Below are 562,085 nucleotides of genomic sequence, written 5' to 3'. Positions count from 1 at the left end.
AAGCGCGCCACACCACAGCTGGACGTTTGGACTTCTAATTCGCCGGCTGTGGTGAGTGAGGACTGTTTTCCATTTGCGGACTGTATGACGGTTCATTCAGGGGCGGTGTTCTGTGCGGCAGATGACTTTGTGAACAGCATATCACCTCCCGCGCAGCCACTCTCAGCCCAGTTAGCTCCCCCGCAGCCTGTGCCACCCTCAGTTCAGTCTCCAGTGCCACCCTCAGTTCAGTCTCCAGTGCCACCCTCAGTTCAGTCTCCAGTGCCACCCTCAGTTCAGTCTCCAGTGCCACCCTCAGTTCAGTCTCCAGTGCCACCCTCAGTTCAGTCTCCTGTGCCACCCTCAGTTCAGTCTCCAGTGCCACCCTCAGTTCAGTCTCCTGTGCCACCCTCAGTTCAGTCTCCTGTGCCACCCTCAGTTCAGTCTCCTGTGCCACCCTCAGTTCAGTCTCCTGTGCCACCCTCAGTTCAGTCTCCTGTGCCACCCTCAGTTCAGTCTCCTGTGCCGCCTGTAGCGCAGGCCCCAGTAGCTCCAGTGCCGCCTGTAGCGCAGGCCCCAGTAGCTCCAGTGCCGCCTGTAGCGCAGGCCCCAGTAGCTCCAGTGCCGCCTGTAGCGCAGGCCCCAGTAGCTCCAGTGCCGCCTGTAGCGCAGGCCCCAGTAGCTCCAGTGCCGCCTGTAGCGCAGGCCCCAGTAGCTCCAGTGCCGCCTGTAGCGCAGGCCCCAGTAGCTCCAGTGCCGCCTGTAGCGCAGGCCCCAGTAGCTCCAGTGCCGCCTGTAGCGCAGGCCCCAGTAGCTCCAGTGCCGCCTGTAGCGCAGGCCCCAGTAGCTCTGGCTCCAGTATCATTGGCTTCACTCATTCACTCCGTGCAGGGAGAAAGTTTAATTTCACCTCAAGGTGCTTTTCCTGGTTCAGCCGCCATTGGCACTGTTTGCCGCTCCAGGGCTTCCCCAGAGGCTAGGTCCCAGTCCTCAGCTGATTCTGGACCCCTGGAGTTTAAGCAGCCACCTGGGAAGTGCCCCGTGTCAGTGCTGTCTGAGCAGGGCCAGTGCTCAGCACAGCACCCATTTCCTTCATGTCTGCCAGTGGACTCCATGCCTGCGGGCTTTGTGATGGCTTCTGCTGGAGGGTCCAAGGGGCCCGTCCAGCCTTCGTCTCGTGTCTCCGCTGGAGGGTCCGACGGACCGCTCCGGCCTTTGTTTCCTGTTTCCGCTGGAGGGTCCGAGGGACCGCTCCGGCCTTTGTCTCCTGTTTCAGCTGGGGGGCCCGAGGAGCCCGTCCAGCAGCCTTCCTCGTCAGCTGGTGGTTCCGGAGAACCACACCAGCCTCATGCCTCGTCGGATGGAGGGTCCGAGGGGCCCGTTCAGCCTCCTGTCTCCGCTGGAGGGTCCGAGGGGCCCGTTCAGCAACCTTCCTCGTCAGCTGCAGCTCCAGCCTGTGCTTCGTCAGCTGCAGCTCCAGCCTGTGCTTCGTCAGCTGCAGCTCCAGCCTGTGCTTCGTCAGCTGCAGCTCCAGCCTGTGCTTCGTCAGCTGCAGCTCCAGCCTGTGCTTCGTCAGCTGCAGCTCCAGCCTGTGCTTCGTCAGCTGCAGCTCCAGCCTGTGCTTCGTCAGCTGCGGCCTCAGAGTCTTCGTCCTCGTCTGGTCCGGCCTCAGAGTCTTCGTCCTCGTCTGGTCCGGCCTCAGAGTCTTCGTCCTCGTCTGGTCCGGCCTCATCAGAGTCTTCGTCCTCGTCTGGTCCGGCCTCATCAGAGTCTTCGTCCTCGTCTGGTCCGGCCTCATCAGAGTCTTCGTCCTCGTCTGGTCCGGCCTCATCAGAGTCTTCGTCCTCGTCTGGTCCGGCCTCATCAGAGTCTTCGTCCTCGTCTGGTCCGGCCTCATCAGAGTCTTCGTCCTCGTCTGGTCCGGCCTCATCAGAGTCTTCGTCCTCGTCTGGTCCGGCCTCATCAGAGTCTTCGTCCTCGTCTGGTCCAGCTGCCTGTGCTTCTGCTACGCCTGGTCCTGCGGCCGCCTGTGCTTCTGCTACGCCTGGTCCTGCGGCCGCCTGTGCTTCTGCTACGCCTGGTCCTGCGGCCGCCTGTGCTTCTGCTACGCCTGGTCCAGCCTCTGCCTGTGCTCCTGTTACGCCTGGTCCTGCCTCTGCTTCAGCGTCGCCTGGTCCTGTGCCCTCCAAGCCTCGGCCGGTGCGCCTGACACTTGGGCGCCGCCGCTGTCTTCCGCGCGGCCAGCCCCCTGATCGCCATCGCCTGAGTGGCCGCCGCTGCCTTCCGCACGGCCGGCCCCCGGACCGCCATCGCCTGAGTGGCCGCCGCTGCCTTCCGCACGGCCGGCCCCCGGACCGCCATCGCCTGAGTGGCCGCCGCTGCCTTCCGCACGGCCGGCCCCCGGACCGCCATCGCCTGAGTGGCCGCCGTTGCCGTCCGCACGGTCGGCCCCCCGAACTGTTTTGGACTCCTGTGCTGTCGGCCCCCCGAACCGTTTTGGACTCCTGTGCTGTCGGCCCCCTGGCCGGCCCCCTGAACTGTTTTGGACTCCTGTGCTGTCGGCCCCCTGGCCGGCCCCCTGAACTGTTTTGGACTCCTGTGCTGTCGGCCCCCTGGACTCTTCTGTTTTGGACTGTTTTTTTTTTTTTTTTTTTTTTCCTGTGTTTTGGTGTGCTTCGTTTCTTTTGGTTTTGGGCTCGTTTTTTGTTTTTGGTCTTTTGGCCTTCTGGTGCTCCAGTTTTGTTTTGCTTCGGGCCCTCCTTCCTGGGCCCCCGCCGCCCGCCCTGGTCGGGTTGTTTTCTGTTTTTTCTGGCTGTTTTTGTTTCTTGTTGGGCTGTCTGGAGAAACTCTTCCTCTCTAAGATAATCTTTTACACCCAGTCGAGCTGCTGACCACTTCAGTTAATGTTTTTATACAGAACCAAATCACATCAAGAGTTGGGTCAAGGCACTTTTTTAAGCAAACTTTTTTTATTGCAAGGTAAAGACCCTACATTACTACAAAGAAAACAGAGAAATCTCCAACAATCATGATCCCCTGAGCAAACGCTTAGGCAACAGTGGGCTCTCCCTTTCACCTGGAAGAAACCTCCAGCAGAACCAGGCTAGGGAGGGGCGGCAATCTGGATAAAAGACAAAGACATACTGTGGAAGAGAGCCAGTTAGTTAATAATGACTAATACGTGAATGCAGATGGTTTATAAACACATAGGACTCGATGCATCGTGGGACTCATGGGAACCACAAGCCCAGACTTAATGCAGGGTAAGTGAGTATTCAGCGTCACCTGATCCTAAGCCTGCAGTCTGATGATCTAACGGGTGATACGGTCCTGTGAGGTCATTACAATAAGATGGCGCCTGATTATTCAAGACCAGATTCAGATGTGAGGAGCAGGATTTTAAATTCCCTTCTGGATTTAAGCAGGAGCCAATGAAGCGAAGTCAGTATAGGAGAAATCTGCTCTCTGTTTCTAATCCTTGTCAGTACAGCATTTTGGACTCTCCTACTATAAAGTAGGAGAGTGGCCTTATGGCCATGCTGTTTTATAGATGCAGCATTTTGGATCAACTATAAGACCTAAAATAAAATCTAATAATAACAAATTACTATAGTCCAGCTTATTTAGTACTACTAACTTTTCCAGCCTTTTGGTGCCCCTTCCCAAATTTTTGAGACATGCTGAAGCTAAACTCAAAATGAACATATTTTATTCATGAAATAGTAAAATCGTATTTGTTTTGTCTTCTCTGTTCTGTTGTGAATAAAATACGGGGTTATGAGATTTGCAAATAACTGTGTTGTGTTCGTAATTACATTTTATACAACATATCTTCTTATGAATTGGGGTTGTATATATCCACACTGAACATTTGGGAATTTTCAGGGACACTAAACTGTCTGTGGATAAAATACCAAAATAGACAGATAAAGATGTCTAATGTCTAATAGCTGCTCATGTGGGACAAGGCCTCATATCTTCTCCTGCCAGACCTCTCAATACCATTCAGATCAGTTCAAACTGGGAGAAAACTTATAATCCAACTGTAAATAGGAGAGCTAACATCTACCAGCATTTAAAAGTTCAGAAACTCAGGACCTCGGACCGTGACCCCATAGTTTAGTTTTTTGAAACTTAATTCTTCTGTTTGATGTCTGTAAGCTGTAAGCCTCTCTTCTGCTCAAACAGTTACATTACTGTTGAACGCAAATCAATGATGCAAAACCTTCGAGTAGTAAATAGGCTGAGACACGTTAAAGGATATTATGGTCTTTTAAAATAGACTGTAGTGTTGTTTAAATGTTGAGTGGCTTGGCTGGGAGGCTGTGTGATGATACTGTAGTTTGTCAGTGTCAGTGAATGACAGCAGCTCACAGCAGCCATTTAGCATAGTGATTAGCTGGCATCACCTAGTGGCAGCAGCGTGCCGTAAGCAACCCGCTCTTGAAGAATAATGGTGAACTCCTGATATGAGCAGTAGACTGTCTGCAGTCCACTTTAATTTCCAGCCCTCAGGGCAGCCATACTATGTGATAGATTCTCAGGTCTCCCCTGCTGTCTCATTACAAATTGCTCCCATGAATATAGATGTGACACATCTGAGAAACAGTTGTCATGCATTATGTCTGATTCAGAAGACCTGGTCTTTAAATCAACCTAAAGGAAGCGGGGGAACGTGGACATAACTCAGCCACAATGTCTGCCCGGGCCTACAATGGTGACATGCATTGGGAGGTCGGCAGGGAAGGGAAGGGAATAAAAGAGAAGTTATTGTATATGGTCACTGAATGAAATAGCCTCTTTTATATGCCGGCTGAATCAGATCCCTTATTCACTCTAGTGTGAGCGGCAGTGAACCACAGGATATGTGGGATGATCATTAAAGTAGAGGCTACAGCTGATCTATGGATCCAGGAAATTTGTGCTTTGCTCCTTGAAGGATCCTGTATCCAGGTAAGCATTGGATGACCAGCAAACAACCAAGTGAAGACAATGCCAACCACTGACTAAAAATGAGTCACAACATTGATATTTATCCAGTTTTAAAAGGCAGTGTACAACTGGCTTTTACACATACAGCAGGGTTTTTTATTCAGATTTAATAAGTCATATCTGGCACATGCAACTTTACATATCCTGTTGTAGGATAAAAGTCAGCCATCTACTGAATCCTTAACCATGAGAAAACATGAGAATTGACACTAGAAAGTAGTCAATCATTTAATAATCTTGGTCCTGCAGCTGTAACTGTTATTGCAGTAAAAAGCACCAACAGTCGACATTATTTTTTATATTTGCATATAAATCTATATTGGACTTATGGTGCATCAGGGTAAAACATAGTGGTGGCACCATCACCTTTTGAGGTTTCTTCATAGCTCGGGATGGGAGTGATGTCGATTCCATTATTAATATTATTTATCGATTCAATTCCTTATCAGTTCTCTTACTGATGCTCATTGTGTTCACACCGGCTTCACACGAGAGTTACCACCATCACTAATCAGCGTATCAAAGACATTACAGTTCTACAAATGAACTGCTTGTTGTGTGGTCAAATGTTTGTGCATCTTGGATGTGTTTCCTCTCTTTGTTGTGATCAGTGTTGGGCCATTACTCAAAGAAAAGTAATGTATTACTCACATAAACATTACACATTCATTAAATGTAATGCAGTGCATTACTTAATTAGTCAGTGGAGAAAATTATTCATTACACTTCTCATAACATTACTTTCCTCTTACTCTATAAAATGACCTGAAACACGCTGGTTTATAATGACCATGTACCAGTATAAACCTGGGGCTACAGTCCCACACACCAACACAGTCAAAGGTAGACAAGAGACTCAGATGTCCGAAACACACTCACACGTTCTCAGCCTGTTCCAACTAAAAACAAAGAGGCGTAACCATGTTAACTAACAGAAAAATTAATTTCACCGCTAACAACACTACTACAGATCCAGCAGGTTGATTTATAATACTTTATTTAAGTATTTAAAATATGGGTCAGAGTCTTTCTCGTATATAAGGATCAGGTGATTTTGACCCCTCCTTTTCCTGCATTCTTCACTCTGATGCCACGTTTATAATAGGAGGAGATTGTTCTCATGAGAAAAATAAATAAAATAAATAAAATAAATATTTAATAATAATAATAATTATTATTATTATTATTATTATTATTATTAAAAATAGAAAACAACATTTCTGGTGCAGAGAATGCACTTGGAGAACTTTAACCATGGCAACAAATCTGAAAGAAAGAAAATTTAAAAAAAAAAATCAACTGTTTATTCTATTAAGGATTCGACTGAAAACGTTACTCATGATCCACAACAAATAAATAAATATTTTAAAAAGTTTTATAAACCTTTATACATGCCACAGATTTCCATCTGATGCTGTCATTGAATATTTTTTAACTATATAAATTTACCCAAACTAAATGATGAACAGATTGTGGTTCTGGATTCATCTCTTCCAATGTCTGAATTTCACAAAGCCCTACAGCGTCTCCCAACCAAAGGCTCAGGTCCAAAAGGTGACCAAGCAGTTTTACAAAGAAGTTTGTCCTACATTAGCACCTCCTTTTTTCAGAACGGTCACACACTTATCATGTACTCTGCTTTCATTTGTAAGTGAAACTGGGCAGTAGCCGAGTGGAAGAGTTGGAGCTTTGCCTGGCTTAAGAAGTGGGCTAATGATGATCGATAGCTTGCCAGACGATAAAAAAAACCCACTCAATTCATAATACATCCTGACCGACAGGTTTTATCATAGGCCGACATCCAGCAGTAATACATGCAGACTAATAACAGATTATTGCTCCATCAACACATTAGAAACCAGGTAAACTGGAGATTTTTACTTGCAGTTCTACACAAACTTGGATTTGGTTCTTCAAAGACTGGAGTAACTGAGGATCAAACAGAAAAACATAAAGGCGATTTTTTCTGGCCTGGCTTTTTATAAAAGATAACCTTAAAAATATTCAGCAGTAGAACAAAAACTGAAGAAAACCATGAATCATCATATGAACATTACTGATGCTGCTGAAGTGAAGCAGAGCAAAGTTACAGAGGTTTGATTACAGACACAGCTGAGTGTTTTGCATTTTGGCATCTTTTGTAAAAGTTTACATTTCTTCAGTACTGAACAGCAGAAATGAGGTTTTCTTGTCGGAGGACGAAAGCACTGAACACAACAGTCGACTGGTGAGTAATAAGCATGAAAGTACAATAAGTAAGTAAATAATGCAGGAAATAGACAAAGGAGCTTGCAAAGAAAAGCGTCTGGACTTCTTTAAGTTGTTTGAAGACATTTCACCTCTGATCCAAGAAGCTTCTTCAGTTCTAAGGTCAAATGGTGGAGAGTCCCAGATTTAAGCATTGGCCACCACGTTCTGGGTAGCATACTGATCTAGGTAGTGTTTCACCCAGCCGTTCTAGCTCTTTGCTCTGGTCAGTGATGATGCCTGCAGCTGACTTAATCCTGCAGAGGTTCAACCAGCAGCCATTAGCGTAGCGGTAGGCGGTCCACTGGACTATTCCAAGCAACTCGAAGAGCGTATGTTAAGAAGGTTTTGAGAAATATGTGTACTTGTAAACCATTGTTTAAGTGTCTCTGTTTCAGTTATCACACCCTCTCAAGAAAGAGGAACAACGTGTAATAGGACACGAGAGAAGACAAAAGGATCATGACTGCTCTGGAGAAAAATATCACTGAACTCTATGTGACCTTGTATCTAAGCCGTGTGTCTGAAAGTACTAAGAAACCCACAGTAGAGATCAGGATGGCTGATGGGACTGCCCCTGAGCTTCCTTCTTGCAAAAATATAAAAAAAAGTGTCATTGTTTTTTATTAAAGTGGTGTTAGCTTTGGATATATCCGACATTTTGGTCCTGTGGATCCTACATCCCAGCACTTTCCTTTTTTCTCAGAAATGAGGAACATGCACAGGGACTGTAAAAACAAAGCCTTCAACCCCACCACTGTAAGACAGCGTGGTCTGGATATTCGTAAGGCCAGAACCACTGACTGGATGATGCGGAGGGATCTGCTGACTCATTTAAAAGGTAGGAAGAAAATAATTGTCATTGAAAGTGTCTGTGAACTTGAATGAGACTGAGAACAATCTGGAACTATTGTAGGTCGTGTCTGGGTAGACAAAAGTTGAAAAATATCCAATATGTACACTTAAAGTTTAAATAACAGAATATAGATAGATGAGCTAGTGTGTCAGTAAAATGGGAAGCTGTTGTTCATGCCGTGCTGTGAAACATATGGGAAAGCAACTTAAAGTATGCTCAATGTATTTTTACACAGCATAGTAACACGGATGATTTCTTCTCTGCTTTTATGTTGATTTAGAAAAAACTGCAGGTAGACTCAGTGAGTCTGAAAGATAAATTTCCTCAGAGTAGCTGATTGAGGAGACAAACGGCTGACAACTGAGAGCAGACAAAGTCACTGCTGAAAGTATCCAGATATGCAGACTGGAGAGCAGCTGAGATCAACTTGAACTTCTGACTGTATCGTATTTATATGAGAGTTATTTGGTTTAAGAAATTTGAAATTATTTTGTGTGTGGTAAGAGGGTCATTCAGAGGAAGGTTCTGTAAGCACAATGGGTTTGGGCTGATGGCCACAGGCAGACGCGGGTTAACAGCAGTGTGGGTTACATAAGTGCTGAATTCACTGAATCATTGAGAATCTAGAGATTGGCTCTGTGAGATGACGAGTGGATAGCACTAGGAGCTAATATGGAGAGCTCTAATACCTAAACATAAAGCCAGCTCAAAGTAAGTATTACTTATAAGAGTCAAACAAGTAGTAGCATAACAAAACAATTACAATTTACACCAATCAACAAAATGCAGTGAATGAAGGCACCCTTTGCCTTCAAAACAGCAGCAATCCTTCTACGTACGCTTGCACACAGTATTTGAAGGAACGCGGCTGGTAGGTCGTTCCAAACATCTTGGAGAACTAATCACAGATCTTCTGTGGTTGTAGGCTTCCTCACATCCTTCTGTCTCTAATCCCAGACACACTCAATGAAGTGATGGTATGACCATCACTTCTAGTACTTCTTGTTCTTCTTCACGCTGAAGATAGTTCTTAAAGACTTTGGCTGTATGTTTTGTCCTGCTGCAGAATACATTTGGGGCCAATAAACCATCATTTATATTTCTGAAAGCATTCTTTGTTTACAGCATTTTTTTCACACCTGCCTAAAACTTTTGCACAGCACTGCATATCCAGGAGCCAAAGACTACCTTCACCAAAAGCTGATTCTGTCTTTCAGTGGGAGAAACGTTTCGTCACTCACCCGGGGGACTTCTTCAGTCTCAGCTGACTGCAGGTTTCCCCAATCAGTCCCCAGAAATACTTATCGGGATGATTGAGATGACATCAAGACACACCACCTTCACCACCACCCAACTCTGACCATGAAAAACAAGCTTCAACATCAACCGGCCACAGCAACTGCTTTGACATGAATGTCCTCTCATGTCACCGGATTAGGAAACCAAAGTTTTTCTTTTTGTTGTTTGTTTTTTTGAAGAATGAGTGAACAGTCTGGACAACAGCATCACCACCACAGTGCAGTGCTCATGCGCTGATCATGGGCCTGAATGTAAACATGTGTTAACACAAAACAAGAGGACAGTGAGCATTTTGTCGCCTTCTGGTTGAATTTAAACCAACAGCAACTGATTATCTTAAAGTGGGGGCAAGCCATCTCACCAAGAGTCAACGACAAGTGGCAAGACAATGACAATGCCCTTACAGAGGGCCCAGCAGCGTATACATACTAAGAAATTCTAAGAAATAAACGTGTAAAACATTCCCCAAATTATAATACTGTGAAATATCATATTTTACAGTATTGCAGTAATGTTTTACTTTGTTAACATGTTAGTTTGGAACGCTTAAATCTAACACTGGTTGTCAGTCATCCACCACTTTGATCCAGGCTGAAAAAGAAACAGCTGGACTGACGACCAGAAAACTTTACTTCTGTTCACAGTTTCAAATAATCTGGCTCAGCATTGGCCTGCTGATGAGATCTGGAGCAGGTGGGTGATTGCTGCAGGTGTGTTCAGCCAGAGCCGGGAACCCGTGATGAGTTCCACCCATGAACATAGACACAGACACACAAGAATAGAGAAAGGAGCGGGAGACAGAGAGGAACCAAAGCCTGAAGCAGGCACAGTCAGTCCAGTGAGCTGGATATTTGCTCCGGTTGATTTCAATGAAAGTTGTTGGTACGAGGAAAAAAGAGGACTAGCTAAAACGATACAGTTACGTTTGATGATGATGCTTACCATACACGTGTAAAATGTTAAACGTATTCTTAGTATTGCTTTGTTTTGTTCTTGACATGTGTTGGATTGTTGAATAATGAGGAAGTAGATGAGCATATGATTTTGATATGTGAAGTTCTTTTGTAAAAACTGGGTGAGGGTGGGTAAGAGTAACACTGAGGATGACAATGGTGTGATATCAGCTGGTGCACACTATCAGCATCTGCAGTGTTTAAATATAAATTTATCCTGAGGTCTACAGATGGCTGTTGTGGGCTCAGCTGCAGTGCCTTGAGAAGAAAATGCCTTTATCTGTGACATGCCAATCTAACAACAGCAGCTATTACTGCAGCTCTTACAGACATCCCACTTTTTATGGCAAACTGTGAGGATAGAAGTCACCACAGATGGGAAGGCAAGTTAAATATCTTGTAATCTAAAGTAGAAAGTGATGACATTTTATTCAAGCTCAAGTATCACTATACTAGTCTTTGCTTATGAATTTGAATGTTGTTAGAGATGGAGCTGGAGTAACTGTGCAGATGACACAGCACCACAGAACTCTTAGCTCCCCTTATGCAGCATGGCAGTGACTCATGCTATAGATGTGTTGATTTGTGTAGATTCCCCTTGGTAAGTGTATGGAGACAGTTTTTCACCAATTGCAAATGTACTCCAATGCAGCCCATTTGCCCTGCATGTTGCATGGTGTGGATGACACTGTCCTTCATGGAACTGATGGCCCAGAATTCATAGCATGGCCTAGCCAATTCCAGTTTCTAACAATGGCGACTACTACTTAGCTTTAATATCACTCTTATTACTCTTTCTGGGTCACAAAATAAACTTTTAAGATATTTTCAGGTGAGAATGCAGCTGTGTGAACCTCCAGTTGCAGACACACTGCTGGCCCTGTGCTGGCCCAGAACAGTTTCAGCTCTGGCCCCAGATGTCAGCCTAATGTGTACCTTAATCAAGCCATGTAATAACATCATGTGCCAGAATATGATAGTGCAAAAGTAACATGACAAAACCCTGTTCAGACAGTGAATGGACTGAATCTTATGTAGCGCTTTTCTACTCTCCCAGGTTACTCAAAGTGCCACATACACCCATTTTCTCTAAACTGAGTGCTTCCTAACTACATTCATACTCTTGACATGCAAACTGGAGGAGCGAGGGATCGAACCACTAATCTTCCAATCAGTAGGTGACCTGCTCTACCACCTGAGCTACAGCCACTACAGTATGAATAAACTGTCACTAGGTTTTAGATATAGTGTAAACTCACAAACCTGTCAAACCTGCATTTGAAACGTTGGCTACCATAGCAGTATAGCATTGCAACATGGCATTTGGGTCTTCTAACTAAAATAGGAAAATAGGAACATAAATAGTGCCGTTATTGCCAGACCTGGCCCGCATCTGGTTGACACACATCCTGCCATGACAACGGTCAGTCAGAAGTGCCAGCTTGATGCCGGATCCAGGGAAGACCTGTTTTCTATGAGCCTGGGCCACATACACCAAACCACAATTGGGCCAGATGTGGCATGCCATCGCATAGACAGTGCCATCTATGAAAGGCCTGGCCCATATCTGGATGACATACGTCTTATCACGCCAGAAGTCAGCCAGCAGTGCCAGCTTGATACCAGGTCTGGCCCAGACCTGTGTGCTATGTGGGGAAAAGTCTCAAGATGGTGAGCTACAGCCTTGTTTTAAAGTGTTTATCTTTGAAGGTGCTGTGTCTCTAATTGCGAATCTGGAGGGTGGGCGATCAATTTAAACTCTGAGAAATACTGGTGAATACATTCTGAATAATTACTGCTGGGCTAAATTGGTCATAAATGCAATGCTGAGCCAGGGCAGAGTGTGTGACTGGGTTTCTTCTTGCAGTGCTAGCATCTTGGTCCAAGGAGTGAAAATGGGATATATTCTAGCTCCCTTATATCCAGAGTACATCAGCTCCAAGCTAATCTGCAGGTTTTTCACCATTGTTGCTCAGCCCTCCTTTCCTTTTAAAGGTATTTATTTTATTATGGTTCATTATTATTTATTATTGCTGGGGGCAATGTGAAATCTGAGGTCATAGAGTGGTGTCAAACAACAACTGCAATCAAGTGTTTGCGATAACTAGTAATTTTACGCATCTTTGTAGAATTCAGCCATAATTTGAGGATGAACCACTTTTTTAAGGTCTTGCCACAGCATCCCAATCAGATTCAGGTCCCTATTTTATCTTAAGCAATTCAGAGGTGGACATGCTGATGCGTTTTGGACCATTGTCCTGCTGCAGAACCGTTCTGCACTTCAGCTTGAGGTCATGAACAGATGGCCAGATTCTCCCTCTGAGCTGTGTGAAGTGCCCTCCTGCTTGAAGCGCTCCAGGACCTCCCGGTCCTAAAGTCCACCATCACATAATTAAATGACTACAGGCATGTCTGAATGTCATGAAAGACTAGTACTGAGCCACCTGAAGAACATCACAGAGCCCCTGCTGAACCCCCTGCAGTCTGCAGCTTACAGTTTGCAAACAGGTCGGCCAAGGATGCAGTGAACACAGGACTGCACTACACCCTGCATCACCTTGACCAACGTATGCCAGGATCTTGTTTGTGGACTTCAGCTCGCCCTTCAACACTAATACTAGACTTCCTCCACCAGAAGCTTACCCAGCTCACTGTGCCCACCTCAGTGGATCACTGACTGTGGAGATGACGGTAGACTTTAGGACCCCCCAAACAAATACTTGCACTACTTTCAAGCACTTTGCAACCTTTCCTCTGTGTGTCTTTCTATTATATGCCTTCCTCCTGTTTTGTATGTATTTCTCCTGTTGTATACACTCCTCTTTTCTATTACTTATTCTTGCTGTCGTACTATTTATATTATTACACCATGCACAGTTACTGTGGAGCACCTACAATTTCAGTGTATATGCACAGTGACAATAAAAGGTGTTTTTATTCGATTCAAAGTGGACTTCACCGTTGGGTCCATTTTCCGCGTCTGCATCCTTCGAAGGCCATATTTTAAGGTCAGTTAGGTTACAGCAAAGTGCCGAAGGGTGTTCTAATTTGAAGCGTCTTCCAAATGTGGCCTCCTTTTCCCCGGATTTGATAGATGGGTCAGATGTATCCTTCGAGGTCTGCCCTCCCATTCATTACGCTAATGTTAATGTTAGCAAGGTTATTTTCCTGCCTTTGTTTGAGATGGGAAAGTGATACGAACTCAGAGCTCCTTGAATTTTTTACTGAAACTGAGTTAAATTTCACTGCTGTAATTTTTGAATTAAATTTCTTTCATAATAATCCAATAAATTTAATGTTGGTCATATTGTATTTACATTATTTGACCAAAGTGAGATGACTTTAATCTCATGAACCACATCAAGTAACTGTTGTTTGCCAGCTAATGTTAAAGTTACTTTTGTGTAAGGAGACACAGCCTAACGATCTTATTTTTACAATCCCATCATCACTCAGCCTCAAGTACATCACCCGCCAGCACCCACCCCAAATTGTAGACTCAGGTTGAGGATCCTGTGGAGAGGTTAGCAGCCTACCCAGAACATCGTCTTCTCAGCTCCAACCTCAACCCTGTGTCTGTGGTAGACAAGGTTGGAGGTGTAACCCTCTCCTGGGTAAGTACACCTCACTCTCGGTTCGGCAGGAGCTGGATATGAGTGCGAATAATCATAACACACAGAAGTTTCAGTAAACTGTGACTTTAGTTTTCAACAGGTAACCGCTTCATAACAGAGATTACAACCTGGGCCTTTACAAAATAAAATAAAACACCTTGTGCTTAGTTATTTGAATTGTGCCTTTAAAAGGTATTTTATTAGGTTGCAACCTTATCTTTCAGTTTGTTCCTCAGAGTTTTATAGAGTCGATGGTCGGTCAAGTTAATGAACAGATCAGGTGAGGGAATGATCTGTGCTGCCTTCCTCTCAGTTCTGACCACCTTCCCTCTCTTAGATACCAACCAACTATACTTCTCTATTGCAAATTAAGTTCTGATGTCAGTGGTGTAGGTCCCAGTGTCTGATCCACTCCTGTCATACAGCTTGATGTCATCCATTTGCAGGAGGAGGCTGACATTTGCTCTATTCTGTAATCATTAATCGTAGCCAGTCTTGTTGATGATCTAGCTGAGAGGATGCATATGCAGAACAGCAGTGGGGACAGAGCATCTCTTTGGTAAATCTTGCACTTGACGGTTACTTGTGCACTTTGGCTTGAAGTTGGCCTCTAGTGTTGTTCTCCACATCCCCACCTGATTTCTGATGAATGCTCATAGGGTCATTTTGATCTTGTAGAGTTCTGCATTCCAGGTGATGCATGGGTTGGTCAGTCAGGTCTTATCAGCTACTGACATTTTTTCTTTCAGTTTATTTGACATGATATTTAGACAGTTTCTTTTTTTTTTTTACTCATTTGTATTCATGGTCAATTATTATAACAAGAAATCTCCTTTTTTTTATAGAATTTCAGATTTCACAGAACATATCGAAGAGCAATCATAGCCCACTCTGCTCTTTGTATGTTCCATCCATCCATCCATTCGCTTCTGCTTCTCCTTTTCAGGGTCGCGGGGGGCGTTGGAGCCTATCCCAGCTGTCATAGGGCGAGAGGCGGGGTACACCCTGGACAAATCACCAGTCTGTCGCAGGGCCAACACACAGGGACAGACAACCATTCGCACTCACATTCACACCTAGTGGCAATTTGGATTATCCAATTAACCTATCCCCACAAGCTGCATGTCTTTGGACGGTGGGAGCAAGCCGGAGTACCCGGAGGGAACCCACACAAACACGGGGAGAACATGCAAACTCCACACAGAAAGACCCCGGCCTGATGGTGGAATTAAACTCAGGACCTTCTTGCTGTGCGGCAACAGTGCTAACCACCGTGCCACCGTCTTTCTATGTTATATTATTAAAAATGATGTGACTGTATAGCTGCAGACTATCTAGAAAAGAAGACTGGTGAAAACAAATAAGGCTCATCTTAATGGGTGAAATGTTTTCCCTTTAAGAGGCACTTCACTCTGTGAGGTAAATGGCTTTTTATGGTAAATGTTTCACAATTCATACAAATCAGAGCTCTGAATCCAAAGTAAACCCTGCGTGAGCCACTGTGGCAGAAGGTCTCTGCCTGTTGACAGCTGTCACATTTCATAAGATATACTGGTTTCCCATCACCCCCATTTCTGTCTCACAAGACCTTCTGCTAAATGAGAGGCAACAGGTTTTTATAGCTATGCACAAAAATTTACAAACGATGCACCACAGTAGCTGGTATAAAACACTCGATTTGTTCCTTTTCTGCCTTTCTCATTTAGGCTGCTTCAGAAGAGCTTGGGTGCAGGCAGGTGTGTGCTTTATGTGTCTGATTGACACCTGAGCAGGGGCTCTGACATAGATGCTCCATTCCCTCTGCACCGGCACTAATAAAACAAGAAGACGCTCGCTGTCAGTGTTTGTCACTGAGAAACAAACAGGGGAGGTGGATGGTGCTGCTGGCGAGCATTGGCCATTGCACGCTAACTTTTTCTGACAAGAGGCAACAGTTTAAAATAGGTTTATCTCAGAGAGAAAATAAAGGGACTATAGAGTGAATAGAAAGCTTCGGGGACAGATTTCACTACAAAAAAGTGAGGAAAAAGATGTGGTCTGCGCATGCTACAGGAATATGTTGGAAATTTGTCATTCTAATTTTCATTCAGAAGGAAGAAAAGAAGGTCATGCTAATCAAGAGCTGTGAAACAATCAAGCAATAACCACGAGGCACGAAGAGCTTGTGCAGGAGTTACTCAGGTCTCAGCTGTTTGAAGACTTGGTCATGTACTTTAACCCTCTGGAGTCGTGCCGGTGTGTCCAAATCACACGGCCTTAAGATGTAGCATAGCATGCAGCTGTGTCAAGTCTCTGTTTCAACTTGTCTTCAAAGTGTGGACTTCAAGCTATATACCAGTTTTTATATTGTATTGATAGGCCAACTAAAACCAGGGTTTTGATAAATAATTTACTCTTTAATGAATGCCATTGTCACAGGAATTCAAAGGTCCGCGCTAAACAAAGCAGAAATATGACACCAGCGTTCCGGTTTCCAGCTCTTTGTATGTTTGGCAGTTGAAATGACTTTTTTCCTCATTCTGTAAGAACATCATAGCTTGATTTGTCATAGCTTCTGAGATAATACAGAAAGCAGCTTATATGTTGCCCATTTATTTTTCATTGTGTTAATATTAGATTGTTAAAGGAGCTGGACACCACCATGTTAAGTATTCATTAGCCAGTGCAACTATCACATGGTTATTTTTTTGATGTTAACATTAGATTTTATCCATGTAAGACACTTACCTTGTAGTCTGCTGTAGTCGTACTCACAGTTGAGGCCAAAATTTTTAACCCTTATGAAATTGATTTCAGTATGAATATCTGTTTCCAAAATAACAATGTCCACTAAGTTTAATTAGGATATTTTATTGATACACCAAGTTGGAACAAGAAAGGGCAAAAATGAGACATCCAAAATGATTAGCCCCATGGCCATTAATAGTCAATACTTCACCCTTTCTGAGCCACAACTGACAACAGTCTCTTAGAGTAGGTCTTTACCAGGTTGGCACAGGTCTCCTGAGGGATTTGGGACATTCCTCCATTGCAACTTGTTCTAGCTTGTCCAAATTGCACAGTTTCTGAGCAGGAAGAGTCACTTTGAGCACTCGCCACAGATTCTCAATAGGATTGAGGTCTGGGTTCTGTGCGGGCCCTCCAGGATCTTGGTTTTGGTATCCTTGAGGAACTGTTGGACTGTTCCAAAAAATACATTGGGTGAAATTCATATGAACACTTAGGTGGCTGGTCAAAGATCCTGAGACCCTGTATGAAGGAAGATGTTGAACAAAAGTCATGGATCATTAATAATACTCTCCGCCCTCTGCTTCACTTGGTCCCCAGGTCCTCCTGTGCTGACCTGCCTTTTCTAGCTGTCTCTTTTTTTTGCACCCTCTCATTCTTTCTCCATTCAGTGTGAGAGTGTGTGTATTGTTACCCTGCAAGTTTGTTCCTCCTCCTACTGGTCACGCACACCTGGAAACGTTCTGCTGATTAACTCACCTGTTTTGCAAGCAGCCATTATCTGCAGCCTTCTTAAGACTAAAAAGAGTCGCTGCCAGAGCGTTGCATCTACTTCATGCTCTGTTCTACACTATGAAGCTTGTTCAGCAGACCCAGGATACCTCTCCATTATCTGGATTGACTTACCCTAACGCTGTCAATCAAGATAACCAATCACACGAAGGCAGAACTCTGACCAATCTAAAAGGGGCATCTTATATGACTCTTCTTTGGCAGAAAGTGATCCCTATGACACACAGAGACATTATAAAATCTAAAAACAGAAAATAATAGTCAAATGCGACACTGTTGTAAAAGGAAAAGAGATGAAGTTTAATCATTAACCTGGTGGTTAATGGCACAGAGCATTAAAATAAACATTTTTCCTGCTTCTAAAACATCAACTTTGAGGACAAAAGGTTCACCTACTTCCTAATAATCCTGATAATATCCCACCCACAAGCAGGTGCCCTGATGAAGAGTTTTTCACTTCATTTATCAGTGATCATAATGTTATGCCTGACAGGTGCATCAGTATTTAGAATCACGTAACATGTTTGGAGATTGTTTTTGACTGAAGGATGATGCAGGACATGTAAGTATCAAGACTGACACGGGTACTCTGTTAATGTTACTGTACTGTTGTTAATTTATTTCAATCATGTAAACAATAATCAAAGTTCATTTAGCAAAGAAAGAAGAGAAAATCATAACTTCTTTTCTCTCAAAGCAAAAAGGAATTTGTGCTGTTTGGAATTTCACTAGATCGGCAAATTTTAATATTTCATTCGGTAACATAGTGAGTTTAGTCAGTAAGCTGCATTGTGGATGATTCGAGCTGCTTTTTTTTGAAGAGTAAAAAGTGAATGTAATGTAATTTTATAGTTATTGCCCCACACGTCTGCACAATAGCTTAAGTAAGGTGAAACCAGTGAACAGTAGAATAGGAAGTGATGTCCTGTCTAATACCCGCTTTGCCTTGTTTAGGACTGCAGTGCTTTTTGATTCTGAATATATAGTTTTTCATCTTATTACCCCCAGAAATATATTTATTTCACTGACTCTTTCAATATCAGCACCATTTATTTGAATATTTAAATTACTATTTCCAAATAACATCATTTTAGTTTTATTCAAATTTAATGATAATTAGTTTTTATCAAACCAGAACTTCACTTAACTTATTTCATTTGTCATCTCATCTAATAAATGCTGCAAAAAATCTTTGCATCGTCAGCAAAGAGAACCATTTTTAATAGTTTGGACACTTTACAAATGTCATTAATGTACAAGTTGAAGAATTTGGGGCCCAAAACTGACCCTTGGGGTACACCACAAGCAATCTGCATACATAAGGAGCAAAAACATTTAATTTCACAAACTGTCCTGGACTAGCTTAGTGTCAGAGGGCTAGCTTCGATTTAAAGTTAGCCCTCTGACACCATAACGTTCCAGTTTTCTTATTAATATATTATGATCTCTCAAGCCTATGAATAATCCAGCTACATAAAGCTTTTTCTCTATAGAATTTGTGATGTGTTGAATCTAATAGTGCCAGTGATGTTGATGTGCTTGATCTGAACCCGTACTGACTCTCGGTGTGTAGTTATTCTTCATGGTCATTATCAGTGAAATGCTTGGGATAGTGTTTAGTCCAGCCCCACATTTTTAACACTGTTCAGTATTTCCCATAATCTTTTAATATTTTTTCTATTATTATCTAATTGCTTCTTATAGTATTCCTTTTTACTATATCTTAGTATATTTATCTAATTTCAGCATCTTCAGTTCTCTTTAAGAAATCTATGTATATTGCATTTTTCTTTTTACATGCATTTTGCAGACCTTTTGTTATCCATGGACAGTCATTATATTTGTTTCCCACTATATTGCTTTATTGGACACTTTGTATTATCCAATAGTGTAAATATTCTAAGGCAGGGGTCGGCAACCCTGCACTGCAAAAACTGTGACTAGAGGTTACTTTAAAAACCTATGGCAACAAAGTGACACTTAATTTACTTAAGTAGATTCTAATTTCAAGTGATTTATGTAAAATGTATATAAAGTGTTAATTAAATTTCAACAAAAAACAAAAGTAGATATTAATAAAATTCAATTGTAAATATGTGTTGGATTTAGGGATAAAATCCCAAATTGGAGGTTAAAATTGCCTAATTGTAACAAAAAATTAATTCATTTGAAATTAATCTCTGAGAAAAATTACTTTGAATTTACTAACAATCTGGCAAATGTTTAGTTAAAAATGACTAAAATATCCATTACAAAGAAAAAAAAAATTTGTTTTTAAGTAAAACTCAAATTGGATTCAATAATGTTCCAATTAAACTTTATAAATAATGACTGAATAGTAAGAGAAAATCAAATTAATTTAACTTCTTTTCTGAGTAAAATGAATCAATTTCACAAAGAGAACATTCAAGCAGTAATTGTTTTTATTGTGGAATATAAAACATATACAAAATTTATAATATAACATTTTTCTGCTTAATTTACGTTGTATGCACTGAAATTCTTCACTAGTGCTCGCCCCAAAATAATAGGAAGAATAGGCCATAGGCCTAATTGAAAATAAAGTTTCAGCCAACTTCTCGAGAATGTCTGTACTTTGGAGGTGGGCAGAAGATTTCAACTCTTTTTATACTCCTCTGTGGCTCTTTCCAGGTACATTTCAGTTTCGTATGCAGGCTGTGGAATGGGGAACAGCTTTGGCCAGGGCTCACAACTTTCTGTGAACTTCTGCCTTTTGAGAATAATGGTGTCCTGAGAAGATGTGGTTGCAGCAGAGTCTGCATTGGATACAACTGGATTGGATGATGAGTCATAGTCAGTTGACAGTTGATCAGAGGGGCTCCCAAAAACTGGCAGGATGACCAGGGTGATGCCAACAACCTTCACAGTGTCTTTGTCTCTTATCTGGTCACTTCTGTGAATAGTGAAGTCGTCCTGAAATTCTGGATCAAAATACTGAAGACTGAAGTCGTTTGAAATCCCAAAGGTATCCTTCACAACACTTTGCAGCTCCTCTACTGTTGGTGGGATCCTGATGGAAGAACCAACTTCTCCATTTGGTCAACAGTGATTACATGGAGCTCTGTCTCGTTCAACCTAGAATAAAATGTAAAAGGGCAGAGTTAAGTTAGATTAAGTAGGGTCAACTTAGTCATTTTCTGCTGCTTCAATTTCAAAACTAGTAGTTTAATTTAATACAATCATCCATCACAACCTGTTTAAAATGCATAGTCTACATACTGATCAGCTGAATTTAAGTTGAGGGATTTTCCAACAACTGAAAAGAACAACTTGGTGACAGATCATGACATGAAATAACAGTATTTATATACTGTATATATCTTCCCATACTTGAAAAGAGGTCCTTTTAATCTACACAAGGTCATCTCTGTATCCAAACACCATTGGGTGTTAAACATAGAAATTATGAAAGACTTATGTCAGATTAAACACATATTACTATATTACTTCCTGAATGTACCTTTGTCTTGAAGATCGTTCTACAGAAACATCGTGACTGAGCATGGGTCTCACTGATACATCGACCAAGTTTAACTGGAACCTCCATCATCCCTCTATGTGAGCTGTGCCTGCACTAAAGTCACGGGGCTCCAACAGCATGAAAATGAAAACCAGTTATGTCGCTGGACTGAGCCACTTTAGCTTCATTACCACAGCAGAAAAACACTGCACACAAACACAAAAACACAAAAGCTTTGAAAAACTGTGACTGACAAAACCCCACACAAATGATTTTAACTACATCACTCACCACTCAGTGCAAAACGTTTTCATAAAATGTTAAAAGTAAATGAGGGAGGTTACAGCCCATCAAATACATCATTGATATATTTTTTAATATGGTAAAACGTGGTTAGTCAAAGCTCTGAAGTAACACAGCTGTGAAGGCTTGGAAAGTGACCTTATGCTAGCAGTCCACTTCGTGCCATTTTGTGTAAAAATACGATACTGTCATTACAGTGGTCATTATTAATCTATTTTTGACGTATCATACTGTTTAGAGCTTTAACTGCTATACGTTATTGTTTAAAATGTGTCGTATTTTTGAACAAATTAAGATAATCTTACCTCGGACAAAGTGGAGGTCATCCACTGCTGAAGCCTGTGCGTCCTGCACGTGGCACAAGGACTATGGGCGGAAGTGTAGAATGATTGAAATGAAAATGTTTTCATCAGTTAAATCTATTAGATTTCTTCATGTTTCATGGCACTCATACAATTTTGTTAAATCTGCTCAACAAACTATTGCTTAATTTACCCCAAACAAAATTTAAATAACTGCACATCTCAAAAATGTTTCATTTTGCTTAGATTTAATTAAAACATTTAACTTTTGCAGGGAACTGTCACGGTGTGACCCAGTGTTTGAGTTTTATGTATTTTTTGTATTCATTTTCAATCTAGTTAAATCCCAGGTTGCTGTTCAGACCTTATTTCTTAGTTATTTCTGTCATCTCCGCCTGTACTCAGTCTCCCTGGTTTCTGCATCCATGTTTCATGTCTATGCGGTTAAGTTCATGTCATGTTTTATCTCCATGTCTCCGTGTTTCCTGTTTTATTTTGTAAGAGTCTGGTGTTCTTTGTTCATTGTAGCTAGTGTTACTCTCCCCTGTATTGTCATTATGTTTCATTGGAGTCAGCTGTGTTCTCATGTGTCTCCACTTCCCCCACCTTATGTGTGTATTTAAGTCCTCAGTCTTCCTTTGTTCGTTGTCGTGTCGTCTGTGTACCTCCCCTCTGGTCAAGTTAAGTGGTTTTCAGGATTCTGTGCAGTTCATGTTTGCCATTTGGTTTATGTTGTTTTTCATGCAGCCGCACGATGAGGTTCCGTGCAGGTCATGTTCATGTCTGTTTCGTCACGCCACTTGGTTCAGTTTCCATGCATCTGCACAGCATTCTGTTCACAGTGATCATAGTTATTCCTTTCAGTCAGGTTAGTGTTTTCCAGTTTAGGTTTTTGGTTAGTTGCAGTCTCTGTCCCTGTTATGTTTTGTCTACTCCCTTCTGCATCAGCCCAAATAAAGGCTCGCTTTCAGTTTAGGTTCACTCCCGTCTCCTCGCCTGTGTTCGCGCCTGGATCCACCAAACACACTCTCCACACGGTCTGTCCCCGCTGGCCGTGACAGTGACTGTGCAGGGGTGGGTCTACCAAAGTTTTGCCAGGCAAAGGGGCACAAAGAAATACTTTTCTCATTTAAAATGTCTAGTTTTTAATAAATAAGTTTCTGAATCTTACAACTTTTTAACTTGCAAGACTTTAAAAGTTTTTATCGGACGTAAAATGTATAGAAATCCTAGATATATACCAACAAGACAGCGTACATCACTGTCACAACAGCGTTTGTTTTCATTCAAAGGCTTTATGGCTTTTCCTATAATACCTGGTGGGCCGGTCTCTTGTCAAAATGCCGATTTTGTGTCCCAGTCCAGCCCTGGGCACCACACGCAGTGAGTTAATCTGAGCAGGTGCATTAAAAAAATGAATGGGCGGGGCAGCGGTGCACATCGCAAATCAGCTCGCATAGACACATTAGTTGTGCCGCTTCTTAGTGGCGGTATCTTAGCTAACAACCCCAACTACCAGATTCAACTTGTAATTGGCTAAAAATAACTTTGCCTACTGGTGAGAGGGACGTTGCTAGTGTAACCCCTGGTCAGCTTCTCTTTCCAGCGCTGTGTGAATAAAACTCTCTGGACTCGAAGTGGGTAGAGCTCAGGCGTGATTTATTCCCCTGCAATAACATGGGACATGAATAACCATGGGTTTCAGCAACAGGATTCCGCCCAAACACAGCGAAAGCTTCATTGCTACTAACTATAGGCTTATGATCGTATAGTGGAACTCTTAGTTTTCCCAAATAAATAAAAACAAATATTGATTGAAAAATAAAATGGCAACAATACTTATCACGGAAAATAAAATAGAAACATTACTGCGTTGTGGTTTAGATAACAAAAGAAAAATTAATTCACTTAAATGCACATTCATGTAAATATAAATAAACCAAAGCCAAAATTCCCTTTTACGTACAATAGTAAATGGAACAATGCTGCCATCTACTGGGCAAACTTAATAAGCAATATGTCTTAAACAGAATTAGCCTGCAGCTCAACCATATACATGTTTCAAAGTACACATACCTGCAATAACATGGGACATGAATAACCATGGGTTTCAGCAACAGGATTCCGCCCAAACTATTGAGAGAAGTTTCAAAATTATTAGACACGACAGCCTCCTCTAGCTGTTAGCCGCTAGCTCCACGTGTCCATTTTTCTTACCGTCTAATCTATTAACTGCAAAACACGGTCATAAACCTGAAATCTACTCAAATACTACCGTATGGGCAGTTCATGCAGTTAGTGCACTGTCATATTAGCTTCAATGAGGATTTTCAAATATGTTTTAAACTCATGCTCTGTGAGAGCGGACGGAGAGGAACTTACCACAGCGAAAGCTTCATTGCTACTAACGATAGGCTTAGGGGGTAGCCCGTTTACCAGTAGCAGACTTCCGCTGCGGATTTTCAAAATAAAAGTTCCAAAATAAACCCATGGTTGCGATCCCAAGTTTAACAGGAATTTAACAACAACAAAACCATATCCATTCTTTTACATCGTTACATACACCCCCCTTAAATTCTGTTAAACTCCAAACCAGTTCAAGGGAGTATCAAGGGCCAGAAACAAAAGAACTATGAACAGCAGGTGCTTCGGGGTAAAATCGATACACTAATATTAATCATTGTCGATACAGAATCCTTTTATATAAAAGTGTCGAGACATTGGGTGGTACCAAGCCCAATACCTTCAACAGACTAGAGAAGATGCCATCTACACCTCCTTAACATCACATATAAGAGCACCCGAAATAATACTCCAAATCACATCCTGGACCACACAAAAAAATAAGTCGAAAGATACATGAAACCAAGTCAATTCCCTCAGAGCTAAAACATACTAGTCAGAAATGCAAAAACTGACCCTGAAACAGAAGAAGTTTCCTCAACTTTCTGCGCTGCCATCTCACAAATCAGTCTCTTGGGAGGCCTAACACTTCTCCCATACCTAGTGATAGCTAGCCCATCCATGCCCGCCTGAATAGTCTGAGGCTGTGTGCAAATAGCAAGATCTAAGTCAACATCAGCCATGGGAACCACAGGAGCCACGGCAACAGGTTCAGAGCCTTGACGGAGAGCAGCATCACTGATCACGGGAGCAGGCAAGGGGAATTCACTAATGGAGTTTTCAAACACTTCAGCATTAACTTCAGGGGGTGGGTCCTCCGCTGCGATAGAGCCACTGCTGGGGTCCACAACGCAGAGAGAATGGTGTCCCACGTCGAGGGAACCTTCAACTTCCACCGGCTCATTAGCGAGACCCTGTATCTCTGGCGTTTTCAGCAGCCAGTCCAGTGTCCTGTCATGATGATCCATCTGTGTTGACCTCACAGACCCTTGGTCATCTCCACTGTTCGGGTTCCCTCCGTCCAAGTCAGCACGGGAGGCCAGACTCCCTTCCACACCTAAGCCCAGGAAGTTAACAGGGAGAAGGAGGTTCCTGTGTACAACTCTTTCCTTGCCTGTGTGGCTCTCTCTTATCCTGTACACATTGATCCCAGACCTAACTGACACAACATCATAAGGCGTGGGATCCCACTTGTCGGCTAACTTTCTTTTTCCCCTTTCACCACGATTGGCCAACAACACTCTATCACCTACAGCCAGAGGTGAGCCTTTGACTTTGCAGTTGTAGAGTCTGGCATGGCGCGCTTGCTCGTGAAAAGCGTGGTTCTGGGCAATCTGTGAGGCATCAAACAGGTCTTTCCGCAACCGTGAGACAAACTCATGGTGGCTGATCACATCATCATTTTGCAGCACATGTTGGAACATCATGTCAACAGGGAGGCGTGGGACTCGCCCAAACATGACATAAAAGGGGGCCAAACCAGTCGTCTCATGCACTGTGCAATTGTAGCAGAACGTGAGAGTGCGTAACATCTGAGGCCACCTAGCCTTGGCTGTAGAAGGGAGAGTCCTCAGCATATTCCCAAGTGTCCTGTTGAACCGTTCAGTGACCCCATTGCCCATAGGATGATATGGCGTAGTATGCGATTTCTGCACACCTGCCATCTCTAAGAGGTCCTTCAACAGTCTGCTCTCAAAGTTTGATCCCTGATCCGAATGAATCCTCTTGGGAAAGCCATAAACACAAAAGAAATCATCCCACAACCTGCGTGCGACATGTTTTGCAGACTGGTTTCGGCAGGGGAAGGCATGTGCCATCTTGGAGAAATGATCGGTTACGACCAGGACATCCACTTTCTTATTATCGCTGAGCTCAGCAGTCCAAAAGTCTATGCACACTAGCTCCATCGGCTCTGACGTCTGGATGTTCTCTAGTGGTGCACAGGCATGAGGTTCAGGTGTTTTTCCAACCACACATCTCTCACACTGTCGAACATGGTTGGTTATGTCTCTCTCCATCCCGACCCAGAAAAACCTCTCACGGGCGAGGGAAAGTGTTCGTGCCTGGCCCTGATGGCCTGCATTATCATGAAGGCTGAGGAGGACTTGAACCTTCAGGCTATCAGGAACAACAAACTGAAAAATCTTTCTACTCAAGCGGTGATGCCTTATCACCCTGTACAGGATGCCGTTCTGTACTTTAAGCTTCTTCCACTGCCTGAGAAGTCCACCAACACCACCTGGTTCTGAAGCTGCTTCTCGCCTCGTAGCCTTCCTTTTTCTTCGCACATAGAAAAGGACTCTGTTTATTGCCTGATCTTGTTGCTGAAGGCTCGAGAGCTGGCTTTGGGGAAGAGGAACGACCGGGTCCACCTCAGGGAGCTGTGATAAAGGTGGGTTGACATTGGTCAAACCATGGTCACACTGCGCACTCAGCACAGCTGACACCTCATCAGCATCGATCGAGCCCCTCTCGCTCTGAAGGTCGCACTCAGAAACAGAGTCTGGTGAGTCTGGCTCTGTGTCTTGAACAATGTGGCAGTTGTTAGTCAGCCGAAAAGCATCCTGCACAGTACCTCTCACAACCCCGTTGACCTCATCTAGCAGGGCAACATAAGGTTCTTTCAGCAAACGATGACCAATACATGACTCGACAAATGGTTCACGGCTCAAAGCATCAGCAACTGTATTTCTAACCCCTGGCACATACTTTAGATCAAAATCATATGCCGCGAGCTTCGCCACCCATCTCTGCTCACAAGCATCTAAACGTGGCTTTGTCAAGATGTAGGACAAGGGGTTATTGTCTGTCCAAGCAGTGAAGTGCCTTCCTTTCAGCCAGTGGCTGAACTTGTCACACACGGCCCATTTAAGCGCCAAGAACTCTAGTCTGTGCGCTGGGTAGTTCATCTGAGACCGTGACAATGTCTTGCTGGCAAAGGCAACAGGTCGAGCCACTGTCTCGCCAGGAGAAACCTGTGAGAGTACTGCCCCGATGCCATCAAAGGAGGCATCAACCGCCAGGATGAAAGGCTCACTAAAGTTGGGATGAGCCAGGGTGACAACATTAACTAGTTCCATCTTGAGCGTTTGAAATGATGTGCGACATGCTGATGTCCAGTCACTTGGTGTCAGAGATGGTTTGGCAGAGGGTTGCTTCCTGAGCTTCTTTCCTTTCCTCCCATGGGGAATTGCCTGTCGTCCCGAAAGTAACCTGAACAAGGGCTTGGCCTTCGCAGAACAATCAGGGATGAAATGTTGGTAATAGAGGATCATTCCTAAGAAGGACCGGATCTTCTTCTGGGAGGGAGTCACACCATCGCTCTCCATAAGCTGTTCTTCCCTGATGTTGGTAATGGTGTTAACCTTGTCCGGATCAGTTCTCACACCATCCGCACAAATGACATGTCCAAGAAATCTAACTGACCTCTTAAGAAGATGGCATTTCTTAGGGGCCAGCTTAAGGTTGTGACTCCTCAACCGAGAGAAGACCATCTCAAGACGCTGAAGGGCAGTTGCCTCGTCAGGCGCAAACACCATCAAGTCGTCCAAGTAACAAAGCAAGCTGCTGAAATTCTCGTCACCAAAGATCGACATCATCATTCTCATGAATGTCGCCGGACTGTTCGACAGGCCCTGAGGCATCCGGTTGTACTCATGGAGACCAAAGGGCGAGGAGAATGCTGTGTATTTCTTGTGAGGCTCGTAGAGAGGCACATTGTAAAATCCAGAGGTCAAATCCATTGTTGAAAAGAGAACATTTCCACTGAGAGCAGCCAGGGCGTCGGCTTGGTGTGGCAGCGGGTGCGCGTCTTTAACAGTCTTTGCATTGAGCCATCTGAAATCAGTGCAAATGCGCAGGCTGCCATCCTTCTTCCACACCAAGACCAGCGGCGATGCATACTCACTGTTCGACTTCCGGATTATGTCCCTTTCTTCCATCTCATTCAGAGCAGTTCTTAGCTTCTCATACTGACTCGGCGGTACTCTGCGATAAGGCAAACGAAAAGGCTTCTCATCCACAAGGTGTATTTTGTGGACAAAATCGGTAGCTTCTCCACAGTCCATTTTATCCTTAGAAAAGATAGACTCATACTTTTCCACAAGCTGCAGAAGCTGATCTTTCCATCTGTCAGACACCTCACAACTGTCTAAGTCCAAGTCTTGTAGTCCTAGTCTGTGCAAGAGTTCCTTCCTTTGTTCAACAGACCTTATGGGAACAGAACCCTGTTCAAAAGAGTGGCTGTTAGACATGATCTTTTCAGGGGGAGACAGCTCTTCAACTGCGACACAGAGGTAGACATCAGCGATTTTACAGTTCTTCCTCAGAATCACACGCTTGTTGCTGGGGTTAATCACCTTGAGAGGAACCCATTTGTCACCCCACAATGATGAGACGGAGCGGCCAACCAGGATGTCTCTGGGTCTACACCGTGACTGTGTAGGCTCAACAATAACAGTGCAGCCTGCTGATAGAGGTGAAGAGGGAGGTAATTTACCCCACACAAGGTGTTCCTGAAGGGGTTCCAGCGTAACACGCTGTCTCAACTTCACTGTGCCAATCTTATCAGGCACCGCCCCTCCTCGCCAACGCTCAACATTGGAAAGCATGGATAAAAACTGTCTACAGTCATCATTGGTGACATCACCTGAAATAGATACAAGCCTCCAATACTCATCCGTATTCTTCATTACATGAATCAACGACTTAATAGCGTTACTGCCAATAATCATGTCGTCACTTTGGCCTGGAATAACCAGCGTGGGGATGAGCAGCTTGAAACCATAAAGAGTCACTTCCAAATCACAAACTGCTTTAGGTTGGAACTGGTGGCCCCCAGCACCAACAACAACAATGTCATTAGCTGGTTCGAGCTTCAGATCAGGGCAGGACTGTAAAAGCCGCGTAGCAGTAGCCTCACTAATAGAGCACGACATAGAGCCACTGTCGATCATGGCTCTCAGTGAAACTCCGCCCACAGTCCCCACAGTCGTATAAAACAAACTGTCAGATTTCTTAATTCTTTGCGTCATTTGGAAGACAACTGTCGTACCAGGTGGCGAAGTGGAGCACAGAGATTCATACATGGATCCCAGGTCATCGCTGTCGCAAGTGGGAGAGTCACTCAGATGATCCACACTTTCCTCCCTCAAATGTGGATCAACTAGTTTTCCGACCGTTGAGGGGCAGAAGACGACGAGGATCCAGGACAGGCACGCCTGGTGTGGTCAGGTGAGTGGCACAGAAAACAGAGTTTGTGATCTCGGCAGTGCATGAAAGCTGTGTGCGACATATCATGACAGACGGAGCAGGGCTTATCATGTAGGCCCTCAATCCTGGAACGTCTGGAGTTAGGCCGTGTGGTCAAACCAGGCTGAAAGGATCTTTGCAGAAGAACCTTCTCAAGCATGCCTATGAGCCGCTCCAAAGCAGCTGAATCTGTCGACTGTGGCTGAATGTGCTTCTCTGTTGGCTGGACAGGCAACGCTGTTGATATCTGCTGCGTATTCACTGCAACTCTCTCGGCCGTCGTGCTGCTTGAGTTCAACGTTCCTCCAGAGTGGGACTCACACAGGATTTCCTGGACCTCATTGGCTGTCCATTTATCAATTGTCTTTGATCTAAAGATCATGGCAAGCTCAGGGGAGGGACAGTTTTTGATGAACATTCGGGTGACCTCAGTGCTGGGGCTACCCAATGCCTGTCCTCGTTCCTTCAGGCGCTCAACAGCAAGATCAACAGCACGGTGCAGCCTAAGCCAGTAATCGAATGCACTTTCGCCTTTCTCTGGGAGAGTGGTGTAGAAGTCTGCCAGTGGAAGAGGTGAGCACTGAGCAGAGTCAAAGTGTCTCCTCAGGATTCCAAAAATAGCCTCAGGATCACGTGTGACATCTACGACACTGTTTCTAATGCCAACCTGGACCACATCCTTAGCCTTGCCTCTCAAATGAACAAGAATCTCCTCAGCCTGTTCTTCGGGTCTCAGACTCCCCAGCTTTATAAAGGCTCTCATCAGATCCTCCCACTCTCTCACAGAAATGAGATCAGAACCATCCCCTCTAAAGCATGGTGGGTCCTTAAGCTTCCTGTGGGACACAAATTGCACCGGCGCAGCATCAACAGCAGATGTAGATGACACAGCATGGAAAGGTGTGGCCGTAGGTGCAGGTAAGGGGGTACTAGCAGACGGGCTGAGCTGGGTTAAGATACTCTGCGCTACTCTCTGACCAACCAGTTGGATCACATCCCCCATCTGACTCACAATCTCCGTGGCAATAGTATCTGGGTTAGGAGAAGGTGAACTGTTGTTCTGAGACGTGTGTGACACATGGCTAGGGGGAGGGACAACAACCCCTTCACTGGACTGGGGCCCTGGGATCCCCTGACTATCCCCCCTAACAAAACCACGCCCACTAACAGGAGTGTCATAACGCAAACGCAAAGGGGAACATAACAACCCCCTACCCCTACCAACAACATTAGGAGTACTCGATCCCTCCTCTGTGATTTCCATCACAACAACTAGAATAAAACAAAAATGCTATATATGCTCCTTTTTTAAAAAAAAAATGTGTCAGAAAGAACAACAATGAATCACAAACGTGCAGCGCTGAAACTGGCCCACGTTGCTGAGAGGAGTCCACCGTCCAAACACTCGATTGACGGCTCACGGCACCAATGTAACCCCTGGTCAGCTTCTCTTTCCAGCGCTGTGTGAATAAAACTCTCTGGACTCGAAGTGGGTAGAGCTCAGGCGTGATTTATTCCCCTGCAATAACATGGGACATGAATAACCATGGGTTTCAGCAACAGGATTCCGCCCAAACACAGCGAAAGCTTCATTGCTACTAACTATAGGCTTATGATCGTATAGTGGAACTCTTAGTTTTCCCAAATAAATAAAAACAAATATTGATTGAAAAATAAAATGGCAACAATACTTATCACGGAAAATAAAATAGAAACATTACTGCGTTGTGGTTTAGATAACAAAAGAAAAATTAATTCACTTAAATGCACATTCATGTAAATATAAATAAACCAAAGCCAAAATTCCCTTTTACGTACAATAGTAAATGGAACAATGCTGCCATCTACTGGGCAAACTTAATAAGCAATATGTCTTAAACAGAATTAGCCTGCAGCTCAACCATATACATGTTTCAAAGTACACATACCTGCAATAACATGGGACATGAATAACCATGGGTTTCAGCAACAGGATTCCGCCCAAACTATTGAGAGAAGTTTCAAAATTATTAGACACGACAGCCTCCTCTAGCTGTTAGCCGCTAGCTCCACGTGTCCATTTTTCTTACCGTCTAATCTATTAACTGCAAAACACGGTCATAAACCTGAAATCTACTCAAATACTACCGTATGGGCAGTTCATGCAGTTAGTGCACTGTCATATTAGCTTCAATGAGGATTTTCAAATATGTTTTAAACTCATGCTCTGTGAGAGCGGACGGAGAGGAACTTACCACAGCGAAAGCTTCATTGCTACTAACGATAGGCTTAGGGGGTAGCCCGTTTACCAGTAGCAGACTTCCGCTGCGGATTTTCAAAATAAAAGTTCCAAAATAAACCCATGGTTGCGATCCCAAGTTTAACAGGAATTTAACAACAACAAAACCATATCCATTCTTTTACATCGTTACACTAGCTGGCAGTTTTTTCAAGCGATGTTGAAATTTCCACATTCCGACACTTCAAATGCTTCAGGAGCTGTCGGCTCAGTGCAGCATCAGCACCACGGAAATACACGGAGACTGGAGACAGAATTCACAATGTGTTTTCGTGACTTTCAGGTGTTTGGACCAATTTTTTTCTTTTCTGATCAAACCAGAAGCTTTAATGAACAGCTGGTTTGTCTCGTATTAACTGGCTGGACACAGAGGACATCAAAATACAGCTGATTGAACTGAAAAGCTCGACTCTGTGGGGGTCAAAGTTTGCAGAACTACAGACGCAGCTGGAATCCACAGCTGTGCGTGTTCATGGAGCTGCATGTTCACCTGCTGGACATCACTACTTGACAAGTTTAACTGTCTTCAGAACATTGCAGAGGCCTTATTGACAGTATTTGGCTCTACATGTCTGTGTGAGCAGATTTTCTCTCACATGAGTCCTCAGGCAGCCTCTGAATGCTGGACACTCGGAGACCTGTGTCTCTGAGTGGGAGCCCAGAGATCAGATTAACATGTGTATCTCTGTATTAACAAACATGCCATATTGGCTCAGTTTATTTTTCTTATCATTGTTGTGAGGAGACCATAAATAGCATTTGTATTTTCTGTTGTACAGTTCATTTGCTGTTATGGATAAAAAGTCTGTTTTTATTTCAAAATAGCTGAAAACTATTCGCTGACAGCTGCAAACATCTGCGAACAAATATAATTCTATAAAGTTGTTCTATATAGTGTGTAACTGTTCATATAGAGCACATTGACTTCTGAGGAAATTTTAGATGGCACTCATCATCAGAAAGGTTGCCTGCCCCTGTTCTAAGGAATTCATCATACGCACCATTAACGTCTTGTTTCCAATATATTTCTGATATATTTGTATATACCTACTTTTCTTATGTATTTATTACTTTTCACCTGCTCACAGGGGTTCCACTATGTCTACAACATGCTGTTATTACTGACAGTCACAACCCTCCATACCATCATAGAAAACAATCTTTTATTAAAGATAGTAAAGCGCTATATAAATACAGGCCATTTACCATTTACCATTTATTGAAATTACTGACCAACACTTATACTGGAATGTGAAGCAATCTTGACACATTCGTGCAACAACAGATGGACAGTTAATTACAGCTTATATTAGTAATTTCTTCTTGAATAGATAAATACATAAAAACATACATCTGAATAGACTATATATCCATAAATTAGCACTGCTTCACGCATTAATGTCTTCTGTATAGGGGATGGGGGGCTCATCAACAGTTGAGCCATAGACACGGTGATGCACAAAATCCACACAGTTTGATTGTTTAAATATCTGCACTGTAAACACACACTTATAAACACACACACAGAGTCTTTGTTCCTAACACACACACACACACACACACACACACACACACACACATATATATATATATATATATATATATATATATATATATATATATATATATATATATATATAATTTGCTGAATCTTGTATTATACTCATTTCACTTCTTTCTCCGGCAGAAATGTGTTTCAAAGGGGTTCCTATGCACTGGAAAGGATACGGAAAAATAATTAGCACCCGTGTTTTAAAAGGGAACTCCTAGAATTTAAATAAAAAGAAGAATCCATATCCTTTGAAGAAAGTTAGATTTTTAAAATTGAGTACAATGACAGGGGTTTTGTTGTTGGGTGGCAGCTTTCTTCATCAGTTTGATGAGCTGTGTTTAGAGGCTTTTTTCTCTCGCACGGCCTGTTGGAGTGGGTAGACGTTCCCAAATTAGTCCGGGTACAGAAGGAAACCTGAAAACGTGCTGTATTTGTTGTTGTTTCCACCGTGCGCTTTTCCGCCGTCCAGCTTTACATAAATCTCGTCCCCGGAATCAAGATGTAGGACGACGCTGTTACTGGCATAGTCGTAGTTCTGGTCTGCATCCTGCGCTATAGCACTGGCCCGGACCTGCATGAAAGATAATTGGAGATAATTAGTATTACTCAAATCATGACAGGTTAAGCTAAAGCGAGAACAACCCATTCAGAATACAGAACATAGTTCCTCACTAGACTCTTGACTTGAAATGAGAGTGCGTAATTGCGCAGCACAGCTCCGTTGTGAAGTCCATTCATGCAATAAACAATCACTAAGAGTTTACATTTGTGCTTACAAAGCACGGGTTTTTAACAAACAATTGGGTATTTACCTGCCCGTTTTTACACAAGTCTGCCCACATGCTTGTCCCGTCCCCTCCGCGCATCAGCACATGATAGGTGAAGTAATAAATCCCGGACACCTGGCATGTAAACTTGCCGGTCGTCGGGTCATAGTGGTTCCCCAGGTTCGTGACAACGTCGTCGAAGCGCAGCACTTCGTATCCCTCGTGAGGATTTTTCAGTCCCACATAAAACGCTATCTTTGCCCCGCCGATAGCCGTGCCCAATTCTCCGGCAGTCTCAGTCCGCGCTGTGCCCTCTACTCCGGAATACCCGAGCTTTCCAAAATATCCTCTATCCCCTGGTGGCCCCCTCGGACCCGGTGGTCCCGGTTCGCCAGGTGGTCCCCTCGGCCCCGGTTTCCCCGACCGACCTGGCTCGCCCTTAGCTCCTTGAACAAAGCTGGGGGATGGAATGGCGCTCAGGTCCTGCATGACCTCCAAAGCCGCGGTGCTAGGTTTGGGGTTGTACGGGTCACAGATCATCCGACAGGTGCCCATCATCTCGTAGTGCGCATCGGTCTTAGAGGTTTGGACTAACAGGGGAATCACGATAAGGAGAGTCAAAACCATGACGATTCCAACCACAGCAGCGATGAGTCTCTTCCTCTGGAGAGTCCGAGAAGCAAGCGCTATAAAGTCCGTTTTGCTTTGGGACGTAATTATGGAAGGTAGTAAAAGCTCACTTGAAAAGAAAGCGGACCTAAACGAGTCACTCAGTCCCACGATAACATAAAGAGAGAGGGAGGAGAGAGGACAGCAAACGCAACGCCACCCTGAGCCCTCTTCAGCCTGCAGCGTTCAGCGCGGTGCCGCTGTCACTTGACTTTGCGCAGCTGACATATTCGTTTTGGCATAGCTGGATGGCATCTCGGAGCGAGAAGACGCTTGCAGCAGGTTTTGTTCGTTCCCCCCCCCAAAAGTGAGAGGGGAGTCGGGAGCTGTTGACGCAGCAAGTTGAGGGCAAAGCCTGTTGCGTTAAGGCGGCAGCAATAATCATGTCATCTTTATTTATGAATTATAAATCCCTTTGCATAATTCTCAGCGGAAGGAATCAGGACACATTATTGACACTTTGAATCCCCAGGAGACCGTGGCACATTTCCCATTTTTTCTCCGTAAATTCGAGGAAATTACCTTAAAGATGGATTTTGTCTTTGAGAAGAAGGGTCGAATAAATAGTTTCAGATGAACAGTTCAGTGTAGTCACAACTTCAGTCTCTGTGTTTGAGGAAAAAAAGACCATTTGTTTTTTGACTAATGGTGAAACAGAATAAAACAAATTGACTGCTTCAGAAGTATCCAGTTCACAGCCAGTCACAGACGGAACCTTCCTTCGCAGCTTATTAATTCTGTTGGTGTCACCAGCTCCAATACTGCTCCCCTACCAGACCACAGCAAATTGAACACTGCGCTTGCAACAGCTGAGTAATAGAAAATGAGAGTGGTTTTTAGTGAAAACATTACTTTGAATAATTAAACAGATGGGACAAAAAGGCATATTAATGACAAAATGTAGTTTAAAAATAAAGATTTTTTGGAATTTGTTTTTAGAAATGCTTCCATAATAAAATTGAAAGCAACAGGTGAACAATGTGCATCTGTCAGCTTAACATCAAACAGAAGTGGGAAAAAAGCTGATAGAAAAAGTCTCGCTGAGTTTATTTATAGTCCCGGAGTGTTGGGGACCTCCTCAAGGATGTCCAGCTTCTCAAAAACATCAGCGGTTCTGCCTGATAAGATACGTGCGTTCATCTGAGTCATTTGCTGTGACCTCCACAGTCACCACATCTCAGCTTAGCTGAATCATCATCATACGCTATATGTTGACAGTGTTGTCCACTATCATCATTAAAAAAACAAATAAGGGTAAGAATGTAAGAATGGTGTCCATCCCTCCAGCTGAATTCCAGAGAGTGTAAAATACACTGAAGATGTTCTGACAGCACTCTATGCTGGCTTTTTCTTTAATTTTGCATAATCAAGTGTATACAGTGAGTGTAATAATTATTAGATGTCCTGCTAAATTTGTAAGTTTGCTCACTTACAAAAAAATGAATAGTGTCTATTTTTCCTGGTAGATTCATTTTTATGGAGAGAGAGAGACAGAATATAAAATCTAGATGAATAAATGTTATAATTTATAACCAGCTATTAAAGTTATGATTTGCATAAATATTTAATCCATGCAACAGAGTTATGGTTACCACAGATTGGCTGTGTGCCACATGATAATAAATAAATCCTGAACTAGGTGTATAAAGCACACCTTTCCACAGAAAGAATGTCTTCCATCCCAACCTCTGCCACCACAGGCAACAGCAAACAGATGTCAGGGATAACTCTGTAAACCTGCACGTGGAATTGGCTGCAAGACCATCGACAAGGACTTTGTCAAAAAGGTGACAACTGTTGATGTGATTATTTGGAAGTGAAAGAAAATATAAAATATCAATGACAACAATCACCCTCGGTCTCGAACTTCATGTAAGAGTTTGCGGATGAAAACGAGAGAGGTGGATCAGCTATTACACAGAAGGGGCTCATTGAGGATTTGAGGGCAATTAAACTCACAGTGACCAAGAACTATGGTGTAGCAGTAACACACCACACCATAATGGACTGAAATCTTACAGTGCACAAGGTTCCCCTGCTCAATAAGGAACACACACAGCCCATCCTAAGTTTGCCTGTAAACATCTAAATTCAGAGAAAGTTTAGGAGAAAGTGTTATGAAACCAAAATCGAGCTCTTTGGCATCAACTTGATCTGCTGTATTTGGAGGAAGAGAAATGGTGAGTCTGACCCAAAGACACCATCCCTACAGTCAAGCATGGGGATGGAAACATTATGCTTTTCCAATTAGGGGTACAGGATGACTTATTTCAATTCAAAGCCAAATAACAACAGACAACTTCAAATCACTGTACACTGGAAGTTAAACACTCTATAATGATATATGACATGATACTGGAGAAGATCCAGAAAGTAATACTAATGATTAATTACAAGAAGTTCTATAAACACAGAGTTTAACACACTAAGGGACCAGTGGACAGGGCCACGTACCTCCCAAAGCCAGAACACCGAAGATGGTTTGTGGATGTGTTTTCAAGCATGACGATGATCCAAAACGTACCACAAAGGCAACAACAGATTTGGTGGTAGGAGCTGAATCTTCGAGTTACCAAGCAGCAGCAAGAAAACCCAAAGCAATTAGAGAGTTTCTGCAAACCTGGTGACTACTACAACAAATATCTTACCACTGTGCCAAATTGTGTTTTGCTCATATGACTTTTATTTCATGTTTCTTTTAGATTTTTGGCTGAAATTCTGTCTCCATCCATTAAAATGATTAAGGTTTATTAAAATTGGCCAGATTTCTAGAAACAAGAGCTGCTCTTTCCAAAGTGGGATGGATGCCAACTCTCCTAACAAGGCCAGGTTTTCTTATGGAGAACAAGACATGTCCATGGAAGTACCACCTAAGCTTCTGGGCCATGGCACCATTGAAGATGGCAACCCACCCACCAGTGGCGTCGTTAGGCCTATTTTAGGGGTGCTGAAGCCTCCCTAAAATATTCTTAAGCCCCCCTAAATAATTTGGTGGGTTTTTTTTTTTTTAAATTTTTTTTTTTTTTTACTTATTCGATTTTTTTTTTACAGAACTTGCAGACAAATTCAATATAAAGATGCAGGAATATGAGTTTAAAGAAATAATAATATAAACCTGTCGCTATTCACACAAATATGATCATAACTCGGTTGGTCCCTTTCGCTTTACATTGTTAAGGTAGCGTCAGTGCTTCGTTATCCAATCCCTTCCAGTTGTTCACAGGGGACATCCACATGACTGAAAATCCAGTCCTCGTTTTCACTGCTACTTTACACTCCGCTCGTATACACCTGCGGACACACTAGCGTACATGTGGCAAACGGCAAGAAATCATGGATATACGCAAGTTTTTCAAGAAAGTAAGTCTTCATCACTGGCTGGTAGTAACAATTAGTTAGCTCCAGCTAACAGCAGAGAGTCCCATGTAAATAATGAACCAGGTGCTCCCCATTTTGTAAATAAAAACCTGGCTAGCGCACTAAGTTAAATTGTTAGCATAATGTTAATTTCTGTCACTCGTTTTAGCTCTGAAAAATCCAGCTGAGCTCATTCAGGTATGGTTATCATCAGTGGAAATAATAATAATCACTCCATCCCCATTAACCTGTAGGAGTCAGGGCAGAGGAGCACAGAGAGGCAGAGGGGAGAGACGTCTGCTGGAGAGGTGAGTCAAAGGATGGAGTCATTTGTGATGGAGACAGTCTGATTAGAATTTTATGGGACTCAATATGAAATATGAAACATTTCAGTCACGGTACAACATATAAGACCTGTTTAACTTGAGCTTTTATTTAGGAGAGTCAAGGTTAGAAAGTGGAGAGAGCAAAGAGAGAGATATGTATATAAGTCAAATTAGCCTGACTCACATATTTTTGAGGGTTCTATTTTAATATTACTTCAATTCAAGTAATTTAGTAATATTTTTCAGGGCTTTAAATTGCAACCATTTTAGTCACATGCGTGCTCAAAATATAATGTTTGTAACTTCAAAATATTTGGGAGCAACAAATTACTGTGGAGCGGGAGCAGAAGTCATGATATTAGCAATTTACATTACAATTCAGTATGTTTTAATGTATCTTGAAGGGTGAGGCAGAAGGAGTGGCTGAGGGAGAAAAAGGTCAACAGGCAAGTTCAAGTCAGAGAGAGCAAGGAGAGACAGAGGAGCTGCAGCAAATAGATCGAGAGGCAGAGGAAGATCAAGTTATTACAGAGAGAGGAGAGCAAACAGGCCAAGAGAGGGAAAATGATGAAGCAGCTGCAGCAACTCATTCTACTACAGGGTTTGATTTAGGTGACAAAGACACAGGGCCCAGACAGGTGAAGCTGAAGAGCTATCCACATGATACTTTTGGTACACAGAAGCGAGCATTTAACCACAGCTGGTTTGAAAAGCACAACTGGTTAGAATATTCAGTCAACCAGAATGCAGCTTTCTGCTTCCCATGTAGAGTGTTTGGCAAAAACATCAAACATGATAGTTTGGTCAGTAACGGTTGCAAGAACTGGAAGAAAGCTTTAGTCATCTTTGGCAAGCATGAGATGGCACAAACACATAAGGACAGTGTTGTTACATGGAAAAGCTACCAGGGAACTAGCAAACAGGGAAACGTTGCACAGATGATAGCAACTGCAAATGTGAGTGAGATAGTCGAAAGAAGAGAGTATCTCAGACGAATTGTTGCAGTCACCTCTATGTTAGGGAGACAGGGACTCCCTTTTCGTGGCCATGATGAAGGTGAAGACAGCCCAAACAGAGGGAATTTTCTTGCGTGCATGGAGCTTTTGAAGGAGTTTGATCCTTTTCTTCAAAAACATAATCCCCCATCAAATGCACAGTATATCTCACCAACATCCCAGAATGACATGATTGACTGTTGTGCCCAGGAAGTTACTAGTGTCATTGTATCTGAAATGACAAAGTCTAAAGTCTATTCCATCATGGCAGATGAGGCAAGGGCTAAAAAGGCAGAGCAGTTAGCTGTTTGTGTCAGGTACGTGTCAGAGGGGGCAGTGAAGGAGCGTTTCCTTGCACTTGCAGAGATAAAATCATTTGATGCCCAGTCCATTGCAAATGAGATTCAGCAGCAGATCCAAAACTATGGTCTTGCAGAGCTTAAGTGTGTAGCACAAACATATGATGGTGCAGCCATTATGAGTGGCTCCACTGGAGGTGTACAAGCACATTTTAGAAGGCTCCATCCTGAGGCTATCTATGTGCATTGTTATGCTCATCAACTCAACCTGGTTTTGTGCAATACTTGCAAGGCTGTCCCAGAGGCTGTGGAGCTTTTCAGCTTGTTGGAGTGTGTGTATTCTTTCTTCAGCACCTCCCTAGTCAATCATCATAAGTTCATGGAGACTCAGGCAAAGCTTGGATTGACAAAAACTGAGCTTGTGCAACTTTCAAACACTCGCTGGGCATGTCAGTTGCGATCAATCAGTGCAGTTCTTGAGACATTGCCTGCCATTTTGGAGTGCCTATCTGCAATTGGATCCCCCATAGCTGTTGGTCTCAGAGCAAAGCTCTACAAGTTCTCAGCAGTCTATGCACTACTGATGTTTCAGTCGATTCTGTCTGTAACCGAAGGACTCCACAAATTCCTGCAGAAAGAGACTTTAGACCTGGCAGAAGCTTTTATCTGCAAACAAGCTGTGTGTGACACACTTAAGGGCAAACACTCAGATGCATTTGCTACAGAGCTGTATGAGAAAACCAAGGCCCTGTGTAACACCCACAGTATCCCTGAACCAGGTGCCAAGACAAGGCACAAACAGAGGAAAATGGAGGATTTTGTCCTGGAGGCAACTGTGGGTTCACGCACTGAATTGAACAACTCAGACACATTGAAAAGAGAGTTACTTTTCCCTTGTGTGGATCGGATGGTTGGCGAGCTTGATCAAAGATTTTGCAGTGTAGATGCAGGGCTGCTAAAAGGCGTCCAGGCATGCAGTCCTAAATCTGAGAACTTCTTGAGTGAACCACACTTGAATGAACTTGCAAAGCACTACAGACTTGACCTGAAAAAAGAGGAGGTTCTGGTGGCCAGAAACTTTCTTACCCGGAAAACAGAGGCTGGATGTCCACCCAAAAATATGTTGTCTGTGTACAACCTCCTTGATTCAGACATGTTTCGCTATGTGCATCACGTTAGCAAAGGTAGGAGAGCCAAGCGCGAAAGACGTCACTGCAGGAAACAATTTTTCGGTGAAAGAAAATGAGGACAGAATAAATGTCCCGGTAAGTAATATTAAGTTTGTTGAGTTTAGTAAACTTCGGTAAAATTAGAATACCAAGGAAAAAATAACACTTAAAGAATTATTGCAGCCGTCGAATATTTCAGACAGTATGCTACTGAGGGCAGCTAACATAAGAGTTCTGAGTTATAAGATATAATCTAAGTCGTAACATTGCTGTATGGAGCTGCAGATTTGGTTGCAGGTTAACATAGCTGGACTGGCCATCGGGCTTATTTGACTTATTTTTTATTTTTTTTGTAATGGCATGAACAATGAGAGGTGGTGGATTGGCCAGATGCAGGTCGATGTGTAGAAATAACTCCGTTGTTTGGTGGTGGCTATGGTGGGGCTTCCACAGAGGCCAGCAGGTGGATGAGGGAAGGGGAGGCAGGAGGAGAGCCCCGAGGCAGCCGCCAGTCCGAGTGTCAGGTGAACTGAACTTCAGGTAAGAAGTTATGACCTGCAGTCTGTCTGGGTCAGATATAAACCAAGTTTAGGTGGAGTTTATTTTCATGTTGCTGACTTTTTACTGTCAGTTGCAATAACTCATACTGCGTTTTAGCCAGCTGGGTGGGTGCTATGATGTTACTGATAGTGAACTTTATTTTATTCATAAGGTTAGTAGAGTTGCCAACGGCTCCTTAAAAAAATGGAATGGTCCCTCATTCAGAGAAAATATTACACGTTTCGTATTGAGCTGAGAAGAGACGCAGTTTGTCCCGAACTTTAGCTAGAATGGAAAAAAGACACAAAGCTGGATTTATTCTGTCTTTATGCTGCACAGCTGCCTCTTCTCTCATTCTCTCCCCTGCCTCTCCTGTTGCTACTTCAATCATGAAACTGATCAATGATCAGCTGATCGGCTTTTCTCTCTTGTTTATTTATCGCCCACTTTGCACCAGAAAGAGGAAACCAGCGGATGTCGTGCTAAACAACAGCAGCACGTTTAAGCTTGATCAGCTGTTGTTAGAATTTATTTAATATTAATTTCTAGTATCAGCTGTTGTTTGCTGGAGCCACAGCTGTAAAGCTGCTGGTCATGATATGGTTTGGATATGTGGTGAGAGGGAAACATGAAGATGAAACCAGGAGATGTCCTTACTGAACCATCAGAGCTGAACAGGTGATGGAGAAACAGGTTTACCTTTTAGGTCACATGAATGAGTTGAAGGGAAGTTATGAACTGTTTCTGAGAGACAAATAACACCAGGATCCTTTTTTATGTAGCTGACAGCTGGTAACTGTGCAGGGGCGGGTCTAGGAAAGTTTTGCCAGGGGGGCATGTAGGGCATTAACAGGGAAAGGTGGCCACAAAGAAATACTTTTCTTTCTTATTCTCATTTAAAATACCTAGCTTTTATTAAATAATTATCTAAATCTTACAACCAAAGTTTTTATCTGACGTAAAATGTATAGAAATCATACATATACCAACAAGACTGTACATCACTGTCACCACAGCGTTTGTTTTCATTCAAAGGCTTTATGGCTTTAATACCTGGGGGGTCGGTCTGTAGTGAAAATGCCCAATTTTTTTGTCCCAGTCCAGCCCTGCAGGTTAATACTGGCAGTGTCACCATGCCAGCTGACTGTATTTCATCATCAGCCAGTGTTGTTCTTTATCAATATTACTAAAGTTTACCATAAGGCAGCATAGAAAGTATTTACTTGCTTTCAGGTTTTATTCAAATGTTAGTCTTTTCATTTGTTTCCCCACTTTTTTCCTGTTTCAAAATCAAACACCAGTTTGTGAGAAGATTATCTTCTTTTTTTAATAAGCAGATAAAGTTTTACATTGGCTAATTTGTCAATTGTATGTTAAAAATGTTCGTATTTTAATATTCAAAAATGTTTTTGCCCAAAACATATGTGCACTATATGTCAGTAAAAATACTATGTAAATATTGATGTCCTTGAATGCTGAGTAAACACTGACAAAGCACTGATTGCATCTCTTGTACTTTATCAACGCAGTATCTAAAAACTTTGCACCGTAGTGGTTAAAATCTCATTCTAATAAGAGTTAAAAGTGCATTTGGTTATTAGGTTTATAGGATTATTGAATTATGGTTAAGGGTTGGTAGAATTTTTTTTTTAAACATTATCTGCCAATTACATCTGCCACCCTTCTCCAAATCTGTGCCCCTACCTGGCCCCCCCAACAAAAATTTTCTAGACACGCCACTGCCAGAAGCTTAGGTGGTACTGCCAAAAAAGCATTAGCAGCGGCAACGGCATCGCACTATGACCAACTCTATGAAGAACTGGACATGCCCGGGGGAGCGAACAAAGTCTACCGTCTCGCCAAATAAATGCCATCGAGCAATGCAGGACATCGGCCAGGTCAAACATATCAACAATGTCAACCATCAGATCCTTTGCGACCCACCCATCATCTTCAAACATTGGAGCAACTGCTTTTCGGATATCTGCAACTTGGAGTTGCCCCACCAGCCAATCCACAGCACCGAACCCATCCCAGAACCCATCCCGTCAATTACCATCAAGGAAGTAGAAGTCACCGCCAAGAAAATGAAGAATGGCAAAGCAACTGGAATAGACAACATTCCAGCCAAAGTTTGGAAGCTACTCGGCCGCCAGGATGCCTCAATCCTAACCAACCTGTTCAACAACTTCATCAGAGATGGGGCTGTCCCAGCAGTCTGGTCAACCAGCAGCACAGTGCCCATCTGGAGAGGTAAAGGCAACGTGGCCGACTGCTCCAATTACCACCAATCCGACTCCTGTGCCACACCATGAAGATATTCAATTCAGTTCTATTCAATTCAATTTTTTTTTTATTTATATAACGCCAAATCACAACAACAGTTGCCTCAAGGTGCTTTACATTGTACAGTAGATCGTACAATAATACATACAGAGAAAAACCCAACAATCATATGACCCCCTATGAGCAAGCACTTTGGCGACAGTGGGAAGGAAAAACTCCCTTTTAACAGGTAGAAACCTCTGGCAGAACCAGGCTCAGGGAGGGGCGGGGCCATCTGCTGTGACCGGTTCGGGTGAGAGAAGGAAGACAGGATAAAGACATGCTGTGGAAGAGAGACAGAGGTTAATAACAGATATGATTCAATGCAGAGAGGTCTGTTAACACATAGTGAGTGAGAAAGGTGACTGGAAAGGAAAAACTCAGTGCATCATGGGAATCCCCGGCAGCCTACGTCTATTGCAGCATAACTAAGGGAGGATTCAGGGTCACCTGGTCCAGCCCTAACTATATGCTTTAGCAAAAAGGAAAGTTTGAAGCCTAATCTTGAAAGTAGAGATAGTGTCTGTCTCCTGAATCCAAACTGGAAGCTGGTTCCACAGAAGAGGGGCCTGAAAACTGAAGGCTCTGCCTCCCATTCTACTTTTAAATACTCTAGGAACAACAAGTAGGCCTGCAGAACGAGAGCGAAGTGCTCTAATAGGGTGATATGGTACTACAAGGTCATTAAGATAAGATGGGGTCTGATTATTTAAGACCTTATAGTGAGGAGCAGGATTTTGAATTCTGGATTTAGAGAAATCTGCTCTCTCTTTCTAGTCCCTGTCAGGACTCTTGCTGCAGCATTTTGGATTAACTGAAGGCTTTTCAGGGAGTTTTTAGGACTTCCTGATAATAATGAATTACAGTCGTCCAGCCTGGAAGTAATAAATGCATGAACTAGTTTTTCAGCGTCACTCTGAGACAGAATATTTCTAACTTTAGAGATGTTGCACAAATGGAAGAAAACAGTCTTACATATTTGTTTAATATGTGCGTTGAAGGACATGTCCTGGTCAAAAATGACTCCAAGGTTCCTCACAGCGTTACTGGAGGCCAAGGTAATGCCATCCAGAGTAAGAATCTGGTTAGATACCATATTTCTAAGATTTTCAGGGCCGAGTACAATAACCTCAGTTTGATCTGAATTAAGAAGCAGAAAGTTAGTGGCCATCCAGGTCTTTATGTCTTTAAGACGTTCCTGCAGTTTAACTAATTGGTGTGTGTTATCTGGCTTCATGGACAGATAGAGCTGGGTGTCATCTGCATAGCAGTGTAAATGTATGCTATGTCTTCTAATGATGCTGCCTAAGGGAAGCATGTATAATGTAAACAGAATTGGTCCTAGCACTGAACCCTGTGGAACTCCATAATTAACCTCAGTGTGTGAAGAGGACTCTCCATTTACATGCACAAACTGGAGTCTATTAGATAGATATGATACAAACCACTGCAGCACAGTACCTGTAATACCTGCAGCATGTTCTAATCGCTCTAATAGGATATTATGGTCGACAGTATCGAACGCTGCACTGAGGTCTAGCAGGACAAGCACAGAGATGAGTCCACTGTCAGAGGCCATAAGAAGATCATTTGTAACCTTCACTAAAGCTGTTTCTGTGCTGTGATGAGCTCTGAAACCTGACTGAAACTCTTTAAATAAGCCTCTGCAGATGATCTGTTAGCTGTTTGACAACTACTCTTTCAAGGATGTTTGATATAAAGGAAGGTTGGAGATTGGCCTATAATTAGCTAAGACTGCTGGGTCTAGAGATGCTTTTTGAGTACAAAAAGTGTACAAAAACGTGACCAGCACAGTCAGAAGCCCAGTGGGAACATCGCCACCTTTCAGCATCACCGTGGGCGTGCACCAAGGCTCCGCACTGTCCCCGCTTCTCTTCATCCTCTGCATGGACACCGTGACCGCTGACCTCCAAGCACCCCGCCCTTGGACACTCCTCTATGCCATTGATGTCTTCCTCGCAGATGAATCCCGAATGGAGCTGCAACGCCAAACGCAGCAATGGAAGACACGCCAGAGTGAGTACGGGCTGAGGTTGAACACCAAGAAGACTAAGTACTTAGAAGCCGACCCCCAAACCGACAGCACCATCAGCATCGATGGGGAAGACCTGGCAAAAGTATCTCACTTCTGGTACCTCAGATCGATGATCAGCAATGACGGCAACATCCTGCCAGACGTACGAGCCAGGATTAATGCGGCCTGGATGAAGTGGTGCCAAGTCACTGGTGTCCTGTGCGACCGACGAATACCTGACCACCTCAAGTCAAAGATCTACAAAAGCATAGTGCGCCCTGTGGCCCTTTATGGATCAGCGTGTTGGCCGTCCACCGCAAAGCACGAACAGGCCCTTCACACAATGGAAATGCGGATACTGCGATGGTGCCTGGGCCTGAAACTATGGGACCATGTCATGAACACCGACTTCCGAAAGCGGCTGGGCATCGCATCGATCACGGAGAAGATGCAAGGAGCGCAACTGCGATGGTATGGGCACGTGGTCAGAAGTGACAAAAACTTGGTGGCAAGAACAGCACTGCGACTCCGCCCCCAAGGCCGGCAACCAAGGGGCAGACCAATAAGGCGATGGATAGACCGAATCAAAGACGACGTGAAGAGGATCGCACCAACTTGAACGACGACCTTGATTGTGCTGAATGGCGGCGGGTTGCAGAAAAGCGGACCCTGCAGAGCGGGAATAACGCTAGGAGGAAGGTGTCATGGTCCCTCAGTCCTCACCAGGTTTTGATTCTTTCAATTTCACTGCTTCAGTTTCTATCGTCTTTCCTACCTGTGATTGTTAGTTGTTGTCTTTGCTCCTGGACATGACTTATTCGGGGTTCCTGATCTTGGCTCTACACATCTGTCTTCAATTTTCTCATCAGCAGTCATGTTTGAGGTAGTGGCTGGCTGCTGTTCACTGCTGAATTGTTGAACTTCGTAGCTGGTGAAGCCCTGACTCCTTTTGCTTCTGTTTATGCTCCAGTTTTGCCTCAAAGATACCGACTGCGTGTTTCCTTCTGTACAGACCTTCCTGGAGCCCCTCTTTGGTGAGTCTGCATGAGTTGTATAAAAGCAGAGTCAGATGAAGAGTAACGAATGTTTGGATGCCTTTTCTGGGATCCCTAGAGCCCCTTTTCCCCCTTTCACATTGAATATAGCACTGTTGCATTACTGTGGTATTGTAAATAAGTGAACTGTGATTTTCCTGAGACCTCCTCTCGAGTCCACTCTCTCCAGTGAACATGACAGCTGGAGCCATTTAAAAGTTAGCTGGTGCCTATTTCCTATTTGTCTGATCTGTTACAGAGGCACGACTTGCCTTCTGTTGTCAGGATCAGCTAATCCTTATCTCCACAGATCTGAGATTTAATCTCTCCTCATATCCCCTTGTCTCAGCAGGCTAAGCTAGCAACTAACAAAGCACCCATGTTTATTCTCAGGAGCTCCCCTGTACTGCTGATGACAGACACGCACACAAAATCAAGTGTTGATGCTGAACAACAAAGTCAAATGCACAAACATAGTCATAATAGTAATAAGTAAATATAAGTAAATAAGTGCACTGACACAAACAGGAAGCTAAAGAGCCCAAATAAAATCATCCCGTGTTGGTGATGAGCATCCTTAATGAAAAAAGCAAGAGAAGAGAAGCAGAGATTCACTTTCAGCTGGATGTTAAGAAGCTAAATGAATGCATATTGTTTGTTATTAGGTGAGTGTGTGGGGAAAGCAAAGGTATAATATGGCTTCACTGAGCAGTTCCTGGTATTTTGTCACTGTGGTTCCTGCCTGTTTTAGCTAAGTGACCTGATAGCCTTGTGCAGTTTGTTACTGGACTGTCTGTGTTACCTTGTGTTATTTGCACACAGTAAACAAAAGAACAAAAAAGGAAAACGTACTTATGCTATATTTTTATTACATTTATAAGATTTATATATAATATTTACAGATAATATAAAAATGTTTTTGTTATCAACAGATACTTTTTCTGCTCATTTCCAGTTCCGTGTTTTTATTATTTGACTTCATTAGAGTAGTTTTGCATTTACAGTTATGAATAGCCTCTCTTTATACTGTAGTACAAAGCTTCTCTCTCCAGGTTACTCCTGTCACTGTTTGTGTGAAGACTAGAGTTAAATACTTCTCCAAGAATAAGCACTTCTCAGCCCTGCTTTGACAGGCACGTCCTCGTGCCCTTAACAAAGAGTGGGCCAGCTGAGAGGCCAGCAGCTGTTTTTCTGGTTGTTTCTGCATCCATATTGTGGATAAACCTTTATTCCTGATAAGAAACTGATGGGAAACCAGCATGCTATTAAGCTGGGTCTGCTTTAACTACTCTGAGATCAATTACCATCTGTGCTTTGTGTAGAAACTGATAGCATTGGCAAGTAATGGAGGATTCTCTGATTTATGATTGTTTCCCTTTGGCCAACATGTTCAAATGTGTATCCTGAACCTCTGTGACGAGAATGTGTTGTGTAGCTACAACCTTTTAAGTTTATATAACATGTTAAGTATAACTTTATATAAATGAAATGTTCTCAGCATTAAAGGATACCAGTTTACATTTTATTTATATATATACAGGGAGTACAGAATTATTAGGCAAATGAGTATTTTGTCCACATCATCCTCTTCATGCATGTTGTCTTACTCCAAGCTGTATAGGCTCGAAAGCCTACTACCAATTAAGCATATTAGGTGATGTGCATCTCTGTAATGAGAAGGAGTGTGGTCTAATGACATCAACACCCTATATCAGGTGTGCATAATTATTAGGCAACGTCCTTTCCTTTGGCAAAATGGGTCAAAAGAAGGACTTGACAGGCTCAGAAAAGTCAAAAATAGTGAGATATCTTGCAGAGGGATGCAGCAGTCTCAAAATTGCAAAGCTTCTGAAGCGTGATCATCGAACAATCAAGCGTTTCATTCAAAATAGTCAACAGGGTCGCAAGAAGCGTGTGGAAAAACCAAGGCGCAAAATAACTGCCCATGAACTGAGAAAAGTCAAGCGTGCAGCTGCCAAGATGCCACTTGCCACCAGTTTGGCCATATTTCAGAGCTGCAACATCACTGGAGTGCCCAAAAGCACAAGGTGTGCAATACTCAGAGACATGGCCAAGGTAAGAAAGGCTGAAAGACGACCACCACTGAACAAGACACACAAGCTGAAACGTCAAGACTGGGCCAAGAAATATCTCAAGACTGGTTTTTCTAAGGTTTTATGGACTGATGAAATGAGAGTGAGTCTTGATGGGCCAGATGGATGGGCCCGTGGCTGGATTGGTAAAGGGCAGAGAGCTCCAGTCCGACTCAGACGCCAGCAAGGTGGAGGTGGAGTACTGGTTTGGGCTGGTATCATCAAAGATGAGCTTGTGGGGCCTTTTCAGATTGAGGATGGAGTCAAGCTCAACTCCCAGTCCTACTGCCAGTTTCTGGAAGACACCTTCTTCAAGCAGTGGTACAGGAAGAAGTCTGCATCCTTCAAGAAAAACATGATTTTCATGCAGGACAATGCTCCATCACATGCGTCCAAGTACTCCACAGCGTGGCTGGCAAGAAAGGGTATAAAAGAAGAAAAACTAATGACATGGCCTCCTTGTTCACCTGATCTGAACCCCATTGAGAACCTGTGGTCCATCATCAAATGTGAGATTTACAAGGAGGGAAAACAGTACACCTCTCTGAACAGTGTCTGGGAGGCTGTGGTTGCTGCTACACGCAATGTTGATGGTGAACAGATCAAAACACTGACAGAATCCATGGATGGCAGGCTTTTGAGTGTCCTTGCAAAGAAAGGTGGCTATATTGGTCGCTGATTTGTTTTTGTTTTTGAATGTCAGAAATGTATATTTGTGAATGTGGAGATGTTATATTGGTGTCACTGGTAAAAATAAGTAATTGAAATGGGTATATATTTGTTTTTTGTTAAGTTGCCTAATAATTATGCACAGTAATAGTCACCTGCACACACAGATATCCCCCTAAAATAGCTGAAACTAAAAACAAACTAAAAACTACTTCCAAAAACATTCAGCTTTGATATTAATGAGTTTTTTGGGTTCATTGAGAACATGGTTGTTGTTCAATAATAAAATTATTCCTCAAAAATACAACTTGCCTAATAATTCTGCACTCCCTGTATATATATTTTTTTATTTTAGTTTTGTTTTGCAAGAAGCTTGTGACAGTCGTGTGGTTGGCAGGATTTGAGTCCAATGCAGGACTCATGAGGCAGGAAGAAAATTGAAACAAAACTTTACTTTCTGGCAACAGATGGAGGAAAAAAGAAAAACGATAACAGAGCAGGGTCAGAGCAAACTGAGCCTGACGGAAGAACAAACAACCTAGAGGGATATTTTCACCATTGTGGAGGACTTTAACAACACAAACATGAAGTCTGTGTTACCAAAGTTCCACAAAAACATCCACATGGGAACACAGAATGGAAAAACACTGGTCCAGGTTTACACTGAGATCATGGGTGGTTACAAAGTCCACCCAGTCGCACACCTTTGGTCTAACCAGACTGAGGAGGATCTTCGGGTATATTTGATCAGTCTGACCTTCTGCTGAGTAAGAGTGAGCTACCAAATGATGCATCTGCATGTTATGATGTTAACTGTAAAAAAAACCAACATGGGGCTGAGTTGCGTTCCTTATATGAGAATATTTTAGAGTCCCTACCTGTGTCGAGCAGTTCATTGCCATTGCTGTATAAAGCTAAACCAGGCTGGAAGTTGTATGCTGAGGAGGCTTGGGTGGAGTCAGGGCGGCAGCGTTTCGGCCCTCTATTTGATCATAAGAAACACACAAATGTTAAGTTTAAGTTTGCTTCACGTTTTATTAAAAGGAATGAAGCTGCAGTGAGGGCAGACTCCCTCACAAAGATATTGGAGGTCAATTCAGTAAATGATTTCTGGAAAGAAATCAAAAGAATAAATAGTGTTAAAACATCTTTACCAGCTAAGACTGGTGGTGTAAGTGGCTCTGACGAGACATTACTGTGATCTATTTAACTGTGTCAAAAGTTCCATTTTTGCATGGATGAAACTGATAATAAGGAAGATGTTGTAGTGTCATCAAGAGAAATGTATGATGCAATTAGAACATTAAAAGACAGTAAGGCATGTGGGACGGATAAGATATCTGCTGAACATTTGAAATGTGCTAGTAGGAAACTTTGTCCTGGTTCATAGTTCATTGGATTCTGCTGGAATCAATTGTTGCTGTCATGTTAGCAGCCATTATTCCCACAAGGTGGGAAAAATAAACAGCAAGGATAATTATCGACCTATAGCCTTATGGAGCATGTTGTCCAAGGTCCTTGAAAAGATTGTTTTAAATAGAACTGAAAGTTTCTATGCGGAGCCAAGTGGCAGAAGGCTTTCACTTGGGTGGTCTCAGAATCTCATCTCTGCTTTTCGCAGCTGATGTGGTTCCGTTGGCTTCATCAGGTGATGGCCTCCAGCTCACAGTGGAACGGCTCGCAGCCAAATCAGCACCTCCAAATCTGAGGCCGTGGTCCTCAGCCGGAAAAGGGTGGAGTGCCCACTCCGGGTCAGGGACGAGCTCCTGCCCCAAGTTTAAAGTATTAAAAAGTTTATTTGAAAAACAGTAGTATACTAAAAAAAAATGCTTACACCTTCTTGTTAACTACCGCTCCAACACAGCAGCACCGGCTGTTAATACAGCACAGGTGTGACAGTGCTGTATTAACAGAAAACAAAGCCAGATTCTACAAATAATCACTAATATATCATAATAAGGTCTTAGCGGAGCTTCTAGCTACAGTGTGCGGCACATTCTTTGTCATTTGAATTGAAATATTTGAGATTAAACAGATTTTTTTTTCTTTTTTCTGGTTTATTTTCCCACAAAACACTTCTGCAAAATAGTGCACTGAAGTGGAACAGGACCTGCAGCCAGCTGTGTTCTCACATGAATCTGCATTGTAAAACAGGGCCCAATAGGCAAATGTCTTTATCAAGGTGAACAGGGCTCTGACACTGTGGTCCACTGACCCACTGCTGTTGGGTCAGGGTGAGTAAGTATTCTAATGTGGATTAATGTGACATGGAAGCATGCTGCTAATTTGAGCCTTATTACTTATACACTAAAAAAAACAGAGTTAATCAACTAGTCCAGATTCTGCAATCTAAGGTAAGGAATATGTAGGCAGTTAAGAAAATGGATTCTTTAACTTCTCAAAACAACAAAACAACATTGGTGAAGTCTGGAGAGGCCTCAGAACCATCTCGGGCCACAAACAGCAGAACTCTCTGCCTGGGAGGGATGTGAGATGGGCAAATGAACTGAATCATTTCTTCAACAGATTTGACTCAGCCATGAGGCAGTCTGCAACATCGGCTGCAGACTCACCCACCCCCACTGCTGCTGTTCCACCTCAGACACTTCACACCTCCTCTATTCACCCTGCTCACTCCCCCCCACCCCCAACAACAGCATCCAATACACACTCAACACAAGGCTCCAGCCTGTCTCTCTCAACCACCCAGGTTAGGAGGGAACTGAGGAGGATTAATGGCAAGAAGGCAGCGGGTCCAGATGGCATCAGCTCGAGGGTCGTCAGGTCCTGCGCGGACCAACTGTGTGGGGTGATGGAGCACCTCTTCAACCTGAGCCTGAGGTTGGGAAGAGTCCCACAGCTCTGGAAAACCTCCTGTGTTGTACCAGTGCCAAAGACTTCACGCCCCAAGGACCTCAACAGCTACAGGTCGGTGGCTCTGACATCCCACCTGATGAAGACCCTGGAGCGGTTGGTCCTGGCTCAGCTTCGGCGCCTAATAAGCTCATCACTGGACCCACTTCAGTTTGCCTACCAGCCTGGCATTGGAGCGGATGATGCCGTCATTCACCTCCTACATCGTTCCCTCGCTCACCTGGAGACCGCTGGAAGCACTGTGAGAATCATGTTCTTTGATTTCTCCAGTGCCTTCAACACTATTCTTCCCTCGGTTCTAAAGGACAAGCTGGAGAACTCTGGAGTGGACCATCACCTCACTACCTGGATCCTGGACTACCTCACCGACCGACCACAGTATGTGAGGACTCAGGGCTGTGTGTCGGACAGGGTCGTCTGCAGTACGGGGGCCCCACAGGGAACGGTTCTGGCTCCGTTCCTCTTCACCATCTACACTGCAGACTTCTCCCACAATTCCACCCAGTGCTTCCTGCAGAAGTTCTCTGATGACTCTGCAATAGTCGGCCTCATCACTGATGGGGACGACAAGGAGTACAGAGGTCTGACCCAAGACTTTGTGGACTGGTGCCAGCTGAACTACCTCCAGATCAACGCCAGTAAAACCAAGGAACTGGTGGTAGACTTCCGCAGGCACAAGCATTCTCCACTGCAACCACTGAACATCCAAGGTATGGACATTGAGGCTGTGGACAGCTACAGGTACCTTGGTGTTCATCTGAACAATAGACTGGACTGGACTCATAACTCAGACGCCCTCTACAGGAAAGGGCAGAGCAGGCTGTACCTGCTGCGGAGACTCAGGTCGTTTGGAGTGGAGGGCCCACTCCTGAAGACCTTCTATGACTCTGTTGTGGCTTCTGCTATCTTTTATGGCGTGGTCTGCTGGGGCAGCAGCATCTCTGCTGGGGACAGGAAGAGACTGAACAGGGTGATCCGAAGGGCCAGCTCTGTTCTAGGATGCCCTCTGGACCCAGTGGAGGTGGTGAGTGACAGGAGAACGGCGGCTAAGCTGTCATCCCTGTTGGACAACATCTCCCACCCCATGCAGCAGACTGTGACAGCACTGAGCAGCTCCTTCAGTGGGAGACTGCGGCACCCACGGTGTGGGACGGAGAGATTTCGCAGGTCTTTCCTCCCCACTGCTGTCAGACTCCATAATAAAGACTTTAACTGATCAAGCACACACATCCATACATATGCAATAATACTAAGTGCAATAATCCTTTCTGTCATCGTTGTATTTTTACTCAGTTGTATATAGTATTTGTATTTGTATTCTATTTTATCTTATTGTATATTTATTTTATTTTATTCTACTGTATATAGTATTTTATTTTATTCTATTCTGTACAGTTGTGTACTGTATTTATTCTTATTGTATTCAAATTTTTGCCTCATAACTTTTGCACTGTCCACTTCCTGCTGTGACAAAACAAATTTCCCACGTGTGGGACTAATAAAGGTTATCTTATCTTATCTTATAAAATGATTTGCATCCTTCGTGTACAAAGTACGGTTGTCATGGCCACCTCTAGTACTGAGTAGATTACATCTGTGTAACTGTAGTCACCTGCCCTGGCCATAATCTGTTTTGGTGGTTGTTTTCTTTGTCTGTGCCTTTAAGTCTTTGCAGGTCCCTGAGTGGATGAGCTGACGGCTGCCGATTGGTCCGCTGATCATGTGGTCGCATTCAAAATCCCTCCACCAGCAGTTGTCCCGGGGGCAGCCACTGACAGCAGCAGCAGACCTTACCCTGGCCTCCAAAGCCTGAGACATTTGTGCCTGTGACTTTGTGCGACTTTCTGAGTTCTGTATATAGTGTGTACATTAGTTTTCATTGTAAAGAGCACATTGTAAATAGCACTGGAACAGAAGGGGTGAGCTGCCTTATTGTTTTCCTTGTACTGTTTTATTTTTTTATTTAGGACAGTGCATGTTAATGAACATAAATGTAAAAAATAAAAATTTCATGAATGTAAACATATCAGATTATAGCCAAGGGCTAATTACCATCTGTTGTCCTTAAGCATAAAAAATAGACATCATTCATAAAAATTCATCATTCATTCATAATAAAAACTCCATCACCAAACTTACACATACACACCATTCTGTTCCCAAATAAAACATTAAAACTATACAACTCATACATGATCACACACTTGATTTGTCCATAACCAGTTTTTAACCTTTGCCTTAAACAAATTGAGTGTAGAGCATTCTCTAATGGGTTGAGGAAGACTGTTCCACAGATGGCCACCCTGGACAGAGAGGACGTTCTGCCCATAAACTGTCCGTCTGTGAGGTATAAACAAGTCTCCTCGGATTGAAGCTCAAGTGGTCCTGTCTGAGCTTTCTTTATGCCTAACAAACTGCTTTAGTGGTGGTGTTTATTTCAGTTAGGGAGTTAGGTGTAGCGCTTGTCTTTTGTTTGATGTTTGATTTCACATAGGGTTTTAGATAGCACCTCCTCCTGACTTAGCTTGTTTTGTTTGTTATTTTGGCCTTTGTTCACCCCGGAGCTTCATTTTTGCAGTGTAGAAAAATAAACCACCATTCACTAAGAGATTGGTTTTCCCTCTGTGTATGGTTTTGGGGACCAGGGCGGGGCAATCTTTTCAAACTTATGTTGCGTTCCTGTACCCCTAGACTGGGGCGTAACATAGATGTACACAGCGGGAGAGAGCTGGTAGTTAGATACAGTCTATATAAGCTTGATTAATTTAACAAACATGTGTGAGCAGATGGCAGTTACAGTGCATTTACAGCAGTTAGACAGTGATTACAACAACAGAGCCAGTGTGAGTGAGAAGAGCTTGTGAGAGTGAGTGGATTTAAGAAAATGGGTGACTCAGGTGTGCTTTTGAGTTTTGAGGTGAGTTGAATTCTAACTTAAGAATTTTCATAATTTAATTTACAAAACTTGCATATGATCTTTATTTTGTAGCTCAATCTATTGACATATGACACAGCAGCTGCAGCAGTCTGCTACTGCCACCTGTGGCAAAGGGCCAGGGCCTACAACCAGATTAACATGGCACACACATCTGCACCTGGCTCTGTCTGAGGGGCTGCATTTACACCTGCTGCATTCAAATCGACCCACAAACATCCTGCTCATAGATGCCAGCACAGCGGATTGTCAAGACTAAAACCAGTCTTTAAGCAAAGACAACGTCTTCAGTCTCAGCTGACTGCAGGTTTCCCCAAACTTAGAAACAGTACATTTGCATAATGACTGAAACCAGCCCACTGAAGGAACAATGGACAGTTCCCCAAAGATAACAGTGATAAATTGTTTAACATGCGTAACATCTGTAATCACCTTCTGCAGTGTCTTTAAAGTGCAAAGGCATGCAGGTTATCTCAACCACATGTTTTCTGTTGGTGCATCAAAGTGACATTTCACCCAGTGATGCTGAGGTGACCCATTCAAGGTGCTTCAGGCTTAGGTATTGATTTGGTTATTTTACCCACTCATCAGTGTCTGCAGCAGAGCTTCTTTCGCCACAGGCACGGCATAGCTGGGAAAGGTAACTGAAAATAGTCACAACAATGAGGATGTATGTATAAATATTTTAAATGAATATCCAGATGTTTCTGGGGTATACCTGAGTGTTTGAGCAGACAGATTGTGCTGGCAGTCCCCTCTTGGTCCACAGAGTACTGTACTGTTGTCCCCAATAGAATTTCTTCAGTAAGCTGGCCGTTTTCTATTCATTAGAATCTGTATTTATTCAAGTAAAATACTCCATGACCATCATAGCTGCCTCGCATACAGACACCACAGGATGTAACGTCCTGCTGTTTGAGATGTTTGTCGCAGACTCGTCCAGCTACTGCGTCACCCACAAATGTTTGTCAAATTAACAAAGTTAACACATCATTTACACAGACTGTATATAACCTCCAGCTCTCTCCAGCTGTGTTGATCAATTAGCTATTTTAGCCCCAAGTGTTTATTTCCAGAGAAAAGACAGGCAGACTACTGTAACAGGATGTGACGTTGCAACATGATATTAATGTGGAACAATTCTTGATGTTATGGGGAAAAAAATTAAATCATGAACAATGTTGTGGTAATTTCCAGAACTTTGTGTACATAATTTGGTATTTCTCAAGCACGAAGGCCAAAAATAATGACATAATACTGTTTCATTTGAAAAGCAAATCTACCACACATCTGTTTGACCGTCACTAGTTAATCTGAAACACCGTAAGTCAGTAAGAATGGCTTGCACTGTCAGAGGCTGAAAAGACAACGGCAAAACTTCAGTAACATGAAAATTAGACCTTATTGATTTATTTCAACTCAAGAAGTACACATTTTTAAAGATGGACTATAGTGTTTGACAGGATTTGAGGGTTTTGTTTGTTTGTTTTAACCTTCATTTCCATCCACAGTCCATACCAGTTTGTGGTATGTTTGCTATCTGCCATTAAAACTTAACAAGAAGAAAAAGGACAGCAACAGAGGTTCAGCAAACGTGTTACAGAATAAACATGATGGGACTTAAAAGTTGGCTTTTTATGGATTCCAGCTTATTTTGGAGTCAGAGCACATGAAATGACAGACAGAGCTGCAAAGGAAGCCACAAAAATGTGTTAGTTGACCTGGCTATTAACTTCTGTCAGACAAAGATAAAGAGTATCATAAGGCGAAAAATGAAGAAAAGTTTTGGGCAGACTGGTTTGAACACGACTTTATTCATGGCAGGTAAACATAATACAGGTAAACGTGACTACTGTGGAGAAGAGGAAACAGAACATGTGGGTGATCGTGGCTCAAGAGTTGGCAGTTTGTCTTGTAATTGGAAGGTTGCCGGTTCGAGCCCCGGCTCCAACAGTCCGGTTGTTGTGTCCTTGGGCAAGACACTTCACCCGTTGCCTACTGGTGGTGGTCAGAGGGCCCGGTGGCGCCAGTGTCCGGCAGCTTCGCCTCTGTCAGTGCGCCCCAGGGTGGCTGTGGCTACATGTAGCTGCCATCACCAGTGTGTGAATGAATGGCCAACACAGGGGAGGTAGAGAGAAGGCAACTGATCCAAAACCTCAGAAACCTACAAATGAAACTGGATCTTATTGAGTAACTGCAAAAGGACCCAAGAAGTGAAAGTTATCAGGCTTTAAAACAGGGTAAATTGTTTTGGAGGATTTGTGAGCGACGTTGCAGTACACACTCCACACCAGTTGGTGGCGGTAATGCACCATTTTATTGTTTGCCAATCGCCAATAAAACTTAGGGGAAGAAGGACAGCTACGCGTTACCAGACGAGTGTTCGGGTTCAGAGCAGCATGACTGCTGAAGCTGTGGTCACCGTCCGCCTGGTGAGGTCCTTCGAACACAGGAACTTCAAGCCGGTTGTGTTTCACGGCGTCCGCTTGGAGCAGACCGTACAGGACTTCATGCAGCTCGTCAAAGACGGTGAGAGCCGTGCGGTGTGTACCCCGTGTCAGCATCTGTTCACCGAAACAAACCTTTAAAAACACTGCGCAGGCAGAAATCCCAGGATTCACTGCAGCTGGACGGGAGAGCTTCAAAACTTAGAGTTCTTTGGTTTTAACTGGATATGAAACACTTCATATATAAAGGTTAATTTACAACAATGAGCCCTGCTCTCTGTGTAGGTGGATATAAGAAACAAGTCCTTAATGTTTTAAGCACATGTTTGGCGCCCTCTTGCGGCAGTACAGAGCGTGACAGGCGGCACAAACCCCAACATCACAGCTAACAGGCACATTTTCCTGTTTCAGGGCCGAAAAACGAAGACTCGCCTACTGCGCAGTAGACTGAGTGAAAGTGGGCAGTTTATATTATTAACCTAAGAGTGGTTGCTACAGTCAGAGGCAGCACAGAAGCAACGCCCTTAGACTGGTTTTAGTTTGTGTTCTTATTTTGCTGAGTTCTCGGTACTCTGTGGTTAACTAACATAAACTAATGTGAGTCTGTTGACTGCAACAAACAAAACCAGTGATGTCATGTTTAGAATAGAACAGAGTAGAGTAGAATAGAATGCCTTTTATTGTCACTATACGCATGTACAGTGAGATTCAGAGCTGCAGTGCAAACGTGTGGGAAAAGAAAAATATACAGATATAGGGCAAAAATAAATGGTGTTATGTATTTACAGTGTGGGTTATTGCACATAAATTAAATATTGCACAGTCGTGATCGTAGTTTGCAGTCTGTGTGGGGGGAGTCCTTGGATTTGGGGTGAAACTGTCTTCAGTGCATGTGTGAGTTCAGGCTCTTGGAAAGAAACTGTTCTTGAGTCTGTGGGTCTTTGGTCTAGAACATAAAGGTGGTCCTTGATGTGCTGAAGCATTAGTATCTCGAAGCATTTCATGAGTACGGCGTGAGGGCCACAGGGCGGTCATCGTTCAGGCTGGTGATGGGAGACTTCTTTGGCACTGGGAATATCCTCTGTTACAGTGAGTGGAGCAGTGCAGGAACCAGGTGAGGATGAGGATGGGAGCAGGGCTGGAGCAGATGAGTGCTGCTGTTGAGATGTTTCTGGGCAAAGAAGTGATTTATCTCGTCTGCCAGCGGCACACTCAGGCTTTCTGTTTTCACAGCCTCTGTAGTTTGTCTCGTATGCCCTCCCACACCTCCTGTGTGTTGGCGCTGGACAGGTGGGACTCTGTGCTCCTTTGTGGTCTGTTTTGACTTTTTTAGTTTCCCTTTTCAGATCGGCTCGAGCAGCCGTGTACAGAGCTCTGACACCTGACCTGAAGATGGCGTCACAGACTTTGAGAAGTGAGCGGACCTGGCTGGTTTTTGGTTTGGGAAAACCCGAATGCTTTTGTCCACAGTCACATTTCTGATACAGAACTTGATGTAGTCCAGTACTGATCCTGTGACTTTTTCTAGCTCCTGGTGTTCAAATCTGTCTCAGTCTGTGTGAAGCAGGCCTGTAGTTTGGAGAGAGCATTTTCAGGCCAGGTTGTAACGGTCTTTGTGGTGGACCTGGCACTGCGTCTGAGGGGAGTGAAGGCTGGGGAGAGCAGGAGGGAGAGGCAGTCGGTCTCGTGGTGTTCGCTGTGTCGAATCGAGCGTAGAATACGTTTAGATCCTCACACAGAGGCCGAGGTCTGCGCTTTCCCCTCTAAAGTCTGTGATTGTGTTTAGCAAACTGTTGCTCCACCCTGTGTGTGTCCCACATAGACACAAAAACAGCTGTGAGAAACCCCAGTGGGACAGATGGGGAGTCTTTATTAGACGAGTTTTTTAGGATTCTCGACCTTGTGTGTTTTCACACATGAATAAGAAGATAAAATCTTGATTGAATCCAACAATTTCTTTCAGATATTGCAACAAGGCCAGGATTTCCACCTCCTTTCAGGAAATATGGTTATGGTATGTATGCATTACTTCAATTGTCTTCATAATTTTTTACTGCTGTCATTAGAGCAATGTTCTCATCCTACCCACATGTCATGTTTAGATTGCTGTTGTTGTTACATAGAACTCACATAGTTACCTGGAGTTATAGCTAAACATCAGTAGTGATGTGTTTACTTGATACAAAATGATTTAAATAAACACACGAACACCAGAACAGAAATGTAATCACTCTTTCTTTCCGCACCCAAACAAGGACGGAAGTGTTGGTGAAACATCTCACTCTGTTATCAGAGATCCATGAAGTGACCCATCGTTCTTTTTCTAACTTTGCTCTGTTTCACTACGGGAGATATGGCCCACTACCGGATTGTGCCCAAAGCTATGCTCCAGCACTACTCCAGGATCTCAGGTTGGACCTGAGGCGCTAGATTCCAGGACTGACTGACCCAGGGATGACTGTGCAACATCCAGCCTATAAAACCGCACGAACTGGACTGATACACCTCTGAGCAAAGCCCAGGATGTTGCCATCCCGAGTTAGGAGAGGCTGGTCGGTGGTGTTAGAATAAGGGGGCGGAGCCCTGAGCACAGCTCAAACGTGGTGTCATTGGAGCTTCCGTAGTTGGTCATACCAAGGCGATTCCCATAGTGAAACACGGGGCAAAGTTAGATTACGAACTCCTCTCCTAGGTGTCTCACACCACCTCAGCTGGCTGTTTTCAGTGTAGAGGAGTAGCGGCTCTATTCTGACCCTCTCCCCAGTGACTGAGCTACTCACCAAATTTCTAAGACACCAGCCACCCTTTGGGGGAAGGTTATTTCCACACAGCTTGTAGGGCTGCTCAATTAATCGAATTTTAATCACGATTACGATCTGGGCTTTCAACGATCATTAAAAATGACTGAGCCGATTATTAGCCCCTCCCTCATTTATCCGCGACACCTTAAAGGCCAGTCCGTGAAAATATTGTCGGGCATAAACCGTCCGTGGCGCAAAAAAGGTTGGAGACCGCTGATTAAGAGGACCCGAGGGAAGCTCGGAAAGCTAAGCAGAAGTTATTTGGAGAGGAGAGTGACTGCTGTTGGTTGAAAAGAGTTAAAAAAAACTTCAGTGGTGTTGCACACTATTTTATATTATTTTTTTAAAGTCATTGTTAACCCTTTAAAGCCGGTCAGAGCAGCACGCTCCGTTTTGTGTAACTATTTTTAAATCCCTGTAGAACCGGAACCGCGTAAGCTAGCGCAATAACCCGGAGGAGTTGTACTTACATCTGATGCCATCAGCTTGTCCTCGGTCACGGTTTCCTTCCACATAAAGCTTTGCAAAAACTGCATAAAAAGCGCTTGCAGGAACAAAAACATAATATTCCAGAAACACGCTTTGCCGATCCGATCAGCTGTTCGTAACACTTCCCACAGTGAAACAGACATCAGCGCGAACTACCGCATATCCGCCATTTCCTGCCCGAAACCGGAAGTGATGTCATTTTCGCGGAAATTGTAGTTTTTTACTCGTAGGTCTTAAAAACCTATACTGGTCATGTTTGACTTTTCTGAATAGTTGCTGGGATGCTTAGAACTCGAATTGCACTGCTGGAAATAGTTTATTTTGATGCACATGCTGTTTTCTTTGCAAATTTGCATCATAGGATTGTTTTTGTTTTTCCTGCAGTATATAAAAATTGCTGTATCTCCAAAATAAAACTTTGAAGACACTCAAAATAAATTTCCTGTTGTTGTAAACTATTTTTTGCAACTTTTTTGTATTTAAAGTTTTGAGGGATAAACCTCTTAAATTTCTCAAAGTAGAAATATATGTTAAAAAAAACCAAAAACGATTTTCAATTTTTTTGTAGTTTATTGCACTTTTTTGCAATTAATGTAGTTACTATGGACTTAATGCATACATATTATTAAAATATGGGCTATAACAGTTGCATAGCAACTTGAAATGCTCCCACAAACGGCACTACATGTAAAAAAAAAAAAAATAATAATATAAGCTCTGGCGGACTTGGTTCTATGGTAGGTCTTAAAGGGTTAAATAAATATCGTCAAATAATCGAGATCTCAATTTCAGTGAAAATAATCGTGATTATCATTTTTGCCATAATCGAGCAGCCCTAACAGCTTGTGACCATAGGTGGGTGTAGCCACAGCAGGCGCTGCACCAATCCGTTACTCTAGTGATTCACTTTTCTCTTACTTGCAAGCAAGACAGTCCGATACTTAAATTTGCTCCAAATCCAGCGTGGGTCCTTCTGACTGAGAACCATGCCCTCAGACTCGTTTCCCACTCAGCTGCTAGCCTACTGGCTGCACCTGGATTTTCTGTCCATAAATAATATGACAGATGGCAGCCTGGTGGAGTCCAGAACTTCATGGGAGAGAGTTCGACTTGGAGTGTGAACACTGGTGATGTGCAAATCGATATTGAAATATTGATTCTTCTGATACCAGTAATTTATGTTCTAGAATCGATTCTCATCGATATTTTAGTAATTTAGGGTAAATTTGTAGTTTATCATTAACAGGAACACAGTGGAAAGAAACTATATCATTCGGATTGTCTACATAGTCATGTGTGAAACACGGCTGTATAAATGTGTTGCAGCCGCTGGCGTGCGCACTCACAACAATGGCTGAGCGTAAACGGATTCATGTGTGGACGTATTTTATCTCCGCAAACAGCCACGACACGGTTTGCGATACATGTGGCAAGAAAGTGAGATGTTGTGGCAACACCACTAACCTCGTCAAACACCTCAGAGTAAATCATATCACAGAATATGACGAGCGTATGTTGAGACTGAAGAGGAGGACAGGGACAGGTGCTGCTAGGGCGAGACAGACGTCTCTCACGGAGTCCTTCAGTGCTGCAGGCAGGCAACGTGTTCAAATAGGCACAACTTCAGTTTTTTATTTCTATATGATGAACTCTGCATTATTAAGCAATAAGAACAAGTAATCTGATGTCCTGTAATCATTATGAAGCAATATTATTATATTATTATTACAGTTACATAATACAATTAATTATTGGATTATGAAATACAATGAAAAATTACGTTTTTGTACAGAGTATCGGATCAGTATCGTCGATACCGCCCTGAATTCTACTTGGTATCAGATCAGAAAGATAATCAGTGGAGTTGCACATCACTAGTGAACACAGCTCTCACAAGAGTTGTGAAGGACAGGAAACATGACTAAAGCTAATTATTGCATTATAAAATTGTGTTGTGCAATCCTTTTTGCTCTCTAACGACTTTTCCCTTGTTAATAAAGTGCTTATCTGATTGATTAAGACAATAAAACGAATATATACAAAAGGTAAAGATTGCCCAGTGTAAAAGCTGCACACACCGAGTGCTTCTTGTTCCTGCTGGATCTCAGGGCTGAACGGGACCTTTTTTTTTTTTCTTTTTTCCCCAGCCTGTCCTGTTTGGTTCTTTTGCCATCAGAATTATTGTCTAAAGGCAAAGAAAGATGCCCAACGGATTTACTTTACTAAATGGACCGCCCCAGCCTATTTGATTCACCTTTTATTGTTTATTTTATTTTATTTTATTTTCACTTGCTACACACGGGACAGACTTGACTGGGGAAAGAAAAACAGCGGGGAAGAAGGACGGCGATGAAGGGCAAAAACCAAAAAAACAAACAGACAAAAAAATCCATGCTGAACGGGACTTTTAAAGAAATGTACATAGAGTGAGGCGATGCTCTTAAGGGCCCGCTAACAGAGCTCTTAAAGTCAGAATCAAATTGTATTTGTATAAATAAATGTAATCACTTTATGAACATTTGGATATAAAAGAAAATGCACATGGGATCATTATATACAGTTGTGGTCAGAGGTTTATACTAGGACTGTTCGATACAACGACATATATCGGATGACGATATAAAAACGTCTGTTTCATTTTACGCTATCGTTTGTTTCGTGGTGTCGCAAAATAAACCGTTTACAGCAATTTTTTTTTCATCGTTTTGATGGTCACTGCAAGTCGGGTGACAGCACTGTTGTGTATCGAGCCTGTGTGGATTAGAGACAATGTAAAAATAAATTCACACTTTTGCACCCAGTTCTTGTTTGTTGGTCATTAAAGATGTCTGCTGTACAGTCATTCCACAGTGGGGGAAGAAAAACCATTAACAACTGAAAACAACCTTCATGATATCTGTAAAGTTTTGACCAAAGGTCTATGTAAACTTTGTTGGTGTGAAATTTGTGCTCTGAATCTGACTCCATCCTTTTTCCCCTTACAGACACGATGAAGATTATCCATCAGGCTCATGGAGCAAAGGTATCTGTGAAGGCTGTGGAGTGTCCGCTTGTAGGACACACGAGTGTTGTGGTCTGCCCTTAAGGAGTACTTTAAAAAATGACATTTTCAAAGGGACCTGACTATTTTGTCTTCCACTTTAATATAACTTCCCTCTTTTGTAATAGCATGATCCCTGTGAGAGAAAATAAAGGAAATCAAAATCTGTTCACTCAGCTGGTATTTCAACAACTAAATCATTTAATTCCCTTTAATCCACTTTCAGAATTTGGGATTGATCTCAGAATCAACTCAGTAATTTTAGCCGTACATTCCAGAAATATTATTTCAGTTATTATATAATCTTATTTCAGAAATAGTTTGCATTTCAAACTTGCAATTTTTATCTTTTTTCCTTTGTTTTCAGACAAACGAGTTAGTGATGAGTTTAGATGATGATGAAACTCTGGTTCTACATGAAGGCCAAACCCTCAGAGCTGCTGGTGTTGGTAAGATTTGCATTGCTGAGTGTTTGCTGTAGAGCAGTGTTGGTTATAATTTGGTCCAAAGTAACACATTACTGTATTCACTTTACATTTTTTCATGAATGTGGTAATGTAACAACTTACTGTTTTCAATTCATGCGCTATGCTGCTGACACATCAACGCTTTGCAAGCCTGTCCAAAACAAACATGCTAACATGAAGCTAGCAAAGAACACAGTGACACGAAAGCTAAACTTGTGTTGTCCTCAGCACAGCAGCCAGAGCCTGATTATAACAGGCAACAAAATCAGTAACAATGTCTGTCTGAGAGACGGAGAGATTATTTTCAATCATAAATCTAATTTGTCAAAATGAGCCTGATTCGCATCAGCACAGCCACCATCACCAGCCGACCAATGTAACTTTGAGTAACATCCCAGCTAACAGTCAGCTGTGAGCTGTGTTGACCCCAGTGACGTTAGAATTGTACAAGCTGTTTTTGCCCTGTTCTTATTTCCCATTTTCCTAGAAAATACAAAGAAATAAGGGGCGACTCAAAACATCTCTTTTTACATTTGTGCCTGTGATTATATTCACTGTTGCCTTTTGCTCGAGTTCATTGTTTCTAAACCCAAACCTTTCAGTCTATTTGCACAATGCCCCAAAATTCACCCTGTTCAAATTGAATTTCAAATAGAAGTAGTGATACAATAATAACATGTGGTTTGAATATCATGTAGTGAGAAAGGCCCGTGATGCGCATTCAGTGATTTCATCGTTGTTCAGTTTGCTGTTTCCAGAGCAGTCTAAACACAGTTCTTCATAACAACCAAAACTGAGTGGATTTTAGTTTCCTTTGTAAATGAATAAAACATGTCAGACTGAAATATCTGATTGGAGGCCGTATGATTTTTGGGGTTTGCTCAGTTGTCTGTGTATCATTTTAACGTCTTTACCTTATAATAAACAAATGATTTCAATAAATAAATATAAAGATATAAATAGAATTGAATGGCAAAAGTTGTCCTTCAGTGAGGTTCTTCCATCTCTATAAAGGAACTGGACAGTGACTCTCAGGTTTCTGCTTACCTAGCTTCATCATTTTGACTGCGATGCATTGTTTAGACTTGTTTTTTAATCTGTCAGTAGATTTATGCCTTAATCCAGTTTGGGTATGTTACACTCAGCAGGCAAATCTTTAAACATTTTGCTGTTCTTCTCTCGAACATACACGACCAGCTGTGGGACGGGCAGTTTATGAATTTAGTAACAGTTCAGTCAAGACACATCTCAGATCCCACCTCAACTGTCCATTAAAAAAATAAATGGTAAATGGTAAATGGCCTGCATTTGTATAGCGCTTTTCTAGTCCATAGGACCCCAAAGCGCTTCACACTACATTCAGTCATTCACCCATTCACACACATTCACACACTGGTGATGGCAGCTACATTGTAGCCACAGCTGCCCTGGGGCGCACTGACAGAGGCGAGGCTGCCGGACACTGGCGCCACCGGGCCCTCTGACCACCACCAGTAGGCAAACACGGGGTTAGTATCTTGCCCAAGGATATTTGGCATGCAGCCAGGATAATGAATAAAAATAACTGTCTTCTGACTTATATGAAGGAGAGCTGTGATTGACTGTGATCCATTTCAAACTTCATAAAAATGGAAGACTTTCTGAACATACCTGTTTAAAAATCTGAGGTGTGTTTTAACTTTGACATGTTTGTCCTCTTTAGCTCATGAGACAGAAGTGGCCTTCTTCAGGAAAGCAGACTACAGTCTCTATAAAGCAAACCCCCAAACTGCCTGGTGACTGCGTCAGAGGACAGTTCATATACACAGGTCTGCCTGGAACAAGTTTTGTCATGTTGCTACTGGACTGTTTTCATTTGTGGGATTTTTTTTTCTCCTTTAAAGTCAAAGCTTATTATCCAGCAGACTAACAGGCCTTTTTATTTAATATTAATATTTTTTTTATTTTATGTGAATATGACTTTTATGAACATCTTTCTGTTGTTGGTGATGTTGTAGATATGCTGAAAGTTTTAAAGGTTTTAAGGAACAATGTTACATCTCCAGCATTCGCTCTGCTCTCTGTGATCATGAGTAAAATGTTTGTGTTCTCAGTGTAATTCAGAGATGTTTTCAGAAGTGTTTATATTTTTTCATACTTTGTTGCCAATGTAATTGTGAGTGGATACTTTTGCTAATAAAATGTTGTGCGGTTCAAGAACACGATGTAGACCTCTTTGAAACACAGATGGAGAGAAAGATGCTTTGACTGTTCTCAGGGGAACATTCGTTTCAATAAATGTGAAATAGAAGAAGTTACATGAAACTTTAGGATTCTCTTGAAGCTCGTCATCCGTATAAACTGAGTGAACCTCGTAGAGCTTTGGAGTTTGTTTCACATTTTAAAGGACTCATACAGTATGACTGTCTGTACCAGAGACCCTGTACCCTTCTATGACTCTGAAAACGACACAAAGGTCTACACCCACAGACACACTTTCACTGAGAAGCTCCTCCCATTTTTGTTGTTGGGGGGGGGGGAACGTTTGAAGCAACAATGGATGGAATAAAGTCTGTCAGACTCAGAATTCTCTATAATGTTCTTGGGAAGTTCCTCAATTGTTCTAATACAAGGGTCTCAAACTCGTGGCCTGGGGCCCGCATGCAGCCCACGTCACCCCTACTTGCAGCCCGTGTATTGATGTGATGGAATGTAATGCAATTTGGCCCTTGAAGTGACGTTTGTTAGGGAGGATTTGTTTGTTGAGTGCAATGTTAAAACAAATTCTCCAAATGACCGAATGTGTTAGTTCAGTGACAGGCAAACACTCATGTGGACACTCATGTCTGCAATTTTATTTTGTTAAATACGAGCAAAATGATAGAAGTGCTGCCACGTGTGTGGACAGGCAGAGAGGACCAATGTGTTTATTTGCTTCAATGAAAGGCTTCGATTAGTAAAGAGTGAGGGGGAAACTGCCTTCACGTTTGCAGTTTTGTCTTTTTATACAATATTTTTAATTTTAAAAGAACAAACACCACGTTTCCAGAAATATTTGTGGTTGTTTTCTTGTTTGTTTAGTGTTCAAGTAGCACAAAAAAACTGCGGCCCTCCAATGAGATGACAGTGCCAGCAATGGCCACAGCTCATTTAAGTCTGAGACTCTGTTCTAACGTTTGCCTTCACATAATGATTATCTGAGGTTTTTTACACTCTTAACTCATCACGTTATAGTCAAAGCAGAGTTAATGTATTTTATTTGAAGTAGGAGTCCCAAAAACTGAAAATGTGCTAAATAAAACCAAAAACATGCCTCTGATTGGTGGCACTTTGTAAAACCCCCTGCCCCTCACACACACACACACACACGTTCTCTCACAGGTGGGTTGCGTGTGTGTGTGTATCCAGTACACAAGTGATGACGTGACGAATCCTGCTTTCGGGTCCAAACGACTCTGCATTTAATAAGGCTGTTGTGTTTTTAACATGTTTTAGTGCTTTGTATCTTGTTCTACACTCAACAAAAATATAAACGCAACACTTTTGTTTTTGCTCCCATTCCCCATGGGATGGACGTAGAGACCTAAAATTCATTCCAGATACACAATATAACCATCCCTCCCAAACAGTGGTCACAAATCAGTCCAAATGTGTGGTAGTGGGCACATCTGCTATATTGAGATAATCCATCCCACCTCACAGGTGTGCCACATCAGGATGCTGATCTGACACCATGAGTAGTGCACAGGTGTACCTCAGACTGCCCACAGCAAAATGCCACAGATGCCACAAGCAATGAGGGAGCGTGCAATTGGCATGCTGACAGCAGGAATGTCAACCAGATCTGTCGCCCGTGCATTGAATGTTCATTTCTCAACCATAAGCCGTCTCCACAGGCGTTTCAGAGAATATGGCAGCACATCCAACCAGCCTCACAACCGCAGACCTCGTGTAACCACACCAGCCCAGGACCTCCACATCCAGCAGGTTCACCTCCAAGATCATCTGAGACCAGCCACCCAGACAGCTGCTGGAACAATTGGTTTGCACAACCAAACAATTTCTGCACAAACTGTCAGAAACCGTCTCATGGACGCTCAACTGCATGCCCGTCGTCCTCATCGGGGTCTTGACCTGACTCCAGCTCGTCGCCGTAACAGACTTGTGTGGGCAAATGCTCACATTCGATGGCGTCTGGCATGTTGGAGAGGTGTGCGCTTCACGGATGAATCATGGTTCACATTGTTCAGGGCAGATGGCAGCTGAGAATGTCCCAGTTCTTGCATGGCCAGCATACTCACCGGACATGTCACCCATTGAGCATGTTCGGGATGTGCTTGACCGGCGTATACGACAGCGTGTACCAGTTCCCACGAATATCCAACAACCTCGCACAGCCATTGAAGTGGAGTGGACCAACATTCCACAGGCCACAATTGCCAATCTGATAGACTCCATGCGACGATGTGTTGCACTGCATGAGGCAAATGGTGGTCACACCAGATACTGACCGGTTCTGGGTCCCCAGACCCCCAATAGCGCAAAAAACTGCACATTCCAGGGTGGCCTTTTGTTGTGGGCAGTCTGAGGTACACCTGTGCACTACTCATGATGTCAGATCAGCATCCTGATGTGGCACACCTGTGAGGTGGGATGGATTATCTCAATATAGCAGATGTGCCCACTACCACACATTTGGACTGATTTGTGACCACTGTTTGGGAGGGATGGTTAGATTGTGTATCTGGAATGAATTTTAGGTCTCTACGTCCATCCCATGGGGAATGGGAGCAGTAACAAAGGTGTTGCGTTTATATTTTTGTTGAGTGTATTTAATCTCAACAAGCCCCTAAAAACAGTCAGTGATCACTGTCTGCCTCTCAAGGTTTTTATTACCCTAATCATTTTAAAGTTCAGTTTTCAAAACCTTAGATGTAGCTACAGCCCAGCCCATGCAGCAGTATATTAATAACTAACGGCGTATTGTGGATGGATTATCTCTGTTGTTCTCCCGACTGGAGTTTGGTCCGTTTACAGCAGAGGTGTCAAACTCAAATACACAGTGGGCCAAAATTCAAAATGGAACAAAGTCGCGGGCTAACATTAATATTTATTGAAAAAAAAAATCTTCCTCCAGATATAAGAATGAATCTTTTCTTATGGACTCAAACAAGTTTAGCTGAAAAACTCAATATGGAACAAGCAAAGCTTAATACTAAACAATATATATATTAGCTGTATAATACCAGTAGGCCAGCTCTAATAGTAATTTGGTATGGCTTCGCGGGCCAAATGTAATTAGGCTGCGGGCCAAATTTGGCCCGCGGGCCAGAGTTTGACACCTATGGTTTACAGCATCCTGCCATGCGATTGCATTTGTCCCTAACCATCGGGAACCCTCATGTTAACTTTTATCGAGTGGTAAAAAATTTGCATTCATCCTCCAGCTTCACTGTGTTTATGTTATGCTAATGTAGCTGTGTAGCTAGCCACCACGTAGCACATCGTTACATATCAGCTAGCCCGACTTCAGTAACCCTACAAACGTCACTGCTGTTTAGTTTTCTGTCTTAATTTATGTCAGAAGTGATAGCAGAGCTGTACGTCTTATTTTGTTTCAGAAATCCCTCAGTCAGGACATGCTATATTGTATTTAGATGGAAGCTAGCGAGCTAACTCCCTGCTAACTTCTAACTCTGTTAAATGTCATAAATCCTGTTTTCATGGATGCCTGGATGTTAAACTTAATTGTTACACCTGGTAGAGCAGCAACGCTGATCATTTTATTACAGATGAAAGAATTTAGACCATTTTTCAACTCTCAGTGATGTTGCAGTGTTCGCTTGACTTATGGACCTGCACCAGAGTTTGGGACCGGACACGGCTAATAACGTCAGACTTAAAGACTGGATTTAAACCAATCAGTCTGAACCTGCTGAATTTGAAACCACCACTCAGGAGAAGCCTGTGTCTGCTTCCTTGGGCCATTTTTATGATGACCACACATTGCTTGTGTCGCAGGTGCTATGTGCATCGGTCAGACGTGCATCTCTTGTTTTTTGGTATGTTGCGCCGCGGCCATTGCAGCTGGGTTGAAGACACGAGTATACAAACATGCCGGTGGATACACTGTATTACCAAACGTATCCACTCACCCATCCAATCACTTCCATGGCCACAGTGGGTGCTCTCAAGAGCTTCCGGTGTGGTACTGTTATAGGAGGCAATGCTTCACAAATGTCCTGTCGTCATAAATGCACTGATGAATGATCAAATGTTCCCATAAACGCAGTACTAAACCTTCATTCAAAAAGTGAAATTGGGTGGTTATTATGTTTACAAGAGTCTAACTTGGAATTTGAACAAAATAATTATATGTTTCTGTGGTGAACATAATTAAATCATATACAATCTGCATGAAATTCAACAACTTAACACTTGTTAAATTTATTCTTGTTGAGATGATGTGATACAATCCAGAAAGAGTGGTTAGTTGTCTGGACTCGTCATGTCACACGATCATGCGAGATTTCAAACCTCATTAAAGGTTAGCACTCTTTCCTTTCACCAAGAAGTTTCTGAGTTCAAATCCACTAACTGTCCACACAGAAAAGCCTGTGTGGAGTTTGCACGATGTGTGTGTGTAAGTTTTCTCTGGGTACTCTGGCTGCCTCCCACAGTCCAAAGACTGAAGACTAAATTGTTAGTGGGGTTTGGTTTATTGGTGATTCTAAATTGCCTGTGTGTATGAATAGTTGTCTGTCTCTATGTGTTAGACTGGCGACCTGTCCAGGGTGTACCCTGCCTCTATGACAGCTGGGATAGGCTCCAGACGCCCCTGCAACCCTGATAAGGATAATCAGAAGAGGATGGATGGAGTGGCAGCTATGTGAAAGTTGTTATAAGTCCATTAAAGTTTTATGTTAACCAGACTCTGGACTTGATGTTGAACAATCCAAAGAATAACTCTAATCACACCATGAACTTAAAATAATCATGAAACAGATTTCAACTTTGATAAATTGCTTTCTATTAGCATTAAGTTCTTTTGTTGGAAAATTGTCATTTGTAGGAATCAACTCAATGAAATTAAGTTGGACTCAACTCCAGTAAACAAGTTGATTCATCATTCGCTATTGGTATAAAAGGGGAAACTGATTCACAAGAGGCAAATAAACCATGCAAAAATATCAAAAGAAAATCAGCATCGAAAGCCAGTGAAGTAGCACTGCAAGCTAACTCTAGCCCACCTGAAACTCCAAGGCTACCCTGGACTGACGTAACACCGAGTGACCTTCTGAAAGACCTGAGGTCCGACCTCAAAGGGGACAACGACCAACTCGGAAAGATTATGGATTCCGTACGTTTATTACAGTTTATATTAAAAGCAAACACGTTAAAGCAAAAAAAAAAAAAACAATGTTGGAGAGAATGTGGTCATATTAAGGCCAATCACCTACACTTCTTTTGGTCATGTGATAAACTACAACCATGCTGGTCAGATGTTGCCGAGCTGATAGACGGACTTTGTCAGTGTGAACTTCCCAGGGATCCACAGGTCTTACACCTTGGTCTGATCCCAGAAGGTACGATTAAAAAAGAGAACATCTACATGTTTAAAATAATGACTGTGGCTGTGAAGAAAGTTATCACAAGAACTGGCTGAAGAGGAATCGCTGAAAGTGAAATAATGGAGGAGATAAACTGAAGTTTCTATGACGAATCAAACTGGATGCCTTCGAACGGACCTGGTGGAAATGGACACTATATAAAGGGCTTAATGCCACTTCAGTGGTTGAGAACTGTTACCCTTCTTTTATGTTGACTCAAAATAAAGAGTAAAAATAAATAAATAAAATAAAGCAATTTAATCATGTGGATCATTATTGAATTAATGATTCCTTATTTCTTTATGTTTATTTAAATAGTTATTTTTAGTGTTGTGGAAAAGCTTCTTAAAAGAGCTGAAGCCGTTATAGCTGCAAAATGTGAGCCAACATATTACAAGGCAGATGAGCAAATACTTTTGGTAATGTAGTGTAGTTCCTCTTCATGCTCCTTATCACTGTCTGTCCTCAGCTCCCTGAGGCACAGTTCATCTCAGGGCTTCATCTTCCTGATGTATTCATGCATGCCTCTGACACGCACTAATCCTCACTCTCTCTCTGTCTGTTGCTCATATGTCTTAGGGTGCTAGACCTTGGGTGGAGAAGTCCATGAATTTTATAGAATTTTCAAGTCGCATTTATGTCCTTTTGTGACCAGCTTATTGTTCCAGCTGGGTATCTGGCAGGCCATATATATTTACAGCTTACTGTTGAGGTGGCATCTCAATGCCTGTCTTACCATCTGGGGGTGTTGGAGATCATGTACTGGCAAGCGGGGATAAATGCATGTCTCGTGTTTCGGGTCTCCAGTCACCATAATGGACCTTGTTTTTATGTAGCCTTGCAATAGTTCTTGAAGTTAGCAATATAATCTAGATATAGCAGCACACAAGACTGAGATGTGCTCTTGAAGACAATAAGAGGTTTAAAAATAAAACTCACCCAGATAAAATGAACTTGTTCTGTACAGTTCACGGTTACCATTAGCAGGACAATAACTGGCGTTTTATCCAATATTACAGAATTAGAGAATAATTCTGTAACAGTAACTGTTCAGGCAAATCCTCACATAGTTTACTGTTAAAGTGCATATATATTGCTGCATCCACATACACAATTGTATATGGTATTGTATATTGTAAATCAATGCATTAATAGTTTTTCCAGAAAGCACTGCTAGTGTTGTACCAAATAGTGATCGTCTGCCAAAAACTGATTGATTGCTCGCATTTAAAATGCTACAAATAACTTGTTAGTCTGTAATATTTGAACCATATGTGTAATGTATGCCTCGTGTATGATATCAAGCCATCTGAGCCACAAACAACATTCCTGTTACAAGGTAGAAGTCGCAATTAGCTGTTGGCAGTGTCCCTTATTTAAGCAGTTAAAAAAAAGTCTCGTTGACATTAAAACTTCATTTTTTAAGTGAGATCTGGCCATGAGGGCAGCAGAAATGATAACACATAAAATAAGACTTTAGTAAACATATTTTAAGTGGCCAAAAGGACCGGACTGGCTATACACTGGATATATAACTCCTTTGTAAATCCTGCTGAGTGCAGTCTATTTACCAATATGAGTAAAGACATCATACAAACATTGGAAATCACGTGTTGTTGGACGATCACTTTTTGGCATAAGTCTCCGGGTATCACGTGACAGCGTGAATCCTGAACCCCGCTGACACGACTGCTCTGGTTGTAAGTACATGATTGGTTCCAATTGCGGTCACGTCATCCAGTGAACGGCCGAGGTACGTTATTGGTTTAGCCAATAGGAAGGAGGGCGTGAAGGAGGAAATGGTTTGACAGTCAAGTCCCCGGCTTATGTTTGTCTACTAACCGAGCATGGCTGAGCTCCAGGTCTGTATAAAAGAATAAAATTACTGGTTTATATTCCGCCGCCTTCTGTTAAGGAAGACCGTTAGCTGATGTAGCGGTTTAGCTGCAGGCCGTGTGTCCTGAAGTGAAAGCATCCCAGACAGCTGTGCGGAGTCTTTGTTCAACGACTTGTTAGCAGCTACAGAGCAGCTCATGCAGCCCGAGGGCGCAGAAAAAGTCGGTGTGTAACAATGGCTGCGGGGGAGCTATTGTCCCGATGCAGCTTTTCTTCATGTCTGTAGTGTTTGTGCAGGAAGCAGACTGATCTGGAGTACGACTTCAGAAAAATCACCCCACTGGGCATTTATAACGTCTTCTTCAGTCTGCCCTTCAGCCCACTTAGCCAAGAATGGGGCAGCTCCAATGTCGCAACCATGTGAGCAAACTGGGTAAAGGCAAATGTGATGTAAGCTCGAGTAAAACGGTTCTTTATTGCACCGATCACTTGCGAGTTATAAAACAGTGTTTCACTGTCTGGTTGGACTAGACTGATTCTCTATCCTGATTTTACTTTTATGCAGAGGAAGTGAAGCATTTCCTAAATGTCATTTATAAACATCCCAGTTTTCTTTTGAACACAATAACAAATTATTTCAGAAAAAAAATGACCAGGTCAGCCCACAAAAACGGACCTTTCTATTAACCCATAGCACTGAACGTTGGTGTTCACTGATGTACTTTGTAATACTCAAATCAAGTTAACTTGGACATAAAGCACATCATGTGTAAAGGCTAATTTACACCATGGAGCACCACGTGCTCTCGAAACTGTGTAACCATAACTCAGGGAAAACAGCGGGACTAAGGGGTCACTTTTGTATTTCCCCAAGCTGTAACAATCAGTTTTGTCTACAGAATTTAAGGATATCAGAATACTTTATTGATCGTCAGGGGGAATTATATACAGTCGACTTCCACTCTCTCTCTTAAGCAGTAAGCGGTTCTTTGTGGTTTGGCTGGCTGCACTGACACAGGAAAATCCACCTGTTAGCCGTGATATTTGGTTTTGTAAAGCTTTATAAATGAAAACTGTGCCGAGGAGGAAGGCTCTGGGGTAAATTAGCCTTCATGCATGAAGTGTTTCCACTTTAAAACAGAGTTTTATCTTCTATTTACTCGCAGTATTAAAAACTTCACCTTCAGTCCAGACTGAAGTATGCCATGGGCAATCTGGAGTAAGATTGCACGTACTGGAAACACATCCTTTGAGATTAAGCTAGAGCCCTTTTGGTCATAGAGATGTTTTATGAAAGAAGGGCGGTGTACAACCCCAAAGAACCCCATTCCCACAGTGAAACACTTTGATGGCAGTCTTATGCTGTGGGGATGGACCTGGTAGAATCTCTTCCAGGCAGAAGGAATCATTAAGAAAGAAGGACGTGACAATTTGATTTCAAGCAGTCAGCAGCAAACTGGGCCCGGACAGTCGCTTTGTCTCTCAGCACAAGAGGTCTAATAATTTTGACCCTGGTACATTTAGTTTTTTCTTTCTGTGTGCAAATTAAAATAGTATAAGCATCCAGTGTAAAACAGGGATGTGTGGAAAAGCTGTGTTAAGAAGTCCTTCCTCTTCCAGCTGGGAAGAAAAAAATCTACCTTTTGCACGTAGCACTGTCCCAACGTTGTCGTCCTGTCTTCTACAGACTAAGTTTGATGAAGCAGCAGCAGAGGTCAAGCAGCTGAAGGCGAAGCCGACTGATGAGGAGATGTTGCAGATCTACTCGCTGTTCAAGCAGGCCACCGTGGGTGATGTGAACACAGGTGAGAAATTTCAAATGATACTGCGCTCAGCACTGTTACTGCTGTCACACAAACTGTTGATAAGAGTCTGACACTGGCTACGCTGAACATGCACCCTATAAGAACCACTGGCACATGCATGACGTACACCTGTACTACAGACTCTCTGAGGAGCTAGATCTGCTCCTGTGTATCGTGGTTTCACTTTCAGATTTCCACATAAATGTAAATATTCTAGATAATTATCAGTAGTGTTTCTTATGTTTTTGTGTTGCAATGTAATGCAGCCCTTTGCTCTGTACTGAAGACGCTGGGCCTTAATGAATGTGTCCTATATTTATTTGACCTGCATTACACGGGATTCCACTAAATTGTTTAATTTGCTTTGTTTGTCTTTGAAGCTCGTCCAGGGATGTTTGATTTCACTGGGAAAGCTAAATGGGATGCCTGGGAGAAGCAGAAGGGTGAGTAAGAATGGAGGTGGTGGCTGTGGAGAGGGGGGTCTGGGTCAGGTCCCTGTGACCTGGCCCCGGATAAATGGAAGGAAATGGATGTGTTTAAATGATGTTTAAAGTGAACGCTTACTTGAAATATATCCAGCTGTAATTCTAAAAACATGACCTAATATAAATAAACCTAAAATAAATGTTAAGTTTATTTATATTCATTAATTAAAAATGAATTACAAATTTGTTAATTTTTTGTTTTCTTGTTGTCCTTTATTATTTTACTAAAAGTACAATTTCAGTACATTTTATTGCATAAAGGCTGAATAAGTTGATGTTACCTTAAACATAAAGGATGATTTCCTCAGAGTTAGGAGTGCAGCTCATTTGATTAAAAAAAAGTTGGGCTGGTGCGTTCCTCATCCTTTGTAGTAAATTGGATTATTGCATATTGTACTCGGCTGCATGCAGCCCCCTTTCAGGACTGCATGAGTTGTTGTAGTGTTGAGTTTGTCAAGCAGGGCTTTGAGTCCTCATGTCAACAAACTATGAAAAAGAGTCTCTGAAAGTAAAAGCAGGACTAGCTTGTTCATTTAGTCTGTCTGTCTTTTTTTCCCTCCATAACACATTTTTAATTTGTCTGTAAGGTAAGAGCAATGAGAACGCCATGAACGAGTACATCAGCCTGGTGGAGGAGCTAAAGCAGAAATATGGAATATAATGCTGTGTGATGACGACCAACTGGCCGGGAAATCTGCTCCGTGGACTGTGACCGGCACCAGTCTCCATCCCTGCATCGTTAAAACGCCTTAAAACTCAACAAGTGTGTCCGTAAACAGCTCACATGAACACCTGGTGGATGGCTTCTAGTCCTAGAAACTGACCCAAGTAGCTGCCGATGGACACATTTAAACTGTGTATATATCAGGTTTCAGTATTCATGTGTTTCTGCAGAAAGTCCTGTCATTTCAATAAACAGTAACCTGAAAGTGTGATTTTAGATCTTCAGCTTTTTTTTTAAAGTATTTGTTCAGTTCAATTTAATTTTATTTATATGGCACCAAATCACAACAACAGTTGCCTCATGGCACTTTATGTTGCAAAGAAAAGAGAGAACACCCCGTCATGAGCTTTGGCTACAGTGGGAAGGAAAAACTCCATAACAGGAAACAACCTCCAGCAGAACCAGGCTTGAGTGGAGGAAGACGAGGAAGGCAAGGCGTGGAAGAGAGCCAGAGAGAAGGCTCTGCCTCCCATTCTACATTGAAATACCCAAACCATAAGTAAGCCCCCAGTCTAAGAGTGAGCTGCTCTAATAGGGTGATAAAGTATTATAAAGTTATGGGGCCTGATTATTATTATCATTATTATTATGTAATGGGAAGGATTTAAATTCTGATCCTGGATTTAACGGAGCCAATGAAGAGAAGCCAAATATCAGAGATAAAGGAGATTTTTAGGACGTCCTGATAATTACAAATTACAGGCTATTAGTAACCCAAGGTAATGCCACCCAGAGCAGGAATCTAATTGGATACCATACTGGGCCGAGTACAATAACCTCAGTTTTAGCTGAAAGTAGAAGCAGAAAATTAGAGGCCATAAAGACTTGGATGTGGTTTAGCATTAGTTCTAATTAGTTACAGCACTTTCAGAAAGACATTTACCGTGATGAATGCTGTGTAATCCAAATTTAACAATTTAATAACAATTTGTGCCTTACATTTTATTACTGACTGTGGAATGTAAACCACTGTTGTGTCCTGTTGCTAAGTGGCTATTTTTGCGTATCCAGAGACTTCCCCATTGGTTGTTTTTTATATCTATAAAACTCTACTTGGATTGTTTCCTGCTTATCTGTGTGTTTTGGTATGAAAACAATTTCAATCTCATTGAGACGTTTACGTGGATAAATAAAGGATAACAATTGTCTACACAGAAATGCAGAATGACAGGATGTGGTGGATTTTGTGAAAAAAAAAACTTAATGGCTGTGGTGAAGAAGAACTCAATTTAATTCAATTCAGTTTTATTTATATAGCGCCAAATCACAACAAAAGATGCCTCAAGATGCTTCATAGAACTAAGAAGAGGAACAAGGTAATAGTCTCTGATGACGTCATAGAACAGTTTGAGTGTAAGAGACAAGCTTTGGACCCTGTGACACTTTTGTCTTTATGGTCAAACTTGGATCACATGGATCTACTTTCTGAGTAAGCAATGAAACAGGTGTGAATCTGTAGGATCCCTGGACACAGGCAGAAGTGGTCAGTTGTTCACAATGGCTGTGATCGCAACCAACAATGTTATGTGCACCTCATGTGTGAGTTTGGAAGATCCCATATTAGGGTGTATGTACTTCACTGGTTCTCCAATCACCATAAACCTTCTGTATGCATTTTTAAATCTGGATTATCTAAAGACTCAATGAGCTCGATGTCTACAGGTCTGACACAGAGACACTTGAAGAGGACTGCCCACTGCATGGGTCCTCTTGTGCTATGGGCAGATATAGACTCGGGCTCAAAGACATCAAGACACACAACTAACGATGTGTCAGTTGGGAACAAAGCAGTTTGTAGAGCATCTCTGGTTCCTGCCTGGACCCAGAGATGCTTTTCTTTACTTTTTTTCTCTGATGCAGAACACAATGCCCTGTCAAAAAAAACAAAAAAAACCATGCAAACTTGCACAACAAAAACATCATCGAGGCCATGAAGGGTAAACCACGTTATAGCGTGGTTTACCCTTCTATACTAGTCTATAGTAGAGTTCAAAATACTCTAGTAAAAGTTGAAGCACTGGCTTTGAAATATACTCAAAGTAAGAAAGTAAGAAACAGCTCCATGATGAACATTTCTACCACCTATTTCTATGCCAAACTAACTGAACCTTGTGCAATATTAATGTAATAATAAAATAATATTGAATGCAAACCTTATTTTCACTCTAAATACTGTTTCTAATTAAAGCTACTCAGCTTGAATCACTTAAGCAGAACATCAGGAAAATAAAAATAGCTCTATTTTCTGTTGCCTACATTGTAGAGAGTGACGTTGCCTCTAAACAGGAAAATGAGTAGGGAAAGGGTTAGAGTGGGATTCAGCTGGTGGGGAAACCCTCAAACCTGCAGGACTTGATGTGACTTGACTCTGACCATGAAACAGTCACACACTGCTCTTTACTGTAAATCCATCACAGTGCAGCAAACTGACCTGTTTATCCTGCACTAACCTGCAGAGGATTTTCATGCAACCTTTAAATAACACAGTTAGTCTTGCTGAGATTGTTTTGCAACTGTGTTTCGCAATATAAAAAAACACAATGTTTCATGTACAGGCCCAATATTTGATTTAAGGACTAACATGTAAGCTTCACATTTCCACTGAGCAGCCCTTACCTTTAAATCTAAGCTCTCTTCTTCCTGTCCCATCTTTCTTATCGTCTTCCATCTCTGAGTGAAGTTAGTTCTTTCTTTAAAATACAGCAGCTGGACCTTTAGCTAGCAACACATTGTGCGACAGGCTGCGCACAAACAGTTTGTGTGTTTGCTGATGTTTGTTACGCTGATGGAGACTGACTAAGGCACACAGTTTTGCCTCTTTCATCTCTTTTCATGCATCATCCCCTGGTGATTAACACATGAACATGTTACTGTTTAGGATCAAATCACTCTGAGGTTTGAATGCTGAAATAATAACTCCCCTCAGATGCATTAAACAAATGTAACGAGCCTGTTTTGAAAATCCAAGGAGTAGAAAGTACAGATATTTGTGTAAAAATGTAGGGAGTAATTATAAAAATTTATCAGAAAAAAACTACTCAAGTAAAGTGCAGATACCTGAAAATTCTACTTAAATACAGTAACGAAGTATTTGTACTTCATTACTTCCCACCTTTGGCAGTGACTCCATGGTAACTGACAAGTGTTACACACACTGATTATTATTAATTTTAGCAAACTTTGATGGATGTAACCGGATGTCATTACTGAAAATGTAAATTGTAATTTCATTCAGTCTTTCCTGCTCTCGCCCCTTGCACAATCCTTACTGTATGGCTAACTTCATAAGACTCAAAATAGAATTGCAAATAACCAAAGTATTCTCCTAGTGGGCAAAAACAATTAGAGACATGAATAGATTGGTGGTGTACCAGGGGCTTCTGTTTAGGACTATGCTTCCTCCTCACCGTAATCCAGCCAGCCTGTTTTCCTGGCTGCTTGGGACAATCTCTTGGGGGGGAAGCTAATGGTGGCTAAACTACGTTTGTCCAAACTGACTACAGGGGCCTGATTAGCTACAGTATTTTCCAATTCTCCAATTCAGTGAGCAGAACTGTAAAAATGGTACATTTATTATATTATTACAAAAGGAGGCCGAAGTGTAGCTAAAAATCTGCCAAACTGAGCAGGAAAATGAGGCCATCTTGCTAGCGAGTTGACTATGAGCTAAGCTAAGGTAGCAAATCCCTAAAGAAGTGTTTGTTCAGTGAACAAATACTGTGAATATAATCAGTAGGTGATTCAGAAGAGAGTCCATCCATCCATCTTCTTCTGCTTATCCAGGGCCGGGTCGCGGGGGCAGCAGCCTAAGCAGAAAAGCCCAGACCTCCCTCTCCCCAGCCACCTCCTTCTGCTTGTCCGGGGGAACACCAAGGCATTCCCAGGCCAGCCGAGAGATATAATCTCGCCAGCGCGTCCTAGATCTGCCCCGGGGCCTCCTCCCAGTGGGACATGCCCGGAACACTTTACCCAGGAGGCGCCCAGGAGGCATCCTTGTCAGATACCCGAACCATCTCAGCTGGCTCCTTTCGATGTGGAGGAGCAGCGGCTCTACTCCCTCCCGGATGACTGAACTTCTCACCCTATCTCTAAGGGAGAGGCCAGCCACTTTTCAGAGGAAGCTCATTGCTGCTGCTTGTATCCACAATCTCGTACCCAAGAGGAGAGCTGTTATAGATAAAGCACATGAAGTTTACTTTATGAAATAAGTTGTTATTTCATAGTGAAATGGTTATAAGTCCCTAAGTTTTTAATCAAATGGGCTGCATAGCTGCAAGGCTAGCTGTCTAAGCAGAGATACCTAAACCTTACTCTCCCAGTGAGTTCCCAAGCCAGCAAAGAGTTGTAATCTCATATCAAGTTGTAATGTCATGGGTAGGGATGGGTACCAGTATCCGGTGCCATGATGGCACCGGTTCTGACATTAACGGTAGTAACCAAACCGAAAAGCAGCGCACATTTCGGTGCTTTATTTCAGTGCTTTTTTTCCTGAGCTGTGATACACTTTAGATTCTAGCCAATCATTTTACGTTTCCGAGGATAGTAGGCGGGCCCAGGTACGTACGTTCTTTTAGGGCAGAGCTACAGATTAAAAATGCCCAAGGCGAAGCGGTCAAAAGTCTGGCTGTACTTCACAGCAAAAGATGCAAACTCAGCAGCAACAAGTGCTTTAAGCTGATACTGTGATACTGTCAAAGGAGGTAACACCTCAAATCCGATGAAACACCTGGCGACGCATAGCGTTTTTTTTAAAAGCCGAGAAATGCGCCGTATTTGATAGCTTGCTGCGAGACCTCACACCGAGCACATCTACTGCGGGTGTGGTGCCTGTTATCGGACCCGGAGTTAGCAACATCCCCAAAAACACGAAGAGGAGAGTCCTGGCCCCTAGCCCTGCCAGTGTAGCAGAAATGATGACGGATGATGATGCAGCAGCAGCCGTTCTTCTCTGCGTGAGTAGCTTAATGTTGTTCGTGTGTAACTCGCGTTGAGTAGGCTAACCACGTTATTACATTAATCCAGTAAGGTGAACTAGCAAACACCTTCATAGCTACATGCAGCTGTCTTCTTGTTTGATGGCAGATACTCCCTTCACCCTGCCCAAAAAGGCTAAAATGACCAAAGAAAAAGTGGAAAACAGTTAAACATGAGAGGTTTTTGGATAAAGTTTGTGTTTTTTCCATTGTTTAGGCACTGCTTCCAGCCAAGAGGGATACCATAAATTGCAAAAAAGTGCAATAAACTACAAAAAAATTGAAAATCGTTAATGTTTTTTTTAACATATATTTCTAGTTAGAGAAATTTAAGAGGCTTATCCCTCAAAACTGTAAATACAAAAAAGTTGCACAAAATAGTTTCCTACCACAGGAAATTTGTTTTGAGTGTCTTCATAGTTTTATTTTTTAAATACACCAATTTTTATATTCTGCAGGAAAAACTAAAATAGATATTATACTGCAAATTTGCAAAAAAGCAGCATATGCATCAAAATAAACTATTTCCAGCAGTGCAATATGAGTCCTAAGCATCCCAGAAAAGACACAGAAAGTCATAAAGTCAAAGATAACTTTTAAAAACACCAGTATAGGCTCATAAGGCCCTGATGGTAAAAAAAAACTACATTTCCGCGAAAATGACGTCACTTCCGGTTTCGGGCAGGTAATGGCGGACATGCAAAAGTTCGCGCTGACGTCTATTCCAACGTGGGAAGTGTTATGAACAGCTGATCGGATCGGCAAAGCGTGTTTCTGGAATATTATGTTTTTGTTGCTGCAAGTGCTTTTTATGCAGTTTTTGCAAAGCTATATGTGGAAGGAAACTGTGACCGAGGACAAGCTGATGGCATAAGATGTAAGTACAACTCCTCCGGTTTCATATGCAAAAAAAATTATTGCGCTAGCTTACGTGGTTGCAGAGCTACCGGGATTTAAAAATAGTTACGCAAAACAGAGCGGCCGGCTCTAAAGGGTTAAGCACCGGCACCGTTTCAAAAGTACCAGTTTGGCACCGGTATCGGATAAAACCTAAACGATACCCATCCCTAGTCATGGATCTGCCCCAGTCTCCTTCCAGTAGGGCACGGCTGGAACATTTTACTACCTACAGTCTACCTATGTAGACTTACTTTAATGATTAGCTCTCTGTTCACCACAACAGACTCGGACACATCCCTTTATCTGTCCTGCTCCAGTCTGCTCCAGTTAGATGGCCCTGCCCCTCCCTGAGTCTGGTTCTGCTGGACGTTTCTTCCTCTTTAAGGTGAGCTTTGTGTCATTGTAGGGTCTTTACCTGACCATATAAAGCGCCTTAATCAACTGTTGTTGTGCTTTGCGCTATATAAATAAAATGGAATTGAATCCCAGATTCTTAGATATTGGGAAATAACTTTCCAACCTGGCGAGTGCACACTATCTTTTTCCATCTCATGGCCTGTATTTATATAGCGCTTTACTAGTCCCCAAGGACCCCAAAGCGCTTTACATATCCAGTCATCCACCCATTCACACACACATTCACACACTGGTGATGGCAGCTACATTGTAGCCACAGCCAATAATAATTTATTTATTACATTAATTAAACATACAAATTCCCAGTTATTTCCAGACCGGACTTACAACACATCCTGCTGATATCCCAGCTGCACATGAGACTTACCACACAAATGGTGTGAAAATTACACAACACTGCAAAGCGTTACACCCCGTTTAGCGACACTGCAATCGATTCACCTGTGGCACGCTCTGCAAATAATTCGGGTCTCAGCACAGCTGGGAAGCAGCGCTATGCATGACCTGTAATCTGGAATATAAAGGGAAGTGGCACAAACAAATAAACAAAAAAACAAAGAAGGAGGTTAGTCCGCCCTTACACAACTCACTCCCAATCAATAACCGTCTTTACAGCTGGACGGACAACACAAACAAAATTCCAAATCAATCAAAAGAACGAAAAAAAAAGGACATCAGAGACAGCGCAGCTGAAAAACACAAACAACACTATCGATTAAAATATTACCCAATAAAATATCAATTTTATGAAACCATTCAAAAGCTAAAACACACTCAATATACCTACAATACTGATCAGTCTCCCTGCGCGCAGTCGATCTAGGGCTTGATCAGTTCTTCCATTAAAACTCGTGGTCACACTAAAAAAGTCCAACGACACACATCAAAAATCAGCACCTACAATAACAAATGATCCAAACAAAATGGCAAAAGTCTCTTACCGACAGTAGACCCACTCGCACCCGAGTCAATTAATCGCCTCTGGGTTTTTTCCACAGAAGAGCGCTGACCTCACCCCACACACCCAGTACCTTTTCACAGCTCTTCAGCCAATCACCTGGCAGAGAGCAACAAACTGCCAGGTGACACTTGTTACATTAGCATTTAATTTTTTTCAACATGTTTTACACATTCTCACATTTTATTTTGCAAGTTCTCATAAAACATTAACAAGATCCTGCATGTTGCAACATATTATATATAACTAGTGCTAAGAAAGATAAAATACTAGAATTCTACTTCCTAAAACCACAGAACTGACTTCATATTCAGCAGCATTATCATTCATCAGATAATTCAATTAAAATATTCAAACAACAAACAGGAGAGGTCCACTCAGTGTCCTGCTTTAGCAGAGGTCAGACCGAGCCAACAGAAACTGGCTGACACTGAAGAGAATTATTTAGATACTTATCAATATCCAAATAATGTTGTTTCATCATTTACACACTGTACAGTTATGAATGGGAAACTAATATATATATATATATATATATATATATATATATATATATATATATATATATATATATATATATATATATATACACACACACACACACTCAACAAAAATATAAACGCAACACCTTTGTTACTGCTCCCATTCCCCATGGGATGGACGTAGAGACCTAAAATTCATTCCAGATACACAATATAACCATCCCTCCCAAACAGTGGTCACAAATCAGTCCAAATGTGTGGTAGTGGGCACATCTGCTATATTGAGATAATCCATCCCACCTCACAGGTGTGCCACATCAGGATGCTGATCTGACATCATGAGTAGTGCACAGGTGTACCTCAGACTGCCCACAACAAAAGGCCACCCTGGAATGTGCAGTTTTTTGCGCTATTGGGGGTCTGGGGACCCAGAACCGGTCAGTATCTGGTGTGACCACCATTTGCCTCATGCAGTGCAACACATCGTCGCATGGAGTCTATCAGATTGTCAATTGTGGCCTGTGGAATGTTGGTCCACTCCACTTCAATGGCTGTGCGAGGTTGTTGGATATTCGTGGGAACTGGTACACGCTGTCGTATACGCCGGTCAAGCACATCCCGAACATGCTCAATGGGTGACATGTCCGGTGAGTATGCTGGCCATGCAAGAACTGGGACATTCTCAGCTGCCATCTGCCCTGAACAATGTGAACCATGATTCATCCGTGAAGCGCACACCTCTCCAACGTGCCAGACGCCATCGAATGTGAGCATTTGCCCACACAAGTCTGTTACGGCGACGAGCTGGAGTCAGGTCAAGACCCCGATGAGGACGACGGGCATGCAGTTGAGCGTCCCTGAGACGGTTTCTGACAGTTTGTGCAGAAATTGTTTGGTTGTGCAAACCAATTGTTCCAGCAGCTGTCTGGGTGGCTGGTCTCAGACGATCTTGGAGGTGAACCTGCTGGATGTGGAGGTCCTGGGCTGGTGTGGTTACACGAGGTCTGCGGTTGTGAGGCCAGTTGGATGTGCTGCCATATTCTCTGAAACGCCTGTGGAGACGGCTTATGGTTGAGAAATGAACATTCAATGCACGGGCGACAGATCTGGTTGACATTCCTGCTGTCAGCATACCAGTTGCACGCTCCCTCATTGCTTGTGGCATCTGTGGCATTTTGCTGTGAGACAAAACTGCACATTCCAGGGTGGCCTTTTGTTGTGGGCAGTCTGAGGTACACCTGTGCACTACTCATGATGTCAGATCAGCATCCTGATGTGGCACACCTGTGAGGTGGGATGGATTATCTCAATATAGCAGATGTGCCCACTACCACACATTTGGACTGATTTGTGACCACTGTTTGGGAGGGATGGTTATATTGTGTATCTGGAATGAATTTTAGGTCTCTACGTCCATCCCATGGGGAATGGGAGCAGTAACAAAGGTGTTGCGTTTATATTTTTGTTGAGTGTATATATATGTGTGTGTGTGTGTGTATAGTACTACATTTGTTGTGTCATGATGCAAACATCCCGTTCAGAGGCATTTACCTGGATATTTTAACATGTGAGTGTATGAGGATTGTATATGTAACCCAACCAGTGCAGGGGCCTCCCTACACCCCGGACTCTGCGTTGTGTTAAATTGTGTTGGATTGGGGTGCACCGCAGAGAGACCAGTCGGACACAGGTGTTCAATTTGTGGCTCGGACCGCGCCGTTTATTCGGAAGCAGGGGCAAACACCACTCCAACTCTGCTGCTGGCCCTTCGCAAATCACAGCAAACACTCCGTGACTATCAACATTGCAAAATACAACAACACATATACACAGAATACACATTAAGTAACAATAACCGTGCCTTCTACAACATTCCACGGTCTCCGCGATGAATACAACACAAAACTGATGCAGTTCGCCACTGGCAGTGCTTACCTTCGCAAATCACAGCAAACACTGACCCAAGATGGCGCCCGCGCGAACAAGAAATCTAAAGTACGGTGTCCTGCAGAGGACGAATGGCCAAAATTGCTAACATTTACACCATCTATGCAGCTCAACAGCGACACCTTGTGACTTATTCCAGTCACTACCTTACATATATATATTTCAGATACATTTGGAAAAGTGTACTTAGTTTTGTTGCTCTGCCTTCTTTGCACACATTTGTGTCTAAAATGGAGAAGACATCATCTTGTATTTCTCTCGCTGAGGAACCTCGTATCATGCTACACCAGACCAGACTCGGGTGTGGAGGCTGATTTAAATAGAAGAGTGATGTTGGTGGGGCCCCGCTCAGAGCCCCCGCTCTGGCTCATGCTGCCGCACTTCCTCCTGTGCTCCAACTGCACGCGGTGCTTCATCTTCCACCTCCGCCACCTCCTCTGGATCTCGTTCTGCACCTGGAGAACAATTATTGCTATTAATTATTGCTACACTGGGGAAAAGTTGGCTCGCAGTTATATTTTAAGATTAAACACAGTCACAATGGTGATAAAGAAGAAATATTTTCTGTGGATTTAAACTTTTAAATTGCACCAGTTCCTCACTTCTTGGCCATAAAATTAAAAGCCAAGTGTTACTTTCCCCAGATATTACATATTAATTACTATATGGGTTTATTATTATTATTGTTTTTATTAGGGCTGTTCGATATAACCACATATATCGGATGATGATATGAAAACGTCTATGTTTCAAATTACGCTATTGTTTGTTTTGCAAAGTAAACTGTTTAAGGTAATATTTATTTTATCGTTTTGATGGTCACTGTGGAGTTTCAAGACGTTCTCTCTTTTTCTTATATTTAATATAACCACACTACGGACGGACAAACGACTGTTTTTATGCGTTGTCGTTAGCAACAACGACGGTAAAACCATCGCGTGGCTCTGTCGTCCACTGTTTATTTCCACATAAACCTTTCACAATAAAGCTGAAGATCCTGTTTAGATTTTTCAAAATAAACGGAATCACATGACATAGAATGCAGAGTGTTTACAAAAGAGAAGCTAAAAAGAGCCGTCAGGTGCTAAAAACAAACAAATTTAGAAGCTTAGAACAGGCTTTTCCCCGCAGCACGCGTGGAATAAATACTCACAAAGAGAATTGAGGCCGTTACAACTTATGTAACACTCGAGTCCAGATACACACGCTGAGCTGAAAACACGTCACGCAAGTCGAGTTGCCCGAGATTCACAGAATTTACAGAAAATGTAAAACTTTTGTTATTATATATTATTGTCGGGACGATAAATGCCTTATATCGGGATATGAGATTTTGGTCATATCACACAGCCCTAGTTGTTGTTATTATTATTATTATTATTATTATTATTATTATTATTATTATTATTATTATTATTATTTTCCATTTGATTTTTCAAGAACTAATCACGTCAGCAATGTCTTGTGTACTGATTGGTGTAAAAGTGCCAAAACTCCAGGAGGTTCAACAGTAAGTTGAATTGAAACTGTAAAAATTCCTGGGTGTACATGGGGAAAGATGTTGTATGAGCCTGAGAAAAATTAACACTGGGACCAGGACTATCAAAGAACCTTAACCTTGTGATTCTTTATTAAATGGCCAGTTTGGGCAATTTTAGTTTTTATTTCATATTTTTCTAAAAGCAGGCTTTTAGAAAAATGTTATGAAGCCTGCAGTCCACACATGCAGTGGTTCCAGGCAAAGTGACACTTGTTACAAATAGTGAAGATCTCATATATTGTTATTGTACAGATCTGGGCCTGCCCTGCCTTTGTGTAAGCTCATTAAGAAAAACTTGGACGACTGTTTATTTGGTCTGTACCGAATAAATCAAAGTGATTTCTTCTAGGAATCTTTTGCAATTAAATATAAATGCAATGTTTGTTTCTGTGCCAGCTGTTTACCTAATGTGTTCAGTCATTTTTAAAGTTGGACTATTTCCAGGTTGTTTCTAGGATGGATGGTACAACCACCACACTGCTAATTAGACTTTGAAAAGTTTATTTTCTGTAATTTTGCATGTGAACAGTAAGCTTACATCTAGAAATGACAACATAATGTTTCATGGGTATAAAGGGAAAAATAAACCTTACCTCCCCGTTCAGGAAACAGTACAGAAGCGCTACGACAAATCCCTGAAACAACACGTACAGAAACATAACTGACAGGCTGCTGTTAGTGCATGTGGATATTTTTAGAAGCTTCCTGTTCTAGTCTCTCATACAATGAAGCTGCTGAATGCAGCAAATGATTCTTTAAAGAACACTTTCTTTACTGCAGGAACAAATGCACTGTTCAAATACACACCAATGTTCCTGCCGTGTACAAATAGACTTCTGTGTTAGGAGAAAATTAAAGGTGGTGATTAGACAACAGCTTACAGTTGGCTTTACTGTACCTGAGTAGAAGCAAAAGCCAGCTCAATAAAGTTCCAGATTTCATAGGTCCTGCCGCGGACTTTGTGTGGAAGGAAAGCAAAGAGAATGTAGTGTAAGCCAAAGAGCGACACCAGGAGGAAGGATGACTTGGCAAGTTTCCTGTTGTTTGAAGAATAACAGTGTATGAACCATTAGAATTAAAGTGAGAAAGTCTACAAACCTCTTTGAAAATATCAGACAAATAATAATACACAGACCACTGGGAAAAAATAAAAACCTGTGATCAAAAAGAGCAAACTTAAACACAAATGGACCTCAAATCAAAACTGAAGCAGATGTCGGCCCTTTTGCCCATTTTTAGAATATAAGCTAACATTTTTTTAAATTTTGATCAAAAGGTTGAGTGACACAGAAACTCCACAACACCGATTCATCCCGAATGTTAAGGATGAACGTACATGTGTTTTCTTCTCCAGGTTCTGTGAGTCAGGGCATTCGATTTTAAATAAAATAACACATCTAGCTGCAAACTGCAACACAGGGCGTAACTGCTCAGCTGCACAAATTCACCTCAGCAGCTTGATCTGACTATGTTATGAAGCAGTCTCACCTCCACCTCCACCCCAACACCAACAACATGATCTGATCATCCGGGACATAATAATGTCCCAGATGTATCCAATGGATAAAGTTCATGTTCATATTGCTCAGATTCAACTATTTCACTTAGTCCCACTTTAAAAAAAAACAACAAAGCACAAATGTTATTACTGTGACAGGAGTATGAAGGAATCCAGTGGCTAACTCATGTCTTTCAAACACTTCTTCCATTGCTACAGTGGTTAAACCCGACATAGTCAAGTAGGACCTGAATGATTATCTTATACACATGCAGCTAGAGCTAAGTGGGGAAGTAGCTCACCTTTTATGGTGAGCTTACTGTGGTGTATAAACCCTCAAAGTAATGCATTACTGTAATCATATTGCATTTGTCTACAATGTAAAAATTTATAACAAATACTAAATTCAGGAATCACATTATAGTTACTAATAAAAAAAAGTGCTGCTGCTGCTTTTGTGTTCATCTGGAGTTGCATAGATAGTTAATAAACACTTAAAGCCACAGAATAAAGTATAGTACAAATATGTGTGTGGATGGGTGAATGATGCCTGTAGCAAACTTTTCTCTCCAAGTGTCAGTCCATTTGCTACTTTCCAACCTAGAGCAGGCTTAGGTGTAATTACATTTCCTCTTGTCACCATAACGTTTTCCGAGCGTTCTGACTTAGGTGGAAGCTTTATGGTATTACTAAGATCTAAGGTACTAAAAAGAAAAAGATTTGTGAGCATTTGAAAAGTTTAGTGTTACACTGTTAACTGCAAGTGCCCAGGTACTATTACAAAGTAAAGGTAATGTAATGATTCACAAAGTACTTTCTACATCAGTAAATCACATGGGTGTTTAAATGCAAATTTAAAACATATGAGTAATATTTCATACTTTTATTTGAGTAGTGATACGAACACTGGACCTGTTTAATCAATGTTACTGAACTATGAGCATTTTTTTGAATAAAAGAGGCTTTTCTTATTTTCTGCTAGGTGAGCTGAAACCAATTACTTCTTCCACATAAAAGCCAGATTAATCTTTATACACTCATAAAATGCATCACCGCAATTTCTCTGCCTTCAACACGTCAGTGAAGAATGTCTGAGCACTCAAAGCGCTTTATACAACTAATTCATTCATCCAATCACACATTCTTCTAAGCTCTTAAGTGCTCTATCTAACATTCATACACCATTCACACTCTGATGGATGCATGGGAGAGCAACATGGGGTTGGTATCTTGCCCAAGGATACTTGACATGCAGACTGGAGCAGACTGGGATCGAACCACTGACCGTGGCTGACCTGCTCTACCACCTGAACTACAGCCACCCCACACATACAGTTTGTATGTCCTCTATCTCATTTCTTGCCTTCAGCAAACAAACGTTGGAGTAAAAGGTTTCATTGAAACAACGTTTTGCACCACCCAGCTTCTTTAATTCAATTCGGTTTTATTTTATTCATGTAGTGCCAAATCACAACAACAATTGCCTCAAGGCGCTTCAGAGTCTCTTTCACATAATAGCTGGTTAGCTTTGACTGGGGCCATTTCACAGTTCTGTGGAATAGAAAACTGAAGTAAGTCACTCACCTGTAGTGATTGAATTCATTGCCGGGCATGTCTTGTGTCCTTAGCTTGGCCACCAGTATTTTTAGGATACACAGGAAGAACAACAAGTTCACCTGGAAAACAAAGCAGGCAGAGCTTCAGCTTCAGGCGCTGCTCCCTGGGATGAATGATGCTTTCACACAATTATTAGAAACTGCTGCCTTGCTACAGTGTAAACACTCTTTATTGGATCTCTGCTTTGTTGTTTTTGATGTGACTGTTTCCTGTTGCGCTCATTTCTGGAACCATTAAATCACTGGCCCAATAGTTAATTATATCATAACCCACAGTTTTAATAATGTCTTAAAGTGAAACTGTGTCTATGCTTATCATAAAAGATTAAGTATTTACAGCCATACAGAAATTTTAATACTAAAGATCCACCACAACTTTCTGTGAATGGCTGTCAAGTGATTGCCGGAGAACACCAACATTCTCCTTATACAAGGAAGAACCTGACTTGTCTGGCCATTCCATTTTCATGGAATTATAGTGAAACTTGAAAAAGTGTGATCCAAACCAGAAACCGTGAAATCTCGTCTTCAAAGTACAAATTGCACCTGAAGTTTGTGACCAACACATTTCACAGATACAACTTGTACTGTGAAGGCGAATGTTCTCCATTTCTGGTTTGTGTTGCACTCTTTGCACTTCCAATACCATTTGGTCAGTAGATTGTAGGTCCTTGTATTATGGTCACCAGAAGTTTGCATGAACTTCTGGTTTCCTTAGCAACCTGCTAGTGTCCAGAGCAATCACAAGGAAGCTTTCAGAGCATGCAATCATTTTTTTACAGAAAGATCAACATAAGGAAGAACTGACTATAATGAAGAGTAGAACAGGAAGTCTGAGAATCCACCAGATCCATTCACTCCTTCTCATCTCCCAGCAACTTAAGAGAGGAAACATAAACAAACACGATGTCAGTGACAGTAACTGGTCACAGTAATTGGTCAGGATTTCAAGCTACTGAATTAAATATATGGCCAAAAATATCTAGACACAAAATATTTACAGTTGATCCCACCAACCTATATGTGGTAGTTTAACATTCCCAAACCCAATCCAATCAATCCCTAACTGTGGAGAATAACATTGAGTATCCTGCTTTTAAAGGGATATATAATAATAATAATAATAATAATAACAATAACAACAACAATAATAATAATAATAATAATAATAATAATAATAATAAAAATAATAATAACAATAATAATAATAATGATGATGATGATGATGATGGTGGTAATAATAATAACAATAACAACAACAACAACAACAACAACAACAATAATCTGACAGATGAGACTCAGGGACAGTCGTTTTTTCAGTCTCTTGATGTCAGCAGCTCCAGTGTTGCTCTCCCAGGACTGTACACTATGCAGACCATAAATTAGTCATAGATATTGTCCATAATTTTACAAACACTGAAGGTTCTCAGCTTTTCTACTTGTCCCCTTTTTGTATAAAGCTTCTGATCTTCCAATTTAGTCTGTTGCTGATACAGATGCATCCTGTCTCAGACGTACGATGGAGTATGAGGGCCACATTAAGAAAAAAAAAAACAAGATCATTTTGAGAATTAACTCAAAATTTGGAGATTAAAATCAAAAATCTCTTATGAGAAAAAAGTTGAAATACTATTTTGGGGAAAAAATCTAAAAATAAAGATTACAGTTGTTCCTCTGGGTTAGTAAAATTGTACTTTAGAATCAGTTATAGTAACAAGAAGGGAAATTATTCCTGTTTTAGCACTTATATATGTATTTACCCATAAATTGAGCACTCCAGTTTTCAACAATTGGTGAGGGTGTACTCAGAATAGCGCTATCCACCCACAGTAAACTTTGTAGTGGTTTATTTCTAAATGAAATATTCCAAAATGTTATATTGGGCAGAAAATTAAAAGGATGAATTAATGATTTTACTTTATACACAAATTATGACGGTGCATTTTTCTAATAGGACAGTCTGTATCTGTGACATTGTTGCTCAAAGGTCTACCAGTTACATCACGCTTGCTTTAACATTGTTTTTCTTTCAAAACCTAAAGTTTTTCATTTTGCAAGCGGGCAGCTGACCCACAAATGTATGTATTACTGTAGGGTCTACCTTACAATATAAAGCGCCTTGAGGTGACTGTTGTTGTGATTTGGTGCTGTGCAAATAAAATTGAAGTGAAACTGAATTGAAAAGATTATTACCTGGTTATTAATTTGTTATTAAAAATTTAAAAAGCCAGCTTTGTGTTCTGCAGCTCTGTTTCCTGCCTATTACACAGAAACTACCAAAGGTAACTGAGTGGTAACAATTACCACATTATTAGAGTCTTGTTTCTCCTTGTTACCCTACTATTACCTCTTTATTACTGACTTGTAATAGAAAGTGCTACCAAATATTTTTATTGACGTGGTGCTAATATTCCTTCATACAAGAGAGATGGGTCATGTAACAATCTTCATTCTGAATTTCATCACCATCTCACTCAAAGTTGCTAATGACAGCACTTAATATGGCCATAAACTCCTGTATTTTAAATAACAGTTTGATATTTGAAATGAAGAGAAATCCTAGGAATCAGAAGAAAGGGAGGTATTTATTCCCAGCATGTAATCATTTTACATTTATTCCTTTAATGTCCAAAAACATGTGATCATGTGTACTGTTTGTACTATACAGTTTAATATGTGTTGAGCTTACCCTTCATCTTCATGGAGGTACTTAGCAAAACTCCAGCCACTCATGATAATCACTGGAGAACCTGGAAGACGAGAGAAACGTTAGCGTTTACCTTCTGCTATTATCAATAAGAGGACTATATAGATCAGCAAAATACTGACATCCAAATAAACAGAGTGAAACAAAGAAAAATAATAATAAAGAATAGTAACAGTGACTGCTACTGAGCTGTCATACCCCAGCCAAGGATGATGTACCACGACAAGTGTTTCCTCTGAGAGAACAGCGAGGCGCTGACAAGTTTGTACAGGTAGTAGCCCTCAGCCAGCAGCCAGCTGTAGTTGGCCATGATGCAGTAGTTAGACAGCACAGTGGCAAATTTACAACTGACCTTCAGGGGGCAGCAGAGGGCAGAGAGAAGATAAGCAGGTGTCTGGCACAGTGCACACAGTGTAACTCAGCGTTATCATGGTCATCTTGAAGCATTCTCAATCATCCAGGTGAGTAAATCTCCAAAAGTTGTTTCTGTTCATCTGGATGTTTTCAGTGGGAGAAACATTTCGTCATCATCCAGGTGACGTCGTCAGCCTCCTGTGAAAACCTGTGAAAACGCTACGTCCAGATGAACAGAATCAACTTTTGGAGGGTTATCATGGCCACATAAAACTAAACTAAAACTAGATTTTAAAAAGAAAAGATGACAGCTGAAACATTATTCACTGATACATTAGTGTTTCTACAGTATTTTAAACATTAACACATTTGGTAACAACTGATAAATATTGCCAAAAACTCGACTCTCGCCAAAAATGACCCACAAACGAGTTCTGTTGTATTATGAGTTCTGACCTGTGGTAGAAGATGAATATTGCCCATTTTAATCCACCACACACATTATGCTAGGTGGTACGTGGACCCAAAATATAATACAGTGTAACAGTAACTCCCCAAATTACATTATCAGTTAGATCTCCCACAGGTGACGTGAATCAGTTGTATAAAGACATACATGCTAGTTTTAACTGGTGATTCTAAATTGGCATTATATAATCATATAGTGATTATATTATATACAGTGGATTATAGAAGTACAGCTTGCTGACATTTTCACTGCAATACTTGGACTTGTGGTCTATTTATATGTTGCATCTGAATTCTTCCTCCAACACTTATCTACTTGTGCTGGTGTAATCTAATGTTATAGCTGTTGCATCATCTCCTGAGGATTCGTCTCCTCCTTCTTACACTAATCATTGCTGTCAGAGGTTTTTCTTGTGACACAGATGGGCGAGTGTGCAACTGTTCTTCGGAAACATGCCAGAAATATGCGATGCTCAGCTCTAAACACTGTAGGTGAGGAAAAAGCTCAGCGAAAAACTGATCAGTGCAGCTAATCTTAGTGTGATTCATCTTAATATTTTCCTCCAAAAACCTTGGCTGTGACAGGGCCAGACAAAGAGCAATCCTGGAGGCTTGATTTATTGCACTGTGTACCCTGCCCGGGACAGGGTCACCAGGTCCCTACCCTGGAGCTTGGCCCGGCGTAGAGGCTCCAGAGTGAGGGTCTGGTGACTGAGCCTTAATCCGTATGGCCTGACCAGGCTCTGTGTCCATTCTCCTATGGGTCCACTACCACAGGAGTCTATAGGGGTTTGATACTCTTTGGATTGGGTGGCAGTCAGAGGCAGAGGTCCTGGCATTCTGATGCCCAGCTTCCAAAACTGGCCTGTGGCACAGGGAACGTCACCTCTCTGGTGGGGAAGGAGCCTGAGCTGGTGTGTGAGGTCGGGAGATACCGACTATATATAGCTGGGCTCATCTCAGCGCATAATTCTGGCTGTGGAACAAGGTTTCTGGAGAGGGATGGGACTTATTTCCACTGAAGATCCCCTATGTGAAAGGTGGTGGGCTCCTCAGGATTCGCTGCATGCATATTGGGGTTTTCCCTGGTGGACAAGTGGGTAGCTTCCCTGCACCTCAGAGTCAGGGAGTGGGTCCTCATGTTGTTTTTTCCTCTGTGCCAAATGATGGTTCACTGTACCCAGGCTTCTTAGAGTGGCTTTGTTGTGTGAAGGACTCTAATCCACGGACTCCGCTGTTCTGCTGGGGGTCTGCAGGGTCACCAACATGGGAAGTGATAGTGTGATCTGGGGGGAGTGTGACTGAGAGAAACGGCCTATCTGATCTGCGATGACTCACTTATGACTGGGGGGGAGGTCACTGACATTGAATGTCCTTCACTGACATGCTTGAAGGAGATTCAAAGCTCTTCTTTGCATGTTTCTGCCTTTTGCTCCATTCTCTCTAAACATGATCGCACTTCAATAATGTTGAGGTCTGCGCTCCGGGGAGGCTAAACCCTGACTGATATTTTTTCATTGTGTGTTTGTGTTGGCAGTGTGTTTGAGATCATTGTCATGCTAAAATATGAACTTGCTGCCAATCAGACTCTTTCTACAAGGAAACAGATGGTGGATCAAAATCTGACAGTACTATGTTCATAATTCCCTAAATTTTGACAAGATCCCCAACAACCCCAGTCTGAAATGAACCAACCACGGCACAGCGTCCACTATCTTTTACAGATGACTCTTACTGTTGTGCCTCTTTCCTGATCTCTTGGGATTCATCACTCCATAAAACCCACATTTATCTTTAGTAGTTTTCAAAATGTTCATGTTCAAACTCAGCCTCAGATTTCAATTTGCAAAAAAAGGAAAAGAAAAAATAGCATGAAAGTGTGAAAACCTTTTAAAAAGTATATCTTAAAAACTATAAGATATCATTCTAAAATGAAAAACAATCATTATAACAAACTTTAAACATTTTATTCAGATCAGAGATGGTGCAGCAGAAAATATTCTAAAAATCTGAGACTGAAGGTCTTGAAATTGAAAAACACGCAAACATTTAACAAAATTATTCTCTGATTTATAAAAGTCCACGATCTTGTTCCATCTACTTGTATTTTTGTTTTTGCCATACAACGCGTCATATTTGCTCAGTCAGCATGAAAATGAAATAAAAGTGTCATGTTCTTCATTTTGTATCCAAGAATTTCATATTAAATGCTTTTCAGCGATGTACCATTCAGAAATGGTCACTATAGTGGTGCAGAGCTTGAATCCATAATCTATTTACATTAAACACTTTTTATCTATGACACAAACACAGTAGATAAAAACTGGGGAAAAGCCATGATTGGTGGATAACTTGCTCTACTTCCTGAGGCACAGCAGTGATCACAGGATCAACAGTTGATGCTGTGAAGTAGTAAACTCATTTTTCAGTATCACCCACTTGCATTAATTGAAGAACTTGAAAAAAAAAGTGGCACAGCATTATCTGAATGTGTCTGTCCCCACATGTTAAATGTTAATGTCTTGTCTTGTTAAACGTCTCACGTTACCAAGTCACAACATAGCATGTGCCCTCTCTCTCTCTCTTTGTTAAGACAAAAACAGAAAGTACCGTATAGATGTGACAGTGAAAACTGTCTTCATTTGAGAACAGAACTGCATCCCTAATAAAGATGAGTACGGCTCGGAAGATGAAGGAGAGGAAGAGCTGGACATGGATAAAGTTGCGTGTGCAGTGGAGCCTCCTGAGGATTGTGGGACACAGACATGGATCAAATGTTATAATCGTTCATGTTATTTGATAACATGTATATCATAGATAATGTAAATGTGTATATACATGCATATATTTGGTGGTGATAATATATACATGTTAAATTATAAATTATGTATTGAGAATAGATTATTTAACCCTCTAAGGTCATCGTCACTGGTAAACCTTACCATAACAAAAAAGTTACATTTTTGTTTGTAACCTTTTGGGCTCTACTTCTACTCCAATGAAAAGAAAAAAAAACAGTAATTATTGACAATTATTAACTGACACTTATCGAGTATTTACATTTTTCCACAAACGTTCTTTGCTTTTCTGCAACAGATATCAAAAGTTTAGGGTTTGGAGCTCAGACGGTTAATGTGACAACTGAAGTCTTCATGATTTAAGAGTGATTAAACGTGCTAATTTCTTCTTCTTAGTGAAGTCATCAGTTCATAGATCAAATATATTGTAATAAAAATATATTGTGAGGAATTCCCTATGTTGCATTCATTTCTCCAACAACAAAATTTCTCTATTTCTTCATCGTATTTGTGGCATTTCAGATAAAGTGGAGATTCAGATGCAGCACTGTGTTATTTTGCAACGCTGCAAATGTTTGACTCACAGTAATGACGATTTGTAGTTGGACCTTTAATTACATGTTTTATTATTAAAAGAAAATTATTGTTAAGAAAATAATTATATTGAGTTTTACTAAAAGGGCAAAAATCAGTCATCAACACTTGGGCCATATATGCTTACAGTACATAACCATTTGTAAAGTATAGATAACTTAAGGATTATAAATCTACCCTCTGGATCTATAACTGTGATCTGTAATGATTGTGCTAAGCTAAAAGGTTTGTTGAAGCCTGCAGACTCGAATACTGTACTACTCAGCCAACTCTTCCCTCTTTTTCTACAAACGCTTCACAAATCTACCTTTGCCTGAAGCATTTACCAGTGAGTTGCATAAAAGGTGAGATGCATTCATCAGAGTATAAATGTGTGTGAATGTTGGATAAGAAGCACTTAAGCATAGGAAAAGTGCTTGTGTGAATGGGTAAATGAGGCATGTTGTATAAAGCACTTTGCTCTGGGAGAGTAGAAAAGCACTATATAAGAATCAGTCCATATACCAGACATGCTAAAATTGTTTTCATGGTTCAGCTCTTATCATTTAAAGCTTTAACCTCCTAAGACCTGAACTCTTCCACGGCATGCCATTTGATATTTGGGCTGATTGGGACCCGATCAATGTAAAAACAAAGAAACACCAGATTTTTTTTTTTTTACCCAATTTTTGTTCCTAAGAAAAATGAGAGCCACGTATGAGGACATTCGTTTTAAAATTTGATGGAACAATGGTAGTATAATGTCCTCGTAAGTGGATATCAGGCCCTTGTAGAGCAAAATTGAGTATTTTGGTCTAGACAACCCAAAATGTGATGCCCACATATGTGGACGCCAGGTCCTAGGAGGTTGAAGTGGGCACAGGTGGTGTTGAAAGTTAGAAAAAAAAAATCAGCCACAGATACAGGTTCTCTTTTTTTTCTATAGACTTTTAGATTTTGGCTGGACAAATGGGATGAGAGCAGAGGAACCTCCAGGATGCTGTGTTCATAGTTTAAATGATGAATTAAGACCAGAGTTAGCTGCTAAGGATCTCCATAAATCACTTGATGCTCTTGTTTTCAAAACTTTTTTCAAAAAAAGTGCTAACAAATCAGTATACTTACATCATTGACAAATAGCATAAGTCATTTTATGAGTTAAAAATACTTACACTGTACTTAAATTACTTACACTGTACTTAAATTTCTTGCAGTGCTATTTGTGTCCTGAAAAATACCTCAAAGTTATACAGCCTGCACCCCAGTACAGCATACTTACAGTGTAAGATGGGGAAGTATTGTTTGTTTTTCCAGAAATTACCATGAAATTATGAAGTAATCAACACGCACTTAAAAATACATAGGATGTTTTAAAATTACTTACAAATTACTTACAATATAAGGTGTTTTTTAAAATTCATGTAAATTCAAATGATATTACATTTAGTTACAGGGTAGTTAGTCATGGGCCTAATAGCTCTTATAATGTAAATGTCTTATAATAAATCAAATAACTACTTTCTAATAACATCTGTAATAATTGTGCCTCACACACAGTTGGTAAAGTAACAGACAGTGTTGTACGCAGATATTGTTGTTTGTTAATTCTCTCATCACTGACCTCAGAAGGGAGAGAATAGCAACAGCTGTGATGAGGAAGACAAGGGAAACACTGTAACCCACAGAGTACATGATTCTCACAAACAGGAAGTACCTCTGGGAGCTGTGCACCTGGGAAAAACATGAATATATCCAGTGAGTTCAGCAGCAGCAGATTTTTGCATGACTATGTATCTATTTATCTCATTGGACGAAAGGCAAGAATATTTTTGGTATCATAACTTTCAACACTGCCACAACACTGCCATGTAAACAGGATTAATTCAAACTGAACTGGCAGCCCTCACCCTGCATCTGCAGGGTTCCTGCACGTTCCTTCTATGTGCGGAGAGTGTGAGAAGAGGCAGAGGAAGACAGAAGACTAAGGCTACGTTCACACGTACACGCAGATTTTTCTATGCGTTTGCACCTTTTGTCCCCTCGTAAACGGCGTTTTCGGTCACTGAAAACGGAAAATCTCCATTTTCAAAAAAACAGAATAACGAGGGGATGGGAAACAAAAGGAAAACACAGCTGGAACTAATCTGACACAACGAGAAAGGGAGGAAGCAAAACTGAACACTTTGAACACAGGACAAGGGATTATCAAAAAAATAGGAAACATGAGACACACACTAAGAAGCGGGCTTGACACAAGGACTGGGAGGAAACAGACATGGGGACATAACCGAGTGGGGAGACAGGTTTTGTTACCGCCCCCCGTTCAGTTAGTTCGATGGGTGACTGAGTGCTACAGCATGAAAGGAAGAAGGAAGAGGCTTACTTCTAGAGGAAGGCTTTCATTAAAGCCATACTCGCATGCTATATCATGTGGAGGGTAGGGATCAGTCCAGCCAAGCTCTGTGCAGTTCCTGAAAACTTGCCCTACAGAAATGGAACACATACATACAATGTGTTTTATTGTTAACACATAAAAAACAATAGCAGAAATTTAGGGTTTTTTTTGTAATATATAGGATAAAGGTTAATCTAGTTCAACCCCCTGGAGACAATGAGTGTGTGAATCTAATTATACCACAATCCAAGAGGTTCACTCCAGCTCACCACGGACATCAAGGTAAGACCTACAGTATCTAACATCCCTGTGTTGTTGTTTCTTTGTTGTCAGGAGTGTTGGTCCAGGATCAACATTGCAACTGAACAATCATGTCTTTGTGATGCCATTACTGTGCAATGTGGGGGAAAATGTACTTGTTTATAGAAAACTCTTTTCTGGTAGAAATAGTAAGCATTTCAAGTGTTTTCTTTATTAATTTATACAATATATTAATATATTTATGATACATATAATAAATATATTGTGAACTTGGTTGTGCTGTTATATTAAACTTATGTTAGTTTGTTCATGTTTGCTTTTAATAACATTATCTTGTTTCTTGGTTAATGCTAACTGAATGCTCAGACAGCATCACTGGTAAATTGTGATACTGATTCTAGACTTACATTATTATTATGATGTAGAAACTACAGCAACACAGGGATATCAAATCATGTGACTAACATAGCCAAGCTATGAGTTTAAAAATATGCACTACTGTATGGCCCTACTACTAACCAGTGGTGTGTAGAAATCCAGGACATGGCTGAGACACAACATCTCCAACTGCAGCATGGGGCCAACAGTTAACATGGTCCCACCATCCCCTGCATTCTGTCAAAAAAAGAAAATCAAATTTTCAAAGAAAATCAAATTTCACTTTGTTCACAGCTCAGGTGATTGCTAAAGCACAGCGTGGGTGTGGGAGGAGTTTGGTGAGGCCATGGAAACAGACTTTTGGCTTGAGGCAATTCTGGTGCAGGTGGAGTGCTGCTGACTTCAACTAGCTGGATGGTGGAGGGAATACTTTGATGACCTCCTTAATCCCACTGACACATTTTCTGTAGAAGAACTCAAACATCACTGGGGTCAAGGTCACTGAGGTAGTTTGATGGCTGGGCCCCTGGATGAGGTTTTCCCGGAGTTCCTTAACACTCTGGCTGTGGTAGAACTGTCTTGTTGACACGCCTCTGCAATGTTGCATGGCGATCTGGGGTGGTGCCTGTGAAATGAGAGACTTGAGTGATAGTTTCTATATTTAAGAAGGGGGACTGAAAGGGTGTGCTCCAACTAGAGGGAGACGGCTCTCCTCGGCCTCCCTGGGAATGTTTGTGCCAGGGTAAAGGAAAAGAAAGTTTGTCCATTAGTCGCACTTCAAATCCAGGAAGAACAATTTGGTTTTCATGCTGGACCAGCTCTTTATTGAACTCACACATTTTCAAGTGTTTATGGGAGTTTGGCCATCCAGTCTACATGAGTTTTGTAAACTTGGGGGTGGCATTCAACAGCATCCCTTGGGGTATACTTAGGTGGTGCTTAAGGACTATGGGGCCCGTTACAAGCTACAACCGTGTACAATTGTGACAAGAGCTTGTCTGAAATGCCAACAATAAGAGGGATTCATTTCTGGTGAGGTGCCCTTTTTAGTGAATTTCTAGGTGAAGCCAAGTGACTGAAGGCTTGCGCGTTGGTGGCCTCATCGTCTCATCTGTCCCTTTTTTGTAGATGATGTGGTCCTGTTGGTTTCATCAGGTAGTGTGAGCATCGAGCTCACACTGGAGCGATTTGCAGTCTATTGTGAGAGAATGGGAATGAGAATCAGGTCTGAGTTCATAGCGGTCAGCCAGAAAAGGCTGGAGTAGCCACTTCGTGTAAGAGAAGAGTTTCTTCTCCAAGTGGAGGAGTTTAGGTATCTCATTTGATCATGAGTGAGAGATCCTGACAGATGGATTGGATAGTGACCGAAAAACAAGTCGGGGAGATTAATTTTCCTCAAAGTTTTTGCTGGGCTTTCCTCTAGAACAGAAAGAAAAGTGAATAGTTCAGTGTGGCTCATTCAAGACAGGCTCAGAGTAGAGCCACTGCTCCTCCACATCGCAAGGTAGTGATGTGCGGATCGATCCTGAAATATCGATTCCTCCGATACCAATCATTTATGTTCTAGAATCATTTCTCACATTAAAATATCGATATTTTAGTAATTTAGGGTTAATTTGTAGTTTATCATTAACAGGAACACAGTAGAAAGAAACTATAACATTCGGATTTTCTAGATTCAAAGGAACTACTTCCTCTTCCGCCTTTCATAGTCATGTGCGAAATACGGCTGTATAAATGTCTCGCAGCCCCTTGGCGTGCGCACTCACGACAATGGCTGAGCGTAATTGTGCGGATGTATTTTACCTCCACAAACAGCTGAGACGTGGTTTGCAATAAATGTGGCAAAAAAGTGAGGTGTTGTGGCCATACTTGCCAACCTTGAGGCCTCAGAATTAGGGAGACATTCAAAAGGGCTGTTTGGGGGGATAAATATATTTTACAGTGTTTATTTATCGGATAAAATACGTTAAATGTCACCGTTATTATTGGCCGGCCCGGAAACAGCGGGGGTGTCCAAATTCAGAGGCTGCTTCCACCTGAGGACCGGCCTTCGCGGTCTAAAGAAAGCCGGGTAGTATACGTCACGAGCTCCCTCGGTGGAGTGAAACTCTGCCGTCTGTTCCTTGCTCTCTAAAATATAACCGGGCGCTGACGTAAACTCTCGACCATCTCTCACTTCTGTTTAATCATTTTCTGTTTGACGTTTATTCAGCTGTGTGAAAACCCCGGAGGAACCCTCCCGAGGGATTAATAAAGTTTAATTTAATTTAATCTAATCTAATAACTTTAATCTCAGCCAAACCGATTTACTCACGAACAAATAAAACACTGAAAAAGCCAACCAATAACATTTTTAAGTTATCAAAGTGACTTATATATCATGTTTAACCCGAGTGGTGAAAGCCCGTGGGGGTTTGAAGACGATGTGTCGGTCGGCTCAGATATTTGAAGTTCACACAGCTACATTCTCACCTGAAAATATGTTAAAAGGTTTTTTGCGACCCAGAAAGAGAAATAAGAGTAATATTAAAACTAAGACGCTGCCGCCATTGTTGGAAACTGGAATTGGCTGGCCGCGCTATGAATTCTGCGATATGGTTTTTCAACTTTGTTGTCTGGGTGGAAAATCTGGAGAAAGGTGGTATTCTCCCGGAAAAATTGGGAGGGTTGGCATGTATGGTTGTGGCAACATCACTAACCTCGTCAAACACCTCAGAGTAAATCATATCACAGAATATGACGAGCGTATGTTGAGGCGAACTGAAGAGGAGGACAGGGACAGGTGCTGCTAGGGTGAGAGTCTCTCACGGAGTCCTTTAGTCCTGCAGGCAGGCAACGTGTTCAAATAGCACAACTTCAGTTTTTTATTTCTATATGATGAACTCTGCATTATTAAGTGATAAGAACAAGTAATCTGATGTCCTGTAATCATTATGATGCTATAATTTGAGATACAATAAATAAAATCTGTTTTTGTACAAAGTATCGGTATCGGATCAGTATCGTCGATACCACCCTGGATATTACTTGGTATCGGATCGGAAAGGAAATCAGTGGTATCGCACATCACAATCGCAAGGTAACAGTTGCGGTAGTTCAGCCTTCCAACTAGGTCAGCTCCTGGAAACCTCCCGTGTGAGGCATTCCAAACGTGTCCTTCTGGGAGGAGGCCCCAGGGTAAACCTAAGGTACAATGGAGATATTGTATCTCTTTGATGGCCTGATATATCTCAGTGCTCCGGGGGATACGTTTGATAAGGGGCCTAGGGAGAATGAGGTTTGAGCTTCTCTGCTCAGGCTGCTGCTGCCACCAAATCACAATAACAGGTGCCTTTGGCGTTGTAAAAATAAAATAAAATTGAATTGAATTGCCCCCACAAGGCACCATTGGAGAGATGGAAAAAAGTATTTGGATGGATGGAGGGATAGATAATAATAATAGTCAGGAAAATGTGTAATTAGATTAGATTAGATTAGATAGAACTTTATTAATCCCTCGGGTGGGTTCCTCTGGGAAATTCGATTTCCAAAAAAGCACAGCACCGACAGAAGTTACAGAGTTACAGAATATTATATATATATATATATATATATATATATATATATATATATATATATATATATATATATATATATATATATATATATAATACACACACACACACACACACACACACACACACATATATATATATAAATGTGTAATATGTACAGTACAGACACCTGTTAATTAAAATTGTTCCTTATCTGAACATCTTCCAGGTTTTTGTGTCAAAGAATGTGCAAAAAATAAATCCACTGGTACTTACTGTCTATAGCTAAACTGAGAAATCATAAGGACCTTTTACTACAATCTATTCATGCAACACTTTTATACTATGCCTCTAAAACACTTTCTTACAGGTTCTTAAGGCATAAACTATCATGCACATACCAATGGATGCATCAAGAGCTGTCAAAGAGACTGAGCTCCCACACCAGAAATGCCATACCAGGTCGTCATGCAGCCGGACAGAATACTCTCAATGCTGCATCCATATACAGGGAGTGCAGAATTATTAGGCAAGTTGTATTTTTGAGGAATAATTTTATTATTGAACAACAACCATGTTCTCAATGAACCCAAAAAACTCATTAATATCAAAGCTGAATGTTTTTGGAAGTAGTTTTTAGTTTGTTTTTAGTTTTAGCTATTTTAGGGGGATATCTGTGTGTGCAGGTGACTATTACTGTGCATAATTATTAGGCAACTTAACAAAAAACAAATATATACCCATTTAAATTATTTATTTTTACCAGTGAAACCAATATAACATCTCCACATTCACAAATATACATTTCTGACATTCAAAAACAAAACAAAAACAAATCAGCGCCCAATATAGCCACCTTTCTTTGCAAGGACACTCAAAAGCCTGCCATCCATGGATTCTGTCAGTGTTTTGATCTGTTCACCATCAACATTGCGTGCAGCAGCAACCACAGCCTCCCAGACACTGTTCAGAGAGGTGTACTGTTTTCCCTCCTTGTAAATCTCACATTTGATGATGGACCACAGGTTCTCAATGGGGTTCAGATCAGGTGAACAAGGAGGCCATGTCATTAGTTTTTCTTCTTTTATACCCTTTCTTGCAGCCACGCTGTGGAGTACTTGGACGCGTGTGATGGAGCATTGTCCTGCATGAAAATCATGTTTTTCTTGAAGGATGCAGACTTCTTCCTGTACCACTGCTTGAAGAAGGTGTCTTCCAGAAACTGGCAGTAGGACTGGGAGTTGAGCTTGACTCCATCCTCAACCCGAAAAGGCCCCACAAGCTCATCTTTGATGATACCAGCCCAAACCAGTACTCCACCTCCACCTTGCTGGCGTCTGAGTGGGACTGGAGCTCTCTGCCCTTTACCAATCCAGCCACGGGCCCATCCATCTGGCCCATCAAGACTCACTCTCATTTCATCAGTCCATAAAACCTTAGAAAAACCAGTCTTGAGATATTTCTTGGCCCAGTCTTGACGTTTCAGCTTGTGTGTCTTGTTCAGTGGTGGTCGTCTTTCAGCCTTTCTTACCTTGGCCATGTCTCTGAGTATTGCACACCTTGTGCTTTTGGGCACTCCAGTGATGTTGCAGCTCTGAAATATGGCCAAACTGGTGGCAAGTGGCATCTTGGCAGCTGCACGCTTGACTTTTCTCAGTACATGGGCAGTTATTTTGCTCCTTGGTTTTTCCACACGCTTCTTGCGACCCTGTTGACTATTTTGAATAAAACGCTTGATTGTTCGATGATCACGCTTCAGAAGCTTTGCAATTTTGAGACTGCTGCATCCCTCTGCAAGATATCTCACTATTTTTTACTTTTCTGAGCCTGTCAAGTCCTTCTTTTGACCCATTTTGCCAAAGGAAAGGACGTTGCCTAATAATTATGCACACCTGATAGAGGGTGTTGTTGTCATTAGACCACACCTCTTCTCATTACAGAGATGCACATCACCTAATATGCTTAATTGGTAGTAGGCTTTCGAGCCTATACAGCTTGGAGTAAGACAACATGCATGAAGAGGATGATGTGGACAAAATACTCATTTGCCTAATAATTCTGCACTCCCTGTAAGTTGGTGAGTATTCTGAGTAGGGCTGCCACGATTAGTCGACTAGTCACGATTACGTCGACTATCAAAATCGTCGACGACTAATTTAATAGTCGACGCGTCGTTTGAAGCTTTGTAAGATCACAAAAGACGCAGGAATAAGTAGCAGGATTTAAGAGTGCAATAAAGGACTGAAACAGAAGATGGCAGCACTGCATGAAGAAGGATGACAGCTGCCGTTAAACCCCGAAGAAGAAGAAGCTGTGTCCCAGAATTCATAGCGCGGCCCAGCTCAGTTTCCAACAATGGCGGCAGCTAGTTAGTTTTAATATTACTCTTATTATTCTTTCTGGGTCACAAAATAAACGTTTAACATATTTTCAGGCGAGAATGTAGCTGTGTAAACCTCAAATATCTGCTCAGTTTATCAAGACACCACATATTTTCAAAAGCGCTCCGACGTTTTCAAAGACGTCTATTACCCACTAGCTCGATAGTTAGCCGGGGGCAAGGCTCACTAGAGCCGTGAGAACACTGGACTCCCGGCAGATCGTTTTCAAACCCACCGCCATCTTTCGCTATTCAGGTTAAACATGATATATGAGTCACTTAGATAACTTACAAATGTTATTGTTTGGCTTTTTTTTAGTATTTTATTTGTTCCTGAGTAAATCGGTTTGGCTGAGAGTAAAGTTATAGTTTTTACACAGCTGAATAAACATCAAGCAGACAACTGATGATGTCATGGGGTGGAAAGGGACCAGAGATGGGCAGTAACGCGTAACAAGTAAAGTAAGGGATTACTATTGCAAAAACGGTAATTAGATTACCGTTACTTTCCCGTAGGAACGCTGCGTTACTGCGTTACTAAAACCGTGATTTTTTTGCCAGAATGTCTCACGACAGTGACGTAAGCGAGTGTGACGTTAGTGACAACAGCTGTGTGCAGATCAACAATGGATCATATATCGAGTGCGGGAGAAAGTATGAGCGTGCAGCGTTTAAAGCGTGGAAGTACTGACCTTACTTTGAGTTTGATTCCATAAAAAGTGACAAAAACATTAGTGTCCGCTGTGCGTGGGAAGAAAACTTCTTTTTACAGCGAAAAAACCCCTAAACTTCCGAGCAAGCACCGAGTAGCTACGACGTAATGGGAAACTCACAGAGAAACTCACGGATTCTTCCACTGACCGCGGCACACCTGCACCAGGGTAAACCTCCGCCTACCCCACTCCTGCTTTACAGGGAGTGCAGAATTATTAGGCAAGTTGTATTTTTGAGGAATAATTTTATTATTGAACAACAACCATGTTCTCAATGAACCCAAAAAACTCATTAATATCAAAGCTGAATGTTTTTGGAAGTAGTTTTTAGTTTGTTTTTAGTTTTAGCTATTTTAGGGGGATATCTGTGTGTGCAGGTGACTATTACTGTGCATAATTATTAGGCAACTTAACAAAAAACAAATATATACCCATTTCAATTATTTATTTTTACCAGTGAAACCAATATAACATCTCCACATTCACAAATATACATTTCTGACATTCAAAAACAAAACAAAAACAAATCAGCGACCAATATAGCCACCTTTCTTTGCAAGGACACTCAAAAGCCTGCCATCCATGGATTCTGTCAGTGTTTTGATCTGTTCACCATCAACATTGCGTGTAGCAGCAACCACAGCCTCCCAGACACTGTTCAGAGAGGTGTACTGTTTTCCCTCCTTGTAAATCTCACATTTGATGATGGACCACAGGTTCTCAATGGGGTTCAGATCAGGTGAACAAGGAGGCCATGTCATTAGTTTTTCTTCTTTTATACCCTTTCTTGCCAGCCACGCTGTGGAGTACTTGGACGCGTGTGATGGAGCATTGTCCTGCATGAAAATCATGTTTGTCTTGAAGGATGCAGACTTCTTCCTGTACCACTGCTTGAAGAAGGTGTCTTCCAGAAACTGGCAGTAGGACTGAGAGTTGAGCTTGACTCCATCCTCAACCCGAAAAGGCCCCACAAGCTCATCTTTGATGATACCAGCCCAAACCAGTACTCCACCTCCACCTTGCTGGCGTCTGAGTGGGACTGGAGCTCTCTGCCCTTTACCAATCCAGCCACGGGCCCATCCATCTGGCCCATCAAGACTCACTCTCATTTCATCAGTCCATAAAACCTTAGAAAAACCAGTCCTGAGATATTTCTTGGCCCAGTCTTGACGTTTCAGCTTGTGTGTCTTGTTCAGTGGTGGTTGTCTTTCAGCCTTTCTTACCTTGGCCATGTCTCTGAGTATTGCACACCTTGTGCTTTTGGGCACTCCAGTGATGTTGCAGCTCTGAAATATGGCCAAACTGGTGGCAAGTGGCATCTTGGCAGCTGCACGCTTGACTTTTCTCAGTTCATGGGCAGTTATTTTGCTCCTTGGTTTTTCCACACGCTTCTTGCGACCCTGTTGACTATTTTGAATGAAACGCTTGATTGTTCGATGATCACGCTTCAGAAGCTTTGCAATTTTGAGACTGCTGCATCCCTCTGCAAGATATCTCACTATTTTTGACTTTTCTGAGCCTGTCAAGTCCTTCTTTTGACCCATTTTGCCAAAGGAAAGGACGTTGCCTAATAATTATGCACACCTGATATAGGGTGTTGATGTCATTAGACCACACCCCTTCTCATTACAGAGATGCACATCACCTAATATGCTTAATTTCGAGCCTATACAGCTTGGAGTAAGACAACATGCATGAAGAGGATGATGTGGACAAAATACTCATTTGCCTAATAATTCTGCACTCCCTGTACAGGTGAAAATAGAGCAACAGGACCGCTAGTCTTTGATTTTATTTATTTTCTGCTGTGTTTTACTTGCATTTATTTGAAAGACTGAGTGTAAACACAAAAAATTTTTTATTTTATGCGCTGGAATGTGCAGAAAATAGGTTTAAATATTAAACAAATTTCTTCCAGTCAGAGAATGCTGCATATAATTACATTTTTGCTTGATGCATAAAGTTAAAAGGTTAAAACTGATAAAACAAGTTTTAAAAAGAGACTTTTCCACTTGATTACATTTTGTATGATGAATTATGCAGAAAAAGTAGAATTGGGCTGAAAGATCTATCACTTTATCACCTATTCAGGTTGTAAATCATGTTTTTAAAAAGTAACTAAGCAACTAAGTAATTAATTACTTTTGAAAATAAGTAATCAGTAAAGTAACGGGATTACTTTTTGGGGGAAGTAATCAGTAATTAGTTACTGATTACTTTTTTCAAGTAACTTGACCAACACTGAAAGGGACAAGTTACCTAGGGTTTTATTGTGCATGTTTTGCTGTGTTTTACTATTTTAATATTGACGTCGACATCTGGTTATAGGCAGGTCAAGACATTGTGCTCTGGATGAAGCTCAGGAAGTAGAGATGGTCATCTACTAATCAGAAGGTTGGCGATTTGATCCCTGCATGCTAAATATCCCTGGATAGTAACAAGATAGGAACCCCAGTTTGCTCTTGCTTGCATCCATCACAGTACTAATGTGTGTACAATGGGATTGTATGAATGGGGGAATGAGGCAAGTTGTATAAACTGCTTTGAGAGCTCAGGTAGAGTAGAAAAGTGCTATATAAAAAATCCATATAGGGGAATACCCCTTGGAATCAAAGACTTGGACCCTTTAAATAGCGAGCTGATCCAAACTTCCTGTATTGGAGCAATGGGCCAATCCGAAGCACAATCTTGGGTTAACAACTCAGTTAGGAATATAATATAATGCCCTTCTATTCCTCTTATTTTTGTAACATATATTCTGGTCAGTGTTTATTTTTCAAAAACACAGTTGTTAGTAAATGAAAAAGCATTGCACATTGTTGGAGCTATTTGTTCTGTTGGATGTTTGGTTGGCCAAATGAAAGGAATCACAACTACACACATAAACATCTTTTTCACTTACTAACAACTGTGTGCCCTTAGACCGCCTTTGCAGATGTGCACAAATTTAAGGAAAGTGTGCATAAAGGGCTTCAAATGTCTTCTAAATAGTCCTCAGATGCTGGGTGGTGGTCTAAGCCCTCACAGGCTTTGTTGAGACTGGAGGTGGAAGTCTGTGTGCCTTTTCTCAGTATTTGTCAGTTTTCATCTTGTGTTCTGCCTGTTCGACTGAGGACATTTTCTAAACACAAGCTAAACCAAACAAAAGATGACAGCTTGACCACTAAATAGTGCCTTTACTGTTAGACTGCTTTCCTCTCCATCAACCTCAAACTTTTTCTCACCAGTGCAGAAGGAGTTACTCTACTCCTTCTCTAGCAATATATACTTCAGAAAATAGACATTTTTCCCTAATTAAATTCTATCTAAGACTTTCTCTAACCTCTAGCTGAATACACAGTCAGAATAAATTAAGACAATTTTATTAAATATATAAAAAAGCTGCTGTTCAGTCAAATGATTTAATAACTAAATATTAATTATTATTTTTATTCATAATAAATTGGTGTCATTCCCCATTAAATTACTAATATAAATATAAAATATAAATATATGCAGCACTTTTTTGGACATTGCAAAATCAGAACTGCAATATTATTGCAATATTATTACTAGTGTTGTTGTATGTTGTACTGTGTATGTGACGAATTTAATTAAATATCTCACTTTTATATAATTCAGCTAATTGTTTTGTCAAACACTATCACCGGCACTACATTTTGTATATGTCAGTTATTATGCAACACCAGATTTAATTAAAAAACTTTTAGGGCAATACAGAGATGGCTCATTAAACATATCTTGTTCGACCTCAGTGATATACAATGTAGGTTTGGTAGGTTTTTCCCCTAAATAATAAACACCTAGAAACGCCACTTTGAGTTTACTTGTCATTTCTGATACTTAGATTAGTTTGATGATATGAAACATATACGTGTGCCAAACATACAAAAAAATAGGAAATCAGGAAGGTGACAAACATCTATGTTTTCTGTAACATAGTTGCAGTGAATGAGAAGTAGATTTCTTCTCTATATATTCATATCCACCCGAAAAGCCAAAGGAAACTTTCACATTAGCTGTAAATGCTGTTGAATTGTGAATTAATTTATATGAGTAAAAAGAAAAAACAACAACAATGTATTTGCTCCTATCACGACACTAGCAGTGAGCTCCACTCTCCTCACACTTTTCCTGACTTTTCCAACTCAGATTCCATCCACATTTCATCTTGGACATGATGAGCCTTGTGGGTGTTTTCAATTTTACATCAAGTGAAGTGCTAACATAGTTGTGTGGATATCCCCGTCTCAATAAACATATTCACCAATGATTCCTCTCACTTGGGATGTGACTAACCAGTATCGGATCGCTGTTGAAAGTACTACAAAATGTTTTTTGTGAGGTTGTCTTGGGATGTATCATGCTTCCTTGCCTGAGGTTAGCTTCTGTTTCTGGGGATGAGGGTAGGGCATGCTCTCTTATCTTCTCCAGGTAAGCCAGGTTAGGCTTTTTGTGCAAGCTTTTCAGGTGGACTTTAAGGGTCATGGGATTTTTCTGCCTTTAGAAATGTCCCACATATTTGATCTTGTTCCACTACATGACACTTTTATCTGAAACATAGTCAATGGACTGGTTCTTATATAGCACTTTTCTACTCTGAGCACTCAAAGCGGTTATACAAAACTCGTTCATTTACCAAATCACACCCATTCGCACAAGCACTTTTTCTAAGCTTCCAATCTAACATTCACACACACATTCATACTCCAATGGATGCATCGGAGAGCAACATGGGGTTACTATCTTGTCCAAGGATATTTGGCATGAGGACTGGGGCAGACTGGGAATAGTCACATTCAGTGTGGACAGATCGGCAACACAGACGACGTGACTTTCCATCTGCTGGCATAAAGTAGCACAGCAAGAAAACAAACCAGAAACTGGACTTCATATTCACCCTAGATTAACATATGATCTCCCCACCCGCCCCCGCAAAAAAAAGACAAACGAACAAAAAACCCACACATTTTCTCTATAAATTCAGTTGACTTTAGTCAGTTTTGTGAATGCTCAATATAGTTTCAGTAAAAAAAAAATTCTGTGAAGGCTAATTGTTTTTTTCAGTTATTCAAATGTTTTTTACTTCTAGTTTTAATTATTTTGTTCGTTTCGAACGATAATAACCTTGCCTGCAGTTTTTATGACGCTGTCTACCCATCACAGTCACAAACATCTTTATGTTTTTCATTAAGATGTTTGCTGTGGTAAACAGGTAAATGGTAAAACAGACTATTACTCATTGCCTTGTTTACACATTCATGCATGTGCTAAAAACTCTGAAAATATCAAAGGCAACTCAGGATTCAGTACCTACTCAAAGGATACTTCAATACGCATATCGGAGAAGCCGAAAAGAACTTTCAGCCATGTTTACAGTATTATTCTTTAAATAGGCCAGGGATGCCAAATTGTGTCGATATCTCACAACAGAGCAGGACTACTGTTAAAAACATTTAACATGAAGGATGTGTCTGTTATTCATTACTGGAGATTACATGATGCCCTTTGGCCCTATGGAACTCTAAAAATGTGTGATGTCCTTGTGTATGCTATGAATCCACCTATCAACAGAACAGCTAATGTAATTTCTCTTCAGTACTCTCGTTTCCAGAACCAACCTGGGAGTGGAAACCATGGCAACACAAGATTTTTTTGTACTGCAAATGCTGTTAGCTGACAGATCATGCTATTACCTGCTGCAGTAATGGGGAAAAAGTATGCTGGGTTTCTTCTCAAGTTACCACATTCAGTTAAAATCATTACAGTTCACCATACAGCATTGCAATACCATCTACTCTGTCAATCTTCTTTCATCTTCAAACCTGCTGTTGAATCGAAGCTTGGGTTTAAATAGACAGGGAAAGCCTGGATTTAAAGATCTAAACACAGAGGTTTCCTTCACTAAAGTCTTTGCACGGAGTAAAGGAGCCTTTAACTGATATTATTTAACTATAAACCAAGTTTACCCGTAGAAAAGATTTGGAGGGGAATGTTATGACAACAGCACTGCCAAGGGTGGAGAGGGAGCAACACTGGAAAAGCATATGGAAGGATGCAACACATAAGCAGGACCCAGTGACCATCACAGTGGCAGACATCTAAGAAAGAGTCTCACCTATGATGAAGAGTTGTACAGCACAGACCATGACATGAGCCACATATAGTGGATAAAGAAGCTAACTGCACTGTATGAACATCTGGCAGCACAAATGAAAAAGCTGCTAATGAAAGAGATGCAACCAGAAGCGCTAACCAAAGGCCCGGCAGTCCTGATCCCCAAAGATTCCCAGAAGGCTCCGATCCCATCCTACTATTAGCTCAATACATGAGTTGGGCCCATAAAGATATTTTCTTAAACAGCAGTGGAACGAAACACCACCTGAATTGACTACCAGAAGGCCTATTGATTAATGCCTCATGTAGGGATCCTGGAATGCCTAGAACTATACAAAATCAACAGGCTGTATGAGCCCTCAGCAGGAATTCAATACGGATGTGACGAAAAATACCCTGCTTGGATAATAAGCTGACCATTGACATCAAGATGAGAAAGCTTCTAAAGCAAGTTTTCACTTATTGATTAAACCACTGAATGAACTGCACTGTCACAAGAATATGCATGTATTCATTTGGTGCTTTGGAAAATGTATAAATGTTTTTTAGGTGATTCTAGTCGCCTGATAAGTCTGTTTTACACTACTCAAATTCAAATTCAAATTCAAATTTTATTTGTCACACACACACAACCATACACAGTATGACATGGGGGTGAAATGCTTGTAGCTGTACAATGCCCGACCATTAAATGACAGAAGAAAAGTTTTACAATATTTACAATTTACTACAAAAGTTTACAAATTAACTTAGGAATTTACAGTAAAGAATGTGCAAATAGCAGAAGAGATTATAAAGATAAGGATTATAAATTATAGGAATTATAGGATTATAGGAAATGTGTGGTGGTGCGTGTGGTGACGTGTGTGAGAGTCCAGTCTTATAGTGACGTGTTTGGGAGAGTCCAGTCCTACACCTGGTTCAGGCCCCGAATAGCCTGGGGGAAGAAGCTCCTCCTCATTCTCTCTGTTTTGGCCTTAAGGGAGCGGAAGCGCTTCCCAGACCTCAACAGTGAGAAGAGTCCATTGTTGGGATGGGAGAGGTCCATCATAACCTTCCTAGCTTTGGACTTGCACCGCTTGGTGTAGATGGACAGCAGGTCAGGGAGCTCTGATTGAATGATGCGTTCTGCCGAGCGCACCACCCTTTGCAGATCTCGTCTGTCCTGCTTGGTGCTGTTCCCAAACCAGGTGCAGATGTTTGACGTCAGGACGCTCTCGATGGTGCAGGAGTAGAAGTTCTTGAGCACCTTCAGTGGCAGATGGAAGTCTCTAAGTCTTCTGAGGAAGAAGAGACACTGACGGGCTTTCTTAACCAGGGTGTTGATGTGACAGGACCATGACAGGTCCTGAGTGATGTGGACACCCAGGTATCGGAAACTGTCCACTCTCTCCACTGGCGTGCCACTGATGATGAGGGGTTTGTAATTCCTCGCCTGCTTTGTAGTGAAGTCCACGATCAGCTCCTTAGTCTTGCTGACGTTTAGGAGGAGGTTATTCTCCTGGCACCAGGTCTCCAGGTTCCTAATGTCCTCCAGGTAGGCCGTCTCGATGTTGTCGGAGATCAGGCCCACAACAGCAGTGTCGTCAGCAAACTTGACAATGGAGGTGGTGTCGGATGTGGCTACACAGTCATAAGTGTACAGTGAGTACAGCAGGGGGCTTAAAACACAGCCCTGAGGCACTCCAGTGCTGAGTGAGATGGAGGGGGAGACTTGTTTTCCTACCCTCACTGATTGGGGTCTGTCTGTGAGGAAGTTGAGGATCCACTGACACAGTGATGAGCTGAGTCCTAGATCCGTCAACTTGGTGAAAAGCTTAGAGGGAATTATTGTGTTGAATGCTGAACTGTAGTCCACGAACAGCATCCTAACATAATTCCCTCTGCCAGTGTCCAGGTGACTCAGGGATGTGTGGAGCAGGTGAGATATGGCATCGTCTGTGGAACGATTAGTCCGGTAAGCAAACTGAAGTGAGTCGATGGTGGGAGGAAGTGAAGAAGTGATGTGATCTCTCATCAGTCTTTCAAAACACTTCATCACAATTGAAGTCAGTGCTACTGGACGGTAGTCATTGTGGCAAGCGGGCTGTTGTTTCTTTGGAACAGGGACAATAATGGACCGTTTGAAGCACGTGGGAACCACAGCTTGGGCCAGGCAGAGGTTGAAGATCTCCGTGAACACCGGTGCTAGTTGATCAGCGCAGGCTCTAAGGACCCGGCCAGGGATTGCATCTGGTCCTGCTGCCTTCCTGGTGTTCACCCTCCTGAAGGTGTTCCTCACGGCATGCTCTGTGATGACGAATGCATTTTCTTCACTGGTGCACTCCGAGCGCGCGCAGCCGTTTGTTGTTTTAATTGCTGCGGCGTCGAAGCGAGCATAAAACGTGTTCAGCTCATCAGCCAGTGAAGCATCGGCATTCATCATTGAAGAAGCTGGTCGTTTATAGTCCGTTATAGTCCGCAGTCCTTTCCACAGGCTCCTAGAGTCGCACTGTCGTAGCTGTGACTCTAGTTTTTCCCCGTAGCTCCGCTTTGCCTTTCGGACCGCGCTGCGCACGTTGTAGGACGCAGCCTTGTATAGGTCCATATTACCGGAGACAAGCCCTTCATTGTAGGCAGCGGTGCGTGATCTCAGAGCGTCGCGGATGTTTTTATCCACCCACGGCTTCTGGTTGGGAAACGTTCGGATGATAGTTCTTTCTGCTGTGTCGTCCGCTAGTTTCCCGATAAATCCCACAACCGCTTCCGTAAACATGTTGATGTCATCAGAGCTGCGCCGAAACATGTCCCAGTCTGCGTCATCCAGTGCGTCCTGCAGCGCGGCCACCGATTGGTCCGTCCAGCGAGCGACCTCCCTCCTGATTGGTGGTTGCTGCTTTAGCCTTTGTTTGCAAGCAGGTATGAGGAAGATGGCGGAATGGTCCGATTTTCCAAATGCCGGCAGGGGTTGAGCCTTGTAACAGTTCTTGAACGGGGTGTAGCAGTGGTCTAATGTCCTCGTGAAGGTTGTGAAATGTCCGTTTGAGATTCACTCTGTTAAAATCTCCCATAACAATGAGTGCGGCATCTCGGTGAAGTGTTTGTTGATGTGTGAGAGCCTCATGTAGCTCACATAAGGCAGTGTCCGAGTCCGCGTGAGGCGGAATGTAAACAGTGCAAGCAATGACCGCAGTGAATTCCCGAGGGAGATAGAAAGGGCGACACTTAACGATCAAAAGCTCCAGATTGGGCGAGCAAGAGCGTGTGAGTGGGGAGATGTTTGTGCTGTCGCACCATCTGTTGTTCACCATCAAACACACTCCACCACCTCTTTTCTTCCCCGACTCCATTGTCCTGTCCATGCGGTAAACCGAAAAGAACCCCGTCGGCTGCACGGCGTGGTCTGGTATCGCTGGGTTCAGCCAAGTCTCGGTGAAGCAGAGGAGGCTGCAGTCCCGAATGTCTCTCTGGAACTTGATTCTGGCTCTGAGGTCATGAAGCTTATTCTCGATGGATTGAACATTGGCTAGCAGGATACTGGGCATGGGTGCGCGGTGTGCGCGAGCCCGTAGCCTGTTCCTGATGCCGGCTCTTTTACCTCGAGGCCGTCGCTTAGGGTCGCGTCCTTTGTTCTCTCTCAGGATCTCCTTTGGCCAGGTTGGGTCCGGAGTTAAACATGGTGAAATGTTCGTGTACTGCAGACCAATAGAAACCAAAGTGTCTCTACTGTAGCGGATTTGTGTGTTTTGCATGATGCCCATGCAAGATTATCGCAGATATAGCAAAAAGTGACGAAAAACTGCAAAAAGTGGAGAAGTTAGGGCAGAGCATCCAGCACGGCAGCCAACCTCACCGGCGCCATTTTGGCGCCATACTGGATTTGTAGCTAATAGAACACAGAATGCACATCATGAATATCAATTCAATTAAAAAAAATTATTTATGTTTGATCTACTGACAACCTAAAGCCATTGACTCGGTGCTATTCAATGTTCAAATGTATCCGTCGTAATGTTTCAGTGCTCTAATGTACAGGTCACCCTTAAATTTACAGCAGCACTAATAGTATACTCAGTGAAAAATAATTAACTTGAATTAAATGGTTTATTTTACAGATCTGTGTAATAAATCAAAATATCAACAATTTTCTGCAGCATTAATCTCTTATTTTCTTTGCAACAGTGTTGCAAAGAAAATTAAACTGATTAAAAAATGATCAAAATACTAAATGTCATGGTTCAAGCCAATGAACTCAAATGGATGCTAAAGGAAATTTAGCTAAGAGGAATAAGGCCTCGGTCTGTGAATCGCCACCTTACCGCGGTGGAGCTTGTGTTCCCCTGTGAACCCAGGAACTATGTTGTCGGGGGGCTTTTGCTTTCCCCCCTTGTAGGGTCTCCCAAGGCAATTTGATCCTGGTTGAGGGGCCAGAAAACAAGCGATTCAATCTACCCCTATAAAAAAAGGGAAAAGTGAGGAATCAGTGTACCCTGCCCAGAATAGGATTACAGAGGCCCTCCCTGGAGCTGGGCCTGGGAAGGGAGCTCAATGTAGAACACCCAGTGGGCCTTAGCCCACAGAGCCAGGCACAGTGCACAGCTCAGGCTCTGGAACCTTCTCCTAAAGAACCCAGCAAGGCCTCATCACTGCCTGGGCGGAGCTCACAACAGGCTCCCGGCTTTGGTGCACACACCTGCAACTAATCACTCACCTGTGGCTCATCACCCTTTCTCTTCTCGTCGCTGGACTATTGAGTAAAACACGTCAGTGTAAATCCCAGCTTCGTGACTTTCTGAGTTTCTTCGTGCTTTTCTGGTTGTGATCATCTCATCTCTTTGGACCTGTCCTGTAACCCCTGTATCTTGGAAATCTAAGCCTGAGTGTTTGGCAGTTTGGCATGTATAGGCAGTGAGAAGTGGAATTTCCCTGAGTGGAACGAGTGAGCAGACAGTTGAAGTGTACCTCTGGTGCAAATTACTGACCTCTGTCATCATTTTAGGTGGGGGAACTTGCACAATCGGTGGCTGACTAAATACTTTTTTGCCCCACTGTATACCAACAAGACAGTGTTGTCATAACAGCGTTTGTTGTAGTTCAAAGGCTTTATGGTTTTTCCTGTAATACCTGGTGGTGTAGTCGGTGATTTTTTGTCAGTTCAGCCTTTTATATTATGTTTAACCGGAGTGACCACCCGGTCAGCTGGTAACAGGCATCTCCGGGAACGTTAGAGCACTTATGCAAATATGTGATATTTTACACAGAAACATTCTCGCATGAAAATATCTTAAAAGTTTATTTTGTGACCCAGACAGAGTAATATTTCAAACTCCGCCACTCTGCGTTCCTCCGCCACTGCCTCGTTTGAGTTTTGGACGAAATGGATTCTGGGATATTGCATTTCGTCATTTCGAGCTTATTGGAGACCAAAACAGCCAATCAGATTTTTTTTGCATCCAAGTCTGTGATTGGCTGGTTTTGTGGCACAAATATAACGGTGTAGAGAAAGGGTTGAGCGCGCACGGGCAGAAATGTTGAGGCGAGCGAGCGCAAGTGCAAAAACTGAGCGACAGGGGCTGCTGTTGTGTGTGTGTGTGTTTTTTCATGCAGCAATGAATTTTGTTCACTCAAATTTAGCTTTTCTTCGCTGAAAATAAATTTCTCCTCAAAATGCAACACCTGCAAATTTTTTTTTACGTGCGCTCAGAATAGTGGCACAAAAATAACACCATAGGAAAAGACTTCAGTTCAGCTCTAATACCTCTACAATGACAACAAGAAAATCTTAAGCCATTCTGTCAAACTAGCTGTGAAACTGAAGTTTATATCACAATGCTGGATTCTACTGGAGTGAACAGCCTCAGTTTCACTTTCGCTATTTGTACTTTTTGGTTTTGCTCCTTTTTCAGGTTTATTATCTGCGAGGTCAAATGTGATGTCATGTAATTCCCAGTAAGAAATGTAAATAAATTCAGTAAATTTACTGGCAGCAAAATTTATGAAAGAACAAACATGTGTTACTGGAAAAATACTAAAGTAGTTTGTATAAACAGAAGAAAAAATACTGTCTTGAGATTGCCCACCATTAAGAAGGCACAATAGCTGCCTTTCTGTTGCAAAATACAAATGTATTCAGTAATAACATAAAGTAGATGTTTTTATCAAGCTTAGTGGTTTGTTCATATTTGTTTTTTTAAAACCACATTACAACAGATATGTTTGGGGCAGGTCATGGTGAAATCTTCATTACAATATAAAATACAAGTTCTTTTATTTATTTTTAGTCTTTCTTTCTTATTACGAGATAAAAATGTGGTACTCGCCTTGTTGTTGTCCTTGGCTGATGAAAGTCTTGTTGAGCAGCTCCAAACAGGACACTTCATCTTGGAGCAAAATGTAGTTTGGGTCGCATTCAGGACGAACAGCTTCAACCTGTAAACACACTGAAAGACCTATAACGCTGGATATGCCCTAAGGCAGAGACGAAAACTGCCATTACTGCTATTTTGTGTTTAAAAACCCTACTAAAAGGTGTGTGTGTGTGTGGGGGGGTTAAATATCTGCTCACATGGGGACAGCGCTGCAGAAGAAGTGCAATAACTGTAATTTCTGTCGAGATTCCCATCGAGAGTGCCCTGATGAGCCACCTGATAACAGAAATAAAAATAATAATAATACAAAAATGTTAAAGGAGGAATTGACCGGTTTTACGCGGCGTTTCTAAAAGCAAACACATCTATGTCTCGTTTAAAGGAAGGATACAAATCGGACGTCCTCTTCGCAAACACAGCACAAAGTGTTTCAGTCACCTCCCCAAAGCGTCTGACTGCGTCTGTGTTGATGCGGGTGGTTCACATGATACACTTCACGGCTCACTCTCCGCGTCTGCCTTTTTCTCTCCTCCTTCCTCGGGAAGGACGATCACACATTAACGTTCCGGTGTGGAAATATTGTTTTAATTTGTTTTAATCAAAAACAGTCTTGCGCCTCTCCTGTAGGCGAAGGCGTGGGGTACAAATACATTTACTAATGTGCTAACTAGTTCTAAAGTGAGCTGCAACAGTTGTATTCTGTTTCTCTAACCTATATCGTACAAGATTGCACTTCCACAGCAATTAACATCAACACACAGGAATTACTTGGGAAAATATCACCCTACTGTTTGCAAAATGAAATGGAGCATTCCAGTTTTTGAGGAACAAGAGCAGCCTCCATTAGACTGCTCCACCACTGAACCATAATTTCCCCTTCACATCATCCCTGAATTCAAAAAGATATCTGGGGCTGAGCTCTAGATCTAGATCCTGGCATAGTTTAGTGATTAAAGTTGCAATATTTTCGTGACAACATTAATTAATATGGTATTTCCCAATATTTGTCATTTGAATGTGTAATATGCAGTTCTGTATTTCTCAGAATTTCAATCTGACACATTCTTCACTCGTACTGATAATCTCTTAACTTCCTGAAAGTTTATCTTCACCCGCGGTTATTTTTCCTGTGATCGCTTCAAGACTTCAGAATGCTTTTAAAAGAAAACATTATGTTTCCACATGATAATTGCAATTATTTACAGCATACGACTTCACGATGGTTCCATGTAAATATCAAGTCAGTCTGATTTTACCTTCCAAAATAAAAGCCCTTTGAAATTGCCCATATATAACCTACTCTTTTAGTGACTTAGGAATGCTGGTGAAAGGAAGATTCCTGTTTCCACAGGCTAATTGCAGTGCATATCAACACCACACAACCTCAGTGGTATCCTGTTAATATCAAGTCTGTCTGATTTTGCATTTCAGAGTAAAAGCCCTTTCACTTTGTCTATATGAGCTACTTTTTCTATTACTTCCAAATGGCATTAAAAGGAAAACTCTTCGTAACTCTTCCACGGCAGCATTTTTAATTTCTCTTTGATATTTGGTCACATTGGGGCCCGATGAATGTAAAAACAAAGAATTGCCAGATTTTTTTTTTATCTTATTTTTGTTTTTAAGAAAAATAAGAGCCACATATGAGGATATTCCTTTAAAATTTCGATAGAACAGTAGCAGTATAATGTCCTCATAAGTGGATATCAGGCCCTTGTAGACCACAATTGAGTATTTTGGTCTAAATAACCCAAAATGTGATGTCCACATATGTGGATGCCAGGTCCTAGGAGGTTAAGGGAGTTATTTACAGTCAAAGGCTTGGATTTAAACACTACCCTTTTTTGCCCTAGCATTAATTAACATGCTATCCACGATATACTTTGCACCTCCTGTTTAGTTTCAATATTATAGGGCTTCGCGGTTTGATTTGATTTATTCAGTTGTGCTACTTTTGAGAATACGACACAATCTGCTTGGTAGAGAAGCTCACTAAGATTATTAAATTCCTCCTTTAGTAATTCAATTGTCATAAAGCCCTTCTTAGATTGTCAGGGGACAGTTCTAACCAACCTGCATAGAGGTGTGTTCAGGTAGCTAAGTGCCAGAATGACTGCTCTCCTCATATTACATTGACTTGTTATGCTGCTGCTGCTGGTGACGGGTCCTGTTTATGACTGTTCGACTGGTCACTGAGTCACGGACCATAAACTTTATGTTTTCTTTTTGGGGCTCATAGCCCACCTGAGGGTGACTAGTGTTCTTGGTCACCTCAGACGTATTTGTTTAAATGTTTATCGGCTGTTATTTTTATTTACTTCCATAACCCCCTATTGTACTTACAGCCAGCCTTCCAAATATTGTCCACTCGGTATTGAACTCCTGGTTTTAATAATAAGTTACTCCACTGTTATATGTCTGATACATACTGCATGATGGCGAATAAGTACCAAAGGGCCCTTATTCGCCATCATGGATAATTAAGACCAACTCATGGATAATTAAGGCCCTTTACATTCCAGGTCATTAAGGTAAGTACCAAAGGGCCCTTACCTTAATGACCTGGAATGTAAAGGGCCTTAATTATCCAGTTAAAAAGAAGAAGATCATGACATTTATCAAATCAAAAAAAGTTGACATTGTCTTTCTTCAAGAGACTCACTTGTCTCCCCAAGAGTCAGAAATACTTTGCTGTGATTGGGTGGGTCAGGTATTTTTTTTGTGTGGCAGCAGTCAGAGCAGGGGTGTAACAATTTTGATTCATAAGCAGCTAGTTTAAATGCATCTGGATGGTTAAGGACGAAGATGGGCGGACATTCAATCAATCTTTATTTATAAAGCACTTTTCATACAAAAATGTAGCACAAAGTGTTTTACATGGTTACAAGCAGCCCACCCCATCCCGCCCTCCAACTCACTCCCCACACTCTCATTAACATAAACGATCATGGATACGTCCGTCGGGGGGACGGACGTATCCCCCCCCCCCACACACACACACACACAAGAGTAAAATTGGGCAGGGCACACATGAGCCAGGTGAGGAAACACTATCACAGGAAGCCGTCTGCACGTGGAGTCGGTCACAGACCGCAGCCTCCAGGCTGGGCACACAGCAGGAGGGAGGCAAAGAAGCCCCCCCCCCCCCCCCCCCCCCCACATTGCTACTCTTGGCTGAGATTCAAGGCCATAGGATGATTTTAAGCAACATCTATGCACCTAACATTGACGACCCCCCCTTTTTTGGAAACTTGGAATGCAAAATTAGTGATATTGGCGACTACCCAATCCTGATAGTGTCATGGTTCTGGGTCGGTTCGACCCAGCATTTTGAGTTCCTTATGTTTTGGTTTATTTTTGAATGATGGATTGTTCTTTATGTTTCTCTGGTGCTTTGATTTTTATTACCGTACTTTCTGGACAATAGAGCGCACCTGTATATAAGCCGCATCCGCTCTATTTTTAAAAATTAAAAAAAAAAAAAAGATATACATGCCGCACCCGGCTATAAGCCGCAGATATCTATGATGAAAAAATAGATATTTACTGCATGTACAGAACAATCTTGTACTGCAAATGTACAAGTATGTACCTGAACAGATTCTTTCCGAACAATGCCTTTTAACATGGCAGCAACTTTGCTGATTAAAACGTAACAGAACCAAGAGAAAATAACCACTATTTATTTACCTCCACTTTTCCTGTATTTGAAACCACAAGTCACTTTAATCATCTTCGCTGAAACCCATGAAGTCGTCTTCTTCAGTGTCAGAGTTGAACAGGCTCAGAAGAGCTTCATCACATCTGCCTCCATCAGTCTCGCTCTCCGTGTCACTGTCATCCTCCGGTGAAGTTGGCTCTGAAGGTGCGCCGCTCTCTTCGCGCAGCAGTCCAGCCTTTTGGAACCCATTGGTGATGGTGGATTCTTTCACAGCACTCCACGCTGTTAGGATCCACTGACAGACATCAGAAAAGGATGCTTTTCGCATCGTCTGGTCCGATGGAGTTTTCTTGTATCTTTTTTTCAACGAATTTGTGGAAGTTTTCAACTTTTTCCTGATAGTCAGGGGGGAGTTGCTGACAGAGAGTGGTCCGTGCCCTGATGGACAGGTTTTTACGTTTCATAAATCTGAAACACCATGACGGCCCACCTTTGAAATCTTTAATATTCATTTCGCGGGTGATTGTTTTGGCTTTCAGTCGGATCTGTACAGTGGATACACCTCGGCCACCTGCTCTCTGTGTGTACACCCATTCCTCCAGGACATTTTCAAGTTCAGGCCACTTGCTTTTATGTCCTCTGAAAGCTTTTCTCGACTTTTGGCATTGCATGAGCTCTTCCCGCTGCCGCCTCCAACGTCTCCCCATAGACTCATTGACGCTAAGCTTGCGTGCAGCAGCGCGGTTTCCCTCCTGGATAGCAAGATCGATGGCCTTCAACTTAAAACTTGCATCATACGAACTTCTTAGTGTGGTTTCCATGATGAAGGGGCGAGGATTTGAAAATAATTACCAGTTGGTAATTTGTTGTGCGTGTTCTATCTGCTAAAGAAAAAGTAGTGTATTCTTCTTTGCATTGATTTTTCATCTATCTTGTTTTTTATTCTAATTCTGGTTAGAGTCCCCCTAGTGGTGGAAGAAAAATCCACAGAATAGCCACACCTTTGTATAAGCCTCATGGCTCAAAACCTAGGGAAAAAGTAGCGGCTTATAGTCCAGAAAGTACGGTATTATGAATCTGTGTTTCTGTATTAGGATCAATGTTCGGGTTGTATTTGGTTGTTATTGCAGGTTTAGCTCAGTGTCTTGTCTGCCTCACTCTGTCGAGTCCGTGTCCTAGTAAAGTGTGTCTTGTTTCCTGCTTTACTTTGGAGGTTCATGTTCCTGTCTTATGTCTGTGTGTCTAGCTTTGCTCCCCGTGTCTCGTTAAGTGTAATTTCTCTCGGCTGTGTTCCCACCTGTTCCTCGTTCCCTCTTATTCCTGCGTCAGTATTTATAGTGCGTGTCCTCCAGTGTTCAGCGTCACATTGTTAATGTCTTCTGCCCTCACGCCCTCTGTGTGTTCTGTTTGCCAGCCTGCCAACCTGTCTAGTTATTCGGTACTCCCAGTTTAGTTAGTGTTTTTCTGTTCTGCTTCATCCCAGCAATAAAGCTGTGTATTTTGAGTTTTGGGTCCTCTCTTCCTGCCTACCTACACGCAGCCATGACAGAACGACGTGACCACAAAATGGATCCAGCAGACTCAGTGAGGAGGCACCGCTCGGCTTTTGATGGGACCCGGCTGGTTCTTGGGGGTCCTCCGTGTAGCCGGTCGCCTTCATTTGCCACTAACCCCTCTACTCACTCTTCCGTTTCCTCCCCACTGTCGACGCCTGCAACCCGGACTCGAGGAAAGCGCCCGAGGCAGCACCGGGAGGAATACTATGAACCTGCGAGCAGCCGGCTCACACCAGCACAGGCGTTTTATAAGATGCTGGGGATTATCATTGTTCCCCCCAGTGTATCCAACATTTCCACACCCCAGCAGAGTTTGTCCACGCCACCGCAGCAGCCGGTTTTTTCACATCACCTTCAGCCTGCCCTGCTCCCTCTTCAACAGGGAAGCGGCAGACACCCCGCCAGCGTTCACAGCTCCAGCGGGAGCCTGGATTTCTTTCTGTACAGCCGGCTAGGGTGAGTGGTGGGGCTACTCTTTTGGCTCCTGCTGAAATAAAAACTGTTAATTCCGGGCCGGCTTGTTGTGTAAGCGGCACTGGAGATGAAAGGACTGCTTGTTATCCCGACTCATTGAGCCATACAAACTGTGTCACTCCTGCTCCTTTTGAGCCTATCAATGAAACCAGGAAGATGGGTGTCTCTGTGCTCAATAACTCCAAAGATCCAAAGACTGTTTTTGTATCAGATGATTGTGAGCTACTAACTGAAACGAAGGGTCCTGAGGGTTCTGTTAAAAATGAACTGTGTTCCCCAGCCCTCAGCTCAGTCAGCAACCCAGTTAGCTACTCAGCCACCTTCAGCCCAGTTAGCCGCCCAGCCTGAAGCCCAGTCGCCACCTCCACCACATTCAGCCTCACTTCCCATAGCTCAGTCACTACCACAGCCAGACTTACTACAAACTTTGTTACAGTCCATGGCCCAGGCAGTACCTCAGTTGGTAGAAGAATCATTAACTTTATCATCAGTTCAGCCTCCAGTGTCCTCATTACCTGTAGCTCAACCATCTTCTCCACCACCAGTTTCATTCTCACTTCAACTGCCACCTCAGTCTTTAGCAGCTCCGTCTCTTGTTGAGCCGCCCCCTTTTCTCACTCATGTTAAACAGGAAGATGCACTCATAAAGACTGCTACCCTCTCCAGGGCCTCCCCAGAGGCTGAGCTCCAACCCTTAGCTGACTCTGGACCCCTGGAAACCAGAAAGCTGGCAAATCTCATGTTACCTGAAAACTCTGAGACCTCTCAGCCATCATTCTCCGCTGAGAGCCTGGGAGAGTTAATCCTGCCAGAGGTCTGTGCACCTGCTGGTTCTGTTCTGTCCCTGCCAGGGGCCCCCGTGCCTGCTGGTTCAGCCCTGTGTGTGCCAGGGGCCCTGGTGCCCACTGGTTCTGTGACTGTTTTCGCTGGGGGTCCCGAGGAGCCCGTCCAGCAACCTTCCTCGTCAGCTGGGGGGCCCGAGGAGCCCGTCCAGCCACCAGCTGCTCCACCACCTGCATCACCCACGCCGCCTGCAGCAGCAGCTTCATCCACGCCGCCTGCAGCAGCTTCTGCATCAGCTTCAGCTTCGCCTGGTCCAGCCTCTGTCGCCGCTGTTGCCGTCTGCACGGTCGGCCCCCAGAACTGTTTGCCCGTCACCGCCGTTGCCGTCCGCACGGTCGGCCCCCTGAACTGTTTCCACGCCGCTGCCGTTGCCGACCATGCGGTCGGCCTCCGGAACTGAACTGTTTTGGCCCCGTGCTGTCTACCTTCGGGTTGACCCCCCGAACTTTTTCGTGGACTCATGGTTTGGCCCAGTCTAGTTTTGTTTTGTATATCTGGACTTGTGCTCCTGGTGTTTTTTTTTGTTTCGCCAGCCTGCCAACCTGTCTAGTTATTCGGTACTCCCGGTTTAGTTAGTGTTTTTCTGTTCTGCTTCATCCCAGCTAAAAAGCTGTGTATTGAGTTTCTTCCACCTCCTTGAGTACTGCATTTTGGGTCCTTGATTCCTGCCTACCTACACACAGCCATGACAGCTATCATGGTCAGGTTAAGAAACAATTATATCTTGCCATGTCTCCATGTTTGCTTTCGTTCACAAGTCTCTGCTGGTGTGGGCAGGCCACGAGTCGCTGGAACTGGTTTGCTGACAATCCGCGATGGCTGGAGAAACTGCCCAAAAGGTTTACAAACCTTCTCCCTGCTTTTCTTACATACAAAAAGGCCATCTCCAAGTCTGTTATGAATGAGCTCAGGAGGACTGGCAAATCTCAGCAGACATGGCAAACCAAATAAATGAACTCATGCACCTCAAGTACGAGCGAGCTCCCCTGGCGTACCTCCATGCCACAGAATCGGTCTGGGATTCTGAGGCAGGAGCCCATGGACAGAGGACCATTGGGAAGTTCCTGAGGAAGGAAAATAAGCCACCGGATTTCAGGTCTTAGGAAGACCCACATGCCTGGTGTGGCATCTCTGTGTCCAGCCATTACTTGACTGACTGCCTGCTCGACGAATTCCGGCGTCAACATCCAGCCATATCCAAACTCCTCCAAGGCACTTTTGGACACATCCACAGGTCTGACCACACCAGGAAGGTGGCACGAAAAGTCATGCTGGCATCTGGGGTCATGTCCAGATTTTCCATAATGAATGGCCTGCATTTGTATAGCGCTTTTTCTAGTCCCTAAGGACCCCAAAGGGACTCACACTACATTCAGTCATTCACCCATTCACACACTGGTGATGGCAGCTACATTGTAGCCACAGCTGCCCTGGGGCGCACTGACAGAGGCGAGGCTGCCGGACACTGGCGCCACAGGGCCCTCTGACCACCACCAGTAGGCAAACATGGGGTTAGTATCTTGCCCAAGGATATTTGGCATACTGCCAGGAGGCAGCCTGGGATCGAACCACCGACCTTCTGATTAGTGGCTGACCTGCTCTGCCACCTGAGCTACAGCCACCCGCAATGAAAACTGGCTGATTGTTTCATGGGTCATGGTTCAGTCTGAGACGGAAAGGTCCTTGGAGCCCATGTACCAGGGAATGGCCAAGAGGTACAGTGATGCAGGAGTGGAAAAGGTCAGCTACATGTAGGTATGTATGTGCGTGTATGTTTGTATGGGTGTATCGCTGATTGGTTATGTCACAGACACAAACTGAAAATGGCAATCGCTCAAAAGACATATCACACACACGCCCTGAGATACCTGATTCGTCATGTCACACACACACCCTGCGATTCGTGTCTTTTGATCGGTGATCACTCATATGTCACATTAAACCCACGCCCTGCTATCGCTAATACGTCACGTCAAACCCACGCCCAGCGATCGGTGATCGCTGATAAGTTACGTCACAGAAACGCCTTGCAATCAGCGATCACTCATAAGCCATGTCACACACACATCCGGAGATCGGTGATATGTCCCGTCAAACACTTACCCTGCAATGAAACTGACCAATAAGACAAAAAAGGTTCACAAGAAAGGTTCTGCAGATGATCTGTTAGCCGTTTGACAACTACTCTTTCAAGGATGTTTGATATGAAAGGAAGGTTGGAGATTGGCCTATAATTAGCTAAGACTGCTGGGTCTAGAGATGCTTTTTAAGTGACAGTTTATCTACAGCCAGCTTGAAGGCCTGTGGATCATTAGAGAGGGTTTGATCATATTTAAGATCGAAGCATTAATTAATGGCAGGACTTCTTTGAGCAGTTTTGTAGGAATGGGGTCTAAAAGACACGTTGATGGTTTGGAGGAAGTAATTATTGAAGTTAACTCAGAAAGATCAATTGGAGAAAGATCTCTAAATGAATATCAATGAATGAAAGTGGCTGTAGATAATGTTACATCTGTTACATGATTATGAGTGTTTTTTTCCTCTAATGGTTAAAATTGTATTTGTGAGGAATTTCATAAAGTCATTACTATCCATCTCTCCTTTTCATGGTCGCGGGCGGTGTTGGAGCCTATCCCAGGTGTCATAAGGCAAGAGGTAGGGTACACCCTGGACAGGTCACCTGTCTGTCACAGGGCCAACACACAGGGACAGACAACCATTTGCACTCACATTCACACCTATGGGCAATTTAGATTTTTCAATTAACCTTTCCCCACAAAGTGCATGTCTTTGGACTGTGGGAGGAAGCCGGAGTACCCAGGGAGAACCCACGCAAACACGGGGAGAACATGCAAACCCTGGCCTGATGGTGGAATTGAACTCTGGCCCTTCTTGCTGGAAGACAACAATGCTAACCACCGTGCTGCCCGGTCTACTTAACGTTAAAGGAATGGTTGGCTGTGCTGAAGTGCAGTGTAGTGCTGAAGAGAAACCTAGGGTTGTTCTCATTTTCTTCAGTCAGTAATGAATAGTAAGATGTTCGAGCTGTACGGTTCGCTTTCTAAATCTGTGATCCTCAATTTCCTCTCCAGCTTACGAGTTATCTGCTTTAAGCTACATGTTTGAGAGTTATACCAGGGAGTTAAGTACTTCTGTTTTGAAGCTCTCTTTTTCACAGGAGCTACAGTATCCAGTGTCATATGTAGTAAGGAGGTAAAATTATAAACAAGTTAATCGACCTCTGGTGGAGTAGCGTTCAGGTAGCTGCTCTGCTCTTTGTTGGTACAAAGCATTGAAGATGATAACAGTGGGTGAATTATATTCTTAAACTCAGTTACAGCACTTTCAGAAAGATATATGAAGACATTCACTGTGATGAAATCTCCCCACTGCTGTGTAATCATTTATTGTATATTAAACTGTTATTAGAAAATGATCAGATAAGAGAGGGTTTTCAGGAAAGACTTTTAAATGTTCAGCTTGCATTAAGACTTATGGCACAAAGTGAAAAGATTTTCTCTTAGAGGTTAGCTTCGAATGTCTATTCAGTTTAACTTGATGGTGAACTGTGGCTGGGCTGTTGCATAATGGCTAAAACTGTTCTCCAGTGGTGTTAGTGTCAGTCATTATGGAAATGTACTGTTGTATAAGTTTGATTAAACCTGCAGTCAGCTGAGGTTGAAGACGTCACTCGGATGAGCGATAAAACGTTTCTCCCACTGAAAACCCTACATCCAGATGCACAGAGCCAACTTTTTGGGATTCCTTTGGTTTAGTGTAGCAGGCCATGTATGTCAGTTTAGGACACATAATATAGAAGATGTTCACACTCAGTCTCATTAACTGTTTTCAGTAATACAGATGGAGGTTTATCAGAGGAGGAGACTTGATTATTCTACACTCACACTGGCCAGGGCTCCTAAGCTTGTTAAATAAAAAAGTGTAAAATTAAATTTCAATAAACTAACCATAATGCCAGCTCATATGCTCTTAACGCTGCATGTTTAACTCTTTTACAGGATTTGCAGTCTTCTGATTCCTGATGAGTTCAGTAAGTGACAAACTTACTGACTGTGTTTACTCTTCTGTGTATTAGGTATTAGGAGTAGGTACGGGTGCAGGGGAAGGCTGTGTCCTGGCTGACTCTATTCATGAAAAATATAATCTGTCTTACAACAAGATTGAAATTGAGACTCAGCATTGTTTCCCAATTTTCCAAACCCATATGAACTGTAACCTCAGCTTTCTGTGCTTAGCTGACAGGAGGGATAGCAGAACAGATGTGTTATAACATTTTGAGCAATGTCCTTGTACGATATTTAAGCTGCTTGTAAAGTGAAGAAAGTAGACACTTTAATCAGCCCACTCCTACAACCTGAAATGTGTGAAAGTCTAAATATTTATCAGAGGGGCTCACTAAAGATGATTTCAACAGGACAAAACTGCTTAAACTACTTCAATCTCCCACTGTGACCACTGGTGCAGGGCAGGATGAGGGTTTGAAGGTCAGTTCCTGCTATTGCAGCATCACTGAGTGTCTATCTTAAGATAAACATCATTTAGAGGGAAGCGAGCTGGCGCACTCGTGCGTTTGAGGAGACGCGGACTGCGAACTGCTCTTCCTGGGATCTTCCTTTCTAATGTACGCTCACTCGGCAATAAGATTGACGAACTGGCCCTGATGAGAAGCATGAACAGAGACTTTGCCTCCTCCTGTGTCTTATGTTTTACGGAGTCGTGGCTCAGTGAGAACATCCCAGACTGCGCGCTCAAGCTGGAGGGCTTCCATCTGCTGCGCGCGGACCGGCAGGCCGCTCTCTCCGGTAAGTCCAAAGGTGGAGGTCTCTGCTTCTACATCAATAGTGGCTGGTGCACAGATGTGACAGTGATTGCTCAGCACTGCTCTTCCTCTCTGGAATATCTTTTTATCCACTGCAAACAGTTTTATTCTCCGCGGGAGTTTGCTTCATTCATCCTGGCCGCTGTTTACATCCCGCCAGACGCAGATGCGCAGGCAGCTCAGTGCGCACTCGCGGAGCAGATTCTCCACACGGAGCGGACATTCCCGGACTCTCTCATCATTGCTCTTGGGGACTTTAACAAAGCCAATCTGAGCCATGAGCTTCCAAAATATAAGCAGTATATTAAATGCCCGACCAGAGAGGAGAGGACATTAGACCACTGTTACAGCACGATCAGCGGGGCCTATCGCGCAGTGCCCCGCGCTTCTCTCGGACTTTCTGACCACGTCATGATCCACCTAATCCCCGCGTACAGACAGAGGCTGAAGCTCTCCAAACCTGTCGTGAGGACTAAAAAACTGTGGAGCAACGAGGCTGTGGAGGAGCTTCGCACGTGTTTGGAGTCTACAGACTGGGACACATTGAAGGCTGCTTCTAACAGCTTGGACGAGTTTACGGACACTGTCACCTCCTATATCCACTTCTGTGAGGACAGCATTGTGCCATCACGCACCAGGGTGAGTTATAACAATGACAAACCCTGGTTTACTCCTAAACTCAAAAAGCTGTGGCTGGAAAAGAGAAAGGCGTTCAGAAGCGGAGACAGGGACTGCTACAGAGAGGCCAAGTACAGGTTCACTAAAGAAGTGGACATTGCTAAACATCAGCACTCTGAGAAGATGCAGCAGCAGATCTCAGAGAATGACTCGGCCTCTGTGTGGAAAGGTTTTAGGAATATCACAAACTACAAGCCTAAAACCCCCCACTCCACTGATGACTTGCTCTTAGCCAACACCCTTAACGACTTCTACTGCCGTTTTGACGAGCCATCAGGCAGCCTTCACACCTCCAACGGCCCCAACAATAGAGACACTTTGGACACTAATTGCCCCACCTCTCCCCCCTCCATAGAGCCATCACCACCTTCAAACCGTTCACCTACAACACCCCCCTCCTCACCCCACACAAAAGAGGATTTCACACCACCTCCTCCCACCACAACTCTTCATATTCATGAAGCAGATGTGAGGAAGCAGTTTAAGAATCTGAATGCTCGAAAAGCTCCCGGCCCAGACGGTGTGTCTCCTGCCACCCTCAGACACTGTGCAAACGAGCTGGCCCCAGTGTTTTCTGGCATTTTCAACTCCTCACTGCAGGCATGTCATGTGCCTGTCTGCTTCAAGTCCTCCACCATAATCCCTGTCCCCAAGAAACCTAGGATCACTGGACTAAATGACTACAGACCCGTGGCTCTGACATCTGTGGTCATGAAGTCTTTTGAGCGCCTAGTTCTCTCCCATCTCAGGACCCTCACGGCCCCCCTCCTGGACCCCCTGCAGTTTGCATATAGAGCCAACAGGTCTGTAGACGACGCCATCAACATGGCCCTACACTTCATCCTGCAGCATCTGGACTCCCCAGGAACCTACGCCAGGATCCTGTTTGTGGACTTCAGCTCTGCCTTCAACACCATCCTTCCAGACCATCTCCGAGACAAGCTTTCCCAGATGAATGTGCCTGATCCCATCTGCCGGTGGATCACTGACTTCCTGACGGACAGGAAGCAGCATGTGAGGCTGGGAAAGAATGTCTCGGACTCCCGGACCATCAGCACCGGCTCCCCTCAGGGCTGTGTTCTTTCTCCTCTGCTCTTCTCCCTGTACACCAACTGCTGCACCTCCACCCACCAGTCTGTCAAGCTAATCAAGTTTGCAGATGACACCACCGTTATTGGACTCATCTCTGACGGGGACGAGTCTGCCTACAGGAGGGAGGTTGAACGTCTGGTGTCCTGGTGCAGCCACAACAACCTGGTGCTGAATGCCCAGAAGACAGTGGAGATTATTGTGGACTTCAGGAAGCACACAGCCCCACTCCCCTCCATCATCCTGACTGACACCCCCATCACCTCTGTGGACTCATTCCGCTTCCTGGGTACCACCATCACCCAGGACCTGAAGTGGGAGCCCACCATCACCTCCGTCATCAAGAAAGCCCAGCAGAGGATGTACTTCCTGAGGCAGCTGAAGAAATTCAACCTGCCAACACGGACGATGATGCAGTTCTACACTGCAATCATCGAGTCCATCCTCACCTCCTCCATCACCGTGTGGTACGCTGGAGCCACTATCAGGGACAAACAGAGACTGCAGCGTGTTGTGCGCTCTGCTGAGAAGGTGATTGGCTGCAGACTCCCATCTTTGCAGGACCTGTACACCTCCAGGACACTGCGGCGTGCAGCTCGGATCTCAGCTGACCCTTCTCACCCTGGACACAGTCTGTTTGACCTGCTCCCCTCAGGCAGGAGGCTCCGGTCCATTCGCACCAGAACCTCTCGCCATAAGAACAGTTTCTTCCCCTCTGCTGTTGGACACATGAACAATAACCATATGACTGTACCCGCCACTAACACATGACCCTACGCTGTGTCACTGCATCATTCTATGTTTGGCACTGATCACCACCTGCACTCATGTATATATCTTTCAACGTAGCACTCTTAATTCTTATTCTCATGTATATATCTCATGTATATCTCATGCACATATCTTTCCACGTAGCACTTTTAATTCTTATCCCTACTTTTATTTTTTTCCATGTCTATTTAAGTGCTATTTATGACAGCATGTTTGCACTGAAGCACCGCAGCAATTTCCTAATGTTGTAAACCTGCTCAACATTTGGCAATAAACCCCATTCTGATTCTGATTATTTTTGAGGTCGGTTTTGATCAAGAACATAAGTATAGCCTGCATGAAACAACCAGAGCAGGAGGTTCAATCAAGAACACATATGACATATGACACATATCTGCTTGACACGAAAGCAGTGCACACTGAACTCAGGTAACATTTGTTATTAGAGGAGGTCAAAAAGTGTGTCAGTGAGAAATATCCATCAAAAGCATGATTTACACTAGCTGCAGCTCACAGTCAGCAACTCATCAGTTTTGTTGTTCAAACCAAACAAGAATTTTTCACATCATGTTGTCCTGCAGGAACTCACCGGATCACCTCTCCAGCACTTTGATCCCAAGACAGGAATACAATATGCAGAGTTAGTTTAATTGATTGGAATTCAGCTGTCATCTTCAGAGTGTTTCATTTGATAAAGTTAAGAACGAGAAATCAAGTGGTCAGAGCTATCATGGTGATATTCAGGGTCAGATTCTGTGCTAGTGCAAAACCTTCTTTTGGCCTGAAAAAGCTGCTGTGGGGTTTACAACAGAGGAGCAATTGAAAGCCTGCAGGTCAAATTAGCGTCAGGATGCATTTGCAAAAATGTTTCGTGTGAGTAGAAAGTTCTCTGGGTGATCCAACCGTGCGTTAGTTGATATACAAACATGCAATGAGAACATTTCAGTAATTAGCTGTTAAGTGTCACCCAAACATGAGGAGGCCAGTGAAGGAGCCAGTGACGGTTTACCAAAAAGAATACAGTGTGAGTGCAGGTTTACATGTTTCTCTCTGAGAAAAAGAGAAGTCGATGTGTTTCTATTAGTGTGAAATCCTTTTTAGAAATTAGGCACTGTGTGAGGTCATTTAGTAAGAGTCAGTGAATCTTTCACAGTTGTAAAACACATAAAAAGAAACAACATAAGTAACGTATGTTTTTTCCCGAGGGTGGTGGGGTAGAACTTCATCGACTATCTCGATTCACCACACTCCTTGCCATTGGTTGATGCCCTCAGGCGTCGGTGTGTTGGTGGTTCTGGTGTCCGGGGCTGGGCGCTCAGGTATGTACCGGCTCACTCCCAGTGACTGCTTGGCGGGGTCTGGCACCCGTGGCTCCGTCAGGCAACTTCCGGGGGGTGGGGGGCTCTCAGTCCTCTGGCCTCTGGGCCTGTGGCTCAGGTCACTCTGGCACAGCTGTCTGCCGGCAGAGCCCACGGCCACATCACGGGCCCCCTGTGCTTCTGCTCCGTGGCTGCTGGGTGACCTCTAATCTGGGGCTCTCCTCAGCGCTTCCCAGGAGGGTGGCATGGCTGCAACTCCAATGGTCCTCCTTGGGCTCTCACATTCTGGGGGCCTCTGGGTGTCTGGGGCCTGGATCTCCTCCATGCCTGCTACATGCACTGGGGGACAGACTATGGCTTCCTGTTAAATCCGGAATTGAATTCAAAATCCTGCTCCTCACATACAAGGTCTTAAATAATCAGGCCCCATCTTATCTTAATGACCTTGTAGTACCATATCACCCTATTAGAGCACTTCGCTCTCACACTGCAGGCTTACTTGTTGTTCCTAGAGTATTTAAAAGTAGAATGGAAGGCAGAGCCTTCAGTTTTATCTTTTGTCCTGTCTTCCTCTGCTCATCCCAACAGGTTGTGGCAGATGGCTGTCCCTTCCTCGGCCTGGTGCTACTGGAGGATTCTTTCTTTTAAAATGGAGTTTTTCCTTCCCACTGTTGCCAAAGCGCATGCTCATCAGAAATCATATGATTATTGGGTTTTTTCTGTATTTTTCTCTCATCCACATCAAAAGGAGCAGGTTAAAGTGGTTCTGGCATCTGACAAGGATTCCTCCTGAGCGTCTCCCAGGTGAGGTGTACTGGACGAGCTCCCACCAGGAGGAGGCCCTGAATCAGACCCAAGACATGATGGAGTTCCCCTAGATAAGCTGGAGGAGGTGGGTGTGGAAAAGGAGGTCTGGAGTTCTCTGCTTAGGCTGCTGCCCCCACAACCCGGCCACAGATAAGTGAAATAAGTAGATCAAATATAACTTGGTGTTCTAAAGAATATTGTTGTTTCCTTGCAGGACACCAGGAGAGATGAGCCCTCCATCACAGATGGTGTGGTCACCTGCAGGTTCAAGGTCATTGCATCTCCAGCCCACATCTACTGCCACTGTACTTAAGGGAAGTTGGGACAATGTTAAAGACTTTCTTCAGACAATTGCATGGATGAGCTAAATTCATGACAGGCACTCAAGCAGTAATGCCTCGACTGACAAACGAACATACCAAGCTTCTGTGTTGTTTGAGCCAGAGACTGCACTTGTGGATGAACAATAAAAACATTTTATATTTATTATATTAGTAATGTAACTTGCAATAAAAGTTATGGGAAGCTTAAACTTAGTTTCAGAATAATTAAATCTGAGACTTTGTTTTATTGAAAAGTTATTAAAGTTTTAAAGTATGTGACAAATAAAATAATAAATTATTAAGTAACACCAGCTACAATATTGGAAATATGTGTGTTGTTCAGCAGAACAGTGTCCAGTATGTTGGCTGAAATGCTTTAAATTTGAAAATAAAAGTTGGGCTGATTTTAACGCATTACAAGGAGTGTTTTAATTATTATTTTCTAAATAAGCAGTGTTTATATTACGTGTGCAGCAAAACTAAAAATAAGTTACGGAAGTGTTCAAATAATATGTGTGCTTTTAAAAATGCTCGTCTATTTAAAGACTACACAATCTGTGTTAATTCTAATTATACCACAATCCCTTGCCTGTTGTGTTAAATATACATAAACAGTATGTGTTATCAGATGAAAGTACAAAACTCTCAAGAACCCCCCTCCTAAATTTCAGGTGGCATTTTAAAAACATGCCATGACATAACACACAGCTGCTATAATCATTCAGTGAGGTCAAATGTCAATTATAGTTATAGGTTCTTGCTATATGTTATAACATAAACACAGCACAGTTGTAAGAATAATAGTTTCTAGGTTCTAAGGCTTTTTGTCAGTTTAATAGTGAGCTTTACGAGACTCATTTTCGTGCCAAAGGCTCGCACAGGCCTAAGTTCCCTTATGACAACTAGAGCTGGAAACAAGACCTCAAGCGATCCTAAGGCTAATTAGCACGGCTAGCATTTTAAAAACATCTGTTAAATGTTGTCATTGCTAGCATATACCTGTATTACAGCATGGTAAGTAGCGAGAACGCAAAGTTTTTGTTACCTTTGAAAAGAAAAATGTGAAGCTGTAATATTAGCATGAGCTATGCTAATGTTATTCACTGAAACAAACATCGCAGGTACTGACTTACTGCTTTCTAATATCTGTGTTTATTTCTGGATATACCTACATGGTTATTAGACATCCCACATAAAGGGTGACAAAGGCAGTAACTATAAATGACCATAACTTTACTGTAAATTACACTGATGGGCTCAGTTCATATAGTTATATCACGTGCACACGCATGTTAGCAACCGTAACCACGCAGGCTGTTGGTATATGAATGCTGCGCAAGGTTCCAGCTGTTCCTTTACACTTGCTCTTGGATTTGTCTTGACCTGCTCCAAGCTCAGCTTGTGGAAAGATAACTTTTGGAGAATATTTCTACAGAAAGCGGATTTTACTACAAAGCGACAACAACTACTGCATCTTTGGATCTTTTGTACTTGTGTTTCATCATAACAGCAAAGCTTGAAGATCGTGGACCCCGACTCCTCGACAGCCACCAGGTACATTTCAAAATTTCTTCAATTATTTCAAGAGTCACTAGATGACTATAGTAATTTTACAGGTTCCAGTGTGAATATCACGTTTTAATGTGATCAAAATAAGTGTGTTCTAAGACTTTTCCTGGCAAATCGCTTTTATGCTTTAAATTTTCCAGGAGAGGTGTAGAATTTATTACCGACTGGTGTATGAATGTGAAAAAAGGTTTTACTTTGATTTGAAGCCTTCAAATTTGACACTTTTTTTTCCAATGAAATGGTTAAAATGAGCTTAAAATTCGTAAAATGCCCCCCTCCCCAAATATACATATGTATATGTGTATATCGGTTTCTATGGTAACAGCATCTCCTCACAATGTTAGGACATATAGGAGTAAACACACCAGGTCCCCTGTAGGTCCTGACATCATTTTCTTCTCTGGATCAAAGGCTTCATTTAAATAAACTATAACTTTTTCCCAGCTACATATGCGATGATAAATAAAATAAAATGAAATAATATAAAAAAGAATATTAAAACATCAATCATAGTAAAAAATATTCATGAAGTCAAACTGTTACAAAAATGTGTTTTATTTTTAAAATTGTGTGTGGAGTTCTACTGCCTTTTTTGTATTAGCAATATTTAGGACATGGAATTGGTACATGGGGAGATTAAATGTTTCGTTATATTTTACATCGTTAATGAAAGAATTTAAAAAAATATGAGAATGAGCTGCTAAATTATTTATGAATTTACTGCAGTATGCTATTCATGTCCAGTTCTTTACAAATCAGTACCTATTATCCATGACCTAGTCCAACGTAGTGTTTGCATAAAGGTTTAAAAAGAACAAATAAACAAAATGAATGTATACAAAATACAATACTGTTACCTTAAAAGTGTAGTGTGCACAGAGTGAGCTGCCTTGGCAGAGATTTGGATGCTTCACTTAATGATTGTGGACATAGTTGAAATCTTGTTTTCTTCTCACATGAACAAGTTTTTTTATTTTTTTTATTTAACCTTTATTTAACCAGGAATGTCCCGTTGAGATCAAAGACCTCTTTTTCAAGGGAGTCCTGGCCAAGAGGCAGCACATTTCAAGACAAATACATACGAACAAACAAAGTTAAAATTACACAAAACAATTACACATTATTGAGGCAGCCTGTAGGCCTTTGAGTTTAGTTTTAAAAACATTTAAAGACAACAATTCAGTTAGTAAAGTAAAGTGTCATTCAGTCTGAAATGAATGTAGCCTGTAGCTTTAGCACTGGGTGCTTACTACATTCCTACTGTTATTTTAAACTTTGTTTCCTTACAGGCTGTCTTGACTACATTGTTGAACGTCCCAAGAACGAGACCTTTCTGAAGTCATCAGGATCCTTGATGACAGTCTCCTGAGCGCCATCTCTTCTGATGAAGCGTGGGACACTGATACCGAGCGTGTCAGTAAAGGTGAGTACATCGCCCTCTCATCCTCCCCCTCTTCTCATGAAGAACTGGATGCTGATGCGTGTCACCTCGCTTTCTCGCACTGAGGTCTGCTTATTGTAAATATCTTGTACTTGTTTTTACACCTTTTAATGTCAAAGTTGGCCTCTGTGCTTATCAGTGTTGGAAAGACTCTTTCTTGCACTGAGGTCTGCTTATTGTAAATATCTTGTACTTGTTTGAACACCTTTTAATGTCAAAGTTGGCCTCTGTGCTTATCAGTGTTGGAAAGTCTTTCTTGCACTGAGGTCTGCTTATTGTAAATGTAGCCCTCATTTACTCAATACCATTAAATAAATGGGCTTTGGGTTCTTTTTCTAGTGTACTCTCGTACGATGTTTTTAAATTAACTTCTCTTTTGTTTCTGGGATCAATGAAGCTTATTCCTTACCAGTAGCACTACACGTGAAAATTAACACTAGTGTCTATAGTGCAGTAAATCATGTCATACACCATGTAAAGTAGAGCATTGCAACCCTCCTTTAATTTACCAAACAATGAAAACAAGAAAATAATAAAATGGCAGATTTCAGTATTCAGGCAAACCAAAAACACACACAGCAATTTACCCACTGTACACAGAATCTCCACACATACAGTGTAAACCACCAGTGATAAAACAATTATAGTCCCAAACTAAACCTAAAGCCGGCAGAGATAAACCCTACGTTGCAGGCCTGTATTGATACAGTATAAATCCAAAACGATCTCCCAACCGGAAGTTCTTCACTCAATGAGCAAAAGATAAATAAATAAACTCAGTACCTTGTGAGACGTGCAATTCCCACCAGCTTAATCCAGGTAACAAGTTGTCTTCAGCTCCGTCAGAAACACTCCGCTCTGAATGCAGTAGCACAAAGATGAGGAAGGTCCGTGATCTCCACGTGCTCCACAAGCTACCTGTTTTAGCTTCCCACGTTGCCAGAGGTACTCTGAGTGACGCGGGCACTCAGAGTGACTATCTGGGGTGTGTCCGTCGTTATCCAGTTCGGTAACGATCCTCTGCAGCTTGTTACGTTCCACAACTACAGCGAAACGGCAGCCTACAGTAGTCCTTATTAGCGAACGGCTGGGTTAGCCTCACTTTAACTTAATGCGTGCACGGCCGCAAGAAACAAAGCACACAGTCCAGCAGACTCACGCTGAAACTTTACGTGTTATGTCACTAGCTTACCGACACTGTGACTTATCTGTCCGAAAAGTCAAAACACACTTACTCTTAGTACATAAAAACAAGCTAACTTCTCCGGATGCTCCGTGTAACTCACGCACCACCGCCCTCTCTTCTCGCGCTCTCGTCTCTTTTTTCCTTTTCCTTCTCCACCCTGTGTTACCTTCACAGACCTTACCCCCGTAGGAAATTACAGTTCTCACAAACAATTCACAAGAAAAGAAAGATAACTTATTTTAAACAATGCAAACATGTTTTTAATCATTTTACATGAACTCTTACCTTTTTAAATATACAAGAAAATTTAAATAAATGAACTCTTTGATATTTATATTCTCAGATTTCACTTATCTTTTACTATTTATGCATCTTTTTAACCCGGGTTACACCCTCCCCCCACTAAATGTCTGGTGTCCTCAACAGACTACCAAAGAACTACAAGAACTTGGGAAGTAGGATGACCTTTTTACGTACTATGGCTCTTAGTCTTTGCCTATAGTGATAACAACCCCTCTATGTATAATAGTGATAGGCTGATCTTTAGCTTTTCCTGGCTCATCATAGGTTAAACGAACTACTGGTTTAATCTGTCTCTTAGGCCTTAGTTTAGGAGTGTCACCCAACAAATTACGGTGTGTATTTGGTTTCTGAGTTTTGGCAGACCGGGCTGTTATGGGATCCAGATCAGGTTCTGGGGCAGAATCTTGATCATCTTCTTCATTTTGGTCAGACTCCTCCTGAATATCCACCATGTGGTCGGGCTCAGTCTCACTGTCCCGATTAACGTCTTCATCCTCCAGTGGCAGTTCCTCCTTTTCACTGCGCTGATCAGAATCAGTTTCATCACTGACGTCATCCTGGTCTCTTGCACAATCCTCTTGTGGCACTGCTTGAGATCTAAGAGCCTGTCTTAATGCTTCTCTCACTCTTTCTTGAGTGTAGTAGTATCTCTGAGGCTCATAGTATTCACTTTCTGAGGACGAATCAGAATCCTGTGACAGCTGAGGGTCAGACGCAACTGTGGCCTGCTTTGGTTTCTTGCCCTTTGGTTTTTGTCTGTCACAACAGTTATTGCTTTCTTCAGGGATTGGCAATTTCACATGTTGGCCAATAGGAAGGATATGGTCTCTGTGGATTGTTTTCAGACGACCACTCCCATTCTCTTTCTTTAGTTGGTAGACAGGAAGGTTGGGCATTTTTCCAACAACTTGGTAAGGTATTGGACTCCATCTTGTTTGCAACTTGTGCTTCCCTTTGAGACCCCAGTTCTTTAGTAGGACTCTGTCTCCTATCTCTAGAGACTGGAAACAAACTCTCTTGTCATAGCCCTTTTTGTTCTTCTGATGGACTTTGTCTGCCGTCTCGAATCCTAGCTTGTAGGCTTGACGGAGATCTTCTTTAAGCTTTGACACATAGCGTGAATGACTTTCCTCAGCTTTGTCAATTGTGGTCCCAAAGCACAAGTCCACTGGCAGTCTGGCTTCACGGCCAAACATTAGGAAGTATGGCGAAAAACCAGTTGCATCACATTTTGTACTGTTATAAGCATGGACCAAATAAGGGACATGCTGGCTCCACTGACGTTTCTTTTCTGTGCTTAGAGTACCCAACATAGAAAGCAGCGTTCGATTGAACCGCTCTGGCTGAGGGTCTCCTTGCGGATGATACGGAGTAGTGCGCGACTTCCGTATCCCCATGTTCTTCAACAAGTCTTTGATCAGACGACTCTCAAAGTCTCGCCCCTGGTCTGAATGGATACGAGCCGGAAGACCATAGTGGACAAAAAACGTATCCACTAGGATTTTGGCCACTGTTTGAGACGTCTGATTCTTGGTCGGGAATGCCTGGGCGTAGCGCGTGAAGTGATCTGTGACCACTAAAACATTTCTCATGCCCTTGGAATCCGTCTCCATTGAGAGAAAGTCAATGCACACCAGATCCATAGGTCCACTGCTGGAGATCTGGTGAAGCGGTGCGGCTCTCTGGGCAGGAGTCTTGCGTGTTATGCATTCACCACAACTTTTGATATGGTCCTCAGTGTCCTGCAACATTCTTGGCCAGTAGAACCTTCGACGGAGTAAATCCAGAGTTCTCTCTATGCCCAGGTGTCCTGAGTCATTGTGTACTGATCTCAACACAACATCATGATACACCTTTGGCAGGACTAGCTGATGGACCTCCTCCCCTGAGTGACGTTTGGTGATGCGATAGAGCAGACCGTCACTCAGCAGGGTCAGCTTATCTTTCTCTCTTTTTAGGAGCGACAGCTCCGGAGTGTTGCCTGTCCATAAATTCTGTTGAACAGCTTTGACCGCTGGACCAATGACTGGATCCTCTTTCTGTGCCTTAGCGAGATCAGCTTTTGAGACGTGTTCCAGTGACTGTAACTCCATTGTAAGAGGAAATGCATAGATGTCAGGGATGCATTCCGGGGAAGCCCCGGTTTGGTCGACACATCTGGTGGGACACCCTGAGCTTTCTGAAACTTGTACTCTTTTGCAGATGGATTTAACAGCTGCTTCTGGTATAGTCTCCCATTCAGCATCAGTGTCAAAGTTTCTGGAGAGGATGTCTGCATCTATGTTATGCTTGCCTGGTCTGTAATGGACATCAAAGTCATACGTGGACAAAGCAGCTAACCATCTGTGTCCCACGGCATTGAGCTTTGCCGTAGACAGAACATAAGTCAAGGGGTTATTATCTGTTCGCACTGTAAAGCGCGCCCCATACAGATAGTCATGAAAGCGATCAACCACAGCCCACTTTAATGACAGGAACTCCAGCTGATGTATGGGGTACCTCTTCTCAGCCTGACTTAACTTCCTGCTGGCAAATGCAACTGGCCTTAGGTCCCCTTCTTGTAGCTGGTATAGGACAGCCCCCAATCCTTTGAAGCTTGCGTCCACGTGGAGCTCATAGGGCTTGGTAGGATCAGCGAAGGCTAATACTGGTGCATGGGTTAGGCAGTGGATGATCTGCTGAAAGGCTTTGCTGCAGGCGTCATCCCACCGATCTCCAAAGGGTTCTGACTCTTTCAAGTAGGACTTGTTGATGTCTGGACTCTTTTTCCTGCTCTTTTGTGTCGGAGCATAACCTTTGGTCAGTTCAGTGAGAGGTCTCACAATGGCAGCATAGTTAGCAATGAATCGCCTATAGTATCCGCAGAAACCTAAGAACGATCTCAGAGTCTTTAGGTCGTGGGGCTGAGGCCAGGTGGTAACAGCCTCAATCTTCTGCTGATCAGGAGAGACACCTTGGGCAGACACAATATGCCCGAGGTACTTCACCTGTGGCTGACAAAACTGGCATTTGTTCAGGGAGATCTTTAGTCCTGCTTCTCCAAGACGATCTAGGACTTTAATGAGCCGCTCTTCGTGTTCCTCCAGCGACTTTCCGAAAACAATCAGGTCGTCCAAGTAAACCAGGACTTGGAGGAGGTTCATGTCTCCGACTGTTTTTTCCATTAGACGCTGGAAAGTCGCAGGTGCTCCTGTTATTCCTTGCGGCATTCTCTCAAATTGGAAAAAGCCTAGGGGACAGATGAACGCCGTCTTCTCTTTATCTTCCTCTGCCATTGGAATCTGGTAGTATCCACTACGCAGATCCAGCACTGTGAACCATTTGCTCCCAGACAAAGAATCCAGTGCTTCGTCAATGCAGGGGGTCGTGTACTGGTCTGGCACGGTCCGACTGTTAAGGAGCCTGTAGTCTATGCACATCCGTATGGTGCCATTTTTCTTTCTAACTATTACAATTGGTGAGGCATAGGGGCTACGGGATTCTTTAATGATGCCGGCACAGAGTAACTCTTGCAGATGTTTTCTTACATCCTCTATGTCTGCAGGTGCCAGACGACGTGATCTTTGCCGAAAAGGTCTTGTGTCAGCCAGGCGGATGGTGTGCTCCACCTCTTTTGCAAGGCCAACGTCCCATTCATGGACTGAGAACACGTGGGAGCGTTCCGCTAGTTTCTGTCTAAGCCGGTCCTCCACTCCTCAGGCACAGGAGAGTCACCAAAGTCGATCTGGCTGCTGTCAAATGCTGTCGTCTCTGGTGCTTTGCTTGGCATGGAGATGACGCTTTCGGTGCGATAAAGGTGACCCATGACTGTTCCAACCGGGATAATGGTTTCCCTGGCGGACTGGTTCTGCACCAGGATCCTGAAGCTGTTAACTTGTACCGCATTGGCGGGCACAACCATGGGTTGAAGCAGGACATCACCCGGCAGAGGAGCTAAGGGAGAAGAGTCAAACATCAAGATCTCTTTGCCAACTGTCTGCTGAAAATGAACTTTGCAGGTTATTTGCAAGTCTTTTCCAGGGGGTAAGGACAAGGGATTTGAACCCTGCCAAGTCACACAGCCAACCTGGTCATCTTGAGAGCCTAGGGTGATGGAGTCTGTGAAAGTGGGTAGCGACTCCCTGTGAATTTGGATGCCCAGGCTTTTGGTTATGTCACGCCCCTCTTTTCTGCATTCCTGCACCAAATTGCGGACATGGCTGGTGTTAGTGCCAACAATGACAGGAATCTGCTCTTCTTTTGGGCTTGGACAGATCAGGGCAAGGACAGGTACTGTGTGTTTGGTGCCAGTCACTTCAGCCGGGTACTCAACATCTACCACAACATAGCCGAGGTAGGGGTAACTGACATTGGACTCACTTAAACCCCAAATGTTGAGACCAGTGACTGGATGCACTGGGGTGGAAGGCAGATGGGCTTTGTACCAGGACTCGAATATTATGGTGACCTGTGATCCACTGTCAAATAAGGCATCACAGGGCTGTCCATTCACTTTAAGTGGCACAATACTTGGGGGCCCAATCAGTCCCTCCGGAATTCCAGCTGGGGTGGGAGAAGTCAGAAGACCCTGCTTGACATGACAGTCAGTGTCAGGGGCATTACTTGTTGAAGTACCTGAACTTTCTTTCAGTGTCTTGACAGTTTGGATGAGCTTTCGAATAACTTTGCTCTGATTTTCAGGATTTTGACACTTTGCGACAAAATGTCCCTTTTCCCCACAACGGTAACAGAACTGCTCATCCAAAGGCGTTCTGTTCTGGTAAGGGGTCCTTGTCTTTGAGTTAGCCTCTACTGCTGCCATGGTAGCCAGTTTTAAAGAGGAGTCTGGAACAGTATCTCTTTGGGCTACTTTCTGCTGCAGTCTTTTCACTTTTTTTTTCAAAGCAGCCAGTTCCTTGGTGTCACTGGGCTCACTTGACTGCACTGAGGACGAGCCTTTCTCTTTGACATCAGGGGACTTAGTCATGCAGGTGGCTAACTTGGCCTTAAGCTCTTTAACTTCAGCTTTGAGACTTTGTATTTCTGTATTGTCAGTCCCTAAAGGTTTTGTCTGTACATGCTGGACTGAGGTATTTAGTTTCCTCCTTGATGCCTCATACTCTTCCTCTGTGCGAATCTCACTTAAGAGTTGGAGGAAAGTTGGGGGTTTGGACTTTCTCTCTCTCAGGCGCAGATTAATTAGCATGAGATCGGAAACAACAGCCCCTCTCAGAAGTTGTTCTAGGCGAGCTTTGTCTTTGCTAGAAGCTGGAAATCCTCCTCTCTGAACAACTTTACTGAGGGCCCTCTCCAGAAGCCTCAGAAAATCAGACAGTTTTTCACTTGGTTGTTGCTGCATTAAGCGGAAAGCAAAATAGAGATCATCCCCAGACTCAGCACTGCCAAAGGCGCTTTCCAAAGCCTCCAGGTATTCAACAGGGCCTGCCTCAGGGTCTGACTCACGGACCGATTTGGCAATCTCCAACGCTGGCCCCTTTAAACTTTCCATCAGCCTGCGCCTTTTCTCCTTGTCTGTACAGTCACTTTCCTCTACCATGAGCCATGCCTGCTCAAGCCAATGGTCAAAGGGGTCTTCACTAGGGGGAACTGGTAAGTTCCCTGAAAACAGCCTCAAACGCCGATAACCACCTTCAGCTTGTGGTTTACGTGCCTTCTCCAAAAAATCACCAACCGCTTGCAAGACAGACTCAGTGGAGTTTATGGAAGGATCAGAGCTGGGCTGCGGAGGAGCAAAGCTGAGAAATAAGCTTTGTATGTCTTCCATAGTCCTACCCTCAGTGTCTAAGAGACTCTTCAACTTCACAGCAAAATCGTCAGGAGCTGCACATTCTTTAAGAGTCACTATCGGCCATTTCTCACCACTGTGCTGGTCCAGCACTTCCTTGGGTGCATTATCTTTAGGTATACTTTGTTTGCACTCGCAGAGAACCATTAGGCAGCTCAAGGGGGTGTGGAACAAGCGTCCTCTAACCCGGACTCGCCCTAGACACTTAATAGTCTCCAAGGTTTCTTCTATCTGGGCTATTTCCACTTCTTCTGGAACCAGAACCAAGGGTGCTTTAGCTTCCTCCAAACCTTCACCCCGACACCACCTCTTCAGCTCTGCAGCAAGCACGGTGTGGTCTGCCATACTCATAATAGCCAAAAATACTAAGAAATGTAAACAAGCTACTGTAGGTTAACTTATAACTCTTTTTTTTTTAGTGTGTGGCTCTGTTAATACTTCTATGAGACCCAAAAACATCCCAGCGGTGCCTCCATTTTATGTAGCCCTCATTTACTCAATACCATTAAATAAATGGGCTTTGGGTTCTTTTTCTAGTGTACTCTCGTACAATGTTTTTAAATTAACTTCTCTTTTGTTTCTGGGATCAATGAAGCTTATTCCTTACCAGTAGCACTACACGCGAAAATTAACACTAGTGTCTATAGTGCAGTAAATCATGTCATACACCATGTAAAGTAGAGCATTGCAACCCTCCTTTAATTTACCAAACAATGAAAACAAGAAAATAATAAAATGGCAGATTTCAGTATTCAGGCAAACCAAAAACACACACAGCAATTTACCCACTGTACACAGAATCTCCACACATACAGTGTAAACCACCAGTGATAAAACAATTATAGTCCCAAACTAAACCTAAAGCCGGCAGAGATAAACCCTACGTTGCAGGCCTGTATTGATACAGTATAAATCCAAAACGATCTCCCAACCGGAAGTTCTTCACTCAATGAGCAAAAGATAAATAAATAAACTCAGTACCTTGTGAGACGTGCAATTCCCACCAGCTTAATCCAGGTAACAAGTTGTCTTCAGCTCCGTCAGAAACACTCCGCTCTGAATGCAGTAGCACAAAGATGAGGAAGGTCCGTGATCTCCACGTGCTCCACAAGCTACCTGTTTTAGCTTCCCACGTTGCCAGAGGTACTCTGAGTGACGCGGGCACTCAGAGTGACTATCTGGGGTGTGTCCGTCGTTATCCAGTTCGGTAACGATCCTCTGCAGCTTGTTACGTTCCACAACTACAGCGAAACAGCAGCCTACAGTAGTCCTTATTAGCGAACAGCTGGGTTAGCCTCACTTTAACTTAATGCGTGCACGGCCGCAAGAAACAAAGCACACAGTCCAGCAGACTCACGCTGAAACTTTACGTGTTATGTCACTAGCTTACCGACACTGTGACTTATCTGTCCGAAAAGTCAAAACACACTTACTCTTAGTACATAAAAACAAGCTAACTTCTCCGGATGCTCCGTGTAACTCACGCACCACCGCCCTCTCTTCTCGCGCTCTCGTCTCGTTTTTCCTTTTCCTTCTCCACCCTGTGTTACCTTCACAGACCTTACCCCCGTAGGAAATTACAGTTCTCACAAACAATTCACAAGAAAAGAAAGATAACTTATTTTAAACAATGCAAACATGTTTTTAATCATTTTACATGAACTCTTACCTTTTTAAATATACAAGAAAATTTAAATAAATGAACTCTTTGATATTTATATTCTCAGATTTCACTTATCTTTTACTATTTATGCATCTTTTTAACCCGGGTTACATAAATATCTTGTACTTGTTTTTACACCTTTTAATGTCAAAGTTGGCCTCTGGGCTTTTTCAGTGTTGGAAAGACTCTTTCTTGCACTGAGGTCTGCTTATTGTAAATATCTTGTACTTGTTTGAACACCTTTTAATGTCAAAGTTGGCCTCTGTGCTTTTTCAGTGTTGGAAAGACTCTTTCTTGCACTGAGGTCTGCTTATTGTAAATATCTTGTACTTGTTTTTACACCTTTTAATGTCAAAGTTGGCCTCTGTGCTTATCAGTGTTGGAAAGACTCTTTCTTGCACTGAGGTCTGCTTATTGTAAATATCTTGTACTTGTTTTTACAACTTTTAATGTCAAAGTTGGCCTCTGTGCTTATCAGTGTTGGAAAGACTCTTTCTTGCACTGAGGTCTGCTTATTGTAAATATCTTGTACTTGTTTTTACACCTTTTAATGTCAAAGTTGGCCTCTGTGCTTATCAGTGTTGGAAAGACTCTTTCTTGCACTGAGGTCTGCTTATTGTAAATATCTTGTACTTGTTTTTACACCTTTTAATGTCAAAGTTGGCCTCTGTGCTTATCAGTGTTGGAAAGACTCTTTCTTGCACTGAGGTCTGCTTATTGTAAATATCTTGTACTTGTTTTTATACCTTTTAATGTCAAAGTTGCATATGTATGTATATCGTATGCACCTCTCCTTTTCCGGAAATGTAGAATAAAGATGATTTTTGAGCTTTGACCACACTGAGTCTGGTTCTTTCTCTGTCAGTAAAAGAATATCAAAGAACTGGATTTGATAGCATCCTTCATATTGATCGTGGTAAATCAATCCCCTGCATTGATGGCCTGACGCACCCTGGAGACCGTCAGTATCCCAGGGTGAGAGGAGGCAGACAGCAGCGGGGCTTTTCTCCCACTGCTTCCTGGTCTCCAAGTGGGACGGGGGTTTTCGTCCCATTCTGGACCTCAGAGGCTTCAATTGTTATTTCAGGAAGCAGTGGGAGAAAAGCCCCGTTTGGCGGTCCCCAGTGTCTACCTCCTGTATGGCTCTCTTTGCCAGAAGTGTCGCCAGTTCCTTCCGCAGCACCAGGGCCTGCTCTGGGTCGCCCACAGAGGTGAAGGTCGGGACAGTAGTTACAGGGGGTCTGCGGCAAAACTGCAGGCGATAACCCTGGGTCATGGTGGCAATAACCAGGCGATAACCCAAGTGTCCACCCCCAGGGCTGATCAAGCCACCCTGTGCTGCTCTGTAGATAGGGAGGGGGGCTGGGTGACCTGGCTCCAAGAGACGTCAGGAGGGAGGGTGTGGTGGAGGACGGCTGAGCCACATGCCACGACCAAGGAGGGCGTCATACCCCGTACATATGGAATATGTAACGGCGTGGAGAGATAGTCTCGATATGATAGAGAACAACTTTAAGGGTATCTTAGTTTTTTTTTTAGCACCTTTTGCATTTTTGTTTCTGCTTGTAGTTATCTTTATAGTTTATTCCCTGAATTTTATTTAATCCTTTCTCCATTGTGGTTCCTGTTGTTTAGTCTTCAGAATTATTTAATGAATAAATATACATTTTGTCACAGATGCAGTAGCAAACGTGTGGAGTTTGTGAGAGAAGGACCCAAACGCAGGTACTGGCTTGGATGTGAGCAGACTTTATTTTCACAAGTTGAGGAGACAGACTGGCGTGGCGATGGGAACAACAGGAACTATGAAAAACTTAAATTGGGAAAACCTACAAATGAATCAGAAACCGCAACTCACAGAATGACATGCAGGGAGAAACTTGTACACGCACAGGAGCAATCCAGGAATGGGAGACAGGAGGGAAACACAGCTGGGAAAAATCAGAGCTGACGAGACAAGGAGAAGCAAAACCAGACACACTATACACAGGACAGGGACGATCAAAGTAAAATAGGAAATACAACAGGTATGCACAGACAACAGGGAGGGAACACAGAGACGTAGGACAGAAACAGAACAGAGACTTAACAACTATAAAATTTAATACAAACAGAAGACCATAATTCACAGAATAAACTTGACCGAAAAAATACAAAATACTGGGTCAAATGCATCTAGAGACTTACGCAGAACTTTGGTCAAATGTATTTAAAAAAGCATATTGGCACACAGTGTGTGACAGTCGGATTGCACCTAAATGTTTCATTTCAGCTCGGTGCCATAAGTCTTCCTATGTCTACACATAGCGGATTGAAAAGGTTATTGTTATGAAGAGTTTAAACAATGGGAAGAATTACAAACTATTCTACAGGATCTCCACTTCCTGGTGGAGCTTCATGGTGAGTGAGACATCTGAAGAGGAGTTTATGTGTATTTTTCTTCTGCTTTAAACTGACTAGAATGAACTAAGGGATTGACAGGGAACCCAGACTGAAAATCTTTAGTTGGTTTGTTTGTTTCTTTTGTTTTGTGTTGTTTACTGAGATTTATGAGCCTGTAATGAGCTGAGAACTTCAGTGTTAAATAAATCGCTTGGTGGTTACAAAGTATATTGAGCTGGATTTCGTTTAATGTTTAGAGTGGTCTGAAAGAGCTCAAGCATCCCTTGTGCATGGTTTGCAAAACAAACTAGGGTTCATCTTATGTGTCTGCAGAGAAACCTGATTGGCACCACAGAAGAGGCAACTCATTGTCGAACCTCCTTGGCAAGCAAACGGGCACATAACAAAGTGGCATCCCGGATGGGACGCTGGCTTGGGAGAATAGCAAGCAGTATTGAATGTAGGGCTGCTCAATTAATCGAATTTTAATCACGATTACGATCTGGGCTTTCAACGATCATTAAAAATGACTGAGCCGATTATTAGCCCCTCCCTCGTGCTTTACGCTCGCGCTGCTCCGTGTGGCAAATCGAGCGCACCTCTCTGCATTTCGAACATGCGTCACAACAATTAAGAGGACCCGAGGGAAGCTCGGAAAGCTAAGCAGAAGTTATTTGGAGAGGAGAGTGACTGCCGTTGGTTGAAAAGAGAGGTAAAGAAAATAAAACTTCAGTGGTGTGGAAACATTATGGTTCACAGAGTCAGACGTGGATCAAGTAGACACAGTGTGTAAACTTTGCTACGGTGTCGTAGCTGCACCACAGAGCAACACTGCAAAGTTCACTAAACATAGATGTTTACATTTTTCATTTATTTTTTATATTGCAAACATTTGCACTGTTATCAGTATTTGCACACTGTTTTATATTATTTTTTTAAAGTCATTATTCAATACATTGTTATTGTTAACCCTTTAAAGCCGGTCAGAGCAGCACGCTCCGTTTTCGTAACTATTTTTAAATCCCTGTAGAACCGGAACCACATAAGCTAGCGCAATAATTTGTTTTGCATATAAAACCGGAGGAGTTGTACTTACATCTTATGCCATCAGCTTGTCCTCGGTCACGGTTTCCTTCCACATAAAGCTTTGCAAAAATTGCATAAAAAGCGCTTGCAGGAACAAAAACACAATATTCCAGAAACACGCTTTGCCGATCCGATCAGCTGTTCGTAACACTTCTCACATTGAAAAAGAAGTCAACGCGAACTATCGCATGTCCGCCATTTCCTGGCCGAAACAGGAAGTGACGTCATTTTCACGGAAAATGTAGTTTTTTACTTGTAGGCCTTAAGAGCCTATACTGGTGTTTTTATAAGTCATGTTTGACTCTATACTTTTCTGAATAGTTGCTGGGATGCTTAGAACTCGAATTGCACTGCTGGAAATAGTTTATTTTGATGCACCTGCTGTTTTCTTTGCAAATTTGCATCATAGGATTGTTTTTTGTTTTTCCTGCAGTATATAAAAATTGCTGTATCTCCAAAATAAAACTATGAAGACACTCAAAATAAATTTCCTGTTGTTGTAAACTATTTTTTGCAACTTTTTTGTATTTAAAGTTTTGAGGGATAAACCCTTAAATTTCTCCAAGTAGAAATGTATGTAAAAAAAAAAACAAAAAAAAAGTTTTTCAATTTTTTTGTAGTTTATTGCACTTTTTTGCAATTAATGTAGTTACTATGGACTTAATGCATACATATTATTAAAATATGGGCTATAACAGTTGTATTGATGTATAGCAACTTGAAATGTTCCCAAAAATGGCACTACAGCATGTAAAAAAAAATAATATAAGCTCTGGCGGACTTGGTTCTATGGTAGGTCTTAAAGGGTTAAATAAATATCGTTAAATAATCGAGATCTCAATTTCAGTGAAAATAATCGTGATTATCATTTTTGCCATAATCGAGCAGCCCTAATTGAATGTAGTTAATAGTTTTGAATAATGATTACTGATAAGTGAAAATAGATGAGGAAAGTCGAGATCAAACGGCCTTCATCTGTCTCTTTGGTTTGTATCAGTTCGAGGTAATGGCATTTGGACTCAAGAATGCAGCCGCTGACTTCCAGAGACTGATGGAAATATTTCTGGGGATTTGCAAGGGGATGACATTATCATCTACTCCCCCGCTCTGGAACAGTATACTTCAGACATCCATGCTGTCCTGGATAAACTATGTGAATCTAAGTTAACTGTCAAAATGACAATTTTTTGGACCTACCTTAGGTTTTTGGGACACCGTTTCTTCTTCAAGGGTGGACGTGGGTCCTGAACAATCCTGAAAAAGAAGATTTCCCTTCTCCTTGAAACATAAAGTAGCTGCAGGTGTTCCTGGGAATGGCATGAGCAGTGTTGGGTAAGTTACTTTAAAAAAGTAATTAATTACTAATTACTTAATCAATATTGTATTTAAAATACTTATTTTATATTGTATTTAAAATACTGTATTTAAAATACTTTAAAATACTGTGTCTGAAAAGTAACTTAATTACTCAATAAGTAATTTAACTAAATACTTCTTAAAATCCCTCTAAACCTTGAGTGGACAAACAATAGAAATTAAACTCTTTAAATAATATTTTTTTAAAGACGGAGACTGTACAGTACGCAGCGGCAGCATCTCTTCCACAGTATAGGCTGCAATCATTTTTTTAAGCTCACCTTCAGACGCTGCTGAAGTAAAATCAAGTTTTGCCCGTGTGAAATGCACTTCACACACGCACACACACGCACAGTTGTTTGTCGCCAGATGCCACGTTTATTTCTAGTTTTCATTTATTATGATAGTCCACAGTCTGACAGCTCCGGTCTCAGCTGATTTCCAGCCTCCCCTCCGCTCCTCTCCCGTCTCACTATAAAAGGGAAGGAAACCATCATCAGTCCAAACGCCATCAGCTGTTCTCACCTGCATCTCCAGCACCGCCCCGTTGAGCTCACTGCACCACTCCTCCCCTGCAGCCGCACCCGGGACCACACCTCCGCCACAGCCTGCTTAGCAGGAGTTGCCGCGGTGTTATCCATGGATGATGAACAAGAATCACTCAGAAGTGTTCGTCTATGCCAGGGGTCTGCAACCTTTAACACTGAAAGAGCCATTTGGATCTGGTTTCCAGAAAACTCTGGGAGCTGCAAATACTTTTTGACATCTAAAATGAAGATAACACTGTATATATTCTTTTTTACCTTTATGCTTTGTGTGAACAACTAAGGTGTGTTGCTTATGAAATCCATGAAGTGCTACAGAGAAAATTACATTTTATTTATGTAATTAACACATTTTGAACTCTTAAAGAAATATAACAAAAGGAAAGCTGAACTAAAATGATCCAGCAAACAAAAACTGTTGTGAGCCGCCCCCCTCATATCGCCTTTGGGCTTTTGGAGCCTTGACCTGACTTTTAAAAAAATAATTGGAAAAAAGCTCGATGCTGCTAAAAAATGAAAAATAGATATTTGCAAAATTCTGCCTAAATATGTATTTTACCTGGTTAAGGTGTGTGGCGGGGCGTGATCTGCAGCACCGCTGCAGGGGAGGCGGACGCACCTGAACGGCACCCGCAATCACGCCTCACCGCCTTAATCTCTGTGCTCTCTCTGCTGTTGTTGATGTGTGTCGGGCTGTGAGCTGAAAAGCTACAGCCGGCTGTGTGCGCACAGCAACCGTGTGTGAAAAGTGGTCAATAAAGAGATGCGGAAAAGGATGTTCATGGAAACATCGTCGGGTCTGCCATGATATGTTTACAACGGGACTTCTGCTCTGCGCACAGCGTCTGCAGGTCGGGGCTGTACGAAGTGACTTTCATCTCTACAGGACTGTAAGCTGTCGTCTGTGAGGCGTGTTTGTTTTAACATAGTTCACAGTGGAGAACAGCTGCTGACATAATGTGGATCCCAAGATCCATAATTGGCCTACCTGGGGTTGAAAGTCTCGATAAATGCACGCCGTTTCGGCGGGTACACCGGTGTTATAGGCATGGCCCTTTAAGGATGAAGCCTGATGGGAAATGTATTCGGGATGTGTGTAGCGGGACTGTCTGGTGGGTGTGCGAGAGAGAGCGGAGAAGGAAAAAAAGTAACGGTTAGCTACGGAAGAGACGAAGAGAAAATAAATAAAAGGAATATAATAACTCCCTCGACAGCCAGAGTTGTGTCGGCGATGCTCGCTGTGAGTAAACTGTTTCAGCCCACTGTACGCGGTGTTCGTGCCTTGGAGAAGAAATAAAGTTCGGTGAAGCAGTTTCCTACGCCTCCTTCAATCTTTTTGCTAGCAGAGTTGACCTGTATAGTAAGCTGTTGCCGGCTACGAGTCAGTTACGGAACCTTCAAGTAACTGCCAGAGGTTTCCTTACTGCGGTTCGGGGCCGCGGATCTGGCGCGGTAACACTGGGGGCTCTTTTCCGGGATTAAACTCCGCAAAGTGCCGAGAGAGAGGGAGCGAACTTTTTTTTTCTCTTTTCCCTCGGACGACAGAGAAAATGGCAGCTCCGGGAGATGCTGAAGGGGATGACATGGTAATGTACTTCAGTAAGAGCAGCAACCCATTTTTGTCAGAAACCCCAGAGAGTGGCACAGCTAATGTGGACCGTGCCACTTATGTAAACAATAGAATCCACAGCAGCAACCCCTTTGTGAGTGTGGACGCTTCATCTCTTTGCTCTTGAATGCTTTGCTTCTTATATTGATTTTTATTGATTTTTATGCTGATTTTTTCCCTTTTTTCCGTGTGAGCTTACCTGCGATAACTTCTGGACACTTGTAGATCATTAGGACTAGAGTGTTCTTAACAGAAACAGCAACATTTTATGGTTACCTTGTCCTCAGCGCTCCGTGTGTCTGTGGCCTAGACACAGCTGAAGCCTGATTACAGCATCTGGGCACCGAGCAGCCTCAATAGCCTGGAAAGGTGCTAACCGCTAGGCTAACTAGCAACAAGATGCCTTCCCTCTCCACAGATGACTACCACAGCCTCCTGCAGAAGATTGCAGTACTGGAGACAAAAATTCATCGCTTAGAAGTAAACGTGGAGGTAAATGGACTGTGTGGAAATGAAACAACCTTGCCTTTGATTCAAAACAATGGCGATGAGCAAGCTAGTACACAGCTAAGGAGCACAGATAACATGACCAAGAAAGTAGACTCTGTGCATTATTATAAATCCTCAAGTGATAATCCCCCCTTAGACTGTCTTGGTGCAAAACCAAGACATAAATCATGTCTCCTGGAAGGGGGAGGACGTATCACAGGCAGGGCACAGCGAGCTGAAATCTCTGAAACCGACTGGCCTTCACTTCCTACGAGACAGAGAAGCTCTTCTACCCCTGTATACGGGAGGAAACAGGACTGGACAACCGTGAATAGGAAGGTTAACAACAAACCTCCAAAACAACTGAATGTGAAACTGCAGAACAGATTTGCTCCACTATCAAAGGACCCTGGATCTATATCGGACAACCATCCATCTAAAAGCAGCGAAATAAGGTCTGAAAATCTGTTAAAAAGTGAAAGGCCACAGGGAAAGCTAAAGGCTAGGCCTGAAACTCTGATTGTGGGTGACTCTGCCGTAAAGGATGTACAAAGGATGTGCGGTAAGAACACTAAAGTCCTCTGCTTTCCTAACGATATGGTCAACAACCTGAAGGAGAGAATTCTTCAAATTGCAGATGAATATCCAACTGTGACAAACATTGTTCTGCATACAGGGTCAAACGATGTGTCCAAACAACAGTCGGAGGTTCTGAAACGGGACTTTACTGGATTATTAAATACTGTAAACTCTCTGAATGCAGCTGTATTCATCAGTGGACCTGTACCGCCGGTCAGAGGAGGAGACGAGAGATTCAGCAGGTTGTTTACACTGAATAAATGGCTTATATCAGCATGTGCTGACCACTCAGTGCACTTTATCGACAACTTTAATATTTTTTGGGAACGCAGGCATCTGTTCAAAGCAAATGGATTTAATTTTAACAAGTCAGGGGTGAAACTGTTCACCTCCAACTTGTTTTATTTCATACGTCATCCATCCGTGCTTGGTGCCAAGGCTGAGATAAACGAGGAGTTATCTCATAAAGAGGAACAAACAGAACTCCAAGAACAGACAAAGCCCAGCAGAAACCTTGAAGAGGAGCTCCATTTGCCCCCACCCGGGAAGAGCCTCAGAAAGGAGAGACATCCATGACATCTGAGGAAGAGCCTCAGAAAGGAGAGACATCTAAGGCAAGAAGAGGGGTCCCTATTTGCCTCCAACTCTCTCAACAACACCAACGACCAGGACAAGGGACCACGACCTTCCCCAGTCCCCCAAACCCCTGACAGGCCATCACCCTCCTCCCCCTCCCTTTCTCCCTCCTCCCCACACCTGAAATTCACTGAGGTGATGATGGAGCGGGTCAATGCTGGGCTCAGATCTACCCCCCGTCCCAATCCCTTTTTGTCCCCCATAAACCCCCCACCAGAGCGGCCAAAGGTTCGCCATTGAGCCCCACCCTCAACAGAGCAATCGAAGTCACATTGCCCAGCCTCGCCCCCCTTAGTTCCTCTTCATGCCCTGTCTCCGCAGTCTGATGCGTGATGTGTGAAGGGTCCGGGCTGTGAGGATTATGGCAGTGATGACTTTTCCCAGGAGAAGCTGGGACCCTGTTTACTAGACGGTTTTAAAATTTCTGTACTTTTAGGTGACAGGAGACATGTGGCCTGGTCAAAACACAGAGAGCTGCACTCTAAAAGATCTTTAAACATAGTAAACATACCTTGTGTGCCACAGACTGCTCCCAAACACGAGGGGACAAGTAATACCTCTAAAACACTTAAGTTGGCTTTATTAAACATTAGATCTCTAGCTGGGAAAACATTTTTAATTAATGATTTAATCACTGAGCACAGCCTTGATTTTATGTTTTTAACTGAAACTTGGTTGGACCAAAGTAACAGTGGAGCTGTTCTCATCGAGACGACCCCTCCTAACTACAGTTTTATCAGTGAGGTCAGGGCGAGCAGGAGAGGAGGAGGGGTTGCTGTCTTATTTAATGAATCATTTCAATGTAAGCAGCTATCTCCTGGAAGTTTTCAGTCTTTTGAATATGTGGCTTTACAGCTGAAGGCCCCATCCAAAGTTGTGTTTCTTAATGTTTACAGGCCTCCCAAATACTGCACAGACTTTTTTAATGACCTCAGTGAACTGCTGTCTGTGATCTGTGTTGATTTTGACTGTGTAATTATTGTTGGGGATTTTAACATTCATGTGGACAACCCTCAGGACAAAGGGACTAAAGACCTGAGTAACACTCTGGGCAACTTTGGGCTGACTCAGCATGTAACAGAGGCCACACATAATAGAGGACACACTCTTGACCTACTGATCTCCAAAGGCCTGAGCATTTCAAAGGTTACTGTGTCTGATGTGGGCCTGTCTGATCATTACTGTGTTTTCTTTGAAAGTAAAATCTCAGCCCACACAAATATATCAACAACAGTGATCACAAAACGGTGTATAACTGAACACAGTAGTGCAATTTTTAACCAGGTCTTCCCATTAACACCTGACCTGCCCAGAGGGTCAGTCAATGAGCTCGTCAATAGCTTCAATGCTAACATGTTAAATGTAATGGACACTATTGCTCCCATTAAGGTGAAGGTTATCTCTGGAAGGAAAAAGTCTCCATGGAGAAACTCCACACTGGTGAAAAATGAAAAAAGAGAGTGTAGGAAAGCTGAGCGCAGATGGAGAAAAACAAACCTCCAGGTTCATTATGACATTTATAAAGAGAAACTTCACAATTATAATTTACAACTGAGGAATGCAAGGAGGTCCTACTTCTCTGACATCATCACTAAAAACAGCCATAATGCTCGGGTCTTATTTTCTACAGTTGACAGGCTAACAAACCCTCCTGTGTCAGTGGCAGCTGAACTTCATTCGACCATGGCCTGCAATGACTTTGCCAAATTCTTCACTGAAAAAATCCAAAAAATTAGACAAGCAATTGGTACATCAACAGCAGATCCAGGATATGTACTGTGTCCACCAAAAAACTGTTTAAACACCATGAAACAGTTTCAACCTATTAACAGCAAAGACCTGGAGGACATCTTAGGTCAACTGAACTCCTCCTCCTGCTGTTTAGATGTCCTGCCAACAAGTTTTTTCAAAAAGGTCTCAAAGACTTTAGAGTCAGACCTGTTACAGATCGTCAACTTTTCTTTATTATCAGGTGTGTTTCCAGAATCACTAAAAACTGCTGTAATCAAACCTATACTGAAAAAGGACAATCTTGACAAGACACAAATGAACAACTACAGGCCGATCTCAAATCTCCCGTTTTTAAGTAAGATCATTGAAAAAGCAGTTTCTCAACAGCTCAGTTACTTCTTAAAACAGAATAATTGCTACGATGCCTTCCAGTCAGGTTTTAGACAGAACCACAGCACTGAAACTGCTCTGACCAAAGTGTTTAATGACATATGTCTGAATACAGACAGTGGAAAAATGTCAGTCCTAGTTTTACTGGATCTCAGTGCAGCATTTGATACAGTTGACCACAACATATTACTCAAACGACTGGAGAACTGGACAGGTCTTTCAGGAACTGTACTAAACTGGTTCAAAACATACTTAGAAAACAGGAAATACTTTGTATCAATAGGTAACTTCACATCTGAGCAGACAAGTATCACATGTGGAGTTCCCCAAGGTTCCATCTTGGGACCCCTTCTGTTTAACATCTACATGCTCCCACTGGCACAGATTATAAACAACAACAAAATAAACTATCACAGCTATGCAGATGACACACAAATATATATCACAATGTCACCAGGAGACCGAGGCCCTGTACAGGCTCTTGGTAAATGCATTGAGGAAATCAATGACTGGTTGTGCCACAATTTTCTCCAGCTAAACAAAAACAAAACTGAGGTAATAGTCTTTGGCGCCAAAGAAAAACGATTACAGGTCACCAGAGAACTTCAATCTATACATCTAAAAACCACAAACCAGGCGAGAAATTTGGGTGTAGTGATGGATGCAGACCTAAACTTAGAAAAACACATTAAGACAATAACAAAGTCAGCTTACTATCACCTCAAGAATATATCAAGGATAAAAGATCTGATGTCTCAACAGGACCTGGAAAAACTAGTCCATGCATTCATCTTTAGCAGGCTTGATTACTGTAACAGCATCTTTACAGGTCTACCTAAAAAATCAGTCAGACAACTACAGCTCATTCAGAACTCTGCTGCTCGAGTCCTCACTAAGACCAAAAAAGTGGACCACATCAGTCCAGCTCTGAGGTCCTTACACTGGCTGCCTGTCCGTCAGAGGATAGACTTTAAAGTTCTGATGCTGGCCTATAAAGCTCTGAATGGTTTAGGACCAAAATACATCAATGACCTCCTGACCCAGTATGAACCTTCCAGATCCCTCAGGTCATCTGGATCCGGTCTTTTATCAGTTCCCAGAGTCAGAACCAGACACGGAGAAGCTGCATTCAGCTTTTATGCTCCTTATATCTGGAACAAACTCCCAGAAAGCCTCAGATCAGCTGAAACACTCAGTTTATTTAAATCCAGGTTGAAGACTCACCTGTTCTCAGCTGCATTTGAATAAAGCACCAAATCCACACTTTAAGCTTAAATTTCAAAACTTACATTTAACTACTGATTTTATCTACTGTTCTGATTTTATCTGTTTTGATTTTATATACTGTTTTGTTTGTTTGTTTGTTTGTTTGTTAATTAGTTAGTTAGTTTATTTGCTTGTTTTAATCAATTTTAAATCATGCTTTTTATTTGTTCTTGTTTCTAATGTCTCTGTAAAGCACTTTGAATCACCTTGTTGTTGAATTGTGCTATACAAATAAACTTGCCTTGCCTTGCCTTGCCTTCATCACAGACATAGAGTTAACGCCAGCGGCGAGCATAGCAGCAGTCGATACGACAGAGTTTGAGGCTGCATGGCATCTCACCCCACCACCTTCAGCTCACACCAACCCTTTCTTAACACCAATAGCAAAGCAGAATGCAGTGTGCAGTGAGTTTAAGCAGTTTCAGTGCTCAGACTGCGAATGCCCTGGTAACACTACATCTACACCGATTACAGTGGGACAGCATGGCACACATGATCACCTTAAAGCGTGGTGCCGTGGCAGGGGTTCTTCAGCCGGTGCAGGTCCTGGAGGGGTCGGGGAGTCACCCACCAAGGGTCTTGGCAGCCCTCGAGCTTAATGGTACTCCCCCTGCTTCTGTGCCGAGCCATTTGCAGGCCCTTTACGCCGAGAGCAGCCCCGGTTTGACTCACGTTGCCCGCTGCGATCTGGCAGGCCTGCTGAGGTCCTATGGTGATGTCTTCTCCACTGGCCCAAATGACCTTGGTCGCACTGTTGTTGTCCAGCATGACATCCTGACCACGCCAGGGCCACCAGTTAAGCACCCGCCGCGCAGGATGGCAGGGGACAAACAAATAGCGGCCGACCAGCAAGTACAGCAGAGCCTGGAGGCTGGGCTAGCTCAACCTAGCAATAGCGGTTGGGCTGCTCCAATTGTGATGGTGAAGAAGAAAGACCAGAGTCCCAGACTATGTGTGGACTATAGACCATTAAATGAGCGAACCCTTAAAGACGCTTATCCCCTGCCACGCATCCAGGACACCCTTGACACGCTTTCCACTGCCAAGTACTTCAGTACACTAGACCTGACTTCAGGGTACTGGCAGGTAGAGATGACCCCCAGAGCCCAAAAAGCAGCTGCATTTTGTACCCGTAAGGGATTGTTCGAGTGGAATGTGATGCCGTTTGGACTGTGCAATGCACCGGCCACATTCCAAAGGCTTATGGACAGAGTCCTGGCTGGGCTGCAGTGGGAGACGTGCTTAGTGTACCTAGATGACATCATTGTCCTGGGTCAGGATAGCACCCAGATGCTGGAGCGGCTCGAGCAAGTGTTCATCAGATTGCGTGGAGCCAACCTAAAACTGAAGCCATCTAAATGCTGCCTGTTTCGGGAGCAGGTGGCCTATCTGGGCCATATCATCTCTGCTGCAGGTATTTCCACAGATCCCAAGAAAGTTCAGCAGGTGACGGACTGGCCTGCACCGCGGACCGTCACAGAAGTGCGTCAGTTTGTTGGCTTAGCGTCATACTACCGCCGGTTCGTGGAGGACCACAATAGCCAAACCCCTCCACGAACTCACTAAGAAGTATGCCCGTTTTAACTGGACTGCTGAGTGCCAGGAAGCATTCCAGGAATTAAAAAAACGGCTTACAGCAGCCCCTGTCCTGGGTTACCCACTGGACCAGGGTGACTTCTTCCTTGACACTGATGCCAGCGATTGTGGGATCGGAGCAATTCTCTCCCAAGTGCAAGGGGGCGAAGAGCGGGTCTTGGCTTATGGGAGCAGGCGGCTGTCAGCTACCGAACAAAACTATTGTACGACCAGGCGAGAGCTTCTGGCGGTTGTGGCGTTCACTTCCCACTTCAGACAGTACCTGCTGGGTAGGCCGTTCACTGTCCGGACTGACCATAGCAGCCTCCGCTGGCTGACCAGGCTAAGGGAGCCCGAGGGCCAGCTGGCCCGCTGGTTGGAGAAGCTGGCAGAGTATAACTTCCAGGTGCTGCACCGACCTGGGAAAAACCACCAGAATGCGGATGCACTTTCCAGGAGACCCAGCCGCGCTTCATGCCCGTGCACACTTCCAGAGCCCACCATCAACAGCGGCCGGTTCGAGCATAAAGGTGTGCAGTGTAACTTAGAGGACTGTTGTACCAGCATAACCCCCCCAGGGCAGCCCCCAGTGGGGGTAGTGGGGCCTGATGGTACCAATGGGAAAAGCCGGGTAGCAGGACCAGAGTGTGCACCCGTAGCAGCAGTGGACTGTTGTTCCGGTAGTAGCCACGACACCCGCCCAAATATCCACCGGGTGGATGAGTCACATCACACTAGCTTGTTCAGTGGCTGGACCCCAGAACAGCTCCTGGCTAGCCAGAAGAACGACGTGGATATAGGCCCAGTTTGGGAATGGAAAGAAAAAGGGGGAGGTCGGCCAGTCTGGGCTGATGTAGCGGCATGCAGCCCCGCAACCAAAGCCTACTGGGCGCAGTGGAAAAGACTGTACCTAAAAGATGGAGTACTGGTGAGGAAATTCCACTGTACAGAAAATAATGTGTTTTTCCCCCAAATCCTTCTGCCTCACGCCTATCGTTACTCCGTAATGCAGCAGATGCACGATGGCCCAGTGGGTGGCCACTTTGGGGCAGAAAGGACCCTGGCACGCCTGAAGAATAGGTACTACTGGTACAACATGAAAGATGATGTGACCCTGTGGTGCCGCACTTGCACCAGTTGTGCTGAAAGGTCGCGGCCCCTAAAAACCCCCCAGGCAGCGATGGGCACGGTACGTGTTGGCGCCCCCATGGAGAGGATTGCAGTCGATCTGATGGGACCGTTGAACGAAACAGAAAGGCATAACCGTTCATATTGGTGGTACAAGACTATTTCAGCAAGTGGGTGGAGGCTTATCCAGTCCCCGATGGACAAGCACCCACGGTGGCCGAAAAGGTTGTTGCGGAGTGGGTGTGTAGATATGGAGCCCCACAGTCTCTGCATAGTGACCAGGGCACCAACTTTGAGTCAGCTGTGTTCCAGGGGATGTGTGAACTGTTCGGAATCAAAAAGACGCGCACCACGCCCTTTCATCCACAGTCCGATGGCCAGGTAGAGCGTTTTAATGCTACCCTTCAGAAGGCCTTAGCCACCACCGCGGAGCGCTGCCACTGGGACTGGGTTATAATGATCCCATATGCTGTCATGGCTTATCGGGCAACTAAACACAGCTCCACAGGACTGACCCCAAACATGATGCTTCTGGGGCGAGAGATAACCGAGCCTATTGACCTGGTCGCGGGTCTGCCGGCCGACGACACCCCCAACTGCACTGCACCACAGTATGTGGTGCAACTCAGGGAAAGGCTGGAGCTTTCCCACCAACTGGCACGGGAGGCTCTCGGGAAATCTGTTGAGCGTGCTAAGAAACAGTACGATAAGAATATCTGCCAAGTTCAGAATCAAGTCGGCGCTGCAGTGTGGCATCTGATCAAAGGGATCAAGAGAGTGCGGCACAAGGTTCGCAAGTTTCTGCCTTCCTATGAGGGCCCCTACTTCGTAGTGGGCCTGCTGGATGATTTGGTCTACTGCATTAAAAAGGGGCCCCGAGCAAAGGCTAAAGTGGTTCATCATGACAGACTCAAGCCTTATCACTCACTCAAGAACGCCGTTGGACAACAGCTGGGTCTTCCAAGACTCCGACCAGGCAGCACCTATCGAGGTGCCTCCTCCAGCGCTCGACGAAAGCGATTCTGACATTGATTTCGGTCGTGTTAAAAGGCATGGCCCTTTAAGGATGAAGCCTGATGGGAAATGTATTCGGGATGTGTGTAGCGGGAGAAGGAAAAAAAGTAACGGTTAGCTACGGAAGAGACGAAGAGAAAATAAATAAAAGGAATATAATAACTCCTATATAATAACTCCCTCGACAGCCAGAGTTGTGTCGGCGATGCTCGCTGTGAGTAAACTGTTTCAGCCCACTGTACGCGGTGTTCGTGCCTTGGAGAAGAAATAAAGTTCGGTGAAGCAGTTTCCTACGCCTCCTTCGATCTTTTTGCTAGCGGAGTTGACCTGTATAGTAAGCTGTTGCCGGCTACGAGTCAGTTACGGAACCTTCAAGTAACTGCCAGAGGTTTCCTTACTACGGTTCGGGGCCGCGGATCTGGCGTGGTAACACCGGCTTCTGCGAGTGTGACGCTTATTTTGAGCGATGAAAAAATAATAGAATATAACTTAATTTTTATATTTCAATATCACAATAATCTTCCAATGTAGAACTACAAGTTAAAAAATAACTAACATAAATAAAATACGCTTCAGCTAAATACTTCTCATTTATTTTCCCAAACCACGCGGAGCCGCAGTATAAGGACTAAAGAGCCGCATATGGCTCCGGAGCCGCAGGTTGCCGACCCCTGGTCTATGCTCTGTGTCAGGCGCTTCAGTAGATTACTCGTGCTATTAACAGCAGCCGATAGTTTTTTCTCCCCAGGACATAGCTTACATATTACTGTAATGTTCTTGTCTGCTTGTTTCAGAAAAGTGAAGAGACGGGAATATGTCCATGTCATAAAACAGCCACTCGCTTTAGAATACGACTGTGCAGCAAACTGCCGCGAAATGACGTACAGCTGCACTACAACGATTTTTTACAGTGGAATACAAAAAAGGCAGGTTTAACACTATGCCTTGACTATGTCTTTCTAGAGCTTATATGGATGAGTCACAGCCCTGTGCTATGGTACTCTGTTCCAAAAAAAAACAAAACACTACCCTTCTGAAAATCACTGCTGAGGACATTTAGAAAACTCACCAGGAATATTTTTGTTGTCCAAAATCTATATGACAAAATTGTGGAAATGAAAGAAAATTCTACCTCAAAAATCATTCTTGTGGAAGATAAGGTTTACAACGTAGTTCAGCTACCCCATAAAACCCTATATCAAGTCCATGTTCCAGCTTTCCTCCATCAACAAGTATTTAATTACTTACTTACTACAATAATCTGGTACAGTCCCAATCAAAAGTTTGAGACCACTTGAAAAATGGCATGAAAATCATATTTTGCATGGTTGGTTCTTAACAAGGTTTGAACTAGAGCTTCAACATGCAACAAGAAGAAATGTTAGTGATACAAAACATATTTTTTCAGCACTCAATTTATTGAAAACATCGCTTAAACTGAAACAGGCTGATAATGGAAAAATGGATGGCTGGAAGTAGGTTTCCTTAACCTTATAGCCAGTTTCAGTCATTTGCATAATGACCGAAACTGACACCACTAACTAGCAATGGCCTGTGAGGTCATGATGCTTATGACTATGAGTACCATACACAGAGAGTTGGGGGATGGCTGCAATCAGAGCACTGTAAGATGGTACCCTCTTACCCTCTCTGAACAGAGGAGACCCACTCTTCATGTTTCAGAGTAGATTTGCCAGTTCATAAAACATGTGGCTTGGAATCCAGCTCCTTTATTGAAATTAAGCGCAAATAACACTTCAGCTCCTGTTTCTATGTAAAGTGCAACAAGAAATAAATTAGATAATAAAGAGATCGTCATCTGCTAAACATGTAATGTAACATATATTTGGACATGAACTTATTTTCCTGCTGCTAATTTCTTAAACCTAATACAGAGAAATAAGTACTTAAAATAAACATAATCTAAAACAACCATGAGGCCTCAATACCTTACTGCTTGCTATACATATACACAGTGCATCCACTGAAATGTGAATGCCTTCGTTTCCTCCATGCTGATATTGGAGAAGGTACATATTAGCGTACATCTTTCCCAATCTTACACTGCTGTGATTGTAGTCATTCCCCACCTCTCTGTGAATGGTACTCATAACCACAGGTGGGAAAAGTGCAGACATTCTGTATTTAAGTAGAAGTACAGGTACCTGTGTTAAAAAAATACTGCAGTATTAGTTGAATTACTGAATTAACTTCTTTATGCAAGTAAAAGTGACAAAGTACCTAAACAGGAAAATGGGTACAGTCAGGGGTTAAAGTGAGATCTGCCATGTGGGGGAAACTGTAGTCTTGTCACAACTAACCATAATTTCTAATGGGAGCTCTAGTAGATTTTCTTTGTGTACATGCTGTAATCCGCTGACCTACTGCTCTTTGTGGATTTACACAACTGAATTTGCCACCATGTACAGTTTCAAGAGCCAGCTTGGCTGAGTTCCATTTTCTGCACTAACAGTAAACTTGATAATGTCTTTACACAAGACTATAGTTGGTAAAAAAGGGGAATTCACATTTATTTTCACTGCTGTAAAAATAAAACAGCGTGATTCTAGCTTTGTTTGTTAGTGTGTAAAACAAATCTGACGACAACTCCCAGAAAGCTCAAACTAAGGTGACCCAGCCCCCAAACAACTACAAACCTTTGTGGTTATCACAACAAGCAGTGTTTTGTGCTTAATTACTAAGCAATTTAAACAACCTAATATATGTTAACAGGGTGAAAATAGTGTTTGCTGAAGGATGTACGTCTTAAGGCAGCTGCAAACACGCTGACAAAGCGCAGAATAAACAGAGAAATGTAAATATTAGTGATGTGCGGATCGATCCTGAAATATCGATTCCTCCGATACCAATCATTTATGTTCTAGAATCGATTCTCACATTAAAATATCGATATTTTAGTAATTTAGGGTAAATTTGTAGTTTATCATTAACAGGAACACAGTGGAAAGAAACTATAACATTCGGATTTTCTACATTCAAAGGAACTACTTCCCCTTCCGCCTTTCATAGTTATGGGCGAAATACGGCTGTATAAATGTCTTGCAGCCGCTGGCGTGCGCACTCACAACAATGGCTGAGTGTAATTGGAGTCATGTGTGGACATATTTTACCTCCACAAACAGCTGAGACGTGGTTTGCGATACATGTGGCAAAAAAGTGCTCCAAGAGTGAGGTGTTGTGGCCATACTTGCCAACCTTGAGACCTCAGAATTATGGAGATATTCAAAAGGGCTGTCACCGTTATTATTGACCGGCCTGGAAACAGCAGGAGTGTCCAAATTCAGAGGTTGCTTCCACCTGAGGACTCGGCCTTCGTGGTCTAAAGAAAGCCGGGGTACGTCATGCGCTTCCTCGGTGGAGTGAAACTCTGCCATCTGCTCCTTGCTCTCTAATATAACCGGGCGCTGACGTAAACTCTCCACCGTCTCTCACTTCTGTTTAATCATTTTCAGTTTGACGTTTATTCAGCTGTGTGGAATAATAAAGTTACAATTAATTTAATCTAATCTAATAACTTTAATCTCAGCCAAACCGATTTACTCACGAACAAATAAAACACTGAAAAAGCCAAACAATAACATTTTTAAGTTATCAAAGTGACTTGTACATCATGTTTAACCTGAGTGGTGAAAGACCGCGGGGGTTTGAAGACGATGTGTCGGTCGGCTCAGATGTTTGAAGTTCACACAGCTACATTCTCACCTGAAAAGTTTTTTTGCGACCCAGGAAGAGAAATAAGAGTAATATTAAAACTAAGTAGCTGCCGCCATTGTTGGAAACTGGAATTGGCAGGGCCGCGCTATGAATTCTGCAATATGGTTTTTCAATTCTGTTGTCCGGGTGGAAAATCAAGAGAAATTCGGGAGAATGGTGGCTCCGGGAGATTTTCAGGAGGGCACTGAAATTCGGGATTCTCCCGGAAAAATCGGGAGGGTTGGCATGTATAGTTGTGGCAACATCACTAACCTTGTCAAACACCTCAGAGTAAATCATATCACAGAATATGACGAGCGTATGTTGAGACTGAAGAGGAGGACAGGGACAGGTGCTGCTGGGGCGAGACAGACGTCTCTCACAGAGTGCTTTAGTGCTGCAGGCAGGCAACGTGTTCAAATAGGCACAACTTCAGTTTTTTATTTCTATATGATGAACTCTGCATTATTAAGTGATAAGAACAAGTAATCTGATGTCCTGTGATCATGATGACGCTATAATTTGAAATACAATAAATAAAATAAGTTTTTGTATAAAGTATCGGTATCGGATCAGTATCGTCGACACCATCCTGAATACTACTTGGTATCGGATCGGAAAGGAAATCAGTGGTATCATCACTAGTAAATATTTCCTGCCAGCAGGTGTCGCTCAAAGCGGAAGTTTCCGTTTCGGTGGGATCACATGACTGTCTATGTCCGGGTGAGAGGTGAGGTTCTTGGTTTGAATACGCTGACAACACCAGTTTGTGTTTACACTCTTAATGTTTTATTTCTGACATTTTCTGAACGAGGCAACAGTTTAAGGTACGAACGAATGAATGTATGTTTCCTGGTGTTAGCATGCTGGCAGAAGAAGTGTGCTCCCCGTAGTCAGAGGACGAAACGGATTGTTGGAGCCATATTAGTCAGACTCTGGGATTATATCCGAGCAGCTACCTGCAGAGGGGAAAACTGCGCTTCCACGTTAACGAACATCCTGCTCAACAGTCAGGTAGTTAGTAGCTAGCTCATATGATGAGGAGGAAATCACGCCAGACCTGCAGAGAGACCAACCTCTGTTATAAAACGTCCTCCGCTTTATTTTGCTCTGGAAATAACGCTGCATAAGTATAAAACCTGCTTAAAACGATTAAACGCCTCAAAAGTCCTTCATAACCTTTAAAACACGGTGACCGTTAAGCGACGTACGTTGATCTTGACACCCAGTGTCAATAACGTAATGTACACATACGTCTCCATCCGGTCAGCTGCTACGCCAAATATGGATGTGAGCGTTAATGCTTCCCAAAAGCTACGTGGATGTTGCTAATCCTGGTACCCCAGGCAGGTTATTTACATTCAGCACAAATGTAAAGAAATTTGTGTTTTCTCAGTTATTTCTTTATTGTAACAATAATTGACGGCCAAGCATTTCAATAAAACAGAGGCAGTCAGAAGAAAACCGTTTCCTCACCCTGTCAGCAGCAGTTAGGAAGTGCAGCCAAGGTTTGCAGGACGATGTGGCCGAAAGCTCTCGACCCAGACCGAACAGACTGCACGCAGCCAGACGGCAGTGCCGGTGTTTGCAACATGTGCACGGAAACCTGAATATGTGAAGGCACAAGTTCAGCGAATGGTCCAAATTCAGAGTTAGGGTTGTTACCGCACCAGCACTGACTACCAGTTAACTTCTAGTGACAATAGCAACGATTAGTTGACTGGTTGTGCACATCCCTAATCTAAAGTTGTTATGGTTGTGTGTAACTTTTAAATGCCCTATTTGCATCAGCCAAGTCAGCGCTGTGTGTTTATAATTTACCTTGATTGTGTTTCATTTCAGTTCAAGGTTGGACACAAACGCCAAACAGTCGTGTGACATTAGTATGTAGTTTTGGAGGCATCTCAGCTTTGAGGGCTGTACCATGAAGTAAGTTCAGCATAGCTAGTTTGGATCAGCTGGCTCGTCAACACCTGAAATCGCAGGTGGGTCTTACAACAGCGGTTTTCATATTTCCTGCTTCAGTCTCTGCGTGCACTTGCATAAAATCTGTGTGAGACATGTAAGTTTAGTTCTGCACAGAATGAACTGATTGTGTCCCTCCAGCTATGTCAGAGACATGAGGAGGAGTGGGTGATGGAGATCTGTGAAGACCATACAAAATACAGCACAAAAGATTTGCTGCCTTTTCTCCTTTGCCCCATTGCGCGCGCGCGCGCGCGCACACACACACACACACACACACACACACGGTCGAATAAGAAAGCACCTTTTTTTTGCCAAAAAAAATTTATTGTTTATTTGTGTGTTCCCCCCCCCAAAAAAAAATGTAATTAATTCACTCATTTGCTAAAGTCATGTGTGTCTCCTGGTGCACTGCAGACAGGTGGACTTCCAAACATGGAAGAAGAGTTGTTGATAGGCTGGCAGGAAGAGAAGCTGCATCTTAATCAGGAGGTGTGTCGGCTGCAGGAGGAGCTGGCAGAGAGTCATGCTGAAAAAGATGAGCTGGAATCCAGGAACAGAGCTCTGAAGGACAGGGTGAGAAGGGGCAGGGGAGTTTTGCTGATCATTAGACGAAGTTAAGCCTTTACATCTTTCTCTCTCCATCCTCCCACCAGCTGTGGCGGTCGTTGTCTCCCTCACTTGCTCTCTCTCTGCAACTAGAGGGTGAGCAGAGGGAATGGAAGAAGAAGGTAAGGGAGGGGAGAGAGAGGGAGGCCAGGCAGGCCCTGCTGATCCACAGGCTCCAGAACAAGGTGAGGCCAAACAGTAGTGCTGTACTCATAATTGGAGTAGATGCAGTGGGAGATGGAAAATATACTGATTGTGGTTTTATTGTAGGTGTTGGAATACAGAGAACGATGTCAGCATTTGGAGCTTCGGCTGCAGGATAATCATACACAGATGCTCAGCACCGAGGTCAGACTCAAGTAATAGTATTTGCAGTACCACTAACACACTGTCTGCTACGATACAGTAAAACTACCACAGTGAGTGTCGGCATACAGCTGTTGTGTGTTTGCTTTAACAGAGAATCATAGATGACTCTCTGGAAAGCGCCGTTCTCAGACTGGAGGAGGAACAACAGAGGTAAGTGGAGATGTCTGTCTGTGCTGGGTTAGACCTGCTGTGACCACATGAATTTAGACCCTCAAGTTCTGGTGACACGCCTGTGTTTGGAAATCAAAGCATGTAGAACTTAGAAACTATGATTCCCACAGTGTGCTGTGCATTGTCAGTATGTAGAAAGTACTGTGTAGTTTGTCTAATGAGCCTGGAAAGAAAAGCGTCTGGACTTCTTTAAGCTGCAGGTGTGTGCTGGCTCAGAAAAAGTCAGACATGCGAGTTACACCTTACAGCAGGTCTCCAGGGGAAGAAATAATCACCTGTGACAATCTCTGCTTCATACCAGCAAACGGTGGGAACAGTACAGAGGACTAAGCCCGAACTTGCCCCGCCCTCGTTCGTCTTCGGGATCATTTTAAATACCACAGGTGTCATCATTTGCTGCCGTTTAAAAACAGCATCCTCACTAACCTGTGGCATATATCCATCTGTGCTGATCTGACTCTGATCGTCAACTATAATCAGAATCATTTATGATTTTATTCATTTTTGCTCAAAAGTAAGTTAATGTAAAAGAGGTCGCATTGGCCTTACATGTAAAATGGACTAAAGAAATGGTGTGATGGGGTGAACTTTGACCCCAGAGTGTGATTATGTGCTTATTCAAAAACAGCATTCTGACTAAGGTTCAGCATACACCACTCTGTGCTAAGTCAAAGTATTTCCTGTTATTTTCAGGTCTGCAGGCCCCAAACTGCAAAACGAGAAGAACATGAAACACAGCATTAACAATTTATACTGTATAGTTTAAATAACTGGGATCATTTTGACCCCAGAGGATAAAAGCAGGGCAGCATCAACAACTATTTATTGTTCTTGCTTTTAAGATGTTTCAGAAGTTCTCATCATTTCAAAATTGTGCAAACGTTTTCATGCAGCTGTGCACCAAAAGTGAAACTCTGCAAAGTTATCAGTGCTAATTACTGTCAAATCATTTTGCTGCTTCCTCCATGCCAGCCTCAGGCATTGTACATTTATGTGTTCATCAGTGTTCATGTTGGTCTGAATACTGAATTTTACAGAACACAACAAGCAATGTCAAAGTACAGAGAAGCTGAGGAACAAAGCTGTCAGGACCAGCCTGATGTTAGTTCACATTTATTATATAGTTCAGTGTAGTTTTTATACACGTCTGTGTGGTTAGAATGAAAAAAGTTCATGTGGTAAATTCAGCTCTTGATAGGAGGCTGAATCAGCGTTTGAGAGTTAATGCAATGATTTTATTTCTTAGGGTAATTAAAACATAAACGTGTATTGTTACTCACTCTAAGGAAACATTGCTCTTGCTACATGCATAAGGACACTAAGAGAGTCTCGTGTCTGTCAGTCTGCTCCTCGGTCACTGGAGGAGCTTCTCCTCCTGAAACATGAATGAAATTCCACTTTCATGCGTCTGTTTATTTGAAAAGCAAACACAGGAACCATTTGTATTGAAGTTCTCCAAAGCTTTGTCTGAGTAAAGGTGCATCCATCCACTGAAGCTTGCAGTCCTTCATCTTTGTTACAGGTTTTCTTCTAGTGGCCAAAAGTCATAACATCATTTTATTGTATTTAAAAAGGCTTTATCAAACCCAGAGCCAGAATTACTGCTATAGCTGTTTCATTTAATGAAGTTCACTTATAATCGTGATTGTTCTACACAAATATTGTCAGTTTTTTCATGACAGTTTAAAAAAGGAGTTTGTGGTTTTATTTGAAGCTGCTGATTTAATAAATTGTCTCCCTCCTCAGGTCAGTCAGTTTAGGTGACACCAATAGTCTCCTTTGCAAGCAACTTGTCCAATCAGAGCAGGCCAACCACGCCCTGAAGGAGGACCTCCAGAAGCTGACGAATGATTGGATGACAGCTGTGGAAGAGGCAGAGCAGCGAGAGGCTGATTTGCAGAAAGAGCGAGAGGTCTGCAGTTTAATTGATTTTAAAAGTGACCATTCAGATGGCAGTTATTGTGTTTCTATATTTGTGTGTGTGTGTGTGCGTAGCGTCGGCTGTGTCTTGTGGGGGAGCAGCAGGCTTGGCTGCTGTCTATCTGGAGATCTGTGGCTGCTCTGAGACGGGACTGCCACGCTATGAAAACGGCTGCTGACAGGTACGTCTGAGGCGAGGCTGCTTCACTCAGAGCACCGTCTCTACAGTTGGTCCAGTTATTAGCACCACCAATCAGCATTCGGACGAATTCAAAGACCCTAAAGAAGAGAGAACTTTAGAAGAGGACAGGGTTCAGACCGTTTTCAAAATGACCAACCTGAGCTTGTAAACATGCTGACCCACCTGTCTGTGTCTGCAGGGACCTGTGGCAGCTGAAGGCCGAGTTTTCTCGCCTCTCATCCGTTCTCCTCTCCAGCTGTGACTCTGTCTCCTCCTCTCTGAGGCTCAGCACACTTTACATTAATCCTCTCTCCTTCTCCGCTTCTCCCCCTCTTCTCGCTTCCCACTTTCCTCCCTTTTCATTCTATTCTCCTCCTCCGTCCTCCAATCTGGCCCTTTGTCCTCCGAACTCTTCTGCACCTCCTCTCCTCTCATCCACAATGCGAATCTTTTCTTTGGGAGAGTTGGAACTCAAAGAGGAGAAGGATGAGGAAAGGAGGGACGAGGACGAGCAAGGCACTTCAGAGGTGAAGTCTGTTCAGGAGACTCAAGTTTTACAGCTGCAGCAGAGGTAAATTAGCTTCTACCAGACGTTCAAACACATCCTGCACCTCCCTCTGTTCTCCTCTCGATCATTCTCCTTTCTTTGCCAGGATTGAGGCGCTCACTGGCTCACTGCAGACCGAGGTCAGTCTGAGGGAGGAGAGCGAGAAGGAGGCCGAGAGACATAGAGTAATACAGAGAAGCCTGCAGTCTGTGAGCCATGCTGTGATCAAACTGGTGAGTGTGTTATGTTGGTGAGATGTCCAAGGACAGCGTTTCTATTGTCCTGTTTAACGAAGTCAAATAGAAACTGGATCACTGCTGTTGTTACATAAGTACAGTTATTATTGAACACGTCACCAGTTTTATCAGTCAGTCTATTTCTGAAAGGGGTGTTGGCCAGTAACAACCAGTAACAACCAGTAACAGCCCATCCAATATTCAAAGACATCAAACCATAGATGTTCATACATTAATCTGTAATAATGAGAAATGACACAGGGGGAAATATTAAATACTGAAATGTATTTAATGCTTTGTTGGTGACGACAGCTTCAAGACACCTTTTGTATGGAGAAATTGCTCAGGTGGGATTTTTGACGCGTTCTACAAGCAGCTTTTTAAATCCTGAAGGTTGTAAAAAGAACTCAAGTGCAGAGATTTTCATTTGTATTCAGGTCAGCTGATTGGCCGGCCAGCTGTAACATCATCTCTGAAACCAACTCACCGTCCTCAGCTGTTTGTTTTGCTAAAACAATTTACCATTTATTATATATTCGTCTCTATGAAGCATGCCAGTGCTGTATGCTGAAAAACAGCCCACAAACAGGATGTTCCCACCTCTAGACTTCACTGTGGGTTTGGGGTTTTGGGGCTGATATGCGGTGCCCCTTGACATCCAAACATGGTGGATTACGGCATCTACAGAGTTCATTTTTGGTCTTGTCTGACCAAACTAAAGTTTACACTCACCATTTATAGGCATAGAGACTTCCAGAGACCTTACACGTGGAAATCTTGCCACCACACTGGGAGAGCACCATGAGGTTGTCCTCAGGGTGCTGTATCACTTCGCTCCCACACTGCAGGCTTACTTGTGGTTCCTGGGATGTTCAAAAGTAGAATGGGAGGCAGAGCCTTGAACTTTCAGGTCCCTCTTCTGCGGAAGAAACTCGCAGCTTGGATTCAGGAGACAGACCCCATCTGTACTTTTAAGATTAGGCCTTTTTGACAAAGCTTGAAGTTGGGGCTGGATCAGGTGACCCAGCTTTATTTAAATCCCTGAAAGTGATGACGTCTCTCCCAGAGCTCTAGTTCAGGGACATCTACCTGTATCTTGTAGAGAAACGCTCCCCTTATATTGATGCCAGGATTAAAGCTTTCAAAGTGTGGACAGCTGTGTGTTTTCGACCTAGATGGGTAAACAATGCCACTGTGTAGGAGACGAAGAACAAGAGGTTGTTCACTGTTGAAGCACAGGTTAGCGCTACATAGCTAGCTTCAATGAACTCGCACTCGTCTTACGTTTAGTTGACTTTGATATTTACTGTGTAGGGTTAGAAAAGTTGTGTCATAACAGTGAAGTTGACAGAGTATTTTTCCGACGTCAGTAAATCATTCCTGCAGTTTGAATGAGCCACCACAGGGTTGCTGTGGAGAAGCAGGGATCGGTGCGATTTGGCCCGTAAGGCGGGGTTAGGAGAGCTGTGTTCACATACGGGTGCCATACTCTGTGTTCCCTCTGGCAGCTGTAAACGAGCGTCAGTTAGTGCATCCACCAGCTCAGCAGCTGTCTGTCACTTTTGCTATTTTAAACTAAAAGATGTTTGAAGGATCCCTGGAGGGCAAAGGATGCAATACCGTTTTGCCCTCCAGGTGGGCGTGTCCCAGTAGCTCTGATGTCACGTGGAAGCTATGACGAGTCTGCGAGTGTGGGCAGGATTGGACACAAATATTGTGGGAGTGACAAACGGACAGGAGGGTAATGCTCAGAGGTAAAGTAGCCCCATGCATGGCTCTACTTCCCATGATGCAATGAGCATTCTTCTCTCACCATGTGTTTATACACCACTCTGCATTTAACGGAGTTATTTTTAATCTCTGGCTGTTTCTCTCTGTTATTGTAGGGTCTTTACCTTCCAATATACAGTCTATGAGGCGGCTGTTGTTGTGATTTGGCACTATAGCAATATAATTGAATTCTTGCAGTAGTTCGTGTTGATGGCTGGTCTACATGAAGCCCTAAGAGCCTCTGTCAGCAGCAGTAAGTGAAGCATTTGAAATTAGCTTGTGTTCTACTTTGTGTTCAGTCCAGAGTCCTGACCTCAGCCAGCAGTCAGTCGCTGAACATCTCCTCAGAGGGTGTCCTTAGCCTGGATCTGTCCTGCTTGCTTTCCGTCCTGTCTCAGACTGAGAGCGCCCTACAGTGGAGAAATGAGGAATTACAGGTAAACAACACAATATAGTTCTTATATGCAAAGTCACTACTGTTTTTATGATTGTGTCAGTGTAGCCACAATATCTGCCTCCTGATCCCTGATTGTCTACAGGTTTTCACAGTTTCTGTTGGATTGTGTGTCCACAGGTGTTTGTACTTTGCGTCGTAATAAAATGACGGTAAAAGGCTCCGCCCACTTCCTATCCATGTCTTACCATGCAACGACTCTGTGAATGGACTGGAGAAGTGTAGTGGTAGAGTCCTCCGTCAGGAATGAGATATGTGTGTCGACTTTTTATTCTCCCTTAAAATTATTATGCCATAACGCTGCACAGAGCAGCTCTGCTAACAGGTTATGGGCCCAGAGCAGCAGTAAAGAGATCCTGTAACTGCCAAAGGAAGGGCAGCGTTTCCTGAAACCGCAAGTTACCGGCAGGTGTTAAAAGTTTGGCACGATTGAGTGAGTAAGCGTTTTTGTGCATCATGAGCAGACGCACGGCAGAGTCGGGCAGTCGATATTCCCGTTTGCAGTTTGATGGAGATGAAAGGAAATATGAGATATGGGAAACGAAGTTCCTTGGTCATCTCAGACTACAAGGTTTGAAAGATGTCATCTTAAAGGCTGAGGGTGATGAAGAAGCCGATGGTGAAGATGATGACAAAAATGCAGAAGCATATGCAGAGTTGATACAATTTCTGGATGACAAAAGTTTATCGTTAGTTATGAGAGATGCAGTTGATGACGGACGGAAAGCCCTAAAAATTTTGAGAGGTCATTATGCAAGAGTGGGCAAGCCAAGGATCATAAGTCTGTACACCGAACTTACTTCTCTCATAAATGAAAAGAATGAAAGTGTGACGGACTATATTATCCGAGCAGAAGCAATTATCACAGCGTTAAAAAATGCGGGTGAGTCATTAACTGATGGACTTCTGATCGCAATGATAATGAAAGGTCTACCAGAGACGTTTAAACCCCTGATTGTGCACGTTACACAGAGCGAAGCAAAAATCACATTCTCAGAGTTTAAAGTAAAACTCAGAAGTTATGAAGAAACCGAGAGAATGCGTGCGGCTGTAACTGATGACAACGTAATGAGGACAAAAGTGCAATTAGACCAGGATTCTACTTCATGGCGAGCAGATGACCGAAGATCAAAGAATAATGAGATTGTGTGTTTTAAATGTGGACTAAAGGGACACACTGCAAGAACGTGCCGATCCAGAGTATGGTGCAGTTTTTGCCGGAGTAGTACACACAAAGATGCGACCTGTAGAAGGAAGCTAAGACGGGATGAAGCGAGAGGGGTTGTGGAGAAGGACTACGCGTTCAAGACGGGCTCCGAACCCCAGAGGGTCCCGGACGGCGGCCAAGAGATGCTGAATAACCAGCTACTGGTGGATACGGGAGCGACGTCACATATCTTTACGAAGATCGAGAGTTTTAAGACTTTTGATGACACATTTCGACCCGAGGCTCATTGTGTAGAGTTGGCTGACGGAAGGCGGAGCAGAGGAGCTGCAAAGCGGCGAGGAGATGCTGAGATAAGTATGATTGACAGTAAAGGACGCAGTCACAAGGTCACATTGAAACAAGCACTCTACATTCCATCGTTTCCACAGGACATTTTGTCAGTAAAAGCAGCTACTAGTAACGGAGCCACTGTGGTTTTCAAACACGGGGACAGTTTTCTTAAACATGTTGATGGAACAAAATTCCCTATATATGAACACGAGAGACTGTTCTTTATAAACACTGTGCAAGAGTTTGAAGAGAAATGTAATGGATGTTTTGATATGCAAACGTGGCATGAAATTCTAGGACACTGTAATTATGAGGATGTTCAAAATCTGCAAAATGTCGTTGATGGAATGGAAATTAAGGGTAAAATCAACAAAAACATGCAATGTGAAGCCTGTATACAAGGGAAGTTTACTCAAACTAGGAACCGAGAACCAGATGAAAAGGCCAGGGCAGCATTAGAGTTGGTACATACGGATTTAGCTGGTCCGATTACGCCAAACTCTAAAGAAGGGTTTAAGTATGTTCTGTCGTTTGTTGATGATTATTCAGGTGCAACATTTGTATATAATCTGAAACACAAAAGTGATACAACTCAAGCAACTGAAAGATTTATTGCAGAGGTGGCGTCATATGGGAAAATCAAGTGCATTCGTTCTGATAATGGAACTGAATTTACAAGCAGACAGTTCAGAGATTTATTAAGTAGACACGGCATTAGGCAGGAAACTTCGGCGCCATATTCGCCTCATCAAAACGGAACAGCAGAGAGGAACTGGCGTACACTTTTTGACATGGCGAGATGCATGTTAGTTGAGAGCGAATTGCCAAAGTCTTTATGGCCATATGCAGTACAAACCGCGGGAGTGATTCGGAACCGATGTTTTAACAAACGCACACGTCAGACAGTGTATAAGATGTTAACTGGAAAAAGACCTGATCTTTCTAGAATGAAAAAATTCGGATCATTGTGCTATGCTTATAAACAAAATAGGGGAAAGCTGGATCCAAGATGCGACAAAGGTGTTTTCTTGGGATATGACAAAAATAGTCCAGCATATTTGATCTATTTCCCAAAAACCGGGAAAGTTGAAAAGCACAGATTGATAAAAATACTAAATCCCGCGACAATGGATCAACAAACACAGAGTGATCAGATGTATGAAGATGAGGTTTATGAATCCAGAAAAGATGGTGAACCCAAACAGACGAAGGATGAGGATATTCCAGATGGTAGTGAAAGCAGTCAAACTGAGTCCGAGGTTAAAACCGATGATAAAGTAGATGCTGGAGCCACACGTTATCCATCCAGAATCAGAAAGAGACCTGATTATTTGAGTGATTATATCACGGATGTGAAAGAGTGTGAAAATGAACAGATGCAAACCAGTGTTGATTATTGCTACAGATTGTTGTGTGAAATACCCACATCATTTAGCGAAGCTATTGTGTCAAGTGAGTCAAAAGAATGGGAAAAAGCGATGAATGAAGAAATCCAATCCCTTAAGGAGAATGACACATTTACTTTAACCACTTTACCAGAGGGTAAGAAAGCAGTGGGGGGTAAATGGGTTTATGCCGTTAAAAAGAACTCAGACGGATCAGACAGATATAAAGCTCGATTTGTGGCTAAAGGTTTTAGTCAAACAAAAGGAGTTGATTATGAGGAGACTTTTTCACCGACTGCTAACTTATCGAGTGTGAGAGTTTTGATGCAGAAAGTGGTTCAGGATAACTAGGGCTACGTTCACACTGCAGGTCTTAATGCTCAATTCCGATTTTTTGATCAAATCCGATTTTTTTGTCTGCTCGTTCACACTACAAATAAAATGCGACAGCAAACGCGCTCTAGTGTGAACGCTCAAAGCGGCCCGCATGCGCAAAAGAAGATGTCACACACAACGCGCTCTGTTTAGACCAAGAACAAACAGTATTGTTTGACTGATGGCCGTTAATATAAAGACTTCGGACTTTACGTTTCCCAATTTTTGCTTTAAGTTATTTTGTTATTTACATAATAATGTAAATAACCTAATAATGATCCTTATTGCTGTTTAAGAGAGGAGCGGTGCTTCAAAGGATAGCTGCAGATTTCTGTCAGAATCTGCAGATTATACAGTACAAATAAAATGTTTACGTTGTCTTCCCAACAGTTTCACTGACATCTACACTGGATGGCTAGGAAGCGTTCGCGATGTCTTCTCGGGCGCTGATAATTGGCTTCAGTCTTGTGTCGGTGACGTAAAAGGCGGATTTAATGCGACTTGACCGTTCAAACAGCAGTCGCTTTCTAAAACATCGGATATGTATCGGATTCAGTACCACATACGAAAGTGACCCAGATCGGATTTGAAAATATCGGATTTGCGCCGTTCACACTGTCATAGCATGATCGGATATGGGTCGCATAGGGTCAAAAAAATCGGATTTGATGCGCTTTCGCCTGCAGTGTGAACGTAGCCTAGGTCTACAAGCATACAGTGATGCAGATTGGGCATCCGATGTTTCTGATAGACGCAGTATGACAGGTTATTGTGTAAGCCTAAATGAAAATGGTCCTTTGATATCATGGAAAACCAAAAAGCAGACAACTACAGCACTATCAACATGTGAAGCCGAATACATGGCATTAGCAGCAACAGTTCAGGAATGTATGTATTTGACTTATTTGATTCAAGATCTTGATGAGTTTGAGTATGAAATACCTATGATATTGGAGGACAATCAGGGAACAATCGCTTTGTCAAAAAATCCAGTGAACAGACAAAGATGTAAACACATTGATGTGAAATATCATTTTATAATGACCTTATAAAATGATATTTTTATAACCGCTGTACATGAAAGGAAAGTGCTCATTGATTACTGTCCAACTGAGTCAATGGTAGCAGATATGATGACGAAACCAGTTTCAAAGTCTAAGTTAGAAAAATTCTCTGTATTTGTGTTTGGAATGTAAGATGTTTTTTCCGGAGGATTGTTTTTCCCCAACCTGTGTACAAGTGGGGGTGTTGGACTGTGTCCACAGGTGTTTGTACTTTGCGTCGTAATAAAATGACGGTAAAAGGCTCCGCCCACTTCCTATCCATGTCTTACCATGCAACGACTCTGTGAATGGACTGGAGAAGTGTAGTGGTAGAGTCCTCCGTCAGGAATGAGATATGTGTGTCGACTTTTTATTCTCCCTTAAAATTATTATGCCATAACGCTGCACAGAGCAGCTCTGCTAACAGTTTCACACCAGTTTGTTGGAAAGTGTGTATTTGTCATGTGAAATACTTCAAAGTGCAGGTTTTAACACCAAAGTACTGAAGTAGTTAAAATTGTGTATACTGTTCAAAACTTCATGTTACTGAGTGTTGGCTGTGCAAACTGCCAGGATTAGTCCATCATCTTAAGGAGTTGTCTGTTTAGGCCCAGACTCTGCTGTAGTGTGTTACACTGATGTTCATGGTTCCCAGACAAAACAAGTCTGTGTGGACAGCGCTGTGCAGCTGATCCTAAAGTGACATGACAGCGCTTCAAACAAGTACGGACGGCTACATTGTAACTGAAAATGATCATTTTCACACATTTCTGATAAATTCAATTTTCCCTTAATGTTGTATTAAAGCGTAATTTTGTTGTAGGACAGCTCCTTAATTTTAACCAATTTAAATAAATTACATGAAATAAAAAATCATTATCACATTTAAAATATTGCAAATGTATTTTAGATGTCTAAAGTTACTCAGCCTGATGTTCATTATACAGTCAAAAAGCGGCACACGCACGCCTGCAGTCTGAATCAGTATGGTTATGTGTGTGCTAGTCAAAAGCCTTACTGTGTGTGTGTGTGTGTGTGTGTGTGTGTGTGTGTGTGTCAGGGGGCACAGCGATCTCTGCAGCAGCTCGGTGAGCAGAGATCAGCCCTGCACCTGCGACTGAAGCAGCTGGAGGACGACAACCAGCAGCTACACACACACAAACAACAACAGCAGCAGGAGCTCGGCCACATTATGGACGTACTGAGCAGGTTCACACAGAGAAAATCAATTCAGATTTTTTGCTACACTTTTGTGTAATTCATGCTTGTAAATGAATTAGTGAACGACACTGACAGAGTTGACAGCTCTGTATTTACCGATGTGTGTGACAGAGAGAAGGAGACGGCGTCCTTCCTGCGTCTGCAGGTCGAGGAGCTGCAGAGGAGGGAGGAAGAGCTGAGGAGAGAACATCACAGACTGAGAAAGGAGAAAGACGAACAGGAAGAGAGGAACAGACAGCTGCAGACAGAAATGCGCAGACGGTACTCAGCATAGGTCACCACTGCACTGCACTGTGCTTTACTGGTTCATCATCAATGCACTGGTTTTGTTTCAGAGTTGAGACTGAGGTGTTGGAGAACGTCCAGCTAACAAAGCGGGAGACTTTGACCCAAGCAGAAATGTATAGTCTGAAGGTAAACAGGCTCAGTCACTCAAGCAGTTTTTATACCTGAACTGAGACGGAGCAGTGATGTGATATTTTACGTGGAGACCAAATATCAGTCAATGAAAAGCATAATAAACTCCTGCGTCACCATTCTGAGAGAACGTTAGCCCAGCAAACGTGGCATAAATCAACAAAAACCATCCAGCATAGAATGACAGACCTGCCAGTCGGACCCCGTTCAGTTACAGACTGATGACTGGCTGTGTGAAAAAGGTGATAAATCACATTAAATGTGATTCAAATACTACGCTTACTGCAAAATGTTAAAAATCACAATCATATATTGTGAAACTATCGTATTGTGGGCGATTTAGCTTTTCTTCCATTTAGCACACAGCAGGAAATGGTCCTCTTCAGAAACTGTTGTCACTAAAATAAGTAGTGCATCATTTAAAACAGCTGAACATCTTCTGGTGTCGTCGTCCTCTTTTCTCGCAGGGAGCACTAGAGAGGGAGCAGCTGGACAAGCAGCGAGCCGAGGAAGACGCTTCTGATATGAGAGATGCCTTACAGAAGGTACAGACATGACACCGAGAACGTGTCTGTCCTCAGAGGAAGACTCGTAGCTTGGTCATTTGCATAGAATGACGCTCTGGCTGCCATCTTTGTCTCATCAGTCCAGGGAGTGCGTGTCGCGTCTGTCGTTGCAAGAGAGCGCGTTAAGACGGGAGGTGGAGGAGGGACGGGATGCGCTAGACAAGCTGTCCACCCTGAACTCTTCTTTGGCCTCAGACAAGAGAGAGCTGCACAAACAGCTGCTGCAGGTACTCCTCCCTACATGCCCCTCTCTGTGGCTTCCAGCTTTAGTGTACATCATGTAAGTCAGTTCATGTGTCTGTTACCAGCTGGAGTCTGAGCTGTCAGAGGGCCAATCACAGCTGCAGGCTCAAAGGTCACAAGTCAGTTCCCTGGAGAGGGAAGTCAAGACCCTAAACATGGATTTCAGCAAGCTCAGGTGAGGTCAGTTTGCACCCAAGTCGTCAGGCCAGAACAGTAAAGTTAATTTGATTTCAATCCTGAATAATTAGTGTGAATTGTGCTGTGTCTGTTAGAGTACAGAGAGAGGCTGAGGAAGATGCTGTTCAGCAGCTGAGAGGACGAGAGCCAGAGGAAGACGGGAGCTTTCCCTCTGTGGGTGAACAGCAGGTGGATGACTGGTCCTTTCAGCATGCCGCAATGTGTGAGGAGCTGAAGGAGGTGCAGGACCGGCTGGGGCACGCAATGCAGGAGGTGAAAAATGGGAGCATACAACAGCAGGAGCAGCTCAGAGAGAGTAGGCGACTACAAGAGGAGCTGGATAGTCTGCAGAAGCACAAGGAGCAGCTCGAAGTTGATCTGCAGGAGATCCGGTGCTGAGCACGCGAAATAAACTCAGGGTTTGTTTGTACGGGTCGCATCATACTGACATCCTGTTTCTCTCTGCCTGCAGGTCTCTGTCGCTGTCTGCCCACCAGCAGCTCAGTGAGCAGCAGAAGCGTCTCTCACAGTCAGAGGTGGAAAAATGTCAGCTGAACACACACATCCACACTCTGAAGCAGGCCAAAGACACCTTACATGGTCAGTGACAGTACGCCTAAAGTCATAATATCAAACCTTTAAGAATAATGAAAACATATAAATGTGGCACTTCAAACCAAATTCCAAAAAAGTGATGAAGATATAAAAACAGAATGCAGATCTCATAAACCAACATTTTATTCACAACATTAAACATGTTTGAACTGAGAAAATGGGCCTGTTTTAAGACCACTATTAGTCGGTAACACATCTCAACAAAGGTGGCATCAAAAGGCTGAAAAATAAACAGCACCAGAGATTTTAGCTTAATTGGCAACATGATTGAGTATTAAAAGACATCTTAGAGAGGCTCTCTCCCAGGGTGACCGAGCTCTGACTTGCCTCTCTTCAACCAGCTTCTCAGATGTTCGATGGCTTTATTGCTTCACAGGACTCGTTGTAGTGACTGGGCCCCAGAGCCCCTACACCCCACCTCCACAGGTTTGCAGCATGGCTTTAACCCCTGCCTCCAACAGTTGGCTACCACGTCTGCTTATTTCCCCTCTTTCTTTCCTGAGCCTCCTCTAAGCAGCTTTCCCACGGGACAAGCAACATGACAGGTTTAGACTCCTCAGACAGCAGCAGGCTTGAGTGTGCTGATCACAGTCCTGTCTCCCTCCAGTCTCCCACTGTTCCCAGCAGCCTGTCTCGAGACCACAGCTGCTCTCCTCCTCGGACAGAGTTGTGAGGATTGACTCGATAGCTCTGAGGACAACATGTCTCAAACTTTCTAACGTCCACACACACTCTGATTAAATGCAGTGTGAATGAAGTCATCCCAGTGAACACACTCAAGTGAAACATATCAGTTGTGCTGACATTAATAGGAACAACAGTGATTTTCATGTAAAGTACTTTAGTTGTATTTAAAACTTTTTTTGTCTTTTTAAAGGGGAGATCCAGTGTCTGAGAGGCGAGCTGGAGGAGATGATGTCCAGGGCAGAAGATGAGAAGAAGAGGAGAGAGATGAGTGAGGAGGAGAGGAAGGCACTGCAAGAGGACATGGAGAGGATGACAGAGGAGATAGAGAAGCTGAGGAGGAGGAGGAGGGAGGAAATGGAGAGGAAGGATGAGACGGAGACCGAACAGGAAGAAAGGAGTTTCTTTAGTGAGAACTCGGGGAGAAGAGAAGGAGCTGAGGTGCTGAGGATTTGCATTGAGGGATTAACTGAGGAGGTGGAGGAGAGGCAAAGAGAAGAGGAGAAAATGAGGAAGGAGGTAATAGAGATGAAGACTCGAATCAACCTCATGATAGAAAGAGTACAGCGATTAGAGGGAGAGAAGGAGGAACTGGAAGAGGAGGTAAAGAGGACAGAGGAAAGGCTGAGAGAGGAGAAGGAGTTTTGGGAGGAGAGGAGAAGAGAGGAGACGAAGCAGAGGGACAGAGAAGTGGAAGCCCTCTGTGAGCGGATGGAGAGATTGAAAAGGGAGGAGGAAAGGGAGAAGAAGGTGGACCAGCTGAGGACAGAAGCTGAGAGGGACAGATGGAGGGTGAGAGTGGAAGAACAAGAGGAGGAGATTAACAGACTGAAAAAAGAAATCTCAACATCACAAGAGGATGAAAGGAGAAAGAAAGACAAACTGCTCGAGGAGAAGGAGGAGGTGGTTGCAAAGCTGCTCGAGAAGCTAAAGGAGAAAGCGGCGGAGGCAGAGCTGATGAGGCAAAGGCTGAATGTGGCCAATGAGAAGTTTAATGAATTTAAGGCAGAGGCGAAATGTAAGGAGCAGAGCCTGGAATTACAGGTGAGGGAGAGAGAAGAAGTAGGGGAGGAACATCGGGAACATCTGAAGGAGGGGGAGGAGGAAGGAGAGAGGGACCATCGAGAGGTGAATGCCAGACTAAAGCAAAAGGAGGTGAGAGGAAGTAGGAAAGGTATGGAAAAAGATGACACGATCTCCTCCCAGGTTAGGGAGCTACAGGAGGGACAGACAAAGAGCGAGGGAGCAAGGAAAAGAGTAAGAGAAATGGAGGAAGCCCGTGACAGGCTGCAGGTGGAGATAAAGGAGTGGCAGGAGAGGGCAGAACACAGCGAGAGTGAGGCTACAAAGCTTAACCATATCTGTGTGGAGCAAGAGGAGGAGGTGCAGCGGTTAAGAGCTATACTGGAGGAGAAGGACGAGGAGAGAAGAGAATGGGAGGCACTAAGTAGAACCGAGAAAGAAAACACGAGGAGACTGCAAAGTAAGCTGATGGAGGTCGGGGAGGAGAAGAAGAGATTAGAGGAGAAAGTTAGGGAGGCCGAGGAAGAGAGAGAAGCACTTAGGAGAGCTGGGGAGGAGACAAAGAGGCTGGAGGAACAACTGTCTGAAGTAGAAAGTGACATGAAGGACCAAAGAGAGGTGCTGAGGAAGACGGTGGAGGAGAAGAGGAGACTGGAGAACACGCTAAAGGAAGTTCAGGAGACGACGAAAGGAGAAATGGATGAGCTGATGATACTGAGGGAAGAGAAGAAACGTCTGCAGGATAAATCGATAGAGATGGGAAAAGAAGCTGATGGACCAATGAGAGCCAAAGAGCAGCAAGCAAGGCTGTTGGACACCGAGGAGGAGGAGGCGTGGACTCTTAGGAGGGAAGTGCAGAAGGAGATGGAGAGAAGCAATCTAGAGATGTCGGTGCTTAGGGAGGCGGTACAAAAGGAGAAAAGAAGGAAGGAGGAGGCACAAGATGAGCTGTTAAAATGGAGAGAAGAAGCACAATATCTCAGAGAGGTGTGGGGAGAGGAGACGCAGGAAGAGCTGAGGACGACTAAGATGGAGTTACTGGTTATTAAAAAAGAGCTGCAAAAAGAACAAAATGAGAAGGAGCAGATAAAGGAGAAGCTACGGAGGACGGAGGAAGAGGTGACAGCTCTCAAGGAGGAAGTGCAGGAGATGGAAAACAACAAGCTGACAGAGACGAAAGATGACTTTCCTCAGGAGGAGTTGAGAGGAGTGAAGCAGAGCGTGGAGGTGATGGTGCGAAACTCCCTGCAGGTACTTCAGTCTGTCAGTCACACAAACACTGTAGAAACACAGTCATCCTGACAGTGATACTGCTTGAACTGAAGAAACCAGCCTGAGGTCAAACTGCTTGAACCCTCTGTAGCAGGGGTGTCAAACATACGGCCCGCGGGCCAGTATTCTGTCAGCTCCAGCAGTAACACGAACCATATATCAGTAAGAAGAACAACGTGCTGTCGTTAAAGTAAACCTCGTGTACTCACCGTTTGTCGTCTGTACGCTGAACTGAACGCTGGAGTTATTGTGACTAAAGCATTCTGCATGACTGAACACAGGATGTACAATCACATCCAGCCTGAGAGACGACACGTCAGCGAGCCTGATCGTCATCACTGCTGAGAATCCATGCAGGCAGGGGTGGGACTTTATTTTGATAGGCTCACCATGTGGCCAATCAGATGCACAGACAAACTGGGATCATACCATTACCAGTCTTATGGAATCTCAAATGGTTTGACTTTCCAAAAGACACCAAGTGTAGGTGTACAGGACAGGTACGTAGAAAGACGGGAGAGCAAGCGTGTCGGGAAATAGTGAAGGAAGGCGTGAAAACGTGCAATGAGCAAACATCTGGCTGCATTTCAGTGACACTGGGTGTCTGGATGAGTCTGTGTGCTTGAAGCCATTTGATAATTCTTAACTTGTTTGATTTCTCACCACAAACAAGCACGAGCAGAAATTTTGAACTTTAACTGTTTGTTTTTCACTTTCTGCTGTAGAACGACTGCAGTTAAAAACCAAAGGACTGTCTGGGCAGTAGGCTGCCAGGACTTTGTCTGTAATTTTGCACATTTCTCAGCCCGTGAAAGTTTATCCATTAGTCAGACCTCAGATTCAGGAGGAACAATGTGGTTTTCACTGTTGTCTCAGAACACCTGACCAACTCTTTATCCTCTCAGGATATTTGAGGTGCAGGAGAGTTTGCACACGTGTGGGTTTTGGCTTGGAGAACTTGGGCAGTTTCTTGGGCAGTGTCCTATTGGGAGTATGAAATGTCTGGCCTGTTGTTACGGGCCACTCTGTCCCTGTACAACCATAGCGAGGGCTTGGTTCATATTGCCGGCAGTAAGACGGTTTCATTTTTGGTGGGTGTTTGACTCTGTCAGGCTCCCTTTTGTCATGATTGTGTTCATAATATTTATGCACAGAATATGTAGCTATAGCCAGGTGGTGGAGGGTCTCCCCCTCGGTGGCCTCAGGATTTCGTCTTTGCTTTTGTGGACGATGTGGTTCTGTCGCCTTGGCGACCTCCAGCTTGTGCTGAAGCGGTTCACAGGCTGGGATCCCATGTTTTACAGTTTTGGGTCGTCGATCTGTAGTTTATAGCACTCTCCCGTGTCCCTGTCTTCTGTCACAGCAACAAACACCAGTGACACAGTGCCAGTGAAAACCACATGCCCACCCATCATGATTCCAGCTGTCCACCCAGAGATTATCCAGATATTGTTTTTTGCAACCTGGAATGATCTCAAGACTCTTTACAAGAAGTAACAAAGAAACAGGTTATACCTGTTAATGAGTGAATTCTCTAACTGAAGCCTAAAACGTGTGTAAGTCCTCGTATAGTGTTTGTTCAATGCCTGAACTCTGCTATCAGATCAAACTGTGAATAATAGCACTGCCCCACTACACTGATCATTCAAACTTGTGTTATCAAGGATTTTATTGAAGTTGATCACAGGGTGTTAAATGCTTCTGAGCTGAAAACGTGCTACATAAGTTCACAAAGATCTGGGGTTGAGCTTAAGCATTATTATAAATAACGTCATCTTGTATATGGGTTGCATGTAATCGCTATGACGCTGTTCTGTTAATTTGACATTGTAATGTAACTGTTTTTATTGCTGATGTGCAGGTGGACACTCCGAGTCAGAGCACAGAGGAGATGGAGGAGGACCGGGATGGAATCGGATTAGCTGGATCACAGCAAACAGATGCAGCTTTGGTGGGCTATAAAAGGAGACCCCAGCAGGAGGAGCAGAGCCCAGTGGCCACGTCTGATACAGAGGTCAGTTTGTGGTCATGCTGTCAGTGCAGCTGTACTCAAAGTGCATCGACAGGAAACGGGTTGTAAAGTGGAGCTGTGTGGGGAAAATGTGTCTGCAGGGTTTGAAGGAGAGACTGACGGTCCTGCAGAGTCTGGTGGCTGAACTGGAACTGGATCAGAAACGACTGAACAAGAAAAACTTTCATCTGGAAAATCAGAAAGACAAACTGAAAAGAGCGACACACACACTGAGAGAGACGCTGCAACAGGTATACACAACAATGAGACAGGTACACGTGCACGCACCCAGAGAGACGTCGTGTACACTTCTACATTAAGCCACAGGTACACAGCAGGATGCAGTTTGTCTTAAGTGACCTGAGTTGATTGCAACCACATCCCAGCAGATGTGCCGCGGAGCTTTAAAGAAACGTTGCCGTGTCTTTGCTCCACGTCACGTAAAATAGTGTTGGATCTATTTTTAACACAAGAAGTGTCGAGTTGCACACAGCAAGGTAAAGTGGCAAGAACTAGGACCCAGGAGCAGCACAGAGAATCTGGTCAAACTATGTTCTGATATAGGATATAATCTGGTCACCATATTTGCTCCTGGTGTAAACAAAGGGCAAAAGAAGTCTGAGTCACAGACCCAGTGTGAGCCTAGGACGAGACAGATTTCAATATGCAGAGACACCACCTTGGCATACTGAGGCACACAACACTAAGAAAGGTATCCAGATACACAGCAGACACACTGACGTGAGTACACATTATTGTGTATTTCAGGTGGAGGAAGAGCGCTCGAGGCTCAGACAGCAGCTGAGTGAGAGCATCCAGGTGAGACACACAGTTCCCTTATTACAGTAATAATTACAGGTTGTGTTAGTGTAAGTGCATTTGTCCAGACTATGAGGTGTGTGTTTGTGACAAATGTCAATAGAGGCACGTGTGGTTGCAAACCTATTGTGTGTTTTAGGGGTCTTTAACCACCACAGAAGAGCAGCAACTGAGGAGCAAAGTGAGGGAGCTGCAGGACCAGGTGAGTGCAAAGCACCAAAAAGACTTCCTGGTGTTCTGATGTCAGGTGGGTGCTGATGATGTCTCTCCTCTCCTCCAGGTGAAGCAGCTCCAGTTTGCACTGGCTGTCGGTCAGCAACAAAGGGCAGAGTTCATTCAGCAGTCCTCCCGAAACAGCCAGTCAGTGCTCTCTCTGAGACTTGACCTCAGTGATTCACTAGCAACTATCACACAACATCCAATCCCATCCATCCTAGAGTCTGAGACACAGCGATTGGATCGTAGCATGAGGGAGGAGGAGCTCAGAATGTCCTTCAGCCAGCTGTGAAAATTCAGGACCAAATGTTCTTAATTACTTTACACTCATTAAATTGAGAGGTAGAGCCGTCTTGAACATTCAGGTCTCTTCTCTGTGAGCTCTTTACCTCATGTTTATTTATTTAACCTTTATTTATACAGGCAGTCCCACTGAGACCTGCTGTCTCATTTACAATAGAAAGTATAGGCTCTGCCTCGTACTCATCCAAATAGAGCTCTTCCTGTCAGAGGATTCAAAGCAACTAATTAAAACCAGCCAATCAGAATACAAAGGGAAATAATGCACATACACCTGCTTTTCTTGCTATTAAAGCCAAAACAACCTTTTCTGCATTGTTAGAATTACACAGAATTAACACGATTTAATAACAGTTCTGGTGATTATTGCTGCATCGTAGACATTACTTTGGTCTTCTTCTGTGACCTCATGGTTTCTTTTCTCTGCATCACACAAAGCAAAGAAATTCTTATTTTTCAAATTATTGTCAGTGTTTCTGCATATTTATTCTTCTGTTTTTGTTCTGTGGTTATACTGGTCATGTTTCACATGCTGCCACTTTAATACTTTTGTCTCATTTTAGTACCATTATTTCTGTATACAGTCATGTAATAACAACAGCACTTTTTACAGCCACGAAGCTTAAAAAGCTGATAAACGTTTACAGTCCAACAATGCCGCTTATTTATATTTGTTTGTTTTAATGCGCAGCTCTTCCTCGAGCATAAACCCAGACTCACCTGAGTCAGTGGCTCAGGTGAGTCTGGGCCATCATGTTGTCTTTTCTAGATCCAAAAGAGACAATTTTTTTAACACTACCTTATTAAGGTGGCCACCCTGATTACCAAGATGTATTTATGAATTGCACAGGTGTAAGGTGTACCCATTTATACTGAGTACTAATATTAATAAAATAATTGTCACTCTGCAAAACTGAAGGATCATGGATGCAATGTTCACAGCAGCTGTGATGCTTGGACACTGATTAATGCAGAACAAGTGTCACAATTGGCCAGTCTGAGGGGAAGTGCCACTAAATGTTTGCTCCAACCCTGAAATACATTGCAGTGCCTTCCCACAGTCCTCCAGTCTGAGCTTACACAGGCTCATGTTGAAGTCAAAGGTCAACTCGTGGTGTGTATTTGTGTGTAAATATGTGCGGCCAGCTCGAGGAAGCGTCCCGGGGGGGAAGGAAGCTGGTTTAGACAACACCCTGAAATCTGAGAGCTGCACCTGAATCAGCTGACGCGCCCTCCAGTTCATTTCCTGTTTCATCAAATCACTGTCAGTGCGTAGAGCAGCGAATTAACTTGTACAAGTTTACATTTTTACAAACACTGAAATCCCAGATTTATGATAGTTTGCTGTTTTTATAGTTATTCATTTGTCAACATAAGAGCGGAGACGGTGATTACATCACATATTCATCATCATCTCGTCTCATTTTCTGTTACACATTAATCTTGAGTGATTTGTCTTATAAGCTGACTGATGGAAAATTGTCACAGTTGCATCTTAGATGTAAACATGAGGCTAAAATGACTTTAACACTGAACGTGTGTGAAGTAAGGTTTAAAATGCAGCTGCAGACACTTTGTTCTGAACATTAGTTTGAGGTTCAGGTGTGATGCACAGCCCGGACAGCTTTAGTTTGAACTTAACAGCTACTTTTAAAAGTTATTTACTTGTATTTTATAATAAAATTATTCTAAAGTTGTCAAACATTTTATGCTGTCTGATTGTTGAATTCACAGAATGATACTGAAATAAATCATAAATGCTATTTGGATTTTTCTTTGTTACCTTTTTACAAAAATATATTTTAAGCAGCAGAAAAAACAAAAGCTTGTAAATGTTTCCAAAGTGGACGCGGTGGCAGATACCAGTGTGAGAAAATCAGAATAAATGAACATGTTAATAGTGTTTGTTTGTTTTTCGTGGAAACCGGGTCCAAATGGCTCTTTGGGGCTCAAAGGTTGCTGATCCCCTGGCTTAGGAAGACAGAGCCGGAGCCCAGTACGGGACACCTGCCTCTACATGCTTCACCTCTCGCTATCTGTCGCTGGGACTGTAAACAGTGTGGATGTAGATTCAGCACCTGACCGGACCTGCAGTGCAGTACTGAAACAGTTTAACGTGGAGCCGGAGTCTGTTTACACACCGCGAAGAGCAAAGAGGGTGGACCGAGATGCTGATGTCAAGCTGGGCGAAACAGCAGCGCTGTCCCTGTGATCACCATTAAAACCTTTACTGGGAAAAAGCGCGCAGGAGTCCTTCATCAAAGCACCTGATCAACAAACGACGTGAAGTTGTATTAAAATACTCTGGTGAACTGTTAACTTTGATACCATGTTTCAATTATAAGGGTTTCTAAAAGCTGAAGCGAACAGGGCTGAGTCTAAAGGGGGGCACGAGGTGTACTAGACCGTATTTACTTCAAGGTTTTCAAACCTTTTTCAAGTGAAATGATTTAAATTGCCGTCTCAATTAAATAGAATCAATGTTTAAAGTATAAAAATAAAGCTTTTTTCACAAGCCAATAAAAGTGTACAGGACTGGTAAAACACTGAGCCTCTGACCTGAGTGGTTTATTATTAATATTAATTAAAGTCTACACCATCATAACATCTTGTTTTCAGCAGCACAGAAACGTTGCACAGGGCAAACTCCAGGATGCTGATATGCTCCCTTCTCTTCACTGCAGCCTCCACATTCTCCTTTAAAGGCTTACAGACACAAACTCACTTAAACACACAGAAACACATGTAGAAAAACTCAAAGCCTTCCAATGAGAAACCTTAGATTTCATATTTTTCTTATTTTATTTGACTTTGACTGTACTTGAGAGTATTTGTATATATCTGGATCTAAGAAAATGTTTTCTTAAAAAATAAAATGTAATATGGCACGCACATACGAAGGGTTTGTTTTTGTTCTTGACAGATGTTGTAAGCAGTTAAACTTTAAAATGTGATTTATGAAATGGAAACCAATGAGCAGTTCATTCTGAAAGGCCTGTTTCATTGACGGTGAACAATCATGCCAATTTTCTTGTTCTACAATAATCCATCTCAGAGATATGACGAGAAAAAAAAGTTTAAAATCTGAGAGGACGACAGAAAAAGAGTCATAAAAAGCTTAATACTTTAACAAGTATAGAACTTATAAATACCAAAAGATATAGAGGGAAGGAGCAGAATATTTTAAAATTTGAACAGCAAAAATAGCCCAGAGTTTGTGGAAGTCGTTTCATGGCAAAAAACATACGGAAGCAATAAGGACAGATGATTAGAAAGAATGAACATGATATATTTACTTTTTTGTCTGATGATTGGCAGAAAGTTTACAGCGGTTTTCTTCTGAGAGATGCTGCTGAGGCTGAAATTAAGCCAAGAGGAAAAAAGACGTATACATAAAACTCTTGCTGATTGAAACACAGGCAAGGACATACTCAAAAGTTTAGCTCCTCTGGATGTTTCCATGGAAAAGAGTTTTATCACTCATCCAGGTGACTTCTCCAGTGTCACGCTTGAGTGATGAATCTTTCTCCCACTGAAAACCAGTGTGTCCAGTTAAATTCAATCGATTTTTTAAAGGAAAGTTGTTCGATGCTGTGTTCATGAGGACACTGGGTTTAACTTGCAGCACAACACAAAGCTGCCATATTTTGTCCAAGTTTAAAACACTTAATTGAGCAGAATCAAGATGCAGAAAAGCTGAAATGTAACGTCCTCGTATGATGACGCATCACACATGACGCAGCACGGGGTCATGTGTGATGCGTAACTGCCCTCTGCTAAGACTGGAGATAATACAAGGAATGAGACAACTGACAGCTGTTATTTTAATCAGCCTGTTTCAGTTCTGTTAAACTAAGTACCACAAAGTAATGTGGTAACATCTGGACTGACGAGTTTACTGTCAGCATTTTAATCAGCTAGTTTAAAGGCTGTAGGCTGCAGCCGTTGCTCTAACACTGTATAAATGTAACAGGGCTCAGTTCTAACAGTCTGAGCTGCTTCCAGCTTTATTTGTGAAGAGCGCAGCAGCTTCCAAAACACGCAGCGAGCTCGTACAGCTGGGAGGTAATATTTTCATAATCAGCTCCCATCTCTCCTGTGGACTCCTTAATGTCTCCAGTCTGAGATCAGCACAGCCCTGCCCTCCAGCACCACCAGCAGCAGCAGCAACATTGTACCCATCAGGTAAAACATCGGCTTCGTTTGCTTCACACTGTCCCCACATGATGATGATGATATAGTATGATGTGATCTGATTATTAGATTCTTGATGAATGTGGGTTGTTGTGTTTCAGCCTGGTTCTGTTTGCCCCTTTTTAACTCTGAGCCCTGCCCCTTCAAACAATGTCAGCACGGCTTAATCATATGATTCCTACAGAAAAGCATCAATTTAATGTTTAAAAGGTGAACACTTCAAGAAATCTGTTCCTCAACAGACACATTGTTTGAATAATTCTTTTAAATAACACTAAGTAAAATATAGCAATATACACTTCTTAAGCAACAACCTCCGCCTTCATTTCCTCTGTTACATGCTGTGCTTTTTTTAACCCGTCCATTTGTTCACCTAATGGGTGACACTGTTTCATTGGGGTTTACTCTTTCAGCTGTCCTCAGCTGACGGATTAGTCATTGGACACTGCTGTTCCTCTTGTGAGAGGCTGACATGTCTGGCTGCTGTTAAAGCCTCCGACTCTAAAAATAATCTTACCAAAACTATATTCAGTTACACTAACACCAGGCTGGTTAAAACCCCAAGAAAGCAGTTATAACACAAAATGTGATAAACAATATACTGGATTAAAAAACAGCCCCAGGGCAGCTGTTTCTCACTAACCTTATTCACAATCTCTTGGATAGAATTTCGTGGGACAGTCAAAGGGGTGAAAGCTTCAGTTATTTAAGCATCATATTTGCTTTTCATGTAATATGTGCTGCTGGTTTCATTGATGTCCTCCAAATTTCCATCCACAGCTTTGAGCCAGAGAATGTCAGAGACCCCAGTCCAAGTTGGACAGAAACTTTCAGCTCAAAGTGGGAGTTCATCAGTTTTCCCTTCTATGTTCCCGACCTCACCGTATCCACAAACTGTGGGTAGCAACAAAGCAATGAGATTTAGAAAAAGAGGGACAGAACTTCTGAAAGCCGGCTCAACGTATCATGAGTTTGGTAAGAGTTTGGTCATGTGGGAGACGCTCAGTGTGCAGCTGCTACTTCCCCACGTTGGCTGGTGGTGACCACTGAATAGCAGACAGCTGCCTCCTAACACACAGTCATCCATAATAATACTGGCTGACTGCAATATTGTCTAAATCTTTATCTTTAATAAAAGTGTGTGATTTGCATTCTCACCCTTCAGAAGCTCATTTTTAGCCAGGAAATCCCTGATTACTGTAATCCACAATCATGTTAATGCATTCAATCATGATATTAACTTCAGCCTTAACGTTGGTGGTCAGTTATGATTCATAAATACTCGAATCTGGTGACAGTGGTACGGAAAGCCAGCGCAGGATTCAGGATGTTTCTATCTGATAATAAGTTTATTGAACACATCAGATGATTTTTTAGCTGAATCTTTGCTGTGACTCGTCTGGGAAACTTGATAGATTACACTGGCTTCTTTTTTTTTTAGTATTTCTTGCTGATGATGAATGATGAAAAATACACTGCAGTAGTATTATTATATGTTTATGTATATACAGTGGGAAAAATAAGTATTAAGTACCGATCATCAATTTATGATCGTGTTCATGTTTAAAAAATAAAAATAAGATTAAGAAAACACTTAAAAGCTTTTCTGTGTCCTTTTGCCTGTTAAATAAATGTCAAAGTGCATCACCGACTGCAGATTTGAGTTTTTATTGTGGACTTAGAAACACCTGCATTATATATATATATATATATATATATATATATATATATATATATATATATATATATATATATATATATATATATATATATATATATATATATAATGCTAAGAGCTAAGATACTGCGCAGGACCCTCAAGCTCCCAGGCCTCTGGTAGAGGACCCGAGCTTGAAGGATAAACCGCCCGCAGGGGCGTGCTGGGTGTTTATATATTTACATGCGGCTATAGTCGCTGCATTACCTACTAACTACATGAGATGCTGCACAGATAACAGAGCATCAACTGCTGTGCACCTTTTCCAGAGTGCTGATCTCTTTGGCCTCCCACAACGTGTCAGGGGTGATGAGTGAGAATATTGATATTGCACGGTTTATGATTGAACATCGAGGGCCAAACAAAGGAAGCTTTATGGTTGGACGAAGTGTGCATAATCAAAGAATTGAAAGATTGTGGGGTGAACTAAACAGAGTTGTGTCAGCATACTTTAAAAACCTTTTCCTCTTTATGGAAAATGTTGGGATTTTAGATAGCACTGACCCATTTCACATTAGGGCTCTTCACCATGTATATCTTCCAAGAATGAACAGATCTGTGGATGAATTTGTAAATGAGTGGAACCATCACAGCTTAAGGACAATGGAAAATCACTCCCCGCTGCAGCTGTGGACTGTTGGAATGTTGCAACTTCCTCAGCATCACAGAGTCTCAGTCAAGTGCACTTCAAACATCCTTCTTACCATCACCAGCAGTTGACGGCTGACTAGAGGCAGCTCGACCCCTTGAGTGACGATGGAAATCATGGGATAGAAGTTTTTTGACAGCATGCCGCATGCTTCAGTTAAGTTATTAGTAAATTTGTTTGTGTTAATTAAAAAATGTATTTGAGTGCCAGACACTAAAAATTGTGAAATATCATGATACTGAAAAGGGTCCAAGACTATTATTTAGGTAAAAGTAAGGTAAAAAGACTGGTTTTATCTTCATATTCACTTGTGCCATTTAAATCATAAAAGTAGACAAATAAAGTGTTTAGACTACACTTTTCTTTCATGACAAACCATAATTGTCACAATACAAAATGTTACAGTATATGTTACATATGATTGTATGATGTACTAATTTATCTGTTAATAAACAGGAATTATGATTCATTCATTAAATAAAATATGTTACACATTTTAAACTCTTTAAACTCTTTTTTTTAAAGACACAAATTACATAAAAAGTAGGAACACAGAACCCTTCATTTGTGTATTTCTAGTACCCAGAGGAAGGAAATAATATTCTGCAGTAATAGGGCTGGTCTTAAAAAAACACAAATGAAAGAGGGGAAAAAAAACCCAAACAATCTACAATGAGCCTGTGTTATCAAGTAGTATAGTAAAATATGCAAACAAAATCCTTAAAACACTCCCTGCAAACCAGGTTATGTTTATTATCATTATTATTATTATTGTTTATAATACTTTGACAACATATAATAATTTGATAAGATTGTAATGTCATATAGTGTGATATAATGTTCACATTTCAACCTGTAACATAACCAGGTTTGACCAAACCAATGTCTGTCACATTTATAGACAACTTTGCTGCCAGTGTTGGAGATACTGTCTTTCCACCCAGTGTTGCCAACTCCTCAGTAAGGAAAATCGCTATTGGCTGTCCTAAAAGTCGCTAGAAGTCGCCAAATGACGTCATCGCCTAATTTGCATAATTGGTCATGCTAATGTAATTGTAACCTACGCTGTTGGAGAGAGAAATAGCATCGTGGTAGAGACATAAGGTGAGTAAAAAACGTCCTAAATGCCGTTTGAATTTATTTAGAACTACATATCAGAGACAAAACATGCCATATAAGCAGGAAAACTAATTAACTACAATCACAAAACAAAAATTGCCTCACATGTATAAACTGAAACAAAATTATTCCATCCATTCTCTTCGGCTTATCAAATCCATGTCTGATTTGAAAGTAGTGTACACTGCATGAACTGGTATTTAAGCTGTAATTTGAAAGACACACATGAAGCTTATTTAGGCTATACAGTCCTACTGCTGTCCAGGGTGTACTCTGATGCGGGTTAACAACATTAACAAAAAAAGGAAAATAAAAAATGCATATGCAAAATAGAAAAAAAACCCCAAATCCTCATCATGTCAACAATCCTTAAGAAAACACATCATGCTCTTCCAAATCCTGGTGAATTCCGTATTGCAAAATCCATGTCTGATTTGAAAGTAGTGTACACTGCATGAACTGGTATACGAAGGATATTTTCACAAGTATTGGCCACTGGAAATCTGCAGTTAGTGACGAACTCAAGGCTTGGCTTTGGAGAGAAACCCAGGGCTGGTATGCTGTCACATCCAGTGCAGAAAACAAGAATATCTTCCAAAGAGACATCACTTTCAACTATAAGATAGAAAAATACAAAATGATAATGAGATTCTGACTAAGATGTTGATGTACAGATACATTAAATTACCAAAAGATTAAATCAAAAGTGAAACATGTATATTTTTTTAAAATTAAACTGTAATTTGAAAGACACACATGAAGCTTATTTAGGCTATACAGTAAAACCACAATGTCAAAAAAAGAAGTTAGTGAAGACCACAACATTAAATGTACGTGGATGCAGAAATAGCCTATTATTAGTACTCAGTACACAGGATTGGTAATAATTTATTTATTTAGTTATCCTCCTATTTATCCTGTTATTTATTTATCCTGTTAATACACTGAAGTCAAACTGAAATCACATTTGGATACAATGTTGTAAACCCAGCACTTGCATCGGTACCATCTATCTACCTTTTTTGTTATGGCGTCTATGTCTGTGATTTCATGATGCTGCTGCACAAAAGTGAGAATTTTGATTTATGGTCAAACAATGTGCCAAATAGTAAACTCACATTCTGCCTCCTGAAGATAGTCTTGCCAGAAAGCCAGAGTCCGGCACTCGTAGTGCATTACTCCCTCGATCGGAGTGAATGATCTGGAATAGATTCTCCCTATCAGTTGCTCTCAGAGCCATTCCAGCTTTCACGAAAAGACACTTCATCTGAAGAGGGTATGTCTGTAGAGCATCTAGGAGAGCTACAGACCTCAAGCCATCTCTGAACCTAGCCAAAATAAAACAAAATCAAATTGTATTTTATATTACTATTATTATATTTGTATTTGATGGGATTTGGAACCTGTATCATAACAAGAGGTTTTGAGGTTTTATTAAGAGAAATTTCTGAACTAATTACATTTTGCTTCCCTGTGGACTGCTGTATCAGAGGTGAAGAACATTTTCCCCCTTACAGGGCCAGACTGTCTCAGATACAGATAACGAATGCCTATACATGGAGCAACTGAGCTGAAACATGACACACAGGGACCTGTCATGAACTGGAGTAAAAGTGACACATTGCTTTCAAATACATCTGGTCTCTTGTTCCATTGGCATACATTGGCATTTTTATTTTTATTTTTATTTTTATTCCTATTTATTCTATTTATCCCCTTCGTATATTTTATTTATATTTGTCTCTGTATTTATATATGTGTGTGTGTGTGTGTGTATATATATAATATTCTGTAACTCTGTAACTTCTGTCGGTGCTGTGCTTTTTGGAAACCGAATTTCCCAGAGGAACCCACCCGAGGGATTAATAAAGTTTTATCTTATCTTATCTTATCTTATCTTATCTTATCTTATACCTTTTCCGTCAGTCTGCAGTCAACCCAAATGCTACTCAGTTTGAATCTATTTTTATTTACATATTTAAACACATGCCTACATCGGCACAGATACAACGTTTTATGTGAATTTTGATCTCATGAATGAAAGATATCTGTTTTGTTATGAACTGTACTAGAATGGAGCGCTACAGACCTGTACCACCCAAACAGGCTAATACCATTGTTTCACAACACAATGACTTTAGTTTGACAGGCTTAATTTTTTACCATGACAGTATGTGTTTAGACATGCCTTTCAAAAGGTGCACGGGTCCGTTGAAGGACATACCAGTGAGCAGTTTCTTGTTTGTTTTGAAGTGTTATGCAAACATTGTGACCAGCAAGACTGATCAAGCTGGCTGCCTGTGCAACTGCATCTTGCAGCTGTAGATCATTCTCGGCCTGTACGATCTAAAAACAATATGAGGAAATTAAAAAATGAATTATCTGACTCTACTATTTAGTAGAACATACAAAACTAATAGCTCCAGTGATTTACATTACATTAACCCTATGAAACCCCATAACCGATCAGGAGGCTGAGGTATAAGTTATTAAGCTGGAAAACAAGTCCAATCATTAAATTCTGAAAACTGAAACTTGGAGTTTCTTGGGCAGTAACCAACAGAACCACAACCTGCCACACACATTTTTATTTCTTCCTTCTTGTAGCCATTAAAATGTTTGATCTTTTACTAGAAAAATAAAAAATAAATAAAGACTGATAGAAAGGTGCAGGACTCGGGCAAGAAAAATTAGGGAAGTGTTAGTAAAAATGTTGGACAAGCAAAAAAAGACCTACAATGAAATTGAAAGAACCAAAGGAAAATATGCTCACAGACTGCACTTGTGACCTCGTGACCCTTTGGTGAATGACTTGCAGAAAACCTGCAGCAGGTAATTCAGTATGATTTCATCATGATGCAAGAAAAACACAGAAATGTTTAAACAATGCTGAGTTGGTACCTAAGTATACAGGGAGTGCAGAATTATTAGGCAAGTTGTATTTTTGAGGAATAATTTTATTATTGAACAACAACCATGTTCTCAATGAACCCAAAAAACTCATTAATATCAAAGCTGAATGTTTTTGGAAGTAGTTTTTAGTTTGTTTTTAGTTTGAGCTATTTTAGGGGGATATCTGTGTGTGCAGGTGACTATTACTGTGCATAATTATTAGGCAACTTAACAAAAAACAAATATATACCCATTTCAATTATTTCTTTTTACCAGTGAAACCAATATAACATCTCCACATTCACAAATATACATTTCTGACATTCAAAAACAAAACAAAAACAAATCAGCGACCAATATAGCCACCTTTCTTTGCAAGGACACTCAAAAGCCTGCCATCCATGGATTCTGTCAGTGTTTTGATCTGTTCACCATCAACATTGCGTGCAGCAGCAACCACAGCCTCCCAGACACTGTTCAGAGAGGTGTACTGTTTTCCCTCCTTGTAAATCTCACATTTGATGATGGACCACAGGTTCTCAATGGGGTTCAGATCAGGTGAACAAGGAGGCCATGTCATTAGTTTTTCTTCTTTTATACCCTTTCTTGCCAGCCACGCTGTGGAGTACTTGGACGCGTGTGATGGAGCATTGTCCTGCATGGAAATCATGTTTTTCTTGAAGGATGCAGACTTCTTCCTGTACCACTGCTTGAAGAAGGTGTCTTCCAGAAACTGGCAGTAGGACTGGGAGTTGAGCTTGACTCCATCCTCAATCTGAAAAGGCCCCACAAGCTCATCTTTGATGATACCAGCCCAAACCAGTACTCCACCTCCACCTTGCTGGCGTCTGAGTCGGACTGGAGCTCTCTGCCCTTTACCAATCCAGCCACGGGCCCATCCATCTGGCCCATCAAGACTCACTCTCATGTCATCAGTCCATAAAACCTTAGAAAAACCAGTCTTGAGATATTTCTTGGCCCAGTCTTGACGTTTCAGCTTGTGTGTCTTGTTCAGTGGTGGTCGTCTTTCAGCCTTTCTTACCTTGGCCATGTCTCTGAGTATTGCACACCTTGTGCTTTTGGGCACTCCAGTGATGTTGCAGCTCTGAAATATGGCCAAACTGGTGGCAAGTGGCATCTTGGCAGCTGCACGCTTGACTTTTCTCAGTTCATGGGCAGTTATTTGGCGCCTTGGTTTTTCCACACGCTTCTTGCGACCCTGTTGACTATTTTGAATGAAACGCTCGATTGTTCGATGATCACGCTGCAGAAGCTTTGCAATTTTGAGACTGCTGCATCCCTCTGCAAGATATCTCACTATTTTTGACTTTTCTGAGCCTGTCAAGTCCTTCTTTTGACCCATTTTGCCAAAGGAAAGGACGTTGCCTAATAATTATGCACACCTGATATAGGGTGTTGATGTCATTAGACCACACCCCTTCTCATTACAGAGATGCACATCACCTAATATGCTTAATTGGTAGTAGGCTTTCGAGCCTATACAGCTTGGAGTAAGACAACATGCATGAAGAGGATGATGTGGACAAAATACTCATTTGCCTAATAATTATGCACACCTGATATAGGGTGTTGATGTCATTAGACCACACCCCTTCTCATTACAGAGATGCACATCAAATTCAAATTCAAATTCAAATTTTATTTGTCACACACACACAACCATACACAGTATGACATGGGGGTGAAATGCTTGTAGCTGTACAATGCCCGACCATTAAATGACAGAAGAAAAGTTTTACAATATTTACAATTTACTACAAAAATTTACAAATTAACTTAGGAATTTACAGTAAAGAATGTGCAAATAGCAGAAGAGATTATAAAGATAAGGATTATAAATTATAGGAATTATAGGATTATAGGAAATGTGTGGTGGTGCGTGTGGTGACGTGTGTGAGAGTCCAGTCTTATAGTGACGTGTTTGGGAGAGTCCAGTCCTACACCTGGTTCAGGACCCGAATAGCCTGGGGGAAGAAGCTCCTCCTCATTCTCTCTGTTTTGGCCTTAAGGGAGCGGAAGCGCTTCCCAGACCTCAACAGTGAGAAGAGTCCATTGTTGGGATGGGAGAGGTCCATCATAATCTTCCTAGCTTTGGACTTGCACCGCTTGGTGTAGATGGACAGCAGGTCAGGGAGCTCTGATTGAATGATGCGTTCTGCCGAGCGCACCACCCTTTGCAGATCTCGTCTGTCCTGCTTGGTGCTGTTCCCAAACCAGGTGCAGATGTTTGACGTCAGGACGCTCTCGATGGTGCAGGAGTAGAAGTTCTTGAGCACCTTCAGTGGCAGATGGAAGTCTCTAAGTCTTCTGAGGAAGAAGAGACGCTGACGGGCTTTCTTAACCAGGGTGTTGATGTGACAGGACCATGACAGGTCCTGAGTGATGTGGACACCCAGGTATCGGAAACTGTCCACTCTGTCCACTGGCGTGCCACTGATGATGAGGGGTTTGTAATTCCTCGCCTGCTTTGTAGTGAAGTCCACGATCAGCTCCTTAGTCTTGCTGACGTTTAGGAGGAGGTTATTCTCCTGGCACCAGGTCTCCAGGTTCCTAATCTCCTCCAGGTAGGCCGTCTCGATGTTGTCGGAGATCAGGCCCACAACAGCAGTGTCGTCAGCAAACTTGACAATGGAGGTGGTGTCGGATGTGGCTACACAGTCATAAGTGTACAGTGAGTACAGCAGGGGGCTTAAAACACAGCCCTGAGGCACTCCAGTGCTGAGTGAGATGGAGGGGGAGACTTGTTTTCCTACCCTCACTGATTGGGGTCTGTCTGTGAGGAAGTTGAGGATCCACTGACACAGTGATGAGCTGAGTCCTAGATCCGTCAACTTGGTGAAAAGCTTAGAGGGAATTATTGTGTTGAATGCTGAACTGTAGTCCACGAACAGCATCCTAACATAATTCCCTCTGCCAGTGTCCAGGTGACTCAGGGATGTGTGGAGCAGGTGAGATATGGCATCGTCTGTGGAACGATTAGTCCGGTAAGCAAACTGAAGTGAGTCGATGGTGGCAGGAAGTGAAGAAGTGATGTGATCTCTCATCAGTCTTTCAAAACACTTCATCACAATTGAAGTCAGTGCTACTGGACGGTAGTCATTGTGGCAAGCGGGCTGTTGTTTCTTTGGAACAGGGACAATAATGGACCGTTTGAAGCACGTGGGAACCACAGCTTGGGCCAGGGAGAGGTTGAAGATCTCCGTGAACACCGGCGCTAGTTGATCAGCGCAGGCTCTAAGGACCCGGCCAGGGATTGCATCTGGTCCTGCTGCCTTCCTGGTGTTCACCCTCCTGAAGGTGTTCCTCACGGCATGCTCTGTGATGACGAATGCATTTTCTTCACTGGTGCACTCCGAGCGCGCGCAGCCGTTTGTTGTTTTAATTGCTGCGGCGTCGAAGCGAGCATAAAACGTGTTCAGCTCATCAGCCAGTGAAGCATCTGCATTCATCATTGAAGAAGCTGGTCGTTTATAGTCCGTTATAGTCCGCAGTCCTTTCCACAGGCTCCTAGAGTCGCACTGTCGTAGCTGTGACTCTAGTTTTTCCCCGTAGCTCCGCTTTGCCTTTCGGACCACGCTGCGCACGTTGTAGGACGCAGCCTTGTATAGGTCCATATTACCGGAGACAAGCCCTTCATTGTAGGCATCGGTGCGTGATCTCAGAGCGTCGCGGATGTTTTTATCCACCCACGGCTTCTGGTTGGGAAACGTTCGGATGATAGTTCTTTCTGCTGTGTCGTCCGCTAGTTTCCCGATAAATCCCACAACCGCTTCCGTAAACATGTTGATGTCATCAGAGCTGCGCCGAAACATGTCCCAGTCTGCGTCATCCAGTGCGTCCTGCAGCGCGGCCACCGATTGGTCCGTCCAGCGAGTGACCTCCCTCCTGATTGGTGGTTGCTGCTTTAGCCTTTGTTTGTAAGCAGGCATGAGGAAGATGGCGGAATGGTCCTATTTCCAAATGCCGGCAGGGGCTGAGCCTTGTAACAGTTCTTGAACGGGGTGTAGCAGTGGTCTAATGTCCTCGTGCCCCGGGTGGGGCAGTTGATGTGCTGGTGAAGGTTGTGAAATGTCCGTTTGAGATTCACTCTGTTAAAATCTCCCATAACAATGAGTGCGGCATCTCGGTGAAGTGTTTGTTGATGTGTGAGAGCCTCATGTAGCTCACATAAGGCAGTGTCCGAGTCCGCGTGAGGCGGAATGTAAACAGTGCAGGCAATGACCGCAGTGAATTCCCGAGGGAGATAGAAAGGGCGACACTTAACGATCAAAAGCTCCAGATTGGGCGAGCAAGAGCGTGTGAGTGGGGAGATGTTTGTGCTGTTGCACCATCTGTTGTTCACCATCAAACACACTCCACCACCTCTTTTCTTCCCCGACTCCATTGTCCTGTCCATGCGGTAAACCGAAAAGAACCCCGTCGGCTGCACGGCGTGGTCTGGTATCGCTGGGTTCAGCCAAGTCTCAGTGAAGCAGAGGAGGTTGCAGTCCCGAATGTCTCTCTGGAACTTGATTCTGGCTTTGAGGTCATCAAGCTTGTTCTCGATGGATTGAATATTGGCTAGCAGGATACTGGGCATGGGTGCGCGGTGTGCGCGAGCCCGTAGCCTGTTCCTGATGCCGGCTCTTTTACCTCGAGGCCGTCGCTTAGGGTCGCGTCCTTTGTTCTCTCTCAGGATCTCCTTTGGCCAGGTTGGGTCCGGAGTTAAACATGGTGAAATGTTCGTGTACTGCAGACCAATAGAAACCAAAGTGTCTCTACTGTAGCGGATTTATGTGTTTTGCATGATGCCCATGCAAGATTATCGCAGATATAGCAAAAAGTGACGAAAAACTGCAAAAAGTGGAGAAGTTAGGGCAGAGCATCCAGCACGGCAGCCGACCTCACCGGCGCCATTTTGTATCATCACCTAATATGCTTAATTGGTAGTAGGCTTTCGAGCCTATACAGCTTGGAGTAAGACAACATGCATGAAGAGGATGATGTGGACAAAATACTCATTTGCCTAATAATTCTGCACTCCCTGTATATAAAGTGGTGAGCTATAGAGAAATGTAACAAGAACTTGCCGTGTAGTGATAGAATGTCAAGAGTGTGTTTGATACTGGATGAAAATTGCACAGTACTAAATAAAAGATACAAAACAGTGTTACAACTTGTCAACAGTATTTTGATTCTACCTCTTGTTTCTTACTTGCAGAACTTTCAGTAAAATGTTGGACGTAGTCCGAAGCTCTACCAGATTCAACAAAGGAGGCTCTGGATCCACATTAAAAATGACAATAAATCAGTTATTTACTCTAGACCTAAGAGTGGATAGGACTGACTTTGTGGTTTGCATGTTTGCTATTTTTTACAAATGACTTATTTTTTTGTTTGAGGTTTTTTTAGAGGAGGAATCATCTACATCAGCGGTCCCCAACCCCCGGGCCACAGACCGGTACCGGTCAGTGAGTCGTTTGGTACCGGGCCGCGAGAGTTGAGGCTCGGGTGTGAAATGTATGGTTTTCAGGGTTTTTATCGGTTGTTAGTGTTATTTTGTTATCGTTTTTATCGTTAACTCGGTTTTCCTGGGTCTTTTCACGTGTGTTATGAATAAATCTACTTTTTTCGGTACCGGTACTAGTTTTATTTTGTTGTATTTATCCGTCGTGCATAAACCGGTCCGTGGTGCAAAAAAGGTTGGGGACCGCTGATCTACATGTACTAAATATTATTTTCAGACAGCTAACAATCAATACACAAGTCTCAACAATCGCCAATATTGCCAATAGTAACCTGGCAAGTTTACTTGTACAACTAACTTACTTAAGTCAGTTTTTTCTTAGTTTGTAAAGTCGTCTGTCCCTTCAGCCTAATCTGCATCTTCGCACTCGGACCATTTTCACTTTCACTTATGAGAAACAAAAAAGAAGAAATTCACTCTGTGATCCTAGTCGTTAGCAGGTTTTAGACTCAGTTTTAACACCAGGTTAATAACTCTATTAGGCAGGTGGAGATTCTTAACATCAAAGATAAAATCAATACAATACATTTGAAAAGCCTCTTCAACTGATTGTGGAGTACATTAATGCATTCACATAGTGATAAGAAAAATCAACATCCAGGTGTTTGTTAGCGAGAGATAAAAGAGCAAACGTTGTATTATACTACTGAGTCACCATCAGATGAGCCCCCACCCTATCTGCAGAGAAACGTGGAAGGTTGGCATTGATCAGATGATCAGATTGAGTTTATCGATGACTTTTGTAACACTTCAACTTTCAAACAAATCTCCTGATTCTTTGAAGCACATACAGTGAGGAAGAGGCTGCCTTGAGTAAAGCAGCTGACAGGTGTGACGAGTTGCACAAAATGTCTGCCTTTCCTCCCACAATCCCCTGCATTGCTGTACAGAGCTGACCAATGTCATGTGGTGCCCTGTGTGATGTCACAGCAGTATAAAGGCCTCACTCGGCCGACCAGCTGCCCTGAGCAGAGTCAGCGTTCCCAGCCTGGACGCCTCGGCTGGAGGGACTGCTGTTACGAGGAAAACTACAAAACTACACGGCGGCGTAGGCCTGTAGTTTTGTTTTTTTCTTTGGGGTTCCTTTGAGGCTCAACTGTTCCCCTTTTGGATTTTCTGACTCCGTTTTCTGGATAAAGATTTTAGATTTCCTGCTGAGCGCCCAAATCTGGGCTTCCCAGGCATCCTTGTCCAGACAAGTAAGTGTCTTTAAAGTTTTTTAAACTGTTGTGAATAATGAGCTCCAACGGAGAACCAGACAAAGTGATCTTTTTATATTTTTTTAGCTGAAGGTTAGAGCAGGGCATCCCAGAATAGCCGCTGAGAACATCAGATTGGATCCCAGCTGAGTGGCTGATGGCTTTTTAAGGGAATCAGCAGCAGGGCTATCAGTTGCCCCTCCAGATATGTGCCACATGGTGCCTGTCAATCAAACTGAGATGTGTTGGGTTGGAGGTGGTGATATTTTTAGTCGTTGGCTTTAGCGCCCAACCCCCAGGCACGGGGTGGTGGTGACTGACTGCAGCAACACTTCAAGGAAGCTTTTATTTTAGATTTGAGAATAGTCAACAGCTGAGCCGAGTTTGTATTTTAGTTTTATTAAATGTATTTACAATAAATTTAATATCATTTAGTTAATATAATGTTTTGAGCTTGTGTTTTATTTTTCAAGTGGAGGTTCTTGCATTTGGCTCATTTACGCTGTCATTGCTTTTAAGATGTTTCCAGACGTGTCCTATAACGAAACAGCCCAAGAACATTGATTTGCAATCTTAAAAAGTACATAAAATCTGAGTTAAGTGTTTTGTTGTTGCATTAAATATATTTACTTTGGAAAGTAATTTATTTTAACTGTTTATAAAAAGCATATAATATGAATACAAATGAATAAAGTTAAATAGAAAGCAGGACTCAGGTTTCACAGAAAACGTAATAATCCTAAGAATTATTAGCAAGTCATCTTATTTCTGCTTCTAAAGCTGAAATGATTGCAAAATAATAATAATTCATTGTTTACATTATTATTGCTTTTATGCTTATTATAATTGAGCAGCAAACGAACGTTTCAGTCCAAACAGTCTGAACTCTGGAGGGGTGAGAGTGTAACTAATGTGTTATAAACGCTCCCCTTGCTTTGCCTCGGGCTCAGTTTCTGAACTGTGACATCATGTGCATCATGTGCATGTTCAGTGTTTCATTTCATCTGTTTAGCTATATCATGCTGTTATTGTTCAGTAGGTCCCACATCATAACTGTTATGATATTATTACTCCACATGATATAAAGATGAGAACATGTTTCTTAAGAGGTTTAAAAATGTTGAAAAACTCATGTTAATCATTTAAAAGTAAAAAATATATGTCTTTATGTTTTTATTCACATAATGTTTTTAGGGGCTTATGATAGTCCTTTTTGTTATTTATTACACAATGATTAATATAAATTGTTAATTATTTACTAATTTTAAATAAAAAAATTAAAATAATAAAATATATATACTGTTTTATGATGATGACATATATGATTTTATATATAATATTATTAATGTGGTTATTAAAATAATAAATATTAACATTGTGATTCTCTGGATGGAGAGTAAATTTTATGGTATTCAAAAGATCCGATTAATTAGAATGAACTGTCAGATATTCGAATGTTCATCTTTAGCGTGAAGGAAACAAATGAAACTTTACAATTGGAAATGAAATTAAATAAAAAATAAATAGATAAACATTTAAAAATTAATTCTATTAATGGCCCATTCTCCTTACAAAGTGAGATTAAGAATTTTAGCTCCATGGTTACGGCAATAAGATAATTCCACACATCATAACATCTCAAATAAAATTATTGATGTCTTTATGTTGAAATGATTCTTTATTTTCTGATTTGAAGCTCACCATTTTTTGTTTTCTTGAGATTTTCGACTAGTTAGAATAGAATAGAATAGAATAGAACAGAATAGAATAGAATAGAATAATCCTTTAATTTTCCCACAAGGGGAAATTTGGGTGTAACAGCAGCCAGAAAGACACATATACAACAAACAGTACACAGGACAGAAACATACACAGTTTTTCTTACATATTTACATCGAGGACAGTGGTTACCAAAAACAGATTGCTGTACCGTTATTAAATAAAATAAAATTAAATACAGATAAGAGGCAAACCAGGTTATAATGTGAACCGGTTGATAAGATAGTGCAGTTACAGCGCTGACGTAAACATCTGTGTTTGTTGGGAGCAGTTCTGATCGTGCAGTCTGACAGCTGCAGGGAGGAAGGACCTGCAGAAACGCTCCTTCATGCATCGAGGATGCAGCAGTCTGTCACTGAAGCAGCTCTGCAGTTCAGCAACTGTTGAAGTTGCTAAGTTGAAGCTGAATTACCTTAATAACCAGAGTGGGAGTTATTTCATGCCTCCAACAGCAACAGCTGTCAGTCTTTGTGCATTGTAAAGTTGACAAAACTCTCAGGTGGCCTGGACCAGATCCAGGAGGACTCCAGTGCCAGTCAAGACCAGTCAGAGCCAGTTTCACCAAAAAGGGCCAGTAAGACGCCCGGCAGAGCTTAGCAGTGCCAGTGAATGCTGCTGATAACGAATGAAACACTGATAAAGACAAACAAAATCCATAAGTTTTCCCTTCAGGCAGTGGGACAAATTCCTGTGTGACGGGAATGTCGCTGATCAATCAAACTAGGTCAAGTTTCACTGCCCTCGCTGACTCCAGTCTACTGATTTATTGACAGTTCATTAAATAGTGTGAACAGTTTCTAAATAATATAAAGCACATCGTTGACGTTCATCTTCTGATGTTGCCTGAAACAGAATTAATTATAATTAATGTGAAGAAAATTAAGCTCAAATAGGAAATGTATTCAGCCAGGTTAGACAAACAAATGTAATTCTTACCATGTTGTTCGTGTAAGTGTGACTTTTTCTTTCTACTAGCTTCTTCAGAAGGATACTGAGGCACTCCTAAAGCAGCAGAGTAATATTTGACTGATGAGTGGTGCTGTGAAAAACACTTTCTCTGTAGTTTCTGTAGTTTCAGTGCTTTTCCTAAACTTTCTGCCGTGATCCGGGACTAGCCTGGTTCAGGGGCACCTGCAGAGTTTTTCCGTAGGGGTGGCCACATGGGGGGTGGCTCAGCAAAAACAGAATTTTCAGTTTTATTATGCTGTTGTCAAATATAGGTTACTTGAAAAATATGTGTGTGTGGGGGAGGGGGGTTGCCTAGTTAATTTCCTGCTATTAAAGTCGATATCACTTAAAATAGGTAATTGATTGGTTGACTGAAGGTCCCAACCATCACTTTAATGATTCTCAGCACAGCTGAGCAGAAGCAGCTCAAGATTCTCAGACTGGAGCAAACGTGTTCAGGAAATAAGTATAAGATCATGGAAGAGTGTGAACTGCTGCTTGTCTCTTTGTTGGCAGTGATCCGTCCAGGGATTGGCACCAGCCCCCCTTGGTGCCCCCAGCTGGGTTTCCCACTGGTTGGACATAAACCTGAGAAACGTGCAGGATGCAGTCATACGTAACAGCTGCCTAATTTGGCTCCTTTTGAGCCCGGGAAGTTTAGAAGTTCATTTCCAATGCAGGCATCAGCAACAGTATTCGTTTGGTGACTACCAGCAGCTGTTTTGCTTCCACTCTCCCACCACTCGTGAATGAGAATCCAAGACGAAGCAATGCTAAGTGAGCTAGCCACCCTTACAAACATGAACTCAGACATAATGCCTGTGACTGTGGGCTGGAAGATGCCTTTATTAATCTGAAAGTGGCACTAAGAAACTTCTCATTTCAAACTTCCTGTTAATGCAAGTGGCTGATAGCAATGGCTAGAGTCACATTTGTAAAATACAGCCTTTACTGCTATTAAAGGGTCTTTGCCTCACACTATATAACACCTTGAGGCGACTGCTGTGGCTTTCCTTTAAGAATATGTAAAGTAAACATGTAAAATTTTACAATTTCATTTTTTACAAAAAAGTTCAATTATTAGATAAAAACCCTGAGGAAAAGCAAACTATCATAAAATCACAGCCCAGTCTACTGAACGAACTGAAACCTGAGAGCAGTTTCCCAGTTTTAAGCTGGTGTTCTGATCTGCCTGATCAGCTAGTGGTTTATCAGCCAGACTCTGAGGAGCCTGGACTACATCTGGGGATGTCGCTCCTAAAATAAACTCAGCAGAGTTCCTGTCAGCGCACTAACCATCAAAGAGAAGCTGTGGACACAACATCTACAGAGCCTCAGATGCAGCTGTTTGTGTTTTTACATATGTTTTATTTACTGGAGTGAGCAGCAGTGGGATATTTGATGCAGTTTAATGAAGACAAAGATAGTGTAGTTTCATAGAGTGCTGAAAGATATTTGTTGTGGTCACATCTGAATATTTAAAAACTGATGCTGTGTATCTGTGTACTGTCTGATGGGCAAACTCTGTATGACATTCTGAGTGGAGATGATCTAATTCATCTGTGGTCGTTACCTAAACACAGGAAGATGTCTTCATTTTTGCAGATAAGAAATATAAAGACATGTATTTGGTACAGAATATGCAAAGGTTCATCCTGAAATATATTTTTCACTCAGATTATAGACCAGTGGTTTTTAACCTTGTTGGAGGTAACGAACCCCACCAGTTTCATGTGCGCATTCACTGAACCCCTCTTTAGTGAAAAATAAAATGTGATTTTTTTCAAATTCAAGACATAGATATGTTTTTTATTGGTGCACAAAATGAGCCGTGCATGTCACGGTGGAGGCTCTGCCGAACCCCTGGGATCGACTCACCGAACCCCTAGGGTTCGATCGACCCCGGGTTGAGAACCACTGTTATAGACGAACGTAATGCTTGTAACGTTGTTCTGCACATCCAAATGTGTCTTTCTTCATATCACCTATATTACCCACAATGCACCTTAAACTCATAGGACTCATATGTGAAGGTTACAGTATTACTCCTGTCACTGCATTATTGGGTAAAACTCTGCTGCAGTGGTGATTCCCTTTGAGATGTCCAAACTGAAGTAAAAGCCATCTTACTAACTTTGGAAGAGACAGCTTGTCTGAAGTCGTGCTGGTTTGACTGACAGCATGAAAAAACCCAAAGTCATCTCCCTTTGTTGCTGTTTCCAATGTAAAGGTAAAGTTAGCTTTAGATTTGTGCTTTACAGCCCTGTCTCTGTGGACAATTCAATAAAAAGGTAAAAACCATGAATTATGTCTATAAACAAAAATAGTTAGAGCCTATTTCTAAAAATCATCTGGACTCGTGAGTTAAACTAAGAAAATCTCAAGTCTTAACCCTATAATGAGTTTCTGAGACCTCGATCTCATCAGCATGATCAATACTTGCCATAATTTCAAAATGTTACGGACAAAACTCTTTTTTTTGTCTAACATTGTTGTTACCAAAAAGTTGCCAAAAACACCCAATATATGACATGCGATAAAAATATATAATAAATATAGAACAAAATATATCATACACAACATGATTTGGCAAAAAATAAATACACTTGTGGATTTTGTTTATGAGGGTTAATAAACATGGCTGGCTATTTTTTGATGGGTTGGGTCTTACAGGGTTAAAGACGACTCCTTAATTTTCTCCCAAACTGTAAAAAGCTAAAAACAAAGGTCTCACAACAATAGTTAGAACTGGAGCAGTCTTATAGAGTAGACCTTATTATCTCTCTGGACTGACTCCTGATGTCCACTTCCGAGCATGATGTGGAGTGATACTGATATGTGCTGCCGGGTAATGCCAACAATTCTTTGAAAGGACGTTTCATTTTATGCTGCACTAATTTGTTGATGTTGTTTGACGTGTCCACTGACTGTGTCTTTGTCTTATTTGTGTGTAGGGTGCCAGCCAACATGTCAACACAAGCACCGACATTCACACAGCCGCTACAGAGCGTCGTGGCACTTGAGGGTAGTGCCGCGACGTTTGAGGCTCAAATTAGTGGTAAGACAGCTTCCAGACTGAACCGACTCACATGTTGAACCCGACCATTTGTGACTGTTCTGTCGTCCACAGGTTCTCCAGTTCCCGAGGTGAGCTGGTTCCGCGATGGCCAGGTTCTTTCCACCACCACTCTGCCAGGTATACAGATCTTGTTCAGCGATGGCCGCGCTGTTCTGAGGATTCCTGCTGTGACGGCTGCACACAGCGGAAGGTTTTCTGTTAGAGCCACGAACGGAGCTGGACAAGCCACAAGCACCGCTGAACTCCTCGTTACAGGTGAGAGCAGGGAGGCTGGGACACCGGTGACCTGGGAAAACACAGGAAAAATACACTGAAGTATTTTCCCATTCAAATCACTGAATTCAGGCGTTCCAATCACTTACATAGTCACTGGCTCCTATAGCATTCAGGCTGCTTCTACAAACATTCGTGAAAGAATGGTTTGCTCTCAGACCTCAACCTCAAGGTCCGACAGGCCAAGTTTTCTAAAACCGTGGAAATGCAAAAGCCCAAGAACAACGTGATTTAAGTCATTCATTTCTTATACGTTACCTTTCTAGTACAAATCTCCATCATCTCCATTATCAGTTTGCAGTTTGCCTGCTTGCTCGTTGCTGTATCAGCATGGCAGTATTATAAAGGAATACCATCAAAAGCAACAGAGGCACAAATACATCCAAAAACAAATCATTAATGTTGCTATACGCTACAGTAAAGTGAATCTTAGATGAGATCCTCAAACTCTCTGTGGGTTAGTGCCAGTCTAAATGTATCCTGCTGGTCTTTAACAGGGGGGGGGTCGTGTAACTTAATCCAGTGATAAACTCAGCATAGATGCAGCTGTTGCAGCACATCATTGCATAAAGTTATTAACAAACTTAAACCCACTGAGGTCTGAATCGTTGATTTTAATTTATTAACGATAATATAAAAGACATCAGGACTCATTTTATTATGTACACAGAGACACTTCTGGTACCAGGCTGGTTCAATTTCTTTCCATTTTTCAGTTTTTCATGAGATAGCAGGTGTTTTTGGTCCACACTGACACGACAGCATCACGTCGTTATAGCAGATTTGTTATCTGCACAGAAATGGATGTAAACTGCAGTTACCAGATTAGAACTCTTCATTTTTGTTTATTAGTCTTTGGTGCTTTTAGTTAGGTTACTGCTTGGTAAGGGCAGGTCAGCATTAAAATCAAGCTAATCTTCTATCTCTGCAGTGGAGACGGCGCCTCCAAATTTCCTTCAAAGACTTCAGAGTTTAACAGTGAGACAAGGCAGCCAGGTGAGGCTGGATGTGCGAGTGACAGGAATCCCAACACCAGCTGTGAAGTTCTACAGAGAAGGGGCCGAGATTCAGAGCTCGGCCGACTTCAGGATCCTCCAAGATGGAGACCTGTATACTTTGTTGATCGCTGAAGCCTTCCCAGAGGACTCTGGGACATATTCTGTGACTGCCACCAACAACAGCGGACGGGCCACCTCCACTGCCGAATTGCTAGTTCAGGGTAAGCACCACAGTTTAATTAATTCTTCAAATATGTCAAGTTTGGTCAAAATATTTTATGTGGACACGCATAATCCTCATAATAATTGAATACTCCAGTTTTTAATATGTGTTAAATGATAATTTACCATAATTAATCAACCTAAACTTTCATTCTTATTGTTGTTGCAGGTGAGGAAGCTGTGCCAGCTAAGAAACTGAAGACTGTTTCCACATCCCAAATATCGGCTTCCCAGAGCAGAGTACAGAGGGTGAGATAACCAAGTGTTCTAGGGAACAATTATCTGAGTTTAAGTTGATTAAAGTAGAAAGCATAGTTCTTAAATAGTAAATATTTCTTTTCCCAGTATTATTCAGGTACTTCTGCCTGATTGTCATGTTATGGTGACAGTACTGCTAAAAAAAATGCATGAAAAAGAAACAGAGTGTGGAATTAATGTTTAAAGGTCATGTTCATATCTCATTTCTTAGTAAATATAAAATGTTCCCCTTTTGAAGGTGGAGACTAGTTTCCAGGCCTCCACTAAGAGGGAGATCCATGTAGGAGAAGGAATGATCACTCAGCATTTGGCTCACAAAACCCCCCCACGGGTTCCTCCAAAGCCGACCTCCAAGTCCCCGCCGTCCTATGTTTCCAAGGTGACGGCAGGACGTCAGCAGTCCCCTTCGCCTGTCAGACATGTGAAAGGGCCAACACCGACACCTGTCAGGTATGCAAATGTGATCTCAGTGAAGGCAGGTGGTCATCTAAATTGACTACATGAACTGACTGATCTACGTGTTGTCGTCTACAGACCAGTGTCTCCATCCACCAAACTGTCTGTTTCTCCCATCCGACCAGTCAAGTCTCCCATCATGACCAGGAAACAGGTCAGAGCATCTATCTGGAGTCCACTTTCACTGTCAAGATGCTGTAACAGTGACTTAGTGTACATGCCTCGGTTTGTTTGGCTTTTCAGTTTGCTCATCAGCAAATACCAAAAAAAACATGAAACGCTGCATATTCCATGTATTTAACTGTATTAGTGCCATCTTCAGGTGTGGGGTAGCAACACAATTAGTGACTCTGATTTTGAATACCAGCTAGTTTTTGTACAAATATTATTGATCACTGATGGAACAGTCCTGTTTTCTCTGGTATTGTTGTTCTTGTCTTCCTGCAGAGATGCAGGGTGTAAGTTACTGTTAGAAAGTATATATGTATATATGATGTAACTGAAATTACAGCATTTGGCAATAGTGATAACAATTTTTAGAGGCAACATGAAAATCTGCAGGAGATCACATGTAACATCAGGATACAGAGGAAAAATAAAACACAATGAATAAAGTTTGAAAACTGGTTCATAAAGTGGCTTTGATCTGTCTCTCGAAGCACACACACAACAACTGCTGTTAAAATCTGCAGACCTTCATTTTTTGAACGTGTGTTAGATAAAGCGTAACCTCAATCGACTACTTGCAGGTATCTACCTCTGCAGAGGTTCTGCCGCCCTGGAAACAGGGAGACTACGCGACTGAGGCGAGCTATACCAGCATGGCAAGCATGACCGCTGTCAGCAGCACCACTCAGCTTCACATGGAGAAGCACTGGGAGCAGCAGGTGGCTGCCACCAGAGAGGTGAGAGTGGTACAGCCTGCATGCTGGTTAACTCAACTCAATCAGTACATCCAACCTGACATGCGTTTTGTTTGTGACTGCAGAATGAACACGGACAAATACTCTGTTTTTAATTTTGCTTTTTAAACTGACATCACTAACTTTTATGTTGTGAACATGTTGGCCCAGCTGTGCCGATGTATTGGATGTAAAGTGAACATGCATTTATTTTCTGTTCTTTCTGTCTTCTTTTCTTTTCTTTTCTTTTAATGCAACGTTGTCCTTTCTTGGTTATTAGCTGTGGCTTCTAATGTGATTATCCTGTTTGCCAGAGTGTGACTCTTTGTCATTTTGACCCAGTCTTCCTTCAGGACATTGTTACTGTTTTGAATTCACTCATAACCTTAAAATCATATTTATCGAATTGAACTCATCATAGAGATAATATCAGTAACAATCAAGCTCTGGGCAGCAAAAGGGTCAGTTTTGAAAAATGTATGTTCAATCCAAAGAAAAAACAAAGCTCTTTTTAAGAAGGTGTGGCTGAAAAATTCTAAATCAGTTTGCAAACAAGACGTTTCTGTGAGATCTTTTAGAATTGAGTTTGTAGGCATAAATGGTAAATGGCCTGTATTTGTGCTTTACTTAGTCCCTAAGGACCCCAAAGTGCTTTACACCACATTCAGTCATCCACACATTCACACACATATATACTGCACTAGTGCGCTGCACTAGTCAGCAATGATAAGAGAAAAAAGGAAGGTCCCATTTTAACCATACACAGCAGGTTTATTGACATTCTAGTAAATAAGAAAAGTTTATTTATAGAGCACTTTTTACAGGCAAAAAAATCACAAAGTGCTGTACAAATCACAATTATTAAAATAGCCAGCACTGCATCATTTAGATAAGAAGTTTTTGGCTCAGGATAAAGAGAGAGTGTTTGGTCACATTGTTGAGAAAATGACCCACATACTGAGGGCTCGAGTTCCTGCGACAGTGCCCTGGGTTTGTGTCTTCCCACAGCCACCTTATGCATTTAATTCATCAGGTGACTGCAGATCAGGATGGTAGAGCAGCTCATCTAATAACTGGAAGGATGATGAGTTGATCCATGGCTGCTCCGATCTGCATGCCAAGTATCCTTGGACAAGATACTGAACCTCAAGTTGTGAATCTTGGATAGAAGACTGCGTGATATTTCACTTCTGTGTTGCGTGACTTTATGGATGCTTTATTTGTCGTGTTTTTTTCAGTCCTTAAGGCTTTTGGTGGAGCATTGTCTTCTCTGAGATGTGTGTGCTGCTTGTTGTGTCTTCAGGATGAGGGAGAAAAAAAGGCTGAGGCAGTGGCTACAGTGGTGGCCGCTGTTGACCTTGCTCGTGTCCTCAAGCCTGTGCATGGGGAGGGTGTTCGGAAAGAGGAAGAGGAGGATGTGGAGTTGAGGATAAAGCAACAGGCGGCAGCAACTGCAGAGAAACAAGTTATTGCAACAAAAACACTTCCTACTGAGCCTGCTGTGTCTGCAGAGCAGCACAGAGTCCAGGTCTCTCAGGTTGGACGAGTTCCCTGAATTCAGTTACTTACGTCTCATTTTAATGATATGGAGCATCAACTATCCTAACACACTCTGTTGATTACTCCAGATTCAGAGAACAACAGAAATCTTCTCCTGTGTGGACACTGGTGTCGTCCAGCCCCCAGTTCCACATTTCACAGTTTCTAAAGTTTCTGTTCCTAAACATGAACCTAGACATGAGGTAAGAAGAACAGCTTGAGGCCATCGTCGTCCCAAAACCTTCATTTGAATGTGAACATCTTAACATACAGTTTTCCTTCAGTCTAATCCCCGTTGATCCCGTCCTCACAGTATCATCCATCCTACCACAGCATTTGTTTCTTTTGAGGACTACCCCATCATAACATCCACTAGCTATAGTTTGTGGTTATTATATAACAGCAATAGTAACACTGTTTTTTTTTCTTAGATATGACTTTGTGTTTTGGTTCAGAGTAGTAGTCTGTAGAATAGATGAAGCAGTCACCTCGTGGAAAAACCATCTAAATCAGCTATCATCAGATAATCCCACCTCACGGATTGAATCAGTCACAGCAAAGAAACAGTTGCTGTTTCTCAACCTGTTTCAGTTTTAGTCCGTTTTTAGCTGGTTTAGATTTCCTGTTTAGCTTCAGTGTCTCTTGCTCACTAATCCCCAGCAGAATTTGGACTCACTATCTGTGTGTGATGGTTAATGCTGTTCTCATTGGCTGATCAGGTGTCCCTTGCTGGCTCTGCCATCGCTACACTGCACAAAGAGCTATCCTCCCCTTCAACCCCCAGAAAGATCATCAAGCCAGTCAAATCTCCCAGTCCGTCTCGACAGGCGGCGGTGGAGGTTCATGTGATACCTGAGCCCTTCCCACCACCGTTCAGAGATGTGCGATATAAGACTCAACTTGACAGCAGAGGCGCTTATGCGTTTAGTGAGGAAGAATTTGAGGAATGGGAGCCTCAGGTTGGTCTGATGTCCTCACTGCTATCATTCCTATCGTTCCTCAACTTAATCCTGTGTGGATGTTCACCTGAGTTCTTCTACCTATCTTAACGCAGCAGCAACTGATATGCTGCCTTTCACCTGCCTCATGAAGAATCCTCCTCCTCTTATTCCTGTCTTTGCTGCTTCACCTTCATCCCTCTGTCCTCTTTATATGGTTTTTTGTCTACTCTAACCTGTTTTCTCCCTTTATTCTAACAGAACCCCATACTTTGTTTTTTGGGGGACAATTTTTTAAGTTGTCTTGTTGGTTTCTGCAGGAGGTGGCTGCAGTGCCTACAAGATCCCAGGAGCCTGTTGTTCCACCCACTCTTATTGCTGTGAGTACTTTTCCTATCTGCTTCCTGTTTCCAATTAAATTCAGCTTATTTATAAAGAGCTAGTTGGCAAGAATGTACCTTAAATATCAGAGAGAAAACCTGATCCAGCCCTAAACATACACTTTATCAAAAGGAAAGACCCAATGAATGTAAGGTAACATGTTTTGTAGTGAAAACTTTAAAAGATAACTGATCCTTTCACAAAGTGCTGCATCTGACTTCATAACAGCCACTGAAGGTAGCAACATTTAAAGCTCTTCCTGTCATCAGTTTTCATAATAATACTACATAATTACAGTTTGTGATTCAAATGTATCTATTTTACATTCAATGTAAGGAATAATATATTTTTACATTTTTTGCTAAGTGAACCCAATAATGTACGAGAACATGAAAACAATTCACAACATAATATTATAGAAATATGATCGTTCTTTCTCTCCCTTAGTACTCTCGCTACAGCATGTAGGATCGATTTTTAACCATTTAACAGAGCTTATACAACAGCCTGATAAGGAATTACATTAGTCTGGCCAAGAAGTAACAAATGCATGAACTAGTTTCCAGCATGTGTTTAATTTTGACAATATTACAAGACGAGGACATTTTAACGTGTGAGTTAAAGAGCGTATTCTGATCACTATTTACTCCTAGTAGGCCTTTTTGTCTTCAGAATATAAATGTGATGTAAAATTGCTGTACATCCTATAAACTTCTTTATGACTATTTCAGGGACTGAAGAACCTGACTGTGACCGAAGGTGAGTCAGTGACCTTGGAGTGCAAAATCAGCAGTCACCCTTCCCCGGTCATAATCTGGTTCAGGGAGGACTACAAGATCGAGAGCTCCATTGACTTCCAGATCAGCTACGAGCACGGATTTGCCAGGCTGATTATTCGTGAGGCATTTGCTGAAGACAGTGGCCGGTTTACCTGCACTGCCACCAATGAAGCAGGAACTGTGAGCACCTCCTGCTACCTGCTTGTGAAAGGTATCTATACTGGAATGATAAGCCAAAGTAAAGCTGACAAGCTTGTATGGAAATGAATTTACTGTAGAGGAGAAAAACAACTGGATTTTTGCACGAGCCTGCGGTCACCTGGTACACTTGAAAATTGATGAACACAACAGAGTCAAATGTCCAAGTTGTGGACATGCTAAAACATGTTAAACTACAGATCATCAAGTTTTATACAAACTAATTTGACTTTCACTTTCTCTTGTAGTTTCAGAAGAAATCGAAAGCAGAGAGGAAACAGCTGTCACAGAAATTGCAATCACACAAGAAAAAACGTGAGTTGTAAAAGTCAGATTCATTCTTTGCAGATTTATAGTCATGTAAGAATCCAAAGCTGCAGAATTGATAAAGCTATTGCTCCTCTTCAGTGTTGCAGCTGAAACAAAGCTGCAGACAGTGACAGAGTTGAGCGCAGGAGAACCTGCAGCTCCGTTCTTCATCAAGAAACCCACTGTGCAGAAGCTAGTGGAGGGAGGAAGTGTTGTGTTTGAATGCCAGGTTGGAGGAAATCCAAGACCTCACATTATCTGGAAGAAGAATGGCGTGCTGCTTACCACTGGATACAGGTGATACAGATTATAAAATACATACAGGAAAAAATGGATCCCCTGCTGAATATCTGAGTTTGCTGACTTGCAAAGAAATGAACAGAGACAGATATCAACCAGAAATCTATTGATTTGCATGTCACTGAGTGAAATAAGTATTTGATCTCTTTGATTTCATCTCCTATCTGTGGAACAAACAGGAACAGTTATAGTCCTGCTCCGTTATGAGTCAGCTGTTTTGTAATGTTTGCAATATTTTTAATGTTTTAGATCAGACCTTAAAAATTACCACAACTGTGATAATGATCTTTATTAACATGTAGGTAACTTACGTGTGTTTAGCAGTTCAGATATTTTCTTTATGAGGTCCTTTTAACAGTGGTCCTCTGATGACCATGTCATTGCAAAGCAGGTTAGTGTCTTTGAAAAGACATATTTACATCACCGGCCAATGTTTTTTGTGGATTTGCTTAACTGGAGCTAGCTATCATTGTCTTTTGTACGTTGTACACTCTCTAACATATCGTTTTTTTATTTTTTTAAATAAAAATCCACTTTACTTTGTAAGTAATGGCAGTGACAAACCAAATATTAAGGTAGAACAATTTGTTATTGAGCCTTGAAATCATGCTGTGACGATGAAGCACTAGCTTGTTTTGGTTTTCTTATCAGATACAAAGTTGCCTACAAGGAAACTGGAGAATGTAAACTGGAGATCTCGATGACCTTTGCTGACGATGCCGGAGAATACTCCATCTTTGCTAAAAATCCCCACGGAGAAGCTTCAGCTTCCACCAGCCTGTTGGAGGAAGGTACTAGCATCCTTTTTTTGTTTTTTGCAGTTTTAAACTTTCTTTAAAAATCACTTTGAAAAGATGTGTCTGGCTTTATCTGCGTATCCGTATCTGTGTTTACAGAGGAATATGAAGCACATATGAAGCAGCACGATGTAACATATAAAACTGAAGTGACTACGTCAGTGGTTCAGGAACCCTCCGTGGTCGTGAGTCAGTATGAATTGGAACAGAGGAGGACAATAACCCCGATGAGCTTTGTCTCAGAAACGGTACTTGTGCTATAAACATTTGCAGTGCTGTGATAACAGATCTCAATCTACGGTTCATAATTAATGTCCATCATTTTTGCAGGAATTCCTCATTTCAGCCTTTGAGGAGAGGATAATACAGAAGATCGAACTGTGTATCATGACAATTACTTACAGAGAGCTTGTGGCAGAGGACGGAGAGCTGGTAGTGACTATAGCAGATGAGGAGGCAGTGCAGCCAGCCTTTGACACACCAGTGAAAAACTACAGGATCATGGAGGGAGTGGGAGTCACTTTCCACTGCAAGATGGTTGGAAAACCACTGCCAAAGGTATTGAGACACATTCATATAGTGAAACAACTTTCACTCATCCAACCAAAGTTGGGTATATCAGAGTGATGCTTTATAATAAATAATTTGGTTTGCCAAGAAATATAGGTTTTTGGCCTTTATTTATTATTTTGTAAATACCATTCCAGCGTTGCTGTAAAGAGAAACATTTAAATCTGACAGTACAACAAACAGCTATGTTTCATGCTTTCTGTCGAGTCATCGCACTCTCACAGTTTTATAGCGTTTAGCCAGCTTTGTTGATCTACTGTCATCTTGTGCCAGATTGCCTGGTACAAAGATGGCCAGCGCATCAGGCCCAGTGCGCGTTACCAAATTGAAGTTCTTCAAGATGGGCGAGCCAGTCTTCGTCTGCCTGTGGTGCTGCCAGAGGATGAAGGCGTGTACACTGCTTTTGCCACAAACATGAAGGGAAATGCAGTCAGCTCTGGAAAGCTTTATGTGGAGCCATCCGAAGCTGTAACGCCGCAGAGATACACACCACAGCCAGCAGTACAGAGGATAAGGTAATCTAATGATGGCACAATTAAAAAAGAAATTAAGAAAATCACATATCGCCATGAGAACTGGACGTTGGATGTTTTGGCTTATAGCTTAGCTTTTAAAAAAGGCAGACAATATTGGTGACTAGCAGAATAATAGTGGTGCTTTAATAATACACTAATAATACACACACTTTTAACACTAGCATCCCCAGGCTTCTACCTTTCTACCTATAAAACCCGAGAGCAGTCAAATGGTGGAAGTGGAAGCTAAATTGGCTAAATTGACCGCGGAGTCATCATTTTGCGTTTCTACCTTTAAAAGCCGGAGAGCAGTCAGTCAAATGCTGGAGTCGTTCATATGTATATTAGGTCGTTACCTAGGAATTCTGGAGGGAGGGGAGTGGGGGTGAGTGATTGAGGGGGTGTTTCAGTTTGCCATCTTAGGGAGAAATCAACACATGTCCTTTGTATGTCCTTTGTTGCTGACATTTATTGATGAAAACAGTACAAAAAACCAACCATTTGTACACATATTTACAAATGGCCTGCTGAGTGGTGCATGGAGCATGTTCATTGGTTCATGGACCTCCCTGAACTAATGGCATTTACTGAAAATGTTGAAATGTACTCACTCACTTTTTATTATTATTTGTAAATATGTGTACAAATGGTTGGTTTTTTGTACTGTTTTCATCAATAAATGTCAGCAACAAAGGACATACACCCATGTGTGTTGATTTCTCCCTAAGATGGCAAACTGAAACACTCCAAGTTGGTGACTTTTGGAGATTTGTTTCCCTGGATGATTGAGAATGCATCAAGATGAAACACAAAAGGAAGCTCACCACTTTTGTTGCTGCCATAAATGCCATTAGTTCAGGGAGGTCCATGAACCAATGAACATGCTCCATGCACCACTCAGCAGGCCATTTGTAAATATGTGTACAAATGGTTGGTTTTTTTGTACTGTTTTTATCAATAAATGTCAGCAACAAAGGACATACAAAGGACATGTGTTGATTTCTCCCTAAGATGGCAAACTGAAACACTGAAACACTCCACTCCCCCACCCCCTCAATCACTCACTGAGTGATTGAGGGGGTGGGGGAGCTGCTAAAAGCGGTGAGCTTCCTTTTGTGTTTCATCTTGATGCATTCTCAATCATCCAGGGAAACAAATCTCCAAAAGTCACCAACTTGGAGTGTTTCAGTTTGCCATCTTAGGGAGAAATCAACACACATGGGTGTATGTCCTTTGTTGCTGACATTTATTGATAAAAACAGTACAAAAAACCAACCATTTGTACACATATTTACAAATGGCCTGCTGAGTGGTGCATGGAGCAAGTTTTGGGTGGCTTGCGACCTAAAATCCAAGTACACAGATGCAAAAAAAATCAGGCCACTGTGCGATGTGTTCACTGCTACAGGTACACATGTGGTAAATGCAGACGACAGATACCGTGGCAGTGCCAGGATTGTGAGTGATTGCTGAAAATGTTGAAATGTACTCACTCACTTTTTATCATTATTTGTAAATATGTGTACAAATGGTTGGTTTTTTGTACTGTTTTCATCAATAAATGTCAGCAACAAAGGACATACAAAGGACATGTGTTGATTTCTCCCTAAGATGGCAAACTGAAACACTCCACTCCCCCACCCCCTCAATCACTCACCCCCACTCCCCTCCCTCCAGAATTCCTAGGTAACGACCTAATATACATATGAACGACTCCAGCATTTGACTGACTGCTCTCCGGCTTTTAAAGGTAGAAACGCAAAATGATGACTCCGCAGGGGTCTAAGGTAGAAAACCAAAATGACTGCTCTCCGGGGGTCTAAGTGTTAATAAGCACACAATATCAGGTTGAAAGCTTTCAAAGCTTCTATCCACTGCATGTTTTACATTAAAATTTGTTTTGTTTAACTGCAGCCATGTCAAATGACGACACTGCTTTTTTCTCAGATCGACATCTCCTCGTTCTCTGAGCCGCTCCCCAGGGCGTTCTTCCAGCCGATCTCCTCGCCAGTCTCCTGCCCGTCGATTTGACGAAACAGATGAGGCTCAGCTTGAAAGACTATACAAACCTGTATTTGTCATGAAGCCCTCCTCAATAAAATGTTCTGAGGGGCAAACTGCCCGATTTGATTTGAAAGTTGTTGGCAGGCCAATGCCTGACACATACTGGTTCCACAATGGTAAGAACAGAAAAGGTAGCAGAGAAAAATTTCTTGATGTCTACCTTTGTTTTCTGATTCAGCCTCTCAGTCAACTCATTTTGCCCTTCTTTTCCCAGGACAACAAGTGATCAATGATAACACACACAAGATAGTGATTAAAGAGGATGGTACTCAGTCCCTGATCATTGTCCCAGCCCTACCACAAGACTCTGGAGAGTGGACGGTTGTTGCTCAGAATAGAGCTGGACGGGCATCTCTCAATGTAACTCTTACTGTTGATGGTGAGTGATATATAGCACTCTTGAACTTTTTAGTTAACCAAAAGATCATATTGTTAGACATTGTGTTGTTTTTTGCTATCTATAGCTCAAGAAACCCTGGCACGTCCTCAATTTGTTGAAAAGCTGAAAAACATCACTGTAAAGCAGGGCACTCTGGTTGAGTTGGCTGTCAAAGCCATTGGAAACCCCCTGCCAGACATTGTGTGGCTGAAAAACAGTGACATCATCACCCCACACAAGCATCCACAGATAAAGTATGTAATATCTAGTATTTTATATTTTGTTTTCAGTGCAGTATAAAAGTGCTTTCTTCAGTATATGTGACCTTTTACTTTTTCAGGATTGATGGCACCAAAGGAGAAGCCAAATTCCAGATTCCATCTGCTTCAGGCTCAGACAGCGCCTGGTACACTGCTACAGCCATCAACAAGGCTGGTAGAGACACCACTCGTTGCAGAGTCAATGTTGAGGTGGACTTTGCTGCCCCTCAAACCGAGAGGAAGCTCATTATTCCTAGAGGAACCTACAAAGCTAAAGAGATTGCAGCACCCGAGTTGGAGCCGCTTCATTTGCGATACGGCCAAGAGCAGTGGGAGGAGGGTGATCTTTATGACAAGGAGAAGCAACAGAAACCACAATTCAAGAAGAAGTTGACATCTATCAGAATGAAGTGTTTTGGACCAGCCCATTTTGAGTGTAGACTCACTCCTATTGGTGACCCCAATATGGTAGTGGAGTGGCTGCATGATGGCAAACCTCTGGCTGCTGCTAATAGGTTGCATATGGTCAATGAATTTGGATACTGCAGCCTTGATTATGAAGTTGCTTATGCTAGGGACAGTGGTGTTATTACTTGCAGAGCCACAAACAAATGTGGAGTTGACCAGACCTCAGCCACCCTGATTGTCAAGGATGAGAAGGGACTTGTTGAGGAAACACAACTTCCTGAAGGCAGGAAGGGAGCATATAGGATGGATGAGATTGAGCGCATGGCTCATGAGGGAGGACCTGCAGGAGTCGGCGCTGATGAAGAATCTGAAAAGACAAAACCTGATATTGTCTTGCTTCCTGAACCAGCAAGAGTGCTGGAAGGCAACATTGCACGATTCCGCTGCAGAGTAACTGGTTATCCAGCACCAAAGGTTAATTGGTACCTCAACGGACAACTTATCCGCAAAAGCAAGAGATATAGACTCCGTTATGATGGTATTTACTATTTAGAGATTGTTGACATCAAGTCCTATGACTCAGGAGAGGTTAGGGTGGTTGCTGACAATCCTTTAGGAACAGCTGAGCACACAGTAAAGCTAGAGATCCAGCAGAGGGAAGACTTTAGAACTGTCCTGCGTCGTGCACCAGAACCAAAACTTGCAGAGGCTACACACGAGCCTGGCAAGATTGGATTTGATATTGTGAAGATGGACCGACCTAGTGAGGCTTCACAAGACAGGGAAGTGGTTAAGCTGCGTAAGACACAGAGAATTCTTCATGAGAAAACTTCAGAGGAGTCTGAAGAACTGAAGAGCAAGTTCAAGCGCAGAACAGAGGAGGGTTTCTATGAGTCTATCTCGGCTGTAGAGCTTAAGTCTCGCAAGAGGGATGACTCTTATGAAGACCTATTGAAGAAGACTAAAGAGGAGCTGCTCCATCATATGAAAGAGAAAGAAGAAGCTGAAAGGAAGAGGATGGAGGAAGAGGGTAAACTCACTATCCCCACAATAAAACCTGAACGGGTCCTGCTCTCTCCCAGCATGGAAGCACCCAAGATCCTGGAACGCATTGCAAGCAAGACTGTTGCTCCAATGGATGAGGTTCGTTTCAGAGTCAGAGTAGTTGGTAGACCAGAACCTGAGTGTCAGTGGTTCAAGAATGGCATTCAGCTGGAAAAGTCTGACCGTATTTACTGGTACTGGCCTGAGGACAATGTATGTGAATTGGTCATAAGAGATGTCGAAACAGAAGATTCTGCTAGCATCATGGTTAAGGCCATTAATATTGCTGGGGAGTCCTCAAGTCATGCCTTCCTGCTTGTACAAGGTAAAGCAAGTTCATCTAAAATCATTTCTGCGCCATGCTAAATTTTCTTTGTCTTGATTTGTTTTTGTCTTCTTCATTTCGCTGTTGCAGCCAAGACAGCAGTTAGCTTTACCCAAAACTTGGAGGATACGAGTGCCAAGGAGAAGGATACCATGGTGACCTTTGAGTGTGAAACCAATGAACCCTTCGTCAGAGTCAAATGGTTTAAGAACAACACGGAGATCTTCTCAGGAGACAAATACAGAATGCACTCTGACAGAAAAGTCCACTTCCTATCTGTGCTAATGATTGAAATGAGGGATGACGCAGAATACACCTGTGTGATTGCAGATGATGAGAACATAAGAACGAGTGCAAGGCTTCACGTGGAAGGTAATTTATCTAGAATATCCACCGGAACTGTCCTGTTCCTGTAAATTACATAAAAATGGTTCGGTATGTTGTTCTGTATCCAGGTGCTGCTCTCGAGCTCATCAAACAAATGGAGAACATTGAGGTACCAGAATCCTATGCTGGCGAGTTTGAGGTCGAGTTATCTCGTGAAGATGCTGAGGGCAGCTGGCTCTTTGGAGACAAAGTTCTCTCACCCAGCAATAAATACATCATATCGTCACGTCGAGGAAGACACACTTTGTCTGTCAAGGATGTCAGGAAAGAGGACCAGGGAAAATACACCTTTGTATGCGGTGATCTGAAGACCAGTGCCTCACTAAAAATGAAACGTAAGCTTAAAATGTGAAGTGCATGTTACTGCTGCTGGCAAACAAGAGAATTTTCATCAGTGTATTTCAACAGCGTTCTGTTGTTTCACAACTTTAACCTGTTGAAAAACATTGTGGGTAATTGTCTGATTGCATGTTTTTACCTCTGCCTTCAGTGCGTCCAGTGACACTGATGCAGCCCCTGACTGATCTGATAGTCTGTGAGGGTGATATTGCTCAGCTGGAGGTCAGGTTTTCCCAAGAGAATGTTGAGGGAACCTGGATGAAGAACGGCCAGGCCATTTCTGCCTCGGAACGTATCCACATTGTCATTGACAAGATGGTTCACAAGCTGCTGGTGGAGAATATCAGCACAGAAGATGCTGCCTTGTACTCTTTTGTGGTTCCTGCCCAGGACATCTCCACCTCAGGCAAACTCAGTGTTCAAAGTAAGAGTTAGAATTGGGTTTGAATATAAACTTAAAAATATTTTGTTAAAAAAAATTGTGACTTTTGACTGTCATCTTGTTGCTCTTTCTTACAGCTATTGACATTGTAGTGCCACTGAAGGATGTATCCTCTATTGAAGGCACAAAGGCTGTCCTGGAGGCTAAGATCTCTGCCCAGGACATCAGCTCTGTCAAATGGTACCATAATGACAAACTGTTGACACCCAGTGACCGAATCCAAATGGTGGCAAAGGGAGCAAAGCAGCGGCTGGTCTTCACCAGAACCTTTGCATCTGATCAGGGTCACTATAAACTAGTTGTTGGCAAGGTTGACACCAGCTGTAGCCTGACGGTTGAAGGTAAGAAAGATTTTTAGTGCAGTGAAAAAGTATATGTCACCTTCTGGATTTTGTTTTTCATATATCTCATATTTAAATATTTCAGATCATTAAACACATTTTAATATTATAACCCAAGTAAAGGCAAAAATTTTTAAAGTTTTTAGATGACGATTTTATCTGTTAAGGCAAAAAGCTATCCAAACCTATCTGGCCTATCCTAACCAAATAACTGGTAAGGCCACTCTTGGCAGGAAGAACTGCAATGAAACATTGAATCTTCCACATCACTGTGTATGAATGTTGTCTGCCGTCTTTGTAGAATTGTTTTAACTCTGCCACATTGGAGGGTTTTTGAACATAAACGGTCTGTTTAAAGTCACGCCAAAGCATCACAACAGGATCCCAGTCCAGATTTTAACTGGATTTGACTGACTCCTGAACCTTTATTTTGTTTTTTGACCAGTTTAAAGGTGGATTTGCTAAAGTGCTTCAGATCACCGTGTGGGTGTATAATCATTGTAATGTTTTTTGCCTTTTGGTCAACTGTGTCTTTTGTAGTCAACGTCTCCCTTGGATGCCATATTTGCACTTATGTTTCTTATTGTTAAATCATGAACACTGACTTTAACTGTGGCTGTAAAAGGTTGAAGTTCTTTAGAGGTTGTTTTGGGTTCTTTTGTGACCTCCTGGAAGAGTAATCAGTGCCTTTTTGGAGTCTGTAAACAGTAGGGATGGGTATCGTTTAGGTTTTATACGATACCAGTACCAAACCGGTACTTTTGAAACGGTGCTTGAACCGGTGCTTAAAGAATGGAGAACACACACTTTGTCCAAAAACCTCTCATGTTTAGCAAGCTATCAAATACGGCGCATTTCTCGGCTTTTAACAAAATGCTATACGTCGCCAGGTTCGTCGTCAGATTCGAGGAGTTACCTCCTTTGACAGTATCACAGTATCGGCTTAAAGCACTTGTTGCTGCTGAGTTTGCATCTTTTGCTGTGAAGTACAGCCAGACTTTTGACCGCTTCGCCTTGGGCATTTTTAATCTGTAGCTCTGCTCTAAAAGAACGTACGTACCTGGGCCCGCCTACTATCCTCGGAAACGTAAAATGATTGGCTAGAATCTAAAGTGTATCACATCTCAGGAAAAATAAAGCACCGAAATGTGTGCTTTTCGGTCTGGTTACTACCGTTTATGTCAGAACCAGTGCCATAATGGCACCGGATACCGGTACCCATCCCTAGTCAACAGGTCTGTTGGTAATTAGCTCTGGGTGTGACTATTGAACTCGGCTTTCCAAAATATGTGGCTAATCAGTTAATTAATGATTTAACAAGCGGGGCAATTACTTTTTCACATAAAGCCATGTAAGTTCAGGCACCTTTTTTCCTTAAAGAATTAAATTATCATTTGGTCTAAACTTAGTGTAAATTTTGCTGACTGAAAATATTAGTGTGAGAAAAATATATACAAAAAAATCATGGAGGGGGCAAATACTTTTTCACAGCATTGTACTTTCAGCGTGATACTGTTTTTAGGTTCCAGTCTCACTTTCATACTCTAACCATTTCATTTTTACAGAGGTACACATTGTGAAACACATGGAGGACAAAGTGTGTTCAGAGTCCCAGAATGTGACGTTTAATGTTGAAGTCTCTCACCCTGGAATTGACTCAGTCTGGACATTCAGGAACCAGCAAATCAAACCTGGACCCAAATCCAAGATTGAGTCAAAGGGAAAGGCTCACTCTCTGACAGTCATTGACGCCATGAAAGATGAGGAGGGCCAGTACATGTTTCATGCTGGTGAAAAGACATCTAGTGCCAAGCTTACTGTCTCTGGTATGTCTAACTTTTAAGATATTATGGATATTGTGTGTTTTACTCAGATGAAATCATTTACACAATCACTGATTTTAAAAAAGACTCACTGGCACATTGGGGTGGTAGTGCCCATCTTCAAGAAAGATCGCACTCCTCAGCCTCCCTGGGAGGATCTATGCCAGATTACTGGAGAAGGGAATACATCAGTTAGTTGAACCTCAGATTGAAGATGAACAACGTGGTTGTATTCCTCAACGTAAAGAGCTGGACAAGTTTTCTATCCTCTCAAGAATATTCAAGCATATTCTACAATTGTTTTGTGGATTAGGAGAAGGCATTCGAGAACATGGGGTATCCATTGCTTGCTTGCTTCTGGGCCAGAGATGAGTTTTTGTGGAGGAATTTAAGAATCCTGGGCTTGTTCAGAGTGAGAGGAGAGGGAAGTAGGGGATTGATGGATTAGTGCAGCGACTACAGCGATTTGGACACTGTAACCCTCCATTGTGATGAAGAGAGAGGTGGGTGTAAAAGCAAAGATGTTGATAAACTGGTTGATCTACGTCCCTACTCTGTTCTATGGTCACACGCTCTGGGTAATGATCAAAAGAATGAGATCTTAACAACAAGGCACAGAAATTAGTTTTCTCTGAAGGATCGCTGTGCTCAGGCTTAGATATAGGAGCTCAGTTATCTGAGAGGGATTCATTCCACATAGAATGGAGCCAGGTAAGGTGGTTCGTGCATCTGATGTTTCCTGGGTGAGGAAGGGTAGACACGAGACATGCTGGAGGGATTATGTCTCTTGGCTGGCCTGGGAATTACTTGGTGCAACCTTGGATGGAGGAAGTGGGTGGGAAGAAGAAGGTTTGGTCTCTTCTCAGACTGCTGCTCCTTGACCTGCCACTTCAGATAAGGGAAATCCACACACTAGATGATAATTTGTTACTTAATTGTTGGTACACATTTCACATTTTGCTGACATTTATACCTACCCATACCCATCTTTGACAAAAACGTGGATTATTTTAAAGCAGCTGTTTTTTTATTATGACAGAAGATTGTGTGTGTTGGCATTTGCTGTTTCTGTGATTAGGACATGTGGTCAGAAGTGAGACAGAAATGTTACTTTCTGCTGCCATTAGGTGGAGCCATTACACGGCCCCTGCAGGATGTGACAGTGGTGGAGTCTCAGACTGCTGAGCTTGAGTGTGAAGTTGCAAATGCCAATGCTGAGGGCAAGTGGCTTAAGGAGGGCCAGCCCATTGACTTCAATGAGAATGTGGTGAGTGAGGTGAACGGAGCCATCAGGCGCCTCATCATCAACATTACCAGGCCACAGGATGTCGGAGAGTATACCTACCAGGTGGCCAACTCCAAAACTACAGCTAATCTCAGGGTGGAGGGTAAGTACTAGCTTCCCACTACCACACACACACATGGTGTTCACATAACCAAGATAAATAAAACAGGACATTTACCGGGAACATACTGAGGTAAATTAAATACGACAATCAAAATAAAAGTAGTTATTGAAAGAAAATTTAAAAATTAACATTTTGTGGGAAAAATGCAAAGTGAGTGCTGAAAACTGAAAGATTTTGTCTGTTATATACAGCTCTAAAGGTTATCTGGGAATGTCCTGTTCATTTGTCGCAAAAAATAATGACTTGGTAAATGTTTGTTTAAACTTTTATGATAGTTTCAGACAGACTCACTATCACAATATTTGCAGTAGTTATTATACATATTATAGCTCTAGTAACTATAATAAGTGTTATATTTGTACGGTCGATCCATGGGACCAGTACTCCAATACTGGAAGTCGGGATTAATCCTAATCTCTGATCCTATGAGTTTTACCCAGAAGGCGGAGCAGATCTTAGATGGAGCGTATGGGTGAGGGGATTCATCCAGTAATAACTATCCCTCTATAAGTACTAACTACCATGGCTCCTCTCATTTAAAACAAACAAACAAAAAAAAATGGGAGCCCTCAGTAACTTAGCAGCTTGTAAATCTAAGAATAATAGGAGCTATTTATACTAATATGGATTCATCCTCAGGTTTTTACATTTACTGTTTCACGAAAGTTTAAAAAGGTTCACAAATGAAACTTTTTGAACGTATTTTATTAAAGCAAAAGCCAAAGTAAATTAGAATAATTATTACAGAATCAAATTACTTGAATTATTCTTACCTAATTAACTGATTCTGAGTTAATGCTGATTTTATTAGAATCTTTGAGAGGAGATGGTCTGAGGAGAGAATGGCCACAGACACACTCATCTCTGTGTGGATATTGTCCAATAGAAATAGAGCCAAGTTCATGGAAGTTGCATCCCATTCAGAAACAATGGAAATCTCAATCCTCTTGGATTTATAATCTCAAACGGCAAAAATAAGTAGAGAAAAAGTCAAAAATCCTAAATCCAATTAGTGAGCCCACAGTGTCGGCATTGGTTGTTCCTCTGGTGTTACTTGCTATAATTTCACCTCAATAACAGTGGCTGTGACATCCATCCACCATTACTGCCACCTCATCTGTCCTAACACATTCATTTTCTCACTTTTTCTCTTCATAACTCTGTTCATTTGTCCCATTATACTCAATATGATTTCTTTTATTAAATCCTGCACATTAAAATCAGACGTTCTTTTAGATTAGTGGCTTCTCCGGCTCGCTCACTTCCCCCTCCCATCCTCCACACCCACACACACCCACAGCCTCTGAGGTCATCTCCACACACACACTCAGTGAGAGGCCTGCACCTAGAATCATTATTATAGATTATATTTTCTTATTTGTATGTTGGTTAAATTTATACCTGATTATATTCTGATCACTATTAGGAAGCGAAACACGATTAACCACCAGCAAAATCCCCTCATGTTAATCTGTGTTTAACACTTGCAACATACTTCATGTATCATACAATCATGTGTGACACCAATGTGCCAAGGATGAAGCTGGATAATATCTGCACATTAGAATAAGTTTCATTCCTCATATTAATTAGACTTATATCTCTATTGTATGTTTGATTAAAAAAAAAGATGATTTATGAGTAAAAGCACATACAGATAGACTCCATTTAGCGCTCTGCATCACTTTTAACATAAGAGGCTGGATGTTAAGAACTTGTACTCTCAGATGTGATGAGAGGTAAGCCGGGGGGACTTCAGTCTCTGTCTGTCCCACCTCTCCTGACAGAACTAAAATGCTTCCAAAACTAACGAATCACCTCCGTGTGTATACATTAAAGTTAGCAGAGCTTTATATTTATATGCAGGAGTGAAGATCAAGAAAACTCTGAGGAACCAGACCGTGACGGAGACCCAGGAAGCAGTGTTCACACTGGAGCTCACACACCCCGATGTGAAAGGATCCCAGTGGATTAAGAACGGGGTGGAACTGCAAAACAGCGAAAAGTACGAGATCGTCTCCAGTGGCATGGTCCAAACACTGAAGGTCAAGGACTGCAACATACAGGACGAGTCTGTTTACTCCTTCAAACTTGGAAAACTTTCTGCCAATGCCAGACTCAACGTAGAGAGTAAGTGTCAGATTTTATCAGCATAACCAAGAATTGTGCACAATGTTGTCAGGTATCATCATATCACATGAGTGGTTTATCTGCTACTTTTTTCCTGCAGAAATCAAAATTGTGAAGAAGATAAAAGATGCGACGTCTCTGTTGGATGGCACAGCCTCCTTTGAGATGAGCCTCTCACATGACAACATCCCTGTTAGGTGGATGTTTAAAGGTTTGGAGCTGAAGTCAAGTGAGAAGTGCAAGATTCTGTCTGAGAGGAAAGCACACAAACTGATCCTGAAGAATCTGGACAGCAGCGATGCAGGAGAGTACGTGGCTGTGGTTGGACACTTGCAGTGCAGTGCTGTACTCACCGTGGAGGGTATGTAGCACTATAAGACAAACTGCATGTGAAGTCTTGCATTTAGATCGCAAGATAGTAACTCCAAGCTGCTCTCTGACACATCCATCAGAGTATGAATGTTAGATCAAAAACACTTAAGCACAGATTGCAGGTAGAGTGAAAAGCAGTCCATCCACTTACTGAAGAATATAAAGAATGTTTATGGTGTTTGAGACGAGAAGAATATTTGTCAAATCTTTTGTTATCCATGTCTTGTGACCTGATTTACTACATGCAGCTCTGCTGGTCACTAAACCCATGAAAAGTGTGGAGGTACCAGAGACTCAAGTGGCCACATTCGAGTGTGAAGTCTCCCACTTCAATGTGCCGTCCACCTGGCTGAAGAACGGAGTGGAGATTGAGATGAGTGACAAGTTCAGGATTGTGGTTCAGGGAAAACTCCATCAGCTGAAGATCATGAACACCAGCAGGGACGACTCTGCAGAGTACACCTTCATTTGTGGCAACGACCAAGTGTCTGCAACACTCACCGTCAACCGTAAGAATTCTGACCTCCCACAACGTGATATGAAAATACTGTATCAGAATGAGACTCAAGAGGGGGGTTAAAATAATTTCTAAATTATATAATCACCTAATTTAACATATTTTAAGCTTTAAAGTTTCAGAATTCTCGCTATATATTTGAGCTGCATATCTGAATAACTGCATACAGTAATAGCTGAAATTCTTCAAAAGCAAACACAGTGAATGTGTCTTTTTGTATTTCCCTCAAATTTCGTCCTCCAGCGGTTCTGATCACCTCCATGCTGAAGGACCTGAATGCCCAAGAGAGAGACACTATCACCTTTGAGGTCACCGTCAACTATGAAGGCATCACGTACAAATGGCTGAAGAACGGCGTGGAAATGAAGTCGTCGGACAGGTGCCAGGTCCGCAGTCGGCAGCTTACGCACTCCCTCACCATCCGAAACGTTCACTTTGGAGACGGAGGAGAGTACAAGTTTGTGGCCGGCTCTGCTGCCACCACTGCTAATCTCTTTGTCGAAGGTAACCTGGTGCTGAGCACGTTTACAGTCTGTAGAGGTGAGAAATGCTACGAAACGTCTCTGAAAATGTTGTTCTTTCAGCTCGTGTGATTGAATTCACCAAGAAGATCAAGGACATAAAGATCACAGAGAAGAAGAAGGCGATTTTTGAGTGTGAGGTTTCTGAGCCAAACATCCAGGTGATGTGGATGAAGGACGGTCAGGAGATGGACATGTCTGAGGAAAGGTCTGTCAGTGCTCGTCAAAGTTTGGCCACACTTAATCTGAAAATCACTATTCCCAGCGTCTCCTTTGGACAATGAAAGCTTTTAGAGGTTAATTGTGAGTTGGATATCTTCTGCCTTGAATCCAAAGGTATATTGTGACAGCAGAGAAGTATGTTCACCGCCTCATGATCCAGACGGTTCGAATGTCTGATGCTGGGGAATATTCAGTGGTAGCTGGATCAAGCGTCTCCAAGGCCCGGCTCACAGTGGAGGGTCGCGACATTCGGATCTCGGAACCTCCTGAGCGGGAAATTACGGTGAAGTGGTTTTAAAGTTCATTTACTGATGTTTCAGAATAAAACTTCTGTCTTTCAGGTAATCACAGTTTGAGGATTAAAGGTGATTCGCTGTTTTTTAAGACTGTTCATTTATTTAATTGCAATGAGTTTCATCTTATTTTAATCCTAAGTTAACTTTTGCAACCAAAGCTGCTCTGTTTCACAACCACAGGCGTTACGCAGAGAAGTTAGTGTCAGTTTGGTGCATCTATATGTTTTAGCTTGGAAAGACACGGGCGAAGTTTACAGATACTGAACCTGACATTAACATTTTTATTTCTCTTTTATTTCTTATTTAGAAATATGCCTTAAAGTAATAAGGCATAAAGATACACTAGAAACAGTGTGTAAATATTTAGATATTATTCTGTTCTCTCTGTGGAAGCAGTGACGATTGGCCATAAAAATAAAAAATAACTATTAATGTTTACATATGACCCGCTCAGGTTTGTCAGTCCCCCACAGCATGTTTTACTGCACTCACATTTTAAAAAGCAACTTAAATAGTAGAATTTTGGGTGCTTGGTGATTGTATTTACTGACATTTTCAACAGAAAATAGGGCCTTAACTCTATTATTGTAGGGTCTACCTTACAATATAAAGCACCTTGAGGCGACAGTTGTTGTGATTTGGCGCTATATAAATAAAACTGAATTGAATTGAACAGAGATAGAAATGTAAATATTTCACTATCCCCTCCTAGGTTCTGGAGAAACACCGTGCAACCTTTGAGTTTGAAGTGAATGAAGAAGATGTGGAGGGTCACTGGCTGAAGAACGGTGTGGAGATCCAGTTCTCGATGGAAGAACGATTTAACTACGTGACCATCAGGAAGCTGCATCGCCTCACCATCTCAGAGACCTACAGGAGTGATGCTGGGGAGTACACCTTCATCGCTGGCAAAAATAGAAGCACCATGCAGCTTCGAATAAACAGTAAGTCCAGCGTGACGTCACACAGAAAGAATGATGTACAGTATGAACACATAAAAACTGGTTGTTTCTTGTTTGTTTCTAAAAAGGCCATTTATTTCAAACTTTCTCATCAGTGATACAATTGTGCTTTGAAGGTTACATACACTCATCATTCTCACCATTTTGGCTTTATAATTATTTCTTTGAGCTGCTATTTTTAAGGGTAAAATGTCTGTTCAGCATATATCTTTAATGATTTAAATAAAATTAGAACTGGGTTTGAATTTTTTTAGGACTTTTCTCTAATCACAGGGTTAAACGTATATGTACAAGCTCAAGTATATACAGCGCTCCCTCGCTATAACGTGGTTCGCCTTTCGCGGTTTCGCAGATTTTTTTTGGTGCAATTTAGTTTTTTGGGTTTTTTACAGCGCATTGTCAATTAATCTCGTGCTGTGTCTCCTGTACAGTACAGAATGCGTTCAGCTTGTCAAATTTACATAAATCTTCGATTGCTAGCAGCGTGACTCTGACGTGAAGTTTTCTCCCCAACAAACACAACAACGCTGAAAACGTCGTCACCTGCAGGTCCCTTTGGTTTCATTCTGTAATACTGGACTTATTTTTCTACAAGGCCTGAACTTTGAGAATATTTAAATAAGAGAGAAAAGTGTATTAAGTGTGTAGTGAGGGGTTTGACAGCCTTAAAACATCTATGTTAATTGTAAAAAATAAAGTTGGCTACTTTCGCCTATCGCAGGTTATTTTTAGAACGTAACTCCCGCGATAAACGAGGGACCGCTGTACACGCAGAAGTGCAGCTGAAGGTTCTAGCAGGCCTAAATGCAGACACGGAAGGATGGACACAAGAAAGCAATTCATATTACATCACAAAAGGTCCAGGAAACAAAACATGAAGCACAAAAGGGAAAATTAAATCCACCCACAGAGAACAGCAATCAGGAAAGTGGAGATGTGATGAAAGCAAAACACAGCTGAAAAGAAATGGATGATGAGAAAACTAAAAGCAAGGCACAGAGGACAAAGAATCCAAATAACACAGGAAGTGAAATATGGTGACCAAATACATAGACACACATGAACTTAATACAGGGGAAGTGACATGAGAGGATGGAGCAAGAATATCCGTATATTCCAGTTAAACTTTACCTCTAAAATATTCTGCCTCGTTCAGTCCCCGAGCCTCCTCAGATCCTTCGCCACATGGAGCCCCAGTCGGTGGAGGCTGGAAAACCAGCTCGCTTCTCAGTCCAGGTGAGCGGTGTTCCCCAGCCTCAGGTCTTCTGGTACAAAAACTCCCAGGCTCTCGCCGCTGGCTTCAAGTGCAAGTTCCTGCACGATGGCAACGAGCACACACTGCTGCTCATCGAGGTCTTTCCTGAAGACGCTGCTGTCTACACCTGTGAGGCCAAGAACGAGTATGGCACTGCCACAAGCACTGCAACACTCAATGTTGAAGGTGAGACATGGATGTGACTTGATAGTCAGTTTTGTATAAAACAGATTGTTGGTTTCTGCTGAAATCGGCATTTTTTCCTGAGTAGAGTGCATGCTCTCGCCATTAGCCCAACATCACAGTTTTCATGGACACAACTCTCCACCAGAAATAGGTCAGATCGTACCAGAAGGTGGAAATGACTTCTGCATATTTTTAAGTTGCACTTTATTATTAATTCAACGTGATCATTAAGAGGTGATGATAGCTTCAATATAATGCAAATGATGTAGGGCAGCAGAACAACAAGCACTAAAATACGAAAAGAAAAAAGTTTTCCTAAAGTTTTGGAAAAGATAAAGAAGAAGACTATTTGTATAAGAGTGTTCTTACCTGACAGCGTGTGGAGTTTTTGCATCGCTAACCAACCAGCTAATTAGAAAGTGTATGAATATGCAGTGCAAGCCTGCAGGGAGCCTCCACACTGCTCCCCCTGGTGGATACACATGCTTTTACCACTGATTGCTCATTAAGGGCGTTACTACTCATAGTTGTGTCGTCCACGTCACAGGCGGCAATATAGCAACCGTCAAGGAGACCAGTCAAGGATTGGCCGAGGACCCACCATTGCCCTGCCAGGGTCCAGGCAGACATTGTAAGTGGCTGTATCTGTACTGATTCAGGTTCTTGTGTTGCAGTTTCAGAGGTGGTTTCTCCAGACTCCCCCGCCACTGTTGCTCCCCCTGTCATCATCTCACCCATGGCCAGCACTTCAGCCTGCGAGGGCGCACCAGCTTGCTTCCAGTGCAAAGTCCGTGGAGATGGTAAAAAATACAATTTCTTATTGAGTGATGCTGTGATTTTTTTAATACTGAAACAAAGTGATGGTATTGCTCAGTTCCTGGTAGTTACGCTGCACAGAATTTTAAGTTGAAACTTTATTCAAACCTGTGGCCACTTCCTGTGAATGGAATTTCCTACCTACGCATAAGTTTCAGTAGTAGTGTGTCCTTTGGTCTTCTCTTGAAGCCATTGGGACTTCACTGAAACTTGATTATGGCACGCGACTAATTAACCACCTTCTGACTTATTTACTCTTGCTGTTGACCCACAGTGCAAATTTACTGCAGTATATTTACACAAGCCGTGCTTTTTCCTTTGTCAACCATCAAGATGTGAAGATAAGCTGGTTCCACAAGAAAAAGGAAATCAAACAGTCCGAATTCTTCAGGATATCTCAGTTTGATGACAGCTGTCAGCTGGAGATCTCCAGGGTTTATCCAGAGGACGAGGGCGAGTATACCTGCATGGCCACAAACAATGGAGGGACGGTGTCCTGCTCTGCAACTCTTACATTAGACGGTGAGTTTATTACTAAAAAGAAAGGCTGCTTTTCTTACTCTGAGACAATTGAAGTGTCACTAACAGAAGCTCACAGCAGTGCTGGTTTCAGATCAACACACTCTCACTGAATCTGTAGATTATGATTTGGTGTTGTGCTGTCTGGCGATAACAAATCCTGCACATTCAGTTTTCAGAACTTGTTCTTTGAGGTTAGGATTAAGTTATACATTAAAGTGAATCTCAACAGCAACAACAGTGGGCAAAGGAAAAAGGGAAAAAATCTGCCTGTGTAATGATGGCATTCATCCATCCATCGGCTGGAGCCCATCCCAGCTGTCTAAGGAAGGGCACACCCTGGACAGATCGCGAGTCTGTTGCAGGGCTAGCACATAGAGACAGACAACCATCCACACTCACATTCACACCTTTAGAGGTGTTCACAATTTAGAGTTACCAATTAACCTATCACTACTAATTGCATCACTTTGGACTGTGGGAGGAAGCTGGAGTACCCGGAAAGAACCCATCGTACTGCCTATGGTGGCATTGGAGGATCATAAAATGAATAATAATAAAAATGAGAAAAATGTGGGCTTTTGTGTTGGAAGTGTTTATTAACCATGTAGAATTAACTTTGTAAAATTACTCCCATTGCAATGTGTTTTATAGTTATATAGGAATGCAATGAAAGGTGACCAAGGCTCAGGGAACAATCTTTCATAAAAATACAAACAAGTAAATATCATTGTGTATACCTTTTCCTTTTTCACCTGAGTTCTGTGTCAAAGTTTTTATCCACGCTTTCTTTACTGAAATATGACCTCATGAGCCCTCAGTCAGTTTCAGTTTAGTGATTTGAAATGCTAGTGGGGACGCTCAGCCATGATAGTGAGGGATCATTTGCTCTGGTCCAAGTAGTTTTGGTTGTTTTGAGTATTTTTGTAGTTAGTTAGTTTAGTTTGTAGTTTTTGTTATGCTGTGAAAGGACAGAAGATATTCCCTTATTCCCAGCTCCTGACAGATCACACAAATGGTGCTTACTGGGATGTAAATAGAACAAAGTACACTGAGCCAATGAACATGCGTTATTTCAGGGCAAAAGCAAACGTGGGACAGATCAGCCACCACCAACATCACTCACCTAAAGATACCTTCAATTTGCCAAAAGCCAATTTCATCCAACCAATCACAAGCTGTACAGTGCCACATGGGGGGAGGCCCACTTTTATCTGTGTGTAGCTAGCATGCCAAAATCAGAAATAAGCTGGTTCCACAACCAACACTCGGTTTAGCCTAACAAGAATGAAAACACTGTCTGATGAAAACACTCTCGTCGTAGTGGATGATTTGGCCAGTACTCCTGTAAGACTGCTAATACTGCTGAACAGGCCAGGTGCTCAGCCACACTCACCATAAACGAAGAAGGTAACCCGTCCTAATTAGCTCCAAGCAAAACTTGAGAGGATGTCCTGAACTGAGGTGCAACATTCACTGTCACATTAGTTACTAGTGGGTTTGATTCTCTGAAATTATTTTTCAATCAGAAAAATTTAACAAAAAAGCCTCAAAACAGGAACTGACAGAAGTTAGTAACCTGACTCATTTTCAGATACAGAATGTGAATTTGCTTCAAGGCAGCTACAGTAAGACTTACATTTATTTGAGTGTGTTTGAGCGCACTGCAGTATTAAAAACAGAAAAGAAAAAAATAGAAAATTATCCAAACACTCTGAGACCTGCTCAGAATAAAGATATGGAAGCAATACTTTCTGTAGGGAAAGACATTAAGAGGGGTAGAAAACTGTCAGTACACATGTAAATGTACATTATATGTGAAAGAAATGTGTGTCTACATCTGCCCATGTTGGGATCAGTGTGTTGATGAAAAGGGAATAAATGTCATGGCTTTCTTCACAGTGACTCACGTGAGAGAGCAGGCTGAAACCAAGACTGAGCTGGAAGTCAAAGGTAAGGTCATAAAGTTAACTTTTCACCACATATTAGAGCGAGAGCATTGCTCCATCATGGCTGGAGTGGAAAAACTACAGCTGGAGCAGATTTCTCTCAACTGAATTTTGATTTGAAAGTAGTCTGTCACTGGATAACTCCAAGCTGTGGCTCACTGAAGCAGATGAATTGTTTGTGAGAGCAAAGTGATAACCGCTACATGAGTGGATGCTTTGTGTTGGATCGTACTTGTCATGCGTCCATGCTTTTATCATCATTTCTATATTTCAGGATGAACTTTGACCCTCCACAGTTGCATGACATCTTTATATATATATATATATATATATATATATATATATATATATATATATATATATATATATATATATATATATATATATATATACATATATATGTATAAACACTTTCTAAATTATCTTTCATATTCCATCTGGTCTTACTTTGATAATGTTGTGTGGTTTCCCTCAGGTGAGAATTTGTTGAACTTGAGCAGTTTGCATTCAAAAGTTTATTTATCTTTGGCATGAAAGTTCATCTGATTTTCTTCCCAGAAAAACGCGGGTCTGTATTTTTTAAAGACATGGAGGATTGCCGAATCTGGAACTGATACCTTCCTCCTGCAAAATATTTCTTAGCCTGGCTTGCAGATAGTGGAATGTGATTCCTGTGGTTTGCTTTCTAAATAACCCCAGTAAACCTATATTAGTTCGAATAAACGCCGTCTCATCAAATTCTGCTGCTTCATTGGTTAATTTTGGAATATAATATTTGTTTTTAGAGAGTTCTGCATCTCATACGTGTGCATCTTTCATTCCCTGTTTAAGTTTAAGGATTAGAAAGGGCGTTTATTCTTCTGTCTGCAAGTCAGGTAAGAAATATTCTAGCATAAAACAAGTTTCAAGAACTAAAACACGCAAACGGTAGCAGTCCATCTTGAAAATATGCTTCTTTAATCACAACAAAATAATATATGTTTTGAAGAAATTTCCACAGACGAAGGATCAAAACTTCCTGCAGGTTTCTAATAAAAAGAATCAAGTCTTGCGTTTATTCGAACAAATATGGTGAGTGAATTTTCTTATGGCATTGTGAGTCCTTGCATGCATTTAATATTTCCATTAATGATTCATTCAAGTCCTTTTTTCAGTTTTTACCCCTGGAAGCTGTGTTGGTCTGACAGTTGTCCATTTCTGTTTGCAGAACTGTTCTGTCCTCAAAGAAAAGAAGAAACTGTGCATTGCAGCACAGAACTCACTGCCACTTGGCAGCTTAGAGGAGCCTTCTCCGACACTGAGGATTTCATAGATCATGGCCTGGTGTCAGCCAATCGTTGCTCCAGCAGGACTTCATCCATCAGCTCATGGACAGAAAACATGAAACCATCTTTCACAAAGAAACTTAAGTTTCAGTCCATCTTAGAAGGGGAGGCAGCAGAGTTCAAATGTAAACTGATTGCCTGCCCTCCTCCTACTATCCTCTGGTTTCATAATAACAGATCTATACCTAAAGAGCATAGACGCAGGATCTACACTGACAGCAAAATGCATGTTCACACTACCAGTCTAGTTATTCATGGTGTCAAAGAAAAGGACTCGGGCAGTTATAAGGTAATGGCAATAAACATAGAGGGTTCTGCAGAATCCACAGCATCACTTCTGGTGTCACTGAGGGAAGAGCAGTCTGCTAACTATCTTGGCTTTATTAGACGCACTGCTAAAGCCCACGAGAGCATCGATACCATGGCAGAGCAGAGGAAAGAGAGGAAGTTTAGGGTTGACCTCAGATATGTCGGGTCTCCTTTTGACAAAATGTCCAAGGTCCATCAGGGTAGATCTCGATCTAAGAGTGCTCTTGTGCGTACTGTGTACTTCATGCCTGGTTCCCATTCAGAAGACAAGGAACCAGAAAAGGAGTCTAAGCGGTTAGAAACTGCCTCTGAGCGTGCCCTGTCTCCTACCCCGATGTTTGACAGATCTGAGCGCTTCAACGACAGATTCAGTGACATCTACTGTGACCGACGCACTGGCACCAGGTTCAGTGATAAGTTCAGTGACAGGTGCAGTGACAGATACAGTGAGAGGTTCAGTGACACTGAGAGTCTCCACAATGAGGTAAGAACAAAACTTACTACACTCCAAAAAGCTGTCAAACAGAAAAAGAGGCTTTCTATTTCCACCATGTCTTCCTCTGAGTTTGAGTTAGAATCTGTCGCCAGCGAGTCAAGCTATGCAGATTATGTCGAGAGACTTAGGGTCAAGCCTGCTTCTCTGCCTGATGTTCAGCATTTCAATCGACCCTTTGATTTGGGTGAGACGTACAGGGAGTTTCAAGGTAAAACCTCTAGCAGGGATCCCGCTGAGCCTTGTGTTAGACATTCATTCGAGCCTCAGTCGAGAACCAGGGCCATCCAATTAATGAGAGGTGAGCTGGTCAGTACAAGTGTGTCAGAAACAGAAAACACATCAGACGACAAACATTCAGAGAAACTAGAGGATAAAAAAGTCAAGGGTTTTGTTGAAATACAAGCAGATGTGGTTGATGACCATAAGGTGCAGGTTACAAATGTTGGGATGACAGCATGCAACCTTGAAGGACCGCTTGGTGAGAAAGCGGTTTACCCAGAAACTACAATGTACACTGAAAGTGGGGAACGTGTTAAAAGTCTGCCTTCTCAAGAAGCAACATTACTCATACAGTCAACCATGCCAAAGTCAGTCACATCTACCAGAGAGAGGTTTCTTAGAGAAGACACAGCAGCAACAGAAACAGCTGATCTGTGTAAAGAAGCATTTGCTGGGGAGGATTTGAGGGCTCGTTACGAGAAGAGCCTGGAAGCTGAACGAATAGCTTGTGAGGAGAAACTCCTTGCCCTGAGGATCAGGAAATGGCAGCAAGGGAGTAGGATGCCAGGAGAGGAGACATATGATCCTGAAACTGATCTGCCCATTGTCCCTGAGGCAAAGTCCACAGAGCCCACAGGGCACATTTACAACCAGCAGGAGAAAAGAGCAACTGTGGAAACTGAGGCCATGCACTCCTCTTTTCATGAATCACTCAAAAAAGAGGCATGGGAAGATAATCCTGAAGGAATGGCTCAATCAACACCCACATCTACAATAAAGATGAGAAGCAGAGAGGTGGAAAGGTCTGCCTCTGTGGGTACAAAAGCTTCCACAGTGACAATTGGGCTAGAAGAAGACACAGCACCACAGACGCTGATGCAAAAGTCCCAAAAGTCACCAAGAACAAGACCAAGGCCAGAGGACAGATTCAGAATTTCAGAGAGATTTATTAGTGAAAAACAAACACCAGACAGCAAAGGGGAAAAACAGGTTGAGCCATGTGATCAGTTTGCAGGCAAGTTTTTTAGAGCTCCGTATGAGAAGAAGCTAGAAACTGGAGGAACTGAATGCGAAGAGAAACGCCTTCCCTTAGGGATCAGGCAGGAAGGCATGAGAATATCAGAAGAGGAGACATTTAACTCAGAAACCGATCTGCCTATTCCAGCAGGCACACAGTACAAGGAGAGTGAGAAGCACATTCACACCCCACAAGAAGTAATGGAGAAAAAGATAGCTCCTGTGCCAATGCCTATGGCACCTAAAGTCAAAGGTGTAGCAGAGCAGCTTGAAACATCTGCCCAGTTGGTCAAAGGACAAATGAAAACAAAAGTAGAAGAACTGGAACATGAGAAACAAAAATTGCAGAGATTTAAAGCTAAAGCAGCAGAAGCTGAATATGAGTCTAGATCTGAAAGAAAAGCTAGAGCAGAGAAGATGCTGTTTGAGAAGACGAGTGCAGAAAAGGAGCTCCAGCTGTCGAGGGAAAACATCTCAGACCTGAAGAGTGAGAGTGAGAAGTTTATTAGTGAAGAGGAGGCTTTGACTCAGCGAATAAGAAAGTGGCAACAGGATGTTTTAATGGAACAAGAGCAGACTGCAGAACTTCAAGGTTACTCACCTTTCCAGGCAGGGAAGACCACTGAGGCAGGAACAAATCTCGCAGAGGCCTCTGCTTTAGAATTGGCAAACACAGTCAGAGAGAAATGTGTTTCTAGTGAGTCTGCTCCTGCTGGTTTCCAAGACCAGGAGGGTGAAACTCTGCAGTGGCCTCTGGCTGGTGAACTGCCAACAGAGGGCCGTGTGACAAGGCTGCAGAGGGACAGTGAGTACTTTGTAAGTGAGGAAGAAGCACTGGCTCAGCGCATATTAAAATGGCAACAGGATGCAGTAGAACAAGAGGATACAGCTGAGCTTGAGTCTGAGTGGCCCCAACTGCCCCTGACTTATTGTGAGCCCCATCATAGTGGCATGTCTCATGAAGCCCACCCCAGTGAACCCCCGCCTCCACATTTATTTTCAACAGAAAAACCGTCAGTTTTTCAGCCCATTGCAAAGTGTGACCTGTCACCTCCTTTTGAGGCTTCTATGGCCAGGCACCCTGCTGCAGATGCTAGTTTGCTACACCATGTGGGTGCACCTGATGCCCCTGTAAGATATCAAAAGGACTCTCAGGCTTCATCAGTCCAGAAATACTCTCCAACCCAGCTCACTGGGCGTCCTTATGAGGAATATGAACTTACCTCTGCCTCTTATGAAAGCCATCGTGAGCCTTCCCCAGTCAGGAGAAGCTCCCCATCCCTTAGTCGACAGGATGATTCAGAAAGAGAGGGAGTGGTGAGGTTTAGAAGGGAGAAGCATGCTATGCATGTTGATAAATCCAGCAGGCAACACTTCCAGTCAGAAGTAAGAGAAGAGAGAGCTATGGAAAAGGAGATGGGAACTGCAAGAGAAAACACTGAATGGAAACAACAGAGGGATGAAAGAAGTGGAGATTTGAGAAATCTGAGATCTACACAGGGTAAGGAGATGAGTACTGAAATAGGTGCTATAAAGAAGGAAGAGGGAAGAGTTGAAAATGTGGAGTTAAACATAAAAGATCTTGGAAGTCTGGGAGGCTCACATCCAGTATTTGTTAAAGAAATATCTTCACTTAAAGTAAAAGTTGGCGAGATGTCTGAGTTTATCTGCCAGTTCCAAGGTGATCCTCCACCTACTGTGAACTGGCTCAAAGACGGCCATCCACTCGACCACAATCCTGACTATGATATCATACAGAAATCTAACAACTCAAAGCTCACCATATTCTATCCAACAACAGATCACGAGGGCACATATGACTGTATCATAACCAATAAACATGGCAAATCCATCTGCAGTGCTACTCTTGAAATCTCTAACAAAAAGGTGCCAAAAGTGTCAGGAGTCACACCGGATGTGGTAAAAATACAAGCACCAATGAAGGAGGAAAACCAGGAGAGTCTGATTGAGGAGCAGTTTCAGACCTACACTGATTCAGGAAAGGTAACGTTAAAGGTGCCTCGGATGGAGATCATTAAACGCCGCAGCTCAGACGAATCTTTTAGCACCTCACCCGTGGAAATTCGAATTACAGCTGCCACCCCCATCCCTGAGATGGCTGAGGATATTCGTGTGGACAAACCTCAGGTTTTTACAGAGGGAATGTCATCTGGACCGAGTAGTGAAGCAGCATCCCAGACCGTCAGACACAAATTTACTTTCTCATTTGATGTGGTTGGTGAAGCTCCCTGTGTGGTCACTGAATTAGAGAATATAACCTGTTCCGAGGGTGAAACAGCTGTCTTGAAGTGTGTTATAACTGGTGAACCTGCTCCAGACGTCACATGGTATCATGACCATATTTGCCTTGAAGCCACTGTTGGAAAATATAGTACTGAGATACATGATAAAATGTACATGCTGTATATCAGCAATTTTACATACCCTGATGCTGGACTGTACAAATGTGTTGCTAGAAATAAGTTGGGAGAGGTAACCAGTATCTCTGAAGTCTCCTATCAAGTTGAAAAACCTAAGAAGTTTTCAGGTGTTGATTTCACCCCATCGCAGACAGAGAGGAAGTCTCCTTATGGCTTAACTGAGGATTTCAAGAAACCTGACATCTTCCAAAAAGCTCAGGATAGTGTTGTGCTGCCAAAAGTTAAACCTCCGAGTTCACAAGCTCCAACAGACGTGCCTGTCAAAACTACTGTATCCAGACCCAGTCTCTCTAGAGAGCCTCAGGTTATATCCGGCTGTGGTCTGCAAGGTTCTGCTGCTGTAATTAAAGTTTCTCAGATTAAACAGACTTTCGAATCAACATCACCAATTAGATTAACGGAAAATCTTTCTCTGGAAGAGGAAAGAAAGAAAACACTGTTCCCAGAGGAGTTTATACCGTCTGTTACCATGTCTCTTAACCAGCAGGAAGAGGTAATGCCACATAAACCTGATACTATGCATACAGAGAGCTGTGTTCAGCTTGCTTCACCTACAGCCAGAAGTGAAAGTTCTTACAAAGCCTCTCATGCTCCAGTAGAATCCAACAAGCCCGTCTCTTTTGAAACCTCCCAGGTCACTGATGTCAGTAAGGAAGTTATTTCAGGAGTAAGTTGTGGTGCAGTTAAACAGTTTCTTGAGGAAATGCGGGAGTCTCCAGAGGTGGTGAGACCAGGGTCACAGGAACTTGGCCTACTCCCTCAACACACTGAGGCGGGTGAAGCGGAGAGATTTAGATGGGAAACATTTGACAAAACTGGCAGCCACATTGCTTTCGAGTCTGAGAAAGTACCTGCAGGAAGCTGCCTTCCCACACTTTCTTCTCAACCTGAAGGAACTGTTAAGCCCAAACAAATTTCTAAATCTCTAAAACCAGCAAGCCAAAGTGCAGTTCCAAGGGTTTGCTCTGTAGAAAGTGAGGCTCAAATCTCACGTACGGCAAATTATTCTGACCATACTAGTGTTGGGGGGGTTTTAGAAGAAGTAGAAAAACATGTGAAGCGTGATGTGAAAGGATTAGAAGAGGAATTTGATTTAATGTTAGAGTATGTGCATAAGGAGGGTGAACTTTCTGGCGATAAGCTTATTTCCATACAGGAGCCCACTAAGGACAAAGCTCATAATGAGGAGCTGATTTCGTTCCCAGAAGTATCTATTGACAGCGGTGTTTTTGGTAGTATGCTAGAATCCCAGGATGACAAGAGAGAAGTATCAGAAAACACAGTGGCTGATGATCTAATTGAGTCTCCTACACAAATTAAGGGTGAATATGAGAAAATTGAGGTTCGCTTGAAGTCAGAACCAGAAACATTTATTGTCAAGCCTAAAGTACTCACAACAGCAAACCCACTTGGTCGGTCTAGAGCTGCTGCTGACCGTGGAAAGGAAGGAGATAGTATGGAAAGAGACTCAGCAGATCAAGCTGGGGGAGCAGCAGCAGCTGGCTCCATAGAGGAAGAGGAGGTCACTTTTGGTGCAGTGTACAACTACTATAGTCCTCCTCCAGACTGGGGGAGGCCGCTGTCCCCTGAGTCTGAGATGTCCATAGAGATTGGCAGCACTGTGAGTGAAGACATAGTTGAGGTAGCTGAGAGGTTCTACACCCCAGGCTCCTCTACTGAAGTCTCACAACCAATTGCACAGTCCTTTCACACTCCGAAGTCTCCCGTGTTCTTTCATACTCCAAGTTCTGATGAATCTGGTGGGTTTAAGACCCCTCAGGAATATCCATTCTCCCCTGTAGAATACAAAAGACCATCAACAGAAGACTCAAGTGAGAGGTTCTTCTCACCTGTTCAATTCCTAACCTCTCCTACTGATGAGGGCATCGAAAAAACTCTATCTGGAATGAATGTGGAAGAAAATCAAATCCTCAGCCAGGCCAGAGGGTCTTTGGGGTTGTCAACCCTGCAGGAGAAAGTGCAGGGGATCCCTCCGGCCTTCCTAAAACCTCTCATGAAGAAAAACGTGTTTGAGAACGACACATTAACATTTTATGCTGAGGTGTTTGGCCTACCTTCCCCCCAGGTGAATTGGTTCCGCAACAAAACCCAGCTGGTAGCGGATGACAGAGTTACTATAGAGCGGGATGGTGACAGCATCTCACTAACAATTCAAAATGTCACTAGAGCTGATCAGGGGGAGTATATTTGCGAAGCTGTGAATTATGTTGGCGAAGCCAGAAGTGTTGCTGTAGTGATCGTTGTATCACAGGAAGTAAGGTTTACACCCGTCCCACCTGCTGTCTCCCATCAGCACGTCATGAAATTTGATGTGGAGGAAGATGACTCTTCTCGTTCACCATCTCCTCAAGAGATTCTGCTTGAAGTAGAGCTGGATGAAAATGAAGTCAAAGAATTTGAGAAACAGGTGAAGATCATCACCATACCTGAATACACAGCTGACAATAAGAGTATGATCATATCTCTGAATGTGTTACCAAGTATTTATGAGGAGGGTGCTGTGGACTTTGTCACCCAGGAGCACGATGACTTGAAAATAGCATTTGAGGTCACCGAGATGCCCCCACGGTTCATCAATCCAATCTGTGACATGGAAAACCCAGAAGGCACCACTGTAATGTTTGAGTGCTCACTTATGGGAATTCCATCTCCCATCGTATCCTGGTTCAAAGGTGATAGAAAAATTCCTCAAAATAACAAAAAATACTTGCACTTTTCTGATAGTGACAATCATTTCCTGAAGATTTGCAAAGTCACAACAGAGGATAGTGGCGTGTATACCTGCAGGGCAATCAACATTGTCGGAGAGACTCTATGTAGGGCTTCCCTAGTGGTGTTAAGTGCCAAGGATTTCTCGGGAAAGACCAGGGGCAGGGAGCTGACCGCTGTGTCCCTCGGCAGTGCCAAAGTCCAGCCCCAGAGGTTTGACTTGATGGTTGGCAACACATCATTTGATGGTGAACAGGTGTCAGAAATTGAGCTGGAGTTTGATTTTGAACAAGAAGCTGATGAGTCACAGCGGGCAGTCAGGTTGGTGGCCAACACTGACAATAAAACAAGTGAAGAGGGAGAGAAATATGTCAGCATTGACTTTGATGTATTTGCTGACACAGCAAAAGATGAAAAGATAGAATTTAAAGGTAAGTCCAGTGATATGTGTAGCTTCCAGTTTCAGGTGACTGAGACACCCCCGAAATGTATCATACCATTGACTGATGTAACGGCAGCAGTAGGGACACCTGTCATTCTCCAGTGTCTGGTTAATGGTAAGCCAAACCCCACTGCTGAATGGTACAAAGACGGAGACCGTATCACAGATAGCAGGTATATAATCCAGGTGAAAACTGCAGGCCACTTCAATCTGCTCATTACTAACGTGACCCAGAGTGATGCTGGTGAATACAAGTGCATAATCCAAAACACAGCTGGCTGCATTGAAACTGCAGCACTGCTGAAGGTGTTTTAGGGGTAAAGGTGCTGGGACAGGTCATATATTCATATTTTGTGTTGTATCTAAATTTTGCTTTCACAGTAGAATTAGATTTTGATTTGGGGAGGAAAAAGATGAATGAATGAAAAACAGAGTGTGAAGGAAAAGCTTATATTCAAAGAGACCGTCTGTGCAATTTATCTATACTATACTATATATATATATATATATATATATATATATATATATATATATATATATATATATATAGTACATGAGGCGTAAGTTTTCTAGAAGTTTGCAGATAAGACTGGATAGAGGTTGGATGAAGGAGAAACATTATTTTTATAGAGAGCTTTTATAGAGAGCATAAAAATGTCATATTTCTCTGAAAACAGAATGTTTTCATACTAACTAGTTTCTTAAAATTTTCTTACTGGTTTAGGATTGTGGCTAACAATAATATGGTTACCTGTCGTACATATAGGACATGTCTAAGAACAAAGCTAGCGCTCAAATAACTGAGTATGTATGTAGTAAATGTTTCTTTTAGCGTGTCAGTGACGGTAATGTGATACTTTACACTTTTGTTCAAAAAACATGGCTTTATGTGTTTCTCTATTTTCCGGTAACTCTTTGAAAGCAACATTATTGCCATAATGTCTTTACAATTCAGTGACAAAGTGTTGCATCCAAAATCTAAAAATGTTAGCAGCCTGGTTTTTTTTGTTATTTTGGTGTTAAGAGAAATTTGCACTAATGGAGATGATAGCAACAACACTATTATTTGTATTAGGCAAATTCTTTTTATCAGGCAAATATCACAAATACAAAAACCTGTGTGTTTGCTCAAAGGCAGCACCTATGAATAACTAACAAATAAAACATCATCTTCTAAATATTACTGATGTGCATCGGTGAGTTCGTCCCAGCCCTAACAACGCTAAGACAACACATTTTAAGCAGTGATCTTATCACAAATCAATTTGGAAACTTGAAGCTCTTTAGTTTGGATGAGACAGAAGTTTTTCTAGCAGAGTTTTTCTTTTTGTGGATTTTGTGTGATTCTAAGTTCTTGCTGTTTCTAAATGAAATTTATGGCTTTTTGAAGCATTTTTAAATGTCACAGAAGAGCAACTTGATAACTTATTTTAAAAATAGATAATACTGTGAAAAACCTTTTAAAAACAAAATATAAGTTTGGCATCTTGTAAATATGTGTAATTTTAGGGGTGTATGAATGTTTACCCAGTAAAATGCAAGATTCTGATATTAAGGTTGAAATCTTTCATTTATATGTACAGCTGTCATCTTGGTTTGTCTCAGTTTATATAATAAAATTTCTGATGCAGTCTGAGCTTGCTTTTTTAAACCAGCTTTCAAATGGATGATTTATCACTATGAACATTAAAAGAGAAAATTAAGTCATTAAAAGTGATGTTTTGTAGAAAAGTTTGCTGAAAATTCCTGATTCTGGGAGTCATACCAAACAGTCTTTATTCTGTGCAACATTCCAGAATGAAAGACAAAAATATTCAAGAAAATATAAATGCATGAAATACAGTTGCCTTATATGTCATGAATAAGAATGTAACAGATGATAATTATATACAGACTAATTGTCAATAAAAATCAAAGAAAGTATTTAAAAAACTTACTGAATTCAATGCACTGAGTTAATATTTTTATTCCCAAATTCAAGCTGCACACTGGACTTACGTGAGAAATCAGACATTAATCAAGCATTACTGGGGCTTAACTGGTAATCTGAAATATTGGGTATTTTCCCAATGGGCCGTGCACTTTTGAGCCGATGGGTCAATTAAAGGGCCGCTACTAACCAGCCGTACAAGTACTGACTTGACCATTCATTTATTTTCATTACTGATACTGCATTGCCCAATCAAATCTCTTAATGCAACCAGGCCCTCCCCAACCTTCACTGTGTGCACACCATGCAGAGCAGAATTTAGTGTGGAATAAGTGGTTAAAAAACAAAAGCTAAAAGAGAAAAAGAATATCAATTATCAAAGAAAATAAAATATATACGGAATATACGTAGAAGAAATTTTAGACATAAAACAAATTTCAGAATTATAAAAAATTGATACTAGTTCTGCTAATTAAGGGCAGCTGTGACACAATTCTTGCACTAGGTGGTGATCTGATAAATTAACACTGTAAATGGGTCGGAAGTCAAAAACAAACCAGAATGGTCAGAGCGTTTGTGTTTCATGTAATTGTTAATAGTTAATGTGCTTATTGTAGTTTTGTCACATGTCCTAGGATTGTCCTCATAATTACTTCAGCAGCTAAAGCAAAATTTTAATGTTTTTAAACTGAGACATTATTATAAGACTTTTCATTATTGTAATTTAAATATAAAGATATGTTTGCTTTCACTTTTACAAAGCAAAATACGGATTGAACTCAACAACTGACTGCAAAAGTCCTCTCTGCTGAGATTTGTTTTACATGAGGACAGTCCTAATATCTGATTTTGTGAATGAAGTGCTAAAACCATAGCTGCTGTCTTTGGATATTATTATCCAATGTCCTGCTCAATATTTCCTGACAGAGGAAACCACCATCACCACTGTGGAAGAACAAGAGGAAACCTACTACACTGGTGTCCAGTTACCACAAAAAGCTAAAACACTTGAACTCAAGCCAGATTCTAAACTTTACTCTTCCACTTTAGAGAAAAAAAAAGAAAAGCCCGTTTTCCTTACTCAGCTCTCCGGAGCAGCTGTAAACACGGGGGAAACCGCCAGGTTTACAGTTAGAGTATCTGGCTTTCCAAAGCCAACTGTGCAATGGTCTCACAATGGAAAGGTTGTAAAGAGCTCTTCTGTATACAAGCTGATAGAGGAGAAGGATGAGTACACACTGGTTATCACCCAAGTCACGTCTGAATATGAGGGCAAGTACTCGTGCACTGCCACGAATAGATTTGGCCAGACGACATGCACCACATACCTGGAGGTGAAAAAGCCTGAAGCCAGCCAGGCAGAGAAATGGGTTGAGAAGATGTTTAAGCTCACAGGTCAGCCTGCTAGTTTCACACTTCAGATACAACCCGTGAGGTGCTCAGAAGGAACAGAGGCTTCTTTTAATTACAAAGTCAGTGGTGATCCGGTCCCTGATATAAAGTGGTTCAAGGGGCCTTTCCAGATCCAGCCCAGTAGAAACTGTACCATTAGAACCAATTCAGATGGATCTGGTTTCATCATTATTAAGAATGTCAAACAACAGGACAGTGGCTTATACACATGTAAAGCCTCCAACCAATTTGGTGAGACCGCTTGTAGTGCAGAGCTTGTTGTATTCAAAGAATCAGTCTCTGCTTCTTACAAACAGGAGACAGCCGTTCAGAAGAAAAGTTACAAGGTTTTAGTGACAGAACAAGCAACAGAGTCACGCTTGTACCAGGTCAGCCTCCCAGGCCAGGATAAAGCTAAGTCAGATCAGATGGTTTACACCATCGGCACAGAAGATCGGCAGATCATTCCCAGCGAGCAAGTGAGCTCCCTTAGAGAAGTAGATGTCTCCACTGCCACCGTGTACTGTGAGAGGGTTACCCACCAGGCAGCAATACTTCAGGCACATGAGACAGAGGAACGGGTGTCTGTGGTTCCTACTCACCCAGACCAAGTGTCAGCTGTTCCTGCGAAACAGCTTCACATGGCAGCATTCACATCGTCTGTTGAAGAGAGTCAGGACCTCACAGAGCAGCACTGTGATGACATTCAAAGGCCAGATCTCATTGAGCTTCAGGCAGTCAGTGAAAAAACGTCAAAACAGAAGTTAGCAGTTGTCGAGGAGCTCACACCACTTTCTGCTGTTAGCACAGAGCCACTGGGTGACAGGAAGTCTGCTACTGTTAAAATCACTTCAGAACCTAAACATCTAGTCAGTGGTCATCAAGTGAAAACACAACTGTCAATCCTGAAGGAGGAGTCTCAAGAGATCCCCAAACCACAGGAAGAGATGGGTTATAAGGTTAAGGAAGGTATTAAGATTTTATATTCGGCCCAGTCCACAGAAAAGCAGGTGCTTGCAGAGGGTCACACAACTGAGTTAGCAACAGCAGAATCTGCTGTTAAGTCTGCAATTAGAAAAGAACATAAGCCACCTGTCACAGCTTTAGTGAACGAGTCTAAGCAAACTCTTTGCAAGGAGTCAGAATTCTCTATTCAGAGGCCTGCTGAGGAAGCAGCCCATACCTGTAAAGATACGATGATGAAAGCAGCTCTAACTGCTGAAGAGACACGAATGCTGCAGGGTGAGTCCACACAGTTGCTTCCTAATCTAGACAGTGCCATGTCCATTAAGTCCCAGATAGAAGGAAAGCAGTTGTTACACCTGCAGGTTATAACGGAACAGGACCTCCTTCCATCTGAGAAAAGACTAACATATGAAAAACCAACACCAGAGCACGCAGGGACCAGAAAGAGTCCCACTTTGCTACATACTGTTAGTCAGGATGAGCAGAGAACAGTAGTTTGTGAGGCTACATCAGAGTTTGACTCCAAGGCAGACACTATAACCATAGAGCACCAGAAAGAGGCCCCTACCCTGCTGCATCTCCAGTCAACCCAGCCTGTGGAGGTCCTACCCAAAGAGGGCATTCTCACAGTTGAGAAGCCTGACCAGCTGGTGGCAATGCAGAAACAAGAAAAGGCAAGAAGCCATGCAGCTCTTTCAGAAGAGAAACCAGAGCTCACAGCTGATTTTTACTCAGAACTGGATTTGTCCTTGTCTGGAGTTCAGTCTCAGTCTCGAACTGAGCCCAAGCCACAAAGTATCCTCCAACTGTGCTACCAGCCTGTGCAGTTGTCAAAAGAGACACCAGTTAGCACAGAGTGCAAGCATCAGCGAGCTCTACTACAGAAGGAGGATCGCTGGAACGTGATGCATGTCACTTCTGTGACAGATGAACAGGCTTTGGAGGAGGGCCACACAGATCATTTAACAGCTATAGACAGATTCACATGTCAGACAACAGTAGAGCCAAAAGTACCCACTGAGCCAATCCAGATTGAGGAGAAAGAGATCTCCACTGAGAGTAGCGTCTTTCTAAAGGCAGCAGAACAGGACTTTGCTGTTCAGATCCAAGAGGGTCAGTCAGTCAGGCAGTCAGTAATGATGGACGAGAAGCGAGTGCTGACAGGTGAATTCTCTCAAGAGATCACCAAGTCTGAGACCACCAAAGTTGCTGTTAATGCACAGCAAAAGTTGTCCCTTTTGGCACCAGAATCTAAAGATATTACAGCTCTGCCTAAAGAGATGACATTTGTGATCCAGATCCCTAAATCATCCACTTCAAATATACAGCGTCAGCTCAGAGATGCTCTTCAGTCTGCTGTAGCCAGTGAACAGCCAGTGTTACTGGCTGAAGTTGTAGGATACCTAAACGCTGTAGAAGTACAGGAAGTCAAGGTTCAAAGAGAGCCCAAGTGGGCCATGTTCACATATCTGATCACAACAACAGGTGCCCCTGTGGAGATCACTCTAGCTTTTGAGGGTGAATACCCTCAGACAGCTGACCTCAGGACTGAGGTTCAGGCAGCATTTCACTCCATGGTGTATCAGGAGGCCCATGTTCTTACTTCAGAACAGCAAGGTACTATGCAACTAGACAAACCTCAGAGGGCACAAGCCACCTCAGCTCGCTCTAGCGAAACAGTGTCATCCATGGTAAAGACTGTGAGCGTGACAGAGAGCACAGCGGATTTTACTGCTGTTAAATCTCATTCTGCATCACTTCAAACTGAGTCTAAAATGGCAGTTGAGCATGCTACATTGGAGGAACAGGTTGTAGTGCAGGAATCCATGGACACAAAGGTAAAACGGTCATCCCATATCAAACTTCAAACTGAAGCTCACATAGCTTCTGAGCAGTCAGAGCAAGTTTCAAGACAGGAGGTGAGGTCAACAATCATTACAAGTCAAGAAAAAGATGTAGAAGTGTCTATCATTACCACTTCTACTACCACTGAGCAGGCAGTGGATGTCAGCATTTCCAAAGAGGGCATCGAAGTATCCAGACCAGAACCGAGAGAATATCCTGTAATTGTTAATTCTCTTAATGACATACTGATAGAAGAAGATAGTAGAGTAACCTTCAGCACTACCATTAAGTACGTCACAAAGGTTAACTGGTTTTTCAATGGGCAATTGGTGCAATCTGGCAAAGAGTTCAAGTGTTCCAAAGACCATGACACGTACACAATGGTTATCAACAAAGTTGTCAAGGAGAGGCATCAAGGAGAATATGTTTGTGAGGCTGAGAATGAAGCCGGCAGGACAACAACATCTTCAAGGCTCACTGTGGTCTCAAGAGGTTTGATAACAGGACAAATCTATGTATCATTCACTCATTCATCCAATTCATTTTCTTTGACAGCAACTAATCATTCAGTGGATCATTCCAAACCTTTGTCTTCACATGAATATATGCATTTGTCACCTTGGTTCCTCTATTCATTTCATAGCTTGGCATGAGCAGTCTAAGCAGGGCACTGGATGGTACTAACTCACTCTCTTCTTTTTTCCACATCATCTTGGTCAGTATTTCCTTAAAGGCCAGAACCATCACAGTCGTAATGTAATTTTATTTCTGAAGTGCATAAGCTTCTTGCTATAATGTTTGTCATGATCTGGCCATTAGGATGTTTACATTGGCATGCAAGTGGCACCAGACTGCTTTGTTTTAAACGTGTTTTCCCATGATCTGTCGCCATTCTCCACGTCCACAATGTCTCTCTGCATGTTTTAAGGGCTTCAGATTGCCTCATCTTTCACAAACCAAGAAAATCACGTACACTGATATCATCTTCTTTCAGGCTGCTTTTGGTAAAACCATGGGGCTAATGTTCTGGCATTTTTTTGGTTTTGTTTTTCTCCACAGTCACCTTGGCTTGCCATCCACCATTATTGTACATTCCACCATTCCTTTTCCTAATCTTTTGTTTGTTTGTTTTTACCTAAAGAGTAGCAGTAAATTTCATTACTAAAATGTGCTTTTTTTGTCTGTGTCTGCAACAGTGCCCCCTGTCTTTAGGCAGAAAATCACACCTCTGGAGATAAATGTCGGCAGTCACACCAAGTTTGAATGTGAGATTGAAGAAGCTCCGGACGTGGCGTTCAAATGGTACAAATCTGGCACCGAAATCAGACAGAGTGAAAAGTATCGGATCGTCAGCCACCACACTAGTTCCTCTTTAGAGCTCCTGAACCCTGTCAAAGCTGATAGTGGAGAATACACCTGCAAAGCTTCAAATCAACACGGCACAGACAGCTGCACTGCCTCGCTCATTGTCACCGGTAAGATCCCAAAAGGACCTCATTTAAATTATCGCTATGCATATATGTGTTTGAGAGAGAGAGAATTATATACAAACACTGTGTTGTACTGTGAATTATCAAGGTCAAGTGTGGAAGGTATGCTTAGTTTATAGCGCTAAGCTGCTGTATTATTTGGCAGTATATCACTATTAAGAAGCAAAATGTTGCCATGTCATATTGATCACTGAGTTGCACAGGTTTATTTTTAATGGTGGTTTTTTAAACCTGTTGAACTTTTTGTGTGCTCTGCCTGCTCTCCATAGAGATGTACCCACCAGTATTTGTATCAAAACCAGACCCAATGACTTTATATGTGGGAAAACAAGCTGTGTTCCAGTGCTCACTTACTGGATCCTCGCCTATGGAAGTTGTCTGGCACAAGGACAACATAACAATTTCCTCTGAAGGGAACTATGTCATGAAATGTGAAAAGAACAAGTATTCCCTTCACATTAAAAGTCTTGAACTGACTGATCAGGGAGTGTACCTGTGCAAGGCTTCCAACAGTATTGGTGTAGCTACTTTTGCAGTAGAGCTCAAGGTTATTGACAAGCCCCGGTTTGTTACGGTCATTGAGCCAGTATCTGCAGCTGTTAATGACCCACTGAGGCTGGAGTGCCACGTGAATGAGGACACTGGTGTGGCTGTCACCTGGACCAGGGATGGCAAAAAAGTCCACCAGAGTATGGAGTGTAAACTGTCCTTTGAGGACAAGGTCGCTGTTCTGGAGATCCCCAAGTCCAAACTAAAGGACTCTGGGAAATATGTGTGCACAGCTGCAAACGAGGCTGGCAGCTCCTCCTGTGAGGCTGTGGTAACAGTTCAAGGTAAGATCGTAACGGTGATCTTTCCATTTGCTGTGATGAAAACCTATGCATTTACCTGAAGTGAGGTCAATGTTGACAAGAGTTTTTAGCTAGCTCCAAGCTGATACTAATACTGTGCTGCTGTCTTATGCCTTTTTTGCATTCTTTTTTGCTTTCTTATGTCTTGGTTGACTTTTTTCTATATTTCACCAATGTATAAAAAGTCTTAGTGTTTTTGAACAAAACACTCTTTCAGAGCCCCCTGCCTTTGTGAAGAAAATGGAATCTAAGCTCACGTGGAAACAGGGCATAGCTGCACGCTTACAGTGCACAATCAAAGGATCGCCTGAACTTCACATCCACTGGTTCTGGAATGAAAGAGAGCTGAATAATGGAGACAAATATAAAATATCTTTCAAGAGTGGAGTTGCTACTGTGGAGATCATGAACCTTCTGGTCACAGACAGTGGCAGATACACCTGTGAGGTGTCAAATAATGCTGGGAGTGAAAGCTGCAGTACTCTTTTAGCTGTTAAAGGTTTGTCCAAGGATTTACTTTACATTTACTTCAGTTCAGACAAAAAACAAACTTTGGCATTAACTGCATTTACTTTACCTATGATGCATAGAGCCACCGTGCATTAGAAAAGACCTACAGACAGTAGAGGCAGTGAAGGGAGCAGCTGCTCACCTGGAGTGCGAGGTCACAGGAACAGCTCCTTTTGAAATCACTTGGGTAAAAAATAAGAAACCCATCACCAGTGATCAGAAATATAAATTGATTTCCCAAGACTCAATAGCAAGGCTGGAGATTCAAACATTTGACACTACAGATATTGGAGATTATCAGTGTGTCATATCAAATGATGTGGGAAAAGTCACCACTAAGGCTATGGCTAAACTTAAAGGTTAGTAAACTCAAGCCCATCACAGCAGTTGCGGAATCAGATTTAATTCTGTCCATTTTTAACTTGTAATGTGTTTCTGTAGATCCACCAACTTTCTCAAAAAGGGTTGAGAGTGTTACAGCAGTCTTGGGAAATACAGTAAAACTACAAGGAATGATTAAAGGTTCAACTCCCATCACTGTGAAATGGATGAAAGACTCCAAGATGCTAAGAGATGATGATCCAAATATCAAGATGGTTTTTGAGAACGGTGTTGTGAGTTTGTCGATAACAACAGTTGCCATCAGCCATGGTGGCAAGTATTCATGCCAAGCGGAGAACGAGGCTGGGCAACAAAAGTGTGAAGCGATCTTGACTGTGCAAGGTCAGATAGCATCTTTGATGCAGCGATGCCTTTACATATTGTAATACAGGTTTTTATGTCTAAACTCTTTGTCTTAAAAACTGTCTTATCCCAGAACCTGCCAGGATTGTAGAACCTGCAGAGTCCATTAGTGTGACGGCAGGGGACTCAGCCGCATTGGAGTGCACGGTCTCTGGAAGCCCAGATCTCAAAGTGAAATGGTTTAAAGATGGGAAGGAGATCATTAGTGGCCGTAAATATAAGATGACTCTGAAGGATAATATTGCCACCCTGAAAATTCTTACTGCAGAAAAAGGAGATACTTCAGAGTATAAAATGGAAGTGGCAAATAAAGTCGCGACAGACCAGTGCACATGCTCAGTCACTGTCTTAGGTTGGCTGCTGGTTTCAGCTACTTCTGAAATTTCTTAAAACCTTTGTTTTAGCTGTGTGTGTTTACACGGAAAACACATTGTATTCATACATTTTGGGAAATGCATTATGCTATAGCCCTAAAATGTTGTGTGTACAATGTTATTTGCTTTTGGATTTTGCTCAGTGGTTCCTGTCAGTGTGAAACTGCAAATAAATGATTTTTCTTCTTTAACGTCCAGATCGGATAATGCCTCCAGCTTTCACCAAGTCGCTGAAAAGAGTTGACGGTAACATTGATAATCCTGTCTCCATGGATTGCAAGGTGTCTGGGTCACAGCCCATGACCGTGACTTGGTTCAAAGACGACCAGGAGATTGTTTCTGGAGACAAATTCCAGCCTGAATTTAAAGACAGCTCTGCTATACTGAGAATCATGTGGCTAGAAAAGGCTGACTCTGGTGTTTACAAATGCAGAGCCACCAACTCAGCTGGCTTTAAAGAAACCAGTGGCACGCTCTATGTGAAAGGTCACGAAGGCTTGGCTTATCTTATGCATTTGGTTTTTTTACGTGTAATCTCTGAATCATTTCATACTAACGTAAAATGTAAATTTGTGTTATTGGCCTCCAGAACCGCCAGCGTTCACAGTGAAACCACACGACCAGGATGTTATTCCAGGAACTACAGTTTCCTTAAGAACAGCATTCACTGGAACAGCTCCTTTAACTGTGAAGTGGTTCAGGGAAGAAAAAGACATAATTACAGGAGGCACTTATTTCATTAAAAAAGATGCCTCTTCAAGCTCTTTGGAGCTTCACTCTGTAAAGCCCACTGATACCTCGAAATACACGTGCGAAGTATCCAACGATGCTGGGAAGGTAGACTGCACGGTAGTCCTCTTTGTGAAAGGTGCAGTCTTTAGTATCATGTGCAACTTCATAAACCTGACTTCAGATTATGCCACTGATATGATATTAACCATAAATCTCTTCTGTCTCATACTGAATATTAACCTCTTCTATCAGAACCTCCCGTGTTTGTGAGGAAACCCGAGGCAACCAAGCTCATCACCAGTGGTGACTCTGCCAGGCTGGAGTGCAAAGTAACTGGCAGCCCAGTCATCGGTTTCAAATGGTTCAAGGATGAAATGGAGATCAGTGCCAGTACTAAATACACAATGAGCTTGATCGACTTGATGGCAACTCTAGAAATAGCTAATTGTACAGTAGAGGACACTGGAGATTATGTGTGTGTGGCATCAAGTGAGGCTGGAAGTGACCGTTGCACCTGCACAGTTATAGTCAAAGGTTGGTTTAGTGTTAGTTTTAACGATTTTACTTCTTCTTTTCTTGGTGATGTAACTATTTATATTACATGTCTGTTGTTTTGTTGTAGAACCGCCATTGTTTCTGCGTAGCTTGGAGCACAGGGACGTGGTGAAAGGTTCTGAGCTGATGCTAGAGTGCCAAGTCTCTGGTTCTGCTCCTTTTACTGTGTCATTTCATAAAAACTCCAAATTGATTCGGAACGACAAAAGACACAGGATTACTGTGAAAGATGACCTGCTAGCACTTCAGGTTCTGGTAGTAGAAACAGGAGATGTTGGTTTGTACCAGTGTAGTGTTGAGAATGAAGTGGGAAGGGCCTCCTGTGATTGTCACGTAACGCTAAAAGGTTAGTTTAGGTGCTTTTGTTGTTAGCTGCCGTAAGCTCTTCTCCTTACATTTCAAAAGGCTGCATTTTAATCTGTATCATATTTTTGAAATCTTAGCAAGCACAGTTCTCTTTTTGTTCAGAAGGAATTTACTTGAGATTGCTCAGCTTTTTACATTTTTCTTTGCAGAACCACCATCATTTGTTCGAAAGCTGGAGAACCTCAGCTCATTGGCTGGCAGCGAGGTTTCTCTGATTTGCAGTCTGAAAGGTTCTGAGCCCATAACTGTGGCCTGGCTAAAAGACAACCATGAGCTCAAAGAGGCTGAAAACATTCAGATTACATATGAGAACAAGACTGCTCTACTGCAGATCACCAACTTACAGAGCAGTCACTGTGGTAAATACTCTTGCCAGGTGCAGAATCAGGCTGGCAGCCAGACATGCTCTGCTGTGCTGACAGTCAAAGGTTGGTTAAGATATTAAACTCAACTTTGTTTGCACCCTTATTAAAATCTTTGTATGCCTTCACAGGTTGATAAACTTGACTGTTTTCTTGCAGTCCTGTGAAATGGGAAGTGCACCCTCCTTCAATTCTAAGAGTCCACATATTTGGACATAATAAAAATGTAACTGGCCCTTAGTAGGTCTTAAAATTAGGAATTACCATAGGAATTACCGGGGTAAATAGCAGTCAGGAAGGAAGGTATGAATGCATTACAGGGTCCCTAATTGGCAGAAATTATTAATTTAAGCAGCAAATATATATTTAAATGTAAACGTGTTCCTGTGATCATTATGTTGGCTTGCAAAAAATGTCTCCCTCTGCTGGCATGGCAGCTTACTGCAACATATTGCAACTTTTGCAAGCGTGTCCATGTCACACTTTGAATAATATTAATTATTATTATAATGATTATAATGTAATTATTGGTCATCAGTCAGTTTTTTTCAAACACCATAAGACACAAAGTGCTCAGAATTACAATTAGATTAAAAAAAATACATGTAAAGCATATAAAATATTCAAGGTAAGGATGCAGGCTTTTACCTTTTAATCTAAACATATAACAGTATTCCTTATTTTAAATGGTCTTAAATTAAAAATTACTTATATCATCATCTGTGATTTTGCATGTAGACTTTTTGCACAAAGTAGGAACATTTCCATGCACATATTAGTAAATAAGGGTCAGTATTCCCAAGTACACCAGCAAAACTACAACATCATGGCCGAAAAAGAAAATAAAGGTATTGCAAAGGCTTAGTCAAAGTCCAGAAATCAGAAGATAAGAATTTAATGATATCACTTATCAATCTTCTTCACATTTCAATTTGATTCTCTTCGATTCTTGCTTCGCTCTCATTGGCTCTCGTCACTAAATAGCATATCAGAGACATCACATTACTTAATTACTCACCGGAGAAAGTCATTCGTTACACAACTCTTTCCATTACTTTCTTGTTGCCTCGTAAAATGCCCTGAAATGTCTCATTAATGCCAGTTAAGAATATAAAAATCGGGCTAAAGTTCCACACACCAACACACATTTCTGTCCTAATGAGAGCAAACATACGCTCTTTCCTTCAGAAATGAACACACAACGCTGACAATAAAAGCAAAAAAGAAACTCGGCACACAGAGACTTCAAAGTGATTGTCACACAGATTCTACTGTAAAGCAGAAACAGGAATCTGATATAAATAGTTTGGTGGGACATTAAGAAAGTTATGCATAAACAAATGCTGGCAAACATCAGTAAACTGAGTTAAGCGAGAATGTCCTGATATGTGGAACCTTAGAATGAAGGTGTACTTTTTTTCACATGGCTTTCTAAAATCTGAATATATTAGCAGGAAGTTTCACTCAAGACAATGAGATTTGACTGAAACATTGATGACTTTTATACTCATTCATGCTTGAAATTACATGAATGTGACCTTGTAAGCTGACAAGAACCAAAGTGTAGAATCTTTAGTGTTCTGGAGGCTCAGGTTGAGGTTTGTAATTGATGTGTTGTAATATAGGAAGCTTTAAGATCTTTGCTGACTGTTTTTCTTTTTTTGGGACACCCCAGAACCAGCAAAAATCACAGAAGAGGTAAAGTCTATCAGTGTGACTCAGGGGGATCCGGCTACTCTGGAAGCCAGGTTCTCAGGCACAAAACCCCTGAAGGTCAGATGGCTAAAGGCTGGCAAGGAGCTGACCTCAGGCCAGAGATATAAAGTACAGAGCAAAGATACCAGTTCTGTGTTGAAGATTATTAAAACTCAGAAAAGTGATGGTGGTGAATATGTCTTTGAGGTTTCAAACGATGTTGGACAAAGTTCGTGTGATGCCACACTCACCATTCTCGGTCTGTTCTTAATGTCTGTCACCTTAGTTTTGTTTAATTTAATCTTGCTTTGTTTCTCACTCGCCTTTTTCTTTTGTCCATGTTAGATCAAATAATTCCTCCGTCTTTTACAAGAAAACTGAAACAGACAGAGGGTGTCAAAGGATCATTTGCGCATCTGGAGTGTCTCGTGTCTGGTTCTCTTCCAATAACCATACAGTGGTACAAAGATGAGAAAGAGATCCAGACCGATGACAAACACAAATGCACATTCTTTGAAAATGTTCCGTTTCTAGAAATCTCCAATCTTGACACTAAAGACAGTGGCAATTATACCTGCATTGCTACAAATAAAGCAGGAACGGTCCAGTGCTCTGGAGTCTTATTTGTGAAAGGTCTGAACACATTTTTGTACCATTGAGCAGATGGATGTGTACAAAGAAATATAGTTAGACGCATTTTTACCCAGAATTGCTTTGTCTCTGTCTTTCAGAATCCCCGTGCATTCTTGAAAAACCTGAATCCATAAATGTTTTGCCTGGCTCAAAAGTCCAATTTAGTGTACTGTTCTCTGGCACACCACCACTCACCACCAAATGGTTTAAAAGCAGTAAAGAGATCCTGTCCAGTGCTGACTGGTCAGTGATCAAAGATAACACCTCGAGCACACTGGAACTCTTCTTCGCAAAAACCACAGATTCTGGAGACTATGTCTGCCAAATACAGAACGATGTTGGCTCCGCTTCATGCCAAGCAACACTCTTTGTCAAAGGTTATTAATCTTTATGTGAAACTGAGTTGCCAAGTATGCCTCCAGCCATCTGTTGGAGACATTTTTCTCACATTATATTTGACCTTTTCCCTTTGATTCACATTAAATCTCCACTTTCGACTGATAATTCGTACCTAAATTTTCCAAAACACCCCCCTTGCAAGTTCCCAAAACTTGCTATGAGTTTGCTTAAAATGTTATCAACACTTGGATGGAAACATGCACTTTGTGAATGTGTCCCCCATGTTGTTCATCTGATGGTTTATCAGTCACTCTCTTTTATTCCTTAGTGCCTCCAAAGTTTACACAGATCCCAGCCCGTGTGTCTGTAGTTTGTCCTGGTCAGAGTAAGGTTTTTGAGTGCCAGGTGACCGGCACACCTGAGATTGACATCTACTGGTTCAAAGAAGGCTCTGAAATCAGCCCCACTGATCACTATAAGATGGCCTTTGTCAACTCTGTGGCAACACTGGAAGTCTGTGGGGCTGAAGTTAAACATAGTGGGCTTTACTACTGCGAAGCTCGTAATGAAGCTGGCAGTGAGAGCTGCAGCATGGAGTTGAAGGTCAAAGGTGTGTTGAATCAAAGTACACGATGTTCATTGTGCTAGAATTACAACAGCATTGAATTCAAAGCAGTGGTTTCCCTCAAACAAAGAGCTAGACTGATCTGATTTAAGTTAAACATAAAATAAACAACAGGGCTATCCAATATTTTTACCTATATGAACTGTAAACCTCTGGACCAGCAAGTATGGACCTGCTGGAGTAGAATAGGTTCATGACCGTTTGCTCTCCCTCATTTCAGAACCGCCATCATTTATTAGAGAACTGGCTCGAGCTGATGTTGTGAAGGGCTCCACTGCCATGTTAGAGTGTCAAGTTGCTGGGACGGGTCCCTTTGAGATAACATGGCACAAAGATGGAAAGGAGCTCAAACCCAGTGCTAAACATGCCTTCTCTCAGTTAAATGACACTGTGTGTCTTGAAGTGCACAAATGTGATGCTGTAGATATTGGTGAATATCAATGCACTGTTGCTAACGAGGTGGAAAGCTGTACTTGTAAGACTACACTAAGCCTCAAAGGTTGGTCTAAGCAGAAGAATAATTCTGCATATTTTCATTTGAGGTGAGGTCTTTAAACTTTAATATTTCATTCTTTCCTAATAGAACCACCAACATTCATCAAGACAATTGAGAACACTGCTACTGTTCTGGGTAAAATGGCAGAGTTTCAGTGCATTGTGAAAGGCTCTCCCATCACCTCTGTACAGTGGAAAAAAGATGAGAATTGGATATTGGAGGATCCAAAGATTCAGAGAACATTTGAAAGCAATGTGGCTACACTCCGGATCCCTGCCTGTGAGGCGATACACAGTGGCAAATACACCTGCCAGGTGGTAAATGAGGCTGGGCAGGATAAGTGTTTTGCCGCCCTCACAGTGCAAGGTAACTAGTTGCAGCTATAAAATCTTTTTACACTCTGGCTCAGAAACGTTCTGAATTGTTGACTTTGCTTGGGATTTTAGTGCCTCCGCAGATCACAGAGAAACCTGAGGTGGTAAAGGTTACAGTTGGAGATCCAGTCAGTCTGGACTGTAAGGTTACAGGCTCCCCTGAACTCAGGGTGAAATGGATGAAAGATGGCAGGGAGCTCAAGTCCATCAGGCAGCACAAGCTGATCTTTGAGAACAATATCAGCAGCTTAAAGATTCAGGCTGCGCAGACAGAGGATGAAGGAGAGTATGTCTTTGAGGTGGTAAACTACATCAGTAGCTGTACCTGCAAAGTCAAGCTAATTGTATTAGGTTAGTTTCTAAAACACGCCGCTGCTGCTATACATAATAATATGTTCACAAAGTCTAACTTGTGTCTTGGTGTTCTCTTGGCAACAGAGCAAGTAATTGCCCCAAGCTTCATCAAACCCCTGGTAGACATGCACGAGATATTGGGGTCCTTTGTTCAGATATGTTGCAAAATATCTGGTTCTCTCCCCATCTCTGTGGAATGGAAGAAAGATGGAACCAAAATCTCTAGTGGTCTAAAGCACAAGCTCATTCAGCAGGACAACTCTGTGTCCATTGAAATTGAACAGCTAGAGAGAGCTGACGCAGGGTTATACTCTTGCAAACTGACTAACGCAGCAGGAAGCTGTGAATGCAGTGGGTCCATCGTGGTCAAAGGTCAGACACTGCTTTTTTTTAACATGATTGGTCATATGATCCTAAACCAAAGGTGAGTACATCTTTAACCTTGTTCATCTTGTGTTCAGAACCTCCAAGCTTTGTGACAGTGCCCGAGTCGCAGACAGCTCTACCCAAAGCCACTGCACGCTTCAAAGGCACTTTTAAGGGAACTCCTCCCTTCACAGTCAAATGGTTTAAGGACGACACAGAGCTTATGACTGGGCCTACTTGTTTAATAGGGCTTGATGGGCTGTCCTGTTTCTTAGAGCTCTATTCAGTGGGCGTCACACAGAGTGGAGTCTACTCTTGCCAAGTCAGCAATGATGCTGGCTCCGTACACTGTAGTGCAAACCTGACAGTAAAAGGTTGGATTTACATGTTTTAAATCAATCCTTGCAGAGATGTATTTATCTCATTTCTTCATCGCTGGCAAAACCCAATCCTTCAGTTACATTTTGTGTAGCTTTGCAGCATTTTGTTTATTATGTACAGCTTTTCCACTGCTGCGTTTTCTATGAAGCAATATATTTAGCATTTGTATGGCATTCACGCAGCCATTTTGCTTTTCCTTCTAACCCGTCATTCTTGGCTTATCTCATCTGCTCACCTCCTGCCCATCTTAACCATGTTAAATGGTGAGTGTTTCCTCAGCTGATAACATATCTGTGTTTTGGCTTTCCAGAACCACCTGAATTTCTACTGAAACTCCCTGCCAATAAGTTTTTGAAGCAGGGTGAGTCACTCCGCCTGGAGTGCAAAGTCAGTGGCACAGTCCCTCTGAAAATTACCTGGTTCAAAAACGACACCAAAGTTACAGACGGTGGCAACTACAGGACGTCGTTTGTTGACTCAGTAGCAGTGCTAGAACTGGTCTCCACTAGTTTTGAGGATGATGGAGTTTACACCTGTGAGGCTCAGAATGATGCTGGCAGTGTGAGCTGCAGCACTACACTTACCATTAAAGGTTAGCATCCCGTGGACTTCTGAAATATATTTTATTATTCTGATCACAGTGGCTGTTCAGTGTATTGGTGGGTTATATAGCTGTGTTCCACTGCTTAAAGCTGGTATCCATAACTGATTGCACTACTTTATTTAACAATCCAGTATGGTCGAGGGTCATCTGAGGCTTTTCCCTTTCTTGTACCGCTGAAAATGTTAATCTGCAAGTCAAAACAGATCATTTCACTTGAGCCAATACATTTTACATAACGCTTCACGCTTACCGAGATGGAACCGTTTAAGTTAACTGTAATGCTCTTTGTTAAAATCCAAGCCATTCTACCTGTAGCTCCAGCAACATATGTTTGAACTTCTACAACGCTAAAGGAATTCACCATCCTGTCTGCAGTACAACAAATAGGTTTTTTTCCACAAACGTGCTGGCTTGTTGCAGTTTCTGATACATTTCTATCATTCCATGATCTTAGCTGCAGTGCAAGATAACATAACATCTCTACACATCTCAATAGTCTTACAACTGTGTCCATTTGTACTTAGAGCAACCGTTTTGGTATAAAAACATATTGAAGGTACATTTCTAAACTCCGACCCCAGTTCCATCAAAGATGAGACACTGTGTAAAATATCAATAAAAACAGAATGCAGTAGTTCGTACAAGCCCTTATTTTAATTAACGATAGAACAAAAATGACACAGTCTCAGATGTATTTGCAGCAGATTGCGCAGCAGCATACCAAATATGTGTTTACAACTCTAACAGCTCATCTGCATCATAGTTCAAATTCACTTTCCCCAAAATTCCACACCAGTTTAGAAAAAGTCCAAGTTCCGTAACAAATTTCAACAATTCCAAAATTTTCACTGAACTTAAACCACACTTAAATTACGGATTTGCTGTCACTACAACTTCCAACTTCATTTTCCACATTTCTTAGAGATCTGCTATTCTAATTGCAGTTCCAACAAATTCTAAGACCCCAGCAAAATTCCACATTCCAATTTTGTGTTAGGAACATGACCCAAACTCAGGACTTTCCTGGTAGCGACTGTGAATTTATTTACAGTATTAGAATAAACAGTGAGAAGCAAAAAGTGTTCAAAACAGTGGGATTTCCAAAATTCCCGTGATTACCTGACAAAACAAGACGTAACGATTTAGTAAACGTTTTCACCAGACGATGGCCTGAGACAGCTTTCAGTTTCCGCGAGCCGGGCTTGTGCTAACTTTGCCACTCAGCGATAGAGCGTTGATCGAAGCCCAGCCACACTGTTAAATAGCAGACAGTTGATGAGGACCGCTGGCAGCAGATGGATCCTGATTGAAGAGCAGGTGTGGCTGTTCTTAGCCCGGGAACGCCACCAGCCTGGTGTTGCCCGAGAACCGGCACACTGGCCACACACACAAACGCACACAGAGGGAAACAGGGGACTAAAAACAAACCACTCAAATGACATAACATTAAAAGCAGTTCGACCAGCGAGGACTGACGGACCATGACAAATTGTTCCATAAAATTTCCACATTAAATATACAATCTTTTCTAAGACTTCATGTTCATACAAAAATTCCACCCGTTAATCTCTAGTAACGTTTTCAACACTGCCAGCTTTGAGCTTCATTCAACAGTTATGGATTCCAGTTTTAAGATCTAGACATGAATTGTTTCCCTCGTGAATTCCTCTTTAACGGTTCCATCATCTTTCTATAGACCCCCCATCTTTTGTCAAAATACCCCAGCCTGTTGAAGGGCTGAAGGGTAAGGACGTAAGTTTGTACTGCGAGATCAGTGGTACAGCTCCATTCCAGATCACCTGGTTTAAAGACAGAAAACCTCTCATGGAGAGCAGGAAGTTTAAGCTGGTGAGCGAGGGCAGCTCAGCCACACTGCATGTCATTGGAATAGAGCCCTCAGACGCCGGCGAATACGAGTGCAAAGTGTCAAACAGTGTAGGAAGCGATACCTGCCAGACATCAATTAAACTCAGAGGTCAGTAGAAATCGCGATAGCATTAAATTAAAATAATATAAAATAAAATTAGATTTTCAAATGACTTTGTCACCTTGCTGACTTTGCCTTTGCGCTGTTTTTCTCCTCTCTTCAGAGCCACCATCATTTGTGAAGAGACTGTCAAACATTACAGTGATACTGGGAGGGGAGGTGACCCTTGTGGCCACTGTTAAAGGCTCTGAACCCATTACTGTGTCCTGGGTTCAAGACAAGGATCACATTCTCAGGGACAGTGACAACAGGAAAATCACCTATGAAAACAACCAGGTGGCAGTTAAAATCTTTAACGCTGATGCAACTACGGCAGGCAAATATACCTGCCAACTCAGAAACGATGCTGGGAGTGTGGAGTGTTTCGCTAACTTGACTGTTCTAGGTTTGTAATCATATAATTCTCTCTCTTTCTGTTTTGTTTTTCTACCTGGAGCCTGAATGTGTGATTTTAAGTATTTTCTGCTCCCTCTCTGTTGACTCCAGAGCCTGCTAAAATAGTGGACAAGCCGGATGCTCTGAGTGTGACGGCAGGTGATATGGCTGCCCTGGAGGTCAAAGTGTGTGGAACCCCAGAGCTCATACCCAAGTGGTTCAAAGATGGTGCTGAGCTGGCTTCTGGGAGAAAATACAAAATCTCATTTTCCCGGATGATTTCGAGCCTGAATGTGCTGTCTGCTGAGAAAGTTGACTCTGGAGAATACACATTTGAGATTATGAATGAAGTTGGGAAGGACCTGAGTAAAATCAATCTCACTGTTTTAGGTAGGTAACGTCTTCGTACCATGAGCTGGAATATCCTGATCAGTGTGTTCACTCATTACCCCATTGACATGAGGGAAGAGGATTCATTGAAAGTACTTTTACCCTAGTATCGTATTTTTCGGACTATAAGGCGCACTGTCGATTGCGCCTTATAGTCCAAAAATTACGGTACTTTTCTTGACAAATGGATACTCTTTAACAGCATTGTTTGTTTCCCTCTGAAACAGATAAGACGATTCCTCCAACATTCTCACGGAAACTGAAAGACTGTACCACTGTTGTTGGAAAACCTTTAGAAATAGAGTGCAAAGTGTCAGGCTCATCTCCTTTTACCATTTCATGGTACCACAATGACGAGGAGATAAAGAGTGGGCCAAATTATGAGATTTCATTCAGTGACAACAACTGTACACTAAGGGTGCTCACGCTGAAGCTGGCTGACTCTGGAGCATACAAATGTAAGGCTGTCAACAAGGCGGGAACCACAGAAACTACAGCCTTCCTGGTTGTTCGAGGTCAGTATCCCAATCCCAGTATCCCAGTCAAAGAAGTCTTTATGTTGCTGCTGTCTGTTGAATGTTTCAGCACCCGTTTCTCTGAGCTGCCTCCAATTAATTCAGTGAAAAGCAGTGGCGTGTCTAGAAAATTTTTGTTGGGGGGGCCAAGAAGGGGCACATATTTGGAGAAGGGTGGCAGATGTAATTGGCAGATAATGTTAAAAAAATTTCTACCAACCATTAACCATAATTCAATAACCCTGTAAACCTAAAAATCCGAATGTGCTTTTAACTCTTATTAGAATGAGATTTTAACCACTACGGTGCAAAGTTTTTAGATACTGCGTTGATAAAGTACAAGAGATGCAATCAGTGCTTTGTCAATGTTTATTCAGCATTCAAGGACAGCAATATTTGCATAGTAGTTTTACTGACATATAGTGCACATATGTTTTGGGCAAAAACATTTTTGAATATTAAAATACGAACATTTGTAACAAACAATTGGCATATTAGCCAATGCAAAACTTTATCTGCTTATTAGAAACAGAAGATAATCTTCTCACAAACTGGTGTTTGATTTTGAAACAGGAAAAAAGTGGGGAAACAAATGAAAAGACTAACATTTGAATAAAACCTGAAAGCAAGTAAATACTTTCTATGCTGCCTTATGGTAAACTTTGGTAATATTGATAAAGAACAGCACTGGCTGATGATGAAATACAGTCAGCTGGCATGGTGACACTGCCAGTATTAACCTGCAGGGCTGGACTGGGACAGAAAATCGGGCATTTTGACTAAAGACCGGCCCACCAGGTATTAAAGCCATAAAGCCTTTGAATGAAAACAAACGCTGTGGTGACAGTCATGTACACTTGATATCTTTTTGGTATATGTATGATTTCTATACATTTTACGTCAGATAAAAACTTTGTTCACAAGATTCAGATAATTATTTAATAAAAGCTAGACATTTTAAATGAGAATAAGAAAGAAAAGTATTTCTTTGTGCCCCCCTCTCCCTGTTAATGCCCTACCTGCCCCCCTGGCAAAACTTTGCTAGACCCGCCCCTGCGCAGTTACCAGCTGTCAGCTGCTTAGAAAAGGATCCTGGTGTTATTTGTCTCTCAGAAACAGTTCATAACTTCCCTTCAACTCATTCCTGTCACCTAAAAGGTAAACCATCACCTGCTCAGCTCTGATGATTCAGTAAGGACATCTCCTGGTTTCACCTTCATGTTTCCCTCTCATTAGGGTGGCTGTGGCTACAATGTAGCTGCCATCACCAGTGTGTGAATGTGTGTGTGAATGGGTGGATGACTGGATGTGTAAAGCGCTTTGGGGTCCTTAGGGACTAGTAAAGTGCTATACAAATACGGACCATTTAGGATATCCAAACCGACATCATGACCAGCAGCTTTTACAGCTGTGGCTCCAGCAAACATCAGCTGATACTAGAAATTAAGCTGATCAAGCTTAAACGTGCTGCTGTTGTTTAGCGCGACATCCGCTGGTTTCCTCTTTCTGGCGCAAAGTGGGCGATAAACAAACAAGAGAGAAAAGCCAATCAGCTGATCATTGATCAGTTTCATGATTGAAGTAGGAACAGGAGAGGGCGGGGGAGAGAATGAGAGAAGAAGAGGCAGCTGCAGCGTAAAGACAGAATAAATCCAACTTTGTGTCTTTTTTTCATTATAGCTGAAAAAAACTGTGTCTCTTCTCAGCTCAATACGAAACGCGTAACATTTTCTCTGAATGCGGGACTATTTCATTTTTACGGGACGGTTGGCAACTCTACTAACTAACCTTATGAATAAAGTTCACTATCAGTAACATCATAGCACCCACCCAGCTGTATAAAAAGTTTGTCATGCTAGCTAGCACGCAGTACGAGTTATTGTAACTGACTGTAAAGAGTCAGCACAAGGAAAATAAACTCCACCTAAACTTGGTTGATATCTGACCCAGATAGACTGCAGGTCATAACTTCTTACCTGAAGTTCAGTTCACCTGACACTCGGACCGGCGGCCGCTGTTCCAGGTTAACTGGCGCTTAGATTAACTGGATTTGGTCGAACAGATGTGTGCCACACTTGCGTTTCAGGAGCTGCTACCGACAAGCCAGCAAAAAAAACGCCAAGTGTGTCACCTGTGAGGTTATCTCCAACACACTTTACCGACAGTCTCGGTCGTTGTGTCCCTGGGCAAGACACTTCACCCGTTACCTACGGGTCAGAGGGCCCGGTGGCGCCAGTTTCCGGCAGCCTCGCCTCTGTCAGTGCGCCCCTGGGCAGCTGTGGCTACAATGTAGCTGCCATCACCAGTGTGTGAATGACTGACTGTAAAGCGCTTTGGGGTCCACAGGGACTAAATAAAGCACTATACAAATACAGGCCATTTACCATTTACAATGAAAAACAGTTCTGTGACAAATAAATCCTACAGTCCATGCACAAAACCATCTGTGTCTGTTCTCATCAGAGTATGCACACAGAGCTCTGCAACATCACAAATCAAATCTAAAGTGACAATGTTCTTTGATTACTGTCTTTGTACTTATGACAACTAATCATAAAAAATGTGTTAAAAATAGTGAACTGATAAACTTGTAAAAATCAATATTTATGCAGAATGTATCTGATATATTCTTGGATTTTGACTGTTGTTAGAATGTTAGAAAACGGTTTCAGGCGTAACAGGTGGTGTTTTATATCAAAATTCACAATAACAGAATTCAATAAAATTTTATTTATTCATAAAGCACCAAATTATAACAACAGTTGCCTCAAGGTGCTTTATATTGTAAGGTAAAGACCCTAAAATATAGTGTTCACTACTGGCAGACCCCACTCCCAGTGGCTCTGCAGGTTCAAATGCACTGCAACCTAAGAAAACACCAGCAAATAGACAATTGCAGCAAAAGCACACAAAACAAACGGAAATATAATTACATTAAAAATTATTTAGGCGAGACAAGAGCTGTGGATTGAAAGAAGTGTTGGAGTAATGTGTGTGCTCAACACATGATTCATGCAATCCTGTAGATACACATTTGCTATCAGTCACCTTCTCAGCTGTTCCGTCACATTATTGTCTCCTTTAAATCAATATTGTTTTTGTGAGGTTTTGTTTTATTCCACTGTGAACATTAATTTGCAGTTTTCTACTTGCTGATGTTTTCTTTGGTTGCAAGGTGTTTGACTTGTCTGGACCACTGTACCAACCAGGTTGGGAAAAGATACAAGCACCCCACAGGAGACCACCTGTCCTCTGTGGTGCCCACACATGTGACGGGCCCCACCTCCTGCCCCCCAATACCTTTATTAAACAGTTAAGATAGAAGTAGAATCAGAATCCTTTATTATTCACTGAGGCAAAAATCACAGTTTTTGGCAACAATTCAGATTGTAATGCAGTCATCTTATCGTTTTAGCCCGTTCTGTTATTGCCCTGACAATTCTATGTCTGATAGAAATGTTTGATATTTCTGTTTGGACCCAGAACCTCCAACGTTTGTGGTGCCACCGCAGCCAGTGGAGGCCATGCCAGGCTCTAATGTGACGTTCTCAGCCATGGTGAAAGGCAGCGCCCCTCTCAAACTCAAGTGGTTCAGAGGGACGAAAGAGATCGTAGTTGGACATGGCTACGATTTCTCCCTGGATGATAACAAAGTTCTATTAGAGCTTTACAACGTGGACAAATCTCATGCTGGAGAGTACACCTGTCAGATCATTAATGACGCAGGAAAAGAAAGCTATCCAGTGAATCTCACTGTCAAAGGTTGGCCAGAAAGAACTTATTTCTTATTTCACTAAAAAATATATATTTTTAAAATGTGGTTAATCCCAGGTAAGGTTTGGGTAACTTTGTTACCTTTGGTTAATATTAAAACACGTACATGTGACAGATATTTTAAGATCAGGAAAGGGGCAAATATCTTTTCAGTGGCACCACACACCTTTCTGCTAGCAACATTAATTAGTTAAATGCAATCGACTTTAGGTTTTTCTTGTCTATAAATTTCTTCTAACGCAATCATTTTAATAACATATTGTGTTTTTCAGAGCCAGCAACTTTCTCAAAGAAGCTGAAGGACATATCAGTTGAGAAGGGCAAACCATTAACCCTGGAGTGTACATACACGGGCACCCCCATGATCACTGTGAGCTGGTACAAAGATGGCCAGCAGATCTTTGCTTCATACAAATACAACATTACCACAACAGAAAGCTCCTGTATCTTAGAGTGTCTCAGCACTGATGACAAGGAGGCTGCAGGAAAATACTGCTGCCAAGTGTGCAACGATGCTGGGAAAGACACGTGTGAGGCAGTGGTTTCTATCCTCGGTTAGTACAAGATCACTGAACCCACTCTGTTTGGGTTCATTTGTTGATTTGTTCCTGCAAAATATTCTTGGGCAAGCGTCCGATGCATCCACCAGAGTACAAATGTGTGTGAATGTTAGATAGAAAGAGCAACACAAACTGAATAGTTAAAAGAATGAAAAATGCCCCTTATTAGGTAATAATCGAGAGTCAAACTTTATACTCTCTTCAGAGCCGACCACCTCAACAAAGTCTTTCCTTCTGATTAGGCAAATCAGGAGACTCTACTTAGAAGCAGTGTGCAGTGGTTGTAAACCTGCAGTAATAAGTAACAAACTGATATCAGCACATTGCAAAGGTATAAAAATATGGAAACCTCAAACATACAGAAGCCAGAGGTTTTGCATTATGGATGTTACAGTCGCCCACTTTTATTCAGTAAAATTGCATATAAGACTATATGATGAGGAAAAGCCTGATAGGTTAATCTATAAGCAATAATACATACAACCACACTCAAAGCAAGACTTATTATATGTGTAGCTGTCCCAAAGCCTGCAGATCTGATTTAATTTACAGTGTGTCCCTATGTTTTCTGGCGTTTGCACACACAGAGCCACCATATTTTACTGAGTCACTGGAGCCCATGGAGGTGACAGCTGGAGATGCTGTCTGTCTGAAATGTCAGGTTGCAGGCACACCTGAGATCAAGGTGTCCTGGTTCAAGGCTGATGGCAAAGTCAGGTCTAGCCCCACCTGCAAGCTGGAGTACACAAAGGGTGTTGCCTGTTTGAAGCTAAGTAAAGCCACCAAGTCCGATATCGGAGAGTACACCTGCAAGGCAGAGAACAGGATTGGCTCTGCTTCCTCCAGCTGCAGACTCAATGTGCAAGGTAAAACCTAGTTTTCCAGATTACTGAATTTATACCTTTGTAAAAATCACTGGCTTTTCAGACTAATGTCTGCCATGTGTTTATCTTTTACAGAAGCTAAAACGCCACCATCATTCCCAAAGAAGATCACCAGCCTGCAGCAAACTGAGGGCCAGCCAGTGCGCTTTGAGTGCCGCGTGGCTGGCTCATTGCCCATCGAGGTGTCCTGGCTGAAAGACGGCAAACCTCTGAGTCAGGGGGAGGAGTTTTCCATGCTGTACGATGATAACACAGCTGTTCTGCAGATCAACAACAGTGAGATGAGGCACTCTGGGGAGTACACTTGCGTGGCCACCAACAGTGTGGGCTCAGCTTCATGCAGAGCCAAGCTCACTCTGCAAGGTGTGTGACGCATGATTGGATGGTTGATTCATTAATACTGGATGCTTATGAAGCAAACAGTGTAACGTTTAGATATCTCACCGTCACCTACTGATTCTGACTAGACAAAAACGAGTCTTCTATTTATTGTGAAACTGTGTTAGGAGACCTCATGACTTCTGGTCACTGCTCCTCACGTTTCTGAAAATGCCCCACTCTGTTGTACTTAACCACCTTTCTCTTTCACGTTCTAGACGTTCTAAATGTCTTTTGTTTATTATTTTTGACAGCACTTTGGTCAGATGGTGCTGAGCTGTTTAAGGCCCCAAACTGTTTAATCGTGTCCATCTAAAGATTTGTTCTTTTATCTTCCTTTCATTCATTCGCCACTCTGCAGAACCCAGATACCCTCCGGTATTTGACAGGAAATTGTCACTACAGGAGGTGACAGTGGGTGACAGCATTGAGCTGGAATGTCACATGACTGGTTCTACCCCCATTAAAGTCACTTGGTCCAAAGACCACAAAGATATTCGCTCTGGGGGGAATTATAAGATTAGCTGTGTGGATAATACACCTCACCTGACCATTCTGAAGGCAGATAAATCAGATACAGGGAGGTACTTCTGCCACGCCTCTAATGACATGGGGAAGGACTCTTGTTCCTCTGATATCACTGTCAAAGGTATTTGAACCTGGGGCACACTCATGCCATCTCGGCTCTCTCTTCTAAAGCATTCACGTCTCTCGAAGGACATTGTTTTGTCTTTGAAAGCTGCTCCCCTTCTCATCATTCTTACTTTCTTGTCTTGATTTCAGAGCGCAAAAATCCTCCAGTGTTCACCAAAAAGCCCTCAGAGCACATCGAGGACATGGAGGGCAAACTGGTGAAGATTGAGGGCCGAGTCTCCGGGTCGCAGCCCATTTCAGTCAGCTGGTTCAAAGATGACATGGAGATACAGAGTTCTGACAAGTATGACATCAGCTTTAAGAGTAATGTGGCAGTGCTGTGCATTAAAAACAGCCAAGTGATTGACAGCGGAAGGTACTCGTGCCAGGCCTCTAATGAAGCTGGGAAAGCCTCCTGTGATGTCACTGTTGGCATCTCAGGTATGTTTGATTTAAAGTCGAAGCATAATTGATGCTCACAGAATGACAGCTAGCAGGAATGATTAAAAAATGACAGAGCTTATTTAGTGGTTTGGTATGTTTATCGAAGTCTCTGGTTTTCTTTATTCCATTGTTATAATCTTTGATGATTTGGACTGTTGGTTAAACATCTTGCTTAAATTGTTAACTAATGAAGGCTTCAAGTCAGACTTTTTCTCCTCATGTATATTTGCTTTTTAACCCTGTTATTCAAATTTACTTTGAAGTCTTTGTTTAAAGGTCTTCAGATGTGTTTATGAATCTGAATCTGAGCACTGACAGCAGTACAGTCAGATAAATCAGACTGGCTTATCTCTCTTTCAGAGGCCAAGAAGCCCCCAGTGTTTGACGTACCTCTCAAACCAGCAACTGTGGATGACGGCGAAAAGCTAATTCTCAGGTGCCATGTCTGTGGAGCTTCCCCTCTGAAGATCCAGTGGATGAAAGACAGGAAGGAGTTGACACCATCTAGCAGCACTAGAATCAGCTTTTCTGATGGCACAGCATGTCTGGAGATCAGCACAGTCTCTAAACTCAATGCTGGTGACTACCTCTGCAAGGCTACCAATGAGGCTGGCAGCGAATTCTGCAAAGCCAAAGTCACTGTCAAAGGTAAAAAAAAAAAAAAAAAGGTTAAATCCCCTCAGATCTGTACTCTAAGATTTTATTTATTTGTAATTGTTTTTATTTCTCAAAAGTTGAAAAATTCAGATTTTTGTTGCTTTTGAGAATCTTTCATTTGTAGTTTGTCATCTTGCAGAGAAACCTGGAGCAGCTCTGTCTCCTGCTGAAGCTCCAGCAGCTTCTCCATCCAAAAAACTGGACAATCTGTTCTTCATTGAAGAGCCTAAAACTGCACACGTTACCGAGAGTGAGGGTCTCAACATTTGCACAATGCACAATCCAAATGTGTAAAAACGTAGGCATTTCTGATCTAACTCCTCTACCTGTTGCTCACAGAGGGAACCGCCACCTTCATCGCAAAGGTGGGTGGTGACCCCATTCCCAGTGTGAAGTGGATGAAAGGGAAGTGGAGGCAAGTGACCCATGGTGGCCGGATCTCCATTGAACAGAAGGGCCAAGAGGCCAAACTGGAGATCAAAGAAGTGACGAAATCGGACTCTGGTCAGTACAGGTGTGTCGCCTCCAACAAACATGGCGAGATCGAGTGCAGTACTGACATGCACGTAGAGGAAAAGAAGGACGTAGTGATGCTTGAGGGAGACCTCCGCGCTAAACTGAAGAAGTGAGTTTAGAATCTGACAACACAGAATCATTCAGACTGAAATGTCGTTTAAATGTCGTTCAATTTGTCATTGTCATTTTGTTTATCTTTAAAAATGTATGACATCTCCTTGTTCTCAGAACTCCATCAAAGCAAAAGAGCCCACAGGAGGAAAAAGACATTGACATAGTTGAGCTGTTGAGAAACGTGGACCCGAAAGAGTATGAGAAATACGCCCGGATGTACGGTATCACTGACTACCGAGGCCTACTGCATGCAATTGAGCAGCTCAAAAAAGAGAGAGCTGAAGAAAGTGGAAGACAAGTAAGGGTCTCCACAATCACTTGGTCCGATGATTTTGAATCTGTGGATGTCTAATGCACTTGTTTGTGTTGCTGACAGGAGGTAGACCGTGGAGACAGAGAGTCTGATGAGGACATGGCCAGGCTGGTGGCTGACCTGCAGAAGAGGATGGAACGGACTGAGGTCAGGACATGTGCAAAGTCCGTTTTGAAAACCAAAGCTTTACTGTTAATGCAACTTGAAATTCATCGTTTCATAATGTTTGTAAAGAATTTAGAAATGGATTTCAGAGAGGAAGATGCAGTAAGGTAAATATAACTTTTGTTTGTGCAGGTCATCAGTATAAAAATAAAAATAAAGGAGATTTATTCACCAATAACATCAATTTACAAAATCTTTCTGAAGCTGAATCTTACGGTGGCCCTGAGAGGCCAAACGGACTGAAAGCATCTGCAAAAGCACACACAAAACACAAACAGACAAAAAGACAATAAAGAAAATACAGAAAACAATCAGAAAGAAAACGGAAATGTTTCCGTCAAGTTATTGTGTCCCCTGAAACACTTCTGTTTTCCTTTCTGATTTTGTTTTTGTAGTTTTTGTCATGTTTCTTTCATTCCCGTTGTCTTTTTTCTGTTTCCATTGTGTATTGTGTGCTTTTGCAGCGTTTTCCTATTTGCTGGTGTTTTCTTAAATCCGTTTGCCCTCCTTGGGCCACCGTAATACTCTTAGGCCCACAGTAGAATCCAAAGTTTTACATTTTGTTTTAGTTGAATCACAGTACAATTAATATTTAACTTTATTGAGTAAAGCTTTTACTTGCAACGGTCGGAAAGAGTTGCTTATTTAATCGTGATCGTGAACTGGGTGTCTACAGCTCTCTAAAGTGTTTTCCAGCAGCAATTAGAAATCTCTCACTGATTTCTTTGTTAGTCAGCTAACTTCTTTTTACTCCCCTGAGCCTTTTAGTAGATACACCTATGGTATCGATTTCAAAATCCTACGTTGCCTTGTTCTCAAATGATCACATTTACAAGTTTTTCAGAAAACTTGACTTCTGACCTTTGACCTTGAGGTCAAGGTCACTGAGATTTGATAAATGGTCTGTATTTGTATAGCGCTTTACTTGGTCCTAAGTACCCCAAAGCGCTTTACACTATACACAATCATCCACACACTGGTGATGGCAGCTACATGTAGCCACAGCCACCCTGGGGCGCACTGACAGAGGCGAGGCTGCCGGACACTGGCGCCACTGGGCCCTCTGACCACCACCAGTAGGCAACGGGTGAAGTGTCTTGCCCAAGGACACAACGACCGAGACTGTCGGAGCCGGGGCTCGAACCGGCAACCTTCCGATTACAAGACGAACGCCCAACTCTTGAGCCACGAACGCCCCATTTGAACTCATCTGATATTTTTAGCATATTCACCAATTTCAAAGGTGACTTCCATCTCAAGTTATTACAGCCACACAATTTTCAGAAAACCTGACCTCTGACGTTCAGGTCAACCAAGACAGCCCTACAACTTCCAGAGCCTTCAAGAACTCATGGTGAACCTCACACACCCTAGAGCAGAGGTCTCCAACCTTTTTTGCGCCTCGGACCGGTTTATGCCTGACAATATTTTCATGGACCGGCCTTTAAGGTGTTGCGGATAAATAGAACAAAATAAAACTAGTACCGGTACCGAAAAAGAGAAGATTTATTCATAACACACGTGAAAAGACCCAGGAAAACCGAGTTAACGATAAAAACGATAACAAAATAACGCTGAAAACCGATAAAAACTCTGAAAACCATACATTTCATACCTGAGCCTCAACTCTCGCGGCCCGGTACCAAACGACTCACGGACCGGTACCGGTCCGAGGCCCGGGGGTTGGGGACCGCTGCCCTAGAGGACCTGCCACCAAGGATTTCTAGGAGTAACCAAGTGGTGGAAGGTTTCCACTTTGATGGTCTCAGAATCTCGTCGCTGTACCAGTCCGTTGTGGTAAAGAGAGAGCTAAGCGTAAAAGCAAAACTCTTAATTTACCGGCCAATGTACACCCTTACCCTTACCAACGGTCATGACCTCTGGGTAGTGGCTGAAATCATGGATACAAGCGACGGAAGGAGTTCAGCCATCCGGGTGAAGTGTTCTAGACAAGTCCCACCAGGAAGAAGCCCCGGGACAGACCCAGGACAAGCTAAGGACATTATATATCTTGGCTGGCTAGGGTGAGGGAGGTCTGGGCTTTTCTGCTTAGGCTGAAGCCCCAGCAACCCAGTCCTAGATAAGCGGAAGAAAATCAATGGACTTCCTTCTAGAATTATCACAAGCACAAGATTTTCAGAAAACTTCACCTATGACCTCAGACCTTGAGGTCAAGGTCACTGAGTTTTGAACTCATCAGCGATAGTAGATACACCTGTGGTATTAATTTGTAAATCCTACGCCTTGTTTTGTTCTCAGGTTTTGCATTGACAAACTTGGGTATCCACGTGACACACCCACATGCCCGGCAGGGTGTGCGGGTGGGGCGACAATACCTTATAAGCCTTTTACAGCTGAAGGCTAAAAATCCTCAAAGCATATTTAAAGGATAATTGGCTTTGTTATTAATGATAAGACCAGTGGTTGATGTGCCGTTGATGTGTTTTTGTCAGTCAACAGTTATAGGATGCATTAGCATTTATATCAGTCCAACTTTATTCTGAAATCGTTGCAATGGTCTTTTTTGCTGAATTAACAAAACTAATGTTGGTACAGGGTCAACATTGCAAGTGATCAATTACGTTGTAGCCATAGACCCAGTTTATTTTCTTTGGTCCTTAACATATGTTGTGCACATAAACATTATTAGAAAAAGCTGTTGAGCCATCAGAGAATCTTTCCTTTACTGCAGTGTACACTTAATAGAAATAATCACAAGGATGAAAAACTGTTTGTCTGGCATGTACTTCATAATGCTCTTTGTCATTATTGCAGCCTGTCACTGTGGTGAAGGACATTTCCAATCAATCTGTCTTCATTAATGAAGAAGCAGTGTTCGAGTGTGAGATCAAGATCAACTACCTAGAGATCACGCTGTCCTGGTACAAAGGCACACAGAAACTTGATACTAGCGACAAGTACAATATCACCATCAGCGGCGACCGCCATCTGCTCAGGATCAAGAACTGCCAGTCATCTGACCAGGGCAACTACAGGGTGGTGTGCGGGCCCCACATATCCAGTGCCAAGCTCAGTGTCATGGGTCAGTACTGACAGCTTTACTGCATCTGTTAAAAAGTATCTGTTGTTTGATAAAGGGTAATTAGCATTTCACCTCGGCAGTTGTCTAGTTTAGCTTAGAGGCTTTAGCTTTTAAGTGGTTGTAAATGTTCTGTCTTCTTGGCTGATTGAGAACAAAGCCTCCTTACAGTAAAAACTCGATTATCTTAAATAAACTATTTTCTTTTGACTTCATTTTTGTTTTTATGTGTTTTGTCCTTTAGAGGTGGAGGTTGAGAAACATCTACAGGACACAATGGGTAAGGAAGGCCAGTCATGTACTATGTCTTGTCAGATGTCCATCCCTAATGTAGAGGCTCAGTGGTTTAAAAATGGAAAGCAGTTAGAAATGAAGGACAGGTACACATCTGAGGTGAAACACAAGGTTCAGAAGCTACTGATCAGAGACCTGAAGCCTGAAGACCAAGGAAGATACACCTGCAAGTACCAACAGCTGGAGTCTTCAGCAGACCTCTGGGTGGAAGGTTTGTACCTGGAACCCATCCTGCAAACTTATAGACATGTTTTACGTAGTTCCCAGTTACTAACCTCTTTGACTTCCATTATCAAACTCTTAAAATAATGTTGGCAATTTGAAGATTGCCCTCTTTTTTCCTCTTTGATTTTGTCCTTCTCTTTCGTAACTTTCTTCATGATCGTGTTCCAAAAGCATGCCCCATTGTCCCACTTGTTGTATTTTTACATGCATTTTGATAACTGTCCCATAAACGATGATCATCATTTTTAACCATCTAGATGATATTTTGATGAAAAATGACCATTTAGCTATTATCATACACTCCCAATTGTGATGCCATTTACCCATTCCCGTCTTTATCTTTTTTTTAGCTGAACAAATTCATTTCACCAAACGCATCCACAACATCGAAGTCAATGAGCGACAGTCAGCCACCTTTGAGTGTGAAGTGTCCTTTGACAATGCCATTGTTTCATGGTACAAAGACACCTGGGAACTGAAAGAGAGCCCTAAGTACAACTTCAGAAGCGAGGGCCGAAGACATTTCATGGTCATTCAAAACGTGACCGTTGAAGACGAAGGTGTGTAGTGTGCCATCAAGCTACAAAGGCTCGTCACAAAGTCCTGTAGATTTTTTTCCTCGTTGTTTGTTGAGACCTGAGTGTAAAAGATCTTCATTACTAATTCCTTATAGGCGTGTACTCAGTAATTGTGAGGTTGGAACCCAGGGGAGAGGCTAAGAGCACAGCTGAGCTTTATTTGTCTGGCAAAGGTACAGTTCAGTCAGGCAACACTTTTTATGCTTCTGCTCACCTTTTATCGAAGTGTTTAACACTCTGTTTATTCTATATTTTCTTTTTCTTTTTTTTTTTACAGAAATTGAATTAGCAATGGTCCCCATTGGTAGGTATTTTATTTTCAAGACCCTCGATGACTTTAATCATTCAGGAACATCTTTGGAAAACCTCTTTCTGCCCTCTTTATCACAGTCAGATATGGACACAGTCCACCACTCTAGTTCACCACTGCAGGTTTTTACGAATTCAGACACAATCAAAAATGATCTGACTCTTACCAGGTTCTAAAACTAGGCAAATGCAACCTCAGAGGAATAGCATCACATGACATATTACATCATGTCATAATGTATTTAAAAGATTTAAGGCAAAATTTAGGACCAATGTGTGAAAAAATAAGCCCACACTGTGATTCACTAGCGTGTAGAACCACTTTTTTGAACTATTTTCTCACATTGTTCTGGGTGAATCTCCTGTTGCATGACCCAATTTTAGCCAAATGGCTTTACATTTGACAATATCTGTGTGCAATGCCTGTGTTCATTTGAGCCACCATTAATCATGGAGTCTATGTTAAACTCACATGGCTGCCAGGTGCCCAAGTCCTGTTAGCGCCAAACAATGATCACGGCTTCTGATATGATGTGTTTGGCTTTGATTTGGTAGACCGGGTGTGGTTTGACTAGGAGGAAAAGGCTGCCCAATCTAAAGTGGTGTTCTGTTATTGGACTTCTATGATAATCACAGTGTGTCCATAACGAACACATGTTCAAGTATAAGGGTGTTCCTAGGTGGAGGTGACACCAGGACACGCTAGGTTGCAGGTTGGTGATTAATTTCATATCTGTGTCATGAGTTTAGCTGTCAACTGATCACCACCTGGTAGTGAGTTGGATGAGGTGAGAGCAAAGGATGCTGGCCATGCACGCCCAGATATATGGGGAAGGTGCATTGGGAGCATCTAGCCGAAGCCCTGGTCAATTTCCACTTCTGGCATAACTTTGAATACATTCCGAGAGAGACTGAGGGCATTGAGCCATTGGGGCAAGCATAGCAGATGGTGGACACTGGAGCTAAAGAGAGCTGTTAGAGGGACTCCTAGTGGACTTGGTTAGCCTGTGGCGTCACAAATACTCCTCATAGAGGAAGCAGAGTCTGGGGATGAGGTGGATGATTTGCAATCACTAGAGGTGAGTTTACTGGGATAAGACAGCTTCTTGTAAGTGGTAAGACCCCCAGGGTGGAGATTTGCCTTGTTCCTTAAGGCTTTGGATGTTGTGGGACTACACTGATTGACACGCTTCTGCAACTTTGCATGGCACTGTGGGGTGATGCCTCTAGATTAGAAGACTAGAGCGATGGTTCCCTGAGCAAGGTTCCTTAAACGGACTCAGGCGCAGACCAGGGATTTCTTTGGCAAGAAAACAGTGCGTTTATTTACAGTGAAGGAAACACCAGGTGAATATATATATACAGAGTGCCAGGGGAAAGGAGTCCGGGGCTCCAGGGTCCACAGGGACACAGAGGATGAGTCAAAAACGCTCCTCTCTCTCTCCAGAAAGTCCAACACCTCTCTTTCGCCGCTCCTCTATCTCACTCGTCCAAACACAGTCACAAACGGGTTCAGGGATGATGCCGATAGCCCAACGAACCAAGAATAGCAAAGGTCCGCCATCTTAAGTACTGCTTTAATCCACTGGAATTGGCAGCAGGTGTGATGACAAGTGCAGGTGCGTGGGCCCAGGGCGGGAGCCTGCAGTGAGCACCACCCCGGCGGAGGGAAGAGGGAGAGAGAGCAAAACAAAAACAAACATGTCCCCTGACACGGAGTCAGCCGGCGAGACACGGGGACCATGACATAAGGTCTGTATTGTCAATAATGAGTCAGACCTGTCCCCACTGGCTGTTGGACTCTGTTAGTGGTTTTTCAGTGATTTTGTACATAATGTTTGTGGACAAAATTTGTAGACATAGCTAAGAAGCAAATTTTGACTTCAGTGGCCTCAGGGACTCATCTATGTTTCTCTGCATGATGAGATTCTCTTGGCTTCATCACATGGTCGTTTCCAGCCTGCACTGAGCTGTTTTACAGGAGAGTCTGAAGATGTGGGAATGAGAATTACAACCTACAGGTTTTTCTTATCTGGAAAACTGTGAGTTCCTGTCCCAAGTAGAAAGGGTCTGTCTCAGGGTCGTGTTCCTACAGTAACCGAGAAACGAGTGGCGTGGCAGCAGTTATTAGGAGTCATTACCAATTTGTTGTGGTGAACTGAGAGCTGAAGGTGTTGACTAGTAATTTATGTTACTGCCCTCACCTATTGCAGTTCTGAGTAGTGACTTAAATAACGAATGATGGTAATGAGCTTTCTTCAAAGGGTAGCTCGGCCCTTCTTTAGAGACAGGGTGAGGGACTCAAAAGAGCAGCTCTGCTCAGAGAAGCTGTGGCAACTTCTGCACACAGGAACCAGGCGAGGTGGCTCAGGCATGTGAGTAGGATACCTCCTGCCTGCTATATTAGGTCTCCTGGCCATTTACCACAGGAAGGAGACCTTGGGGAAGACCAAGGACAAATTGCCTGTCTTTAAGACGCCTCAGTCACCCACCCGAAGAGTTGGAGGTGGTGGCTAAGGAGGCTCTGGGCTTGTCTGGGCATGGATGGATCAGTGGGTGGATGTCATTGCCATTTGTCATTTGTCCTTGAGGGGAATTTGATGTCCACTCATGGGATTTTCCACTTGCTTTCCAATTCCACCTCAATGCGTCAGATTAGCAAACTGCTAACACTTCTGCTTTTACAGTTGTAGACACACTTGTGTCGATCATCATTTAATCTATTGAATGTGAGCAGCAGCAACTTTCTGTTACTTACATGCTTTATTCCTATAAAGGAAGTAGGGGTATTTCATACTGTGTCTGCCTTTTTGCTCAGTGTTTGTTAAATATGTAATGACACAATGTATATTGTTGTTCATCTGAGGTTGTATTTGACCAAATTTAAGACCTTCTAGGACCAGATGCATTTTTCCATTACCTATAACACTATTATCTATGATTTTATAAAAGTGAAACCAATTAGCTTATTTTTGGGAAGCTGTTAAAATGTTGAACTTAAGCTCCAGGCCTAAAGGGCCGGATATGGAGTTACTAGTTTCAAGTTAGGTGGTTAGGTATGGTACCCACTAGCCTGTGTTACTACAGGACTACGCTAGCTGGTTGTACTTAATTGATGTTATGGTTGAAATGTGCCTATCTATACTTTTTATCTTGTAACTGGCAAATGCTACCAAGCAAGAGGATTTTCCAAAATGTCCTACACTTCTACTCACACAGTGGTTTTGTTTTGTTTTTAATAGTTAACCAATAGTTAACCACTTAACCAAAACAGAACTTTTGGTACCATACTCTGTAGATATGCCAGATTCCTCTGTTCAGAGGCCTGAAGTGCCTACGTCAGTTGCAATTCAAGGTAAGGCATCATAAGCAGCTCACTTTGTTCCATTTATTACATCAGGGAATTTACAGAGCAGTTTCTGTTATAGAAATTTCATAGTAGTTTTGTGGCCCACATAGAATTAAGACAATGTTTACCTTAATTTAACAATGAAATGGAATAAAAATGTTTTTTGTCTTTTAAAGAATCTTATGAATTCTATCATTATGAAGAAGAGATTGAAGGTATTTACTATTTGTTTTTATGCTCCTGCGTTTTGTCTTTTTTCCTGTTAATTTGTATCTGTTCTTCTTTCTTTCTTTGTGCCTAATGTTCTGAATGTGTTTTGTTGTCACTTTGTAACTTTAATCCAGTTTTCCATCTTGATGCCACACTCACTAACTTTTACTTATGTTTTGCCATTTAATGGTAAATGGCCTGTATTTATATAGCGCTTCACTCATCCCTAAGGACCCCAAAGCGCTTTACATATCCAGTCATCCACCCATTCACACACTGGTGATGGCAGCTACATTGTAGCCACAGCCACCCTGGGGCGCACTGACAGAGGCGAGGCTGCCGGACACTGGCGCCACCGGGCCAGTGTCCGGGCCCTCTGACCAACATTTAACATTAAAAGTGTGTGAGTCTGGTTTTAGGGATGAGATTTATTACATAAAATACGTTGTGTTCAGTTCTGTTCCATTAGGTTTAAGCACACTAAAATACATTTTGCACTCTTGCTTTTACACTTTTTGGATTTTGGCTAGGCTTAGTAAGAAAAGTACAATATTAGGTAAGAGTTCTATCTCCACCAGCTGAACAACAACAAGTATATATGGACCCTCTCCACACACACATTTGTATTAGCTTTTTCTATGCCTGTAAATGGTGTTTGGTGTGTAATGGATCACTAAGAATAGAGCTTTTTAAAAAAGTCGTTCCAGTTTGAAGATTTTAAGAAGTTCAACTTCTGTTTTTAAGCGAGGACAAATAAAATGTAGATTTTTGTCCTGCATCTCAAAGATGTGCGGCTTTATCTCTTTTTTTCTTTAACATCAGACTGTACAGGTGTTAGGGTATTGATTGGCCCGGGCTTGAGGCCTTTGACTGGCCAGCAGTTTTGTATGATGTGCTCATCATGCTCTTGTCAGCACAATGTCGAGAGCATGCACAGCAATACCTGTGTGCGTTTGAGCCACATTACTCATGTCTATCTTGACATTTGTCTTTTTTTAAATGTATGTTTTTTCTTATCTTATATATTTGTGCTTGCATACGTCTCTCTTTTTTATCCCTCATTTCACTACCAGCCTTTGTGTGCTTGTTTTTTTAATAACCACTTTTGGTTCAGTAACAGCCTAATATCTGATGATCTGGTTTTGCTTACTGTCGAGCTTCTGAATCTTTTAGTTTCTTATCACAAATACATTGTTCTGCATTATCATTCTGGCTCCTATCAGAGTGCTTTGCACAGTTTAGGTTTGCACTGATCTTTTGACCTCTCTTGTCCCGTCTAAAACACACCACACACTAATGACCAAATGCTTTAGATTGTACTGACTTATGTCCAAATGCTTAAAAAGCTTATCTAGAAATTCTGAGCTTAAAAGAAAAAAAAATAATTAAAAGTGTTGGATTCCATGTTTGACTTATGAAGACTTAAGAATGTTTATGTTTTATGACACTTACCTTCGATCTTGGATGTGTTCCTTTGTGCATGTGTTTTTCCAGCAGTTGTAAGAGTTGCCATTGAGGAGACAATGGAGACCAAACAAGTTCAAATGAGAGAGGAAATCCCAACAAAAGGTACAGCAGAGCTGAGCATATTCTGCTTTCCCTCATCCTACAACTGTGTCTTTTTGTTCTTTTATTACATTATCTACTGTAGTGGCGTTTTCAGTTTTTAAAATGGCGCCGTGTATTCTGCTGCACTTCTCTTCTTCACCTAATTGTGTTTTTTTTTAATTTCCCAAAGTTGAGGAAAGGCCTGAAGAGAAACCAACACCAGCATCACCACAGAGAGGTACTGACAAACTGTTGATGTTGACACGTAAATTTATTAATTACATTTCTAGCTTCTTTTGTTTTTACTGTTATCTCAACTATACTTTGTGTTTGTTTGATCTTTTACTTCCTAAACCTCTTTAATGTTGCTTGACCTTCACTTAATTTAACTGCACATTTGAAGAGCCTGAAGCCAGAAAGCAAGTGGAGGAAAAGATTGCTGTGGTTTCAGTCCCAGAAAAGGATGTTCCTGTTCCCAGAGGTAGGGATTCCTACAAATGTCTTTAGAACATCTTTGCTAAGGGCAATCTGTTGTCTCATTTGATTATTATATGTTTGAATATTTCCTTAAAAGAAACAGAGGAAGTTAAAAGGCCGACTGCTTCCCCACCTCCACCTACTGAGAAGCCTGGAGTGCCAAAGAAAGGTACTTCATGTTGCTTAATGTTTCTTTGATGTCTTATCAACTGTGTGCCACACTATACAGTTTCCCACCACGCGGAGTCAGTCTGGCTTCATTGAAACCTTTATCTGTTTTATATGTCATGCTGTTTCTATATACGATTCTGGTGATTTTCTCATTCTCTGAAGCACTTCTTGCAAAATTATAGATTCTCCTGCTGCGTAATCCTAACAAAGAATGTTTTTACCCATTTAAAGATGAACCCAAGCCTCAGGTGCCAGCAGACTCCAAAGTAGTGGCCCCTGAAGCTAAGCCTGAAGCTGAGCCCAAGCCCAAACCCAAAGCAGAACCAGAAGCAAAGCCAGTGCCTACACCCAAAGCAGAACCAGAAGCAAAGCCAGTGCCTACACCCAAAGCAGAACCCAAGGTTAAACCTGAACAAATCCCCGAGCAGGAGCCTGAAGCTAAACCAGTACCAGTAAAGAAAATGGTGACGCCACCATCCAAAGGTATTTCCTGTTTTGTTTGGATGTTTGTGTTGAGTTTGTAGTCTACTGTGTATGCTTCTGTCTTTAGTATTAAGATCTTCAAACTGTTCATTTAGCTTCAAGAGTGGAAGCGAAGTCTTTGTCTTTGTTTATCTAAACAAATCTAAATGTTGCTAGTCCCTGAAGAAGCTGCAAAACCAGATCCATCAAAGACCAGGCGCAAGCCAGCTGAAACCAGGCTAGAACCAGACAAACCTAAACCAGAAGCTCATAAACCCGAGCCTTCTCTAACAAAACCAGAACCAAAAGAACCTGCAGTGGTTCCCAAGCCTGAACCTGTGGTGAAAAAATCAGCAGAAATAACAGCACCAAAGCCTGTGGTGCCAAAACCGGAACCCCCAGTGACCAAACCAGAACCAACTCCTGCACCAAAGGAACCTGCAAAAAAAGGTAAATGGCTGTGGAGTTTTTCTTAATGTGGTGTTTTTTCTTTAATCTTCTTAACTCCACTGTCCAACCTTAACTCATCTGAGGTGTCTTCACATTAGTGTTTTTGATGGTAGTGCGAACAAATCTCGTATTAACCTTTGAGTACCACAGATTCTTTTCAGGGATTTATCTGTGAGTACATTTTGATGTTGATATCTGCCGACTGCATATTTACCTAACTATAATAATAATAATAATTATTATTATTATTATAATAATGATAGTAAACGGAATTTTATTTTGAAGCATCAGAAGAACCAGCAAAGAAGGAGGTTTCAGCTCCAATCCAACCACCCCAACCTTCACTTGCACAACCAGAAAAGTTTGAGACAGAGGAACAAGCGCCACAGAAGAAACCTGTGGCAGTTAAAGGTACCTGAAGCTAATTCAGTCATCCGGAAACTTCTAACTAAAACCAAAACTCTCATACTAACCCTAAACTCTTCAGGTTCTGTGGCATATTATTTTATAATGGCTAACCTCTCTCATTTTGTTGCTGCATGTTGTGATTGTTCTTGTCTTGCACTCGATAGAGTGTTTCATTGTTCTCTAATGAAACTCTTCAACTTGAATTTGCTAAAAGACTTTTAATATATGCCAATAATACTCTTTAAAGTTCCTGTGGAGGAAAAAATAACTGAGCTTCCAAAAGCAGCCAAGAAAGCAGAGCCTGCTGTCGTTCCACCAAAGGAAGAACCAACAAGGAAAGAGAAAGGTACATTTCTATTTCACATATGAAGTTTCTTTAATACAGGGGCAGACTTCATTCACTGTCTTTTGAGTCTCTTTAAGTAAAGAAATGCTATGATGATATATACTCATACCCAGCTCAAATTATTCATTTTATATCCAAAATGTACATTTAGAGGTGCCTTTCAATGTCTTTACTCTATGAGATTTCCTTTTTAACACATAGTCATATATTATTCTCCACAGGGTGACCCTTTTGTGTCTAAATGACTTCATGAACTTATAAAGGATTTGTTTCTTGTGTGAAAGCACATTTGTGTTCTTTATTGTCATGTCTTTTGCATGTTCTTGTGTCACACCCTCTTAAAGCTTTGAAGCTCGAACCTAAACCTGTACCTGAAAAAAGCTATCAGAAGGTGTTTGATGAGGTTGCTGTGTTGGAGCCTGAACCTGTGAAGCTTCCTGAGAAAATATCTGAATCAGTACCCGAGAGACGCTTGGAGAAAGTGCTGAAACCCGAGAAAGCCATGAAGGAAATTCCAAAGCTGGAGCCAGAAAAATTACCTGAGAAAGTACCAGAAAAACCACGTGAGGAAAAAGTCCCAGAGGAGGCTCTTCCTAAGAGGAAGCCTGTAAAGGTTCCTCAGAAGGTGGTTGAAGAAGCTTTGATTACTGAGAAGCAGACATCTGTAAGCACTGAGGAAATCAAAGTTGAGCTCATTTCAAAGAAGCAAACAGAGAAGATCTCTGTAGAGAAAACAGTTCACGTAAAGGCCCCTGATGCAATACCTGATATTGTATCTAAGGCCAAGCCTAAACAAGAGGTAGAAGAAATTCTTCCTAAAGGTACAGCAGACTTCAGCTGTTTTTGTCTTTCTTTGTATCTTCATCATGCATGTTTGAGCATGAGGACTGCCAAGATTTGAACTGAAGCCAGAATCTCAACAATCACTTAAATGTTATCAAATGATGCTCTTTTATTTGAGTGTTTAATATTCAAAAACTTTTGATCACGTAAAAAGAAATCTCTTTATTGTTCTTAATTATCACTTAAAGTTTTCAGTGCAAAGAAATTATTTTTTCTTTGTTACATTTCCGTCTTTAATGCAACAAGATAACAAAATGCTATCAGAGCTGAATTCATTTGGCCTCAGTGGTGAGGAGAATCAGTAAATGTGACATCTATCGATGTGTCATCAAATATTGGTGGTAAGAAATTCCAGCTGACTAAATGTGTGCATTGAGTTCAGACTGAACTGCTGCCACAAGGTTTTGTCAACATCTTCCATCTCTTGGCTTGTTTGTGTTATTTGACATGTGTTTGTTGACTGTCTACATTTTTCTCTTTCCAAATTGTTTTCTTCACCACACACCATCTTGGAATCAATTTTGATTCATTGCTTAAAAGAAACCGAAGCTAAGAAGATTGAGAGGATTCTGCACACAGAGATTGAACAGGATATAAAAATTTATGCTACTAAAAAAGGTACTACATGGATCTTAAACACATCTTATTCTTTAATGCTTGAAACAAGTGGATTGTCACCTAAAGCATGTGGTTCTTCATTTCTGTGTTGTCTCCTAACACTGATGATTGTCTTTGTGTTTTGCTGTCAAATCTTGGCGCCGCCACATGACGCCTCTTCTTCTACACCTCTTAAATCATCTCACAGCTGCAAGTTTTGAGAAGACTGAAGAAGAACAATGGGAAAGGAAAGGAGCTCAGGAGATACAGGAAATGTATTATGTGACAGAACAAGTACCTTTTACAGAAGCTGTCTGGGAGCGTGAACAAGTAGTAGAAGAACATGCTGAAGTCTGGTATGAAGATGTGGCTCCACTGGACAGGGCAGTGGTGGTATTGGTAGAAACAGATGTCTTAAGTACAACAGAAACACAGAGCCAACAAGATAACAGGTCTGAAGTGAGAGGTGAGCTATCTGCTACTGATACTTCAAAGAGGAAGGAAAGCAGCGTGGCTAAACAAAGAATCAGCCCGAAAAAACCCCAAGCTGTAGTTTTAGCCCAGGACTCTGAATCGAAGCTCACAATACTACAAGATAAACCTTCAAAAGAAAAAACAGAGTATTTTGTCAAGGCAGTTGAGTCACCAAGCAAAGAAATTACAGATGAAAGGAAAGACAGTGCATCAGTTAGCCACCAACAAGACAAAAAAGCTATCGCCATACACGAAGCCAGCTTTGAACCTAAAAAGAGAGCGAAGAGCACTGAAACAGAAAGCAAAGAGAGACGCGCGAAAGAAAAATCCGAGGAGCCTACTTCATTCAAAGAGAAGGAAACACTGAAAGATGTCACGGTGGTGACAAAGGCAGATGAAACCAAACCTTCCTCGGTTGTGATCACCACAGAAGCAAGAAAACTGACTGAAAACCTGGAAGCTGAAACAAAGGCTTTAGCTGAAGTCACCTTTAAGGAAGCAGTTGATCGTGACGTATCAGTGACTCCACATGAAAAACACAGCAATGAAGTTTCAGAGATGACAAGAGCGCTGAGGGAAGACACAGTTAAAGGTAAAGAAGCAACAATCGTTCCCACTGCAGTGAAAATGGAAGAAAAGAGAAAACAGGAAGCACTTGTCACCCCTGAACGTGAGCAAAGTGCACACAAAGTGTTTGAAAAGAAAACGGAGAAAAAGATGAAATCTGAGGAAATGTTTTATGCAGAAACAGAGATTGTTGCAGTAAAACCCTCAGTAACAGATACTGACGTGACAAAAATGATCAAACAGGGGTTGGAATTTGAATCTGTTTCTGCAAAAACTGAACTCAAATACAAGACGACAAAGGAAACAAAAGAATCTTTATCCGAGGATCCTCTTCAGACAGTTCCTTCAGTGCCATTAAAGCCAGACGAGAAAAGGATTCCTTCAAAAAAGTCTTCCAGAGGTACCAAACGTACCGTTCTTATTGCATTGTTAATCTGTACCTGTGTCATTCGACTCCATGTTTGTAGTCTTTGTTCTGGTGTGTGTTCAGACTGAGTCCATCATCAACCTCAGTTTGTAAACCTCTCTTCATGTCACATGTTCATAGTTGGTCTTTTTCATTCCTCTTAAAATCTTTTTTCCTGCCCTCTGTTATTCTACTAAAATCTACTCGTGCCTTCCTTTGAATAAGAACTGATTCTTTTTTAAAGAAACAGAAGACACGATTCTCACTGCTGCTCCTGATGCTTTGTCGCCTGAAACACAAGTTGCAGCTAAAACAGAAAGAATAGAGAGAGGTAAAGTCGCAGCACATTTCACATCTTCTTTCAGCTCCTGATATTCCTTTTTACAGCAGCGTCTGTCTTACTTAACTAAAAATGTTTGTGTCTGTATTTTTTACTGTGATCTCTTTGCACCACTACACTTCACGCCATTTAAATTTCTCAATGTCAATGCGAGAAAACATCTTCTACAAAGAAGAGAAGAGGAAGCAACAAACCACAAAGATAATGACGACACTGTAGGCAAGGATATTGTTTCTGTACGGCAAGAGGAGATTTTAAGAACTATACAAGAACCCAACAAAGTGTCAGGGTAATAAAATAAATGTCATGGTAACATTTCTGTCACTAATGGTTTGAAGACAAATTAAGTTATTCTTAAAACTAAGGAAAAGGTGAAAAATACAAGAAAATTGTCAGTTAATAAAAAGTCCATCTCCAGAAAAGATCACATGACCAAGGAGAGAAAACGTTACAGGCTGGAATTAGTGAAACATCTGCAAAATCTCAATAAACTGAAACAACAGAAGATATTTTTTCTATGTTTTCAATGAAAAACAGGACAGAATTAGAGGAATTAAACTTGAAGAAGACCAGTTCAACAAAGAAACACACTGAGAGAAACCTCATGTTTAGGCCTTTAATGGAAGACGAAGTCTAAGAATGAAGTTCAATACATCTTCAAAGAAACCAGATTCTTTGAAAGACCGAGGACAGCAAAGACATCCAGTCTAAACTGAATGTGAAAAGACAATTTTATCACCATTAATACAAAGCAGCAACAAACGGAAAGAAAGGGTTCAATGATCCCTGCAATGGATCTGCAAAACAATTAACTGCAGAGGAGCACGAGTTTTTATTAGAGCCTCTAGTAAAATATATTTTCCCAGATGATACTGTAAAAGTGAGTTTTATATGAAAGGCAAATCTACAGAAGATGAACAGCAGAAATCTGGTGAAAATGATAAATCAAAGGTAATAATAGGAGAAATTCAGTCAAAGTGAAGAAGACACTGAAAGCAAAGCCAAAGTTACGCCGGTGTTGTCTTAGCAATCACATGTAGCAGATGACAGGCCTGAAAAATATGTGAAAATGGAATCACTCAAAGAAAAAGTCATTGCAAACAAGTATGTCAGCTAAAAAAGACGTGAAGAAGATGTAAGCAGAATGTAAGCAGGAAGTCCCGCTTGCTAGACGCATGTCTCCTCATGAACTTCAAGCCATCACCAGAAAGAAGGGAGAAGCTCGAATGATTCACTCCATTACAGACAAATGGATTTGACACTGGAAATAGAAGAGAGAAAAGAAACTCTTCCTTCAGGAAATTTCCAGAGGTATCGAGGCAAAAAGAAACACTCTTGATATGAGAGCCAGTCATTGTTTTGATTCTTAAAAGACTTTGAACTCATAACTCCTCGTCTTCATCATATTAGCCATTTCATCTGGGCACAAACTGCTCGTCATGCTGTTTGCTTTCTTATCACTACAGTTAAATCACAAAAGGTTTCTACTGAATGCTGTTTCAGTTACTTCTAGTTCTGTATTTGAAGTGAATATTTCTTTATCAATAGTTTTGGACGGTGAGGTCAAATGTCCAGCTGTCATATGGAGTTGAAACTCAGTCATCCAGCTTTCTATGCAGTGTCACGTGGTTTTAGTCTTTAAATGGTCTCATGCTTCCCACATCTGTCTTTGTGAGGCGCTAATTGTCTTGTGATTTCATTTTCAAGTACTTGTAAAGGAGAAGGAGTTGGTGCCAGAAATCAAAGAATCACTGGTAAAGCCAGCTGCTCCACAAAAAGGTACCCAGCCACTTCTTTAAAGCTCTTTCTGTGTTTCTGTGGAGGGTTTATTAAGGCATTCAGAAAAGAATGCCACTCTTATGCAGATATAAATCTTTGACTGTGTCTTGAAACAAAATAGACAAAAACAAGGTGTTTATAGAAAAAATGCAACATGAACTTCTGGTTCTCTTTGTGTAGGATGATGTAGATTAGATAGAGCACTGTTGCTGAAATTCCTGTATACTTTTTACTTTAAGTGAGCAAACCACAAGCTGCTGTTAAAGATCAAGAAGCTGCCAAAAAGCCTGAAGTCACTGATAATGCCAAGTTGAAAAAGACAATTACTCCACCAGAAGAAAAGCCAGGTATTCAGACAGTGATTCCAGCTTTGAGAAATATTACGTGCTTTGGTGATTATACATCAATTCTTTCTTTTTTATACTTAAAGTGGTCGTGACAAAGCCCGTTATGGCGGCTGAAGAACCAACTAAGATGATTGCAGAGGAGGAAAAACCACTAACAAAAAAGATATCACCTGGAACAGGTAGAGGACTGAGATGGAAATGTTCTCTTTGTTTAAGGTCTTTAGTCTGTTCCAGTTTCTTTTTTTAAACTTCTTGTTTGATAACAGCAATTTTATTTATACTCCACTGTGTATGTGTACTGGTGTTGCTATGAGTCTTTCTTATGTTGGAGGATAGGACCCTTAGCCAAAGTAAAGCCTCTCTGTCTGTTGTTGCAGTGTTTGCGTCTGTTGGTGATTGAATTCAACATAAGCTACTGTGTCCTTGTACTCAGCCTAACTTCATTTCATTCTTTGTGTTTATTTACGGTGTTATTTCTTTTCTGTTGCTCTTCATCTAAATGATAGCACAGTGAATTCTTTGCTCTGCACGTGAGTCACATCTGTGTTTGTGTCTCCTCCACATTAAGTTACAACTTTTTGAACTATGTTTTTATATTAGATGAATCCAAGGGGCCAGTCCAAGCACCAGGAGGAGTCAAGAAAGGTAGGAGTACACTCAGTATAGAGCTACTAGCATGTATGGAGTAAACATGTCTCAAAAGGGTTACAAATGGTGTGATCCACAAGCTTACACTTAAATGTATAAATGTGTACAATTATTTGTGTGTAACTCTTTAGGACTCACAAGTGTGTGCTTCAGTCCACACACGTACAAAACAATTTGAACACACATCAAAAACACAAATTCAAATACACAAGCCTGGATAAATGTAATGATCTGCATGCAGTTTATTAAGTTCAGCTTCATAAATTGGATACGTTTGTCTTTCATAAAGCTCCCACTCGTACAAAACCTTAAGTAGGAGTGCACGAATCACCTGATATGCACAGATCACGCCGCATGCCTATGTGGGCTGCCAGCTTCACATGGATCCACAAACACAAGCGCTGTCAACGTGCTGGTGTAAAACAGGGACATCCTCTATAGTCCTTTTTGTTCTTTTTTTCAAATGGAGTGGTCATTGTTCTTCTAAATAAACAGAACAACTTGTCACCCCTCTGCTAGCAAACATAGATTACAGATAACACAGCGTAGCCTGTAAATATTAATAGTTTAAATAAGCTGCTGCTACATGCTGGACAATCTGCTGGGAAGACTCATTCAGTGCTCAGCTGCAGATGGGGGGACATCATGGTTGTACATCACTGTGGATCATTCTCTGGAGTGAGTATGTGCTAAATAATCTCTGTATATTTTAAATAATCATATAATCCAGGTAATGTGGAATAACACTTTCATGTTAATCCTACCATTCTCTAATAACAGTAGGTTAACATTAATGTTAGCTTAATGACTAATTCTTAACTTTTCAGGATGTAGCAGCAGCTTATTTAAGTGATATATTACCTTTTATAGGTTACTGCGTTGTGTCTGTAATTAGTGATGAGTTGTTCTGTTTATTTAGAAAAGAAACACCCACTTCAAGTAATACAGAGGAAACCCAGACGTCCCAGTTTTGCACTGGGACGTCTGAACGATCTGTGAGAAGCTGGCAGCCTGAAATTTATCTCAAAACCTCACGTGGGCATGCAACATGATCTTTGCGTATCAGGCGATTCATGCACTCAAATTTAAGGTTTGGTAAGTGCGCAAGTGAGAGGATATGTCTAGTTTTAGATGTTTGTGTGCACAGAGAGCTTTTGAAAGAGAAAATGATCCAATTTGTGAAGCAAAACGTAATCACAACGTAAATGATCAGTATTTATTCAGGTTTGGGTGCAGGCATTTGTAAAATAGTTGGAGGTGTGGTCAAATTGCTTTGTATTTGTGGATTGAAGCATGCTCGCATGAGGTCTCAAAAGTTAGCATTTGTAGCCTTTTTTGAAACCTGTCTCCAAATGCACGTATATAACCATGCATGTATACCTCCTATATCTGTAACTTTTCAGTCATCAGTCCAACACTGTTTTTTTTAATTAAGCTGATCACTAATTTGCAAATTTCCTATTAGCTCTACTAAATGCAACATTAAACTTTCTGTCCTTTGTTGGAGAAACTGGAAATGTCCCTGTCATCTTTTGTTTGTTGTTCTTAAATCATTCAAAGTTATCTTCCTAAAATCCCTGATTACATTTTTATCCCTTGTATATTAATATTTATTTATTTATACTCTTTTTCACGAGTTGCTATTTTCTTTGTTTGTACAAATTGTGATATGAGTTTAGTTTACTGACACTAAACTGTATTATACATACAGCCGATGTTTAACCAAGTAATATGAAACGTTTGATGCCTCAGAAACAGTTCTACACAAAAAAGGTCAAAAGGTCAAATTGGAAGAGGATGTGACGTTTGAGATCCCCACGTTGAGAAAGACAACCAGGGTCATGAGAGAGGTGGAAGAAGAACAAGAGATTATCATATTGAAGAAGATCCCATCAGTTCCACAAAAAGAGCCTGAACAAGAGGAATTACCTCTGGTCACCAAGACCACAGTTGTTAATGTTGAGGAGATGGTACATAAAGAAGAAGCTGCTGAGATTATGTTTGTCACCACGAGATATGAGGAGGAGAAGAAGCTAAAAGAGAAAGCAGATGTGGTGAAAAAGCCAAAAGTTATTCAACCTAAAGAAGCAAAGGAACAAAAAGAGACTCCTAAAGATGCGTGGACCCGGCAGAAGCCTGGCCCAAAAGATGAGAAACCCAAAGATACCATTTCTCTGAAGAAAACTCCCAAGACACCTAAGGAGGAGGAAAGTGCCCCACCCAGTACAGCCCTAAAGAAAGTTAAAAAATTGCCTTTGGATGAAGTGGAACCAGAAGTAGTCAAACTGAAACCCTTCGAGAAGCCTCTTAAACCAGCAGAGGATCCAGAGAAAGACAAGAAGGAGAGGCCAGAGAAGGACACGTCACCTTTTCAGAAGGGGGAAAGGCTTCCCAGACAGGTGGAAACCACAGAACCTCCAAAGCAATCTGAGAAAGAACCTGTTGAAGTAAAAGAGCCACCAGCCAAGGTGCCAAAACCAGGAGACCAAAAGAAATCTCCAGAGAAGGAGCCTGAAGAGGACAAAAGGCCAAAAAAGGTGAAGAAGATTCCAACAGTGGAACCAGAGATAGAAACAGTCAAGTTGAAGCCCTTTGACAGGCTGGCCAAACAGGCTACAGAGCCTGAGAAGAAACCCGCAGAGGAGAAAGAAAGGAGGCCAACTGATGATCTGCCAAAACGTCACACAAGTCCAGCTGAGACCCCTGAAGAACGGAAACAACAGGCTAAACCAAAGAAACCTGAGATCCCAGAAGCTCCAGAGAAGAAGCCGGTGAAACCGGAGAAGGTAGATGTAGCTCCGTTGGAAAAGACCATACTTCCTGTTCCAGCCCCCGCTGAGAAACCTGAAAAGGTTCTCGAGGAGAAAAAACCTCTGCAAGTGAAGAAAAAAGTGTTATCAAAGGAAAAAGAGGAAGTATCTCTAAAACCTGTAGAGCAGCTCAAGAAGGTAGAGCTCAAAAAGACTCCCTCCCCGAAAGTTGAGAAACTTAAAGAAGCAGAGACAGTTGCAGCTGAGAGAAGGCCAAGTCTTGACAAACTCAAAAAGCTTCCTAAAACTGTTTCACCCAAAGAATCTATTGAGGATGTGATTCTAAAAAAAGTCCCAAAGAAGCCTTTGCAAGAGAAAGCCAAGGTTAAGGAACCGGCAAAGCCTGATGAAGGAAAGCTTCCCTTGGTAAAGGAAGTCTCTCCTGGAGCCGTGGAGATGAAGAAGGTTGCCACTCAGGCAGAGGAGGAAGTATTTGAAGAGGAGTTTGAAGCTGAGAATGAGGCTGTGCCAGAGGGAGAGGAGGCATGGGGCTGGGAGCTGGTTCCAGAGGAGAGTTACGAGCTAGAGGACTGGGAAGGTGAAGCAGAGGAAGGTGCTGTGAAGGTTCCAGGGGTGGCCAGGAGAGGTGAGATGGTGGCATCTTCGGTGACAACCAAAAAAGAAAAAACCCTGCCTCCCTGCCATCAATAATATCCACTCATCTTCGCTTCCATAACCTCATTTTCCCTCCATCGTATTTTAAGTGTGATGCGATTTCTTCATCTTTTCCTTAGACTTGTGTAATCATTCCGTGTCCGACTGCCGGTCACGTTTACCGCTTTGTTTCATTTTTGTTATGTCGTTTATGTTTCTGCTATTTGACCATTCTCCATTATGTATTGTCCCCACTCATTGCATTCGTCTTTGTTCTTCCATTTATTTTAATTTTAATGTATCGTCTTCCTCATCGTGTTTTTGTCGACCCCCATGTGAGTGTCAATACTTCATAAACTTACCATCAGAACCATTTCATAATCCCCAGTCCATTCACTACACTGGATTTCCTTACCCTGGCATGTTTAGCATGATAAGTATGTATGATTAGCCTGTGAGCATAAAATAATTTATATTCTTCCTGAACAGAGGGACAACCAACAGAGGAAGCAGGAAGAGGTAGAGGTAGAGGGCTGAAACGTAAGTTTTACCTTGATAAAACAATGGTGTTCCAGCAAAACCAATGTTACCGTTTATCCAGAAAGGATTCACAGCGCTTCATTTGTTCACAATTTGTCACATGACAGCATTATTCAAAAATGGATTAAATTCATTGTTCACTTAAAAATCTGAACCCAGTACACTTTAATGACAAAGCCCAGATGTCCCAGCTTTACACTGGGACATTGAAACACTGCTGGCAGCCTGCAATTTGTCTCAAAACCTCACGTGGACATGCAACGTAATCTGTGTGCATCAGGCTATTCATGCACTCAAAGTTAAGGTTTGGTAAGTGAGCACGTGAGACGTTATGTGTCGTTTTAGACATCTGTATGCACAGCAAACTTTTTGAAAGAGAAATTGATTCAATTCGTGAAGCTAAACTTAATGAGTTGTGCATAAATAATCGGTATTTAGCCCTGCTAAATGCACTGTTACATTTTCAGTGTTTTCTTTGAGAAGAATGTCTTTGTGCTCTTGTTTTGCCTTTGTCAAAATAAATTAAATTAATTTGTTACCTTAAAATTTGACACATAGTACCCAATAGTGACAAAGTAAAAAAGGTTGCTTTGAATTATTCCCATTTGATTCAGATTGAAAAACAAAAACATGTACATAAGTATTCAGAGCCTTTGCCATGGCACTCAGACTTGAGCTTAGGTGCATCCTGACCACCTCCCAGATGTTTCTTACCACTTCCAGAAGAACAACTGGGCCTGCATGGTAGATGGTAGCACATGACAGCCCACCTGGAGTTTGCTAAAAGCCACCTGAAGTGCTGTCAGACCACGAGAAACAAAATTCTCTGGTCTGGTGAACCAGACTTTAAACTATTTGGCCTGAATGCCAAGTGTCATGTCTAGAGGAAGCTAGGTATCCCTCATCACCTGGCCAATGCCATCACTACAGTAAAGCATGGTGGTGGTAGCATCATGCTGGGGGATGTTTTTCAGCAGCAGGAGCCTAGTCAGGAAAGACAGTACAGAGACATCCTTGATGACAGTTTGCTGCAGAGCGCTCCGGACCTCTGCAGCAAAGGTTCATGTTCCAACAGGACAACACACCTGGAGAGATCTGAAAATGGCTGTGAACCACCCAAGTAACCTGAAGAATGGGAGAAACTGCCCAAAAATCGGTGTACCAAGCTTGTAGCATCATACTCAAAAAACCTTGAGCCTGTATTTGCTGTTAAAGGTGCTTCAACAAAGTATTGAGCATAAATACTTTGATGTAAATTGTTGGGGGTTTTTAAGAAACTTGAGAAAAGTTTCTAGCTTTTGTCAGTTTGCAAGTTTTGTGGGTTATTCTGTGTCAAACCTTGAGGTGAAAAAAAAATGGATCCATTTTGCTGTAACATCACAAAATGTGGGACAAGTAAAGCGCTGTGAATACTTTACTGATGCAGATACAGATATGATGACGTGAGCATGCCATTCTATTTTCAAATGAAATGTGAATTGATGGTCTTCAATTTGTTTATTCAGCTAAGCAGACCCCATCTCCTGGAGAGGGCAGGGGTCGGGGGCTGAGGCCTGGTGGGAAAGGACCACCACCACCAGAGGAACCTTTTGCAGGGTTCAAGCTCAAAGCTGTCCCGCTGAAGTTTATCAAAAAGCTTCAGAACATTGTTCTGCAGGAAGCCGAGTCTATCGGCTCATCTGCTGTCTTTGAATGTGAGGTCTCACCTTCCACTGCTGTTACTTCTTGGATGAAAGATGGTAGCAATCTCCGTGAGAGCCCCAAGCACAAGTTCACTTCGGATGGCAAAGATCGCAAATTGAACATCATTGATGTCCAGCTGTCTGACACTGGGGAATATACGTGCGTGGCCAAGAACGCTGGCAAAGAGATATCTTGCACCGCCAAGCTTATCGTTGAAGGTATAATAATGTTTTGGCAGTCCTGAGATGCACAAAATGTAACCATTGGAATCCCCTCAAATAATGTGTGATGTCTCTGCTATTTTGTCATGTTAAAGAGCTACCTGTGAAATGGATCAAAGAACTGGGAGAGGAGACATCAGCAATCAAGGGTCAGGCTCTGTATATGACCTGCGAGCTGAACAAAGAGAGGGATGTGATATGGAAGAAGAATGGTGAGGTCCTCAAGAAAAAGGAGGGCAAGATTCAGATCAATATCATTGGTATGCAGCACGCGGTGACCATCCAGAACTCCACGGAGGAGGACGCCGGTGTTTTCTCATGTGAAGTGGCTGGACAGGAAGACGTTAAGACTACAACAAACGTCAAAGTGATTGGTAAGCAGAATGAGACGTGCTGCACGCTCCTACATGTCTCAGTACACATTTTTATCAAATTTTGTGGCTTGTTTGTAGTTTGCCTAAACAAACATAAATATCATAACATTATTATGCATCTTTATATCCTATTGAAAAAGATTGCCGCAAAGTGTCCTGCAGCTAAATGTGATTTATTTCCACAGCTTGGACATTAAATAGAGATCCTTGGAATTTTCAAACTGAGTATCGCTTAAAATTTTAACCACGTTAAGACTGAGCTGATTTTGTCATGCAATGTTTTATTTGTGCAAATTCTGAAACATATGATTGTCATTGACTCTCAAAATTCAACAGAAATTGTCAAAGACTGGATAGTGAAACCACTGAGAGATCAGCATGTAAAACCAAAGGCTGCTGCAACATTTAAATGCGAGCTTTTCAAGGAAACTCCCAACTGGAAGTGGCTCAAAGGACAGAATGAAGTCCAGCCATCTGACAAGATTGAGATCAAGAAGGAAGGAAAGGAGCTGACGCTCGTCATTAAGAACTGCCAGCCTGATGACGTAGCAGAATATGCGCTGGAGGTGGAAGGACGCATCTACACTGCCAAGCTAACACTTGGAGGTTCATCCATTTACTTACTTATATCCATAGTAACTGTAATCATTTAAATCATTGCAATAGTTTTCTGTTGCTGATGCATAAGATTTAATATTGAGTACTAATTTCTAATAATGTGTTCACAGAGCGGGAGGCTGAGATCCTAAAGCCTTTGGTCAGCGTCGAGGTGGTTGAGAAGGAAGATGCCATGTTTGAGACTGAGATTTCTGAGGACGACATTCCTGGGGAATGGAAGCTCAAAGGAGAGGTTTTGACCAGATCCCCGGTGAGGCACAAAGGGCTTGTCTTATATTGCTGCACATGTAGTCTTTAATTTGTATGTTCACTCTTTATTCGCGAGTATATTGTAATGTTTTCACTAGACATGCGACATCCAAATGGAGGGTACAGTGCGTAGACTCAAGCTAAAAAACTGCCAGCTGGACCAGGCGGGAGAAGTGACCTACACGGCTCTGAACGCCATAACCAGCGCCATGCTTAATGTCAAAGGTAAGGGGAACTCCTGTAACCAAGAACTGCAAATTCTGTGTGCTGTAAAAGTGTCCTGTAAAAATAAAGGTGTGAGGTCTTAACCGAGGCGTCCTGTGAGAGTGGACCTTACACCTTTACTGAAAAGGATCGACAACTCAACTTGATCATTTGTGCCACTATATCAGTCTGGTGTGGGATCTTAGCTATTTTCACTGGTTGAATTGGTGTGCTGTATCTGTTGTTGTTGTAAAGTCTTGTACTGGAAAATATAAAGTATAAATGTGTCAGATTTTGTCTCCCTCTAAAGTTTATTTGTATCTTTTATGGTTAAATGTTCTATGTTAAATCTGTGGACATGGACAGTTTATTAGTTAGCACATGTTAGTGAATGTGTTACGGGACTCAATTTGAAAGGGACTTGGTTTTAACAACAGCAGTGGAGTTCTGCAACAAATCATTGATTTTCCCTGGCAAACATCTGCTGGAGTGCAGACTTTAAGAAGTGGACAGAAGACACCTCTTATTTGCCTTCTCTGGGAACTATGTTCAGAAGATGTTTTTTCTACCCTGTGGCAAAACTTGAATGTGAATATTTTGAATTCTTGTTACTAACAACATGGTGTTCCTTAATAATAACTTCAATATAGGAGGTCCTTCAACACCTTGTGAGAAAGAGGACTGATGTAGTTCAAGATGGGAAGAACACTGTGAGCTGGCAACAGCACCTTTGTTGTCTTACTGACCATTTTAAGCACTTTGGAGTGATCTTCAGTTTAGTCAATAGCAAGAAGTAACTTAGTGTTTTAATAGTCCCTGATACTACGTGCTTCCTGATTCGGGGTAATTATACAGCTAGAGGGACATTTAAAGAGATACAGAAGGTACAGCGACCTCAGGCTGTAGACTCCAGTCCTGTTGTTGTGTTCTGTTGTTGACATATTGTGCCTATGTCACTTTTTATCTCAGAAGTCGAAATGGACTTTGTTGTCCCGCTGAAGGATGTTTCTGTGCCAGAAAAGAAACAAGCTAAGTTTGAATGCACCATCACAAAAGATGTTTTTAAAGTCATGTGGTATAAAGGGGCTGACATCATCACCCAAGACCAAAAATATGACATCATCGACGACGGAAAGAAGCACATGCTGATTATAAACTGCTGTGAGTTTGATGACGAGGACGAATACATGATTGAAGTTTTAGGCAAAACCTCAAAAGCTAGACTCACAGTGGAGGGTAAGTAATGGTCCACGTTTACTGGAAAAAAGGCCAGAACACGATTGTTTTCACTGCATTCATTGTCTTGGTTACCCCACCATCATATGAGCTAACTCATATGACCCTGTTTTATTAATGTAATTGTAGGTATCAGGCTGAAATTTATCTCACCAATAAAGGATCAAACTGTAAAGGAAGGCAAAACAGCTCGCTTTGAGCTGGAGCTTTCTCACGAGAACATCCCCATCACCTGGTACAAGAACGACAACAAAATTCATCCGAGCAGAACTGTTGTCATTCACGTGGATGGAAAGAAGCACGCACTAGAAATGAGAGAAGTGACTCTAGATGATATCTGCCAAATTAAGGCTGAGGCCAAAGGAATTCTTTCCATGGCCAACCTGACAGTTATAGGTAATCCAAGAATAACGACCTGTCCTTTCTGTCCTTATTGTCAAGTGTGTCGTCCTTCCCACAGCTTTGTGTACACTTTGTCCATTGTTGTGTCTGTCTGGGTCTACAAAAGTACTGTATCCTTGTCTCTGTGATATATACGAAATCATTTTTTGTGGTTTTCATTTGTGTTTCTCGTGTGTCTTCACTGTCGTGTTTTGTGCACTGTATATTTGTGGTGTATTGTGGAATTACCCAAAAATATTCCCATTCTAGAGGGAGATCCGTACTTCACAGTTAAGCTGCAGGACTATACTGCAGTGGAGAAAGATGAGGTGGTTCTAGATTGCGAGCTCAGCAAAGATGTCGATGTCATGTGGTACCACAATGAGGCCGAGATCAAAGCTTCTAAGACGGTGAACATTAAAGCTGAAGGCAAACACAGAGTCCTCATAATCAAGAGAGTTGGGGACAAAGACAAAGGACAGTACCTATGTGACTGTGGAACAGACAAGACGACAGCGACTCTTCACATTGAAGGTAAAGACCCAGAAATCTCTTGATTTTGATATTCGGTCATTTTGAGGCAGCTTCCTTCCCTTCTTGATACTCGTCTTCACTTGCACAGCCCGTGCATCGCGTCCTATCGCTCACTCTTTTTTGCAATTTTTTACTTGAAGCACTTCACTTTCCAATCAGCGTTTACTGGTTTTTTTTCCGTCTCTCTCCATTAACAGCAGAAACTGGAAGACTAAAAACTAAAAGATTTAAAGTTTCCAAGAAGCTAAACTGTATTCGAATCTATGTGTCAGTCCTGTGGTGTCGTTGTCATGTCGCTGACTTCTGGTTATGAGATTTCCTTTTCAAAACACATCACTTATTGTCTTTTGAAGCACTTTGTCACTTTAGTAATCACACAGTTTCAAACTGGATCAAATCATCACAACATTTTATTACCGGGACCACGAGGCACTGGTTTCTGTATGTGTGTCTGTCTGATGTTGACTTGTTTTTGTGTGTACATTGTGTGTACATGTTTGTATATGTTTATATGTTTATGATTTCTTTGTCCCCTCTTCAAAACGTCAGCTCGTCACATAAAGGTGGTTCGGCCGATGTATGGCGCTGAGGTGTTTGACGGAGAGACAGCTCGATTTGAGGTTGAGCTCAGTGAAGACGATGTCCATGGCCAGTGGAAACTGAATGGGGAACTCCTCAGTCCATCCACTGTATGTCACTGCATCTCAGCAGATATTCATTTATCTGTGGTTTCATTCTTTTACTTAAATCTAGATGTCGATACACTAGTAGAGATAAACCGTAGTTGTGTCCTCATCACGTTTCTTTCACTCTCACAATTTTGCTGAAAACGTTTGTTGGCCATCTGCAGGATGTTGAAATCGTGGAGGACGGTGCCAAACATACTCTGGTCTTGTACAACTGCAGAGTACCTCAGACCGGCGAGGTCATGTTCACTGCTGCTAATGCCAAATGTTCTGCTAACCTGAAAGTGAAGGGTGAGCTTTCCACCTTCCTTTTTTTGAGTCAGCGTGGAAAGTCTCTGCCCACTCAGATATTTTGATTTTTTTATTAACTATCTGTCTGAATCAACAGAGGTCCCAGTGTCATTCATTACACCTCTGGCTGATGTACATGTGTATGAAAAGGATGAAGCGAAATTTGAACTAGAAATTTCCCGGGAGCCCAAAAGCTTCCGTTGGCTGAAGGGATCTCAAGAGTTGTCAACAGATGACAAGTTTGAACTCCACGTGGAAGGAAAGAGACACAGTCTTTTTGTAAAATCTGCCAGATATGAAGATGAAGGTAAATACATGTTCGAGGCTGAAGATAAGAGGACATCCGGAAAGTTGATTATCAAAGGTAAACAAAGTTGGATCTCTTTAGTGTTTTTAGGAGAAGATTTGTTTGGGTACGTGGCTGAATTCTTCTTTTGCGTGCTCGCTAAACTTTGTATGCCAAAAGCCTTTTAACGACAAACGCCACATTTCTTGTCAGGTATTCGCCTTGCATTTATCAAGCCAATAAGAGATGTGACCGTAAAGGAACGTGAAACTGCAGAGTTCAGCGTTGAACTCTCTCATGAAAAAATCCCAGTCGTCTGGTACAAAAATGACGTCCGTTTGCACCCCAGCAAAGTGGTGCACATGTCCGAGGAAGGAAAAGTGCACACGCTGGCCTTCAAGGAGGTCACAATTGATGACACGTCTATGATCAAAGTGGAGGCGATGGCCAAGACTTCAGAGGCCATGCTCACCGTTCTCGGTTAGTATCGTCCCGCAGAGGGATGCATCCAGATTTCCATAAAGAATGTACTGAGTGCAGGACTCGTGTACTTGTTGCCATGAAAAAACTGCATCTTCCCCTTACTGTATTAAAATGGAATTAACGTGTGACATTTTTGGGTGAATGTATACGCTGCACTTGCCATGACTTTAGCCAGTGAATGTTTTCAGCTGATATAATCCTGGTGTCTGCCCACAGAGGGCGACCTGTACTTCACAGTGAAGCTCCAGAATTACACCGCTGTTGAGAAAGATGAGGTGATTTTGTCCTGCGAGTTGAGTAAGGCCGCTGCTGAGGTCAAATGGTTCAAAGATGGCGAAGAAATCTTTCCCTCCAAGAACATTTCCTTCAAATCTGATGGCAAGAAACATATGCTGGTCATCAAGAAGGCAGCAAAGAGCAACATGGGCGCTTACAGCTGCGACTGTGGAACTGACAAAACTACCGCTGACCTTAACATCGAAGGTAATACCTGTGGTGATCCAGCCCCTCAGACTCCACCGGGACTGCAGAGACAGGCCCCGCCCACCAGCATTCACCAAACCCCGCCTCCTGTTATCTCCATTTGTCCTGCACTACTGCAGCTTCCACTTTATTTCTAAATGCTTGTAAAAGTTATCATTATAATACTTGAGAATAATTCAACCTTGCACATCTTACAGTGCATGGTATTATGGATCTGTAGATGTGTAGATGTGGATATACTTTGAAATGTTTTATGGGGTTAATTATTCTCAAGCGTTCCTCAACTTCTGTTTTTACACAAATTGTAAGCTTGTCTTCTGATTTTAACTCTCCCGTCTTGTCCTATGTTTAGTTCATCTGTTACACTGTATCTGACAATGGGAAACTCTTTTCACAGATGTCGTCTAATACGTTTCCGTTCGCTTCCCTTCACTTGTAAGTCTCGCTAACATATTTTAACAAACTTTACAGAACGTGACATCAAGGTCGTCCGCCCACTGTACAGCGTGGAAGTTACAGAGACCGAGATGGCAAAGTTTGAGACAGAGATTTCTGAGGAGGACCTTCATGCCACCTGGAAACTGAAGGGCGAGACACTTCATCCGTCTGCTGTAAGATTTTACACCTATAAAATATAATTTCAACACATTTGTTGGAAATTCCATGAAAATGTTTTGAACTGGCACATTCATCTCTTGTTGGTTTGCACATTGTTTGTTCTCAGAATGTGGAGATCAAGGAGGAAGGAACCCGGCACTTATTGATCCTCTATAACTGCAAAATGGACATGGCTGGAAGTGTTGACTTTGCAGCAGCGAATGCCAAATCCTCAGCTCAGCTCAGGGTCAAAGGTGACTGAAACAAGTCTGAAGTCAATCACAGCGATTTTTGAAATGTCTGTGATAACATTTGCTAGTATGAAACTAAGGCTACGTTCACACTGCAGGTCTTGATGCTCAATTCCGATTTTTTTGTCTGCTTGTTCACACTACAAATAAAATGCGACAGCAAACGCGCTCTAGTGTGAACGCTCAAAGCGGCCACATGCGCAAAAGAAGATGTCAGACACAACGCGCTCTGTTTAGACCCAGACCAAACTATTGTTTGACTGATGGCCCTTAATATAAAGACTTCAGACTTTACGTTTCCCAATTTTTGCTTTAAGTTATTTTGTTATTTGTTATTTACATAATAATGTAATAATGATCCTTATTGCTGTTTTAGAGGATAGCAGCAGATTTCTCTCAGAATCTGCAGATTATACAGGACAAATAAAATGTTCACGTTGTCTTCCCAACAGTTTCACTGACATCTACACTGGATGGTCAGGAAGCGTTCGCGATGTCTTCTGCGGCGCTGATAATTGGCGTCTGTCTTGTGTCAGTGACGTAAAAGGCGGATTTAATGCGACCTGACCATCAAACAGCAGTCGCTTTCTGAAACATCAGATATGTATCGGATTCAGCACCACATACGAAAGTGACCCAGATCGGATTTGAAAATATCGGATTTGTGCCGTTCACACTGTCACACCATGATCAGATAGATGGTCACATAGGGTCAGAAAAGTCGGATTTGATGCGCGTTCGCCTGCAGTGTGAACGTAGCCTAAAATTTCCTGAAATTCCTCCTCTTGATTTGAGTTATCAACCCATCCCGTGATCCTCTTCAGTAATAGAATTAACACAAGGAGCACTATTTGATCAGATGATAATTTGTTGTTTTTAATAATTCAATAAATAATTAAAAGTTAGTGATGCAGTTGTTTTAATAATATTTCCCTTCACATGATTCATTTTGATTGATCTTGTTCCAACTTGTCTCTGAACTAGAATTTAATTCAGTGCAATATTTAAATAACTCAGCGACTGATTGAAAGCTCCTATAATGGCGCAGGCTTACAAGTTTCTAGAATTAAAAACTATTTCATATTTTGCTTCTCTCTCACTTTTAGATTTATCAAATCAGTAAATGTTCAGAAATAAAAGAAAGTTCAGCAGTCCAGCTACACAATCATAAACAGTCATTCTTGTTCAGAGTGTAGGGATTTAAATGTGAATTAACTTTAATAGATGAGTCATTTTGATGGTGAGACTGCAAACTCTTCAGACTGACAGCTTTCTGATTGCATGAGCTGTCATGCTGCCAGAGTGCATTTCAACAGGCTGTAAAGGGGCCTTAATTCAGGCATGTGAAGAAGCCTGTTATAAATAATTGATGTGGCTTGTTAATCCACACTGACTTCCTAGAGCTCTGTATGTCCCGTGTTACCAAACTCCCCAGTAGTGTGACGTTGGGTAACTCCTGTGAGGACATTCACATTCTCCTTTTCCTGGGAAATTGCAATCTTGTGATTGACAGGAGCAGACCGGCTTCCCTCAATGGATTTGGCAGATGTGGGCTCTCAGCCTATCAGGCTCCTTAGTTATTTTTGAAGCCACATTCCTTATCTAGAGAAGGGTTGCAGTGATTGGCAGGGGGGAAGGGTAGAACCCCAACTCTCACTGGCTCTGCCTGCCGTTTACATCTGACAGTAGGATTCATGCTAATGAGCTTGGACACCTAATGCCAAGTCTCAGGGCAGCTTGTTTCAGTTGTCCAAGGTCTTGCACCAGCAGCCTTCAGCTCAAAACACCATGAGGAATAGCCACTGAGGATTAGCCATGTCTCTCTGGGCGTTTTTTGGTTTTCATTGACCTGTTTTTCGGTCAGGGGCGCTAACCATGTTTTCTTCCCAATCTAAAGCCCAAGTGATTGGCCTCCAGAGGCCTCTGAAGGATGTCACCGTGACTGCTGGGGAGACTGCCACCTTTGAGTGCGAGCTGTCATACGAAGGCATCGCTGTCGAGTGGTTCCTGGGGGGTACAAAGCTGGAGCCAAGCGATAGAGTAAGTCTCAACACATCTGACTGAGCCCACGCAATGTTTCTTTACTGCGGACAGGATCACTAGGAGATTCGCTTCCTGAAACACAAGACCCATTAACATTCAGTTACAAACCACTACAGAAGTCCAGGCCTCATGATTGTGTCCCACAGCCAGAATTTCCCTTTCCATTTGTACACAATGTTCGTTTTTTGTGTCCAATGAACTGCTCCGGCTTCATATAAGGCTCTGCTGGTGTGGGTTTGGGATTCCTGGTTTTGAGATAACATAGGCAGGAAGGCTTTTCTGCCCCACAAGCGTTTCTGCAGGGTTATTTTTAACAGCTGAAGGAGGCTGAGGTGCAGGGCAAGTGGCAGCAGAGCTATGACAGCTACAGCTACAAAACACATGGACTGCTATAAGTGTTTTGCTTGAGCTGATGCACTTGCTGTTTCCACATTGTAATTCAGAGTTGAACAATGAATAGTCCAGGCCCTGAAATGAAATCGAGTCATATCCAGATCCAAGTGTTTAAAGTTTGAAGTAACCCGAGAACGGCGTGGTCCTTATGAATCGTTCCCTCCTTCTCGGTTGCACTGCATGTTGCATGTTTAGCATAGGTGGAGGTTTCAGCCACAGTAGTAGCTGAAGCACAGAAGAATGTAAAGCTGAATGTTTCCTTGGGCTCAATGAATAGCTTTTCCATCTCAGCGCATGTTTTTCTTGGGTAATACCAAAAGTGGCTGATTTGTTCAGCAGCGCATTTAAATACAAACAAACAGAAGAGTGTCGTTGGTACATGTGGTAGCAGATTATGAAGAACTGCACTTCCTCAAGTTCAGTTAAGATTCATAAAAGTGTCAGTATGAAGGGCAAACATGTAACTTTCTAAATTAAAACCAAAGGAAGAAACACCCCCAAAAAAATCTAGGTTTAGAGTTGGTCAAAGCAAATGTTACAGCGTTATGGCAGATATAAACTCACAAAGAGTTTAAAGTAAAATTGATAAAAAAGCAGCAGTTTGTCTTTCTTCTTATAGAAAAGTGCTTCAGGCCTCACATGACAACCCAATTAATCTAATCTTATCTTTTATGTTGAAGAAAAAATATGCAGGTTTTCAGCTGAAGATGTTACAAATAAAGTTTTTTTATAGAGCTAAATAAACTTTATTATCAGTTTGTCTTGTTTTTACTTTTTCTGTCACATTTCTGCTTATCAGCAAAAGTGTTTTTCTGATCAAGCAGCATTTTAACTATGACACTAATAGGCCACTTTATCCTCCACACATGAATGTACTGTCTACTTGTTGACAGCTGATGTGTCTTTTCATGCACACAGCACAGAAAAATATCATTGTACCTTCATCTTAAACGGTTCTGACAAATATCATTGTTAGGAATGAAAAATCGAACCAAGTTCATTTGATGTCACATAAATTTCAGTTGTGCTTATTTTGTTAGTCTGATAAAGAAATGCTGCACGTTTCATTTGTGAGTGTGTTGTGAGGCAGCTCTGTCACATGCAGGACACAGTGGTAAAAGCAGCTGTTGGGTGTTATAGGTTGTGTAGTTTAAATTGGGAAAATGGGGAGGGGTGGAGGGGGAGGGGTGCCTATATTCATTTTGGCCGTCCAGGCTTAACCGAGAAAATCTCTGTGCTTCACATTCTGTAGATGTGGAGAAACAAAGGAACCTCCAAAGAACAAAGACTGTTGATCACATATAAACCTGTCTTACCATTAGCAATTATTGCTTTGCTAACAGGAGGAGGAGGACCAGGGTTTGAACCTCACGGGCAATGTTCAGTGACACTGCAATACCTAATCCTTGCAGCAATGAGGTTTAATGTCATATATTCATTCATAGTCTGGGAAAAAAACAGAAAAATCCAAATTAGATTGGAAATTAGTGAGTTGGTTTAGTGAGATAAGATTTATACAGACAAAAACTGAATCTCTAAACTTGATATAAGATCTTCAGAGAAGTTAAAACCTGTGACATGTTGTGACATTCAGGGCAGGAAAATACTAAATATGAATGAATCTATCAACCTGACAGGAAGTATACAGGACAGATTAAACCCTGTGATTATCGACTCTGTTGCAGGTGGTGTTGAAGGCGGAGGGTAAAGTCCACACCCTGACTCTACGCAATGTCGAGCAAAACGAAGCCGGACAAATCAAACTCGCAGCCAAAGACTTCCAGACTGAGGCCAGTCTTACTGTCAAAGGTAACCCAACAACACTATTTCAGGATTTTTAACTTAATTCCAGACACCCTCTCTACTTTTAAGATTAGGCTTAAAACTTATAGTCAGGACTGGATCAGGTGACCCTGAATCCACCCTGGTTATGCTGCATTAGACTTAGGCTGCTGGTGCCTTCCATTGATGCACTGACTGTTTCTCCTCTCATCCCTTTTGTGTTCATAGGCCACTCCAGATTTAATTATGAGTTATTATTAATCTCTGGCTCACTTCCACAGCATGTCTTTTATCTTGTTTCCCTCCCCTCACCTCCAACTGGTGGCAGCAGATGGCCCCGCCCCTCCCTGAGCCTGGTTCTGCTGGTTCCTCGTCGCTAAAAGGGAGGTTTTCCTTCCCACTGTTGCCAAAGCGCTTGCTCACAGGGGTCATATGATTGTTGGGGATTCTCTGTATTATGGTTGGCTCTTTACCTCACAATGTTAAGCCGCTTGAGACGACTGTTGTTGTGATTTGGCGCTATATAAACAAAATGGAATTGAATTAAATTGAATTGATGTCACCAGCTTTTTTAGTGTCCTTCTAGAAGACAACAGCAATGAACACTGCACTTGCCACAGCTGACTGATAGAAAATCTCCAGCATTTTACTCTGCAAGTTGATATATCTTGGTGTCTTTATAAAATCGAGCATGCAGTGGTTGTGTTGGTTGGTCTTCCAGTTCAATTTGTTTGTTTGTCAATGTGGATGGATACTGTTAAATGCACTTAAGATATTCAATTCAATTTAATTCATATAGCGCAAAATCACAACAACAGTCACCTCAAGGTGCTTTATATTGTAGGGTAGACCCTACAATGATATATAGAGAGAAAAACCCAACAATCATATGACCCTATGATCCTACGAGCAAGCAGTTTGGCGACAGTGGGAAGGAAAAACTCCCTTTTAACAGGAAGAAACCTCCGGCAGAACCAGGCTCAGGGAGGGACTTTGTCAGTGCATGGTCCAAGTAGTTTCCACTACAATGGTAAGTTTTCTGTTTCAGATTGTAAACATGACTCAGGATCACAGACAGCTCACTGGCACAGGTCCTTATCATTTGTATTGCTGATTGTTTTACTTAGGTCTGTAATTTGGGTAGGTACATATCTCACAGAAAAAAGAAAACTTTATACTGTGAGATATGAAAAAAAAGGTTATTTAAAAAGGTCATTATGAATGTATAAACTTTACTTGTGGAGGCTGCACAGGTGTATTATCAAATCCCCAAGATTATTTTGCACTTACCCATCTAACGCCAAAAAACACAATTGGCTTGGACCGCAGCTACTCTCTTACTGCAGCTTACTGAGACTTTACATTGTTAACTTACATTTTTCTGTGGGCATTTTAAGACTAGAAGAGGTGAAACGTTGCACTGATAAATCAACCACAATATGTGACTATCACTGCAGCCTTATTTTATTGGCCAGGATGAAATCCCACGAAAAATAAACTGATCTTTAGTGTTCAGTTTCTACTTCACTGAAATTCAAACTGCTGTCTTCTCTGTTTCTTTGTTCATCCAGAACCACCAGTGGAGTTCACTAAGCCTCTGGAGGACCAGACAGTGGAAGAGGAGGCCACGGCCACACTCGAATGTGAAGTTTCCAGGGAAAATGCAGAAGTGCGATGGTTCAGGGATGGACAGGAGATCCGCAAGACAAAGAAATATGAGATGATCATTGACGGCTGCAAGCGAGCGCTGGTCATCCACGACTGCACTTTGGACGACTCAAAAACATATGCTTGTGATGCTAAAGACTTCAAAACCTCATGCTTCCTCAATGTTGAACGTAAGTATAGTTGTGAAATGGGAAGAAAATTAAGTTAGAAGTTATTAGGCATGAAAAGGAACCCCAATTAGACTGTGACTCACCCCTTATTGGCCTAAAACAACCCTCTCAATGAGAAGGGGTCCCCACGGTAACTAATAGGCCCAAAATGGGACAGAAGTACTGGGCCAGCTGCCGACTGTCTCTATGCCTTCAAGGAACTGTTTCGTCATAAAAACCCATCCTATGACTCTCCAGATCTGTGCTGATATTAATCCTGGCAGAGATTTGGAAAGCCGCAGGTTTTGAGCTGAATGCTCATAAATTTGAATCTCAGCACTGAGCAGCCCCATTCTGTCACTTTATGGCTGAGTTGCAGTGTTTCTTCCACTTTGCAAAAATACCATTTATAGTTTCAGTCAGTGAGAGCCTTTGACTTGAAATCTGTGGGTGCGTCAAAACAACCCATTGTTTCACAAATGTTGGTAAAGGTGGGTCCTTGATTTTATACAGCTGTGGCAATGGGACTGAAAGCATCGGATTTCAAAGATTAAGAGGTGTGGCCCAGTAGTGTTGGTCATTAAGGAAACAGTCTCTGTTTTTGTTAAGGAACCCTTTTTAAGAGATAGATGGCACTCTGAGATTTGTGATTTTAAGCTCCAAATTAAAATCAAATTACTTTTAACATGCCTGTATACATACTCATTTGTCAAATCACAAATCACAAACTCCCCACAAAAGTTAAAGTGCCTTTTAAAACAGTAAAGAAACTTCCACATGAAGCCCAGAGGATACATTGGCCTTGCTCTTCTATTAAGGTAACCTCCCCTCCAGGAGGTGGTAAACTGAGTGTATTAACGAGTCTCTTCTCTTTGTCTGAATAGCTCCACACATTGAGTTCTCAAAGCCACTCCACGACGTCGAGGTTGTAGAGAAGGAATCAGCCAGGTTTGAATGTGAAGTGTCCAGAGAAGACGTCAAAGTGAGAACACACGCTTTTGCCAGATGAGCTTACAGTAAAGGTTACATTTCATGTTTTCTTTGGACTGATCTTGCTCTCAGTGACCTCTTCCTTCACATCTCACAGGTCCGCTGGTTTAAGGACGGAAATGAAATCAGAAAGGGAAAGAAATACGAAATTATTGCACAAGGTCGCCAGCACATCCTCATCATCCACAAGTCTGTGTTTGACGATGAGGCTGAATACGAATGTGATGCAAAGACCTCAAAGTCCTCTGGCATGCTCACTGTCGTTGGTAAGAATCAAGAAGTTCTTCTTCGATCACAGCCTCTTTCTTCATACACGTATTAATGTGTTTGGTTACTTGATTTTATTATTTAACGTTAGATGTAATTGTTCAGTTCTTCAAAGCTAAAGATAATATTTGACAATTTCTGATGCTCAAAGTAAAGTTTTTCTCAGATATTTGAACCATCACAAGAACAGAAAATTACAATTTTCTTCAGTTTGGTTTAGTTGGATTAAATTAAATAAATCAAGGAAAACAGCACATTTTACATTTGTGTGACCAATAAATGTTTGTGATTTGGAGATCAGTCAGTGAAATTAGAATATGAGTTGGATAAGCAGAAGTGGACAGATTGATTTGATAATTTAACATAATTTTGCTGAAGCTGAATGAGTTTTATGAATTAGATATAAATGATGTGAGCATGATAGCAGTTATGGCAGTTTACTGCTAAAATATATGTTGTTAAAAATGTATTAAAAGGTTTTAAGCAACTAATGGAGGATTCCTTTCATTGCAGAGGAGGAGACAAGGTTCACCAAGAACCTGTTCAATGTGGAGGGAACTGAGACTGACAGTGTAAAACTTATTTGTGAAGTCTCCAAACCCAGCGCAGACGTTATCTGGTACAAAGGAGACACGGAGCTGCCAGAGGGTGGCCGCTATGAGCAAATTGTAGATGGGAAGAGAAGGATACTCCTGATCAAGGATCTGAACATGTCTGATGCTGGAGAGTACAACTGCAGGCTAAGTTCCAGCAACAAAACTTCAGGAAACCTCAAGATTAATGGTACGCAAAAAATGTTAAAGGCACTTGGAACAAAGTAACAGCGAGAGCAGTAACACACACAACAAAGAAAATGCAGAGAAATAAATCTAAAATCAGGATTTATTATTTTAAACCCTTACCTTTCAACATCTATCACTCCATTTGCAACCCATCTTGGGTAAAGGTTAGGTTTTGGTTAATTTCAGGCCATTGTTATAGGATATTTTACAATTTGAAGCACCTAAATACAAACCTTTTCTCAGATAACTTGATTGATTTGACTTGATTTGAAATGTGACAGCCTCTAGGAAATGTTCGTTTTTAGCATGTGGCTAAAAGAAACCCGATTCTAAGCCTTAGTCTCACTGAAATAAACCCATCTCTAAGCTCTGAAATGCTTCCTGTGTTGCAGAATTAGCTGCTGAATTCATCTCAAGGCCACAAAGCCTAGAAGTGGTGGAAGGAGAGAAGGCAGCGTTCACGTGCTCCATATCCAAGGAGACCTATGAAGTCAAATGGATGAAGGATGACGTGGAGCTCGAGGCCGGAGAGAAATACCAGATAGTCACCGATGGCAAGAAACGAATCCTTGAAATCAAGGACTGTGAACTTAAAGATGAGGGTGGATACATAGTTATGATTGGACCAACTAGAGCCAGCGCCGACCTTACTGTGCTCGGTAAGCCCTGCCCACTTTAAGTTTATCTCAGTTAATGGGAAGAAAACCTGCTCCCGGGAGACCAAATGAAGTTTTAAATTAGTTTGTTTTTCAAGTACACTAAGCATTTTCCCTGAATCTGTATTTAACAATTTACATTCGAGATCAGTCTTGTTCAACATTGGCAGCATGAAGCAAAATATAGGAATTTATTGAAGTAAAATTTCTTTTTCATATTGAATGTATATCTTTTTTTATTAATAATATTTTTGGCAACACATTCTGAAACGTAATATTAGCTAGAAGTACTTGCAGTGCAGGAAGGTGTCATTTTTGGGTTTTGTTTCTTCCCCGGCTCAAGGAGTTCAGCCGTTTGAAATTAAAGTCTTTTGTCCAGATGACCCAGAAATATTCTCATTGGTGTCTGCTCTATTATTTTCTGCAGAGAGACTGAAAATCATCACTCCTCTAAAAGACACAGAGGGCAAAGAAGGTCAGGAGGTCATCCTGAACTGTGAGGTCAACACAGAGGGAGCAAAGGCCAAGTGGCTGAAGAACGACGACACCATATTTGAGAGCAGCAAGTACGTAATAACCCAGAGAGACAATGTCTTCTCCCTGAGAATCAAAGATGTCCAGAAGGGAGACGAATCCAACTACAGCATCAACTTGACCAATCAGAGAGGAGAGCATGCCAAGAGCAACTGCAGCCTGACCATCAGGGGTGAGTGGTTCCTGGCAGCAGCATGGCTGCATGTTTTGTTGTGTTTGCAGTCCCACTGTCACATAAAGTGAAACATCACCGAGTATTGTTGCTGAACATGTACATCACTTGATGATTTCTACTTTGAGCACTTAATGTATCACATTATAAGACTCACATCATCTCTAACATGATGATGGGTTCACCAAACAACAGTCCTCAGACTTGGTCCAGTAGATCACCTTTGGCATGAGAAGGAGAATTGTAGGATGTCCAATGTATTATTAGCAAAGTATATAAATGCAAAGTACCAAAGTACCTACAGTATTAATGTCTGAAATATGACTGTACTTTGTGTTTTTCAGAGGAGAGTCTAAGAATAGTGGTTCCCCCGGAGGACATTGACACTCAGGAGAAGAAGACCATCAGCTTCTCTTGTAAGGTCAACAGGCCCAATGCTACTCTGAAGTGGATGAAGGCCGGTGAGGAGATTACCCTCAGCAAACGCATTGTCTACAGAGTTGACAAAGACAAGCATACTCTTACCATCAAAGACTGCACCCTGGCCGATGAGGGTGAATACACAGCTGTAGCCGGAGATGACAAAGCCACAGCAGAGCTCATCATCAGCGAGGCACCGACGGATTTCAACGTGCACCTAAAAGACCAAACAATCACCGAGTTCGAGGACGCAGAATTTACATGCAAGTTGACCAAAGAGAAAGCTGAAGTCAAGTGGTACAGAAATGGCCGAGAGATCAGAGAAGGACCCAGGTGTGTGAAACGTTTCTTTTTCTCTGTGAATGATGTGAACACACTCTGTTCATTTAATTTTAAACTGTGACCAACACAACAAAGACCAAACTGATTTCACTGTTAATATATTTCATTATAGAACCTTATTATATTTATATTATAAGTAAATACAGAGTACTAAATATATACTGTACTGTGCAAAGGTCTCGAGCCGCCCCTTATTTCTTCATACTTTGGTTCCAAGGAGCCATACTATGTCCTATTGTTCGAAGTAGTCCTGAGCAATAGATCTCCAGGCCTTCTGAAGGTTTTTTATTGTTTGTGTTTGAGCACTGGCTGCTTTTTTTTACTCACTTTCAGCCCAGTCCATTTTCCATCTGTCCATCTATCCATTTTCTTCTGCTTATCCGGGGCCGGGTAAACCCTGAATAAGTGGAATGTCAAGGAGTTCACAGAGATGTCACCTCTCTGGCGTGTGCTGGGTCTTCACCAGGCCTCGTTCTAGTCGGACATGCCCGAAACACTTCACCCAGGGGGGCATCCTTTACAGCACGTCCCATTTAGTGCTGCAATCATTTCTATTACTTGCACCACACAATAACGGTTTACCACTTTGCAGAGAAAGGCAAAGCACATGCACGCCATCAAGGAGTACTCCTGCATGCCACGGCCAAAGTTTAAGCAAGTTGGACGCTGGTTTAGCTCACTGGGATGAGCAGGCAACCATATGCTGTGTGGCTGGCCCGGGTTTGAGTCCAACCTGCCGCCCTTTACTGTATGTTCCCTCTTTCAATCTGCTTTCCCTTCAGCCTCTCCGTCTAGCCAATAAAAAGGCCAAAAAAACCCAGTTCAAACCAGTTGACCGCTGCACCCTGTGACTTGCCTTTGCTCAGCCAATAGAAATGAAGCCTACAGCTATGCCAGGTTCAACCACACAATGAAGGAAAACGTTCTGTGCAGATCCAAGTTCAGTGAACTTTTAGACATACATATGTAGGGACCTCCAGTCCTTAGGGAAGCTTTTTTCCTCATACTGTAATCCATACATGTGTGCACGTGTTTTAATAAATCACCACACCTGTTTCCCACTGTCATAACAAAAGATAAAGAAATGAGGGGTGGCTGAGTCTTTTGCATGGTACTGTATAAATACAAATTAATCAACAAAAACAAAGGGAGAAGTTGCCCTCAGTAATTTCACTGTTTTTGAACACACGTTCCTGCACAATTACTCTCAGTTAGCAGCCGTAATCGGAGCAGGACAAATTAGCATGGCCAGCTACACTGCACCCCCAAATCACAAACTGCAGTAACTCCCAGACTTAATGACTTTACACATTTACAAAGGAGAAAAAACAAAAGTTTATTTTTGTATCCACACAGAATTCTTCCTGATGAACAGTGTCCTCCGTTTTTACACTTTACTGTTTTGGAATCTGTCTCCTTCTTTACTTTTAAACAATTCACTATTTTGTCTCAGATACATATTTGAACGAGATGGAAAGATTTGCACTTTGCGCATCAAGGAATGCAGACCTGATGATGAATGTGAATATGCCTGTGGTGTGGAGGAGAAGAAATCCAGGGCCAGGCTTTTTGTTGAAGGTGAAATCCTCAGCGTTGCCTCCAAGAGTTTTCAGTAGAATGTAGTTCCTCTTCTGTTCCTGCTTGGTGTGACCGCTTTAAAAATGTTATTTTGTCCTGCAGAGACCCCAGTGGAAATCATCAGACCCCCGCAGAACGTGTTTGAACCTCCAGGCTCGGACGTTGTATTTGAGGTGGAGCTCAACAAAGACAGAGTGGAGGTGAAGTGGTTGAGGAACAATATGACCGTTGTCCAGGGAGACAAATACCAGATGATGAGCGAGGGTAAAGTCCACAGATTGCAGGTCTGTGAGATCAGACCTCGGGACCAGGGAGAGTACAGAGTCATTGCCAAGGATAAAGATGCAAAGGCCAGGCTGGAACTGGCAGGTGAGAGTGCAGACACAAAAAATACAATAACTGTCACTGCAGTCACTGCTACTGCAGTCCAAGTCCAAGGCATTGTCCAGTGAGCCATGGGTTACTTAGAAAAATCAGTGTTGTGTTCAGTAGTTATTGTACCTGCTACATGTGCTACTGATGATATTCCTCACCTCTTGCAGCTGTGCCTCAGATAAAGACCACTGACCAGAACTACGTCACAGATGTTGGAAAGCCTGTTATCATGGTCGTCCCCTACAGTGCCTATCCACAAGCTGAAGCTGACTGGCTGTACAACAACCTGAGTCTGCAAAAAGACAACATCTACACCTCAGCTGAGCACACAGAGTACCGATTAAAGAACCCCAAGAAGGTCGACGAGGGCTCCTACAAGATCATCATCAAAAACAAACATGGAGCGGGAGAAGCTTTCATCAACCTGAATGTCATTGGTAAGGTCTCCTTTGTTATGTAGAAGCAGCTGGTTAACTACAAGTAAACAAAATTATACTAAATTAGTGTTAAGACAGTTTACAATTAAAATTACACTGAACTGCAGCTTCCACAAGGATTTTATAGTAATTACGTGTGATATTAGAGATAAAATAGTTACTAGTACAAGCTAGTTTTTTTAAATAGTCTGACCACTATTGGGATCATTAATGTTAAATGTGAAGCCAAATCTGGACAACACGTCGTCAAAAGCTGTGTTCTGCTATATTAATCTAATTCAGATGATACATAGTGCCTCAGTATTTCTCACCCCATACATAATGAATGTTACTTAAATCTGCAGGTTGTTTCCTTCAAAAGTAGCTGAAGCAGCATGAAAAGGTGCAAAACATTATTTTTAATTGTCAAAAAGAAAAGCATAAAAATTCTCAAATCCCATAATAACGAGTGAACTTTAAAAGCACCAGTCATACTTAAAACAACAAAATAATGGGTGTCGTGTGGTATTTTCACATCTGCTGTTTCTGTGATTAAGAATAAACTTTAGAACGGGTTTCTCTTCATTCAGAGCTGATACTGTAGTGTAGATGTCCATAGGCTGCTTATCTTATCCTATAATGTGATTTTCTTTTCCCAGATGTCCCAGGACCTGTGAAGAACCTCCAGGTGACTGACACTGCAGATGGTGAGATCAGCCTCGCATGGGAGGAGCCTGAGAGCGATGGCGGCAGTAAAGTCATCGGCTACGTAGTGGAGAGACGTGATGAGAAACGTAAGACCTGGACACTGGCCACCGACCATGCCGAAAGTCCTGAGTACACAGTGACCGGCCTCCAGAAGGAGTCCAAGTACCTATTCAGAGTCTGTGCCCGAAACCGGGTTGGCAGCGGACCCACTGTGGAGACTGACGAAGCTGTGCAAGCTAAGAACAAGTTTGGTGAGATTTACTGTATTTATCTTTTGCACACATTTAAATAATGATGTAAAGTAGTTCTGATGTTAGACAGTAAGCTTCACTTTAAGGTAACAAAAAAGATATAAAACTAAGTTGAAGAGATGTTACTTTTTTAGGTAAAATAAAAACAAACAATAGTTTAACTTTATAAATATAGAGACTTTATATTGCAAAATACTGATAAAAATTTGTAGTGCATGAACTGATATCTTGGTAATGTTAGCTTATTGTTCTCGTAACTGAATTAGACGGAGGCTAAATCAAATTATCTGAATATGGTGAGTATGGTGTTAATATAACAAACATGCCAAATCTTTGAAGTTAAGTTGACCTGTTCTGCTCATATCCTTGTTTCTTTTTTAAAATCTTTACTCTGTTAGAGTTCAAAATAACCCATGATATTTTATTTTAAACTGTTCCTTTACACAGCCACCAACTTTCTCTTAGCTTCTTTATGAGCCACAGGATGTTTCAGATTAAACAGAAGCATTGATATTTTGATGAAAGGAAATTAAACAGTCTAGTTAAGTGGACAAAAGTAGCCCAAACTTCCAAGTTCAAGATCTTTGAGGTGCAAATTTAACTTGATATATACTTTAATACTTGGATGCTTGAACACATGTTCACTAAAATATATTTTGTTTATCTCTGTAGATGTTCCTGAAGCTCCTCTGAATGTGATCGTGGGAAACGTCACCAAGTTTGGCTGCACTCTGTCTTGGGAGCCTCCCACGTCAGATGGAGGCTCTCCCATTACCTCTTATATCATTGAGCTCCGCGACAGGACGTCAGTGAAGTGGTCTCCTGTCCTGGTGGCCAAACCTGATGACCTCAGTGCCATCATTAATGATGTCATTGAGAATAAAGAGTACATTTTTAGAGTGAAAGCTGAGAACAGAGCCGGTGTCGGCAAACCCAGTGCTGCCTCACAGCCCGTCAAAATCATGGATCCAATCGGTGAGTTTGGCTCATGGAAAGATGATTGGTTACCCTTTCAAGTAAGAAAATGATTATCTAATGGTTAGATAAGGTTAGTCTGTCCCTCAAAATCAGGGAAAATCAATATTGAACAGAAAGAAGCTAGCACTCCAAAGCAACTTAACTAGTTCAGTGTCAACCTTTCTTGCCTGGTAAAACGTAGCACACACACTGGTTTACCCTAGGATACTTCTAACTTAACAGGTTTAAAATTGGTGTTTTCTGATCACCTGCAGAGCGTCCCAGCCCCCCTCTGAACCTGTCCTGGCAGGACCAGAACAAGAGCTCAGTGCAGCTCACCTGGGAGACTCCACTGAAGAACGGAGGCAGCATGATCACCGGATACATCATTGAACGCTGTGAGGACGGTTCTGACAAGTGGCTCCGCTGCAACGCCCGTCTCTGCCCTGACCTCTTCTACAAGGTACAAATCAAAGAAAATCATCTGCAAACCTGAGTAGCTGTTTCGTTGATGTTCAGTGTCTTGTGACCAAAAACAACCTTTGAGTAAAAGCCCTTTATCAGCTGCTTCGGGCTAAAAGCGTGTCATTAGATAATTGACAAAACAAGCCTTCCAGCGAGGGTTTAAAAAAACCTGTCATTTAAAAAAGGCATACCAGTTATTTCAAAGTAAAAACCTCCCAAAACTGTCTTTTAAAGTCTTTTAAATAAAAGGTTTTTTAAAAGTTTGACATTTCTTTGTTGTAATCCCTCACTGACGTTTGCCTCAGGTGTCAGGTCTGAAATATGGGACTAAGTACAACTACAGAGTGTTTGCTGAAAACGCTGCCGGAGTCTCTGAGCCTTCAAACATCATTGGACCTCTGCTAGCTGACGACCCACATGGTGAGATTAATGAATTAGTTCATAGTTATTTTATTCATATGCTATTCCTTCATAGTAAAATCCTTGGCAAAGGCAGGCACGTTAAAACCTCTGTCTCTTCTCCAGTTGGTCCAAGCTTTGACCTGAGTGCTTTTAAAGATGGCCTGGAAGTGATTGTTCCCCAGCCTCTCACCATCAGAGTCCCCATAACTGGATATCCAATACCTGTTGCTAAGTGGACCTTCGGAGAGAAGGAGCTATCCAGCGTGCATGATGAGCGGGTTTTCCTCATGACAAAGTCAACATTTACAGAACTAATGGTCACTCCGAGTGTCCGTCCAGACAAAGGCATCTACACGCTACATCTGGAGAATGATGTCACATCGGTCTCTGGAGAGATTGAAGTCAATGTTATTGGTACACCTTAAAAATCTTCCCTAAAAAAACTGAGCAGAGCCTTGACAAATGTTACATTTTTGTTAAAATTGTGTCATCGGATTTCTGTTTGTGTCTCCAGCTGCACCCAGTGCTCCAAAGGACTTCAAGGTCCTTGAGGTGACTCGGCAGCATGTCCACCTGAGCTGGGAGGCTCCAGAGCATGATGGAGGAAGTCCTCTGATTGGCTACCAGGTGGAGAAACGAGACGTGTCCCGCAAGACCTGGGTCAAGGTACAACAGTGACATCGGCTTTCAGAGTGTGCTGAACCAGCTGATCACTACATAATGTGTCATATAATATTTAAATTAAAAAAGTGTAATTTTATATTTTAAAACACACACACGTGTAAGAGAGAGAGTGCTCTGTAATTAGCTGGCTCTGGGTATTCATGAACAAGTAACAGCCGAATCGTAACAACACCTGCTGACTGGCACTCGTATAGTGCATTTCCAGTATTATCACCCACTCAATAATATCTCCCCTCATACTATTTCCATGGCCCCAGCCTGTCATGAAGAAATGTTTAGCTGGACTGCACATGGTGATGAAGGACCAGTTAAGCCTGATGTTAATTCTTCTTTCTCTAAGGTGACCACAGGGATCCAGGATCTGGAGTTCACCGTTACTGACGTGGTTGAAGGGAAGGAGTATTTGTTCAGAGTCACCGCCTGCAACAAATGTGGACCGGGAGAGCCAGCGTATATTGACGAGCCAGTTAACGTCTCCTCTCCTGCAAGTGAGTAAAGGCAGTGTTCAATGTGTAACATTGATGTTAATGACAATACTGGCTGTCTCTATTAATCAAAATACTTAAACACATTCTTCGTACACGTAGAGTCAGAACAACACGAGACTTCCTTTCGATTAAACTGCTTCTGAGAAACTTTCTAAGCGCTCCAACTGTTTTTTTTCTCCAGCTGTCCCCGACCCTCCAGAAAACCTGAGGTGGAGGGACAAGTCAGCCAGTGGCATCTTCCTGACCTGGGAGCCGCCAAAGTATGATGGCGGAAGCGGCATCCGGGGCTACAATGTTGAACGCTGTCAGAGAGGAACGGATAAGTGGGAGCCCTGTGGGGACTTGGTACCTGAGCTGAAGTGCCAGGTGACGAATCTTATTGAGGGTCAGTGGTACTCTTACAGAATCAGAGCCCTGAACCGACTTGGAGCCAGCCGGCCCTGCAAAGCCACTGATGAGATCCAGGCTGTTGATCCTAAAGGTACTTGTGATGTAGTCCTCTTAGGACCATGAAATTTCATATGGTGTAATCCAACGTTACAAGTTATTCCCTCGTATAAACTCCGTATAAGCAAGCCATTAGTTTTATGTGGTCACACTGAGCTTGCTGTCCTCTTTACTCTATTGTGACTATGGCATCTCAATGCCCACCTACTGACTGACTTCTTGTCCTTAATTTCTATGCAGAGCCTCCAGAGATCCAGCTGGATGCCAAGCTTCTGGCTGGTCTGACTGCTAAGGCTGGCAGCAAGATTGAACTTCCTGCTGATGTGACAGGTAAGCCTGAGCCACGAGTCAAGTGGACCAAAGCCGACCTGGTCCTCAAACCAGACGACAGGGTGTCCATCGACACCAAGCCAGGACACTCCATGGTTACCATCGCCAAGACAAAGAGAGATGACAGTTCCACTTATATCATCGAAGCCACCAACAGCAGCGGTCGTGCCACTGCCACTGTGGATGTCAACATCCTTGGTAAGATCAATTAACGACCGAGAAAGGTACAGATTCTCCGTTTCTGCTGATTACAATTTTAAATCTGCTCTTCAAAACAGATAAGCCTGGTCCCCCTGCTGCTTTTGACATTTCTGAAATCACCAATGAGTCCTGCTTTCTGGCTTGGAACCCTCCACGTGATGATGGTGGCTCCAAAGTTACCAACTATATTGTTGAACGGCGAGCTGCTGATAGTGAGATCTGGCACAGACTGTCCTCCACTGTGAAGCTGACCACATACAAAGCTACCAGTCTGATCAAGTTCAAGGACTATATCTTCAGAGTATTTGCTGAAAACCAGTTTGGTGTTGGTCCAGCTGCTGAACACCCATCAATCACTGCTAAATACCCCTTTGGTAGGCTACCTTACATCTAATATCTTAGAAACAGAAATTTCCATTTGTAGATGAGTCCATTTCCAGTTTTCTTTTATGTATAGATTCATATACAGTAGTATTTTTTCTGTTTGTTTGGATTGAAATGTCTGATGCAGCATTAACCTCCTAGGACCTGCGTCCACATATGTGGACATCACATTTTGGGTTATTTAGACCATAATACTCAATTTTGCTCTACAAGGGCCTGATATCCACTTACGAGGACATTATCCTGCTACTGTTCTAATGAAATTTTAAACGAATATCCTCATTTGTGGCTCTCATTTTTCTTAGAAACAAAAATCAGGTAAAAAAAATAATCTGGTAATTCTTTGTTTTTACATTCATCAGGTCCCAATCAGCCCAAATATCAAAGAGAAATTAAAAATGCTGCCGTGGAAGAGTTCGGGTCTTAGGAGGTTAAGATGGAAAAACAGCTTAATCGTACAGGTTTTTTTTTATAAGATCCTGTGAGAGATTCTTGTTCTTGTTGATTCTCAGCTAACTGAAGAGTTTAGTGTGGAACATTTATCATAATCAGGCTTTTTTACTTTCAGGTCCCTAGTTGGTCAAGTACATCAAGTCTTCATGACTTGGACTAACCTGATGCATCTGATCTTGTCCTCAGATACTCCCGGGGCTCCTTACAAGCTGGAGGCTTCAGATATTGCAAAGGACTCTCTGAATCTGAACTGGTATGAGCCCGATGAGGATGGAGGAAGCCCAATTACTGGATACTGGGTGGAGAGATACGAAGCTGACCATGACAAGTGGATAAGATGCAACAAGCTGCCAGTCAAAGACACAAACTACAGGTGAGCCTAGCTGTCACATTTCAGAACTGATGTTTACACATTGAGCTTCTTTGGTAGATTAGTGTGCTGATGTACATTTCCAACAGAAAAGTTTAAACTCAGGAATATTAGAAAAAGTACTGGTGCTCCTGATGTTTTCTGTTTTCTCTGATACTTCACTGAAATGAAATGTGTTCTTAACTATAAAAACACAGTACAACTACGTGGGATAGGTGGCTGGTCAAAACAAGTTATAGCATCTAAAAGGTTTTCACTGTTACCAGGTTCACCTTCTATCCAGGACTCTCTGGATCAAATCCATTTTTGGAGATAAGAACTTTAGACTTAATTTATGAGCGACCCCTGTACACGGACAAATGTGTGGTTTAGTAACACCAGACTGAAACTGACTGAACTGATCTGGTTACTTTTGTTGTTTTCACAAAGCACCTGTCCCATAAGTTAACCTATTAGAAAAAAAAGTTAATTCAGTGATTTTGATTCCAACAGACAAAGGCTGACTGAAGCAATCAATTCATACAGCCGTCACAGCTGTGCTTCAGTCTCTTACACCGAGCTGAAAAATTGTCTGGCAAATAGATCTGATGAATTAAATCCCTGGATTTTAGCATGTCTCTTTAGCATGCAGTTTAGGGTTCATTTTAAAATTTTAGGTGTAACTTTTAGAGCTCTGCACGGTGAAGCTCCCCAGTATATCTCTGACCTGTTGAAACCTCATGTTTCATCCCGAGCACTTAGGTCTTCAAGTCAGAGGCTACTGGTGGTCCCACGTACTAGGTTTAAAACACGTGGGGATCGGGCTTTTCAGGCACCGAGGCTGTGGAACTCTCTGCCGTTGTCTTTACGCTGTCTAGACTCTACTGACTCCTTTAAAAAGCAGCTGAAGACATTTTTATACAAACGGGCTTTTAATTAATTTAAACTTGTATGTCTGATCTTATTGTAAAGCACTTTGTGATTTTTATCTGTGAAATGTGCTATATAAATAAATTTTACTTACTTACTTAGACAAATGGTGGGGGTCTGGTAAGGAAGTTGGGGGGAAGCAGACAAGCAGACAACTCCACAGGAAGAGTCTTTTGTCTCTTCGAGGACTCTGGGAGGTAGCAAGAGAGTGCGAACCTTAAGCTGTGAAACAGCTGTGTACTGCCTTTAGTTCCTGGAGACGGTATTTAGCTGAGTCTGCCCCACGATCATGCAGGCTCCACCAAGCTTGGTTTTCTGTTCTTTGTTTGTGATTAAAGAATGTTAGCTTTTTTTTTTTTAAAGAATGTTAGCTACCGCTCACCGCTCGTCTGCAGGCTTTACTTACAGTTTTTTCTGATTGCTTAAGCACATTTTTTGTAACTATTGGCTAATTTTGCAAAACTCTTCACACAAATAAGAAAACCTGTCACCCAATCATCAAAACATTGTAGTTCTCTTGCAAAAGCAAACACAGCTAGATTAACTCTTCACACCTTCGTAAAAATGGTGTTTCCGTATCAAACAGTACACACAAGCCATCATCTACTAAGCACACAATGCGCCAACTGCACACTGATGGTATGAATACAAAACACATCTGGCTTTTGCTTTCTCTGTGCACAAGGTAGGCTATGTCAGTTTGAGCTCATACTTCTGTCATAGATCCATAAGCATAGAGGGATCCAAACTTCAAGTACATCAAAACAAACACAAGTGTTTATTTCCAAGTATAGGATTATTTGCAATCGCCATAATGACTATATGGGTTACTTGGTCTGCAGTGAACATGCTTCCTCTGCCCCAGCATCTGGTCATCTAGCAATTCTGTAAAGTAACAATTTCAGTATTTTTACATCAATGGTATTGGTGTGTTTCTCATTGGCATACGGCAGTGCTACAAATCTTTGTGCGAAGTGACTGTACTCACCGATTCTCATTTCAAGATGTCCTTATGGTACTTGCTACAGTGTAGCGGCTCGAGTTAGGCTGGACCCGTTGGCCAGCTTCCCTCAGGGTCATTCCACGGTTGATTACATGGTCCACTATTGTAGCTCTGATGTCATCAGCAATTCTATTTCTTACTCTTCCTACCCTTCCTCTCCCCCCTCCTCATCTTCCTCTCCCCCTTCCTCGTCTTCCTCTTGCTCCTCCTTGTCCTTGTCGTCCTCTTCATCCTACTTCTTCACCTCCACGTCCTCTTCCTCAGCCTCCTCTACTTCTCACTCTTTCTGCTCCCTCCATTGTACTCCGCACACACAGCTTACCTGTATTATAGTGCTTAGGCTGATTGCAAAGTGAACTAATTATCTAAAAAAGTTTTCACATGTGAAAGTGTGCCAGACAGTTGGCAAGTTAGTGTTAATGATAGCCATACATGTGTATACTTTTGCTAGGAGTGTGTTGGAAATTTGGTAATTGAGTGTTGTGCAGTGAATTGTGCCTACAGTTTTGCAAAGTGTGTGTTACAAAATTGCAAACTGAGTGCAAAGCAGTTTTTGTGCTTTTAGTTTTGCAAACTCAGTGAGTGGTTTTGCTATAAGTCTGAATAGTTTTAGAGATTGTGCTACAGGAATCACAGTTAGGGTTTAAGCATTCAGAAAAAACTGTAATGGAAAACTTCCACAACAATCTCCATCGTTCACATTTGCAACACTACAGCAGCAACACAGCAGTGTTGATACTGGCCACTGAGTCTTCATCTGAAATGCACTGCACCTTGTGATGGTTCCCAAAGTTAAAAACAATTGATTTGTGTAAAAGCATATGGGAAACTAAGATTATGCATCATCTCTATTATTCAACATCTGACAATGGAAATGAGGCAACAGTATAAACTGAAAAACAAAACGTTATTGAAGTTTTTTATATTTGCATTAAAATGCAGGTAAAAAGAGAACTTTCATATGCTATAACTTTTTTGACCAGTCAAAGACACAAAAAAGGTTAGCCTAGCTACTCTGCTGTCGAATTTCAAAACTGACTCTTGCATTAAGCTTCTTTGGTAGATTACAGTGTACTTTTCTTCATTAGGGTCAAAGGTCTTCCAACCAGGAAGAAGTATAAGTTCCGAGTCCTTGCTGAGAATCTGGCCGGAACTGGGAAACCCAGCAAGGAGACAGATCCAATCCTTGTTAAAGATCCTATTGGTACTAAATTTCCCTTACTTCTATAAGCACTTTAAATCTGTTTAGAATAGATAAATATGTCACGGTTGTTTTTCCTACCAGACCCTCCATGGCCCCCTGGCAAACCCACAGTGAAGGACGTAGCTAAGACGTCATGCTTCCTAATGTGGACCAAACCAGAGCATGATGGCGGAGCAAAGATTGATAGCTATGTCATTGAGATGCTAAAGACCGGCACCACGGACTGGATCCGTGTGGCAGAGAACATCCCCATGCTGGAATATTTCCTAAAGGGCCTGATGGAGAAGCAGGAGTACTCGTTCAGAGTGCGAGCTGTTAACGTGGCTGGAGAGAGCGAACCCAGTGAACCCAGTGACCCAGTGCTCTGCAAAGAGAGACTCAGTAAGAATAACTCATGATCTAAAAACAGAAAAACATACTGGAGTAAAACATAGATCAATGATCTGTTCTGCACTGACTGCCACATAATACAAGAGGGGTGAGCTTAAAAAAATGTGCAATTTATAACACACACACAAATAAACATAGATATTTAGTGTGTGTGGTTCTATAACACAGGTGCTGTCAGACAATTTAGACAAACATGAAATAAAAACAAATGTCCAGAACACAAACGGTTAACTGTACAATAAGCATACGTGGGGTTCTCTGAGAAAGGTTCCCACATAAGCCTCTCAGAGTGCTAATAAAACTGCCATAAAAATACACAGAGGTGGGTTGATTATTATTTTTTATGTTCAAAATAAGGTTAAAATTTTGCATTTATTCAGGGTGGGTTTAAATCTATGTCCAATCATGAGCATCAGTACAGTGGGATATATCATTGCTTCAGTACCAAAACTGAAAACCAAAACTTAAATGCACGCTTGGATAATTGGTAAAAATGGAACGCCCTCGGGAAAACGTCTATGTGGGGAGTACAAGACAGGAGGGCCGTTCAACAGCTGACCTCTCAGACTGGCAGCTCAGCATTTACTGTTGTAGGACAGCTGATCAGTGTTCAAACTCTGAGTACGTTCACCCTGAATTAAACAGGTTTTTTAGATGAAATGTGTTTTTCATCTGGAAAAGACGAATGATGTGACATGTAAAGCACAGTTTCACATTTTCTTAAATTGAGTTTAATTGTTTAAATTTAGTTTTAATTGTTGGAATATTTGAAGTTTTAAACAGTCAAAACATTTCCCTGTAAGACAAACTGGTAGAGAATAAGCGTGGTACACTATGGTATATGGGCGACACATCCGACAGCTGGTGCTCTGAAGCTGGCCAGGTCACACCGACAGATTAAAACTGTGGTTTGTCTTCCTTTCCCCAGACCCTCCCTCAGCTCCACGCTGGTTAGAGGTTGTCAACATCAGCAGGAACAGTGCTGAGCTGAAATGGGCGGTTCCTGAGCGCAATGGAGGTTCAGCCATCACCAACTACATTGTGGAGAAACGTGATGTGAGGCGTAAAGGTTGGCAGACTGTGGACACCACAGTCAAAGAGCTGAAGTGCGACGTGAAACCGCTCAATGAAGGGTCGCTTTATGTGTTCCGTGTTGCTGCTGAGAACGCTGTGGGTGTCGGACCCTTCTGTGAGATGGAGGACTCTGTGCTGGCAAAAGACACTTTCAGTAAGTTAGAAAGGATGCGCAGTCGCACAAATCATTTCAATTTGAAGGCAATGAAAATCCTCACTGCTGATCTGTCAAAGAACGACGATAATGTTTCCTCATTTCCAGGTACTCCTGGCCCACCCTACGCTCTCGCTGTCAGTGCTGTGACCAAAAGATATGTGGACTTGCAGTGGGAGGCACCGAAAAACGATGGTGGAAGACCCATCCTCAGGTTACATTTTACCATTTTATCACATTTTATCTTGTACCCTGTATGTGACATTGCACAACTTAAGTCCCGTGCAACTTAAACATTTCTGCAAAACTGATTTCCTTACGTTTCTCATGCAGGATAGGCACTTAGTAGATCACCATGTAAATGGCACCTGCAGCAGAAGCAGCAGATTTGTTTCCTCGACCTAGTATGTATAAAGGTCTATTTCCCTTGTATCCCATTGGCTGTTCAGGTATTCCATTGAGAAAAAAGAGAAGCTTGGAACTCGCTGGGTGAAATGTGGGAAGACCTCGGGTCCAGACTGTAAGTACAGGGTAACAGACGTCATTGAGGGAACAGAGGTTCAGTTCCAGGTCCGAGCTGAGAACGAGGCTGGCAGTGGACACCCAAGTGAACCCACCGAGATTCTCACCATAGAAGATCCAACAGGTCAGCTCAGGAAATAGATAAAAAAATAAATAAATAAGCTTCATATATTTACAGTAAGTGTATAGTTAAATTATTGTATAGTTTTTATAAAATGCTATAAGCATGTGTGCACTTTTATAGAGCTGTTTCTAATCTCGTTATACTATGTATAATGACAATAAAGGCTTTCAATTCATTAATAATTATATTGTAACAGTAAAAACAATTTAAAGTGCGGAGAGTCTGAGTTTATATTCTCCCCTCCAGGCATCCCATCACCACCCATTGAATTACACGTGACTGGAGCCAGCCGAGACTTCCTGGCAATTGCCTGGAAACCTCCACAAACAGATGGCGGTGCCCCTGTCAGAGGATACCACATTGAGATGTGCGAGGCTGGAACTGAGAAGTGGATGAGGGTGAACTCCCGTCCAGTGAAGGAGCTCAAGTACCGTGTAGAGGAGGGTGTGACCCCTGAAAAGGAGTACATTCTGAGAGTGAGGGCCGTTAATGCTATCGGAGAGAGCGAACCGTCGGACATCTCTGAAAATGTCTTTGCCAAAGACTCTGACTGTAAGAATCTTCATATTTGTTTCTGAGAGTCACCGGTGCCCTTCATTTGTGGCTGAGAAAGATTTTGTTTTTCTGTGTTTTCAGGCAACCCAACTCTGGAATTCCAGACTCTGGATCTAGTTGTTGTGGAAACAGAAAAGCTGCACATCCCAGTTCCCTTTAGAGCAGTCCCCTTACCTAAAATCACCTGGCACAAAGATGGCAAAGAGCTGAAGGCGGATGAACGCCTTGGCTTTAGGTGAGTGTTCTGTGCGAATCCTTTCATCTAGAACTTTTGTCATATCGGTTATTTCATTTCACACCAGCACAGGCCTTACACTCATCCATCTCTGATTTGCATAAAAACTTTATGCTTGCTGTGAAATTTAATCCTAATATAACAAACAAAAAAATAAATAAAAATCTACAATCCACCCACTTTCAAGCCATTTTTCACACATTTAAATGTGAGGAAAAGTTTGAACATGAATATTTGAGTCTAAAATTTTCATTTTTCTTACCATCAAAATGCATCAAGATCCTTAATTTGGGACCGATGTGTAAATGTCTGAGTAGTGGCAAGTTAAGGTAAGAAAAATATAGAAAAAAAATCTAGCGTATCCAGGTATTGCTTTTTGTGATAACTGAAAAATAATGCTGTTAAAACATATTCATAGTTTTCATTTTTGACACTTGCTCTACCCAACAGTTTGAGACTTAATGCATTCAGTCTGATATTTAAAATTAAGTTTAAAATATACTAAGAGGTAGAAGAGTGCTGTCCAAGAAACTGAGCAGGACCCTCAAACTCCCAGCCTCTACTAGCACCCGATCTGGGAATATAAAGAATGGGGAATTTATATGTATTTACATGCCTGATCTCTGCTTACCTGTAGAAGTCATGCCAGGTTTAGGGTTGGGTTAGGGATAGATTAGGGATTTAGGGTCAGAGGGGTTAGTAGGCAATTTTTTTATGTGCGTATCTGTCCCAAATTGATCTATTTCAGCTGTTAGAAAGACCAGTTTTTATTAGTTTTTGACACATATATTTATATTTCAGTTAGCAAAACAATGGTCTGAAAGTGACCATTTAAAAAATATTTCTTTTTTAATTTTAATGTCAAAAACTAAAATTTCATGTTTTAGGGTTGCACAGCGTCAAAGTGTTAGCACGGTTAGCCTGTTAGCGCGTTAGTGCCGTGCAGCCCCTAACATGGGCCAATCCGTGCTAACAGAGATCTGCCGCGTGAATGCGGTTATGACGTTAACGTCATTATAACGAGAGTAACTCTGACAGCACTAATTCTAATGTATAAAACTAAAATTTCACAGCACTCACTATGGGTAAACTTTGGACCATAAAACATTTAAGAAAATTGGAGTTGTTTAAGTAGAAATGTTACCAAACATGTAATAAAATAATAATAATAATACATTTTATTTATAGACGCCTTTCAGACCCTCATGGATGTACTGATTTGAGATGGAATGACTGATATAATAGAAGAACATATTCTTTAAAGAATACTATATTGAAATTACTCTTCAAACAAACAGTAGAAAACTGATCTTTTTTTGCTGGGAAAAAGCCCAACATGAGCTCCATTAAAATGGCTTTGTGTCTTTTCTTTCTTGGTTGGTGCTCAACAGGAAGGAGTATACCTCCTGTCACCTGGAGATTGACAGCAGTCTTCATGCCGATGCTGGAGTGTACAAAGTGACACTAGAAAACAAGCTGGGAAGTGCCAGTGCCACCATCAATGTCAAAGTCATCGGTATTTAAACACACATGGCCAGTTTGTACATCACTGGAGAGACACACTGAACCTGGAGCCAATGTTTTTTCATGTCTCTATGTCTTTGTGTTCAGGGCTTCCTGGTCCTTGCAAGGAAATTGTGGCTTCTGAGATCACAAAGAGCTCCTGTAAAGTTTCATGGGATCCACCAGATTATGATGGTGGTAGTCCAATTCTTCACTATGTCTTGCAGGTCTGAGATGGCAGCGTGTTTTTACTGATCACGTTAGAAATCTGACAGTGAAAATAAAATGCTCATGTGTTTTTTCATTTGTTCCTTTTGTGGTGCCGCACAGCGGCGTGAGGCCGGCAGGAGGACATACGTCAACATAATGTCAGGAGAGTGCAAGGTGAGCTGGGTGGTCAAAGATCTCATCCACAATGGAGAGTACTACTTCAGGGTCCAGGCCGTTAACAAGATTGGAGGAGGAGAGTTCATCGAGCTCCGCAACCCAGTCATCGCCGAGGACCAGAAACGTAAGGAAATCGAATCTGGTGATGTCATACAAGGATTATACTTCCTGCTGTGAGAATGCCAGTAGAGAATATGATCACTTGGGATGGAGATGGAGATTAGCTAAAGCATTCACCCTTAACCATTCGAGGGATAGCAGCAGGAGTCAGCACAGATGATACTGTGTGATTTTCCCAGTTTAAGATTGATTATTATTTCTTAAAGTTTTATAGCACTTGTACTCAGTGTTGGGGAGTAACGGAGTACATGTACCAGCGTTACGTATTTAAAATACAAAATATGAGTAACTGTATTCCATTACAGTTACTGTTTAAAAAGGTGGTATTTAGAATACAGTTACTTTGTTGAAGTAAAGGGATTACACAGCGTTTTTTTCCTGTTTCATATGTTAGGCTATGCCCTCTCTATTTTGGTGATTCCACGCCGATGGAAACCCAAACAAAACACGCATTAGGAGGCTCTAATGTCTTTGTCTCAATCTCGCGGCCCATGTCACCCCTAGTTGCATAATGACATGAAGAAATATTTTTTTAAATTATTACCATCCATCCATCTTCATCCGCTTTATCCGAGGCCGGGTCGCGGGGGCAGCAGACTAAGCAAAGAGGCACAGACCTCCCTCTCCCCAGCCACCTCCTCCAGCTTATCTGGGGGAATACCAAGGCGTTCCCAGGCCAGCCGAGAGATATAATCTCTCCAGCGTGTCCTGGGTCTGCCCTGGGGCCTCCTCCCGATGGGACATGCCTGGAACACCTCACCCAGGAGGCGCCCAGGGGGCATCCTTGTCAGATGCCCGAACCACCTCAGCTGGCTCCTTTTGATGTGGAGCAGCAGCTGCTCTACTCTGAGCCCCTCCCGGATGGCCGAACTTCTCACCCTATCTCTAAGGGAGAGGCCAGCCACCCTTCGGAGGAAGCTCATTTCTGCCGCTTGTATCCACGATCTCGTTCTTTCGGTCACTACCCACAGCTCGTGGCCATAGGTGAGGGTAGGGACATAGATTGACCGGTAAATTGAGAGCTTCGCTTTTACACTGAGCTCCCTCTTCACCACGACGGACCGGTGCAGCGTCTGCATTACTGCAGCTGCAGCCCCAATCCGTCTGTTGATCTCTGGCTCCCTTCTCCCATCACTCGCGAACAAGACCCCGAGATACTTGAACTCCTCCACTTGGGGCAGGAACTCATCCCCGACCCGGAGTGGGCACTCCACCCTTTTCCGGCTGAGAACCATGGCCTCAGATTTGGAGGTGCTGATCCTCACTCCCGCTGCTTCACACTCGGCTGCGAACCGTTCCAGTGCGAGCTGGAGGCCCGCCCCCGATGAAGCCAACAGAACCACATCATCCGCAAAAATCAGAGATGAGATTCTGAGGCCACCAAAGCGAAAGCCCTCCGCCACTTGGCTGCGCCTATAAATCCTGTCAATAAAAATTATGAACAGAACCGGAGACAAAGGGCAGCCCTGGCGGAGCCCATCACCCACCGGGAACGAGTCCGACTTATTGCCGGCAATGCGAACCAAGCTCTTGCAACGGTTGTATAGGGATCGAATGGCCCGTAGCAATGGGCCAGACACCCCATACTCCTGCAACACCTCCCACAGGACACCCCGAGGGACACGGTCGAATGCCTTCTCCAAGTCCACAAAACACATGTAGACTGGTTGGGAAAACTCCCATGCACCCTCAAGTATCCTCGAGAGGATAAAGAGCTGGTCCAGTGTTCCGCGACCAGGACGAAAACCGCATTGTTCCTCCTGTATCCGAGGTTCGACTAGCGGACGAACTCTCCTTTCCAGCACCCTGGCATAGACTTTCCCAGGGAGGCTGAGGAGTGTGATCCCCCTGTAGTTGGAACACACCCTCCGGTCCCCCTTCTTAAAGATGGGGACCACCACCCCAGTCTGCCAGTCCACAGGTACTGCCCCTGATCTCCACGCAACATTGCAGAGGTGTGTCAACCAGGACAGCCCTACAACATCCAGAGCCTTCAGGAACTCGGGGCGGACCTCATCAACACCAGGGGCTCTGCCACCAAGGAGTTGTTTAACTGCCTCAGTGACCTCGCCCCCGGAAATTGGCGGGTCATTCCCCTCATCCCCAGACTCTGCTTCCTCCTCGGAAGACATGTCAGTGGGATTAAGGAGGTCCTCAAAGTATTCCTTCCACCACCTGACAATTTTCTCAGCCGACGTCAGCAGCGCTCCGCCAGCACTATACACAGTGCAGGTAGAGCACCGCTTTCCCCTCCTGAGACGCCTGACGGTTTGCCAGAATCTCTTCGAGACAGTCCGAAAGTCTTTTTCCATGGCCTCTTCGAACTCCTCCCACACCCGAGTTTTTGCTTCAGCCACTGCCCGAGCCGCATTCCGCTTGGCCTGTCGATACCTGTCAGCTGCCTCCGGAGTCCCACAGGCTAACCAAGCCCGATAGGACTCCTTCTTCAGCCTGGTGGCTCCCTTCACCTCAGGTGTCCACCATTTGGTTCGGGGATTACCACCACGGCAGGCACCAACCACCTTGCGGCCGCAGCTCAATGCAGCAGCTTCGGCAATGGAGACGCTGAACATGGTCCATTCGGGCTCAATTTCCCCAGTCTCCCTCGGAATGCTGTTGAAGCTCTGCCGGAGGTGTGCGTTGAAGACCTCGTGGACTGGGGCCTCTGCTAGACGTTCCCAGCACACCCTCACTACGCGTTTAGGTGCACCAGGTCTGTCCAGCGTCCTCCCCCGCCACCTGATCCAACTCACCACCAGGTGGTGATCAGTTGACAGCTCAGCCCCTCTCTTTACCCGAGTGTCCAGAACATATGGTCGCAGGTCTGGTGATACGATTACAAAATCGATCATCGACCTACGGCCTAGAGCGTCCTGGTGCCACGTGCACTTATGGACACTCTTATGTTCGAACAGGGTGTTCGTTATGGCCAAACTGTGATTAGCACAGAAGTCCAATAACAAAGCACCGCTCGGGTTCAGATCAGGGAGGCCGTTCCTCCCAATCACGCCCCTCCAGGTCTCGCTGTCGTTACCCACGTGAGCATTGAAGTGTCCCAGCAGGACAACAGAGTCTCCAGATGGAGCACCTTCCAGCACCCCCCCCCCCCCCCCCCCCCCCCCCCCAGGGACTCTAAGAAGGCTGGGTACTCCGAACTGCCACTCGGCGCATAAGCGCAGATGACAGTCAGGACCCGTTCCCCGACCCTAAGGCGCAGGGAACAAACCCTCTCGTCCACCGGGAAAAACCCCAAAGTACCGGCAGCAAGCCGAGGAGATATTAGAATACCCACCCCAGCCCGCCGCCTCTCACCAGGGGCAACTCCAGACTGAGACAGAGTCCAGCCCCTCTCCAGGAGACTGGTTCCAGAGCCCAAGCCATGTGTAGAGGTGAGCCCGACTATATCTAGCCGGTACCTCTCAACCTCACGCACTAACTCAGGCTCCTTCCCCACCAGAGAGGTGACATTCCATGTCCCTATTGCCAGTCTTGGCAGCCGGAGGTCAGTCCGCCAGGGCCTCCGCTCCTGGCCGCCACCCGGCACACAATGCACCCGACCCCTATGGCGCCTCCTGCGGGTGGTGGGCCTGCGGGAGGATGGGCCCATGTCTCCTCTTCAGCTTGTCACCGAGCAGAAACGGAAGCTGGAAGCATGTAAATATAATAATAATAATGGATTGCATTTATATAGCGCTTTTTCGAGAACCTCAAAGCGCTTTACAATTCCACTATTCATTCACTCTCACATTCACACACTGGTGGAGGCAAGCTACAGTTGTAGCCACAGCTGCCCTGGGGCAGACTGACAGAAGCAAGGCTGCCATATCGCGCCATCGGCCCCTCTGGCCAACACCAGTAGGCAAGTAGGGTAAAGTGTCTTGCCCAAGGACACAACGACCCGGACAGAGAGCCCAGGGATCGAACCGGCGACCTTCCGGTTACAGATGCGATTCCCAACCCCCTGAGCCACGGTCGCCCGTTAATAATAATAATAACCACTGCAGCCTGACGAGCCCAGCTGTAAGTAAGCTATTAAGACTCGACTGTACACCGTGTTCCTGTTTTCCTCTGAAACAATAAGTTCTGCTGGAGCAGCCTTTCAACGCCTCTCTGTCTGAAACTTGACCCAGACAACAAAGTAAAGCTCGTTTTCAGCTACGAGCCCGACACGAACCCGACGTATCAGCCAGAGGTCCCTGTACTACAGTTCGGAGCCACGGACCTGTTTTATATATGCGCAGAATAGTTTTCTATACGAGATCGCTGCAAAAAGTGCAGCCTTACCTAATGTCCACCTACTGTTACTCATTTATATCAAGATTCTAGTTGGTGTTGGTATGAAAATGAATATTTAGTTTTCCTAAGTTTTCAATGTTTGACATTTTGCTTCCAAGAGAAATCTAACTGAATGCAAAATCTTGTTCCAGATGCTCCTGACCCACCAGTGGATGTGGAAACCCACAACCCAACATCCAGTACTGTTACTCTAACCTGGAAGCCTCCCATGTATGATGGTGGCTCCAAAATCATGGGCTACATCCTAGAGAAGCAGCAGAAAGGAGAGGACAAGTGGGAGAGGTGCAATGACTTCCTGGTGCCTGTAGTATCCTACACCGTCAGAGGATTGATTGAAGGAAAGAACTTCACCTTTAGAGTCAGAGCTGAAAATGCTGCTGGGATCAGTGAGCCATCACGCAACACGCCATTTATCAAGGCCGCTGATACTATTGGTATGTATCAGCTGTGTGGTCTCGTTCTCTCTCGATCTATCTCTCACTTTCTTTATTTCTAGGTACGCATTTCGGTTTGTCTGATTTTATTTCTCTCTTAGATCCTCCAAAGGTTTTCCTGAGTGGCAGCTTGCAGTCTGGTCTCGCCGTGAAGCGAGGCTACGAGATCTGCCTGGATGCCAACATTTCAGGATCTCCGTACCCTCAGATCACCTGGTACTGGAACAACCAATCAATTCAGCCTGAGCCACTCCGGAAGAGACCTGAAAAACCCCTGAAGAAGAAGGTGGAAAAGAAGGAAGAGGAAAAGAAGGAGGAAAAGGAGAAAGAAGAGGGGACAGCTGAGAAGAAAGAGGAGAAGGAGGGAGAGGTGAAAGAACCTGAGGAAAAAGAAGGCGAGGTGAAAAAAGAAGGCGAGGTGAAAAAGGAGGAGGAAGTTCCACAACCAGAGGTCGAGGAGCCAGACTACCCCACCATAAATGAACGCCTGGCCATCGACAATAGCCACAAGGGTGTATCCTCTATCGTTATCAGGGACTCGATTCGCCCTGATCATGGTGTCTACATGGTGAAGGTGGAGAACGACCATGGCATTGCCTCGGCAACCTGCGAGGTCAACATACTCGGTGCGAGTTCTTTTGTGTTTTCTATAACCAAAGCTTTATACTTTAAAGCTAATCATGTGTTAAAAAAAGATACAAAAAGTTCAAATCTGAACATTTATTCTGTCTACAGATACTCCCGGGCCTCCCGTAAACTTTAGATTCGAGGAGGTGAGGAAGAACTCTGTGATCTGCAAGTGGGATCCCCCTCTGGATGATGGTGGCAGCGAGATTCTCAACTACACCCTGGAACAGAAAGACAACTCCAAGCTGGAGATTGGTTGGAGCACCGTTACCGCAATATTGAAAGGATGTCGTTACTTGGTGCCCAAACTCATTGAAAAGAAGGAGTACATCTTTAGGGTCGTGGCTGAGAACAAGTATGGTGCAGGCCCACCCTGTGTCTCCAAACCGGTCATTGCCAAGAATCCTTTTGGTATGGGTGCATTTATTATTATTCTGGTCTATGCTGTAAGCTAGTTTTTGGTTTTGTTTTATTTGTTTGTTGTTTTTTTCAGCTTGGTTTGTAAAGTTTTAAAGCACAAAAATGTTTGTAACTGATTAAAGGTCAACTGAAATTAAATATATGTCATTATGTAGATTAATTAACAGATAACTGTGCTATTAATGAACTTAAAGGTATATAAACAATAGTAACATACCACTTATTTTTGTTCTGCTATTTCATCTCGGTATGTCCTTAGAACCTCCCGAAGCACCTGATAAACCACAAGTTGATGACATCACAGCCAATAGCATGCTGGTCACATGGAATGAACCAAATGATAATGGCAGCCCCATCTTGGGATACTGGGTGGAGCGCCGTGAGATCAACAGCTCACACTGGGCACGTGTAAATAGGTGAGAAAACCATACAATGTAACCATTTTCTTTCTTTCTTTTCCAATTTGCAACAAGACACATGAAAGTGCATATTGGCTTGTGTGAGGGTAATAACAAAGCCTTCATGGTACCTTTGGTCTTCAGGAACATCATCCCTGTCCCTGAGCTAAATGTTGAAGGTCTGATCGAGGGGCTGACTTACATCTTTAGAGTTGCTGCCGAAAACCAGGCCGGCCCTGGAAAGTTCAGTGTTCCCTCTGAACCCAAGACTGCCCAGCCAGCAATTTGTACGTAAACTGTTCTAAATCCTTTGTTCGACAGAACTGTGAGTTGTCACTAAATGTTTTATTCTTAGTTATATCCATCTATAACATTTATTTAATATTTGAAAAATGAGCAACTGGCAATTTTTAGAATTTAGAAGTATGAAGAAGAAAAAGTTATGGTAAAATTATTTGCTCCTTTTAAGATTTTCTTTTGGGTTTTTTTAATACTTGTCACATTTATATGTTTCAGATAAAATTTCAAACAAATTTTAATATTAGAAATTGGTAACCTGAGTAAATAGAAAATATTTTTTAAAAGATTATTTCATTCACATTCACATTACAGGGCCTCGAAAGAGTCCTGTATTGTTATTTTTCATCACTACCTCCCTGAGTCGGGAGGGGATCATTGGTGCGTGTGCTGCCTTCCTTGGATGTGGTAGTCGTTTGTCAGGTTCTCTCCGGAATCGAACCCTGATTCCCCATTATCTGTGGTCAAACATGGCAGGCAGATAAAGTGCCATCGAAAGTTAATATGGCAAGCATTCGAATGAGACATCGCCGCCGTGGAGGGAAAGGGTTACAGTTTAACATTTTGAAGAGTCCTGTTGCATCTGGCATAAAATGAGCAAATGAATGGAACCATGAATTCTCTTCTCTACTAGAAAATCCTGAAAGAGAATATTCAGCCATCACTTTGTGCCCTGAAGCTCAAGCGCACCCAGGTTATGGAGCAGTACGATGATACAAAACACACCAGCAAGTTCACGTTTGGATGGCCTAAAAAGCCCAACTGAAGGTTTAGGAGTAGCCAAGAGTAACTCCAGACTTAAAACATATAGAAATGGATTGACATGACTTCAAACAGGGCAATATGGCTGAATTCAAACATATCTGCAAAGAAGAGTAGACCAAAATTCTTCCACACCAATATAAAAGATTCATTGCCAGTTATTGCAAACACCTGATTGCAGTTCTTGCTGCGAGAGGTGGTAGAACCAGCTGTTAGGTTCACTTTTTCATATAGGGCCAGGTAGGTTTGGATTCTTGTACTAAATGAAATCATCATGAAAAAAACAGCATTTTCTATTTACTTATGTTGTCTTTGTTAAATACAATTTGTTTGATGATCTAAAACATTAGATTAGATGATTTCCAAGTGTTTTTTTGTTTTAGTATAATATTCGAACTGAATTACTTCCTACCTCATCTGGGTATAGTTATTCTCACTGAAATATAGTCAATCGTAGGGTGAGATTCATCTGTGTTTACTTTGACCCTACAGTGCCTCCAGGTCCTCCAGTTGCCCGAGTGGCAGCAACTACTGACCACTCCATCGAAGTTGAGTGGGACCCGCCTGCTGACAATGGAGGTGGGGAAATCCTGGGATATCATGTGGATAAGGTGAAAAAAGTTACTTCTCATAGGTTTTTAACTTTGTTTTTGAGATTCTGTCATGTTAGAAGTTGATTTCAGTCCTGATGGATGTTCTTGTTTGTTTTGTGGTGTTATTCAGGCTATGGCTGGTACCAAGGACTGGTCAAGATCTACGGAACGTCCGTGGAAGACTCGGAACTTCACTGTTTATGGAGTCAGAGAGGGAGCAAAGTACACGGTCAGAGTCATTGCCTGTAATGCTGCTGGAGAGGGAACACCAGGATTCACAGAGTCTGTATTCGTCAGAAATCCTGCAGGTTAGCTGAAAAACTCAGAATTTTTTTTTTAAAAATGTAGAAATTTGAACCAGTGTTCAATTAGATCAAATCTTGTTTAATTTCGTATTGATGTATATCTTCTTCTTCTTGTATTTTATTTGTTTGTTTTTCATTCTTTGCTTCTTTGCTGGTCATCACTAACAGAGATCCCAGTAATTGAATTGGATCTGTCTGTCAAGAATGGCGTCGTGATCAGAGCTGGAGAAAACCTCCTTATACCTGCTACAGTCACAGGTAAACCCTACCCAGCCATCACCTGGACCAAGGATGATGGCAAACCCGACAAAGACCGTGCGGAGATCCTCACTGAGGACAACAACAGCATCTTTTCAGTCAAGAATGTCCAGAGGAAAGACTGCGGAAAATATCAAATCTCCGCTTGCAACCCCAGTGGCATCAAGTCTGCATGGACCAGAGTGGAGGTCATGGGTGAGTCCAGGACGTTAGAATTCAGTCTGAACTTGTAATTAGTTGAACAAATGATCAAACAGGATAATATTGTTTTATTTTCAGATGTCCCGGGACCTGTCACAGACCTGAAGCCTGTTGTTGTCACTCGTAAGATGATCTTTCTGAACTGGGATGACCCTGAAGACGATGGAGGCAGTGACTTGACCGGCTTCCTCGTGGAGCGAAGAGATCCCAAGATGCACACATGGAGGCAACCTGTTGAAACCGCCTCGTCCAAGTGTGAGTGTGTGGGCATTATGGAGGGACAAGAATACCTGTTCCGTGTCATCGCCAAGAACAAATACGGCCTGGGCCCACCTGTTGAGCTAGGACCCATCAAGGCTGTAGACCCACAGGGTGAGTGCTACGTTTATTTTCATTCTATGGATGTTGGGGATTTTGTGTTTAGAAGCAGTGTGAAATGTGGAAGTGTATTTGAAACAAGTTTCTTGTGTGGTTTTGCAGGCCCGCCATCATATCCTGAGAAGTTCCACTACACTGAACGCACAAAGAACTCCATCACGTTCGCCTGGAAACCACCACGTAATGATGGCGGCAGCCCTATCATTGGTTACTTTGTTGAGAAAAAGAGGCAGGACCAGCAGGCCTTTGAGCCCTGCAACACTGAGATCTGTCCCAACATGACTATGACTGTGGAGGGCCTGGATGATGCCTGGATGTACGAGTTCAGAATCAAGTGTGCCAACCTTATTGGAGAGAGTGAGCCATCCATCCCACTGACTGTGGTTATCCAAGATGATGAAGGTAAAGCCTGAAAACTTCTACTTGTTCAAGTAATGGATGGAAGAGTTTTCTCCAGAGAAATGTATATAAAATAAAGAGGTCAACCCTGGTGGACGCTAATAACTTGGCTCATGGCTCATGCATTCTGATTTGGTTGATTTCTGTCTTGCCTTTCTCAGTGTCTCCTGAGATTCACATGCTGAAGCAGTTCAAAGGGGACACCATTACTGTGAAGAAGGGTGAATCCATCGAGATCCCAGCTGATGTCCTGGGACTCCCCATCCCTAAGATTGAGTGGTCTAAGGATGACGTAGTGATCGAGAAGCCTACTGAGACTCTACTGATGGAGACAAATGTGACTGGCAGAATGAATTGCAAGACCATGCTGTCCATCCCAGCAGCCAACAGGAGGGACCGTGGCAGTTACACTGTGGCTGCCTCCAACAACATGGGTTCAGCCACGCACACGGTCTATGTCATGGTGCTTGGTGAGTTGAAATCATGTCACTGTGGTGGTACTTTATAACATAAAATATGGTGTTATGTTATTAGTTATGCTAGTTCTGTTTGTATCAGAGTAACCAGCTGACAGTGTCCTGACTGAACTCATGCTCTTCTCTTCAGACCGACCAACTCCACCAAGGAAAGTGACAGTAACCAATATCAGAGGTGAGTCCTGCTACCTCAACTGGGTCGCACCACTTGATAATGGCGGAAGTGAACTGACCAACTACATCATTGAGAAGAAGGAAGTGGTAACAGAGGTGCCTGAGGTGGAAGAGGGACAGGAAGCTCCACCTGAACCGCAGTGGGAGGAGGTTACAAATAGTATAATTGAGAGAAAATATGGGGTATGTCTTTATAATAGTAGCACCAACTACAAGTTATATTAATAATAATAAATGTAGTCCAATTGGTTTCCAATGGTAACATCACCTACATCTTTTGAAGGTCTGGAACCTGGAAGACAAAAAGACCTACCTTTTCCGGGTACGGGCTGAGAACCGCTACGGTAAATCTGATCCCTGCACAACTGAGGAAGTTCAAATTATAGACCCCTTCGGCCTTCCTGGCCCTCCAGAGAAACCAACAATTGCAGAGTACTGCAAGACCTCCATGACTCTAACCTGGGAACCTCCCAGAGATAATGGAGGCTCCACGATTATTGGTTACTGGCTGGAAAAAAGAGAGAAAGGTACTGCTTACTGGGCTAAAGTCAATAAGATGCCCATCACAAAGAGGGGCATGAAAGGCTGGGAGTACCAGGTGAGCTGTGGGGCTTTCTAGTAATTTTAGCATTTATTTTAAGGAAAGCACTGCCTCGGTGTGTACAACTCCTTGTTTAGAAATTGAATACTGTTGCATTATGTGTCTCTCAGGTGACACGTCTGTTTGAAGGAACAGAGTACGAGTTTAGGGTCGCAGCCTGTAATTCAGCAGGAACCGGACCTTTCAGTGGACCATCTGACTCTGCCTTTGCTGTTGACCCTCTCAGTAAGTAAAGGACAATGCATGTCTTTTTAAAACCCACCAGCTTACTTAAGTCTGGTGTTGGCCACCAGATTCAGGGGGATGATGAATGATAGAATTTGGATACTTTTTTCACATTCTGTTGCTTTTCCCTGCAGCTCCTCCAAGCATGCCTGCTGCTCCCGAGGTGGCTGATAAGACAAAACACAATGTCACACTCTCCTGGAAACCACCAGAGAGTGATGGTGGCAGTCCCATCAAGGGCTACATTATCCAGATACAGGATGAGGGGACATCAGAGTGGGTGAGAGTAAATGATCCTGAAACCCTGCACCCCACTACTGAGTTTACAGTGCCAAGCCTCCGCGAGCTGAAGCGCTACCGGTTCAGGATCATTGCTGTCAATGACATTGGAGAGTCTGATCCCAGCCCCCGCACTAGTGAAGTTCTTATTGAGGATGTCCAACGTATGTCTGAATTTAAAGTAATTTTCCCTACAATAAGTAGATACTGTGTATTTCATCCACTGATGTGTTTATCAATTCCTACTCAACAGTTCCACCTTCAATCACACTTGATGTGATGGCAGATGACCTGGTTTCCATCCGTGCTGGAGATCCCATTAGAATCCCCACCACCATCAAAGGCCGGCCCACTCCTAAGGTAACCTGGGACTTTGACGGCAAAGCCAAGTCGCACAAGAAAAACAAACTCCACACACTGCCTGTGGACTCTGAGGTGAGACCTTAATACCACATTTTCAGGAAAAAAAAAATCACCTTTCTGAAGAGTTCTTGCCCTTCTTTCCCTTATTTTTCACTTGTCTGTTACAATTTTATGAAACCATTGCATTATTATGTTTGTGTTTGTATATCTTACAAAATACATAAGACAGTTCTTTAAATATTTTTTTGTTTTGCTTGTTCAGGTGGAGTCCACAGACACCACTTCTGTTGTGACTATACCTGTCAGTCTGAGGACTCACTCTGGACGTTACACCATCACAGCCAAGAACAAGTCTGGACAGAAACACCTCAACATCAGGGTCATTGTCCTCGGTATGTTTGTGACTTTTTTTTAAGAGAAGCATACTTATAGATGACTAGCAATGGCAGAGTGGCATCTTTTTCCTGTGTCCTAAATGTTTTACTGTGCTTGTGCCTGCAGATGTTCCCGGACCTCCAAAGGACTTAAAGATTACTGACATCACCCGATCAACCATGAGGCTGATCTGGAAGCTCCCCAATACAGATGGAGGAGAGCGAATCAAGAGTTACTTTATTGAGAAGAAATCTGTGACCGACAAGGCCTGGACCAAGGTAAACATCACCTTGTTGTCAGTTTCTCTATTCTATTTTGCTAAGTTTCAAAAGTAATGTATGGAAATAGTCCCTTTGATTAGATGTTGCAGGAATGGATAGAGACTCCCAGGCTAAATAGTAAGCTGCTTCTATGATTCTAATATGTCCATGACTCAGAAGCACTAGATATAACAGCTAAGTTTAACTTTAAGATTCTGCTGTTTGTGATTGATTAGCTGCGTTTTTTGCTTTGTTATCAGGTTAATGTAGCCTGTGCTAGCCAGGCCTACGTGGTGCCAGGACTGCTAGAGGGTCAGGACTACCTGTTCAGAGTGCGAGCAGAGAACCGATTGGGATTCGGCCCGTTCACTGTCACCACTGAACCTGTCCGGGCCAGAGACCCCATCTGTGAGGACTTGTTTGGAATTTCAGCTCCAGATATGCAGCACATACTTCCAAAGTTTATATGAATTGCCCTAACATTAACCATCCTCTTTCTCAGACCCACCTGACCCCCCCACCAAGCTGAAGGTTAACCTGGTGACAAAGAACACTGTCACCTTGAGCTGGGAGGCTCCCAAAAATAATGGTGGCTCTCCTGTGAAGCATTACATCATTGAACGATTGAGCTGGGACACCACCGGCAAGGAGAAAGAGACCTGGAAACAGTGCAACAAGAGAGATGTGGAAGAGCTCACCTTCGTGGTGGAGGATCTCAAAGAGGTCAGGCTTTCCTCTTCAAAGTATTCCTCCATGTACTGCTTGTTTCCTGTATTAATTAGAATCACATTTATGAATACATGGCTGGAGAAAGGCATATTTTAAATGTCACTTTTTGTCCTAGTTTTAAGATTGATCATTTTCTTTCTGGAAGTTATTTAAGATGATTTCTAGAAAACTCAAACTGATAACTGATGAAAATGTAATGCAATAAAAGTTGATTCTGTTCATCGGGGTGTAGCGTTTTCAGTGGGAGAAACGTTTCGTCACTCATCCAGCTGACGTCTTCAGTCTCAGCTGACTGCAGGTTTCCCACCTTATAAACAGGAAATTTGCCCAATAACTGAAACAAGCACCACCAGTGAAAAATGGTCAGTTTCAAGATCATTAATATGCAAATTCTCATGACCACTGATCAATGGCCATGAGTCCCATTCACAGAGAGTTGGGGAATGGCTGCAATCACAGCATTGTAAGATGGTGACAGATGTACCCTTAGGCCCCCTCCTCGATTCAGAGATGGTCTTTCCCTTTTCACGTAAATGGCCTCCTTGACTCCGCCCTCAAACCAGCGTCCCTCCCTGTCCAGGATGTTACATCCTCATCCTTGAAAGAGTGTCCACTGGCCTGTAGGTGTAAATAGACTGCAGAGTCCTGGCCTGACGAGGTGGCTCTTCTGTGTTGTGCCATCCACTTAGCCCAGGGGTGGGCAATTCCAGGCCCCAAGGGCCGGTGTCCTGCAGGTTTTAGATCTCACCTTGGGTCAACACACCTGAATCACATGATTAGTTCGTTACCAGGCCTCTGGAGAACTTCAGGACATGTTGAAGAGCTAATTTAGCCATTTAAATCAGCTGTGTTGGTTCAAGGACACATCTAAAACCTCCAGGGACACCGGCCTGGAATTGCCCACCCCTGTCTTAGCCAGAGGTTGTTTGTTTTCCCTGATGTATAAATCCTGGCATTCCTCCTGGCACGTAACAGCGTACACTATGTTACTCTGTTTGTGTCGGGGGACCCGATCCTTGGGGTGGACCAATTTTTGGCAAAACTCTTCTCCCACTGAAAACGTTACCTCCAGATGAACAGAATCAGCTTTTTGGGATTTCCTTAGCTGGATGATCAAGGATGCATTAAGATATAATGCAATAAAGATTGCTTCTTTTACTTTAAAGTTTTTTAAGATGATTAATATTTAGTGCATAATCTTTAACCCACTCTATCTCTTTGCGATGTTACTGTCATTTTAACTTGTATTTCTCCAACACAAAATTTGAGAATTAAGCCAAAATGTATCCTGCAGAGAGAGTTGCTTCTGAAGGACATCTATATTTTTTACAAAAAAAACTAACAACAAAAAATAACAGGAGAGGATAAAACCTGAGCTTTCAGCCCACTTTCCACAGTGATTTGGGAATTTCTACTGGAATTTTACCCAAACTTTGTGTTGACTGTCTTGTTAATCTACAGGGAGGAGAATATGAGTTCAGAGTAAAAGCTGTAAATGCTGCTGGACCCAGCCGACCCTCTGCCACCATTGGACCCATGGTCATCAAGGATCAGACATGTGAGCAACAGCCTCTTCAGCCAATGACAGGCTACTCATATTCCACTCTATTTGACCAGCACGTTTGTTTTTTCAGTCAAATATTCATAGGGGCTGTTTCACGAACATCTGTGGGTGCCTGAGAATGTTGCATTCAGTTAACTTTATGATGGTGATTAACAAACAGTTTGTTTTGTCGATCATAACAAACGGATCATCTCTCTGCAGGTCCGCCCACTATTGAACTACGTGAGGCTATGGAGGGAGAGGAGGGCTGTGACATCAGCATTGTCGCAAAAGTTAGCGGCTGTCCGTTCCCCAGCCTCGTTTGGCACAAAGCCAGTCTGGACAAACCTGAGGAGAAGTCTGCCATTCAGTATGACCAACACATCAACAAACTAGTAACCCAGGATAAGTGCACCCTTCTAATACAGCAAGCCAGCAGGCATGACAGCTCACTCTACAGCCTGACCGCCACTAATAGTCTGGGCACTGTTTGCAAGGGCATCAAGCTCTCAGTGTTTGGTAAGAAATTCAACCTAAAGATGTTACATGTGTCTTTTCAACTCTTAAAAAATATTTGGATTTTATTTCTCAACAAAGCTGAATCACAGCAAACCATATTTCTCATCAGATAATTTAATTTAAAGGCAACAGCAGTACAAGTTTCATTACCAGACGCTTGGCCTGGCAGAGCGCTGTGTCACCTTCAAATCAACAGCGCTATGCCCGACTCAAAGCCTTTGCAGTATCCAAAGTTCTTTGTCTAAAAAAGTTTGTAATGTTCAATTAAAAACAGCAATCTTCAGAGAGAATGAGAATGTCATTTTGTCCACTTGTATTTTGAAACAGAGACTCAGTTTATTCAAATTGTGTGATGTTCTCAAATCAAGGTTAAAAGTCTCGTAGCAGTTTAATTATCAGGTGATAGCAGGTTTGATCACTGGTTGAAGTGATTTCCAGGTCTCTTCAGATATACATATATGACTCAGCCTCCCTCCCTATGTAGGGCCTCCCGGTCCCCCAGTCGGACCAGTCAAGTTCACGGAGGTGTTTGCAGAAAGAATAGGCCTCGCCTGGAACCCTCCCATCGATGACGGTGGATCTAAGATCACCAACTACGTGGTTGAGAAGCGTGAGGAGAACAGGAAATCGTGGGTCCATGTCTCCAATGATCCCAAAGAGTGTACCTATGTGGTAACCCGGCTGACCGAGAACCATGAGTATGAGTTCAGAGTCATGGCTCAAAACAAGTTTGGAGTAGGCCCACCACTGGTCAGTGATCCAGAGAAGGCCAGAAATCTCTTCAGTGAGTTTAGACCTCACCCTCATTACACAAATGAGGACAAATAACTTGTATTACACTTTGTTAATATTATCTATTACATGTTAAATTATTTATTTACGGTCCACTTACTGCATAACTTACCGTCATCATTTTCTAATATTAAAAAAACTACTGTCAGTTCTATGGTTTTATATATCAGGATATATTAAAAAAAGAAATTGGCCTTTAACAGGCCAAACATAGACAATATTACATATTACACTGTGTCACTAACACCCACAGCTCTAGAGGATTCTGATCTGTCTGTCTGGTAATTCATAGACAAATGATGTATTGATTATGGGTGGATCGTGGATAACAGCCCTGTCCTCTTGCAGCTGTCCCCGGTCAGTGTGAGAAGCCCACTGTGACCGAAGTCTGTCTGGAGTCAATGACTGTCAACTGGGAAGAACCCAAGTACGATGGCGGGTCCCCTGTCACTGGCTACATCATCGAGAAGAAGGAGACCACTGCCAAGCGCTGGATCCGTGTCAACCGTGAGCCCATTAGGGCACTGCCACTGGGCAACAACTGGGATGTCACTGGGCTACTGGAAGGGGCCCTATACCAGTTCAGGGTCATTGCTGTCAATGCTGCTGGCTGTGGACTGCCCAGTATACCTTCTGACCCCATACTCTGCAGAGACCCCATCAGTAAGACAGAAGTTATTATTGTGTTAAAGCATGTTAGCAGCAACATTGCAACAGAGATTAGATCCTGTTAAATAATTCTCGAGCAAAACTAAAATAAATGATCCCAAATGAAATGTCAAACTCCAGACAGCAAATTGTGTTGGTGCTGAAACATGTTTTACCATTGTGTATGCTTCTAATCACATTTGTGATTTAGCAGAAACTGGAGCTTTACAGTATTTCAATTTGTGCATGCAGAGCCTCCTGGACCGCCCACTCCAAAGGTAACAGACTGGACAAAGTCTACAGTTGAGCTCGAGTGGATACCGCCTCTGGTGGACGGAGGGTCAAAAGTCACAGGCTACATTGTGGAGTTCAAGGAGGTGAACAAGGAGGAAGAGGAGAAGAAAGCTCAGAGGAGGCTACTCCTGAGTGTAGCTGAAGAGGAGAAGGAAACAGAAACTGAAGAGGCCTGGGAGAAGGTAAAAAGAGAAACAGATTGTGACCAGGTGTTCGGCGGGGTTATAAAAGAAATCGAAAAATGACAACGCCACCTAGGGGAATTTCACCCCCAGGAAATATACATTTAAGAAAAATAGATAAAAGGAATAAAAAGAGGCCGCACAGATTCGAGGATGCACACCGAGGCAGGTTGGCTCCAATATTAATACAGTTTTATTTACGGTTAAAATAAATAAAATATTAGAAAGCAAAAGGTAGCGTCGTTGTTGACAGTGTCCTCAAGTTAAAAATAAAACAATCATGGAACTTGGACTTACCAGCAGCCGTGGACCCAAAAGAAAATCACACAAAAAGAAAATCACTACAGCCCACCCGGTGCTGTGCAAAAGAAAGTGTGAAAACGACCCCCCACCTGAGGTCCCAGGGCCACTGGCACGTCCTCCGTCCACTGAAATACAACACAGAGCAATACGTTAAAAGAATAAAAGGACACTGAGCGTCAGGCTCGCTACAGATCATAAAAACTAAAACCAACTGTGATTACTTTAATAAAAGACACACACACACACACACCAAACTGGAAGGCTTGCGCCCCACGAGTCAAACTACAACTCGTGCTGGTGGTAATTGTCCAGGTTCAAAATAAAATGGGCAGCAAAACACAGCTGATTTCCCACTTACTACTACTTACTTCCGAAAAGAAAACCTAATTTCTGCAGTTCAATAGGCTTCTGAACAAATGTAAACTTTTTAACATTATGCAAAATTGCAAAACGCTCAGCTGTGTCTCTAATAAAACCTCTGTAATTTGCTCTGCTTCAGTTCAGCAGCATCAGGTAATGTTCATTTATTGATTAATAGTTTTCTTCCTTCTTTTTTGATCTACTGCAGAATATTTTTGTAAAATCGTTTTTCTGTTTTAGCCTCAGCTACGTTGACACAAAGGCATCTGCTGTGATGCTCACACCTTAGATAAAGTCTCGAAAGTGTCAGCTTCCTTTTTATGGTTATAAAAATATGTAAATGTACTGATCTATGATCTGAATTATACTATTGACTGAGTGTCTGAGGCTAACAGTTACACAGTCATACCAAGACTCTGTCCTGATAGTTTCCACTTTCTCTTTTGTATCAGAGATACTGAGACAATATTCAGGATAAATAACCATGAAAACAATTTATTCAGTTTAGAGGTTTACACATCACATCATTATAATCACAGAGCCCGTTTCACTTGAATCGTCCACTTGATGGCGCAGTAGAGCAAATGAAGCATCACAATGCTTCGAACCATGAGTCGACCGGTTGGATGGAAGCTTCAGTTCATCTCACCATCACTACCTGTAGCTGTCATATGATCTACTCGCTTGCTGATCAATCCGTCGCGGTGTGCCAGCATTTACTGCTGCTTTGCGCCAAACGCACGGGAGGAACGATCCAGAAAAACACCGGCTTAGCTTTATACGGGCTGACAGCACCCTGCAATCAATATGCAGGAGGGTTCCCAATTAACCTAGTTGCGCAGGAGAGAGCGAGGGCGGTAGAGCGAGAGAGAAAGAGGAAAAGACTAACATAAGACACCAATGCATTAAATCTATGAAGAGATAGAGCACTATGGTTGTAATGATGCAGTAAAATAATGTAATCTGTGTATATATGTAAATGGTAAATGGCCTGCATTTGTATAGCGCTTTTCTAGTCCATAGGACCCCAAAGCGCTTTACACTACATTCAGTCATTCACCCATTCACACACACATTCACACACTGGCGATGGCAAGCTACATTGTAGCCACAGCTGCCCTGGGGCGCACTGACAGAGGCGAGGCTGCCGGACACAGGCGCCACCGGGCCCTCTGACCACCACCAGTAGGCAAACACGGGGTTAGTATCTTGCCCAAGGATATTTGGCATGCAGCCAGGATGCAGCCTGGGATCGAACCACTACAGCCACCCACATCTTTACTTTACAGAGTGACATCAGTTGCTCTGAACTCATCTTTAATGTTGTAATGTTGACTTCAGGATTTGAGACATCTCCACAAAGCCAATGAAGATCCAGTATGTAGTGTTTTTAACATGATTAAATGAACGTTAATTTGCATTTCGCCTCTGCCCAGGCAAAGGACACTGAGATCAGAGGAACTAAATTTGTGGTGGCTGGCCTTAAGGAAGGTGGTCTGTACCGCTTCAGAGTCCGAGCTGTGAATGCTGCTGGAGTAGGAGACCCTGGATTAGTGTCTGAGCTAATTGAGGTCAAAGACAGAACAAGTAAGATACAGATCCAACTTTAACATCTGGCAAAGCAATATTTTTTGTTAATAACACAAACGTAAAAATTGTCCCCGTCTCGTGCAGTTCCTCCTGAGATGGATCTTGACGCCTCAGTGAAGGAGAAAATCGTAGTCCATGCCGGTGGCACCATCCGCATTATCGCCTACGTGTCCGGCAAACCTGCCCCACAGATCACTTGGTGCCGGGATGACAGTGAGGTGCCCAAAGAGGCCGTGGTGGAGACGACAGGCATCTCTAATTCACTGGTCATTAAGAACTGCAGACGCCAACACCAGGGCATTTATACACTAAGTGCAAAGAACGAGGGCGGAGAGAGGAAGAAGGCGGTCATTGTTGAGGTCCTGGGTGGGTAATCACATTCACCTCAAACAATTTGAACATGCTGATGCATAAAGAGCTGTCCCATCCACTTTCTTAACCGCGTATCCAAGTAGAATATGGAAGCTTTATGTGCAGAGTCTGACTCCGTCCTTATCTCTACAGACGTTCCTGGACCAGTTGGTCTTCCCTTCGCTGGAGAGAACCTGACCAATGACTCCTGCAAGCTGACCTGGTACTCCCCTGAGGATGATGGCGGCTCAGCCATTACCAACTATATTATTGAGAAGAGAGAGTCAGACCGCATGGGTTGGACCTCTGTATCTTACACAGTGACAAGAAACAATGCTGTAGTACAAGGACTCATCGATGGCAAGGGCTACTTCTTCAGGATTGCAGCTGAGAACATCATAGGCATGGGACCTTTCGTCGAGACCGACAAGATGGTTCTCATCAAAGATCCCATCTGTAAGTCCAACATGTAGTAACCTGAAAGGAAAAGAGTCCCTTATTTAACATTTTAGTTGTAACTTCTTTACAATTTTAAGGGTAATCACCAAACTAGAAAAAACATAATAGGAGTTATTACTGAATTGTTATATACAAAGTTTTTTCTTAAATCCTCATTTCAAAGTTGCAACTATTAGGCATGAAATCTAGAAGACGCTGATTTTATGTCGTTTTAAAAATTAATTAATTCATCAATTAATTATTACAAATTTGTTTTAAATCTATGGAAGCGCAAAAATAGTTTTTCAATTATATACTTTCAATAATTTGAATGTTAATTATAACCTGGAAGTAAATCTTTTTTACAAGTCAACTCCTCACAATTTGTGCAGAATATCTACAGGAAAACAACAACAACCGCTCGTGAGGCACGAAACCCTTTGACAGTCATTTGGGTAGAACAAAAAAAAACTGCTGTCACTCTGTGTTTGTATCTTCTGCAGCTGTCCCAGAGCGTCCTGAGGATCTAATCATCACAGCTATTACCAAAGACTCCATCTCCGTCACCTGGAGACCACCCAAATATGATGGTGGTGCAGATGTGACCAGCTATGTCCTTGAGTCCCGAATGATAGGCCATGACAGCTTTGTGAGAGTAGGCGGAGAGGACAAGCTGATGGACAGACGGTTCACACTAACTGGGCTGAAGGAAGGCTCAAGCCATGAGTTCAGAGTCTCAGCTGTCAACCAGGTGGGACAAGGCAAACCATCTTTTGCCACCAAACCTGTGCAGTGCAAGGATGAACTTGGTAAGTGACACAACATGACAACATTAATTTTATCATAAAAACTAGTGACTCACCAATGTGAAAACCAAGGATGGTAACTATGATTCAACATTGCTTATGAGGTATAACAGTTGTTTCAGCAAGTTGGTTTTGGGATGTAATTCGAGGTTTGTCAGTGTTTTGCCATGTAATGGCATAAAGAGATGTTTTAATGCTTCAGTTGTCAGCAAAGGCCAGAGCTTGTATGTTTTTATTCAGCCGTTCTATTCTGATAATGGAGATAACTTGAGTTTTCCTGGTCTCACGGATAAACTGATTAGATTCTGATTGTCAAAGATCACGGTTACCTTAATCTCACTAAACATACTTTTGGCCAATATGTTATTTGCTAATTATGAGAAAATTTAATACAAATATCTAAATGGCAGAGTCTCACCGTAGTGTGTGTGGAAGTCTTGTGTTAACCCTGCTTCTCCAAATAATGTGAAAAGACAAAATTATGACATTTTATATTCAAAAGGTCATATTCATGTGTAAAAATACATTTTTAGGTCAGGTTCTTCTAGGTCGTATTTGAGCAAATGAAGGGAAGTCCAAATATGGTTAGATACTGAACTGATGACATTCACTCATTTTTGAACCCCACCTTCATGTGTACAGATTGTGGGGTTTAAGCTACAGTATGTGTGAACATTCCTGTTGCCTATGTTTGTTCATACAGAATAACTGTAAATATATTTTTATTTTAAGTTATTTTTAAAGGCTTCAATGCATCTGTTGTATGATTTTCAACACACATGGACTGGAACTTGATCTTCGTGGTTGTTGTGGAAATACAATAAACAAGATTAAATAATTTGATATGAAGTAAGAAAATGTGACAAAATGTGCCATTATAACTGTTGTAGGTGTGGAAATGGTCTTTTAAATCAGAGAAAATGATCTAGGGGAAGATTTTCAGCTGATATAATAACTAGCTTAACTGTTACCCCTGCAGAGCCACCGACTCTGGACCTGGACTTCAGGGAAAAGCTCATGGTAAAGGTGGGAGACACCTGCATGCTGTCGGGACGCTACAGTGGCAAACCGGCCCCTGCTATCACCTGGGCAAAGAATGATGAGGACCTGAAGGCAGATGAGGAAATCAGCCTCCACAGCACCACCCACCACCTCAGCCTCAACATCAGCAAGGCCAAGAGAGAACACAGCGGCCGCTATTGTGTCAGCGTGGAGAATGCTGCTGGCACTCGCTCGGGAATCTGCACCATCACTGTGGTCGGTGAGTCGCAGCAAAGAGCTAATGACCTGACCAGCTGTGGAACTAACACAACACAAAAGTAGCATTGATCCGAACCAACACCTAACACCAGAAATGAAGGATATGTTAATGGATGTATCGAGATGAGTGATCAGCTGCTTGTACATGACTCAAAATCAAATCAGAGGTTTAAAAACTAAAATTCAGAAAAGGCACTTAAAACAGTGCCTCTGTCTGTCTGAGCAACCCGTTCTCACTCCCAAAGCGTAACATTTTACGCTAGGTGACAAATCGTCACCATATTACGTTTTCGGCTACCCACCACGTTCCTAAATGACGACCTCGGAAAAAGAGGAAATATGAGAACCGTCTGGACTGAACCTACACATGTTCGCTCTTTTTCTTCAAATCGCTTAGAAACACGCTATTTAACATCATTAAAGTCCTGGTTAAGGTCAGGAATAAGGTTATGGTCAGGGCTAGGGATAAGGTTAGGTTTAGGGCTGGAATACAGGGCTGTTCCTGCGTCTACTACCGCGGGAGCGTCATTGCACTGGATTCCAGCCATAACCCGCCGCGTACCATAAGAACGCCGAAGGTCTCCTTTCGCGTTCCTCAGGAACGCCGCGGGACGTGAAAAAACGTCGACATGTTACGCCTCGGGAGTGAGAACGCTCTGGTCTGAGCATTTAAGACCGAATGGCCACGTGTAGTCTGGAAAAAGTCAAGATTTTTTAGACTACTTGGATACACAACACATCAAAATCAGACAGAAAATTAGAGTAGTAAGTATACTGGAGCTGCAATATGGACCATAAGAGAGATTTATGGTATATTATCAGGAAAAATGAGTGACAGATCCACATATGAGGGGCCTGAAAGGCTCTCTCTTTTTAAATACTATAGGAAACAAAAATAAGCAATCTGAGGGTGACGTACTGTTTGGGCAATGTGCAACATATTCAAGATAAGAAGAGGCCTGGTTTTTTCGAGAACTTGTATATAAGGAGGAAAGTTTTTTATTTGATTCTGGGGTTAACAGGGAGCCACTGATGAGAAGCTAATATGAGAACATTATAGCCTCTTTTTCTAGTTTTCTTTTCTCGTTTCTTTTGCTGCATTATTTTGGATCAAGCGAAGGCTTTTGGGGGAACTTAGAACAACCTGATAACTACAGTAACTGAGCCTAGAAGTAAAAAAGGCTTGAACTTGTTTTTTAGAATTACTCTGAAACAGAATGTTTCTATACTGCAGAAATACTAATGCTTTAGACTTTAGATATTTTCCTTTACTTAGCATGTTGAACAAGTAACTGTTTAAATGTGTAATAAATGTTACATTTGAGTATCCCAGTATTATAACCTTTTATAAGCCAAGGCGTGAAAATAAATGAAGATTTTCATGTTGCTGATCGCTGTAAATTATTTTCCTGTCAGACCGTCCTCAGCCACCAGAGGGACCCGTAGAGTTCAACGAAGTCTACAGGAATTACATGGTAATCACCTGGAAGCCGCCTCTGGATGACGGAGGCTGTGCTGTCTCCAACTACATCATTGAGAAGAGAGATACCAACAGAGACCTATGGATGCCTGTCACCTCATCCTGTACCAGAACCACTTGCAGAGTGAGTAGAGATATTTTAAGCACAGAAAATGTTGGAAACAGTGACGAGAAGTGCAAATCTGGGCCAGACTTTTAGTATGCACCTTATATGTAAGAAGATCCTGTGAAAATCTTTGATAAAAAAGTTTGTTTGAAATGCCTGAATTTTTACCATTCTGTTTTTTTATTCTTTTGTTATCAAGACAATAGTACAAAGGCTTTGATTACTAATATCCTTTCAGGTGCCAAAGCTAATCGAGGGCCGGGAGTACATCATTCGTATAATGGCTCAAAACATCTATGGCATCAGTGACCCTCTTCTGTCTACAGAGACTAAAGCTAGAGACATTTTCAGTAAGTGATATTCACAGAGAACGACACACAAAGCCAGCAAGCAATCCGCTTTTGTGTTTATAAAGTAAAAACAGCATGTAATTGCATTTCATTGTGTCTATTACAGAGACACCAGATGCTCCCAAGCAGCCTCTGGTGAAGGAAGTTTACCATGACTCTGCCCTAATCAGCTGGGAGCCACCTGCTGATGGAGGGAAACCAATCACAGGCTACATTGTGGAGAGGAAGGAGACCATGGCCAACAGGTTCATAAATACATATAACACTAATAATTTAGGGCCCAGGCAATGTTTGTAGGCTTTTCTTCTAATTGCTTTTTCGTGTACTTACACAGCCATGACTGGCATGTCAAAGTACACAATCCAGACTTGTAACACGCTTATGAATTATTAACAGCACATTTCAGCTAGTTGTTAAAGTTATTTGTTTTAGTTGCTGATAATGTAACTACTGCTCTGTGAGTGTGTAATGTTTTACCACTGGTCTTGTGTGGTGGGCACCAGTCTGTGGGAGCTATGTCAAACTCTTTCTTCCAGTGTGTGTGTGGCCTCACAAACTCTGATGCCACAGTCAGCCCAATGCCTAATAAATCAAACTTTTTTAGAAAACTGAGATTAAACCTGTTGCAACACAGCAGTGTGGTAGTTAGCTCTGTCACCCCAGAGCAAGAAGGACCCAGGTTTGAGTTTATTTGCCTGCCTTGTCTTTCTATGTGGAGTTTGCATGTTCTCATGCAAACCATGTGTTGTTGTTTTTTTCTGAGTACTCTGGCTTCCTTTATTCCTCAAGTTAAAAAAAATTTATGTTATTTATATTTATATAAATGCATTCTTACAAACAAATTGTTAGACTTCATCTGAATTTTCATTTCATTCCATTCGATTTCAGCGTTTTCAGTGGGAGAAACTCATCCAAGAAGTCACGTTGATGAGCAAGGAAATATTTCTCCAACTGAAAACGCATCGTCAAGATGAACAAAATCAACTTTCTGGAATTTACTTAGCTGACATGCATCAAGACATCAGCCTTTATGTTTCTCTTCTCAGGTGGGTTCGCTGCAACACAGAAAGAATCCATCCTAAGGTGGAGTATTGGGTGACCGACCTCCTGAAAGGCTGCGAGTATGAGTTCAGGGTCAGTGCTGAGAATGAAGTGGGAGCTGGAGACCCAAGCCCACCATCTAAACCGGTCTTTGCCAAAGATCCCATTGGTGAGTTGTTCTCTTACAATTACACTCCATGTTATTATTAGTGGATGTAAATGCAGCACAAGAATATTCCTTCTTCTTTTCCCTAGTGAAACCTAGTCCGCCAGTGAATCTAAAGGCTATCGACTTTACCAAAGAGTCAGTTACCCTGTCATGGGAGCCACCCACCGACACTGGCAGAGGAAAAATCTTTGGATACTTGCTGGAGTTCCAGGCAGCTGGAAAGGAGGAATGGCTCAAGGTGAGGAAGTTACCTTGAGCCATTGAGGCGAGAGATATAACATGTAGACCACCCCTACAACTACATTTAACCTTTTAATTTCTTCATTTCAATTCTAATGTTCTTTCTTTCTTTCTTTCTTTCTTTCTTTCTTTCTTTCTTTTTTATTTCACTGAATTTTGTCAATTTGGACAACAGGTGAACCAGACTCCAGACTCCTGCAAAGAAACCAAGTTTAAGGTTATCAACTTGGAAGATGGTGTTTTGTACCGCTTCAGAGTCATGGCTGTCAACGCTGCTGGGGAGTCCAACCCAGCCAACCTTACTGAGCCGATTAGAGTACAGGACAGACTTGGTGAGTTGTTATTTCAGTACCATAGAATGCTACATAATGCTACATATGTGTGTTGAGGTACTATAGTGTTTGTAGTCATTAATTCTCTCACTTCCTTCTTCTACATCTTTCAGAGCCTCCAGAGTTGATTCTGGATGCCGGAATGACCCGAGAAATTAAAGCCATGGCTGGCACTCATATTGCTCTGATAGCCGGCATCAAAGGTGTCCCATTTCCCACTGTCACCTGGAAGAAGAATGACGCAGAAGTTCCCCCTCGGGCAGATATCGAAACCAACCAGACAGGCACCAAGCTGGAGATGAGGTTCTGCCATCGTGGTGACTGTGGAGATTACACCCTAACTGTGGAGAATCCAGCAGGAACCAAGACTGTCACCTGCACTGTGCTAGTTCTTGGTAAGTACGGAATTATTTGTAGAATTGGATTATTAACTAAAATTCAGTGGTGGTTTGAAGGGACACATCTGGAGCTGAATCATCTGTGTGGTTTTTAATTTTGAAAAAGTGACTGTGATTAAGCACATTTTATTTTTGTGAGCCATCACCCCTGTGATACAAAGTCAGTTTCATTTTTGTGTCTTCCCCTAATGAAGGATCAGACTTTAGTGATGTTCTTTGTATGTTTCTTCAGACAAACCTGGTCCTGTACAGCACCTCCGTGTGTCTGATGTCAGGAGTGACTCTGCCTACCTGTCCTGGAAAGATCCAGAGGATAATGGTGGTACTCGCATCACTAACTTTGTGGTAGAGAAGAAAGACACAGCTTCCACTCAGTGGGTCCCTGTCTGCTCTACATCAAAGAAACGCAGTATGATGTTGAAGCACCTGATGGAGGGCACGTCCTACTCGTTTAGAGTTGCCGCTGAAAACCAGTTCGGCCGCAGCGAATATGTCGAGATACCAAAGGCCATCAAGGCAATGAACCCACTCTGTGAGTAACAACACAGTGACTATTTATCCTTCAAATTCATCTATATTATTTTGGTGTTGGAAAATTCCACAGATGCTTGTTTAATCATCCAAAATCTTACCTGGCGTAGGGTTTTCTGGCGATACTATTCCCAGATTATGAACAGAATCAACTTTCTGGGATACTAAAAATAAATTTCCTTAAGCACCAAAGAAAACTGTGTTGCACAAAGAGTGAGTAGTTGAAGCCTGAATCGCTCTCATTTTGCTTTCATCCCTCCAGTCCCTCCTGGTCCTCCCAAAGACCTGCATCATGTTGATGTGGACAAGACTGAGGTATGGTTAGCATGGAACTGGCCTGATCGCAATGGAGGAAGTGAAATCATAGGCTTTCTGGTTGAGTACCAGGAAGAGGGAGAGAAAGAGTGGTATGAATGGAAAACTGTCAGCATCCCTGAGAGTCATGTGACTGGTCTGGAGGAAGGAAAAACCTACCGCTTCAGAGTGAGGGCTGAGAATGCCATTGGCCTCAGCAGACCTGATACCACAGTGCCTATCCTCTGCCAGGAGAAACTAGGTAGGGCAGAAGACAGTATTTGCATGACCCCTATTGGATTTCACATATAACTAATAGCATGAAATTAGTGTTCCAGTTGTTTGTTTTCACCTGAAATTAGATATTTACTTAATAGTGTAGGAATTGTGGTGCAGATGTGTGTTCCATGATAGTGTCTCGAGTGAGTACTTAGAATTAGAGGAGGCAGATGATCTTAATGAAAAAAAGAAACTGTTGATAAGGCTGGTAAACTGGTAAAGTTTGAATAATTTAACTTTGTTTCATATTTGTTTCATATGAGTCTAGTAATGTGAGGTGACCTCTTTTTGCACAGTGCCCCCAATTGTTGAAGTTGATGTTAAACTCACTGAAGGCATCATTGTGAAGGCCGGGACTACCATCAGACTGCCAGCTATAATGAGAGGAATCCCTGTCCCAACTGCCAAGTGGTCCATCGAAGGAGAGGAGATCACCAGCCAGGGCAACATTAAGATTGACACTGATAATTTCTCCACTATTCTCAGCATTAATGAGTGCACCAGAAACCACACTGGAACCTACCTGCTCACTGTGTCCAACCCAGCAGGAACCAAGACGGTGGCCTTAAATGTCACTGTACTCGATGTTCCAGCTGCTCCGATTGGACCTGTCAACATATTGGAGGTCATGCCAGATTCCATGACAATTGAATGGCGTCCTCCTAAAGATGATGGTGGGAGCCCTATAACCAATTACATTGTGGAGAAAAGAGAGTCCAACAAAGAGACATGGGGAGGTGTGAGTTCTGGTAGTCTTGCAACGCAGCTCCGGATCGCTCGCCTTCAGAAAGGAGTAGAATATGTAGTCCGCATTCGTGCTGAGAACAAGATGGGCATTGGTGCTCCTCTGGAGAGCAAGCCCACTGTTGCTGAGCACTCATTCATGCCCCCTAGTGCACCTGGTAAGCCACAATCCTATGATACCTCAGAGGATGCTGTTACACTTGGCTGGACTATGCCCCTAACTGATGGTGGCAGTCAGATCACTGGCTACATCATTGAGCGCAGACACAAGGGAGGAAAGTGGATCCGTGTCAACAAGACACCTTGCAAGGACCTGAGGTACCGAGTCCTGGGCCTCTACGAGGGCAGCGAGTATGAGTTCAGAGTGTTTGCTGAAAATATTGCTGGATTTAGTGGCCCCTCCCCAGTCTCCGACCCCTGCAAGCCCTGCAGGCCCATCACTGTCCCGAGTCCCCCTGTCAATCCTAAAGTTAAAGATTACAGCAGGGCCACTGCTGACCTGGTGTGGACCAAACCTACCAAAGATGGAGGCAGCCCAATCCTTGGTTACACTGTGGAGATGAAGAAAGCTAGCGCTGAAGAATGGAAAAAAGTCAACCTGGATGACTTGATCAAGCAGTGTGCCTACAGGGTGAAGGGTCTGGAAGAGGGTGTGACCTATAGATTCAGAGTCTTTGCTTCAAACATGATTGGAGACGGGGAGCCAAGAGAAATCCCAGAATCAGTCACTGCTCAGGATATTCTTATACCTCCAGAGATTGAGATGGAGGCCACTTGTCGAGATTGTGTTACTGTGCGTGTTGGACACAACATCAACATCATTGGTTACATCAAGGCTCGCCCTGATCCTGAAGTTTTTTGGTCAAAAGAAGAGACTATTCTAGAGAACAGCAAACGTGTTACCATCCTGCAGAATCTTCCTTTAGTCCACCTAAAGATCAAGGAAGCTACAAGGAATGACCATGGCAAATATATTCTGAAAGCTTCAAATGAAGGTGGTGAGGCTTCCCGCACAATCACAGTTAATGTTCTAGACCGACCCAGCCACTGCCAGAATCTGAATGTGACCTATGTCACTAAGGGCTCATGCATGATCAACTGGGAGAGCCCTAAGGACAATGGTGGATCCGAGATCACCAACTACATTGTGGAGTGCAGAGAGCCTAGTATTAGCATGTGGTCTATGATCTCTTCCCACTGCACTAATCGTAAGATCAAGGCAAAGCTGATGGAAGGCCATGAGTACCTGTTCCGTGTCTGTGCTGAGAACAAAATAGGACCAGGACCCTCCGTGGAGATCAAAACTCCTACATTGGCCATGGACCCTATTGACAAGCCCGGCGAGCCTGAGAACTTCAGAGCAATTGACATTGGTAAGAACTATGTCAATTTGAGGTGGCGGAAGCCTGACTATGATGGTGGAAGCCCCCATCTCTCCTACAACCTGGAGTGTAAAACTAAAGATGCGGAGGAGTGGGAAAAACTCAACACCACTACTCTCACAGACACCTTCTTTTTGGCTGATAAATGTGTGGAAAATCAGACGTACACCTTCAGGTAGGTTACTTCATTTCTAATTTGTAATTACTGATTGTTTTGTTGGGTGTTTATCTGATCAGAAATTGTGTTCTGTAAGGGTTATCCAGCTATCTACCTTTATATACCTTTATTTTTACAATTTGTTATCCAGAGTGCAGACTGTCAGTGAAGGAGGTGAGAGTGCCTGGGTAAAACTTGCAGATATTCTGGTGAGGGAGGAGATCCAGAAGCCTGTCATTGACCTGAAGTTGGCTGGAACACTGACAGTAAAAGCTGGAGAGTCAGTCAGGATGGAGGCTGCTCTGAGAGGAAAGCCCCAGCCTGAGGTTAAATGGATGAAAGATAAGGCTACTGGAGACAATCCCAGAATAAGCTATGAAACTGGCCCAGACTACTCAAAATTTCTGATGACTAAGTCCAAGCGTAGTGACACAGGAAAATACATTATCACTGCCACCAACTCGGGTGGGACTTTCACAGCATATGCCAATGTTAATGTCCTGGACGTTCCCGGCCCAGTGAGAGACCTGAGGATTACTGGCATTGGAGCTGACAAGTGCAGAGTGGTTTGGGATGCTCCAGAGGATGATGGAGGTTGTGAGGTGGACAGCTACATTCTAGAGAAATGTGAAACCAGGAGGATGGTTTGGTCCACATATTCAGCCTCTGTGGTCACACCATACTGCAACGTCACTCGTTTGGTGGAGGGCAATGAATACATATTCAGAGTGCGGGCAGAAAACAAGATGGGAACTGGCCCTGCCATGGACAGTAAGCCTATAACTGTCAAGACTCAGTTCAACAAACCTGGACCCCCTGATGCCCCTGAAGTCACCAAGGTAAATTTTTGTATACTCTCTACTCGGTTTTATTTCAAATTGTGTCTCGTGGAAAACATTTCAACATCTTCAAGCTTTTATAACATAGTAATTAACATAGCTATAATAATTGGTTGTGATTAAAGGTGAGCAAAGATGAGATGACTGTGGTCTGGGCTCCTCCTGAGAATGATGGAGGAAAGTCAATCACTGGCTACATCCTTGAAAGGAAGGAGAAGAGGGCAGTGCGCTGGGTGCCCTGCACTAAGAGCCCAATCTCTGAGAGACGCATGAAAGTAACCAACCTGATTCCAAACCATGAGTACCAGTTCAGAGTGAGAGCTGAGAATGATGTCGGTCTGGGAGATCCCAGTAAACCCTGCAGACCAGTTGCAGCCAAAGATCCTATTGGTGAGTTTGCTGTCACAACTTTACTATTAAGAAGTTCAAGTGGGGGGGTTGTTTTGTTTTGTTTTTTTGTGGTAGAGCTGAAGAACATGTAAAATGCCAGACAATGGGGTTTAAGATTTGACAAGCTTCGTCTTTTATTTCTGCATTCATAATAAGTTTTGTTTCACTGTCTCCACCTACAGAGCCACCTGGTCCCCCTGCAGCCCTGAAGGTGGCCGACAGCACAAAAACCTCTATCACTCTGTCCTGGTCTAAACCTGTCTATGACGGTGGCGCCCCCATTATTGGCTATAGCTTGGACATGAGGCTGAAAAGTGAGGCGGACCCTGAGAATCCCACAGTGGGCTGGAAGAGAATTGATACTCATGGACCACTGGTGCTCACAGAATTTACTATTGGCCAGCTTGATGAAAAGCAGGAGTATGAGTTCAAGGTGTCAGCCCAAAACCAGGTGGGCTGGGGACGCCATGCTTATTTGAAGGAGGCAGTGTCTCCCAAGGAGATCCTGGGTAAGAAGTCATCAGATTCTGTGCCTCAATAAATGTTTTATAGTACAGTAGTCTTGTAAATTTTCCAAAAGCTGATGACACTAAACATTCATTTGTTTTTCATGTAAAACAGAGGCTCCAGAAATTGAGCTGGATGCCAGTCTGAGGAAAGGCCTTTCTGTGAGGGCTGGTTGTCCTATAAGGCTTTTCGCCGTGATCAGAGGAAGGCCTGCCCCCAAGGTTACGTGGAAGCGGTTGGGTGTGGACAATGTAATCCGCCGAGGTCACGTGGACCAGGTTGACACCATGTCCTTCCTTGTTATCCCTGAGAGCACCAGAGAGGATTCTGGAAAATATTCACTCACTCTGTCCAACTCAGCTGGAGAGAAAGCAATATTTGTCCGTGTCAAAGTCCTTGGTGAGAAACAAAAAACGAATGTCAAATGGTGTATTTTCTTTTAATAACTTTTAAACCCGTTTAAAAAGACTGGTCACTAATGAGGAGGCTGTCATGTCTTTGATTTAAAAAATTTTGTCCACAGACACACCTGGTCCGGTTGGCAGCCTGGATGCCACTGACATCACCAAAACAACAGCTCAACTCTCCTGGTTGCCACCAGAGAATGACGGAGGCAGCCCCATCCTCAATTACGTTGTGGAGAAACGAGAGGTTGATAGGAAGACCTGGACCAAGTGCACAGAGGACCTGAAGAAGACTAGCTTTAAGGTCACCAACCTTACACCTGGCATTGAGTATTACTTCAGAGTCATGGCCTGCAACAAGTATGGCATTGGAGTTCCTCAGGACTCACCCAGGTCCTACTTGGCTGTTGACCCAATCAGTAAGTTCCGTGTTCTTCTGACTCTGAATTTAGTCTGTTTTGTTAATTGTTCCTAATCCCTGCTTTGTTTTGGATTCAGGTGAGCCAGACCCTCCAAAGAAGATGGACGTGTTAGAGATCACCAAGAATAGTGCTACACTGGGCTGGCTAAAACCACTCAGGGATGGAGGTGCCAAAATCAATGGTTATGTGGTGGATTACCAGGAGGAGGGTGCACCTGAGGACAAATGGACACCATATTCTGTGGTCAAAGACCTGACTATCGTGGTAGTTGGTCTGAAAGAAGGAAAGAAGTATAAGTTCAGAGTGGCTGCTAGGAACTCAGTGGGAGTCAGTTTGGCTCGAGAGGCTGAGGGAATGTTTGAAGTTAAGGAGCAGCTCAGTGAGTAGACAAGTTTAAACATTTCCTCATACTAGTATGGATAATAGTAACTGAGACACTGTCATTTATGTAGGTCAATCAAAAAGTTTAAATCATCATGAAATACAGAAGTAACTATTGATATTTTGTCTTCCTCTCAGTGGCTCCGAAGATAATCATGCCTGACATTGTGACAGTCAGAGCTGGATCCAAGATGACGATTGAGGCTATTGTGGCAGGTAAACCTGCTCCTGTCTGCAAGTGGAAGCAGGGCAATGAGGATGTGCTAACCTCTGATCGCCTGTCCATTGTAAAGACGCTGACAACTACCTCACTTATTATAAAGAATGTCACAAGAAAGGATAGTGGTTACTACAGCCTGTCAGCTGAGAACAGTACTGCCAAGATTAATCAGATCCTCAAAGTCATCGTCATGGGTAAGTTAGAACGGAGACTTTTTACACCGCTGGTTCTTGTAAACACATCAGCAGTGCTTTGCCCTGCCTTCCATTATCAACATGTGTGCTGTCTGTGTCTCAGACATCCCTGGACCCCCTGAAGCTCCTTTGGAGATCACTGAACTGGACATGGATGCGTGCACACTGCTCTGGAACTCGCCACAGGAGGATGGTGGTAGCAACATCACCAACTACATTGTAGAGAAGTGTGATGTTAGCCAGGGTGATTGGATCACCGTTTCTACATCTTGCACAAAGACGAGCTTCAGAATGACCAAACTGACACCTGGCAAAGAGTACAGCTTCCGTGTTCGTGCTGAAAACAGGTTTGGCGTCTCTGGGCCTACCTACTCTGAGAAGATGATTGCCAGATATCCATTTGGTGAGCATTTGTATTCTAATATGTATCATAGCTTCCCAACATTACAAGAATAACATTATGTGTTAATGGCTTTTTTCCCCAAAGATCCTCCGAGTGAACCCAGAAACCTGCAGATAAACAAGATCAACAAGGATTTCGTCATCCTATCATGGGAGCGTCCCAGCTCTGATGGTGGGAGCCCCATCCGTGGATATTGCATTGAAAAGAAGGAGAGGAATAGCCTTCTGTGGGTGAAGGCTAATGAGACTCTGGTCAAAGCCACTCAGTACACCTGCACAGGCCTGATCGATGGCCTGGAGTACACCTTCAGGGTGTCAGCACAAAACCAGGCCGGACAGGGCAAACCTTGTAAACAGACAGACTTCATCACTGCCAGGACTGCTGTCGGTATGAACACTTCTTATAACTAGAAAAACATCATAATTTTTCTCACCATTTCACCATATTGTTGATAAATTTCAGTTAAAACCAATAGCACAAAAATGACAACTTTAAATTCAAAGAGCTCTTCACAACACAACTGCACTTTTATGTCATTCATGTTTTTATTAACTGGAAAAAATATCATATACATCATTTTATGTATGCCCTCTGTTGTTTTTAACATTTCCCAATCAGTTTGTTGAAGCTAGCAAACATTTGATTTTTTAAAAATTATTTTTAACCACGGAATAAAAATGTATCTCCCCTTTTAGATAACGTGCTCCATGTACCAAGGCTAAATATTTAATAGTGATTCAGTTCAGCAGCCCCAGGCCCTTTAATACATGTCAAACAAAAAGATAAGGAAATTTATTTTTAAAATACCTACTTCCGTTACAAGTTAACTAACCAAACACATCTGAAATACAGAAGCCCATTTTAGCCCTAACATTAAAGTGGTGAATTCTATTTTTCTGTCTATCAGTTGATCAATCAGTTACATTTTTTTTTTAATTATCAATCAATCAATGTCAACTCAACAGTAATATAGTAAAGTATATAACAGTAAAGCTAGGGAACCCTTCCTTTAAATAAACATGCTGTAGTTGATTTAATACCCACAAAAACTGAGGAGAAAGCAATTAAATGATTACAGATGCTGCAATTCAATGATAAAATCAGTAGTTTAATTATTCCATGTCAAAATCACCTACACAATACTCCCCACCCACAATCGTCTTTGACTCATATCAGAATGATTCAAATTCTACTTTTTCTGGTTAATATATTTTCTTTTTAATTTCAGGATATATTGCTATATATATTTGCACTCTTTTGCATTCAAGTTCATTCTTTGTTATTTAAACTGTATCGTCTACAACTGTTCATTTGTGGGGGGGTTTTGTTTCTATCTAGACCCACCAGGAAAACCCGAGCCCATGGATGTGACCAAGAGCACTGTATCATTAGTGTGGGGCCGTCCAAAGCATGACGGTGGCAGCAAGTTGATTGGCTACTACGTGGAATATACAAAGCTTCCAGAAGAGAAGTGGACTCGCTGCAATGCCAACTGCATGAACATCCAGACAGAGAACTATGTGGTGACTAACCTACAGGAGGGTCAACAATACCAGTTTAGAGTCATCGCCAAGACCGCAATTAACAGCAGCCTTCCATCTGAGCTGTCTGACCCTATTCCTGTCATCGCAGAGAATGGTACAACTCTGCATAGTAACGAAAGTGATACACAAATACAGTCATATACAAATAATCATGAGGGTTTTTTTCCTCTTCTATGCAGTTGCTCCTCGTGTGGAATTAGGTGTTAACATGAAGAACCTGATTGTGGTGAAAGCTGGAGAAAATGTCTTCCTGGATGCTGAGGTCTTTGGCAAACCACTTCCCAAAGTGAGCTGGAAGAAGGATGGAGTACCTCTGGTCCTTGCTGAGGGAATGAAGATGTCCCAAAAGAAACATCTTCATCTGCTGGAGCTATACTCTGTCACCAGGAAAGAGACTGGGGACTACACTATCACAGCTGAAAATGTCAATGGCACCAAGTACGCCACCATAAAGGTCAAAGTACTCGGTAAGCTAAAGTTATGTTAGTTCATTTTATTGTAGTGCTTAAGCTAGCGTTTCATGTTTTGAGAGAAAAAAGCTTATCCTTGTGTTTTTTCTACCACAGACAAACCAGGCCCTCCAGCCTCAGTGAAAATTTCTAAGGTGTTTGCTGACCGTGTTAAGCTGCGATGGGTGCCACCACTTGCAGATGGCGGTTCTGAAATCACTAACTACATCATTGAGAAGCGTGAGACTAGCAGGGCCAACTGGGCATTGGTCACCTCAAACATCCATGGACACATCACTGACTGTTCAGTAGAGAAACTTATTGAAGGACACGAATATCAGTTCCGAGTCAGTGCTGAGAACCAGTATGGTGTGGGAGATCCCATTATGACTGATGCCGTCACGGTCAAGAATCCGTATGGTAAGAAAACTCACTGTATTCTACTTGAGGAGAATGAAATGAAAAAATGAAAGCATGCATGTTTTACTGACTGCATAAAGTCTCATATTAGCTTGACCATGTTTAAATCATTAAAATTACTGTGATTTGATATATATCTTGACATTTTTTTGCTTAAATTCAATTTTTCAAATTGTGAATTGTGTGACATGGCTAATGTGTAAGTTTTTTATTCCTTTATAACACCATGTTGATCAAAGTTGGTGTAGCCCATCAGAGAATTAAAACATTATCTCTTGTCAGATGTTCCTGGTCCATGTGAGCCACCTGTCATCACCAACATCACACAGAACTCCATGACAGTCAGCTGGAAGGCCCCAGCCAATGATGGCAAGTCTCCCATCCTTGGCTACATGGTGGAGAAACGTGAGGCCACTGAGCTGAGCTGGGCTAAGGTTAACCGCCGACCAGTCATTGATAGGACCATCAAGGCCATTCAACTGACTGAGGGCTCTGAGTATGAGTTCAGAGTAATTGCTATAAACAAGGCTGGTCTTGGGAAACCCAGCGACGCTTCAAATGGTGCCCTGGCTGTTGACCCTGTCTGTGAGTATCTGCTTTAAAACACACTTTCTAAATGAAAGTAAAACGCTTCAGACAACTAATTATTCATAAATAATTATTTAGATCCTCCCGGGCCACCTGCCTTCCCCAAGGTGGTGGACTCTACCAAGACGTCAGTTAGCCTTAGCTGGACCAAACCAGCATACGATGGTGGCTGTGAGATCATTGGATACTTGGTTGAGTGCAAGCGAGTTGATGCAGAGAGCTGGACAAGATGCAATGTGCCGAAGAAACTCCAGGCCACGAAATTCCTGCTGACAGGCCTGATGGACAACACTGAGTACCAGTTCAGAGTCACGGCTGTTAACAAGATTGGCTACAGTGAGCCCAGCGAGGTGCCTGGAAACTACATGCCTAAGGATATTCTAAGTATGTTCCCAGCTGTCTCTGATTCAACACTATTTAGATAAATAATTTCCAAAAGGAAAATTGTTTAGTTTACTGGTTTAATTTAATGGTTTTCTGTGGGGTGTTTCCACTGGAGATCAACAGCTTATGTCTAAATCATTGTTATGAATACGTGTGGCTATTGCTGAATCTCTAAAAGAAAAAAGAATTAAATCAAGAGGCAATATAAAAATCAATCAAGTTAGCTTGGCTTTGAAGGAGAGACTGTGTCAGCAAATACAGTAGTACACCTTATCTCTCATTACTATATCACAGTTTATCACTGTGAAAGAGGAACTCAATTTCATTAAATAACTTTAATGCATATGACATTATGGAGATCAGATTGTATGACTACTAACTGGCTCAGTGGTAATCGAAGAAAATGAAATAACCATTTACCTAATCCAACATAGAATTTCTCATATCAAGTCCAACTATTAGAAAAATTTGACCAACCAGCAATTTGCTAGCGTAATTGAAATTGCTGGTCTGGCCTTTGTGGTTATCTTTTTAATCTATATATTATATTACTTGTTTCCGCTAGCGAATTAACTTTATTAATTAAACATATTGTCAATAATTAGTATCATTCTTGGTGAACTTGATAAACTAAGACTTTCTTGGTATTAGCCAAAATTAACACTTAATATTTTCAGGAGGACAAATTAGCAAAAAGAGAGTACTGCCAAATGGGCAAGACAGATTAACAGAAGAAATAATGGCAACTAACAGACGACATAACAGTTAAGTTAGTCACTGTGATTAATGACCAGTGATGGGAATAACGGCGTTACAAGTAACGGCGTTACTTTTTTCAGTAACGAGTAATCTAACTAATTACTATTCCTATCGTTACAACGCCGTTACCGTTACTAACAAGAAAATGCGGTCCGTTACTATTTCAACAAACAGACGGTTGAAGCTGTGTTCAGTTTACCGCATCTTATATCAGCTGCAGGAAGTAGCTGTAAGTAATCTGGGCGCTGCAGCTTTAAGCAGCTGCGCTTCCGCGGATGGTGATCACGATCACTGTCTGGCACAACACCTGGAGCACAGGGGGCAAAACAATGGCATGAGTGCTGCTGTTTGACTGAGGAAGAATAAAGTAGTCGTGGTCAATCACATGACCACTTAAAGACAAAGCAACAAGGTGACAAGGCCACGTAAAACCAGAGTCATGATAAACTATATATACGCAGCGTTTTTTCCTCAATACTTTCGTCACGTTTACTGTCTAAGGACAGCACAGCGAACACTCTCTGCTTATGAGCAAACAATAAGAAAAACAAAACAAAAACTGCCCGTTTGTGTTGGTGGGAAAATGCACCATGTGGACCAATGAAAAAATGATATGGCAACATGACATTTGGTTGTTTAGGAAGAGGCGGAAGTTTCAGGAGTGACGGCGAGAGAGAGAGAGAGAGAGAGAGAGAGAGAGTTTTGAGATGTGAGAGATTTATGACGTTTAGCGTGTTTGGAGTGTGTAGTTAATGTGTTGTCTTGTGTAGTTAGTGTGTAGTTTTGTGTTGTGTGTCAGAACAATGAGGCGACTGCTGTCTCCAGGTAAAACAGGAGTGATACACCTGCTGCTGTCAGACCTGCAGGTATCAGGCTGTGATGTTTCCTTTATAGTAGACAGAAATGATGTTTTTGCAGTGGCACAAATAATTTGTGGCATCTTATTGAAGAACAGCTGATTGTTCTGTAAATAGTTTGAAATGGTTATTAAAAAGAGGGTAAAAGGTAAATGGATGCAAATAACTTTGTTATTTGTAAAACATGTGCATATGATTTAAACATTGACAATTTATATTTGCATTTAAAGTTATGAAATATGATTCATTAAACATGTTTGTGGTTGTTACAGTAAAAATATAACTTTTTCTACTCTGATTTTATGTTTTTTGTCTGATTTTAGATCAATTGTGTTAATACAGTTTGTCAAAATGAAAACATGACTGTAAATTCAGACATGTGAGGTTGTGCTGAAAAGGATGAGACCAAACAAGTAAATAGTTTTTAAAGGTGAAATGTGGAGGAAACATCAAAAGTAGTTAAAATGGCCAATTATACCCTGGATTTTTTTAAAGTAACACAATAGTTACTTTTCAAGTAATTATTACTTTTAGAATCTTGTAACTCAGTTACTAACTCAATTACTTTTTTGAAGAAGTAACTAGTAACTATAATTAATTACCTTTTCAAAGTAACTTATCCAACACTGTTAATGACCCACCCTTTGTTTCCTCCAGTTGCTCCTGATGCTGAGCTTGACGCTGACCTGAGAAAAGCTTTGGTTCTGCGAGCTGGAGTAACCATGAGGCTCTATGTACCACTGAGAGGACGCCCAGCACCGAAGGTGACATGGACTAAAGTTGATGCTAATTTGAAGGAAAGGCAAGGACTACTGATCAAGACATCGGACTGGGACACCCTACTGATGATTGAGGATGTTAACAGATGTGATTCTGGCAAATATGTTCTGTCACTGGAGAACAGCAGCGGCTCTAAGAGCTACACCATCGTAGTAAAGGTCCTTGGTAAGAATTTCTGGCATATAAAATGTTGAGTACACACACTCCAGTGAGTTGTACTGTCACATGCAATGTAGACATGTAAATGAAACCAAGTAAGTGAAAAACCTTTTCACTGATTTATAGTTCAAATCTATCAAGAGGTTTTTCTTAACCTGCATCGAGCTGAAATACAATTCTTGAAATGGTGGTTTTAAAAATTAAACATTAAATGTATTAAATGGAGTCGAACCTAGTTTTCACCTTAAAATGTGTAAAAAAGTAGAACATATATATGATTATATAAGATATATCAGAAATATCAGCATGAAGAAAGAAAATGTTTTTTTTTAAATAAATATAGAGTGCACACATAGGCCTAATGTGTGTTTTCACTTCAGACATGCATTTGTACTCGTGCTTGTATAACTTTCTGAAAGCTATAAGGCAAAGAAATTGCTTCTCTTGCCCACTTAGATTCTCCGGGCCCACCCTTAAACCTGACTGTGAAGGAAACCTCCAGAACCCATGCCTGCATCACCTGGGATGCCCCACTGATTGATGGTGGTAGTCCAGTTAAGAACTACATCGTAGAGAAACGTTTGGCTGAGAGGAAAGCCTGGACCTGTGTGTCAGCAGATTGTCCTAAGATTTCCTTCAGGATCACCAACCTGGAGGCAGGACAGGCCTACTGCTTCAGAGTTCTAGCTGAAAATGCATACGGCATTGGAGAAGGCTGTGAGACCCCAGGCAGCATCAGGGCCTCTGGTAGTTACAAGATATTTGATACTTAAATTTAAATATACTCATGCTGTATAGCCACTGCATTCATGAGCTCAAAGAAAGACACTATATATGTAGCTAAAAAAACACAAACGTTCAACCTTCGTCCATTTGTCCTTCCTGTGCAGAGCAACCTGGTCCAGTGACAGACTTCAAAGCTCAGAAGACTACAAAGAACTCTATCACCCTGTCCTGGAAGAAGCCCATCAATGATGGTGGGAGTTTTATTACTGCATACATCTTGGAGCAGGGTGAAGGCGAGGAGAAGTGGAAGCAGATCCTGAAAGGCAAGAATACCTCACACACTATTGGAGAACTGACAGTAGGCAAGGAGTATTCTTTCAGGGTCAAGGCACTCAACGAGTCTGGAGAGGGACCACCCACTGAGCTCACTGCTGTTGCAAAGGACCAATTTGGTAAAAATGCCTTCATGCTATTCTTAGTTATACTAAAATTATAATGTTGAACTTTTTAATGATGATTATCCTTTTGAACTTCAGTGCTACCCGACTGCAACTTAAGTGATCTGCACGATGGCTGCTGTGTGGTTAAGGAGGGCAGCACAACACGCATTAACATCCCCATCACTGGAGTTCCAAACCCCACTGCTACCTGGAAGAAGGGCGATATGGGAGTGGGTGATACTGGCCGGATGTGTGTTGAAGCATCTCAGGGCATCACCACCTTACTGATTAGAGACTCCCAGAGAGGAGATGCTGACACCTACACTATAAATGTCAGGAACAGTGCTGGCTCAAAGGACTGCAAGTTCCAGCTGAAGGTGGTTGGCAAACCCGGTATTTGCACTGGACCCATTACGTTTGATGAGATAACTGCCGATGCCATCACACTAGAGTGGGGACCACCCAAAGATGATGGTGGTGCAGAGGTGTCTAATTACATTGTGGAGAAGAGGAGAACAACAGATAACAAGTGGACTACAGTGGCTTCTGCCATCCAGAAGACCACCATGAGAGTGATCAGACTCCATGACGGGATAGAATACATCTTTAGAGTGTTTGCTGAGAACAAGTATGGGGTTGGAGAACATCTGAGGTCTGACCCAGTCGTTGCCCAGCATCCTTTCAGTAAGTATGGCCATTGTCTACTACCACTGTTAATTTATAACTGATTATACTTCAGATCTTTTTGTCTTGTCAAGACATTGTCTCTAATTTTTTTTTGAAAAAGGGCAAAATTATCTCTAGTAATAACATTTAGTGCTCATTATAAGACCTGATGTATTTGTTTTACAAATGTACTTTTAAAATACTAGTAAATGAAATGAAACTATAGCTTTGTTTAGGGATTTTTTAAATCAGTCTTTCTCGTGTAATGACATCATCTGCATTATACTGAACTGATTTTATTACACATATTAATGTCTTCCTCTCGCTTTCTCTTCTTCCTCCAGATGTTCCCGGGGCACCTGCTCCACCAGAAATTGTGAGCATCAGGCATGAATCAGCCATCCTGACTTGGGTTGATCCAAAGGACACTGGTGGTGCCCCAGTTACTGGTAACAAACAGTGATCAATGTACATGCTAAGTATGAGCAAACAGCAAATAACAATCAGTCTGATCAAGTAATTTTGTGTTTTCCCTAGGATATCACATAGAGTATAAGGAAAAGAACAGTCTGATGTGGAAACGGGCGAGTAATACTCCTCTGAGAGTAAAAGAATGTAGAGTCACTGGACTGACAGAAGGATTAGAATATGAGTTCAGGGTAATGGCCATGAACATGGCTGGCCTGGGAAAGGCTAGCAAAGTAACTGAGGCCGTGGTTGCTCTGGATCCTATTGGTGAGTCCACTGTTATTGGAATCTTTTTTTTGCTCTAATCTTATTCAACTATGTACTGTTTACAGTACTTGTTACCTGAGCTATGGCAACCATGTCTCTTTTTGAAATGTTTTACAACCGTCTTCTCTTTTGTGTCATGTCAGATCCTCCTGGCAAGCCTGAAGTAATCAGTGTCACCAGGAGCACAGTCACTCTGATGTGGACAGCTCCCAAATATGACGGTGGCTACAAGCTTACTGGTTATATCATAGAGAAACTTGAGGCCAGTGGTAAGGCCTGGATGAAAGCAAATCATGTCAACATTCAGGGCTGTGCTTTTACCGTCACTGACCTGACTGAAGGATCCCAGTATGAATTTAGAGTCAGAGCTAGGAATGCTGCAGGTGCCATCAGTATTCCTTCAGAGCCTACTCCGCTTTTGACCTGCAAGGATGAATATGGTGAGCTAAGTAGTAAACAGTTTGACTAGTTTTGGAGTTGACTGTAGATTATTGATTCCCCCCCCCCCCTTTATGTATATATGTACAGTTAGGACTTAAAAATATTTGTCAAAAGTTTGAAATTTTGAGTTGTTGAACGTTTAAAATGTCAACAACTGTCTACAATGCAAAATACAACTTTTTTTTGTCATCTCTACAGAGCCCCCAACCATCACTATTGACCCAGAAATGAAAGATGGTATAGCCATCAGAGCAGGAGACACAATTGTAATCTCAGCTTCTAAAATTGTGGGCAAACCTCCACCTACTGCAGCGTGGTCCAAGGGAGGACGTGAGTTGAAGACTTCTGACATTGTCACCATCACCAGTACCCCAACCTCCTCTACTCTGGCTATTAAGTACGCAAGTCGGAAGAACACAGGGGAGTACACTATCACTGCCAGCAACCCCTTTGGCATTAAGGAAGAACATGTTAAGGTGAAGGTCTTAGATGTTCCTGGACCTCCAGGCCCAGTTGAAGCCAGTAACATTTCAGCCGAAAAGTGTACCCTGACCTGGCTTCCACCAGAGGAGGATGGAGGCTCTACTATCAAATCCTACATCCTTGAGAAGAGAGAAACCAGCCGACTACAGTGGACCAAGCTAGCTGAAAATGTCATGGATTGCAGACACGTAGTCAGCAAACTGATTAAAGGCAATGAATACATTTTCAGAGTGTCTGCTGTGAACCAGTATGGCACAGGAGATTCAACCCAGTCTGCTCCAGTCAAAATGGTTGATAGTTTCTGTAAGTTTATATTTTTTATGTGGTTTATATCTGTGTATTAATAATTAAACAATAAAAGCAACTTAGCTATAGGATCTTGCAGATCCTTTAAAATAAAAATATAGCTAATAGACATGTCTAATAGTAGTGTACACATCCAGAAAAATTTTTTTTACATATACTATTATATATTGTACACATATTTATTAGTTTCAGATTTAGCCATTCATATATTTTGCCTGTTTATGTTATTGTATTTTGCACAACTCTGTTGCTTGTGAAGCTCGCACACAAGAATTTCACTCGCATGTGCTGTACCAATGTACCTGCACATGTGATGTGACAGTCAAAGTGATTTGATTTGATTTGATTTTATTTGATTTGTCCTTCCTGTTTCTGTTTCCCCAGCACCACCAGGTCCGCCCTCAACCCCAGAGATTGATAATGTTAGTAGGAATGCTGTCACCATTTCATGGAAGAGACCAGTACGAGATGGGGGAAGTGACATTAGGGGATACTGTGTTGAGAGGAAAGAGAGAAAAGGACTGAGATGGGTCAGAGCCTGTAAGCGGACTATCCCTGACCTGCGGTTTAAGGTGCAAGGCCTGAGTGAGGGAGTAGAGTACGAGTTTAGAGTCACTGCTGAGAACAAGGCTGGATTTGGGGAGCCAAGTGAACCATCGCGCCCTGTCATGACAAAAGATATTGTGTGTAAGTAAAACTCACAGCAATGTTCTCACGGCAATGTGAATTGTATTTTAAAACTGTAAAACTGCAATGCAGGAGAGTTAGAAAATACAAATCAAGCTTTGTCAAATACATAATTACCTATATTAACTTTGTTACCATATTTTGTTTTTGTGTTTATTAGATCCACCCGGTCCCCCATCCAACCCTAGAATTACAGAAACCACCAAAACCTCAGCCACATTCACCTGGGGCCGACCCCACTATGATGGTGGTCTTGAAGTAGAGGGCTACATTGTTGAATATAAAAAGGAAGGACATGATGATTGGGAGACAGAGACACAGTACCCACTAAAAGCTTCAGAATACGTGATTGGTAAACTACAAAAAGGAGGCAAATACCACTTCAGGGTTAGTGCTGTAAACTCTGAGGGAATAGGCGAGCCTGCAGAGGTTGAGAAAGTGACTGAATTGGTGGACCAGGAGATGTTGCCAGACTTTGAGCTGGATGCTGAACTCAGAAGAACTCTGGTAGTTAGAGTTCGTGCTTCAATCCGTATGTTTGTTCCTATCAAGGGTCGTCCTGTCCCTGAAGTCACATGGAGTAAAGATGATGCTAACCTGAAAACACGTGCACATATTGACAACACAGAGTCGTACACTCTTCTGGTTATTCCTGACTGCACAAGATATGATGCTGGAAAATACCACCTTTCTCTAGAGAATGTTGCTGGAAAGAAGACTGGGTTTGTTAATGTGAAAGTTCTGGATACACCGGGACCACCAGTCAATCTCAAACCTAGAGAGATCACGAAGAACAGCATCACCCTACAGTGGGAAATTCCCATTATTGACGGTGGTTCTAAGATTCGTAACTACATTATTGAGAAAAGAGCAGCCACTAAGAAGGCCTACACAGTGCTTAGCACCACATGGCAGAAGTGTTCCTTCAAGATTCCAGACCTCGAGGAGGGAGCTTACTACTATTTCCGTGTCTCAGCTGAGAATGACCTGGGTGTGGGTGAGCCAGCTGAAACCCCAGAGCCAATCAGGGTATCCCAGGCCCCCTCTGCCCCAGAAAATTTGTATGTCACCGATGTTACCTCTGATAGTGCCAGCCTTGCATGGACCAAGCCTTTGCATGATGGTGGCAGCTTGATCACTGGGTATGTCATTGAGGCTCAAAAGAAGGACACTGATCAGTGGGTCCATGTGGCCACCATTAAGGCTCTGGATTATACTGTTACAGATCTAATTGAGGGTGCTGAATATACCTTCCGTATAATGGCAGTCAATGCATCAGGCAGGAGTGATCCCCGTGAGAGCAGACCAGCTGTTATCAAAGAGCAGACTTCTGCTCCTTCATTTGACCTGCGTGGGGTCTACCAGAAAACGATCATTGCTAAGGCAGGAGATCGGTTGAAGGTGGAGATTCCAGTGTTGGGCAAACCAAGGCCTGTGGTTTCATGGAAGAAAGGAGATACAGTGCTCAAGGAGACACAAAGACTCAACATTGAAACCACACCAACATCAACTATTCTCAACATCAATGAGATAAAAAAGAAAGATGGAGGCCAGTATTCTATGACTGGTAAAAACATGCTGGGGGCAATGACAGAGACAATCACAATCCTGGTTCATGACATTCCTGGACCTCCAACTGGTCCTATTAAGCTGGAAGAAATTTCATGTGATTATGTGCTGATGTCCTGGGACCCACCAGAAAATGATGGAGGTGTTCCTATTAACAACTATATTGTTGAGATGCGGGAGACCACTGGTACTTCATGGGTAGAGCTGGCAGCTACAGTCATCCGCACCACATTTAAGGCAGCCAGACTCACTACAGGAACTCAGTATCAGTTCCGCATCAAGGCCCAGAACAGATATGGGATTGGACCAAGCATTATCTCTGAACCAGTGGTAGCTGTCTATCCATTTGATGTACCAAGCCAGCCTGGCACTCCCGTGGTCACCTCTTTCAACAAGGATGCTATGACCCTTAGTTGGAATGAGCCACCCTCTGATGGAGGTAGTGCCATTCTGGGCTATCATGTGGAAAGGAAAGAGAAAAACAGTATTCTGTGGCAGAGGATCAGCAAAGCCCTTGTTGTTGGAAATCTGTTTAAATCAACGGGCCTTATTGATGGAATTGCATATGAACACCGTGTTATTGCTGAAAATATGGCTGGTCTCAGCAAAGCCAGCAAACCCTCTGAGCCCATGTATGCTTTGGACCCAGTTGATCCACCAGGCAGGCCAGTAGCACTAAATATTACTAGGCATGAAGTGACCTTGTCATGGACCAAGCCAGAGGGAGATGGAGGATTTTCTATTACTGGATACACCGTAGAGAGGAGGGAGATGCCCAATGGACGTTGGCTCAAAGCAAACTTCAACAACATTCTGGAAACTATCTACACAGTCAGTGGTCTAACTGAAGATGCAACCTATGAATTCCGTGTGTTTGCTAGGAACTCAGCTGGTGCTGTTAGTGCTCCATCCCAGTCATCTGAAGCAATCTTGTGCAGAGATGACATTGAAGAGCCCCGGCTTGATGTAGATGCATCATATAGCAGCACTGTTGTTGTCATGGCAGGAGAGGTATTCAAGCTGGAAGCCAGTGTAACTGGAAGGCCAATCCCATCTCTGGTATGGACCAAAGAAGGAAAGGAGCTTGAGGATACAGCCAAAATTGAGATAAAAACATCCGAGTTCCACACAACTTTAACAAACAAAGATTCGCTCAGGAGGGATGGTGGTGCTTTCACTTTGATTGCCAGCAATCCTGGTGGCTTTGCTAAGTTCATATACAATGTCAAGGTGTTAGATAGACCAGGACCTCCCAACTCCCTCACTGTAACAGATGTCACTGCTGAGAAATGTGTCCTTAATTGGCTCCATCCAACACATGATGGTGGTGCCAAGATTGAGTACTTTATCATTCAGAGACGAGAGACCAGCAGGTTGGCTTGGACAAATGTGGCCACAGACCTTCAAGCTAATAGGTTCAAGGTCACCAAGCTTCTAAAGGGCAATGAATACATTTTCAGAGTTATGGCTGTTAACAAGTATGGTGTGGGTGAACCTGTGGAGTCGGAACCTGTCATCTGTGCCAACCCCTATGTACCCAGTGACCCACCACAGCAACCTGAAGTCACCATAATCACCAAGGACTCTATGGTTGTCTGCTGGGATCGCCCTGAACATGATGGTGGCAGTAGAATAAACACATACATAATTGAAAGACGGGACAAAACTGGCCTGCGCTGGGTGAAGTGCAACAAGAGGACTGTAACTGACTTGCGATTCAAAGTCTCAGGCCTCACACCAGGGCATGAATATGAATTCAGAGTTCTTGCTGAGAATAATGCTGGGCTAAGTCAGCCCAGTCCTTCCAGTCCATTCTACAAAGCCATTGACACCATCTTCCAACCTGGACCTCCAGGGAACCCCAGAGTGCTGGACACAACCAAGTCTTCTATCACACTTGCATGGAACAAGCCTGTCTATGATGGTGGTTCAGAAATCACTGGTTACATAGTGGAGACCTGCCTGCCTGAGGAGGATGAATGGACAATTCACACTCCCAAGAATGGTTGGACTGCCACTTCTTTCACCATCACCAATTTGAGGGAAAACCAAGAGTATAAAATCAATATTTCTGCAACTAATTGTGAAGGAGTGGGAGAGCCTGCAGCTGTTCCTGGAACACCCAAGTCTGAAGACAGACTAGTTCCTCCAGAAATTGAACTTGGAGCAGAACTACGTAAGGTGGTCTGCATCAGAGCCTGCAGCACACTCAGACTTTTTGTCCCTATCAAGGGAAGACCAGCACCTGAAATAAAATGGTCTAGAGAGCATGGGGAATCTCTAGATAAAGCTAACATTGAAATCACCTCATCATTCACCACTCTTCAGGTAGAGAATGTTGACAGATTTGATGGGGGTAAATACATTGTGACTGTAGAGAATGCCTCAGGAAGTAAGACAGCCTTTGTTAATGTCAGAGTGCTAGACAGTCCTGGAGCACCTCAGAATCTGATTGTCAGGGAGGTCACTAGAGATTCAGTTTCTCTTGCTTGGGATGCTCCTGTCATTGATGGTGGTTCCAGAGTCCGCAATTACATCGTGGAGAAGCGTGAATCAACCAGAAAGGCTTATTCAACTGTGTGTGCCAGCTGCCATAAGTCAAGTTGGAAAGTTGGAGACCTAGAGGAGGGAAAGATGTACTTCTTTAGAATTTTGGCTGAGAATGAATATGGCATTGGCCTCCCAGTAGAGACTCTTGAACCAATTAAAGCATCAGAGAGGCCTCTTCCCCCAGGCAAAGTGTCTCTCCGTGAAGTTACCAGCAAAAGTGTCACATTAAGTTGGGAAAAGCCTGACCATGACGGTGGAAGCAGAATCACTGGCTATATAGTTGAGATGCAGGGAAAAGGCAGTGAGAAGTGGACCCAGGTTATGGTTGTAAAAAGCAATGAAGCTCATGTTACTGGCCTTACACAGGGAGAGGAGTATACATTCCGTATTTCATCCATTAATGAAAAGGGAGTCAGTGACCCCCGCCCTCTCAATGTGCCTGTGGTTGCCAAGGATCTGGTCATCTCACCAACCTTCAAACTTCTTTTCAGCACATTTAGTGTGCTAGCAGGGGATGATCTGAAAATAGATGTACCATATGCTGCCCATCCCAAGGCTACAGCAACTTGGCTCAAAGATGGTGTTGCTCTCAAAGAGACGACAAGAGTGAATGCAGATGCCACAGACAAAAATCTTCTCCTGGTTATTAAGGAGGCTTGCAGAGATGATGTGGGAACATATACTGTCAAACTTACTAACACAGCTGGAGAGGCATCTACAGATATCAGTGTTATTGTTTTAGATAAGCCTGGCCCTCCAACTGGCCCAATTAAGCTAGATGAGGTCACTGCTGATAGCGTGATCCTGTCCTGGGATCCACCTCAGTATGATGGCGGTTGTGCCATCAATAATTACATCGTTGAGAAGAGAGACACATCTACCACTAACTGGCAGATTGTGTCAGCTACAGTAGCCAGAACCACTATCAAGGCAGCACGTCTGAAAACTGGATCTGAGTACCAATTCAGGATTGCTGCAGAGAACAGATATGGCAAATCTTCAGCCCTGTTATCTGATACTATTGTTGCTCAGTATCCTTTTGAGGTTCCTAGTTCACCACGTTCTGTTACCGTTCAGTCAACCACCAAGGAAAGTATGGTGGTTGTATGGGAAAAACCCAGCAATGATGGTGGAAGCAAGATTTTGGGATACCATTTAGAGCTAAAAGAGAGAAACAATATATTGTGGGTGAAACAGAACAAACAACTTGTCCCAGAAACTAGATTCAAGGTTATTGGCCTGGAGGAGGGTATTGAATATGAGTTCAGAGTTTATGCTGAGAACATTGTTGGCCTCAGCAAAGCCAGCAAAGTGAGTGAAATACAAGTTGCCCGAGATCCTTGTGACAGACCAGGAAAACCAGAAGCTGTCATTGTAACACGGAACCAAGTGACACTAAGATGGACAAAACCCCAATATGATGGTGGAATCAAGATCACAGGTTATGTTATTGAGAAGAAGGAGGGAGCTGGTCGCTGGATGAAGGCCAGTTTCACTAACATCACTGAAACAGAATTTGTTGTCACAGGACTTATTGAGAATCAGACTTATGAATTCCGTGTCATTGCCAAAAATGCAGCAGGTGTTTTTAGCCAGCCATCTGATTCTACTGGAGCCATCACTGCCAAGGATGAGGTGGATCCACCCAAAATTGACTTGGAAGTTAAATACTCCCAAACTGTGGTAGTTAATGCTGGAGAGACATTTAAACTTGAGGCTGCTGTTTACGGTAAACCTGTACCCACAATTCATTGGCTGAAAGAGGGCCAGGAGATCACCGAAGCAGCTCGCTTAGAGCTTAAGAACACAGATTTTACAGCTTGTCTTGTTGTTAAAGAAGCCATCCGTGTTGATGGAGGTCAGTACATACTTCTAGTAAAGAATGTTGGAGGAGAGAAATCTGTTAACATTAATGTTAAGGTTTTAGATAGACCTGGTGCACCCGAAGGCCCTATATCCATTTATGGTGTCACTAATGAAAAATGCTCAATTTCCTGGAAACCTCCCTTGCAAGACGGAGGAAGTGATGTTTCCCATTATATTGTTGAGAGGAGGGAAACCAGCAGATTGGTTTGGACTGTAGTTGAACCAAAAGTTCAGACACTGAACTTGAAGATCACCAAATTACTTCCTGGTAATGAATATATTTTCAGAGTGATTCCTGTTAACAAATATGGAGTTGGAGAGCCACTGGAATCTGAGCCAATGGTTGCCAGGAATCCATTTGTCACTCCCAACCCACCAACAAATGTGGAAGTTTCCACAATCACCAAAGACTCTATGGTGGTGACCTGGGAGAGACCAACTAATGATGGTGGCAGCCCAATCCAGGGATACATTGTTGAGAAACGTGACAAGGATGGTGTGCGATGGACTAGATGCAACAAGCGCAATATTAGTGAGCTGCGCTTTAGAGTTACCGGGCTTCTTGAAAACCATAGCTATGAATTCAGAGTTGCTGCTGAGAATGCTGCAGGTGTTGGCATGCCTAGTGCATCAACAGTGTACTACAAAGCACTGGATCCTGTCTTCAAACCAGGCCCACCAAACAACCCCAAGGTGGTAGACACATCTAGATCCACTGTTTCTCTAACATGGGGCAAACCCATCTATGACGGTGGCTGCGAGGTTCAGTCTTACATTGTAGAGGCATGTAATGGTGCATCTGATGAGTGGTTTATGTGTACTCCACCAACTGGAATCATGGACACAAAATATACTGTGAAAAAACTTCTGGAAAAGCATGAGTACCAATTTAGAGTGTGTGCAATCAACAAGGTTGGTGTTGGTGAGCATGCTGATGTTCCTGGAAAAATTCTTTTGGAGGAGAAACTTGAAGCACCTGATCTTGATCTTGATGCAGATATGAGAAAGATGATCAACATCAGAGCAGCAAGTACGCTCAGATTGTTTGTTCCTGTAAGGGGTCGTCCAGCTCCAGAGGTGAAATGGGGCAAGGCTGATGGTGAGATTAAGGAGACTGCTCAGATTGACAATACAGGCAACTATGCATCACTTGTCATTGAGAATGTTGACAGATTTGATAGTGGCAAGTACACCCTGACTGCTGAGAATGCTAGTGGAGTAAAATCAGTCTTCATAAGTGTCAGAGTGCTGGACTCCCCTAGTCCACCAACTAACTTCGTGGTGAAAGAGATTACCAAGAATTCTGTCACTCTCACATGGGAGCCTCCACATCTGGATGGTGGCTCAAAGATTAAGCACTATATTGTTGAAAAGCGTGAGAGCACCAGGAAAGTGTACTCTCCCATCACGACATGCAACAAGATGTCATGGAAAGTTGAACCTCTTCCAGAGGGTGGAATCTTTTTCTTTAGAGTATTGGCTGAGAATGAATATGGTGTGGGTCTCCCTGCTAAAACTATAGAACCAGTTAAGATATCTGAGAAACCTCAGCCACCTGGCAAGGTCAGTGTTGTTGATGTTACTCACAGCACTGTAACTTTAACTTGGGAAAAGCCTCTGCATGACGGTGGTAGTAGAATCACCCACTATGAAGTTGAACTAGCTCCCAAGGACAGTGAAGCTTGGTCTATATGTGCTAGTGTGAAAGCACTGGAAACATTAGTGACAAACCTTCTCAAGGGAGAGGAGTACCAGTTCAGAGTTGTTGCTGTAAATGACAAGGGCAAAAGTGACCCACGACAGTTGGCTCATTCTGTTGTAGCAAAGGACCTTGTTATTGAACCTGCTGTTAGACCCAAGGCAAGTTCTTACAGTGTCCAGGTGGGGTATGACCTCAAGTTAGAGGTCCCGGTCGCTGGTCACCCTAAACCAATTATCACCTGGACCAAAGATGGCGTAGCCCTTAAGCAGACTACCAGAGTCAATGTCACCGACTCAGCACAAACTACCACTCTTACCATAAAGGATGCTACCAGAGAAGATGGAGGTATGTACACTATCGGTGTCTCCAATGACCTTGGTTCAAAGGATGCCACTGTAGAGGTGATCACCTTGGACAAACCAGGCCCACCCACAGGCCCTGTAAAGTTGGAGGATATCAGTGCTGAGAGCATCACCCTCAGCTGGGAACCTCCTACATACACAGGTGGTTGTCCAATCTCAAACTATGTGGTGGAGAAGAAAGACACAACCACAACAAACTGGTCGGTTGTGTCTGCCACTGTGGCTAGAACCACTCTAAAAGTCAGCAATCTGAAGACAGGCACTGAGTACCAGTTCAGAATCTATGCTGAAAATAGATATGGAAAGAGCTATGCAATTGATTCACAGCCTGTTGTGGCACAGTATCCATTCCAGGAGCCAGGACCACCAGGAACACCATTTGTTTCTTCATACACTAAAGACTACATGGTAGTTGAGTGGCATAAACCCCCAAGTGATGGTGGCAGTGCCATCTTGGGCTACCATCTGGAAAGAAAAGAAAGGAACAGTATCCTCTGGACAAAGATAAACAAAATGCTCATCCAAGATTGTAGATTCAAATCTACTCCACTCGAGGAAGGCATTGAGTATGAGTATAGAGTCTATGCAGAGAACATTGTTGGCATTGGTGAATGTAGCAAAGTGTCTGAGGTTTATGTTGCCCGTGATCCATGTGATCCTCCTAGCCGTCCTGAGGCTGTGATTGTGACCAGGCACTCAGTGAAACTCAAGTGGAACCCCCCGGCGTACGATGGTGGGAGTTTAGTTACAGGTTATCTAGTAGAGAAACGTGATCTTCCTGAAGGAAAATGGATGAAGGCTAGCTTCACAAACATCATTGAACACGAATTCACAGTTACTGGCCTCACAGAAGATAGCAAATATGACTTCAGAGTAATTGCAAAGAATGCTGCAGGTGCCGTTAGCAAGCCCTCTGAGAGCACAGGATCCATAACTGCTAAGGATGAAGTTGTACCACCTAAGAGTGAGACAGATCCTATGTACAACCAGACCATTGTTATAAATGCAGGAGAGACATTCAATCTTGAGGCCAGTGTGGAAGGAAAGCCTATTCCAACTGCTCAGTGGTTCAAGGGGAATCTTGAAGTTGAAAACTCAGCAAGAGCGGAGATCAGAAACACAGATTTTAAAGCTTTGCTTGTTGTAAAGGATGCTATCAGAGTTGATGGTGGACAGTATACTCTGGTTCTCACAAATGTGGCAGGAAGTAAGACTATCCCCTTCAGTGTGAAGGTTCTGGACAGACCAGGGCCTTCAGAAGGACCTCTTACTATCAGCAATGTTACTGAGGAAAAATGCTCACTGTCGTGGCTGCCACCCAGGCATGACGGAGGCGCCAGCATTTCTCACTACATCATTCAGAAAAGAGAAACTAGCCGCTTGGCATGGACTGTGGTCTGCAGTGATTGTAAAGCTACCATGTTTAAAGTTACAAAACTACTGAAGGGAAATGAGTACATCTTCAGAGTCATGGCTGTCAACAAATATGGCACAGGTGAGCCGCTTGAATCAGCACCAGTTATCATGAGAAATCCATTTGTTCCACCTGGAGCACCTCAGGATCTTGAGATCACAAATATCACCAGGGATTCTATGACTGTATGTTGGAACCGTCCTGAGACATCAGGAGGCAGTGACATTGTTGGCTACATTGTTGAGAAGAGAGACAGAGCAGGAGTGAGGTGGACCAAGTGCAACAAACGCAGAGTGACAGACTTGCGTTTCAGAGTAACAGGACTGACTGAGGACCATGAATATGAATTCAGGATATCTGCTGAGAATGCAGCTGGAGTGGGCCAGCCAAGTCCATCGACAACCTATCTTAAAGCATGTGACCCCACCTTCGAGCCAGGCTGTCCCACCAATGTCCATGTGGTAGACACTACTAGAGACTCCATTTGTCTGGCTTGGCACAGACCTATCTATGATGGTGGCTGTGAGATTCAAGGCTACGCTGTGGAAATAACCAAGGCTGATGAGGAGGAATGGGCCATATGCACCCCACCTTGTGGAGTCAATGCTACCAAGTTTACTATCAAAAAGTTGATTGAACACCAAGAATACAAAGTCCGCATTTGTGCCATCAACAAGGTGGGTGTTGGTGAGCCCACTGAGATTCAGGGAGTCGTCAAACCTATGGATAAAATTGACCCTCCAGAAGTGATTCTGGATTCAGAGCTCAGGAAGGGAATAGTTGTCCGTGCAGGAGGCTCGATGAGAGTCTGCATTCCATTCAAAGGCCGTCCTACTCCTGAGATAAACTGGGCCAAAGAGGATGGAGAGTTACCCAGTAAAGTTCAGGTTGAGACTGGTGAAGATTACACACAGCTCTCAATTGAAATCTGTGACAAATATGATGCTGGAAAGTACGTGCTCAATTTAGAAAACAGTGCTGGCACCAAATCAGCTTTTGTTTCCGTTAAGGTGCTAGACACTCCAGGGGCTCCTTTAAACCTAACAGTAACAGACATCAAGAGGGAAAGTGTGACTCTGACCTGGGAGCCTCCTCTTATTGATGGTGGTGCAAGAATCAAGAATTACCTTGTTGAAAAGAGGGAGTCCACAAGGAAGGTTTACTCTAATGTGGACAACAAGTGCACAAAGACAAGCTATCATATAACTGGCCTGACAGAGGGAACTATATATTATTTCAGAGTCTTAGCAGAGAATGAGTTTGGTGTGGGACAGCCAGCTGAGACAGAAGAATCAGTAAAAACATCTGAGCCCCCCCTGCCTGTGGGTAAGGTCACATTGACCGAAGTGACAAAAACAACTGCTTCACTCTCCTGGGAGAAGCCAGATCATGATGGAGGTAGCAGAATAATTGGTTACTACATTGAGATGCAGCCTGTTGGCTCAGAGGAATGGGTGGTAGCTGCCACATGCAAAACTTGTGAAGGCACTGTCACAGGCCTCAGTGCAGGACATGAGTACCTATTTCGAATCTTAGCCTTCAATGAGAAGGGCAAGAGTGACCCTAGACCTTTGGCTGCGCCAGTCACTGCTAAAGATATAACCATTGAACCCAAATTCAAGATTCAATTTAACACTTATAGTTTACAGCACGGTGAGGATTTGAAGATTGAGATTCCAGTGATTGGACGACCTGTTCCCAAGGTTGAATGGAAGAAGGATGGACAAGCTCTTAAAGAGACAACAAGAATTAATGTTTCCAGCACATTGTCATGCACTAAGCTGTACATCAAAGATGCAAATAAGGACGACTCTGGCAAATACACTGTCACAGCCACCAGTAGCATTGGAACAGCTACAGAGGAGATTACTGTTATTATTCTTGATAAGCCTGGGCCACCCACGGGCCCTGTAAAGATAGAAGAGGTGAGCTCTAATTATGTCACTCTCTCTTGGGAGCCACCAGAGTATACCGGAGGCTGTCCCATCAATAATTACATCGTGGAGAAGAGAGATACTACCACCACAGCATGGCAGATTGTTTCTGCTACTATTGCCAGGACAACCATCAAAGTCACCAAGTTGAAGACTGGTGTTGAATATCAATTCAGAGTGTCAGCTGAAAATAGATACGGGAAGAGTTCTGCAATTGTCTCTCCTGCTGTTATTGCTCAGTATCCATTTAGTGAGCCTGTGGCCCCAGGAACACCAGTCATTTCTTCTGTAACCAAGGATAGCATGGTCGTTGAGTGGAAACCTCCTACCAACAATGGGGGCAGTCCAATTCTTGGCTATCACCTTGAGAGAAAAGAAAAGAATAGCCTCTTGTGGACTAAATTAAACAAGCTTCTAATCCCAGACACACGTTTCAGAACTACAGAACTTGAAGAAGGTATTGAGTATGAATTCAGGGTTTATGCTGAAAACGTTGCTGGTCTCAGCCCAGCTAGCAAGCTGTCTGAGAGCACAGTAGCAAGGGACCCTTGTGACTCACCAGGAACTCCTGAGCCTATTGAAATCACCAGAAACCATGTGACACTCCAGTGGACCAAGCCCCAGTATGATGGAGGGAGTGCAATTACTGGCTATGTGATTGAGAGAAGGAAGCACCCAGACACCCGCTGGATGAAGGCCAGCTTCACTAACATCATTGATACACAATTTACACTTACTGGTCTGACTGAAGACTGTGTGTATGAGTTCAGGGTCATTGCCAGAAATGGTGCTGGGATTTTGAGCCAACCCTCTCAGAGCACAGGGGAAATTACTGCCAAAGATGAAATTGAGGCTCCAGCAGCCACCATGGATTCGAAATTCAAGGATATGACTATTGTTCACGCAGGTGAGACATTTGTCATTGATGCTGACTATACTGGAAAACCTTTGCCTGAGGTCATTTGGTTAAAGGATGGAAAAGAGATTGACAAAGCCACACCAAGAATGGAAATCAAGACTACCCTTACACGTACCATCCTGACAGTCAAGGATTGCATCAGAGTGGATGGTGGCCACTTTGTCCTCAAGCTTATTAATGTGGGAGGAGTCAAGATGATCCCAGTTAATGTCAAAGTTCTGGATAGACCTGGGCCTCCAGATGGACCTCTAGAAGTCAAAGGGGTCACAGCTGAGAAATGTTATCTGCATTGGAATCATCCCTCACATGACGGAGGAGCTGGCATCTCTCACTATATCATTGAGAAGAGAGAGACTAGTCGTTTGTCATGGACTATGGTTGAGCCCAAGATTCAGGCAATCAGCCACAAAATCACAAAACTATTGCCTGGCAATGAATATATCTTTCGAGTTACTGCTGTAAATAAATATGGTGTTGGCGAGCCTTTAGAATCAGAAGCTGTTGTTGCTCGTAACCCTTTCACCACTCCCAGTGCCCCCTCAAACCTTGAGGTCGGTGCCATCACTAGGGACTCCATGGTGCTTTCCTGGGAGAGGCCCAATGATAATGGAGGTGCAGAGATTGAGGGATATGTCCTTGAAAAACGTGATAAAGATGGTATCAGATGGAGTAAATGCAACAAGAAGAGGCTGAATGACCTGCGATTCAGATGCACTGGTCTCACAGAGGGCCACTCATATGAATTCAGGGTTTCGGCTGAAAATGCTGCTGGTGTAGGAAAGCCTAGTGCACCAACTCCGTACATCAAGGCCTGTGATGCCACTTATCCACCTGGACCCCCAAATAATCCAAAGGTCACTGACCATTCAAGTACCACAGTTTCCCTTTCATGGTCCAGGCCTATATATGATGGTGGTGCACAGATCACTGGGTATATTATTGAAATGAAAGAGGCAACAGATGATGAATGGATCATTAGCACACCACACACTGGCGTCCAAGCCACTAACTACACAGTAAAGAAACTTAAGGAGAATGCGGAATACAACTTCCGCATAAGTGCTGTTAATTGTGAGGGAGTAGGAGAACATGTAGATTTGCCTTGTTCTGTGATTGCTGCAGAGAAGCTGGAGGCTCCTGAAATTGAACTAGATTGTGACCTAAGAAAGATGGTCAACGTCCGTGCCTCTGCTACCTTGCGTCTGTTTGTGACAACCAGAGGGAAGCCTGAGCCTGAAGTCAGATGGTCAAAGGCTGATGGCACTCTAAATGAACGTGCCCAGATAGAAGTCACAAGCTCTTACACAATGCTGGTGATTGAGAATGTTGACAGATTTGACACTGGCAAATATGTGCTGACCCTTGAAAACCTCAGTGGCTCTAAATCAGCCTTTATCAACGTCAGAGTTCTGGATTCTCCTAGTGCTCCTACTAACCTCGGAGTTAAGGATGTTAAAAGAAATTCTGTCTCTCTCTCCTGGGAGCCTCCTCTAATTGATGGTGGGGCTAAGATATCACATTATATAGTGGAGAAGAGAGAACAGAAGAGAATGGCTTTCACCAGTGTTTGCACTAACTGCGTCAGAAACTCCTACATTATTTCAGACCTGCAGGAAGGAGGCCGATACTATTTCCGTGTGTTAGCTGTGAATGAACTCGGAGTAGGTCTGCCTGCATCCACAGATCAAGTTAAGGTGTCTGAGCCTCCTCTGCCTCCTGGTAAGATTGTGGTTGTTGACATTACTCGTCATGCTGTTACACTCTCTTGGGAGAAACCTGATCATGATGGAGGCAGTAAGATTACAAACTATATTGTGGAGATGCAGCCCAAGGGAGATGACAAATGGACGGTGTGCAGTGAAGTCAAAGCACTTGAAGCTACCATTGATGGACTCACAACTGGAGAGGAATACTCCTTCAGGGTAACTGCTGTGAATGATAAGGGTAGAAGCGATGCTAAGCCTCTGGCTACTCCTGTGGTGGTAAGGGACATCACGATGGAGCCCATCATCAACCTGTTATTCACCACATACAGTGTAAAAGCAGGAGATGATTTGAAGATTGACGTTCCCTTCAAAAGCAGACCACAGCCTGAGGTGTGCTGGAAGAAGGATGGCCAAGTGCTTAAGCAGACAACCAGGGTAAATGTTCTCAATTCAAAAACCTCATCTAAGATTGTCATCAAGGATGCCACGAAGGAGGATGTAGGGAAGTATGTGATTACCCTGACTAACTCAGTTGGTACCAAGTCAGCTGAAATCTCTGTTATAATCCTGGATAAACCTGGACCACCTAGTAACATTAAGGTTGATGAGGTGAGCGCTGACTTTATTTCTCTGTCTTGGGATCCTCCAACCTATGATGGTGGTTGTCAGATTAACAACTATGTAGTTGAGAAGAGAGACACTACTACTACAACATGGCAAATCGTGTCAGCCACAGTGGCCAGAACATCAATAAAGGTTTCTCGACTTACTCAGGGGACAGAGTACCAGTTCCGCATTGCAGCTGAGAACCGTTATGGGAAGAGTCCTGCCATAGATTCTGCTCCTGTTGTTGCTCAGTATCCATTTGAGCCTCCTGGCCCTCCAACCCAACTTCATGTTGTCCATGCCACCAAAACTGGGATGCTCGTGGTATGGGGCAGACCTGCAAGTGATGGTGGAAGTCCTGTTATTGGTTATCACATTGAAAGCAAAGACCAAAGCAGCATCTTGTGGACCAAGGTCAACAGAGGTCTGGTGACTGAGAACCAGTTTAAGATGACAGGAATGGAAGAAGGTCTGTTGTATCAGTTCAGAGTGTATGCTGAGAATATTGCTGGAATTGGTCCATGCACTAGGGCAAGTGACCCTGTGGCAGCCAGGGATCCATGTGAATCTCCACATAACCTTAGAGTCACAAACATTACTAGAAATTCAGTTTCTCTTTTTTGGGAAAGACCTGAATATGATGGCAGTGCAAAAATTACTGGCTACATTGTTGAGCGTCAAGAGCTTCCCAATGGTCGCTGGCTGAAATGCAACTTCACCAATGTTCAAGACACTTACTTCGATGTCACTGGTCTCACAGAAGATGTCCGGTATGATTTCCGTGTTATTGCTAAAAATTCTGCAGAGCAATTGAGTGCTCCTTCAGAAAGCACTGGACCCGTCACTGTCAAAGATGATGTAGATCCTCCCACCATTATACTGGAAGATAAATTCAGACAGTTGGTTGTCATTAAGGCTGGAGAAATCATTAGAATTGATGCCGAAATTACTGGGCGTCCACTCCCAGTTGTTTCATGGTCTAAGGATGGTAAGGAGATTGAGGCCAAGGCTAGATGTGAAATCACATCCACTAACTTCACAACCACGCTCATTGTCAAAGATGCTATCAGAAGGGACTCTGGACAGTATGTTCTTACTCTGCACAATGTAGCTGGAACCAGATCTGTGGCTATCAACTGTAAGGTTCTGGACAGACCTGGACCTGCATCAGGACCTTTAACAGTTTCTGGTCTCACAGCAGAGAAATGCACCCTGTCATGGGGACCACCTCAGGAAAATGGTGGTGCTGAAATTATGCACTACATTGTTGAGAAACGTGAGACCAGTCGTCTTGCCTGGACTCTTGTCTATGGTGACATGAAGGCAACTACCTGCAAAGTGACTAAACTGCTCAAAGGAAATGAGTACATCTTCCGAGTTAGGGGAGTCAACAAATATGGAGATGGTGAAAGCCTGGAGAGTGAGCCAACAAAGGCCACTGATCCATTCACTGTCCCTTCAGCTCCCACTAATGTCCAGGTCACCTCTGTTACAAGTGAGGCAATGACCATTTGCTGGGAAAGACCTGTTTCTGATGGTGGCAGCAGTATTGCTGGCTATGTAATTGAGAAGCGAGAGAAGACTGGCCTCCGCTGGTGCCGTGTCAACAAGAAACCTGTTTATGACCTTAGAGTGAAAGCTTCACACCTTCGCGAGGGCTGTGAGTACGAATACAGAGTTTTTGCAGAGAATACTGCTGGCCTCAGTGCTCCTAGCACTCCTTGCCCACTCACCAGGGCAGAAGACCCACAGTTTTTACCCTCACCTCCAGCTAAGCCTAGGATAATTGACTCCACAAAGACTACAGTCACCCTGTCATGGAATAAGCCACTTTTTGATGGTGGAGCACCTGTGACTGGTTACAGAGTAGAATACAGGAAGACATTAGATGATGAATGGATTGTTGGAGTACAGAACACCAAAAACACAGAATTTACAGTGGTGGGATTATCACCTGGAACTGAATATGTGTTTGTTGTCAAATCCATTAACAAGATTGGAGTGAGTGAGCCCAGTCCTGAGTCAGACAAACAAGTTGCCAAAGAAAGAGAGGAGGAGCCAACCTTTGATGTTAGCAATGAAATGAGAAAGACTCTTATTGTAAAGGATGGAAGCTCTTTCACAATGAAAGTTCCTTTCAAAGGCAAACCCATCCCTAGTGTTACTTGGGCTAAGCCTGATGTAGACCTTAGAGTTCGTGCTGTAATTGACACCACAGATACCTTTACTTCCATCACCTTAGAAAAAGCAACTCGAAATGACTCTGGAAAATACACTGTCACTCTATCCAATGTAGCTGGTACCTCCTCCTTGACGCTCACTGTCCGTGTTTTGGACTCACCTGGGCCTCCTAGTCATATAGAGGTCAAGGAAGTCACAAAGACCTCTGCTACTATAACCTGGGATACTCCTGAGATTGAGGGAGGAGGACCAGTCAAGAATTACCTTATTGATTACCGTGAGGCTAGCAAGAAAGGCTGGACTAGATTGACTGACACATGCCACAGACTGACATACAAGGTGGCAGACCTGCAGGAGGGAGAAGTCTACTACTTCAGAGTGACAGGCGAGAATGAATATGGTATTGGTGTTCCTGCTGAGACCAAAGAGGGGACCAAGATCACAGGTATTAAATCCTGAGTTGGTATTTTTTTTTTAATTTTTACAGAAAATATATATCAAAATTTGTTTTAATTGAAAGACATATTTTCTTTCTCCAGAAAAACCAAGTCCACCACCAAAACTGGGTGTAACGGATGTGACCAAGGAAAGTGTGTCCTTGGCATGGGCCAAGCCAGAACATGATGGAGGCAGCAGAATTACTAGCTACCTAGTAGAAGCACTGGAGAATGGACAAGAGAAGTGGGTTAAATGTGGTACAACAAAGTCCATCCACTTCACAGTGTCTGGTCTGAGGGAGAATACGGAGTACTTCTTCAGAATCAGAGCTGAGAACTATGCTGGATTCAGTGATGCTAAGGAAATGATTACTCCTGTAGTGGTCAAAGACCAGCTTGGTAAACTACAAGCTTGTTATAATAATCAGAACATGCCATGCAATTAGTAGAGACTACACCTAATTTCTCCTGTTGTAACTCTTTTTGGTACTTTTCTGTTCTAGAATCTCCTGAGATCAACATGAAGGACTTCCCCCACAATACAGTATATGTTAGAGCTGGATCTACCCTAAAATGTGAGATTCCATTGACAGGCCGGCCTTTACCTAAAGTGACTCTGTCCAAGGATAATGTGCTGCTCAAATCAACAATGAGGTTTAACTCAGAAGTCACTCCTGACAGTATCAAGATTAGTGTGCGTGAGAGCATTGCAGGAGACTCAGGCCGCTATGATATTATTGCCTCCAACTCCAGTGGAACCACCAAGTCCTTTGTAAATATTGTGGTTCTTGACCGCCCCAGTGTCCCACTTGGACCAGTGGAGCTGTATGATGTCACAGAAGACAGTGTAAGCTTAAAGTGGCTCCCACCAGCATATGATGGTGGCAGTCCCATCACCAACTACATCATCCAGAAGCGAGAGACAACTACAGCCAACTGGATGGACGTGTCTTCAGCTGTGGCCCGTTGCACCATGAAAATTATGAAGCTGACCACTGGCCTGGAGTACCAATTCAGAATTAGGGCAGAGAACAGATATGGAATCAGTGAACATATTGACTCCCCAGCTGTCGCTGTCAGTCTTCCTTACAGTAAGAAGTTTTTGCTTTTCTTATTATGTTTCTTTTCCAAATATTTATTTATAAGTGACTTATGTATGTATGTATGTATATATATGTATATATTGTACTATTCTTAGTTAGCGTATTGTCTGTCTTGTCTTAATGTTGGTTTAAAATGGAGCACTGTAACAAAAAATAATTTCCCCCAGGGATCAATAAAGTATTCTGATTCTGATTCTGATTATACATAAACATAATAATTTTGCTACTCATTCTTTACACCTTCACTATGTGAGCATGCCAAAATTCTCAAACTCTGCCTCTTGTCCTCCAGCTATACCAGATGTGCCATCAACTCCAGAAATTACTGCTGTAACCAGGGAAAGCATTACCGTTGCATGGAAGGAGCCAAAGTCAGATGGAGGCAGCCATGTGTTTGGTTACCATCTCCAAATGAAAGACAAAAACAGCATCCTTTGGCAGCGAGTCAACAAAACAGTGATCCGTGCCACACACTTTAAAGTCACCAACATAAATGCTGGACTTATTTATGAGTTCAAGGTAGCAGCAGAAAACTCTGCTGGAATTAGTGCCTTCAGCAAGATTTCTGATGCTGTATTGGCTATTGATGCCTGCGGTGAGTTTATAGTCGATAAAATGCATGAAAAATTCTTTGACTTAAGATTTTCTGCAATATTTATTAAAATCATCCTCACTGTATCTTCCTATAGAGCCACCCCTATACTTGCGTATAACTGACATCACTAAGAACTCCATTAGTCTGGCCTGGCAGAAGCCTGACTATGATGGTGGATCCCCAATAACTGGTTACATCATTGAGAAGAGAGAGGGTGTTAGCCCCAAATGGTCTAAAGCTAACCTCACCAATATCACAGACACCCGCTTCATTGTTACTGGCCTCACCCAGGATGAAACATATGAGTTCCGAGTCATGGCAAAGAATGCAGTTGGTTCAGTGAGCAATCCGTCTATCACTGTGGGGCCAGCCACATGTGTGGACACTTATGGTAGGTCTTTTCATGTTGGGTTATATTTGTGTATTTTTTTCTGCAATTATGCATTGTCTTGTATTCTAAGATATTTATTCCACACCCTACATATTCTACATCCTGACTTGTTTTACCATCTCTGGTCCAGGTGCCCCAGAGATTGAAATACCTCAGGAGTATCTTAATGAGGTCAAGCACAAGGCTGGCTCTAATGTGGAACTCAAATTTAATATAAGAGCCAAACCTGCTCCCAGTATTGAGTGGTTTAAAGATGGCAGAGAGCTTAAGCCTACTTCTCAGCTCTCTTTTAAACACACTTTCGAGTCCACAAGTGTGTTCGTGAAGGAAACAACTCGTCTTAACTCTGGAACCTATGAAGTCAAGGTGAAGAACTCCCTCGGATCTTCATGTGCCATTGTCAGGCTGCTCATTCAAGGTATTTATTTAATATTTATTTTTCATTGTATAACATGTATCATATATGCAGTATACACCCTGAGTCAAATGTTTTCCTTGTCTAATCAGATAAGCCAGGCCCACCTGCTGGAGAGATTCAGTTTAAGAAGGTGACAGCTGACAACATCACCATCATGTGGTCACCACCTGCTGATGAAGGTGGTGCCATGGTGACACATTACATTGTAGAAAAGCGGGAGACCAGCAGGGTAATGTGGTCGATTGTCTCAGAGAAACTGGTTGACTGCATTGTGAATGTGCCCAGACTCATAATGGGCAATGAGTACATCTTTAGAGTCCGTGGAGTCAACAAGTATGGCATTGGAGAGCCACTGGAGTCTGAGCCCATTATTGCCAAGAATGCATTTGGTAAGCAAATAGAATAAAGTCACCTCATCAGTCACCCCATATGTGACTGATGAGGTGTATCTCTCCCTCTCTCTCTCTCTCTTGCTCTCATGTTTGAAAATATATCAACTTTCATTATAGACAGTGGTAAATTACAATGGTAAACTTAAAAGCTTTAACCTTATCGTTTTTATTTTGCACAGTACCTCCCAGCGAGCCATCTAAGCCTAAAGTTACTATGATCACTAAGTCTACCATGACAGTGATCTGGGAAAGACCAGCGTTGGACGGAGGCAGTGATATTGATGGCTACTATCTAGAGAAAAGGGAGAAGAGGAGTCTGCAATGGTTCAAGGTTTGTTTGCTGCCCCAAATCTAAAAAGTTCAAGCATAAAGAAAATCTACCAATGAATAGGAGATGTTAGCTTTAATACATCCATTTTTTTTTTTATCAAGGTGGTGAAGGGCACTATCAGAGACACCAGGCAGAAAGTGGCTAACCTGGTGGAGAACAATGAGTACCAGTACAGAGTGTGTGCTGTCAACAAGGCTGGAGCAGGGAACTACTCTGAACCTTCTGAGCTCTATAAAGCCTATGACCCAATAGGTATATGACTTTAATTTGCAGTTATCCTCATCTCGTCAGCATTTGAGGAATTCCTTTATTGTTTACATTTTCCTTTTTTCTTCTCCAGATCTACCAGGTGAACCCACTAAGCTGCGTGTGGTTGACTCTACAAAGACATCTATCACACTTGGATGGGAGAAGCCCGTCTATGATGGTGGCAGCGAAATTACACACTATATTTTAGAGCAGATGAATACAGAGGACAAAGAATGGGTGATTACCAACCCACAAGTCAAGACATGTGAGTATGTCGTGTCCCACCTCAAACCTGGCATCTACTACTTCTTCAGAGTATCTGCTGTCAACTGTAAAGGCAAAGGAGAAGACATCAAAATGTACCAGCCTGTGCAAGCCAAAGATATTTTAGGTTAGTATTGATATAGTTCCCTTTATAGTACAAGATATTAGTCTTGAGACGAATCAATAATAAAATCAAAATTAATATTCTTTTCCATCTTTGTATGACATTTGTGTCCAACAGAGGAGGCTGATCTGGACTTGGATGTTGCTATGACAACTCAATACACAGCAAAGGCTGGCCGTGATGTGGAAGTCTTTATCCCCCTGAAGGGTCGTCCTACACCAAATGTCACCTGGCGCCGTGGTGACCATAACATGGCTGGTGATAACCGCTACACAGTCACAAGCACTGAAAGAGCTACCACACTCCTCATCCCCAAGGTCACCCGTGATGACTGTGGAAAGTATGTGCTGGAAATTGAGAATGGTGTTGGAGAACCTAAGATAGTTACTGTTTCCCTCAAGGTTCTGGACAGTCCATCCACCTGCCAGAAACTGATGATAAAGAATGTCACAAGAGGAAAGCTGACACTAAGCTGGGAGCCTCCGCTCATAGATGGTGGCTCCCCTGTGACTAATTACATTGTCGAAAAGAAGGCCTCCACTATGAAAGCTTATCAAGTGATTACTGATGAGTGTTTAAATACAAGTTACAAGGTGTCAGGGCTGGAGGAAGATATAGCTTACTTCTTCCGTGTGTCTGCTCAAAATGAGTTTGGTGTGGGTGACCCTTGTGAAACCACTGATGCTGTCCGAGCAACTGAAACTCCAGGAGCTGTTAAAGACCTAATAATGGTGGACTCCACAAAGAACTCTGTCACCCTTCAGTGGAGCAGACCTGACCACGATGGTGGCAGCCACATCACTGACTACATCATTGAGAAGAGAGCCCAGGATGAAGTCAAATGGACTTTAGCTGCTAAATGCAAGCGGTGCAGCTGTGAAGTGACGGGACTCAAGGAAAATGCTATCCTGGATTTCAGAGTGTTTGCAAAGAATGAGAAAGGCAACAGTGACTTCTCCCAAATTGGTCCGATCACAGTGATGGACCTCATCATTCCACCTGAAGCCAAACTGAATGATTATCCCAATGGAGAGCTTGCTGTTCATATAGGTCAAAACATCCATATTGAGTTACCATTCAAGGGAAAACCAAGACCTACAATCAGCTGGCTAAAGGATAATTTCCCACTAAAGGAAAGTGAGAAGATTCGCTTTAGGACCACTGACAACAAGACTTCAGTTACAGTCAGAGGGGTTAAGAAAGAACATGCTGGACAATACACCTTGGTTCTGGATAACAGAGTCATTAAGAACTACTTTGACATCAATGTGATCACTCTGGGACCCCCTTCAGTCCCTACTGGCCCCATCCGTTTTGACGAGATAAAAGCTCAGAGTATTATTATCTCCTGGGATGAGCCGAAGGAAGATGGAGGTGGCGAGATCACCTGCTACAGTGTGGAGAAACGTGAAACCTCCCAGGCCAACTGGAAGATGGTCTGCTCCAGTGTTGTCAGGACTACCTTTAAGATTCCTAACCTGGTCAAAGGAACTCAGTACCAGTTCAGAGTCCGTGCAGAAAATAAGTATGGGGTCAGTGAGCCACTCATCTCTTCAGATGTTGTTGCCCAGCACCAGTACAAACCTCCAGGTCCTCCAGGAAAACCAGTTGCCTACAACATCACCAGTGATGGTATGTCAATAAAGTGGGATGCCCCAGATTTTGACGGGGGTTCCCCAGTCTTAGGTTATCATGTCGAGAAGAAGGACAGGAACAGCCTCTTATGGCAGAAAGTGAATTCCACAACCATCTCTAACAGAGAGTACAGGATAATTGGTCTTGTGGAGGGTCTGGAGTACTCCTTTAGAGTCTATGCAGAGAACAATGCCGGACTCAGCCCTTGCAGTGAGCAGAGCAAACATGCACTCGCTATCTCCCCTGTTGGTAAGTAGACGTTGCTCAGTACATCGGTCTATATTTAGGAGTTGTTTTGTATTTACTGTTTAGACATTATGATTCTTTCATTTTGTCCTATTTAGTTACTCTTTACATCTAAATTATTATGGATTAATTGCTTTCTTCCCTCAATTAGATCCACCTGGTACCCCAGTCTGCATTGACGTAACCAGAGACTCAGTCACCCTCCAATGGGACATTCCCAAGAGGGATGGTGGAAGCAAAATTGTAGCCTATAGTGTGGAGAGGCGTCAAGGCAGAGGCAAATGGCTACGGTGCAACTTCACTGATATCAGTGAGACCCAGTTCACTGTAACTGGTCTCTCACCTGGAGAAAGAATTGAGTTCAGAGTGATTGCCAGGAATGCTGTTGGCACAGTCAGCCCACCATCCAACTCCTCTGGATACATAATGACCAAGGATGAGAGCAGTAAGTATTTTTAATATAAAAACATGTTAGAAGAATGCAAATCGTTGATTGTTTTTTAATTAATCACATCTTACTTGATGCTGATTCATAATTTTTTTTGTCTGCATCTCCAGTTGCTCCTGAGATTGAGTGGTCTCCAGACCAGGTGCTCACCCTGAGGGCTGGAGATAACGTCAGTCTCAGCTGCAAAATCACCGGACGTCCAGTCCCACAGGTTCTTTGGTACAAGGAGGGTAAAGAGATCGACAAGAGGACTATGATTGACATTGAGATTACTACTGGCATTGGCACCAGTAGTCTGTTTATTCGCGATTCTAACAGGAACCACCGTGGAATTTACACTGTAGAGGCCAAAAATAGCTCTGGAACCAGGAAAGCTGACATTAACGTTAGAGTCCAAGGTTTGTAAATGTGTGCAATTTGTTATAATATCTGTTAAAAAACACTGTTTTAGACAAATCTGTTTCTGTTGACACAAGTGATACAAATGTTTTTACCGTAACAAGTCTCCTCAATCAACTGTTTCCTTGCAGATACCCCTGGACCCGTCGAGGGCCCAATCCGTTTCACAGGCATCACAGCTGAGAAGTGCACTGTGTGGTGGAGCCCACCAGAGAACGATGGCTGTGCTGCCATTTCTCACTATGTGGTGGAGAAAAGGGAGACATCCAGGATCACTTGGGCCTTGGTCACCTCCAAGTGTGAAGCTTGCTCTTATAATGCCACCAACCTCATCAAAGGCAATGAGTACCAGTTCAGAATCTCTGCTGTCAACAAGTTTGGTGTCGGAAAACCACTGGACTCTGATCCTATAATTGCGAAGATGCAATACAGTAAGTAAAGTTACTCAGTGCTGTCTGTCTGACTTGTTGGGAAACTCTTAAAAGTAATCTGAATTTTCTATTGAACATAAGCACTAATGGAAGAAATGCTTTCCACCATTCAAAGATATTACTTTAAAAAAATTATATTTTTGTTCTGTTACTCAGCTGTTCCTGATGCCCCTGGTACACCAGATGCCACCCATGTTACTGGAGACAGCATAACGCTGTGTTGGACCAGGCCACGGTCAGACGGAGGCAATGAGATTAAATGCTACATCCTAGAGAGGAGAGAGAAGAAGAGCTTGCGCTGGGTTAAGGTCTCCTCCAAGAGGCCCATTACAGAGTTAAGGCACCGTGTGACCAAACTTACTGAGGGCAATGAGTATGAGTTCCGTGTTATGGCTGAAAATGGTGCTGGTGTTGGACCAGCCAGCAGCACCTCCAGGCTCTTCAGATGCAGAGAACCAACAAGTGCTCCCAGTGCTCCCACTGTAATCAAGGTAGATCTTGTGGTAACACTCATTGAATTATACATGTTTCATATTCATACACAAGAGGCAATTTGGATACAAAACAGGTGCAGCATTGTAGTGAAGAACGCTGAGTTCAACTCAATATTAGATTGTAGAAACAAAACGCATTAAAAAAATTGTAACTATGCTTTTTGTTCATCAGGTCATTGACTCCACTAAGTCCTCTGTCACCCTGGAATGGACCAAGCCAGTCTTTGATGGTGGCATGGAAATAATTGGCTACAATATAGATATGTGTAAGGCCAGTCTGGAGGAGTGGCACAGAGTCAACAGACAGATTTGTATTCACACCAGGTATACTGTCACAGGTCTAGTACCTGGAGAACTCTACAAGTTCAGAGTCAGTGCTGTAAATGGATCAGGAGAGGGCGAAGCATCAGTGATGCCAAACCCTGTTCAGTCTTTGGACAGACTTACATCTCCTGAAATTGATCTTGGTCCTGACTTCAAGCAAACTCATATTGTGAAGAATGGAGGCACTATAACCCTACATATTGCTTTCCGAGGAAAGCCAGCTCCTCTAGCCACGTGGTCTAAATTAGACAGTGAGCTTCCGATAATGGCTGATATCAACACCACAGATTCATTTTCCACTCTGACCATAGAGAACTGCACCAGGTATGAGGCAGGCAAATACACCCTGTCCCTGGAGAACAACAGTGGGCGCAAATCCATCACATTCACTGTTAAAGTACTGGATACTCCTGGACCTCCAGGAGCCATAACCTTCAAAGATATTACTCGCGGAGCCTTGACAGTGATGTGGGACGCTCCTGCCACTGACGGTGGATCCCGAATCCACCACTACATTGTGGATAAGCGTGAAGCAAGCCGCCTTGCCTGGCAAGAAGTCAGCACCAAGTGCTCACGGCAGATGATCAGAGTAACTGGTCTGGAAATTGGTGTACCGTATTTGTTCAGAGTGATTGCCGTTAACCATTATGGCCAGGGAGAACCAAAAGAGATGACTGAGCCTATAATTGCCACAGAAGAACCTGCGCCACCCAAGAGATTGGATGTTGTTGACACAACCAATTCCACAGCCTCACTGGTATGGCTAAAACCCGAGCATGATGGAGGCAGCCGCATTAGAGGCTATATTGTTGAATTCAGGGCTAAGGGCACTGACCACTGGGTTGTTAGTGGAGAGACTAAGTCTCAGAAGATGTTGGTAGAGGGTCTGATTGAGAACACAGAATATGACTTTAGAGTTAAAGCCAAGAATGATGCTGGAATTAGCGAACCTCAGGGCACCTTTAGCTCTGTGGTCATAAAGGAGCCTTGCATAGAACCAACTGCTGATCTCAGCAGCATCACCAACCAGCTCATCACTTGCAAGACTTCCAACACCTTCACAATTGATGTCCCTATCAGTGGCAGACCTGCACCTAAAGTTACCTGGAAACTGGAAGAGATGAAGCTGAAGGAGACTGACAGAGTCTCCATTAAGACCTCAAAGGAAAGAACCATTTTGGTAGTGAAAGACAGCAAGAGAAGCGACAGTGGCAAGTACTACCTGACACTGGAGAATGCTGCTGGTGTGAAGACATTCACAGTGACTGTGGTCATAGTTGGCAGACCAAGTCCACCCACAGGACCAGTAGAAATTTCTGGAATCTCTTCAGAGTCCTGCACCCTTTCTTGGTCTGAGCCAGCTGATGATGGTGGTACTGACATCAGCAACTACATTGTAGAAAAACGGGAATCTGGCTCTGCTTCTTGGCAAGTGGTGAACTCCAGTGTGAAGAGAACCACCATCAAAGTCACACATCTCACCAAATACATGGAGTACACATTTAGAGTCTGTGCTGAGAACAAGTTTGGAGTCAGCAAGTCCGTTGAGTCTGCCCCTGTTGTCATTGAGCATCCATTTGGTAGGTGCTGTCCAACAGTTTAAATATCTGATCCTGATTTTATATATGTGTGTGCCAACATTGGTTTTGTTTTTTAAATGCTTTGGATTTCTTCTAAACAAACCATATTCTCATCTCCACTTGATTTTCATAGTTCCACCAAGTCCTCCAACTCGCCCAGATGTGATATCTATATCTGCCAATGCCATTAGCATCAAATGGGATGTTCCATATGCTGATGGTGGCAGCAAGGTGACAGGCTACTGGATTGAGAAAAAGGAGAGGAACACGATCCTGTGGGTGAGGGAGAACAAGCTACCCTGCCTGGATTGCCAATACAAGGTCTCGAACCTGATTGAGGGGCTAGAGTATCAGTTCAGGGTGTATGCCATGAACCTTGCTGGGCTCAGCAAAGCCAGCGAAGCCTCCAGACCTGTAGTGGCACTCAATCCTGTTGGTAAGAAAATATTCACATTCACATTCATCCTAACTATGAAGATGTATTATGAAATGACAGATGGTCAATACTCAATTTTGCTTAAGGTCCTAAAAACAGATCTATTGTTATTACTGTTGATATTGCCCAACTAAAATGCATAATGGAGACTTTAAGAGCATAGTCGGAAGTGTTTGAGTTGAAGTCAATTGTACTTCTTTTTTCTGAACTTCTGAAGCTAGAGAACACTTTTGGATGATAGATAAAACATCTTCAAGAACTTCTTTTCAACTCAAGCCCTTAGGACTACTCTGACCTGAATGACTGAGAACCTACACAAATTTTAACAATATCTGACGTTGTGTGAATAAACTTATATAAATGTTTTATGATCATTTCTACCCTCCAGATCCTCCTGGCAAACCCGAGGTGACAGACATCACCCGCTCTTCTGTGTCATTGTGCTGGACAGTGCCCTTCAATGATGGTGGCAGTAAGATCATTGGTTATGTGGTGGAGAGAAAAGTCTACAGCACAGATGAGTGGGATGACAACCGCTGGCTCAAGTGCAACTATACCACAATCACAGAGAACTACTTCACCATCACAAACCTAGGTGAAGGAGAGACCTATGAATACCGTGTCGTTGCCAAGAATGCTGCAGGTGTTCAAAGTGTCCCTTCAGAGACCACTGGACCAGTCACATGCAAGGATGAATATTGTAAGTTCAAGGGTTTTGTTTGGGTTTGTTTTTTTTTACCTTGATAGTATTTAAATAAGTTAATCTACATTTCCTGTTATTTTAGAAACAATAAATAACTATGAATGAATGTAACTTTAAAGAAAAAAAAGCTCCCCTGCTTGGTGTACCAGGCAGAATATCAATAAAAATGACTAAAACAAAGATTGTTTTCAGGGTTCAGTTCATTATACTGGTATATGTTGTTATTTTTTAATGTAACACTAATCATCCCTTACTTTTTGCAGCTCCTCCCAAAGCTGAACTTGACAGCAAACTGATAGGTGAGACTGTCACTGTTACTGCTGGTTCTGACCTTGTCTTGGACGGTGCTGTGGGTGGTAAACCAGAGCCTACAGTGTACTGGTCAAAGGGTGACAAGATTTTAGAACTTGGAGAAAAATATTCACTGACCTACACTGCCACTAGAGCCATGGCTGTCATCAAGAGCTGTGACAGATACGACACAGGTAGATACATTCTAACTGTCAAGAATGCCAGTGGAATTAAGACGGCAGCTGTCAGCGTTAAAGTTCTAGGTGAGCAGCCAAAAGGACACTAATTAATTAGTGTGTCGTAATAGTTTGAACTTTCTGATTGAAATGTTGCTTTCTGTCTGTTAGACACTCCTGGAGCTCCAGCTGATAGGATTGTAATCAGCAGAGTCACAGAGGAAAAATGTACAGTGTCTTGGAAGATACCTCTGGAGGATGGTGGAGACTCTGTCACCCATTACATTGTGGAACGTCGTGAGACCAGCCGCCTCAACTGGGTCATCATGGAGACTGAGTGCAAGACCCTGTCATGTGTCAGCACTAGGTTGATCAAGAACAATGAGTACATCTTTAGGGTTAGAGGTGTCAATAAGTATGGGGCTGGAGTTCCTTTGGAATCTGATCCCATCATCGCCAGAAACGCTTACAGTAAGCTGCAGCATTTTTCCAAGTCTTACTTACAATTTCAATTTTGGATTTAGGTGTTATGGATTATATTACATCTTATGAAAGGGAAAACGTAATGTAGATGTGTTTGCGTGACTCTGACCTGTTCCCACTCTTCCACAGCAATCCCCTCCCAGCCAGGCACACCAGAGGCGACTGCAGTGGGTAAGGAGCACGTTATCATCGAGTGGCTGAAGCCTGAGAGTGATGGAGGAAGCGAGCTCAAAAACTACATCGTTGAAAAACGAGAGAAGAACAGTAGCAGGTCAGAACAAATTCTGGATTCACTGAAGATGTTGAGACATCATTTCTTAAATAAAGATACTTATCCTTCTCTTTCATGATGTTGTTTTGTTGTTTGGACCAGGTGGACTCGAGTGAATAAGACCTACACCATCTATGACACCCGCCTGAAGATCACAGGCCTACTGGAGGGAAGCGAGTACCAGTTCAGAGTTACAGCAGTCAACTCTGCTGGATACAGCCAGCCAAGTGACACCTCAGTATACATCCTCTGTAAAGACCCCACATGTAAGACATTTTTACTTAAAAAAAAGAAAGAAAGAAAGAAAACTGTAGACATTGTCCTTTTAATGCCAAGAGAAAAGTGATATTATTTAATATTTTTCAGTTCCATTCAGTTCACTTTTATTTATATAGCACCAATTCACAGCAGAAGTCACCATAAGGTGTTTTATATTGTAAGGTAAAAATGCTAAAATGATGGAAAGAAACACAACAATCATACTAACCACTAATAGCAAGCACTTGGCAACAATGGGAAGGAAACTTTTAACAGGAAGAAACCTCCATCAGAACCAGGTTCAGGGGAAGAGCAGCAATCCCCACGATCAGCTGGGAGTAAGGGGAAAGAGAGGAGAAAGATACCGGAAAAAGGCAAACTAAAGGATAGGCAGAGTTTAATATTTACTAAAGATTTAATACAGTAGGCAATGAAGGCTGTCAACATACAGTGTTAATGTGGACATATGCTGATTAAAAAAGACTCCAAGATTCTTCAGTGTTATTGGAGGCCAAGGTAAGTATCTGGTTAGACACCATGTTTCGATGTCTCCACCATGTTGTTTTAGGCCTGAGTACATCAAGCCCTGTTTTCTCTGAAATTAGTAAATGAACAAAGTAGTAAATTAGAGGTATTTCAGGTCTCGTGTCTTTAAGACATGCCTTTGGTTTAACTAGTTGTGGAACTTCATAATTAACCTTTTTGTGCGAAGAAAACTCCCCATTTACATGCACATAGCACAGTGCTATTGAACCCCACATTGTGGTGTAGTTGCACAGCAAGATAAGTACTGACAGAGGCCATTTGATCATCTGTAACCTTCACTAGTGATATATTTATATTGTGATACACTCTAAATCCTGGCTTTAGAGTGTATTAAGATAAGATGGGCCTGATTATTTAAGACCTTGTATGTGAGGAGCAGAATTTTGAATTCTGGATTTAACAGGTGAACAGATGAAGTCACTATGTTTGTTGTTAATCAAGTGGCACACACTGTGCTTTGCAACAGGATGAGGAAGTGATACCAATGCTGAAAGCACCACCCCAAACATATTTTACAACATATTTGTTTAGATAAAATACATTTTCAAAAATTCCATTTCATCTACAGACACCCCAGCTCCTCCATCAGTGCCTCGCATCACAGACACAACGAAACACAGCATCACCATGACTTGGACCAGGCCCATGTATGATGGTGGATCAGATGTCACCGGCTACATTGTGGAGATCCTAGAGGAGGGTTCTGAGCAGTGGTACCGTGCCACTGCCAAAGCCCTCAAGACTAATGAGTATGTGGCTGCTGGTTTGGCTGCCAATAAGAAGTACAGATTCAGGGTTGCTGCCATTAACAGCAATGGGACTGGAGAGTTCAGTGAACCAAGTGCTGAAATCGAACCACTTGAGAAAATTGGTAAGTAGGTGTAGATTTCTGTTGAAAAAAATCAATATTTGAACTACATCTGAACTTTTTAATGTTCTATGTAAACTATGCTCCATCCACTCAGAAATACCCGATTTGGAGTTGGCTGATGACCTAAAGAAAACAGTGTGCCTCCGCGCTGGAGGTACTCTGCGCCTATTTGTGTCTGTCACTGGTCGTCCGACGCCAGTAGTGGCCTGGAGGAAGACGGGGGTGGAACTACAGAGCCGTGGTTATATTGAGACTACTGACAAGTACACATCACTGGTAGTAGAGAAGGTTGATCGCTACGACTCTGGAAAATACATTGTAGAGGCAGAGAACCCATCTGGAAAAAAGACTGCCATCATCCTTGTTAAAGTCTATGGTATGTCAACCAAAGTTTCCACAGAGTTTGTTAAAAGATTTTGGATATCAAATATGTACAGTCACCATACAGTTAGTAAAGTAATATAGTTTCGAAATATGATCTTTTTACTTGCCTCTCTTTGTCAGACACTCCTGGTCCTCCAGGTTCAGTGAAAGTGAAGGACTACACCAAGGAATCTGTTGTGATCACCTGGGATGTCCCAAGCATTGATGGTGGTGCTCATGTCAGCAACTATATTATAGAGAAGCGTGAGGCCAACATGAAGTCCTATAAGACTGTTACCACTGAGTGTAGGAAAACACTGTACAGAATCAGTGGACTGGAGGAGGGTGTGTACTACTTTTTCAGAGTCCTGCCAGAGAATATCTATGGTGTCGGTGAGCCCTGTGAGACAGCGGAGGCTGTGCTGGTGTGTGAAGTGCCCTCAGTGCCTGTGAAGCTTGAGATTGTTGATGTTTCCAAATCTTCTGTCACCCTGCACTGGGAGAAGCCTTTGAATGATGGTGGCAGCAGATTGACAGGCTACATTATTGAGGCCTGCAAAGTAGGCTCCGACAGATGGAGTGCTGTGGCGACAGTTAAGGCCTCAGTATCCCAGCACACCATCCAGTCTCTGACAGAAAATGACCAGTATCTGTTCAGAATCCGCGCCACGAACAGCAGGGGAGCCAGTGAATCCACTGACATTGTCACTCCAGTGATCATCCAAGAGATCAAGGGTAAGATATCAAAACACAAATCATCACATCATTTCTGTTTTTACTAAGCTGTGAAAAGCTTTCATAAGTCATATGAAAAATTTTGTGTTTACTGCAGTTATGCCCAAGATTGACATGACAAGTATCCCTCAGAAGATAGTTCATGTGAATTGCGGCAAACCCATTGACCTCAACATCCCAATAAGGGGCAGACCACAGCCAGTCTGCTCGTGGTACTTTGGTGGTGTGAAGCTGAAGGACACCCTGGACCGCATCAAGATTGACAGCACCAGCAAATATACCCATCTCGTCATCCGTGAGACGACCATCTCTGACACAGGAGACTACACACTAGAGGTGAAGAATACCATAGGCATGGCAACTGAAGTTATCAAGGTTATCATCCTGGGTAAGCAGACATTCTTTACTAAACTGAATGTTTTATATTTTCAGTTTTTATTTAGTAAGGTGTATTTTTCCTTCAGAGAAAAATCAAAAGACAAAGAAATAAAAAAGACAAAAACTGTCTTCCTAAATAGCTGCCTTGTTGTTTCTGTTCAGACAAACCGAGTATTCCTATGGGTCCAGTAAAGATCGAGGAAGTCGACGGTGTTTCAGTGACAGTTAGTTGGCTACCTCCAGAGAATGATGGTGGTGCCAATGTCAGCGGATATGTTGTTGAGCAGCGTGATGCCCACCGGCCTGGCTGGACCACCATCTCCGAGTCTGTGACAAGGCCTTGCTTTAAATTCACTAGGCTCTCTGAAGGAACTGAGTACGTGTTCCGTGTTGCAGCCATGAATCGTTTTGGCATTGGTGGCTTCCTGCAGTCTGATGTGGTGGAATGCAAGAGCGCCAAGAGTAAGTTCTCTTTCCATAAGATGTTCTTCATATGCACCTTCAATGAGAATTGTGCTGCCTTTGATAACTTGCACTGTTGCTTTGAAAACCTTCTTCTTGTTCTTTTCAAGCCCACAAGTCCAACTTCTTTCTGAAGCATTTTTTTACAGTTTCAGTTTCACACTGTTATTGGTGGTCACTGTATACAATTACAAGTAGACAGGTTCTGATTTGATATATAAACTTAAAAATCCTATTAAACTGTGGATTGTTTATTCTCACTGAACTATATGGTACTATGTCTTGTTTGTTATTCATCTCTGATTGTTTTTCTTTTCTATGTAGCCATCCCCGGACCCCCAAGCAGGCCAGAAGTGCTTGATGTCACCCATGAGGGCATGACCCTGACCTGGAAACCACCTGAGGACAATGGTGGCTCCACTATTGCGGGCTATATCATAGAACGGAAAGAGGCCCATTCTGACAGGTGGTTGAGGATCAACAAAAACCCTGTTACTATGACCAGGTACCGTTCCTCCGGACTGATTGAGGGCCTGGAGTATGAACACCGTATCACAGCCATTAACTCTAGAGGGGCTGGGAAACCCAGCGAGAGTTCTGTCATTACCATCGCTTTAGACCCCATTGGTATGTCCCGCAAAAGATCACTGTAACAGTTGTACTGCTTTTCTGTTTTAAATTAGCCATACCACTGTGGGGTCACTATCTTTACCTATTCTCTCTGTTATTAAACAGAACCTCCAGGTCCTCCAGTTCAGGCCAGAGTCACAGACACTACCAGGACTTCTGTTTCTCTAGCTTGGCTTCCACCAGAAGAGGAGGGTGGTTCTGTCATTACTGGCTACTTTATTGAAATGCAGAAGGTAGACCAGCTGGAATGGACACTGTGTAACACAACTCCCACGAAGATGTGCGAGTACATCATCACCCACATGCCACAGGGGGCTGAATACAAATTTAGGATCATCGCCTGCAATGCTGGTGGTTGTGGAGAAGCTGCTGAGATTCCTGGAGTGGTTAAAGTCCAGGAGATGCTTGGTAAAGAAAGAATTTGAAATATTTATAAATCCTTTACTTCAGTTTTTTGGTGGCATGGCATATAGCATCCTGGCATTTTTAGCTTTAGTTAAAAAAAAAATCAAACCTCTGTCTTCTTCAGATTATCCTGACTATGAGCTGGATCCTAAATATGAAGAGGGCTATGTGGTCAGACAAGGTGGTGTCATCCACCTGTCTGTACCCATTAAGGGTAAACCCATCCCTACATGCAAGTGGACCAAGGATGGTCGTGACATCTCCCATCGGGCCATGATTGCTACGCATGATGACATCACTGAGCTGGTCATCAAAGAGGCGCATAAAGATGACACTGGTACCTACGACTTGGTGCTGGAAAACAAATGTGGCAGGAAGGCTGTTTATATCAAGGTGGGGAGCGTGTCTGAAAGACTTTATTAAAGAATGGCTAATGAAATGAAAACATATATTGTATAAAATCTAATAATATTTGCAGCCTTAAAAACGAACTCTCTGTACCTCCTCTCTGTAGGTGAAAGTGATTGGTCGCCCAGATGTCCCAGAAGGGCCTCTGGAATTTGACGACATTCAGGCCCGATCAGTAAGAGTCAGTTGGAGGCCACCATCAGATGACGGTGGAGCAGACATCCTGGGATACATAGTGGAAAGGCGGGAGGTACCCAAGGCTGCCTGGTATACAGTGGATGCTCGAGTAATTGGGAACTCTCTAGTGGTGAAGGGCCTAAAGGAGAATGTGGAGTACCACTTCAGGGTTGCTGCTGAGAATCAGTTTGGTGTCAGCAGAGCTTTAAAATCTGAAGAGTCTGTCACACCAAAGACTCCACTTTGTGAGTAGTGATATATTTGTTATTAGTCCAACTTTCTCAGTCGAACTGGGAAAATTTTGTATTTAATAAACCTATTGTTGTGATAATCATACACTCTGAACATACTGTAACTCTGATAATTTAATTTGTAAAACCATCCTTTATCACAGGCCCACCTGAACCTCCCAGCAACCCACCAGAGATCATGGATGTTACCAAGTCCACAGTTTCTCTCTCCTGGGCCAGGCCCCGCGACGATGGAGGCTCTCGTGTCACTGGATATTATGTTGAGAGAAGGGAGGTTTCAACAGAGAAGTGGGTCCGCCACAACAAGACCCACATCACCACCACCATGTTCAATGCCACTGGTCTCATCCCTGATGCAGAGTACATGTTCAGAGTTGTCGCACAAAATGACATTGGACAGAGCGAACCTGGTCCTGCTTCTGAATCTGTAGTCTGCAAAGATCCATTTGGTGAGTTATGGCTCAGTCACACTAGAGTACAAATAGGGCAACAACCTCCTTGCAACTCTTCCTTTACTTAGTGACTGTTAATTTTTAAGTTACTGGCATTTGTCAACCATTTGCATGTAGTAACGGTGACTAGTCACCCAGAGATTGAACGTGTAACACCCTCAACCTCTGTGTCACCACTTTTGACTGCAAGGTGATTGCACAGGTCGCCTGGTAGGAGGTGACACCACCTCCAAACAGTCACAGTCCAACTCAGAGTGACTGCAATTACTTTAAGAGATACTGATGAAATTTTGCAAATAACTGCTATCTAATTTATAAATGCAGACAGATTGCCAACTCATTGCAATCAATCTAAATCAGTCTGTGCTGATAAGGGAAACGTATGAGATCAATACATTCTAAAATACTTTTAGAATGTATTGATGTTAGAATGAATTTATCCAAGATTATTGACCCTTTTCCTTTCTGTTTTCCTGTAGACAAACCTAACCAACCAGGAGAGATTGACATTGTCTCTGTCACTAAAGACTGTATCACCATCCACTGGCTCAGGCCTGAGCATGATGGTGGCAAGGAGATCCTAGGTTACTGGATTGAGTTCAGGCAGGCTGGAGAGAGTGCCTGGAAAAAATGCAATAAGGAGCGCTCGAAGGATCGTCAGTTCACCATGGGTGGCTTAATGGAAGCCACTGAGTATGAGTTTAGAGTCTTTGCTGAGAACGAGACTGGACTCAGCCGACCTCGTCGCACACCTATGGGCATCAAGACCAAATTGAGTGGTAAGCTGTTGCAGGATTGAGGTCTATCAAAACAAATGACCTCGTTGCAGTAGAATTTGACATTCAATGTATAACATATCTGGCAAGTTCAATACAAATGTTGTTTAACTGACAACAGAAAAATATATCTTAGAACCAAATTTTGACCAAGATTTAATGTTAAAGTCAAAATCGTGTAAAATCTAATGTTTAAAGGGAAAGACAACCAATTTATTTGTAATTCCTTTCAATTTACAACAAAAAGTAAAAATTAAATACATTTAGTGTGATTAAACATTGCTGTCTTTCTGCAGTTGGTGAGGCTCCAGCTTTGACAGAAGACATCCAAGATGTAACAACTAAACTTGGCGAGTCTGGCACTCTGACCTGTGGCATTATTGGCAGACCTCTGCCTGAGATTAAGTGGTACCGCTTTGGCAAGGAACTGATCCAGAGCCGCAAGTACAAAATGAGCTCAGATGGTCGAAACCACTCCCTCAGCATTCTAACAGATGAACAGGAAGATGAGGGCCTGTACACCTGTAGGGCAATCAATGAGGCTGGAGAGATCGAGAGCAGTGGTAAACTGCGTTTACAGGCAGCTCCCCAGTTTCACCCTGGCTTTCCCCTGAAGGAAAAATACTTTGCTGGGGCTGGCACCAGTCTCCGCCTTCATGTCGTATACATTGGCCGTCCCATCCCACAGATCATGTGGTTCTATGGCAAGAAGCCTCTGAATCCATCTGAAAATGTGATCATTGAAAACACAGAGAGCTACACCCACCTCGTGGTGAGGAATGTTCAGAGAAAGACCAACGCTGGTCGCTATAAGGTGCAGCTCAGCAATTTCTTTGGAACTATTGACACTGTGCTTCGTGTAGAAATCCAAGGTGAGATCAAACTATAAACAAATTGCTTAAGGGCTCCACATCCATCCATCCATCTATCCATAAATTTAAAATCAAAGTTACAAATGAAAGCCCTTTGCATGAGTTTTCAGTTTCAGTCTACAAATCTTTCATATATATATGCGCGTGTGTGTGTGTTTCTAGACAAGCCATGCATGCCTGAGGGGCCCCTAATTGTTGAAGCCCTGCTTAAGAGCTCAGTTGTCATCAGCTGGAAGGCTCCCAAGGATGATGGAGGATCAATGATTACCAACTACATTGTGGAGAAACGGGAGGCCAAAGAAGGGGAACAGTGGTACCTAGTGTCCTCCTCTTTGTCTGGAACCACCTGCCGTGTCCTCAATCTGACGGAGAATGCTGGCTACTACTTCAGGGTTTCAGCTCAGAATCAATATGGAGTCAGCGAGCCTCTAGAGATCCCATCAGTGGTTATAATCAAGAGTCCATTTGGTAAGTTTATTTATATTTTATTTTGGTGTCCTCTTCACAGATGGCTTATTCTGTCTCAAATCAACCACAGCTTCTACTCGACCGTCTCCTATTTGCATAAGTTATAGAGTACCATCTAGAAACTTAAATGTGTTCATTTTGTAAGGAGCGTATTTAGTTTTCAAGATCTGCCACTGCATAGAATATGGGACTTCTGCACTATAGTAACTTTCCTATTTGTTTTTCAGAAAAACCTGGCATCCCACAGCAGCCTTTCATTATCAGCTCCACAAAGGACTCTTGTGTTGTCTGTTGGAAGCCTCCAAGCAGCGATGGTGGAGCTAAAATCACAAACTACTACCTGGAGAAACGTGAGAAGAAACAGAACAAGTGGATGTCAGTAACTACCAAGAAGATTGCAGAGACCAACTATGAGGTCACAGGCTTGATTGAAGGCTTCGAGTATGAGTTCCGTGTCAAATGTGAGAACATGGGCGGTGAGAGCGAATGGAGTGAGATTTCTGAACCCATCATCCCCAAGTCTGACCAGCCTCCTCGCACTCCCACATTCAGGGAGGAGATCAGAGACATGACTGTCAAATACCATGCCAGTGCAACATTTGTCACTAAGGTACCTTTTTTAAAACTACATTGCTTATTCCTTTAAAATCTCTCAGTTTTTAAGTCAAAAATACAATCATAACATCATTGTTCAGTGGACACCAGTTATTTATTTTGTCTCTTTTTCCTCCAACAAGGTGTTGGGCTATCCAAAGCCTGTTGTGAAATGGTACCGTAGTGGAAAGGAGATCCTGGCAGATGGAACTAAGATCAAAGCGCTGGAGTTCAAGGGAGGCTACTATCAGCTTGTCATCACTTCTGCTGATGAGAATGATGCCACAGTTTACCAAGTCAGAGCAACTAATTCCTCAGGATCCATCTCTACCACAGCCAACTTGGAGGTGGAAGGTAATATCATAATTTCCAAATATTTTCTAGAATGCACTAAATGCATGATATCTTCTTTCCAATTCCTGATTTTAAAAAAGCCCACATTCATGAGAATAAGTCATGATTTTGGTCATTTTTATTGTAGTTCCTGCTAAGATCTATCTGCCTCAAGAGCTCCAAGGAATGGGCGCAGTCCATGCTGTCCGTGGTGATCACATCACCATCAAGATCCCCATCTCTGGCAAACCTGAGCCAACAATCACTTGGCAGAAAGGTCAGGAGATCCTCTCCAACTCTCCTTATCACCAAGTCATCACCACAAGGTCTTTCACATCCCTGGTATTCCAGAAGGGAGTCCAGAGGAAAGATACTGGCTACTACATTATTACTGCAAAGAACAGGTTTGGAATGGACAAGCAAACCATCGAGGTGAATGTGGCCGACATTCCTGAAGCTCCAAAAGGCCTTGTGGTTAGTGAAATTGCAAGGGATTCTATCACTCTTGTCTGGGAGCCCCCTGTCAGTGATGGTGGAAGCAACATTATTAACTACATTGTGGAGAAGTGCCCCACCACCAGTGATAGGTGGATTCGTGCTGGACAAACGACTGACTGTAGTATCACTATCATCAACATATTTGGAAAGGCCAAATACCAGTTCCGTGTTATTGCAGAGAACCAGTTTGGTCTGAGCCCACCATCTGAACCAACTGAGCCTATCACCACAAAGGAAGACAAGTCTGTAATTAGGAACTATGATGAGGAAGTGGACGAAACAAGAGAAATTACTAAAGAGGAGGCTCTTTTCTACAAGGTGAAGGAGCTGTCCTCAAAGTACATTATCTCTGAGGAGCTTGCTCACTGCCAGTTTGGTGTGGTTCACCGTTGTATTGAGATTGCCACAAAGAAAACCTACATGGCCAAGTTTATCAAAGTCAAAGGAACTGATCGTGAGTTGGTTTTGAGGGAAATTGAAGCTCTTAATGTGGGAAGGCATAAGAATATCATCTACTTGCATGAATACTTTGAAAGCATGGAGGAGATCATCCTTATCTTTGAATTCATTTCTGGAGTTGACATCTTTGAGCGGCTTGGCACCAGCAACTTTGAGCTTACAGAGCAGGAGATTGTCAAGTACCTTAGACAAGTCTGCTCTGCTCTCAAGTTCCTGCATTCCCACAACTTTGGCCACTTTGATATCCGCCCAGACAACATTGTGTACACTACAAGGAAAAGTACCAACATAAAGATCATTGAGATGGGCCAGGCTAGGCTTCTGGTGCCGGGAGAAAACATCAGAATGCTCTTTTCAGCACCGGAGTACTGCGCCCCAGAGGTCCACCGCCATGATTTGGTCACAACGGCCACAGATATGTGGTCTGTTGGTGTTATGGCCTATGTTCTACTCAGTGGCCTTAATCCATTTGCAGCAGAGTCTACCACAAAGATGATTGAGAATATCACCAACTGTGAGTATGTCTTCGACAGTGAAGCATTTAAGGATATCAGCCTGGAGGCTATGGACTTTGTTGACAGACTTCTTGTCAAGGACAGGAAGCTTCGTATGACAGCCCATGAGGCTCTGGAGCACCCATGGCTCAAGATGAAAATAGAGCATATTAGCAACAAGGCTATCAGGACACTGAGACACAGAAGGTACTATCAGACTCTGGTAAAGAGGGTTGATACTATTGTATCAGCAGCTCGTGTGGCCTATGGTGGTGCTTTCAAGAACCAGAGGGGATTGGCTGTTGGTAAAGTGAAGATTGGAACTGAGTGCCATGGCTTCCGTGCTGGCCCAGTCATGCATGCCTCAGCTGAAGAAGGTGGTTATGCAAGATTCACTTGCAGCATTGCCAAGCATGACAAGAGTACACAGGTGTCATGGTACTTTGGTAACTGCCAGCTACACACAAGCCACAAGTATGAGATTACTTATAGTAATGGCTTTGCCAGTATCTACGTAAAGGACATTGAAGAAAGTGATGATGGTGTGTACAGATGCAAAGTGCTGAGTGATGATGGAGAAGACAGTGCTTATGGAGAGCTTTTTGTCGAGACAGTGAGCAGTATCAAAGAGTACTATCTTAGCCGCTCCATCAAGAAATTAAGGAGGAGAGTTGACAAGACTAAGCTTCTGCAGAGACCACCAGAGTTCACTTTGCCTCTCTACAACCGCACCGCTTTCATTGGCGAAGATGTGCGTTTTGGTGTTACTGTTACTGTGCATCCAGAGCCTTGCATAATTTGGCTTAAGAATGGTGAAAAAATCAAGCCAGGTGATAATGACAGCAAGTACACGTTCACCAGTGATAAGGGTCTATACCAGCTCATGATCCATAACCTGGACATGACTGATGATGCTGAATACACCGTTATGGCCCACAACAAGTTTGGAGAAGACAGCTGCAAGGCCCGTCTCACTGTGGCACCACATCCTGTGACAGAAGAAACTATGAAGCCCATGTTCAAACGCCTGCTGGCTAATGTTGAGTGCATGGAGGGACAGAGTGTCCATTTTGAGCTCAGAGTCTCAGGTGTACCACCTCCTACTCTTAAATGGCAAAAGGATGGTCATCCACTACAGTTTGGTCCCAAGGTGGTTGTCATACAGGAGGACGTTGACTCTCATGTCCTTCACATTAGAGAGACTCTACTTGAGGACTCTGGTGTTTACAAAGTTACTGCAACCAACTCTGCTGGCACCGCCAGCTGTCAGGCAACATTGAAGGTGGACCGCCTTACCTATACAAGGAGAGAATATAGGAGTGAGGAAGAGAAATACATGCACATACAGAAACAAATTGAAAAGACCAACAAGATGGCTCAGAAAATCGTTGCTACTGAGGAGCTTGTACCGCTTAATCCCACTGCTCAAGAAGCTCTCAAATATGCTGCAGAGATTTACAAGCCAGCAGTGAGCACGAAGAATGTCGAGGGTGAGTTTGACATCAAAGAGGAGAAGTCAGAGACCAAGAAGTTGGAGGAGGAGAGGAGGATCTTCATGCCCTATGAAATTCCTGAGCCTGTGGTTCATGATCCCAGAGTTCTTGATGAGAACAAAGGTATCAAACTGTTTGTACCTCTGTCAGATATGAAGTGGTACAGAAAGCTAAAAGATCAATATGAGATTTCAGAGAGGATGGAGAGGATTGTGCAGAAGAGACAGAAACGTATTCGTTTGTCCAGATGGGAACAGTTCTACGTCATGCCCCTTCCTAGAATCACTGACCAGTATAGGCCAAGATGGCGTATTCCAAAACTCACTCTAGATGATCTGGAGACTGTCAGACCTGCACGCCGCTCTCCCAGTCCTGTGTCAGAGGCGTTGTTCAGATCTAGGAGGAGATCTCTGGGAGACCTTAGCGATGAGGAGCTGATGAGAACAGAGGAAGAAGAAGGAATGATGTTGGAGGATGAACTGGAGCTTGGCTTTTCTGCCTCACCTGCTGGCAGCCCTGTACGCATTGAGCGACGTGCCATGGAGCATGAGGAAAGAAGGCAGGAAGGTAGACATGAAACCGTTGAGGTTGCTGAGACAAAGAAGAAACGTACCATCTCTCAGTATATGAGGAGGAGAAGGTCACTGTCACCCACTTACATTGAGCTAATGCGTCCAGTTTCAGAACTGATAAGACAACCACATGCTAGGCATCCTGTGGAAGTAGAGGGAGAGATTGTGGGGAGGAGGTCCCCTACCCCAGAGAGGACCCGACCACGTTCCCCCAGCCCCATCAAGTCAGTTGAAAGGTCTTCACGCTCCTCCTCGAGGTTTGAGCGGTCTGCCCGTTTTGATATCATGTCCCGTTACGAGGCCAGAAAGGCTGCTCTGAAATCTGAAAGGAAGTATCAGTTGGTCAGTCAGACACCTTTCAGTTTGGACCATGCCCCGCGTGTCACTGTTAGGATGCGTTCTCATCGTATCCCAGTTGGTCAAGATACAAAATTCACCCTAAATGTACAAGCTAAACCAGAGGCTGAGGTCACGTGGTTCCACAATGGAACTGCGATCTCTGAATCCAGTGAGAAATTCATCTTTACCAACATGACTGGTGTCTTGACCATCACTATTCTGGACTGTCAGGAAGAGGATAGTGGCACGTATCGCTGTGTATGTTCCAACTCTAAGGGAGAGGCTTCAGACTATGCTACCCTGGAGGTGTCAGGTGGTAGCTACACAACTTTCTCTTCTCGCCGCAAGGATGAGGAAGCTCCCAAAGCATATGTCCCTGAAGTCACTCGAACAGACCACTACCACATCTCCCACTTCAAAGCTGGCTATGCTTCACAGACCCACTTTGAGGTAGAAGAAACCAAATCTAAGTTAACCGAAACACATGAGGTATTCACACATGAGAGATATGGCGCCTCCTCTGAAAGGTATGACTCATCTATCAAGTATGCTTCTGCTGAATACCTGTCATCTAGTTCCTCTTATTCATCTGACAAATTTTCTCTGAGTGGGAAACACACCATATCTGAAGCTAAACTGAAATCCTCTACCACTGCTGGTGATGAGGAAGTTTCTGTCCAGAAGGCAAAACTTTCTCTTCCAGCTAGAATCCTCACTAAGCCTCAGTCTGTGACAGTTGAGGAGGGAGAGACTGTCAGATTTACCTGTGATATTGATGGTGAGCCTGCACCCACTGTGACATGGATACATGAGAGCAGAACCATTGTCTCATCCCACCACATTCAGGTCACCACAACTCAGTATAAATCCAGTTTGGAAATCTCCTCTGTGACAGCCTCCCATGAGGGCAGTTACACAGTAGTGGTAGAGAATTCAGAAGGCAGACAGGAAGCTCATTTTACTTTAACCATCCATAGAGCAACCCCCAAGCAGGAAGTTAAAATAGTCAAACCCCCTGAGCCATCCGTGAAGTCACCCACTCCCAGTGTAAAGTCACCTGCACCTTCAGCCACATCCCCTATTCCCTCCACAACCTCTGCTGTTCCCAGTGTGAAGTCACCAGAACCTAGCACCAAATCCATCGAGCCTTCAGTTACATCACCAGCTTCAAGTATAAAATCTCCTGAACCAAGTGCAACATCTCCTGCTCCAAGTGTGAAGTCCCCAACACCAAGTGTGAAGTCTCCTGAACCCGAGGGGATTAAGTCTCCTAAGACCATAAAGTCTCCTGAACCAACTGCACCTTCTCCTGCACCGAGCTTAAAATCACCGACTCCAGGTGTCAAATCTCCTGAGCCTGAGGGACCTAAGTCACCACGAGGTCTAAAATCTCCTGAGCCACGACTCAAGTCACCACCGCCAACTAAGACCCTGGGGACTGGAAAGTCACTGGAATCTGAGGAAGTAAAATCACCCCGGGGTATCAAATCTCCAGAACCTACAGGAATCAAAATGCCAAGAGGTGTCAAGTCCCCAGAACCTCCTGGACTCAAAACACCAAAAGGCATCAAGTCCCCAGAACCAGCAGGCATCAAATCACCAAGGGCACTGAAGTCCCCTGAACCTGAAGGGATCAAATCACCTCCTAGAATGAAGTCTCCTCCTCCCACCATGTCCCCCAAGAGAGTTGTATCTCCACCCACCGTAAAATCCCCAATCCCAAAACCCCCCAAGGTCATGAGTCAGCTAACAGCAGAAGCCTGTGAGGGGTCAGTGAGGATGTCCTGTGTTTGTGAGAGCTCCGTCAGAGAGGTGGTATGGTATGTGAATGGGAGGAGGCTTTCACAAAGCAGTCGCCTAGAGATGCACTATTCTGAGGGTTCTTGCAGCCTTTTGATCCATAATTTAACAGACAGTGATCAGGGAGAGTACATCTGTGAGATGAAATCAGAAGGAGGAGTATCCAAGTCTTCTTTCAACTTCACTGGACAAGTGTTTCAGTCAATTCGCAAGAAGATTACAGCTTATTGTGAACAGCAGCTGGGACTTCAAGGTAGGCTTTTTCTATCACCATCCAGAAAATCTGATCCAGTTTAATGCTTTAAAGAAATTATAACAGAGCCCTAACATTGAAGTCATTCTTAACAATGACATGTGTGTTATTGTTTCTTCTGCCAGAATCAGTATTGATGAGTCAAAAGGAGTCATCGTCATCCTTGAGTTCATCGGTGATGATGAAGAAAGAAATCCATACAATGGAGGAGTCGTCTGCCTTTTCTTCTACTTCCCAGCAGGCAGTGATGTCATCCATGACGGATTCCCGCTCCTTCAGCAGCATGGCAGCTGAAATGAAGTTTGAGACCATGTCCATGTCCAGCATGTCCTCCGTGTCATCTGAGGCATATGCCATGAGCTCCAGTAGCCTCATGGAGATGGCCTCCCACATGGAGGGATCACTTAGAGCTCTTGGTAAGATCATAAGACTCTTGGTAATCTGTAAAACTGTACTTAGCTTCCTTGCATCCACCAGCAACACAATTATCCTTCTTTTGAAATGAAACCTCATAAAGATGCTGAATTAAGCTCAATTAGCAAAACATGCTTTTTTGTCATAACATTTTTTTGTTTGTGTCTGTTGTGAAATTGTGTGCCTGCCTTACTCTAAATGAAAAAAAGGTTCTTGTTCTGTGCATATATCATGGGTTCCAGGTTCTGCTCCAAGGATTGAAGCTCTGCCAGAGGACATCAGCATTGAGCCTGGCAAAGTCCTGACAGTCGCCTGTGCCTTCTCTGGTGATGCCAGACACATTGAGTGGTCGCACGACGGCAAAAGGATTGAGTTGACTGCTGCCGGACGCTTCCATATTGAGACCACTGAGGACTTGACCACGCTCATTATCACTGGGGTGAAGAAGGAGGATGCTGGAAGCTACACCCTCAAACTGTCAAATGAGCTGGGATCTGATACAGCAACTGTTCACATTAGTATTCGATCGGTGTAAGGAAAAAAAAACAACTCTTCAAAACTTCCCCTTTTTCCTTTTCTCATGCGTTTTTATTTAATCAAGCAAAAGAATCTACTTGATAAAGATCTGGATTTCTGTTCTTGTAAATATGAACTATTTTTGTAACTATCTTGACATTAATTTTTGCCAAACTAGACTAAAGTCTAAAGGTGTTATAAAATGTACCATATTGGATAACTGTGACTTAGGATTTTTGATCCATTATTCTGTGACATGTACATAATGTATATAGCCGAATTTACCGGTTATGGGAAGTGTATGCATTGTTATTTATGACAATAATATTAACTAAAACAAAATGAAACTGTATATGGTTTAACAGGAGAAAGTTCCAACAGGAACGAATACTCTGTTAAACTAAGAAACTAAACTTTGTGCCTCAACGATAAGTTGAAGTCTTAAGATTGCCTCAACAGGTAGAGAGGCTCCCTGTTGATGTTAACTCAATCAGAGACAAAACTATGAATACACTGCTTTAGAGAGCAGTGCATTAGCATTGTGAAAGCAGTGTGAGATCCTGAATGCTGTTTGCATTTACCCTCATGTAAGCAGGATGACTGGACCTCGCACTCCGACTGATTCTGTCGTACTGCTATTTCACTGACGTGCTCAGAGTGCAAGCGGCCTGCACTCCCTGAGCACAAGTGTTTCTTTTATATTTTGTGCTCTGCATCTGGCAAACAACCACTGATGAGACTTTTCACTTGTACCACCAACCTGGCCAATCACTTTAAATAAGAGTCCCTCCTGTGCTTGTTTGCAGAAACAGAGCTGTCTCTCGGAGGTATGCAGTGTGTTTGTGTGCTAGTTTTTAGAAGTTCACCTGTCAGTCAAGGTGGGTGCGGCAAAGCAGATGTATGAAACCACCTACTGCTGCGTTCAACAACAAGTCCCACATGTCGCCCTGCAGTTTAAGGGTTTGATTGAAGTTTGAGTTGTAGTTTTGACTATTTTCGCACCCTCCTTGAGTCTTTCCTCCAGTTATTTCTTTAATAAAGCATGATTATCAGCACTACAGTATGTTTCTGCTGTGGTTATTCGTCACATTAAAACACATCGTTTAACACATTTAGGTTTCTATTTTCAGGAATTAACCTGTTATTCAGGGGCAAGTGTCTGAGTTATATGACATGTGGCTCAACAGCACACTGAGTAGGTGGCGAGGTAGGCTGCACGCAATGTGAGAAACAGAAGTGACTCCATCTGTAATTGTGACTTTTTGCTCAGTTTATGTGAGGATTTTTCTAACCATGAGAGCCACAGAAAATTGGGATTGTGGGTAGAACAAAGAACACAAAGAATCTGATCACTTTATAGTGATTAGGTGAAGGAATCAGCTGAGCTGGCACTCTCTGGTGAGTTCTGGTGGTAAAATATTGACCATTATGTGCTGTGACAACCATGGGTAAATCCAGAGGTTCGAGGGCAATTCTAAGCTGGTGAATTAGTTGTTTGTCCAGACAGTTTTGTTCAGGCCTCAAATTATCATGCCCTATGTTGACAGAACGTTGAATGTGGGGAAGTTTTGACCCTGCCTGCCAGTTTCCCCATCTTTAATTATTGGGATGCAGGCTGGTGGCTAACCACAATATACGCAAATATAATCAGTTCCTCTGATTTTAAGTTAGCTCTCCCCAACTGCTTTGGCTCTTCAGTGTTAGCAGCTGGGGGACTGTAAAAAAACAACAACAACAAAAAGATGAGAAGAATCAACCACTGGAAGCAGAAATGGGGCTATAACTGGAAGTTGGTCGGGACTTGTAGTGTCTTTCCCTATGTATTGGCCAAAATGGCCAAAGTTATAATTTCCTCCAAGCTTTTAGGTTCATCACAGGTTGCCATTTGATCTTTCATGGTATCATTTAAGGTATTTTAAAATGTTCTGCTCTTTAGTTTTAGTTTCCATATTCACTGAGTTACTAGTTCTGTCACTAGCTGGCTAACATAGACTAATGTAAGTCTATTAACTGCAACCACCAACCAGCCAGTCTAGAGAGTTCCACATTCTGTACTGGAACAAAGTTGTGTCTAAAAACTTTAAACACTTCTTAAATCCAGCTTCATAAGTGTTAAATCTATGACAGTTTTGTTTTACAGTGGGGCTCCATGGTGTAAATTAGCATTAATAGGTGTCTACTTTTCATATCTAATTTAAACTGTACCAAAGTGAAAGTGATCTCTCTTTTCATATCAAACAGTGTTCTGTCATAAAGCTGTGGAATGTGGATATGTGGAATGTGGATAAACCTCCACTCTTTTGATGAGAGAATGATGGGAGATTAGCTGGATAAGCTAACACTGGTTATGCTTTTAACTAATCAGTTAGGAGATGCACTTTATGTGGAAACAGGGCAAAACAGACATGCCTGTGTCATTATAACAGATAAGTTTTCTCCTGCAGTGTGGAAGAGTTTTCAATAACACCTTTGACACAGAAAGCATTGATGATGTAGAGGAATGTCAAATCCAATCTTTAAATAAATACATGTGGATCAGTTGCAGGCTCAACCACTACCACTTCTCTTTGAAATCTGACCAAATGTGCAAAGTTCAACCAGCTGTTTTGCTAATATATCATGTATTCATTTTTCATTAATATTTTTAATCCCCCTGTTGACAGTTAACCATGTCCCTTAGTCCTCACGACTTACCTATGATTTTTTTGCCTATATTTTAATACCCATCTGTCCACCCATCCACCTATTTTCTTAGGAGCAGAAGCACTTTTGTGATAAAAGATTAATCCTAATGTCCTAACAACCAAATGGAACCTCCCAACAAATATTTTAACACTGTACAATCATCGGGTGGCATTTTAAAAAAATTTCTAGTCCTAGAATTTTGAAAGCCGAACCAAAACTGTGACTATTAGGCCAACATACTGTTGAGGTAACTCTTCAGCATCTGTGAAGGTTCTCAGTCATCCAGGTCATTGTAGTCTGAGCTTGGAAAGAAAAGCATCTGGACTTCTTTAAGTTTCTTGAAGTTCCCCCGTCTAACATCACAATACAAGAAAAGAAGGCCGTTACATCCCTGAGCAAAGACTATAACATCACCATATCAACAAAAAGAAAGTTATCAGTTGCCTACAAGAACTTAAAAAGGATAAAGTCATTGACTGCTCAACATACCATCATCTATACGCTGTATTTTGTAAAATCTTCCAAAGATCCACAGTCCCACTCAGACCCATTGATAGCAGTATAAACTCAGCCACCTACAACATTTCCAAACACCTTGCCACCATCCTAGCGCCCCTTGTGGGGAACACTCCTCATTCTATCACCAACAAGGCCAAGAAAGGACATGCCATTGGAGGAAGTGGAAAGAATGGCTCTTGGCTCTTTCAAAGGGAGAGTACCCAGCTACTGGTACAGATATGTAGACGACACCTGGGTCAAAATCAAGACACAAGAAGTGGAATCCCTCACTGCTCACATCAATGCTGTGGATAAAAACAAAGTTCACCACGGAAGACACAAAGGATAACTGTTTGCTATTCCTGGACTGTGCTGTGCACATTGAGGAGAATGGAAACGTCAACACTGAAGTTTACCAGAAGCCCACACACATGGACCAGTACCACCTCTTTTACTCCCACCACCTTGCATCACTGGGCAGAAAATGTTCCCTCTAAGCCTGAAGGAAAAAAGAAGGAACACACGCATGTAAAGGAAACGCTTATCTTAACGGTTATCTTAATTGGGCTTTCATCAAGTCAGCAAAGAGGCACAGAAAAGAAGATCAGACACCAGCGAGGGAGGAAAAGAAAGACAAACGCAACAACATTGTCATCCCCTATGTAGCCGGTGTTCAGAAAAACTCAGGAGAGTTTTCTCCAAGCACGACATCCCAGTTTACTTCAGACCCAGCAACACGCTCAGACACAACCTGGTTCATCCCAAAGACAAAACTCCAAAACACAAACTTAACAATGTGGTGTTTGCTGTACAGTGCAGCGAGGAATGCTCAGACCTCTACATTGGAGAGACCAAACAGCCACTTCACAAGCGCATGGCACAACACAGAAGAGCCACCTCCACAGGACAAGACTCAGCAGTCCATCTGCATCTTAAGGATAAAGGACACTCTTTCGAGGATGCCAATGTTCACATTTTGGACAGAGAGGACAGATGGTTTGAAAGAGGAGTGAAAGAAGCATCTATGTCCACTGTGGGCGACCATCTTTGAACAGAGGGCGGGGCTTATGACACCAACTGTCTGCCATCTATAATCCAGTTTTTAAATTTCTTTTGTACCAACAACCCCTTTTATAAGGCAACAACATAGAATGGTTAATTTTCGTGGACAACCAGCATGAATCCTCCACTACTCTGAGGATTACCCACAATTCTTTGCCCTTCTTAGTCAATGTAGGGTGACATTTGTGACAGTAGGTGGTGCTATTGTCCCATTTAGTGGGATTAACTTGAACCTTTTTAAACTATGTGTTGCGGGAATTGCTGTCTTGTGTGTGACTGGGTGCAGTAAGGAGTGTATGTAATGTGTGTGTGAGCATGCGCGTGAAGGAAACGCGGGGAGCGAAAGAGGGAAAAGAGAGTGAGAGAGTGTGTCATGGGTAGAGGGCGACCGGGAGCAGCGTTCTAACGGGCTACAGGCTATGCAGTGTGTTTCCGAACTGTGCAGTACTGTTATTAAAGCCTCATCTCTTCAGTACTCTCCGGTGCCTCGGCTGATTTCTGTCTGCCTCACTACTCCACAAAAGTGAAGGGAGTTAACCCCGAAGGAGGACAAACTTCGGCCCTGGAGGAAGCATCTCCCCTCGTGTCTCCCGACCACGGTCAGGGGAGTGACGGCGAGGAATGGTTAACACTGGCGACCACGAAGGGACCCTCTCACGTTGTTAAAGAAGTGGTGAGCACAGAGAAAAACCGACAGGCTAAAGCGGCTAACGATAAAGCCGAGTGACTGTAATTACAAGTGTATTAGCCCGCAGCTAAGCTAATTCGCGATGGCCGCTGCTCGCCATTCTCCCGAAAAGTACGGACTTGAGACCAATTACTCCAACCCGTTCATGTCGCTGACCAGTGTCTCCGAGGGTGCCGCGAGCATTAGGGAAGCTAACAGAGACAGAGCTGTGACTAAATGTGAATATATGAACCCATTCCTGTGTGCCGAAAGTTGTGCTAACACGCATGCTAATGGAGAGGGTGTATTCGCGCCGCCCGATGGTCCTGCCCAGCCGCAGTTTTCCCGCACTAATCCCTTCGTTGATGCTGAATGCCGCAGCTACGGCCGTGAGAGAAACACTGGCAGCAGCATGAACTATTATCCAGTCCCTACTCCCCAAATGAAAATCCACTTTCCAGACTCAAACCCATTTTCCTCCGCTCACATGGACAGTTTTGTACTCAGCACACCGGCTCAATTTAACGCAATGTTAAATACACCCATGCAATGTATGCCTTCCAGTAGCCTTAATGAAGCCATAAGCTATGGGCAAACCACTGCACAGCATATGCTGGGATATGGCAATCGTAAGCTATCAAGAACTGAACAAAACTACTGCACCACACGACGTGAACTACTAGCCGTCGTGGATTTCACGTCCCATTTTTATGGGCAGAAGTCTGTGCCATCAGAAACTGAATTTGAATAAGTTAAATTTGAATTTGAATTGCTTAGATTGAATCTGAATTGTAACTTGAATAAATGCTTTTGAAAACTGAATTTGAATTAGTCTAATTTGAAATTGAATTTATGGTTTGAAAATGATCATCACTAAATTGAAATTGAATTTTATATTTTGAAAATGAATTGATTTGCTTTGAAACTGCATTTTATCCTTTAAAAATTCAGCTCTCGAATAATTTCGGTTTCACTTCTCACCATTCAATTTCAGTTCCAAAATTCAGTTTTTTGGAACTTACATCCGGTTCCGGTTCAAGCGCAGATTAATAGAACTACCGTATTTTCACGACCATAAAACGCACTGTACTAAAAGGCGCAGTCTCAGTTATGTGTGCAATTACTGTATTTAACACACACATAAGGCGCACTGGATCATAGGGCGCATACAAGTACCGTATGCGTATTTAAAAATAAAGCGGGAGCAAACCTGAGTTCGGTACCTTACTCACATTTTTATTACCAGTAATCGTCATCATCAACAACACACAAGCATACAAGTGTGCGTATTTAAAAATAAAGCAGGAGCAAAACAAAGTTTGGTACTCACATTTTTATCATCAATCAAACCCATCGAAGTCCTCATCCTCTGTGTCTGAATTGAACAGCTGTGCTAAATCTCCATCAAACATGCCAGGTTCACTTTCTTCACTGTCAGAGTCACTTTCCGTGCCGTGCGGCTCCTCGGAAATGATGCCGGCTTTTGCGAAAGCTCGAACAACAGTGCCAGCAGACATGTTAGCCCAAGCATCTACAATCCATTCGCAAATTGTGGCGTAACTCGCCCGGCGCTGCCTTCCACTCTTGGTGAAACTGTGGTCTCCATCGGTCATCCATCGCTCCTAGGCCGCTCGCAGCCTTACTTTGAACGGGCGGTTCACACCGATGTCCAGCGGTTGGAGATCCTTTGTCAGGCCTCCCGGAATGACAGCAAGCTCACAGTTCATTTGTTTCACTAGTTTTTATTTCACATCGGCTGTGAGATGGGCACGCATAGAGTCACAGATTAAGAGCGATGGTGATGCGTGGAAAAAACCACCTGGTCTCCTTACATACACCTCCCTCAGCCACTCTTTCATCATTTCCTCATCCATCCAGCCCTTTTCATTTGCCTTAATGATGATTCCTGCTGGAAACTTCTCTTTAGGCAAAGTCTTTCTCTTAAAAATCACCATAGGCGGTTTCTGTCCATTAGCATGGCAGCCAAGCACAACAGTAAAAGAAGACTTTTTGTGCCCCGTTGTGCGTATCGCTAGCATGCTGGTCCCCTTCTTCTCCACAGTGTGACTGACCGGGATGTCAAAAGTGAGCGGGACCTCGTCCATGTTTGTGATGTGGCTGGGCTGGATGTTTTTGTCGCCGATGTGTTTGCTGCAGTAGGAGCGGAAGATGGCCAGCTTTTCCTTATAATCCGCTGGAAGTTGCTGCGCTACCGTAGTCCTGGTCCGGATGGAAAAATGGCACCGTTTCATAAAAAGTGAAAGTGAAACTGCTTTTAGTCGAATGGTGAAGTCGAAACGCTTCTCCCACTCGTTCTTTGCTCGATGATCCACCGCTCGAGTCTTTCCTCCAACTCGGGCCACCTCGCCTTATGTCCGCGGAAACTCAGCTGCGTTTTCTTGACCTGCCGGAGCTTGTTTTCTAGCTTCCTCCATTTGCGAACCATCGATTCGTTAATCTTAAATTCTCTCGCCGCTGCTCGATTTCCATGTTCCTCCGCGTAGCTGATGGGCTTCAGTTTAAAATGTGCTTCATAAGCGTGTCTCTTTGCCATTTTCAGGGTTGCCCCCACACTTCACCATTTAGCGTTCTCATGGTGTTCTCTACTACGTCCTCCTTACAACACACAGGGCGCACTGCGCTATAGGGCGCGCCGTACTTTTTGAAGAAAATCTAAGACTTTTAAGTGCGCCTTATGGTCGTGAAAATACGGTACGTTTTACTAGCTGACCGAAATTGTTACCGACGGGAATCTACAGCGTCTTGAGCTGAATTAAGACTTCAGAAGTCATTCGTCATGTCGAATGACCAGCGGATAAACTCTCAGGTTGGTAATAAATGTATTACATGTTATTTCTCTTTGTTATGGGAAATTGTTGTCTTTGAACTTTATAACCACTGATAAGGCCAGGGTTCGGTGGGAAACCGACCTCGAAGCTCAGGTTGGTGCGGAAGCATGGTCCAAAACTTTCAGATCTGCCATGAAATTGTTTCCCTGTAACAGACTAAAGGAAAGCCAGTACAGAATCTTACATAGACTACAGCGTACGCCGGAGTTCCTAAATAAAATTCACCCTCAGATTTCTGCTCTTTGTGTGAAGTGCAATACGGCTGTAGGGACCTATTACCACTGCATATGGCAATGTCCTTTAATTACTAGATTTTGGAAGAATATTGCTATAGAGCTTTGCTCTATTTTCCACCGAACGATCCCACTGAACCCTATGCTGTTCGTTCTGGGTCTATCTATAGAAGGGCTCTCTCTGTCTTCTGTACAGATGCTTTTGTTAAGTAAACTTTTACATTTGGCGAGGCGATGTGTACTGTTTCAATGGATTCAGAGACGGCCCCCTACTGTTACACAGTGGTACAGAGAACTGCTCAGGGTGCTGCCGATGGAGCGCCTCAGTGCCATCATAAAGGGCAATTGTAATGCATTCTGTAGCATATGGCAGCCTCTGCTTGATCACCTACCTCATGACCTTACTGTGCTATTACATAAAGGGGACTCGCAGTTTGTTTTTAAACACACTGATTAATGTCTGTGTTTTCCCCCCCTTTTTTCTTTTTTTTTTTTTTTTTTTTTTATTGTTTCCCTTGACTTCGAATGTGAAACGCTTTACATATTTTGTCCCAGGCGTGTGTACTGGTTACTCATATACCTGCATTTGCTTTGTTTTTGTTTTTTTTGTGCTTGGCTGTGCTGACTTGTTGCTGTTCGTGTTGTTCTGACAAAATCAATAAATCATCGTTTCAAAAAAAAAAAAAAATGTATTACATGTATAAGAACAAGCGTCATGTTAACAAATGATAGCCGTAAGGTAACTTTTATGCTTATTGTAGCTGTTAGCTAAAAACGCTAATTTAGCATAGTTTGCCCTGGATTCAGCTTTGACAAATATGATCGACTGTTTCTAGTAGAATTCCTAAGTTGTCATCTTAGACCCTCTCAGAGTACCCCCTCTGTATGCTTGCAGAGACCCCTACAGTAGGGAAACATGCAAAACGGTGTCCAAACCTTTGTGTTTTAGCTTTATTTATGTCTTACACAGCATCCCAACTCTTTAGCTAACTTAATAACTTTAGCTAAAGTGAATAGTTAGTCTAATTCATTAGTGCAGCATTACTGGATCACCTCTGTTTGAAGTGGTATAATGTGATATACAAATATCACTGAAACAGCAAACTTTGTAAATAAGCAAACAACACTTCTCATTCTCTAAACGTTTGGCCACAGCTGTAGATTACACTATCAGTACTTGTTCACTCTTGACAATAATTACATTTCTAAATTCTCTTTGTGCATTTACAGGTAAACAATATCTAATATTTTATCTAAATGACTGCTTTGTCTTTGAAAAGGGTGAAGAGCCTGAGGCCGGTGACAGTCCAGTTCTACTCTAAGTACATCCTTACAGTGGCTCACAGGACAAGGCCACATTCCTGTCCTGCCAGAAGAGAAGAGAAACTTCAGAGTCTTCATGCAGTTCAACCACACCTGTCATATTCCATATGACAGGGGTCTCAAACTCCAGTCCTCAAGGGTCAAAGTGTCATGCAACTTTTCCATGCCCTCGAGGACTGGAGTTTGAGACCCCTGCCGTATGGTGTTCATGCTGTTTTCCACCCCACAGTTACAGCATGTCTGACTGCCTGTTCAGCATATGCAAAAATATATGATGAGTGCATGTGATGACTAAGGCCTTCCATTACGGTGTTTGTCATCACATGTCACAGACATCTGGATGATCATTTGGAATAAACAAAACTAAAAACTTGTTACTTCATCTTTTATCTTTATTATTATTATTATTGTTCTTATTTTACATTTTTCATTGTTAGGCATTGGGTTTATTTGTACTAGTCCTTTCCAACTTCTTTCCCTCTTCCATGTTACTGTGTCAGCTTGTCAGCATCTATTTGGGTTTGGAAGTGGAACAGAAAGTAAGGAAATCCAAAGTGCCATTAAAACCAGGAGAGGTTCTTATATTTCAGAAGAAGGGATTAATTCAAAAGAAATGACCTCAATGCCATATTTTATTTAGGAACCCTAGAGAGCACTTTGCAAAATAACACATTCTTATAATTTCACCCTCAGATGAGCCAAGCTACGACTGTCAGGGAAGGTGATGTAGGTACAGAGCATATGAGAGTGGTTAAGTTAATGTCTCTTGTCTAGATGAAGGCACAAGAGGGATCAATGGCAAGGCGTAGAGATTCAGTATCTTCAGTCTTCAGTGGACACTCCATTTCTGGCACAAAACACCTGTAAAAGATGGTCGATTTAGGAGGTGACCCGACAACTTCAGCCTGTCAAACATAGTAATGGAGCAGTATGCTTTAAAAAAAATCTAATTAAGCATGCACTCAGTACCCTAAGAATTATTATGGTAGTTAAACACTGATAGTTGTATATCATATTATATCACTTCAAACAGAGGTGACCCAGTAATGCTGCACTAATGAATTAGACTAACTATTCACTTTAGCTAAAGTTATTAAGTTAGCTAAAGAGTTGGGATGCTGTGTAAGACATAAATAAAGCTAAAACACAAAAGTTTGGACACCGTTTTGCATGTTTCCCTACTGTAGGGGTCTCTGCAAGCATACAGAGGGGGTACTCTGAGAGGGTCTAAGATGACAACTTAGGAATTCTACTAGAAACAGTCGATCATATTTGTTGTCAAAGCTGAATCCAGGGCAAACTATGCTAAATTAGCGTTTTTAGCTAACAGCTACAATAAGCATAAAAGTTACCTTACGGCTATCATTTGTTAACATGACGCTTGTTCTTATACATGTAATACATTTATTACCAACCTGAGAGTTTATCCGCTGGTCATTCGACATGACGAATGACTTCTGAAGTCTTAATTCAGCTCAAGACGCTGTAGATTCCCGTCAGTAACACTTTCGGTCAGCTAGTAAAATGTAGTTCTATTAATCTGCGCTTGAACCGGAACCGGATGTAAGTTCCAAAAAACTGAATTTTGGAACTGAAATTGAATTGTAGAACTGAAATTGAATGGTGAGAAGTGAAACTGAAATTATTCGAGAGCTGAATTTTTAAAGGATAAAATGCAGTTTCAAAGCAAATCAATTCATTTTCAAAATATAAAATTCAATTTCAATTTAGTGATGATCATTTTCAAACCATAAATTCAATTTCAAATTAGACTAATTCAAATTCAGTTTTCAAAAGCATTTATTCAAGTTACAATTCAGATTCAATCTAAGCAATTCAAATTCAAATTTAACTTATTCAAATTCAGTTTCTGATGGCACAGATTTCTGCCCATACATTTTCGCCAGTACCTCCTTGGACGGCCTTTCAAAGTGCGCACAGACCACAGCAGTCTACGGTGGCTAACAAAAATGAAAGAGCCAGAGGGACAATTAGCTCGATGGCTCGAGAAGCTTGCCGAGTACAACTTTGAGATCATCCACCGTCCAGGTCGAGTGCACACCAATGCTGATAGCCTCTCCAGAAGACCCTGTCGCCAGTCCTGTCCATGCAGAGTGCAGGACCCCCCCAAGCATCTCGGGGGGACCAGTCATCAGGCAGTTCAATGCGAGTTGGACTCTGACACCAGCTCCCTGTTGCTGAGTCCGGTGAGGGTGGAGGGACAACCGGCTACTACAGCGGTGTGTCTAGTGGGGGTAAGTCATAACACCACCACACCAGAAACAAAGACTTTAGACCAAACTGCTCTTACAAAGTCAGACATTTCATGTCAAAACACTCCTATCAACACAGACATCTCAGAACAGACAATTCACACTAGAACAGACATATCACACCAGAACATGTCCACTAATACACACACTGTAAAGCTGACCGAGAAAGTATATGTGGCTAAAACCCTTGATACTGAAGATTCATTCATTCATTCTTTATTTATTTGTCACATGTAGTTATAGCTAGTACAACATACAGTGAAATGTTTTTCCTGGCTAAAAAATACTCCCCCCGACTGTGAGAAACATACTAGAAAAACTTTTACCTAAACTAAGAGAAAGGAAAAAACTATAAAAAATATACATATTTACATAAGTACAAATGTATATAATATGATAAGATAAGATAAGATAAGATACTGCTTCTCTGTTTCATGGCTGGACCATGGGGAAGCTGAGCCAAGCCCAGGACGCTGATGCAGACATTGCACCCATACGCGCCTGGATGGAGGCCAGCAGTGAGCGCCCCCCATGGACTATCGTTTCACCATGCAGCCCAGCCACTAAGACATACTGGGCTCAATGGAAACGGCTCTACCTCAGAGATGGAGTTCTGGTCCGTCGCTTCTACTGCCTTGACGAGACCCAGTTCTATCCCCAAATCGTACTGCCACGCAAGCTACAACCAGAAGTGATGGGCCAGATGCATGAAGGGCCAGTGGGTGGACATTTTGGTGTCGAGCGGACTGTGGCCAGACTACGAACCCGATTCTATTGGTATCACATGAGGGAAGACGTCGCTCTTTGGTGCCGTACTTGTACCAGCTGTGCATCCAGGGCCCGACCCCAGAAGACACCGCAAGCTCCGATGGGAACTGTCCGGGTAGGAGCCCCAATGGAGCGCGTTGCGCTGAACATTATGGGACCACTGAATGAGACAGAGCGCAGAAACCGATATGTGCTTGTGATACAAGACTACTTTACAAAGTGGACTGAAGCCTTTCCTATCCCAGATGAACGGGCTGCAACCGTTGCCGAGGTCGTTGCATCTGAGTGGGTGTGCCGCTACGGGATACCTCAAGCACTACACAGTGACCAGGGACGCAATTTTGAATCTGATGTGTTCCAAGGGGTGTGCAGTTTGTTTGGCATAGATAAGACTCATACCACGCCATTCCAACCCCAGTCAGATGGCCAGGTTGAACGTTTCAGTGCCACTCTCCAGAAGATCCTGGCCTCCACAGCAGAGCGTTGTCATTGGGACTGGGACCTGATGATCCCGTACGCTGTTATGGCCTACAGGGTGACCAAACACAGTGCTACAGGTTTCACCCCGAACTTCATGATGTTTGGCCGAGAACTGAGTGAGCCAGTGGACCTTGTCGCAGGTCTACCTCCTGATCCAGGCAACCAACCCTCAGTTCCAGAGTATGTGCAGCAAATGCGTGAGCGGCTGGAGCTGGCCCACCTCATCGCCAGGGAAGCCCTGGGTGAGTCAGTCAAGCGCGCAAAAAGGCAATATGACAAGAACTGTTGCCACACACAGTATAAGACTGGAGATCCTGTGTGGTATCTCATCAAAGGAACACGTCACGTCAAGAACAAGGTCAGAAAGTTCCTCCCATCGTATGAAGGACCATTCTTTGTCCTGGGACAATTGGATGACCTAGTTTATCGGATCCAGAAGAACCCAAGGTCTAAAGTGAAAGTTGTCCACCATGACCAGCTAAAGCATTATCGCTGCCGCGAGCCACTGGACAATACCTGGGTCCTTGATCAGGCTCATCAGTGGTCCCCTACAGAGGTCCCACCACCAGCTTTAGAAGATGACCCAGCAGACCGTGATCTGGGTCTGCACAGTCTGTTCTCTACTGCAACTGGCAATGGCCCCAGCTCCTCTCAGCCTTCTGTCTCAGTTGCAGCTGATCCCGCTCTGGTTGTGGTTGTCCCATCGTCCCCTTCCCATGTAGACCATGAGAATGGTGGGGGTGTGGTGGGTGAGCCAGACCACCCGGGCCAGCAGTTTCAGCGACCAACTCGTCGGCGCAGAGCTCCAGACCGGTATGGAGTGTGGATCACTTAACTTGGTTTACCTACCATGGACAGTTCCAAGTAGGACTGAAGATTCGGTTCAAGTTTAAATCGTTTCAGCCTCCTATACTGTTAGCTACAATGGTTTAAAAGAGTTATATTTTTTTCATTGTTCCAGTGTTTACATTTAAAAAAAAGTATCTGAAGGACCTACGGGGTTATCTACATGCACTTATCCATTTGTATTTGTGCCTTCCTAGATGCTAGGATAAGTTGGTTATTCCCGGTCGCCATGTAATAGTTACAATTGTGTAATTTCTTTTCTACTTAACAGCACTTGAAATGCTTTATTTTGCACATGTATGTACACCTTACTTGAGCCAACCTCTTTGTCACTGAAGTGCACTCGTTGATACTATACCTCACCTTTTATGCGGTAATGGCTAACACTTTTATCTCCTGTGGGCTCCAAGTGGTAAAGGGGATTGTGTACCAGTTTTATGCATTACAATGCTGGAGTGGAATTATTGTTTAATTGCCATCCAGAGTGGGGGTAGTGTTGCGGGAATTGCTGTCTTGTGTGTGACTGGGTGCAGTAAGGAGTGTATGTAATGTGTGTGTGAGCATGCGCGTGAAGGAAACGCGGGGAGCGAAAGAGGGAAAAGAGAGTGAGAGAGTGTGTCATGGGTAGAGAGGGCGACCGGGAGCAGCGTTCTAACGGGCTACAGGCTATGCAGTGTGTTTCCGAAGTGTGCAGTACTGTTATTAAAGCCTCATCTCTGGAGAAAATAACCCCCCTCTTAATTCATCCTGACCAAACTGGTTTCATAAAAGGTAGGCACTCATCAACAAATACACGTAGTTTACTTAATTTGATAGACTACTCATACAGTAAAAACCTAGAAACTACAATATTCTCTTTAGACGCAGAAAAAGCATTTGACAGAGTTAACTGGAAATTTCTATTTGCAACTTTACACAAATTTGGTTTTGGATCCTCTTTCATAAACTGGTTAAAAATATTATATAATTCCCCAACAGCTTGTGTTAGAACAAATGACCAGACATCCTCCAGCTTCTGTCTCTTGAGGGGCACCAGGCAGGGATGCCCACTCTCCCCTTCACTATTTGCAATTTTTATTGAACCACTAGCAGCAGCAATTAGACAGAATTCAGTAATTAAGGGCATAAAATGCAAGAACGTGGAACATAAAATCAGCCTTTATGCGGATGATGTGTTACTCTTTCTCCAAAATTCACAAACCAATATCTCTGGGGTGATTGAATTGATAAACTCTTTTGCAAGAATATCAGATTACTCAATTAACTGGTCAAAATCTACAGCCCTACCAATTAATTGCTCCTTCCATAATTCCTCTTCTACACCACTGCAATCGGGAAATATAAAATATTTAGGTATTAATGTTTCTCCCAAGCTTGCAGATCTAACTAAATTAAACCATATCCCACTTTTAAAGAAGGTAGAAGATGATCTGGCTAGATGGAAATGTCTACCCATATCACTCATGGGAAGGGTTGCCGCTATAAAAATGATGGTCTTACCAAAAATAAATTATTTATTCTCAATGATCCCAACTAAACCGCCACAAGATTGGTTCAGATCTCTAGATTCATGTATGTCCAAATTCCTTTGGAAAAATAAACCCCCACGTATAAGCTTAAAAACACTACAAAAGACCAAGGATAAAGGAGGACTAGAACTGCCTAACTTTCAGCACTACTTCTTAGCCAACAGGCTTCAGTTTATCTCAGGATGGCTAAAACATACCCTCTTAGATGAACCTTGGCTAGATGTAGAACAAGCACTCTGCAATAATCTAGAGATCTCAGACCTACCATTTATCAGCTCAAACATCCAACGACATGAATGCTTTAAAAGCATCAACATCAGCTCTTCTCTGACAGCATGGTGGGAGTTTCTAAAATTAATCCCATGCAAACGTACACCTATCTGGAACAACCCTGACATATTACAAAACAATAATATGATAAACTTTTCAGATTGGAGTGATAAAGGAATCAAATATTTAGAACATATACTAGAAGGAACAGAATTTATTTCATTTGACAGACTAGTTACACAATATGGGATCAACAAGAAAAGATTTTTAGAATATCAACAAATTAAATCCATAGTAAAAAAGAAATTTAAACCGGGTCAAGTTGAACTACAAACACCACCAAGTGTGGTTCAATTTCTTACTCTTAAACCCCCCAAATTACTATCCAAAATATACAGAATGCTTTCTAAAACAGATGAATCAATATCACTTCCTATTGCAAAATGGGAAGCGGATTTATCAGTTAACTTAGACCTAAACTTCTGGTCTCAGATTTGCTTAAAAACCTTTCATCTAATTAGAAATCCCAGTCTTCAATTAATTCAATACAAAATATTACATAGAGTACACTATACAGGTCATCGGATGTTCAAGATGGGCTTTACGTCTACCAACAACTGCTCACACTGCCAAACCAATTCACCGGACAATTATATCCACGCTCTTTGGTTCTGTCCACCAGTTCAGAAGTTTTGGCGCGAGATATGTGAAGACTTATCGAAGTGTCTGAAATGTAACATTCCAACTTCCCCCTTAGTGTGTTTGTTGGGCAGCTTAGATAATGTCACTTCAGAAAAGAATATCGCCCATATGGTTTTCACTGCCCTATGCATAGCCAAGAAAACAGTCCTCATGAACTGGAAAAATAAAAATAATCTTAATTCTAACCAATATAGAAATTATCTATTAGATTACATTAGTCTTGATACAGCCTCTGCCACCACATCAGATCAATTGCTCTGGGCTCCTTTGATCAGCTCCATCACCTAGTGGGGGTGGGGGGTCATAGTTTGTGATTGGTGTGGGGGTAGGGACAGGCTTAGGGCGTCGGGGGGTTCCCCGGAGGCATCTTCCTTGGGGGGCTCAACCCGGGGTAGCGGTCATGTCCGGTTAGGGGCTCTGTTGGCTCTCCGGTGACTGTTTCCTCGCGGCTGCGTGCAGCGGGGCTAGGGGAGGGTCTGTGCTGACGGACGTGGGTTACTGACCTGGTAGCCTGGCTGGCCCTGGGTGGGTCCGGGATGGGCGTGAGGTTCTGGGGGCGCTCCGTCTCTGGGCTGGGACCCGGACTGGGCCTCGGGGGCTTGGGTCCTGGTTGGTGTGTTGCCGGGGTTGTGGGCGGGTGGGTGCATGGGGGCCCAGCCCTGGAGCAGGGTGCCGCCGGTGCGTCGAGCCACCTGGGGGGCTCTTCAACTGGTGGGGAGATTGTCACATCTTGCAGGAGCTTTCCTCTCCTCAGGAGCTCCCTCTGCAGGAGGGGGAGATACAGGAGAGGTGGAGGGAGATCTCAGCCTGGGTGTTTATTGTCTTATGTAGTCTGGAAGATGAGTGGATGGTGGGGTGGGTGCAGTTTTCTCTGTGGTGGGGTTGGGTGGACTGTCCCGGGCTCTGTGGGGCCGGGCGGCGCTGCTGCACTGGGCCCGGTCTGGATGGGCCTGGGCCCCCTTTCCCTGGCGGGTCGCGGAGTATGGGGGTGCCTACTGGGGTCAGCGGGGGAGCTGGCCCCAGGGAGGGGTCACTTGCCCCTCCCTTCCTTCCCTCCCCATCTCCAGCTGCCTCCCTCTTCCCGCTCCACCACAACCACCCACACATGCAGGGCCTTGGAGTAGGGGTATGTCACCAGGGTGCAGAGGAGGCTACCCCCCCTCTGTCCCCTTCTGGCTGCCTCTGCCTCAATTTTATCCCACAACTTAGACATTCACATTACTCACACTCTCATTACACATACATATAGGATCTTGGGGGTGGGCACGATACACGGAGTCCAAAGTACCATCAGGGTGTACACCCCACCCCTGGCATCGTTGCCCACCTCTCAATTTTAAATACACGTAGACATTGAGGGCTAGCAGGAGGGACCATGCGCTTACCTGCTGCTCTCTGGCAGGTAGCTCCATGCCCTCCTGGGTTTTAAATGCACCTTAGAACACACATGCATCAACATTACAATGAGCGGGTGGAGGGAGGTTTGGAGTCTTCTCTCACCCCCGTTCTCTGCGACCTGCTGGAGCAGGGGGGCTAGGAGGAGGAGTTGGCCGTCCGACTGCGGTCTGGAGTGTGGAGCCTTCCTGCTGCTGCGGAGTCGGGGCGGTCTGCCTCCCCCCACCGCAGGGAAAAGGGAAACACCACCTGGGTCTGGGTGCAGTTCCCCCCTCCAGGGGCGAGGGCACCTAGACCCGGTTTGTAGAGTACGCTTGGGGAGTGTGATCGTGTGTACAACGTCTCTTTATGTCTGTCTCCACGTTGGTTGAGTGTGGAGTAAGTGCATATGAGAGCATGAGGGTGGGAATGGATGTTTGTATCTGTGTGTGCCTGTATGTCTGTGTCTATATGTCAGGTTGGGTGTCAGGCGCCACCTCTCTGGGGACATCTCAGGCCCTCCAAGGTTTGGAGGCCTATCTCCCCCTACCACCACTTCCCCTGCCAGTGGCGGACCCCCTCAGACATCGGTGCGTTGGTGGTTCTTTGTGTCCGGGGATGGGCGTCCAGGTACACACCGGCTCACTCCTTGGCGGCCGCTTATCGGGGCCTGGAGCCTGGGGCTCGCTCGGGCCACTTCGGAGGTGGGGTGCCCCCGGCCTCTCGGCCTGGGGCTCGGTCACTCAGGCGCAGCTGGCTGCCGGCGGAGCTCACGGGCGCGTCACTGCAACTCCCCCTGGCTTCTGCTCCGCGGCTGCTGAGTGAGCCCTCATCTGGGACTCTCCTCAGCTCTTTCCGGGACAGTGGCGCAGCTGCCCCTCTGTTGGTCTTCCTTGGTCTCTTGTGTTCTGGGGGCCTCTGGATGTCTGGAGTTTTGATCTCCTCTACACCTGCTTCACGCCCTGGAGGACGGGGCTGTGGCCCCCCCACACCCTCTAGCAGATTATTACATGAAGGAACCTTTTAAAAAAACAAAAAACAAGCGCGTCCATGCTCACAGGTGTACACACGGGTGATCACACCCACAAACTACACCCTTTTTGGCTCCTACCTCAAAGCACACTGTGTTCTGTTGATCTTATGTGCTGCACAATAATGTTTAACATTTAGTATTTACTGTCATATTCCCATATATCATTGTGATGTTGTTTATTCTATTACTCTTGTTCTCTTCTGCTTGCTTTCTTTTTTCTTTCTCAGCAGGTGATCCAGGTGATTGATATATGCATTTTTTTTCTCTGCCCGTTCTGTTGGTTTTTGTCTTTTGCCCTTCTCCCCCGTCCCTCTTCTCAGCTGTTTCTCTTTCCCTCTTTCTTTCTCCCCTTCTTTCCCCCAGTCAAGTCTGTCCCGTATTCAGTAAGTGAAAATAAAATAAACAATAAAAGGTGAATCAAATGGACCATTACGGCAAGGCTGGGATGGTCAGTTTGGTAAAGTAAATCCGTTGGGCATCTTTCTTTGCCTTTAGACAACAATTCTGATGCAAAAGAGCCAAACGGGACAGGCCAAAATAAAAAAAAATAAAATAAAATAAAATAAAATAAAATAAAATAAAATAAAGCCTCATCTCTTCAGTACTCTCCGGTGCCTCGGCTGATTTCTGTCTGCCTCACTACTCCACAAAAGTGAAGGGAGTTAACCCCGAAGGAGGACAAACTTCGGCCCTGGAGGAAGCATCTCCCCTCGTGTCTCCCGACCACGGTCAGGGGACTGACGGCGAGGAATGGTTAACATATGTTACACTTACAGTAACTCTTCAGATCTTTTTGTTAGACTTTCTAACAAGATAAAAAACAATTTTTTGTTAAGAAGTATTTTCTACTATCTCTTTATCAAGTATTTATCAAGTATTTATAAAAAAAAATCTTGACAGAAAATTGTTCTTTATGTCATAGAACTAAGTGACTTCAGACCTAACTAATTCAATCCCAGAGTGTATGATGCTGACATCTGGAACAGAGAAGTGATACTTAAGTGATACATAACACTCTGACGAGTTCACCCTGCAACAAATGAGTCAGAACTTAGATGTAGACTGCATGAACATAAATAGCTTAAAAGTGTTTCTTTTTTTCTTAAGAAACAGACTCTGTGCAATTGGCAAACACATAGTGTGAGTGTTTGTTTAGAACTATATAGTAACCAAAGTAGAGATGGACCGATCCGATATTACGTATCGGTATCGGTCCGATACTGACCTAAATTACTGGATCGGATATCGGAGAAAAATAAAAAATGTAATCCGATCCATTAAATATCACGAAAGCACCTCACAAAACTTGCAACACGCCGTAACTCACCTCAGAACGTTAGCACGTCGGAGCAGTATGCATCACGTGATAGAGCGGCTGTGGCATGCGCAGTGGCGTGTCTAGAAAATTTTTGTTGGGGGGGCCAGGTAGGGGCACAGATTTGGAGAAGGGTGGCAGATTTAATTGGCAGATAATGTTTAAAAAAAAATTTCTACCAACCGTTAACCATAATTCAATAATCCTATAAACCTAATAACCAAATGCACTTTTAACTCTTATTAGAATGAGATTTTAACCACTACGGTGCAAAGTTTTTAGATACTGCGTTGATAAAGTACAAGAGATACAATCAGTGCTTTGTCAGTGTTTACTCAGCATTCAAGGACAGCAATATTTGCATAGTATTTTTACTGACATATAGTGCACATATGTTTTGGGCAAAAACATTTTTGAAAATTAAAATACGAACATTTGTAACAAACAATTGACAAATTAGCCAATGCCAATGCAAAACTTTATCTGCCTGTTAAAAAAAGAAGATAATCTTCTCACAAACTGGTGTTTGATTTTGAAACAGGAAAAAAGTGGAGAAACAACTGAAAAGACTAATATTTGAATAAAACCTGAAAGCAAGTAAATACTTTCTATGCTGCCTTATGGTAAACTTTGGTAATATTGATAAAGAACAACACTGGCTGATGATGAAATACAGTCAGCTGGCATGGTGACACTGCCAGTATTAACCTGCAGGGCTGGACTGGGACAGAAAATCGGGCATTTTGACTACAGACCGACCCACCAGGTAGTAAAGCCATAAAGCCTTTGAATGAAAACAAATGCTGTTGTGACAGTGATGTACAGTCTTGTTGGTATATGTATGATTTCTATACATTTTACGTCAGATAAAAACTTTGGTTGTAAGATTTAGATAATTATTTAATAAAAGCTAGGTATTTTAAATGAGAATAAGAAAGAAAAGTATTTCTTTGTGCCCCCCTCTCCCTGTTAATGCCCTACATGCCCCCTGGCAAAACTTTGCTAGACCCGCCCCTGCACAGTTACCAGCTGTCAGCTACATAAAAAAGGATCCTGGTGTTATTAGTCTCTCAGAAACAGTTGATAACTTCAACTCATTCATGTCACCTAAAAGGTAAACCTGTTTCTCCATCACCTGTTCAGCTCTGATGGTTCAGTAAGGACATCTCCTGGTTTCATCTTCATGTTTCCCTCTCACCACATATCTAAACAGACATCATGACCAGCAGCTTTACAGCTGTGGCTCCAGCAAACATCAGCTGATACTAGAAATTAATATTAAATACATTCTAACAACAGCTGATCAAGCTTAAACGTGCTGCTGTTGTTTAGCGCAATATCTGCTGGTTTCCTCTTTCTGGTGCAAAGTGGGCGATAAACAAACAAGAGAGAAAAGCCGATCAGCTGATCATTGATCAGTTTCATGATTGAAGTAGCAACAGGAGAGGGAGGGGGAGAGAATGAGAGAAGAGGCAGCTGTGCAGCATAAAGACAGAATAAATCCAGCTTTGTGTCTTTTTTCCATTCTAGCTAAAGTTCGGGACAAACTGCGTCTCTTCTCAGCTCAATACGAAACGCGTAATATTTTCTCTGAATGAGGGACCATCCCATTTTTTTAAGGAGCCGTTGGCAACTCTACTAACCTTATGAATAAAATAAAGTTCACTATCAGTAACATCATAGCACCCACCCAGCTGTATAAAAACTCCGTCAAACTGGCTAGAACGCAGTACGAGTTATTGCAACTGACAGTAAAAAGTCAGCAACATGAAAATAAACTCCACCTAAACTTGGTTTATATCTGACCCAGATAGACTGCAGGTCATAACTTCTTACCTGAAGTTCAGTTCACCTGACACTCGGACTGGCGGCTGCTTCGGGTCTCTCCTCCTGCCTCCCCTTCCCTCATCCACCTGTTGCCTCTGTGGAAGCCCCGTCATAGCCACCACCAAACAACGGAGTTATTTCTACACATCGACCTGCATCTGGCCAATCCACCACCTCTCATTGTTCATGCCATTACAAAAAAAAATAAAAAATAAGTCACTGGGGATATGCCCGGTATGCCCGATGGCCAGTCCAGCTATGTTAACCTGCAACCAAATCTGCAGTGAAAACATAATCGGACATTTGATATTTGATTGAATTTTATTGTTTTGCCTTTGGGGTGGCACCTGGGGTGGCCAGTCTGGTTTGGGGGGGTGGCCTGTGCCCCCCCAGGCCACCCCGCTGGACACGCCATTGGGCATGCGGGACCTGTTGGTGGTCTGGATAGCATGTGGAGCTTCGCTAGCAACCCGGCATTTCATCTCCGACAAAGTTATCCCCGAGAGAAGTAAAGCAAGTGTGTAAGTCCATCTCTGAATGTTTGTAAAGCATTCCTGCGTTAAGCTTACCAAACGATATATGGAGCGACTGCCTCTCCTGCTGCTACTTCAATCATGAAACTGCTTAATGATCAGCTGATCGGCTTTTCTGTCGCGAGTCCGTCTCTCTGGTTTGTTTTTGGCCCACTTTGCACCAGAAAGAGGAAACCAGCGGCTGAACAACAGCAGAACGTTTAAGCTTGATCAGCTGTTGTTAGAATTTATTTAATATTACTTTCTACTCCAGGATCTTTTTCTACGTAGCTGACGCTGGTAACTGTGCAGGGGCGCATCTAGCAAAGTTTAGCCAGGGGGGCCGATAGGGCATGAACAGGGAAAAGGGGGCACAAAGACACACTTTTCTTTCTTATTCTCATTTAAAATGTCGAGCTTTTAATAAATAATTATCCGAATCTTACACCCAAAGTTTTAATTTGATGTAAAATGAATAGAAGTCCATTACTGTATATAGTGACTATTAAGTCTAATATATATACCCTAGTAAGCTATAGTACTTTTTCCTTTGGGAAGGTACCATCTGTGCAGTCTGCAATTTTGTTGAAGAAAGATGTTGAATCTATTTAATATTTCTTGAAAAATAATTGATTTCTGTGCTTTTTTTTTCACACTGCATCAAATTAAGGTTGATTACGTCGATTAAGCATCATGAGGTGGAGCGTGAGGGGTGGTTCCCTATTTTTTATTTATTTATTTTTGTTGTTGCTGGGAGTTGGAACCCTATTAGTTAGGTTGCTTAATATTTACGCTAAGTACTCTTTAAAATACCAGAATAGGGAGGATGGTGTAGGTTTAAGTTTATTAGATTGATCAGTATTGCTGAACTATGAAATATTTTTTTTGTATACAGGTATAACAGAATAGCTTTAGTGTAGTTGTTGTTTTAAACTTGAGTATGAACTTATACAAAATGCAGCAAGATATTAAAAAACAGTTTTGTTGATTAAAAAACACTATATCGGATTCATATCGGTATCGGCAGATATCCAAATTCATGATATCGGTATCGGTATCGGACATAAAAAAGTGGTATCGTGCCATCTCTAAACCAAAGTAGTTTTTTTTTGTTTTCAAATAAAGCCAGATAAATTTCATTCTCTTACTGCAATAATAAGATCTGTAGTTCTTGCTTTGTAAGCACTAAACTTCTGGTTCACTTAGAAATAATGTCAACATCTTTTTCAGTTTTTGCACTCATGCTGTAACTAGTTTTGGTGGCCTGTATGATGATGTCAAACACATTACAGAGCTGGTTCATTTTCACATATTTGACGACTCTCAGTCTCAAAAGTATGCTGCTGATCTTAATTTAATTCAATTCAATTTGCCTCTAGGTGCTTTATATTCTGAGATAAAGACCTCACAATAATACAGTAAATGAACTAGGTCGCCATGTTCCCTGTAAAAAGATTAACAGATATAGGAATAAAATGAGCAATCCACTGCAGATAAAGCTCAGCAGGAAAGCTGGAAAAGTCTGTCGTCAGAGTGTTTCATGTGCTTTGATTAGGCTCCGTTGTGGACATATACACGGACAACTGGAAACCCAACAGCTGATTAGTCCTTTTACAAAGACTGGATTTTAGAAAATAATATATAGATATCAAGTATGTAATAAAACCCATACCTTCACTGTTAAGAAGTTATATTGCAGCATCTTGGACTCAATTGTTTGCGTTTGACTGTTTTAATTTTTGAATGCTCCAAATACCACTATTGGCATTCACACTCCATAGCACTAGGTGGCGATAATGCTACTTGCCAGAAACAAAAGTGCATCCGCTTCTGTTGCTAAAATTATGCTACACATAAAAAATGTTCAGAGCATGCCAGGTCTTACAAGTTTAACCTTCTTCTGTTACACTGTTTGTCTGTTAAGCTTTAACTGGAAGTTAGCATTAACAGCCATTTAAGAAATCTAACGATAACCTAAGCTAGTTAGCTGTCTACTCGTATAAGTTCTGATAGCAGCTAAGATAACTGAACGGTCATCTAACCGGGCTAATAGCGAGAGTAAACGGTAAGTGGTGTGTTTGTCTCCCATCTGATTTGGGCGTTAAATAGAATTATTTAACGCCCAAATCAGCGCTTTTATCAATGAAAGGAGCCTCGGATACAGAGAAATAGTCTTTATAGCGGCGGTTAATGTTACCAGAATCTGTCAAGTTCGATGTTGTTTCCCATACACAGTGTGGCGTCTATGTCAATACAACGCAACTAAAACTTAACTGAACATTTGTACACTGTCTTTCTTTCGAACCCATTCATAGTCACCTTATTAAAGTTGCTGTAAAGTACAACGTCGTTCTCTTGTAGTCCTTAATGCTACAGTCACTGGTATATGTCGGCATAAAGTCTCTGAAACTAAACAAGTTGGTCCATGGTTGAGACATCCAGCACCTCCTTTTGCATTTATGTGGTATGGTCAGATGAAGTAGTGTTTGTTTGTTTGTTTGTTTGTTTGTTTTGTCCATGCTTCTCGTGTCTGTAATTCCGATTACCCAGCTTTGAGTTCAGGGTCTTATTGACTCTTGCATTCTTGCATTCAAGGGGCTTTTTTGAGTGTTAACAGTATTATTTCAAAGTGTACTGTAACCTGAGCTAAATTATCTGTGAAAACGTTTGCGTAAATGTGGACGTGACTATTGTAACGTAATGTAATATACGTGTTTAAACTGCTTCTGTGCATGCAGGTAAAACGCACGAACCATCTCCTGCAGTTTCTCGGTCCGAACTCATTCTCAATGGATGTCAGCATTGCTGTATCACTAATTCGAGGCCAGATGGGGACCGTAGTCGAGCGAGCAGTAAATGGAGCGGTCGAGACGGTGCTGGCCGAGATGCTTAAAGTGGTCGGAGTCAAATTTGAGGAGTTAAAGGCTCAAGTGGTGCAGATGAAGAGGGACATGATGACGCTGCAGAGTGAGAAGGCTCAAAAAGAGAAGGAGAACGATAACATTCGGGCCAAGCTGCGTTACACGGAGCTGAAGCTAAAGTACTACAGGCAAGGAGTGGAGGAGGAGCTGCAGCAGAGAGCCTCTGCTTCTACCCTAGTCTGGATTCAGCCACCAACTCTAACACGAACACAGAGAAGCAGATCTGGCATTTCCCCAACAAAGACCCTGTCATCGTTCTCAGTTCAGGCCAGGACTGCTGAGGGAGCGTTGATGAGGAACAGCAACAGTACGTACCAATGAAATGCTTGAGTCCTGGTTTCTCTTGTGCTGACTGTACTCTTTCTTATGTTTCTAGTCCCAGAATGCACCTCACCAAACAGCATGAACAGGCAAAAAGTCAGAGTGTCCTGCCCTTCAAACGTGGCCCACGCTGACTCATCTGACCTGCTGCTTCCTGCTTCACTCACTTTGAATGTGGCTGGAGAATCTCTGGACAGCAGTACAGGTACACAGTGCGTGCGTACATGTTTTCTCTCTCATCACTGAGAACATCACTAAATCTTTAGATGAACATTACCGTAGTTTTACTATTACTTTATTTTTTATTTATATAGCACTGCATCACAGCAGCAGTTTACTCAAGGCGGGTGTTGCTACTTAGGAGAGTAGCAAGCCCTTAGGCAATGAGCTTAATGTAGGTTGGCATGTTGTGACACAATGTAGCCTTACACCAGTGGTTCTTAACCTTGTTGGGGGTACAGAACCCCACCAGTTTCATATGTGCATTCACTGAACCCCTCTTTAGTGAAAAATAAAATAGGATTTTTTTCAAATTCAAGACATACATATATTTTTTACTGGTGCACAAAATGAGCCTTGCATATCACGGCTGAGGCTCTGCCGAACCCCTGAGACAGACTCACCGAACCCCTAGGGTTCGATCGAACCCAGGTTAAGAACCACTGCCTTACACTGATATGTTAGACTAAGTACATGTTGTTTCTACAGTGTTGTTCTGTCCTAGCTCAGACCCAGTTCAGTGTAAGAAAGTTGAAGAGGTGGATGAGTGTGAATGGGCCATTCTGCACTCTAATACAGAAGGCATGGATAGTGCCATAGCCTCGTCTCCTGCCCCGGCTCCGAATTTAGATGATGGGCAGCAGTCAGGGGATTCCTCTCTGTCTCCAGATGGCGCCACCTATGCAGCTAGCTCCACGCTGCTCTTCTCTGTTCCAGAGGTAACAGCTCATTCAAATCAAGTTTTCCAGATTTGATATATCACAAGGTTTTGTTTTGTTTTTTAATTTACATTTCTTTAAAAAAAAACCCTGATAAAACGTGTTTTTGGAGTATTAAAGGAAATCCTGGTAGGTAAAAAGGAAACCAGGGATATATTGTCAGGAGTCACTGAAGTAGGGCTGTTCGATATAACGATATATATCGGATGACGATATAGAAACGTCTATCGTTTCATTTTACGCTATCGTTTGTTTCGTGGTGTCGCAAAATAAACTGTTTACAGCAATATTTTTTTCATGTTCTGATGTCACTGTAGTTATTATTAATTTCTTAAAGTTCTCTCTTTCTCTTATATTTAATATAACCACACTACGGACGGACAAGCGCCTGTTTTTATGCGTTGTCGTTAGCAACAACCACAGTAAAACCATCGCATGTCCGCTTGTTTATTTTCCACATAAACCTTTCACAATAAAGCTCTAGATCCTGTTGAGACTTTTCAAAATAAATGGAATCACATGAAAAAGTATGCAGAGTATTTACGGATGAGAAGTAAAAAAGAGCCGCCAGGTGCTAAAAAATAAACCTTAGACTCCAACGTTAGAACAGGCTTCTCCCCGCAGCACGCCGTGTAAGAAATACTCACAAAGGAAACGGCGCCGTTACAACTTCTGTCTAAAAATGCATCGTTAAAACACTCGACTCCAGCTACACGACACCCAGCTGGAAACACTTCACCTGCCCGAGATTCACAGAATTTACAGAAAATGTTAAATTTTTTGTGATTTATATTGTTATCGGGACGATAGATGTTTTATATCGGGATATGAGAGTTTGGTCATATCGCACAGCCCTACACTGAAGCTTGTCAGGAAGCATGGAAGCAGAAAAGTGTAATGGCACAGAGTCAAAACATTTGCCTCAGGGCTCGATCTCATCCTGCTGGCAAGGTTTATATCGTATGAGACAATGCGCTACAGAAATGAATGCATGTGTAAATGACCTGAAATGAATACAGTTCCTAAAACTGTATTTTTACATTCTAACACAGAAATATTTAGACTTTCTTTTCAGTTCAGTTTTATTAAGCCTTATGTAGGTATTTTAATAAAGTACAGGCTCTTTTATTTTCAATTTCCAAGCTAATGCACTTGTAAATTCCAGTTTGTCTCCTGTTTCAAACTAGGTGAAGCATGAGGCACAGGAAGAAGAGAAGGAGGTGATCTATATAAAAGAGGAGCCAGAGGAAGAGCAAGAGGTGATGGCCACCCTGCTGCTTGACTGCCACGAACAGCAGGGTCATCAGCCAGAGTCAGAGGTGAGGTTACAGTTGTGGGGCACAATTTTCAAGAACATAAGTTACATTTGTGTTCACTGTAACTTTTATTTAATCTAAGAGCTGTAGGGCACTCGGGGAGTACATGTCCCATCGTGGTCAAGTCTCTATTTGTTTTAAAGGTTTAACAAGTGGTTCTTCCTTTTCTCCATCTACTGTCAAAGACCAAAGAGAATATATTGATAAACAGCTGCTAATCTCAAAGTGACAGCCACTTTATTCAACCTTAAAGATGTTCTAACTTTAAATATTTATTTTTAGCTAGGATGTCCTTATCTAAAGAGCTTGCATGAAGCAGAGACAAAGACAGAATGCATGGGACATTTTCTTGGGGGAAAGATCATCTCCCCCTCCTTTTTTTTTTTTTTCTCCTCCATAAGTTGCATCCTGGACGATGAGCATTTGGATGTCAGTCTTTGCACCATTGTAGTTTAATCCCAGCCGTTATCTGACACCACGCTGTGAAGAAGTCTTCTATAAGCTGGATTGTCTGAGCGCTCCAGGTCTTTTAAAGGATTCTTAGTAAACGCTCGTTCACAGCTTTGCTGGAATTCATGACGTTGAAAGATGGTCAAACAAAAAAGATAAGGAAACGTCAAAGGACCAAACATTGAGCGAGTGCACTGACATTTATATGAAGTGGTGTTAAAAACTGTTTGCCCCCTTCCTGACTCTACATGTTTCATCTCAAAAGCCACACATCATGCCGAGATCTAAGAAACACCTGAGAAACAAAGTCACTGACATCTGAAAAGGTTACAAATGCATTGTTGAACCACACTGGGAGCCATTAAACACAAATGTGGTGAAGCTTCCCAGGAGTGCGGCCGGCCTACCAAACATTAACGAACCGCAGGCTTTACGTGTCTCAGTTAAGGTCAGAGTTCATGATTCAACAATAAGGAGTCTGGGCAAAAATGGCCTACATGGGAGAGTTGAAGGAAAAAGCCTCTGCTACACACAAAAGCTCATCTCACATTTGTCAGAAAACATCTTGATGATGCCCCGGACTTTTGGGAAAATACTCTGCGGACTGACGAGACAAAAGCTGAACTTTTTGTTCAGTTTGAGTCGCATTACACGTGGCTAGCACAGAAAAGAAACATCACAGCAACCTGTGGTGGTGGTAGTGTGGTGGTCTCTGGCTGTTTTGCTGCCTTAAGAAAAACAAAATAAAGACGTTGGAGGAGCCTGGTCCTGACCTGAATCTGCCTGAGGTGCTGGGATGTGAGGCTGTTCACTCTGCTACGTGACTGAATCACAAACAAGATTCCTCCACAGCGCTGTAAAAAACCTCTTTGCCAGTTATTGCAAATGTTTGATTGCTAAGAGTCGTCCAACTAATTATTATGTTTAGGGGGCAGTAAGTTTTTCACACAGGATCGTGTAGGTTTGGATTTTTCCCCCTTCATTTAGAAACTGCATTTTGTGTTTAGTTCTGATATTTTTGTCTAATATTTACATTTGTTTGATGATCTGAAACATTTTACTGTGACAAACATTCAAAAAAACTCTTTTTCACACCACTGTACTTCTTTTTGTGTTTCTGACCATTTAAAGCAGTTTACACTACAAAACACTTTGACTCAGGCACGTGCCACTGTTACTTTATGACATATCCACAGCTACGGCCATTTTAGCATTACCAGTTGCACGTGCATGTCATTGGACTGAACAAATGGTTGTAAGCTCAACAACAGACTGAAGGACAGTTTTGGAAAACTCTCGTGGAATCCTGTTATTGCAGACTATCGAATACAATGAATGCTTTCATCTCTGTGCTCAGCCTCAACCGTCAGTGACAGAGTGCCCAAGTGCTGCAGGAAGCCAAAGAAATACTACAGCCTTCAGCTCAGCTGGACGAAGCACCCGTGAGTTGATGTGAATAACTGTCGATCATGTCTGTATGCTTCTAGTCTAATTTTACTAGATATGATAAAAAGTTCTGGGACTTGTCCTAAAACCTTTTATCCCTCAGCTGTAAAAGGCTTTCGGGATGGTATCGTCACCCTGCTGGGTTTCCAGGTGATGTTGACACTCGAGTTTTTGGTTGCTATAGCTCGAGAACAAAGTGATGAAGGAGGTTTATCGCTGTGACGTGGCTTAATATAGCCTCACAACTGGAACTTAGAGTGGGCTCTTTCTGTGTGTGCACTCTCAGATTCAGCACCTCAGTCAGCTGCCATCTTGCCACCTGGCGTCCCACCTCGCCAAGCCGTGCGACCCTGGGCTAAAGACCTTAGTCTTTATGAAGAATACAAAATGCGGAGGAGTGAGCTTCGTCGCCGAAACATGACAAAGCGCAGAGAACTGGAGAAATCGTTACCTCAACCGCTGCTGGCAGATCTGGTCAGTCCACCTCAAATTATTGAGGACAGAAGGTTTCTGCATATTTACGTTAAAAAAGTGCCTCATTTATAAAGGCATCAAGTGAACCTGAAAAATAAAGGTGATTTTGTGTTGAAGGTGCGGGAGCGTCGAGAGAAGACCAGACTGAGGGTAGCCAGGTGGAGGGCAAAACGGAAACTCCAGGCCTGCCTTAACCAGATGCAGGTCGGTGATTCCACCACAGTCTCTGCACTCAGACATTTCTTTTGGAAATGGTCTGTTTCTTTCTCATGAATGAGATCTCCATCTCTCAGGGCTTAAGGTGGAAATTGATTAAAAACATTTGCATGGAGATTTTGGTGGTCAGTGAATAAAAACATTTTTGCAAACTATTTTTGACGTATTTCAGTAATATCAAGAATTTAAAACGTGTATATGACAATCAAAAAGAAATTTCACAATATTTTTCATTTTTACCCAAAGTTACCTTGAATGCTTTGGGAGGCATTTCCCTGGTAGCTGCCAGAGTATTGTTTACCTCAGTGGGTGTGGACTGTTCACAACTATTCAGTGTAGAGCAGAGGTCTCGGACCCCGGTCCTCGAGCTCCAGTGTAGAGCAGAGGTCTCGGACCCCGGTCCTCGAGCTCCGGTGTCGTGCAACTTTCTACACCTGAATACAATTAGCATGTCATTAGCAAGACTCTATAGAACTTGACTGCACGCTGAGGTGGCAGCTCAGCCATTTGATTCATGTTACAGCAGCTCATGTGTGAATGAACAATAAAAGTGCTTTTAGAAGGACATTTTTCCAAACACTTACTTAAACTTACTTGAGTAGGGTTAGGGGTCGCCACCTCAGCATGCAGCCAAGTGCTATAGAGTCTTGCTAATGACATGCTAATTGTAACAAGGACACATGGAAAAGTTTCAGGACAGCGGCCCTCGAGGACCGGAGTTTGAGACCCTGCCATCGAACATACATTCCTGGCAGGTATTAAATCTCGAGTTGGTCGTGTGACTGTTGTCTGTGTCAGCGACACACCGCTGCGTGATCACTGACAGTGATGAGTGTTAGTGTCTGTGATATCCAGTGTTGCTCAAGTTAGTAAGTAATTAGTTACTAATTACTGATTACTTCTCCAAGAAAGTAATCCCGGTACTTTACTGATTACTTATTTTCAAAAGTAATTAGTTTCATTACTTGCCTTTTATGAATGTGTTACACAACCTGAAGACGTAATAAAGCAACAGACCTTTCAGCCCAATTCTGTTTTTTCTGCATAATCCATCTTTCATCTGTCATACTGGAGCTGCTAACATAAAGTAGTGTAAGTGAGAATGTGAGGGCTGTACCGTGGGAAACACAACCTGCTTTGGATTCCTGGATTCAAAGGGAGTGTTTTCTGTTTCCATTGCATTGTTTTTCAACGGACAACAAAGATGGCACAGAGACATTCAGCAACACAAACTCAAGTCCATATCTGACGACCTGTCCGTTCATGTTTTGGAGATTATCATCATTTTATCAGTTTGTGGCTGCCTTAACAGGTGTGCCGAGAAAACGTAGCCAGCTGTTTGATTTGATCATCTGTGTGATCTGCATATATTTGTTCTTGATTGTGTCCACACAGTGTCTCTGCCTGCCTCACAGACTCTTGTCTCCACCCGGTTTCCATCACATTATTCTGATACTAAAATCTTTGTCTGCTATAGATATAGATGTAGATGTATACATACATCTCTCTCTACATCATGTATGTATGTGGTTAGAGAGAGATGTATGTGTAGAGATATAGTTTATTTTATTATTTATATGTATATCTATGATATTTTCAGAATTGAATATAGGAGCGTGAGACTAACAGGAGTGGCCTCCACCTCTGCTGTTAACTCCAGTTTCAACGTTTCTCCTCAGTCGAAAGCAAAAGGAGAATCAGGCACTTTGTAATTCACATTAGAAGTTCAGTGGTGCAGCGATTAGCCTCACAGCAAGAAGGTCCTGAGTTCGATTCCACAGTCCAAAGACATGCAGTTAATTGTTATTCTTTGTCCTTCTGTAACTGTAACCCTCAGAGAGCCTCTCAGTCTCGCTGGTTATTGACCTGTAGTTGTAGATCTGTTAGAAACCTTCTTTGGCAAATTGAAATTCACACCCATTCTCTCTGTCTGTTTAAAGTTGAATAATTAAGCTGCTTACCAATCAGCCACGCCTTTGCTGCTTTGTTCCCTGTCAGGCCTTTGGAGACACTCAAGGTCTTTCTCAGACTGGCTTTGCCATCAGCAGTCAGCAGCAGCCCAGATCAGCTTGTGGTAAGTTGTGGCTCAGATGACTTTTCACACATCTTTTCAAACTGCCTGCTGCTCCTCAAAAACACACTTTGGAGCTCAAGTTCCAAACTGTGAATATTTAATGTTCATGTTATATTTTTCCTTTTTATTTTAAATAAATTTGCAGGAATTACAGTAATTATGAGGTATCGTTTATAGACTTGTGAGAATTTTTCTCCATTTTGGAATAAGGCAGTATGACTAAATGGGAACTGTTGAATCTCCAAATACTTTCCAGATGTACTGCACACTGGAGCCTGGATGGTCAACCCTTCCTTTTACTTTGCCAGATGGAAACTGTAAAAGAAGTCATGTTCACAGAGAAAACTTTCTAAGCCAGCCGTATATAAGTCCAGTAAAGCTCACTGTCTGCTCAGTGAGGCTCAGCAGGTGGTGCTACACTTTTCGTTTGTCACTTCAACCAGCTGCTCTATGTTGTGTTTCAGCTTCCACCTCCAGCACTCAGCAGAGACAGAGCTCGGCATCGAATAACATCCCACGGATGTCTACATCCACTTCCACCCTGGTTCTGAAAGGCCCCAACATGGCTCCACATGAGCACGCTGTGGCACTTTCCTACCCCCATGGCAACATCTCTCCACAGAGACTCTCTCTGACAGACACTATCTTACAGTGAGCTAACACTGCTCCATTCACAGAACTCAGGTTTATCTTTACTCGACACGTAAGGAAACCAAGGTTTCGGGTCAGCGTTTGCAGCGTTTGCAGCGTTTGCAGCGGCCACTATGGATCATTTTGTCTTAAATGTTGTAATCCGGTACTGTCAGTATCAGAAAACCCCAAATCCTTAAACTAACATCCATCACACAGTTAAATACACAATAAACATTTGCCATACCCTTCACAAGGACTATTGTTATTTTCATCAAATCTCTGTGTTTATATGTACAAACCTTCACTGTATCCTTTAACATATCAATACTGAACGTGCAGCTAGACTGGATCATGCCAACTGATACAAGACTGCCAAATCACAACAGTGTTTATAGTGTAAGGCAAATACTGTAACCTCAACAGTAGGATGATCCCTTTAAGCAAGCACTCTAATAGGAGGAAATGAGGCTCAGGGTGGGCAGCCATCTGCTGCGACCAGTTTGGGAAGAAAAGAGGAAGACGGGACAAAGGACATGCTGTGGAAGAGAGCCAGAGATTAATAAGTAATGATTAAATGCAAAGTGGCGTATCAATGCCAAAAAGTGAGTGAAGAAGAAACATTTAGGCCTATTGCAGCATAACTAAGAGGACTCAGGGTCACCTGATCAACCCAAAATACGTGCTTTATCTAAACTGAAAGTCTGAAGCCTAATCTTAATAGTAGAGAGGGTGTCCATCTCCTGAATCCAAACTGGAAGCTGGTTCCACAGAAGAGGCGCCTGAAAGCTGAAGCCTGATCCCATTCTTCTTTTAAACATCCTATTTAGGACAGAGGACAATAACCTTGTTTTAACTGAATTTAGAAACAGGAAATTGGAGGTTATCCACGTGTTTAATTACTTTAAGACATTCCTGTAGTTTAACTAATTGTTGTGTGTTATCTGTCTTCATGGACAGATAAAGCTGAGTATCATTTGCATAGTGAAAATATGTCTTCTAATGATACGGCCTAGGTTAAGCATATATAACTTAAACAGAATTGGTCCTTGTACAGAACCCTGTGGAGTCTGTATAGGATTCCCTATTTATATGGACAAACTGGAGTCTGTTAGATATGATTCAAACCACCGCAGCACAGTATTTTAATTCCCAAAGCATGCTCTTATCACTGTAATAATATATCATGGTCAACAGTATTGAAGCTTTAGTTAATGGTAGGACTTCAAAGACATGTAAAGTAATTACAGAAGTAATTACTGTAAGTAATAATGTGTTTGTACTCGGTCTTTGCTGAATGACGTGTGCCTGATAAATGAAGGTATGAAATCCAGACGTGTTATTGACTCACATTTATTTATTCTGGTTAAACAGATTTTGTTTTCCATTTTCATCATCTTAAAATGTTAATATTTAACTTTCACTGGTTAGTAACATTTGGAAAACATTTATTCAGACACAGAACGAATTAAAAGCAAATGGCCAGCCTTCATTCTTATTCCCGTTGATGTAAATGACTGTTTTAAAAAGTGAGACCAAACATCTACACAACTTCAATATTCAAAAAATGGAGACTTTGATCATTTGGAAAAGCTGTAGAGCTGCAGCATACACACACATAGTTTATCCGTTTAGCCGCTGATAATCTTGTTGGAGATGGCTCCGGGTAGTGTGTAGAAGAGCAGGGCAAGGAACAGCGCTGTGATCAGCAGAATGATGCCGATGATGATGTACTTCTTGTAGCTTCGCCACACCAAGTGAAAGAAACATTTGAAAGGGTTAACGAACCACGAGAAGGAGGTGTCTGGACGACTGTGGGAAAGAGGAGAAAAGCAAATGAAGTGGTTTAGTTCATTACAGATTCTTACAGGCTGAGATGATTACGATGCTTTAGCAACCCTGAATGGGTCACCTGAGAAAGTGTCTAATGTTACGACATTAAAAACGTGATTCCAGAAATCATAACGGCGTCCTGGTGCATCCAGATGATGTGCATTATAAACTGACGGCATTTTCATATTAAATACTAAGGTTAAATGGAACAGCTCAAGTGGGAGAGGGATTTTATTCTGGCACATTAAACCAGTGAATCTCCTGTGTCTGAAAATTAAAGCATATGAGTAATAAGACTAAAACTTTGAATGGAGCAGCTCTCATTTATAGAAACCAAACTGTGAACCCCTGAACACATGACTTCATTTGGACCAGAAACCTCTCTGCAGCTTCTCTCCCGCCATAACAGCCTCACAGACATCGTGTCTGCTCCCAGACAATAAAAAAACCAAACAAACCCGAGCAAAAATTACTAAAAAGATAAATGACTCGAGCATCAAAAAGTATAGAATAGAAAAGAATAGAATACATAAGAGAAAGTAATATGATATCCTCAACTGCACCAAAAAGTAAATGAGTAAAATGTGGATCTAGTGTTGTGCAGTCTCTGGTCTGGGAGCGTCTGGCCGTGTGTTATTGTTCTCTTGTAAATGAGATTACACCTGGATTGATCTTTGGGAACAGGCCGTTTATTCTCTCTATATCTATGTGTGCATTGATGCACACATAGATATAGCTCCAGGTTGGGGGGTTGACTCTGTATCCAGTAAGGACCCCCAGGCTACCCAAATATTGTTATTGAAAATGTGTAAATATACCTCAGATTTACAGAAATGTCCCTGTATTCCTTTGACGCATTTTTCGTACATAAATTAGATTGTATTCTGACAGATAAACAGAGCCTTGTGTGGTTATGGTTACTTTGGTTTTGGTAGTGGCTCTGGCTCCTTGCGGGCACGGCCAACAGGATTTTTCTCCGACTCCTCAGCTGTCACAAGATGGAACTCTGCTTCCACTTTCCCCTGGAGGAAGATCGATTGTTTGATGATCTGTATTTGCCTGACTTTATTTTTACATTTGTTTATACACTGCATGTGTGTGTTACTGTGTACTTACGGTCAACTCTCCTGACTTGGTGAAGGGCCACCAGCCTCGTGCTCTCTTCTGCTGAAAGATGGAGATTCTCTCAGTCCCATCTGTCAGCATGTCCGCCTTACACAACTTGGCTGTTTTAGCTCCCCGAGTAAATCCATGGAGGTCTAATTCTAGTGTGCCTGCAGACACACAGTCAGTCAGGTGCACTGCCGTGTTTTATGCAGCCAACACCAGAATCTCTGAATCTCTTTTGTCAAGTTGTTTTTGCCTTCATTCAAGTCATGCACATTTTATCTCCATTATTCATCCTGACTCTCCAGTGCGACTTCTAATACTTTTTGCCATTAAAGATTGTCTTAGAAGGTTTGTCATGTCTTCATGTTTCTTCTGCTTTCAGTGCTTTAAACATTTAGCACCATCTTCAGGTTTTGGGGGTAATTGTTAATAGTTAGCAGGAGTAGTCTTCCTGAATTTCTGCTGTTTCCTGTCCTCCACAGGAATGATTCAAGCATGCTCCTTATACGTTCAAATTGGCAATATGTCCCTGTATTTAATGCCATTATAGCAGCATTTCCCTGAACACAATGCAGTAACACTTTCTATTCTTCAGTGATTGTGAACTAAAGGTGCATCGGGGCACATCACTGTGAAAGAACAGCTCTGCAGCAGAGACATTGAGCTGTTAGCCGTTAAAATGTGTCTGTACTACCTGCCCCGGGAATTCTCGCATGTTATCGCGATAACAGCGTAGCCCCCCCTCAGCCAATGCGGATGCAGCCTCTTACTCCGCTCTGTGGTCAGCAGACTGCAAACGCAATCTCTGAGAGCCCTTTTTGAACATCTGGGGACTATATTGCATCACTGGACTCAACACTGCCCACCTTCACCCAGTATGTGACATGGCCCACCAGAGACAATAAAACATTGGACTTACTGTATGCCAACGCAAAAGAGGCATACAGTTTATCACTTCTGCCACCCCTGGAAAGATCTGATCACAACCTGGTGCACAGGGAGCCACCAGCCACCCGCACAGTGCAGAGATAGTCGGAGGAGAGCGAGGAGGCTCTAGAAGATTGTTTTGAGTCTACTGTGTGGGAGGTGCTTTGTGACGACCACAGGGAGACTCGCAACTTTCAGCCTTTTCGCGGCCTTGAACCTTACTGCAGGCTCTTTCTTGTCTTCTTCTCTCCTATCTGTCCAATAACCAGTCCGTTTAGCATAGTGAAGTCAAACTCTGGACCTTTTTTGTGACGCAACAGTGCTAACCACTGTATCACCTTAGTATTTTATGTTCATCAGTGAAATGTGTGTGTATAATTGCCTCTCCGTGTGAATAGGCACTTATGCATACCCACCTAGAAAGTCGTCAGAGGAGAGTGTCTCAAAGTCCCAGACCTGCAGAATGAGGATAGCAGGAATCTTCTGCTCTGTTTTATCTAGAGAGAAAATACTCTCTCTCTTCCTCACCACCACTACCTGTCAGAGGTAAAGTTGGTAACGATGTGATTCTGTAGCAGCTATTTTATCTACATCAGGCTTGGAGCCGGAGCTCCTAGGACCAAAGATCACACAAATATGAGTACCTTTTCAGCAGGCAGGTAGCTGAAGGGGAACACGAAGCGCCAGTTGAAGTTTCCTTCTCCAGTCAGAGAGTTGTAATGCACATCAGTTTCTTGTCGGTCATCTTCTAAACCTTTCAGCCAGCTACAACGGTAGATTTGGTAAGGTGAGAGATTTTTATATAAAGGTTTAGCTAGCTAGTTTAGCTTTTTGGGCTGCAAGGCGCTAACGTGTTGACACCGTGCAGCCCTCACACGATCCACGTTAACTCGGTAACAGAGATATATTCAGTACATTCAATGTGCTGTTCAATAAGGAATCAGCCAAGCTTACACAACAGACAGCAAACGTCACTTTAGTTTTGGAATTATTATTTCCAAAGCTAAAAAAAATATTTATATTGCCAAAAAATACCAGGAACAAATAGATTTTTTTACCCCTTGATGTAAATATCACTGAACTGTTGACCAGTGAGGAAGTGGCTGTCCTCCAAAATGACGTCCTCTGTGTTCCAGATGATAATACGCAGCTCGTATCTGCACAAACACATCTGAGTTTGAATGACCGCATGCCAAAACAACGTTGACAGACATTGTTTTATTACGTTTTGGTAAGTCTCACCCTTTTGGTTTTCGAGGTGAAATGTCCACTGGAGGTCCTGGATGTGGCAGGTCCATTGGAAACATGTCTACCCACATCTGGACCTGACCCTACATGTACATGCACACAGATGTAGGCAGTTGACCCAGAAAACCCAAAAAGCTTAAAGGTTGTAAATGCATGAATAACGATTATTTTTTACCAGAATACTAAACTCAAACATACCTGGTCCATTCCAGGCCGGGCCTTATTAAACAGAGTTCTGGTCTCAATGTGCTCTGGTACCAGTGTGCATCCTACACCTGGGATCTCAGCCCAGCGGTGTAGGATCTTCAGTGACAAGTGTTCATAGGACTCCACTGGCTCGTCTGAGGGATACACACGACAATGACAAATCAGACTCCTATATACATGTTCTAGCTCCAGCATATTTTCTTGATCTATACTATCTTTCCCCACAGTGTTGGATCATAGGGATCGAGTGATTGTTGGTGTTCTCTCTAAAACTGAAATGACATCTCCAGCTACTGATGGGGATATTTATTACTTATGCAACTGTTCTCACATTGTGTTGTACTTACATTTTATATAGCGCTTTTCCTACTCATACTGACAGACAAGTGCTTTAGACTACAAAGATGGAATTGCACCTGATTAAAAGGTATCACGTGGACTCATGCAGTAAATGTCTGAATACTGTTTCTAAATGTTAAGTTAAAAAAATAATCATGCAGCTGATCTAGAATGCCCTATATCTACCTTCATGCATGAAGAGCGTTTTGCCAGTGAAAACCTTCTCTGACACAATGATGCGTCCTGGACTGAAGTGAGGACCGTCCAAACCGCTCTCTCTGCACATCTTTGCCAACAGCTCTGATGGCTTCAAACAGTCTCTCCAGGCATTGTAACCCTCACTGACAGACAACAAGGAAGGAACAGGAAACGCTTCAGTGCGAGGGATTCATAGAATGCAGAGTTGTAGATGGATATAAATGCCTGGAATTTCTACTCCTTTAGTTGAATTTGGTAGTTTAATGTAATAGAAAAAAAGTAATGTAACTATGAGGTAGGATAGTAATTTATTGAAGTGACCAAATGGAATAAATAACTCGGACTTTGATCTGAAAGAGTTCAAACGTCCAGGCTTACAGACTATACTCAGCAGGGAGTCCACAGGTGCCTCTGTGTTTGCTGTAATATCGGTTCTCAAGGTCAATGCGAGTCTCTCCAATCAGATCGTCCCCTCCCACCAGGTCGTGGTCATAGATGAACACTGACAGCAGAGACTCCTGAGGAAGTGTTGCCTGCATCTCAAAAGATCTGGAAGAAGGAGAATAGAAGAAGTCATATTTAAAATGTGAGACAATTCCTGAGAAGCTTTACCAGTTATTTACCTTCCAAAAACAGGGTTTAGCTGTTTGGGAATGTAGTTGTCTCTGTCTTTGATTTCATTTTTGCCAAGTCGTAGAACAATGTAAGGGTCCGCCTTCCCATCCGGGTCAGCTGGGTGCAGGTTAGAGGCCTGGAAAGAGAAGGGGTATCATAAAAGAACTCACAAACAAGGACTAAAAGTAGTACTTTTAACGGCACTATTTGTAAATTCTTCTGTTTACTTTTTTTTAAAACCTTCCATTATAAAATATGCTATAGTTCAAGATGTCTACTGCTTAATGTTATTATTTCAGCTGCTCCTTTTAGAGGTCACCAAAGCGTGATCAACAGGCAAGTGTAAGAGATGTTCATGCACAGGAAGGGGAGAGTACAGTCCTCCTTTAGGTAACAAGGGACTGGGAATCAGGGATTGACCTTTTGTCTGAGTGTAAATCTTGAGGAAGACTGTGCGAGACATCCTCCCGCCCTCGCTGTGGTGTTCACAGTCGGGCTTTTGTGGTTGTCAAGTGTTGCAGTGCTTGTTTGGGCTGTAAGGACAGCCTATATTAAAGTACTGGTTGCTTACGAAAAGCTCCGTTTGAAATGTAATTAAGTGCTTTGCTACAGCTTTTAATGAGCTTGGTGCTGAATGTTATTTGGCCTCTGAATATGAGACCAGATGGGTTTAACAAATGTGGTGACAGTTTTAACGAAGGTACTTTTGTGTAATACCAGTTTCCATCACAGAGTGGTGCAGCTAGTTAATGAGCCTAAAGGAATAGAGGTCCTAATGTGATTGGTCACTTTCAAAACAGTGACACCACAGGCTCTGTGATGGACGGGTTCAGTGTTAAATGGAGTTAGGCTGCAGGAGTAACATAGGCGCTGTTTTAAACTGCATTTATTTGAAAAATGAAGCTTTGAGAACAGAGCTGATGTGAGAGCCTGAATCTCTGGCATCACTCGCACAGCAGGCTCTCACATGTGTGATGGCTTCCTTGAAAACTCAGGCTGCTGAGTTCTCCAGGAAGTTAAATTTAATTGTGTGGCAATCAGAGATGGGCAGTCTGATTACTTTTCTCAGGTAATGTTCACTCTGTGTGGGAAGAAAACTTCCTTCTACAGAGAAAAATTAAACTTCAAATCTGAGCGAGCAGCGAGCACGCTGCCACGGGAATGTGACATTCACAGAGAAACCCCCGGACCCCCCCACTGACATGACCGCTGTTGGCAAGCCTCCACCCACCCCAATAGACAATAGATTTAAGAGCTGCTGAATGTTTGAATTGGTTTATTTTTGCTGTGTTTTACTTGCATCTATTTGAAAGAGTGTAAACACAAAAAATTATTTTTTGGAATATGCAGAAAATAGGTTTAAATGTTAGAGAATTTCTTCAAGTCAAAGACTGTTGCATATAATTACATTTTTGCTTGATGCAATGTGCATAAAGGTAAAAGATTAAAACTCATGAAACAATTTTTAAAAGGAGACTTTTTCATTGGATTACATTGCAAACGATGGATTATGCAGAAAAATAGAATTGGGCTGAAAGGTCTGTTGCTTTATTACGTATCATGTTTTTTAAAAGTAACTAAGTAACTAATTACTTTTGAAAATGAGTTATCAGTAAAGTAATGGGAATACCTTTTGGAGAAGTAATTAGTAAGTAATTAGTATTTCTAAGTAACTTGACCAATACTAATAATAATTTGCTTGTCATTATGTTTTTTCTTGCATGCGACTTTTGACATAGTTAAGTCTGCAGAAGCACTTTGAGAGCGAAGGCAGACGTGTAACTACACATCCAGGAAGTGCTTTCAATCAGGTCCACACAGGAAGGAGCTAGACCAGTTTAAACCTCTAACGTTGGTGTTAGGCGATGTACTAACTGCTGTATCACGTCAGCCTCACTAAACGCTGCTCTTTTTGTTTCTCAGTACAATGGAAAACTATTCTACAACTTTCAAGTAAAACATTCCAAAGAGAACTCAGCAGAAAATTCCCATGTGAGCAGGACTCACACAGACAATGTAAACCCGTATGAGAACTTGGACTGAGCTGTTGGGAGGGATTCCTCTGTTGACTCTAAAGCTCCCAGCGTCTATTGCTTCATGCCAGTCCTCCTCCTCCTCCTCAGCGAGCTTATAGAGGCAGAATCGACCCTAAGAGACAGCATGAAGATTTATGTGTAGATATGCTAGTTGTTGAGCAGTACCAAAGTAGTACCCGCAAAGAACATTACTTAGTATCTCACCTTAAATTTTCCAACAAACCTCTCCTCATTTGATCCCTCTTCCTCACTGGCTTTCCCTCGGAACAACTCGTATGTTTTCACCCAGTCATCAAAGGACCCAAACTCTGACTCCAACTCCTTGTTGTACAGCTGCAGAGCCAAGATCAGACTCACTCAAGCTTTTCTTTATGGTACCCCTTTTATTCTTTGGTTGGACAGTAAAAGCATAACAGGGCCCAGTAAACCTGTACAAGAATTGTATCATCTCTGAAAAAAATTACCTTGAGTGTAGCTAATTTGGTATGAGGGCTGATGCTCGTTCCCTTTACTTTCTGTTGCCTCTTCTTCTTATCTCCATCGGACTGGCTGCTGACTGATGAAATAGACAAGGGTTATTTTCAAATGTGAAAACTAAAGGCCCAAACACAGCAGAAATCATATTGAAAATGTGACTACAGTATTTAACAGCAGGTAACAAAGTGAGCCACCGAGCTTAGTTAAGAAGTGCCATGCCCTGAGCTCAGAACTGTCCTATTCACCAGAAGCAACAGTTCAAAAGTTGTCTGTTATTTAACGACATTTGCAGTCATTCTCTTGCAGGGTTTTTCAGAAGAACTTGTCAAATCTTTCAAATGCTGCCATCTTAAATATCCAGTCATACCAATCAGATCATGCAGTGAGAGGACCACATCCAGTAACATCATAAACTAGCCAAAACACAGCTGCTAAAACCTGTCTGCAGGATCGTAGCACCAAAACCAGACAGTTCCCAGAACCTCAACTCCCAGAAAGTAAAAATGACCCTCAATGACACGGCGTTGTATCTTTTTTCAAATCTTTTTGTCTCTTTTTTTGCAGATCTTAATCCTTACCCAAAGATTCTATTCCATCGCTGAGCAAGCTGTGGTACAACAAAGCTGCAATGCACAACAGTGTGTGTGGGTCAGTGGGGAGAAAAGGGGTGATTATTTCTAAAACCAGTGCGTACCAATTGATATTTCCCAATTTCATGATTTTTAGGTTATCGCAGAAAACAATACTTTGACACCAAGTCTTTGACACATTATCATTTATTTGTCTCTTTTTATGTTATTATAAAGTATCACAAAGCGATCCCGGTCTCATGGCTTAAGCTGGAATGTGAACAGTTCTCAGCTGCTGGGAGAATTTAGCTAATGCTGATACAAAGATAAGCTTCTGCCCCTGAAGCACAGGCAGTTTATGGGGCCAACCGTGTTACACTTTTGGAGCCAGAGTCTGTCCACTAGTGACTTGAGGTGGAGTTGCTGTGTTGAACTCCCACCCAGCGGACGTAACTGCAAACACAACCCCTGCCCCTGCCTGGCTGCTCCAGTTTTAATGATTTCAATTCAATTCAATTCAATTTTATTTATATAGCGCCAAATCACAACAAAAGTCGCCTCAAGGCGCTTCATAGATACAGAGAAAAACCCAACAATCATATGACCCCCTATGAGCAAGCACTTTGGCGACAGTGGGAAGGAAAAACTCCCTTTTAACAGGAAGAAACCTCCGGCAGAACCAGGCTCAGGGAGGGGCGGCCATCTGCTGCGACCGGTTGGGGTGAGAGAAGGAAGACAGGATAAAGACATGCTGTGGAAGAGAGACAGAGGTTAATAACAGATATGATTCAATGCAGAGAGGTCTATTAATACATAGTGAGTGAGAAAGGTGACTGGAAAGGAAAAACTCAATGCATCATGGGAATCCCCCGGCAGCCTACGTCTATTGCAGCATAACAAAGGGAGGATTCAGGGTCACCTGGTCCAGCCCTAACTATATGCTTTAGAAAAAAGGAAAGTTTGAAGCCTAATCTTAAAAGTAGAGATAGTGTCTGTCTCCCGAATCCAAACTGGAAGCTGGTTCCACAGAAGAGGGGCCTGAAAACTGAAGGCTCTGCCTCCCATTCTACTTTTAAATACTCTAGGAACAACAAGTAGGCCTGCAGAGCGAGAGCGAAGTGCTCTAATAGGGTGATATGGTACTACAAGGTCATTAAGATAAGATGGGGCCTGATTATTTAAGACCTTGTATGTGAGGAGCAGGATTTTGAATTCAATTCTGGATTTAACAGGAAGCCAATGAAGGGAAGCCAAAACAGGAGAAATATGCTCTCTCTTTCTAGTCCCTGTCAGGACTCTTGCTGCAGCATTTTGGATCAGCTGAAGGCTTTTCAGTGAGTTTTTTGGACATCCTGATAATAATGAATTACAGTAGTCCAGCCTGGAAGTAATAAATGCATGAACGAGTTTTTCAGCGTCACTCTGAGACAGGATATTTCTAATTTTAGAGATGTTGCGCAAATGGAAGAAAGCAGTCTTACATATTTGTTTAATATGTGCGTTGAAGGACATGTCCTGGTCAAAAATGACTCCAAGGTTCCTCACTGCGTTACTGGAGGCCAAGGTAATGCCATCCAGAGTAAGAATCTGGTTAGATACCATATTTCTAAGATTTTCAGGGCCGAGTACAATAACCTCAGTTTTATCTGAATTAAGAAGCAGAAAGTTAGCGGCCATCCAGGTCTTTATGTCTTTAAGACATTCCTGCAGTTTAACTCATTGGTGTGTGTTATCTGGCTTCATGGACAGATAGAGCTGGGTGTCATCTGCATAGCAGTGAAAATGTATGCTATGTCTTCTAATGATGCTGCCTAAGGGAAGCATGTATAATGTAAACAGAATTGGTCCTAGCACTGAACCCTGTGGAACTCCATAATTAACCTCAGTGTGTGAAGAGGACTCTCCATTTACATGCACGAATTGGAGTCTATTAGATAGATATGATACAAACCACTGCAGTGCAGTACCTGTAACACCTACAGCATGTTCTAATCGCTCTAATAGGATATTATGATCAACAGTATCGAACGCTGCACTGAGGTCTAGCAGGACAAGCACAGAGATGAGTCCACTGTCAGAGGCCATAAGAAGATCATTTGTAACCTTCACTAAAGCTGTTTCTGTGCTGTGATGAGCTCTGAAACCTGACTGAAACTCTTCAAATAAACCATTCCTCTGCAGATGATCTGTTAGCTGTTTGACAACTACTCTTTCAAGGATGTTTGATATGAAAGGAAGGTTGGAGATTGGCCTATAATTAGCTAAGACTGCTGGGTCTAGAGATGCTTTTTGAGTAAAGGTTTAACTACAGCCAGCTTGAAGGCCTGTGGTACATAGCTGATTATTAGAGATAGGTTGATCATATTTAAGATCGAAGAATTAATTAATGGCAGGACTTCTTTGAGCAGTTTTGTAGGAATGGGGTCTAAAAGACACGTTGATGGTTTGGAGGAAGTAATTATTGAAGTTAACTCAGAAAGATCAATTGGAGAAAAAGAGTCTAACTTAATATCAATGGTACTAAGAGTAGCTGTAGATAATATTACATCTGTGGGATGATTATTGGTAATTTTTTCTCTAATGATAAAAATTTTATTTGTGAAGAAGTTCATGAAGTCATTACTAGTTAACGTTAAAGGGATGGTTGGCTCAAAAGAGCTCTGACTTTTTGTCAGCCTGGCTACAGTGCTGAAGAGAAACCTAGGGTTGTTCTTATTTACTTCAATCAGTGATGAATAGTAAGATGTTCTGGCTTTGCGGAGGGCTTTCTTATAAAGCAGCAAACTATTTCTCCAGGCTAAATGATGATCCTCTAGATTTGTGACACGCCATTTCCTCTCCAGATTACGAGTCATCTGCTTTAGGGTACGTGTTTCAGAATTATACCACGGAGTCAGGTACTTCTGATTTGAGGCCTTCGTTTTCACAGGAGCTACAGTATCCAGAGTCGTACGTAGTGAGGAGGTGAAATTATTAACAAGATAATCGACCTCTGTTGGGGTAGCGTTCAGATAGCTGCTCTGCTCTGTGTTGGTACAGGGCATTGGAGATGATAACAGTGGGTGGATTATATTCTTAAACTTAGTTACAGTGCTTTCAGAAAGACATCTACTTTGATAAAGTCTACTCTTCACCGCTGTGTAATCAATTATTGTAAAAGTAAATGTTATCAGGAAATGATCAGACAGGAGAGGGTTTTCAGGAAACACTGTTAAATGTTCAGGTTCGATGCCATATGTTAAAACAAGATCTAGAGTGTGATTAAAGTGGTGGGTGGGTTCTTTTACATTTTGAGAGAAGCCAATTGAGTCTAATAACAGATTAAATGCCATGTTGAGGCTGTCATTTTTAGCATCTACATGGATGTTAAAATCACCCACAATAATTATTTTATCTGAGCTCAGAACTAAATCAGATAAAAACTCTGAGAAATCAGACAGAAACTCTGTGTAAGGCCCAGGTGGACGATTTCTGCTATTGGTTTTATCGCAACTATTTTTAAAAAGGCACACAGCTTAAAATCAGTCAAAATCAGTGTCAGCAGCTTAGCTGCAGTTCACACGTTTCATTGTTTTTAATATTTTGTTTCACTTCAGCTCTTAGTATGGTATAACTTCGCTCTCTTCATGATGGCTGGCTCACGGACCAACAACATTAGGAACAAGAGCGGCCCACAGACCGACTGTAGCACATACTGCTTCAAGATGGTAGTGGACACCGAGTTGGGAAGAAAGAGGAGAAAAGAAACCTGTCAGATCACCATCCAGTTTGTCAACAATACAGGGGTGAAGATTTGGAAGTGTTAGGAATCCTGACTTTGGTCTTTGGAAGATCTTACCATGGCAGATAAACAAGCCAGAGAAGCTCTGTGGTCTCAGATGCAGGAAGCAACAAAGATGAAGACGAAGGTGCACTTTTGCATTATACATGGTTCATTAACAGTCAACAGATCTCAGTGATTCTATGAGTTTAATTTGTTTAACCTCAAATTAAAAAAATAAAAATAAATTCAGGACATTAAAAAACTACTATTTAATGCCCTAAATGAAAGTATAGAAAACATTAATTTGATGTCAACCATGAAACAAGGTATCATGACTCTGTTACCTAAACCTGGTAAAGACAAGAGCCTAACCCTCCTCTCTGAGGTTGATTTGAGAAGATGTAAGTTATTACTGGGAGATATCATGTCAAAATGCTCTCTAACTGCTGAGCGTTTGGTCTTGGCATGATGGAGGCACAGATGGTGGAGCAGGTGCAGGGAGCTGGAGAAACTGCTGGACTAGGCATCACGTCGAACAGAAGTGTTGGCAAACCTCACGTGGTCTGGTTCCTCGCCTGCACAGCTGCTGGGTTTTTTCCCCTCTCCTGTCCGGAAATGTGTCAGAATTGTTGTCTGAAGGTCAAAAAATGCCCAACAGATTTACTTTCCCAAGTGGACCATTTGCTATAATGGTCTACTTGTAAAATGGCGCCGGTGAGGTCGGCTGCCGTGCTGGATGCTCTGCCCTAACTTCTCCACTTTTTGCAGTTTTTCGTCACTTTTTGCTATATCTGCGATAATCTTGCATGGGCATCATGCAAAACACACAAATCCGCTACAGTAGAGACATTCTGGTTTCTATTGGTCTGCAGTACACGAACATTTCACCATGTTTAACTCCGGACCCAAACTGGCCAAAGGAGATCCTGAGAGAGAACAAAGGACGCGGCCCTAAGCGACGGCCTCGAGGTAAAAGAGCCGGCATCAGGAACAGGCTACGGGCTCGCGCACACCGCGCACCCATGCCCAGTATCCTGCTAGCCAATGTTCAATCCATCGAGAACAAGCTTGATGACCTCAAAGCCAGAATCAAGTTCCTGTCATGGATCGCTGTGTGGCAGGCAGGAGGAGGACCCAAAATGCAAAACTCACAGACACGGGGATGAACTCAAAAATTACAGCTTTAATGCTGGAGAGGCAGAACGTAGGAAATACGAAACTAAACTGGGAAAACTAAATACAAAGCTCGCCAAGAAACACAGGGAGGAACACACACAACATGAGGGAGAACGCGACTCCGAACAGAGGGAGACGCAGACAGAAATACACAGAGGGTTAACGAGGAAAGTGGGAACACACGGGGAACACACGGGGAACACAGCTGACACAGATAACCATAACGAGACAGGGCGGGGTGAACATAACACTGACGGGAGACAGGCAGAGTCAAACAGGAAGTACAGAGGTTCAAACAGGAGGAGAGAGAGCACGGGGAAAAACACAGACATAACGGGCTGAGGAAGACATGGAATAAAACACGAGGGCTCACAGTTACACAGGGGCACACAGGAGGTAACCAAATAAGGAACATCTTAACAGAAGAACCTAGGAACCAAGGCATGACTAGGGGATGAAATACAAAACATACAAAAACCGAGAATACCGGGCCCACATGGCCCGGGTCCATGACAGTTCCAGAGAGACATTCGGGACTGCAACCTCCTCTGCTTCACTGAGACTTGGCTGAACCCAGCGATACCAGACCACGCCGTGCAGCCGACGGGGTTCTTTTCGGTTTACCGCATGGACAGGACAATGGAGTAGGGGAAGAAAAGAGGTGGTGGAGTGTGTTTGATGGTGAACAACAGATGGTGCGACAGCACAAACATCTCCCCACTCACACGCTCTTGCTCGCCCAATCTGGAGCTTTTGATCGTTAAGTGTCGCCCTTTCTATCTCCCTCGGGAATTCACTGCGGTCATTGCCTGCACTGTTTACATTCCGCCTCACGCGGACTCGGACACTGCCTTATGTGAGCTACATGAGGCTCTCACACATCAACAAACACTTCACCAAGATGCCGCACTCATTGTTATGGGAGATTTTAACAGAGTGAATCTCAAACGGACATTTCACAACCTTCACCAGCACATCAACTGCCCCACCCGGGGCACGAGGACATTAGACCACTGCTACACCCCGTTCAAGAACTGTTACAAGGCTCAGCCCCTGCCGGCATTTGGAAATAGGACCATTCCGCCATCTTCTTCATACCTGCTTACAAACAAAGGCTAAAGCAGCAACCACCAATCAGGAGGGAGGTCGCTCGCTGGACGGACCAATCGGTGGCCGCGCTGCAGGACGCACTGGATGACGCAGACTGGGACATGTTTCGGCGCAGCTCTGATGACATCAACATGTTTACGGAAGCGGTTGTGGGATTTATCGGGAAACTAGCGGACGACACAGCAGAAAGAACTATCATCCGAACGTTTCCCAACCAGAAGCCGTGGGTGGATAAAAACATCCGCGACGCTCTGAGATCACGCACCGCTGCCTACAATGAAGGGCTTGTCTCCGGTAATATGGACCTATACAAGGCTGCGTCCTACAACGTGCGCAGCGCGGTCCGAAAGGCAAAGCGGAGCTACGGGGAAAAACTAGAGTCACAGCTACGACAGTGCGACTCTAGGAGCCTGTGGAAAGGACTGCGGACTATAACGGACTATAAACGACCAGCTTCTTCAATGATGAATGCAGATGCTTCACTGGCTGATGAGCTGAACACGTTTTATGCTCGCTTCGACGCCGCAGCAATTAAAACAACAAACGGCTGCGCGCGCTCGGAGTGCACCAGTGAAGAAAATGCATTCGTCATCACAGAGCATGCCGTGAGGAACACCTTCAGGAGGGTGAACACCAGGAAGGCAGCAGGACCAGATGCAATCCCTGGCCGGGTCCTTAGAGCCTGCGCTGATCAACTAGCACCGGTGTTCACGGAGATCTTCAACCTCTCCCTGGCCCAAGCTGTGGTTCCCACGTGCTTCAAACAGTCCATTATTGTCCCTGTTCCAAAGAAACAACAGCCCGCTTGCCACAATGACTACCGTCCAGTAGCACTGACTTCAATTGTGATGAAGTGTTTTGAAAGACTGATGAGAGATCACATCACTTCTTCACTTCCTCCCACCATCGACTCACTTCAGTTTGCTTACCGGACTAATCGTTCCACAGACGATGCCATATCTCACCTGCTCCACACATCCCTGAGTCACCTGGACACTGGCAGAGGGAATTATGTTAGGATGCTGTTCGTGGACTACAGTTCAGCATTCAACACAATAATTCCCTCTAAGCTTTTCACCAAGTTGACGGATCTAGGACTCAGCTCATCACTGTGTCAGTGGATCCTCAACTTCCTCACAGACAGACCCCAATCAGTGAGGGTAGGAAAACAAGTCTCCCCCTCCATCTCACTCAGCACTGGAGTGCCTCAGGGCTGTGTTTTAAGCCCCCTGCTGTACTCACTGTACACTTATGACTGTGTAGCCACATCCGACACCACCTCCATTGTCAAGTTTGCTGACGACACTGCTGTTGTGGGCCTGATCTCCGACAACATCGAGACGGCCTACCTGGAGGAGATTAGGAACCTGGAGACCTGGTGCCAGGAGAATAACCTCCTCCTAAACATCAGCAAGACTAAGGAGCTGATCGTGGACTTCACTACAAAGCAGGCGAGGAATTACAAACCCCTCATCATCAGTGGCACGCCAGTGGAGAGAGTGGACAGTTTCCGATACCTGGGTGTCCACATCACTCAGGACCTGTCATGGTCCTGCCACATCAACACCCTGGTTAAGAAAGCCCGTCAGCGTCTCTTCTTCCTCAGAAGACTTAGAGACTTCCATCTGCCACTGAAGGTGCTCAAGAACTTCTACTCCTGCACCATCGAGAGCGTCCTGACGGCAAACATCTGCACCTGGTTTGGGAACAGCACCAAGCAGGACAGACGAGATCTGCAAAGGGTGGTGCGCTCAGCCGAACGCATCATTCAATCAGAGCTCCCTGACCTGCTGTCCATCTACACCAAGCGGTGCAAGTCCAAAGCTAGGAAGATTATGATGGACCTCTCCCATCCCAACAATGGACTCTTCTCACTGTTGAGGTCTGGGAAGCGCTTCCGCTCCCTTAAGGCCAAAACAGAGAGAATGAGGAGGAGCTTCTTCCCCCAGGCTATTCGGGGCCTGAACCAGGTGTAGGACTGGACTCTCCCACACGTCACCACACGCACCACCACCCATTTCCTATAATCCTATAATTCCTATAATTTATAATCCTTATCTTTATAATCTCTTCTGCTATTTGCACATTCTTTACTGTAAATTCCTAAGTTAATTTGTAAATTTTTGTAGTAAACTGTAAATTGTAAATATTGTAAAACTTTTCTTCTGTCATTTAATGGTCGGGCATTGTACAGCTACAAGCATTTCACCCCCATGTCATACTGTGTATGGTTGTGTGTGTGTGACAAATAAAATTTGAATTTGAATTTGAATTTGATAGTCATATTTTGTTAGAACTTTTAGGATTTTTGAGGCATTACAAATTTAAATTGAGATTAAACTGGAAACGGAGTAACCAGGCTACATAAAGAGTTCCACGACTCCACCTCAAGTCCCCACTGTGCAGACTCCAAAAATGCAACATGGTAGCACCTAGAAACTGAAAATGTTGGCTTCAATTTTGTGTTCTCATTTTTTATATATGGTCCAGACACTTAAGATGGTGGGTCAAAAATACTTTTTCTCACAATCAAATCACAAGAAGAATGACTGAGAGTGGTTAGAGGCTATTTTCTGCACATTATTCAGTTCACACAAGGCACATTTCTGAAATTGTTCCTCGTCTATTGTAGGGTAAAGATCCTACAACACTCCAGGGAAAACCTGAACACTCAGACGATCAACTATGAGCAAGTACTTAGCAACGATGGAGAAACTCCTTTTCAACAGGAAGGAAGCACTGATAGAACTTTGGGAGGGGCAGCTCTGTTCTGCGACCGGTTGGGATGAGGGGAAAGAGAAGACAGCAGAGGGAGGCAGGACAAAAGGCACACTATGGGAGAGAGACAGTTTAATAATTACTAATATCGATGTAAACGTCCAGAAGTTGTCTGTAAACATGTGCAAAGTGAAAAGAGTGATCAGACCCCAACTATAAGCTTTTTATGCAAAATCTGGATACCATTATCCTGAATCCAAACTGGGAGAGAGGAGAGGTATCTTATAAGATTGAGTTTTTACCCAATTTGATAATTTCAGATTTTTCAATTTTCCCAAATTTTGTAAACTGTGTCACTCACACCTTGCAAAATAGGGAGCCGGTCCTCTAATACTGACCCTTGACCCTGAACAAAACACAAGCAGCTGCTCAAAAAGCACTGATCATATGTACCTTTGGAGACCTCAGAAAATGGAGAGTTGTCCCGTCGTTTGATCTGGAACATAATCAGGGAAGCATATGTTCACATCACATTTTAAAATTACTTAAATAATTGTTTGATCTTTTTAGACAACAGCCCAGCAATCTTAGACACCTCTCTCTCTACTGAGGCGTAGTATTTGGACCACCAGTCGATGACACTCTCAGCTGATTCATCTGCGATAGTCCGCTTCCTGCGTTTGGTGGAACGACTACGGGTGGACTTTGTCTTGCTCTCCTGGATTTAAAACATGTATACATATTTGAAAAATGTATAGAGAGCAGTTTATGTGACTGACAGAAACATTTTTTATTGTGTGAACTAACTATCATCTTCTTCTTCCTGGCTTCTTGCTTAGGAATGGGTGGAGCAGGTGGTGGAGCGGGTGGTAGGGGTTCATCCTCTACAGTGATCCGGAAATCTTGGTTAGCCACTGCTACAGCCGAACTAGTCTCTGGAGAATCCTGTGACCGTCCTGGTGGACAAGAGGCAGCTTTTAGGATGCTGTCATGTGAACCTACTATTGGAAATATCCTCAAAAGAAAATCTTTGTGGAAGGAGGGAATCGGACAAACGGCACATGGACACATCAGGTAATTCAGTCTGTCTAGGTTGACCAAAAAGGGTATTTCTATTACGTGAACCACAGTCTAATTGTCCTTTAATTAAATATGAATTAAGTAATTATTCATTAAGCAAGTTGTTAATCTAGCACAATGCGTGCTTTGTACAAGAATGGTCAGTTCTACAGGAAAATGTAGTGGCTGCTTTTGACCCTCTACAGCCATCAGTGGAAATAATTGCATTGTTGTTGTTGTTGTTTTTACCTCTTTATAGTCATTTTGTGGTTCATTTGTATTCTTTATGTACTTTTGTGTCAGGTGATCTTTTCCAAAGTCTCAGCAAAATACCATCCTCTGCAAGACTGCCACTGTTCTCCATAATGCATATGGATCATAACTAGTTGAATTAATATGCATGTCATAACCAATAATTATGTAATGAACAAATACACACACTAGCATTACCCTCAGCACTGTGTGGCTCTACTGTCATGGCAGGTCCAGGGGTGCTGATGTCTTTGGGTGGTTTGTGTGTCTGTATGGGTGCAGGAAGGGCTGGAAGTGGAATCGGTTTGAAAGCTTTGAGGTTGTTGATGATGTGGTTCCCAACAAGCGTACTGCGACCAAAAGCACGCCAGTCAACAACCGTGATACTGAGCGGAGGATGGAGATGTTCATTTTCTGGTAACTCCTACAGAACAGTAACAGAGTGCAGGTTTTTAAGTTGTACACAGTTACACGGTTGTGTTTTTCACAAATTCAGTCGATGCAGAAATAGGTCAGTATTTCCTCATCATAGCTGATTCAATTTACAGACCACCAAGTCACACCACCTGTCACCTCAAGACACTTTATATTGGTAAATACCCTTCAACAATAGAGAGAAAACCCAACAGTCCTGTCGTGCTCTCTGGCTCCAGGTTTTGAGATTTGAGGTTTCTTCTGTATTTTAGACCATTGTGGTTCTTTACTATGTGCTGTTGAAATTTAACCTTGTGTTTATGTGCTTGCTCATAGGGAGTCATTTGTTGGGGTTTTCACTCTATTGTGTAGTTTCTTTCCTTACAATAAAAGTGCCTTGATGGGATTATTGTTATATACATAACATAAATAAAACTGAATTGAATTCCTTGTATTTGTGCCTTTAACTTTAATTTGCTGACGACTGAGAAAATTGTCAGGCGGTGGAAGGAATACTTCGAGGACCTCCTTAATCCCACTGACACGTCTTCCGAGGAGGAAGCAGAGTCTGGGGATGAGGGGAATGACCCGCCAATTTCCGGGGGCGAGGTCACTGAGCCAGTTAAACAACTCCTTGGTGGCAGAGCCCCTGGTGTTGATGAGGTCCGCCCCGAGTTCCTGAAGGCTCTGGACGTTGTAGGGCTGTCCTGGTTGACACGCCTCTGCAATGTTGCGTGGAGATCAGGGGCAGTACCTGTGGACTGGCAGACCGGGATGGTGGTCCCCATCTTTAAGAAGGGGGACCGGAGGGTGTGTTCCAACTACAGGGGGATCACACTGCTCAGCCTCCCTGGGAAAGTCTATGCCAGGGTGCTGGAAAGGAGAGTTCGTCCGCTAGTCGAACCTCGGATACAGGAGGAACAATGCGGTTTTCGTCCTGGTCGTGGAACACTGGACCAGCTCTTTATCCTCTCGAGGATACTTGAGGGTGCATGGGAGTTTGCCCAACCAGTCTACATGTGTTTTGTGGACTTGGAGAAGGCATTCGACTGTGTCCCTCGGGGTGTCCTGTGGGAGGTGTTGTGGGAGTATGGGGTGTCTGGCCCATTGCTACGGGCCATTCGATCCCTATACAACTGTTGCAAGAGCTTGGTTCGCATTGCCGGCAATAAGTCGGACTCGTTCCCGGTGGGTGATGGGCTCCGCCAGGGCTGCCCTTTGTCTCCGGTTCTGTTCATAATTTTTATGGACAGGATTTCTAGGCGCAGCCAAGTGGCGGAGGGCTTTCGCTTTGGTGGCCTCAGAATCTCATCTCTGATTTTTGCAGATGATGTGGTTCTGTTGGCTTCATCGGGTGATGGCCTCCAGCTCGCACTGGAACGGTTCGCAGCCGAGTGTGAAGCAGCGGGAATGAGGATCAGCACCTCCAAATCTGAGGCCATGGTTCTCAGCCGGAAAAGGGTGGAGTGCCCACTCCAGGTCAGGGATGAGTTCCTGCCCCAAGTGGAGGAGTTCAAGTATCTCGGGGTCTTGTTCGCGAGTGATGGGAGAAGGGAGATCGACAGACGGATTGGGGCTGCAGCTGCAGTAATGCAGACGCTGCACCGGTCCGTCGTGGTGAAGAGGGAGCTGAGTGTAAAAGCGAAGCTCTCAATTTACCGGGCCCCCTTTCCCTGGCGGGTCGCGGAGTATGGGAGTGCCTACTGGGGTCAGCGGGGGAGCTGGCCCCAGGGAGGGGTCACCTGCCCCTCCCTTCCTTCCCTCCCCATCTCCAGCTGCCTCCCTCCTCCCGCTCCACCACAACCACCCACACATGCAGGGCCTTGGAGTAGGGGTATGTCACCAGGGTGCAGAGGAGGCTACCCCCCCCCCCCCCCCCCCCCCCTGTCCCCTTCTGGCTGCCTCTGCCTCAATTTTATCCCACAACTTAGACATTCACATTACTCACACTCTCATTACAAATACATATAGGATCTTGGGGGTGGGCACGATACACGGAATCCAAATTACCATCAGGGTGTACACCTCACCCCTGGCGTCGTTGCCCACCTCTCAATTTTAAATACACGTAGACATTGAGGGCTAGCAGGAGGGACTATGCGCTCACCTGCTGCTCTCTGGCAGGTAGCTCCAAGCCCTCCTGGGTTTTAAATGCACCTTAGAACACACATGCATCAACATTACAATGAGCGGGTGGAGGGAGGTTTGGAGTCTTCTCTCACCCCCATTCTCTGCGGGGGGGGCTAGGAGGAGGAGTTGGCCGTCCGACTGCGGTCTGGAGTGTGGGGCCTCCCTGCTGCTGCGGAGTCGGGGCGGTCTGCCTCTCCCCACCGCAGGGAAAAGGGTAACACCACCTGGGTCTGGGTGCAGTTCCCCCCTCCAGGGGCGGGGGCACCTAGACCCGGTTTGTAGAGTACGCTTGGGGAGTGTGATCGTGTGTACAGCGTCTCTTTATGTCTGTCTCCACGTTGGTTGAGTGTGGAGTAAGTGCATATGAGAGCATGAGGGTGGGAATGGATGTTTGTGTCTGTGTGTGCCTGTATGTCTGTGTCTATATGTCAGGTTGGGTGTCAGGCACCACCTCTCTGGGGACATCTCAGGCCCTCCAAGGTTTGGAGGCCTATCTCCACCCACCACCACTTCCCCTGCCAGTGGCGGACCCCCTCAGGTGTCGGTGCGTTGGTGGTTCTTTGTGTCTGGGGGTGGGCGTCCGGGTACACACCGGCTCACTCCTTGGCGGCCGCTTATCGGGGCCTGGAGCCTGGGGCTCGCTCGGGCCACTTCGGAGGTGGGGTGCCCCCGGCCTCTCGGCCTGGGGCTCGGTCACTCAGGCACGGCTGGCTGCCGGCGGAGCTCACGGGCGCGTCACTGCAACTCCTCCTGGCTTCTGCTCCGCGGCTGCTGAGTGAGCCCTCATCTGGGACTCTCCTCAGCTCTTTCTGGGACAGTGGTGCGGCTGCCCCTCTGTTGGTCTTCCTTGGTCTCTTGTGTTCTGGGGGCCTCTGGATGTCTGGAGTTTTGATCTCCTCCATACCTGCTTCATGCCCTGGAGGACGGGGCTGTGGCCCCCCCACACTCCCTAGCAGATCATTACATGGAGAAACCTGTGGAATGCAAGCATGCTGATCCACACAGGTGTACACACGGGTCTTCACAGACGCGGACTACAGCTTTCTTGGCTGCTGCCTCAAAGCACATTGTACGCTGTCTATCTTGCGTGCTGCACAATATCGTTTATTACTTAGCATCTACTGATACCTACTGCTAGCTAGTCTATTGTGATGGTGCCGTGTTTTTTATTATGTTGCTCTTTGTTGCTTGCTTTCTCTTCTGTTTTTTTTCTCCATACAGGTGACCCAGGTGTTTGTTTTTTTGTTGTTGTTTGTTTGTTTTTTTTTCTTTCTTCCCCCCCTTCTCACCGTCTCTTCTCCCCTTTGGTTTTCTTTCTCTCCCTCTCTTTCTTTCATTCTTTCCCCCTGTCCTATCCCCCAGTCATGTCTGTCCCGTTTGTAGCAACTGAAAATAAAATAAATTCATAATTATAATAAAGGTCAATCAAATGGACCAATATGGCAAGGCCATGATGATCCACTTGGTAAAATAAATCCGCTTGGCATCTTTCTTGGCCTTAAGACAACAATTCTGATGGCTAAAGATCCAAACGGGACACAAAAAATAAAAAAAAAATAAAAATTTTACCGGTCGATCTACGTCTCTACCCTCACCTATGGCCACGAGCTGTGGGTAGTGACCGAAAGAACGAGATCGCGGATACAAGCGGCAGAAATGAGCTTCCTCTGAAGGGTGGCTGGCCTCTCCCTTAGAGATAGGGTGAGAAGTTCGGCCATCCGGGAGGGGCTCAGAGTAGAGTCGCTGCTGCTCCACATCGAAAGGAGCCAGCTGAGGTGGTTCGGACATCTGACAAGGATGCCTCCTGGGCGCCTCCTGGGTGAGGTGTTCCAGGCATGTCCCACCGGGAGGAGGCCCCGGGGCAGACCCAGGACACGCTGGAGAGATTATATCTCTCGGCTGGCCTGGGAACACCTTGGTATTCCCCCGGATAAGCTGGAGGAGGTGGCTGGGGAGGAGGAGTCCTGGGCTTCTCTGCTTAGGCTGCTGCCCCCGCGACCCGGCCTCGGATAAAGCGGATGAAGATGGATGGATGGATGGATGTGCCTTTAACTCCTTGCTTAGTTGACAACAGGTTTGTTCAGCCTCTTTTGGATTCTGCTCCTCCAACGTCATCTCGTATCTTCTCTTTCTGAGCTACTTCAGCGTTAACCCTGAGTTTTCTGTACGAAAGGTTTCTAATAGTGTCTACTGTCTTTGTTTCCCTAATGAGCATCAGTAATAAATAAATAATATAGATTTTTAGACCCATCTTTATTGTGGCTGTGGTGTTCGTGGTCAGAGTTACATTACATAAAGCAGGGGTGGGCAACTCCAGGCCTCGAGTGCCGGTGTCCTGCAGGATAGACATTACCCTGGGTCAACACACCTGAATCAAATGATTAGTTATTTAAGAAACACAAGTATTTGTACTTCTTCTTAAGTACACTATGGCTTTAATTTTGCCCCCTCTGTTAATCAGTGAAGCCATGAGACATGAGCCTGAGACATGTCTTAGGTTTTAGAGATCTTAAACATTAGATTTTAGTTTTGGGAGGATGAGACATTTTTAGTGTAGTAAGCAGACTGTGTCTGGAAAAATGAAGCGATTATGAACAGATCCAGACAGCATGAGCTGGGAAATAAACTCTGGGCCTGATCCAATCTGAATCTGTCTAATTTGTTTTTTCTAAAAACACAACAATAAAAAGAAAACTCTTTAGAATAGAGGCTCCAAATTTAATCCTATTACTAAAAAATCTTATAATAATATTATTTTTAGTATTATTGTTATTATTAGCTATGTATGTGGCTACATTAAGGGCTACATATACAGCAGGGCATATTAGTCATACAGCCACATCATGTGGAAATAATCACAGATACCTGAGAACGTACGGTTACTCTGTAACCTTGGTTCACTGAGTAACAGAGGCTTCACTCCTACATATTCCATGTGTATGGGATAAGTGCAGATCAAATGATCACCGGTTTCAGGTCGCACAGCTGTTTTATAGGTAAGCTGTGGGCGTGGCCAGGCCAGCCAGAGTGTCTTAAAGAAGTATCCACATGCCAGGACCCAGGGGGGGTCCTACCCCATACATACGGAATATGTAACAGGGTGGAGGGATCTCGATATAACAGAGAATATGTTTAACCCTCTCAGGCTCAAATTAAACTTTTTGTTGCTAATACACAACCAAGTCCTGAAGTGGTACTTCTGAGTAAAAAAACACTCATACATTATGTATGTGGGGTAATCAGGTTGTTAGTTTTTAACTACTGCTTCGAGAGGGTTAATAAGAACATGTGGGTGTCTGCGGAAAACAAGTTGATTTCCATTTTGTATGAAATCTTGAATTTGTCCTGATGCAGTGAATGTGGAAAGTCTTGTGATTTCTAGGATGTTAGAATTTCAAAAAGCTGCAGCTATAAAACTTGAAAATGATCATGGATTCACTTGAAGACAGCTTGAACATGAATATATGACGGTTGATAACGGCTTGGTTGTTATGTTCTTAGATATGGGTAAATGTTCCTATGTATCAGTGTATATTGTCAGGCAGGCAGGATTGGACCTAAACGCTGAACTCGTAAACGGAAAACAAAACTTTATTAACAGAGAGGCAAAGGGCAATACGAAACTATACTGGGACAAACTAAAACTAACTCACAAGGAGGCACGGGTAAACCACGGGGAAATGCACACAACACCGAGGGACGACGCGACTCAGAACAGAGGGAGATTCTGACATAAATACACAGAAGGTAATGAGGGATGTGGGAACACACGGCGAGCACAGCTGAGGACAATTACGCACAACGAGACAGGAAGGACACGGAACTGAAAATACTGACCCAGTACGTGGACCTTAAACGTAGCACAGGAAGAACACAGAGATGCAGAGAGAGAGGGCACAGAGATAACGGCTGGGGAAACATGGAATAAAACACGAGGGGAAACAAGGCGCAGGAACTCAGAGCTATATGAACACAGATACACAGAGGAAGATACAGGAGCAAAGACACGGGGAGATCTAACAACCAAAAGCTAAACATATCCACCGAGGGACAAGGACTGTAAACTGACAAGGTGGACTCAATACAAAATGACAAAACACAAGAAAAACCGCTGGGTCATAAGACCCAGGATCGTGCCATATGTGTCGCATTTCCCTTTTAGTTTTTGCAAGACTTTAAAGACTTTAAAGGGTCTTGTGCTAAATAAAGAAATGTTGTGGAATTCTGTGATAGAAATTAAAAGTAGCCGTGAGATCGAGTAGAACTAAGACTGAAAGTCTCAATGACTGCATGACAGGTCCTGAGATGGTTACGTATCACAAGTACAGTCAGTTGATTATTAAGTATTAATTCAGTTATATATTTTGTCCAAATATTTTGGAAAAAAAAGTTTATAACTACGACTACATTATTTGTTCTTGAGTAGTCGAGTGATTTTAGTACATTTCAGAGAAAAATGCCAGTCTCTAAAGAGCTGTTGATGGTTACTAAATGAAATAACTTTTTTACCAAATTGTGTTCTGATTTTAGAAAAAATGTTACAGAAAAAGTGTTTGCATGGTACAGGTGTGCACTCGAGACTTGGCTCCAAAACTTGGACCATGTGTCCTCTTTGTGAACGGAAATAACACGACTTGCTTCGAAATGAAGAATGAATCTGTCAGAAGTTAATTCTCCAGGATTCGGTAGAGGTCACAAACTTGACCTTCCAGCTGAGCTACTTTCTGACTGTGGCATTGGTAGCAGCACTTGGGTCTCACCTGTGTTTACTGTGAAGGTAGTAATGCACGTTAAGTAATTACAGAGTTATTTAAAAAAATAAAGTAAGCAGTGAGTAAAACAATATGATATTAAATGGACAGCAGTCAACCAGATCATGTTGTGTAGTAATGACGTCAAACAGTTTTGTATCTTGTGCTATATTTGCTGATATAAACTGAGATACTATAACCCACACTACACTGTACTGTTTAAAATGGATCGAATTCCTAATTAGTTTACTGAATAATACTGAAAGTCTGAACTTCAATCACATCTTGATTATTTGAAAATCATTGATGCAAAATGAAAATCAGTAGCAGCCCTGGGTAATGGCTGGGCTCCAGTTTTAAAATGTTAGAGATCTGTTTGTCTTACCAGCTCGATGGCATCAACGAGTGTGGTGAAGTTTGGGTTGGACTTGTACTTCTGAATAACAGAAGAGCGTAACGTCTTACCAGCACACTCTATAATGACCTAGAGAAAGGCAGATATTAAGTATTAATATCTGGCAGATATTAATTAAGCATATTGTGATCCTGGACACCAGCATATCAGGTCCTAGAGAGAACACAGGTACATTGTAAAGATTGTGTTTGTACCTGTGGCCTATCCACAGACAGAAGTTGGACTTTCTTCAGTTCCCTCAGACCCCAGAATAATACCTATTGAAAAAATACAGTTTTTATATATTTATTTGGGGGGGTGAGAAAAAAGATAGGGTTACTAGTCTCAAATCCAGACACGTGCACACATTCATGTACTCAAACCTCTAGTCTGTAGGTGCTGAGGACAGGCCTGATATATGCAGGAACTGTGTAGATGCCTCCATCTTGTTCCTCTAAGTCTGGCAGACTCTGCTGTTCAGAGTGTGAGATCTACACAATCATAATAAGTCAGGAGTCACTCATGCAATATTATGATGGAGCATGTATGGTTATTTAAAAGACTGACCTGCAGCAATTCAAATGCAGCCAGCAATTCTCCCCCTGGCTGGCTGCCACAGTGCAGAGCGTTGTACTGGAGAGTTGGAGGTGTGTAGGGAGCAGAGGACAGACAGACCTCGGGCACTGCCACTGTGGCACCCAGATACTCAGCCTTTCCCTGCACACACCAGAGTGAGCTCAGAGAGGGGAGAGTCAGGCAGGAACATAGCTAAAAATAATAGTTCAAATAACTTGATTGAGTCTTTTATTTGAATTAGGGATTACCAATGCGTCGTCATCATACACCTCTATGAGGATATGTGGTGGCTCTCGCTGGATATACTGCAAATCTCCACTCAGCAGCAGATGGCTCATTGGCAAACACTGATTCCATGTAGGACTGAGAGTCTGACTGATAATCTGACAACACAGTATCACCAAGCAAATCAGACTTGGACACGACCAGCTTGAAAGCAAACAAAAGCAGCAAATTCTGGAAGTCCAGGAAGGTCCTGGACCTTCCTGGAACAGAACTGCTTTTCCAGCATATCCTCAAATGTTGAGTCAGACTGGGGTACTTGAATTTGACATTTACAATTTGGCAGGGCACATTAACCTACCGAACGAAGCCAACCAGGACATATTGCTGCCATGAAGGAGTATTTATGGCTACATAGTCCCATACACATCTGTAAAGCACTGTGTGTCCATTTTAAACTTTTAACCGTCTGACCACCATTTGGACATATTATAATGAACCATGTTATCATCTATTACCTAATTATCATCTTTCCACAAATGGAAACACATGTTATAAACAGACAAAATATACTGCTCAAAAATATTAAAGGAATACTTTTTAATCAGTCTCTAGATGCAAACAGCAAATGCCTCTGGGGCTTCATGGTGCCAAATCTGGGACGCTCTACCAATTGCTCTTAGAACTGAAGAAGCTTCTCGGATGACAGGTGAACATCTTCAAGAAACTTAAAGAAGTCTGGTCGCTTTTCTTTCCAAGCTCTTTAGATCGCCACGACCTGCATGATTGAGAACCTTTACAGAACTGTTGCATCGTTTTGATTTCCTTTTATTACTTTGGTGTTTGGGGTCTTTGAAATCAGCCCTCTGTAGGTCGTGGCATCTTGCTGTTACTAACACATTACTCAGTGCATATTAGTGTAGATACCACATTATTTTTCCCTGCGGAGATCTTTTTTCTAAGTGTTCCTTTAATTTTTTTCCACACACACACACACACACACACACACACACACACACACACACACACACACACACACACACACACACTTACATTGGTGGTTTGACTGTGTGACAGAAAGGTGACTCGAGCAAAGGGATCTGACAAGCCAGTGTTGTCAGCAGCGATCAGGCCACGAGCCTGATACATGTGGCACCTCAACTGGAACTGATGCTGCTCTGCAGACACACAGACACAGCTGGAAATGTAAAACCTTAAGGATGAACTGCCTGGTCCAGAACAAAACTGAAAGTTTGTTAAAAAGTTATTGTTAGGGTTTACTACAGGTGCAATGTCAACGTTGTCTCTAAATGGTGGGTACACATAAATTGCTGTAGTTGAATTATTTCCATGTGTATTACAAGAGTTTTGCTTTCAGAAGGAAACATTTAATTCAATGCAGTTGAGTTGTCATGATCATGCATTCCTCCTGATACTCCTGCCATCTCTCCCTCGGCTCTCTCTTTTCTCTCTGTGTATGTGCGTGTATGCGATAACCACACCACATCTTCCAGGGGCACGATCCCCCTGGGTCTCCTCCCTCTGACCAGTGACACACCTGCAGTAATCAACTCACCTGTTCCTCATCTGACGTTCCTTTAAATACAGAGGACGTTCTTTCAGCCATCGCTTGAGCGTTAAACCAACTGCAGTAGATACTCACCTCCAATCTGTAAGTCTGTTTACCTATTTCCATGTTCCCTTTTCCTCATCCATCCTTTCTTCTGTCCAGGAGACTGATATGTTTGTCTCGTGGACGGTTCTGTTCAGAGGAGAGGATCCCGTTTCACCGTCCTGTTTGAAGACGGAGGATAAATCTACCGGACTATTGTAAATAGAGACTGTGGATTTTTCCCCTTTTGATAGACACTGTAAATAGTACCTGCACTTCACTGTAAATAAATTCGCTGAACTGGCATCCTGGGTCTCGCTTTTGAGTCCGTCTGCTCAAAGGTTATGACAGAGTGCTTGGACTCCGTTCAGCACTCTCTTGTCCAACAGGAAGCTCAGCTGGTGAGCGTTTTCCAAGCCCTGCTCAACGACGTGCTAAGACACTACCTCAATAGGTTTGTTTTCATTTATTTAGATGACATTCTGATTTTTCCCAAATCTCTTTCTTTACACGAGTCACATATCCGTTTGGTGCTGCAGCATCTCCTAGATAACCTATCTGTGGAGGGAGAGAAAGTTTCACGTTGACTCCGTCTCCTTTTTAAGCTACATTGTTGAGAAAGGACAAATTAGGGCTGACCCAGCAAAGATCCAGACGATAAATGATTGTCTCACACCAACAACCATCGATATCGTGTCGGATTGTGGTCCCCAGTTCACCTCCAGTATATGGAAAGAGTTTTGCACTGTCCCAGGACCCCTGGCTAGTCTTTCCTCTGGTTTTCCCTGCAGACCAGCAGCGAGCTGGTGTGTGGTGTCCTCCAATCCTTCCCAGCTAGCTGCAGGGCTCTCATCGTTCAAGGCTTCCCTGGGGTATCAGCCGCCTTTGTTTTCAACTGTTGAAGGTGAGTTCTTTGTACCTTCTGTTGAACACCATCTCTGCAGGTGTCAGTGACTTTGGAGGGCAACACAGGCTGCTCTGCATCAGACCAAAGAACTGAATAAACGATGTGTCGTCACAGGACTACTTACCGGGTCAAAAAGCATGGCGTGGTGGGTTGGTGCAGCCGACTCAGGGGGCAGTGAGCCCACTTGACTCGTTATACCGTTAGCTTCTAGGGTTAGCTTCTCTGCCATATTTCATCCCAAATTTACTTTAAATCTTTCCAGTTTAGTTAGAGTGCTAACCAGTATCGAGTGGTAGACTAGTAGGAGTTGTTTCAAACCTCACCATGTGACTCACCATGACTCCCCTAAATGGCCTCCTACTACCAGGCAGTACACTTAGCCTTCATTCCTAGGTGTAAGGTATGTGAAGACCTTTGCTCAACTTCCTGTGGCTCAACTTCCTGCCTACAACCACATTAGCTCCGGCTGACTCTTTAATCAAGCCAATGATGAAAGTCAATGCTTGGGCTACGCAGTGATTGTCCCAATGATACCTTGGGTTATAACCATTGCCCAGTCTTCTACACCATGCCAGTGTGGCCACACTAGCTGGGAGGAACCTCTCACAGTACCCTTCTTGCCACTTGAACAGAGTAGAAGAAGGAGCCGACAGGACCTACCTTACCAAGGTGAAATATGCCACGAGTTACAGAGTCACCAACTCTCACTTTTGAGGTGCATGTGTTCTGTGACACAGAAAAAACTAATGAATCTGTAACTTATCTGAGGATCACATGTTTCCATGGAAATATTCACACTTCACCCGTGATGGCCAGATCCCGTGTCTCCGTCATCTCAAACGAAGTTGTCTTCTCGGGCTCGGTGCTGCTCTGACTGGAATACAGGTGGCTAAGACTCTCAAAAGTGAGCTCATGGTACCACTGCAGACCGATTATACTGTTGTGCTGGTTTGGTCTGAGTCCTGCTGTTAAAAAGTCTTTGTTGAAACTTGAATTACTGAAATTCATGGTAAATGGTAAATGGCCTGTGTTTGTATAGCACTTTACTAGTCCCTAAGGACCCCAAAGCGCTTTACACAACCAGTCATCCACCCATTCACACACACATGCACACACTGGTGATGGCAGCTACGTTGTAGCCACAGCCACCCTGGGGCGCACTGACAGAGGCGAGGCTGCCGGACACTGGCGCCACCGGGCCCTCTGACCACCACCAGTAGGCAACGGGTGAAGTGTTGCCTACTGGACAAAACAGCTCTGGTCTTCGTGCTGATTGCTTCAGTCCCTTCACCATCAACATAGGCGCAAGAAGAAGTACCTAACCACCAGCTGTGTAGACCTGGACTTACTGCTGAGTCTTGACTCAGACTCTGTGTCGACTAATCTCCTGTCAGGGAACTGAAATATAGTCATATCATAGTACCAGTTTCTTAGGTGTGACCAAGTTGTCATCATTATGGCCATGGTCTCTTAGCTGCCAAGCTTATTCCTCTGCTTCATATGCAAGATGAGATGTCCTTGTCCTAGTACAACAGAAAGTTTTGGGGTATGATGTGTATTTGCTGTTCAAGGGCCCAGTAGCCCTTGGTGAGTCATGGGGCTGCCCTGAGCTGACTGGTGTGACTTATCAGTGTGTTTGTTTCTACACCTAAGCACTTTTATTTAAGTTGAGTTGAGTCCGTGACAATTATAGGGTTGTGTTTTTAATGAATTCTATGAGCCATTTGAAACACTGGTTTCATGTTTTAGACCTGGAAACTATGTACATATTTTCCATGTCTCTACATATCATAACGCAGGAAACTGTCTTGTCAGTATGGACTGATTTCTGGTTCTAGGTAGTGATCAAAAGAAATGGAAAGCCTGTACACTGCAAAAGCACAATAGATAAAACAAGGTAAATAGACACTGCAAAAGTTAGCTTCAGTCTCACCTTCGCAGTGCAAGTGTGTGGGAGGGCTGTTGGCATCAGCGCCCCCTGTAGCTGGAGTGAATCCTGCAGGCAGGTTATCCAGCATGTGGCTAGAGTCCCTGCAAGCTCCAAACCACAGATACACATCCAGTTTCGCTTGGACTGATAAGCCTGCAACACGCTTACCTGGAGGCTGCGTGCACACAGACACACACACATCCACACACAGAGATTATTTTTCATCTGGAAGCCTTCCTATGGATAAGACATGTTCTGCGTATGTGAGTTTACCTTGAGAAACAGGGTTATGACCTTGCCACAGTTAATTCCTCGGGCCTCCTGCCTGCTGGAGTACAGCAGGTCTCTGGTTCGAACCCGGGCGTATGCAACACGCTTGTTGTTGCTCAGCAGCCACACAAACATGTCTGGAACTGTGTGCTGGGGCTAGAGATTGTGAGGATGTACATGTGTGAATGAGAAAAGTTGTCATATATAAGGCAAATTAAAAAAAATGACATTTCAAAATTCACACTTTTTCCTGTGCCTGCATCCCAATTTTGACTTCGATTTTTCCATTTATTTTACTTATATACAGTAATACAACTTCACAGCATCAGTCATCTGAAGTTTCCTTATATCACAAGACAAACACTCTGCAATGTCAGTGAGAGAACCAGAACCATCAGACGAATCCCTGTGACAACTAACAGATACAAACCTCCTCCACAAGAAAGCGGAGTTTATGTGTGAGTTTTGCTGCGTCCTGTAGCATTTCTTTCACACCACCAGCATTTTTCTTCCTCCCTACCAGGGACTGTGCCTCCCCTATCATACTTTCCTGCAATACACATACATCCATTATTGTATGCGGTGTTGTATAAATGCTGTGTACGCTGTTGTTAAGATTGTGTAATGCACATTATGCATATGGAATACTAAACTGCAAATCTGGTCGCACCTGCCCAGGAGTTGTAAATAAATATCTTACATACTGGACATTTTTGCCAACAAACATCAATATCCAAAACAGTTTAAGTCTGCAATGTGATTGAAATGTATTATAATTGGTGGTCTGTGAGGCTTGTTGTTCATTTTGCATAGGTACTGAGGTAAAAGCAGACAAAAGTTAATTGAGATGTAAAGGAATGTGATAAGAATTGTACTTAGTTTTCCTACCAGCTCCTGTTTACACATGGTCAGGCGTTTCTTGTCCAGCTGTGTTAGATAAGTCGACTTCAGCTCAGCCTTCAACTTAGCCTCCGCTGCTTCAATGAAACTCCTGACAAACAGAATAAAATTCTTTTTCCAAATTTTTTCCAGCCCTCTCTAGTTTGCAGTGTTGACTAAGACTGCTGCAAAATGTTAACAATTACTGAGCTTTCAAAACTAAAGTAAAATAAAGAAAAGAACATTTGTGCTGACAGGAAGAGAAAAGTCTGTAATGAAGATCTCAAGTTTCTCAAAGAGACCGTAGTTCAAAAAGCTCAGGATCGTATCGTTTGCATTTTGTTTAATAAGGTGGTAAACTTGGAAAACCTGCCTGAAACATTGCTGTTATTTCCCCAGTCAAAAAACTGGTCAAGGTAGGACAACAAAAACAGAACCATAGGGTGAATGGTAAATGGACTGGTTCTTATTTAGCATTTATCTGCTCTATGCAAGTAGTTCCTGTCTAACATTCACACACATTTATACTCAGATCCACTGGCGAGAAACCTGGGGTTAGTATGTTGCCCAAGGACATTTGCCATACAGACTGAAGCAGTCAAGGATCAAACCACCAACCTTCTGATAAGCAGATGACCTGCTCTACCTCCCGAGTCACAGTAAAAATAGATGCCACCTACATGTGACCAGTATGGCTGGGGTGCTGGATGTGAATCAATTTTAGAATAACGCTGTAATGTGACAAAATGTGAAATAAGTGAAGCACTGTGAATAGTTTCTGGATGTGCTAGTGACTTTAACCTCTATTGTACATCCACTTTAGATTCAACTGCTGTACTTGGTAGCCTGAATTAATAAAGACGTCAGAAGCAGCGGATTAAAGGTGCTGGCGCAGATGATGGTGGAGCTGCCTGCCATGTATCAGGAGTAGGTGGAGGAGCACCAGCAGCAGCTGGACCAGGCCAAATGCCAGACAGAAATTCTGGAAAATTTAATTGTTCATGCTGGGTCTCTAGCAGTGCCACCACTTCACCCAGGCTCTGCAGTGAGGCTCCACAAGATGGGGGAAGGAGATAACACCTGCCCCAGTCATTCCAAGAATGGTTTCGGTCACGGCACAGGAAAGCCGGTGTCCTGTGGGGGAATGGTCGCTGTGGCAGCTGTCAGGGGAGACCCAGGTGGCAGCACTCAGCAAGCCTGACAGCAAGGAAGTGATTCCCGGATGTCTGTTGGGCAGCCCTGGACCAGCTGTGCCTCACCTGAAGACCACTGCCATCAGTTCTGGAAATGGGACCGAGGGATCAGACCTTTGTGTTGCTCTCACCGGTGATGTGAGCTTGTCCGACACCGACCTTGTGGAGGATGAAAAGCGATGATTCGCTCCAGAAAAGATTTCCCACTAGAACGGTCTTGTGACGACACTCTAAGCTCAGCCTTCGATCAAGCGATGAAAATTGATGGTCAAATGATGTGCACTGACATAACCCTGACATTTTCACATTTTGTGTTTATTAGGGACAGACTGTATTGAGACACCACTACACAGAAAGAGCACACCCAGTTATGTCAAAAGTCTGCTGGGAAACTTTTTTCCAGTTGGCTCATTATAACCTGATGTCTGGTCACATGGGATATGACGAAACTCCGGATCCAGTCCTGGCCCGATTGTCTTAGCCAGGCATCCACAGGGAGGTGGTGGATATCCTATCTGGAATGTCAGCTGGTGAACCAGTCAACCATTCTGAGAGCGTGTTTGTGCCCATTACCAGTAACGGAGGTTACCAGGATGATTGAGCATGTATCAAGACACTGAACTGAGGTCTGTTAGCTGTCCCCCCACAATCCACTGGGCATTTTGACCAGGCCAAGTCTTTTTTGTCCTGGGCTGTGCGGCTGCCGTACCCCACAGTCGTGCCGTGGCAGAGTATGCTCTTGATCACAGCTCTGTAAAAGTACTTGTGCAAGTGAGGTCCTATTCAGGACCAGGGTGGATGATGTTCTGTTCTACTCTCACCACCTGAGGCTGGTTGGTGAGAAAGTCCCTGATCCATGGTATCCAGGTAATCAAACAGAGAGCAGCTCTCAAGCTCCACCACAGTGTCGGGGATGTTGTTATCTCGGTGACAATCACAACACAACTGTTCAGCTGGATCTGGTCTGGCTTGTTAGCGCGGGTCCTGGTATTGGCGACAAAAAGGATGGGGAGAGATGGTCTGTATGGGTTAGCTTGTTAGCTAGCACGTAAGGCGCTCCGCTTGCCTCACTTCTCACTGCGGTGTCTCCTCCGTCTCTGGAGCCACAGAGGGGAAATGGTGAAAATCTCTTCCATCTGTTGTAGCTCCAGTGGATAAAAATCCTGCTTCAAATGTACGAATTGGATATTCTGTTCGTTAATTTCTAGTAATTCCTCCCATACTGTCTAAGTGTCCAGCCCACAGTTGTCCAGCCTAGAAGTAATAAATGCAATTTATATAGGCAGGAATGCTTCGAGGAACTCCTTAATCCTTTCTGTAGAGGAAGCAGAACTTGGAGATGAGTGGAGTGGGCTGATTCGTCTATCACTGCCCATCACTGGGGATGAGGTCACTGAGTTAGTTAAACAACTCCTTGGTGGCCAGGCCCCTGGGGTGGATGACGTTCCCCCTGTGTGTTTCAGGAATTTGGGGTTATGGGCCATTTAGTCCCCGTACAAGCGTTGCAGGAGTTTGGTCTCCAGCATGGAAGGATGGTGTCATTATGAAGACATTCTAAGCTTCAATTCCATGGACAAAGTTAATGTCTGTTAAGTCTGTCATGGCTTAAAATGTGACAATGGAGTTTGAGTGTCTAAAATTAGAACAATGACAACTATTAAGTAAACTGTTTTTGCTGTAGGAGTTCTGTTCTCAGTATTTATTGACTTGTAATGTCAGATCACATTTGCTGCTATGCTCTGTGCTATAAAATAATACATTTTTATTCAAATTTAAATTAATTATTTAAGTTGATTGTTTGGCCTTTATTTTCCCAGGAAGTGAACCACGTGAGACAGTTAGCTCACAAAGTAGCATTAAAGAGTTGCTGTGATTACCTGGCATCTGCACAAAAGTCCTGGAGGACAGATTTCATCAGCAGCTCGGCTGCAGGATCTGACTTTCTGTGGAGCTCCCATGCATTTGTCACCCCCTCCTCCTGCAAGACATGAAGATGAAGTTTCTCTCACGAGTGTAGGTGAGTGTAGGTGAGTGTAGGTGATATGTTGACACAGTTATCAGGTCAGTCAAAGCCAAGTCACTTTTTCACTTTAACAAATGTATCAAGTGTCACTGTGTCTTAATATACAGTAGAATGAAGTTTTAACACACTCATCAACACACATCAGTTGTTGACAGTCCATTTCTTTAAGATATGATGTGAGTGAAGTTGCCCCCCCCACCTTCTTCAAATCCAACAAAAGTGGTATCAAACATTTGTGCTGGTTTGTGCTGGTTTGTGCTGCAGAAATTTTTGTTTGTGCCGCTATTATTTTAAAGATATTAACAAAAATTTCTAGAGGTCAACCAGCCCCCCCATATTAATGGAATCAAACAAAATTGATGTCAAACATTTGTGCTGGTTTGTGCTGCAAAAATGTTTGTTTGTGCTGCTAACATTTTAAAATGTTTAATAAAATAACGTCTTGATGCGTGCTTAATCATCCAGGTAAGTAAATCCCAAAAGGTTGATTCTGTTCATCTGGACATTTTCAGTTGGAGAAACGTTTCGTCACTCATCCAAGTGACTTCTTCAGTCTCAGCTGACTGCAGGTTTCCCCAACCTTATAAACACATGTGAGTGAAGTTGCCCCCCCTACCTTCTTCAAATCGAACAAAATTGATGTCAACCATTTGTCCTGCAAATTATTTTGTTTGTGCAGGTTATGTTTCCCTAATTTTATAAACAGTACATGTACAGTGAGAGAGAGATGTTACATCTGTCTTCACTTGCATCCCAGTCATAGAAGCGTTGGAGGTCGTTCATAAGAGATTACAGGATCATCCCAACCTCAGCAACAGGACCACTCTCAGCACTGATCAGTTGTGTTTGCTTTTGGAACTGTGTCTTAATTCCACCTATTTTGCATAAGGGTCAGTACAGGCAGAAATCTAGGTGTGCCATGGGTTCCCACAGGCCCCTGGTCAAAGTCACCAAACCAGTTCGTAAGCAGGTACAGGTGTGGCCAGAAGGGTCCTCAGAGGCACTGCTTTTCCACCACAGGCCGCCACACACGACAACACCACAGACTTTCAGGAATATACAGAAACTGTCACTGCCTACATCCCAAGAATAAGAATTTGCATACTAACAATCATGGAACTAACACTGAAAGAGATGAGATGTGTTTCGCTCTGTGTGTGTGTGTGTGTGTGTGTGTGTGTGTGTGTGTGTGTGTGTGTGTGTGTGTGTGTGTGTGTGTGTATACATACAAGAAGAACTGCTATGTTGTCCAGCATGTTTGAGTTGTGCATTCGGTAGGTTCTTTCTTCCCAGTGACTCAGCACATTAATACATGGCTTCTGCTTCTCCAGAGGCAAGTACATGTAGTACCTACACACACACACACACTGTAAACTTGAAACTTTACAAAAAGAAAAAAAATGATACTGTTTCAGTCCACTACTGTTAATGATTTGTTAATATCAATAGGTTTGGCTAGGAGTGATTTATTATTATTAAATATTATTGACTCTCCTTTATTAACATCATTAGCACCAGTAACCTAATCCATCCATCCATGCAACCTCTTATTCAACAACAGGGGAGAAGCCCAGACCTCCATCCCCCCCCCCAGCCACCTCCTCCAGCTTATGTGAGGAATCACAGAGGCGATAAAAGGCCTGCTGACACGCCCAGAACACCTCACCAGGAGGTCAAATCAGATGCCTGAATCACCTCAACTGGCTCCTTTCAATGTGGAGGAGTAGCAGCTCTACTCTAAGCTGAACTCCTCACCCTGTCAGTAAGTGAGAGGCCAGGAGAAAGCTCATTTCGGATACTTGGGGGGGCGACCGTGGCTCAGGGGGTTGGGAAGCGCATCTGTAACCGGAAGGTCGCCGGTTCGGTCCCCAGGCTCTCTGTCCTGGTCGTTGTGTCTTTGGGCAAGACACTTTACCCTACCGCCTACTGGTGATGGCCAGAGGGGCCGATGGCGCGATATGGCAGCCTCGCCTCTGTCAGGGCAGCTGAGGCTACAACTGTAGCTTGCCTCTACCAGTGTGTGAATGTGAGAGTGAATGAATAGTGGCATTGTAAAGCGCTTTGGGTGCCTTGAAAAGCGCTATATATATCCAATCCATTACCATTACTTGTATAGGAAATCTTGTTCTTTTAGTCCCTGCACAAAGCTCGTGAGCCTAGGTAATGGTAGGGACGTAGCTCGACCAGTACACTGACAGCTTATGATGCGTGACTTCCTGTTGGCTGAACCTTTGCTGCATGTCACTCACCCGCTCTCTTTCCATCTGTCTATCTGTGCTTTCTAATAAAGGCACTGTTTATGTTTTATTGCAAATTTTAAAAAGAAATCCACGGTTTGCAATGACTGTCCAATGAAAATTAAACGTGCTGTCTTTGGTGCATAGAACAGAGTTTCTGACATCCACAAGAACTTTAATGTTTTTCAAAGGATCAGCAAAGTGACTCAACCTGTTTCCTTCCACAATGATTGGTTTTTCTGGAGATGTGGTGGATTTTGAAGTCATGGCAGCGTCTTGAGTTTCTCTGGGTAGCAGGGGGGAAGTAGGACTGTTAGGGGAGGTGCTGAGAGAGAACGAGCCGAACACATCACTAGTGTCTGGGAAATCCAGCACTCTTGGCATCCTCCGAGGGACTGCAGGACTGGTGAAACTGATAGTGGGCTGAGGGGCAGACTCTAAGGTGTTACCATAGTTACCTGATAGTGGGAGGAATAGTAAATGATAGTTTCATTATATATTAACCACATAAATGCAAGACTGGTATTATTCTTCATGTTTGGATTATGTGACTAAATGATTAGCAGGACACTAAACTCCTTAACACTCCACACATCCACTTACCGAGAGAGAACTCAAAGCTGATAGGCCTGTCTCCAATTTTCCTGTCAATCATGGTGGCCTCAAACAACGCACCAAACAGCAGGAAGCTCTCATTGTCGTCTGCATTAAGCTGGACACAGAAACATCTTCATGTATTCATTTCTCTGAAATTTGCACAATACTCTTTTTGCACAACCTAAATGGAGAAAGTAATTATCCATCTGGAGACACGGAGGTTTCCAGAATTTTTCAGTGAGGTGATACACGAGGGACCAAGTACCAGGTACAAGCGTGTAGAAAAATGTGAAACCTGTGTTTAATTTTCAAGCTCATGTGCCTTTGTATAGAAAAATAGATGAAAAGTGGCACTGTACAAATGGTAAAACATGTATTTACACTTTTTAATCATAATTAGATGCTATTAGGCTATTTATTAGGATGCTGCATGTTGCATAAAGCGCTTTGAATCCCCAGACACAAAAGAGAATCACTAGAACCATATTTTAAAATCTGCATGAAAGGAGAAATCTAAACAATTAAAAAGTGGTTTGAAGTACAATAATGAAGAAAACTAGAAAGCAGCATAAAATTGAAATATTTAAAGTATGACTACATTTCAACCATACTTAATTACTTTACTAAATGCATTTTTACGCTTCACTATGCTCTCATCCAGAGGGAGACATTGCAGGTCAGTAAAACTACTAAAATCATGAACTGTTTGCAAGTCCTGCCAAAAGTCCTGGAATTTTATCTGACTTTAGAAAAAGGCAGCATGATGTTGCCCCATTAGATGCTTTTTCAGCATGTTGTTAACGCAATGGTTTTATGGTTCCCAGTTAGAAAAATCTTTTGTGTAATTGATATATTTAGCTTTGGTGGAAGCTCTCAGAATTAGGTTCAATTCAACTCAATTGTACTTGTATACTGCCAAATCACAGCAACAGTAGCCTCAAGGTGCTTTATATTGTAAGGTAGACCCTACAATAATACAGACAAAACAATCATATGACCCTATATGAGCAAGTGCTCTGGCGACAGTGGGAAGGAAAAACTCCCGTTTAACAGGAAGAAACCTTCAGCAGAACCAGGCTCAGGGAGGGGCGGGGCCATCTGCTGTGATTGGTTGGGGTGAGAGAAGGAAGACAGGATAAAGACATGCTGTAGAAGAGAGACAGAGGTTAATAACAGATATGATTCAATGCAGAGAGGTCTGTTAACACATAGTGAGTGAGAAAGGTGACTGGAAAGGAAAAACCCAATGCATCATGGGAATCCCCGGCAGTCTACGTCTATTGCAGCATAACTAAGGGAGGATTCAGGGTCACCTGGTCCAGCCCTAACTATATGCTTTAGCAAAAAGGAAAGTTTGAAGCCTAATCTTAAAAGTAGAGATAGTGTCTGTCTCCTGAATCCAAACTGGAAGCTGGTTCCACAGAAGAGGGGCCTGAAAACTGAAGGCTCTGCCTCCCATTCTACTTTTAAATACTCTAGGAACAACAAGTAGGCCTGCAGAGGGAGAGCGAAGTGCTCTAATAGGGTGATATGGTACTACAAGGTCATTAAGATAAGATGGGGCCTGATTATTTAAGACCTTGTATGTGAGGAGCAGGATTTTGAATTCTTTGTTTAATATGTGCATTGAAGGACATGTCCTGGTCAAAAATGACTCCAAGGTTCCTCACAGTGTTACTGGAGGCCAAGGTAATGCCATGCTGAGTAGGCACCTGGTTGTATATCATATTGCTGGGTTTTTTTGTATTTTTTATTTGGGGCCTTTTACAACTTTATTGACAGATACAGTGAAGAAATGGCAGGAAAGCAGAGGAAAAGAAAGAGGGGAAGACATGCAGTAAAGGGCGGCAGGTTGGACTCACACCTGGGCTGGCCACTTTCAGTTGTACGACATGTGGTTGCCTGTTCAATGCACTGAGCTAAATGGCACCCATTGCTAAAGTACAATAACCTCAGTTTTATCTGAATTAAGAAGCAGAAAGTTAGCGGCCATCCAGGTCTTTATGTCTTTAAGACATTCCTGCAGTTTAACTCATTGGTGTGTGTTATCTGGCTTCATGGACAGATAGAGCTGGGTGTCATCTGCATAGCAGTGTAAATGTATGCTATGTCTTCTAATGATGCTGCCTAAGGGAAGCATGTATAATGTAAACAGAATTGATCCTAGCACTGAACCCTGTGGAACTCCATAATTAACCTCAGTGTGTAAATACTGATAAAATACTGGAACACACACACACACACACACACACACACACACACACACACACACACACACACACACACACACACACACACACACACACACACACTCCTCTTACCACAGGAGGAGGATCCACAGGCAGGACCTCTGCTGCAGCTCTTCCTTTGTCATCATCAGCAGCTCCACCTGTGCCTGCTCCTCCTGCAGGGGTTTTCCCATCTTTCCCTCCAGCTTTTCCTGCTTTAGCATCTTTTATTGGCTTCATAATACGGCTAAGTTTGGAGTCTGACCCTGTCCCTCCCGACAGAATCTCAACAGCCAGCTCCATGTAGAGTCGGCCCCTGATACCAACAGAAATCGGGCAGCTCATTGGTTTCAGTTTAATTCAGTTCCTTTCCATTCAATTCAGTTTTACTTACATAGTGCCAAATCACAACAACAGACACTTTATGTTGTAAGGTAAAGACCCCAAAATAAGTTTTTCTCAGAATGAACTTTTAATATTACCTGTACGACACACCTTCTCCAATGCCCTCATTAAGCTCCCCTGTGTCATCACCCAAAGAAAAATTTCGAGCAGACCCATACAGGTTGATCCAAGCAGGGCCAAATGTTGGTAAAAACCCTGGAGAAATAATAAAAACAAGAGATATAAAAGTCACCACAGATCAACTAACAGTTCCTCAGTAATTCTTGTGTCATGGACTTTGTTTCCTACCTCTGTCACCATCCTGTTCATTGGAGATGCATCTCAGGTCAAAGTAATGGGTTCCAATGGCAACGTCGTTCATGCTTCCCTCATCCCAAACCTACGAGGAAAGAGAAGCCAGAATTCTAGAAACATTAGTTTGATATGAGGTCAGTGATTATGGACTTAAAACATGACTCTTTCTAAGTGTAAATTACAGTGAAACTACATACAAACATGAAGTGAGCACTTCTGCGTTCATACCTGGATCTTCAGTCTCTGACACAGAGGAGGAAACATTTCAGTGAAGACAATCTGCTCATTCCACACTGGATCTGCTGTCGACTTTTGTGTTGACGTCCGACCCTGAAGGGACGAGTAAATGATTAGAACGTGATATTGATTTGCACAGTGGCGAGTACTGCCACTTCACTGCGAGGGGGCTCCTGGTGCAAAGTGCTTATGATGTAAATAGTAAAACACTGTATAAATGTATAATTTTACACTCTAGTGTAAAAGCCTCCCAAATCACCTGCAGAGATACCAGCCCCAGTGACCCTCAGAACAAGGAGGCAGTGAAAAGTAGCTTTTATGTTTAATTTCTAAATATAAATGATCAGACTTATCTGCTAATAAATGACATTTAACCAACCACTTGTTTGAAGAAGCTGACCACAACATATGGGTCTATGAGTGCTGTGTTTTCTCCTATGAAGGCCTTGGTGACGTTAGCCATGATGCTGGAGTTGTTGCGGGGAAGGCCTTCAGCTCGATACACCTTCACACAGAAACGAGCCCATGGTCGTTCAGAAGGAAACCCCTCTGGAATCAACAGGTTCCTGAGGATGACAATAAACCATACACTTATATCAAATTTGCTACGAATTATGAGCAACAAGTGGAGGGATGAGCAGCACAAAGGCAAGTCTCATAATAGCTTAAGCTTTTGCATATACAGGGAGTGCAGAATTATTAGGCAAGTTGTATTTTTGAGGAATAATTTTATTATTGAACAACAACCATGTTCTCAATGAACCCAAAAAACTCATTAATATCAAAGCTGAATGTTTTTGGAAGTAGTTTTTAGTTTGTTTTTAGTTTCAGCTATTTTAGGGGGATATCTGTGTGTGCAGGTGACTATTACTGTGCATAATTATTAGGCAACTTAACAAAAAACAAATATATACCCATTTCAATTACTTATTTTTACCAGTGACACCAATATAACATCTCCACATTCACAAATATACATTTCTGACATTCAAAAACAAAAACAAATCAGCGACCAATATAGCCACCTTTCTTTGCAAGGACACTCAAAAGCCTGCCATCCATGGATTCTGTCAGTGTTTTGATCTGTTCACCATCAACATTGCGTGCAGCAGCAACCACAGCCTCCCAGACACTGTTCAGAGAGGTGTACTGTTTTCCCTCCTTGTAAATCTCACATTTGATGATGGACCACAGGTTCTCAATGGGGTTCAGATCAGGTGAACAAGGAGGCCATGTCATTAGTTTTTCTTCTTTTATACCCTTTCTTGCAGCCACGCTGTGGAGTACTTGGACGCGTGTGATGGAGCATTGTCCTGCATGAAAATCATGTTTTTCTTGAAGGATGCAGACTTCTTCCTGTACCACTGCTTGAAGAAGGTGTCTTCCAGAAACTGGCAATAGGACTGGGAGTTGAGCTTGACTCCATCCTCAACCCGAAAAGGCCCCACAAGCTCATCTTTGATGATACCAGCCCAAACCAGTACTCCACCTCCACCTTGCTCCAGTCTGAGTCGGACTGGAGCTCTCTGCCCTTTACCAATCCAGCCACGGGCCCATCCATCTGGCCCATCAAGACTCACTCTCATTTCATCAGTCCATAAAACCTTAGAAAAACCAGTCTTGAGATGTTTCTTGGCCCAGTCTTGACGTTTCAGCTTGTGTGTCTTGTTCAGTGGTGGTCGTCTTTCAGCCTTTCTTACCTTGGCCATGTCTCTGAGTATTGCACACCTTGTGCTTTTGGGCACTCCAGTGATGTTGCAGCTCTGAAATATGGCCAAACTGGTGGCAAGTGGCATCTTGGCAGCTGCACGCTTGACTTTTCTCAGTTCATGGGCAGTTATTTTGCGCCTTGGTTTTTCCACACGCTTCTTGCGACCCTGTTGACTATTTTGAATGAAACGCTTGATTGTTCGATGATCACGCTTCAGAAGCTTTGCAATTTTGAGACTGCTGCATCCCTCTGCAAGATATCTCACTATTTTTGACTTTTCTGAGCCTGTCAAGTCCTTCTTTTGACCCATTTTGCCAAAGGAACGGACGTTGCCTAATAATTATGCACACCTGATATAGGGTGTTGATGTCATTAGACCACACCCCTTCTCATTACAGAAATGCACATCACCTAATATGCTTAATTGGTAGCAGGCTTTCGAGCCTATACAGCTTGGAGTAAGACAACATGCATGAAGAGGATGATGTGGACAAAATACTCATTTGTCTAATAATTCTGCACTCCCTGTACATCATCTGTCTGTAGCACTGAGCATGAGTAACATGAATCTCGATTGAAGCTTGAGCTCCCCCGATACAACCTTCAGTGGTTTATTAATTCTTTATAATCCAAGCCGCTCTGCAAATGCTTTTCCAGCTTGGAGTAAGACAACATGCATGAAGAGGATGATGTGGACAAAATACTCATTTGCCTAATAATTCTGCACTCCCTGTACTGATATCTCTGATTCGAGCAGCCCTTGGACTGGCTCAAAGATGTTCATTTCAAGAGGAGAAAATCCCGTGGACGCCTGGATCACCTCCTGCACTGCAAACAACAGAGGGTCTAACCAGCGATCCCAATTGTGTCCATCCAAATGAAAGAACTTACTAATCATGGATTTTATAGTCTTATTCAGCCGCTCCCCCAACCTGTCAGCCTGAGGGTGGCAGACGCTGGTCCGAACATATTTACTACTCAATAATTCGTACAGCTCTTTTAGTGTGACAATGAACAATGTGTTCTGGTCAACTAGTACCTCTTTCGGGATAACGACTCGGGAGATGACCTGAAACAGCACCTGGGCCACACTCTTTGCAGAAATGCTGCACAGCGGCACTGCCTCCGGATATCATGTTGCATAACCCAGCAGAACTAATACAAAGTGATATTTAATACTCACCACAGCACTGAGTGTGCCTTGAACATCCCACGGAGCACTGTTCAAGCGATCATTCAGAAATGGAAGGAGTATGGCACAACTGTAAACCTACCAAGACAAGGCCGTCCACCTAAACTCACAGGCCGAACAAGGAGAGCGCTGATCAGAAATGCAGCCAAGAGGCCCATGGTGACTCTGGACGAGCTGCAGAGATCTACAGCTCATAAAAAAAGTGTGCGTGTTAGTCCCCATAGGGAAATAGTTCCTCTGCATTTAACCCATTCACCCAGTGAAGCTGGGGGAATCTGTCCATAGGACAACTATTAGTCGTGCACTGCACAAAGTTGGCCTTTATGGTAATTTACCATTTTATGGTGGCAAGAAGAAAGCCATTGTTAACAGAAAACCAGAAGAAGTCCCGTTTGCAGTTTGCCACAAGCCATGTGGGGACACAGCAAACATGTGGAAGAAGCTGCTCTGGTCAGATGAGACCAAAATGGAACTTAGTGGCTAAAATGCAAAACGCTATGTGTGGCAGAAAACTAACACTGCACATCACTCTGAACACACCATCCCCACTGTCAGATATGGTGGTGGCAGCATCATGCTCTGGGGGGGCTTCTCTTCAGCAGGGACAGGGAAGCTGATCAGAGTTGATGGGACGACGGATGGAGCCAAATACAGGGCAGTCTTGGAAGAAAACCTCTTAGAGTCTGCAAAAGACTTGAGACTGGGGCGGAGGTTCACAACGACCCTAAACATAAAGCCAGGGCAACAATGCAATGGTTTAAAACAAAACATATCCATGTGTTAGAATGGCCCAGTCAAAGTCCAGATCTAAATCCAATCCAGAATCTGTGGCAAGATCTGAAAACTGCTGTTCACAAACGCTGTCCATCTAATCTGACTGAGCTGGAGCTGTTTTGCAAAGAAGAATGGGCAAAGATTTCAGTCTGTAGATGTACAAAGCTGGTAGAGACAGACCCTAAAAGACTGGCAGCTGGAACTGCAGCAAAAGCTGGTTCTACACAGTATTGACTCAGGGGGCTGAATAATTACGCACACCCCACTCTGCAGTTATTTATTTGTAAAACATGTTTGGAATCATGTATGACTTCTCACGTGTACACCACTTTGTGTTGGTCTTTGTGAGTACAAGAAAATAATTATTATAATATGATGTGTTAAATTTGTTTAGATCAGAGGAATAAGGAGGGATTGGTCTGTGTTTCAGTTTGGCTTAGCTGTAGCCTGAGAGTGTAATTGTTTAGAGAGAAAGGAATTTATGGACACTGGGGGTCTGCCTGCCTGCCAGGAGACAGGAAGCTACAGTTGGGGGTTGCTGATGCTGATGCTTGTACCTTTAATAAAAACTCATAATTGTTATAAACTTAGAAGTAGGTTTGCAGGAGACTCTCCACATGCTTATCTGTAAATGTAAGACAACAAGAGGCCAACGACCCAGTGGATGCAGAGTGAGGGTCTCGGTGTTTGTAATATGTTAACTCTGTTTTCTATGTTGTGTAGAGGAATTTGGTGTAGCTTGGGTGAGGAGATTACTTTTATGACCCCCAGGAAGTCACGTATGCAGAGACACACACAGTGCTTTAACTGTTACGACACACCCACACCTACATGCACACTCACTCACTCACGTACACACACATACACACAGGTACGCGCACACAGTCACTCACGTGCACTCACATAGACACGCGGGTATGCGCACACACAGGCACTCACATGCTCGTGCATAAACACAGACACACAGGGTTTGCAGCGCACCATGGGGGTTTCATGATGGGGTCACTTCTATAAAGCTGGCTGTAACTAACAAAAAGGTGGAAGATTCTGCAGAGGGACACCGGCCTGGCACGTCTTCCCTTCTAGAAGATGCATGCTTAAATGAAGATGAATAAAGGTTTTGTGGAATGACTACTGAGTTCCGGTGCCATCTCTGGATGCTTCGAGGAATAAAAAGAACCGGGTGAAACTGATTTCGTAACATCTTTCATGTGGAATTCCAATAAAATTGATTCATGTTTGTGGCTGTAATGTGACAAAATGTGGAAAAGTTCAAGGGGGCCGAATACTTTTGCATGCCACTGCATGTTACTGATGCCTTTGACACTGTGGATCATGACTGGTGGGTGGGCATCACTGCCTCAGCTCTCCAATGGTTTAGGTCCTTCCTCTCTGATAAGTTTCTGTGTCAGCACTGATAGTTTTAGCTGCACCTCTGCTTCCCTCCCTTGAGGAGTAACATAAGTTTCCATTCTTGGACCACCTTTTGTCTTTGTACCAGGTGCCACTTGGCACTATTTTCCAGAAGAACAATATTTCTTTTCATTGTGATGTGGACAACAGTCAAGTTTGTTTTTCACGTAAGCACAGTGGTGCTCACAGCATCTCCTTGACTGATTTATTTACATAAATGACATTAAAAAATGTGTCTCAATACGGGAAAGTACGGGAGGATAAGAAGTGCTATACTATACAACAACTATACTAAGACCTTGATGTTTTATGCTGATGTAAGTATTAGTGATATGGAAATCTCCAATAATGATGTGCATTATTTTCATAGATCAGGTGATGTCAACATAACACATAAACACATTTCATTGCAATGTTGACCCTGTGCTAACTTGCATATGACAAAAAAACCCTGAAAACTGAAACTGAAACATTGTTAACATGGACATTTAGAGTAATATATCAATTAATTGTCATTATGAAGTCAAATAATAATGTTAAATAATGTTGTATTGAAAAAATGTGTCCCTTAATGATAAATATATTGCTCTAACGTTTGGAAATGATTCAAGAGAAAGATTTTCCTAATTCGTCTGACCTGGAGCTTCTACCTATGACTTTGAAGCGTTACATTCTAAAATGAAAATGAAACAGGTGTCATTTTTTACTCATATGATCGGAGCAACTTGAATGAAATCTTTAGCTTCTATAAGCAGTAAAAACTTTAGACTTTAAGATATATTCATGGAATTTTGTAACATTGTAGGGCTTTGTACTGAAAAAAAGTGTGTTGATGCATCTCAATCATCCAGGAAAGTAAATCTCCAAAAGTTGATTCTGTTCATCTGGACGTAGCGTTTTGTGGGAGAAACGTTTCGTCATCATCAGGTGACGTCTTCAGTCTCAGCTGACTGCAGGTTTCAATCTTAGTACATTTGCATAATGACTGAAACCAGCCCACTGAAGGAACAATGAACTGGGAGGTGTTTTGCAGCTTTCTCCATGCCCTGTCATGTGATATATTATTCAATATAGGTCTACTTTGACTTTTAGCATTTATAATAAAGGTGAAGATCAAATGCTTTGCCAACCAATGGTACTCATGTACATCAAAACATAGTATATTGTTTTGATGTTAATAAAAATTGTGGGTAATGTAAAATCTTTGGTGGCCTTGACATTAACCTGGTTTTCAGAAAAATTAAATCAGTTCGAGCTGGTACTGGCATCTACCATCACACAAAATTTGAAAATGATAGTCTAAGGAGCTTGGAAAGAAAAGCGTCTGGACTTCTTTAAGTTGCTTGAAGACGTTTCACCTCTCATCCGAGAAGCTTCTTCAGTTCTAAGGTCAAATGGTGGAGAGTCCCAGATTTACAGTTTTTTCTGAATGCTTAAACCCTAACTGTGATTCCTGTAGCACAATCTCTAAAACTATTCAGACTTATAGCAAAACCACTCACTGAGTTTGCAAAACTAAAAGCACAAAAACTGCTTTGCACTCAGTTTGCAATTTTGTAACACACACTTTGCAAAACTGTAGGCACAATTCACTGCACAACACTCAATTACCAAATTTCCAACACACTCCTAGCAAAAGTATACACATGTATGGCTATCATTAACACTAATTTGCCAACTGTCTGGCACACTTTCACATGTGAAAACTTTTTTAGATAATTAGTTCACTTTGCAATCAGCCTAAGCACTATAATACAGGTAAGCTGTGTGTGTGGAGTACAATGGAGGGAGCAGGAAGAGTGAGAAGTAGAGGAGGCCGAGGAAGAGGACGTGGAGGTGAAGAAGTAGGATGAAGAGGACGACAAGGACAAGGAGGAGCAAGAGGAAGACGAGGAAGGGGGAGAGGAAGATGAGGAGGGGGGAGAGGAAGGGTAGGAAGAGTAAGAAATAGAATTGCTGATGACATCAGAGCTACAATAGTAGACCATGTAATCAACCGTGGAATGACCCTGAGGGTAGCTGGCCAACGGGTCCAGCCTAACTCGAGCCGCTACACTGTAGCAAGCATCATAAGGACATCTTGAAATGAGAATCGGTGAGTACAGTCACTCCGCACAAAGATTTGTAGCACTGCCATATGCCAATGAGAAACACACCAATACCATTGATGTAAAAATACTGAAATTGTTACTTTACAGAATTGCTAGATGACCAGATGCTGGGGCAGAGGAAGCATGTTCACTGCAGACCAAGTAACCCATATAGTCATTATGGCGATTGCAAATAATCCTATACTTGGAAATAAACACTTGTGTTTGTTTTGATGTGTTTGAATAAACAGCAGTACTTGAAGTTTGGATCCCTCTATGCTTATGGATCTATGACAGAAGTATGAGCTCAAACTGACATAGCCTACCTTGTGCACAGAGAAAGCAAAGGCCAGATGTGTTTTGTATTCATACCATCAGTGTGCAGTTGGCGCATTGTGTGCTTAGTAGATGATGGCTTGTGTGTACTGTTTGATACGGAAACACCATTTTTATGAAGGTGTGAAGAGTTAATCTAGCTGTGTTTGCTTTTGCAAGAGAACTACAATGTTTTGATGATTGGGTGACAGGTTTTCTTATTTGTGTGAAGAGTTTTGCAAAATTAGCCAATAGTTACAAAAAATGTGCTTAAGCAATCAGAAAAAACTGTAAGCCCTATGGGAGTGATATGGAAATCTAAAATAATTATGTGCATTATTATTTTAAAAAGTCCTGACTTTTCTTTCCAAGCTCCTTAGACTACCGTGACCTGGATGACTGAGAACCTTCACAGACATATTGAAAATGATATCTTGAAAACTGGATCCTAGACTGAAAACAAACAAACAGACAATTTATGTTTCTTTCTACGAAATCTACAAAAACATCGGGTCAGTTAAATTATGAATGACATTAAAAAGATGGTTCATACTTGTCTATCTGCTCCTCGGCATCACTTGCTTTTTGTCCTGGCTGCATGGTATCTCCCTTCGATGAAAGGCTGATGTCACACTTGATATAACCTTTGACCCCAGTGCTAATGTCACCACCTTCGGTTAGCATTGCCCACTTATTGATGAACTGGTGACCTACAGGAGTAAGGAAGAGACACTAGTGTGATTTATGAACAGGTAAATTCAATAAATGAAATTAAATCAATAATCTGAGAAATAAATGGTCTGTATTTGTATAGTGCTTTTCTAGTCCCTAAGGACCCCAAAGCGCTTTACACAACCTGTCATCCACCCATTCACACACACATTCACACACTGGTGATGGCAGCTACAGTGTAGCCACAACCACCCTGGGGCGCACTGACAGAGGCGAGGCTGCCGGACACTGGCGCCACCGGACCCTCTGACCACCACCAGTAGGCAACGGGTGAAGTGTCTTGCCCAAGGACTCAACGACCGAGACTGTCCGAGCCGGGGCTCGAACCGGCAACCTTCCGATTACAAGGCGAACTCCCAACTCTTGAGCCACAATCGCCCCGAACTATAACCAGACATGAGTCTGTGCCAAGTTGGCACAAACACATTTCTGTAGAAGATCACTTCATTAGAATTTGGCACTGAGTCTTGTTGTTGGTTTGTTTTTTGTGACAGTCAAACAGGTCAGAGTTCGTCACAAAGCAAACAGTTTTCAAAGGCTGCTTTGCCTTTATCTTGACCAATCTGCTAAAACTCTCCACTAGAAAAGCTACTTTACATACGCTATGTTGCCAAAATTATTCCCTCGTCTGTCTTCACACACCTATGAACTTGAGTAAATGGTCTGATTATCAGAGGTGGGACCAAGTCATTGTTTTGCAAGTCTCAAGTAAGTCTCAAGTCTTTATCCTCAAGTCTCAAGTCAAGTCTCAAGTAATGTCAGGCAAGTCAGAGTCGAGTCTCAAGTCACTGGTGTAAAAGTCCGAGTCAAGTCACAAGTCTGAAACTTTGAATTTCAAGTCCTTTCGAGTCTTTAAAAAAAAAAAACGAAAAAATAATGTTGCAGTTATGCTAAATGTAAATATTAGACCATGTAATTTTAAAATCTGTGTTTTTCTCAACACATGACAAAATAGTGAACTTAGAAAATATACACAAATTGTGAAATTGCACCTCTTTAAAATGCAGCTCAATTAAACCTAGCTCCAAGAATAATTTTCACCGACAGTTCTGAGATAAGCTGCATGTTATTCTTGGATGCGGTTGTAGGACCGGCTTTAAAATCGCATGACAAAAATATCATACACATTAAAAAAAACTGTATCACCAACGTAGCCTGGACAACATTTGCTAGTTAGATGAAGTCAGCTATCTCATCTTAGCATATTTATATGCATATTTATAATTATACGGTTCTTGGAGTGAGTGCATACACTCATGAAGTTTAGTAACTTCAGGTCACTGCAACAAGCCCAGGTACAGTTTACCGACGGATGGGTGCAGGACCTTGAAATGCAGCGTGTAGAACGAAAGACCATCGTACGTATCATAAGTTTACCAGTCTCACAAATTGTCGTCATAAATACACATTCCTTAACCGTTTATTAATAGGACCTTTGAGCTCAATGGTAATTAATTAGTAGTGGAAATAATTTCTGGTACCCATCACAGAAATGTAGCAGTGACAATAATACTGTATGCTGTAATCGTACTGGGCAATTAGTGATACAAAAAACCTGTTTTATCCTGTGAATAAAAGTATATGTTTTTGTCAATGTACCATAATAACAGAAGCGAAACGCAATATTGTGTCAGGACAATTCACTATTTATGCACAATAAACACAATAAACAAAGGAGCATAGCGCGACCATTTCTGTTCAGCGCCAGACTTGCTTGTAACCTATATCACTAATTATGTTATGAAAAATGACGCATTAACTACAACAGCAGACTGACCTTCGTGTAAATGCTTGGAGCAGACTAACCTGTGAGCTGGAGTGTTCTGGGACGTTATATTTGGTCTTTGAATGGCTGCGATCCAGGCCATCCGTCGCGTCTTTGTTACTTCGGAAACATGGCTGAACAATTTCTCTTCAGCGACGTAATCCGATAACAACCGATCTCTTTACCCGTCGGCTTCCCGTGGCTGTCATGCGACCAGCTATTGCAGTTAATAATACAACATCTTCTTGCCATTTTTGTGTTTCTTTTTATCGCTGTGTGACTGATTTCAATTGAAAGCCTGCGTGCGCTAGTACCGCTTGCCACGAGTTCCCAGAATCCTTTGCGGTTCTACCCGTGAATGACGTCACATTTCCAATCTCTATATAATATGCATGTTAAATTTTATATTTGGGGTAAAATATCAAGTCTTTTCAAGTAAACCGGTTCAAGTCCAATTCAAGTCCCAAGTCATTGGTGTAAAAGTCCAAGTCAAGTCACAAGTCTTACAACATTTTTTCAAGTCAAGTCTAAAGTCATAAAATTAATGACTCGAGTCTGACTCGAGTCCAAGTCATGTGACTCGAGTCCACACCTCTGCTGATTATTATATGGCTCTTTCCTGCTCTCTCGGAGCACTCCAAGAGCTTTACACATCATGTGTTTTTCACCCATTCATACAAGCACTTTTTTCTGTGCTGAAGTGCTTTCTATCTAACATCCGCACACACTGAGCAACTTGGTGTTAGTATCGTTCCCAAGGATATTTGGCATGAAGACCTGAGCAGCCAGTGAATGAAACACCACCCTTCCCTAAAGTCGATCATCTGTGCTACCGCGTGAGCTACATCCACCCTAAAGTGAGAGACATGCCATTCTAAAACCACAGGGCTTAATGTGGTGTTGGCCCAGCATTTACGTTGTACGTTCAAGATGGCGCCGAGTATGGCAGCCTCGTCGCGAGCTCCCCCAAGCAACGGCTTTCTTCTGTGTTTAATTTTACTTTTCCTTTATTTTTTCACGAGCAGCACTTGTCTCCTTGTGTACGACCGACAAACCTTACTGGACATAAAAGACGGTCTTCTTATAACTTTCCGGAGTTCAAGTTTTGCAACACGGACCCTCCGTTTGCAGACCCCCCATTCATCTCACCTGAGACGCCTTTGTTCTCTGGCCCTGGAGGCCGCAAACGCCGACGCAGAGGGAGAAGATCTGGCGTTCTGGTTCGACTGAGACGGCGCACTTACAGACCACCGTTACCCAGTTTATTACTGGCTAATATGCAGTCTCTGGAGAACAAGCTGTGCGAGCTTCGGGCACGGATCTCATTCCAGCGAGAGATGCGGGACTGCTGCGTGATCTGCCTCACAGAAACCTGGCTATCGGACAAAGTACCGGACTCCGCAATACAACTGCCGGGGTTCTCTGTGCACCGCGCGGACAGGTCACAGGATCTTACTGGGAAAAGCAGAGGCGGTGGTGTGTGTTTCATGATCAACAACAGCTGGTGTGATTATGTGAACGTGCACCCGGTCAAATCCTTCTGCTCACCGGACCTGGAGTACCCGATGATTAAGTGCCGGCCATTCTGGCTACCGAGGGAATTTACAGCAGTGATTATTACGGCTGTTTACATTCCCCCACAAGCCGACACTGACCGTGCACTCAGGGAACTGTACAGCGCGATCAGCAGCGAGGAAACCGCACACCCAGAGGCAGCGTTTATCACAGCCGGAGACTTTAATAAGGGAAACCTGAAGAAAGTCTCACCCAAACTCCACCAACACATCCATTTTAACACTCGTGGAGATCGGCTACTCGACCACTGTTACACCTCTTTCCGGGATGCGTACAAAGCCCTCCCCCGCGCTCCATTCGGCCAATCAGATCACTGCTCCATCCTGCTCCTGCCCGCCTACAGGCAGAAGCTGAAACAGGAAGCTCCAACCCGGAGGGCGGTGCACTGTTGGACGGACCAATCGGAGTCTGCGCTGCGGGACTGTTTTGATCACGCGGACTGGGAAATGTTTCACGTGGCCGCCAGAGACATTGATGAGTACACAGACTCAGTCTGTGGATTTATCAGGAAATGCGTGGAAGATGTCGTCCCATCCAGAACAGTCAAATCCTTCCCAAATCAAAAACCCTGGATTAACGGGGATGCACTGGCGGCACGGAACACCGCCTTTGCCTCCGCGAACACATCGGACTACAAACACGCACATTACCAACTCCGGAAGACGATCAAAGCAGCCAAACGTGAGTACAGGGACAGGGTGGAGCAACAGTTTGACAACCCTCGGAGTATGTGGCAGGGACTAAACACGATCACAGACTTTAGAGGGAAAACCAGCACACCGCAGACCACGGCCTCTCTGTGTGAGGATCTAAACGTATTCTACGCTAGATTCGACACAGCGAACACCATGAGACCGGACAGTGTGCGCACCGCGGATGACGTCAGTGCGCACACTGTGTCTGAGGAGGATGTGCGGAAGTGCTTCAGGAAGGTGAACGCACGCAAAGCTACTGGTCCGGACGGGATTCCCGGCCGCGTCCTCAGGTCATGCGCGGCTCAGCTGGCTGGAGTGTTCACGCACATCTTCAACCTTTCCCTCTCTCTGTCTGTAGTCCCAGCCTGCTTCAAAATGGCCACCATCGTCCCTGTACCCAAATCCTCCACCATCTCCTCATTGAACGACTGGCGACCTGTAGCCCTGACCCCCATCGTAAGCAAATGCTTCGAGAAGCTGGTCAGGGACTTCATCTGCTCTGCACTACCCGACTCACTGGACCCTCTACAGTTTGCATACCGCCACAACAGGTCCACTGATGATGCCATAGCCCTGACACTACATACTGCCCTGTCACACCTGGAGAAGAGAGACACGTATGTGAGGATGCTGTTTGTAGATTACAGCTCAGCATTCAATACCATCGTTCCCTCGAAGCTGGACAGGAAACTGCAGGATCTAGGACTGAGCAGCTCCCTCTGCAGCTGGATCCTTAGCTTCCTGTCTGACAGACGCCAGGTGGTCAGACTGGGCAGCATCACCTCATCCCCCATCACACTGAACACTGGTGCTCCACAGGGGTGTGTACTGAGCCCTCTCCTGTACTCACTCTACACCTACGACTGAGCCCCCGCATCCTCAGGACCTTCTATCACTGTGCCATTGAGAGCATCCTCACTGGATGCATCACCACCTGGTATGGCAACAGCACCGCCTACAACTGCAAAGCTCTCCAGCGAGTAGTGCGGTGCTCTGAACGGATAATTGGAGGTGAGCTTCCCTCCCTCCAAGACATCTACAGGAAGCGCTGCCTGAGGAAAGCGGGGAGGATCATCAAGGACTCCAGTCACCCCAGCCATAAACTGTTCAGACTGCTTCCATCAGGAAGGAGGTTCTGCAGCATCCGGTCCCGTACCAGCAGACTGAGAGACAGCTTTTTCCACCAGGCCATCAGACTGCTGAACACGTCATAGACACCTCAGCTTCACTACTGGAACTTCAACATTATGCACTCCACACTGTATATAAATGCCACTTGTTCTGCACATATTCAACTCTGTATATTTTATATATTTTATTATTATTATTATTATTATTATTATTATTTTTTTTTTACTATTTAATTTGTAAAAATGTGTATACACACACACACACACACACACACACACACACACACACACACACACACACACACGTAGGAAAATATTTAGTATACACAGTTTATACAGTATACACACAGTTTCAGGTTGGCCATTCTTGTATTTTGCTCGTTTGTGTTGTTGTGTTTGCACATCTCTGTTGCTTGTGGGGCTCGCACACAAGAATTTCACTCGCATGTGCTGTACCAGTGTGCCTGCACATGTGATGTGACAATAAAAGTGATTTGATTTGATTTGATTTGATTTGATTTACAGCTGTAACAGCTTCAGCTCTTCTGGGAAGGCTTTCCAGAAGAAATGTGTTTGTGTGAATTTTCTGGAACATTCTTCCAGAAGCACATTTCACTCTTAGTCCACAGGGGTTAATAGGATGTTGCTCAACCTTTCCAGCTACAATAGCTTCAACTCTTGTAGGAAAGCTTTCCACAGGGTTTAGGAGTGTTGAGGGTTACAGATGCTAACAGACTCAATAAACTAATCCACAGGGCCAGTAATGTTGTGAGCATGGAGCTGGACTCCTTTAAGGCGGTGTTGGAGAGGCGGATGTTGTCCAGGTGCTGGAGAGTGCCTCGCACCTACTCCATGATGTTTTTTCATTAGGTTTTACACTTTATAGTAAAATATGAATCATACAGGGGGGTCTGCTAGGGGGCGCGTTATGGAGTAGACGCGCAAACCACGAGGTCCCATTTATCTGTTAAATTACTTTATGGTTCACCTATTGTGGCCCAATTCAGAGATTTCTTAAGCTCTATTAAGAAAGTCAGCATTGTTTTAGCTGTTGTTCTTTCCGTCTTTTTGCCTTATCTCGAAGTGAAATGCCTCCTAAGCAGTCTGCTAAAGGAGTGCAGGCTAGCTGCTCAGGGACCGCTAGCAAAACTACCGTTGACCCAGCGACACTGCTAGCTTTCCGCGACATTGTCAAAGAAGTGATTCAAGAGGAAAATGACAACCTACGGGACGAAATTAAACGAGCCATTTCGCCCATCCAAACCACTCTTGACGAATGTACTGAGAAGTTGGGCGAACACGAAGAAGGCTTGAATAATCTGGACAAGCGGCTAGAAGTTATGGAGACATGTTTCGCAGATCTGAGTAACCAATACAAGAAGTTGCTGCTGAAAACTGACGACTTGGAGAATCGGGGAAGACGATGCAACTTGCGTATATTAGGAGTGCTGGAGGGAGCCGAACAAGGGAATCCCACTAAATTTGTTGCTGATCTGTTGCACGTTGTACTGGGTGGTCCCGGCGGTTTGGAGCAGGCTCCGATCCTGGACAGAGCTCACCGGGTGGCGGTTGCGCTGCCCACGGAGGGAGGGCGACCGCGGCCGTTCATTGTTCGCATTCATTACTACCAGGAAAAGGAGCGGATACAGCGCTTAGCCAGACAGAAAGGCCGGCTGGAGTTTCAAGGGAAGCAGATCTTCATCTTTCCTGACTACAGCGCCGACCTGGCCAGACGCCGGGCTGCTTTCAGCGAGGTGAAGGGACTACTACGGAAAAAAGACGGAGTTCGCTACGGTCTTCTTTATCCTGCCCGGCTTCGGATCTCGTTTAATGGAGAAACACAGGTATTCGACTCTCCTAAAGCAGTGAAAGATTTCATTGACTCCAAGTTTGAGTCATCTCCCGAATGACATTTCATAAGAACCACCGGGACTTTCATACCATCGTGACTATATTTTTGTCAATCAATAAACGGACGATCTTTGGTTTAGCTTAGTTTCATGTTCAATGTTCATTTAGAAATCTCAGATGTTGGTGAGTTTGCCCTTGTTTCCTGGGAGGTTAACTATATTCCAGTACTTGTCACTTAAAAGGGACTCCGGGGTCAGCTTTGATGAGAAGTGAAACAGGTCCGTTTTTCGGTTACGGGTAAATGCGACGTGGGAGTTTTTCTCTTTCCTTCTCTTAATTATTTTACTCTATTGTGTTGGACTTTGTGACTTTCTAATTTGAATATGTTTTGGACTACATGTGTGATTCATAGTTCAGATGCTTCTGCTCATGTGGGGCTGTGGTTATGAATAAGGTGATTGGGACTCTTAATAGAAGCAGGGGAGCTTTGGGAAATTGGTGTGTGTCGTTTGGGGACAACACTGAACACAGGGTGGTGGGTGGGAGGGACTTATCTACTTTTTCTTTTCCTTTTTTTTTTTTTTTTTTTTTTTTTTTGTTGTATATTATTTGCTCAGATTATTGTTAACAGCAACATTTCAGTGTACACCCATGATAGGATTGGTACTTGCGTTTGGAACCGCCTTTTTCATCATGTACTTATATGGTGATGACTTCTGTTGATGACACTTCAACTGCTGTGAGTAATGGCTGCCATGTTAACTTTATTAGTTGGAATGTGAAGGGATTGAACCACCCAGTGAAACGAAATAAGGTACTCTCTCATCTTCTTTATCTTAAAGTACATGTAGCGTTTCTTCAAGAAACACACCTTAAGCATACAGATCATGCCAGATTAAGACGAAATTGGGTTGGACAAATTTTTCATTCCAAATTCAATGGTAAAGCCAAAGGTGCAGCAATTTTGATTAATAAGAATACTCCGTTTATAGTCTCTCACACAATAGCTGACCCAAATGGTCGCTATGTAGTTGTGACAGGGTCCCTGTTTAATACTTCACTTATTTTAGCAAACGTCTATGCTCCGAATTGGAATGACTCAACTTTTTTCAATGACTTTCTTAATTCCCTTCCACAGATCAATACACACCAATTGATCCTTGGAGGTGACATGAATACTGTTATGGATCCAGTACTAGATCGCTCCTCAGATAAAAGACTTCCACTCCCTAAATCCTCATTAGTGTTACAGTCTTATTTACAAACCTATGGGGCTGTTGATGCGTGGCGATTTCTCTACCCCTCCACTAAACAATATTCCTTTTTTTCTGCAGTGCATCAAACGTATTCTCGTATAGACTACTTTTTTGTTGACAAAAAATTGCTTCCCAATATCAAGACTTGTAAATACAATAGCATAGTAATATCTGATCACAGTCCACTTGTTTTGGAACTCGGCTTCCCGGATGAACCCTTTGTGTACTCCTGGAGACTCAGTCCTCTTTCTTTGTCGGATAAGGAGTTTGTGGAATATCTTTCCAAACAAATTGATATCTTTATAAGAACAAACATTACGCCTGGCATGGCCTATAGTACGGTTTGGGAAAGCTTAAAAGCATTCTTACGGGGCCATATTATATCATACTGTTCATATACTAGAAAACAGAAACAGAAACGTCTTTCTGAATTGATACACCTTATTTCGCAATTGGATGAGCAACACTCTACAACCCCCTCTCCAGTTTTGTATAAACAAAGACTAACGTTACAGACTGAATTTAATTTAATCTCAACCCAGCAGTCAGTCTATGATTCTTAAATCTAGAGGAAGATGGTATGAGCACGGAGAAAAAGCATCTAAAATTTTAGCACATCAGCTTCGTAAATCAGAAGCAACTCGTATAATCCCTGAAATTAGGACTGAATCTGGACATGTCACCACTACACCACAAAAAATAAATGAGAGTTTCAAAGTATTCTATTCCAGTCTCTATGATTCTGAATCTTTAAACACGCCTGGACTGTTTGAGGCTTTTTTTGATGGAATGACAGTTCCGACTTTAACCTCGGCATTCAGAGACCAATTGGAGGAGCAAATTACAGTGGAAGAAATTAAATTGGCGATTAGCTCAATGCAGAATGGCAAATCCCCGGGTCCGGATGGGTATCCGGTTGAATTTTACAAGACCTTTAAAGACAGTTTATCACCTTTATTACGAGACATGTTCATTGAGTCATTGGTTTCAAAATGTCTTCCCCTAACGCTTCGACAAGCGACCATCTCACTCCTATTGAAGCCAAATAAGGATCCATTAGAGTGTTCATCATATCGTCCTATATCACTCTTAAATGTAGATTTAAAAATACTGTCAAAAACACTTGCTCTCAGGCTAGAGCAATATCTACCATTGTTAATTTCTCCAGATCAGACAGGTTTCGTGAAGGGTAGGCATGGTTTTTTCAACCTGCGCAGGTTTTTAAACATATTACACACCAAGTCAACTACAACCCCTGAAATTGCCTTATTACTCGATGCTGAGAAGGCATTTGACCGGGTGGAGTGGGATTATCTGTTTTATACTCTGCATAAATTTGGATTTGGCCCTAATTTCATTTCATGGATTCAGTTACTTTACTCCTCACCTATGGCACGTGTTAGAACAAATTCGTTATTCTCTTCTTATTTCCCACTTCTCCGTGGTACGAGACAAGGTTGTCCCTTATCCCCTCTTCTTTTTGCATTATCAATTGAACCACTGGCGATTAAACTGCGAGCTGACAGTTGCATTAAGGGCATCTTCAGAGGTGACCAGGAGCACAAAATATCCTTATATGCTGACGACCTCCTGCTGTATATGTCAGAGCCTTTATGCTCTCTTCCCCGTGCTCTTGCCATTTTTGAATGTTTTGGTAATATTTCAGGTTACAAGTTGAATCTGCATAAAAGTGAACTTCTCTGTGTCAACTCTATAGCCAGAAAGATTTCATTTTCAGGTTTTCAATTTAACGTTAACTACCTGAGGAAACTTCTTTGGATAAAATTATTAATATAAACGTTCATAAGAGAGGGGCGATTAAAGAAATCTATGCTATACTATTAGATCTTCAATCTCCTTCTCTCTCCATCCTTAAAGCACAGTGGGAGAAAGACCTTGGGATGACTATAACAGATGAGCTCTGGCAATCTTTTCTCCAGAGGGTACACTCTTCTTCGATATGTGCCAGGCATGGGCTCCTTCAATTTAAGGTCCTACACCGATTACATATCTCCAAGGAAAAGTTAGCCAAGTTCTATCCAGGAGCTGACCCTCTGTGTAACAGATGTAAAGCAGAAACAGGTTCGCTCCTTCATACCTTTTGGACATGCCCCAATCTTCATATCTATTGGGTGTCTATATTTAACACTGTCAGAGATGTATAACGTTAAATATGAGCCTTCTGCTCTAACGGCTATCTTTGGGGTGATACCTCAAGACATCACTTTGCCAAAATGCTATTCGAATTCTATTGCCTTTGCTTCACTTATCGCAAGGCGCCTTATACTTTTAAGATGGAAGCAGGAAGCTCCTCCCACACATGAACAGTGGCTTGCGGAGCTCATGAGGTTTTTACATTTAGAAAAGATGAGATATACACTGGCAGGTTCAACCACCAAATTTCTTAGGGCATGGCAGCCATTCTTGATGTACATGGAAACATTTAAAATGACCACCTTATCATGACCAGATACCATATCTCTATATCGCTATCATAGCTAACTGTACGCTGAATGTCCCTTATACATTTTATTTTTCTATTTGTTTGTTGTTGTTTGTTTGTTTTTTGTTGTTTTGTAGGGGTTTCTTTGGTTTGTTTGTTTGTTTTTTCCTTCTCTATTTCTGTTATCTTTTGGGGTATTGTAAATACTGAACAGCAAACTACTGTATGTTCAATGTTTTGTTGTTAACATGCTGCTGTGACTGAAAATAAAATTTATAAAAAAAAAAAAATGAATCATACATATTTAATCTCTGTAATATTCTGGATATTTATAATTGAGCTACTTGTATATATTAGAGCTATTTCTTATATTTTATAATGTTGTAATACTTCAATTCAATTCAATTCAATTTTATTTATATAGCGCCAAATCACAACATAAGTCGCCTCAAGGCGCTTCATAGATACAGAGAAAAACCCAACAATCATATGACCCCTTATGCGCAAGCACTTTGGCAACAGTGGGAAGGAAAAACTCCCTTTTAACAGGAAGAAACCTCCGGCAGAACCAGGCTCAGTGAGGGGCGGGGCCATCTGCTGCGACCGGTTGGGGTGAAAGAAGGAAGACAGGATAAAAGACATGCTGTGGAAGAGAGACAGAGATTAATAACAGATATGATTCAATGCAGAGAGGTCTGTTAACACATAGTGAGTGAGAAAGGTGACTGGAAAGGAAAAACTCAATGCATCATGGGAATCCCCGGCAGCCTACGTCTATTGCAGCATAACTAAGGGAGGATTCAGGGTCACCTGGTCCAGCCCTAACTATATGCTTTAGCAAAAAGGAAAGTTTGAAGCCTAATCTTAAAAGTAGAGATAGTGTCTGTCTGGGATCGAAATGGAACGAGGCGCAACCTCTCACAACGAACGTAATATGGTCAACACCTTGGAGACGCTTGCAGCTGCTGTGAAGGCTCAAAACAACACCATTGAGCGTATGAGGGGAAACATCAGAGAAAGGCCTGCTCAAAATGAGACCCTTGAGCGACAGTTGGAAAACATCGCGGAACGGATCACTGCAGTTGTGAGGTCTCAGAATCAAAAGAACGATAACACCATGGAACAGAAGTTTGATACCATCATGGGGAGGCTCGCGACTCTCCAACGGGAGATCGAGAGGCCAGTGTCGGAGTGTTAAAGAGCAGCCTGAAAAATTCTCCTGGGCTGCTCGCATGAAATTAACAAAACCAACATAAACATTGCGGATCCCCATCACGGCGCCAGCTGCAGGCCCAAGGCTGGAGCCGAACAATCACTCCCTGATAATGACTGTGTTACGGCTATTCTTCCCATCCCATGCAAGGACACCTGGATTGGCTGGAGGACTGTTTACTTAGCCTGATAGGCCAAAGGACACTGTCTCAGCTAAACTATGGACACGCACACACACACACTTACACTGATAAGCACTCACTCATCCCCCCTCCCTTTCCAAACGCCTTCGATGCTTGTGCCCTACCGGGGAAGATAGCAGTCAACTGGACCAGCACAGATGCTGCAGGACCGGATGCGCTGTCTACACCGGCTCTCTCTTACCCTTTACCCGCCCCTGTTGCTTGTCTTGTGTTTCTATGGTGTATTGATAGTCATGTGCTTTGTGCTGAGGTGTTTTTTCAGTTATCAAACTGTTCTCCCACTAGGAGCTCAGTCTGAGTGGAGTTTTTTTTCTCCTCCTCTTACCTCATGTAGTGTATTTTCGTTGTTTTTTCCTGGATTTTTTCCATGAATAAAGTATTCTGATTCTGTCTCCTGAATCCAAACTGGAAGCTGGTTCCACAGAAGAGGGGCCTGAAAACTGAAGGCTCTGCCTCCCATTCTACTTTTAAATACTCTAGGAACAACAAGTAGGCCTGCAGAGCGAGAGCGAAGTGCTCTAATAGGGTGATATGGTACTACAAGGTCATTAAGATAAGATGGGGCCTGATTTGTCATGGTCCCTGTGCCTGCCCAGCCGGCCTCACAAGGCTACACTTGTGTTTTTGCTTTTTCTCTCTCTCCCCTACCTCTCTGCCTGGGCGGAGCTCACAGCTGGCTCCCACCCTTGGCTCACACAGCTGTTGGCGATCGGCTGATTACCGATCTACTATTTGAGGCTGGGTCACAGATCCTCTCATCGCTGGATGATTGAGCTACTGACGTTAGTCTTTCTTTTGGTCTTATACCTTTACGCCCTACCTTCGTGATTTGTGAGTGATTTCTCCCTTCCCTATTCCAGTTTATCTTCCCGGACCTGTGACCTCCCCGCGGTACGGACGTGTGTGAGTCGGATGTGAGGACGTGAGCGAGCGTGAGAGAGAGAGCCTTCCCCTAATCCCCTGGAACCCTGGACTTTCCCCGTCACTGTATATAGTATTGCACTGGTGTGTAAATAAATCGTGTTCTGATACGTCAACCTGCTCTGCGCTTGAGTCCCTGCTTTCAGTTTGTGACAGAATCATCCAGCCAGGAAATGGACTCAGCAGACTCGGCGGCCTCCACTCCCACTCTCGCCACCCTGGCAGCTATGCTGGAGCGACACGAGCAGATGTTTGTTCATCTCCGTGGCGAGATCGCTGCTCTCACTCAGGCTGTGGCCCAACGAACACCCCTGCCGGCAACTCCACCTGCCGTCGCTCCTCTCCAGGAAGCCTCGGCCTCCGCAGTAAGTGCCACACCTCCTGCTTCTTCACTTATCCAATCTAACAGATTTCTACCCACACCGAAAGCTTTCTCCAGAGAAATTGATAAGTGTGCTGGCTTCCTCACTCAATGTGCCCTTCAGTTTCGTCAGCAACCGCAAGCTTTCGCTAATGATGGTGATAAGATTGCATATATATTTCAGCTACTCCAGGATCGGGCTCTGATTTGGGCTCAAGCTGTGCTTCACGCCAACCCTGAAATAACGTATTCTGACTTTCTGGATAAGTTCAAAGGCGTCTTCGACAGAAAATCCACCACGCTCACAGCCGGCCAGCGCCTGCTCGCGCTCAAACAAGGCAAGCGGAGTGTGGCTGATTTCTCTATTGACTTCCTCACCTTGGCTGAACAGACAATGTGGGGGGAGGAGGCTCCTAAGAGCACTTTGCTTTCTAATGTTAACGAAGAAATAAAGAAAGAACTGATGCTTCGTGAACTGCCTTCTTCCCTAGACGCGCTTATGACTCTGTGCGTCCGGTTGGATGACCGCGTGCGCGCACACCGGAGCGCACACACACGGACGGGACAGGAATCACTGGAGTATCACGGGGCCTCTCCTGCCGGCCGCGGGCCGCGCGACTCCGACACCTGTGATGAGGAGGAGCCCATGCAGCTTGGACGCTCGCGGCTGACGCCTGCAGAGCGCCAGCGCCGTCTGGCCGCCGGTGAGTGCGTCTATTGCAGCTGTAAGGGTCACTCTGTCTCCTCGTGCCCGACGCTGGCAAAAGGGCGCGCTCACCAGTGATTGAGAGGGTGCTGGTGGGCGATCTGTCTAGTAAAAACCCTCTCCCCAGACTTCTCTTACCAGCCAAACTTCGAGTACAATCTGTTTTTCACTCGCTTTCAGTACTCATTGACTCTGGGGCTGAGCAGAACTTTATTGACACCTCGCTCGCTGCCAAACTGAACATCGCCTTGGAGCCCTTGTCGTGCCCTCTCCGCGTGCACGCGCTCTCTGGTCACCGCCTGCCCGATATCACTCATGTCTCGGAATTCCTTTCGCTGTCTCTCTCGGACAATCACATGGAGAGGATTTGTTTCTTTGCATTCACGGCTCCGCTCACCCCGCTGGTTCTCGGTCACCCCTGGCTGGTGCTCCATAACCCGCACATTGACTGGGAGAAAGGTGACATCCTAGGTTGGAGTGTGAATTGTCACATGTCTTGCCTTCGGGCGGCCACGTCACCCGTTCCGCTTCTGCCCTCTGGTTCGCCGTCCGACCCCCCGGATCTTTCGGCGGTCCCGCGGGTCTATCATGACTTGCGAGGCGTGTTCTGCAAGGATCGGGCGCGGTCCCTTCCCCCCCACCGCCCGTATGACTGCGCTATCGATCTCCTTCCGGGGGCTCCGTTGCCGTCTAGCCGCCTGTACAGCCTCTCCCAGCCGGAGCGGGTCGCTATGGAACGTTACATCTCTGAGTCGCTTGCTGCGGGCTTGATCCGTCCCTCCTCCTCCCCGGTTGCGGCTGGGTTCTTCTTCGTGGACAAGAAGGATGGTTCGTTGCGCCCGTGTATCGATTATCGGGGCCTTAATCTGATCACTGTCAGGAACAGGTATCCTTTGCCGCTGCTTTCCTCTGCTTTTGAGCTGCTCCAGGGCATGACTGTTTTTACTAAGCTGGACCTGCGCAACGCCTACCACCTGGTTCGCATCAGGGAGGGGGATGAGTGGAAGACGGCCTTCAATACTCACCAGGGGCACTTTAAGTACCTTGTTATGCCCTTCGGCCTCACCAACGCTCCCGCGGTTTTTCAAACCATGGTGAACGAGGTGCTTCGTGACTTTGTTAATCGCTGTGTCTTTGTGTACTTGGATGATATTCTCATCTTTTCTAAGACGCTCGCGGAACATCAGGTGCATGTGAGACAGGTCCTGCAACGCCTCTTGGAGAACCGGCTGTTTGTGAAGGGGGAGAAGTGTGAGTTCCACGTGCCTGCAGTAGCTTTCCTGGGCTATATAGTTGCGAGGGGAAATCTACGGACTGACCCTGGAAAGGTGCGTGTGGTGGTTGAATGGCCTGTTCCTCCTGATCGCCGCCAACTGCAACGTTTTCTGGGATTCGCTAATTTCTACAGGAGATTCATTCGCGATTTTAGTAGGATCTCCCTCCCTCTCACTAAACTCACCTCTCCGAAGGTTCCTTTTCAGCGGGATCCTGCCACTCAGCGAGCCTTCGCCCAGCTCAAGGAGAGGTTTTCCTCGGCACCCATCCTCCGGCAACCGGACCTCACACGGCAGTTCGTGGTGGAAGTCGACGCTTCTGACTCCGGGGTGGGGGCGGTTCTCTCGCAACAAGAGGACGGTAAGCTTCACCCGTGTGCTTTCTTCTCTCGCCGTCTCTCGCCCGCAGAAAGCAATTACAACGTCCGGGATCGGGAACTCTTGGCCATAAAACTCGCCCTGGAGGAATGGAGACATTGGCTGGAGGGAGCTGCTCACCCGTTCATTGTTTGGACGGATCACAAGAACCTGGAGTACATCCGTTCGGCCAGACGTCTCAGTTCTCGGCAAGCCAGGTGGGCATTGTTCTTTGCTCGCTTTGATTTCACCACCACCTACAGGCCAGGATCTCGCAACGTGAAGCCAGACGCCCTGTCCCGGCAGTTTTCCACCACGGAGGAGGAGTCGGACCCCGAACCCATTCTGCCGGCGGCCTGGGTGGTTGGAGCCGTTTCCTGGGAGATTGAATCCCTCATTCAGGAGGCACAAGAGACTGAACCGGATCCTGGTACTGGCCCGACTGGCCGCCTCTTCGTCCCCTCGGCGGTCCGCTCCCAGGTACTCCAGTGGGCTCACACTGCTCGTTTCTCATGTCACCCCGGGGTCCTCCGCACCCTGTCCTTCCTTCGACGCTACTTCTGGTGGCCCACCATGGCGAGGGACGTCAGGGAGTTTGTGTCCGCCTGTCCGACCTGCGCCCAGAACAAGCGGTCAAACCAACCGCCGTCGGGCCGTCTTCTGCCTCTCCCTACGCCGGCCCGACCATGGTCACACATCGCTCTAGACTTCATCACTGGACTGCCTCCCTCTGCAGGTTACACCGCTATACTAACTATCATCGACCGTTTCTCTAAGGCCGCACACTTTGTCGCCCTTCCTAAACTCCCTACTGCTCTGGAGACGGCTCGGCTCCTCACCTCACATGTGTTCAGGCTCCACGGGATCCCTGAGGACATCGTCTCGGACAGAGGACCACAATTCACTTCCCGAGTATGGAAGGAATTTTGCACCGCGCTGGGAGCCAAGGTCAGCCTCTCTTCCGGTTTCCACCCGCAGAGCAACGGACAGTCCGAACGGGCTAACCAGGAGTTGGAAGCTGCCCTCCGGTGTGTTGCCTCCCACAATCAATCAACCTGGAGTGAACAGCTGCCATGGATTGAATACGCCCACAACAGCCACACCTCCGCCGCCACGGGCAGGTCACCCTTTGAGGCATCCCTGGGCTACCAACCACCCCTGCTCCCAGCTGTCGAAGGTGAGCACTCTGTCCCCTCTGTTCAGGCTCACCTCCGCAGGTGCCGCCGGGCCTGGCGTGCTACTCGGGCCGCTCTACTCCGCACTAAGGAGCGCAACAAAGCCCTCGCTGACCGCCACCGGACACCGGCCCCTGAATACTCCGTCGGTCAACAGGTATGGCTGTCTACCCGTTTTGTGCCGTTACGGACAGAGTCTAGGAAGCTGTCACCTCAGTTCATTGGCCCCTTTCCCATAGACTCCATTGTCAACCCTGTGTCCGTTCGCCTCAAGCTGCCACGTACCATGCGGATACTGTTGACCATAATATCCTATTAGAGCGTTAGAACATGCTGTAGGTATTACAGGTACTGCACTGCAGTGGTTTGTATCATATCTATCTAATAGACTCCAGTTTGTGCATGTAAATGGAGAGTCCTCTTCACACACTGAGGTTAATTATGGAGTTCCACAGGGTTCAGTGCTAGGACCAATTCTGTTTACATTATACATGCTTCCCTTAGGCAGCATCATTAGAAGACATAGCATACATTTACACTGCTATGCAGATGACACCCAGCTCTATCTGTCCATGAAGCCAGATAACACACACCAATGAGTTAAACTGCAGGAATGTCTTAAAGACATAAAGACCTGGATGGCCGCTAACTTTCTGCTTCTTAATTCAGATAAAACTGAGGTTATTGTACTCGGCCCTGAAAATCTTAGAAATATGGTATCTAACCAGATTCTTACTCTGGGTGGCATTACCTTGGCCTCCAGTAACGCTGTGAGGAACCTTGGAGTCATTTTTGACCAGGACATGTCCTTCAATGCACATATTAAACAAATATGTAAGACTGCTTTCTTCCATTTGTGCAACATCTCTAATGTTAGAAATATCCTGTCTCGGAGTGACGCTGAAAAACTAGTTCATGCATTTATTACTTCCAGGCTGGGCGACTGTAATTCATTATTATCAGGAAGTCCTAAAAACTCCCTGAAAAGCCTTCAGCTAATCCAAAATGCTGCAGCAAGAGTCCTGACAGGGACTAGAAAGAGAGAGCAGATTTCTCCTGTTTTGGCTTCCCTTCATTGGCTTCCTGTTAAATCCAGAATTCAAAATCCTGCTCCTCACATACAAGGTCTTAAATAATCAGGCCCCATCTTATCTTAATGACCTTGTAGTACCATATCACCCTATTAGAGCACTTCGCTCTCGCTCTGCAGGCCTACTTGTTGTTCCTAGAGTATTTAAAAGTAGAATGGGAGGCAGAGCCTTCAGTTTTCAGGCCCCTCTTCTGTGGAACCAGCTTCCAGTTTGGATTCGGGAGACAGACACTATCTCTACTTTCAAGATCAGGCTTCAAATTTTCCTTTTTGCTAAAGCATATAGTTAGGGCTGGACCAGGTGACCCTGAATCCTCCCTTAGTTATGCTGCAATAGGCGTAGGCTGCCGGGGATTCTCATGATGCATTGAGTTTTTCCTTTCCAGTCACCTTTCTCACTCACTATGTGTTAACAGACCTCTCTGCACCGAATCATACTTGTTATTAATCTCTGTCTCTCTTCCACAGCATGTCTTTATCCTGTCTTCCTTCTCTCACCCCAACCAATCACAGCAGATGGCCCCGCCCCTCCCCGAGCCTGGTTCTGCTGGAGGTTTCTTCCTGTTAAAAGGGAGTTTTTCCTTCCCACTGTTGCCAAAGTGCTGCTCATAGGGGGTCATATGATTGTTGGGTTTTTCTCTGTATCTATGAAGCGCCTTGAGGCGACTTTTGTTGTGATTTGGCGCTATATAAATAAAATTGAATTGAAGTTAATTGTGGAATATTTAGTAGTGAGGAAATTTCATGACTGGACTTGTAGCACAGGTAGCATCCTATCACCTGACCTCACAAGGGACTATACTGATGCAAATTAGCTTTAGCTAACTTTGGTAAAATGCACTGAACAGCAACATTTGTGTTAATATTGTACATTAATACTTTCTTAAATAACATTAATTAAGTAATATTGATAATCACATCTCACACTGGAATTTACTGAGAACGGGTTGTTCTAAGTTGTTTTCTAATGTTTGTAGTCTCCATGCTGATAACTGAATTCCGTTATTTGGACTGGTGTGTATGATACGTTTGGCAACATATTGCATATTAAAAATTTAGGATACCTGGCTGTTTGTAGACTGTCCACACATCTAACTTAAAGGATCCGACAGAGAAACTCCTCAGCATTTTAGAGTGTAAAACCTGGAGAGAGAATGAAGGCAGAATTAAAATTACTTAAAAGCTAAACTGTGGATTTTTGAACCAATCGTTTAGGGATGCCAGAAACGTTTCGCTGCAGTCTTTACCCACCGTCAGCTTGATCACTTTGTCGAAGAAGACATCTTTGAGGGCAAAAAAGTCAAACACGAAATACTGATGGAAAGAAATGACAGGACAGGGTGACAGATTGTGTTAATGCACAGTAAACTATTGTACTGATGCACAGCTGGTTCAAATGGGTTCTTTTTGTTTATTTTTATTTTTTACCTCATTGTAAAAAGGAGCATTGGTTCCTTCCTTGACTGATGTCTGTTTCTTCTCATCACCAATCTCTATCACTATGCTCGGGTCAATGTTTTCCCCCACAAGCTGTCTGGCCTCTGTGATATTAATGGCAATCTATGAGCCAGATAAACAATAGCATGTGTTATTAGAGCATGTGTTCCCATCAGGGTTAAGACAATTGTCCAGTTTACATACAACTGAAAATATGAAATACCAGCACTCACATTTCTCAGTACATTAAAAGAAACACATCTAGTAGACTACCAGCGAATTGTGGATGCGATTACCTGGAAGCTCTGGGGTTTCGCTTCACTGTCCTGAATGCGAGTATTCAGTTTGGACCTATGGAAAGAGAGTCAGAGACAAATGAGGTTATTGCTAGTAGAGAAACACAGTTCAGGTGTATTTAGGCACACGGTTACTTCTCTAGTTGGCTATTGTTTCTACAATTAAATATTACAGTGAAGGAAATAATTATTTGATCACCTGCTGAATTTTTAAGTTGGCTTACTTCCAAAAACTTAAAAATTTTCAATTTTTATAGTATTTTCATTTTGATGGAGAAGGACATCAACCAAAACTCCAAAAAAATAAATGTAAAGTAAAGTCTTTGATCAATCTTGAAATGGAGGCTAAAAGACTCCAGTGTTATCCTCTGTGCTGTTGCAAGCTGGGCAGCACATTGAGGGTCACTAAGATACTCAAAAAAACGGATCCTTAAGGACAGTAACCCTTTGGAGTGTGGAGCTGGACTCTCCAACAGCGGTGCTAGAGAGGGCAATGTTGTCCAGTCCAGCAGCTTTCAAGACGTCTACAGGAGAGAGTATCTGTAGAGCGAGGAGTCGGCTAAAACCCCTCCTGAGATGGATGCAAACCTGGTGACCAACTACAAGAAACACTGTACCGCTGTGCATACCAACAATTTATAACTTTTATGTTATACAATGAAACTACCATAAAATTAGAGACTGTTCGTTTCTTTCTCAGAGAGCTAACTTATCAATTCACTGGGAGAGGAAAGGATTATTTCCCCCATTGTCGGGTTCATAACATCTTCTTTTATTGACCCAGTTCCAACCCCAAAATGTTGTTACCACCAGTCACCACTGACGCATAATATTTTCCTAGAAGTGTTACCATGGAAACACCTGTGTAGACAGAGATAATCTGATTGGTACTGTAAGCATGAAAACTCGTACCTGTTAGTGTTCGGGATTGTTCTGGTTCTTGCTGCAGATTGTTTTGGTTTATCGTCAGTGTTTTCTCCCTCCAGTAGGAGAGAAGCTTCAGGAGCGGCCTCCACCTCAATGTCTATAAGCATAAACAAACAATTTCAGGATTCTTTCCTGACTGAAAAGATCTTAAAGGCCAGTCAGTAGTGATAGTTTGGTGGAATTGTGTGTACATGAAAAATGCGCAACCATGCGCATATACTGTTTTTGCATGAGTGCCCCCATCCCCTTTCCTTTGTCTCTGGCCACATGTCTTTATTAGTTTATTGTAATGCTTTAATTTGATTCAGTTCTGCTGCCTATTATTCAATTAATTTAGTCTTTTTCAAAAATAACCCTAAAGCTCCTCTTGGTATTTTCAACTCCTTCTTATTTTTGTAATTCATTTGTGGATCTTAAACGTCTCAGGTTTTCAAGTTTTGCATCTGTTCAAAATGTAAGTGAAAAAATTAAAATGGGTTTATTCTTCTTGAAAGTAACGTTGTGCTAATCTGTTTATTTACATGGTGTAAACGTCTGATGTGAGCATTGTTTCCAAAAGTTAAAGTAACACTCACTTAAATTTAAGTCCAGACGTTATCACATAGAGCAACATACACATTACAGTAACTAAATGTGTAACCCTGCTGAAGAAGCTGACGACTCAGAGCAACAAGGAGCGAGATCCAGCTATCGTGAAAGGCATGTAACTGAAAAGGGCAAAGAAATGAAGGAATATGAGGCAAAGAAAAATGACATGTCATTGTGCAAATTTTAAATTAATTTTAAAATAATTTAAATTTTGAACTCAATCTATTACTTTTGGATTAGCTCAGTACCACGATTCATTAGATAATTTAGATTTTCCTAAAGGTGAAGTGAGTATATTTCTTTTCTATTCTTTTTAATGCTGGATCAAGAAGGCAGCCATCACCCATCTTTAACGCACGCAAGATGACAGGAAAGATACGCACATAAAAGTCACAGTAGTACAAGAATTTCCAAGTAGAAGAGAGTAAACATCAGACAGTGGTTATTGTAGTGCTACCATACACATCAGTCACTGTAATGTTGGCTTGTGTATGTGTCTTATTTATAGCTGAGATATATACTGTGAAGAGCAGATGATAATGAAATCCTCCTCAAACCACTTGTAACACACAGTTAATTCTGAAACTGAAACATGAATGTGACAACTACTTTTTAAAAAGGAATTTAGGAGAAAAAAACCTCATAATTAACTCATTCACTGCCAGCCATTGGCAGTGAATGAGTTAAACCCATTGACTCATTCACTGCAATTGACGGCTATAGACGTCAATGGCAGTGAATGAGTTAAAAACCATAACACTAGATTTGTTATAGTAATTCAACTCCCTACTTACTGAGTTTAAAGCTGCCTGTCATGGTACTGAAATAGACAAGAAACATGTTTTGAGATGGATTTTATTTGATTGTTAATTTGAAACCTAAACGGAGTTTGTGCATCTGTTTTATTTATAAAAGACCAAAAGCTGCTGCACACGTTTTTAATTATTGAGCTCTGTCTCTCTGCGTGTGAGTGTGTTTACAATGTGATGTTCAGATGTGTGTTAATCAAACAGTTTATAAAAAATATCAGCAGGTTATGGCCTTGAATGGAATATGTGTAAAGGTCTGTTTTTCGTTTATTGATATAAGCCTGTACAGCTACAGCTAGTGTCCAGTAGAGGGCTCTGTCGCTTAGTTAGTGGCAAGCTGCACTTCAAGCTCAGACCGCATTTTGTGGTGCACATGTGCCGGTAGGCAGCTCTCAATGAAGCGCGAAGCAGCGTGATACCGAACTCTCGCGACATTAACACATTGCAGCCCTTGGAACTAAAAGATGTATTTTGTATTTCTGTTTAGTTTTCACGGTGTATTGGCACACCTCAGCACTGTTAGATTCTGAATGAATCTTGAAGTGGAAATATTCCTTGGTCTGGGGGACTGCTACAGTGAAAACTCAGTCGCTGAGTGAAGGCTAGTTGCTAACCCCATGCCAGATGAGTGCAGCCTGTCGAGCAGGGTCCGTGTGTCAGCTGTGAGAGACTTTTACACCAGTCAAGATCATCATTCGTTGCCTTCCTCTACTTTGAACTCTGATGGTCACCTTACAAAGGTGCAGGTATTACACCCATTAAGGACTTTGCTGATAACAAAGTTACAAAGTTAAAATGTCTGCACACTAATTCAGAGTTACTTTCCTTAAATATTTTTGTGGTGTACAGCCTTAAAGTCTGTGAAGACTCATCCAGGTCATCGTAGTCAAAGGAGCTTGCAAAGAAAAGCGTTTGGACTTCTTTAAGTTGCTTGAAGACGTTTCACCTCTCATCCAAGAAGCTTCTTCAGTTCTAAGGTCAAATGGTGGAGAGTCCCAGATATAAACCTAGTGGGAGTTTCCCCCCACAGAGGGACAAAAGGACCCCTGATGATCCTCTAATCGCCTGAGCCAAGGTGGGAAACTGGGTGTGGGTCACAATCAGCCAGAGTTTCGGGTGAGTTCATTGTGAAACCTGGCCCCACCTTATCATGCGAATTCCTGAGGTCAGATGGCCCAGGATGTGAGTGGGCGTTAAGGCGTCTGGGGAGGGATCTCAAAACTGGATTATAGATGGCAGACAGTTGGTGTCATAAGCCCCGCCCTCTGTTCAAAGATGGTCGCTCACAGTGGACATAGATGCTTCTTTCACTCCTCTTTCAAACCCTCTGTCCTCTCTGTCCAAAATGTGAACATTGGCATCCTCGAAGAGTGTCCTTTATCCTTAAGATGCAGATGGACTGCTGAGTCTTGTCCTGTGGAGGTGGCTCTTCTGTGTTGTGCCATGCGCTTGTGAAGTGGCTGTTTGGTCTCTCCAATGTAGAGGTCTGGGCATTCCTCGCTGCACTGTACAGCAAACACCACATTGTTAAGTCTGTGTTTTGGTGTTTTGTCTTTGGTGAACCAGTATTTGTCTGAGCGTGTTGCTGGGATGTCGTTCACATTTTTGGAGGTGAAACGTCTTCAAGCAACTCAAAGAAGTCCAGACGCTTTTCTTTCCAAGCTCCTCAGACTACGATGACCTGGATGACTGAGAACCTTCACAGTTCTCTTGATGTTATATACGTTGTTCTAGCTTTTAGTTTCAGTCACTGTCTTTCCTGTGTTCCGTGTTTCGTATCCAGGCAGTCGCGTCTCTGTGTATACGTCATGTTTTAACATGTTCTATGTAAGTGTGTTCAGTTCAAGGTTCAAGGTTCAAGGTTCTTTATTTGTCACATGCATAGTTATACAAGTATAACACACAGTGAAATGTAGCCTGACACGCTCCTCGACATGTGCAAAAAAATTGGGGGGGGGTGTAGAGGAAAAACATTATATATATATATATATATATATATATATATATGTAGTATATACATTGGGTGAATGTAAGTTTTGCTTCCCCTTTGTCCTGTTATGTCCAATTAGTCCCAGCGGTGTTTCTATCTGTTCCCTATCGTCTGGTTATCCGGTGTATTTAAGTCCTCAGTCTTCCCCCGTTTCTTGTCACATCCTCATTAGCTGTGTGTTCCTCGCTCATCATGTTTTATCATGTCATGTCATATCCTCACTTTTTAGGTCATTTTTCCTAGTTTGAGTTTTTGTTTTATTTCTACTGCTCGTGTGCTGTGTTTCTCAGTTTGCTTTTGCCAGTGAATAAAAGCTGTTTGGGTCCAACCTCTGCCTGCCACACAGCAAACCTTGATAAATAGAATTGTGCTAAAGGTTGCTTTATAACATTCAGGATGTGTATCGTGTTTTTAAAAAGTAACTATTTAATAATATAACTAATTAATTTTGAAAACAAGTAGTCAGTAAAGTAGCAGGATTACTTCCTTTGAGAAATAATAAGTAATTAGTAACTAATTACTATATAAGTAACTTGAGTGAGGGAGCCCATTAGGACCAAACTGGCTCTGGATTCATGATTTCAAGTAAAAAGTATAATGAGCATGAAAAGTTCTTCATTCAACAGTTTTTAAGTATTTATTAGTTTTATGAAACTTTGCATTAATATCACTAAGATGTTTATATGCTTTATATATGTTAATGTAAGGTCATCTACAGCACGACATCATATTTTTAAGGATGTTGTGTGTTTGAGGCAGTGTGTGTGTGTGTGTGTGTGTGTGTGTGTGTGTGTGTGTGTGTGTGTGTGTGTGTGTGTGTGTTGCAGGCCTTACCTGTGGCTCCCCTGTTTGCCAGAACCAGATCTTCATTGTCTTTCTTCTTCTTCTTCTTCACTTTCAGGCCAAACATTTTTTTGGGCTTTCTGCTCACAGGAGAGTAGACCTTTCATGTAGTCAGGACTTATTTTTACCCTTATCAGCTTTATCTTTATGTTGAAATGCAGGTCAGCTAATAAACATGAGAGCACAGACAAAGGAAAAGCCAGATACATCTTTGTGTCTGATCCCTTTTTTTAACCTTTTAACATCCAACAGGTCACTGGCAACATATAATTGTATGTTATTGTTAATTTATTGAGTAAAATAACTCAGTTTTAAGATCTGTTTTTAGCCACTGATGAGCATAGGCTTGATGTCTTTCCTGCAGCACGAGAAGCTGAAATATGTAAACTATCATTCATTTCTATTAAACTGCTCTTTGATGTGTTTGCTTAATGTGGCTTCACTGAAAAAAAAAGTCATTTAAACTCAAACTTTCAAGGCAAAAATCGTTGCCTGTTTAACTCCTTTGCATATAGTAAATATATAATCATAGAAACAGAGGTTTAACCATAGACCTAGTCCAAAACTAGAATGTGAGCTTTAGCTCTCACGCCCATCTACTATGGATCAGGAGAGACATCCTCTCCATTTTCAAGAATAAGCTTCATAATTTCAAATAAGACAAATAAGCTAAACATCGCAGCAGTGAGAAGTTTCCTACCTTTGTTTGGGATCCAGTGTTAGTCACAAGACCGCACTCTTCACTTTTGTCAGTTGGACACGCAAGACTGCATGTTATATGCTTTCGGTGACTCAGAGTCAGAGCTGTTGAAGCAACGCATTGAATAGCAGCCCGATTATGTGATTGGTGGTTGAAATGTTTGTTCAAAAAGTTCTGTTGTAAAACTGAGGGAGCATGTGGTTCATGCACGCACCAACCCTTCATACAGGCCACCAAGGAAAACAGGAATTATCCTGTTTTCCTTGGTGGCCTGTATGAAAGTTTAGAAGCATCCTCCTACCAATTTCTTTGGTCTAATATTTGTGTTTTTACATTAAATAGTAATGCTAGCAGATGTACCTCGTACATCGTGCTACAAGTACCTGAAGCTGTAGCAAAACTAATGCTAGTTTACTGCTAGTAAAGGTGCAGTAGTAGTATTATTGACAGCAGTGCTAATATTTGTTTTTTCTATTTATCTGTCATTGGATGTCAAATAATCTAATCTGTTGGTCACCTGAAAATAAGTTACTGTCTCTAATTTGAGGCTAATAAATTAATACATAAGCAAAGCTGTTTATCTAGCACTGTATGTGTGTGCTTATCCTGAACCTTGTAATCATGTGACCAGGATGTATGATATTTGGAGAGTTAACAAACCCACCCATGGTAAACAGAGGAACTCACACCCTGTCAGTGCAATCATCCAGATGATGACAGATGCTCATGTCATGTTTTTACATATCAGCTGGAGCATTTCGGACTAAGCTAAATGCTAATTGAGCACATTTTATTTACATTTTGCATGTGTGCGTTTATATTGGATGCCAAAGAAATCCTTGTAGTTGTTATGTATGTTCTACACTGTGGCCTTTTATTAAATAGAACATCAGATTTTAGGGAAACAAATGTCTGCTCATTTTAATATGATCTGTGCTTATATGTGAAAAATTTTACCCATTTAAATACACTAAATAAAAGTATGTTTTTCTATTATTACATATAGTTAGAAAATTTCCCATTATCATTATTTTACCCATTTCATTTAAACTTATTTTGATCTACTGTAATGCATCCTATGCATTACCACAAATATCTCAAAAAGTATAATATAATTACATAAGAATAAAATTAAAAAGCCTTAACACTATGGGACATAGCTAACTTGAGTATTATGTGACATATTTATATTAACAGGGACATATTAAAAATGAATTAAAAATGAAAATTCAAGATGAAGTGTTGTCTTGATGCATGCTCAATCATCCAGGAAAAGAAATCCCAAAATTTGATTCTGTTCCTCTGGACGTGGCGTTTTCACTCTTCTTCCGTCTCAGCTGACTGCAGGTTTCCAACCTTAGAAACAGTGCATTTGCATAATGACTGAAACCAGCACCACTGACAGAACAAGTGAGGTCAGTTTCTCATGAAGATGATGTCAGGGTCCTGGGTCTGAGCGACCCAGGAGCTCTGAGCAGCTATGGACTTATGTTATATTAGGCAAGGCAAGGAAAGGCAAATTTATTTGTACAGCACAATTCAACAACAAGGTGATTCAAAGTGCTTTACAGAGACATTAGAAACAAAAACAAATAAAAAGCATGATTTAAAATTGATTAAAACAAGCAAACAAACTAACTAACTAAACACACACATTTCACACCTGTTCGCGCGATCTGAACCCTTATCGTAAGGGGAGCTACCAGTCCTTCTGTGGACGAGCTACTTTCTATTTTAAATTCCCTGAATTTAAAATACTCTCTAGACCCAGTCTAGACCCAGTCTAGACAATACATATTATATGTATTGTATATGTATGTTTGGTGTTGCTGCCACTGTGTGTGTGTGTGTGTGTGTGTGTGTGTGTGTGTGTGTGTGTGTACGGATGCTGGTGTTTCTGCAAACACCGATTTGCGGGCGCCTTCAGGCCTGGTGGGTGTGGCCCTGTTGGCGGACTGGCCACACCCGAAGCCATACACCTGCCGCTGATCAGGGCTCGTCGGGAGAGCTACTTAGGAGAGTCTTGGAGCTCCCACCGACGCGGGATCATTGCGTGAGACTCCACGTTAGTCACCCAGTTTAGGTTTAGTCGTTTAGTGCATGCCTGCTATTGTTACGTGTCCTGACAGCTGCCGCTATTGTTTCCCGCAGGAGGAGCGTGGGAGGCCCGAAGGGCAGCGAGCACCGGGAGTGCAGACACGGAGCAGAGAGCACAAGGAGGACACGACACGGGAGTCTTGGGAAACACGGGGATTTATTGTTGTTTTGCACCATACACTGTAAATAAACGCACTGTTCGCACACAGAGCACCGTGCCTGGGTCCTCCTTCCCTACACCCCCACGGTCTGCCTGCCAGACCGTGACACATGAAGTATTAGCAAAAACATTTATTAAGCTTAGTAAATCTGCTCAGCCAACAGATGTACTAATTTTTAATTTTTTCTTTTCTTTTTGCCTGTCCCGTTCAGCTACCCAAAGATGAATAAAGTACTTCTTACCATTAATGCGACCTCTGGCGCTGCATGGTTTTGCTGATGGCTTTGTAGTCTGGTTGATACGTGGTGAGGTTAAGCTTCATGCAGGCGTTGAGAGTTCCATCCATTAAACACGATTGTAGGTTGGTCTTAATGTTCTTTAGATGTGAGAACGACTGCTCACATGCATATGAAGAGCCAAACATTGTCAGTACAGCAATACTCACATGCTGCAGTGTGTGGTGACGGGAAGCGCGTTCCAAGTTTTGACATTCAGCTGGCTGAAGTTTTTTCATTTCTCCCCACTTGTGTTTGCTCGCCAACTCTGCTTGCTGTCGTGCAAGTGTTTCCAAATCTTCATTAAGTGACTTGAACTTATTCACCCACATGTCGAGGCCTTCAGGTCAGCAGCATGTAGCTCAAAATCTCTGACGGAGACACCGGGGATGTAACTCAGGTCTTTGCTGTCCACTGCACACTTGTGTGGATGGGTGATGCACTTAAAAAGACGAGTGCGCTCACAAAATTCTCCAAAGCACACTTTGAATGACTGCAGGAGATTAAATGTGAAGCCTGCTAGCTGCTGACGATTAAGATGTTGAGCAGGGTCATTTGCTGTGCATGCCTCTTTAAACTCTCCCAGTTTTTCAAAGTGTAATAAATGACCTGTTGTAATGTTGGCGACGAAGAGTTTGTTTTCAAACGCAAACTGCTTGTTGGAGGGATAAGACTGTATTTCTAAAGTTCAACATCAAGCACGAATGTTTTGGCATACCCCTCATCTGTGAATGGCTTTCCGTTTCTCACAATTGTTAAAGCACCAGCAAAGCTAACCGAATTCCAGTCACCTTGTTGGGTCCAAACATGGAGTTGCTGCTGACTAGCTTGCACTCTGCACAATAGCTCTTGCAGTCGCTCCTTATATACAAAGTGAGAAACAAAGAACATTCCCCAACTTTCCCAGCTCAGCGCCTCAACCTCAATAAGAGCGAGCTACAGCCTTGTTTTCCTCTTAAGAGTCAGATGTAGATTTAGCTTCAGAGGCCCCCTCCTCCCTGAGGGTTAGAGAGGGGTCTCGCTATCTGCCTAACATCTCTACTATCTAATGGTGCCTGGGTGTGCCAGTCTACATCTAACTTACAATACATAACTGTGTGTGGAACTGTGAGATTATTACACTATTTTATGCCACCCTATACTTCTAATCAAAGAATTGTTGAATCATTATATGGCTATAGGCCACATTATGCCTTGGAGTAAAGATTGGGAAATCATTATGTAGTTTTAGTTTGCATTATACTCCTTACTTAGAAGAAGGTGATAACTATTAGATTTATTAGACTGATTTGTATTACATTGGACTGCTGATTTATTGTGAATGAGTTTTATGATGCATTATACTGTTGATTTATAAGAAATGCTGTTTTCAGAGAATCATGGCCTTATTTGTCTGATTAGAAAGAACAGAACATACTGCACAGGAAGCCGAGGTCAGAACTCAGGCTCACTGAGAGAGAAAGAATGTGGATGTTTAGGTTTTATGACTTTGGAGGGCGGCTGAAGCTATAAGAATGTGAGAAACGCTCAGACACTTTGAGACACTCTCCTGTCCACATCTCCCATCTAGGCGTTTTTTAAGTGTTGTATGGAATATGGAATAAAGAGATTGTTGATTGAGCATTTATACACCGAGTGTTGTTCTTCCTTCAGCCCAAAGATGAAAGAATTGGGAAATTTAACAGAACAAAATATAAAACAAATATATGATGCTATCTTTTATATCTAACCTAATACATCTATTTGTATACTATTGTCAAAGCACATGATCAATACACTAATGCAAAATAAGTTTCCATCACAGTGGTTATAAATGTCTGAAAAACGGACAGAAATGGAGTTTTCATTTGGCTTCTTTTGGCTATGACATGTCTAAAGACTTTGAAATGAATGTGAGCAGACTGAGCTTTGAAAAGGCGTCACCATATGTAGTGTTTCAGCTCTTACTGGTGGAGACTTCTTGGTGTCTATTAGGACAGAATTTTACTGTCCTAATAGACCTTGTCATCGACTCAGATGGACAGTGTGGTACCGCTGACATGCATTCATTTCTGTTGTCCTTTCTTCAGGTCCACTTGGAGCTGCATTATTACAGTGACAATCTATAACATTGTTGGCTGACATGAAGAGTCCTGAAAGTGCCAAACTTCTGCCAGTTCAAACTTACTGGACGAAGCACTTTATGTTTTCATGCCCTTGCATTTATCTAAGCCTCATAGCAGTTTTATCACAGTGATGTTCATTGAGGTATTACATTGTGCTGTTTTATTTTTTCTGACGTTCATTGTGAATTGCAAGTTTTTCTCTTCCTAAACTCTTGTCTAATTGGTTTTGCCTGCCACAAGCAGATTACAGATATCTTGTTTTCCCTTCTATAATCTTGTCCTGTTTGGCAGCTTTTGGAGTCTGAATTATGATGTGAATGCACTGTTGTGCCAAACACATTTGGCTTTTCCAAGATCAGTTCTTCCACAGCATGTCTTTATCCTGTCTCCCTTTCCTCACTCCAGTCAGTCGCAGCAGATGGCCCTGTTTAATACTTCATTTCTATTCATGTTATTTTAGTTACTAAAAAAAAAGTTCTAGCACCTGGAACGCAAAAGTTCAAAAATGCACAGGTACATAAATCAGCAATGTTTTTTAATGTGTGGGTGTGTGCATGTGTGAGCGAGTGAGTGTGAATGTGTATGTAGGAGTGTGTTCAAAGTTCTCCAAAATGGAGCCTTTGCATCAGAAATTGATGCATGATGATGAATGATGTATTAAATTTCCACCTCCTAGGACAGACACCGGAGATAGACACTGGTGCATGATCACTGATAGGATGAATCTGAGTGTCTATAATATCCCTCATAATGGAGCTACTAACTAAAAAGTAAGTGAGATTGTGAGTGGTGTACAGGTGAAAAGAAGGTGTAATCCCAGAGAGTGGGGGGATGTGAACGCCAAGCATCACAAAGACCAAAATCACTCATGTATTGTTTAAGACTGTGTGTTGAATACCAGTTCCTTTGACTCACTGCTGTACTGATCCTGTCAATTTTTGGATTAAATACAAATTTGAAATCTGCTCCTACTACCAGCGTGGTATCAAAGAGATCGAAATGTGAAGAAAAGAAGGTATTAATGCAAGTATAATTCCTGTAAAATGAAATAAAGTAATAAATAAAGTAAAATAAATAAAGTCACCTCTTCATCTGAGCCACCAGTCTGTTCAGAGGACACTGTGTGAATCAGGTGAAGGATGGTCTCTACATGCATGGTTCCACCACCACTGTGAAGCATCGAGGAGGAGGTGTGATGGTGTGGGGGGGCTTTGATGGTGACACTGTTGGGGAATTATTCAAAACTGAAGGGACACTGAACCAGCATGGCTACCACAGCCTCCTGCAGCGACATGCCATCCCATCCAGATTGCATTTAGTTGGATTCATTTGTTTTTCAACAGCACAATGACCCCAAACACCTCCAGGCTGTGTGAGGGCTCTGTGACCAAGAAGGAGAGTGATGGAGTGCTGCGCCAGATGGCGCAAATACAGTTGGAAAGTTAATTGACATCCTCTCTGTAAAATTTCTCACCACTCCTCCCCTGCAGCCGAGCCAGAGACCACACCTCTGCCACACACCCCCACCGCCCGACTGAGGTTGGGGAGCCATCCGGCCGAACCTACTCCCCCCCGCCCAGAGCGAGAGAGGAAATCGGCCACAGCTATCTGCGCCCCCGGCCTATGGACCACCTTGAATTTAAAGGGCTGCAAAGCCAGATAACACCAGGTGATCCTGGCATTGGTATCCTTCATGCGGTGGAGCCACTGTAGCGGGGCATGGTCCGAGCAGAGGGTGAAGGAGCACCCCAGGAGGTAATGGCGAAGGGAGTCGACCGCCTACCGGATAGCCAGGCATTCCTTCTCTATGGTGCTGTACCACCTTTCACACTCCGTCGGCTTCCGGCTGATGTAAAGAATGGGCCGGTCGACCCCCCTTACCAGCTGCGACAAAACGGCCCTCTGTTCAAGGCGTCAGTCTGCAGAACAAAAGGGAGGGCAAAGTTAGGAGTCTGGAGCAGCGGCTCCGCACAGAGAGCTTTTTTTACCTGCACAAACAACATCTGGCACGGCCCCCGTCCACTGGACCAGATCTGGAGCACCCTTCTGGGTGAGCTTGGTCAAGGGGCTGGTCAGCTCCGCAAACCCGGGCACAAAACGGCGGTAGTAACCTGCCAACCCCAGGAACCATCTCACCTCCTTTTTAGTCTTGGGGCGGGCGGGGGCAGGATGCGATAGCTGCCATCTTCTCCACCTGTGGATGCACCTGCCCGAACAAACAGGCCATGCCCAACCGGTCCAGGAGCTCGTCGACCCGGGCCATGGGATAAGCATCAAAGCGTGACACTTCATTCACCTTGCGATAGTCGACACAGAACCGTATAGACCCATCCTTCTTCACCACAAGAACTACGGGGCTACACTAGACGCTGTGCGACTCTTCTATCACTCCCATTTTCAGCATTTTGGCCAATTTACTGAAATGCTGAGCACAAACAATTTGCGGTTTTTGCTCAGGAAGCCTGTAGGGCCGTGAACGCACCGTCATGCCAGGCTGCATTTCAAAATGATGCTGAATGAGAGACGTTCGGCCTGGAGCAAATTCTCCCGTGACAACCTCCTCAAACTGTGGAGTTTTGCTCTCAGGTCCAACACGTACTGAATCTCATTCTTTTTTTTTTAAACAACGTCTTTTTTATTAAGAGGTTTCCTTTTGTACACATAAGCATCAACATATATATTATACATATAGACAGAAAGAAAAGAGAAGGATTACAGATGATCTGTACATTGAGGTTAAGTAGTACATTTAAGCTGTGAAATGAGTCCAAAAATGTATCTTCGGCTGTGAAATAAAAGAAAGAAAAAAAAAAAGGAAAAAGGGAAAGAAAGAGAAAAAAAAATAATATAAACAAATGTATAATATATCCCAAAGTAACATAATCCCTGCAAAACAATCCCATTCATTCCCACCCAGGTCACTGCCTGCACCCGCACACTGTATTTCCACACCTGACTTAAGAGTTCGCTGAAAAATTCTTATAGATTTTGAAAAGCATCAAGAAAGGGTCCCCACATGTCTTGAAATTTCCCAGTGGAGTTCTGAAGTGAGTGTCTTATCTTTTCCAGTTTTAGACAGGCCATGAGGTCATATAACCACTGTTTGTGAGTGGGAGGGGCAGCGTCCCGCCACCTCAGTAGGATTGCCCTTCTGGCCAACAGGGAACAGAATGATAATGCCTGTTTTTTAGAGGCCGGTAGAAGCACCTCATTCCCACTGATGCCAAACAGAGCAAGAAGGGGGCCGGGGGCCAGCGTCACACTGAGAATTCCGGACAGGGTACGAAAAACCTCTGACCAGAACTGAGTGAGATTGGGACAAGACCAGTACATGTGGACCAGTGAGGCTTCAGCAGTTTTGCATCTGTCACAGTATGGAGTGATTTCAGGGTAGATACGGGATAATCTGGATTTTGAGAAATGGGCTCTATGCACCACTTTGAACTGGATTAAACAATGGCGGGCACATAGTGATGTAGTGTTGACATGTTTGAGTATAGAGGCCCATGTTTCATCAGAGATTGTCATGTTTAAGTCCTCTTCCCACAGTGTCTTGAGCTTGGATGAAGAGGTATGTGTCAAATTTAACATTTTATTGTAAAGCAAGGAAATCAGCCCTCTATTGGTTGGATTGAGTTGTAGAATAGTTTCTAGTAGTGTAGGCTCTGGTGGAGGGCTTGAGCCTGAAATCTGGGAACAAATAAAGTGCCTGACTTGCAAGTATCTGAAAAAGTGTGATGGTGGAAGAATATATTTATTAGCAAGTTGTTCAAATGATGCTAGTTTGTTGGCTATGAATAGGTCCTTAAAGCAAGTTATTCCACTTCTGTGCCATTCCGCAAACCCACTGTCCTGGGTAGAAGGTTTAAAGAAATGGTTAGATGCAATGGGGCTGAGGAGGGAGAAGTCACAAAGTTTAAAATATTTCCTAAACTGGCCCCATATTTTTAATGAGTGCACCACTACAGGGTTGGGAATGAAGTTGAATGAAGAGGATGGGAGTGGAGAACAAAGTGCAGCTGGTAAGGATATACTGTTGTCACTATGCAATTCCATAGTGACCCAGTCAGGACAACCACTCCGATTATGGTAAAAATACCAAAACACCAAACATCGTATGTTAGCAGCCCAATAATAAAAACGAAAGTTGGGAAGTGCAAACCCACCCTCAATTTTAGATTTTTGAAGATGCATCTTATTGAGCCTTGGGCGTTTACCCTGCCATAGATAAGATGAGATGACAGAGTCCAGCTTATTGAAAAAAGTGTTGGGAATGAAAATGGGTATGGCCTGGAAAAGGTATAGAAATTTGGGTAGAATGGTCATTTTAATTGAATTGATACGTCCTACCAGAGACATAGAGAGTGGTGTCCAGTGGGTAAGGGACCGCTTCACTTGGTTCAGCAAAGCACTCACATTTTCTGTGAAAAGGTTTTTATGTTTTTTTGTCACTGTGATTCCCAAATATGTAATTTTTGTCATTTCAACTCTGAAGGGCAAGCAGGTGAAGTCTAACATACTGGCTTTGCTACTCAGCGGGAAGAGCTCACTTTTATTAAGGTTCAGTTTATACCCTGAAATCTGACCAAATTGACTAAGCAGATTCAATGCAGATGGTAGTGAGGCTAAGGGCTTAGAAATAAAGAGCAGGAGATCATCTGCATAGAGCGAGACCTTATGTTCTGTATTGTTTCTCCAAATGCCGTGTACCTCTTTGCAACTGCGGAACGCAATGGCAAGGGGTTCTATGGCCAGATCAAAAAGCAGGGGGCTGAGAGGACATCCCTGGCGTGTGCCTCTGTGAAGTTTGAAGGGTTTTGACAATTGGAGGTTAGTTCGTATTGTAGCAGATGGTTGAGAATAGAGTAATTTGATCCATGAAGTAAATTTCGCTCCAAAGCCAAATCTATCAAGGACTGCAAAGAGATAATCAAACTCAACTCGATCAAAGGCCTTTTCAGCGTCAAGCGAGACCACACATTCATCAGAGTCTGTAGAGCTGGAGTAGACTATGTTAAATAGCCTCCTTATGTTAAAATATGAATGACGACCTTTAATGAAGCCTGTCTGGTCTTTCGAAATAATTTTTGGAAGAACTATTTCTAGTCTACGGGCAAGTATCTTGGCTAATATTTTAGCGTCTGTGTTCAGTAGAGAAATGGGTCTATAGGAGGCACATTCCAACGGATCTTTTCCTTTCTTTTTAATAAGTGTAATACAGGCTTCATAGAATGATCGAGGAAGAGATCCTTGTTCCTTGCAGTCCGTGAGGGTTGCACTAAGCTGCGTGGACAGTAATGAAGAGAAGTGTTTGAAAAATTCTGGCGGAAAGCCATCCGGACCTGGACACTTACCAGAGTGCATCGAAGCTATAGCCAAGGAAACTTCTAACTGGGAGATGGGTTCATCCAGCCTTGTTTTAAGTTCTGGTGGAATTTCAGGAATGTCAAGTTTAGCTAAAAACTCATTAATTGCATTACAGTCAGTTTGGGACTCTGAGGTGTAAAGCTGTGAGTAAAAATCCCTGAACACTTCATTGATTTTTTCATGATCTGTGACTATGTTGCCATCTTATTGTCGAATTTTAAGAATACTTTGCCTTGCCCGAGAACCTTTTAGAAGGCTCGCCAGTAATTTATCAGGTTTGTCACCATGCATATAAAATTTGGATTTGTCATGTAAGAGTAAACGTTCAGTCGAGTACGTTGTGAGTAGGTCAAGTCTTGTTTTAAGTTCTACACGCTTTTTAAATATTTCATGACTCTGTTTGAGAGCATACTGTTCATCAGTCTCCTTAATTTGTTGCATTAACTTGTTCCTTTCATGGGTGGACTGTTTTTTGATTCTTGCCGAATAAGCAATAATCTGGCCTCTGATATACGCCTTAAAGGCATCCCATACGACAAGGCTGGAAGTCTCTGGGGAAGAGTTGGTGGCAAAGTAAAAGCGTATCTCATCCTGGATAAACTTTACAAAATTTTCATCCAACAAGAGGGTCGAGTTGAAACGCCATTGTGCAGCTTTAACAGGAGGATGTGGAAGAGACAGAGACAAAGTAAGAGGGGCGTGATCTGAAATAACTATGCTATGGTAGGCACAGGAGTGGACCTGCTGCAGACAATTAGTGTCAATGATAAAGTAATCAATTCTTGAATATGTATGGTGCACATGTGAAAAATAGGAGTAATCTCTTTTATGAGGATTTAGAGTACGCCAAACATCACACACTCCATATTCTGATAGAAAGGCATGAATGACAGATGCAGATTTGCTTAAAACATTGCTCTTAGTGGATGAGCGATCCAGGGCTGGGTCTAACCAGCAGTTAAAGTCACCCCCCAGAAAAAGAGAGTAGACATTTAAGTCAGGCAAAGAGGAGAATAGTTGTTTAAAGAAATTCTCGTCATCTGTATTAGGAGCATACACATTTACTAGAGCAACAAGACTGTTATACAGTTTCCCACTGACTATGACATATCTACCATATTTGTCTGCTATGACATTGTGGGCCTCAAAGGGAATGTTCTGCCTGACCAATATAGAGACCCCACGTGCCCTAGCTTGGAAAAGTGAGTGAAAACACTGGCCCCTCCAATGGGAGAAGAGACGGACATTATCAGAGGCCCTGACGTGGGTCTCCTGCAGGAAAGCCACGTCAGTGTTATGGTGTTTAACATGTGACCAAACCCTCCTTCTCTTGACTGGATGATTTAGACCTTTAACATTCCAGCTTAGAAAGTTCAATTGCAGACTCATCTGATTTGTAGAGCAAAGGAACTATGCACACTGGCCTTAGATGATAAGAACAGAATAACTTTACAGTGGGTGGAAATTAGTTCAGAACAGGTTAAAAAAAAGAACAGTGTATGAGGTTCAAAGCAGTGACTCTTACCCTCCCCAAGCCCTCCCCACAACAGAAAATGGCTGCTAAAAAAAAGAACAAGAACAAGCAGCGAGCTCTTCAAACTTAACATATTTAGAGTGTTACTCCTCCTGTCTATGATACCAATAACCTAGGTATTGAAGCAGTTGAACCACTGCTCCGGTGGCCATAGCATAGTAAGCTGAAACCCCGTATAATACTGTTAAGTTTCGAAACTGTATCAGCCACCAAGTCCAAATGTAATTGCTGGAGTGTTTCAAAGCAGAGTCCAAGTATGTAAACAAACAACCAAACACAAAAAGATGATGTAGTTCAATAAGTACTACCGGTATAACTGAATTATTGAATAAGAACAGACAGAAGGCTACGAGTAGATAACAAAACTCCCCGTCTCCGTGCAACAGGTATTACGTCATTAGCCAACGGGTAGAAGTCAATGAGGTTGTCTCCTTATTTAACAAAGAAAACAAAATAAGATTATCGAGTTAAATTAAAGTAATAATCAGCATTTCAGTGCTATAGCACTCAGACTACATCGCTACACTCGGAGGGGAGAAGCAACGTCTTACGTGGATCCCGACTGCGCCTCCATACCTATATGGAATGTTTGGTACCTGCATTTGGTGCCATTGTTTTATCAGTAATAATTCTTCACGGGGCTTCCGGAGCCTTTGGGAGCCTCTCAATGTACTGTTGAGCCTGGTCCACGGAGCTGAAAAACTTTCTGGCGCCGCTGGCCTGCGTTATGCGAAGCCGTGCTGGGAAGAGGAGAGCCGGCCTCAGGCCTCGCCCGTAGAGCTCCGACATAATGTCCTTGTACTGCGCCCGCTGATTGAGGACCTCGGGGCTGTAGTCTTCCACAATTCGGATAGGCACGCCTCGGTAGTCGAATTTCCCTCTCCTCCTAGCTTCTCGGATGATGAGGTCCTTGATCTGGTATCGGTGCAGGCGGATGATCACCGGGCGAGGTGGGCGTCCCACGGGCGGCTTCGCTGCGAGGGAGCGGTGCGCTCTATCGAGCTCCGGTGGAGACTGAAGTATTTCTTTGCCCAATAACTCACAGAGAAGGTTGGAAAAGAAGTGAGTGGGGCGCCCACTTTCAGTGTCTTCAGGCAGTCCAAGGACGCGGATGTTCTGACGCCTGCTACGGCTCTCCAGGTCAGTGACTTTGTTCTTTAGCTGGTTGTTGTCTTCGCGAAGAGCGGCACACGTGTTTTCAAGGTCAGCGACACGTTGGCTCAGGTCTTCAGTTGCAAGCTCCAAGGATGAAACTCTCTCGGCCTGTTCCTCTTGGGCTTGTCGTACCTGGTCCAGTTTCGAATCGAGGGCGTTAAATGAGGTCTTAAATTCAGATGCCAACTCATCTCGGTGCTGCTGGAGCAGCGTGGTGATAGCCTCCAGTGTTAAGCTAGCGTCCTCCTTTTTGTTCGCTTTTGCACTCTTAGCAGCCATTGGAAAGGGTCAAAAGTGTTCAAAACACTAGAAAAGCAGTTACGAGTGTAAGCGACTTAAAGGTGGCAGTTGAAGGGGTGAAACTGGTCAAAGCGGAGTTAAGTTCACCGGAGCAGCTTGTTCCTGCGTCTATTCGGGTCGCATGCTGACCGGAAGACCCTGAATCTCATTCTTGGCGGGGCTCGGACCTTCCTCCCAGCTTTCTTTAATCAGGTCGAGCACCCCACGCGGCTTCCTGCCGAACAGTAGTTCAAAGGAAGAAATTCCCGTGGAGGCCTGGGGCACCTCCCGCACTGCAAATAACAGAGGGTCTAACCAGCAATCCCAATTGCGTTCATCCTTGTGAATTAACTTACGAATCATGGACTTTAAAGTCTTGTTCAGACGCTCCACTAGAGGGCGCTGGTCCAAATAGATTTAATGCCCAGTAATTCATACAGTTCCCGCAGTGTGCGAGACATGAATGAAGTGCCCTGGTCAGTCAGTATCTCTTTCGGGATTCTAACTCAGGAGATGACCTGAAACAGTGCCTGCGCCACACTCTTAGCAGAGATGGTGCGCAGCGGGACTGCTTCCATGTATCGCGTTGCATAATCCACCAGAACTAATACAAAGTGATAGCCACGTGCACTCCGGTGAAACGGCCCGATGAGGTCCATGCCAATGTGCTCAAACGGGATCTCCATGAGTGGGAGCGGGTGCAAAGGCGCTCTAAGTATGGCCGGCTGATTAACAAGTTGGCAGTCAGGGCAGGACGCACACCAGCGGTGCACATCTGCTTGGATGCTCAGCCAATAAAATCTGGCCGTTATTCCCTTCAGAGTTTTTTCATATCTCATATGCCCTGCCATGGGGTTATAATGAGCCGCCTGAAAAATCATTTCCCGGTGGCTCTGCGGCACCAACAACTGGGTGTGTGTCTCCTCTGTGCAAGTGTCATGACTCACTCGATATAACCTATCTTTCAATAACATGAAGCGCGGCTTCAGGGATCACCATGTGACCATCAATCTCAATCACCTGGTCGAAGGCTGAGCGTAGGGTGTCATCACGAGACTGCTCCAGTGGGAAATCTCCCGTGGGGGGAATTTCCGGAGCCGGCAGGGCCTCCCATGAAGGACCAGCAGTGCCCCAGGACGAACCAAGCTTCGGTGCACGAGGGTCTGCGCACAGCCCCTGCCCACCAAAGCATGGCGTATACCCCCTCGAGTCCTTATGCTATATGTCCCTCCTGGACTGGGAAAGGGTGCTGGGGCACGGGTGACGCGGAACACCTGCCTTACTTCCATCCGAGGACAGTTCCTCTTCAGGCGTCCCGGTTGGCTGCACTTCCAGCATTCCTGCCCCGGCGTCTGTGCCACTCTCCGTGGCTCAGGGGCAGCACTGGTTACCTCCAATCCCTGGGAAGGCACAAAGGAAGTGAATGGGTTAGTGGGGCTCAACACCGGTGCCCACTCTCCCTGTGCAGGCGGAGGTGCCTTGGTGCCGGCACTGGGGCTTGTTTGCTCGGTGTCTGGCTGCCTCCTCCGGGCTCCTCTGCTTTGGCGACGAGATGGTCCTCCACCAGTGTGACCGCGATCTCCATACTCGCGGGTCGGTGGCACCGGACCCATCTTGTCTTCTCCGCTGGCAGCCACTCCATGAACTGCTCCAGCACCACCTTGTCCACCAGCCGGGGGTCCCTGTCGCCCATCCGGTGCATTGCCACAAATAGTGAAGGGGCCTTCAGCGGCACAGTGGCCCCGAACAGCCGCTCCAGAACCTGAGTCTGCTGGTCCGCTTGCTCCTGCAGCTTTGCCAGGTAGACCCGCTGGGCAGCCGCCTGGTCTTGGCTCATCTTTGCCATCTCCGCCAGGAACGGCAAAGGCTGGGTAGGTGGCGCAGCATGTGGGTCTGACATCCCCACGTTTCCTGGGTTTCGGCACCACTTGTAGAATGCAGTCAACACACACACAGTTTGATGCACAGAGATGTGACGTTTATTTGTGACTTTTTGTGCGACAGTTCACAGTCTGGTCAGCGCCAGTCTCAGCTTTTTCAAGCACCCTTCGCTTGTCTTCTGCCTCAATAAAAAATGGAAAATAAAACTGTCATCAGTCCAAACGCCACCAGCTGTGTTCTCATCTGCCTCCCCTGCACCGCCCCGTTGAGCTCACTGCACCACTCCTCCCCTGCAGCCAAGCCAGGGACCACACCACCACAACATGTCATCTCTATTCATATAAATTATATGATTGCCTGGAATAAAGACCTATCCAACCAATTCTTCAGCCAGACACAGGTGGGAATAGTACAACATTGGAATTCACAATGTCATCGCATCACTAATATTAATGACCAAGTATACTTCTTTATCTGAAGTCATGTAAGAGCTATGTAACGTCAGCGCCAGTTAAAAGTTCAGACACAAATACTGATTTAAGAATTGTTATTTATTTTCAACAGTGTACAACAAAACTAAAGACATCAGAAATATGAAATAAGACATATTAAATTATATGATTAATACAAAAGTATGAAACATTATTTCACAGTAGCCTGGAACTTTTCCAACAGTATTTAAGGCATTCTTAGAAAAATTAGGGAAGCCTCATAAAATGAATAGATGCAAGTTTCTGACTGATACTGTAGCCTTAGACAGCACATTCTTTTGCATTGTTCATGGAAACAATACAAAACAGATCTGAATTACATCTTAATCGTAAGATGTCCAAACTCCTTTAAAAAAAGTATAACTTTTGATAAATTAACAGAAGAATCACAACAGCGTGTACTCACATGTGCTAAGTTTAGGCTTATGGCATGCTGATGCTGATGGCATAGTGGATTCAGAGGAAGAATTACACAGTGAAGCTGCTTGTGGAGTATTAATGTCAGATTTGTCAAACTAAGAGTTTGAAGAAGAGCTAATAAGTGAATAGAGTTCAGAAGATTTGCTTGACTGTTTGGTGAAATAACAACAAATTGGCAGAGATACAGAATTTGCCAGTATTTGACAGCTGAAGCAAAAGATTTAAGGAGACCATTCAAATCATGTAACTGTTTTAGAATAAATTGTTCTTGAAGAAAGTAGTTCCCAATGAGACAGTTAAGTGAATAAGCACAATTATTCTTGTTAGGAGTCAGAAAAGGAAAACTGAAAGAATTAGGAGGAGATATTATGAAGGAGGACTATAGCAGGGTTAGAACACTGATGCCAGAAAGAAAAAATCTCCATTGCCTTCAGAAGGAAGGCAAGAACACCAGAAAGAGCAGGAAACCTTTAAGGATTTCAAGGCAAATAGGTCGATGGGTGGCTCCTCAAAGGAGAGCATGGGTTGGACTTAGGAGCCATGTTCCCTCTAAGCTGCGTGTGCAATCGCACACTGCTGGCATGGTCTCCAATCTGTGTTGCACACACAAAAAAAAATCTAACCTGAATTGAAATTAAAATAAATACGTTAACAATTCTGTTTTGCAGTGTGCGTCAGTAAGTGACCCGTGACTGGCTGCTCCAGCCAATGATGCGATTCACATTCGTATATACGCAGCTAATCAACGTGGTTGACAGGCTCTAACAGCGTCCTTATGTCCCGACGCCGGTGTTTTAGCGAGCAAAGTGGCGTGGCTGATGTGGAGTGAAGCCACGTTAATGACAACGTGTACAACCATTGGAGATGTGAGCAGGACAGACGGAACAACTGACGGACAAAGTGTGGACTTTATACCAGTTTTTAAATTGTGTTGATCGGCCACGTAAAACCAGAGTTATGATAAAATATCTGCAATGTTTGTTTTTCTTCCTGAATACTGTCGTTGTTTATACTTTATATAGAAACTGCGTTTTATAAGGAAAACACTCAAAAGCCTGTGAGCTAAAACAACACCAAAAAAACCAGCCTTTCCTATTGGTGGAAAAATGTACCTCGTGGACCAATCAAAAAATGATATGGCAACATGGCATTTAGATGTTTAGGGAGGGGGAAGTTTTAGGAGTGACGGCGTGTTTGAGATGTGACAGATTTGCCACGTTTAGCCTGTTTGGAGTCTAAAGTTAGTGTGTTGTCTTGTGTAGTTAGTGTGTAGTTAGTGTGTAGTTGGTGTGTAGTTGGTGTGTAGTTAGTGTGTAGTTAGTGTGTAGTTAGTGTGTAGTGTAGTCAACAGTTTTGTTGTGTGTCAGAACAATGAGGCGCCTGCTGAGTGTTACAGGTGTTACAGCAGTGACACATCTGCTGCTGTCAGGCCTGCAGGTATCAGGCTGTTGTTCTCCTTCATCTCATAGTGGACAGAAATTATTTTTGGAGCGGCACAAATAATTTGTGTGGCATCAGATTTGATGCAGAACAGCTGATTGTTCTGTAAATAGTTTGAAATGTTTGTTTAAAAACGCCTTGGCTGCATTTTTAGGTAAACAGCTGCAAAAAACTTTGTTGTTTGCATAACTCAGTTACTTTTTTGAAGAAGTAACTATATAATTAATTACCCAACATTGGTCATTATATATTATATTTTGCAGACAGAGTTACAGACTCTCTCCCAGACCACAGACTCAGACTCATAATACAAGCCAGAGCTTTTAAAAAATAAAAAAAAAAGTTGTGTTTTCAAAATTGGAGTTCAAGTTATTTTTACTTCCAATAGTGTTAACATGCTACACAGGTGATGAACAAGATTTTTTAAATTTTCATTGTAAGTGGGCTAAAGCAGTTAATTAAAAGTAGTCTAACATAAATGCTGTAATTTGATTATTTTAATAAACATGTAACTTGGATGATTCGATGCTGGCGTGACCACAGTGCACACGTCTGCTGTTGCTCAGGGAGTTTGTGTGTTCGCTCAGACACATGAAACATTACAGGGAACATTGCTTAGGAGTACAGTGCATCAATGCCTGCAGGAGAGAGAACGAGGGCTTGGAGAAGGTCAGATAAAGACACAATCCCTCTGACCACATCATCACTGTCAACCAACACCAACCGATGTACCTGGTGAAACAAAAGATAACATTTTTCAGCTCCACTCTGCTGGATACATCAGTACACCCTGACACATTAAGTATCGAAGCTGTATTTTAAGTACTTATGTTGTGCATCTACCTAATGTACCTGAGCCTAATGGACTAACTTTGATTACACAGTCAAGAGCTCTCACGTCTGACTCATATTGCCACCAAAAGTATCCCAGCAGTTTGTGTATAAGTATTATTTTTGCAGCACTGCAGGCTGCACTGTATTACCTCAGCCTGTGCAATGCGATCGATGATGGTCTCCAGTGTTTCATGAGGGTAGCACTTAAGGACCCCCTCAACACAGCAGAATCTGGATGCAATGACTTCCCGCATTGTCATATTTAAGTTGTTATAGTTTTTCTGGGCTGCAAGGTTCTTAGGGACAGAAGAAAACCCAACAATGTTGTTAGCAGCTACTGATTTTACTTTCATAAGATAATAACATTTCTGGATTAACTGCTTATATATAAAGTATTTAACTGTTTCTATTTTTTCTTTAATAAATTTATGGTATTTTAATCAGAAATTGTGTGTGAAGATATACAGTGTAACACATGTGGGTCCTATGTACCATACATAATACATGGGGAAAAAAACAGCAACTTACAATAACATCAAATCTGGAGTACAGCGCCACCACTTTACCTACAGAGGATATACACAGAAAGGCCATGAGGTAAGTTTTTGTTGTTTTACCTTTTTCCAAAGTATGCATCCAAACTGAAGAAGAACAATAAAAAAATTTTAATTAAATTATGTAGCAAACAAACCAAAAACCTTCATATTATGACTCTTCGTAATATGAAGGTTTTTGGTCTAATGTGGCTATTGTTTGTCTTGATAACAGCTTTACAAACTGTTGTCATTATTGTCAGCCTTGTCAAAAATCAATTGGTAGAATTTTATTCTTAACTCCTTTGCATCCACCAGGTCTCTGATTAGGGTTAGTGGCAGGGCTAGGCTCACCTCTGCTGCTTTGTATGGAATTTACATCTATATAGCATATGCACATGAAAATGTTATAACAGAAGGCCTTGAAGCGTTGAAGCCTTTAATTGTCAAATAGCAAAAAAAAAAAAGCTGATCGTCTTTAGTAATCTGTATTATGACAAGACCAAGGACTGAAAGCTTTACATGCTGGTAAGAGAATAAAGACTACCATGAGCGGTAATGTAAACGTATCAAGCTTTTTCATATATTACAAAATTCAGTTAGTTGCATGTGATTACCTGCTGATGACTCATGATCATGCAAACTTCAAATTTTCCAGGTGAATAACAACATTAACTTAGCATGACAATTCAGAGCACCCAGCCTTCTTGGAGTCCCTGGGTGGTGTGCTGTAGGCTGCTCAACCTGGGGACTTTGTTGTCCTACTGTGAGACTTTCAATTCAATTCAATTCAATTTTATTTATATAGCGCCAAATCACAACAAAAGTCGCCTCAAGGCGCTTCATAGGTACAGAGAAAAACCCAACAATCATATGACCCCTTATGAGCAAGCACTTTGGCGACAGTGGGAAAGAAAAACTCCCTTTTAACAGGAAGAAACCTCCGGCAGAACCAGGCTCAGGGAGGGGCGGGGCCATCTGCTGTGACTGGCTGGGGTGAGAGAAGGAAGACAGGATAAAGACATGCTGTGGGCAACAACAGTGATACCTGGAGGGACGTGATTGGGAGGAACGGCCTCCCAGATCTGAACCTAAGTGGTGTTTTGTTCTTGGACTTCTGTGCCAACCACAGTTTGTCCATAACAAACACTAAGTTCAAACATAAGAGTGTCCGTAAGTGCACGTAGCACCAGGACGCTCTAGGCCACAGGTTGATAATCGATTTTGTAATCGTATCACCAGACCTGCCGCCATATGTTCTAGACACTCGGGTAAAGAGAGGGGCTGGTGGTGAGTTGGATCAGGTAGTGGGGGAGGATGCTGGACAGACCTGGCGCTGGGAGTGCCTGGCAGAGGCCCCAGTCTACGAGATCTTCAACGCATACCTCCCACAGAGCTTCAGTAACATTCTGAGGGAGATGGTCAATTCACTGAGTCTGAATTCACCGTGTTCAGGACCTCCATTGCCGAGGCTGCACTGAGCTGCAGCCACAAGGTGGCCACAACCCCTGAACCAAATGGTGGACACAGAGGTGAAGGGAGCCACCAGGCTGAAGGAGGAGTCCTCTCTGGCTTGGTTAGCCTGTGGAACTTTGAAGGCAGCTGAAAGGTACCAACAGGCCAAGAGGAACGTGGCTCAGGCAGTGGCTGAAGCTCAAACTCAAGTGTGGGAGGAGTTGTCCGGTGGTGGAAGGAATACTTTGAGGATCTCCTTAATCCCACTGACACATTTTCCGTGGAGGAAGCAGAGTCTGATACTGATGCGGGGGACAACTCACCTATCTTCAGGAGCAAGGTCATTGAGGCAGTTAAACAACTCCTGGGGTGGATGAGGTTCGCCCTGAGTTCCTGAAGTGGAGATCAGGGGCGGTACCTCTGGACTGGCAGACTGGGGTGGTGGTTCCCATTTTTAAGAAGGGAGACTGGAGGGTGTGTTCCAACTATTGAAGGATCACACTCCATAGCCTCCCTGGGAAAGTCTATGTTAGGGTGCTGGAAAGGGGAGTCTGTCCATTAGTAGAACCTCAGATACAGGAGGAAGAATGCAGTTTTCAGCTTAAGTCTATCAATAGGAACAGTTAGCATGATATCAAACTACCTCGTTCATTGACCACAGGCAGAGCTGACACTCTTCTCTCCACAAAAAGGCTCAGAGCATCATAGACGGAAGCCGATTCCTGGATTGTTGCAATATGTTTAAAGGTACCAATCGGCACTTCACGGATTTGCCTTTGAAGAAACCTGGGTCTGGGAATCATAGATCCCTTAAGGGAAAAGACATAATAAAAGATAATATATTGTGATTTTGAGATTTTGCATTTCACTATTATTATTCTTAATATATAAAGTCTCAATATCATGAAAAAATATAATGCATCAATTAAAATGGAAAAGTAGACATCTTCAAACAGTGATGACAGCCCTTTTTGTGAGCATATAGAGGGCATGCAGATGTATCCAGGCTCCGATTTGTATCATACGTTACACAAAGGAGCTACATGTTTCTACCTCTGTCTACTATGTGCCATGAGAAATCACTGCATCTCAAGACCAATGCTGTTCAAGAAAAACAAACATTATCAAGCACAGCAGTGGTCCAGAGTAATTTACCATGATTTTTTTTTAACCATATCTGATGTATTTCTGGGCACCTGTAGCCCCTCAAAATTACAATTCATTTGGGAAAAAAAGATAATGAAAAGAAGTCTTTCAAATACCAACATACAGGAGAATAAAGATTTCTTTTCTTTGAGCCAGGTCTTTTAACTGCAATTAAATTATGGGATTAAGTTAACGGTGTGCTGCACAAGAAGTGTCTCCTTACAAAAATGTGGAGAAACTTGAGTATGCGTTTGTGAGTGAGGATGTGGAGGACGTTTCCTGATGCTGGGTCAATAACTGGCAGGCGGTGGATCTTATTCTTTAACAGGGAGTATATGGCATCAAACAAACTGAAAAGACAAACACGATTTGTGATTAGGATTTTAAGAATTTCAGAATAAACAGGCTATCCATGGTAAATTTCCTACATCTGCTTATTATTTTATATGGCTTTCAAACAGCCCAGTTAAGCTCTTTTAACAAGCAGACCACAGCTCAGATTAGTTAGCTCCAGCAATGAACACTGGTCGGAAGTCAATAGATACCAAATTCCCTAAATGTTGATATTTTGTACTTTGTTTGAAATTGTAGTTGTAAATCTGGTGTAATTTAAGCAAAAGAACTGTAGCCTTTAAAATGATAAAGTGTGACTACATTATGACTAAATTAAATAAATCTATTTTAGGGCTGGCCTTACCTGGACTCTGGTGTAATGCTGATTAGTCTGTTAAATGAGTACTGGAGATAGATTTCTGCAAACAGAAAAAAAACAAACAAACCACAAACTACTTGGAAACACAGCCTAAAGCTCATTTAAATGTTTAAAAAACAGCCATTCCCAAACTAAAGACCATTGTAGCCTATGAACATCATTTGTGGTGCAGCCAAACCTTTGATCAGAACCTGATCATTACACACGCCGAAGATCAAGTGTTTGCTTCTTGTGCTTCAGTTTTTTTATGCAACTAATTATTGTAAATAATGTCTCACTGCTCTTCCACACTACCTTCAGATCCCACCAGTGGGCCACAATGCAAGTTTTGGGAATAGTTGGTTTAAAAGAATTAGAATCCCATTTCCAAAAATGTTGGGATGCTGTCAGTAATGTGAATAAAAACAGAATGTAGTGATTAGCAAGTTATTTGAACTGTATATTTAACTTAAAATATAACAACTCAGAAACTGAACAGCAGGCTTACTTGTAGTTCCTAGGATTTAAAAGTAGAACGGGAGGCAAAGCCTTCAGGTTTAGAATAGAATAGAATAGAATAGCCCTTTATTGTCATTCTACATGTACAATGGAGTTATGGCTGCTCCATGCACAGTGTTTGTAACACTGTGCATGGAGCAGCAACATTATGAGGGACAGTGCTTGTTAACAGTAGAATGGCCGAGGGGAAAAGGCTGTTTGTGAGACTGACCACAGGCGCAGAACAGAGGGCAGTGCATCAAACAGGTGGTGGGCCGGATGAAAGGGATCACCTGTGATGGCCGTGGTTTTTCTGAGACAGGATGATCTGTCGATGGCCTACGGGTGGCAGAGTTCAGCCAGTGATTTTCTGCGCTGTTTTAATTACCCTCTGTGCAGCCTTCCTGTTCTCAGTAGTGGCCCCCATGTGCTGAACACCCAGGCAGTAGGAGAGCACGCTCTCCACTGAGGAGCGGTAGAAGGCCAGCACCAGCTTCCAGTCCAGGTTATTCTTCCTCAGGACACAGAGGAAGTGCAGCCATTGGTGAGCCTTCTTTAAAAGGGCAGAGACGCCCAGAAACCTGAATGTGGAGACTGATTCCACCCATTGCAATGAACTGGTCTGCATTGGTGCATCATATCTTTATTCTCTTCCCCCTCCTGCCCCCCCCCTCTTTCTTAAATAGATAACTATCATATCTGATATCATATCTCACAGTACAATAATATTGAATGGGTTGCATTGTTGTATTTTGTCATGTTTCTCAGGTCTTTGTCTGAATTTCTACGAACATTATTGCTAAGGATTGTCTTATTGCATTGGAGTCACACTGGGTTAAATATGTACACTTGGGTTTTAAGGGGTATTTATTATTTTCTTCTTTTTTTGGGTTGTATGGAAGTCCCAAACGCAATTTCATTGTTCTTGACAATGACAATAAATAAATACTACTACATTCTCCATTTATAATGAGAAGAGAGTGGACCTGTCTGTGCCCCCTGAAGTGCATTATGAGTTCTTTTGTTTTAAGGATGCCTGTGGACAAGGCTGGCACTGGTGGTCAGGAAAAGCTGCAGACAGCTCAAGCTGTGCCGGGTGGGGGGCACTCCTACAGGAAAAACCAAAGTCTGTCAGCCCGGTGGTAGGCGGACAGCTGCAGAAGAGGGCCTGGGCCGGCACCACTTGATCATGCAGGACATGTGCAGGCTTAAGTCTATCAATAGGAACAACCTCCTGCCGACTTCCAAAGTCCAAAAAGGAAAGGCTTTCGGCCTGGTTGAATAACCCTGAACGGGCCGTCAAACAGAACAATAGGGTCGGGCAGGCAGTGGTGCACCAGGAATGGAAAACGAGTCTCTGGTGGAACGGAGAGACAGCATAGAGGTATTGAAACACGAAGGGGGGGGGGGGGGGGCTCGCAGGCATGAATTCCCCAGGATCCCGGAGCGGCTGGCCAAGGACCAGTTCAGCTGGAGAATCCCAGAGGTCTTCCCTAACCGCGCAGCGCAAACCTGTAAGAGAACCCCAGAGAGCGGCCTTGAGTGACTCGTGAAGCTGCTTGCACATCCCGTTGGTTTGCGGGTGGTATGCTGTGGTTTGGTGGACCTTGACCCCCAGGCTGTCAGCCATGGCAGACCAACGCTCCAAAACGAACTGGGGGGGGGGGAATGAAACGCGAAATCAACAAAAATTCCCTGGCCACCACCGCCGCTGTCATGGATGCCATCCCTGTAAGGTCTATGTCAGGGCGTTTGAAAGGAGAGTTCATACATTAGTCAAACTTCAGATCCAGGAGGAACAATGCTGTTTTGTCCTGTTCACAGAACACTAGACCAGCAGGAATCCTCTTGAGGATATTCGAGTGTGTGTGTGAGCTTATCAATCCAGTCTACATCCAGGCAGGAGCACCCAAACTCCTACTTCAGTGCTATGCTGTTGGAATACTATGTAATGAGGTTACTGTCTTGTTAAAATAAGCAAGAACATCTAAGGGGGAGGAAAAACCAAAAACATCATCTGGATGGCAACATGAGCATGTTGCTCCATGAGCTGTACTGTTGAGGATCAATCAATAATGTCTCTAATACGCATAGATGACCTCTAAATGTTTGTGGAAGCAGTGATAAACAGTATAATGGGCACATTTCCAAGCCAATAAGAAAAGATTGATTCATTTAAAAAAAAAAATATTTAAAATATTTATAAACCACAGCATTCTGTTTTTATTTACATCCTGTTGAATGTCACAACTTTTTTGGAAAGCTGTTCTAAATTCTTATTCTTTCATGCTTGCGGACAGCATCGTTGAACAGACCTCTCCATGTCTCTATCTTGTGATCCTCAAGCTCATATATCTGAACCTGCAGACAAACCAAACATTTCAGATCCAATGATTATGGCAACATCCGACATGATGGAGGATTTTTACTTATTTTTTTAATCAGTATGGTTTTTGTATTATAACATGATTTGAAAGCACAGTGTGAATGCATTTGACAAAAGCATCCATCCATTTTCTTCTGCTAAAACACAAAGCAGCTAAATATATACAATAAATTTATAGTACTCAGAAACTCAGCTCACCAGAGGAGACTTATAGTATCGATGTAGTATGTTAATGAAGTCAGTGATGGTCAGCATACCTGGACAGAAACATATAGATCATGTTTAGCCTGAGTGACACTGGACGTACTGAACATGGATTCATCATGTTATGATGCTAACTGACACACATCTGGAAGTTTCTTATTTAGGACAAGTGAGCATGAAATGCTGTCTACTTTCCTTACTAACTAAATCAACACCATCAGAGCTTAATAACTATTGACCGCACCTCACGTCTCATGTAGTCAAGGTACTGGAAGACTAGTCTTGGATCTACTTGGATCTGACCTTTGATTTCAAGTGAATTTAATACCATCCAGCTGATGTTACTGATGCTGATGGAAGTGTCAGTAAGCCATCATGGATGACTGACTATGTGACTAGATATAAGACAGCGAGATGGTCTCTCTGGTCTTACACATAAAATAGAAGGGAAAAGCTACATAACCTGTGTCTCTTATGGAATAGGATGTAGATGTAATAGTGGTATACAGGCACTACAGTGACCAGGTCAACAACGGGCTGAATGGGAAGACCAATAGAGAGGCTTTATAGAAGACGGAGGTGAGCAGGCTCTATTTTCTTGGAAAGCTGTGGTCCTTAAATCCTAAAATGTTGAATATCTTTAATCACCCATTTGTGGCCAACACAGTGTACCTCACGATGGTCTTCTGGAGGAGCAGCATCCGAGCTGGTGACACCAACCATAAAATGATCATGGAGGCTGGCTCTGTGGCTAGAAACTGGACACTTTTAAAGATATGTATTATATACAGTGGGGCAAAAAAGTATTTAGTCAGCCACCGATTGTGCAAGTTCCCCCACTTAAAATGATGACAGAGGTCAGTAATTTGCACCAGAGGTACACTTCAACTGTGAGAGACAGAATGTGAAAAAAAATCCATGAATCCACATGGTAGGATTTGTAAAGAATTTATTCGTAAATCAGGGTGGAAAATAAGTATTTGGTCACCTCAAACATGGAAAATCTCTGGCTCTCACAGACCTGTAACGTCTTCTGTAAGAAGCTTTTCTGTCCCCCACTCGTTACCTGTATGAATGGCACCTGTTTGAACTCATCATCTGTATAAAAGACACCTGTCCACAGCCTCAAACAGTCAGACTCCAAACTCCGCCATGGCCAAGACCAAAGAGCTTTCGAAGGACACCAGGAAAAGTATTGTAGACCTGCACCAGACTGGGAAGAGTGAATCTACAATAGGCAAGCAGCTTGGTGTGAAAAAATCAACTGTGGGAGCAATCATCAGAAAATGGAAGACATACAAGACCACTGATAATCTCCCTCGATCTGGGGCTCCACGCAAGATCTCATCCCGTGGGGTCAAAATGA

General features: G+C 42.9%; 11 protein-coding genes across 20 annotated transcripts in view; 7 read left to right on the top strand and 4 right to left on the bottom strand.

The window, feature by feature from the left end:
• Positions 1 to 33,419: 33,419 nt before the first annotated feature.
• Positions 33,420 to 34,464, bottom strand: c1ql2 (complement component 1, q subcomponent-like 2). Of its 2 annotated transcripts, XM_085373957.1 has the most exons (3): positions 34,114 to 34,422; positions 33,841 to 34,050; positions 33,420 to 33,599 (listed from the first exon to the last, which is right to left on the bottom strand). In XM_085373957.1, exons 1-3 carry the CDS (start codon positions 34,420 to 34,422, stop codon positions 33,420 to 33,422), a joined length of 699 nt encoding a protein of 232 aa, XP_085230083.1. The 2 variants fall into 2 exon arrangements, with proteins under 2 accessions (XP_085230083.1, XP_085230084.1); XM_085373958.1 differs by having other exon boundaries at positions 33,841 to 34,464.
• A 23,015-nt stretch (positions 34,465 to 57,479) lies between these two features.
• Positions 57,480 to 66,357, top strand: lg16h2orf76 (linkage group 16 C2orf76 homolog). Its single transcript, XM_085374793.1, has 5 exons — positions 57,480 to 57,644; positions 59,526 to 59,576; positions 63,837 to 63,874; positions 64,260 to 64,341; positions 66,062 to 66,357. The coding sequence occupies exons 1-5, from the start codon at positions 57,515 to 57,517 to the stop codon at positions 66,136 to 66,138; spliced, it is 378 nt and encodes a 125-aa protein (XP_085230919.1). The 5' UTR covers positions 57,480 to 57,514; the 3' UTR covers positions 66,139 to 66,357.
• A 7,379-nt stretch (positions 66,358 to 73,736) lies between these two features.
• Positions 73,737 to 77,003, top strand: LOC146615575 (acyl-CoA-binding protein-like). The gene is made up of 4 exons (XM_085374025.1): positions 73,737 to 73,810; positions 75,472 to 75,589; positions 75,970 to 76,032; positions 76,662 to 77,003. The coding sequence occupies exons 1-4, from the start codon at positions 73,796 to 73,798 to the stop codon at positions 76,733 to 76,735; spliced, it is 270 nt and encodes an 89-aa protein (XP_085230151.1). The 5' UTR covers positions 73,737 to 73,795; the 3' UTR covers positions 76,736 to 77,003.
• Positions 77,004 to 86,756: 9,753 nt separating this feature from the next.
• On the bottom strand, positions 86,757 to 101,670 carry LOC146615574 (secretin receptor-like). The gene is made up of 11 exons (XM_085373696.1): positions 101,494 to 101,670; positions 101,205 to 101,300; positions 99,651 to 99,760; positions 97,269 to 97,401; positions 94,035 to 94,188; positions 93,819 to 93,879; positions 91,938 to 92,007; positions 91,098 to 91,189; positions 88,914 to 89,052; positions 88,609 to 88,650; positions 86,757 to 86,930 (listed from the first exon to the last, which is right to left on the bottom strand). Exons 1-11 carry the CDS (start codon positions 101,668 to 101,670, stop codon positions 86,757 to 86,759), a joined length of 1,248 nt encoding a protein of 415 aa, XP_085229822.1.
• A 67,131-nt stretch (positions 101,671 to 168,801) lies between these two features.
• On the top strand, positions 168,802 to 190,427 carry LOC146615573 (uncharacterized). The gene is made up of 24 exons (XM_085374478.1): positions 168,802 to 168,981; positions 170,347 to 170,505; positions 170,586 to 170,723; positions 170,809 to 170,886; positions 170,999 to 171,057; positions 172,825 to 172,990; positions 173,074 to 173,180; positions 173,379 to 173,750; positions 173,833 to 173,959; positions 176,032 to 176,169; positions 181,548 to 181,696; positions 181,820 to 181,969; positions 182,044 to 182,122; positions 182,593 to 182,670; positions 182,772 to 182,918; positions 183,000 to 183,109; positions 183,207 to 183,503; positions 183,584 to 183,711; positions 184,604 to 186,684; positions 188,567 to 188,719; positions 188,818 to 188,967; positions 189,485 to 189,535; positions 189,675 to 189,737; positions 189,816 to 190,427. Exons 1-24 carry the CDS (start codon positions 168,802 to 168,804, stop codon positions 190,041 to 190,043), a joined length of 5,388 nt encoding a protein of 1,795 aa, XP_085230604.1. The 3' UTR covers positions 190,044 to 190,427.
• Positions 190,428 to 207,091: 16,664 nt separating this feature from the next.
• Positions 207,092 to 427,045, top strand: ttn.2 (titin, tandem duplicate 2). Of its 7 annotated transcripts, XM_085373731.1 has the most exons (248): positions 207,092 to 207,348; positions 213,030 to 213,133; positions 213,206 to 213,409; positions 214,359 to 214,646; positions 214,817 to 214,896; positions 215,144 to 215,355; positions 215,440 to 215,515; positions 216,111 to 216,266; positions 219,061 to 219,120; positions 219,853 to 220,111; positions 220,347 to 220,413; positions 220,507 to 220,704; positions 221,359 to 221,498; positions 221,604 to 221,752; positions 221,835 to 222,062; positions 222,348 to 222,589; positions 224,537 to 224,769; positions 224,868 to 225,032; positions 225,118 to 225,286; positions 225,373 to 227,069; positions 227,160 to 227,441; positions 227,525 to 227,791; positions 227,947 to 228,219; positions 228,315 to 228,578; positions 230,144 to 230,404; positions 231,529 to 231,789; positions 233,677 to 233,940; positions 234,041 to 234,301; positions 234,561 to 234,821; positions 235,073 to 235,333; positions 235,414 to 235,558; positions 235,687 to 235,855; positions 236,581 to 236,812; positions 237,987 to 238,271; positions 238,946 to 239,071; positions 239,421 to 239,609; positions 241,509 to 241,559; positions 257,864 to 258,142; positions 258,427 to 258,990; positions 259,226 to 259,507; positions 259,599 to 259,877; positions 259,960 to 260,241; positions 260,336 to 260,614; positions 260,835 to 261,122; positions 261,226 to 261,504; positions 261,621 to 261,902; positions 261,991 to 262,269; positions 262,439 to 262,717; positions 264,327 to 264,605; positions 264,692 to 264,979; positions 265,078 to 265,356; positions 265,647 to 265,928; positions 266,164 to 266,442; positions 266,527 to 266,805; positions 266,886 to 267,164; positions 267,252 to 267,539; positions 267,629 to 267,907; positions 268,225 to 268,506; positions 270,215 to 270,493; positions 270,609 to 270,890; positions 270,992 to 271,270; positions 271,498 to 271,785; positions 275,269 to 275,547; positions 275,832 to 276,113; positions 276,707 to 276,985; positions 277,079 to 277,366; positions 277,743 to 278,030; positions 278,165 to 278,455; positions 278,819 to 279,106; positions 279,255 to 279,365; positions 279,455 to 279,740; positions 279,860 to 280,043; positions 280,122 to 280,205; positions 282,999 to 283,266; positions 283,508 to 283,768; positions 284,133 to 284,342; positions 284,456 to 284,533; positions 284,638 to 284,664; positions 287,968 to 288,024; positions 288,195 to 288,233; positions 289,723 to 289,797; positions 289,967 to 290,014; positions 290,180 to 290,257; positions 290,351 to 290,422; positions 290,656 to 290,907; positions 291,064 to 291,336; positions 291,622 to 291,747; positions 291,992 to 292,090; positions 292,435 to 292,911; positions 293,474 to 293,551; positions 293,739 to 294,971; positions 295,222 to 295,308; positions 297,025 to 297,096; positions 297,336 to 297,443; positions 297,527 to 297,622; positions 298,044 to 298,088; positions 301,985 to 302,035; positions 303,541 to 303,936; positions 304,035 to 304,313; positions 304,650 to 304,919; positions 305,042 to 305,181; positions 305,279 to 305,405; positions 306,354 to 306,620; positions 306,750 to 307,016; positions 307,272 to 307,535; positions 308,085 to 308,224; positions 308,386 to 308,512; positions 308,610 to 308,876; positions 309,012 to 309,278; positions 309,498 to 309,764; positions 310,236 to 310,375; positions 310,489 to 310,615; positions 312,510 to 312,652; positions 314,734 to 314,857; positions 316,402 to 316,668; positions 317,532 to 317,629; positions 317,735 to 317,903; positions 318,418 to 318,687; positions 319,079 to 319,345; positions 319,770 to 320,048; positions 320,393 to 320,801; positions 322,264 to 322,388; positions 322,491 to 322,757; positions 322,931 to 323,200; positions 323,839 to 324,138; positions 324,811 to 325,113; positions 325,371 to 325,558; positions 325,866 to 325,980; positions 326,086 to 326,376; positions 326,477 to 326,628; positions 326,987 to 327,134; positions 327,316 to 327,615; positions 327,822 to 328,109; positions 328,190 to 328,486; positions 329,136 to 329,322; positions 332,320 to 332,435; positions 332,517 to 332,816; positions 333,754 to 334,053; positions 334,162 to 334,267; positions 334,503 to 334,699; positions 334,946 to 335,251; positions 335,336 to 335,489; positions 336,881 to 337,005; positions 337,101 to 337,219; positions 337,323 to 337,503; positions 341,927 to 342,229; positions 342,331 to 342,855; positions 342,965 to 343,267; positions 343,536 to 343,692; positions 343,819 to 343,961; positions 345,226 to 345,344; positions 345,457 to 345,634; positions 345,800 to 346,084; positions 346,169 to 346,462; positions 346,571 to 346,870; positions 347,029 to 347,337; positions 347,474 to 347,700; positions 347,801 to 348,115; positions 348,229 to 348,343; positions 348,478 to 348,786; positions 348,876 to 349,057; positions 349,248 to 349,377; positions 349,487 to 349,638; positions 349,881 to 350,028; positions 350,123 to 350,343; positions 351,811 to 351,907; positions 352,115 to 352,411; positions 352,896 to 353,195; positions 353,552 to 353,866; positions 354,104 to 354,327; positions 356,427 to 356,577; positions 356,665 to 356,946; positions 357,085 to 357,387; positions 357,873 to 358,178; positions 359,155 to 359,436; positions 360,852 to 361,039; positions 361,260 to 361,371; positions 361,478 to 361,616; positions 362,418 to 362,581; positions 362,668 to 362,819; positions 362,997 to 363,153; positions 363,267 to 363,548; positions 363,784 to 364,083; positions 364,345 to 364,638; positions 364,952 to 366,956; positions 367,090 to 367,777; positions 367,903 to 368,167; positions 368,350 to 368,676; positions 368,789 to 369,073; positions 369,198 to 369,497; positions 369,577 to 369,879; positions 370,020 to 370,295; positions 370,399 to 370,698; positions 370,783 to 371,085; positions 372,037 to 372,336; positions 372,422 to 372,709; positions 372,809 to 373,111; positions 373,394 to 373,696; positions 373,778 to 374,083; positions 376,357 to 376,644; positions 377,095 to 377,385; positions 377,529 to 377,816; positions 377,901 to 378,488; positions 378,815 to 378,919; positions 379,008 to 379,205; positions 379,349 to 379,645; positions 379,845 to 380,432; positions 380,820 to 381,122; positions 381,283 to 398,376; positions 398,471 to 398,767; positions 398,872 to 399,459; positions 399,764 to 400,066; positions 400,161 to 400,457; positions 400,588 to 400,875; positions 400,965 to 401,264; positions 401,447 to 401,598; positions 401,700 to 401,850; positions 401,939 to 402,238; positions 402,353 to 404,119; positions 404,268 to 404,561; positions 404,675 to 404,962; positions 405,095 to 405,394; positions 405,551 to 405,885; positions 406,061 to 407,792; positions 407,926 to 408,228; positions 408,617 to 408,928; positions 409,195 to 409,485; positions 409,570 to 409,869; positions 410,011 to 410,152; positions 410,255 to 410,418; positions 411,525 to 411,827; positions 411,922 to 412,203; positions 412,332 to 412,925; positions 413,023 to 413,313; positions 413,466 to 413,765; positions 414,090 to 414,392; positions 414,501 to 414,803; positions 414,925 to 415,193; positions 415,315 to 415,630; positions 415,780 to 416,085; positions 416,568 to 416,867; positions 417,161 to 417,736; positions 417,899 to 418,204; positions 418,432 to 418,814; positions 418,942 to 419,152; positions 419,280 to 425,039; positions 425,165 to 425,455; positions 425,696 to 427,045. In XM_085373731.1, exons 2-248 carry the CDS (start codon positions 213,043 to 213,045, stop codon positions 425,986 to 425,988), a joined length of 89,199 nt encoding a protein of 29,732 aa, XP_085229857.1. In that variant the 5' UTR covers positions 207,092 to 207,348; positions 213,030 to 213,042; the 3' UTR covers positions 425,989 to 427,045. The 7 variants fall into 7 exon arrangements, with proteins under 7 accessions (XP_085229857.1, XP_085229851.1, XP_085229852.1 ...); XM_085373725.1 differs by lacking the exons at positions 207,092 to 207,348; positions 213,030 to 213,133; positions 213,206 to 213,409; ... (19 more) ...; positions 309,012 to 309,278; positions 309,498 to 309,764 and having other exon boundaries at positions 221,815 to 222,062; XM_085373726.1 differs by lacking the exons at positions 207,092 to 207,348; positions 213,030 to 213,133; positions 213,206 to 213,409; ... (20 more) ...; positions 309,012 to 309,278; positions 309,498 to 309,764 and having other exon boundaries at positions 221,815 to 222,062.
• Positions 216,274 to 219,053, top strand: LOC146615572 (uncharacterized). The gene is made up of 3 exons (XM_085373734.1): positions 216,274 to 217,800; positions 217,892 to 218,005; positions 218,522 to 219,053. The coding sequence occupies exons 1-3, from the start codon at positions 217,471 to 217,473 to the stop codon at positions 218,849 to 218,851; spliced, it is 774 nt and encodes a 257-aa protein (XP_085229860.1). The 5' UTR covers positions 216,274 to 217,470; the 3' UTR covers positions 218,852 to 219,053.
• Positions 298,097 to 301,976, top strand: LOC146615571 (uncharacterized). The gene has a single exon (XM_085373733.1). It carries the CDS (start codon positions 299,933 to 299,935, stop codon positions 301,550 to 301,552), a length of 1,620 nt encoding a protein of 539 aa, XP_085229859.1. The 5' UTR covers positions 298,097 to 299,932; the 3' UTR covers positions 301,553 to 301,976.
• A 23,033-nt stretch (positions 427,046 to 450,078) lies between the features above and the next one.
• Positions 450,079 to 460,169, top strand: LOC146615569 (uncharacterized). The gene is made up of 10 exons (XM_085374392.1): positions 450,079 to 450,280; positions 450,954 to 451,443; positions 451,513 to 451,662; positions 452,166 to 452,395; positions 453,583 to 453,714; positions 455,519 to 455,603; positions 455,894 to 456,081; positions 456,199 to 456,285; positions 458,296 to 458,371; positions 458,836 to 460,169. The coding sequence occupies exons 2-10, from the start codon at positions 451,005 to 451,007 to the stop codon at positions 459,024 to 459,026; spliced, it is 1,578 nt and encodes a 525-aa protein (XP_085230518.1). The 5' UTR covers positions 450,079 to 450,280; positions 450,954 to 451,004; the 3' UTR covers positions 459,027 to 460,169.
• Positions 460,170 to 460,632: 463 nt separating this feature from the next.
• Positions 460,633 to 535,135, bottom strand: fer1l6 (fer-1 like family member 6). Its single transcript, XM_085374006.1, has 45 exons — positions 535,060 to 535,135; positions 530,824 to 530,935; positions 529,912 to 529,966; positions 529,607 to 529,738; positions 529,430 to 529,492; positions 529,243 to 529,321; positions 509,986 to 510,142; positions 502,317 to 502,503; positions 501,929 to 502,030; positions 501,695 to 501,785; positions 501,484 to 501,601; positions 501,095 to 501,317; positions 498,780 to 498,888; positions 498,388 to 498,634; positions 497,169 to 497,289; positions 495,794 to 495,894; positions 492,733 to 492,835; positions 492,275 to 492,394; positions 491,848 to 492,000; positions 491,578 to 491,749; positions 488,179 to 488,303; positions 487,152 to 487,286; positions 486,895 to 487,044; positions 486,711 to 486,818; positions 486,543 to 486,605; positions 486,319 to 486,417; positions 478,837 to 479,062; positions 478,135 to 478,283; positions 477,923 to 478,045; positions 477,781 to 477,823; positions 468,570 to 468,614; positions 467,979 to 468,070; positions 467,719 to 467,847; positions 467,486 to 467,626; positions 465,487 to 465,614; positions 465,242 to 465,412; positions 464,852 to 465,006; positions 464,318 to 464,460; positions 464,114 to 464,202; positions 463,930 to 464,028; positions 463,516 to 463,636; positions 463,288 to 463,408; positions 461,951 to 462,108; positions 461,756 to 461,856; positions 460,633 to 460,813 (listed from the first exon to the last, which is right to left on the bottom strand). The coding sequence occupies exons 1-45, from the start codon at positions 535,133 to 535,135 to the stop codon at positions 460,633 to 460,635; spliced, it is 5,616 nt and encodes a 1,871-aa protein (XP_085230132.1).
• Positions 535,136 to 551,282: 16,147 nt separating this feature from the next.
• Positions 551,283 to 562,085, bottom strand: part of prkag3b (protein kinase, AMP-activated, gamma 3b non-catalytic subunit) — a 13,960-nt gene continuing 3,157 nt past the window's right edge. For all 3 annotated transcript variants that reach the window (XM_085374890.1, XM_085374891.1, XM_085374892.1), the window contains 8 exons: positions 560,714 to 560,772; positions 560,445 to 560,490; positions 557,638 to 557,692; positions 557,164 to 557,290; positions 556,438 to 556,603; positions 554,335 to 554,372; positions 553,956 to 554,102; positions 551,283 to 553,704 (listed from right to left, as the gene is read on the bottom strand). In XM_085374890.1, coding sequence (XP_085231016.1) covers positions 553,588 to 553,704; positions 553,956 to 554,102; positions 554,335 to 554,372; positions 556,438 to 556,603; positions 557,164 to 557,290; positions 557,638 to 557,692; positions 560,445 to 560,490; positions 560,714 to 560,772 — 755 coding nt within the window. In that variant the 3' untranslated portion in view covers positions 551,283 to 553,587. The remainder of the gene's footprint in view (positions 553,705 to 553,955; positions 554,103 to 554,334; positions 554,373 to 556,437; positions 556,604 to 557,163; positions 557,291 to 557,637; positions 557,693 to 560,444; positions 560,491 to 560,713; positions 560,773 to 562,085) is intronic.

The sequence above is a fragment of the Diplotaxodon limnothrissa genome, linkage group LG16, assembly GCF_057381915.1.
Source record: "Diplotaxodon limnothrissa isolate DT_005_m linkage group LG16, D_limnothrissa_male_GT1.1, whole genome shotgun sequence".
NCBI classification, from domain to species: domain Eukaryota; kingdom Metazoa; phylum Chordata; class Actinopteri; order Cichliformes; family Cichlidae; genus Diplotaxodon; species Diplotaxodon limnothrissa.
This window is presented reverse-complemented; position numbering and strand designations above follow the sequence as displayed.

Coding starts and splice junctions, on each gene's coding strand:
- fer1l6 (XM_085374006.1), bottom strand. CDS start 535,135: ATGTTTGGCCTGAAAGTGAAGAAGAAGAAGAAGAAAGACAATGAAGAT. Junction 468,071..468,569: donor CGATGGAATAGAATCTTTGG/GTAAGGATTAAG, acceptor CTATTTCATCAG/TCAGCAGCCAGTCCGATGGA. Junction 467,627..467,718: donor GGTTTGTTGGAAAATTTAAG/GTGAGATACTAA, acceptor GCTGTCTCTTAG/GGTCGATTCTGCCTCTATAA.
- LOC146615573 (XM_085374478.1), top strand. CDS start 168,802: ATGAATGTATGTTTCCTGGTGTTAGCATGCTGGCAGAAGAAGTGTGCT. Junction 181,697..181,819: donor ATTATGGACGTACTGAGCAG/GTTCACACAGAG, acceptor TGTGTGTGACAG/AGAGAAGGAGACGGCGTCCT. Junction 188,720..188,817: donor TGGCCACGTCTGATACAGAG/GTCAGTTTGTGG, acceptor ATGTGTCTGCAG/GGTTTGAAGGAGAGACTGAC.
- lg16h2orf76 (XM_085374793.1), top strand. CDS start 57,515: ATGACTGCTGAAGCTGTGGTCACCGTCCGCCTGGTGAGGTCCTTCGAA. Junction 57,645..59,525: donor CATGCAGCTCGTCAAAGACG/GTGAGAGCCGTG, acceptor AATTTCTTTCAG/ATATTGCAACAAGGCCAGGA. Junction 63,875..64,259: donor ATCAGGCTCATGGAGCAAAG/GTATCTGTGAAG, acceptor CTTTGTTTTCAG/ACAAACGAGTTAGTGATGAG.
- LOC146615571 (XM_085373733.1), top strand. CDS start 299,933: ATGAGAGAGGTGGAAGAAGAACAAGAGATTATCATATTGAAGAAGATC.
- c1ql2 (XM_085373958.1), bottom strand. CDS start 34,422: ATGGTTTTGACTCTCCTTATCGTGATTCCCCTGTTAGTCCAAACCTCT. Junction 33,600..33,840: donor ACTTGTGTAAAAACGGGCAG/GTAAATACCCAA, acceptor TCTTTCATGCAG/GTCCGGGCCAGTGCTATAGC.
- LOC146615569 (XM_085374392.1), top strand. CDS start 451,005: ATGGATGTCAGCATTGCTGTATCACTAATTCGAGGCCAGATGGGGACC. Junction 455,604..455,893: donor CTCAGCTGGACGAAGCACCC/GTGAGTTGATGT, acceptor GTGCACTCTCAG/ATTCAGCACCTCAGTCAGCT. Junction 458,372..458,835: donor GCAGCCCAGATCAGCTTGTG/GTAAGTTGTGGC, acceptor GTTGTGTTTCAG/CTTCCACCTCCAGCACTCAG.
- LOC146615574 (XM_085373696.1), bottom strand. CDS start 101,670: ATGCAACATTGCAGAGGCGTGTCAACAAGACAGTTCTACCACAGCCAG. Junction 93,880..94,034: donor GTACATCATCCTTGGCTGGG/GTATGACAGCTC, acceptor CTCGTCTTCCAG/GTTCTCCAGTGATTATCATG. Junction 89,053..91,097: donor AATGAATTCAATCACTACAG/GTGAGTGACTTA, acceptor TTCAAACAACAG/GAAACTTGCCAAGTCATCCT.
- LOC146615575 (XM_085374025.1), top strand. Junction 75,590..75,969: donor CGTGGGTGATGTGAACACAG/GTGAGAAATTTC, acceptor TTGTCTTTGAAG/CTCGTCCAGGGATGTTTGAT. Junction 76,033..76,661: donor TGCCTGGGAGAAGCAGAAGG/GTGAGTAAGAAT, acceptor TTTGTCTGTAAG/GTAAGAGCAATGAGAACGCC.
- LOC146615572 (XM_085373734.1), top strand. CDS start 217,471: ATGGATGCTTTATTTGTCGTGTTTTTTTCAGTCCTTAAGGCTTTTGGT. Junction 217,801..217,891: donor ACAGAGTCCAGGTCTCTCAG/GTTGGACGAGTT, acceptor TGATTACTCCAG/ATTCAGAGAACAACAGAAAT. Junction 218,006..218,521: donor AACATGAACCTAGACATGAG/GTAAGAAGAACA, acceptor TTGGCTGATCAG/GTGTCCCTTGCTGGCTCTGC.
- ttn.2 (XM_085373731.1), top strand. CDS start 213,043: ATGTCAACACAAGCACCGACATTCACACAGCCGCTACAGAGCGTCGTG. Junction 270,891..270,991: donor CGCTAACTTGACTGTTCTAG/GTTTGTAATCAT, acceptor TGTTGACTCCAG/AGCCTGCTAAAATAGTGGAC. Junction 369,074..369,197: donor TGTCCGTGTCAAAGTCCTTG/GTGAGAAACAAA, acceptor TTTTGTCCACAG/ACACACCTGGTCCGGTTGGC.